Genomic DNA, 429371 nt, shown 5'->3' with positions numbered 1-429371 from the left:
TTGGAACATGGCGAATGATCTTTCAGTGTGCTGTTGAATTCTGTTTGCTGGTATTTTGTTGAGGATTTTTGCTTCTATGTTCAGCAGCCTTTAGTTTTCTTTTTTGTTGTTGTTGCATACTTGTCTGGTTTGGATGTTAGGGCAATGCTGGCCTTGTAGAATGAGTTTAGAAGTATTCCTTCCTGTTTAATAGTTATACCTAATTGCCTAATTCTACTCAGTTCTTTGGGGTTTTTTTTTGTTTGTTTGTTTGGTTTTTCGCAGCAACCGTCCACTTTAAACCCTCAGGTGCCTGAATTCACTATTCATAATCTTCAAAGAGGCACACCTGGAAGTGCAGGTTTAGATCTAGCAAGTGAAAGGGATGTCTTATTATCCAAATGGGACGGTGTTACTTTAATCCCCACTGCAGTGAAAGGGCAACTTTTGCCTGGAACGGTTGGAATTATAATTGGTAGAAGTTCAAATTATACTAAAAACTTTGAAGTTATTCCAGGAGTAGTTGACTCAGACACTCAAAATACTATCAAAATAATGGTTCGGGCATTAGTAGAAACTACACAAATTCACAAAGGGCAAAGAATTGCTCAATTGTTGTTATTACCATATGTCCCTTTACCCAATATATTATGGCAGATGGATGTCACTCATGTACCAACTTTTGGGAAGTTGGCGTATGTACATGTAACTGTGGATACCTTTTCACATTATATTTGCGCCTCTGCAAGATCTGGCGAGGCTTACAAAGATGTCATTCAACATCTGTTTACATGTTTTCAACAATTAGGAGTCCCTCTTCAACTAAAAACAGATAATGCTCCTGCTTACCCTTCTCGAGCATTTACTAATTTTTGTGCTCAATGGAGAATAGCTCATTCTACAGGAATTCCTTATAATCCGCAAGGACAGGCCATTGTAGAACGAGCCAACCAAATATTGAAACTTCAAATTGAACGATTACAAAAAGCTCACACATACTTCTCCCCCCACCATATTTTGTCACACGCATTATTTGTATTGAATTATTTAAATGTTAATTCTGAAAATCATACTCCGGCATTTATACACTGGCAGCCGGAAACAAAAACTGTTTTACCGAGAGTTCTTTGGAAAGACTTATTATCAGGGTCATGGAAAGGACCAGATGTTCTCATAACTTCGGGACGAGGGTATGCTTGTGTTTTTCCACAGGATGCGGAATCGCCCATCTGGATTCCAGACCGACAGGTCAAGCCAGCTCATTCGGAAAAGACAACGCAGAAGGAGACGCCAGCGGCCGCTGCAGGACCTCACCCGCCGCTTGGAGAAAATGAAAGTACACTCACCGATAGCGAACAAAATCACCTGGACGCAAATTAAGACTCTTACCCAACAAGCCAAACAACTACTACTTTCTCAGGGAAAATCCCTGACTCCTTGCATGTATTTTATAGCTTTCTTAGCTCTCATTTCAAGTCCCAAAGTGGAAAGCACCGCCTATTGGGCATATGTCCCCAATCCACCTTTGCTTCATCCTGTAGGCTGGTTTGATCAGGAATCGGTTAAAATATTAACCAATGACGCCCCCTGCCTGTAAGAAAAAGTGTATAAGTACTTGCATAAGTTTCACAGTAAAGTTACAGCTGCATACTCCGACCCGTGGTGTGTCAGACTGTCATTCCTGCGCCGACCTCTCAACCTTCCTCGTTCCTTCTCCCTGCTCTCCCTCGGACTGAAGCCCACCGACTGGGTGGTCCGCGGCAGTTTTTGTTTGTTTGTTTGTTTGTTTTTTGCAGTTTTTGACCAGGGCCAGGTTTGAACCCACCACCTCCAGTATATGGGGCCTGGCACCCTACTCCTTTGAGCTACAAGCGTCGCCTCTATTCAGTTCTTTGAATAGAATTGGTATTTGTTCCTTTTAAATGTTTGGTAGAATTCAGCAGCAAAGGCCGTCAGGTTCTGGGCTTTTCTTGGATGGGAGAACTTTTATTACTGATTCAATGTTGTACTCATTATTGGTTTGTTCTGATTTTCTGCTTCTGCCTGGTTCATTCTGAGGGGGTTATATGCCTCCAGGAGGTTTTCCATTTCTTCTAGGTTATCCAATTTGTCGGTACATCATTATACATATTAGTCACTTCTGATCCTTGGAATTTCCATGTTATAAGTTGAAATTTATCTTTTTTCACCTCTGATCTTATTCATTTGGGTCTTCTTTTTTTTCTTAGTCTGGCTAAAAGTTAGTTGATTTTGTTTATTATCTGTAAAAATTCTTCATTTCATTGATCTTTTTGTGATTTTTTTTGTGTCAATTTCATTTGTTTCTCCTCTTATCTTTATTATTCCCTTTTTTCTATTAATTTCAGGGGGTTCTTTTGTAGTACCTTGAGGTGCATCATTAGGTTGTTTATTTCAGGTCTTCTTTTTTGATGTAAGTGATTACTGCTATAAACCTGTCTCCTAGAACCACTTGTACTGCTTTAGAAGAAAGTTCTGGTTTCGAAAAAATGAAAAGATCAAATTTTTGAGACTAATGATATGAATTTAAATGGTGGTAAGCCAATCTATGGTAGTTCAGAAGCCAAAGGTTCAATTACTTTTTTTAATCACATGGAAAAACCATAGGCGTAGGGGTCATTATTTGCCAAGTGGGAGCAAAATGGTTCTCAGATCATGACAGACAAGATGGAGCTGTGGAGATGATCTGGCTGAGCTCTTCATTGGAAACCACTTCAGGTTTCTTTTTCTTCCTAAAGGGATAAAATTATTTAGAAGTATTCCTAGATAAACATGATCTCACACAGCATCTTCTTCATTCTTTTATGAAAATATTTAGAAAATACAAAATTGGAGAAAATGCTTTCATTAAAGCCTCAGTATTCATAACCCAGCTTCAACACAAGGCAAATCTTGTTTCCTCTATACCTCATCTTCTTTTTTATGAGACCAAGTCTCACTATGTCACACACGGTAGAGTGCTGTGAAGTCACAGCTCACAGCAACCTCAAATTCTTGGGCCCAACTGATTTTCTTGCCTCAGCCTCACAAGTAGCTGGGACTATAGGCACCCACTACAATGCCCAGCTACTTTTTGCTGCACTTGTCATTGTTGTTTAGCAGGCCCGGGCCAGGTTTGAACCTGCCTGCCTCGGTGTATGTGGCTGGAGCACTAACCACTGAGCTATGGGTGCCAAGCCTATACCTCATCTTCTTAATACCCTTCCACACAATTTTGAAGCAAATTTAAGATAGCATATTATTTAATCTGTAAATACAAAATTTCTTCTTAAATTTAGAGTCATCATCTACAACATGTAATAAAACAATTTTTAAAAAGTGCTGGAAGTCTCTTCTGTGTTTAAATGTGTTGCTGCTTCCCTTGACTCACCATAACTTCAAATTTTAGACCAAGAAAGACAACTGTTTCCACCATGCTCAGCTATCAATTTACTAGAGAAAGTCTCGAGATTGAAGGACCAGTATCCCGTGTAGTGGACACACATAATTATTTTTGCCTCCCTGAAACCTGAATCCATATTTCTCTGTTTGGACACTTCTTCTTCTTCTTGAGATTTCATGGAACACAGAATCTATTTCCCACTGTAAAAGCTGAAAGTTTAGGAGTAAAAGGAGCTTTCCCAGCTCCCTAGTATCTAAGGCCATGGCCGTAATTGAGGTCTAGCCACCGAGACACACCTGCCCCAGATTTTAAAAGAGAACGGGGTGACCCCCAAGAAGTGGGATCAGAAAAGACCTGCTGTGGAGGCCGTGGCTCTGGCAGCCTTGCCAACTTCTCAGGTGTAGGGTGGGAGAGACAGAAAGGATGTCTGGGGAGTGGGGGCGGGCAGAAAGGGACAGTGGTGCTTCAGTGTCAGTGTGTGGGCTGCCATGAGCGCCCAGCAGTGAAATCAGTGTGGGGCCAGGGTGCTGACACATGATGACTGGGCGCTGCCTGAGCAGTTTTTAGGCAGGCTTGTCAGCTCTGCTGGCCTGTATCCTGTGATCACATTCTTTTCCATATAATCTGTAAGTTTGTGGCTTTTCTATCAAAAAACCTGACTGATACACCTGGACTTTATGTGAAATTTTAAAAAATCATCTCAAAAGCACCCTAAAACATAACATGTATTAAAGAATATAAAAGGGGTGGCCAAAAATTACTCAGAGATCACCAGCAAAAAGCTGGAGCAAATATGGGTACATCACAGAAGCAATTTAAATAGTTTGAGTCCTTTTAAAGATGCAGTGAAGTTTTTCCCACTGCATCATTCCATGTGAATTTCTTGGTCCAGAGAACTGCTGCTGTATCAGGGTATTTATCAAATATTGCCTATAGCAGTGTAAAGAAATGGGGACCACATCATAAAATCTCAAAACTGCAGATGCTGGCGTGGATGTGGAGAGAAGGGAACACTTTTACTCTGCTGGTGGGACTGCAAACTAGTACAACCTTTCTGGAAGGAAGTATGGAGAAACCTCAAAGCACTCAAGCTAGACCTCCCATTTGATCCTGCAATCCCATTACTGGGCATCTACCCAGAAGGAAAAAAATCCTTTTATCATAAGGACACTTGTACTAGACTGTTTATTGCAGCTCAATTTACAATCGCCAAAATGTGGAAACAGCCTAAATGCCCACCAACCCAGGAATAGATTAACAAGCTGTGGTATATGTACACCATGGAATACTATTCAGCTATTAAAAAAAATGGAGACTTCACATCCTTCGTATTAACCTGGATGGATGTGGAAGACATTATTCTTAGTAAAGCATCACAAGAATGGAGAAGCATGAATCCTATGTACTCAATTTTGATATGAGGACAATTAATGACAATTAAGGTTATGGGGGGAGGAAAAGCAGAAAGAGGGACGGAGGGAGGGGGGTGGGGTCTTGGTGTGTGTCACACTTTATGGGGGCAAGACATGATTGCAAGAGGGACTTTACCTAACAATTGCAATCAGTGTAACCTGGCTTATTGTACCCTCAATGAATCCCCAACATTAAAAAAAAAAAAAAAGAAATGGGGAAAAAACTCACCTTGAATTGCCACTGATTAGATAGGCCACATGAAGACCAAACCTATGCTACAGCATCTGTCCTCCCCACACCCCACCAAGGCTGAAGGTGAAAATTCATACACAGTCTTTAGAAAAATGTCCATCACACAATGTGAAGTTAAAAAAAAAAAATCATCAGCTGGTTGTGGTAGTTCAAGACTGTACTCCCAGGAGGGATGTTGGAAGCCAGGAGGTTGAGATCAACCTGGGCAACACAGGGAGACCCTGTCTCTATAAAAAATAAAAATAAAAATTAGGCAGCCATGGTGGTGTATGCCTGCAGTCCTAGCTGCTCGGGAGGGTTAGGCAGGAGGGTTGCCTGAGCACAGGAGTTTGAAGTTGCAGTGAACTATGATCATGCCACTGCACTCCAGCCTGTATGACAGTGAGACTCTGTCTCTAAAGAATAAAAATAAATTTAGAAATTTTAAAAATCAAACTAGAAAAAATGGTGGCCGGAAGGGTGGTAGCCCATTTCCGCAAGCTGTGTGTTCGTGAATTTATGTGTAAATGTGAGCACAGCAGAACTCACTGGGACTCTCAATGGGTGGTAGGAATAGGAGGTAAATTTTTACTTGTTTTTCAAAAGCTGTATGTTTTAATTTCCTGGTGCTGTTGTAAAAATTGTCACAAATTTTGTGGCTTAAAACCTCTCAAATTCTCTTATGATTCTGACAGTGGAAGTCTCATATTATTCTTACTGGGCTAAAATAAAGGTGTCACCAGAGATGTTTCTCCTAGAAGTTGCAGGGAGACTCTGCTTCTTTGCCTTTTCCAGCCTCTGGAGGTCACCTGTAACCCTGGGGTCACGACCCTCTATTTCACCCTTGAAGTGCATCACTATGACCTCTGCCTCCAACACCATTTCTCCTTTTCTGACTTTGATGTTCTCACCTCTCTATGTTAAGAACCCTATGATCACACTGGGAACAACTGAATAATCTAGGATAATCTCTCCATCTCATGACCCTTAATTTAATCATATCTGCAAAGATCCTTCTGCCGTGAAAGGTAACACACCTACAAGTTCCAGGCATTAGGACATGGCCATCTTTGGGAGCTCGTTATTCTGTTGACCACACTATCTAAAACCAATTTAATATTATTAATAATTAATTTTTTTCTACTAGAAGCCCTTGCTCTCAATAGTTTACTTGCTGTGTAATTTTAAGATTTCCACAGAGATTTCAACTAGAGTGCAACCTTTAAGCCAAGTACATTAAACGATTAGTTTTTCTTGCTTTATTTTTAAGCAAAACAATGTTTATTTCAAACCGAAGATAATTTTGGGAGTAAGTGAATTTGTAGTTTTCCATTCCTTCTTTCTGTTCACTGCCATGGCTTTTTTCTACTATAGTTAGATTTTTTTAAGTTGACAAAACATCTTGAAAATTTTGTTCAATACAATTTTGGTTACTGTTGAACCCCTTTTTTCACTTGCTAAAGCTAGACTCTTTGCTAAGTATAACTGAATATATGCCATCAAAGACCATTAAAAATAAATAACACTGTAGTTCCCAGCCCCCTGGGAGGCTAAGGCAGGAGGATCACCTGAGCCCAGGAGTTTGAGGTTGCTGTGAGCTATGATGGCGCCACTGCACTCCATACAAAGGTAATAGTTTTCAATGGCAATTCATCAAATTTTAATATTTGCATTAAATATACATGTCTCTCAATGGCTTTAAAACTTGACACAAATAATAGATAAAAGAATGATTTCTAGTTCAAATGCATCCTATGTTTGAAAACAAAGTCCTGATCAATGTGTTTTTGTTTAACTATGAATATTAATTGCTAGAAGGAAATTTCTCCTCCATTGTAGAAAGCAACTCAGATTTTTTTGTTGCCGTATGAAATAACATCAAATCTATGTCTCCTGATTTACAAAATACTTGACAGAAAATACTCACTGATGATAACCTATAAAGACAGAGATGTTTCCTCGGAAGATGCATGAGAGTAACAGACGTGGGAAATTACCCAGGCAAAAAGAAAAGACAACATAGCATTTGTTGGTCAACCTCCTTAAAAACAAGCGACAGCAGCAATTTCTCTTATCCCAACGTGATTCGTGCTCATTAGAGGTTTGCGTGTGCAATGCCTTGCAGGTGCTCTTTTGTAATATGGGGATATTAATTAAGTCTTTGTACGATCTCCAGCACTAATTGCTATCCAGCTCCACTGCTTCATATCTCAGAGTCTGTGTATGACTGTTCTCCCTGCTTAGCCAGCCCCCTTTGCTTGGCAGTTTTGCATCTGCTTTCACCTTGTGTGTGTTTCTAGACATTTCCCTGGTGCTGATTATTCTGCAGCCTTTACAGAACCTCAGCTGCATTGTGGGTATTATTTTGACTCTATTGAAATTCTGTTGCAAAATTCCCACCCCACCTCCTCCCACCGCCTACTATTTTCATGTTGTTCCCAATGACATCTTGCCAGCATTCCAGTTTCCTAGGAAACTTTACGAAGACACTTTTCTGAACTATATAATCTTGGCAGAAATAATCAGAATGTTAGCAGATGACTCTGCTTATCTTAGGAAGAAATATGGGGAATAGTTAAATCCACAGGAAAGAATGTAATTGTGCAAAAGTTTTCCAATTAGAACATTTTTCTTTCTTGGTAGAGCAGTTAGAGAGGTTAGATATATATAGAGATAAAATTCCTCGAAGATTATTGCTCCATACTTCAGACTATCCCTGTGCACTCTGAGCAACAGCCAAGTGAAATTATTTTAGGGCTCCGAAGAGCTACTTGGCCCCAAATATTTCTGACTCAAGTTTAGAAGAAATGTTCCATAAGGTCTTTCTGGTAAAAATGCTGTTTAAGGATTAGTAGTACATCTAATGGGACTACCCTGTTTCCCTGAAAATAAGACAGCATCTTATTTTAAGGTATGCTCCCAAAGATGTGCTAGGTCTTATTTTCAGGGGATGCCTTATCTTTCCTGTAAATAGATCTTATTTTCGGATGATGTCTTATTTTCGGGGAAACGGGGTAGCTAAACCTATTACCATTGACAGTTACCTCACAGAGTGTGGATTCTAAAGAAAGGGGAATTCATGACAGGCTACTTTTTAACAGAAAGGACCTATTAGGAGAAGTGGTAGAGAAAAGTCCAGAAAATGCCTGAGGTGCAGCACAGTGCAAATAGATATTTGGTGGTTCAAAGATTATCAAAGCAAAAGGCAGGTAAGAAAGTGTTGATGAATGTTGCACAGTTTTTCATATAAATATATTTATTTATCATTATCTTTTTTTTCAGACAGAGTCTCACTATGTTGCCCTTGGTAGAGTGCTGTGACGTCACAGCTCACAGCAACCTCAGACTCTTGGGCTTAAGATCTTGCTTCAGTCTCCCGAGTAGCTGGGACTACAGGTGCCCACCACACTCGGCTGTTTCTCTCTCTCTCTTTTTTTTTAGTTGCAGTTGTTATTGTTGTTTAGCAGGCCTGGGCCAGACTCAAACCCACCAGCTTCAGTGTATGTGGCTGGTGCCCTACTCACTAAGCTATGGATGCTGAGCCTATTCATTATTATCTTATAAAGGTTTTATTAAATATCTGCTTATAGTTTAATTAAATTATTTGGTTTCAGCTATGTAAAGCAGTAGTTTTCCACATTGTTCTTTAAAAGTTGCACAGTTTGGCAGTGTGCAAAACACATGAAAACAGTTCTTCTGATGGAAGAGGGTCAGAATAGAGGAAGATTGTTCCCCACAGCACCTGGCTTCTCTTTGTGCCCCGACAATCCCCAAGGCAGCTTTCTGATTAAGGGCTATTAAAGTAACAAACATCCTTTGAAATGATTCAATTTATTCAATAGATTCATTATCGGAACCGCCATTTGGGGAAGAAAAATCAGTCTTTGTTAAAGGTTGCAAATGAGAAATTGTTGAACCCCACTTCGTTAATTTATTCACTCATTTTTCCTTTAACAAATATTTATAACCTACTATGTGACAGACACTTGACAGGCTTTGGAGATACAAATGTGACCAACTAGACGTGGTCCCTGCTGTGTGGGATTTACATTCTAATGAAAAGTCAGCTGTGTGACCATGTGCACTTTTTGGTCATATGCCCAAGGTGTTCTCCCTGTGTCCAACTACAGTTTGCTCAAAGCATATTTTTCCATAGATGATATTCTTAGATGTGTCTTCTGACAACTTGCTTATGCTGTAAAAAGTTCGAACCATTATCTGTCTAGGTAGGGGCTCATACAGTAATTGACAACCTCAAGTGCAATATGTTGAAAGATTACCAAAGCATGACCCGGTTTCAAAAGATATTCTTCTTCTGGATCAAAATGTTCATAATTAAAAGGAGTTTTCCATTCATCCTGCTTAATGTTTCTCAATCCCTTCTATCTATGAAGTTCTTGGGAACATTTAAAATTCATTCTCTGAACAAACTAAATAATCTCAATAGATCATTTCTCTTAAGCCTTTCTCTTCTGTGGCCAATAGAACATAGAAAAAGAGGAAGCAGGTTCCCCTGTGCTGCGCGCCCGGGGAGCTGTGGCAGGGAGGCACGCTGTCTGCCATGGTAGCTACTGTGGGTCCCACCCAGCGTCTTCCTAGAGTTGCCAGAGACAGGATTTTATATCACACCAGTCCTTCTCTCCATGTACAGCTTTTCTTTTATAAATGTTCTTAAAGTTTACTTTGATAAATATAAAATAAAGTATAAAAGCTTGTCTCGTGGTGAGACAGAGCCAGAAAATCAATGGCATAATAACCACATGTAAATAACACTAGTTTACAACTAGTTATTTATAACTGATTTGATGTTCATGACATTGTGAGGAAGGCATTGTAATAAATCCCACCTCACAGATGAAGAAAGGGAGCTTCAGGGATATGAAGCAAGTAGATAGTGTCACACAGTCAGAAAAGTTTGGGCCTAAACTCAAAAGCTGACACTGTAAACTGAATCAAATTGGTGCCCCCTGACTGTGTTTCTGGACATTTGGGACCTTGCCAGGTTTCGGGCCTCCATTTTCCCCACTTTTACATGCTCGAGAAAGCTCATCAGAAAGAAATCTTAATCTGGGTTCTCTGAAGAGGGAGACAGGGTGCGGAGAGTAATCAGAATCCCTCCATAGGAAAGAGTGAAGACAGCGAGGGCGGTTCGCACTGTCGCCTGCCGACCTGCACTGCAGAGGGCCCTGCCACTCAGGTCCCTGTGGGAGAACGGGCCTCGCTCCCTCTCCCCTCTGTCATGGGGGCTGCACAGCCCTTCCTTTGGTCCCCCCAGTACACCGAGCTCTTTCCCATCTGGGGGTCTTCACGTTCTGCGTCCTCCACCTAATGGACGGCACCTTCTCCTGGCTGTTCATTTCCAGCACCCCTATCGCATTCAGATGCCAGCTCTTCAGGGAGGCCCTTCTGCCCGCCTGGAGGGCCCACTCTGCCGCGCTCTGCCCTGGCTACTCTGCCCTGATACTCTAGTCTGCACATTCACATTATTGTGCAAACTGATACCAACATCTGTCCAGAACCCTCTTCATCTTATGAACCTGGAACTCTGTGCCCAGTGGACAGTGACTCCCCACTTTCCCTCCTCCCAGTCCTCCTGCACCCACCGTTCTTCTCTGTCTTTATCAATTCGACTACTCTAGCTACCGTAGAGAAGTGGAATCATGTAATATTTGTCTATTTGTCTTTTTGTGACTGGCTTATTTCACTTAGGGTAAGTGAGCATAATGTCCTCAGCTTCCTCATGTTGTAGCCCGAGTCAGAATTCCCTTCCTTTCTAGGGCTGAATGGTATTTTATTGATGTACCTTTTGTTTGTCCATTCATCCTTCAATGGAAACACGGCTGCTGCCATCTTTGACTGTTATGAATAATAGTGAGAGGGTGCTGAAATGTGTGGGCATCACGAGCCTTCTAAAATAAAATGTGTCCAGCCAGAAGAGCAATCATCCAAGCACTGGGCTCCGCCAATGCCCGCAGGCATCAGGAAGGGAAAGAGGATTTGCTGAAGAAAGAGAGACAATCTTTACCATCACTAACAAAGGAAATTTTGGCATAAGCACGATCGTGATATTTCTTCATTTAAGAACCTATAACTTCATTCTGAATCACATGAGACTTCATTTTCAGTATGTCCAGTAATTTATTTCCTCTGAAACCAAATGCTCTTCTAGAAAATTACTGTAAAAATTTGTCACTCTAAAAGACAATTTCTCCCACTGTTTGCCAGTGAGGAACAAGCAAGGAGCAGGTGTTCCCTCCCCTAACAGCATCCTAACATGATCTCTGACCAGGTGCTGGCCGTGTTTCCTTTATTCCCTTCAGTCCTCCTTTTCTTCTTCAATATATCTTGAAATAAGTATGACCTTTCTATTCTGACTTAACTACTCTTTCCTTTTTTTTTTTTTAAACTCACAGAGGAACACCGATATTAACTACTCTTTTCTAAACCAAAACCAATAGTTGCCTTACCTTCTACATTTTTCTTACTGAATCTTCAATTAAGTTTTTGTTGGTTTGCCTATAAAAGCTAGTTGTCGGTTTCTCTCAGGGATGCTGTCCAGTGACTTGTTTATATCTTAGAATAAAATTCTGAGTTTTCAAACGTCTCTTTCTCCTCTGCTCTCCTAATATGCAATATGGCCTTTGGAAAAACAGGTGAGTCTCTCCTGAGACAGCTTCAAATCAAGAAAGAAGTGATCTTTTGCCCCGAAAGAATAATGAAAATCGTGGTTCTTTTGCTTTTTTAAATGAAACTTCACCCTTGACTTTCAATTTGGGGCTCACCAAGTCTCAATGCTATATTGTTCTTTGAGGGAGAGCAAGAAAGTGACTTTAAATCCTGGTAAGCTCCTAGACACCTATTAGGCTGCAAACTCAAGTTTCAGAATCTAAAACCCAAAAATGTAAGTTCATGACATGCTGAGAAAAGAACAATAGGGAGGAAAGAGTTCAGTTATTCTCAAGAAAATATAGCAAGGGGAGGAAGTTTTAAAATGAGTTAAATGTGTCTATACCTGCTGATTTCTCTTCATCCTGCATTTACTGACTATCCTGTGCTGGGTGCTCTGCTTGCTTCTGGGAATGTAGAGATAAATAAGTTTTTACAGAATATAGATATTAGAGAAAGTGAACCTGATCTTTTCACACAGAAAAGTAAATATGACACCATTGGTGTTAGAAAGTCTCAAAGGGATAGAACAGTCCACAGGGATGGGGATTAGAAGGGAAATGTAGGCCAGAAAATCGATCTAATGGAAGAGGTATGTTAGGAAGGTACAAAGCCCTGTGTGAAATTAAGGACGCAGGCGAGGTTGCAGTTTGGAACGCAGTGCTGGAACGTCACACTTCTGAAGAAGTGCATTCTACCCAATTCTGTCCATGAAATTCTTGGCTTAGCTGATTGACAATTTCTCCTTTGTTAGGGGAGGGAAAACTGCGAGGAAAATAGCTATGCTAGACGTGCTTCTGGCCAACGTGAAAGGCTGGCCAAGGGTATGGAAGAGACAGGGGTCATGAGAGAAAATGATAAGGAAGGGGGAGGAATTTTGAGTGGCTGGATATTTCTTTGGACATCGAGGAAGTGACTTGTAGGATATCCCAAAGAAACATAGGTGTGATCTATTGTCTGAGACTAAGAAGGAATGTGGCTGAAGAGGTAGTGGAGGTTCTACAAAGCAAAATGTTGAACAAGGTCGTCAGAAACCATCTCAAGTACAAAGAAAATGAGGTGGTAACACAGAGATCAAGGCAGGCAGGTGCTCTGAGCTCTGATTTTGAAAGGCTAACTTGAAAAAGGTGTTAGCCAGACCTCTAGTGAAGGGCATCTAAAAAAGTGACAAAACTATGGAAAAACTAGCAAGAATCAGCCTACGTTCTGATGGAGTAAGATACCAGTTTGATAGTTACTGTAGTGTTCCTCCTGCCCCAGTTGTCTCATTGTAGCCCTCCCTCAACAGCAAGCTGGACACTAGGCACCTATTATCTCAGCGCAGATTTTACAACACTCAACCAGGAGAAAAGTTAGTCCAATTCTGGAGCCTACTTTGTTTTTAAGCTATGTCAAGATGAGAGATACCTCCGGACACCACATAATGGTTGCCATATTTCTCTGAGAAATTACTGTGTGTGGTGGGGGCAAATTGGGATGGATGGGGAGTGGTCTTCTGGACTGCACGCCCATTCCCACCTCTCCCCATGACATACATACTCCAACACATAAGAACTCCACCAGCGTTTTCAAGTGACTGCCACAAGGAATGAAAGGGTTTGGCACCATTTATTAAGAGCCCTAGAGAGACACAGTTGGCTGTGGTGACATCACCATCTATTACGACTCATTTTAGATAGTTTCAAAGAGCAGGTCCCTTGCTATGCTTTATTAAACCATAAATCAGCATCAATTTTAGGCAAAAGAGTTTCTTGTGGAAATGTGGTAATCATATGGTCTCTTCTATTTTTGCAATATATAGATTTTTACCTTCTGGAAAAAGGCTTCCACAGATCTTACTATGATCTCCTATAAAATCACAGTCAACATCACAAATTGTTATTTCTATTTACTTCTCTTAAGAAACAAAATCCTCGGGTGGCACCTGTGGCTCAGTGAGTAGGGCGCTGGCCCCATATACGGAGGGTAGCAGGTTCAAACCCAGCCCTGGCTGAACTGCAACCAAAAAATAGCCGGGTGTTGTGGTGGGTGTCTGTAGTCCCAGCTGCTTGGGAGGCTGAGGCAGGAGAATCGTGAAAGCCCAAGAGCTGGAGGTTGCTGTGAGTCCTGTGACATCATGGCACTCTACCGAGGGTGGTAAAGTGAGACTCTGTCTCTACAAAAAAAAAAAAAAGAAAGAAACAAAATCCTCATCATATTAATTGCACGATAGTTTTTCTAGACTATTTTTCAAAGAATGAAGTATAATTGGCTTAAAGCATTGATCCCTCCTTTATACAAAAGACATAAGTTACAACAATGGTACATGGGTTGGACTTGTACTGATTTGCACAGTCACCATGAAAGAGAAGTACTTAATAGATGAATGACAAAGTGAAAGAACTATAATACACAAGCAAAATAAGGCTGATGGGAATAGAAAATATTGCAGACAATAGAATCAAACTATTAGAATGTCTCAGTTGATTGGTAAAGTCAAATAAAAACTGAGAAAAAAACATAAATTGACACACTAAGGCTAAAAGAAAAATGAGTTTTTTCAAATGTCATTGGAAAAATACCTTAAGAACAAATCTCATGAAAAATGTGGGGTGTTTATGTTGGCTAGAATGTCAACGGATTAAAGGTATGAATAAATTTCATGCGGGGTAGGAGGTGGTCAATGTATTTTAAAGCTGCATTAATAGCATTCTGATGTTCATATCCAGGGCAATACTTGTCTGGAACTACTGGCCTTAAGCAATCCTCCCTCCTTAGCCTCCCAAAGTGCTGAGTTTATAGGCCTGAGCCATTGCACCCAGCCAGGCAGCACTTATCTTTATTAGTTTTTGTCCTGATTACAACTCATCTGGGTGTTGAATTAATTCTTGGTACCTCAATTCAATATTGACAAGCATTTAACAAAGGGCAAGAAAGATTGCAAGGAACTAATTTAGTCAATTTTTATATACCCAGAACCACTTTTTTACTAGGAAACAATAGCTCTTCTCCATTCCATATGGTCCCAGTGAGTTATTTGTCCCAACCTAGCCTCCTGTGCAGAGTGATCCCCAGTGACAGGATTTGACTTACTGATATTAGAGGCTCAAGAGTTTTTCATCTTCGTTATCATAGCCTGTTGATATAGGCATAGGGCAGCCACTCACCAACTTTCTGGCCATAAGGAGCCTGTTTCCAGCAGAGGAAAGTCAGGTCAGCATGCCAAGAGTAGCAGAGACAGTGGTGTGGTGGGGCCTGCTCATACTGGATTTTGAGAGCCAACTATTAAGTTTTCAAAAAATTGAGTGAGCCAATCATTAAAAACAGCCAATCATGAAAAGATTGTGTTTTCTGCTCTCTTAAGTGCCTCATTCCTTGATAGAAAGTTAAAACCAGGTAAGAGGATTACTCATCTGAAGGTGGTTGATTTTGTGGAGAGTTAATGAATTTGGTGTTCATGTGCAGGGATGATCACTGGAGGTTTCTATTTGGTCATCTTGCTCCACCTACCCCACTCTGATCCAATGTGATTTATTATTTTATTGATTTTCTAGACCAGGGGTCAGTAAATTTTTTCTGCAAAGGACCAGATAATAAAAATTTACAGGCTAGGTAGTCTCTGTCAGAACTACTTACCTGTACCATTACAGGACAAAAGCAGTTATAGAACAGTACTTACACAAATGAGTGTGGCTGTGTTCCAATAAAACTTTATTTACAAAAAACAGGCTGTAAACCAGATTAGAACCACAGGGCATTTTGCTAATCCCTTAGCTAAACTGAAAGAAGTAATGGAAAAAATATTAATAATGCAAATTAAACTTAAAAGTGTATCATGTCTAAAGATGCTACATAAACAGCACCAAAAAAGAGAGAAAGTATTTTCTAGTATTTAGTAAATATGTATTATCTGATTTAGCAAAGAATTTAGTCTTTGCAGACCAGGCACCGACAGGCATGGCTCATGCCTGTAATCCTAACACGCTGGAAGACTGAGGTAGGTGGATGGCTGGACCTCAATTCAAGACCAGTCTGAGCAAGAGTGAGACCCCATCTTTACTAAAAATAGATAAACTAGCTGGATGTGATGTCGCCACCTGTAGTCCCAGCTACTGGGGAGGCTAAGGCAGAAGAATTGTTCAAACCCAAGACTTTGAGGTTGCTGTGAGCTGTGATGCTGTGGCACTCTACCTAAGGTGATAGAGTGAGACTCTGTCTCATTAAAAAAAAAAAAGTTAGTCTTTGCAAAAAAATTTAAAGATAAGTTCCCACATACATCTTTATTGTTTCACTCTCATCTTTTTTGTTTGTATTAGTCTGCTTGGGCTCCCTTAAGAAAATACCATAGACTGGGTAGCCTAACCACAAAAATTTATTTCTCACAATTTCAGACAGTAAAAGTTCAAGATGGAGGTGTTGAAAGGTAAGTTTTATTCTCAGGTGTCTTTTCTTGGCTTGTAGGCAGGCTCCATCATGCTTAAATGAGTTCTTCTTTGTGTTCAAGAATTCTTTCTCCCTGTTTTCCTTCTTATAAGGCCTCTAGTCCTATCAGATTAGGGCCCCACCATTTTTTTTTTTACCTCATTTAACTTTAGCTATCTCCTTATTACCGTATGTCCAAATACAGTCACTTTAAAGGTTAAGGCTTCAGCATATAAATTTTGAGAGGACACAATTCAATCTATAGAATTGTGTTTCTTTCTTTTTTTTTATTTGTGATTAATATAAAGGCACAAAAGATTAAGTACATTGTTTATGTTTGTTAGGTCCAAGTTGTAGTTGAGTCCTTCACCCAGAAGGTGTGCCATATACCCCTACCTACATTACGCCTGAAAGGTGAGAGCTTAACTAAACCTTCTCCCTCCTACACCCCTCCCTCTCTCCTTGAATTTACTTGTGTTTTTCTCTCATGTGAGCATGTAGTTGTTCATCTACTGGTTTAATATTAGTATTGAGTACATTGGATACTTGCTTTTTCATTCTTGTGATACTTAACTTAGGAGCTTATCTGTGTGTGTGTGTTTTGAATAAAGACTGTTGCCCAGGTGGGAGTGCAGTGGTATGATCATAGCTTACTGTAGCCTCTGATTCCTTGGATCAAGCAATCTTTCCACTTCAGCCTTCTGAGTAGCTGGGACTACAAGCAGAGGATTTCACTATGTTATCTAGGCTGGTCTCAAACTCCTGGCCTCAAGCAATCCTCCCACCTTAGCCTCCCAAAGTTCTGGGATTACAGGTGTGGGCCACCATGCCTGACCAATATTGTCTTTCTTGTAAATGAAAATATCAACTAACATTCAAGTCAGAACTACACTGGTTTCTCAATAGCAACATATATGGTTACAGATATAAGAATTTGGCAAAAATCAGCAAAACTGTAATGCAGTTTCATTTATTCTATGAAAATAAATCAGCCATATTGAATTTATATAAAGAGTATTACATATTATTATTAGCAAATTGTGCTATACATCCTTTGTATTAGTAAAATGTACAATAAGCTTATCTATGTAAGTACATATGTACATTTTCCCCTGGAGATCTAGTTATTAAACACTGACAAACCCAATACCAGGTTGAGACAGTGAGAGATGGTGGAAGATGAATATGGGGGCCCTTGGAAGTGTCTGTAACTGCCAGAGCCTCTCCCTCCCCCCTGTGCTTTCCAGTTTCATGAGCCAGAACGCTCCTTTCCTTGTAGTTGCTTAAGGCTGATTTTTATTGGATTTCTGTCACTTGTCTCCAAGGATCTTGACTTAATACTATGCATCGTAGACAAGTTCAGGGAGCCAATTTTTTTCTTAAGTACTGAGAAAGAAGTTTTTGAAGTCTGAACATCCAGTCCCCACCTTAAAAATCAGATCAAATTTCAAGTAGAAGGCATTAATAAGCTCTATTCTGAAACTCTGGTTTTGCATGGCCTGCTCTCTGCTCCTCTTACTGGCCTGACGTCTCACTTTTGGGACATTGTTCACCCAGTTCTGCAAATGAGTCTCTTCTGATTCCTGCACCTGATTCGCCTGGCGCCAGCGCCTTTAGGACTGGCCCTGATGTTTACTCACTGGATGCTCCAGGGTGTGGCATTTGCACCCTGAGGGCAGCTGCTAGAGGCAGCTGCTAGAGGACTGCCATTTAGCCCCCTGAAGCCTGTCTGTTCTGACTTCCCATCCCAGTGTTCCAGTGGGGCTCCACTCTGCTGGCCCTGGATGGTGTGAATTGCTGTTCTCAGCAAGTTGGCCAATTTGTAATGCAGTTCACTGGATGCAGGGTTCCTCCTCCCCAGAGTCAGCTGCTCAGTGGAGCCCATCCAGCTGCTCCTGACCCCCAGAGGGGTCTTCCTTGAAGAGCAGTCTCCTCCCAGGTCCCTCCTTCAGCCAGTCAAGCCAGGCCCTGACAAATCCTGTCTCAAAACTGTAACACCTGGGCACCATCTTGTGCAGAAAATAAAATCAAATGCTGCATGTTAGAAACTGTTTCTGTGACTGCTTTTCAACTTAGAAGTTCTACATGAATACTGAGAAGCATAATTTTCCTGTGAAAATGAACTTTTAATTTTCTCTAAATTTGTCATTAAAAACAAATTAATTTTAGGAAAGGTTGATTTGTTCTTAGGAAATTCTGCAAATTAAAGCTAAAGATGGTCTCCAATTGCCTATTGGAACTTCTCTTTCTTTGCCTCTACCCATCGCCTCACCCTCACCTGTTCTATTGAAATGTGAAAACCAGTAAAAGCCAGGGGGTAGAGAGAAGCATTGATCTAAAAACTCAAACGAACAGCAACAAGCTCAGTTCCCAAGTCCACAAGAGGAGAGCCTTGTCTATCTCTTGTCTTTTTTAGCAAGTTCCTTTGTACTGTGAGTGAAGAAACTACCCACATCCCATTAAATTATAGTGCACACTATCGGAGTGAAGGGCATACTTATAACTTTGACTCAGTCTATAAAAAGATAAGGAATGTAAACAAAACATGGGTGCCCCCTAATATTCTGAAATAAAAAAAGATAAATTGCATCTTGCTTTTTACTTTAATAAAATTTATGTTAACATACATATTATTACATTTAAGCCATTATAATTTTTCAACTTCAGAAAGCTTGAACTGATGAGTCCAGAAGATTCCCTACATTTTACTTAAGAGAAAGCAAGAGAGGAAACAAAAGGGGACTTTTGTTAACAACCTTAGCCTGTGTGGAAGTATTTTCCGATGCTACAGGAAAAAAGAAATGAATTTAAAGAGAGATACTGAAGGGAGAAAGAATCATCAACAGATAAGACCCATGTAAGATACAGGAATATAATAATAGAATTATGACAGGAGTTTCTCTTCAAATCATATTCAGGCTTCCAATGGGTATTTCCCTACAGTAATGGGATTTCTTATAACTCTTCTCTGAAGCTGCTGTGCTCAACCATCTTTGTACTGCTATGTACTCCATAGAAGATATTTAAATATGTGACATTCTACAGCTGTGCCCACATTTTAATCAATCAGAAACAATTTTTGTGTGTACGGCACTACAATTATTTATAATGGTCAGAGCTATTAAATGTGGGTCAGTGGTGGATAGACAGCCAGTTATGTATAATTCCTGATACATTAGTGATAATGGCACAATTTTTTCTCCCACTCAAGAAAGCATTATGGATTTTAGATGATTGTAGTTACATTATTGGGGGGGTAAATTTGAATTCACTCAAATGTATTTTTTTAAGTAAAATATGTGCGAGCATGAGAACTTTAGCTCCTGTTAGTTATACGTTACTGGGACACACCTGGTAAGTGGTTGAGAGTCACCGCCTTGGGACATGGGTCATCAAATAACAAGATGGAAAGAAAAGAGAAAAGCAAGAAAAGTCATTTCATAGGAAATGGAAATCGGTGGGGGAACAATTGGGGGTGAAAAAGAAGGGGAAAAGAAGAATTTGGAAGACAACGTGAAGGGTTGGAGTACCAGAGCCTTTCCTTCCCTCTTTCAGCAGCTAAGGTTTGAAACAAAAGAAGCAAAGTGACTTTGTCCTTTACCCAGAGAGTCCTACGCCTGGATACAGGATGAGAGGATGGTCTGGGTGGGGCCAGCATGTCTCAGAACTTCTTGTGAGTATGAAAAGTGACAAGAAGGGGCGGAGATAAGATGGCTGACTGAAGCCAGCTTTCCACAGAGGCTCTTGTCCAGAAGGAGAGTTAAAGGATAGAAATTTAGCAAGTAACCTGGTGGATTTGAGCTGCACCGAGAGAAGGTTGAAGAACGCACATCAACCCCCCTGAGGTGAGCTGCGACCCCAAGGATACAAACAAAAGGTATAAAATCCATACCCAAGCAGACGGGAGTCTCCTCCCCCATGAGAACGGCTTGGAGTGTCCCACAAACAAACGAGCAGAGTTCAAAATTCCTCCCACTACACTCCATGGGAGAGATCCTCCAAAAACTGGACCTACCTCCCCTACTAGGGTGCCACGACATTCTCCTGCCAGGCATAAAACTGTATAAAACTGTATATATTCTCTACCTGCAATTCTGAGTTCCCAGCACTCCCCACCACTCTCATTCTGAGGTCTAGAGGCCTGTCCCCCAGGAGTCCAGATTCTTGGGTGATTTTTTGAGGGGTGTGGACAGGGCCTAGACTGCAGCTGGTCAGTGCTGACTCTGTGGCACGCGAGTGAGGAGAGGACAGTAGGCTGAGAGGGGACCACACCGGAGTGGCGGTGCCCTGAGGCACAGAGCAGCAGCCGTTTTTGGCAACAATAGGGCTCACTCTTGGATATTCCGAAGCCACACCCCCTGTCTCCTGGGCAATCAGAGGAGGCCAGGCAACTTCTCAGATGGAAACCACCGCGGAACAGATCTAGGACAGAAACGCAGGCCCCATGAATAAAGGATTTGCCTGAGGTGGTACCAGCCTGGGTGAAGCATGGGGACTAGAAAATGAACGCACAGAGCCGGGAAATTCCCAGGGTGGGGCTGACCCAGAGGACCGCTTTCCTGAGCCTAAGACACACCCGACCCTCAGGGGATCATCAGCCTATAGACAAAGGAAGGTAGGAGGCTAGAACTGACACCTAACTGAATACAAACCTGCAGGAGCAAAGACAGGGACTGAGGCACAGGCTCTGGGAACTCAAAACAACTTCTCTTCAGCAGGGGAATTTAGCAGGGACAGAAAAAAAGTCCCAGTAAGTTGTTCTGTTCTGTCAGTAACATCCATCAGAGGCAGGGTTGGAACTGAGTGAACACCCTCCAGGCTCCATCAAGTGCCCAAGGTTGTCAGGACTCACCTCCCCCTGCTGGATAGAGACAGAGCGCAGCAGCCTGGCTGAGCAGATATAGATTTCCTTGTGATTCAGGCAAGTACAAACCCCTACAGTATCTGTTCACTAGAGGCAACTGGGTCACAGCCCTGCAGGGCTATCAGTGACTGGGTGTGACAGAGAACAAGGTGGGGAAGGAGGCATCAACCTTTCCAGACTAATCTATTTGCTGGGTGGGCCCTCTTGACTTCATGGAGCACGAAAGCAAGATGTATCTGAGTTGTCACCAGACCCCTGCGATCCAGTTGCCAGAGACCTTTTCAACTCTCCCACCTGAGACAGGTGCTGACTGAGACAATTGATTTGGACCTTTTAAACTGAGCCAATTGCCTGAGGACTATTCAAGTGGTGCCCTGGGTGTGTGGTTGTAGGAAGGTTTGATTTTCCTTTTCCAGTTGTTTCTTGTGGGAGGGCAGGGTGACTTAATTGCTGGTATTTCTACATAGCTGAGACTTCAACCCAGAGTAACTGTTTCACTAGGGATGGACAGAGACCAGCTGAAAACAAGACAGAACCACTTAGCCCCACCACACCAAACAGGTCTCCAGTTTCACAGGCCATAGCACTGTATAGGTCCTCAACAGAGCTCCAGGGGAAAAAATCAAATGGTGTAAAATAATCATGGGACGGAATCAGTGGAAAAACTCAGGTAACATGAATAACCAGAATAGATCACCTCCCCCAAGGAAAGATATGGCAGATGTCACTGAAGATCCCATTCATAAACAGCTGGCTGAGATGTCAGAAATCAAATTCAGAATTTGGATTGCAAACAAGATTAATAGAATAGAGGAAAATTTAGAATTAGAAATTCGAGGAACAATTCAAAAGTCGGAATTAGAAATTAGAGGAAAAATTCAAAAGTTGTCTCAAGAATTTAACGAATTTAAAGACAAAACCACCAAAGATTTTGATGCACTGAAGCAAGAATTTGCAGCCCTCAAAGCTCTGAAAAATATAGTAGAATCCCTCAGTAACAGAGTGGAGCAAGCAGAAGAAAGGATTTCTGACATTGAAGACAAAGCTTATGAATGCTCCCAAACTTTCAAAGAGGAAGAGAAATGGAGAGCACAAACGGATCATTCTCTCAGAGAGCTCTGGGATAATTCGAAGAAGGCTAATACGCACCTCATTGGAATCCCTGAAAGTGATGAAGTGGCCTCACAAGGCACAGAGGCCCTTCTCCATGAAATTGTGAAAGAGAATTTTCCAGATATGCCAAGAGATTCTGAAATTCAGATAGCAGACAGTTTCAGAACCTCAGCACAACTCAATCTGAATAAGACATCCCCCAGGCATATCATAATTAAGTTCACTAAAGTTAATATGAAGGAGAAAATTCTCAAAGCAGCCAGACGTAAGAAATCCATTACCCACAAAGGGAAGAATATTAGAATGACTGCAGATCTCTCTGCCAAAACTTTTTAAGTCAGAAGAGGGTGGTCATCAACTTTTAATCTCCTAAAGCAAAATAACTTTCAACCCCAGATCCTGTATCCAGCTAACCTGAGTTTCATTTATGATGGAGAAATTAAATACTTTAATGACATTCATATGTTGAAGAAATTTGCCATAACCAAACCAGCTCTTCAGGATATTCTCAGACCTATCCTCCATAATGACCAGCCCAATCCTCTACCACAAAAGTAAACTCACTCAGAAACTTTTGATTAAACTCCAACTTCCACAGGGCGAAAGGATTAAAAATGTCCATTGGACTTTCAAAAAGCTCAATACCAAAATTTTACCAGACTTATCAATATTCTCCATTAATGTTCCTAAAAGAGGAACAGGTTAGCTGACTGGATACAAAAACTCAGGCTGCATACAAGAGTCACATCTTACCTTAATAGATAAATATAGACTCAGGGTGAAAGGATGGTCGTCCGTATTTCAGGCAAATGGTAATCAGAAAAAAGCAGCTGTTTCAATTCTATTTGCAGACACAATAGGCTTTAAACCAACAAAAGTAAGGAAGGATAAGAATGGTCACTTCATATTTGTTAAGGGTAATACTCAATGTGATGAGATTTCAATTATTAATATTTATGCACCCAACCAGAATGCACCTCAATTTATAACAGAAAAACTCTAACAGACATGAACAATTTGATTCTCTCCAGCTCCATAATAGTTGGAGATTTCAACACTCCTTTGGCAGTGTTGGATGGATCCTCCACTAAGAAGCTGAGCAAAGAGAATGGAAAGAGAGGAAGTTAACAACTTAATGGGACATCTCAAGCAATTGGAAAAGGAAGAACATTCCAACCCCAAACCCAGTAGAAGAAAAGAAATAACCAAAATTAGAGCAGAATTAAATGAAATTGAAAACAAAAGAATTATACAACAGATCAATAAATCAAAAAGTTGGTTTTTTGAAAAGATCAATAAACTAGATAAACCTTTCACTAACTTAACCAGGAAAAAAAAGAGTAAAATCTCTAATCTCATCAATCAGAAACAACAAAGACGAAATAACAACAGACTCCTCAATAATTCAAAAAATCCTTAATGAATATTACAAGAAACTTTATTCTCAGAAATATGAAAATCTGAAGGAAATTGACCAATACTTGGAAGCACGTCACCTTCCAAGACTTAGCCAGAATCAAGTGTAAATGTTGAACACGCCAATATCAAGTTCTGAAATAGCATCAACCATACAACATCTCCCTAAAAAAGAAAAGCCCGAGACCAGATGGCTTCACATCAGAATTCTACCAAACCTTTAAAGAGGAACTAGTAACTATATTACTAAAGCTGTTCCAAAATGTAGAAAAAGAAGGAAAACTACTCAAGATATTCTATGAAGCAAACATCACCCTGATCCCCAAACCAGGAAAAGACCCACAAGAAAAGAAAATTATAGACCAATATCACTAATAAATATAGATGCAAAAATATTCAACAAGATCCTAACAAACAGAATCCAACAACACATCAAACAAATTATACATCATAACCAAGTCGGTTTTATCCTAGGGTCTCAAGGCTGGTTCAATATCCGTAAATCTATAAGTATAATTTAGCACATAAACAAATTAAAAAACAAGGCCATATGATGGTCTCAATTGATGCAGAAAAAGCTTTTGATAACATCCAGCATCCCTTTATGATCAGAACACTTCAGAACATTGGTATAGAAGGGACATTTCTTAAACTGATAGTGGCCATCTACAGCAAACCCACAGTCAATGTTGTATTGAATGGAGTTAAATTGAAATCATTTCTACTAAGATCAGGAACCAGACAAGGCTGCCCATTGTCTCCACTGCTCTTTAACATTGTAATGGAAGTTTTAGCCATCGCAATTAGGGAAGAAAAGGTGATCAAGGCTATCCATATAGGGTCAGAAGAGATCAAACTTTCACTCTTTGCAGATGATATGATTGTATATCTGGAAAACACCAGGGATTCTACTACAAAACTCTTAGAAGTGATCAAGGAATATAGCAGCATCTCAGGTTACAAAATCAAAATTCATCAATCGGTAGCCTTTATATATACCAACAATAGTCAAGCTGAAAAAACAGTTAAGGACTCTATTCCATTTACAGTAGTGCCAAAGAAGATGAAATATTTAGGAGTTTATCTAACAAAGGACATGAAAGATCTCTATAAAGAGAACTATGAAACTCTGAGAAAAGAAATAGCTGAAGATGTTAACAAATGGAAAAACATACCATGCTCATGGCTGGGAAGACTCAACATTGTTAAAATGTCCATATTACCCAAAGCAATATACAATTTTATTACAATCCCTATTCAAGCTCCACTGTCATACTTTAAAGATCTTGAAAAAATAATACTTCATTTTATATGGAATCAGAAAAAATGTCCAATAGTCAAGATATTACTCAGAAATAAAAACAAAGCAGGAGGAATCACACTACCAGACCTCAGACTATACTATAAATCGATAGTGATCAAAACAGCATGGTACTGGCACAAAAACAGAGAAGTAGATGTCTGGAACAGAATAGAGAACCAAGAGATGAACCCAGCTACTTACCATTATTTGATATTTGACAAGCCAATTAAAAACATTCAGTAGGGAAAAGATTCCCTATTTAACAAATGGTGCTGGGTGAACTGGCTGGCAACCCGCAGAAGACTGAAGCTGGACCCACACCTTTCACCATTAACTAAGATAGACTCTCACTAGATTAAAGATTTAAACTTAAGACATAAAACTATAAAAATAGTAGAAGAGAGTGCAGGGAAAACCCTTGAAGAAATCGGTCTGGGGGAGTATTTTATGAGGAGGACCCCTAGGGCAATTGAAGCAGCTTCAAAAATACACTACTGGGACTTGATCAAACTAAAAAGCTTCTGCACAGCCAAGAACACAGTAAGTAAAGCAAGTGGACAGCCCTCAGAGTGGGAGAAGATATTTGCAGGTTATGTCTCCAACAAAGGTTTAATAACCAGAATCCACAGACAACTCAAACATATAAGCAAGAAAAGAACAAGTGATCCCATCTCAGGCTGGGCAAGGACTTGACGAGAAACTTCTCTGAAGAAGACAGGCGCATGGCCTACAGACATATGAAAAAATGCTCATCATCCTTAATCATCAGAGAAATGCAAATCAAAACTACTTTGAGATATCATCGAACTCCAGTAAGATTTGCCCATATCAAAAAAATCCCAAGACCAGAGATATTGATGTGGATGTGGAGAAAAGGGAACACTTCTATACTGCTGGTGGGAATGCAAATTAATACATTCCTTTTGGAAATATGTTTGGAGAACATTTAGAGATCTAAAGATAGATCTGCCATTCAATCCTATAATTCCTCTACTAGGTATATACCCAGAAGACCAAAAATCACATTATAACAAAGATATTTGTACCAGAATGTTTATCGCAGCCCAATTCATAATTGTTAAGTCATGGAAAAAGCCCAAGTGCCCATCAATCCATGAATGGATTAATAAATTTTGGTATATGTACACCATGGAATATTATGCAGCCTTAAAGAAAGATGGAGACTTTACCTCTTTCATGTTTACGTGGATGGAGCTGGAACATATTCTTCTTAGTAAATTATCTCAAGAATGGAAGAAAAAGTATCCAATGTACTCAGCCCTACTATGAAATTAATTTATGGCTTTCACATGAAAGCTATAACCCAGTTCTAACCTAAGAATAGGGGGAAGTGGGAGGGGGTGGGGGGGGAGGGAGGATGACAGAGGGAGGGTGATTGGTGGGATTATACCTGTGGTGCATCTTACAAGGGTATATGTGAAACTTAGTAAATGTCTTAACACAATAACTAAGAAAATGCCAGGAAGGCTATGTTAACCTGTGTGATGAAAACGTGTCAAATAGTCTATAAAACCAGTGTATGGTGCCCCATGATCGCATTAATGTACACAGCTATGATTTGATAATAAAATAAATAAATTCATAAATTCATAAATAAAAGAAAGTGACAAGAAAAGATACACATCTGGAAGCCAGTCCGAGTTCTTTCCTCAACCTACTGAAAAAAAGGCAGGCTTCACACTTTAGTATCAAATACACTCACTCACATTAAACATCTACATTTTCTAAAAATTCCACTTTCAAAGCACGACATCTAATTTGAAAGATTTTCACATCAAAAATTTTAACATAATATAATATTAAGTGATTTGGTAGAAATTATAACATTAGAACAGGGGTAAATGTCAGAATACTGGCGGGAAACAGCTTGCATACTCAAAGGGGTAATTAGAGTTTAATAAAGGGACTATTTAAGAGGTGGGAGCAGAGTCAAGAGAAAAAACAAAGGAGGCTGCCCTGGGATCAGGGCCACTTGGCAGCCATCACCATCCTGAGGCCAGAGGGGACCAAGGGAGAAGACTTGAGCCAGACCCTGAGCAGAGCTGCGGAGCTCTGGGAGGGAGGGTGGTGCCTGGCGGGAGCTGTGGCTGAGGGCAGGGGAAGGCAATCCCAGCCAATCCCTCCCAGGCAGGGAGGATGCAGCAGGTGGTGGAAAGAGGCAGCATGGGGGTGTTTCCTACAGGGAATGCCAGTCAGAAGCTGGAGCAAAGGGACCCTGACTGAAGAAGGCCTTGGAGGTCAGCCTTCCTAGGCCCAGAGCAGGACAGAAAACAGAGCGTGGATCTAAAGGGGCAGATGGAAAATAACTTGCCCAGAATTTCTTTTTTTTTTAATTTCAGATTAATATGAGAGTACAAACGATGAGGTTCCAAAGTCTGTGTTTGTCAGGTAAGGTTCCTGCTATAATGGCGCCCCTCACTCAGAAGGTGTGCCACACATCCTTACGCTGTGTCTATTAGGTGAGTTCACACCAATCCCCTTCCTTTGTCCCCTCTCTATCTCCCCCACATGAATTAAATTAAGTTTTTCTTTTATGTGGGCATGTATTCGTCCGTCTACTGGCTTCATATTAGTATTGAGTACACTAGATACTTGCTTTTCCATTCTTGTGATACTTACTAAAAATAATGTTCTCTGACTATCCAGGTTAATACAAAAGATGTAGAGTCTCCGTCTTTTAACTTGTGCAGAATTCCTACACAGCTTTCCCATCCTCTGCCCACCTCTTCATCACTCCGTACAGTCAATGACAGTGTAAGTGGACAAGAAGAATTGGCCAGCTTATTCTTTCTGGATTTTGCAAAGCACTCCAATTGGATTTGGGAAACATTCCTCTATTGAGGGGGAAGAGTCATACTCAAAGCAAAGATATTGGTAGGTTCAAGAGGCAACCAGGGTATTCTAAATCAAAATTTAGTTCCTTGTTACTGGAGCATAAAAGGGGTCTATACATGGTTGTGAATAGAATTTGGCTCCTGCCAACACAGCCATAGAAATCAACAAGTGCTTGGAGCTAGTTCACTTCACTTAATTGCACGAGGCTCCATGATCTGCAGGGCTCAAGAGAAGAGATGTACTTACAATTTGGACAGGGCTTTCTTTGTTCATCAAGTTTTAAAAGGCTTAGAATAAAGATTTTTATTCTTCTGATGAAGTTCAAAATGTCAAAGAATAATGCAGCTGGATGTTAACAAACCCCAATAGGGTTTGATTTGATATAAGAATATAATAATTTTATTCTGATACCTAAGCAATCCAAATAGAAGCCTCAATCAGGTGCCTGGGTGCAGCAATTTTACTTCTTCATCAAATATGAATAGGAAACACTACTTCATTAAACAATATAAACGAGTTGTATTACTAAAGAATTTCTCATATCCTTCATATTTTAACATGATAAATTTACACAAAGGGGCTAATGAGTGCAGCCTTCCCAAACTTACTTGACCGTGGAACCCATGTGTCACATATCATCTCATAAGACTAATGTTTCAGGGAATAAATGTTTGAAACACTGTCTTCAGCTCCTTTTTTAAAATAAAGGAGTATAATACATTTTACCAAGTCTGGCAAGATTAGTGGAGAGATTAGGTTTTTAAAAATGCCTATGGGTGGCATCTGTGGCTCAGTGGAGTAGGGTGCTGGCCCCATATGTAGGAGGTGGTGGGTTCAAACCCAGCCCCGGCCAAAAACTGCAAAAAAAAAATGCCTATGGGCTATTGGAAGCTTCTCTCAGTATAGAGTTGGAAGGATTAAATTTATTTTTGGTTTTACCACTTACTGGCTGAATGACATTGAGCAAATCATCATAACATTTACTGAGACTCAAGTATCCTCATATCTAAGAGAGGAATAATAAGCCTTATCTCTATAGGTCATTGAGAAGGCTTGAAAAATAGCTTATCAATTTCACAAAACATTAAATATACATCTACCATATGATGTAAGCGTTCCACTCCTAGGTATGTATTCAAAGAAAGAAAGGCATATGTCATACAAGAATGTTCATAGCAGCTATATTTGTAATAGGCAAAAAGTGGACATTAACTCAGATGTCCATCAATAGGTGAATGGATAAACAAAGATTAGTTTATCCATAAAGTGGAATATTACTCAGCAATGAAAAGGAAGGAACTATTTTTACACATAACAACGTGAATGAATCTCAAAAAAGTTGTGCCCCGTGAAATAAGTCAGACAAAAAAAATAATACATACTATATGATTTCATTTACTAAAAAGTCTAACAAATGCAATGTAATCTAGAGCAACAGAGAAAGGATCCATGGTTGTGTGGGGAGTAAGAGAAAGGGGCCCAAGGGAGTGATGGGAGGGAGACATTACAAACAGGCAGAAGAGAGCTTCTGGGAGTTTTCTTGATAGATACGTGTTTCCTATCCTGATTGCTGTGATGATTTCATGGACATATGCATATGCCAAAATTTTTCAAATTTTTGCACTTTAAGTACATGCAGTATGTGAGAGTTTTGGTTCTTCCATACCCTCCTCAACTCTTGATATGGTTGATATTTTTCCCTGTGGCCACTTTAATAGATGTGGAGTGATATCTCATTGTGGTTTGGATTTACATTTTCATAATGATTAAGGACGGTAAGCATCTGTTCACGTGCTTATTTGCCATGCGTAGAAGTGTCTGTTTTGTTTAAATCATTTACTCCTTTTGAAGGTGGTTTTTCTTTCTCTTATTGTTGAATTTTCAGAGTTTTTATACAGATCTTCCATAGTTGACCACCTCCCTACCTTGACCATCTCCTTAAATTCACCTAATTTTCAAAGACTGAACATGCATCACATGTACGTATCAGTCCAGGCCTAGTTCTATATGTTGACCAGTTTGTGACAGTACCTTGGGTGGCCAACTTACAGAGGTTCTACTGTATAATCTTTTTTTTCTTTTTTCCTGAGTCAGGGTCCTACTCTGTCATCCAGGTTAGAGTTCAGTGATATGATCATAGCTCACTGTAATCACCCACTCCTGGGCTCAAGTGGTCCTCCCACAGCACTCTTCAGCATAGCAAGGACTAGAACTACAGGTGAACACCACCATGCCTGGCTAATTTTTTTTTTTTTGTATTATTTTTTGTAAAGATAGGAGTCTTGCTATATTGCCTAGACTGGTCTCAAACTCCTGACCTCAAGCAACCCTTCCCCCTTGGCCTCCCAAAGTGCTGGGATTATAAGCATGAGCCACAGCATCTAGCCTAGATATTTCTGCTAAAAGTTATTTAACAGATACATGATTCGCAAATATTTTCTCCCAATAGATGCTTTTGGTATTATGTCCAAGAAATCTTTACCTAACCTAAGGCCATAAAAATTGCATTCTATAGTTTCTTCTAGAAGTTTTACAATTTTAGATTTTACATGTAGTTTGAGTTAATTTTTGCATTTAGTACAAGGTGCTGATCAGCGTCCATTTTGCACATGTATGTTTGGTTTTTCCATCGAAGGAAAATCCTCCTGTGTTTTCACGAAGGAATGGGCTTTAAGTTTTATCAGCAATCAATTTCTCATTTATGTTTGCTACTGTTTCAGGTCTCTCATTTCTATTCAATTGGTCTATTTGTCTACCTTGATTCCAAAGCCACCCTGTCTTATTGTGGCTTTATAAATTTTGAAATGAGGTCATGTTTTTGTGTCCTTAATTTTGTTCTTCATTTCAAAATTGTTTTAACTAGCAGTGGCTTTTGTTTCATTATTTTAGTGGTTGCTTTAGGATGTGTAATGAACATCTTTAAATTACACAGTCTACAATCAGGTGTTTTTATACCCCTTCACATATAGTATAAGCACCTTTCAATAGTACACTTCCACCTCTCTCCTCCAGGCTTTTAAGTTGTTGTTTTTGATGTCTTTTATTTTTATGTATATTGTAAACCCAACCCTATGTTGCTGTCAGTTTTATTTAACCACTCAATTATCTTTAAGTAGATTTGAATAATAGGATGAAAGAAACTCATGTAGTTACCATTCCTGGTATTTTTAATTCCTTTCTGTAGATCCATATTTTCATCTGGAATTATCTCCTTCTGCTTACAGAACTGTAATATTTTTTGCAGAGTGGCCTGCTGGTAATGAATTCTCTTTAGTGTTTGTGTCTAAGTCTCTTCATTTTTTAAGAAATATTTTTGCTGGGTACCAGAATTCTAGGTTGATTTTTTTTTTTCTTTCAGTATTTTAAAAATGTTACCCCATTGGCTTCTTGCTTGCCATGTTTCCAAAGGGAAAACTATTTTCTTCATTCCTTTCATACATAACATGCCTCTCCATCTCCCTTGATTTCAAACTTTTCTGTTTATCAGTGGTTCTGGGCAATTTGACTATAATGCACCTTGGTATAGATTTCTCTTCTGTTTGGGGTTTATTGAGTTTTTTGGAACTGTGGTTTATAGTTTTCATCAAATTTGGAAAAATTTTGGCCATAATTTCTTCAACTATTTTTTCTCTCTTACCCCTGTTTCTCCTCTCCTTCAAAACTCCAGTTACACCTATATTAGACCACTTGAAGTCCCACAACTCACTGGTGCTCTGTTCATTTTTTAATTTTATTTAATTAAAATTATTTATTTATTGTTGAGACAGAGTCTCACTTTGTCACCCTCGGTAGAGTGCTATGACATCATAGCTCACAGCAACCTCAAACTCTTGGGTTCAATCAATCCTATTGCCTCAGCCTCCTGAGTAGCTGGGACTATAGGTGTCTACCACAACACCTGGCTATTTTTTTTTTTTGTAGAGACAGAGTCTCACTGTACCGCCCTCCGTAGAGTGCCATGGCGTCACATGGCTCACAGCAACCTCTAACTCTTGGGCTTACATGATTCTCTTGCCTCAGCCTCCCAAGAAGCTGGGACTACAGGCGCCCGCCACAATGCCCGGCTATTTTTTTTTGTTGTTGTTGCAGTTTGGCCGGGGCTGGGTTTGAACCCGCCACCCTTGGCATATGGGGCAGGCGCCCTACTCACTGAGCCAGAGGCGCCACCAACACCTGGCTATTTTTAAAGATGGGTCTCAGTCTTTCTCAGGCTGGTCTCAAACTCCTGACCTCAAGCAATCCACCCACCTCAATCTCCCAGCTGTTCTTTTTTTTTTTTTTTTAGACAGAGTCTCTCTATTTCACCCTAGGTAGAGTGCTGTGGTGTCACAGCTCACAGCAACCTGAAACTCTTGGGCTTAAGCAATTCTCTTGCCTCAACCTCCCAAGTAGCTGGGACTACAGGCACCTGCCACAATGCCTGGCAATTTTTGTTTTTGTTGTTGTTTAGCAGGCCCGGGTTGGGTTTGAACCCACCAGCCCCAGTATATGTGGCTGGGGCCCTAGCTGCTGTGCTGCAGGCGCCAAGCCATCTAGCTGTTGATTTTTTAACCTGAGACATTATAGTGTTCAGGCATAGAGGTCTGGTTTTCATCTCTGTTAGTATTACCTCTGTCTCTACTTGAATTTTTGAACATATAGAATACAAATATAAAACCTTTTTTAATGTTCTTGTCTGCTAATCTAACTCCTGTGTCAGTTGAGTTCATTTTGGTTGATTTTTCTCCTCTTCATGTTTCCTTGCCTGCCTGATGCAATTATAGGGCTCATCTCATTTGTTTGCCACCTTTTAGGGAACACCATCTCCTGTTCTGTGATTTCAGTGTCTTCATCCATCAGCTTTCACTTAATAGCTGTCATTGATGTTCATGTCCTACAGCCATATGAATATAATAATAATATAAATTCATTTAAGTCATATTCAAGTTTCTCATTATTTCTGTACTTTTTGTTGAAATTATGTTATAAAGAACTATGCTGGGTAGCAAATATATAAAGATCTTATAATTTGCCACAAAGTAGTATAGTTCAAAGAAAAAGGGCAAAATAAATGCTCTCTTCCTAAATGTTTTTCAGTTTTTAGAATAATTAACTGTTTTACTAGAAGCCTCTGAAGTAACCAGTGCATTTCTTTTAAAAATTGTATTTGTTATTATTGTGAGCTCATGGATTTTAAGATATTTGATGAGTTTTGATTTTTTTTTCCTACATTCAAGCCAAAGAGAGCCCCTTGAAACTGGTTTCTATGCCCTTTAACGTGACCTCAATGGTTCCCTTTGACAGCTTCTTTCTTTTCTGAAAAAAAAAAAACACACACACACAAAATTCCATGTTCATCCTGACCTGACTCAGATATGCAATGAACTATTTATCTAGGTAGCCTTACTCTTTTTTAGTAGAGAATGGTATTTGGAGACCATAATCTGGTTGCTAGGGCTGCTTTTGCCTCCTGGGTTGTCATTGCTTCCAAGCTCATTCAGTCAAGAGCTTAGAAATAAGTATTTATAGAAAGAAAAAATATATCATGAATTTATGATTTAAATGTAAGATTATTAAGTTTTACTTAACATTTTCTTCTTTTATATTTTATGACTTTTACACTGGGAAAAATGTTCGTTTCTACTAAGAAAATTAATTATTTGCACATATACATGAAGGTATGTATATGTGTATAATAGTTTTGAAGTAATAATAAACTTTTTTCTATTAGGAATAAGACTGCTTAATGAAGATTAAGAATTCTTTTCATTTTCTTCATCTTTATGATATGTTCCAGTAGGAATTTATAGTCAAAATATGTTTTAAAGTCATTTGAAATAAGTTCGCTTTATACTGGTATGGCAGCTATATGATACACATCCGATAAGTTTATTTTTGTGGTTGCTATTTTTAAATTTAACTTTTAAATTGAATGAAATATTAACTTTTAAATTTATGTGAACTATTTACACAGTTCCAAAGTGGCATTGTGCTGGTAAATATTTATAAATAAAAGACATAACTTTGCCAGTTTCCTTAGTGTAAATATTTCTATCATGACCGATTTCATCTATCAATGTTACGTCTCTACATGCACAATTTGGAAGATGCACTGTAGTATGCCATATAGTATTTCCAATGTACAGATGTAATATGTAGTACATGTACAATAAATCATCTCAGGAGATAGATAATAGCAAAATATAATAAAAATAATCAAACTGTGATGAATTTAAAATATTTATTGTCCTTGTTTTAAATATAACTCCTGTAATATTAAATGTACATAATTTAATTTTTAATAATAACTTTTTCATAATTGGCTCACAAAATTCTTGAGAATTTTACAATTGGCTCTTGCTAGCTGGTATAACTTGGGTTTAGCACACTTCTGTATTCCGAAGTCAAAGCCACAGAGCAAAGTATATTCAGAAAAGGACTGCTTTCATATCTGTGTTTCTACTCTGGTCCCTCCCTTCTTACATTGGGATATGAGATCATTGTTTTTGTTAGATTTTTATCTCCTCCCTCCATTGTTTATTTTTAAAAGTATAAGCAGATACAATTATGTATTTCCTTACCCAAAAAGTATCACACAATAAATGCTGTTCTGCTCTGTGTTTAGCTTAGAATTTTGATTCCAGTTTAATGGAAAATTTTCTAGGAGAAGTAAAGACATGTATGTTCAACTATTACCATCTTCACACTTTAGCAACAATTACTTTCCTTGCCTTTTTTGAGAGCTAGGAAGTGTCTGAGTGGGAATGGAAAGGTTCTATGGAGGAGAGAGATGAATCCAGGAATCTGGAAGCTTTGAAGACAAACTTCACACTTTTATTAGGGCCAGAGAAGTGAGAAGATGGGCTCTGGCAACCTGTTGAAGAGGCAAAGGTGCATGGATTAACACCAAAGTGCTATCTGAGCATACCCCTATAAATCCAGCTACTTTCCTTGCTATAAAATATCTGACCATCAGAGTGGGTAATACAAGTTTTAATGTTTTAGTTGGACTTTTCAGCTGAATTAAATGTGACAGGGCTATACTTATCACTCTTGTAAAAGTCATTTCTACAATATTTGCACATTATATTCTATGAAGTAGAAATCACTTATCAATTTGCTATTTGTCTCTGATAACTTTACACAGAGAGGAAAAGACTGAGAGCTTGGAATTCACATTGAAAGTCATGAGGTTTTTAATACATCTCTTTATTCCTACCATAAGCATATTCCATCTGGCATTCATTTTAATAGATAATGAGAGCTTTTCAATGTTATTAGTGATTTTTAGCACTGAAAACATATTTGCATGACACTCAGAGAGATGAAAAAGGCTATTGATTTCTTTGCTTTAGTTGATGAAACTACTGCTTTTTTGGTTTTGTAGAGACAGAGTCTCATTGTACCGCCCTCGGGTAGAGTGCCATGACACATGACATCACACAGCTCACAGCAACCTCTAACTCTTGGGCTTCTGTGATTCTCTTGCCTCAGCCTCCCGAGCAGCTGGGACTACAGGCACCTGCCACAGCGCCCGGCTATTTTTTTGTTGTTGTTGTTCCAGTTTGGCCAGGGCTGGGTTTGAACCCACCACCCTCAGCATATGGGGCCGGTGCCCTACTCACTGAGCCACAGGCGCCGCCCGAAACTGCTGCTTTTATTCTATTCTCCATATAATTATTTCTGGTTATTTTTATGGTTTTCTATGGAGTCTAAGGGAAAGTATGTAAAAAATAAATATGATCAACAGATAAAAACAAGACTTATGTAGTGTCTTCAATGAATGTTTCCATTAGCCCAGCTGAGCTTAAGTTAGTGATCTGAAGGCGTGTGGAGTCTTTATGTGAGGTCAGCAGGGGAAGAAGTGAATTCAAAACATTGTATTGCAGTGAGAGGTCAGCATTTTCTATTTTGTAGAGCGAAGTATCTTCAGAAACAGACTATGGCAGATGACCAGGACAACCCCTTATGTCCTCACACAGCCCTCCATCTTCTATAATAAATGAACAGTTATCTGGGGATTTGGGTGTAAAAGAGAAGTGGAAAGGAATTTATACACTGCACTAAAGGTTGCTTTACAAACCTGCATTTAAAAGACTTTAAGAATTGTGACCTGCTGTGATGATTGCGACTCTAGTCTAATTGGTTGACCATTAACATTCTACTATACTTAAATTGATAACAAGATATGAAAGAATGGACCCAAGCCCCAATTAGTCTCTGGTTGCTACTATGTTCAATAATATGAATGTTCTGAGTTAGTCCAGTGATTTAAGTTAACCACTGATTGTGGTTATAATCTAGCACATAGTGCCAAAGGCACAGGATTTGAGTAACCAAGAGGAATGAAGAGTCACCAGACTCTTTTCACTAACGTTCTTCTTTTCTAAGATGCATTTAGAACAAGACAAACCAAGTAAGAACAGAGACTCTCTAGTAGAGACCAACAATATCTAAAAGGAATAACCAAGCAAGTTAGTTTACTGACATGTCAGAGACTTTAGAATGAGTAAAATTTACACAAAAGAATTGGCATGAGGGGTAGATCAAGATGGCAGACCAGAAGGATCATTCAGCTGAGCTCTCCTAGAACAACTGAGGAAAAGAGAGAACTCAGCCAGACCTGGCCTGGGGACCTTACTCAGAATCATAGCTCAGGGAGCACAGCAAGGAGACAGTGAGCTGGATGCAGAATATGATGCAGAATATTATGGTGAAAATATGATGAATTAGGCAAGTGATTGAGACCAGCTGGTATCGGCTGGCTCCCCACAGAGGTTTGGGATGGGAGGAAGCCTTCCTGGAGTTTTCCGTTGTTGGGGGAAGCCTCACTTTGAGTGGATAGCTTAGAAGAGTAGGTGAACTTGAACAGTGTACAGAAACCAGACTTGAATGCCAGTTGGAGTGGACTTGCCATAGATTTGGTGGCTGGTGAGGCAGCCATACTGAGAAGGTCTCAGTGGCCAGGGTGCTGCCATTGTGGGAAGGTCATGAGAAGGTCTTAGAAGGAGCCTAAATCATGGCCATCTTAATTTTACCTGCCAGAATCAGAACCCCACTCTTGGAACAGGCTGAGGCATGCCCATATCCCACAGAAACTGGAGCAAGAGGGTACTGTGACACCTGCCACTGAAGGACTCTGAGCTTTAAAATACCAACCCAGCAGGGTCTGAATGCTGAGGAAACAATCAGGTGATCACTAAAGGCAACTAAATTTGGAATAAGGACCATAGATTGCTGGTCTGTCTCCTAAAAAACCCACAGCGCCCCCTGGTGTCCTGATGGCATATTACAACATACTGTCATCAAGAGCAAGGACTTCTGTTTGAAACAAAGGAGGTAGTGAGAAGTAAAAAAAAAAAAAAAAAGGACAAGGAGGTGAACAAAAAGAAAGAAAATATGAGGAGGAACTAACAGAAAAATTGGGGTAACATGAAAAACCACAGCAACTCCCCCAAGAGACAACAAGGCAGCTACTGCAGAAAAATCCACCTATAAAGAATTAATGCATTTGACAGAAAGGGAATTTATTTTTACCTTTTTTTATTGTTGGGGATTTGGGGTGCAGAGACAGAAAGGGAATTTAAAATATGAATGACAAAGACAATAAAAGGAATGGATGAGAAAATGGAAAGATAGAACCAAAAGTCAGACAAGAGATATGTAGACTATAGAAAGGATATGGCAGAGCTTAAGGAAATAAAGGAGACGATCAGGGAATATAAAGATGCAGTAGAGAGTATAAAAAATAGATTAGACCATGGAGAAGAAAGAACCTCAGAGCTAAAGAATAAAGTTTTCCATTTAACCCAGGTAAAGAGGCAAAAAAGAAGACAGAGAAAGAACAACAGGTGCTTAGAGAACTATGAGACTCCATGAAGCATTCAAACATATGAATAATAGGAATTCCTAAAGGATAAGAAGACTGTCCCAAAGGAATGGATACCCTACTGGAGACTAAAATAAATGAAAACTTCTCAAGTTTCACTAAAGACCCCAACACACTTCTTTCAGATGGATATCAAACTACTGGTCATCTCAACTCAAACAGAGCCTCCCCATGACACATTGTAATGAACCTTTCCAAAGTCAAGATGAAAGAAAAAATTCTGCAAACAGCCAGGAGTAAGTGCCAACCGACCGACATAGGCAGAGCCATTAGGATGACAGCAGACTTTTCAACAGAAACTTTCCAAGCCAGAAAAGCACGGTCATCCACCTTCAACATTCTTAAACAAAACAATTTTCATCCCAGAATTCTATATCCTGCCAAACTAAGCTTCAAAATTGATGGAGAAATCAAAGCTTTTGCAGATATACAAACACTGAGGATATTCACCACAAGAAGACCAGCGCTACATTAAATACTTAGACCTATTCTCAACACTGACCATTACAATGGACCACTGGCAAAGTAAATACCCAGAAGCTAAAAGTCAAAACTTAGCTTCCACGATGTGCAAAAGATAAAACTACACAACAGACTTTCACAAAATAAGATGATTAGAACTCCACCACACCTATCAATTCTCTCAATAAATGTCAATAGACTGAATTCACCACTGAAGAGGCACAGGCTGGCTGATTGGATAAAAAAGCATAATCCATCCTTATGATATCTCCAGGAGACACACTGAGCCTTGGAGGAAAAATCAAGACTCACAGTTAAGGGATAGAAAACAGTTTTTCAAGCAAATGGAAATCAGAATAAAAAAACGGGCTGCAGTCTTCTTTTCAGATACAAGTGGATTTAAAGCAACTAAACTTAAGAAAAACAAAGATGGACACTTTATACTGGTCAAAGGAACAATTCAACAAGAAGACATTTCAATTTTAAATATTTACGCATCCAACTTAAATGCTCCCAGATTTATGAAAGAGACCTTGATAGGTTTGAGCAATATGATATCCTGTAACACTACAACAGCTGGGGACTTTAACACACCTCTGACAGAATTGGACAGATCCTCTAAACCAGTGGTTCTCAAGCTTCCTAACGCCATGAACCTTTAATACAGTTCCTCACATTGTGGTGACTCCCAACCATAAAATTATTTTCGTTGCTACTTCATAACTGTAATTTTGCTACTGTTATGAATCGTAATGTAAATATCTGATATGCAGGATGTATTTAGGTGACCCCCATGAAAGGGTCATTCAACCCCCAAAGGGATCATGGCCCACAGGTTGAGAACTGCTGATCTAAACAGAAACTAAATAAAGATACAAAGGACTTAAATGCGTTCCTACCACAAATGGGATTAATACACATACACAGAACACACCATCCCAAAGCTAAAGAATATACATTTTTCTAGTCAGCCCATGGTACTTAATCCAAAATAGACCACATCCTAGGATACAAATCAAGCCTCAGCAAAATTAAAAGTATAGAAATTATACTTTGCATCTTCTCAGACCACAAGGCAATAAAGGTGGAACTCAATTCCAACAAAAAAGTTCATCCCCACACGAAGACTTGTAAATTAAACAAACTTATGCTGAATGATAGTTGGGTTCAGGAAGAGCTAAAAGAGGAAATTGTTAAATTCCTTAAACATAACAATGAAGACACAAGTTACCAAAACATATGGGATATAGCAAAAGCAGTCTTAAGAGGAAAATTTATTGCATTAGACAACTATATTAAAAAAAACAGAGAGTATATCAACTTATTTATGAACCATCTTATAGAATTGAAAAAGGAAGAAAAATCTAATCCCAAACCCAGCAGAAGAAAAGAAATAACAAAAATTAAATCAGAGATTAATGAAATTGATAACAGGAGAATCATTCAGATAATTAATGAAACAAAAAGTTGGCTTTTTGAAAAAATAAATAAAATCAACAAACTTTTCACCAGATTAACTAGAAACAGAAAAGTAAAATCTCTAATAACCTTAATCAAACATGATAAAAGAGAAATAACAACAGATGCCACAGAGATACAAGAGATCATCTATGAATACTACAAGGAACTCTATACCCAGAAATTTGACAGTGGAAAGGATTGGACAATGGATCAATACCTGGAATCATACCCTCTCTCCAGACTTAACCAAGAAGAAATATATCTTTTCAACAGATCAAGTTCAAGAACTGAGATTGAAGAAACAGTAGAAAAATCCAACAACAACAACAACAAAAAAAATGCCATGGTCCAGATGGCTTTACACAAGAATTCTATCAATCCTTCAAGAGCCTATACCCATGCTGCAGAAATTATTCCAAAAATTGATAAAGAAGGAATCTTCCCTAACAACCTTCTATGAAGCAAACATCACTCTGATATCAAAACCAGGAAAAGACTCAACTAAAAAGGAGAACTTGAGACCAATTTTACTAATGAATATAGATGTAAAAATTCTTTTTTTTTTTTTTTTTGTAGAGACAGAGTGTCACTTGATGCCCTTCGGGTAGAGTGCCATGGCATCACACAGCTCACAGCAACTTCCAACTCCTGGGCTTAAGCAATTCTCTTGCCTCAGCCTCCTGAGTAGCTGGGACGACAGGAGCCCGCCACCATGCCCAGCTATTTTTTGGTTGCAGTTCAGCCGGGGCCGGGTTTGAACCCGCCACCCTCGGTATGTGGGGCCGGCGCCTTACTGACTGAGCCACAGGCGCCGCCCGATGTAAAAATTCTTAACAAAATTCTAGCCAATAGATTACAGTTACATATTTTAAAAAAAAATCATTTATTACAATCATGTAGGTTTCATTCCAGAAATGCAAGTCTGGTTTAACATATGCAAGTCCATAAACCTAATTCACCATATTAACAGAAGTAAAAACAAAGACCATATCCTCTCAATAGATGCAGAAAAAGCATCCAATAAAATTCAGTATCCTTTTATTATTAGAATACTTAAGAATATAGGCATAGGTGGCACATTTCTGAATCTGATTGAAGCCATCCATGACAAATTGACAGCTAATATTATACTGAATAGAGTAAAACTGAAAGCTTTCCCACTTAGAACTGGAACCAGACGTGGCTGTCCTCTATCACCACTACTATTCAACATAGTGCTGGAAATTGTAGCCAATACAATCAGGCAAGAAAAGGAAATAAAGGGCTCCAAAGGGGGGTAGGGGAGGTCAAACTCTCACACTTTACTGATGTTATGATATTATACTTAGAGAACCCCAAAGACTCAACCACAAGACTCCTAGAAGTGATCGAAAAATACACCAATGTCTTAGGATATAAAATCAAGGTCCACAAAAAATAGCCTTCGTATATGCCAATAACAGCCACGATGAGAAGCTAATCAAGGACACAATTCCCTTCACAGTAGCTTAAAAAAAAAAATACCTAGGAATATATATAACAAAAGAGGTGAAAAAGCTCTACAAAGAAAATTATGAAACTCTAAGAAAAGAAATAGCAGAAGTTATTAACAAATGGGAGAATGTATGCTCATGGCTACGGAGAATCAACATTGTCAAATGTCAATACTACCCAAAGCAATTTACAAATTCAATGCAATCACCATTAAAATACCATCATAATACTTTTAAGATTTGGAAAAAATAATTCTTTGTTTTGTATGGAATCAGAAGAAACCCTGTATAGCCATGGCAATGTTTAGTAATAAAAACAAATTCGGGAGGGCTTACCCAACTTTTGGCTATACTACAAAGCCATAGTGATCAGAACAGCATGTTACTGGCACAAAAATAGAAACACTGACATTTGTAACCAAATAGAAAACCATGAGATGAAACTAACCTCCTACAGCCACCTGATCTTTGATAAGCCAAACAGGAACATACACTGGGGGAAAGAATTCCTATTCAATGAATAGTGCTGAGAGAACTGGATAACCACATGTAAATACTAAAATTGGACCCGTGCCTCTCACCACTTACAAAAATTGATTCCAGATGGATGGATATTTACATCTAAGGCATGAAACAATAAATATTCCCAAAGAAAGTGTGGGGGAAACACTTGAATATATTGGCCTGGAGGAAGATTTTATGAAGACTTCCATGGCAATTGCAACAACAACAAAAATAAACAAATGGGACTTAATTAAACTGAAAAGCTGCTGTACAGCTAAGGAGACAACAGACAAAGCAAATAGACAACCTTCAGAATGGGAAAATATATTTGCATTTTATGAATCAGACAAAAACTTAATAACTAGGATCTATAGAGAACTCGAATCAACCAATAAAAAAAGACCCAATAATCCCACATATCACTGGGCAAGAGAAATGAATAGAACCTTCTCTAAAGAATACAGACAAATGGCTAACGTATGAAAAAATGCTCATCATACCTAATCATCAGAGAAATACAAATCTAAACTATCCTGAGAGATCACCTATCCCCAGTGAGAATGGCCTACATTACAAAGTCTCAAAACTGTAGATGCTGGCATGGATGTGGAGAGAAGGGAACACTTTTACATTGCTGGTGGGACTAATATGAACTTTTTGGAAGGAAATATGGAGAATCCTCAAAGAACTCAAATTAGACCTCTCATTTGATCCTGCAATCCCATTACTGGGGCATCTACCCAGAAGGTAAAAAAAAGTCATTTTATCATAAGGACATTTACACTAGAGCATTTATTGCAGCTCAATTTATAATCACTAAAATGTGGAAATGGCCTAAATGCCCACCAATCCAGGAATGAATTAACAATCTGTGGTATATGTATACCATGGAACACTATTCAGCCATTTAAAAATATGGAGACTTTACATCTTTTGTATTAACCTGGATGGAGGTAGAACACATTCTTCTTAGTAAAGCATCACAAGACTGGAGAAGCAAGAATTCAATGTACTCAATTCTAATATGAAGTCAGTAGATGAGCTAATATAAGGGGGAGGGGATTGAGCAAGTGGGGAGAGGAGGGAGGGGGAGGGGGATCACTGTGTATGGCACACCTCTGGAGGTGGGACACAATTATAAGAGGGACTTTATCTAACAAATGGTATCAGTGTAACCTAATTCTTTGTACCCTCAGTGAATACCAAGCAATAAAAATAAATAAATACATAAAATAATACAAAAATATACAATTTAAAAAACAAACAAACAAAAATAACTGGCATCTTATAATCTGGCCTAAAGGTGGGAAGTCAAGTCGTATCTTGTCTGCTTACTCTGTGTGTCCTTGGACAAACTGCTATGGGGACATCGATCTCTTTCTATTTCGCAGGACTCTTACAACAAAGAAAATGTGTATGGAAGAGAAACTCTTTAAACTGTAAAGTATCTTAAAGCCAGAAAAACCCTCATTAACATCATTACCAGAATTTAAAAGAAGGGGAAGCAGCATTTTGACTATGACTCTTTTCCAGCCAACGTGTTCTGTGGAGCCCAACAACTCTGGTGCTCTTGGCTCAGTCTTGCCTCACAAATCGAAAGAATGAGATTTAAGCCTGTGAAATAGTTCACTGGTTCCGGCCTTCCTTACAGGAGGTCATTAATCCCATATGTGGGGAGAATTTTCAGAAAAAGTCCCTTTTGAACATTTGCTGACTTTCCGCATGGCCTCACTATTAAGTCTTCAATACAAACGCTGTAGAGCAGGTCACACATTCCTTTCAATCCTTTCAGCTTCAGAATACATCTAATGTGAGATTTTCTCTGATGGCATCACAGAGTCACCAGCGTGTGCACTCCTATATTTCATCACCTCCTAGCACATCTACTTCCTCTTTTCCACAGCTGTCCTCAGTAATTTCCTTTCATAGAGAGCTTAAATCTGTCTTTCCAGAAGTCCCAAGTTCCCTCTAAATGTGATGATTAATTTTTATTTAATTAATTTAAAAATAATTTCTGCCTTTGGGTGTATGGTAAGCTAGAGAAGCCCAAATTATGTAGCTCCAAAATAGTCAGAAATTCTGGATCCAATAAAGCAAATCTCTTTCAAGACAGGTATAAATGCTAGAAGAAAGTAAAGCAAGTCCCAAGGGTCAAAAATGAACAGGGAACTGAAAAATTGGAGCAGTGATGCATGTGTGGATGCTACAGTCACACAGGGTGGGAGGTGCCAGGCTTAGCCACCCAGATGCTTGGGTTAGAATGGTCAGGCCACCACAGGATGTGAGGCTTGGTGCTGCAGAAGGTTGAGTCTTAACTACAACCCCGAAAGCCTAGTCCTTGGAAGGGCTACACTAAGGTTGTAAGAGTGAATCCAGAAATGGCTCCCATTGGTTCAGAGAGACAATAAGGATGCTTTTGTGTTTTGGTGTGGGGTCCAGTGAGAAAACGTTTCCCTTGAGAATTTGCAACCATAAGCCTGTCATAACATTGGTTCCAAGAACCCTCAAACCAAGGAAGAAACTAGCCTGAGATGGTTGCATGAATTTCCCTCGGGCAGCTAACAGAAACAAATGCACAAGCCCCTTGTTCCAGGAATCTCAGGATTCCCTTCAGCCACTCATGCATTTGAGGATACGTGCTCTCATACACCCTGTAAATCTTGTACTTTTCAGTTTCAGTAGTCCCAATCCTCTGAACTAATTTTTATAAGATTGTTTCCAGAACCTCTACTGCCCTAGTCATTTCCTTCTGTGTTCTCTTTAATATGTCCATTGTTGGTGTCAGTACCAATGCTGCAGAAGGACAGCCTTGCAGCCCTCAGGGGTAAGCTCACTCCTGCAATGTTAAGAAATGAGGGCAAGAAACAGACTACATAGCATGGGATGGCGTGTAGCAAAATTCTTTATTTGGGGATCTGATTTTATACACTTCTAGTCACGTATATACTTAATCTATCATCTGTTTCACCATTACCTCATTTTACCTATCTGAAATTAACTTGCAAGGAAATATCCTGTTACCACATCAACACAATCACTTCTGCAGTAAACATCCTTTTCTAGACACTGACTAATCTCTTGGGCAGGTATCTAAATAAAGATCACAAAGAAGAAAGCAGCCATAGGGGAACAGAGTTAATAGAAGAGTACCTTCAAGTGTTCACTCAGTTTACGCAGCATGAAGTAACAACTGTGTCTCTCCTCAGGGCAGAGCACCTGTAGACCTCTGACAATATGTTTTTAACATACATCAACCCTCTGGCCCATATCTCTGAGGAAGGGCAGCATGCCCTTTGGCCTCATGCTTAACGGGGCGCACTACTTCAGAGAATTGGCTTATGGAATTTTAACTCCAGGCAAGTTAACTCTGCGCGTGCCTCAGGGGGGCCCAGGTCCCTTAAGCCTCTGTAAGAATAGCAAGCCATTTTAAACTCACACTGAGTTCACTTTGTGTGCTTGATGTAGGATATGTTTATTTCTAAATATTATCCTACATCCATGATCCATTTAAAATGTGTTCTGTCTCCACAGTTCAGACAGAAAGATAGCACTCCAGAAATTGTCTAATGTGTAGGATAAAATGGGACCATGGGAATAAAAAATAAGTAATACAGAATCATATCACTATAATAATTCATTAGTGTCATACCACTGTGATAAAACTTTTAGTAAACTACTATTAAACTATATAAAAACTATTAAACTACTATAAAACTTTTAGCAACTACTATTGAAAGCGTTTCATGCGCCCAACACTATGTACTATACCTGAATTATCTGTTTTACTCTTCAGGAGGTAGCATTGATTATTTATCCCTCTTTTAAAAATGAATAGAAAATAGGCTTAGTAACATACCCCAGGTTACAGAGCTAGGAACTGGCCACCGAGCTAACAATGTGTGTGAGCTAGGATTTAAACCAGGCCTGCCACCTTCCAAGGCCTTGCTTTAAGGCACTTGAGTCCTGGGAAGGCATCTGGAAGTGCAAGTTCCATTTCTGGCAACCTTCATACTCTTGATAGTGTTTACAGTGAACTAAAATCTCTAGGATTTTTATTTCTTTAAAATTTAAGTCACAGTTATTTTTCACGATGGTAGAATTTCATATAGGAGGGGGAAAAGAAATAGGAAGACAGGGAGAACGAGGGCACTGAAAACAAAGGCAAAGAGAAGAGCGGTTGGGGATAGAGGAAATTTCTTTTGCTTATTTCACAGGCTTGTAGCAGACCTCGCCTGGCAGGTGGGATGGAGCCATTGTGGTCACATAGCTGGGAATTCTTCTAAGCCTTAAAAATATTTTTTTTTTGCTTTTTATTTCTTATGTTTTCTTGAGGGAAATACTGGGTTTCTGACAGCCAAAACTCTCTAGACCACTGTCGTCTCTGTCACTGCGCTGACCTTTGTTCACCCCGGAAAGGCTGCCTTACGTTTGGGAAGCCTGCCCCCTAGTGGATTAGTGAAATATAACATGCCAGGCTGCAAAGCTCTCCAAAATTGGATCTAAGGTGGGTAAATGTTCAAAACGTTGTTCAAAAATTTGAAGAAAAAAGAATAAATAAAACTTCTAGAGATGATTTCCCTGAGATTTCTGGATTCCTCTCAAATTTATCTTTGGGTAGATTTTATGGATTTTCAAATCATTCCTGCCCAAAAAAATCTCAAAAAACAAAAAAACAAAAAACCCCACATGTATAAGGATCCAGATAGGTAATAACAACAGCAATCATGGTAACTATTGTTTTCAGTGCTTTCTATACTCCATAACTGTGCAAAGTACTCTGCAACATTGTCTCTCTCAACACTCACCACCACCCACCACCCTGCCACAGGCTTAACCAAGTGGAGATTTTAATTCCCGGTATATGGCAACTCTTCTAGGAGAAGTAAAGACATTTATAACACTGTTACTAGTCATCCCACGTTTTAGTAGAGATACCACGACTGCCACCCTCCTCACCAAGCACCCACAGGTTGGAAGTCCCTGACTTCCTGCCCTTCTTCTCCTTGTTCCCCGACACTTGACTGAACCAGAAATAATCAACTCAGCTGGATTAGCTGGGTTCTTTGTCTTGGGAATTTAGAATCAGACCTGAAAGAGACATCGATCTGGGCTGGTTAGTGGAATGGAGTCCCTGTGGAAGAGCATCTGCTGCCGTGTGTGTGTGTGTGTGTGTGTGTGTGTGTGTGTGTGTGTGTGTGTGTGTGTGTGTGTGTGTGTGTGTGTGTGTGTGTGTGTGTGTGTGTGTAGAAGGAGAAGATGACCAGGAGAAAGAGAGAAGAACAAAGGGGTTGCACAGAGAAAAGCAGAAAGGACAACTCCTCTATTCCCAAGGCCCCCCTGCTAGTTACACTGATTTGGCTAATTAAAATAAGTCTTTTCTCCTATTTGTTAAAAAGTGTACATAACCAAGTCACGTGAACAATAATATGTACACATGAACCAAATGTAGTAGGATAACGGAGTAAGAGCTGAAGTTATTATGGCACATTGAATGATGTGCATAATTTTATTGTACTCCATAGCAATTAGGCCCAAATAGGGAGCAATTAATGAAAATGACTATAATTATTATCATGTCAACAAAGCAAGCCAAGCAATTCCAGAGTCAGCTGTAGAGAGGAAAATTTGAGACAGTAGAAAGTCGTTCTGGAGCTCCTCTAAAGGACCTTGGATTTAAAAAGCAGGACATCAAGTCCTTCCTTTGCCCCGCTTCTGTCGCAAGCAGAGTCCAGGTGGCCGGGAGGATCCCAGCTAATGAGTGTGAGTCTCGACTCGCTCCTCACGCCCTCCGGGCCATGCCTGGTGCCTGGCTGTGACTCCGAAGAGCAGGAATCCCTAGACAAGGGGCTGTGGGGCAGCGCGGCTGCCTGGGAGGCCTTCCTTCCCTCTGCACTGGACCAGCGAGATCCAGAGGGCAGAGAATTCGAGATGTTGTAGGAAATAAACTACCAGCTACTTTCCGTGGAAAGGTCTGTGTCTACCACTGGTGCAGAACATTTTCGGTGGGGTCCTAAAATAGCTCACCTGGGATCTGTGCGAGGGACCAAGATCCTCCTGGCAATAAAACGTGTGAAATCACCTGGCTGAGGGCTCCGTGCAGACACCTGCGCAGCTGGGACCGGCAGCAGGACGTGGTGGGGGCAGGGCTGGATTTTGGTGGTTGAGACTGCTGGTTCCCAACCAAATACCATCATCGCCTGCTCTTTTCCCCTGAGGTAAGACTAACAAAGAACACTCAGAGCAGTTACCAAAAGTCAGACTTCTAGAGTCCTGGAACTAGTTTGGCTTAAAATAGCCAGTACTTGGGAAAAATTCAGAGACTGGGAGAATTCCACTTTCCTCCTTTCACATGTCACTAAATCAATGCCGCGGTCCGAACTTTGATCAATTAGAGGTGCGTTTGTGTCAATAAGCAAATGTACCTCGGATGTTTTACATGTATTACTTCCTTGAAAACTTTTCTTTCCAATTAGCTGAGATCCTAGCCTTTGAGCCATAGGACTATTCACGGAGAACCCAGAGAAGTTGCTCTGGAGTCACTCAGTAATTCCACATGTGTGATTAACTACCCTGTGTCAGCTGTTATGTTCCACACTGGACAAAAAAATTACAAAGTACAGCCTTCACTCTTTTTTTTTTTTAAGAGACAGGGTCCCCCTCTGTTGCGCAGGTTACAGTTCAGGGGTGCAGTCACAGCTCACTACAGCCCTGAAGTCATGGCCTTGCCTCTGCCTCCCAACCACAGTGGGCTGTGAGAGTTTCTACTCTTCAGGAGCTTAATGGCTCAGGCCCTCACCATATTGTGTTGACTTAGGGAGGAAGAAAGAAAAAAAAGGCTATTCCTATCTTAGAACATTTTAATAACCTCTGAACAGTTTACACAGATAAAGCTGGGTTAGAATAAATAATAAGAGATGTCTAGGGGTGAGAGGGTGGGGGTGGGAGCAGGAAGAAAATTGTAGAAAAGGGGAGAGTTGTTATCTCAGAGCTGAGATGGCTCCTTACTTGTGCATGGGAGGGCTGTTTTTAAACACTGTCTGAATCATCCTTCCCCCTCCCTCTCCCTCTCCTCCTCTCCCTGAGTCACCCAGACTGCCATTTCTCACCCTGAAAGGACAAAGAGGAAAGGATGTAAGTGTATAGATTCTCTGTGAGCTGCTGGGTACATCTGCACGTTTCATCTGCACTTGGCGGTGTGCAATGGCTGGGAGCCGCTTTGCATAAAGATGGGAAACGGAGGTACGAAGCAGCAGCCTGACTTTCCCTACCTAGCACAGCTGGTCAGGGGCACTGCAGCATTCCTCAGAACATTTAGACACACACTAGTATTTTCTTTAGCCTGTAGAAACTTCTAGAAAGTTTCTAGTACAAAACATTCTCCTCCATCTGGGAGGTGAGAACCTTAGAGTTTTAGTCTTGCTCAGCCCAGCATTGTATTTCACTCAAGAGAGAACTGCTATGAATCACTAGGAATTTGAGAAATCACTGAGTTCATTCAACCCTCCTCTCCAGAGAGGATAAAAATGAAACTGCTTTATTCAGATGAACATTGATCCTATTTCTTAAACCCACTAGAGAGGAAAAGTGTGACAGATTAGACTGCTTGAACCTATAACCACCTTCTGCTGTGACTGGATTGACTGACTGACCCGTGATTATTTCAAACCCAGAATCCTAATCACAAGAATACACCTGCTTCTCTTATTTTGGGGTGCTTTGATCTTAGTCACCCCTTCTCCAAGCTCTCCCCGGGAGCTCAGCTCCCTTACTTAACATTCCCAGCTCATCTACCTAGGAAGCTGAGGCAGGAGAATCCCTTGAGCTCAGGAGTTTGAGGTTGCTGTGAGCTAGGATGAAGCCACAGGCACTCTAGCCTGGAGATGTAACAGAGTCAAACTCTGTCTCAAAAAAAATAAATTTTTTTTTCCCAGCTCATGTCTTTCTGCAGTACTTTCTAGACTTCTTGCCTGGATTTATTTTTCCTGCCCTGGTCCTTTACCTTTTGTTCCCTCCTAGAAAACAATGCTAAACTTGACCTGTCTTACAGAGCAAGATGTACAGGGAGGAACAGAAACCAAGGAAGAGAAGAATTCTGTTCAAGGTCTGGCTTAGAAACCTTGTTCACCATATTCTTCATCTGTAAAATGAGATGAGTATAAATAAGAAAACCCGCCCCATCGGGCTTGTGCTTTAGGCGCCTAGGAGTACCCCCGCCCCACCCCCTTACAGGGCTGTTGGAAGAACTGTTCCTTCCAGGATTAGTGGTGAAGTCTGGGCTTTTTCCATGCCTATCACCCAAATGGGGTACATTGTACCTAACAGGGAATTATCATCCCTCATCCATCTTCACCCTCCCCCTCTTGAGTCTCTGATGTCCGTTGTTCACTGTGTGACCATGCAGAGCTGTGCGTTAGCTCCCAATTTTAAGTGAGAATATGTAGTATTTGTTTTTCCATTCCGGAGTGACTTCACTTAGAATAAGGGCTTCCAGTTCCACGCAAATTCCTGCAAAAGAAATTATTTCATTCCTTTTTATGAACAGCAGCCCTTATTATCATGGAGTGGGCTTTGTCACAAGGGAGATACGTGTAGCAAAGGCTCTTAATACTGTGCAGGGCTGGGCAAACTGAGCTTGTGTGGTGGCTCCTTTTATGGATCAATTTGACTGGGCTTCAGGGTCCCCAGATACGTGGCCAAACATAATTCTAGGTATTTCTGTGAAGGTGTTTGTGGATGAGTTTGACATTTAAATTGGTAGAGTGCAGTAAAACAGAGGGCCTTCCTTAACGTGGATGGGCTTCAAACAATCAGTTGAAAGCTTAAATCATACAAGAACAGCTGACTCTGCCCTGAATAAGAGGCATTCCTGCCTGAATGCCTTTGAACTGGGACATGAGCTTTTTTCCTGCCTTTGGACTTGAACTGAAGCATCAGCTCTCGCTGAGTGTAAACCCTGCTGGCCTTTAGACTAATGACACCTGCTTCTCCAGACGTCAGACTTGGACAGGAACTAGACCATCACTCTCCTGGGTCTAACTTGCTGACTTACCCTGCAGATGCTAAGACTTGACTGCCTCCATGATGACCCATTTCTTTATAATAATAGTTATTACACATATATATCATTTGGCCAGCCAGAGCACAGAGCCCAAAAGTGTGCAGCAAGTGCACGAAACAGGTTTGGGCAGTCATCAGCATTGGCGTATGGCCTGGTGGGTGCAGCGCAAACGCAAATAGAGTCAGGTGCAGCTATATCAAGTGACTTCTAATAGTTCAGTAAACCACAGCAGGACTCTAACTAAAGATGGAAGCCACAGGGACTTTGGGGGAAGGGGCTAATAGCAGATTACACATGGCTTTAAACTCCGACAACCCTCCCACTGAAAGATAGAGTCTGTCCCTTCCCCTTGAAAATGGCCCAGAATCTGTGACTGATGTGACCAGTAGAATTTGCCAGGAGTGATGTTGTGCCAGTTTCTGAGCTCAGGCCTTATGAGATCAGCAACTTCCAGATTGTAAGTTGTAATATTTTCTCTGAAGAAGCCAAAGGCCGTGCAAGAAATCCACCAGCCCTAAGAGCTGCATGCACGAGAAGGCCCCCGTGCACAGTGCTGTGGCTAGGTCCTGAAGGATACGCCTAGGTTGAGAGAGTGAAAGAGATCATAGGGAGAGAGGGGGGCCAAGGTGCACCAAGGTAACAGACACGTGAGTGAAGTAATTATAGTCATCTGAGCCCACTGTGTTTGGGGGGTAGTTGGCTGTGCAGCAATAGAAAACGGAAACAGGTTGAGAAGGAGTCATAGAAATTCAAGCCCTAGCGAGGCCCATGAGGTTCAGGGAAGTGCTGTCGGCCTAAAGAAAGACCACTCTCTTGGGTAAGTTACTGGACTAGGAACTAAGGAGGAGAAGGCTAAGAAGATAACTCAGCATGTCCTGAGACACTGGGCCCACAGCCAGCACAAGCCCACCGGAAGGTAGGACTGAGCCAGTTGCCATTCTTCCTGGCATGCAGGTGACGGCCTGAGGAGCCATCAGAAACTGAGCTCCCCCCAAGGTAGGAAGAGTCAGGATGCCAGTCAGCTTGGAGGAGGGAGGGGGAGAGGGAGAAAGACAGAGAAGGCACACAGGCCGGGGGGTGTACAGAGGGAAGACAAACAAGACGGAAGTTGTGAGTTCCAGGAAGTTTATTAAAATAAATGACTCCTCTTTATAAGACTTGAAATGTTTATACGTTACTACTGATTCTTTTAAATTTCTAGTTTATTGGAAGCCACAATAGTGCTTGCTATCTCTTTGTTTTTCCTTCAAGGTAGGGTACCTATAGTGCAGGGTTTAATGTGATTCTATTTCCCAAAATCCAACTTTGTTTTGCCCCTTTCTGTGTGCCCCTCTGCTTCTGAAACTCACGGAAGTGTGTGAGACATGAAATGGACTTACAGACTACTGAGATCTCCAGTATTTAGATGAGGAGCAGGCAGGGAGAAAGGCTAATTTAGTTCATAGTATTAAACAGAACTAAGAAAAAAGCAAAATGAGTTGTGCGTATCCTGAATTATTTACCAGTCTACTGTTGCTTTCATAAATTTTTTAATTACAGCAAGACACAAATTTAATAACACTTAAAATTAACACAAAATTAGCCAATCTAAGATTCCAGATCCAGCACATGCTGGTTCTGTGAGGAGTAGGGTTTTTTTGGTTTGTTTTTCTTTTCTTTGTTTTGTTACCAAGTTGGAAACACAGAAAGGAGCTTGCCAAATTTAAACTACTACAACTTCTTAGATAAAGAAATGAAATCATATGTATCACATCACTTAGGGAACTGTTTTCTTTATGCTCAACATACAAGCCCTGCAGATTCAGAAGTGATTCTCTTTATTCTTGTATGAATGTCTCTTTCCCACTAAGCACCAGAACCTAGTTATTTCAAGTGAGTGAATCATATTACCTTCACTTAATTCAAAGATTCACAAGGTCATGTTCCATACACATATATGCATCAAAAATTTTAAACGATTTCTTTTTCCAGGATGACAAAGAGAGGTTTTATTTAGGAAGAACAAAGAGAAGTTTTGAGCACTCCCCAAGAGAGCTGGGAGTGGATCCCTTTCGTGAAGAAGAGAAGGTGAGAGAGACCTAAACCACGTTATTCATTCAGCCTCCTGGGTTCTGCAGATCGGCAGGGATGACTTCACCTTCTTCACTATGTCTGGGGCCTTACTGGGAGGATGCCACAGACTGGGAGCTGGAATCACTCTCGGGCCTGGCATCTGGGCCAGGATGACATGAAGGCTGGGGTCAGCTGAGGCTGTCATCCGAGACCCCACAGGAGGCCTCTCAGCGTGGCTAGAACTTCTTCATAGCATAGCAGTCTCTGAGAGTTCAGGATTCTTACACGGCCCCTACAGCTTCAAGAGTGGTTTAGTGAACAAGACAAAAGCAGAGTGACTTTTAAGATACAGCTCCAGCGGTCACATTGTGCCACTTCTGCCATACTTTTTGGTTAAAGCCATCATGAGCTCACTGAGAGTCAAGGCTGGTGACATATGCCTCACCTCTTGAGGAGGAGAACGTCAAAGGATTGGACATGTTTAAAAACCACCATAATCATACATTTCACCTCTTCTAACTACGAGAAACATTTACAGATCTCCTCATCTACTGCCCATCTGTATTAGTCTGGATTCTCCAGCAAAACTGAGCCAATGGCATGTGTACATTTGTAGAAAGAGATTTATTGTAAGGAGTTGGCTGATGCGATTATGGAGGCTGGCCAGTCCAAAACCTGGGAAGTGGGCGGACAGGCTGGAGACTCTGGAGGGCCCATGTTTCCCAGAAATAGGAAGCGCTGATGTTGCAGGTGACATCCAAATACAATCTGCTGGGGAATCCCGTCTTGCTCGGGGAGGCTGTTCTTTTTGTTCTATTCAGACCTTCAGCTTATTGGATGAAGCCCACTCACATCAGGGGTTGAGGGGGCAATCTACTTTAATCAAAGCTCACCTATTTAAATGTTGGTCTCATCCAAAAACCCTTACAGAAACAACCAGAAGAATGTTTGACCAAATATCTGGGTATCTCATGGCCCAACCAAATTAACATGTAAAATTATTATTGTACCATTCCTATACCACATACCCAGTTTAAAAAAAAATCTTAAAACTTATTTTAGTTTGTTGGCACATAATTTGCATATTACTATCTATCTTCTTTTTTGATTTCTGCCTTTCTGGTTTCATAAGAGCTTAGAGGTATTCTCCCTAAATTTCTGTTTGGGGTCACATGTAATTGATCCTGTAACTCTCAGTTCCTAACCAGGGTCACGGAAGTAAATCTTCTTGCTACTATAACTAAGTAATACATGAGTTTAGGCTGGGGAGGAGTAACCCTGTGGTCTCCAGGGTTAAATCATCAGATGGCAGCTGACACAGCATCTCCATTTTGGTCCTAATGCAGGTCCTTGTTCACATTAGTTATCCTGCTTCCGCATCCTCAGCCCCCATTATCCTCATCTATATTCCATTCTGCTTTCTGCTGGACTGTTTCCTGCCTCACATTAATTAATACTCATTGTAGAGAGCTCTCAGCCAGTCAATAATTGTGCAAAGTTCAAGCCATAAAATCCAAGCATTCTGCTTCAGCTGCACAAAGTTCATTATCCATGTTTAAGTTGTTTCTATTTCTAGCAGTTATCACAGAAAATGTGCAATGCAAGAAGTGCAGGCAAGAAGACGTTTCCATGAAGCTGTGTTCAGATGGTGAACAGAGCCCCAGATGAAGGCTTCTGTTAGGATTTCTTGTAGTCACAGTTAAATTATAAACATCTAGGGCCTTAGGCAAGAGACTCTACTGGTCTCTGTGGTACCTGGTAAACTCTCCTACTAAATGAAACCCTATTCCCCTCTCACAAAAGAGTTACTTTCCCCTAGAGGAGATGGAGGTATTTGTCCTTTGGTACCTGCTCTGAAATCCCCTGGGCTAGAACATAAAGTCTCCATCTTTTTATGGCTGAATAGTATTCCATGGTATACATAGATCACAGTTTATTAATCCAGTCATGTGTTGATGGGCACTTGGGTTGCTTCCACATCTTGGCAATTATGAACTGAGCTGCAATAAACATTCTAGTGCAAACTGTGAGGGCGATGGAAGGTCAATTGTTGTTCTTCTTGATGGGTCGGTCTAGTTTTATGCAGACAGAGGGAAACCCCCTTCCAAAGCCTGTTGATCTGTAAGGGCCTTTAATTCAAAATACTCTTTAAACCAAGGAGTCATATTTGGGGGAGAAATTTTCTTAGCTCCTTCACCGCTATGAAAAAGAGTGTACAAATATCTGTTAGAACTGTCAATTTTCAGGCAGCTGCCTACATCCTTGGTTCTTGGGCTGCTCTTGGGCCAAGAATGACTAGACACCCCAAAGTAAGGCAAGTGCGAAACAAAGTTTATCAGGGAAAAGAAAGAGAGGTTTACAGAGTAAGAAGGTTGACAAAGCAAGATATGTTTGCCATAGACAGTGATGGGGTCCCATTGTTGAGACAATAAAAGGCAAAGAGGCCCAGGTCATAACCAGGTTCTGTTTTACACTGCTGGGGTTCGAAGGTCACCTTGGCACCAGAATCTTACTGCACATGTGTATCTCTCATGAGCCTCTCTGAAGGCCTGCTGGGGGCGGGGTTGTGGATGGCAATATAGATTTAAGCTAATGACATGATAATTAACCTTAAGGGTGTTCTAAGTCACCTTCAAGATTGTACCATACGTGTATGGCTTGTTCGATGGGCCTGAGAGTCCTTGGCATTCTTTTGCAGCTGGCACCCTAAGCCCTGATTGGTAGATTGGTAGGGTGGTCCCTCCACCCCACTTGTAAGTGATCTCTGGGGTTTAAGGTGAGCAGCACTGATATGGGGGCCTAGGGACCCCATACCTTTGTCCTTTTCCCCTAGGAGAGCCAGATTCTTAACTATCTTATCTAACAGAACCCCTTTCATTTCTCTAGGATATATACCTAGAAGGCATTTGCATTTTAAACAAGCTTCTCTAGTGAGCTTCTTGCCCTAAATTTTGACAGCCTTTGACTAGTTTCGAGGATTTGACTAGTTCAGAGGCTTTGCTAGTAAGTCATTTTGTCAAATCTTGTGAAATACATCCCTAACTTTGCTTTAGTTTAAGAGAATGAAATAAGTGAGATTTTTGTATCATCTCTTTTCTTTTGCTAGTCTGTCTTCCACATCCATGTTAAGGACCTAAAACCTTGGGCCTCACCTGCTATGAAAATTCCCTTTGATGAGTCCTTTCCTTTTCCAAGTCATTCTTAGCACAGTGATCTGGGTACCTTCCTCAAACACCTCTTTCATTTCTCAACTCCATCTCACGTTTTAAAAAAGCCATTCAGCAGTTTTCACAGACTAAACATTAAAACCCAATTCCTTAGCCCAAGCTTCAAAGTTCCGTTCATAATCAGGCTCCATTCATCTTTTTGTCTCATCTTAGAAATGCTACTTTCTTGCCTAGAGGTTCTCAAAATAGGGTCCCTGGACCACCAGCATGAGCCATTACCTAGGACCTTGGTAGAAATCCAAACTCTCAGTTGGCTTCAAGCCTATTCAATCAGAAACCTTGTTGGGGGGGCAGGTGAGAAGATCTAGCAGGTGATTCTGAGTTTGAGAACCACTGCTCTACTTGTAATAGTCTTTTCAAAATGCTACTATTATGCTCAACCAAATTTGTCCTCACCACCACACCTGCCAGAGATTACCCTTTCTTTCTGCCTGTTCAAATCCTCTGTAGCCTATGCACCCCAAACTGATTGCTTCTTTCTTCACACAGCCTCCACTGAATCCTGTTAGCAATTCCTCTCCCAGCTTGGGACTTAGATAGGACCTTTTCTATGAGCCATTTAGCAACTTAGCCTGTATTGGCTCCTACGTGTCTTGCACACAGCAACTTATCAACTAAATTTCATTGATTTGAGTAGATCTGATTTACCTCTACGGAATGTAAAAGGCAGCTAGGGAACTTTAACTGTAGCCCTGGTCCCTTTAGACCTGCTAAAATTCCATGTTATTTGTCCACTTTCAAACTATCGAGGAGGATAACGAGACAATTCAGATAGAAATCTAACCGTGATCTACAGCCCAGAACCAAAAGGAGGTAGTGTGAACTGGTGGGAAAGTCAACCAGGTAGCACCTGGACGATCCTTTATTTATTTCAGGAGAAGAGCCAGGCTAAGCTGTAGCACAGACGAAGCACAGGCGTGGAGAAGACAGACCCCACCTGCATCCACAGAGGGAAAGGGCAGGAAACACAGGTGTGAGTCTTTTGTTCCTCGGCACATTCCCTGTGGGTTTATGGAGGCGTCTGAAAGCACTTCCCTTTTCTTTCGAGCTTTATGATACTTATAATCTAAAAGGATGTGCTAGCTTTCTTGCAATTATTCAAGGAATAAATAGTAAATTTTGCATAGAAAAGGTAGGAGGGTATGCCAGGTTCAGTTAAACCTGCTAGAAAGCCTTCCAGAGGAGGAACAGTGGGAAGGCAAGATGTAATACCTCTGCACCCCCAGCCCCCCAGCCCCCACCGCCCCAGATCCTGGAGTCTCCATATCCCACAGAGAATGCTGTAATGTGTTCATAATAAGACTATCTATCATTTTGTTCAAGTGCTGCCTAATTCACTAGAAAATAGGGAGGAAAATGCTTTTCTACATATAATTTGATAAGAGGATTCATAAGAAATGCTGTTTTAGATTTAATAAAATGCTGAATGATTTTTCATCTTTTTTCTTCGTAATGGTTGGTTAATGAAGATGAAAAGCAATTATTTTTATAATACATTTTCAGGTAATTGGTGGCTAAGTGTACTTAATAGAGACTAATGAGTATACTGGTTTATAATAAATTTGTTTGAAAGGAAAGAATAAAACTGGGAAGACTCTGGAAAATTTTACCTTTTAGTTTACAAGTGCAAATTTTCCTTCATCAAGCATTACATGTAATTTACAATATGTTCAACATTGAAGGTGGTGTTATTATTTCTTTTTTTTTCCATTCTTTTATTTGTTGTTGTTTTTTAAAGACAGGGTCTCACTCTGTCATCTGGGCTAGAGTGCAGTGGTGTCAGCCTAGCTCACAGCAACCTCAAACTCCTGGGCTCAAGGATCCTCCTATCTCAGCCTCCCTAGTAGCTGGGACTATAGGTGTGCACCACCATGCCAAGGTAATATTTTCCATTTTGATAGAGTCTCACGGTGGTCTCAAGCTCCTGGCCGCAAGCAATCCTCCCACCTTAGTCTCCCAGAGCATTAGGATTACAGGCATGAGGCCTATGTTATTATTTCTTTAAAAAAGGGATAATTCTTTGAGATTTCTGCATTTGGAATGAGTTTATAGTGTTGCTACAAATTTGAAGGCTACAAACAGCAACAGGAAAAACATGTTTGTTTTTTTAAAGCTGGCTATGTATAGCAATATAGGCTAAATGAAAAAGCCATCATATATAAAATTATGCACCAATTTTTTTTTGTAGGAAACAGTTTTCATTAAATGAAATTCAAAACTACTTAGTGCATGGGGATGGGGAGTTACTTAGTCTAAGAAAGTGTTTTAAATCCTCTGCCGAAGAAGCTCATGACAGATTGTGATCACAGCAGCCAATAACCACTTAGAATCTTCTAAGGGACTGCTCTGGTTTATGTCCCTGAAGACTCAATAATCTCTAGCTTCTAGAACAAGGTCTCAAATATACATCAGATTATTCAGAGCACTTTCTATTTTCTATTTATATTTTCAGTATAACTATTGTCACTATTCGTTTAGGTTTGAGACTCTCCCTTTACCCTACTCCCCATGTTTCCTTAACGTTTTTTCTGCTATTGATAGAGGGTTTTCTGCTTAGGGGGCTGTCTGATTCAAAGTGGGGTTTGGAGTCCTACAAAGCAGTGTTCATTATAAGTGTAAGGAGCAAAGGAGAGTTTCTCTGTCTTCTGAAGGTTTGCTAAAAATGCACTGACAATAGACAAATTAATAGGAGAAAAAAAGTCATACACATTTATTATTGAGTACATGGGCACAGAAGTCCTATAAATAGGAGACCCTCAAGGAAGGGCCAAATATCTTTTCAATAGGAGAAAGATAAACAGAAAAAAGGTAGCAATTTTGAGGAGTAGTAAATTTTCTTTTTAGTATTTTTTTCATTTTTTCAAATTAATATGAGGGTACAATTTTTAGGTTACATTGTTCTTACTTACGGTAGTAAATGATTTTTATGGGGAATAAAGAGACCCAAGAAGCAGACATTATCTTATAAATGATTATCTTAGTAATCATTTATAAGAATGGAACTGACAAGTTATGGGAAGGAAAAGGACAGAACTCTACTGTGAACAAAGCTTGTCTTTGTATGTAGATAAAGTCTCCAGGTAATCTTCAGAGCCCTCAGAAAAGAAAATGACAAGTCTGTCTGGATATGGTGATAACTTTTAGTGGTTAATCTTTCCTGGTTAATTGATGAGATCCCTAGAGAGGAGATTTTAAGACAATTATATTTCTTTTAGAAAGAATCTTCCTTAGTTATTATAGATAAGGAAATTTCAGAGAGAGTCTCTCTCTGCACTCCAAAATGTTATAAAGTTTTTTTGGTTCAGAGGCAGCTTCTTTTCATTCAAAATGTTCGGCACGCCAAAGCACCACACCGTAAGATATAATTTGTTACACCCCTGTTACTGGACACAGAGGGTCCAGCTGCCTGTCATTGTCCAGCCAATGTGTAAAGACGAGTTTGGATCCAAACAAGCTTTATTTTCAGAAGGCCAGTAATTCCGGAGAACAAGGAGAGTAGACTTCCAATTCTGTTCTCCCTGAGTTACAATTCTAACAGTTTTTATAATGGGAATACAAGGAAACAGACCTAGAAAATTCTAACTTTATCTGATAGGAAGTAACAAAGGAGTCTCCATTCTGACAATGCAAAATGTTTAAACAACAGAAAGGTACTTTTTTTTTTTTTTGCAGTTTTTTGGCTGGGGTCAGTCTTGAACCCACCACCCCCCATATATGGGGCTGGCGCCCTACTCCTTGAGCCACAGGCACCACCCCAGAAAGGTACTTTTCACTTTAACCAAATATCTAAAAGAATCATTAAAGAAAACATCATTTCATCAAAATGAAGTCAGAAAAGGGACGTGCAAGGTGGAGTCTGAGAAGCTAAGCTGAAGCCATGAGGCTGGCCAAGTTGGCTCAGCTCACATGCTCCTCTCCCCTGATTACTTAGGTAAGGTCTCTCCATGATTGTGAGGATGCGTATCTCAGGAGACTCTCAAGAGCTGTCATATATAGACACTAGGTGTTGTGATATTGGTATAGTGAAGGCTATTTTAATGATATGATGTTTTCTCTGATGATTCTCTTAGATACTGTGAAAACAAAAATCACCTTTCTGTTGTTTAAACATTTTGCATTATTAGAATGGAGACTACTTTGGTGTTACATCCTATCAGATAAAGTTAAAATTTTCTAGGTTAGTTTCCTTGTACTTGATTATAAAAGTTATTAGAATTGTAACTGAGGCATAACAGAATTGAGAGAGTACTCTTGCTGTTCTCTGGAATCTCTGGCCTTCTGACAAATAGTTCGTTTGGACCTAAATCCTATCTCTGCATCTTGGCTGACAGTGACAGGTGGCTAGACCTCTTCATCCAGTATCAACAGTAACCTTTATTATAACAATAAAGACACCTCATGTCTCTGTGTGATTACCTCCTCCAGTCTCTTGAGGTAAACATCCTCACAATCAGGGAGAACCCTTAATCACAGCAGGTGTGTGGGGAAGGCTGCGCAGACTCCGTCAGCCTCACTGCTTCAGCTTAGCTTCTCAGACCCCATCTTGCAGGCCGTTCTTCTGCCTTCACCCCATCAGATGTGATAATGGGACAGCTTTGGCACTTGGTTTCTGTTCCTTCTAAAGGAGAAAACTGCTGATAAGCACAGGAAAGGTTGGGTGCTAGATTGTTCTTTAGAGATAATCAGACTTTGTGAGGTCTCAATTCTTATTTATTGTTTTTATGTACTTTTGCAAAACAAAACTTAAGTTTGTTAGCTTTGTGTACTAATTTCAAGAATGTTAATTTCAGTTGTTTTCTCTTTTATATTTAAGAAATGCATTCAAATTTCTTTTCTCCCCAAACCTTTCTTAATATATTGTTCTTGTCTGCTCTTCTTTTAAGACATGGCCATCTACAATGACAAATAGTCTTTAATAAATCTTGGGTTGATCATCAGATAGGAAATCTCAGCATCTCACTGGGACAGGGGTCAACTTGCCGCATTAGGCAGCCTGAGAATCAGAATTCCAGTTTCTGAAGTAAAACTTGATGGTAACTTTGGGAAATCTTGTTTTACTAATAACTATGTGTGAATCATTTGGTTCTACCAAACCTTGCCTTTATATGCCATGCTTTGTAAGTACAAATGTACTTTCCATAACAATATGCTTACTTTTTTCCTTAATAAAAAGGCACAATGCTCCTTCCTGTCTCTGCCTTTCAATGATCCTAATTTGGACCCCATTTGTTTTTCTTTATGTACAGAGTCTTCACACTATTCCATCCTACATCCTGTCATCAAATCAATCTTCCTAAATTGAAGCTCTGTCATATTGAGAGAATGTGTGGTAAAAATAAGATGAAGTAAGTCAGGCTAGGGCCTACATGACACAGCTGGTCTGGTCAGTTTAGATCCTACATGACGGTTGTCTCTCCTCTGATATTTCACAGACCTTCCAAAATAAAAACTCTGAGTGTGGTCTTTTTGAAATGTTAAGACCACTGAAAGTCTGAGACAGACATATTAGGCTTATTCAATGAGTTCAAAATGTGTGGGAAATGTTGTCAAATAGGAAATGGTGGTTAATTTTCTATGGATTATGTTTGTGTATATGCATTTAAGTTCTAATATAAAATATTGATATGTCTTAGTGTATGTTATCAGTAATAATTTTTGATTCTTCTCAGAAAGTGTTTTTATTTCTTAAACTGGCTACCTCCAAAGTTTGTCCTTCATGGAAAGTAATAGAAAGGCTGACAGGTTCTCTTGAATACAAATTTCTGATATCTTTGGAGATTACATACAATTGAACTGAAAGCAAACTTCCAGGACTTTAATTAGAAAGCTAACATGGCCACAAGTATTGCTAACCTAACCTCAAGCAGAACAAAAATTAACTACAGGGGACTGAGCTGATTTTTATGATTTTTTTATTTGAAACATTGCTGATTCTTTCTGATTGTTTCTTGTTTTCCAGAAGTCAGGGACACATGTATTTGTAAACAAAATCTGAAACATTTAATTTTCTCTCTCCCTGATTTCTGTGGTATTTGAAAACCATTTTTAAGTATCCTTAATTTCTGACAATTAGTAGTTATTTACATAAGTTCCATAAGAATCTGTTTTCTTCTATAGAACACAATAAAAGATACTGGTTATTTTACCAAGTCTTTGACTGGAATGACATTTTCAGACTGTGTTAAGGAATTAAGGTTGATTTTATAAGGACAATTAAAAAAAAAAAAAAAAGCCTGTTGGAAAAACTGGCCAGATACTGCATTAATAATGTTTCTTGATCTGTGGTGAGTAAGGAATATAACTTTCTGACAGGTCCAGGAACTCCATGCTGCTTTGGGACCTTGAGAAAAGAGGAATTTACCCAGCACATACAGGTATTGATGGCACAGATAAAACCTTGGCTTGCAGGAGGCTTTCAAGTCTAACCTGAGATTCCTTATAAAAGGTTATAAAAGCAAAGCCAACTTTAAAAAGAACAAATACCTAGATGGCTAAAAATTCTTCTTATTGTATTTTATGCAAATATCAGACTTAGTATACTGACAGTACAGTTTATTTTAGCAAATAAATTGATCTTGCTGTGATTTGTCTTTAATAAAGTGGGAAATTAGAGAAAAATATGGTTCAAAAATAAGAAAGTATGGCCCACCTGTTTTGGATGCCAGCCTTGTCTGCAATGCCAGCTCATAGAGTAACACATAGCTATTTAACTAAACTAATCTGTTCATAAGTCTAAGGAACTGGTCAAGGAATATAGAATTATATACAGTAGTCAGATTTGCTCCAATTTGTTTTTTCTTTCTCCTTTTTAATATGTAAAATCTTTTAATTTCAAAGTGGGCATTGAAAATACAAGTTAAAAATATTTACCCCAAAGTACATATCTCTGACATATTTTGGGATGACTGCCTCAGAAGTAATATTACAAAAGCTTGCTGAGAACACTTGTCCTAAACTACAGACTATATGCCAGAAGATGTTGCATGACCGGAGACATGAAAGAACAGCAGCTTTGCCATGGGTATAAACTTGCTCCTGCAATTATTAAGTCAAGAAACAGACTACATAGTATGGGATGGCGTGTAGCAAAGTTCTTTATTCAGGGTTTTGATTTTATACCTTTTTAGTCACATACACACTTAATCTATCATCTCTTAGTTTCATCATTACCTCATTTTATCTATCTGAATTTAACTTGTAAGGAAATATCCTATTACCATAGCAACACAATCACTTCTGCAGTAAACATCGTCTTCTAGACACTGACTAATCTCTGGGCAGGTATCTAAATAAAGATCACAAAGAAGAAAGTAGCCACAGGGGAACAGTGTTAATGGAAGAGTATCTTCAAGCGTTCACTCAGTTTACTCAGTATGAAGTAATGACTCTGTCTTTCCTCAGGGCAGAGCACCTGTAGACCTCTGACAATATGTTTTTAATATATGTCAACCCTCTGACCTGTATCTCTGAGGAAGGGTGGCATGCCTTTTGATCTCAGGCTTCACGGGGTGCACAACTTCAGAGAATTGGCTTATGGAATTTAAACTCTAGGCAAGCTAACTCTGTGTGTGTCCCAGGGGGGCCCAGTTCCTTAAGCCTCTGGAAGAATAGCAAGTCATTTTAAACTCACACTGAGTTCACTTGATGTAGGATATGTTTATTTCTAAATATTATCCTACAGAAGAAGTGTGAATAGAGATTTGTCTCTGAGTGTTAGACTGATGGGAAAGAAACGGCAAAAGCCACAAGGCTCAGCAAAGATCACTCAACTCACTAGCCCCGGTCCTCCTGGATAATCAGGCTGTGCTGGATTTCCTGTTGGCTGCACTGGAGGAATCTGTGCAGTATTAAACACTATCTGCTGTGTCTATGTAGATACCTCAGGAGAAACTGAAACCTGAATAAAAAAATTCCCCGTAAGTGGTGTGGATGCAACACAGCCTCACAAGGGGCCCCACACCCAATTGATTTCCAGGAATATTTGCTTGGATTGCCCAGAACTTCACATAAGTTCTATAGGGACTCTTAAAGCTAAGTATTTTCTTAAGACCTGTGCTAAGGCTGTAAATAAGAAAATGAATGTTCTCATTGTACAAACCTTAGCCTCAAAACCCAGAACTTGTGGATATTTATAGGTGACTCTTACCCAGGACACAACCCTGACTTTGTGTCAGTGTAAAGAAGCCATATGTTACTGTTTACTTCTTTCCCCTGAAGTAGTTTTTGAGATATCTTCCAGATCTGCATTCCAGTAAGGGACCCACCCTAGACCAAGGAACTTACTCAGCTGGCCTTGGACCCTCTACTCAAGATGCCTTCCCACTTTTTCAAGGCCTCCAGCAGATGACCTTTGATCTCTGTCATTGCACACCTGGCCATCTTCTGAGCTACACTATGTCACACTCAGAATTGCTTAAGAAGAGGGCCTTTGCCGTGCTTCCTGAAACCTACATACATTGCAGCCAGTGACCAGGTTATCCTCAAGACTTGGAGGGAAAGACCTGAGAAACAACTCAAAGGAAAATGGACTGGCCTCTGGGATGCCCTGCTTGTGACCCCTACAGTGGTCAAGTTGTCTGGATGACATCACTCCCTCATCAGTCCTTATCCCCCTGAGAAAAACCAGTGAACTCAAGCCGGACCAGTGGACTGCAGAACTGTGCAGAGATGAGAATTAAAAGCTTCATTTGTTGGGATGGGAAGTTTATTCTCAGACATCTTTGTTTGTTATTGTATTTGGCAATCTTTGTTGTCTTTTGTTAACTGTGCTTCATGTTGTTCCCAGTGTAACTTTAAACCTATCCCTGGCTTGAGTAAGTTCAATCCCTGGACAAATGCAGTAAATGATAGTAATTATTTTAATTTAAAACCTACTTCATAGATATGAAGTATAGTAATAGGAGTGGGGAGTGAGAGCACACGTGGTGAAAGTAAGATGAAGTTAAACTAGGGCCAACACAACACAGCTGGTCTGCCTTGGTGAAGGTCCTAAGTGACCTTTACCTCTGTCTCCCGTTCTTCTTGTTTTGTAAATTTAGCTCCCACTCTATAGATGCCTATCTTGAGTTGTTTAGGTGGATTGATTTAGGAGATTAACTTTTGAATTGGAATATTGTAATAGGTCACTGAGTTATGCTGATTATTATTTAAAATAAGGGTTAATGTGGTTTTTGCTGTGAACTTTTATGCATAAAACCATGATTTTGGAAATGGAAGAAGAGAATGGTCTTGGAGAGGCTACTCTCACTGTTCTCCAGAATTGTTAGACTTCTGACAAAGTTTGATGAACCCATCCCTGTATCCACATGTAAGCTGACAGTGACAGGAGGCCAGACCCACTTTGGTAACAATATTTTCCTTGCTTGGAAACCTTGAGCTTGTCTTTCTTGCTTGATGAACTTACATAGGCATCCAAGGCTCTGAATAATTGAGCTTTGACCAGTTTTTCCAAACTTATTTCCCACTCTCACCCCTAAAAATTCCATTACCTTTAGCCAAAGGAAACAACTGCAGCTTCCCACCCTTCCCTCTCCTAATGCTGCAGTCAAAACCACATTTATCATTGTAGGCCTGTGTTAAATGCCTGCTCACACCACCCACTTTCTACTCAATTGCCCAAATGTCTCTTTCTTCAAACTCCCTCAGGGTTTCTCTCTTTTTTGGGGGAAGGGGGGCTCTGAGACCTCTTACTTTTCTCTGTCGTACCATAATTATATCTGTACGTTTTTATTAAGCTGAAATCTATTTGAGGATAAAGACTGTTTCTTACATTTTTCAGTCATCCAGTTTTCTAGAATCTGGTATAATGGGTTACAGAGCACATAACTTAGTAAATATTTTCAATTGGATTCAATTAGGGTCAAGTACAAGCCCTTCCCTCTCCTACTGCCACAGTCAAAACCACATTTATCATTGTAGGCCTATGTTAAATGCCTGCTCACACCACCTGGGTTCCTAAAAATGGATCAGAGTTTTCTCTTTTCCTGGGCTTCAGCTCATGCTGATCTAAAGAGCACCATTCACTGGGGAAACAGGGTACCATATAAGGGTTAGCCTGGAACTGAGTGAAACCACAGGCACCATTCACTGGGGACATAGGATACAATATAAGGATAATATAAAAGTCCTTGTCCTGTGAAACCACAGGCACCATTCACTGGGGACACAGGGTACAATATAAGAATGAGCCTAGAATTGAAGCAAGCCACAGGCACTGCTTGTAATTCTGTCTGACCAAGTGAAGAGCAAATGAAAGTTGTCAACGTGGGTTATACCAGCTTCTAAAGATGTCACTGCTCACTTCAAAATGCTCTCATCTCTTACTTCTTTTATTTCATGAAAGGGATCCACTTCCAACTTTCTTTGGAAGTTCTCTAAACTTTCTCTTTGTTCTTAAATAAAATTTCTCTTTGTTATACTGAAAAACAAAACCCACAAAACCCAAAATGCTCTATGTTTTCTAAGTTTACTACTGGGGATACAGAATAGTGTGATACTTTGCTCATCCATCAATAAGGGTAATGGCCAACATTCCTATAAATAAAGATATGATAACAAGAGAAAAATATAACAAATTTATTTGTTTTCACATGGTACAAGAGATTTCAGAAATGAAGTTCAAAGACCCCAGGAAAATTGTCTATTTTATTCTTGGATCCAATGAAGAATAGACAGCCACACAGATATATGAGTGCACAAAAGGGTGGGATCTAATGGTGATAGACTGAGTGTGTGTTGGTGGGAACCCAGGAAGGCCTGTCTGTGGGCTCCTGATGAAAAGAAGAAAATTCATCCTCCGTTTATTCTCTCTGTCTCTCACATTCTCATTTGCCCTCCCACTATGTGCCTAGGCAGCAAGAAGGCCCTCAACAGATGCAGACTCTCGATCCTGGACTTCCCATCTTCCAGAATCATGAGCCTAATAAACTCCCTTTTTCTACAAATTACCCTAGTTGTGTTATTCTGTTGTAGAAGTAGAAAATGAACCAAGACAATTACGAAATAGGGATCCTCTAGTGAGACTGCATCCAGTTACTGGACTCAGACTCTAGAATTTTAAGCATCAAGGACATTTTCCAAGATAACCACAATGCCATTGTCACACATTAAAAAATTACAGTTATTACTTAATATTATCTAATACCCAGTCCATAGTCTAACTTTCTTAGTTGTTTTTAAAATAATAAAAGGTAAATTCTTTACATATTTTTTATGGAGTCATATTTTTAACCAAGACCAACAAAGCCAAATGTTTATTGATTTTGTGCTCCATCTGTGGGAGTTGCAAATAAATATTTTCAGAATCCCATGGTGACAGAAGCAGTAGCATGAGGTCATATCTGAGATTCTGGCAAGGTTTGAAGCTGACTGAGGAAATGTTTCATGGAAATGCAAGGTTGATACAGGGCCAGAACACCAGGGTGAGTAGGCAACTGTCCACAGAGGACTGACTTCATGGTGAAAACTTCCACACTTCTTCATGCAACTCCATCTTTGCTTATCCCAGCTGTTCAATACTCCCCATCACCTGTGTGATCAAGGGCAGGCACTTTGAGCAGCAGAGGGCCCAAATCAGGATGCTCAGTTTGGTCCTTGTCAACCTAGTTTCTTTCTTTTCCCTGGGATCTGCTCTTTCGCCTTTTTTGTTCTAAGCCACAGATTATCCATTTGATTCTTTGCTCATCCCTTACTCTTCTTCATTCTTTTTTGATATTCAGACTTCACTGTGTTTTTCCTTACATAGTTCCACTTCCTCTGGCCTAATTACAAGTCCATATAAATTTGAGATCTCCACCCATTTCCTCATTGTGCTTGCCTCCTGCTCCTTAATGATTGTTCTGGTGGCTCCCAGACTCCTGCAGCAGACAACTTTAGTCTCTGCCTCTACCTGTCTCAATGGCCCTCCAAGCCCCTGCCATAGCCAGCCACACTGGGTCTTGACCCACTGACATTCTTTAAGGATTTGCACGCTCCCCAAACAAATCACTGGGTAGAACCACCACTTCTCAACTACTTCCCTTATCATTTCATGTGTGTTTTAACACTGAAAGGACTGCTCAGCCTAAGGACTTACAGAGGATTATAAATAAGGTTCTATCCATGAGGATAAAATAGGAATAAAACCACCAGAAAGGTATACAGAGGATATAAATGGATTTGGCTTCTGAGTAATTATTTTTGTCTCTACCATAAAAGTACATCCAAGGTGAAAAAATCTAAAATTCAGAGAGACACAGAATTTGCAGTCTCATCATTTTCCTACCATTTCATCCCTGTCATCTCCCTGGGCCAACTTTGTCACCACAGGAAGAAACTCTTATTATGCCACAGTTACACCCTCCTGCATTCTGTTTTTTTGTTATTCCACTGGGCTTACTTGAGATTTCAGTGAAGTAGGTTTGCTCAGGATGGACCACATAGCTTCTATGATTACCTCTGTTATACAAACAAGGCCAAAAGAGTTCAAGAAATTTTCACAGGAAAGTGGATGGAGTTGAGGGTCCTTGGCATCTCTCCTGACTCTCTTTTCACAGACAGCAACCTAGGAGAGAGGTTCTAACTGGTTGACACTACGCTCTTCTGCTACTTAAGTGGGACCACTGACAGGAAGATTTGAACATCATAGGGCTTCAAGCTCTGAGATGAGGTAATTTGAAGCAAAGGATGAAGCAAGAAGAGAAAAGCAGGACAAGAAGAATACATGAGAAGGAACCAACAGAAAAATTCGAGCAGCATGAAAAACCAATATAGAGCAACTCCCCCATGGGACCATGAGACTGCTACTGCAGAAGACTCCACCTATAAATATTTCATGGATTTGACAGGGAATTTAAAATATGGATGATAAAGGCAATAACAGGAATATATGAAAAATGGAAAGACAGAACCAAAAGTTAACCAGAGATATGTAGACTATAAAAAGGATATGGCAGAGCTTACGGAAATGAAGGAGACAATCAAGAAATGTAAAGATGCACACAAGAATGGATAAGCATGAATCCTATGTACTCAATGTTGATGTAAGGACATGGTGGGATTTGGGGAAGGGGAGATCAGAAAGAGAAAGAAGAGGGAGGTGTGGGGAAAGGAAGAGCAGAGAGAGGGAAGGTGGGGAGGCTTAGTGTTTGCCACACCTTTGGGGGGTAAGACACGATTGCAAGAGGGACTTTGCCTAACAAATGCAATCAGTGTAACCTGGTCTACTATACCCTCAATGAATCCCCAACAATAAAAAAAGTCAAAAAAGAAAGAAAAGAGATGTAAAGATGCAGTAGAGATTGTCAAAAATAGGTTAGACCATGGAGAAGAAAGAACCTCAGAGCTAGAGGATAAAGTTTTCTATTTAACCCTAGTAGTCGAAGAGGAAGAAAAGAAGAGAGAGAAAGCAAAACAGGCACTTAGAGAACTATAAGACTCCGTGAAGCATTAAAACATACAAATAATAGGGATCCCTGAAGGTGAAAAAGATTATCACAAATGAATGGAAGCCCTACTGGAAACTGTCATAAATGAAAACTTCCCAAGTTTTACTAAAGACCCCAGCACAATTCTTCCAGATGGATATCAAACTACTGGCCATCTCAACTCAGAGTCTTTTTAAGACGCATTGTAATGAACCTGTCCAAAGTGAAGATGAAAGAAAAATTCTGCAAGCATTCAGGAGTAAGGGCCAACTGACCTACAGAGGCAGAGCCATTAGGATGACAGCAGACTTTACAATGGAAACTTTCCAAGCCAGAAAAGCTTGGTCATCCACCTTCAACATTCTTTTTTTTTTTTTTTCACCTTCAACATTCTTAAACAAAACAATTTTTAGCCCATAATTCTGTATCCTATCAAACTAAGCTTCAAAATTGATGGAGAAATTAAAAGCTTTTGCAGATATACAAACACTGAGGATACTCATCACAAAAAGACCAGCTCCACAGGAAAAACTTAGACCTATTCTCAACACTGACCATCACAGTGGACCACCAGCAAAGTAAACACTTAGCTTCCACAATGGTGTAAAGTATAAAATTACACAACTTTCACAAAAGGTCTCTCACAAAATAAGATGAAGAGAACTCCAACACACTTATCAATTCTCAAAATAAATGTCAGTGGACTGAATTCACCACTGAAAAGGTACAGGCTGGCTGATTAGATTAAAAAGCACAGGCCATCCTCCAGGAGATACACCTAGCTTGGAAGGACAAATCAAGACTCAGGGTTGAGAAATGGAAAACAATATTTCAAGCAAATGGAAAGCAGAAAAAAGGAGGGGTTCAATCTTATTTTTAGATACAAGTGGATTTAAAGCAACTAAACTTAAGAAAGACAAAGATGGACACTTTATACTGGTCAAAGGAACAATACACAAAGAAGACATTTCAATTTTAAATAGTTATGCACCCAACTTAAATGCTTCCAGATTTGTGAAAGAGACCTTGATGGGTCTGAACAATAAGATATCCCATAACAACCAGGGACTTTAACACTCCTTTGACAGAATTGGACAGATCCTCTAAACAGAAACTAAACAAAGATACAAGGGACTTAAATGTGACACTAGAACAAATAGGATTAATACACATAAACAGAACATACCATCCAAAAGCTAAAGAATATGCATTTTTTAAATCAGCCCATGGTACATTCTTCAAAACTGACCACATCCTAGGATCAAACCTCACCAAAATTAAAATAATAGAAATTATACCTTCTATCTTCTCAGACCACAAGGCAATAAAGGCGAAACACAATTCCAACAAAAATGTTCATCCCCACACAAAGACATGGAAATTAAGCAGCTTTATGTTGAATGACAGTTGGGTTTAGGAAGAGATAAAAAAGGAAATTGTTGAATTCTTCAAACATAACAACAATGAAGACACAAGTTACCAAAACCTGTGGGATATAGCAAAAGCAGTTGTAAGAAGGAAATTTATCACATTAGATGCCTACATTTGAAAAACAGAAAGAAAATGCATCAACAAACTCATTAACCATCTTAAGGAATTGGAAAAGGAAGAACAATCTAATCTCAAACCCAACAGAAGAAAAGAAATAACAAACATTAAACCAGAAATTAACAAAATTGAAAATAGAAGAATCATTTAGAAAATTAATGAAATAAAAAGTTGGTTTTTTGAAAAAAAAAAAAATAAGTACAATCCATAAACCTTTGGCCAGATTAACTAGAAACAGAAAAGTAAAATCTCTAAGAACCTCAATCAGAAACAATAAAGTGGAAATAACAACAGATGCCACAGAGATACAAGAGATCATCTCTGAGTATTATAAGAAACTCTATGCTCAGAAATTAGACAATGTGGAGGAAATAGATTAATACCTGGAATCATACCCTCTCCTTAGACTTAACCGAGAATAAATAGATCTATTGAACAGACCGATTTCAAGAACTGAGATCAAAGAAACAATTAAAAAAAAAAAATCTCCCAACAAAAAAATGCCCTGGTCCAGATGGCTTTACACCAGAATTCTATCAATCCTTCAAAGAAGAGCTAATACCCATACTGCAGAAATTATTCCAAAAAATTGAGAAAGAAGAAATCTTCCCTAACACATTGTATGAAGCAAACATCACCCTGATACCAAAACCAGGAAAAGGCCCAACTAAAAAGGAGAACTTCAGACCAATTTAAGTAATGAATATAGATACAAAAATTCTCAATAAAATCTTAGCCAATAGATTACAGCTGCACACTAAAAAAAAATGATTTATCACAGCTCAGTGCTCGTAGCTCAGTGAGTAGGGCACCAGCCACATACACCAAGGCTGGTAGGTACAAGCCCTGCCTGGGCCTGCTATACAACGACAACTGCAACCAAAAAATAGCTGGGTGCTGTGGCAGGTGCCTGTAGTCCCAGCTACTTGGGAGACTGAGGCAAGTGAATCACTTAAGCCCAAGAGTTTGAGGTTGCTGTGAGCTGTGACGCCACAGCACTCTACCAAGGGCAGTATACTGAGACTCTGTCTCAAAAAAAAAAAGGTTCATCACAATCAAGTAGATTTCATCTCAGGGATACAAGACTGGTTTAACATACACAAGTCCATAAATGTAGTTCACCATATTAACAGAAACAAAAATGAAGACCATATGATCCTCTCAATAGATACAGAAAAGCATTCAATAAAATTCAGCATCTTTTTCTAATTAGAACACTTAAGAATATAGGCATAGGTGGCACATTTCTGAATTTGATCAAAGCCATTTACGACAAACCCACAGCCAATATACTGAATGGAGTAAAACTGGAAGCTTTTCCACTTAGAACTGAACCAGACAAGGCTGTCCTCTATTGCCACTACTGTTCAACATAGCGCTGGAAGTTCTAGCCAGTGCAATCAGGCAAAAGAAGAAAATAAAGGTCTCCAAATGGGGGCAGAGGAGGCCAAACTCTCACTCTTTGCCAACAATATGACCTTAAAGAACCCCAAAGATTCAACCACAATACTCCTAGAAGAGATTAAAAAAAAAAAAAAAACAGCAATATCTCAGGCTATAATTCAATGTCCACAAATCAGTAGCCTTTGTATATGCCAATAACAGCCAAGACGAGAAGCTAATCATGGACAAAATTCCCTTTATAGTAGCTTTAAAAAAAAAAAAAAGAAATACCTAGGAATATACATAACAAAAGAGGTGAAGGAGCTCTACAAAGAAAATGATGAACACCTAAGAGAAGAAATAGCAGAAGATATTAACAAATAGAAGAACATACCATGCTCATGGCTGGGAAGAATCAACATTGTGAAAATGTCTATACTACCCAAAGCAATTTACAGATTCAATGCACTCCACATTAAAGTATCATCCTCATACCTTCACTATTTGGGAAAAATAATTCTTCACTTTGTATGGAACCAGAAGAAGCCCCATATAGTCAAGGCAATTCTTAGTAATAAAAATAAAGCCAGGGGTATCACCCTACCAGACTTGTGGCTATACTACAAGGCCATGGTGATCAAAACACCATGGTATTGGCATAAAAATAGAGACACTGACATTAGAACCGAATAGAAAGCCATGAGATGAAACTAACTTCTTACAGCCACCTGATCTTTGTTAAACGAAACAAGAACATACACTGGGGAAAAGAATTCCTATTCAATAAATAGTATTGAGAGAACTGGATAACCACATGTAAAAGACTAAAACTGGACCTGCACCTCTCACCACTTATAAAAATTGATTCCAGATGGATAAAAGATTTAAACCTAAGGCACAAAACAATAAAAATCCTCCAAGAAAGTGTGGGGAAAACACTTGAAGATATCAGCTTGGGGAAAGATTTTATGAAGACTTCTGTGGCAATTGCAACAACAACAAAAATAAACAAATGGGACTAAATTAAACTGAAAAGCTTCTTCAGTCAAGGAAACAACAACCAAAGCAAACAGACAACTTTCAGAATGGGAAAAGAAATTGGCATATTATGAATCAGACAAAAACTTGATAACTAGTATCTTCTGAGAACTCAAATTAATCAATAAAAAAAGACCCAACAATCCCATATATCATTGCACAAGAGACATGAACATAACCTTCTCTAAAGAAGACAGATGAATGCCTAACAAACACATGAAAAAATGCTCATCATCCCCAATCATCAGAAAAACACAAATCAAAACCACCCTGAGATATCACCTAATCCCAGTGGTAATGACCCACATCACAAAGTCTCAAAGCTGCAGATGGTGGTGTGGGTGTGGAGAGAAGGAACACTTTTCAACTGCTGGTGGGACTGCAAACTAATACAACCTTTTTGGGAAGAAAGTTTAGAGAACACTCAAAGAACTCAAATTAGACCTCTCATCTACCCAGAAGAAAAAAATAAATCCTTTATCATAAGGACACTTACAGCTTAATTTATAATTGCCAAAATGTGGATAAAATCTAAATGCCCACCAATGCAGGAATGGATTAACAAGCTGTGGTACGTGTATACCATGGAATACTATTCAGCCATTAAAAAGATGGAGACTTTACAACTGTTGTATTCACCTTGTTGGAGGTAGAACACATTCTTCTTAGTAAAGCAATGGAGAAGCAAGAATTCAATGTATTCAATTCTAATATGAAGACAGTAGATGAGCTAATACAAAGGGTGGGGTAGAAGAATGAGGTAGTGGGGAGAGGGAGGAAGGAGGGGGATAGGGGTCACAGTGTATGGTACAACTCTTGGGGGCAGGACACGTGTATCAGAGGGACTTTATCAGTCCGGGCAGGGTGGCTCATGCCTGTAATCCTAACACTCTGGGAGGCCGAGGCAGGTGAATTGCCTGAGCTCACAGGTTCAAGACCAGCCTGAGCAAGAGTGAGGCCCCATCTCTAAAAATAATCAGGTGTTGTGGTGAGTGCCTATAGTTCCAGCTACTCAGGAGGCTGAGGCAAGAGAATTGCTTGAGCCCAACAGTTTGAGGTTGCTGCGAGCTCGGATGCCATGGCACTCTATCCAGGGCAACAAAGTGAGACTCTGCCTCAAAAAAAAAAGAGGGATTTTAATAAATCCAATAATTATAACCTAATTCTTTATACCCTCAATGAATCACAAACAGAGAAGAAGAGGAAGAGGAGACAAAGAGGAGGAGGAGGAAGAAGAGGAAGAGGAAGAAAAAGGCAGAAGGAGGAGGAGGAGAAGAAGGAGAAGAGGAAGAAGAAGAGGAAGAAGAGGAAGAAGAAAACTTTCACAAGAAATGTTACAAGTCTGCATCCAGAGAGGACATGTGAACACAGGTAGCCTAATTCCACAGTCTATTCTTGTGACATTCCTAGAAACATCCCCTCCATAACTGACATTAACATGTTAGCTCGTGAGCACATACTAATCAGAAACAGGGATTCGATTTAGCAACATTGAAGAAAGTGCATTTTGGTGGAAAGCATCTGTAAGAGTTGTGTAGCCACAGTACCAAGAGGAATGGCAGACAAAGGGATCTGTGCGCCAAATAATATGTGAAGGAAGATGGTTTACCATTTCACCTAGCCACCTCCAGGATGGGAAGGAAAGGATGTCCAGGCTACTGGATGGGAATGAGGGAATCCTCTTCCAGATGAGAATGCTGCATTGTATAACTCACTCTCAAGCCAAGGTTCACTACAGCCCATATATAATTTTATTGGCAGTTCTAATAATCCCTCTGTTGTAGTCACCTTCTAAGAAAGCCAAAGATCACTCCTCCAGGTATTCATGCCCCTTGTGTAGTTAATCCCCTCCCAGGTTAAATAGGGCTGATTTGTGTAACAAATAGACTCTTGTAAAAAAAAAAACCCAACTTCTGAGATTAGGTTATAAAAGACATGATAGCTTCTAACTGTTCTTGTGGTTCATTTGCTTTTCAGGAAGCTTGTTACCACGTGGCCAGGATACTCATGAACTGAGACTTCTTGACAATAGCAGGGAGGGACTAAGGCCTCCTGCCTACAGCCACATGAATATGCTGCCTTGGAAGGCCTTCAGCAGACCATACCCAGCACCCTGATGGCAACCTCATCAGAGACCCTGACCTCCCATCTAAGCCACTCCCAAATTCCTGACCCAAACTGTGAGGTAACAAATGTTTGTGTTTTAAGCTGCTTGATATGGGACGCTATTGTTACATACATAGCAATAGAAACTAACTTCATTTATTTCTACATTCATTCATTTGGTCTAACGAATAATTATCGATCCCTTTTGGCTACGTTGCAAAGCAAGTTGTTTGGCAAGGCACATGATACAAATATCCATGGCTAGAAAGAAGCAGCTGCGTCCTAGACTTAGGGCCACACACAGGCAGCTCCCAGCCTTGGCTCTAGTATATAGTATAGCTCCTAGTTCCAACAAAGCTACATTTAATACAACAGCACCAGACAGATGGGGAGTACCTTATTTTTGAAATATTTCAAGCCAGAGATCTTACCAATTCTCAGGGAGTGGTTTTCAATCTGATTATTTCATTAAGGAAGTTTATTTCACCCCCGTAGGCAACATTCTTCTGATGATTTAGTCCCCTTATTCCTATGGCTCTTTGATGAAGACAGAGAACACATCCAGTGTATCAAATCCATCACTGACTTCAAATTACCCAGCTCAGTGTCTGAGTAGTTAATTTTTAAAGGGCACAGATCCCACTGTGCTAAGTACAACAGAAATAAATAATGTATAGCTATATGTTTCTCATGTACTTGTTCCTAGCATATTGTGTGGATGAGAGATTTAATTAATCACATTTTGGACTCAGAGACCCAGCCAGTGATGCCCCTATTATTGTACTTTTGGTGGAAGTATACTTCCTCTGGTTGGCGATTCTTTTTAACGTTCAGACCAGGCAAAAACTCCTAAGGCATCAGCCTGAATTTCCTAACAATTACTTATTCACATGTTCCCTTAGTGCATTTCTGATGTATGACTTTCCTTCTTTGGTAAAGGTATTTTAAATTAAGTACAATTTTCATGATACTTGTATAGGCTAATATAGACTTACACAGGCTTTGAATTCTTGAATAAATTATTAGTCATGACACATCCCTAGAGCACTAAATTAAAGTCAGGGAGAAAATATTTCTTAAAGTTAGCATAATTTTTTCATCTGAGTAGAAAATATTTTGTTGTGCAAATCACCAACTAAATTTGAATTGTAATTCTTTTCAACAGGGTCTTTGAGAGGCAATTTTTTTTTTTTTTTTTTTGAGACAGAGTCTCGCTTTGTTGCCCCTGGTATAGTGCCATAGCGCCATAGCTCACAGCAACCTCAAACTCTTGGGCTCACACGATCCTCTTGACTCAGTTTTTCACTTTTAGTACAGACGGGGTCTTGTGCTTGCTCATGCTGGTCTCGAACTCATGAGCTCAGGAAATCCACCCATCTTGGCCTCACAGAGTGTGAGAGGCTGTGTTTAAACCATGTTTTGCTAAAGACTCAGGTATGTGAATTGCTTGTTAAAAGACCTATTGACCACAAGTTGTACAAATTAGACTTTCTAAATAAGGATATAGTATTTTCCCAATGACATCTTTTAGCTTCTTTGGTCACAGAATCAAAAATTAATCATTTTTCTTTACAGATTCACTTTTCAGAACCTCAAAGTATATAATATTTGAACATTATGTCTAAGTTGTCAGACATTTTAAAACTAATTTTAGAGAATGGGCGCCCAGTAGGTGTCAGAGAAAATAAATGAATCTTTGCCATCTAAATTTAGCCCTTGTGGCAGAGGATACAACTGTCCAATATGAATGTTGTTCATTTTTCTTTTTTTTTTTTTTTAAGAGACAGGGTCTTGTTCTATCACCCAGGCTGGCTGGAGTAGAATGATCATAGCTCACCGTAATCTTGAACTCCTGGGCTCAGGTGATCATCCCACCTCAGTCTCCTGAGTAGCTGGGACTATAGGCAGCGCCACCACACATGCCTAATTTTTCTATTTTTGTAGAGATGAGGTCTCAAATGTTGCCCAGGGTATTCTTGAACTGCTGGCCTCATGCCATCCTCCAGCCTCAACTTACCAAAGTGATGGGATTATATGTATGAGCCACTGTGCACAGCCTTCAAGGTGCTTCTAAAAATAAGAGTGGATAAAACTGTGGCCCTGTGGTAGATTAAAGTACCTCCTACTAAAGACAATTGAGCTTCATGTATATATTTAGCTTTTGGGGTGGGATATAAACCAGAGCCTGTTGAGTGAGACTATTAACCAAACTCAGGCTTATTTTAGTTGAAGGCAAGTTATCAAAAAAATAACCCGAGTCTAAAGAAATAACATGAGTTCACATTTATTTTTAATTTTAATTTCTCTCCACAGTAGGGTCTTATTTTTAAATAGCAAAAAAGTACATTTCATAAATGAATCAATTCATAGAACAGCTGTGTGAGACAGGTCATGTTGACAGAAAGATGGGTTGAAGACGGGAGGGTTGGTTGAGATTGCCTCTCTGCAGTCAGAATTCAGTGTGTGTTCGTTCTGGAGAGAGATTATTTATGTTAGCACTGCAAATGTTTAACTTACAAAAGCCATGCTGTGGAAGAGGGAATAGCCAATGCTTTAGACTCATCCAGACAAAATATCTGCTTCTCAAGTTTATAACAAGGTTTTGTTTTGATAAAAGAACAAAAACACATCTTTTCTGGGTTTTTAAAAAATATTAGATGGAGTGTTTTGTTTTGGTTTTCTAAAGAGGAGTCTATTAAATTCACATTTAAACTCAGAGTTTAGGAAAAAAGACGCACTCTGGAAATGAATTTTGATTAATTTCTTTCATAAGGAATAATTGAGGCAAATACTCTGTTCAACACAATAGCTATTAGCTACGTGCACTGGTTAAATTTACATTATTTAAAATTAAATAAAATTTAAACTTCAGGTTTTCAGTTGTACATGCTACATCTCAAGTTCTAAATGGCCACATCACAGAATGTTCCCAGCATCACAGAAAGGTCTACTGGACAGCACTGTTCTATATCTTTCTTGAACAATTGACAACAATATAGGTCCCACCTAAAGTCCCAGATAATTCACTATAAATAGTAGATGTCTTAAAAAACAGAAAAGCACCTAAAGAATTTTATGATATAGAGGTGCTAGGTGACCTGCTGAAGATGGAACTTCTGTTTTGCATTCTGTTGTTGGTAGTGGTGGCGGTGACTTATTTGTTGCATTAGCAAGATAGATGCCAGAGATTCCCCTGGATTATCCTGGGCAGAATGACTGATCAGGGAAGCAGAGGAAGTATGTCCCAGTAAACATAATCTGAGTCCTTCTCAAAGGCAAGCAAGCACTGTTTTTGGATGAAGGATATAGAATAAACATTCTGGGTTTTGAGAGTTGGGAAAGAAAGGTCAACCCTTCCCCCAGAATTTCTGAGACTAGAAAGAAGAAGAGCAGTTGCATATTCTGCGAAGGGCTGACCCTCCTATCAGTTCAAGCATCACACCTCTTGGCAGAAGAATTTAGCTGCTTGGGCACTTAGGTGATGTCTAGGGAACCCAGAGAGGGACCCTTGGGTCAGATGGAGTCACCCACAGACATGGCCTCCTTTAAAGGCATAGAATGACCCTCTAGCAAATGTTTTTTGAGGTGACTTCCCCGTGACTCTGGAAGTTCAGTGGACAGTCAAGAGGGGCAGTAGGTGGCAAGAAGGAACAATGGCCACAGGCAGTGGCAGACCTTGAAACACAAAGCTCTTCCCCACATAGAAATGGAAATGGAAATGGATGGACCTCTTTGTTGGAATGAAAAGCCACCACAATTTTCAGATGAGCACAGGTAGGGGTTGGGGAACCCCTGGAAGAGCATAGGATTTTTTTCCCCCAATCTGGCAGGTTGAGACTTAAACCAGTTCAATTTCATTTGAGAAAAAGGAAATAGATTGGCTGTTACTTGCACCCTGAGTGTGGCAGAGCACTTGGTATTTATGAAGACATAGGCAGCTAATAGTCTAAGAGCTCACCCTAAGCTTTTGTCTAAATAGCCCTCATTTAAATATTCTCCAATTGGTTGGTTCAGCACCTGTAGCTCAGTGGCTAGGCTGCTGGCCACATACACCTGGGCAATTGGGTTCGAACCCAGCCCAGGCCTGCCAAACAACAACAACAACAACAAATAGCTCGGTGTTGTGGTAGGAGCCTGTACTCCCAGCTACTTGGGAGGCTGAGGCAAGAGAATCGCTTAAGCCCAAGAATTTGAGGTTGCTATGAGTTGTGATGCCACAACACTCTACTGAGAGCAACATAGTGAGACTCTGTCTCAAAGAAAAAAACAAAATATTCTCCAATTGGCAAGAGACCCAAATAACTAGTAAATTAGCAGATGTGACCTGTCCACCTGCCAAGAAAACTTAATTCAGGCGTTAAAACAGTAAATTTGGCTGGGTGAGGTGGCTCATGCCTATAATCCTAGCACTCTGGGAGGCTGAGGTGGGTGGATTGTTTGAGCTTAGAAGTTTGAAACCAGGCTGAGTAAGAGACCCCATCTCTATTAAATATAGAAAAACTAGACAGGTATTGTGGCGGGGGGGGTGTAGTCCCAGCTACTTGGGAGGCTGAGGCAAGTGGATCTCTTGAGCCCTATTGGGGGTTGAGCAACCACCTATGTGTTTGAGGTAACTGTGACCTGTGATACCATTGCATTCTACCCAGGGTGACAGAGTAAGACTCTGTGTCCACAAAAACACCAAAAACGAAAAGAAAAAACAGTAAAATTGACTTTAGAACACTTTTGAGTAAGCAATAAAATTTTTAAAGATATATTTAAATTTCAGTAAGTCATAATTTTATTACTAATTTTCACACCTATAATATCTCAACATAAATGGCATATTTGTAAATATTAACTTTTTTTCTTTACCAACTTCTAAGTGAAGTTGTTCAGTTCATTTATGCAGGTTTGATCTGCCCTACACATGGTTTTACACATGATAAACTTGGTATATGTGTTAAAATTTATGGCAAAAAAAATCACCCCACTTTCAAATCAGTTAACCCACCTTCACAATCTCAGTGACAATGATTTTTCTTATAATTTGGAAAATGCTGTTAATTTAAAATATGTTCATTATTGTCATAAAATGGTTATGAAATTATGGTGGCCCGAAATATTTGACACATTTTAATACACATGCTTTCATTTTATAATTATAAAATTATGTTATGATAAATTATAAAATTTCTGCATATAAACTGATGACACAGATTTACGAATGTATCCTATTTGCATTAATATGCATAATGGTTCAATGCTTTCTGGCTCTTTTGCTGTAATGTTTTCCAATTCTCTGTAACCTATCTATCACTGGTAGCTGTTAGATAGTTTTCTACCCAGTGCCATATCAAAGTTTTTCATTGTTAAATTCTCTTGTTTCCCAAAAGAAGTGTTTATCAAAATATGTTTTCAGGTCAACACACTAAGTCTTATTCAAATCCACCTGCATCCAAAATCTATTGCTTTGACTTCTAAATCCTGGTTTCAGTTACAGGATATTTATAAAGATGAAAGACAACAAAGCTATAGAAATTCTTTTAAATACTAAGCCTCGACCTAAAACTTACAAAACTAGGAATTATCATATTAGCTCTATCTACATATTCATACAACAATTCAATTTTATCTACAGCTGACAATCTCTGGCAAGTAGGTTCAAAACTAAAATAAAGGTGGAATACAAAGAAAACTTACACACTTGCTTAGCCTGGTGGGCTATGCTGGATTATTGAATGGACTGACTAAACAAATGTTTGGGACATCAAAAATGAGAGATAAGAGAGAAAGAGAATGAGGCTCAATTTCAATGAATTTATTAGCATATGTCCATCTGAAAATTCAGAAAGTATTTTGGCTGCTGGTGGTTGCTCATAACTATAATCCTAGCTCTCTGTGAGGCTGAAGCAGGAGGATCTCTTGAGCTCAGGAGTTTGAGATCAGCCTGACCTAGAGGAAGACCCTGTCTCTAAAAATAGCCAGTCATTGCAGCAGGCGCCTATAGTCCCAGATACTCAGGCGGCTGAGGCCAGAGAATCACTTGAGCCCAAGAGTCTGAGGTTGCTGTGCGCTGTGATGCCACAGCACTCTACCAAGGGCAACAAAGTGAGACTCTGTCTCACACAAACAAACAAAAAACGTATTTTTTTAATATAAAATTTGCATATATGGCTTAAAACTGTTTTTCCTTTTAATCATATATGCTAGGAAAGGGGTATCTTTTTTTGCTTCAATGCTCGGAGGCTCTAAAGGGGACAAGGCCAGTGGGTATTATCCTCTCCAAAGGAGATGTGTTTGTACCGCCATGTCAGGCATGTTGATCAAGCAATAGTACACTTCACTTCAGAGGTAATCAATATATGTCCTGAGCCATTTCAGCCAGGGACTCAGAGGAAAGGGAGCCAGGGAGAAAGTAGTGCTAACTTCCCCACTCCTGCCACTGGTTTCAGGCCCTAGAGATGTGCTGTGTATTCCTGACAAATCAGTTCTGTAGTGTCTCTTCACTGTAGCTGGAAGAATTCATAGATCTTTCCAACCTATCATAACTTGGCCTTGGGAGATTTCACTCACTCGGGTGGGGCACTTCCTTCTGATTTGGTTGTGAATGAAACCAGCATGTGCTAGGTGGGCTAGTGTCCCAGAGAATATTTCCTCCTTTTCCAAAAATGTGAATACCCCGGGTCACCCTTTTCTCCAACTAGCATCCTGCCTTTGCCCAGGACACCTTTTTCCCCTCTCTTAGCTGCTACTTTCTGCCTCCATCAGTAGATTCCCTCCCAACAATACAAGCAGTTCTCTCTGGGGCTTTTAACACACATAAAATTCAATCATCAAGATTTTATGTGCTGAAAGTCAGTTTTGTCTACTGCCCAGAGTTCAAAACATATAGATATTTTCCAAGTCTTTCAACCTTCAACCCTGTAAGAAAATATAGTTTCTTAGAGAACAAACCATGAATATTGGTTTCATTTAAAAATACAAGAACAATGTCTTAAATAAAACTATTATAATGCTAGCAAAAAAGAAACAGTTTTCTCAATCTAAGTAACACTGTTGATGTGAATGACCACTTTCCTCCTAAATTCTGGTCTCAGTTAGAGATGTATAATGATACAAGTCCTGTACCATAAATGCAGGCAATGTTTCAGTTGATTTAATGTGGCAAGGTTTTCCTTACATATGAGTATGAGTTTGGGACTTGAGCCAGTAATAAAAAGGGATTATAAATTTAAATGATTACCTAATAAAGTCTTCTTTTTGGCTAGGACAGAAGCACCGTCTCCAAAATTTACATTTGTTCAGAATACATTTGAATCATTCTAGTTGTGTGACCTTGAGAAAATTACTTTATTTCTCTTAGTTCTGTATCTTCAAAATTATAACAACTACCTCATAAACTTAACATGTTAACATATGCAAAGCATTTAGATTACCTGGCACACAGTATAGTCTATATAAGTTTTTATTATTATTGCCAGTATTATTAGATTGTCAAAAGGAAGTCAGACAGATTTTCCATTTATTCTGGACCCATGTAATAGTCTAGCTAATACAACTTCTATTTAGGGTATATTTTAAGGCATATTATGTATACTTAAGCATTTTGCAAATAGCCATTTTATTTTATTTATTTTTTTAAATGTCTTCTTTTTTATTTTTTATTAAATCATAGCTGTGTACATTAATGTAGTTATGGGGTACAATGTGTGGGTTTTATATACAATTTGAAATACTTTCATCAAACTGGTTAACAGCCTTCACCGCACTTTCTTAGTTATTGTGTTAAGACATTTATATTCTACACTTAGTAGATTTAACATGTACCCTTGTAAAAGGCACCCTAAGTGTGGTCCCACCAATTACCCTCCCTCCACCCGTCCTCCTCCCTCATCTCCCCTCCCCCTCCTCTTTCCCCTTCATTTGGGCTGTAGTTGGGTTACAGCTTTCATATGGTGTAACGTCAATGTAACTTCAAGTGACATTGACTTATGTTTGAAGAAGCTTTCTCAGAGTCCACATGAAGGGATGTTCCTTTAAAATACTCTGAACTGATTAGAAAGCTAATCATGTTGAGGCAGGCCCTGAAAGCAGAGTCTCACTGTCTCTGGAATTTCCTGGAAGGGATCTTGGAAGTGGAAAACAAGATAAGTTAATGTGCATCTCAGTAAAAGGTTGCACCTGTTTTTTACAGAAGAATGGCTAAATAAGTTTTTGTGGTTACTCTGTATGGTTTCTTTGTACTCTTATCCTATAAACTATTTGCTACCAACTAGCTTATTATTATCAAGTGTACGTGCAGAACTTAAGGGTTGTTAAGAGTATATAAGGTTGCAAGAAATAAAGTAGAGTTGTTGTTTGCCTGAGAGAGCTACACCCCTCCGCTTCTCTGTACATTCTGACTGCTGGTCTTATCTCTGCGACTCCAGCCCAAGCACTTCCAGCAACAATATGGAAGTGTGGATGTTTATAAATTGGTTTCATAGCAGGGCTGAATACATTGGATACATTTTCTTCCATTCTTGAGATACTTTGCTAAGAAGAATATGTTCCAGCTCCATCTATGTAAACATAAAAGAGGTAAAGTCTCCATCTTTCTTTAAGGCTGCATGATATTCCATGGTGTACATATACCACAATTTACTAATCCATTCATGGGTCAATGGGCACTTGGGCTTCTTCCATGACTTAGCAACTATGAATTAGGCTGCAATAAACATTCTGGTGCAAATATCTTTGTTATAAAGTGATTTTTGGTCTTCTGGATATATACCTAGTAGAGGAATTGCAGGATCGAATGGCAGGTCTATTTTTAGACCCCTAAGTGATCTCCAAACTTCTTTCCAAAAGGAACGTATTAGTTTGCATTCCCACCAGCAGTGCAGGAGTATCCCCTTTTCTCCACATTCGCACCAACATTTACGCTTATGCGATTTCATGATGTGGGCTAATATTACTGGACTGCCATGATACCTCAAAGTGGTTTTGATTTGCATATCTCTGATGATTCAGGATGATGAGCATTTTTTCATGTGTCTGTAGACCGTGCTCCTGTCTTCTTCAGAGAAGTTTCTATTCAAATCCCTTGCCCACAGTGAGATGGGATTACTTGTTCTTTTCTTGCTAATAAGTTTGAGTTCTCTGTAGATTCTGGTTATTAAACTTTTATCAGAGACATAACCTGCAAATATCTTCTCCCATTCTGAGGGCTGTCTGTTTGCTTTACATACTGTGTTTTGGCTGTGCAGAAGCTTTTTAGTTTGATCAGATCTCAGTAATGTATTTTTGGTGTTGCTTCTATTGCCCAGGGGTCTTCCTCATAAAATATTCTCCGAGGCCAATTTCTTCAAGTGTTTTCTCTGCACTTCCTTCTAGTATTTTTATAGTTTCATGTCTTAAGTTTAAATCTTTTATCCAGTGAGAGTCTATCTTTGTTAATGGTGAAAGGTGTGGGTCCAGTTTCCATCTTCTATAGGTCACCAGCCATTTCACCCAGCACCATTTATTAACTAGGGAATCTTTTCCCCACTGAATGTTTTTGATTGGCTTATTGAAAATCAAATGATGGTAAGTAGCTGGGTTCATCTCTTTGTTCTCTATTCTGTTCTATACATCTACCTCTCTGTTTTTGTCCCTGTACCATGCCGTTTTGAGCACTATTGATTTATAGTATAGTCTGAGGTCCGGTAGCCTGATTCCTCCTGCTTTGTTTTTATTTCTGAGTAATGTCTTGGCTATTTGAGATTTTTTATGATTCCACACTAAATTAAGTATTATTTTTTTGAGGTCTTTAAAGTATGATAGTGGTGCTTTAATAGGGATTGTATTAAAATTGTATATTGCTTTGGGTAGTATGGACATTTTAACAATGTTGATTCTTTCTAGCCATGAGCATGGTATGTTTTTCCATTTGTTTTTTTTTTTTTTTTTTTTTTGTGGTTTTTGGCCGGGGCTGGGTTTGAACCCGCCACCTCCAGTATATGGGACCGGCACCCTACTCCTTGAGCCATAGGCACCACCCCATGTTTTTCCATTTGTTAACATCTTCAGCTATTTCTTTTCTCAGAGTTTCATAGTTCAATTTAAAGAGATCTTTCACATCCTTTGTTAGGTAAACTCCCAAATATTTCATCTTCGGCACTACTATAAAAGGTATAGAGTCCTTGATCATTTTTTCAGCTTGACTATTGTTGGTATATATAAAGGCTATAGATTTGTGAGTATTGATTTTGTAACCTGAGATGCTGCTGTATTCCTTGATAACTTCTGAGAGTTTTGTAGTAGAGTCCCTGGTGTTTCTGAGATATACAATCATATCATCTGCGAAGAGTGAATGTTTGATCTCCTCTGACCCTATATGGATACCCTCGATCGCCTTTTCTTGCCTGATTGCAATGGCTAAGACTTCCATTACAATGTTAAAAAGCATTGGAGACAGTAGGCAGCCTTGCCTGGTTCCTGATCTGAGTGGAAATGATTTCAATTTAACTCCCTGTTGTAGTTGTGCCCCACCCCCAGGAGGATGCCATATTACCCCAAATTGTGCCCATTAAGTGGGAACACAACAATTCCTCCCCTCACCTCCCTTGCCCCCCCAACTGCATTTATTTTATCTTTTTTTATTTTTTTTGCAGTTTTTGGCCAGGGCTGGGCTTGAACCCGTCACCTCCGGCATATGGGGCTGGTGCTCCACTCCTTTGAGCCACAGGCGCCACCCCCCTACACATTTATTTTTTATCTAATGTCCTTTTGTTAATGTTAAAATCATTTAAAAATACTTTTTAAAATTATATCTTTTGGAAAAATTACTTTTGGTTTAAAAACTTATAGTGTTGGAACTTATGGCTTTTGCCATTTGGAGTTTTAGTGCTGAACTAGCTCTCCTGTGGTAAAACACTAGAAAAGTGGATAAAGATATTTGAACCACCTGTCTTCAGATGTTGGACTACAGGCAGCCCAGGGCGGTTATCCCTGAGAAAAGGAAAATGAGCAAGGTATGAGGTCTGCCAATGAAGTTCACGACTGTGAGACACTGGTATGCCAAGGTTATGAAACCTGAGTTGTCTGTACAGCACTCCCAATGTAAGTGCACAGTGGAAAGTTCATGAGGTTAATCATCAGACCTTATAAACCCTACAAATTACGTAGATTTATTGCAGAGAGGCACCTTCCAGGCCCCATTAGAAAGGGAAAGAGCCAAGCAAAGCACTGTGGTCTCACTGAGCTAAGAAGACAGCTTACGGAGGCTGAGGTGGCTGGGATTTGTGGCACAGAAAACTAGGGGGAAAGGAACTAGAAGGAATCACCAAAATAATTTTCAAAAAGAACTGATAGAGGACTTACATTACCTGATTTCAAGACTTACTTTAGAGCTACTGTAATCAAGATAGTGTAGTATCAATAAAAGGATGACTATATAAATCGTTAGGACAGAATGAAGAGTCCAGAATTAGACCTAACACACATGTGGTCAACTGATTTTTGATAAAATTGTACTATACACACTCCCTGTCAATGACCTCTCATCGATTCCAGCAATCACTGATCTGATTCCTATTTCTATGATGAACTGTACCTGTTTTAGAACTACTTGTAAACGGAATCAAAGAGTATAGGCAAAGACTTCATATGAAAAGTCAAGGGCGTAGTTCTGAATTCAAGCAGTGCTCAAATAATTCAATGAGCAATTTGCCTCTTTTTTGGCTCTGCCTTCCTCTAATGGACTTCACTCATGGCAGGTTTCTTTAAGTGATGGTAAGTATGGCCACCAGAAGCTTACAGATTATGTTTTAACAATTCAGTAGAAAGATAATACTTCTGGCCTGGTGCTCATGCCTATAATCCTAGCACTTTAGGAGGCCAGGACGGGTGGATTGCCCGAGCTCACAAGTTTGATACCAGCCTGAGCTGGAGCGAGACCCCATCTCTAAAAATAGCCAGTAATTGTAGCTGGCACCTGTAGTACCAGCTACTTGGGAGGCTGAGGCAAGAGAATCACTTGAGCCCAAGAGTTTGAGGTTTCTGTGAGCTGTGACACCACGGCACTCTACCAAAGGCAACAAAGTGAGAGTCTGTCTCAAAAAGAAAAAAAAAAAAAAAAGGAAAGAAAGAGAATACTTCTTTCTACTTAAGTGTTAAGTGTAGCAAAAGTCCAAAGTCTAATTCTTATTATATTTACCTGTAGAATATGCTGACCTTTGCACTGTGCCATGGGCCTGAGATAAGGGGCTTAGCAAAGCTAGGGCCAAGTGCCCAGCTCTGGATCTAGGAGATGACTTCAGTCCCACATAAGCCACATGGATGGAGACACAGGAGTAAGGCTATCCTCAGGCATTTTCTCACTACGCTTTGATGAACCAAGTGTCCTGGCTTCAAGTCCAGGAATCATTCTACCACAATGCTCTGTTATAATCCAGCGTTTGGGATATAACACATAGTATCCCAGAGAGCCATCTGGTTCTCTGTTGCCAGAATGTGATGGAAATGTTATATAGCCCTTCTTCTAAACAGAGGAAGGGTGGTGGGCTTAGACCCTGTGCAATGTGGTTGCTAGCGCCAGAGCTGATTAAACAGGATGGTGTCATTGTTGAGGGGACTAGCCAGCAGAGTAGTGGCATCTTTTATAACCATTTCTAAAAATTAAATTTACAAAATTAAGCAAAGAATAAATGGGCCCAATAAAGGGAAGACACATAATTTCAAGTTGTTTTGAATTGTTTCATCTCAATAAGAACAGTGGATATGAAAAGGAAAAGAAAATAAGAAAAATGAGAGGTAGGAAAACTATATAGAAGAGCATAATTTCTTACTCAACATATCTTTGACGATGTTGGCAAGCAGTCATTTTCAACTGTCAAAAACATAAGTAGAACATCTCACTCAGGGAAAGGAAGGCAATATTAGTAAGTCTAATCCGTCAATCAATACTTGCTTGGTTATTTGTAGAGAAATGCCGAGAGGAAAGGTTTCCAAGTACAACATACTTACATTTCAAATAAAATTTAAAAAACAGGACTTTGAGAATATTCTACTTCTGTGTTTTTTCTTAGGCTATTACATTTAGTAAAGTAGAATTATATTTTTATATTTTCAACTTTTAAAGAAAATCTATATTTTATCATGGAAGTAGAGCATAAAGTCCACCATTAAATGAGTTCTTTCCCACTGCAGAGACCTCTTAGTATTTCCAGCTTTATATATCGTGAACAGAGATACTAACACCCTTATTTCAGTCAAGAAATACTAGGGGGAAATATATATGTGTGTGTGTGTCATGAAACTGTAAAGGCCACCCTAAGTGAATTTAACATCAAATGATCATTTTTATGAGTCTATGAAGAAAGAGCAAAGGTATTTTAGACATTCGAAGGAGGAATGGGTAAAAGCATTTTGTAGAAGGATCTGGTCATTTTAAAACATGACTGCAAATTCTTGGACACCCCTTCCATGGAGTGATGGGCTCTATGTTTCCTCCATTTGAATCTAAGCAGGCTTGTGATTGCTTCAATCAGTGGTTCTCAACCTTCCTAATGCCACAGCCCTTTAATACAGTTCCTATGGGTCACGACCCACAGGTTGAGAACCGCTGGCTTCAACCAACAGTAGATGTCACATGTGAGGCTGTTTGACTGCTGAGGCTAGATCATGAAAGGGTGGAGTTTCTGACCTGATCGCAGAACACCAACCACACTAAGACCACCACCTTGGGAAGGCTACCCAAAGGTACTCCAGGCTGCAGTCCCAGGTGAGCCCAGCATTGCAGGTCAGCCAAGATGCTGCTTATATAACCAAAGCTATCTTAGACCCCCAGTCGTCAGCTGAATACTACTGAGTAACTGCCTGGACTCTGTGTGAAACAGAAAATCACCCAGCCAAACTCTGCTCAAATTTGTGGCCCCCAAATCATGACATATGATAAAACAGTTTTTGTTGCAAGCCACAAAATTATGGGCTATTTTTTAGACAAACAAAGGCAATGCCATTTTAGAATGAATGCTATAATTGCTTTAAAAAACAAGAACGTAACTGATATTTCTTAATAATGATTAAGGACAAATTAGCAAAACAGAACAGCAATAAACTGAGACTGAATTTTTAAAATATTTATATTCGTTTTCAAGATGTTTGAGATCTTATCTAATAGATACCTTGTATCTATAAACAGAGTAAATAGAGTAGAATTTCTTAACAGAACACACAATTAAGTGAAACCTCTGCCTACCCAAAATTCTAGCAACCAAAAGGCTAAAAGGAAGAAGGTAAGTTGTCTGTATCTTGTTTCTTCTAATTTCATGAAAAAGAAACAAGTAATAAGAACAAAAAAACTGATATCATTTTATTTCAAAAAGAACAAACCATGTCAGATCTTATCATTGTGACACAGATTTTTCATTTTAGGTGAAAGATTCCAGAAAGTTATTTATGATTAACTGGAAAACAACGAAAACCTAAAAATGCAGCTATACCTTCCACATCTATAATACTGGACTGTGGCAAGAAATGTTTTTTCCCTGAAGAGCTGTCATATTCTGAGGAGTCAAAAGGAACCAATAGAGAGAATTAAAATAATCTCCAGAAATGTTTTAACATAGAACATATTTTTTCTAATCTTCTGAGCTGTAGTTGCTGTTCTGTCTGACTGTCCATTTGTTTATTTTTCAATTCAGATCTGACATTGAAACCACCGAAACTTAATTTTTATTTGTTGAATTTGGCTTCTTAATGTGAAATGTAATACTTACATCAATGCACACATGAAACCCACTAATGTCCTGCTATTAAAGCATAACAAATGTACTAAACACATGATTGCACTGAACTAAAAGCCAAAAGATAATACTTGTATAGTATTGTCTGTTAACCGGAAAATTGAAAGCAACAGCGTAACCAGAATTCACTTCTGTTTTGGTTAAGGATAATACTGTGGACAAAAACAATTCCACTATAAAACAAACTGCCTTACACATAGAAAGGACGCTATAAATAACATTATCATTACTTATGTGCACCAAAATCCTAATTAAAATCTACTGATACGCCAATACTATAATTCTCACCACCAAAACATTCGTACATTTTATTGATGGAAGTTTAGTTCAGAAAGCAAATATTGATCACATTTTATATTCAGGTTAATTTACAATAAATATGACTGAGATTCTGAGATTTCCTTTTTCTTTTCTTTCTTTTTTTTTGAGACAGTCTCCCTCTGTCACACTGGGTAGAATACTATGGCATCATAGCTCTTGGCAATCTCTGACTCTTGGGCTCAAGAGATCATCTTGCCTCCGCCTCCCAAGTAGCTGGGACTACAGGTGCCCACCATAGCACTCAACTAGTTTTTTTATTTTTATTAGAGATGGTATCTCACTCTTGCTTAGGCTGGTCTCAAACTCAAGCAATCCACCAGACTCAGCCTCCCAGAGTACTCGGATTACAGGCATGAGCCACCATGCCTGGACTAGGTTTAAGTCTTTTATTCATTGTGAAATAATTTTTGTTAGTGGTGATAGGCACAGGTCCTGCTTATACCTCAACTATGGAGTTTCTACTGTATTTCAACAGAGATGTCCTTAGAATTAATTATCCATGAAAAATATGTTTAGGGTTTTTCAACTGCCAGACATTCTAACATGAAAATCTAGCTTTAAGTGTTGGCAACAGGCTAGGTGTGGTGGCTCAGGCCTCTAATCCTAGTGTTTGGGAGGCTGAGGTGGGAGGATCCCTGCAGGCCAGGAGTTTGAGACAAACTTGAGCAACAGTAAGACTCTTGTCTCTACAAAAAAAGACAAATTTTGACAATATTGTTTTATAAACCACTGTAGTCATTTTTATATGGTTGGATGTGTGATGACATATGTTCCCTGAGTCATTTTTGAATTTTTTAAGAGACAAGGTTTCATTCTGCAGCCCAGGTTGGAAAGCTATGGCATGAGCATAGCTGAGTGTAAGCTGGACCTCCCAGGCTCAGTGGCTTCTCCTGCTTCAGCCTCCTGAGTAGCTGGAATTACAGGAGTGAGCCACCTTACCAGGTTCTGGTTCTCTTGATAGAGAATAGGAATGCCACAAGCCATTTTGCTATTTGATTTTTAAATTTCCAATAAATTTTTAAATGAATTTTTTCTACAAGCATTGCAGCCATTGAACAGAAAGACCATTGTAAATTTAAAGATGTGGCTTTTAGAAACATTAATGTCTTAAAGAAGAGCTGAGATACCTAAATTGCGTAATAATAAAACTCCAAATACACCCCCCCTTTAACAAGGCAATCCCTAACTAAGCTGTGAAAGAGGCCCTTTGCCTTTGAAGTTCTTTGCAAACAAAACTAAGTTAAGCTCAAAGGGGAAATTATTAGCTCATGAAACCTAACAGAAGTTTGAACCAACACTAACGTGCTATTCGTTGATGTCGCTGGACCTCAGGAACAAGTGAACAAGGGAGTCCCACACCAAGACACTTGTCATCCACCTCTACCTCCCTGAGTGTTGGCTTTACTCCCTGACACCAAAGACCAACCTTTTCTACCTGGGAAGGAGAGTGTGCCTGAGGGTTCCCAAATGTTATATCTTGTATCTTCTACCATGGAGTCATCACCTTAATGCTCTTTGCATTTTAAGTAGAAATTCTTAGGGATTTTTGAGGTCTGATCTAATTACCTATGTCCAGAGGGACACAGTAGAGTAACTGAGGCAGCCTGGACCAGTGCCTACCCCAGACCAAACTTGACAAGAATAGTAGCATCATATAAGAATATCCATCACCTTGTTTTAAAAATGATTAAATGTCAAAACATTAGAAAACTCCTAGCAGTCTGGGAGGCTGAGGCAAGTAGATTGTCTGCACTCAGGAATTCGAGATCAGCCTGAGCAAGAGCGAGACCCCATCTCTAAAAATAGCTGGGTGGGCTCAGTGTCCATAGCACAGTGGTTACAGCACCGGCCACATGCAGCGAGGCTGGCGGGTTTGAACCCAGCCTGGCCAGCTAAACAACAATAACAACTGCAACAAAAACATAGCCAGGCATTGTGGCTGGCGCCTGTAGTCCCACCTACTTGGGAGGCTGAGGCAAGAGAATCACTTAAGCCCAAGAGTTTGAGGTTGCTGTGAGCTGGGATGCCACAGCACTCTATGAAGCACAACATAGACTCTATCTCCAAAAAATAATAATAAAAAAAATAAAAATAGCCAGGTGTTGTGGCAGACGCCTGTAGTCCCAGCTACTTGGGAGGCTGAGGCAAGACGATCGGTTGAGCCCAAGAGTTGAAGGTTGCTGTGAGTTCTCATGCCAGGGCACTCTACTAAGGGTGACAAAGTAAGACTCTGTCTCAAAACAACAACAACAACAACAACAAAACAGTTTAGAAAACTCATATGACTGGAGGCTTACAAGTGTTCAGGAGAACAGTTGTTAACCAAAGATAGTCAGGCAGCCTGTCCCTGTCAGCTAATATGCAGAGACAGGGATTTGGCCCACCAAACTTGGTCAGAAGGCCAGCAATTCTAGGGAACAATGAGGGTAGCCTCTCCAAGACTGTTCTTCCATTTCCAAAACTACAGTTTTATATATAAAAGTTCAAAGCAGGACTGAGAGCAAGATGGTGGCCGAGTAACAGCTTCCCTGCAACTGGGCACTGTGAGTCTGGGGAGATAAGAATCCAGGCATCTCTGGCTGGTGGGATCTGCCTATAATCATCCCTTTGAGGATACAGGGAGTCAACGAGAGACTTCTGGACCCCAAGAGGAGGACAAAAACAGTGGAAAATGGGCAAGTGGTTGTGTGTGTTCAATTGGTCTAATCCTGCCGGCAGCTGTAAGTACAGCAGCAGTGAGACTGCAAACTGGAAAGGCCTTACCAGTGAACTGGTGTTTTTGGACTTGGCACTCAGTTGAACTGCCTTGGGGAGAGCTTGAGCAGGAGTGCAGAGAACTTTGGGCATTGTCTAGGGTCCCAGACTGAACCGCTGAGCTGGATGGAGCTAATAGTGTTCTGCTGTGGGCTGCAGGGAGCCATTGTGAAAGAACTGCCATGGCAAGCTCCACCCTCAGGGTTACATAGCAAGGATCCTGCGGGAGCTAGTAACCTAGTGACTGAGCAGCCTAAAGGCAGGGACTGAGCTGCCTTACAGCTAAAATATTTAATATTTATGCATCCAATTTAAATGCTCCCAGATTCTGAAAAGCTTCTGTACAGCTATGGAGACAACAACCAAAGCAAATAGACAACCTACACAATGGGAAAGGATATTTGCAAATTTTGAATCAGACAAAAGCTTGATAACTGGGATCTATAGAGAACTCAAATTACTCCACATGAAAAAAGCCAACAATCCCATATATCAATGGGCAAGAGACATGAATAGAACCTTCTAAAGAAGACAGATGAATGGCTAACAAACATATGAAAAAATGTTCATCATCCCTATCTATTAGAGAAATGCAAATCAAAACAACCCTGAGATATCATCTAACCCCAGCAAGAATGGCCCACATCACAAAATCCCAAAACTGCAAATGGTGGCGTGGATGTGGAGAGAAGGGAACACTTTTACACTGCTGGTGGGACTGCAAACTAGTACAACTCTTTTGGAAGGAAGTATGAAGAAACTTCAAAGCACTCCAGCTACACCTCCCATTTGATCCTGCAATCCCTTTACTGGGCATCTACCAGAAGGAAAAAAATCCTTTTATCATAAGGACACTTGTACTAGACTGTTTATTGCAGCTCAATTTACAATCGCCAAAATGTGGAAACAGCCTAAATGCCCACCGACCCAGGAATGGATTAACAAGCTGTGGTATATGTATACCATGGAATACTATTCAACCATTTAAAAAAATGGAGACTTTACATCCTTCGTATTAATCTGGATGGAAGTGGAAGACATTATTCTTAGTAAAGCATCACAAGAATGGAGAAGCATGAATCCTATGTACTCAATTTTGATATGAGGACAATTAATGACAAGGTCACAGTGGGGGTGGGGGAAGGGGAGAGCAGAGAGATGGAAGGAGGAAGGGGGTGGGGCCTTGGTGTGTGCCACACCTTCTGGGGGCAAGACAGGATTGCAAGAGGGACTTCACCTAACAAATGCAATCAGTGTAACCTGGCTTATTGTACCCTCAATGAATCCCCAACAATAAAAAAAAAAGTTCAAAGCAAAAACCATGCTAACTCATATCTTAAACAATAATAATTAGCTTCACCCATGACCCATAACAAACTATAGTCATTGGTATAATTGAAACAACATTTCTAATTCAAAAGTTCATCTCCTAAATCAATAGCCCTAAAGTAGTCAAGATATGCACTTTTGGATTACAGCTGAATTTACAAAACAATAAAATGGGAAACATGAGATAAAGGTCACGTATGTAGGACCTAAACCAGCCAGACCAGCCGTGTCATCTTAGCCCTAGCCTGACGGAGTCCTTCTTACTCTCCCAGCACACACGCTCCCCGGGAATCCTAGAGCAATGCAGGGTCTCATGGGTCTCACACCACCCCAGCAATATCCATCTTCATTGTTTTTCACTATGCATCTATTTTCCCTCATTTTTCTTCAGTGTTCTTTCAAGGTCCTTGTACACATATTCATGGTAAGTATGCTGAAGAATTAAAAAGCTCAGTTTTGTGATTTAGTGGTTTAAAAAATGTACTTTTTTTTTTTTTTTTTTCACTACCGAGAAGAGACCTTGGGGTGAGCTCCAGTTTCAAGTTATTGTTCTCAGGCCCCCATAGTCTCAGCTAAACCAAGTGGCCCAGTTTGTGATTAACTGCTTCGATTATTTCCTTCCCAGGGTCAGACTCCAAATTCAAAAAGCAAAACAAATAAAACAAACCTACATTTTTTTAGAATGTCTTTTTCACCTAAAACTATCTGAGAGTTCCCAGAGGGATCTTGGAAAACCACAAAGATTTGCTTTTTCATCCTATAAAAAGAAGAATATTCTCAATAGTTAAACTTGTTTTGTGCTACATATTTCTCAAGCAGCTCAGAATTACTCGAAGAACTGCATGGAAACAGTTGTTGAAGCAAAGGCTACTTAGCAGTGGTAAAATGTGTTTAAGATAAATGTTTCAGAGATTGTACACTGGCCAGAATAGAAAAGAAAGCTCTGGAAGAGTATCAGTGCCTTTACTGTCCACAGCGTGTTTTTATCATCAGGAGAATTACTGATCATTGTCTTATGCAATAGTAACAGTAACATATGAGTGTTATATCCCAGTAAGGGATGATATTCTTCTCCATTCTACTTTTATTGGCTATCATAATAAATTAACCACAGCCAATTAGTTGTGTCACCATAAGGTAGTTCTGTATTCCTTTAATGCCTTTCTGTAGGTCTGCTTTAAGCTAAAGATGAAAATGAATTTCCAACAAAGCAGTCTCAGAGCCTAACAGGAAGGACAATACCATTCGAAGTAAATCACTGGGTATGGCTTCTGTGCTGACAACACAGAGACAATTTTTGGACTATACCAAGGGCCTGAGCTGAGATTTCCAGGATTCTAGGAGCAGATGACTTCATAAAAACAGACGAGTGATTCAAAATCCAGGGCTAGAAGATTAATTACATAGCATTGAGTGAACTGATGAAGGATGCTCAATTGTACTGGCTTTTTGGGAAAATATTATTGATATTAATTTTTGTAACTATATTCTGTTCATATATATATATATGGAAGCCCCTTTCCTTTTTTCTCCCCACCCCATCCTGTCTTATTTTATCTCTAACTTTCACTTGGCTGAATTATAAAGCATATTCAAAAGAAGAAAATACTTGCTACCAAGTATTCTTATTTTTCATGGTAATATAGTTATTTGCATAAGTTTAGTAAGAATCCCTCTTGCTTTTACGAGAGAAAATTGGATAAGTTTTTTGTGCAACTAAGGCTATCCCTGATGTGTCATACTTTGGACTACACCTGTGCACTCAGCCATAACTAGTCCACCATCAAAGAGCAAGGGCTATATGTACTTCCTATGTGGAATCAATGCTGACAAACCCCCTCCAGGAAAACTGATTTGGTTTATTCTATGGCTTTCAGGATCCCAGATTCATAGGTGATAAATGAGTTTACTTTTCAGCAGGCCAGGAGTTGTGGCAAATTTGGGAAATCTTTGAGCAAAGGGAATTCATCCAAACTTTAGGTAGTACAGTTGGAGACAGTTTCATGAACTTGGTTTTCTGGCCTTGGAATAGAAAAGCAAATAATAGAGGCCTTTAAATATCTACAATTCTGGCATGGTGCAGTGACTCATGCCTGTAATACTAGTATTTTGGAAAGCTGAGGCAGGTGGATTGCTTGAGGCCAGGAGTTTGAGACCAGCCCGAGCAATATCCAAAGACCTCATCGAAGAAGAAGAAAAGAAAAAGAAGAGGAGGAGAATGAAAAATTAGGCAGGTGTGTGGTGAGTGCCTGTAGTCCCAGTTACTTGGGAGGCTGAGGCGAGAGTTTGAGGTTGCTGTGAGGTATGATGATGACACTGCATTCTAGCATTCTAGCCTAGACAACAGAATAAGACTCTGTCTCAAATAAATAAATAAATAAATAATCTACAATTCCTTATCCAAATTTCTGGCAGAAATCCTCTGACTTCAAGTAGTTGCAGTTGCTTCATACTGTGTGGCTCTAGATTTGCTGAGCAAACTTAAGGGAGAAGGCTCTTTTTATTAATACTCCTCACTGCCTTCTAGGTAAATAATAGCCAAAACATACCTGGATGAGACTTTATTTAATGAGAATTACTTTTGGAGATAATTTGTGGGGGAAAGAGAGGAGCAACACTAAGTAAAATTATTCAAAACATGCATATTCATTAAAAAAATTCATTGTCGTTGAAAGCTTTCATTGTAAAATAAAAAGGGTTATGAGACAAAGTTACTAGAGAAAGAATGTTTAGATTACCTACGGGCTTCTCAGTAAAAATGCTCAGCCTCGATTTCATATACACTTAAACTATAATCTCCCGTATTTCCTACAGTTCCCACCGACTGATCGCCTGGTAGTTTTATACATCTGGCAAGTTTGTAGACAGCACAGCCAGCCAGAGCAGCAGGTGACTGGTTGCAGCTGCAGATAGTTCCCTCAGCCCCACTAGAGACAGGAGCAATTAGCTTGTCCTAATTTAAGTCAGGTTAGGCTTCATTGTATCAGCAAGTGCCCTGCATGTTGTTGTTTAGAGAAAATGGTTGTTACCATTGCCTTAGGAAGGGTCTGGAAGATTATCATTAGTCATCTGGGCTGACAATCATTAGGCATAAGCACATGGTGACGTGAGGACTCTGCTTACGGTATGTACCTCAAACAGTAGAAGCTGGGGCCTCCCAAACCTATCCTGGCTTAGTGTCATGTATCTTTAAGAATGTTTCAACGAAAACAATAAAGTCAGAGATAAATGTTAAACTGGGCAGGCTGTGGCTCTGCAAGGCGGGGTGGGGGTGGGGGCGGAACTCTCTAACTATTCTGCCCTTATGACAGCTTTCCAATATCATTTTCAAAACTTGAACCCAAGGCCTTGGATGTGCAAAGGTAGTTCTGGGGTTCAGTTGGGAGGAGAGTTCGCTGAGGGGTGAAACACACACAAACACACAAAGGGGAAGGGGGGTCAGGAAGGCAGATTATTATTTTGTATTTATTTTTTGACCCTGTGAGGATTATGGCAAAGTGAAAATGTATAAAAAGAGAACAGAGAGATGAAGATGGAATGAGATAGGAGATAGAAATCCAATCTGCTGAAATGACAGTGGGACCTTTTCTTTAAAGCACTGGACTTTGTGAAATTTGAAAGTTGTTTGTGTTATTCTTACAAAAACCTCTTTATTCCTATAAACCTTCATAGAGTCAGTTATGTTCATAAATGCTTCATAAGTTGTCTTCTTTGTTTTGCTTAATGAAAATTAAGAAAAGTTTTTCTCTGGGTCAATAAGAATAGCACCTTTAGGATGCTGGGATAATCCCTCAACCTAAAAAATCCAATGGAAGAGGAGTTTGGAGCCAACCAGGTCTCCTGGGGATTCTCAGAGGGCTTGGTTAGAGCCCTGGGGTTTTTAAGTGCAGGGAGGGGGCGCTGGAGGTGAGAGGGGAGGAGCCAGTTTATAGGCAGATCCTTCCCCTAACCTCTCCTCAGCCCTATTTGGGTGCAGAGGGAGGCTGGCTATAAACTCCGTTTCCCAGGCTGGGCTTTGTGTCCCTGTTAACAGCTGCATCAAGCCAAAAGGAGGTGCTAGAGCAGCCTGGAGACTGAAGTGAGAGGCCAGGATCCCTCTGCAGATAGTTCCTCAGCCCCACTAGAGACAGAAACAATTAGCTTGTCTATTCGAAGAGATGTGCTGAGGTCTCTTCTAATGGCTGCAGGAGGAGGTGGATGGAGGAGGAGGCAGACGGAGATTCAGATAGTCAGGCCCAGCATGACCTCATACCCCTGTCCCTGTAGCCTGGGCATAGTGGAGGCTTCCTGCTACTAATCTTGACATGGCTGTAATGGTCCCCTTTCTGTGGTTGGTCAATTCCCTGTGTTAAAGATTCTCTGGCCTAAATATCCAGGTGGTTTCTGTTTCCAAGTTAGACCTTGGCTGAAACACCAGTTACCATGTGGATTACATAGCAAATGACAAAAAAAATTGTATCCGTTTTGTAGACTTTGAGGAATTGCCACACAGTAGAGTGCAGGTGGCACAAGAGTGCAGGGAAGGCTGACCCAGCTCAATGCATGCCCCACCTCGTGCTGGGGGGCTGGAAGCTCTGGGCTCTAGGGAAATCAGTGCAGGCCCCACTCAGTCCAGCAGCTCCTACAGGGAGGCTTCCTTTGGCTAGTGGTGGAACAAAATATGCCCTTGGCTGTCCGGAAGTGTTTGGTCCTCTTTTAGCATTTGTTTATAGCTGAGATTAAATAACTCACAAATAAAAGAGAATGGTAATAGCCTTAAGTCTCTTCTTGCACCTCCCAAGCTTTTGGATCTGGTGGAAACTCACACATCCCATTCTCTACAACAAAATACCTGTGGTTAACTCAACATCTCTCCTTGGAAAGCAGTTTTGTAATCAGCTAGTTTAAGCATGTACTTACAAATCCTTTGGGCATTTTGACTTAAACCTCAAGTTTCTTAACCGGTGGTTCTCAACCTTCCTAATGCCATGACCCTTCAATACAGTTCCTCACTTTGTGGTGACCCCCAACCATAAAATTATTTTCGTTGCTACTTCATAACTATAATTTTGCTACTGTTATGAATTGTAAATATCTGATATGCAGGATGTATTTAGGCGATCCCTGTGAAAGGGTCATTTGACCCCGAAAGGGGTTGAGAACCACTGTTCTTAACAAAGAACTCTTGATAAATGCATTTCCTGAGCTAGATTGCATTACTGATCTCAATTCTTTACCTCTTCCTCAACTACAGGCCCCCCCCCAGCAGCAACTCTCTTTTCTGCCTTTGATTTTGAACTCACCTTATGACTTTGTATGGCCAGCGATATATGGGCAGAGTGGCAGTGTTCTGAACATAGGCCACAGGAGATCATGAATCTTGCTGTGTTTCCCGTGCATCTCTGCTTCCACCCCACTAGCCTGCTGTATCAGGGAACCAGAAACAAGCAGAGCAGAGTTGCCCCATCAGCTGATGCAGTCAGCTGGTGCAGACGTAAGACCAAACCCAGCCAAGACGGATAGAGCCACCCAGTTAACCCAGCACAGATAAGCCAATCCCACCAACCAGAAGACACATAAATGACAGTAAATAAATATAGTTTTTAGCCACTAAGTTTTGGCGTGGTTTGTTATGCAGCAATAGTAGATTAATATAACTGTCTTCTACACTATTAACAACAGATGCTAGTGTAGATGCCCAGCTGGTTTGCCCATTAATCTGGCTCACACTGAGGCATACACATGGTGAGCATGACAGAGTTAGGAAAAGAACAGGGGCCTAACCATGGCTTGCTGGTAAAGAGGGCAATTGTGCAAGGCAAATAAATGGGATAGTAGCTGAGGTGTCATTATGCTGCTATACAGGTGACATGGTATGCAAACATCTGCTCCTCTGTAGCACTCTGTATTCACAGAGAATGCTGGACCTCTAAGCTGACTGGGAACAAAATTATAGTAACATTACTTATTTCTATGTCTAAAACTTTGCAATAAGAACCCACATGGAAAAATAAGGCATAATCGATTCTAATGCCTCAGGGATACGAATTGTTTATGGAGATTATATTAGGGTTTATTTTTAATAATTAAAACAAATTTATTTTACTTTTTCCATTTTTTTAAATTTCAGAAGTATTACAGGGCTACAGCTGTTTTGGTTACATGGATTTCTTTTATGGAGTTTGAGTCAAAGTTTTAAGTGTGCCCATCATCAAGATAGTGTGCATTGTGCCTGTTAGGTGTGAATTTACCCGTCCCTCCACCTCCCTCCCACTTGGCTTGGTTTCTGCTGAGTTTTAATACCAATAGAAGCTTTTCAAAAGCAGATAGACTAATGGGCCAAAAACATGAAAAATGTTCAACATCTCTAATGATCAGGGAAATGCAAATCAAAACCATAATGACATATCGCCTAATTCCAATGAGTATGGTGTTTATCAAAAAGTTCCAAAACAACAGATGCTGGTGTAGATGTGGAGAGACAGATTATATTAGTTTAGTAAAGATATGGTATTACCCTTTTAATTAAGTCTGTGAAGAACCTGTACCCGAGTTTACTTGCTGTGGCTGGGATGAGCTGGAAGACCAAAGTAGAACCACCCAGCTAATTATCTCCAAAACTAAAGCTAACTAGAATCCATCTGTGGATAACAGGAAATTTTGGGCTTGGAGGCAGGAACTGATACTATCTCTGATATGTAGGTGAGGGAAATGCACACTCCCTTTGGTTGAGTGATTCATCTCTTGCAGGTGTGTGGGTTGGGATGTGGGGTGGACACTATAGCAGCCTCATTCTTGTGGAGGGGTAGAGAAGTTGCAGTGGCCATGGGTCATGTGGACAATAATATTTAGCTCTAGTTTTTGTGAAGATAACATATCATAAAAGGGTATGTGGTAATCATTTAACATAAACCCTGCCGCAAAGTAAGTACTCAAGAAACATCAGCCATGACTGGTGCCTCTGCTCAGTGGTTGGCACACTGGCCTTGTAAACCAGGGGTGGTGGGTTTGAACATGGTCCAGGCCTGCTTAACAGCAACAACAAAAAGGAAAACATTAGCCATTATTATTAGGAGTATGATTAGAATCTCTTCTGTAGAATGAGCAGAGAAAACAATCAGATATAGAAAAAAAATACAACATTTTGAACAGCTGGAGCCAGTCTGAATCATGACATTAAGTTGCTCCTGAAGAAATAAGAAGAAAAATTTGGAAAATCCTAATGTATGCTTTTGAGTTTCATAAAGACAATATATTAACACAACTATAATAGGAAACCATGGAAAAGAAAATATTTGAGAGCAGGACTGAGCTATTGGAAATGCAAATTACAACTGCTAAATTATAAACAATAAGAAGAAATAAAAACAATCGAAATATGGCAGAATATTGATTCAGGGAGTAAAAAACATGTTCAATAAAATTTCCCAGAAATTAAAAGGAAAAAGACAAAAAAATCTAAAATGATGAAAGAAAAAGGAGCCAAGCAGAGTGGTGCAGGCATATAGCCCCAGCTACCCAGGAGGATGAGGCAGAAAGATCTGGAGTACAAACACTGCAGACACCCTCATCTATTAAAAAAAAAAAAAAAGAAGAAGAAGAGGAAAAGGTAAAGGACATGGATAGAATCCAAAAATTCAACATTATTTACCAGGAATTCCAGAAACAGAGAAGAGAGTAAATAGAAGATAAACAACAAAGAAATACTAGAGGAAAATGTTATTAGTCTTCAAATAGAAACAATTCAGCAAATGCAATTCAAAAATTAGTTAAAGGCCACAAATGCTTAGATATACAGTATTATGAAAAAAATTTAAATGTAAATTTTGAAGAGAAAAAACTCTAACAGCACACTGATTCATGTTGGAGGAAGATATTTCAAAAATCAAAACTAAGGCTTGGCGCCTGTAGTTCAGTGACTGGGGCGCCAGCCATATACACTGGAGCTGGCGGGTTCGAATCCAGCCTGGGCCTGCCAAACAACAATGACAACTACAACTAAAACATAGCCAGGCCTTTTGGTGGACCCCTGTAGTCCCAGCTACTTGGGAGGCTGAGACAAGAGAATCACTTTAGCACAGGAGTTTGAGGTTGCTGTGAGCTGTGATGCCACAGCACTCTACCTAAGGCGACGTAGCAAGACTCTGTCTCAAAAAAAAAAAAAAAATCAAAACTAAGACTTGTATTAGATATTTCTACAATATTACATCAAGAAGACAATCTTGATGTTTTGAAAGAAGTTAATTTTCAACCAAGAGCTCTAAACAATTTTGCAAGTCTGACAAGTAATAAACTGCATCTGGATAAAATTTTGATTTACATTTCCTTTATTATAAGAGAAGTAACACAGTTCAGGTGTGGTGGTGTGCCTCTGTAATCACAGCCTTTTGGAAAGTTGCAGGAGGACTGCTTAAGGCTGGGAGTTAGAAACCAGCCTGGACAACATAGCAGGGTCTCCCCAAAAATAAAAATAAAAATTAGTCAGGCACGGTAGCATGTGTCTGTAGTCCCAGTTACCTAGGAAGCTGAACTGAGAGAATCTTTTGAGTCCAGGAGTTCCAGGCTGCAGTGAACTAGGATTATGACCCTGCACTTCATCCTGGACAACAGAGCTAGTGGCATGGTCCTGTAGTCCCAGCTACTGGGGAGGCTGAGGTGGGAAGATCAGTTGGGGCCAGAAGTTTGAGGCTGTAGTGCTCTCGGATTGTGCCTATGAAACTGTGCCCATTGTATTTCAGTTTGGACAAAGTAGTGAACGGAAAAAAGGTAAAACATCCTTCATGTTTAAAGATCATTTGCATTTCTTTTTCTGTGAATTGTCTATTCATATCCTATGGCTATGTATTAATTAGGCTGTGTATTCCTTTTTAATGGCTAGTGACCCTTTATATATATATACGTGTATATATATATATATATATAAAACCTGAACTTGATGACTTCAAAGAACTATGGATTTATTTTCGTAGTTCTGAAGGCCAATATCACTGGGCTAAAATCAAGGTGTTGGCAGGGCTATGCACCCTCGGAAGGCTCTGAGAAAATCCATTCCCTGCCTCTTCCAGCTTCTGGTGGCTGCTGGCGTTCCTTAGGTTGTGGCCACAACACTCCAATTTCTACCTCCATGCCCACATTATCTCCTCTCTCTGTGTCTTCTCCCACCTCGGGGTGTGTGTGTATGTCAGAGAGAGAAAGAAATCTTCCTCTGTCTTTCTCTCATAAGAACTTTGGTAATTGTATTTAGGGCTGACTTAGATAATCCAGATTAATCTATCTAGAAATTCTTCACTTAATCATGTCTGTAAAAACCCCTTTTACCTACAGGGTAGCATTTATAGGTTCTAGGGATTAGGGCCTAATATTTTCTTTGGGGTTGGGGAGGGAAATATTCTGTCTACCACCATATCATTAAGAAAATTAAAATGTCAAATCACAAAAGGGGGAAAGGGCAAGGATACTAACCCAACATAGAGCAATTTTTTTTTTTAATTGTTGGGGACTCATTGAGGGTACAAGAAACCAGGTTACACTGATTCATATGTTAGGCAAAGTCCCTCCTAAAACAAAAATTTTTTAATAGCAAGAAAACATAAAGTAAATAGAAACTTGAGGAAAACCAAGTATATCCATTTTACAATAAATAGCCTAAATTCTGCTACAAAATAAAAAAAGATATTTATATTGGATCAAAAAACTCATTCACAAGTATAACTTGCTAATAAAAGTCTCAATAAAAATGAAAAAACAAAAAAGTTAAAATAAAATTATATACGAGGGGTAAAACAAAGAAAAGAAAAGGGGTGTAATAAGTATCAAAGTAGAAATGAAGGCAAAGTTATTAAATGGAGCAAAGAATCATTTTACATTGATTAAAGGTAGAATCCACAATAGAAACATAATCTACTATAAGGCTATAAACCAAATAACAGAACCTCAGAAAGATACAAACAATTGTCAGATACAAAATGAAACTGTAAAAATGATTAGTGGGAATATTTATTTTATTTAATTTTTTATTTCAGTTTAATGTGACAATACAAGCAATTAGGTTATAACGTTTGCATTTGTTAGGTAGAATCCCTGTTGTAGTTGTGTCTAGTGGGAATATTTAGATATACCTCCATCTATTTTTATAGATCAAGTAAAATTACATAAGGAAATGGACAAATTGAAAAAGCAAATATAATTATAAAGAAAAATCTTTTGAATCAACTCTACCGGAGATCATTTCAATTTTTCTACATGTATTAAGTGAATAAAAATGTTCCATGCCTAATAGAAACTACATAATAGAAAAAAATAGCAGATATAATTAGGACAAATCTGGTAAGTTAATTTATGGCTTAAGTGAGGAAATTAAATTTCTTGAAACACATATCTTTAGCAGTGTGCAGGTAAATGTTTTACCATCAGCTCTACCATGGTTAGAAAAGAGGTTTGATTTGTGGTATTTGCCCATTTCTGTGGTGTAAATACTCCCACTCTGGCCAATTTCAAGCTAATAATGTGAAGTCACCAAAGTTGGGAAGACCAAATCCGCTTTCATATGCTAGTGTGAGTAGCCTTAACATATGACTGACATATTCAATAACCTAGGTGATCAGACATATTTTCTTACAATGGGTGAGACTAATACGACATCTGGTCACTCAAGCTTCGTATATAAACAGTTTAGCTTTAGGAGTCACAGCAAAACTTTATACATAAACTCTTGAGTGTCATAAATATCCACTTCTGCTTACCATTAAACATGAAAACAGGCAGGAAAAATAAATAGTAGCCTGTAATGCTACAAGAAATAGACCATATAGATGCGTTTAAACCTAAATAAGATCACTCCTACCCTTAGCTAATTTCCAATGGAGTTCTTTGGCATAGTAGCTTTGTCACTACTAATGAAAAGAGAAAGTAAGAACAATTTCAACATAGCATTTAAGTATGTATAACTACAGATTTTTCTCTTTTCAAAGTTTCTCATCAGGTAAAATTGTAACCTAAAGTCTATAATTTCTGACAACACAGACACAAATATTTATACCCCATGAGAACTCATTTCCTTTGGAATTTAATTCTTGGTCAGTATGTAACCTAACAATCACAAATAGTAAAAAAATTTAGAGAGGATAAGATGAGATTGAACTTAAAATATATGGAGATATATCTACAAGTGGTATATTTACACCTATAAATGTAAGACAACTGCTTATCAGTTTTTTGTTGTGGGAGGGTTGGTCCAGAGGAAGAAATAGGGGATAGAGGCATTTTTTTTTTTAATGGTAAGGGAAGAAATTTAAAATGAATTATGTACCAGAGTGGAAATGATGACTAATACCTATAAGAAGAGAAATGTTTTAGGTTAATGATAAGTACAAATGTATTTTCTTAGAGGGCTTATAAGCATATAATTATATAATTATGTACTCAGGCATATTATCTATTACATGGCAATAGAAACAGAAGGTACTGAAATAGTATATTTATGAGAGCAGGTCTTGGTGAATTAGCGGTATGAAGTCGCTGGTGGGATCAGGAGAGGCAACCAAGTGTTTACAATCCTGCAACCACAAACTTGAGATAGTTGGAGTTCATTAAACTGGAGCAAAGTATTCCTTTGCTAAACCTATTTAGAACACGACTTCTAATTGCCACAATGATTTAGTTAAGGCTAGGTTCATCTGCCAATGCCAGACCAACCAAACTAACAATCACTTCAACAGTACAGAAATTAGTCCTTAATTTCTTGTAGCACTCTGGGCAGCTGGTCTAGGGCAAGGCGTTCCACTGTGAGAGAGACCTGTGCTTCCTTTATGTGGCCTTGACTTTATGATTATATGGTAGCCCCATTCCAGGCTACCAAATGGAAGAAAGGGTGAAGGGAAGAAAGAGGGTGTTTGGGAGCTGTCTGTTAGGGAAGGTTCCTGGAAAGTGACATGCCACACGTCCTCCTAAATCACATTGAATACAGACTTAATCTTAGTTTAAAGGGGGGGCTCAGAAATGTTCTGTTTGTGTCTGACTTCCGTGGACTCAGCCAAATATTTTATTATTGGGAAAGAAGAGAAGGCATATGGAAAGAGATTCACGAGGTATTGATGCTTCCTGCTTAAATATTATCAGCCTTTGGAACTGCTGAGAAGATTCTACTATTGTTGATCAAGAGGCTTTTACCCACGTAACAAATTAAAATGAAAAAGGCACGTGTCTATACTATAAATGCTAATTAATGGTAGAACAATGTGTGATATTGCTAGATCTACTGGGACAGAGGATTTCCGTAAACTGTAGGAGGCTTTTGAATAGAGAAACAGATGAGATAAACTGAGGAAAGCACAGATGACAAGTCAGAGAGACAGGCTGGGTCTGCTTGCTCAAGAGCACCTGAACCAGTCACCTGTTAATTCACACAGCGCTCTTTAAAGTGTGTTCTATAGACCAGTAGTAGCAGGCACATCTTGGGCCCCACTCCAGATCTAATGAATCAGAATTTTGGTGGGGGGCATTTGCACAAGAATATGTGTTTCATTAAGTGCTCTAGGTAATTTTTAAGTGCTAAAAGAAGCACTGTATTTGCAAATGGGCTTAAACAATGTATATAAACTTTAAAAAAATCTGCCTTGCTTCTATGATCCTCTGTCTTTGTGTGTAAGAAACATTAGATGGAGCTGGATACATAAGTCAGCATCAGTACAATAAAAATGGAAAGAAAAAATTCTTTCGAGACTTTACCTCATTCATGTTTACATGGATGGAGCTGGAACATAATATTCTTAGTAAAGTATCTCAAGAATGGAAGAAAAAGTATCCAGTGTACTCAGCCCTACTATGAAACTAATTTTTGGCTTTCATATGAAAGCTATAACCCAGTTATAACCTAAGAATGTGGGAAATGGTGGGGGGGGAGGATGGGCAGAGGAGGGTGATTGGTGGGATTACACCTATGGTGCATCTTACAAGGGTACATGTGAAACTTAGTAAATGTAGAATATAAATGTCTTAACACAATAACTAAGAAAATGCCAGGAAGGCTATGTTAACCAGTGTGATGAAAATGTGTCAAACTGTTTATAAAACCAATGTATGGTGCCCCATGATCGCATTAATGTACACAGCTATGATTTAATATTAATAAAAAAAAATTCTTTCCCCATCTCCGAACATACCTACATTTATGCATGACTGTCAACTAGCATTATGCTTGTTGTATAAAAATTAGACACATTCCTATTAAATCATAAACAAGGTGCCAATGCAATCAATTGTTACTATTATTTACCATCATCTTTTCAGAGTTAGTTCATGCAATTAATCCCCAAATCAAAATAAATATGATATTGGGAGGCTGAAGCAAGAGAATTGCTTAAGCCCAAGAGTTGGAGATTGCTGTGAGCTATGACGCCATAGCACTCTACCAAGGGTGACAAAGTGGGACTCTGTCTCAAATAAATAAATAAGTAAATAAACAAATATGATAAATACTTAAAATGAAATGATATGATTGTCTTTTTAGAGAAATAAACTTGCTCAAAAAAATGGTGAAAACTGGGTTAAAACCTAGCTCTATAAATATGCCAATTTTTCATAGTTTAATTAATTAGTGACATTCAACCGAAACCTAAATTTTTAGAAGAAATAAAACTATCCTATCATTCATTTATAAGCAAAAATAGGAAAATTTTGAAGAAAAAATTGAGATCATCTATGGCCATACCACCTTGAACGCGCCCGATCTTGTCTGATCTCGGAAGCTAAGCAGGGTCGGGCCTGGTTAGTACTTGGATGGGAGAAAAAATTGGGATCTTGGTTTACCATTTATTGTATGTACAGAAAAGAAAAGACAATTAAAACACTGCAGTAACCAAATAGGAATAAGGAGGGCAAAAGCACAGAACACAATGGAAAATAGAGAATCAGATATATATGATAATTTAATACATGATAAAAAGAGCATTTCAAACTAGTGGGGAATAAACAATCTGAATAAACAATATGCTCAATAAATGAGATTTATGCCATGAAGGTATTCATGTGCTTTGACTCTGAAATATGTGTATGAAGAAGAATCCTAAATATTTATACCTACATTTTTGGTACATGACAATGGTGGCATTTTATAGAGACAAAAGATATGATTTGCTAAATTTATGGGCTTTGATACAGATTATATTGTCTACTACAGGAAAAATAAAATTACATTCCTATTTCCTATTAAATGAAATAGTATATCTAGAAGACTAAAACATTAAACTATTTAAAATTTGCCAGGCATAGAGGCTCATGCCTGTAATCCCAGTGACTCAGGAAGCCGAGGTGGGAGAATTGCTTGAGGCCAGGGGTTCAAGACCAGCCAGGGCAAAATAGCAAGACCCCCCCCTCCCCAATCTCTAATAAAAAAAAATAAAAAATAGCCAGGCATGGTGGTGTATTCCTGTAGTCCAGCTACTTGGGAGGCTGAGGAAGGAGGATCATTTAAACCCAAGAGTTTGAGGCTGTAGTGAGTTATGATGGTGCCATTGTAGCCTTAAACTCCTGGGTGACAGAGCAAGATGCTGTTAATAAAGAAAATAAAATTAAAATAAGTTACTGCCAAACTTGTCAGAAAGGAGAAAGTTTGATATCACACTATGTTGGTGAAAGCATAAGGAAAGAGACACTTTTAAATATTATTTGTGGCATATAAATTGTCCTCTAGAGACTATTCAGCAATATCCATAAATATCTAAAATACTCATTTCTCTTCAACTCACTGTTTTCAGTCAGTGTTCTACAGAGAAACAGACCCAATAGAATGATGTATAAAGAATTTTATTTTGAGGAATTGGTGCATATGATTGTGGGGGCTGGCAAATCTAAAATATGTAGGGCAAGCCAGCAGGCTGAAAACTCAGGCAGGAGTTAATGCTGCAATCGTAGGGAAGAATTTCTCTCTTTTCTGAAAGCTTTAGTGTTTGCTCTTAAAACCTTTAACTAATTGGATGAGACTTATCCACATCTTTAGAAAGGTTTACATTATACTCATATGTACTTTAATATGCATAGACTGTCTCTGGAAGGATACACAAGAAGCTGGGTGGTAAGGTAAGGGCTAGGACAGAGACTTGCTTTTACTTGTAGTCTTTCCCACCTTTGAAAGTTTGAGCTATATATGAATGACTGTATTAACTATTCTGGAAATTAATTATTTAAAAAGTAGACTGGCTCCACACGGCTAATATTAAAAAGACTGACAGTGCCAAGTGTCAGTAACTGTAATTCTTTTTTTTTTTTTATTAAATCATAACTGTATACATTGATATGATCATGGGGCATCATACACTCGCTTCATAAACCATTTGACACATTTTTATCACAGTGATTAACATAGCCTTTCTGGCATTATTTCAGTTACTGTGCCAAAACATTTACATTCTACATTTACCAAGTTTCGCAAATACCCCTGTAATATGCACCACAGGTGTGATCCCACCGATTCCCCTCCCTCTACCCACCCTCCCCCTTTCCCACTTCCCCCTATTGTTAAGTTGTAGCTGGGTTATAGCTTTCATGTGAGAGTCCCAAATTAGTTTCATAGTAGGGCTGTGTACATTGGGTACTTTTTCTTCCATTCTTGGGATACTTTACTAAGAAGAATATGTTCCAGCTCCATCCATGTAAACATGAAAGAGGTAAAGTCTCCATCTTTCTTTAAGGCTGCATAGTATTCCATGGTATACATATACCACAATTTATTAATCCATTCGTGGATCGATGGACACTTGGGCTTTTTCCATGACTTAGCTATTATGAATTGGGCTGCAATAAACATTCTGGTACAAATATCTTTGTTATGTTGTGATTTTTGGTCTTCTGGGTATATGCCCAGCAGAGGAATTACAGGATTGAATGGCAGATCTATTTTTAGATCTCTGAGTGTTCTCCATATATCTTTCCAAAAGGAATGTATTAATTTGCATTCCCACCAGCAGTGCAGAAGTGTTCCCTTTTCTCCGCATCCACGCCAACATCTCTTGTCTTGAGATTTTGTGATATAGGCTAGTCTCATTGGAGTTAGATGATATCTCAAAGTAGTTTTGATTTGCATTTCTCTGATGATTAAAGATGATGAGCATTTTTTCATATGTCTGAAGGCCTTGTGCCTGTCTTCTTCAGAGAAGTTTCTCTTCAAATCCCTTGCCCAGCCTGCGATGGGATCCCTTGTTTTTTTCTTGCTGATGCGTTTGAGTTCTCTGTGGATTCTGGTTATTAAACCTTTGTCAGAGATATACCCTGCAAATATCTTCTCCCATTCTGAGGGCTGTCTGCTTGCTCTGCTTACTGTGTTCTTAGCTGTGCAGAAGCTTTTTAGTTTGATCAAGTCCCGGTAGTGTATTTTTGAAGCTGCTTCAATTGCCCGGGGGGTTCTCCTCATGAAATACTCACCCAGACCAATTTCTTCAAGGGTTTTCCCTGCATTCTCCTCTAGTATTTTTATAGTTTCATGTTTTAAGTTTAAATCTTTAATCCAATGAGAGTCTATCGTAGTTAATGGTGAAAGGTGTGGGTCCAATTTCAGTCTTCTGCAGGTTGCCAGCCAGTTCACACAGCACCATTTGTTAAATAGGGAATCTTTTCCCCACTGAATGTTTTTAATTGGCTTGTCAAAAATCAAATAGCGGTAAGTAGCTGGATTCATCTCTTGGTTCTCTATTCTGTTCCAGATATCTACTTCTCTGTTTTTGTGCCAATACCATGCTGTTTTGATCACTATCGATTTGTAGTAAAGTCTGAGGTCTGGTAGTGTGATTCCTCCTGTTTTGTTTTTATTTCTGAGTAATGTCTTGGCTATTCGAGGTTTTTTCTGATTCCATATAAAACGAAGTAATGTTTTTTCAAGATCTTTAAAATATGACAGTGGAGCTTTAATAGGGAGTGCGTTGAAATTATATATTGCTTTGGGTAGTATGGACATTTTGATAATGTTGATTCTTCCCAGCCATGAGCATGGTATGTTTTTCCATTTGTTAACATTTTCAGCTATTTCTTTTCTTAGAGTTTCATAGTTCTCTTTATAGAGATCTTTCACGTCTTTTGTTAGGTAAATTCCCAAATATTTCATCTTCTTTGGCACTACTGTGAATGGGATAGAGTCCTTAACTGCTTTTTCAATTTGACTGTTGTTGGTGTATATAAAGGCTACGGATTTATGAATGTTGATTTTGTAACCTGAGACGCTGCTGTATTCCTTGATCACTTCTAGGAGTTTTGTAGTAGAGTCCTTAGTGTTTTCCAGATACACAATCATATCATCTGCGAAGAGCGAGAGTTTGATCTCTTCTGACCCTATATGGATACCCTTGATTGCCTTTTCTTCCCTAATTGTGGTGGCTAAAACTTCCATTACAATGTTGAAAAGCAATGGAGACAATGGGCAGCCTTGTCTGGTTCCTGATCTGAGTGGAAATGATTCCAATTTAACTCCATTCAGTATGATATTGGCTGTGGGTTTGCTGTAGATAGCCTCTATCAGTTTAAGAAAAGTCCCTTCTAGACCAATTTTCTTGAGTGTTCTGATCATGAAGGGATGCTGGATATTATCAAAAGCTTTTTCTGCATCAATTGAGAGAATCATATGGTCTTTGTTTTTTAATTTGTTTATGTGCTGAATTACATTTATAGATTTACGTATATTGAACCAGCCTTGAGACCCTGGGATAAAACCAACTTGGTCATTATGTATAATTTGTTTGATGTGTTGCTGGATTCTGTTTGTTAGGATCTTGTTGAATATTTTTGCATCTATATTCATTAGTGATATTGGTCTATAATTTTCTTTTCTTGTTGGGTCTTTTCCTGGTTTGGGGATCAGGGTGATGTTTGCTTCATAGAACGTGTTGGGTAGTCTTCCTTCTTTTTCTACATTTTGGAACCAGTAACTGTAATTCTTATGCACTCTGGATGGGACTATGATATCGTGCCTTTTGGAAAAAGTCTTTGCAATTTTTTATAAACTAAACATACATCTATGCCATAGCCTAATAATTTCATTCCTAGGTGGTACCTAAGAGAAATAAAAGCATATGTCCACAAAAAGACAATTGTATAAGAATGTTCATAATGGTTTTATTTGCAATGGCCCCGAACTGGAAACAGCCCAAGTGTTGATCAACGTAAGAATGGTGAGACTTGCTGTGATACATTCACTCAATGGAATATGATTCAAGAAGAAAATGGAAGAGGGCGGTGCCTGTGGCTCAAGGAGTAGGGTGCTGGCCCCATATACCGGGGGTGGTGGGTTCAAGCCTGGCCCTGGCCAAAACTGCAAAAAAAAAAAAAAAGCAGAAGAAACTACTCATAGGTGCAAACTATATGGATAAATTTCTAAAATTTTATGCTAAGTGAAAGAAGTTTTAAACCAAAGACTGCATATGATATAATGTTTCATAAAGTTCTAGAACAGACAGAACCAATTTATGGTGGAAAAATTTAGAAAAGTGGTTGCTTTTGAAGAGTGAGAGAGACTAATGAATGAGAAGAAAATTAAGGGTAGTTCTGGGTTTGGTGCAGGTTTGAATTACATGTTCAAAACTTACAGGATGGTACACTTAAGATTTGGGTGTTTCCATGAAAGCTATAACCCAGTTATAACCCAAGAATAGGGGGAAGGGGGAAAGGGAGGGGAGGGAGGGGGGAGGTGGGCAGAGGAAGGGTGATTGGTGGGATTACACTTGCAGTGCATCTTACAAGGGTACATGTGAAACTTAGTAAATGTAGAATGTAAATGTCTTAACACAATAACTAAGAAAATGCCAGGAAGGCTATGGTAACCAGTGTGATGAAAACGTGTCAAACAGTCTATAAAACCAGTGTATGGTGCTCCATGATCGCATTAATGTACACAGCTATGATTTAATTTTAAAAAAAAACAGATTTGGGTGTTTCTCTGTAGATTTTCTTTTAAAATATTAAGTATTGGATTCTAATTCATGATATACATGTATAACTAATATTTTTCACTTATCAGGACAACAAAGTGAGTGTCTCTTCAATATAAATATATAGGATTGGCTAGGTTTCAGTGAAATGTCATACTGTTATGGGAATGTTAATGTGTAAATATGTTTATTATGTCATTATTCATAATAGCAATTGGAATTGATTTTTTAAATTGACAGTACGTTAAAGTTATCATATACGTACAACAGAATACCAAGAAAATTGTAGGATATAAGTTATATGGAAAAGTGTTGAAGGATGTCTTAAAATAAATTTATTCAGAGAGAGGATTTATCAAATTATCTAAAACTGTGTCTGTATTTAGAAAATGGACTAGAAAGATTATACTAAAATTTAATTGGGAATTATCTTACAGTAGTATGTCATATACTATTTTTTTATTCCTCTTTCTGAATTTTGGTATTATTCAAATATTCTGTAACTAACATAGATTAATTTTGTTTGATTGCTTGTTTTTTTAAGATAGATTCTTACTTTGTCACCCTCGGTAGAGTGCCATGGCGTTACAGGTCACAGCAACCTCAAACTCTTGGGCTTAAGCAATTCTCTTGCCTCAGACTCCTGAATAGCTGGGACTACAAGTGCCTGCCACAAAGCCCGGTTATTTTTGGTTGCAGTTGTCATTGTTGTTTAGCAGGCCCTGACCGGGCTCAAACCTACCAGCTTCGGTATATGTGGCCAGTGCCCTAGTCACTGAGCTACGGGCGCCGAGCCACATAGATTAATTTTGAACAGAAAAATAAAAAGTAAGAGTTATTCTTAAAAAGAAGTAATTCACAATTTTGAAGCAGTTAGGAAATTTAAATAAAGTTAACCGATAATGGTAGTTAACTATATAACAAACCACCCCAAGCTCAGTCTTTAAAATAATAACCATTTATTTAATTCATCATTCTGGGGGTCAGTAATGTGGGCTGGTCTGAGCTGGTGGTTCTGGTCTCAGTTGGGCTAATTCATATAACTGATCAGCTGACGGGTTGACCAAGATGGTTGGTTGTTGGCTAAGTTGTCTTGGCTCTCATCATATTTCTGATCCCTAGCAGGCTAGGTGAGACTTGTGTACATAGTCACTCAGTCACTCAGCAAATTTACAACAGAGCTGGTGGAGTATGCAAGGATTCTGGACTTTCAAACTTCAAACTTCTACACATTGCTTTTACAACATTCTATTAACCAAAATAAGTCACAAGGCCAAAATAGATTGTGGTAGCAGGAAGAGAGACTCTACCTGTTAATGGGAGAAGCTAAAAAGTCACATCATGAAGAAACTTGGATGTGAGCAGTAGAATAATTTGTGGCCATTTTTACAAATTTATTAAGCCAAACACTAGTCCATATAAACAGGTAACATTCTAAATGTTAAAGAAGTGAATTATATGCAAAGGTCCCTGCCTAATATAAAAAATAAAATTAGTGATAAAATGATAATTAACCAATTTATATATAATTAATTATAAAGCTACTAATAATAGCTTCTATTCTTATAATAGTTATTTAACATGGCAAGGCATATCCACAACCTGCTATTTACTTTTTAGGTATGAAAATCTTAGTCTTGCAGAGTTTAATATCCCTGATTCATTTTAGAAAAAAAGAAATGTAGGAAGCAGATATAAGAATTCAACACTGCAGAAAACATGAAGTAAGAGTCCAATTCATTGCAAGTCTCTACTGTTTGTATTGAATTTATGCCAGTTTGCTTTTACCTAGTCATGAGGAATTTTAGTTATGAGAAAATTTAGCTGACTGAATGAGTTTACACGCACAAAACATTTACACACCTGGGTGCACACACACATACTACATCCCTATATAAATTCTCTTCTTCTAAAGAGTGAGTATACTCTCTGCACCTTTTTAGACTTCAGATAATTGAAAATGTAGAATAGCATCGACTACGTTAATGCCAGTGTTAGCATCGAAATGCTATAGAATTGCTATCCAATATCTTTTCTCAGGAAAGTCTAGAAAGCTGTGGAGATGTATACATGTAGAAAAATATATCTATGTATAAACTTAAACATGGTTAAAAATGCTTAAAAATTCGGAATTTTAAATCGGAAGTGTATCTTGGAGATCACATGAAACCATAGTTTTATATGGATAAGATAACAGGTCCAGGAAATTAAGTGATTTAATAAATTTAATGTTAATTTCCTCAACCCAAGGAAGAATTTTATGAACAATCTCTGGTAGATATGGTGGATTGGTGCTTAACATCTGCTCCATCTTCCTATACTGTAGAGGCTGGAAAACTAGTAAGTATGCTTCCAGACTCCCTTGCAGCTAGGGATTGTGATTTAAGATTAACTACTTTGTTTATTCAGAGTAAATGGTATTGTCCATGCTGACAAGGTCAAACAGTCAGGCTTATTTGGGGTGGCACCTGTGGCTCAGTGAGTAGGGTGCCGGCCCCATATACCGAGGGTGGCGGGTTCGAACCTGGCCCTGGCCAAACTGCAACAAAAAATAGCCGGGCATTTTGGCGGAAGCCTGTAGTCCCAGCTACTCGGGAGGCTGAGGAAGGAGAATCACCTAGGCCCTGGAGTTGGAGGTTGCTGTGAGCTGTGACACCACAGAACTCTACCCAGGGCAACAAAGTGAGACCCTGTCTCTAAAAAAAAAAATAAAAATAAAAAAAAAGAAATTCTAAAACATTTGTGGGATTGTGTGCAGCACAAACGATAGCTTGATTATCCATTTTATCCACTACACTTTGCTTTACAACTTTGGATTGGTCCTTAAAATTTGAGCCACTCCAATTTTCTAAAAGGTAAATATCAACCTGAAAACAAAACAAAACAAGTCACCATTGAGGATATTTAAGAGTGTGCTTCCAGTTCAAATGGCAATTCTGAAAGAAAAGATTTAAAATATTTGAAGTAATACTTAAAATAACTACACAGCACCTAATATGATTTATTTGAAGGGAGCAATACTGTCCTAGATTTTGAAGTTTTTATTTAGAATTGGTTCCATTGCTGGATAATTACATCATTATGCTATCTTAATCTGTCAGTCGGAGATGTTAAACATTTCAATCCCTTTCCCAATAAAGTACTTCTTTGAACAATAGGATAATAGAAAGAACATTATTGTTTAATTGATTATACACCCACTTATTCACTGGGAAATATTGTTAAAGTCGTTTCTCTTTCCTTAATAGTTTTCTCACCTATTAAGTTCAGATAACAAATTGTACTTGTCTAATTTACCAATAAAGTGGTGGTTTTCCAACAAAAGTTGGCTCTCTTCTCCTATTTATATCTAATTAGGGTTTTACTGATAGACCCAGAAGTAGCAATTAAAAAACAAAACTCTTGAGGTTGCAGAAGTATGGTTATGAAAGATTTGTGTTTCAAATTGGGAAGCATTTTCTGTTAAGAACACCCATGATAAAAAGTGAAACCTTAAGTTTAACACTTAAGGATAAAAATGTGTAGGTATATATTATCAGGGTTCATTTACAAAGAATAATCCCTTCTAGATAGCTAAAAAGTAAGGTATTTTACTACAGGATATTAAAGGACTTTCAGACTGTGGGGGAGGCCTAAGGGGCTGAGTCTGTAGTGAATAAAATGGATAATCAAGCAATCAGTTGTGCTGCACAGAATCCCACAAGTGTTTTAGAATTCCTGCCTAATAATCTGACTGTTTGACCTCATGGATTAATTCAGCATGGACAATACCATTTATGTTGAAGAAACAAATTAACTTTGCCTTCACTGGTGATTTGGACAGGCATACTTCCTTAGATCTTTGAGTTCTTGGAGTTTTTTCCATTCAAGATTTTGAAATCTTATTTTCAGCTCATACTAGAAATACCAAGTTTCCTTAAGTGTCTATTGTCTATTGTTTCTGTTTCTAAAAACACTACTTTATCTGGTTTCTCTTGAAAGTTTAGAATAAAGGTCAAGTTGTCTCAATTTCTGCTTATCACTCCCAAGGCATGGCACAGTCTTCACAGAGAACCTTTGCTTTTGCTCAAATTTTCTTTCAAAATGAAACTGTTTCATGGTTCTTTTTTATTTATTTATTTTTATTAAATCATAGCCATGTACATTAATGCGATCATGGGGCACCATACACTGGTTTTATAGACCATTTGACACATTTTCATCACACTGGTTAACATGGCCTTCCTGGCATTTTCTTAGTTATTGCATTAAGACATTTATATTCTACATTTACTAAATTTCACATGTACCCTTGTAAGATGCACCGTAGTTGTAATCCCACCAATCATCCTCCCTCCGCCCATCTTCCCCCACTCTCTCCTCCCTCTCTCCCTTCCCCGTATTCTTAGGTTATAACTGGGTTATAGCTTTCATATGAAAGCCATAAATTAGTTTCATAGTAGGGCTGACACCATGGAATATTATGCAGCCTCAAAGAAAGATGGAGACTTTACCTCTTCATATTCTTCTTAGTAAAGTATCTCAAGAATGTTTCATGGTTCTTAAACCCAGGGAAAGAAGCTCAATATCTCTCCATTCAAAAGAAAGAAAATTAAAGGTACAATCATATTTTTTTTTCACTTACCAAGTGGGCAAAAGTCAAGAAGTTTAATAATCATGGCATATTGTAAAAGAAATCTTCATAAATTGTTTGCAAGAGCATAAATTAGAATAATTGTTATAGTAAAAAAAATGTCAATGTCCTTCTATTTAGTAAATTAAAAATACCCCTGATCTAGTAATCCTGCTGCTAGGAATTTTCCCAGACATATACTTAGATGCAGACACTATCATCTGTGTATACATTCACTGCAACCTTGTAAATACAAATAGCAAGAGTGCATCAACAGATGTCTGGCTAAATAAATGGAGTATTAATTAGCTCTCAGAAAGAATTATTATGAAATTGTCTATATTGTGTTTTGGGTGATGTCACACCTGTGTGTTCAATGGTTAAATTGTATCATATTAAATCTGTGATGTTAATGAATAGAAATTATACGTCAGTAAAAAAAAAAAAAGAAACATGGACCGTATAGAGTTAAGTTAAAAGCATAGGACTCTATGAAACCTGTTTCAAGACAGTTATGTAAAAAAATTGGGCTTTGGGTCACTATGTATAATATATCACCGTAAGTATTACAATATGAACACAGTTGCATAATCTCTGTATCTCTTGAAGAATACAAGAACGGGGTAGGGAATAGTCCTTACTTCCAGGAAAGAGAATCAGGTGGCTGGAAGATAAGGGTCGGAAAGAGATGGAATTTTCACCCTATACACTTTCTACCTATAATTTTTTGCAACTTGCACACATAATGTCAATTTAAAAGGAAAATTCATTATTTTTTTAATTAATTAATTTTTTTTTTTTTTTAAGATAGAGTCTCACTATGTCGCCCTGGGTAGAGTGCCATGGCATCACAGCTCACAGCGACCTCAAACTCTTGGGCTTAAGTGATTCTTTTGCCTCAGCCTCCCAAGTAGCTAGGACTACAGGCGCCCCCACCCAATACCTGGGTATTTTTTTGTTGCAGTTGTTTAGCTGGCCTGGGCTGGGTTCAAACCCGCCACTCTGAAGGTGTGTGGCTGGTGCCCAAACCTCTGTGCTACTGGTGCTGAACCCATTTTTATAAGTTAAACACTTTCTTACTCTAAATGTCATCAGCCAGAATTCCATTGGTTAAGAGCTAATTTGAAAGAACAAAGCTGTAATTCTTTCAATAGATGGACCAACCCTTTGGGTTCCTGAGCTGCTGCTTTTTACCTCATAGTCAACATTCTTTCTACTGTTTTCAAATTAGTTTGTGTCAACTAAAAAAAAAAAATCTTTTTATTGACAGTGTTCAGTGTCTACAAGTCTTTCTTTTATCAAGTATGTCAAGTATTTCATGTGCAGAATTAAATTCATGCCATATCTAAGGGAAATAGAAGATGGACCACACATTTCCACGAGATGAAAAATAATGCTCTTTCTTTATGAAGACAGCTGGTTAAGACAGCGGCTAATCTACTGTAACAGGAACACTAAACAGCAAGCCTGCTAACACTGTCAACATGCAAATAATTGGTGACTTGAAAACATTACAGCAAATAATATATTTTTTAAAATTGACTTTCATGTAATTTTTAAAAATTTAATGTAACAAATAGGAAAAAGTATTGGTTTATCTATTGGAATATATTTCAAAGATCAACAATATTACCTGGACTTATATATTTTCTTGAATTGCTTATATATGCCACTATCCTTTGTATCTGAGGAAGAATTGATTTAAAAATTATTTACTAAATAACTGAATTAACTGCTCCATTTGCTTAATGTACCCTGAACTGTCATGTAGCTTTTACTTGATTTGGGAACTAAAAGAGTACATTATTTATATTGGTTATTCAAATTAATAGTAACATTATCACTTTTTAAAAGCACAAATTAATAATGACTGTGGTTCCCCAAGTATTGTTAAAGGTGCATAGATGTAGTTTTGGAACTAACTTTTATAATATTTGTATGGGGGAATAGAGGAACATATGAAACAATTTGTCTCTAAACTCAAAATAGCTCCCTGAAAATTTTGTTGTTTTCAGAAGGAATATTCCACTGGGTGTGGTGGTTCACACCTATAATCCTAGCATTTTGGGAGGCTGAGGCAAGAGGATTGCTTGAGACTGGGAGTTCAAGATAAGCTTGGGCAGCATAGCGAGACTCCTCTCTGCAAAAAATAGAAAATATTAGCCAGGTGTGTTGGTGTGTGCTATAGTCCCAGCTACTCAAGAGGCTGATGTAGGAGAATCCCTTGAGCCCAGGAGTTTGCGATTGCCCGGGAGTTTGAGATTGCACAGGGTCCTGGCTATTTATAGCCTTATCTCCTGGTTTAATATGGCATTGAACTGCACAGCAAATCAATAGTCATTTTAATAATTTAATTAAATTAATGAAATTTGATTTAAAATATTTAATGTAAAATAGCAAATGCCTTTGCAAAGAGATAGAGAAGTTTAGTACAGTGTAATTTTAAGGCTTTAGAGCTAGAGCAGATTTGAATCCTGGCTATGTTACAGATAAACCAAGATTAGGATTCTGTTAAATTACTTAACCATTGTGAAATTCAGTCTCTTCATCTATTAAAAATGCACATATTGTGATCTACATTGTTAGATGTAGGCAAGGATCAACAGAGGTAATTTATCTAATATAGTTAGCACAAAGTCTCTAGTCCAGAGTTTGTAGCTATTGTTACTATATTGTAAGAGGAAATTCTTTAATTTATAGAGGTTTGTGAAAATCATTCTAAAGCAATATGTTAGGATCCAATGTTATCTTTGCTATGAAGATTAAAATTTCATTCAAAATGAAATTATGTGTTTTATAGCAACATGGGTGGAATTGGAGAACATTATCTTAAGTGAAACAAGTTAGACACAGAAAGAGAAATACTTCAAGTTCTACCTTTAAATGGGAGCTAAATAATGTGAACACTTGGACGGACAGTATGGAAGGATATACAATGCAAATTGGAAGGGCAAGGGAATGTGGGGGTGAGAAATTGCATAATGGGTACAGCATATGTTATTGGGTGATGAATATCTTAAAAGCTCTGACTATAGTTATGCATATAACAAAATTACACTTGAATGTCCTACCTTTATACGAATAAAATTTTATTAATTCACTCAGTAATTCATTCCCACTTGGAGTTCTCAAACTGAAAGTCACAATGATGTCTCTTTTACAATATCAAAGAAAAAAATACCTCTCTGTGAAAGGAAAAGCTTATTTTTTGTGGATAAAGGGGATTGATTGAAGGTAAGAATATTCTCTCAAAACGTATCATTTTTAGAATTCTTTATAAATTTATCCTGTATGAAATCTAAGTAATTCGCACTGGTTCTTCCAACCCACTCTGCTTTTTTCGCCCAGCTTCCTGGGTCTCTTCACCAAGCCAATCAGAGACAATCAGAGAATGGTTAAAATAAGACCCTGTGGCCCAATAAATTGAATGTTCTAGTTTTGGAGTTTTGAAGGCAATGTGGTAAACTTGTACATATCACAAATTTCCTTATCTTTGGGGAACAAATTATTTGTTTACACGTTTGCCCCGTTAGATATTAAGCTCATTTGAGAGTCAGAATATTGTCATATTTTCCTCTTTTTATAGTCCCATGAAAAAAAAGCTTACGCATAGTAGATAGTAGGTGAACAATTTGTTTCTTGTAATACACTAAATATTATTTCACTCTAGCCATTTTGATGAAAATACAATATTTAAGAAATTATTTCAGTTTAGTGCTCACTCTTGGTGGTGTACATTCCATGACTTTGGACAGGTGTAGTCACTGTTTTACAGTATCCTACACAGGGTGATCACTTCGGAGCATGATGACGTGATGTAGGTTTACCTATTGTACAAATGTACCACTTTTGTTATGTCTGGCAGGGGTAAACAGGAGGCAAGGAAGTGGCTAATGGCAGTAGGGGGAAATGAATTACAGTTAGGAACCAAATTGGCACTAGGAACTGTTCCCTAGTGGGAACATACATAATATGGAGTTCCTAGGGCTCATTACCATCTAATTAGCATGAATGGGTGGAGCTTACATGAAGAATTCTGGTGAAAATGCCTGTGTAGAAATGGAAACTGTTATGTAACCAACCTGTTATATAACCTGTGATGTAATCTATTATTTAACTCCAACCTGTCAATAACCCCAAAAGGTGAGAAAAGACAACCAATCCTACCAGGAGGAAGGCGGGACAAACTAGTGAGCTTATAAAAGGCAACATGTGCGCAGACCCTAGGGTCTTTCTCCACTCATGGAGATTTACCTGTTCCTCTTTCTCCGGAATGTATTTTCACTTTATGTCACTTTGTGCAGCTTCCTTTTTCACTTTCATTTTGTATAGCTTCTTTCTTTTTCCTATAATAAACTGTGTGGGGTTTCTTTCTGTTTGTGATCACTCTATCATTGGCTCAAGTCTATACCAGTACTCATTCTTGACCCTGGGAATCCAGGAACCAAGGAATATCCAGACAGACCTAACACTCGTGGTGGGGGATATTGATAATGGGAGAGGCTATGTACATGTGGGGACAAGGAGTATAAGGGAATATCTCTACCTTCCTCTCAATTTTTCCGATGAGAATTATTAATAATCAACACAGGATGCCCATCTATGTTGAAGACCACTTGGATCACCTGTGCCTTACTCTGGAGACAACAAAAGGGCTAACTGTTCTGACTGGCCTGATGTAAGCATGGGTGTCACACCCATTAAAGCATGCTACACAAAGGCTTGCACCTGTGCTCAGCAGTTAGAGCACCCACCACATACACTGGGGCCTGCCAAACAATGACAACAACAACAAAAAGCTGGGCGTTGTGCCTGGGACCTGTAGTCCCAGCTACTTGGGAGGCTGAATCAAGAGAATTGCTTAAGACCAAGAGCTTGAGGTTGCTGTGAGCTGTGATGCCATCGCACTCTACTGAGAGCAACATAGCGAGACTCTGTCTCAAAAAAAAAAAAAAAAGCAAGCACAAAGCCTGACCTGTTGTGCGCTACAAATGTTTTGTTGGTCCCGTGAAGTATTGTTTTTTAATTGTGAAATATTTCAAACATACACATCAATAGGGAAATAAAATATTGTGACCAAAACTCATGTATCTGCCTGCTATCTAGTCTAAGAAATCTTATCATTTCACTGTATTTATTACAGATTTTTACTGAAGTAATAAAACTCTACAGATGCAAGAGAAGCCCTCTGTGTGCCTTTCCCATTTCTTCTCTCCAGGGGTAGCAACTGGATTTGAAGATGTAGCATTCCAATTCATATTTCACTAAATATGTATTTACTCAAAGACTATATTCAGTGCTGTTTTCTTGTTTTTAAACATTAAGTGTATGTTATTAATTCTATAGTATTTTATAAAGTTGGGCCAATATTTAGAAACTGAGAAATATTACATAAAATCAGATTTGTTGGCTTCTCTTGAAATAACGGGAAGATCTGGCAACTTGGGCTGGCTTTCTGGCATGACAACGTGCCATGCTGGGACGGAGCTCTTTGGTCTGACTTGGTCCCACTACTCACACGGCGTAGACATATGTGCAGGCACCTGGACTGTGTCTCCTCTGATGAGGATCTGGCCCCTGATACCAAACTTCCTTCTCTCTCAAGGCCGTTTCTGCTGTCCTCTCCAAAGTGCTTAACGTCAAAGCTGTCTGCTTCTGCGCAGGGTACATCTCTTGCTGCCTCTCCTTCTGCTCTCTCCTCTCTTTCCTGATTTTCATTTTTATTTTCTTGCCATACCCTGCCATTTCTCTTGGGATTCCTGACTTTGATACTGGAAGGACTTTTTTTTTAAAGACTTTGCCGGACAACAGTAAAGTTTATTTTGACCACCAAACTTGACCAATCTTATTACATCTCTGTGACCTTTGGTTTTGACTACTTTCTCTAATTTAAGTGTTCACATTTTTGGTAAATTTGCAGGGCAGCTGTGGCTCTAGAAGTCTGAATACAGGGAGGTTTTACTAGGTTATACAATTATATACGAGTAAAATAGTTTCTTCTTTTATTTTCTTAAAGCAGTTGACAAAGTGCCATCCACTACATAGACCTTAAGAATGTATTTATAGAATGAAAGAATATTAATAAATGAAACGGTATTTTATTTTATACCTCCTTTTGTACAAGCCAGATCAGTTCCTGGCTCTCCTTTGTTTTGCAGAATGCATGTAACCCAAGATGCCTCCCCTGATAAACATCTGAGCCTGGCTGGGGAGGCGAGAGAGGTGAGATGGAGGAGTATTTGGAGTTTATGTGTGGTTTTGTTGGAAGAATTTTTGAATAGAGAAGAAATGAAAGGCTTTGACACATCCTAAATATTTGGAAGAATCTGAAGGTGAGAGGGAGGAACAAAATATTTTCAGAAAGTGCTGTTTCATGTGTAACAGATGGATTCCTGTTTGTGGTTCTTCAATAGGGATAGCACTAAAGAATCAACCTGCTATAAATTATAATTTTGTGTCATTCCACCTGGGGTAAGACTATCAAATTTTAGACAAAGAACAGCATAAAGGAAACATGTCTGCCACACAAATGACTATAATTCTTTCTGGTGTTTTAGCCATGGGCAACCCTGGCTAAATACAGAAGTCTTTCTCCAGTGGATGGAGAGGGTAGGGACATAGTATTCTATCAGGACCCAAATCACATTCAACAACTTTTGAGATTAATGTAAAGGCATTAACTGTCACTACGGAAACTCTGTGTGTATTATAAAATTCAATAGAAAGTCAATTTTCAGAGTTGGATGGGAAATAAAATGAAAACACATGTCTGAAAGTTATAATTCATATAAATTTAATCCCTTAAATCACATGTGATAAATTTCAAAAGCAGTCTTTGCAATAACTTGGTTGAAAATAAAGTCTCTATTTACTGTTGGAAAATAGGTAGTAATGATAACTTACCATGAACCTGTGTTAAGCCTAGTGAAATTAAATCACACCAGCTGTGGACCTTGGCTAAACATCAGAGAGCACACACCATCTCTATTAAGTGTAACAAAGTTGGAAAGTTTGGTCTTCAAAGTTGGAAAGTTTCATGTATTCTTTTTCTTCTTTTTTTTTTTTTTTGAGACAGTCTTCTCTTTGTCACACTTGGTACAGTGCAGTGGCCTCACAGCTCACAGCAACCTCAAACTCTTGGGCTTAAGCAATTCTCTTGCCTCAGTAGCTGGGACTACAGGTGCCTACCCCAATACCCAGCTATTCTTTTTGTTGCAGTTGTCATTGTTTTAGCTGGCCCAGGCTGGCTTCGAACCTGCCATTCTCAGTGTATGTGGCTAATGCCCGAACCACTGAGCTATGGGCGCCGAGCCGACCACTGACTTTTAAAGAGATGTCATCTGTCATCAAGTTCCATTGCCCTCTCCTTAATTTTTAGATCTACCTTCTTCATCGTTATCCTCAATATCATGGCTTACACATTTCTCTAACTTGATTATTATTGCAACATGTTTCAAATAAATCTCTCTGCCTTGGTGTCCTCCCATATAATCTAGCTTTGACATCACTGGCTCATTCTGATGCTCAATGTTTTGCATACATTTAAAAAGTGTTGTACTATTATTTAACAAATATTCACTCAGTATATTCTGTGCTAGATATTATTCTTTGTACTGAGTATAGATAGAATGAACTAAAGGAATAAAAATTCCTGCTGTTAGGGAGCTTCTATTTACAAAGTGCATTATAGTGATTACTATGTTTCACTGTCCTACCTATTCTGTTATAAATCTTAGCCTATACAAATAATGATGGGCTGGGCATGGTGGCTCATACCTGTAATCCTAGATTCTGGGAGGCTGAGGTGGGTGGGTTGCCTGAGCTCAGGAATTTGAGACCGGCCTGAGAAAAGTGAGACCCTGTCTCTATAAATAGAAAAACTAGCTGGGCGTTATGGCAGGTACCTGTAGTCCCAGCTATTTGGGAGGCTGAGATAAGGGGATCGCTTGAGCCTGAGAGTTTGAGGTTGCTGTGAGCTATGATGCCATAGCACTTAACCCTAGAGGGAATAAGAGTGTCTAAAAATATATATATAATAACTATGATGATAATGATGGGGGTGTGGTGTCAACTATTATCCGAAGCCCCTTATATACAAATTATGTCATAATAACCCTATGTGGTAGCTATCATTTTGGTAATTTTTGTACATAAGAAAAGCAAAAGTTTTTGTTGTTGTTGAGTACAGGGAACTTTACTGATGTTACATGACAAGGTGGGGTTCCCTAGGTCCCTCCTATTCTTCAGGGGCTCTGGTGTGAAAACTGTTGCCAGGAGATTCTCGGTGAGGTGTGGAACGGAGCAGGCAGGGGCACCCCAGCAGCTGAGGGCCTTTCTGTTCTTCTCATGCTTTGGCTGGGGCTGTTGGTTTGGGGGCTCTTATTCCTTGGAGGCCATGTGGGCCATAAGGTCCACCACCCTGTTACTGTAGTCAAATTCATTGTCATGCCAGGCAATGAGTTTGACAAAGTGGTTGTTGAGGGCAATTCCAGCCCCAGCATCAAAGGTGGAAGAATGGGTGTCACTGTTGAAGTTGGAGGAGACGACCTGGTGCTTGGTGTAGCCCAGGATGCCCTTGAGGGCGCCCTCTGATGCCTGCTTCACCACCTTCCTGATGTCATTGTATTTGGCAGCCTTTTCGGCAGGTGAGGTCCACGACTGACACATAGGCAGTGGGGACATGGAAGGCCATGCCAGTGAGCTTCCCATTCAGCTCAGGGATGACTTGTCCACAGCCTTGGCTGCACCAGTTGAGGCAGGGATGATGTTCTGGAGACCCGTGGCCATCACACCACATCTTTCCAGAGGAGCCATCCACAGCCTTCTGGGTGGCAGTAATGGCATGGACTGTGGTCATGAGTCCCTCCACGATGCTGAAGTTGTCATGGATGACCTTGACCAACGGGGCAAGCAGTTGGTGGTGCAGGAAGCATTGCTGACAGTGGTGAGGCTGTTTTCATACTTCTTGTGGTTTACACCCATCACAAACATGGGGGCATCAGCAGACGGGGCAGAGATGATGACCCTTTTGGCACCCCCTGTAGGTGAGCCCCTGCCTTCTCCATGCCAGTGGACTCCACAGTGTAGTCAGCAACTGCCTGACCCCATTTGATTTTGGTGGGATCTCGCTTCTGGAAGATGGTTATGGGATTTCCAGTGATGACAAGCTTCCCGCTCTCAGCCTTGACTGTGTTATGTAATTGGCCATGGGTGGAATCATACTGGAACATGTAGACCGTGTATTTGAGGTCAATGAAGGGGTCATTGATGATGACAACATCCACTTTGCTAGAGTTAAAAGCAGCCCTGCTGACCAGGTGCCCAATGGGACCAAAGCTGTTTATTCCAACCTTCACTTTCACCACGGTGCCTCCAGGATGTGGCTGGTGCTGACCTAGAAGAAGCGGCTGCCCAATGAATGGGAGGATCAGAGAGTAAGAAAATCAAATCTTTAAGTAAGTCCGAAGGCAGAGATTTGAAAAACGGTGTTGGAAAATAAATAAAGTGTTGGAGGCAAGATTTGAATCTAGCATTTTCTTTCTTCAAAGCTTTGGCCACTACATTACACATCCTTTGTTAGATGTTGAAAGGGTTTATGAGTACACAATTGAAACCTACAAAAGCTCTTTGTAAAGCAAATAACCACTAATATGTAATAATAACATAAACCAGTAATATGTTTATAAACTGAGCATTTTATATACTTAAGTTTACCTGAAACAGTGGTTTTTCTCTTCAGAGGATATCTGGCAACATCTGGATTCAATTTTTTTTTTTTTTTTTTTTGAGACAGGATCTCATTCTGTTGCTTCTGTAAAGTGCAGTGGTTTCCTCATAGCTCACTACAACCTCAAACTCCTGGGCTCAGGTGATCCTCTTGTTTCAGCATCCCACGTAGCTGGGAATACAGGCTTATGCCACCAAGCCTGGCTAGTTTTTTCTATTTTTTTGTACAGTTGAGGTCTTGCTATGTTGCCCAGTCTTGTTTTGAAGTACTGACCTCAATTGATCCTCCTGCCCTGGCCTTCCAAAGTGCTACAATTATAGCATGAACCCCTGTACCCTGACTTTGGACATATTTTGATAGTCACAACTGCAGGAGTAGCGATGTTGCTGGCAGCCAATGAGCAGAAGCCAGGGTGTCTTAGCCTGTTCTGGCCGCTACAACAACACATTTAGACTGGGAAGCTTATAAGCAAAAGAAACTTGTCCCTCACAGTTCTGGAGGCTGAAAAGTCCTAGAAGAGGGTGCTAACAAATTGGGTGTCTGATGAAGATAGTGCTTTCTAGCTGTGTCCTCACTTGGTGGACAGGGTTATCAAGCTCCTTCTGGCCTCTTTTGTAAGGGCACTAATCCCACTTATGAGGACTCTGTCCTTGAGACCTAATTTAGACCTAAAGGCTAAAGGCTCTTAATGCTGTTGCTGTTGCAAGGTGTCAACATGTAAATTTTCTGGGGGGGATGCAAACATTCAGACCATACATAGCATAGGAGAACAGAGCTCTACAATAAACAGAGCTATGTGACACATAATAGTGCTAAGGTTGAGAAAATAATACACGAGAAAGTTGTATACACTTTAAAACAATTTAGACCCTTATTTTCCCTTTTTATCTTTTAAAGAATAAATGTATTCTTTACGCATGGAAATAAACCTTGTTTATATTTTGAAGACATCCCCTTCCTCACCATCTTTCAATTTAAATTTGATGGATTTTCAGGAAAAATTGAGTATCAGTTGAACAAAATACCTATATATTTAAGTTTTAAGCACCCCTTTACCTAATTGTTTATAGAAACATAAACATCAAATGTAATGCTGTTATATTGAGACAGGGTCTTGCTTTGTCACCTGTGTTACAGTACAATGGTGTGTGTAATCATTGCTAAATGCAACCTCAAAATCTTGGGCTCAAGAGATACTCCCGCCTCAGCTTCCCAAGCAGCTGGGACTACAGATGCATACCCAGCTAATTTTTTATTTTATTTTATTGTTGTAGCTACTGTGTCTGTGTTGTCCAGGCTGGTCTTGAATTCCTAGACTCAAGGGATCCTCTTGCCTTGGCCTCCCAAAGTGCTAGGATTACAGGTGCGAGCCACTGCATCCAGCCACTTTATATAATTTGAAACTATTACTCATGTTCTGTTCTTCATATATAATAACGATTCCAGAGGGCACCATTGAGGAAATTCTTCTTTAAACTGATTTACTGGTAGAAGCAATGGGTCTACCCTGAATCACCCACTCTTGCAATTTGTCATCTTGGTAGCCACTGGGAAAGAGGTTGGCTGGGGACAAGTATCTGATCTGTGACTATGTAGCAGTTGCTCATTGTGGGAGACTACTAAACAATCTGTGTTTGATTGAAATCTGGGATATTAGTCTTGACAGTATCATGTTTTCCTACTAAGTCCCAAGACTTTCCTGGCCTTCATAATCCCACTTCACAGTTTAAAAGTTAAAATATAAATTCACATGACAAAATTGAAGTCATATTCACTTAATCATTTTTTCCTTTCTCTTAAAAACAGCCCTTAAAAGTTCTTTGGAAATGGGTTGGGAGCAGCACTTGAAGAGGTAAACAGGTGTGGCTTGGCACAAAAAGAGCTCCCCTGTTCCCGAGACCCAGAATTTGTTTACTAAGGATTCTGTTTCTTGACAGACATCAAAATCAATACACAGTTTTTGGACATCTCTGCATACAAGAATGTACATTTAGTTCAGTACAAGCTTTTGCTCAAAGACCAGAGCTGGGTAGTTGCTATACCCCAACTGTTCCATCATACTCTTAAGAGAGAATGTGTCCTCATCTTTAGTTGACACTGATGTTTTGATTAGACAACTAACTTTTCTCCTAATGCATTTCTGGGTTTCTTCTGAATTACCTCTCAAAAGCTTTAAGGAGATCTTTGTACATAAACTGAGGAGACAGAGGAAACGACACAATCTTTTCCTGGAGTTTTGTTCCATACTTATTAGTATTACCCATTTTTTTCGTAGTAGTCTACACCAGACAAGGTAATCTCTGCCAAAGTGACCACTGGTTCTGTGCACCGTTTCAGCTCCAGACAAGAATAGTGTAATCTTGGGAACACAGACATTCAGTGTTGAATATGACACCTGTAATTAGGAAGACATATGGTTTTCCCACAGTAATTATGAGGATGAGGTTATTTTAGGGGTGTTGAAAAAACAGCAATTAATTAAAACTTTTCAACGCATCTTATTTATGCCTCAGTAAATTCTTTGTACACCAAGTACACTGTCAGAGGGACGCCTGACGTCTAGTTTCAGCGTCCTAATGGGTTAATGCGGCATGTTATTAAGGGTGTAGAATCTGAAGTAAACGATCTAAATCTCTCCTACATTTATTATTCTAACTCCATAGCCCCTTACATCATCTTCTTGGGATCCAAGCGGCTCCGAACAAATGATAAATCTCGGAACAGCCAGGGACCTAAGGAATCAGGTTTCATTTACTAAGAAAAAGTAGAAGTACTGCGGTTAAATTAGGCGAGGTGGGGCAGGGACACTGGCAGGTAAACTCTGGAAAGTTACAACTTGGGTTATTCTCTGAGTGGCGCCCTACAAACGGACGCCGAGTAGGTGTCTCACTCAGAGACTTGAAATTGAACTTCAGGTTCTCTTGAGTTGTAGGAGACTTCTGAGTCCGCGAACCTGGCGGCCGTTCAACGACTCCGCCCTCGGGGTCCCAGGGGGGCGCCTTCTAGAGAGCCCAATTGTCTGGGGCGAAGGCGCAGGGAAGGCGGCCGGGCAGCAAGGAAGGCTAGGGCCGCGGGCCCCGAAAGCACACACAAAGCGACCTTGCTGCCCTCGGGTGGGCGCCTCCCGGCTGCGAGCCGAGCCGGAGTGGGCGGCGGGGCGGCGGTTCCCCTCGCTGAGGCCGAGGAAAGCGCGCGCAAGGCTCGGGGCGCGCGGCGAGCGCGGCGGCCGCCGCCTCCTCCCCTCCCCGCCTCCGCCGGCGCTGCCTCCTCCCTCCGCCCGGCTCGGCCTCCCTCACTCCCTCCCCTCGTGGCTGGCTTCGGCGGCGGCGGCGGCGGCGGGCGGGGAGGGCGTGCGCCGGCCGAGAGGTGTCGGCGGCCAGGCAAGGGAAGTTTCAAGTGGAAGGTCGTCCGCCGCCGGCGCGTCCTCTTGCTCTCCTCCCGCAGCATCATGGCGGAGCCGAGCGGCTCGCCCGTGCACGTCCAGCTTCCCCAGCAGGCTGCCCCGGTGACAGCGGCGGCGTCGGCCCCAGCGGCCGCGACAGCAGCGCCGGCCCCGGCTCCGGCTCCGGCTCCGGCCCCGACCCCGGCCCCGGCCCCGGCCCCGGCGGCGCAGGCCGTCGGCTGGCCCATCTGCAGGGACGCATACGAGCTGCAGGAGGTTATCGGTCAGTGCGGCGGGCGCGGCGGGGCCAGCCCAAGCCGGGCGCAGAGGCCGGGCGGGAGGCGCGGCCGGGGGCGGGAGGGACGCGGGATGCTGTGTTCGCTTGCATGCAAGCCCAGGAGGCAGAGCGCCCGGCTTCGGGGCCTACCGGCTTAACAGTTTTTTTTTTTTTTTTTTAAATGTATTTGTTCGTTTTCTGAGCGCTGGTGCAGCAGGAGGCGGCGCGGCGGATGTGACTCGCACTGCAGACGAGCTGCATGCTGCAAACTTTTATCTCCCGGATCGCCGGGGCCGCGGAGCTGGGGACCCGGCAACGCAGCCGCAGATCCCTTCCCCCGCGTGCCGGGGGCACAGCCCGTCGCCGGTGGCCACGCGGGCGGGCGCCCGCGGGTGGGGTGGGGTTGCGGGGGCGCCGCCCAGGGCTTCCAGCGTCCCCATGCCGCGCCCCGGGGGCCGCGTCTTGGGGGACTCTGCGGGCGCAGCCGCGCCTCTGTCTCTTGTGGTGACCCTCCCGCTGTGGGTATCGGGGCCACGTAGAACCTGCGGAGGCCCAAGTTCTTTCCCGAGGATGGAGAGGAGGCTGGCCTCCCTCCATAACAGCCGCCACTTCACTCCGGTTTTGCAGTCCGGCTTTCCGCTCCACCCTGAGCGCCGGGTACCCGCCTCCCTTGGTACCAGGGCGCGCCGCCTGTCGCCCAACCCTGCCACCCGCCAGCCCGGCCACCAGCCGAAAGCGGGCGCCCTGGCCTTCTGCCCTGCATCGGGCCCGTGCTTTCCTCTGGTCCGGGGCCGAGCTGCAGGAGTGAAACCCAAGGCTGTCGATGATCTGCTCCTTGCCTTTCCATGCCTTCTAGTCAGCTCACAAATATCCCTTTATCTTACATTTTTAAAAACCTGCCCAATTCGCACGGTAAGAAGCCGGTGTTACTTTTCCGTGGGCCAAAAGCACGTGAAGGGCCTGGCTGCCAGGAGATTTGTGTTGTTCCTTTGCGTAGAACCTTCCCTATTGGATCATTCAGTTTGAGTTTTGTCATCTAGGGAAGCCTCCAGGTAAAGTGGGCCCTCAGCTTTTTAACCTTATTGTCTCTGAAATGGGATATTGCCTTTTCATAATCTTGATATTTAAGTATGGCAATGAGAGGAATTCAGAATGATCTTATGTATTTTTTCTTTTAAGAAATCCTTCACTATCTCCTTTACAACATTCAAACAGTTACAGGAATTTCATTATCTGTTTAAATGAGTTTTATCATTTGCTACTGGGTGAATGAAAAATAGCATAACCCCCCCCAAAAAAAAAAAAAAAGAGAAAGAAAACATAAATATGAGAGAAAATGACAGGCAGGTCAAGTAACCTAGGATATAAAAGCTCCACATAACCTATAATAGGCGTCTGCAGGCAAAACCTGCATCTTTCATAAGTTTTGTCAAAGACACTCAAAGGTTGGGTCTTATGTCATACTGCCTGGATTAAATAGCTTTTGGGGCTTCTGAAAACACAGCACTCACTGAAAAGCCTTCACCCTGGCATATGTGCTCCCTTACAGTCCGTCTGCATGCTTTCTCCTATATTCTGCTAGCCTTGGCTGTACCCTGAGTCCCCTGCTAGCTTACGATGCATCTGGTCTTCCATTCCTGGCTGCCTTTGCACACACACAGGCTCTTCTCAATTCTTAGTGCCTATCTTTGTGTAGTAAATCTCACTCATCTTCTAAGGCCAGAGTGAATATTCCTTGAGATGCCTCTGCTTCTTACAGGGCAAAATACAGTGGCTTCTTCTCTTTTTTTACATACCTCTTAGTGTGTTAACCCAGTAGTTATTTGCTCAAGAAACTCTGAAGATCTCCTGTGCCCCAAGCCTTGTGCTAGGTGCTCCCAGTATAGAAATTATAATAAAAATGATCTCTGCCCTGAATGACTTATTGAGTTACTATGTATTAGACAGAGGGAATGGATTCTATAGAATGCCATGAGTGAGTGCTGGGAGATATCAGAGGAGAAAGTGACTCCTGGGAGGGAGAAGGAAGCAGGGTGTTGCTTAGAAGAGGTCATATTTGAGCTGGATTTTGGATTTTGAAGTCTGAGTAAGAGTTTGTGAGGTGCTTAATTATTACCTAACCAGCTGTGAACTTCTCCAGGGTCTGTCTTATCCCTCTGTCCCCCATAGAAGTAGATGGGCCATAAAACTTGAATGATGATATATGCCAAATAGTTTTCCATAGGGTCCATGAAGTTTGAAGAATTTTGTTATAATCAAGTTATATGCTTATTTGGTTACGTATTAGGGTTAAAATGCAAGCTTTGCCTTCTGAAAAAATAAGATCACTTTTGTGAACTAATAAATAAGATCTTAGTTTAAGTTAAATGGGGATTAACTGCAGGGCTCCTTTCTGTTTGCAGTAACAGCAGTGTGAATTAGGGTCGGTCATTTTAGTGGAAATAAATTAACCTGAGGAATCTGAGAACAAAACACCTGCTTATTCTATTCTGATTTTTGCACGTCCACACTATGGCAAGGGCTTTTCTGCGTTTTAAATTTATCTCATGTGTACACCTAGAAGAGATAGTGTGTGTGGAATAGGTTTTGAGAAGGGCTAAATGTTTATAGAGAATCACCTATTTCCATTTTGGTGTTTAATGCTAGTTGAGTAAGAGTGGACTTGTGGTTAAGCACTTTTGCTTACATTATACTCAGAAGTTAGTGTTCAAACAGTGAACCAGTTTCAAGGTAAATGCCAGTTGACAGCCTTTGCTTCTACCTGCCATACGGCAGGTGTCATATGATATGACTCCAGCAGTGTGAACCGTGACCAGCAGGAGGCTCAGATGTGCCTGAGCAGAAAGCCAGAGGAGGCACCGGGTTTTAACTTTCCAGGGTGGCACAGAGCACTTTTTCTTCATTTCCTTTTGGGCAGAGAGTGGGGCCTGTAGGATTAGGAGAGACTGGGTTTACTAAAATCCAAACAAAGGAGCTTTAGTTGCTTGACTTTTGTTTTAGAAAAATAAACACAGGCTTTTGCAAGTCTAAAAATAAAGTTTTCTCTTTGAGGTAGTATTGTTCTTGTGTTATAAAAGGTCTGTGGAGAAATTGTAATGCTCTTAGGAGTAATCTGGTTCAGAAGTTTATGCATGACCTGGAAATGATGCAAAATCTGTTGGAGGGGGCTTTATATTTACCGAGGGGTTAAAAATGTTGTGAAATTATTAATATTAAATTCCTTCTTTCAGTCATCAGTATCTGTGTGTTAGTAGATTTCAAATATTTCTATTTGAAAGAGTGCTATATGAGTAAATGCTCTTTGGAGGCTTTTCAACCTGTTTACACTCTGTTCAGTTTTATTAATTTTCGTTCCTTACCTTGCCTCTCAACTCAGCCCCAAATTCCTTCTTTAGAAGTATAAGGGGCATTTAAATATATGCCAATTGAAAAAATTATTTATTTATTGGTGGTTAATAGTACTACTTACATATAAACAGCTTGAAAGGTGAATCATGAAAATGTTGACTTGGATGTCCATGATAGAATGGAACAATCTTTTTTTTTTTTTTTGTAGAGACAGAGTCTCACTGTACCACCCTCGGGTAGAGTGCCGTGGCGTCACACGGCTCACAGCAACCTCTAACTCTTGGGTTTACGCAATTCTTTTGCCTCAGCCTCCCAAGCAGCTGGGACTACAGGTGCCCGCCACAACGCCCAGCTATTTTTTTTTTGTTGTTGTTGCAGTTTGGCCGGGGCTGGGTTTGAACCCGCCACCCTCGGCATATGGGGCCGGCGCCCTACTCACTGAGCCACAGGCGCCGCCTGATAGAATGGAACAATCTTAATTAACTTCTTCAAAGAGTTGGTGCCACCACAGTATCAGTTTCTGTACTTGAATCAGATAATTCCAGCAGTGCTGTTATCTTTCCTCTGAGAAACATAAATAGACTCTTGCCCAATGTTTGATTTTCTTAGGTTTTTAATTTTTTTTATAGGATAAGCCTTTGCGTAGTTTCATTGATCGATTTGATTGATTGACTTCATGAGGTTGCTTCACTTTTGTCCTGGGTGGTCATTTGTTTAATAGAATGATCTGAAAGTAACACTTAATTTGCCATCTTAACAAAAGATGGCCAAAATTTTGATTTCTAGAATCCTAGCCATCATTTGACAGAGGTTCCTCTGTTACTTCTTTCTTGGGAGGTTTTGTTTATCTGATCTGGTACATTTTCCCCAGACCCAGGTAATAGGGCAAATGGCCAGGTCTTCAAGGAGTAACAGCCTCTCTTAAAATGTGATCTGCAAATAGTCCAGGGCATTCCCACTTTGTACTCTCAGAGTTTCTCCAGATTTCTATGGTTTAGGGGTTATAACTGTTTTTATAGATGTGCTAGAGGCTCTTTGAGGACAGTGGTATCTCCGCAGGGTAAGGGAGCTAGAGCATTGACTGTATCGTCTTATCCCTAGACGAGTGTTTTTCAACCTTTTTTATCTCACAGCACACTTGAACCTATAGTTAAAACTTCCGGGACACACTTAAATTATGTTGATAAAAGAAAGAGTAAAACAAAAGTCTACTTACTGTGCTTTGAACTTTGTTCTAAAATAATTTATTACTGATCTTTAAAAAGTTTGGCAGCATAGCAGTACACCGGTTGAAAATCATTGCTGTAGACCAGGCGTCCTCAAACTTTTTAAACAGGGGGCCGATTCACTGTCCCTCAGGCTGTTGGAGGGCTGGACTATAGTTTAAAAAAAAAAACTATGACCAAATTCTGATGCACACTGCACATATCTTGTTTTGAAGTAAAAAACAAAACGGGAGGGCGGCGCCTGTGGCTCAGTGAGTGGGGCGCCGGCCCCATATGCCGAGGGTGGCGGGTTCAGGCCCAGCCCAGGCCAAACTGCAACAAAAAAAAAAATGGCCGGGCGTTGTGGCGGGCGCCTGTAGTCCCAGCTGCTCGGGAGGCTGAGGCAGGAGAATCGCTCTGAGCCCAAGAGTTGGAGGTTGCTGTGAGCCGTGTGACGCCACGGCACTCTACCGAGGGTGGTACAGTGAGACTCTGTCTCTACAAAAGAAAAACAAAACAAAACAAAACGGGAACAAATACAATTCACACCGCTTCATGTGGCCCGCGGGCCGCAGTTTGAGGACATCTGCTCTAGACCTTTACCCCAAGCTGCCTTGCTGCTTTTGCCGCCAGTTCTCTGATTAGTTAGCTTAAAAAAAAAAAAAAGAAAATACTAAATGAGGCCTGAGATGCTTTTTTTTTTTGCTGTTTTTGGCCGGGGCTGGGTTTGAACCCACCACCTCCGGCATTTGGGGCCAGCGCCCTAATCCTTTGAGCCACAGGCGCCACCCAACTGAGATGCTTTGTTTTGATTTCAATTTCATTTCATTTTTTTCAATAAAGGGAAAAATGTACATAGAAATTTCCTTTTGTCTTTTTTATTGTTGTAAAATGCACATACTTTTTTTTAACCATTTTAATAGTTTTTAAGTGTGTAATTCAGTGGCATTAATTATATTCCCAATAGAAATGCTTTTCTAAGCGTGCTGTTCAAACTACCACAAGAGGAAAAATTTCACGGTAAAAAGAAACTGATAGAAAGGGTCTACAGTCTTTACTTTATTCATGCATTTGATTTGTGACCGATAACGCTGTGAATTTCCCGCTGACACTTGGCGGTTTGTCTTACATGACATTTTTTTGATGGTGTTTGAAAATAAGTTGCAGCAGTGCCAGCTCTGGAGTCAGATGGCCTGGTCTGTTTCACGTCCTGCAATGGCGGTCACTGGCGTGCGACCTTGAGCAAATTAGTTAGATGGGTCTGTACTCAGTTTCCTTGTTGGTAACACAGAGATGATAAAAATAAGGTTGTGAGGCTTGAGAGAACGTAAAGCACCGGAATGCAGAATCGTGCCTGGCACACAGCTTGCTCTCAGTCTTAGCCATGACTGCTATAGACTTCATTTGCTAATCAGATTCAACTTAGCAGGAGAGAACACAGTCCTGTGTTCTTGTCTCTGGCAAGATTTTGGAGTGGCTTGAAGAGTTTCTGTGCTGGGTTTCTAGCAGGGAGGAAGTGGGAAGAGAGGTTGCCCCAGTCTCCTTCCTGCAGTGGGTGGCTGGAAGGGGCGTGCAGGGGGAGCGCGTCGCCTGTGTGGGCCTGGCTTCCCCTTGCACCTCGCACCTCCCCTGCGCTGGGGGAAAGATGAAGAGACCTGTAGAGCTCCTGGTGATTTGGCCAGCTCAGGGGTGTAGGTGCCAAATGGCTATTTGACAAGTGGTGAGAGCATCCTGTGGGACGGTTGTGGGGAGGAACGGCCCATTATGAAAGGGCTCTGAGAACAACCTGCTCAGACTGCACTTTTCTTCCACCTCTGAGTTTGCCCGGAGGCTGCCATGCTGGCAGGAAATGCTGCTGACTAAAAGGAATACTCACCGTGTCCGGCCAGGGAGAGGACAGAGGCCCTGGTTTTCAGATAAAGTCATCACCATGGCTTCCCCATCTCCTCCCTTCCCACTGTGCTTTCTCCTCCACTTATAAATATTCTCAAGTCTCTCTCTTATCTTTAAATGACAACAGAGAACAAAACAAAATACTCTTACCCTCTTTTCTCCTCTGGCTACTCCCTTATCTCATTTCTTCCTTTTGCTGCCAATCTGTTTGAAGAAACCTCCCATTTACTCTCAGCCCGCTGCAGCCGGCCTCCTGGCCTCTCCGCAACAATCCCAAGTTGTTCTTTCTCGGGTCACCGCAAGCCTCCTGTGGCCAGAGCCAGTGGACTCTGCAGGCCTGCCCTGGCTTCCCGTCTCTGCAGGAGTAGGCACTGTCTTTCATTTCCCCTTCCCGAGAGGCCGCGGCTCATGCTTCCCACCCTCCCTTCCTTTGGACGTCCTCTGCTCTCCTGCCTGCCCTGGCTGTAGATTCACAGCTCTCTGAGCCTTCACAGCCACCTAAAAGGCCAAGGGTCCCCCTGACTTTAGACTGGTATTTGGACTACCTTACTTACATTTTTGTTCAGATGTTTCGCAGGAACTTCATACTTAGGATTAAAGTCATTGTCCACCCTCAGCTCAGTTTTAATCCTGTTCCTCCTATGTGTATATTCTTCACACCCCTCAGGCTAGTGGTCGTGCACTTTCCCATCTTCATCAGTCTCCCACATGTAGTCGGTCACCTAAATACAGAAGAACCTCCATAACTGACCTCCCTGAGTTGACCTGATTTTCAGAGACCGGACAAGCATCACCATGTACGTGTCAGTTCAGTAGGCCTGGTTCCCTATGGGGACCGCCTGTGTGTGTTGACCAGTTTGTTACAGTCCTTCGGGTGGTCAACTTACAGAGGTTCCACTGTATTCTGCGTCTTTGGTGTCTTTGACCCGTCTCTGACTCTAGCTTGGCTGCCTCTGGTTTAGTTCGGGCTCTTATCAATTCTTACTTGATTATTACCTCCTAACCAGGTTCCTTGTTTCTGGCTCTGTATACATTGCTACTAAATTGATAACTACCATACAGAAATTTTTATCATGTTGCCTTCCTATTTAAACACCTTTAGTAAGCTTCCCTTCATCTTCAAGATTAATTCAATGCAAGGTGTTTAAGACCTTTCGGGAATGGTCTCTTCCCTCCCTTTCCAGCCCACCTCGTTTCAGTCTCAGGATGGACTCTCCAGCCAGTGGGAACCTTCTGTAGTTGCTGAAAAGCTTCTTGGTTCTGTCTCTTTTAGGCAAGTTTTCCCTCTCTCTGCTCTGTAGGCCCTTCCCTTCCATTTTGGTCTGTGTAACAGAGAGCTCTGGTTCTCCTTTTAAGTTTTACCTTAATTGACGTATAATACGCGCGTGTGGGAAAGTGTCCATATCCAAACTTACATCTAAGTGCGTGCTCATGTACATGAATTGAACACACCCATGTAATCAGCACCCAGAGCAGGGCTCCCTTCTAAGACCCTGAATAGTGATTTCTTTCCATAGATATACTCTCTGCTGCTAGAGCTCGTTGCTCCTTGGGCTCTGTTGGGTCTTTAGTCCTGGCAGTCCTCCCTCTGTATGCTGTTATTTCTTGCCCAACCTGGCCCTGGACTGTTAACTCCTGCTTGAGAACAGGGTCTCTCCTCTCCATGTCCCACACCTCATATTAAATATTATGTAAATGTTTTCTGGGTGAAGGTCTGAGTTCTGGGAACAAATAGTCTCTCCCCACCTTGTGGATGGGGAATATTGCCTGATGTCTAAAAGTCTGCCTGGCTGGATCCCGAGGATTTGATCTCGTCTGTGGTTAATGATGGTGCTTATTTAGTTGTGTTTGGGCCAATCAGCTTAAAGCACTCTGTAGAAATTAGCTCATTAATCCTCGCAGATCAAGAGTAAGCACTTTGAGTGTTCCACCACCCGTGCTGGGGAGGTAGGCAGGCAGAGGCCTGGCTCTCCCGAGGGCACAGGACTGAGAGATGGCCTCTCAGTATTAAAGGACCCAGAGCTCCCTGCCACAGTTCCTGTCTCCCTTTACTTCGACATTGTAGGGTGGGTAGGGATGTCTGGCACTGCCCTTTCCTTGAGAAGCTCTAGTGCTTTCCTTTCTTAAATGTAACAGTGATCTGGCTCTTGCTATTCCTATATTTATATATACCCCTCACCTTGAAGCTTTGGGGCCTCTTACTGTGTAGAAATGAGGACCGCTGGGGAAGATCAGGGATACAGGTGAAATGCAAGAGTAGAATTGCAGAGGAAGTGGCTTTCACAGGTTGTTACGAATTTATAAGGGACTGAGGGTGATAGGGTGGGTGTGATACATGCTAAGTCACAACTTACCTAATAGGTGATGTAGCTCCTCCACAGTGTATTTTTTGGGAAAGGTTTTTTTTTCTTACTTAAATATAATTCCCCATGTAATTATGTGAGGCTTTACATTTTCTTCCAGGATATCTTGTTTAAATTATATCAAAACAACTCCAAGATGCTTGAAGTGATTTAAGTATTTCAAGTGCTTTTTTTGAAATCTGCCATTTACTGGTCACGTTTTTGATAACAGACAAAATTTCAATAGATTAATTAAAAAGGCATTTTAGACTTGGATTAACTAGAAAGCAGAAGAGAAATATCAGTTCTTCAGGATGGATTGGTAGTACCTTATTTCTAGATTTGATTTAGATAAATACTCTGGAATCCAATGTAAGTAAATGGTGATGTATTTCAAATTTCGTCTCACTTACCTAATAGTCATTTGAAAATAAACTTTGGGAAAAAAAAAAAAAAAAGAAAATAAACTTTGGTTTGGCCTTAAGAGTCTTCTTGGACTTTGAGGAATTAAACGAATTTATCTTTAGATTGATTGTATGTTTTGTATATGTTTTGATAAAAGTATTTAAGATAAAAGTGGTAGAGACCTTGACATTCGTTTTATCTCATTTTACTTTTGAACTTCTTCCAGGTAAGTGGCATTTAGCATAACTCTCAGAAGCCTAGTATTGTGGGTGCCCCTGTGGTTCTTCTCTTATGTAAAAATATACATTTTTTTTTTTTTTTTTGACACAGAGTCTCACTCTGTAGCCCTTGGTAGAGTGCTGTGGTATCTTAGCTCACTCACAGCAACCTCAAACTCTTGGGCTTGAGCAATCCTCCTGCCTCAGCCTCACAAGTAGCTGGGACTACAAGTGCCCACCACAACACCTGGCAAGTTTTTCTATTTTTAGTGGAGATGGGGTCTGGAATTCCTGAGCTCAAATGATTCACCCACGTTGGCCTCCCAGAGTGCTAGGATTACAGGCATGAGTCACCATGCCCAGCCCCCCAAATATACATTTTTGTGACCTTTATGGAACTTAGAATTCTAACTTTTAGTCACTTTTGGAGCTTTTTGCCAGAAAACCTAGATGGAAGGTGCAGATAGCTGGCTTTCTGACCTAGCAATAATAGATCTTCATTTGCAGAGTATTTTAGAAGCCTGTGACTTATGACAGTTCTGAGACTTTGAGGTTTTAGAAGAATTTGTGATCTCGTTTTGAACTGGTGGCATCACTTTGTACCAGGGTTTGTAATCGGGGACATTCTAAGTGCTTCTGCCCTGTTTAGTTTGGGGATTGAAAAAGGATTATATTTTCTGGGTTGGTGCCTGCTGACCTGTCTTGTGTTGCTTACTTAGACTTTAAATTAAATCATCTGGTTCTCTCTCTCTCTCTCTCTTTTCCCCAACCCCTTTCTCTCTTTCTTCTACTGGCAATGTCAGTATCGCACTTTGCTTAATTATGGGGTGACTCAAGAAATCACAAGAGCAGTAGCAGAAGGGGGCTTCTAGGGTAAGGAATGGCAGGTCAGTGCTGGCTTTTAGAAGACAGCTCCCAAGTGAGAAATGACATAAGGATATAGGGAAAATAAAGAAATTCAATTTTAGAAGAGACCAAAGAAAACCATCCATTCTAGGTCTTTTGTTTTATAATTGAATACTTTAATGGCCTAAGTTGAAGTAACTTGCCCGTGGTCCAAAAGTCCGTAGAATCCCAGGCTTATCATTCTTCCCTAATTCAGTATTTTTTCCACTTATGTCACATTGTTTCCTTGTTGGTGGGAAGGAAGAATTAGAAATATTATTGATTCAGTGAATTTTATAACTATCATTTTAAAACAGTAAGTACATATCTGAGAACATATTTACCATGTAGGAATCAGCGTAATAATCTCATTTCTTTTTGCTTATTAAAATGATTTCTATATATAAATATATATGAATAAGTATATATTTGAATATATATGAACATATATAAGCATAAATACATATGAATAAATATATATATATTTCTTATATATTTGATATATGTTTATTTGATATGTAAGCCAGGTTACATATGATATTTGATACGTACTTACATATTTGATATGTAAACTAGGTTTGATATGTAAACATACAATATTTTCACTTCAGCCCTTACCTTTTGCCTGGTCTATTTCAATATATTTTTAATTTTTGTTAGTGAGCTGGAGATGGGTGTGTGTGCGCGTGTGTGTCATAAAGTAAGGTTGAGGAGCAGCAATTTGATGGGTGAAGAAAAGTGTATGAAAAAAATATACTTCATGGCTGATTGCTAGTGGGGCAAAATTTCTGCCCCAGCGGCAGATCCCTTCTCCCAGGCTGCTAACAATCCAAGCAGCAACAACAGCATTGCTACAAGAGTGGCTGGCACAGCGGTGGGAAGGGATGGCATACATCTTTGCATGTTGGAAAGTCACGTTAATTTAACTGTAATCCAAGAAGGCTGCGTTCAAGAAACTTCAATCAGATATAGTTAGAAATGTACATTATTTTGTAAAAATTCTAACTATGTACTTAATTTCGAAAACTGATTTGTTAATTTTAAAGTTGACCTTTTAATGACTTTGTCGTGTCTGGTTTGTGTTGGGAAACATTTGAATATTTGGTGGCAGCATGATCCTCTAAATGGGTATCAGTCATTTGTGACCTTAAGCATGTCTTGCTGTGGGTTAGGTAGGAAAAACAGATTCACAGGAATAAGTAGTTGTAAAGCAAGAAAGCATTTTTCGGTATTTTGCTGAAGGCACGGGTATTCTGCGTTTTTCCATATTTCAACTAGATCTTTCTTAGCATCAGACAATGACTTTAAGCTGTCATCTACTGAGAGCTGAATCAATTCCATGTTTTGTCCTTTAGGTGTCTTGATGATATCAACTAGGTGAGGTTGAAATGCCAATGTGAGTATGGTGTGATGATTCTCAAGGCATTGACCCTTTCATCGTATTCCCCAATTAGTGGGTCTGTAACAGCTGCACATTTTTCATCATTTGCATATATCATCCAGCTCATCAGTGATCTTTGCTTAGTGGGAAAAATGTTCGTTTGAAATTTCCTTTTAAAGAAGAATTGTTTTGGAAAAAAGATAGCTTTTTTCAGAATGTTTATATTTGTTGCCATATACCATATGTAGACTTAGTTTTAGTTTTACCTTGCAAAAAAGTATTCAGGTCATTTTGATTTGACAAGATATCACACAAATGCTGCATTAGAAATCTTTTAATAATCCATATTGCTGATTCTATTCTCCATAAAATTTAACTTACCTGTTTTTACAAATAGAAAATTTTGGCTAACATTTGTCCCCATGATAGCCAATGCACTTTAGAATGATGTAGCAAACCCACAGGGAATACCTCACCACTCAACTTTAGCATGTTACAAAACTGACCATGCTGGCCGGGCGCGGTGGCTCACGCCTGTAATCCTAGCACTCTGAGAGGCTGAGGTGGGTGGATTGCTTGAGCTCACAAGTTCAAGACCAGCCTGAGCAAAAGCAAGACCCTGTCTCTACTGAAAAATAGAAAAACAGAGGCAAGAGGATTGAGCTCGAGTTGGAGGTGGCTGTGAGTTATGACGCCACGGCCCTCTACCCAGGGCGACAGGTTGAGACTCTGTCTCAAAAGAAAAAACAACAACAACAAAAAAAAAAAACAAAAAAAACTGACCATGCCGTGTTGCCTGTGCACGAATATAGTTAACAATACTTAGAACTTGTGCAAACTGTCACTTAAATTAGTAGCTTTAATATAGAGATTTCGCTAATGCAAAATACAATGGAAAGAAATGAGGGAATCGGGATCTGTTAATACCTTTTTTGTCTATGCAGTAGACCTGTAGCCCCCAACTCCCCGGCCATGGATGAGCACCAGTCTGTGGCCTCTTAGGAACTGGGCCCCACAGCAAGAGATGAGTGGTAGCGAGCGAAGCTTTACGGCTGCTCCCCATTGCTCACATCACCATCTGAGCTTTGCCTTCTGTCATATCAGCAGCAACATTATATTCCAGTAAGAGCCTGAACCTTACTGTAAATGGTGCTTTAAAGGGATTTAGGCTGCACAGTCCTTAAGACAATCTTAATGCCTGGTGATCTGCGGTGGTGATATAATGTGCTTGAGTCATACTGAAACCATCCCACCCCCATGGGCCCTGGAAAATTGTCTTCCACGAAACCAATCCCTGGTACCAAAAAGATTGGGGACCACTGCAAAAAACCTTCATGTTTTCCTGTCATAGAAGGTATGCTGTCTGTACATACCTTTACTAAATTTACCAAATTCAGTCCAATTTCATGGCATGTGTTTCTTCCAGGGCATTTATTTTGAAAATTGTTGAAAATATGTATTCCCCATGTTCATGAGAGTACCCAGCGTGTGTATCTTTTCATAGCAAAGAAAATCTTTTATTATGAGCCAAATAAAGCAAAACCTGTACCGAGTCAGTAATATTGGTTGATTGATCCAAAGCTATTAAATAACATATATTTTCCTTTTGAGGTATTGCATGACGTTGTTCTGTTAAGTTAAAAGCTAATTCATGCTGCAATCAGTTACAGCTCTCTGGAAAGAGGCAGTTGTCTGTACTTCGAAACATTATTGGGGTCTAAGCATCTTCCAACTATAACAATGCATTCTTTGACAACTTGTACATCACTGAATGTCTCCCCTTTTCCCCCCAACTATATTAGCTACTTTTAAAGTTGCTTCAGTGGCATTATTTCCAGGTCTTACTGCTGCTTGAAAGAATCATCTTTGCTTTTGCTTTTCACCTTTTAATGTCTGCTGTACAACCTTTTGCACATCTTCCTCGAATTTAAAATATCTGTGGTCCTTTTGAGTGTTACGATGCTGGTGAACTTCTTTGATGTTAAGTTGATTTTCACAAAGCAAGTAAATCAACTCATCTTTAGCAGAAACAGAGTAATATTGCAACTCCCAATCCTCTTTACAAAAAAAAATCTGTTTTCTTCAGTGTTCTCTTGGTCATCTTTGACTTGGTGGGCTGTTAAGCAAGATGAAAGTAAAGGGTACTGTGGAGCTGTGCAGTTGCTCACAGATTCCACCTCAAACACAAACACGGTGGGTGCAGTGCTGTCAGGAGCTGATAACCGTTGAGCCCCTAAACTCTCACCAGCCAGTCTGGTGCAGGAGTAGCATGGTCAGGCAGGGGAAGTTAGAACTGGATCATGAGTGTTGAAGGCATCAGTTTAGCCTGAAGGCTTACTAAGGTTCTCACTGGGCTGGTCAATCTGGGAGGATTATTTCATTGGAATTTATTTTGTTCTTTGGTATTTTGAATATGTTCATTTTAAAAATAAAAACATAAAAGGTGAACAAAAATGTATTAATAAAGATAAAAGGGGCTTGGTGCCCGTAGCACAGTGGTTACGGCTCCCGCCACAAACACCCAGGCTGGTGGGTTTGAACCCGGCCCGGGTGTGCTAAGCAACAATGACAACTGCAACAAAAAGTAGCCGGGCGTTGTGGCGGGCGCCTGTAGTCCCAGTACTTGGGAGGCTGAGGCAAGAGAATCGCTTAAGCCCAAGAGTTGGAGGTTGCTGTGAGCTATGACGACACGGCACTCTACCAAGAGCAACATAGTGAGACTCTGTCTCAAAAGAAAAAACAAACAAACAAACTAAAAAACAAAAACCCGTGGATTTGTTCTGTAAAATATGGTTTCAGCTCAAAGGCTGTACTTAAGGACCTAGCAGACCACATGTGGTCTGAAGGCTGCAGGTTCCCCACTCCTGGGCTAGCACCACACTGTCTAACATGGTAGCCCCTAACCACATGTGGCTATTTTAATTAAAATTCAGTAAAATTAAAGAAATAGGGTATAGCAGCCCCCTTTCTTTGCAGTAGCCCCATTTTAAATGCTCAGTAGTGAATTGTGGCTGGTGACTTGCCTTGCTGGGTAGTGCAGGTAGAGACTATTTGCATCACCACAGAAGGTTGCACGGGCCAGCAGTGGATGATAATTTCTCAGAAATGTTTAAAGCCTGGCTAAATATTATCACAGTAGCGATACATGGTATGAGGTCACCTTTTTATAACATGCCAGTGTTGCCACTGACTTAGAAGTACAAAAATGAGACAGGCACCACTAACCTGATTTTTAAAATCTTTTCTTTTTACTCTGTGCCCTATTTGAAAGCCAATTCATATTTTATTTTATTTTATATTTTATTTATATATTTTTTTGAGATAGAGTCTCAAGCTGTTGCCCTGGGTTGAGTGCCATGGTGTCACAGTGGACCGCCACCTCAAACTCTTGGGCTTAAGTGATTCTCTCGCCTCAGCCTCCCAAGTAGCTGGGACTACAGGCACCTGCCACGGTGCCCGGCTATTTTTTTTTTTTGTTGTTGTTGTTGTTGTTGCCGTTGTCCTTGTTTTAGCTGGCCTGGACTTGGTTTGAACCGCCAGCCTTGGTGTATGTGGTCGGTCCTGGTGCCCTACCCACTGAGCTACGGGTGCCGCCTCCAATTCATATTTTAAAGAGAAGAATTATTCTTGTGTGTGATAAAACAGATATCTCTGCTGACCTAGGGAGATAATTTTGAAGTGTGAGTTTCTTTCTTTCTTTCTTTTTCTTATTGGATCATAACTATGTACATGACTGCATTTTTATGGGGTACAATGTGCTGATTTTATATACAATTTGGAATGTGTACCTCAAACTGGTTAATGTAGCATGATTTAAAACTCCCAATTCATGTCTGCTATGAAGTGTGAGTTTTAAATCTTACCTCTTAACTCGTTCTGGGAATGTGCTTGCAATTACTATAAACAGAGATTCCACCCAAATGAAATCCAGTATTTTCAGAAGTTTCAAAATGTTAGATCTCCTTAAAAAAATAACTTCAGAGTCTTGAGGTTGGATATGCCAGCATCACTTCAGTTTATCTTTTTGTATTTATGAAGAACTGATTAAGTAGGTTTAAAAAAATGAAATTACAAAGCAAGTTCTGAAATTAACCCTGTTTGGGAAAAATAATACCTATCTTAATTTTAATCGCTTAAACAGTGAATTTAATCATAGTCCCCTTTTTTCCTTTGAGTTACAAACATTTTGGTATTTGAGTGATTAAAGGATTAATGGTTTAAGTTATAGATCTAAAAGCAAATAAAACATCATTTAAGTTGGTAGCTTGATAGAAATTCAAAATTAATAGCCACACTGTGGGTAGGATACCTGCTTCCTTAGCAGAAGGAATTGATGAGTGAGGGATGGAAAACAAAAAATATCTCCGTGGGGAGATTAGTAGGTTTCATTGTGGGCAATTCAGGAACAGTCTGTACTTTTCTCACATCTAGTGTTCCTTGAGTGACTGGGACTGTAACAGAGAATGTTTTACTATGTAATCCTTTTTAAAGTTTTCCTTGTACTTGCCCTTTCAAGTTTTTGGAGTCTTCTGCTCAGTGCCTGACCTTAAACAGGAGTAGTTGTGGAAACATTTTTAATAGGGCACCCTTCCTGGGTAGTTGGGCAGCTGAAATAGGAGCAGGTGGGGGAAAATGTTCCTGTGTAGTTTCAAATTGTGAGCATTAGGATGAATTTAAGAATAGGAGTATTTTTGCGGTAAGTCAAGATCAGGGCTAGATTGTTTATCTTTACTAATATAAATACTTATCAGTGTTTAAAAAGGGACCATCTGTAGGGCTAAGAGACGATGAACTTCTCAGTTCATCTACAGCCATCTTTTAAATTGTTTTCACATGAGCAGCAAGAGCTTCCGAAGACTGTAATTTCACGTCCTATTCTTTAAAGCCTGTCATATAGGCAGCTGTCCCCCTTACAGGAAAAGGGGGATAACTGAAGTCTCAGTCACTAGGGTAGGTAGAAGTTACTGTCAGACACTGGTCTTGCTAGTCTGTATAGGCTGTTGTCCACGTAGTCTATCATATTAAAAAATGAAGTTATTTTCAGGGGAGCATAGTTACTGAAAATTAAATAGTCTAGCTGGGTGGTACTTGGGAAGCCGAGACAGGAGGATTGCTTGAGTCTAGGAATTTTAAATCTCTAAAAAACAAAAAGGTTAACTATTCCTTTGCCTTTCGGTGCTACTTGCAAGAAAGGGAGTGACAAAAATACGAAGGATAATCTTTAAAATTAATCATCAGAATTTATATATGTACAAAAAGTGTTGTTGCCTTCAAGGGAACATGGTGGGAGACTGCCCACTTTGTTTTTATTAGCTACAGTTTATTTATTTTTATTTATTTATGTTAATTACTTCCACCAGCCTCATGTGAAGAAATGATACCAAGTTTCTAAAGTGACATTGATCTCCTCTTCAGATACTTCCAAAAATGTGGTAAGCAGTGGTAATTTTACAGGAATAAGCATTTAACCTTACAAAACAACTCTTTAGCCTGACAGTGCTGTTACTTGTTTAAAGTTACTTTTGTTTACTGTTCTTTTTAGTAGATTATGGATCACTGTTTCACAGAAGTAGATTATCCAGGACTGAGGTTTGAGATTACCGTAAGCTGTCGGTGTACAGGTAGGGCTAGCAAAAGCAGAAACTGATGGTGGGCTGGGGGATGGGAGAGAACAAGAACGTGGGGCCATATCCAAGTTTGCAGGGTTTGACAAGGAGTCAAGGCAAGGGAACCAGTGAGGACATGTGATTTTTCTGAGACTGTTTCAGCAGCAGCTTCTCTTTGAGTTTGGTGCTTCTTTCGAAGCTTTGCCTTGTAGGGTGCCTCTGACAAACTGAAGGGCTCAGTTCTCTGATCATGGATTCAGACATTCCCTGTATCAGCTTAATGGTCCCCAAAGGACAAAAGGCAAAGAATAAGAGATACTTGTAAGAAATTGTAACATAGACCTTAAGCTTAGATTGTATTAGATGTATTCTGTGATTCAAAACCATTTAAGTGGGAGAAAAAAATATTTTTTATATACTCTTTCCAGTAATCATAAAGTAGGTTTGACTATCAGTGTATACATCAAATTCCCAAGAAATAGGCTGGGCATAGTGGCTCACTGTAATTCAGCTACACTAAAATTCAGACAGTAGCTAGACTTATTCCCAAGAAATAGGCTGGGCATAGTGGCTCACCGTAATTTGGCTACACTAAAATTCAGACAGTAGCTAGATTAGATGATGAGGTTACTGGTGACAGTCTCTCCTTTTACTCAGTTGTATTATACAAGTTTTCCACAGTGGACATCTATGATTGCTTATATAATATCTGGGAAATTTAAATGAGCTTCGAATTTTTGATACCCTAGGAGGGCTAGGTAACGTCTTTTTCTCAGTGCTTTTTCTTTATGTGAGGCAAGGACTCTGGCCAACCACAGAAATGACACCACACGAGTCTGATTCCACGTTCAGATCTGTTTCCCCCTTGCAATAAAAAACAAGTCATTGAACACTTAAATCTCTAACTTAATAGAGATAACAGCCCTCTTTCCACATCAAAAAGCATGTAGTATTTTTATGACAGAGACTTTTCCAGAAGACTTTACAATTTAATAAAAGGTATAATGGCACATCTCCCTTTTTTTCTATTAATTCTGCCAGTGGCATACAATAAACTAAAGAAAATGGGTGAATTCTGTCAAAACTATTATTAGGCTTCTAACCTTTTTATCCTCACAGGTTAACAATTGTTTTTAAAAAATTGACTATAAGACAGGCAGTAAAATGTTTCTGGGTTAATTTCAAAGTAAAGAAACTTTCTCAATTATTGAAGCAACAATCTACCTTTAAATTGGGCATTGCATGGACAACACGGTAATTTTAGGGCTGTGATACATCTAGTTCAGGTGGCAGGAGAAATACTTAACATATGCGTGCAATCTATATTTTTAATGTGATGTTGAGTTTTAACAAGGTCAGCCTGGAAGAAAACACCTAAAGGCTAAAAAAAGGATCAGCATTACACATGCACACCCCTCCCCTCTGCCTTTCAAATGTCACATTAGAATCGACATCTTTAGATCTTTTAGCAAGCTGTACATTCCAGAAGCCCCCTTTATAGCAAAAAACATCCTGATGGTTATAGCAAATTAGTCTACGAAACCTGTAATCAACAACAGTGCCACCATCAGGGTGAAGGAGTTTGGGTAATTGGTTCCCCCTACCACAAGTTAAAAACAAAAGTTAAATGAATGACAAACATTGTACATTCATCATCCTTGCGCTAAATAAAGAGGCTGTGGCAAAGAGTTTGCAAAGAAGGCAGTAAGAATTCCTCCCTCCCTTGTACAAGTGTGGCTTTGCCATGTAATTCTACCACTCCTCCCAGCAAGAAAAGAAATCTCTGTCCCTTCCCCTGAAATGTGAGCTGGCCTTGTGATGGGCTTTAACCAATGGAATGTGGCAGCGTGATACTGTGCCTCAGAAACCTAGGCCTCAAGAGTTCTTGCAGCCTCACTTTCACAATCTTGCAATGTTGCTGTAGCCAAGGAACAAAGCATAGGCAAACCCCCTTAAGGATGAGAAGTCACTGGAAAGTGAGGCTGGCCTATAGTCGCCATCAACTACCAAACACACAAGCGAGAGCATCCACAACAGGCAGCCTCAGCAGAGCTGACCATGGAACTGACCCTGCACTGCAGAAGTGCCCAGCCCAGCCAATCCTAATTTGCTGACCCCAGTATTTTGCTGGTATGTACATACTGGCGTATGTACCACCATAGATACGTACCAAGCCTGGCTAATTAAAAAAATTTTTTTTTGTAGAAATGGGGTCTCCTTATGTTGTTTAGGCTGGTCTCAAACTCCTGGACTCAAGTGACTTTCCAGCATCTTTTTGAAGTACTAAGTTTATAGGTGTGAGCCATCACTCCAGGCCCAGATCTTTTACCAAGTATATGTGCATGTATGTATATATTTTTCAAAAAGGTAATAATTATGCATGTGATATGGTAACTATACAGATTCTTGTGCAAATTGTAAATTTTTACTTCTACAAATTAATACACTATATTGCTTGAATATTTTACCTCTGTATATTTTTTGTGTATATTTTTAGTAATAAAATAAAAATAAAACCCAGCCCGGGCCTGCTAAACAACAATGACAGCTACAACAAAAAAATAGCTGGGCATTCTGGCAGGCGCCTGTAGTCTCAGCTACTTGGGAGGCTGAGGCAAGAGAATCGCTTAAGCCCAAGAGTTTGAGGTTGCTGTGAGCTGTGACACCATGGTACTCTACTAAGGGTGACATAATGAGACTCTATCTCCAAAAAAACAAAAAGAGAAAAAAAACCCCACATTATAAATATGTGAGGTAGACACAGAAGTCTCCCTCACTTAAAACATGCCTATTCCGAGGCTGGGTACGGTGGCTCATGCCTGTAATCCTAGCACTTTAGGAAGCTGAGGCAGAAGGATTCCTTGAGGTCAGGAGTTGGAAACCATCAAGACAAGACCCCCGTCTCTACAAAAATGGAAAAATTAGGTGCATGAAATACTGAGGCCCATAGACCCGGTTACTCAGTAGGCTGAATATTCTCAAGAGAATTTCTTGAGCCAAGGAGTTGAAGGTTGGAGTGAGATATGAAGACACCACTGCACTCCAGCCTGGGTGACAGAGTGAAACTTTGTCTCAAAAATAAAGAAGTGCCTATTCTGAATCCATTTCTTTTCTATGGATGCACCTTAATTTACTTAACCAATTCTTTTGTTGATGAACTTCTTAGTTTCTAGGTTTTCAATATTTCTGTGGGATCAATACCTAGAATTGGGGTGGCCAGGGCAATGGTATTAGATTGACACTTTTGGTAGATGCTGTGAAAATTTCATCCAGTTGTACTATTGAAACACCAGCTTAGTTTATTCCTATTAGTGGTCTTAAAGCTGAAAGGGAATTAGATTGAGAAAGCATCTTGCCTTATCCCCTATTTCAGCGGTTTTTAACCTGTGGGTCGCGACCCCTTTTTAACAATGAAAATACATTGTGGTATTAGGAAGGTTGAGAACCACTGCTCTACTGGAACCAGAACTAAATATCTAAGACTGGGAGGAAATAGTGAATGGGACAGGGTACGGTAGGAGTGGATTGAAAAAGAAAAAAACGATCATCTGAATTTAGGGAGCAAAGGTTTCGTCATTTTATGAACTAAATAAAATGAAATGGCATGAAGTTCATTACTATGAACACATTTATGAAAAGGTTTTCTAAATTGATGAGAAGTCTGGATTATAGACTGTAACAAAATTGGTTAATATACTCTTCAGTGTACATTTCCGATTAAGGGGACAGGGACCCACGACAATTATCCGAGGAACGGGGAATCTTCAAAAGACAGACGGGAAAAGAAGGAGGCGGGAATCTTACCTATAATCCCGCGTTTTGCAGCAGTCCAGGAAAAACTGAGCATCTAGGTCTTTGTAAATTATAGCAAAATGTGTCCTCATGGACCCTGGAAGTGGATTCAGAATTCACAAGCGGGAATTTTGGGATTTTCTCTATTGTGAATCCTTTAACCTCAGCATCCTAGCCAGCGAGTGTGCGTCTGCTCCATGCGTGTCCACCTGCTTTGCCCCGTTACTGTCTGTGCACTAGCCAGTGAGTGTGTGTCTGCTGTGTGTATCCACCCGCTTCCCTCCCCGTTACTGTCTGTGCACTAACCAGCGAGTGTGTGTCTGCTCTGTGTGTGTCTACCTGCTGTTACTGTCTGTGCACTAGCCAGCGAGTGTGCGTCTGCTCCGTGCGTGTCCACCCGCTTCCCTGCCTGTTACCGTCTGTGCGCTAGCCAGTGAGTGTGCATCTGCTCCATGCGTGTCCACCCGCTTCCCTCCCTATTACCTTCTGTGCACTAGCCAGTGAGTGTGCGCCTGCTCCGTGCGTGTCCACCCGCTTCCCTCCCTGTTACCGTCTGTGCGCTAGCCAGTGAGTGTGCGTCTGCTCTGTGCGTGTCCACCCGCTTCCCTCCCTATTACCGTCTGTGCGCTAGCCGGCGAGTGTGCGCCTGCTCCGTGCGTGTCCACCCACTTCCCTCCCTGTTACCGTCTGTGCACTAGCCGGCGAGTGTGCGTCTGCTCTGTGTGTGTCCACCCGCTTCCCCCCCTGTTACCGTCTGTGCACTAGCCGGCGAGTGTGCGCCTGCTCTGTGCGTGTCCACCCGCTTCCCTCCCTGTTACCGTCTGTGCACTAGCCGGTGAGTGTGCGCCTGCTCTGTGCGTGTGCACAGACGGTCACTAGCCAGTGAGTGTGCGCCTGCTCTGTGCGTGTCCACCCGCTTCCCTCCCTGTTACCGTCTGTGCGCTAGCCAGTGAGTGTGCGTCTGCTCCGTGCGTGTCCACCCGCTTCCCTCCCTGTTACCGTCTGTGCGCTAGCCGGCGAGTGTGCGCCTGCTCTGTGCGTGTCCACCCGCTTCCCTCCCTGTTACCGTCTGTGCACTAGCCGGCGAGTGTGCCTCTGCTCTGTGTGTGTCCACCCGCTTCCCCCCCTGTTACCGTCTGTGCACTAGCCGGCGAGTGTGCACCTGCTCTGTGCGTGTCCACCCGCTTCCCTCCCTGTTACCGTCTGTGCACTAGCCGGTGAGTGTGCGCCTGCTCTGTGCGTGTGCACAGACGGTCACTAGCCAGTGAGTGTGCGCCTGCTCTGTGCGTGTCCACCCGCTTCCCTCCCTGTTACCGTCTGTGCGCTAGCCGGCGAGTGTGCGTCTGCTCTGTGCGTGTCCACCCGCTTCCCTCCCTGTTACCGTCTGTGCACTAGCCGGTGAGTGTGCGCCTGCTCTGTGCGTGTCCACCCGCTTCCCTCCCTGTTACCGTCTGTGTGCTAGCCGGCGAGTGTGCGCCTGCTCTGTGCGTGTCCACCCGCTTCCCTCCTTGTTACCGTCTGTGCACTAGCCAGTGAGTGTGCGCCTGCTCTGTGCGTGTCCACCCGCTTCCCTCCCTGTTACCGTCTGTGCGCTAGCCTGTGAGTGTGCGCCTGCTCTGTGCGTGTCCACCCGCTTCCCTCCCTGTTACCTTCTGTGCGCTAGCCGGCGAGTGTGCGTCTGCTCCGTGCATGTCCACCCGCTTCCCTGCCTGTTACCGTCTGTGCGCTAGCCAGCGAGTGTGCGTCTGCTCCGTGCATGTCCACCCGCTTCCCTCCCTGTTACCTTCTGTGCACTAGCCAGCGAGTGTGCGTCTGCTCCGTGCATGTCCACCCGCTTCCCTGCCTGTTACCGTCTGTGCGCTAGCCAGTGAGTGTGCGTCTGCTCCGTGCGTGTCCACCCGCTTCCCTCCCCTGTTACCGTCTGTGTGCTAGCCGGTGAGTGTGTGTCTGCCCCGTGCGTGTCCACCCGCTTCCCTCCCTGTTACCATCTGTGCATCTTTTCTCTGTTATGTAGTTTCAGCTTAGTCAGAATTATGGCTCATTCATACCACCTATGGCCCATCTAGCTCTCTCTTCCTCGTCTTTTTTAGCTACAGATACGGCTGCTGTATTAATTGTTGGATTCTTTCTTTCCAAATCTTTTTTTTTTTGACAGAGTCTCAAGCTGTCACCCTGGGTAGAGAAACATGGTGTCACAGCTCACAGCAACCTCAGACTTTTGGGCTCAAGAGATTCTCTTGCCTCAGCCTCCCAAGTAGCTGGGACTACAGTGCCCAGCGCAACCCCTGGCTATTCTTTGGTTGATGTTTTCGTCGTCGTTTGGCAGGCCTGGGCTGGATTTGAACCAGCCAGCTCTGGTGTATATGGCTGGTGCCCTAGCCCCCGAGCTATAGGCGGCAAGCCAATTTATTTCCTAACCCGAATGCCAAAAATTGAGAATCTGTTTTTAACAATGGTATCTTCATAGGACATTCACTTCCGTAAACTCAGACACCCTCTTTGAATAAAGGAAGACATAACATCTGAAGCTCCTTATGGGAAGGGAACGCAGTGGGTGGCAATTAGCGTTTTATGTAACTCTGCTTTTAGGTAAGTAATCAGCCACCTATCTTAGATGGCACTGTCTTTAAAGAGAGACAGAAAATAATCACTCTAATCAGCAAAAAAGTACTTTTTTGTTAAAAAAAATACGATGTGCATAAAAAGCAGTTTCTTCTTTTTTTATTAATATTAAATCATAGCTGTGTACATTGATGCGATCATGGGGCACCATACACTGGTTTTGTAAACAGTTTGACACATTTTCATCACACTGGTTAACACAGCCTTCCTGGCATTTTCTTAGTTAGACTGAGTAAATGCTTCCTTAAGAAGCAACCTTCCCTTTTCCATATGGAATGTATATAGAGAAAATTTATGCCCAGTCTCCGTTGTAAATTGTCTTAAATTCTGAAATACTGATACCTGAATCCTGAGATACGGTCTTACCTTTTCCACTGGATTTAAAGTATCCTGTTTATGGTGAAGTTCTGAAAAATATACCTGGAACCTGATACTTCTGAAGAACTCATTTTCCTGTGTCAGTGGTTTTATCTCAGCAGTATCTTCTTTTTGATGTTGGGAAGAGAATCTGATCCACCCTCAATTTATGCTGCATTTGGCGTCCAGTATTTCAGAGATGAAAGATTGTTGATATCCCTCTCCAAGAGTTCTCTAGGCTGCTTTGTTTTCCTCTTGAGGGTCACTATCAGCTATCCGTTTTCTTTCTGTTCTTCCCTCTGAACCTCATTCTCCTTCACTTTCAAAGCAGTGACTAGTAAGGTTGAATGTTTTAGTGACTCCTGAGCTGCTGAGTCCTTAACTTTTGTGCCTTTATCTCTCCGGGTAGTTTCCCTGTCAACTTATAAAAAAACGAGAACCACATTTATAAAGTAATGTCTTAGTTCGTTTCAGGTCACTTTGAAATGTTATGTGATTTTAGAGGCAATGTGTAAGCTCTTGTTTACCAAAAGGTTGTTTTGATTATGATTTTGTAGGAATTTGCTGGGTAAAAGAAAGATGAACAGCAACATACAATAGAACCTCTGTAAGTTGACCACCCAAGGGACTGTAATAAATTGGTCACCATGCAGAGGTGGTCAACATAAGGAACTAGGCCTGCTATACTGATAATAGAACACATGGTACATGTCCAGTCTGTGAAAATTACGTCAACTTCAGGAGGTGGTCAGTGTAGGAGGGTGGTCCATGTAGGGAGGATCTCCTGTATTTGGAAGAGACAACTACATGGTCTGATTTCATTTGGGGAAGTTTCTTTTGGTGGTCTTGAAACCTGTGTTTTAATCTGCTTAAAAATGCCTTTTTAGCACACATGCAAAATTAAACATGACTATTTTATTAAAAACTGCACAATACTCTTTATTATTTAGGAAAAAACCCTTCTAAATCCTTTTTGCTAAGGACATGTGTAATTTAAAGCTTTCATTTTGACGCCTGGTTTTAGCTGATAGGCATGCTAATCTCTATTTGATTGCTTTGGTGAGGAGTTGAAAATCACCTAGTGCCTGGCTTAGAGTGTATTTGTAAACGTGCTTTCTTTAGGTTTTCATTTTGTGAAATAATAAAGTGAATTTTCCTACTGTTGTTTTCAGATTTGTTTATCTGATGGCCAGCTTTAAGTAAAAAGTTTAAGCGTTTCCCCACATGCCTGTGTATCCTTTTCTCAATGCTGGTGGTCTGATCAACACAACACATGTAGGGGCCTCTTGATTAGTTACTTTGCAGCATAACAATGCTTGAAGAAAGTGAATTTTTTTTTTTAAAGAATTTCCTATTTTGTATTTTGATTTAATTTTCATTACATTCTTTTATTTTTGCCCTTGTAAGTGCCAGCGTGTGTATGAATATGGTTATATATAGAATATAAGACTGTCAACATTTTTCTTTATATGTAGGGAGACAAAAGATATATTTGTGTGTGTGTGTATACAGTTACGACGGGAAAAATTATGTGTAAGAACTATTTGACTCTTGGGGAGAATTTTATTTTATCTCTTGAGATAAAGTAATCTGTGATGAAAATCAAATTCTGAAAACATTTTTTTCCATGTCATGAGGATTTTAAAAACAATTGAAGCTGACAAGATGATTCTGATAACAAATACTTATGGAACGCCCACGGTGTGCTAAGGACTGGACCAATTACTTAACATATTTCATCTCTGATCTTTTCATCGTTCCTGTGAGGGTTCGTGTATTATCCCAGTTTTACAAATGAGGAGATGGAGCCTGGGACAGTCACACAGTCTGTTGAAGGTCACACAGCTGGACCTGAACCCAGTTCTGTCTGGTTGCAAAGCCCTTGTTCTTTCCAGGGCTCCCTTTGGCTGCTCTGCTTTTGCTGTCTGATCTGCCTTTCTAATTCTCAAACTTCAGAATGAGTGAATTTCTAGAAGACAGGTCCCTGTTTTCAAAGAGGCATCACATGACAGTTGGGGCTAAAACTGCAGGCGGAACCCGGTTCTCGTCCCGGTGGCGTCGTTTACTAGCTTTGTGACCGTGAGCCAGTTACTTGGCCTCATTGTGCTTTATGTAGTTTCATCATCAAAATCAGGACTATCAGAAGACCAAAAATCACGTCATAACAAAGATATTTGTACCAGAAAGTTTATTGCAGCCCAATTCATAATTGCTAAGTCATGGAAGAAGCCCAGGTGCCCATCTATCCACGAATGGATTAATAAATTGTGGTATATGTACACCATGGAATATTATGCAGCCTTAAAGAAAGATGGAGACTTTACCTCTTTCATGTTTACATGGATGGAGCTGGAACATATTCTTCTTAGTAAAGTATCTCAAGAATGGAAGAGAAAGTACCCAATGTACTCAGCCCTACTATGAGACTAATTTAGGGTTTTCACATGAAAGCTATAACCCAGTTACAACCTAAGAATAGGGGGAAGGGGGAAAGGGAGGGGAGGAGGGGGGTGGTGGGTAGAGGGAAGGGGATTGGTGGGATTACACCAGCGGTGCATCTTACAAGGGTATATGTGAAAGTTGGTAAATGGTCTGTGAAGCTAGTGATGCCCCATGATCATATCAATGTACACAGCTATGATTTAATAAAAAAACAAACAAACAAAAAAAAAAACAGGACTCTCAGGCTGGGCTTGGTGGCTCAAACCTAGCACTCTGGGAGGCCAAGAACATCCCTTGAGCTCAGGAGTTTGAGACCAGCCTGCATAAGAATGAGACCTCCTCTCTACTAAAAATAGAAATGTTAGCCATGCATTGTGGTGGGCTCCGGTAGTCCCCGCTACTGGGGAGGCTGAGGCAGGAGTAGCTCTCAAACCCAGGAGTTCAAGGTTGCTGTGAGCTAGGCTGATGGCATTCTAGCTTGGGCAACAGAATGAGACTTTTGTCTCAATTAAAAAAAAAAATCAGGACCATGGTAGTGGCCTTATGGGGCTGAATTAAGGATTAAAGAGCAAGAATGTGTAATGCATGGTGATAATGATGATTATAAAAGAGCGTTTGGCCCTGAGGAGTTATCTTGTCTTTGAGCTAAAACTTTTCATTGTCAGCTCATTTAGCTTTTACAACAACCCAGTGAGGCAGGTACTTTTGTCCCTGTTTTACACTGGAAGTCCTCAGTGTGCGAAGACTCTCACTGTTCATATTTTTCACGTCAGTGTACTCTTCCATGGGTATGGCTAATTGAGAATTTGCTGGGGAGAGAATTCATTGTCACTCAGTAAACATGAATAAAGCATCTACTATATGGTAATTCAGATAGACAAACGTTCTCTCTCTAACCCTCATATTTTAGTGCTAATTTTTACATATATGTCTAATATTTTAATGGGTTTCTTTTGTGAGGTCAAAAAATTACTCTTAGAATAATTCTAGCACTTAATTTAAACATTTAGGAATTTTTAACATTAAACAAACAGGAGAATGATGGCCAAAGGCCATGCATTGCAGACTACTTTTTATGTGTCCTAAACATAATTAATGCTACCGGGTGGGTGGAAAGGGCTTTGAAGATGACACGAGATGAGGACTTTTAAAAATGCCCACCACTGTCCCTCCTTTCATTCATTGTTTTATACAAAATACGAAAAAAACTGCAACTGATAAATAAATCCCATAAAGCAGAAATCCTCAAAGCCTGTCATCTGCCCACATCAATGATGGGGACTGTGGGAAGCTTAGAAAAGTTATTAACATTAATGCTGAAGTGTTGACAACTGTAAAGAGTGCTGAGGAGTTCTGGCAGTGGACTTACATTTCATTATAGCAGAGAGAGATTCCCACACCAAGTGAAAACACTGTGGGTTTTGCTTATGTATGTCCAAGCATTGAAACCAGACTAGTAAACTCAACCTAAATGGCAGACTGTTAAACAGTTTTTAACATCTTTTAAATGTTTATTAAAAGAAAAAGGATGCTACTACACCGCTCTCTAAATATGGCTGTCATCTCCTGGCAGGTAGTGAAATGCAGTGTATGGGTTAGGAGAGTTCTTCCTTGCATTTTTAGAGAAAGTGGAACCATGCTCAAATCATTAAACAGCTTAGGAAGAGTGCTGAGTCTATTCTTTGGAGTCTACTCTTTGGACCTGAGCAACTGTGAGCTGGCTGAATGTCAGAGTTTCAGTCTCCCTGCTTTTACTTGACCAGGGGATAGGTCGATTATCCTCCCTCTACTTATTTGGTCTCTGTTGAGCGCCTGCATGTGCCAGACATAGCTACATCCTGGTGATATAAAGAGGAAGCTCCCCTTGGGGTCTGACCTTGAATTTGGAAGGTCTGCAGAAGAGAGACAGGGAAATGATTACACCCAGTGATATAATTCTGCAGTGGAGATGTGTAACCTATCACCCCATCTCCAAAGTCCTGTCTTTCATCAGTGGCATGTCATGTAGTTACTGTCGATCCCAAAGGTAGGGATTTTAAATCCAATTCGCGAAATTTCTAGCCATCCACTTGCACAGTTTGTTTCAAGACAAAATTGTAGCCAGAGACAGGGCTAATATTTTGATCAAACTTGGCAATTCTGTTCTTAAAAACAATTTCTGAAGTTAAATGCTCCCTATATTAACATGTATTAAATGCTAACACCAGCTGAATATAAGTGTGTGTATCTATTTCTTTGATATGCATGTATTAATATCATGCTTTTATCTTGTGTGTACACTCTGGACTCTGAGACAGTCTGTGTTTAAACTCTCAACAAGGAAGAGAAATGGAGAAAAGAAACAATGGTTTTTTTGTTATTCCCAGTGAGTGTATTTACCATTGTTCTGAGAACTTAACAAATGACTAGAGGATGTGAATTTAACCGAGTTGTGCCTTTGAACAAAGGTCTCCTGGTCGCAGTGGAATTTTTTACTTCCCATATCCCGCTCAAGTGTTCACTTCTGTGCCCATGCTGATATCAGCAGCAATTCACTATGATTTAACCAAGTAAACAAACAATTCCAGTGCAAACGAAATAGACCCGGGAAGCAAACGGAATTACCATTATTTCTGACTCTGTCTTCCGGGTCAGCATTTGAAGCTGAAGATTTCCACTCTGTACTAAAAAAATATGTGAACTGTTTCACTTAAAAACAAATGCAGCGTATTGCTTCAATGATGTATGCACTGAAGGCCTTGAATTCACCATAGTGCAATATCCATGTAACAAAATTGCACTCTCATCACACGGATATACGCAAATAAAAAATAAGCAGGAAAAAAATAAAATAATAATAAAAATTCACCCCTGCAGTGCCTCTCTGCTGTGGAGGCACTGTTCAACTGGCAGCGAGGCAGTGTGTATAATCTTAATCTCAGTTGGGCACATGTACTATTATATTATCTTTGACAATTTCAATAAAAAGCTTTTTTTACCATTAGGAACCAGAATTTTCCTTAGATACATTGGCTTTGATTTTTATGGATTATTTTTCTTGATCCAATTGAAATGACTTGTCCTTAATTTTTTTTTTTTTTGTTTGTTTGTTTTTTGAGACAGGGTCTTGCTTTGTTGCCTGGCTAGAGTGTAGTGGCATCATGATAGCTTGCTGTGACCTCACACTCCTGGGCTCAGGTGATGCTCCTGCCTCAGCCTCTTGAGTAGCTGGGACTACAGGCTCCCACCATAAGGCCTGGCTAGTAATATTTCTATTTTCAATAGAGATGAGAGTCTTGCTTTTTGCTTAGGCTGGTCTCAAACTCCTGACCTCAGGTGATCCTCCTGCCTCGTCCTCCTACAGTGCTAGGCTTATAGGCTTGAGCCACTGTACCCAGCCTTGCCTTTGATTTTGACATATCTTTTGGCATTGACTGTACATGTCTTCTCTTTGAAGAAGCACCATGGCCTTGTTAATCATCTCTTCCACTTCATTGTTGATGTGTTAATCTCTGCTCTGCCAAATGCTTTATGTGCCTATCTCATTTAATACTCATAGCGGGCAAGTGAGGAAACCAGCCTGAATATTTAAAACATTTGCTTGAATCAAATTGAGTTTCTCTCTGAAGTCCCTAAATCCATTCCTAACCTTGATCGCTATACTGCTTAGAGCAGTTTTCTCTTTCTCCCCGGAGAACGCTCACTAGGTAAACCAATAGCCTGTTTACTACAGCTGCCTATGCTGCTCAGTAGAGAAGTTCTCGGCTTTGTTTGGCATTTGTTGCTGTTGCTAATTGAGTCATTTAATTTTGTTTCCTTATTTCCTCACAATTAAAATTTGTTACAAAGCCCAAACCTTGATTATTACCCTTATTCAAGCATACAAGTTGAGGAAGTCTCTTCATCTGTTTGAGAATACCCCATAGCATGGCTTTACCTTTTGGGGCAAATTCTAGAGTAAGGTAGTCAGATAACAGCATGATATCTGTTGATATCTTTGAATGATAAACTTTAAAGCAAACTTGTGAGTCAAAATTAGCAATTAAAGAATGAATGAAAACAAGAAAAGCAGGTTCAAGGGAAGTAACTTCTTTTTCCTGACATCAGAGTAACTCGGAGAGGGCCTGGAAGGCATCAACCTTTTAAAGGTTGATTCTAATAAATGGCTTCTTCAGTTCTTCAACCAGGACAGTTAGACAGCATTGAAATGATTGGGAAAGCGATGGTGAGACCAGAGATTTTTGCATTGAGAGAGAAGTGCTTGCTTCTCCAGATCCCTTGGAAAGATCAGCAATAGGTTTGGATGTATTCTCTTTTTCTTTGGCTAAGGGCATCTGTCTGACTAGCATTGGGTTTGAACAATAGAGGGACAAAAGAGACCTACAAACAGTCCTCTGGGATTTAGCAGGAGGGAAATGAAAGAAGTCACAAGAAAAGTCTTCCTCTCTTTGAAGAAGGGGACAGAATTGGAGGCTGTTTGGGAAGAAGTTCCCTTAGGACCTGGCACAGCTGCACTCTACAGGGCTGTTGACCAGTAAGTTGAAAGTTACTTGTAGATGGAAAGTGTGTGAACACACCCCAACTATCTGAAGTATTAGTATTAATGTTTTTTTTTTTTTTTTTTTAATTTGACACAAAAGGACATGTTTGGGCCTCTAAGGTGCCTTTGGTACCACACAGGGCTGCTGAGAGAATTGAGATTTTGCTTGGATGTTTTACTCACTGCCCAGTCAAGCTAACCGTGTCCCATAAGGATTAGTGTTGGTTTCCTGAGCACATGCGGGGGTCTCTGCTCATCTGTGAGATTAATTGGGTACCTCTTCTCACCTAAATAAACAGTGCTCCGTGGGGGAAAGAACAGAAAAGCACAAAAGATCCCAAATGTCCTCCTGTTCTGTTTGATTTCATTTCCAAGATAGAGCAGTCGGTCAGAGAAGCTGGTACTTGTTGCCCTGCTATCTGCTGTTGGAGGATTAATTTTTTTTTTCCCTTGTATCTTATTTAAGCCCCTCCATGTCTTCCCCTAGTCTATTTTTTTTTCCAGTAATCTTTCTTTACGCCTCAGAAATACTGTTTCCTGCTTCCTGAAAATAAAATGGTCCCATCTTTTTGCCTGTTGCTCCCCTGCCTACCTTCTGGAGTGCAGTCAATTCATGGTTCTGCCCCTAGTGTACAGATTATATGACGCTTTCATGGTTCAACCTAAATGCTCACCCCAAATTCTTGCTTCGTGTGATTCTTAGGGAAAATCACCTATAGTTGTGTATTGCAGCAAATTAGGCATAAAGCTTATTTCCTTGGGTAGCTTTTATGTTCCTGGAGAATAAGAAGCACGTCTGTTTCCAGCTTTACATCCTGAGTTACGTTAACACGGTTCCTGCTGCGTGGTGGGAGCTGGTTGTTATTTGTTGAATGGCTGCAGGAACACCCATCAGTCTTTTAATTTTCCTAATAGTCTCCTCTCTGTCCAATCTGGGGCTTCTCTTCCTCTTTTAGATACCAGACCTTTTGGAGTTAACCTTTGGAGAAATGAGGCACCATTTGATTTAGTCTCTGGGGCCTTGTCCTCTAAAGTTCAGGACAGTCATGTTCTGTAGGGACTTGCTTCTTGCCGTAGTGAACCCACCTTGGTTGAGCATTGGCCTCGGAGTGGGAGAGTGGAGGATAAGAGTATCTCTGTCCTCCGTCCTTACCCTGGTACGAGTGGGGCTTCTGTATCCCAAAGTCATGATTTCTGATGATGGGATTTTGTCCAGTCAGCTTTCCCGAAAGGATGATATATGTGAATACTGTGAAAGTAAACTTGTCCAAGATGTGCCCTTGGAGTTTTCTCAGCTTTTGTGGTTCTTTACAAGTTGCTTATCTAATTTGGACATTGATTAACCTCTGCTGTCCCACGGGCCTTTAGCAAGTGACAGCAGCAGTCTGGTGATTCAGAAGAGAGAGGCTTTCTTACAGAGCGCAGGGTTGGTGTCACTTTCTTCCAGTTTATGTGGTCTGGGGCTGTTTAAATCTTTCTCCATCCTGATTGCCATGAGTAAAAGTCATACCAGTAATTTCTGTTTATTTTCTCCTTAATGGTGACCTCATATTAAAAGATATTTATGCAATTTCTACACAACCTAATATTTTCAAAGTAGAGAAACTTGAAGTGATTTTTCTGCTAGTAAGCTGTTTCTGTCTAAATTATGCTGAAAACATGGGCATGACTTTGGAATTAGTGGTTATACTTTTTTCCTGCCTCCCCTTCATAGAAACACATGCTTCCAGGGCTGGCTTTGACTGTTAAATATATACACTGTCAGGCTTTCATATCCATGGGTTGCACATTTGCAAATTCTACAAACTGTAGATGCAAAAAAAAAAAAGTGAATGGTTGTATCTGTACTGAACATGAACAGACTTTTTGCTTATCACTATTCCCTAAGCAACATAGTTTAACAAGTATTTACATAGCATCTACATGTCTTTGATATTATGAGTAATCTAAAGATGATTTACATATATGGAGGATGTGCATAGATTATATACAAATGCTATATAATTTTACATAAGGGACTTGAGTAACTGTGGATTTTGGTGTCTGGGACCAATCCCCCATGAATACCACACTTGATCTTAGCCAAAAGGCTGAGAAGCGATCCCCCATGAATACCAAGGGACAACTGTATATATATTTTTCTTTTGTGAGGAGTAGGTCAAGGGATAGGATAATCTGTGCTTTTCACATAATCAGACGTTTCTGAAATGTGATTCTTTGATTTTTCCAGGTCTGTATTTTTGCTGTAGTGGAGAGGTTACTATAAATAAAAAGTTGGAACAATTAGTTTGTCCCCTTCCTGCATCCCAAGAGGATTCCTTTCTTTGTGCAGGTTTCTGACTCGTGCTGAATCCTCTTAGGTAATGAAGGTCCATAGGAAATTGAATGAGGTGGATCTGTAACGGAATGCACTCCGTACGTGACTTAAGAAATTCCAACTCATTGTTTCCTGGGCGCCCTTTGTGGAATGTTCTTGTATAACTTGGGAAGGTGAGATTCTTTTTAAGACCTGGTAGAGCTGCAGTGAAGCACATAATCAACAATTTTGGTTTTGTGACTAAATTCGGGTACATAAGGCGCACCTTGTGGAAACACAGTTCCAGCAGGCCTGAGAGAAGTCTTCTTTACCTGATAGTACGCCTGCTGCTGCTAATACCTTGGGCTGGAGCTGAGCTTACCTCCTCCAGCTGAGTGTCCTTCTGGCCTCCTAGGCTGGCTTTTTGAAAAGCTTCATTCCCAGGTTGGTGGGTCAGGGCTCACAGTACAGGAAAGGGGTAGGTTTGCAAACAGTCACCAAGCTGGGGATGCCTGGCGCAGAGCAGGTGACTGAGACCTCCTGAGGAGGTCAAAGTCCTCTCCTGTCCATGGATCACCTGTGCCTAAGAGGTGTGGTAGAGAAATTAGCCTTGCCTTTGGGAGTTTGAAAGCATAAGAATAACGTCTTTTGGAATCCATCTTCTAAGAATGTCTCTGCCTAAAGACTGGTATTTCTGTAAGGCTTGCTGTAGCTGAGAATGGTGATTCTCCACTTCAGTAGATGACTCACATCACTGAAAAAAGACACTTAGCCCCTCTGGCCTGCCCAAACCCAGGAATTTCTTGGAGGAATTTCCAGGAGATCTTTCCACAGCCAAACACAACTTCTAAGTTCATGTGCATGCATGCTTCTGTTTCTTTCAAAACAAATTAGGCCGGTAGGTCATAAATTAGAAAAAATATTTTGCTTCTTGTATTTGTTATTGATCAAGGAGAATAAATAGCTGGCCATAAGCAAAACAAAAACAAAAACCCAAACCAACCCCAAGTTCGTTGACAGATGATCATTCTGCCTTTGCCAAGAGTAAAGATACACCTTCTCTGGGAGACGATAAGCCTTTCCTGTGTCCCTCAGATTTGATTCACTCTTCACCTTCCTTGTGCCTTTGGTCACCTTGCCCTTTTCTATCTCCCCCCTCCTACTGGGTGGGAAGATGAAGGCTTTGGAGGGAAGTGCCTGGGAGCCTTGTTCCTATCTGAACTATTAATATATTTCCTGTCTTTCCTCTCAGTTACAATGTTCTCCTCTCTTCAGCTTTTATCCAGGGTGTGAATGATTCCCTTTGTCCAGCTTATTGGAGTGCCCTGTGGGAGGGATGCTGTGCAGAAGCGTAACTGTATTGCCTAACTGCCCCCGCCCTTAGAGATGCCAGATTGCCCTTGGAACCTGAACAGACCCTCCTCTCTGGCGGTAGGTGAGGGCAGGGTGAAGTGCAGTTGAGAGGTCACTCTGTCCTCCACCGGGTACCACAGTGATGACCTCTACGCCAGCTATGTTAAAAGACTTATTTTAGGTTTCTAAAATGCAAGTCTTAGCCTAGCAGGGAGTTTTTCCCTGTCCCCCCCTTCCTTCTTGTGTAATTCCTTTCAGCTGCTGTTTCTTAACAAATGTCAGGTTTGTTTCTACTGTGTCACCTCAAGGCAACTGACATTCGTGACTAATTATTTAAAAGGGCAGCTTTTTAGTTTATTGTGATGAAAACAAAATCCTCTGTTACACCATGTTGGTGTTTTTGGTTTGGAAAACAGATCCAGGGAAAGTAGAGTTTTCAGCAAGGTAGTTGGAGAAGTCAGCAGGTCCAAAGCAAGCCTCACAGACTTATTCCTGATGCTGCGTACACTCTCTGAACTAATTCCAGGCCTTTAAACTTGATACCAGACAGCCAGGCCAGGTCATCACGAGGCTTGGGGAAGGGCTGTCTTGGAGCAAAGAACTCTTATTCAGATAACACTTTTTCCCTGTAAAATCAACCTTCATTTGGAGGATATGGGCATGGTGTGGGGGAGGTTGGTGATGGGCGTGATTGGACTCTTGGCTGTTTGGTTAGTGGCCATGATTTGGGGGAATGGTTTGGCTATGGAGGATGCATGAAAACTGACCACAATTTAGACTCATTTCAGAATTGGGTTTTATTTTGGCATAAGCAATTGCATACCATTTTTGAGCCCTCATCAAGAAACCTTCACTAATTGGGATGTTACGTATGGTCAAGTACAAAATACGGAGTAGAGCAGGTTGAAAACACGTGGATCTTGGTACATCCTTAGACTCTCAAACCAGACAGGTAAGGGATGGTGCGTGCTAACGTGAAAGGCAGCTCTGAGACACACAGCAGTGGGGATAAATAACAAGTGGCAAAAGGAAGACTAGAGTTGAATACCATGTCTTAAAAAAAAAAAAAAGGGAGCAAACCAATGCAGTTTTTGGACTTTTAGAGTAGAGGGTTTGCAGTCTCCCCTCAGGTCATGGCTCTCTGTTCTCGGTGGCCTGGACGAGGCCTTTCTCAGGTATCCTGTGTCATATTATTGCTCGACTTTCATTATCCTTCCCCCTCACTCTTTCCTTCCCCTCCATACTCAACCTCTCCAATGTTCATGGATATTTTGTAATTTGTGTATGTTCTTAAAAAAGTGTTGTTTTGTCCCCCCCCCCCAACTTGGGTGAAATTCATAACATAAAACGATCCCTTTTAAAGTGAACAACTTAATGGTTTTTAGTACATTGAAAGCATTTCCATCACTCCCTATTAAACAGTCACTTTTCCTTTGCCTCTCCCTCAGCCACTGGCAGCTGCCAGTCTTCTTTCTCTTTCTAAGGATTTACCTGGAGTTAGGCAAGATGTGACCTTTTGTGGGCATGCCTGTACTTTAAAATCAACTTTTTTTGAGGTTATAATTTACATGATAAAATGCACTTGCTTGTTAGTGGACCTTACGCATAGTTTTATCGTTTTTCGGTTGTTTTTTGCATCTTTCCCATTTATTTACAGCAGCCCTCTGAAACAGGTGCTGTCATCACCCCTGTTTTACATATAGGAACTGAGGCTCAGGCAGGGCAAGTGACTTGCCCGAGCCTGAGTGCAGGGTAGGATGGGAAGGTGGCTGGGCTGGCTCCAGCTCAGGCTGCCTCACCACAGCCGCCTGATGGCCTCTCCCGTCTTCACGGGTGCCATTTCACAGCCTGCTCTTTTCCACACACTGTGCTGTTTCCTCACATTGACAAAAAAAGTGGCTGTAGAATATTCTGCTATCACATATACCACAATTGAACTATTTCCGCCCTTGAGAGATTTACAGGATGTTTCTAATTTCATTTATAGTCATGAACCACATCAAAAGGAACATTAAGGATCAAGGAAAACTATATATATGGATGTATATATAAAAAATTATATATATGTATATACACATATATATACACAAATATACATACATACACATGCACACACAGAAGATGCCAAAAAATGTATACAAATTTTAAGGAAGGAAAAATAAAATTGTAATACTCAATATACGCTGGTAACAAAAGAGGAATACTAGTCACGTGTAATTGCAGAAGTCAAACTTGACTTCAGTATTAACAAATGTTATACAATTTTTTCCTTTCTCAGGGAAGGGTATACATTTTTTGGCACCCTTCTTATATACATTCATTGCAGAAATATGGCCAAGCAAAGAGAATGAGCTAAAAACATATGAACATTCCACTTGGCAGTAACCACTCTAATCAATTTTTAATGTGCCCTTTCACTGTCTTATATATTTTTTAATGAGAAAATAGCCATTTAGGAGAAAAGATAAATACTATAAATGAAGTTTTATAATAGAAAGTTTTTAATATACTGTGAAGATCTTTTCTCTAAGACTAGTGAGTATCAAGTGCTTAAAATGCATTAGAGACTGTTAGAGTGTTTTACACATTTCATAGGAATCATGTGTGCATGGTTATCATAGCAAAAGAGATTTTTGTATTTTTTAAATCTACACAGATAGTTTTGTGCTCTAGCTCTTAACTGTTTCTCACTGTTTTCTTCCGCACTATCTTCTTATGATTAATCTATCCATCCATCTTGCTTATGTGTCTAGACACATGTTGTCACCCTGGGTTTCCTTGTCTTTTCCTCCAACTCCTGGTCCCCACAACTCTTGGCCCCACTGCAGGGAACAGAGGGCATCTCTGTTCATTCCTGCCCTCGTGGTCCTGTGGGAGAAGTCGCTGGGAGATACATCCAGCATCAGAACAAATGGATAATGGGGTTATTAATGTACTTAATATGTCTTCTCCAGGATGGCTGTCCTGGAGTCTATAGTTTTATAGTCTGTAGTTTATAGTATTATCATTTCTGTGATTTCTGTGGCATTTGTACAAAGATAATTTGTATAAATATAATTTGTATAAATATAAAAAAAATTTGTATAAAATTTTATAAATTTGTAAAATTTGTATAAATATACTTTGCATTTATATAAAGATAATTTGTATAAATATAAATTATCTTTGTATAAATGCCTAAAACAACGGACCAGAAAGGTATACATCAAGTGGATAATGCTGGGAACATGATCAAGGGAACCAAGACAGAGTTGATGGTCAGAAGAATGTCTTCATATATAACTTGCCATTACAATTTACTGTTTGGAAAAAAGGTGTGGAAACATGATCTTTACCTAAAGGTTATGGTTTTATGCTATGAGCACATTTGGAACTGTGAATATGTATGGGTTAAGATTAGTCGTGGTCCATGAGATGACTTCTTCTTTTGCAGGCCAGTGCTCTTTGAGGATGTCTTGAATAGTTGTCAAGTAATACCAGTAAGCCATCTTTAGACATTCAATCCCGGTCCCTCCCATCTCACCCGGCTCAGAGAGGTTAAGTAATTTTCCCAAGGGCATGGGATCAGGAGAGCTGGCCAACACCAAGGTGGAGAGGTGAGCCAGGGCAGACAACTTCTTTCTGGAGGCCTTATTGATTGAAACATTAAGGTTGGAGAGGAAGTTGGTGCTGTTTTTCTGTAGGTGAGGTGGGGAGGAAACATTCTGGAGAACAGTTAAGTTTCAGTAACTTCCTTATGTAAACACTTCACGGAATGAATGTATTCATTTGGTTTGGTCTATTTACTAAGCACAGGGTATTAAGATAGTCTTGCTTTACAAGCTGCCACTTTTTCTATAAAGGGAAGGTATGTGGTCTTCAAGTTACAACTCAAGCTTTCTTTCCCCTCTTAAGATTCTGGATGGCTGAAGATATGTTTTCTAAAGGTACTATTCAAGTTCCTTTTATTAGTTTCAGTTGAGATGTTTCATTCTTTATCTGGAGCCCAAATGAATAAAGATGAAATCAATCAGTTTTGAAAGTAACTGTAACAGAGTGGGGCAGTTTACTACAACCTCACCTGTCTCGGTCCCTGGCGCCATCACCTTACCCACACCATGATGAGGATGACAAACAATTTGGTTGGTAAGGGAACCAGCGAATGTCTGTGTCTGAATTTTACTTTGAGAGCCAGGCATAGGAGTATAAACATGAATGCACTGTGCAAAAAGAGGAGGTGTTGGCACACAGCTACACCAATAAGTTATTTTCCACTTCAGCACAGTGACTAGTATAGATTTCCTCTGATGAGCTACTCAGAGACAGAAGACAGGATGTTGATGATGCTTCATGAAGCAGACATATGTTTGCTACTCACAACCAAGTAAAATTAAAATATAAGAATAAATTGGAAGGCAGATGTAGATATAAAGCCCTTCTTTAAGGCAGGAATATACTTCCTATCACAAAGTATTACCCAGAGCTCTGTGGTTTAGAGGTTAAAGGCACAAAGCATGGGTGAAAAGGCAGAAACTCTGGGTTGTCTTTTGTTCTCAGGGTTGGTGAACTCTCTGTGAACTCTAGCGGAGAAATGACCCTTATAAATAGGTGCATGTATGTGGGAAGTACTTGATGCATGTGTGCTGACCAATAAATAATTAATACTACTTCCTCTTGACTCATGTGGTTGAAATGAAGACCGGTCACTCCAATTGCGGTATCTGCTTGTGTTGAGCAGGGAAGTTGAGCAATGTTGCCATAATTAGTAACACTCTTGAGATGAGGTAGGGTGAGGTAGGAGAGGTAACAGTCATGCCCGGCCTTTTGGGTGTATCTAAGTTAAAAGAGTTTTATTGTCAAGATTTACATATACTTGATAATTCTTTGCCCTTGACCATTAAAGGTGTAACATTTTTTAGTTGGGTTGAGAGGAACTGAAGTTTCAGTTTGTTCATTAGGATTAGATGACTAGAGAAAATAGGCTAACAGATGACATTTCTTTCTTCTTTCTTTTTAAAGTGTATAATGCCTGTTCATGATTGGAACTTTGACAAGAACATGTTTGCTTTATCAGAGAATGACAAGTGGCCTAGTAATTAAATTATATATCATTTTGTGTAGATTTTCTTTCAGATAAAAAGAAAACTGTCCCCGGTATTCACAGAAAACAAGAAGGAAATTAAAAAATTTTCAGTTAGATTTTAGACCCATTATTCCAAGTTTGACATTTGCTTAACTAGCACATGAACTAATGGTAGTGGTTGCCTTGATGTGTGTAGCTTGTGTGATCTAAGAATTGGTAATGTCTTTTGCCACACTTCTGTTTAATTTCTATAAGGTAGCAACTTTTATGAAACTACAACGTATGTTTTCCATCACACCTATTCTTTGAGTCCAAAGGGGTGGGGAAGAATGTTGACAAATGACCTTTGAAGAGAACTTTTGATATTTTCACTGTAATTCTGTGGATTTAAGTTTTTATTTTCAAAACTGAGGGTGATGTTTGTGAAAAGTATCAGTAGGTTCTGAGTAGTGGCAATATGACCCTTTAAAAAAGTAAGCACATAGCCGGGTGTTGTGGTGGGCGCCTATAGTCCCTGCTACTCTGGAGGCTGAGGCAAGAGAATCATGTAAGCCCAAGAGTTTGAGGTTGCTGTGAGCTGTGATGCCACGGCACTCTACCCAGGGCGACATAGTGAGACTCTGTCTCAAAAAAAAAAAAGTAAGCACACATATGCCTGTGATGCCTTCAGAGTGGGCATGTCCTTTTGTAGTGTGGGTGAGAATTGAGATTTTTCCCAAGCTTCACAACTGAGCCTTATTTTTTTTTTTTTCAAAATAAATATTTTTCTGGTGACCTCTCGTTATTACTTTAAAAAGTCTCACTTATTAAAACTCATTTGACTTTTGCTTAAAAATTATCACCAATAGGGCAGCAGTCTCATATGTTGGAGATGGCGGGTTCAAACCTAGCCCCGGCCAAAAACAAAAAAAAAAATTATCACCAATAAAAATGTATCAAACTGCTTCTGTGCGTTTGCTTCATATGAGTCTGTGGAGTTAAAGCAAAGAAGTGGAACCTGAGATTCTGGGGTTAACCAAAATAAAAGGCAGGTGGGCTTCTCCAGATTTCGGGGTAGAAGGTGGAGAATGTGATTTTAGATCCTTGTAATATCCACTGATCTTGTGGTCCCAGTCAGGCTCAGCTGGCCTGTGGTGTGTTTGCAAACACTCCCGTACAGCAAGAGCTTGACACAAGTGTCTTTCTTGTTCTCTGAGACCCCCAGGGGATGCGAGAGATGCTCAAAGTTGGCTTTGCTTCCTGCAGCAGCTCAGGCTGCCAGAGGGGAAGGAGTTCTCATAGCTTAGGGGCCCCCAACCCCAGGCGAGCTGCCCGGCTGCTCTCGTTTTATTGGCCAGCAGCAGTCATGTGGTCCTGTGGTTGCAGGGTGATGCAGTGCCCCTGTGTTCCGCTGGGAGACACCAGTGAGCTCTGTCATACGTGTCTAAATGAGCATTGAGATCTCGGAGAAGGCACTGCAACTAGAGATGAGGATTTGAGAGATGCCATTTACAGAAGGGAAACAGTGGAATAGATTTATAAGGAGAGCATATACATACTTACAGAGGGTACCGTTTTCCATGACGGTGGCTCTGCATGTACCTTTTTTCACAACCCAAGCAGTGCTGCCCTAAGAGTAGCAATAGCAGGTGTCAGGAAAGTCAGAAAGGTTCTGTTGGTTCTGTAGTTGACTGAGGCTGTCTGCCTCTAAAGGTGTGCTTGGAGAGCCGGGCACAGTGGCACACAACTCTATGGCCAGCTACTCCGAGGCTGAAGTGGGAGAATGCTTGAGCCTACTAGTTAGAACCCTGAGCAATCACCATACTGAGATCTCATCTTCACTTATTTATTTAAGGGTGATGCAGTCCTATAGGCTAGTAGATTCTTAAATTTTGATTATGACAGGTTGTATTGGTCATAGTTTAGATGGTGAGCTAGTAAAAATGCCTTTTTTTTTTTTTTTTGAGACAGAGTGTTATGTTGCCCTCGGTAGAGTGCTGTGTCATCACAGCTCACAGTGATTCTCTTGCCTCACCCTCCCAAGTAGCTGGGACTACAGGCACCTGCCACAATGCCCAGCTATATTTGGTTGTAGTTGTCATCGTTGTGTAGCTGGCCCAGGGCTGGGCTCGAACCTGCCAGCTTTGGTGTATGTGGCCAGCACCCTACTCACTGAGCTACGGTCGCCAAGCCAAAAAATGCCTATTCTTAAATTCTCATTGGGATTAGGAGAGAATTTGTATGTACTCTTATGCATGTTAAGCATTATGAGGACATTGACTTTCTATTATCTTTTTTTCTCAAGAGTTTTATTACTTGTCCTTGACATTGGAATGTATGATCACATCTTCTGCTACTATACCAAGAGCACCTCCAGAAAAGGAGCCTGTAGGTCAGATAATGATCCAGTTTCTTTGGGTATTTACTGTGTTTATTCTCCTTCTCTGATTTGCCTTTGCCACCGTTATTTTTACTCTTCTTCCATTTCTACTCATTAGAGCACAGGTTTTGGGAGCAGGCAGACCTATGATTGGAGCTCCCTCCTGTTGCCAGCTATTTAACACGAGTAAATCACTTTCTATGCCTCAATGTCCATATCTGTAATGTGGGGCTAAATATTTGTATTTTATGCAAAAACAGCAAACACAATACCTGGTACATTTTTTTATTGCTCGATAAATGTTAGCTATGATTAATGTCATTGTCATTTACATTTCAAAGCTCATCTCAAATAATTCTTTCATGACAACTTTTTTACAATTTTCTATCCAGCAGTGGGTAAGATTTACTCTGTTGAGCTGTCGGAGCATTTTTCATCTTCTCTGACATTATGTATTTTTTTTTGTGTGTGTGTGTATGTATACCTGTGCCCTGAGACTTAGCATCCCATAGGGGGATCCTTTACCTATCGCTGTGTCTTCTACATTGCCTTCATCTCATGGTTCATGTGATAGGTGGTTAATTCAAGGTTGAAAGAGCCAAAATGAGATAGAAGGAAACGTGGCTATTAAGTATTTATAACCTGTTCCACCTGGTTTGGTGAAGTCTCGTAAGCTGGATATATAAACATTCTTGGAATAGGATTCGAATTAGAGTGTGTAAGTGTGTGTATATTCATATATACACACATACATATACAGGGTAGACTTAAATTTCATGTGCAGTTTACTATGTTAAATTATTTTAAATTGCACATGAACTTTATGCCCACCCTGCATATGTATATATATACATATATGTGTGTATGTGTGTGTATATAAGTATGCATGTTTCTCAACGTTTAGGTAGTTGAAAGTAACACAACAACAAAAATAGAATGCAAATGGCTTAAAAGATGATCACCAATGTGGGGGAGCGGTTTACCGATACTCAGAGGAGAACTTAATGTGACCTTGGTCTTTTGTATATCTGAGAAGGTAGCTTTCATATATCCATGCTCAATTGCTTCCAAGTTCACAACTTTTAAACTGAGTTTGCATGTGGGAAGCTATGCCTGGTAAGGCAGAAGAGGGGTATTAAGTGAACTCTAAGTTAGCCAGTGAACCAAGAGTCTAGATCTCCTCATTTCTGGTGTAACACTGACTCATCAGATGTATCTCTGTGCTTGCCCCAGGAAGTAGGAATGTGCTGTGTGCACTGGACAGAGAGACATGCCAGCGGGGGGCCTTTGTGGGGGGGGTGGGCCCCGTGAGGACCTTGCTGTCAGAGATTGTGGTGTCTGTAGAGCGTGTGCTATTCCTTGGTGGTAAACCAATTGGATATTACAGGACTGGTGCAGTTACATAAATTGAGGGCTTTGCTTTGAAATTTTTATTAAAAGAAACTGCTAAAACACATTTTTTTGTTTTTCTTGTCTTCATTACCAGGATTAACACTGTATTCTGAGATGGTCTTTTAAAAATTTGCCATGAAGGAAGTTGTATCCATATACTCCTTCCCCAACTCCTCCCAAAAGCAAATGAAAAAAACCCAGATCCCCTCATTATAATAAGTTATTAGAGACCTTACAATTCTCAAAAGTGAGTAGTTCAGATTTGGCTTCAGAGTATTTTTTAAATTTAATATTATAAAATAATCTTCTTGATTGCAAATATATGCTCATGGAAGAAAAAATTGAAAATATAGAAAGGCACAAAGAAGAAAATAAGTCACCCATAATCCCATCTGCAGAAGATAACCCCAGTTAATATTTTGGTATTTACTACATATTCCCAAATTTGAGATACATATTTTTACAACCTGCTATTTTTATTTAATATTCTATTGATTTTTCCCTTTGTACCATATAAGATAAATGCAACATTATTTACAAATTTGTTGCAACATGTTAATGAAAAATGTTCAAATGTGCTGCAAAATTGAAATTTTTAGGGAATTCCCGTATGTCCTTCACCTCTACTTATATTTTACCATTAATAGTTTACCGTACTTGCTTTATCACTGGTCTGTCACCTACTCCTTCTGTTCATTTATTGATGCTTCCTATTTCTTCATCCATATGTCTCAAAGTAAATTTTAATGCAAAGCATTACTTTTAACCAAGCTGGTTTACCTTCAGTATTCAGTATTCAAAGGAATTTGTATTTTCTGAACATACCACAAAGGAACATACCTAGAGAGAGAATTTTGAGAGAGAATTGCTGAGAGAATTTGGTTAGATATAGTAAGAAAGGATATCCAGGGATTTGAAATTTGCCTCGGAACAGAGTTCATTATATGCATTATTAGCTTCTGAGGTGGCACAAAAATACTATCAGAAATTATGTCCTTACCCACTCTTAATGCCTAATTAGACTCTAGCATTGGGACACAGAAAATCTTCAGAGGGGCTAATACTTTTCTTTCTGTAGTTCTCCTGGCTATTAGAGAGCTCAGTTCTTGGTAAATAGTGAATACGGATTGACCTGGTAGGTAAAGCCCTTTAGAGTGGTTTCTACCAGCCACCCTGCGGACCCAGGTCGTACCTTCCCTGGGGAGGGATCAAGGGACTGTTGCTGTCGTCTGTAACTTCACTCTTGTTTGTGGTGTGGATAGTTTGCCGCCAGTTTACCTGGTCTTTCAATCTGAATGCTGAGTTCTTTCTTTTGCATTGATGAAGGGGGAGGCCACAGTGGTGGGGCAGCCTTGCTGAACACAGGAAACACCTTTCGCATGCATCTTTATGATGCTTCCTTTTAAAGTTGCCTTACAGTGTCTGTTCCAAGGGGTGAGGCCAGGTGTGGCGACCTTGCTGTGTTTACAGTTCCCAGCACAGCACCTTGTGTATTTAGGCGCTTAATAAATACCCGCTGACAAGTAGACTGTCCCTTTTAAGCTCTCAGAATTCCTGCAGTTGTTGTTCTACTCTGCAAACACCTGGTGCCTTTCACAAGCATTTCATGAACACGTATCCATTCTTCAAACTTCATAATCTATTATTGTATTTTCAAGTGGCTGGAGGCCCTTAAGATAGAGCAGCCTCTATGTTTTTCTCTCCTTTCCCTGTGTTTCACATGCCAGGGTGTTCAATCTCAATGTCATGTCACCACCGTTTAAAAGAAGACTCCACTCTGACTTGGGTGACAGCTGTTGTTTCTCCTAAATTCAGCCTTGGGCAAAGCACCTTGTTAGGAGCTGAGGTCTGTGGAGCCCTGACTTTTATAAGTGGATTTCATAAGGCAAAATGATTTCTTTTATCTTCCTTTGGCATTCTGTCTTTTTATTTTTTTTTCTTATTCTTTCCTTTTCCTCCTCCTCTTTTTCTTCTTCTTTTTCTTTTTTTTCCTGAGGACAGTTGATTCTTGGCCATCTCAGGCAGATATCCAATTTTTGGATTATCCATGTCCCTTGATTTTTACCTCAGTGACTAGGACCTTGATGCCTTCAAAGGTAGGCCCCTACCTGGCCCCTCTCCTCCCTCACCCTCTTTATCAACCCTCTCCTCTCTTTCAGGAGTTAGAGGGGCTAGAGCTGTGGTCCTCAACTGAAGAAGATTTTGCCCTCCCTGTTCCCACCCCTCTGAGACATTTGCCAATTTGGGGGACATTTTTGGTTGCACTGGAGAGGGGTGGGGGAATGCTGCTGGTCTCTAGTTGGGTAGAGGTCGGGGGTGCTGCTTAACATTCTATAATACACAGGATAGCAGCCCACAACAAGGAATTCTCCAGTCCAGAATGTCAGTAGTGCCGGGGTTGAGAAACCCTGCCTACATGCAGAGGTCCTTTTTTGAAAATCTTTACTCTGAGGCTGGGTGCGGTGGCTCATGACTGTGATCCCAGCACTTATAGTTGGGAGGCCGAGGCAGGTGAATTGCCTGAGTTCATGGATTTGAGACCAGCCTGAGTCAGAGTGAGACCTCCTTTCTAAAAATAGCTGGACGTTGTGGTGGGCGCCTGTAGTCCCAGCTACTTGGGGGCTGAGGCAACAGGATTGCTTGAGCCCAAGAATTTGAGGTTGCTGTGAGCTATGATGCTATGGCACTCTACCAAGGGCAACATGATGAGACTCTGTCTCAAAAAAAAAAAAAAAGAAAAGAAAAGAAAACTTTACTCTGCCACTTACGGAAATTGTGACCTTGGACCTCAGTTTTCTCAGGCATAAAGTGAGGTTAAAATACTTGGTAGGGTTGTGGGAAATATACATAAAGTGAATGGAACTGTGTCTGTTTTAATGTGTCCGTGATTTCTGTTGGAGCAAGTAGTTACAACTTTGGGAAATGCAGTGTAGGTTGAATTTGATGATGGTTTTGAAGCTTTTTGGTGCAAGGGAGTCCTTGCATGGAGCTTGCTAACATATGCACGCCTTCAGGATAAATCCCCAGAGATTATGTTTGAAGTTTGTACTTTTTCATAGTACCCCAGGTGGTTCTAATGCAGGTGGTCCACAAATAACACATGGAGACAGACACCCTGGCTGTATGGCTACCAGGTGAGCATGTGGGAGGGGCCTCAACCTTCTGAGAAAGGCCTCATCTCTGGCTAGTTGTTTTCTGTTTCTCTGGGCCCATTGGCAGAGAATAATTTTTCAGAGCCGTTTCAAGCAGGACAAAGCTGTTCTTTGTTCTGGCTTTTAATGACAGCTAGAGATATCTTTATATTGGATGTTCTCCTTGAACATTATTTTGACTCAGTGTCCTAAGAAGTCTTTTGGGAACCAGCTCGGGAGCCCTAGCTAGAAAAATTTCCTTATTCATTGGCTGATGGAATTGTGACTTGGGGTGAGGAAGGGCAGATTGGAAGGAGGTGATTTTTTATTCTTAGTGGGTCTTGGAAGGCTAGAGGACCAAGAAGTGAAAACAGACAGGATTTCTCCCAGCTCCAGACTGTATTTCTTTAGGAATAGGATGAAAATGCCTATAATTCTGTCCACTTGTAAATGATTTGCATCTAGTTTCTGTTTTCTTTCATAGAATGATGCCTGGTGGGCTATGATATTAACTATGTATTTTAAGGAGTTTTTGCAGTCATGGTGCATGGGGTGTGATGCTGGCTCGCTGAGTGGACCCATGGTGACTTGCTCACTCCTGAAATGAATGTTTGTACTTTCCTGACATAAGGAGCCAAGTGAACGGCCCAGGCTTGCCTATAAATATACATCAGTGCCTCTCTGGGCTGGAATTCTGGGTCTGTGTGTGTTCTGAGATCTCTCTGTGGGATTTGTTCTACCCACACCTTTCTATCAGACACAGTATCTTGCCAAGGTTTGGCCTCTGCAACGTAGGCTGCAAATCCAAAATATTTAAAAAGAAAATCTCAGAAGGAATTTACATCATTTATTTAATAAATGAAAGTGTGAAGTAGAAATTTAAGTCAGCCAGGGAGTGTAGTTGGAAAATGTAAACCACATGAGGCATGCCTTTAAAATTTTAACTCCTCATTGGCAATTACCCCCCAGAAGAACTCCATTTAAAGTCCTGATAGTTGAATTTAGTGAGTTCTAAGCTGTGAATGTAAATCTTAGATAAGAAGTGTAAACCGAAGAGCCAGGTTGGTCTGAGTTGCTGTTTTTCTTCTTTGTTTTGAGACAGAGTCTCACTCTCTCTCCAGGGCTTGAGTGCCCTGGAGTTAGCCCAGTTCATAGCAACCTCAAACTCCTGGGCTTAAGTGATCCTCCTGCCTCTCAGCCTCCCAAGTAGCTGAGACTACAGGCATCTGCCACAACGCCCAGCTAATTTTTCTATTCTTAGCAGAGACAGGGATGGGGGTGGGGTTTGCTTTTTTGTTCAGGCTGGTCTGGAACTCCTGACCTCAAGTGATCCTCCTGCCTCTGTCTCCCACAGGGCTAGGATTATAGGCGTGAGCCACCGCCTCTGGCCTGGGTTGCTAGTTTTCCACCCTTGCCTTTAAGATGTCTGTCAACTAAGTCTTGGTCTGCCTGAGTTAACAGATTGTTCTCTGTTAGTGTTGGATCCCTGAGCCCATGGCAGGTAGACTTTCCGTGGATTTCACACTAATAAAAGTAAGTAAAGGTCATATAATTATTTATAAACTGAAAAATAGAAGGTGACTGTCTAATGGTTAAATGGTAGTGAAAAATAAGAAAGAAAAAATTTATTGTTTAACTGAATATTTTTTTTTTCTTTTTAAATTCCAGTTTTAACTTGTCTCCTTTGAATATGTTTCTTTTAGAGTTGAAAGTGAAGTAAGGTGATAGTTTGGTCTTGTAATTTAAATTCTCCAATCTCTAAAGCTAATGGCATGACATTAGTATTTCTATGGTTTTCCTGTATAATCACTCATACCTCTTTCCAATTCCTAAGTGTTTTAACATATGGTTTTTGATGTGTAGATTTTAAAAATCCATGAAAACTGTTACTTAAAAGTTGAAGAGAAAAATGAAGGTGAATGGAAAGTGGAAGGTGAGTGAAACAAAATTATTTTGTTGGCTCTATTTGGTTGTTTTTTGGTTCTTGCTAGAGAATGTGACGGATTGTAATGCAGCTCAGATCCTATCTTGAAATTTAATAAGAGATCCAGTTACTCTTATAGCCCAAATATTTCCGAGGCCCTGCTGACAGCTTAATCATTTCAAGCAATATTTGATATGGCTGAATACCTGTTGTCCAAAGAATTTTGATGTCTTTTTGCCTTCTTTGTTCAGCCCTGCCAGAAGATGTGAAAATTTGCATTGACATAAATGTTAAAATACAGGCGTACCATTTCCTTTTACAATGAGAATCATCATGTAATTCCTTAAAGTGGTGCTTCTTAACCAGTGGCTTTGAAATTTGATACAATTTAGCAAAACTGCATAATTTCCTCAGGTTGCTAGGATGGAGTCAATTTCTCCTGTGCTGGTGTTTGCTCTGTAGATAGCACTTCTTTTTCTCCTTTGGACATTCTTCTGAAAGGTTTGGATGTACAAGGTTAGCAAACAAAAGCATGAAGAGGATTGGTCTCCCAGGCTGGCAAGAGTCTTCATAGATAGGCCGCAGCTTCCCTCCTTTTCAAGCTGAGAACAAACTGGTGTGTCACCTCCATGTCTGCTGAACTGTATAACCAACCCCTTAAGTATCAGAGCATCAAGGATTACAGGATTTTTCTTTTTAACATTGCCTAAGGCCCCTGCAGTTCCCCCACCCTCTACTACTTTTAGAGTTGCCTAAAATACGATGGCATAGTGAAGGACAGCTGGGAAGATGGCAATTGCATAAGCTTAGGAAACTTTTTTAGATGTGCATTGAGAAGTTAAGAAGCTTTAAAGAAAGACACCTTTAGAGTACAGTAATCTCTCTCTTTATAACATTTATCTGTATGTTACATTTACAGTTCTAAATTTGCCCACACGTTTAAATATAGTGAACTATTTTAATGTAGAACTCTCCTTAAAACATTCAGAGTTGCCTCTCGCAGCGTTTCATCTGTGGGCTGTTGCCAATAGCACTTAGCCACCTAGTGCATGCTAAGACTTTGGTGAAGTTACAGTGCCAGAGAGTGTGATGTCCTAGGTCCGTGTTTGATTCACTCACTAAAAAAGAAGTGTGCATTCTCTAGTGTAGTTTCAGCCAATTTCCTGCCGTGCTTTGTGAGTTATTCTAGTGTCCTAGGTAAATAATCCCTAATGAAATGTATATATATATCTATTTATTTATTTATTATTTTTTTATTTTTTTACTCACTTGGCTTGGAAAATCATTGACAGGTCAATGATTTTATAAGCAGTTTAACTACAGCAAACTTTAGAGAGCCGTGGCGCTCTTTTACCAAACACAGCAACTTCATCAAAAGCCTTGAAGCTTGCACATTTGACATTGTCTTTGCTTTTATATTCAGCAATAATTTCACCCTTGAAATTATTATATTAATACAACATTGAGGTGAAAGAAGATTCAAGGGCTCAATCTTTGAGCTAAAGGCAATAAGTAGTTCATGGCTCACTAACATGTTGGGATGTTGTGGTGCAATTAATATAAACATGTTTTAGACACACGAAACGTGTGCAATCTAATTCCCAATGAAAATAGCAGAATTCAAAGTCATAATTATCGTGGCTAAACATGTGAGTGTGTACACGTATAAGGATGTATAAACGAAGACAGGAATGTAATATGCAACCATGAAAACAATTGTTTTGGGGCAATGAGACTTTTAAATTTACTCTTTTTGATATTGTTTAGAATGGTTTAATTTTAAGGAAGGAGTTAATTATTTCTTTTAAGCCTCTAAAAGAAGATGATTAAAAAATCCTACAAATAGGGTGGCGCCTGTGGCTCAAGGAGTAGGGCGCCGGTCCCATATGCCGGAGGTGGCAGGTTCAAACCTAGCCCCGGCCAAAAACCACAAAAAAAAAAAAATCCTACAAATAATATATTTCTCCTTTTGTTCATAATGATTTTCTTATAAAAGTCATACCAAGTAATGTTATGACTGTATATGTTAAATTTAGACACAGTATTGCCGTTCAAAGACTTATTTAATTTGAATGTGCCTAGAGGCTCAAGAATTGTGGAATAAAAGCATATGCGGTGATCTGGCTGGTCAACTTTTGTTTACTGTGTACCATTAGTTATTCAAAATGTTTGAGATATCGTATTTTCCAGATTAATAAAATAAATTTCCAGATAACTGAAGCTCAACTTAATTTCAACCATAGTTTCTGGGTATAACCTGAAGTTTAATTATGCTTTGTCTAGTAAGGCAGGGCGTAGAATTTCCTTCATCTTTTATATGTATTGAATTTTTGAGATTGTATCTCCAAATGGTAAACTTATGTCTTATGGGGTTGGGAGAATGTTGAATGTTCATTTTAGATGAGCTCAATATGCATAAAATCCCTCATTATGGTTCATTAGAGAGGAATCTGCTCTTCATGGAGTCTTACAGGCAGGAGAGCCCCTTCCCCAGGCTGGTCCCTCTTACCCTGATGCCTAAGGAATCTGCTTTCCATATGGCTCAAATTTCCTTTCCTGTTTCTCCCTCATAGGGGAGCAGGAGGTTGGTCAGGAAGTTTCTAAACTCTCTGCTCCCTTATTAAGGGATGAGTACCTGGAACCTTTGGGGATAATTTAGGGAAGCCATGTTCCCTGTGTTCTAGCAACTCAAAATGTGGTCCATAGACTAGGAGGAGCATATCACCTGGAAGCTTGTAGAAATGCAGAATGCAGACCCCACCCCAAACTAAATAAGCATCTGTACTTTCACAGGGTACCCAGGTGGTCCCTTATGCTTTTTCCACATCTTCCAATTCCTACGTGGCACTAACACTTTGGCCTCCAGTCCCATGACTCCAGGAGAGAGCAGTCCCCTGGTCTTCTGCCAGGCTCCCACTCAGGGCATCGCAGAATCGTCAGGTGGCTTCTGTTAGGAGGAACCCCGGGGTGGGGCTGGTTGAGGCAGGGGGCCCAGCAGACTGTCTGGGCCCCTCATCAGCGTGCTTCAGTTTCCCTTCTCACTCAGAGCTGTTCTCCTGGTTTATCTGGGTGGCCTAGAGTTTGCTTTCCGTGACACCATTCACACCCTCTTCCCTGTGGCTCTTATTTTCTGCCGTAAGTTCACACTACAGCATGGTGCCCCTGCTTCTGGGTGAAGGCAGGAAAGTGGTGACGGAGTGGGACGGAAGACTTCTGCCCTGCAGGGGTTGACCTTACTTCCTGTGCTGTGGTTGTAACTTGGAGGAGAACTTCAGGTTGCTAGGGGAGACCAGATAAGCAGAGGTTTGATGATGAGTATACTCTAAACAGATGGAGAGGTAGGAAGGGATAAGAGGCATTAAAGAGAACGGACTTTCTTTTCCTCTGTGCTGGAGCTAGGAGGAATATCTTAGTTACTTGCTGCTTCTAGGATGTGGTAACCCCACCTGAGAAGTGGGACTAATTGTATCTTGACCAATGAATCACTTCTGTGGATAATTTCCTGTACACTCAATCATTGTGTAAAACTTGACAGTGCTGGCTAGCAGGAGTAGGATTTGAAGAGGGGGAGTTAATAGGAAGCTGTCAGGTCTTTGGGGCTGAGTGGGAACAGAGGTGATTGTGGGAGTGAGGATAGAAAGGTGTTTTCTCAAAAGATTTTAGTGGACCTAGTTATAATTTCTATCCAGGTGTCTGGGAGAATTACATTGGTAATAATGTGAACACTAACAGTGAAAACATTGTCAAACGTTTATGTATCCAAATACATTTGTATGTGGGTCATTACGAAAGTTTTGAGATACACAAAAATCAAGAAACATAAAATCTGTGTGGATGGAAACAAATAAAACCCTCCCAGCAACACCAAAAAGCTGTGTAAGTTGAAACTTGGACCTGTGAATCAGGACACTGTCAACGATGTTTCTTGGAAGTGAAATAATGGATCATAACACAGTCTGTCTTGGCCCACGTACTATTATGATCGTATGCATTGTCTCATTTAATATTTACAGCCATCCTGTGAGGTGGAGACTGCTATCTTTCTCTTGTTGTGCCTGGGGATTTGGAGGCACAGACACTTGAGCAACTTGCCCAAGGTCACATCAAGGTTTTCTGAGTCTAGACCCTCAATCAGGATGACTGCATGATCCCTGCATGGGGCAGGGCTGCGTTTGGAAGTACAGAGTGAACATTTGGGCAATCTTAGACATTTAAAAGTGTCATTTTAGGTTCCTAACATGTGTTTGAAATAGCATGAAATTGAGTTAAAAAAAAAAAAAGTCTGGCCATTGTTAGTGAGGCTTGTTGGAGCTGGTGGATATCACAGCCCATGGGCTCCCTATTAAATGATTGCCTCTAGGCTGCAGGTAGGTGTTTTAGAATCTGCCTTGTATGTTGGGCAGGTAGTTGGCAGAGATCATTCCTCCTTTGCCTGCTGTTTCCCTATTAAGTTCTGCTAATATTGGGGTATGAGGGGAATTCGGGAAGACTGGAGGAGGGAGGGAAGATATGCTTTATCCTTTTTTGCTTATTGTTTCAGCCAATCTTTTTTGTTCTCTGTACCTGTTTAACCAAATCTTTATATTAAATAATATCTGTTGCAATACCTAGTATTGTTTCTGTTTTCCTAACTGGACCCTGACTGATAGATTTCCCTAAGCTTTGGAATCCTGCTGGGGTTGGGAGGGATGGGGAGAGAGACTGATACCCAGGAGCTGGGATTTTCTGTTTTTTTTTTTTTTTTGAGACAGAGTCTCACTGTGTTGCCTTCGGTAGAGTGTTGTGGCATCACAGCTCACAGCAACCTCAAACTCTTGGGTTTAAGCGATTCTCTTGCCTCAGCCTCCCAAGTAGCTGGGACTACAGGCGCTGGCCACAACACCTGACTGTTTTTCTGTTGCAGTTGTCCATTGTTGCTTAGCTGGCCCAGGCTGGGTTCTAATCCACCAGCATCTGTGTATGTGGCTGTACTACAGGCGCCAAGCCAAGAGCTGGGATTTTCAAATTTAAGTGAATCGCTGGAGTAGCTTTATTAAAAATGCAGATTCCAGGCCTCCTGTTGCATTAATTCTTATTCAGTAGGTTGGATGTGAGTCCCCAAATGCCTTTTATTTTATTATATATTTTTTTATTGCTAGGTTTTTGTTTGTTTTGTTTTTTGAGTCTGAGTCTCACTCTGTTGTGCTAGGCTAGAGTGCTGTGATGTCATAGCTCACAGCAACTTCATACTCCTGGGCTCAAGCAATCCTCTTGCCCCAGCCTCCCGAGTACCTGAGACTATGAACCACCACACCTGACTAATTTTTCAGTTTTTAGTAGAGACAGGGTCTTGCTCTTGTTCAGGCTGGTCTCAGACACCTTTCTCAGCCCCCCAGAGTGCTAGGATTATAGGTGTGAGCCACTGCACCTGGCCAAAATCTGCCTTTTGAATAGACATTTTATATAATTATCTTTGTCTCAGAAGCTTTGACAAATCTGCCCAAATGGGGCCATTTCTTGAATCCGGAGTTGTTATCCTGCAGGTTAGACAACAACTGTAATTTTTAAATATGATGGGGTTATGAGTATGCTTAGCTGATTTCTTTCTTTTTTGTAGAGACAGAGTCTCACTTTATGGCCCTCAGTAGAGTGCCATGGCATCACACAGCTCACAGCAACCTCCAACTCCTGGGCTTAAGTGATTCTCTTGCCTCAGCCTCCCAAGCAGCTGGGACTACAGGCGCCTGCCACAATGCCCAGCTATTTTTTGGTTGCAGTTCAGCCGGGGCCGGGTTTGAACCCGCCACCCTCGGTACTTATCAACTGAGCCACAGGCACCGCCCTGGGTTATGGGTATGCTGATGGCCTTTGACCAGAGGTGGTCAGGGTTGTAGATTACCCCTGGAGGGGGCACAAGCTCTGAGGCTTTTCCCCCTAAATGTGTGTTGTCCTCCTCTAAGGCCCTGCACCTCCAGGGTTGTGTCTAGTCACAGATTTCTACAAAGCCAATCTGCATGGCTCTTAGAAGGAATGGAATGGGTCTGATTTTGAAGTATGTACTGGCTCATCTTTTTGCATTTGAAGCTCTTCCCATTTCCAAGTGGCTTAAGGTTGGAGCAGTAAGGAATCAGCGGGCACCACCATACCACACATATTCCAACCAAGACACTTGTGCCTTTTGGCCCTGGCCAGTGGGTGTATCTGTTTATCTGTGTGAATAGCAATGGACATTCCTTTGTGGGATGTTGGCTTTCATCTGGTTGATTTAATCAGTACCACCAGTGGGTTTTGCGGGGCGGAGTTGGACACCCCCTCAGAGCAGAACAGGAAGTTTTTCAATCCTGCCAGATCATGGGACTTGGAGTTTACAGGGGGCAAGGACTTCAAAGTGACCTTTTACTGAATCAGACATTCAGATTTTCTCTGTAGGAATGTGTCCATCTCGCAGTCCAGGCCCTGATGCAGTATTTCCTGAGGTGGATTTGGGGGGGCCCTCGTGGGCTTCTGCTTGTCACCTCTTCATGTTGTTGGTGCTTAATGTCGCTTCTCTGTGCGCAAGTAGAATTATCAAAGGCTCTAGTTTGTGTTAGTTGGCCACGTTTTGTGTGGCTCCTACATGCTGAGCAGGAGGATTTTTTTTTCATTAAAAAAAATTCGAGGTTCCCAGCCTATTCTGGTGGAACATTGCTCTTCAGAATGAGCTTTCCTATGATACTTGCCTTTAGAATTGAACGAGATGTTCTGCAAATCTGAACTGCCTCAAGGCAGATGGTCCCTCTAGGAGGGAACAATCCTTGAAGTTAACTGCCTCCCCACAGCTACCTACTTAAAAAAAAAAAAAACACAGGATGAGCAATTCAGAGATCAGATATTGAGTAAAAGCCTCTTCCTTCTTCCTGTGTAGATTATAGAGCCGTCACTGGCACCAAGTCGCCTTTGTGTAGCTGTGCTTGGAACACAGCTTCGCCTCCCTTGGCTGTTGGTGGCCTCCCCAGAGATGGGTTGATGTGTGATTCATTCACTTAGCCAACACCTACTGAGGGCCTTCTGTGCGGAGGCAGTGGCCTAGGAAGGAAGGCTGATCCTAGGAATAAAAAGGCCGGAGGAGATTGCTCCAGTAGGGTGGAAGTGCAGGGATGAGGTCTGTCCCTGGGAGCAGCGAGGAAGTGGGGCTGTTCCAGAAGGAGACATCTGAAGTCCTTGGTAGCCAGGTGAGGCTGGGTCAACCTCCCTCTTCATTCGCCGCCAAAACAAGGTGGTCTTTGTCTTAAAAAGTGAACACACTCTCACTGGCAGAGCAGTTTCACGGGGTATGTGTTCTGCTTCAACATTCTGAGTAAGATTCTAGGATAAGATTTCAGCTTTGAGGCATCATGCTCTAAGTGCTCTGGAGACTTACGGTTAAATGTGTTATTTTTCTCTCAAACTGGTGAATAATCCTATTCACAGAGTGTTATGTTAAGTGTACACGTGTCATTGAGAAAATAAAAATGCCTATAATCAAACCCAGTATTAATCACAGTGAATTATAGGCGGTTCCTGTGTGTGTAACAAATGAGATAGGTTCTGTAGGTTGGTTCTAAAGTTGAATGTGTATGTAAGTCGGAATGGGTACATTTACCTGTTGTACCTGTAAGAGCCCCTGTTTGTAAGTGCGAGTTGTCTGTAAGTCGGGTGTTTGTAACTCAGGGACTACTTGCAGATGGAAATCAGAGTTCTATATTTTAAAACTCCCTATTCCATACATACTGCTCCTTTTTAAGCTGGTGCCCCAAATTCACCTGTACCCCCGCAAAAGAATTTTCATTTCTATTAAAAATTGTGCTGGTTATTGTGAATTTTTTGTATGTTAGATGATCTTAGCTCACGTCTCTTTTGAGTGTTAGTAAGTGCAGCATAAGGTTTTGCATTGTTTTGTTTTTAGTTATTGCTTGAGATGTAGCTTCAAGTACCCGGTGAGTTTATTTACATTCATTCCAGTTTGATTCCACACACCAGTTTCCCTCTATCTTGCTTAAAATCAGAACCCAAGGCTATTTTTGTTTTTCTGTGGATTATCAGATGGTTCTTGATGAGTTACATACAAGGGCTGCTTTTCTTTAGTGAGGTCTGTGACCTCTAAATGTTTTAACAAGCCAGGCTTTCCCGGGTAAGGTAGTTTATCCAGGTCAATGGTGAAACGTAAGTACATTTTGCCGAGTGGCCATTTCTCCACCTCAACCTGGTCTTTGTCTTTTAATTTTTTTAGTAAGCTCTAAATCTGTTCCAAGAACCCCAGAATGAGGCTCTACTCACTGGATCTTTTGACGGAGGCAGAAGGACATAACTCAGTCAGGTTGGCAGTGACACAAGCTAGGTCACTGGGGAGGGTCTCTAGGGTTGGAGCTTCCTTGAGAACCGCAGTCTTGTTGTTCCAGGCCCGGGGGAGCCGTAAGGTTTGGTTTTGTGTAGTGTATCATGTCTTCAGGCAGGCCGACAGGACCGTCTGGTTTGTAAATTAATGCCTATAGCAAATTGCACGTAACTTCTAATGGTTACTGTTCTTTGTGTTTGAGGGAGATCATGTAGAATACGCCCCATGACAGAAGAGCAGCTGTGATGAAGGTTTCTGTCTGTGTCAAACAGTAAGATGAGGTGAATGGTGACATGTAGAAAATCGGTTTGGGGGCAGTGCCAAGTTCATGCCCATACTCTGTTGAAACATAGGACCTGGGACTATTTTTGATTTAGAAATATGGTAGCCTCACATGTGTAATATGATAAATAATTTGAAATTTGGGTCATCAGGTGAGGAAGGATATGCCTTAGAAGCCGAATAGCAGCAATACACATAGACAAAACACAGCATATGGGGAGTTTTCACTAGACTCGTAATGCTTTCTAAAACTTTTAAATAAATCACCAAACTTCATACATTAGGTGCTCTCACACAAAATTCTGTACTTTCAACCTTTCTGTAAAATCCAGACTATGTTGCCATGCCAGGTCACTCAGTGATCTCACCTGGGGACAGTTGTCTGAGAGGGGGTGGCAGTTGGGGGTCTCTTCAATTCATGCATGGCCTCCCCTGGCCAGCGTCTGGCCCTCTTGTGACTGACTGGCCTCACAGGCTTTGAGGTTGGACACATGCTATAAACAGAGCACAGAGAGAAAGCTGGGGAAAGACAGGATTGGAAGAAATCAGCTGAGCAAAAGCTAATTGTTTTGTTTGCTACAAACCATTAAAAGGTAAGCCTGGTCCCAGACTGGACTCTAGTCACTGGGCAAGGACAGGCAAACATCATTAAGGAGCTCTTTCATGTGCTACGAGATGGTTAGACTGTTATTAAAGATAGGGTTTGGATGCGATAGAACCTCCTTTTGGTGGCCATAATTAACGTTAGAGGCTAAAGTAACATCTTTAAAAAAATATCCTGCCATTTATAAGGAGATAGTGGGCAGTTGATCACATCTTAACTTACCATTAAAAAAAGTTTTGTGGACTAATTTTTTAAAAGTTATGAGATGTTTATTGCTACATGGTTCATATTGGGATTAAAACTGGAAATAAAGATAATACCAACAGCAGAAGGGTTGAATAAGTTATGGTACATCAGTACCATGGAGTATGATGTGGCATTAAAATGACAAGCTGACAGGATACCAGTTGGCCTAGAGGGATTACCCTAAGGAGCAATATGAGCTAAGATTTAATGAGTGCTTACTATGTGATAGACACAGTTTCAGAGGGTTTCCATGTATTCACTCATTTAATCTTCGCAAGCACCCTATGTGCTGGGAACTAATATTGTCATTTTACAAATGGTGCGGCTGAGGCATGGAGAAGTTAAGAAGCAGTTAGTATATGGCAGGGCTGAGGATATGAACACCTGCAATTTGATGGACAAAGATGTTTTAAAATAATTTTTAAAGATTATATAACAAAGTACATATTAGCAAGAAGTTCTGCTATAGAATATGAATTCATAGCTATTCCTGAATTCTCCAGCTTATCTCTTAAACTCTTATACTCATCGTATTGTATCTGACTTTAGAAATCACTTAGTTCTTTGGTTTCCAAATTTAGCTCTTCTTTCCTCCTTTTAAACCAGTGGAATCTTCTAATGAAACTGAGTACTGACCTGGAGCTGCTTTGCCCTCTTTTCTCTTGGGTGCCATATAAACTGTAGGTGTAATTTGCCTCCTTCCTTACAGATGGAGACATGAACCCCAGAGAGAGCCTAACATATTGAATTGGTGTTTTCCAGGGATGTGAAACACGTTATGTTTTGAAGCCTTACAAGTAGATATTTTTTTTTATGCCCACTAAGGAAGCTGAAGTTTAGATAGAAATTAGCTCCACAGTCAGAGTAGGATGAATACCATGGTTGAGTAGAATCCCCCTCGAACCTTTTTAAGACTCTTACTAACTTAAGACTTGGGGGAAATATAATGGCTTTCCACAGCCCTTTTAGTTGCATCATCCTCTTGCTGTTGACTTAATTAGGAAGTTTCTGAGAATTTCTAATTATTATAGCATTGTTTACCTTAAGTGTTAGTAGAATAGTGACCTAGAACAGACATTGAGAAGCTTTTGTATTTGTTTGCTTGGGTTGCTATAAGAAAATACCAGACTGGGTGACTTCAACAACAGAAACTTGTTCCTCACAGTTCTGAGGCTAGAAGTTGAGATCACTGTGCTGTCCGATTCAGTTTCTGGTGAGGGCTCTCTTCCTGGTCTGCAAACTGGCACCTTCTTGCTGTGTTCTCACGTAGCAGAGAGAGAAAGTAAGTTCTCTCTTGTCTCTTCTTGTAAGGATACTAATCCTACTGGACTAGGGCTCTACCCTGAAGACCTCATTTAACTTTAATTACCTTCATGAGAAGGAAGTAATTATCAGTAACTGTATCTCCAAATAATAGTCACTTTGGGGCCTGGGGCTTCAGCATATTAATATGAATTTTAGGCTCGGCACCTGTAGCTCAGTGAGAAGGGTGCCAGCCACCTACACCAAGGCTGGCTGCTTCATGCTTTACCTGGGCCAGCTAAGCAACAATGACAACTGTAACTGAAAAATAACCGGGCATTATGGTGGGCGCCAGTAGTCCCAGCTACTTGGGAGGCTGAGGCAAGAGGATTACCTGAGCCCAAGAGTTTGAGGTTGCTGTGAGTTATGACGCCACAGCACTGTACCAAGGGCAGCATAGTAAGACTCTGACTCAAAAAAAAAAAAAAAAAGAAATATATATACATATATATACATAAAAATATATTTTTTATATTTGAAAATAAATTAAAAAAGTATAAAAATAAATTTTAGGGGACACATTCAGTCCCCAACAGTGTTCCAACCATTCCTCTTAACCTCTACCTAGGGAATGCTCCTGTAGAAGGATTTATTTTATTTGAAACAAGAATGGTCACCTTTGGACCTTTATTATCTAGCAAACTGCCTGCCATGTGGGGTAGGGGTAATTTAATTACTATTTGTTGATGAATTAATATAAGGGTCTTTTTTGCTGCCTTTTTTTTTTTTTTCTTTTAGGCGAGTCAAGTGAAGCAATGGGAGTGGAGAAGGAACAAAGGAATCTGTAACTGGTTGTGATCAATTAGTTGTAAACACCACTGCACCTGGACTAGCCCTTCTTCGCTACTTTTTTTTGGTGCCCAAAGTTTTCTTGTGGCTGTTAAGCACCTTCCTTCACACTTAGTGGTCAGGTTGTGATGCTTCAAGAAGGTTTTACTTTGGTAGGCTCTAGGAACATTCCTTCATGTCATGGAAGCATTGCTAAATTAAGCATAAAAGAATAAGGGCCACATAATGAAGAGGGCAAGGAGAAGAAATCACAGGAAACCTGGGCCAAGGATAGTTGCTGTTTCTAAAAAGAAAATTTAGGTCTGAGTCTTATGACGGTCAGGACAATAAAGGGCAATATGATGCTATGTATTTTTCATTCTGTATTAAGTTATCTGAGAGGAAGAGGTTTTTACCCTCAACACTAAATGCAAAGAGGAATTTATTGTGTGGCGCATGAGAGTAGGGACTTTGAACATACTGTTCAGACAGTAATTGACAACGGTAATGATTTTTACCACGGAAACACTAAAGTTCTTCATGTTAATTTCTTACAGACTTCATGAATTCGAAGTGGTAATATTGAATTGTATTTCCATGAAATATTTCTTCGGTTAACTGAGAGTATAAAATGCAGCTGTGTGATTTTCTGGTGATTTACCTTCCTACCAGTGGCAGTTATGGGGAAGAATGAGAAGAGGTGTCAACTCAAGGAAAAGTCTGTACCTTGAGAATGAACTTGAGGAATCTCCTGCCTTTGGTTGTTGGCATTGACATAGCTGTTCTTAGTCTGGAATTAATTAGCAAAAGTGAATTGAGGCAGAGTGAATTGAAACAGTAGATTGAAAGGATTTAAAGCCATACTCTCTTAGTTTGTACTTATTAGGTCATAATCCACATGATTTATTCCACTTGAAACAGGAGTCAGGAATAAAATGAGAAAATCCCTAAAATGTTAAGGGCCTTTTATTCCCAAAGCAGTGCATGATACTTCCTTGAACATATATTAGCAATGTTAATGAGTTCTATATAAATATATTATATTCAAAATAAATACCCAGGTGCTATTCAGTATATTAATTGCTACTATTTTATTTCATGTTGCTAACACTTGTCCAATTCCTGGATTTACAAGCCCCACATTTTTAGTTTCCTCTTCAATCATCAAAGTACATAAAAATCCTTAAAGCAAGATGGTCTCATATCATTTCTAAATGTCCTTTAAAATTATGCAGTTAGGTCACCTCCTTTGCTTTCAAAGCATGGATTTACTCTAATCCTGAGAATCCTAATCTAGTACAGCAGGCTTCAAACTTTCGATCATTGCTCACAGTAAAACATGATATACTTGAGCTTGGGTATAACTGAAACAAGTTTCATAAAGCAGTTTGTACCTTTAATATGCTCTTGTGCTTTCCTTCAAAAAATGATGGCTTCTTGGCTCAGTGCCTGTAGCTCAGTGAGAAGGGCGCTAGCCACAGACACCAAGGCTGGCGAGTTTGTGCTCTGTCTGGGCTTGCTAAACAACAATGACAACTGCAGCCAAAAAACAGCCAGGTGTTGTGGCGGGTGCCTGTAGTCCCAGCTACTAGGGAGGCTGAGGCAAGAGAATCGCTTGAGCCCAAGAGTTTGAGGTTGCTGTGAGCTGTGATGTTACAGCACTCTAGTGAGAGCGACATAGCGAGACTCTCAAAAAAGGAAAAACAAAAAATGGTGGCTTCTACCTAGTAAATTGATTTTATGGCCAGTGGATCCTCACTGGCAATTTGGTAAAACACCAACCTGGTGCAAACCAAAAAAAAAAAAAAAAAAAAAAATAGCCGGGCGTTGTGGCGGGTGCCTGTAGTCCCAGCTGCTCGGGAGGCTGAGGCAGGAGAATCGCGGAAGCCCAAGAGCTAGAGGTTGCCGTGAGTCCTGTGACATCATGGCACTCTACCGAGGGCGGTAAAGTGAGACTCTGTCTCTACAAACAAACAAACAAAAAAAAAAAGAATAGTGGACAAAGAGTAAAGGATACCTAGGATGCTAATCCTGTGTTTATCAATTACTGCAGGGAAAAAATCCCTTATATGAGACCCTGCTTTCTCATTCGTACAGTGAGGTGTAGGACTTGATCTTTAAGGCGCCTTCTACCTTCAGCTTTCTTTTTGATCTCTCTGCAGTTGAAGAACATTTAGGATTCAGAGTAGGATCTCCCAAATTGCTTAACAAATGGTTCAGTCCATTCATGCTGTGACAATTGTGACCATGATCTCAGGGCTTGAAGCTTCATACTTATTCTTTCCAGAGATGAGAAGTAGCCAGTTGTTCCTTAGCTGTGGTTGTAAAGCAGTAACAGTTCTCTAGTTGTAAAGCTCTAATAAAAACATTGCTCACTACCCCTCCTACATCCTGACCTTCTCATTTGTGCCCACATTCTTGCCTGTGCCCATGGAAGTCAAGGGACTCTTACCGTCAGGGACTTCACTGACTATGGCAGGCAGCCCCATATTATGTACCCTTATTTTGTCCTTTCTGGGAATTTATTCTCTTCTTTCTTGTTTATCTTTCTTTCTTTTTTTTTTTTTTGTAGAGACAGAGTCTCACTTTATGGCCCTCGGTAGAGTGCCGTGGCCTCACACAGCTCACAGCAACCTCCAACTCCTGGGTTTAAGCAATTCTCTTGCCTCAGCCTCCCAAGTAGCTGGGACTACAGGCGCCCGCCACAACGCCCGGCTATTTTTTTGTTGCAGTTTGGCCGGGGCTGGGTTTGAACCCGCCACCCTCGGCATATGGGGTCGGCGCCCTACTCACTGAGCCAGAGGCGCCGCCCCCCTTTTTTTTTTTTTTTTTACTTAATTTTTATTAAAACATAATTGTATAGATTTATGGGATGCAATACGATGATTTGATACGCAACATGGAATGCTTAAATCAAACTAATTAACATAACAATCACCAAACAAATACAGCCTTTTTGGGAAAGAAGTATGGAGAATTCTCAAGGAACTAAAAGTTGACTTACCATTTGATCCTGCAATATCATTACTAGGTATCTGCCTAGAATTCAGGTGTCCTCAAACTTTTTAAACAGGGGGCCAGTTCACTGTCCCCCAGACTGTTGGAGGGCTGGACTATAGTTTAAAAAACAAACAAACTATGAACAAATTCCTATGCACACTGCACATATCTTATTTTGAAGTAAAAAAACAAAACAGGAATAAATACAATCACACTGCCTCATGTGGCCTGCGGGCCGTAGTTTGAGGACCCCTGGCCTAGATGAACAAAAATCATCTTTCTTATTTTTCCATCCCTCTGATTTGAGAATGTTTTGGACAGTGGATTAAGAATGGAGGAGTAGAGTTGCGGGAAGATTACAGCCCATGATGGCTTCCCATCAGCAGCTAAAGATGTTTGTTGATTTCTCTGCTGGGTCCCAGGCCCAGTACTAACCAGCTACTTAGCACTTTCTCTGTAGCTCCCTTCAGTGATGGTCTCTTGTTCTGGAGCCTGGAAAATACACTTTGGTATCAGCAGGGCTCTTTGTAGTGTTTGGCTCTGGTATTTGGGGCATTCTGGATTGATCCCAACTGAGTTGTGATCTGCAGGGCGGGTGAAGTCAATCTGGGGTGACCTGGAGCAGTGGTTGATGGGGTGAGCAGTGAGATAAGGGAGAGGAGGGCACTTTTAAACGACCTGCCGGTAGTATTCTACCCCAGCTGAGCTTTGGGGAGTGTAGCTCACTAGGGCCTTTCCTCTAGGTCAGTGGTTGTCATCCTTCCTAATGCCAGGGTCACCACCCACAGGTTGAGTCCCCCTGCTCTAGGTGGGTATCTCTTCTGTTGAACTGTATAGGCCGGAAGAAAATCCTTTTTTTTTTTTTTTTGTAGAGACAGAGTGTCACTTTATGGCCCTCAGTAGAGTGCTGTGGCCTCACACAGCTCACAGCAACCTCCACCTCCCGGGCCTAGGCGATTCTACTGCCTCAGCCTCCCGAGTAGCTGGGACTACAGGCGCCCACCACAACGCCCGGCTATTTTCTTTTTTTTTGTTGTTGCAGTTTGGCCGGGGCTGGGTTTGAACCCGCCACCCTCGGCATATGGGGCTGGCGCCCTGCTCACTGAGCCACAGGCGCCGCGCAGAAAATCCTTTGTTAAGAAGACCAAAACAAGTGAGGAAGGGAAGGATGTGTTTTTGGCTTCTGGGAAGTAGAACGAAAACACCGATCTTGAAGATTGGCAGACCTGACTCAGATCCCAGCTCAGGTACTTATTAGCTTACTACCTGACTCAGATCCCAGCTCAGGTACTTATTACTTGCCAAACCTTTGGCAAGTTTTTCCAAGTCCTACTTTTCTTGTGTGTAAAATGAGGCTAATAAAAAAGGGCAGGTTTGTAAGGAGACTTACGTGAGTAAAGTGCGTACTCTGCAGTGGGTGTTCAGAACGTGTGGATTTTCTTCCCTAGCGAACACAGATTGGGCTTCCCTGGACTTGGGAGTTCTGAAGTGGGAGCCCTGGATTTGGAACATTAGGGTGATCTGCTGGAGTCACCAGGTCAGGGGGCCGGCGGTGATGACGAAGCCACAGGGCAGAAGAAAGGGCCGCACTCCAGCCTTATAGACACCCATTTGAGATTCCTTGGGATGGGAAAACCTTAATTTGAGCTCTTTCTGTCATGCCTTTCTGTCACATATATTAGAAACGCTAATACTGATCTCCCTTCTTGCCAAAAGTGCCACCCCCCCATACCTTCTTATGATGATTTTCAAGGATTATTTGAGAAGTATTACCGGAAGAAAACTTTGGTGAGAAAGTCAGCTCCTCACCTCTGGCCCCCTGTGGACAGTTCTGAGCACACGCTGTCTCTCTTGTTGACTGTCTTTGCAGTGGTAGAGGGTTTATATTATGCGAATGCCATTTTTGGTATTATTTGCAGAATTGAGATGCCTTAACCTAGGGACCTTTTAGCCCCGGTGGAATATAAAGCCGATTAGTGCTCTTTGTGCGCTGCCACAAATCATTACACGTCTACATTTTGCTCTTATTCTTATAAAATATGGCTGACAACATGACTGTGTCTCTCAGGAGTTTGAGTGCATTAGCTAATGATCATGAAACATTGGAAATAGAAAAATTATGCGAATGCCAAGAGCTTTTGTAATTACACGTTTGCATCATTTTGTTTGGCATCCTTGAAAGTTGTGTTTTCAACATGAGCGTGTGAGGGTTGATTCCTGTTTTTCTAAATGCAGAGCAAGCCCTGAGGAAATAAGCTTGGAGCTCGCTCAGAGCCCAGCATCTCAGGGAAGCCCTGATGCAGCTCAGGCTGCGGGTGGTGGGTTTGGGCTGAGGTGGAAGAAGAGCCTGAGATATTTTAAAGGCACTGAAGTTAGAAAACGCCATGACCTGTGGATGGAAATGGTTTCCACGCACAGTTATATGAAGATGCTTTTGTCTCTGTGTCCTCAAACATAAATCATTTGGAAAAATCCAGTTTTTCCTTTTTTTCCTTCCAGATAATTTTTTTTTTAGGCCTTAAGGGAAACTCTTTCAGAAGATGTCACATGGAAGTGTTTTGAGTAGTCTGAGTAGAAGACCTTATTTATTTAGGAGAGGGTCACGCGGGGTACCCCGACTGTGTGCCGTTTGACAGCTGACCTTGTTTTCCTGTCCTTTCAGGCAGTGGAGCTACTGCTGTGGTTCAGGCTGCCCTGTGCAAACCCAGGCAAGAACGGGTAGCGATAAAGCGGATCAACTTGGAAAAATGCCAGACCAGTATGGATGAACTATTAGTAAGTAGAGGTGGCGGGGACACCTGCTGGTTGCATTTGTTAACCTTTGGGGATGTGGAGATGGGCGGGAGAAGAGCAAAGTGTTCTCTCTCCTATTCTGACACATGTACCTGTTGTTCATTTCTTGGGGAATAACCCTGCCATTTCCTGTTCCCTAGGAATGAGACGGTGGTTTATTACTGTGTTGTATAATGCGCACTTTCCTTTGCTTTGACAAAGAGTCCTTGGCTTGGTCTGAATAATCCCCCGGGAGGCATGGGCTCAGCCTTTGTATCTATTTTCTATACAAGGGTGTACACCTAAAATCACCGGATCACTGATTACAGTTTTGGGTGGTGCGTTTCTGGCGACACAAATGGAACTACTCATCACACCATTGGTCATTTTGGCTTCCATGAATTACAAAAACCACCTAAATTTGAGTTATTTTTGAAGAGGCAGTAGAGCTTGCCTCTGGCTAAAGAGAGAGTTTGTTTTTCTTATGTGGCCATTTGTACTTCTATATTCTAAATGAAGTGCGTTACATAAATAATTGGAGCTTGTCAGTGTGGATAGGACTGGAGTAGCATTGGTTGGTTAAAGGAACGTTTGCTTTTGGCTTAGCCGACTCATTATTAAATGAACAGCTTGGCAAATGGTTATTATTTGCCCGGCAAACTGTGAAGGGTTTGAGAGTTTTAATCTCATAAATATAGTTGTCGTTCTACCTGCCAATTTTCTTTTCTTCCTTTTGGCCACTTATTTGAGGATAATAGAAAATTGCAGTGGAGGAGTTAACTGATTGGTTATCCCAACACTAATCCCAGTGCAAATATTAGTCCAATAGCCCCATACAAGCTACAAAGTATAATGACAGTTGGCTCCAAATGAAGAAGCCTTTTGTTACATTCTACATTGCGAGTGGAATGTCATTAACAAGAGCTTTTTGTCTTTGCTCAGAATATAGCTTTTATTTCAGGCTTAATTACAGTACACTATAGTATAAATCAAACACAAGGATACAGCTGTACTTTTCCAGATCTGTTTGGCCTTACATTTTAAATTAGGTTACACAATGCATAGATTTCACTGGATGGAGGCGATAGATTACCACTAACACTCAGGTTAAAGCAGCGGCTTCCACGGTGTAATGTTAACTTTTAAAACTTGCGTACTATGAAGGCTCTTACCCTCGTCACAATTTCACCTGTGCTTTTGCTCTTACTGACATTACTACTGTGTGCTTGCTGTCTTGGTGACCAAGAACACTATGCCTTTGTCATCCACCTAGTTTTCAAGGTCACTTTGCTTGAGTTGGAAAAAGCTTTGAATAAACTGTTGGGAGAGTTGGGTCCTGCTTCTTCTACTAACTTTTTTTTTTTAAACTTTAGTTGAGTTACTTAATAGCTCTGTGCTATTTAAAGAGAGAGTTGAATTGGAAGATTTCCAGAATCCTGAAATTCTGTGGCTATGGATGCATAAGTGTAATGTTAACGTTTTATTTTTGATTTGGAGTATGAATTTAAAGCTTATGCACTGTTTAGAAATATCACTCAAGAATTTGCCTGTGATACTTGGGTTTGATTGTGGTGTTCTGTTAGAGGTCTCACAGCCACTTTTCTGCCACCAGCAGAATTTCGATACCCAGTGTGTAAGGCTTGTGGGCACTTGTGCCTGACGTTCTAGATCCAGCCCTCTGGGCTGATGCTGTGGTCTCTGGGCTCTACCCAGAGCCTTCATGTTTCCCCTTGGTGGCTTTTCATCATCTGACAGTGATGGTTGCTGTGTAAGGGTCTGGATGGGTGAGCAGGAAGGCTGTCATTCCAGCCTCGTCCTTTGTTTCCCTGAGACTGGAAGGCATAGCAGTGTCACTTGGAGGCACTCGTACTGAGAGCTGTCGGAGGACTGGTGCTTTTGTGGCTTTGTCCTTCCTCAATTAGTCTGAGGTCTTGGGATTTATGAGTTTGCATATTAACATTAATTTACTTCTCTTTTTCCCCTCCTTATTGCCCATATTGTAACATAGAGTACAGTATATACGCATAATTATTTATTTCTCATTTACAAAGATACCTGGATTTATTGCTTTGATGTTTCCTTAACCTTGAACCTTTGACCTCCCTAACCTTGAACCTTTGACCTTGGGGTGTCTTGATATATTTAGAGACGGGAGGATGTACTACTCTCAGGTTCTTTTTAAACACATAGAAATAGAATTTACAGTGTAGGCTGTCTAATGTTGCCAGGCCTTGTAGCCAGTTATTGGCACATGAAATTGTGTGGGGCAAAGTTGCTGTGATCCTTTCAACTTCTGATACTGCTGTTGCTTGCACTTTGATTGTGTTGGTTGGTCCACATTTTGGCAGTGTTTGGACGTCTGTATCCTAATAATCCTTTAATTCCATGAGTGTGTATTACATACAGGTCAGTGTGCTGCATCATCTCACAGTCTGTGCTGTGTGTTAACGGGAGACCATTGCTCTTAGCAGAAACTGTGGCCCTTGGGATCTCTGTCTTGTGGGCTTGTTATGTCACAAAAGTTGTACTTATCAACTATTTACTGGCCATTTGACTCTCTGTCTCCCCAGTGAAACTGTATCACCTCCTGACCCTCCGCCCCATGCCCAGCCCTCTTGTCCCATAGCAGGGTAGGATTTACACATAGAGGTCAAAGAGGAGACACACAACAGTTCTGGACAGCTGGCCCCAGACTCTGCTTGTTCAGGTGGTAGAGGCTGTCGGTAGATTTACCTTTTGTCATGGAGTTGGTTCCAGGTTTTGCTAAAGTAGAATTCAAAGGGTTTATGGTTTCTGAAGCAAAGTACTAATTACAGTGCCAATTGTGTTGAGAAGGAAGGGAAGAAGAGAAATGTTAGATGAGATCATTGGTGTTAAATAATTGATAATTTAAATTTATATTATTGGAAAGAGTGCTGTAATACTCTGCAAAGGTAAGTTAGTTACAGATCTAGTAGGCATTTATTTTTTGGTAAGTACTTATTGAATTTCTGTATTGGGCTTAGGCTCATAAAAAGGATGAGTTTTGGATGTGTATATGGGAGTAAAAGACTATATGCTAACTAAAAATTTATTTTAGCACCGGGTGCAGTGCCTCACCCCTGTAATTCTAGTACTTTGGGAGGCCAAGGTAGGTGGATTGCCTAAGTTCAGGAGTTTGTGACCATCCTGAGCAAGAGTGAGGGTGGGCATTGTGGTGGGTACCTGTAGTCCCAGCTACTTGGGAGGCTGAGGCAAAGGGATCACTTGAGCCCAAGAATTTGAGGTTGATGTGAGCTCTGATGCCACAGGTCTCCTGAGGACAACAAAGTAAAACTCTGTCTCAAAAAAAAAAAAAAATTAAAAACATTTATTTTAGTTTAACAGCAATTAGATTAGAACACTTGAGAATATATGCTTTTCCTGGTATGATGTTATAGCATTTAATTAATCTAAACTAATGCTTTTCTAGGCATTATTTTGAATTTCATATATGTTTTGGAGTTTGCCCTTTAGCTTTATTCTAATCTCTGGAAATAATGATCTTAGTAGTTAATTTTCCAGAGCCCAAGGAAATGTTGGTGGTTTCTTTCATATTCCCACCCATTCCAACATAGATGCTTTGATAATTTCTGAGATTTGTTCATCCCACATTTGTTTTTAACTCCACATTTGTCAAACCCACAGTGGTGTAAATGACTAATTATAAATAGTTTAACACTCTCTGGGAGGTATTTATAGTTTTAGAGCAGAACTTGTTAACATCATAATTATTAAACCCTGCTAGATGCTAGACACAGAGGTAAATGAGGGGACAACAAGGAGGGCTCCTATTCCTTGGAGACCCCATGAACTAGTAAATGAGTCTTTTCATTTTTGTTTTTGGGTTGGTAAGATTTTTGATCTGGGTATCTTTCTGTATCTTTTCTGTTTGCTTAGAAATGGTTAAGTAGACTGGCGGACAGATTATTATTTTTTACTACATATTCTATAGAGTGAGTTCTTGCTTTGGAGTCGGAATTAAAACTTGCTAAATGTGTCTGACCCCTTGTCTTGTAGGCTAGTGTATTCTATGTGAAGATGGTCTTGAGGTTTCTTGCAAGAGTTTGGTTGTCTGGTCTGTGGTCAACCTCAAAGGTTAGGGATGCTGCCCTATGGCGCACTTGGCCTCCCTTAAAATCCATTATATTGGTGAAGAATTAATCTGCCTTGTTTGAAGTTTTCCATCTTTTCGGCCTCCGTCATCATGTGACAGGATAAATTCCAAAAATATAACATCGTCTTTCCTTTTATTTACACTAAACTCACTTGCTGATCTTCAGGGTGCCCTCCTTTTTTTATCCGGAGATTAATGGTCATTTGGGTTTATCGCCTTCTTGACTTTATGACTTTTAGACTTTAACTGTATCTCTCTCAATTTTTCTCTTCAGATTCAGGTTCTTATATTTTTAGTCTGTCTTTGGTATTAACTCAAAAAACTCAATCTTACTTTCTTATTACTGCACATACATCAGTGCCATCAAAACTGCGAGTTTAAATCTTAGGGGCAGGAGAGCTATACTGCTGGGAGAAACCATGGCACCGGGACCAGGCAAAGTACCGGTTTCTTTCTTTCTTTTCTTTCTTTCTTTCCTTTCTCTCTCTCTCTTTCTTTCTCTCTCTTTCTTTCTTTTCTTTCTCTTTCTCTCTCTCTTTCTTTATCTGATTTATCATCCTGGGTAGAGTGCCATAGTGTCATAGCGCACAGCAACCTCAAACTCCTGAGCTTAAGCGGTTCTCTTGCCTCAGCCTCTGAGTATCCGGGACTACAGGCACCCGCCACAACGCCAGGCTATTTTTAGAGACGAGGTCTTGCTCTGGCTCAGGCTGGTCTCCAACTCGTGAGCTCAGGCCATCCACCCACCTTGGCCTCCTGAGTGCAGGGATTACAGGCGTGAGCCACCGCGCCTGGCCAAAGTACTAGTTTCTTTAAAAAAAAACAAAGAGTGTAGAAAGAAAAGAAATAGGTGATTACATTATGAAATTAGGTAATACTCGTTAAAATATTTTAGTTTATGATGGATGACATATGTGAACAAAATCGTTTCGCAAACATAGTGACTATACAAAGGTGGTGAATGTTGAACATTATGGTAGAGGGAGAAGAGCTGCTTGGGGCTGGTAACCTGTTTTCTTTGTTTGACTTCTCTGCAAAATGGCTTATGAAGACTCTGGAAAATCAATTTCACCTCTGGTCCTCACTATTCTTATTTGAGTACTTAATGGCAAAAATTTATTTTCATCACCTAAATTCTATGATTCTATGTATTTAAAAATCCATTCTTTTAACAAATCCCTTTTAAAAATCACTTGAACAAAAATACTTATTACTATCAAATCATGCATTATAATTTAGAGCAGAGTCAAGTCACTCTAGTATTATGATGTGACAGTTAAATCCCACTGTCAATTCTTGGATTTGGGTACCCAGTTTGCCATCATTTCTCCTGTGTACATAATGAAAGAATTTGTCAGTCATTAAATAGTCTTGTACTGGACAAATACTAGGATCTGCCCTTTTTTCCTGAATCATCTTTATAAAGGTATTTTGCTGTATCTTATTGACAGTGTTTGTAGATAAATCAAGAACATTTTCATCAGAACAAAGCTACTGCCCTCATTTTTTTTTTTGCTGGTGCTATTTTATTATTTCTCTTTTTCTGCTATTCCCTCTTTCCCTCCCTCCACCCCTCTTTTCCTTCCATCTTTCCTTCCACTCCTGGGAGGAATGGCTAGCTATGATTTATAGGTTATTTTGGAGAATAAAGCTCTAGATATTTACTTGGCTTAATGATCATTGGAGAGAGATAATCCCTAACCACTATCTGATACAGTCTGCAGTCATCCTTTTAAAATTAAATTATAATGTTTGGGAACCTCTGAACAGTTCTTCTAATCAGAAGTTTTTTTCTTTTTCCCTCTCTCTTTCTTCCTTTTAATTGAAGTTTGGGGGTGGGAGGAAACAACAAAAAACACAACGATAACAACAAACAAAAAATCCCCAAGCATAGTTTGCACTGTTTCAACAATTTTCTGGAATTGTGTCAATACTTTTACAAATCGTGTTTATTGTAGATTGATTATACTGGTTAAAAAGCTTAAAAAGCTCTTTAAGTTGACCTCAAAACAGTGTAATTTTGTATGTGTGTGTGTTTTCTTGAATGTATCTATGAAAGTGTTTTTCCATTCGTTTTGAACTTAGGAATTTTCTAATTAGTAAGTTAATTATTCATATGTTGTAGAGTCATTGATCTAAGAATATGGCATTATGGCAGTTCCCTGAATGTGGTGCTGTTTTGAGCATTGCAGGTCTTAGCCATTAAGTTTTGTACTGTCATCTGTTTCTTGCCACTTAGTTTTATAATTATTTCCATATGATTTGATGTTTATATTTATCCACGTATAGCATCCCCCGCACCTCCAAACCCAGGGCAGGATTAGAAATGAAAAGCTTTGGATATTTTAAAGACATGAAAATATTCTTAATGCAAAACTGATTTATTTTTACAGCCCTAAAGTCATATCAGCTTCAGAATATGTATGATTTGGTTGGAGAAAATAACTTACATTTTTAGAATATCAGATTTCAAAGTCATGCCTAGTTTATTCAGATATTAATTAAATATACTAATTGAATTTTACTTTTACGTATTTTTCTGCATTTGTTAGAAATGCGTTTAACATCTCATGCTATTTTTTTCAAAAAGTGAGCGGAAAGTAGCATTGTAAGGACATTTATGCTTCTGGGCTTCTCTGTTCTCCGTAACAGAAACCCAGCATGTAATCATTTTTAGAGTAGGAGAAAATGGGGGAAGCATTTCCAGATTGAACAGAACTTTATAAGGTCTTACTTTCCTTTTTATCTTTTGTCATCTTCACAGCTTCTGGAAAATTTTGTTGCTTGGGGTGAGACAAACGATTTAGTCCTTGCCTGTGCTATCTTCTTTCTTATTTTGATTTGCTTATTTCCATAATTAATTAAGCGGCTGCTGAGAAAGAGGACGGGGAGATACTCAAGAAGAAGGTTGAAGGGTGTTAGGAGTCATCTTTGCCACTCGCGTGGAGGGTGCTCCCCTGGCAGAACCCCAGATGACACACGGTACCCAGGCGTGGGACAGGAGACACCACAGAAAGAGAAAGATACGCCTCACCTTACGTTCTCATCTTTTGGTGATGAAGCCAAATACAGCAGTGGTGCTAAAAGTTGGCCTTGAGGTTTCTGGCATTATGTATTGGCTGACAAGAAAAGTTCTTTATGTTTCTGTCTTTTTTCATTTTTTTTTTTTTTAAGAGACAGGTCTCACTGTGTTGCCCAGGCTGGCCTCAAACTCCTGGACTCAAAGGATCCTCCTAGCTCAGCCTTCTGAGTAGCCACCAGGCCTGGCTATCACTTTTTTTCCTTTTTCTAGAAATGGGTCTTCCTCTGTTGCCCAGGCTGGAGGAGTGCAACGGTGTGATCAGGGCTCATGGCAGCCTCCAACTTCTGAGCTCAAATGCTCTTCCTGCCTCAGTCTCCCTAGTAGCTGGGACTGCAGTGGGAGCAACTATTTCTGTTTTTAATAAATGCCTTCAGCTTGACTTTTTCTAGTATTCCCAGTCACAGACAATTAAATGATCAAAAAACAGTTATTGATAATAGAGTCTGATTGCAGTTCCACAATGGCAACCTCAGAGCTTTCAGAACCCATATGATACCATTATTATGTTGAAGAACTTTTTTAGCTAACTCTGAAGGAGAATGGCTCCTTCTTCTTGAGATTTCTTTTTAGTATTTCAGTATCATTATTTATCCCTCACTTTTTCTCTTTGACGAAAATAACTGTACCAGTGCCTTCTACATTTCCAAGCAAAGTTCTTTAGTTTTTTAAGACAGTTTTTTGCATAGTGCCCAATTTTGTGACATCATAAACCGACCAAGCAAGTAGGCCCTGGAATGTTCCTTTTCTTCTGTTAGCAAGTAGATGTTTGCTCATGGTGCTTTCCCTGCTGCTTTTGAGGAATTTTCCAGACCTCCATTTGCCATGACACTTTACATGTCTACAACTGCTCTCTCTAGTTTTAAAAACTTATCTATAGGTGGCTGTGGTGGCTCGTTCCTATAATCCTAGCACTCTGGGAGGCAGAGGCGGGAGGATCCCCTAAGCTTGGGAGTTGGAGACCAGCCTGAGTAAGAGTGAGAATCTGTCTCTACTCAATATAGAAAAAATTAGCCAGGCATTGTAGTGAGCACCTGTAGTCTCAGCTACTCTGGAGGCTAACAAAGGAGGAGTGCTTGAACGTAGGAGGTTGCTGTGAGCTAGGCTGATGTCATGTCACACTCTAGCCCAAGCAGATGACAGAGCAACACTCTCTTCCAAAACAACAACAACAGCAACAATAACAACAACAACAAAAAATGAGCCAAACAAACCTTATCTACAAACACTGCTTGAAACTATCATTGCATTTATGCTTCCCTTCCCTAATTTCTTAAAATTATAAAAATTTTAATGTTTCCCTGTCTTCAAAATATCCTATTTCTAATCCTGCCTTCATTTGGACTATAATTGGATAAATTCAGGTACCAAATCACATAAAAATAATCACAGAGCTAAGTGGCAAGGGATATTTATTGATTCATTTCTAAGTGGTACAGGACAACATTTGTCTCATTCTTTGAATAGGTTTTTTTCTCTGCTCTGCTGGTACGTTTCCTTTAAAAGAGGCAAGAGTGTGCTGCATAAATGGTGTTTGATTTTTAATAGTTAAAAAGCTCAGAGTAACATTTTTCATGATTGAAAATGACAGTACAGAAAAATACATTGCTCTTGTAAGAGCTCTGCTAGCATTTTTCTTACATTTCTTCACTAACATTTGAAATTGCTGAAGTTTATTTTTTAATTATTATTATTTTTTTTTTGCAGTTTTTGGCTGAGGCTGGGTTTGAACCCACCACCTCCAGCATATGGGACTGGCGCCCTATTCCGTTGAGCCACAGGCGCCACTCTATTTTTTAATTTTTTAATCCTGCTACTTACAGTATTTGGTTGTTATGAATATTAGGCTGTCTTTTGTAACAAAGCTCGTGTTATAGAAGTGAACGCTGGAAAATAATATTCTAGAAAGGTTTTATTTAGCCTGGTTACCCTCATACCGTTTATGGAATTCTTTAAATGCTACCAGGGTATTGCATACATTTTAAAGATGTTTTGGTCATCTCTTGCATTTGGAAACACATGTTTCATTTGACAGTATTTGTAAATCACATATATCGATTTCCTTTTGAGATTAAATTGCAGTGTGGAAATGTGCCTGGGAGCTAGGCTGCATGTTTCTGTCTCACCATTTCATTGAAAGGAAAATGCTTCAGTGGTTAACTTGAAAGCAGGAATTCTCAGACTTGGCTGCACATTAGAATCACCTGGGAGCCTCTGGAAAATTTCATTCCCAGGCTGTATCCTAAACCAATTTACATCAGCCTCCCTGGGGCTGGGACCCAGATGTTGGTTTTTCAGCACTGCCTTGGTGATTTCAGTGTGCAGCCGTGGTTCAGATCTACTGCTGTAGAATAAAGTCAGACCTAGTAATGCCTCGGATGGAGCTGCGCACACGCACCTGTCGCTGGAGCTTGAGGAGGTCTGAGTTCTTCACTGAGTAGACGTGAATGGGATATTCACGTGGTGGGATATTTTTGCCACCATTGTCAGATAAAGAATTTATTTGGCATTTACATCAGTTGTGCAGACGTGCTAATTTGATTAAACATGGTTTAATGTTTTGAATTCAGAATCCATTTAAACTCTTCTCTTTCCGTAACAAAGAATTGTTCCTCTAGTGCTTCGTCAATCTCATGGTCTCAGGGAGAAAATAAAAAACCGGCTCTAACTTTTTCCTAGTTCTTATATTATTTCTCTTTGTTCTTAGTACAAAGATAACCCTTTGTAATAAGTGCATCTTTAGACTCTTTATCCCAAAAGAGTTTGAGGCAGCCTACCAGGATACGTGAAATATGACAAGGTGGTATAAACTGAACACAGGGTGAGGTAATTAGGAAAACACAGCCCGGGACAGTGTAGAATCAGGAGCAAAGTTAAAAATTCCCGACCGAATGACCTGCCTGTACATGACAGGGAGCTCTCCCGGCGGTGAGCCAGCAGGGCAAATGAGTGTGTCGCGTGATTTTTCTGTAGGAAAAGTTGAATGCTGCTGGCAGGGTCTGTCTCTCTGTGCCCTTGAGGCGTAGTCAGGACTTGGGACACTTGAGACACCTGTGAGATGAGTGGTCAAGAAGGAATGAAGACCTTGGAGATGCTAACTTAGCCTTTTCACATGTGTGTTATGTGCCCAGCACCCTGCAAGGAGTTGTATGTAAACTCATTTTGCTTATTCCACAATGATTTGATGTAGTTGGTAGTATAAATCTCATTTTACAGAAAGGGAAACTGAGGCTCAAAGGCATAGGATAACCTGCCCGAGTAATCCATCCAGCTGTGACCGAGAGTGCAGCCCTTCTTAAGTGCTTTCTGAAAGATCCATTGCTTTGTTGAACACAATTCCTGCTTATCCCCAGTACTGTTTATAGGAGAAATAATATTTGTGGGGAGATAACAAAGGACATATAGCAATATGATAAAATTTCTGGTAGATGCTTAAACATGAGTTTTTTTTTTTCATTTTTATAGTTTTATTTTGGGGGAGGGGGGTTTCCGTCCCATCTCTTCATATTTGTGGGGCAGGAAACTTCTTAGGAAATGTCCTGGGTGGATGGTTAAAAATATTTGTTGAGTATGCGGGTCTAATACAGTTTGCCTCTATAGCTCAAGAATTATTTCCAAATTAAACAAAATAAACAAACTTCATTGTAATTTTAACCACATTACTTTAATGATTATACTGAAAATAAACGTTAGGCCCTAGGGCCATGCCTAGGGACATTTCTTCTTCATATCACCAAGTTGTTCTGTTTTTATAGAATTTCAACTTTTTAAATGTTCCCCCTAAAAAAGTAAAATGTAAAAGAAAGAGTAAAAGTATCATTTGGAAGAATTCCTTTCAGCTGGTGTATACCAATGGGGTTAGAGACCATTACTGCAATCGCCTGACTGCAATCACCTGACTGCAATCACCTGTTTGATCTTTAGGTGTTCACGAATCTCTCGAAGTCTCAGTTTTTTCATCTGTAAAGTGGGAGAAAAATACCTACTATTTTGCTAAAATGGCATATCACACCTGAAGCAATTTATATGTCTGATCTACCAATAGTGATTATTAAGTATGCACTCCATATTTTCAATATTTTAATCATGGTAAAGAAAAACATCATGGTCAACATAAAAAAAATTTCATTTTTAGATAGTTGAGTATAAAGGTAGTAAACATTGATTTCCTAAACCAAAGGGTAGTGTCCTAGTAAATGTCCTGGGTGGATGGTTGGAAATATTTGGAAAATATGTAGGTCTAATATAGTTTTGCTTTTTCTATAGAAAGAAATTCAAGCCATGAGTCAGTGCAGCCATCCAAATGTTGTGACCTATTACACCTCTTTTGTGGTCAAAGATGAACTTTGGCTGGTCATGAAGTTGCTAAGTGGAGGTAAGTGGGTTTTTATTGTTATTTATTTATTTTTTCCCCTGCCTTTTGTTGGAGCCAATACATTGAATAACACTTTGGATTTGATCCCTTCATTCCTGTGTTTGACAGTTTGCTTTTTTACTGAAGTTCAGATGTCTTAGGGCTGGTCTTCAGAGCCTTTCCTAATTCAGCTTAACTTCGTAGAGTATGTGTGTCCCCTTCCCCATGTGCTAAATGTACTCTGGTCCCTGTGGCCCTGGCCTGTGTTCTTCTTGCCTTTCCCTGGGCTCAAGCCGTAGGATGTCATATCCTTTCTGTAGCCACTGTTTACTCCTCAAAAAAGTTAACCGTTCTTTTTCTTTAAACTGTTCAGATCCTTAATACATTGTAATATACTGAATTATTTCAGTGCTGTTAGAACTTTCTGTGATGATGGAAATGTTCTACACATGTGCCACCAGCTTTCTACCAATCACATATGACTCTTGAGCACTTGATATGTGGCTACTGTGACTGAGAGACTGAGTTTCCGTAACATTTTAATTAATTTATATTTAAATGGCCTCTTGCGCGACTAATGGCCACAGTGTTGAGTAGTGCACATTTTGATTGTGGACTTTGTGAAGAAAGAACTATCTAAATACACTTTGAATTCATTGAACCTGGTGTCCACTGGGTGCTCAATAAATGTTGTTTCATCTGACATGGAGAGAAATGTGTGCTACATTCTTCATGGTGTTGACCAGATGTGACACTATTTTTATCCTGTTGTTGGTTTTGGAAAGGAAAATAACTCCTCTCTATAGCCTCAGATCCCTGAAGTGATGCAAGCCATTACAGTTTAATTGACAAAGCAGTTTCACATGCCTATTTGATTTCTTTTAGTCTTTTAACATCACTCTCAGAAAAGGAGTGACAATGATAACTGTTACCTATGTTGAACATTCCCATGGCTAGATCCTGTCTAAGGCTGAATCTAGGTATACATCTTGAATTTTATTTTTTTTAATGGATCATTAAGTTTTGTTCCTTTAATAGAAAGGGCTACTAAAAGATACATCTTTTCCTGTGGAGATTCACTGGAATGATGGTCTATACTTGTCCAAACATTATTATTATTATTAAATCCTAGCTGTGTACATTAATGCAATCATGGGGCACCATACACTGGTTTTATATACAATTTGACATATTTTTATCACATTGGTTAACATAGCCTTCCTAGCATTTTCTTAGTTATTGTGTTAAGACATTTATATTCTACATTTAGTAAGTTTCACATGTACCCTAGGTGTGATCCCACCAATCACCCTCCCTCCGCTCATCCCCCCTCCCTCCCTTCCCTCTCCCCATTCCCCATATTCTTAGGTTATAACTGGGTTATAGCTTTCGTATGAAAGCCATAAATTAGTTTCATAGTAGGGCTGAGTACATTGGATACTTTTTCTTCCATTCTTGAGATACTTTACTAAGAAGAATATGTTCCAGCTCCATCCATGTAAACATGAAAGAGGTAAAGTCTCCATCTTTCTTTAAGGCTGCATAATATTTCATGGTGTACATATACCACAATTTACTAATCCATTCGTGGATCGATGGGCACTTGGGCTTTTTCCATGACTTAACAATTATGAATTGGGTTGCAATAAACATTCTGGTACAAATATCTTTGTTATAATGTGATTTTTGGTCTTCTGGATATATACCTAGTAGAGGAATTATAGGATTGAATATTTTTAGATGTCTAAGTGTTCTCCAAACATCTTTCCAAAAGGAATGTATTAATTTGCATTCCCACCAGCAGTGTAGAAGTGTTCCCTTTTCTCCACATCCAACACCTTTCACCATTAACTAAGTGGATCAAAGATTTAAACTTAAGACATGAAACTATAAAAATACTAGAAGAAAATGCAGGGAAAACTCTTGAAGAAATCAGTCTGGGCAAGTATTTTATGAGGAGGACCCCCCCAGGCAATTGAAGCAGCTTCAAAAATACACTACTGAGACTTGATCAAATAAAAAGCTTCTGCACAGCCAGGAACACAGTAAGTAAAGCAAGGAAACAGCCCTCAGAATGGGAGAAGATATTTGCAGGTTATGTCTCTGACAAAGGTTTAATAACCATAATCCACAGAGAACTCGAACGTATAAGCAAGAAAAGAACAAGTGATCCCATTGCATGTCGGGCAAGGGACTTGAAGAAAAGCTTCTCTGAAGAAGACAGGCGCACGGCCTACAGACATATGAAAAAATGCACATCATCCTTAATCATCAGAGAAATGCAAATCAAAACTACTTTGAGATATCTAACTCCAGTAAGATTAGCCCATGTCACAAAATCCCAAGACCAGAGAATTTTTTTTTTTTTTTTTTTAAGAGACTCTCTTGGATCAAGTAAAGGCCCAAGAATGAGGTGATGAAGACCTTGTCATTGGCTTGGGTGTGCTTGTGTAGGTCTCAGGAGGGAAGCCTGGGACAACTTAGTTCTGCTCTGTTCCTCATCTTACTCAATTCTATTAGTCATCATCTCCTTGAGTGACTACTTTGGTTTTTAATTAAAAGAGAGAAGAAGAATAAGAAAGAATAGAAGGAAAAAGGAAGCCGCCTCAGTGCAGTGCCGACTGTTGGGCCTGCCCTCGGTTCTGCAGAGGGTTATGCTTTGCCAACAAGATGGTCTTAGCTGATGTTCCTCTTGCGGGGTTCCGCCAATTATGAGGAAATGAGAAATTTTGGTGACCTGAGACCTCAAATAGTCTCACATACCACCCTGGTCAAGCTGAAGATTTTACCTTAATTAACCTCTTACTTTTATAAACTTGAGAATATCCTCTTGTCCTATTTTATGAGGAGGATCTGATAGAAAATTTTACTGACTTTTTAAAAGAGGTCAGCATAGTCTCTCTGGGCTTTCGGTAAGAGGAACAGGTTTTAAACAGGTTTCCACAGGTAAGGAGAATGTAGGCAGATGTGGACTCCTGTTCATTTCCCTTTAGCTGGCCAGAAATGCATACTTGCCTGGTAGGGTACATCCTTATAAAATGGTTTTGGAATTATCACTTTCTAAACGACACAAAAATCCAACAGTCAATGAATGATCAGATTTTTTTCTCTCTGAGGGGGGAAGTACAATATGGATTTGTTTTCTTCTATTATATTTCATTACATTGGCTCTCTTAATGAGGGGCAGGCAGCTCGTCTGGTGGAGGAATAATCTGACAGGGAAACTCAATCCTCTTAGTTAATTATAAAGAGCCTAGAGCCAAATTCAGGTCCTGAGGTAAGCTGTTTGTTAACTCTTCAGAAATGTTGAACCCCCAGGTAGTTATGGCTTTTAAAATGACCTAGAGGTTTGGAATATTAATTAATATGTGTTGAAACATGAATTCACATTGCCAAGGATACTGCTCTGTATACAGTAACCAAGGACTGGGTCTTTAGGTATTTATTTCTTTATTGTAGGTGTCAGTACATCAGGCATCAGGTAGATGAAAATAGACTGTACGGTCATGCGAAGGAATCTTCTGGTATAAAGAGAGGTTTAGCAGTTTCATAGTTTCCCCCTCCCACCTGGGATTTAAGTCTTGGGGAAGACGTGGGTTCTTTCTTTCTGCGGTTTACTCCTGCCTTTCTCCTGGCTTCCTACTCCTCCTTTGTCAGTTCAGATCTCTTGAACCCTTTTCAAAGTCTGGGACTGGTTGTATGTCTAGGGCAAAGGGACTAACCATGCAGTGGTCTGGTTCCTGATCCAGAACCTCCTCGCTAAGTGCACCCTGAAAATGCCTTGCAAACCTGAATTTAGTGTTTCTGGTCCTGGGGCTGCCCTTCAGTTGTTGTACATTGTGGGAATGTTTGTATCAACTAAACAACAAAAACTAGTACTTCAGTATTCCCATTTAGTTTTCCCTAAATGGTGGCGTTTTACCCTGAAAAGGTAATGAAGGTGTTTATAAAATTACTTTTTCCTGGAGCGGCGCCTGTGGCTCAAAGGGGTAGGGCGCCAGGCCCATATGCTGGAGGTGGCAGGTTCAAACCCAGCCCTGGCCAAAAACTATACAAAAAAAAATAAAAAAGTAAGTTACTTTTTTCAATTCTTTTGTTTGTCCACTTAGGTTCAATGTTGGATATCATAAAATACATTGTCAACCGAGGAGAACATAAGAACGGAGTTCTGGAAGAGGCAATAATAGCAACAATTCTTAAAGAGGTTTTGGAAGGCTTAGACTATCTACACAGAAATGGTCAGATTCACAGGTATGGCAGCTACAGAGATGTTTAAATTCACCCGTTCATCTCTCTAGCCCTGGTTTGTAAAGAATGTCAAGGAAATGCATACAGAAGGGAGGTATTGACTTCACTCTAACTTAGGTAGGCTGACTAGTTGGGGAGAAAAAGAGCTTAAGAAAGAAACAGAAGAATATGTTGTTTAGGATATTGTATCCTCCTTATAGTGACATATATTTGTAATTTCTCCTTTATAATAATTTATTTTCTCCAATTTTAATATCAGGTGTACCCAGATCAAGTAGAATGATTTTGATGTGTTTCTTCTTTTTCTACTGTCTATAAGATTTAGCATGATCTGTTTTTTTGAAATTATCTTTTACTTTTATTTATAAATATTAGTTGTCTATTTTTTGATACTTAAAAAAAAATAAGAAGTTAACTGATGACTCCATACTGAATCTCAGAGTCAAAGAATTCTATAATAGACATACTCTTAATTTGACAATGTGAATGTTACTTTCTTTGCATTATTATTATATTATTATTGCTTAATATTTCGATGAAGCAATTGTCTGATTCCTTTTCTGAATGTATTTATGTTCATTCGTTCTTTACAAGGTTTTTGTTTCTAATCCTTATCTTAAACATTGTTATTGTTATTAAATTTTAAGTCTTTAATTTTGTGAAGGCGAAAAAATGGAAACCTAATTAACACATGTATTTGTAAAAATTAAAATTAAAATTAAAAAAAAAGAACTAGTTTTGATGAATTATATTGGTATCCTTGGGATTGCTTTATTTGCTTTCACTGAAATAAGAGCAGAATGTAAAAGATACTACGTGAACTCATTTAAGAAATTAATTAACATAACTCCTCTTAAAGTATGTTCAGTTGAACTGGATAGCATCTCTAGCTTTCTGATACAGGCACTTCTGTTCTAGACATTGTGATATGTTAATTATTTTCAACACAGTAGTGAGAGCAAAGGAAGTGGCACTAATTTTATCTTCTTTTGTGACATAAAATGCCAATTTTTTAAATAGACAAACAGCATAGAAAGTGAGTGCCTGATGTTTCAGGTGAGTTAGTGCTACTTGGGCTCTTAGGGATTTTTGTTACAAATTTTGCAAGTAAATAACCATTTCCCAATAATACTAATAGTGTAATCGTCCTACGCTGAACTATAAGTGAGCTATATATTTAATGATATCTACTATATTTTTCAATAATTAGAAAAGAGAATACTTTAGAATTCAAATCTATAAATTACAAATTCTCATTTTTCTTTAAGTGTTAAGATTACTTGTATACAGCTTCTATATAGTAAAGAAATATAATATTATAATGAGTATTTGTAATTGGTATATCCCCAGAGGAGATGATAGAATTCATTTCTCCAAGGGAGATGGAATTAATATGGAATTGCACCACAGATAAACTTAAGTGGAAGTAGAGTAGCTCTACGTAGACAGTGCTTTAATACTCTATGAAATGACTGGATTGTGAGTTCATGGACAGTGTCTAACTCTGAAACATAAAATAGTCTACTCACCAGTAATTTAATTAAATATGGATGATATCATGGAAATTATTTGTCACTAAAATCCTAAGTGTCCCCCAGGATTAAATGATAGGTATATCCTTGTAACTTTTAAAATCTTTAATTTAATTTTAATATTATATTTATGTCAAAGAGCCACATCATATGATATATTTTAAAATCTTCCTAAGTGAATCAATGTAATAATCTGTACTCCACAATTTATTCTCTGTTTGTTTTTTCTAATAGGGATTTGAAAGCTGGTAATATTCTTCTGGGTGAGGATGGTTCGGTACAAATAGCAGGTAAAGCCCATAAAGATAAAACACATTTTACATGTTTATGGGGTGTTACAGTTTTAAGGAATATAGAATGAATGAATGTGTGTAAATGTAATCTCTTTTAAGAATGTATCTGGACTGCCCTGTTTTACATGACATAGCGACATAACAGTATTTATAGAATGTTTGGGTCTGGAGGATAACGTATTTTCCTATTGTTGCGATGAATCTTCATCAGATCATCCTATAAAAGATGCTATTCCAGTAGGGTACTGTCTTTTGATAAAGAACAGTTTTACTTTCAATTTTATTATATTTTCTTCCTCTCAGATTGAATAATAAAAATGTTTATGTAACTGTAAGAAAAGCACTTTTGAAAAAGCTGTTTTTTTTTTTTTTTTTTTTTAATTAATTGAGACAGTCTCACTTTCTTGCCCCAGGCTAGAGTGCCCCGGGCTCAGCCGAGCTTACAGCAACCTCAAAGTCCTGGGTTCAAGTGATCCTTCTGCTGCAGTCTCCTAAGTAGCTGGGACTACAGGCACCTGACAGGATGCCAGGATGATTTTTCTAGGCTGGTCTTGAACTTCTGAGTTCAAGTGATCCTCCCACCTTGACTTCCCACAGTGCTAAGATTACCAGGCCTAGCCCTAAAAAGGCTTTTTGATGAGTTTGAAAGTTTAAAACTTGTACATACTAATTAAAAATTAATGAAGAAGTGGCTGAAAGCATTGGGAGCTCCTGAAATCTACATCTTCTTATGTTCTTCAATCTGACCTAATATTACATATTCTTGGAGGTTGCTGGACAGGGGATGCAGTGAATGTCTATTGCATGAACACCCTAGGTGAGCACCTTCCATGCACAGAGCAACCTGAAAGGCCTGGGATAAAATCTAGCTATGTTTGTATTCATTTTTGTTTTACTCATTTCCATGGAAGTCTGTCTCAGCAATCCTTTTAGACATCACCATTTCTCTCAGTGCGATGCTTTTGGCATTTTGGCTGGATAGTTCTTCCCTGTACTGGGCTGTCCCTGTCATTGCAGGGAAGAGTAGGATGTGCCCTCTTGTACCCATCACCTGGTTTCGATTCTTCTTCTTCTCCTTATTATTATTATTTTGAGACAGAGTCTCACTATGTTGCCCCTTGGTAGAGTGCGGTGGCGTCACAGCTCATAGCAACCTCTAACTCTTAGGCTTGAGGGATTCTCTTGCCTCAGCCTCCCAAGTAGCTGGGACTACAGGTGCCTGCCACAGTGCCCAGCTATTTTCTTTTGTTGTACTTGTTTAGTTGACCTGGGCTGGGTTCAAACCCTCCACCCTCGGTGTATGTGGCTGGTTGCCATAACCAGTGTACTACAGGTGCCGAGCCATGGTTTTGATAATTAATCATCTTTGGCTATTCTTGATTTATCTGTCTCCTCCCTCCCTTCTTTGGTAGCTCTCATCATTTTTTTTTTTTTTTAATTGTTGGGGATTCATTGAGGGTACAATAAGCCAGGTTACACTGATTGCAATTGTTAGGTAAAGTCCCTCTTGCAATCATGTCTTGCCCCCATAAAGTGTGACACACACCAAGACCCCACCCCCCTCCCTCCATCCCTCTTTCTGCTTTTCCTCCCCCCCATAACCTTAATTGTCATTAATTGTCCTCATATCAAAATTGAGTACATAGGATTCATGCTTCTCCATTCTTGTGATGCTTTACTAAGAATAATGTCTTCCACTTCCATCCAGGTTAATACGAAGGATGTAAAGTCTCCATTTTTTTTAATAGCTGAATAGTATTCCATGGTATACATATACCACAGCTTGTTAATCCATTCCTGGGTTGGTGGGCATTTAGGCTGTTTCCACATTTTGGCGATTGTAAATTGAGCTGCAATAAACAGTCTAGTACAAGTGTCCTTATGATAAAAGGATTTCTTTCCTTCTGGGTAGATGCCCAGTAATGGGATTGCAGGATCAAATGGGAGGTCTAGCTTGAGTGCTTTGAGGTTTCTCCATACTTCCTTCCAGAAAGGTTGTACTGTTTGCAGTCCCACCAGCAGTGTAAAAGTATTCCCTTCTCTCTACATCCACGCCAGCATCTGCAGTTTTGAGATTTTGTGATGTGGGCCATTCTCACCGGGGTTAGATGATATCTCAGGGTTGTTTTGATTTGCATTTCTCTAATATATAGAGATGATGAACATTTTTTCATATGTTTGTTAGCCATTCGTCTGTCATCTTTAGAGAAGGTTCTATTCATGTCTCTTGCCCATTGATATGTGGGATTGTTGGCTTTTTTCATGTGGATTAATTTGAGTTCTCTATAGATCCTAGTTATCAAGCTTTTGTCTGATTGAAAATATGCAAATATTCTTTCCCATTGTGTAGGTTGTCTCTTTGCTTTGGTTGTTGTCTCCTTGGCTGTACAGAAGCTTTTCAGTTTAATGAAGTCCCATTTGTTTATTTTTGTTGTTGTTGCAATTGCCATGGCAGTCTTCTTCATGAAGTCTTTCCCCAGGCCAATATCTTCCAGTGTTTTTCCTATGCTTTCTTGGAGGATTTTTATTGTTTCATGCCTTAAATTTAAGTCCTTTATCCATCTTGAATCAATTTTTGTGAGTGGGGAAAGGTGTGGGTGCAGTTTCAGTCTTTTACATGTAGACATCCAGTCTCCCAACACCATTTATTGAATAGGGAGTCTTTCCCCCAAGGTATGTTCTTGTTTGGTTTATCGAAGATTAGGTGGTTGTAAGATGTTAGTTTCATTTCTTGGTTTTCTATTTGATTCCAAGTGTCTATGTCTCTATTTTTGTGCCAGTACAATGCTGTCTTGACCACTGTGTCTTTGTAGTACAGACTAAAATCTGGTATGCTGATGCCCCCAGCTTTATTTTTGTTACAGAGAACTGCCTTAGCTATACGGGGTTTTTTCTGGTTCCATACAAAACGCAGAATCATTTTTTCCAAATCTTGAAAGTACGATGTTGGTATTTTGATAGGAATGGCATTGAATAGGTAGATTGCTTTGGGAAGTATAGACATTTTAACAAGGTTGATTCTTCCCATCCATGAGCATGGTGTGTTCTTCCATCTGTTAATATCCTCTGCTATTTCCTTTCTGAGGATTTCATAGTTTTCTTTATAGAGGTCCTTCACCTCCTTCCTTAGGTATATTCCTAGGTATTTCATTTTCTTTGAAACTATGGTGAAGGGAGTTGTGTCTTTAATTAGCTTCTCATCTTGACTGTTATTGGCATATACAAAGGCTACTGACTTGTGGACATTGATTTTATATCCTGAAACATTGCTGTATTTTTTGATGACTTCTAGGAGTCTTGTGGTTGAGTCTTTGGGATTCTCTAAGTATAAGATCATGTCGTCAGCAAAGAGGGAGAGTTTGACCTCCTCTGCTCCCATTTGGATTCCCTTTATTTCCTTATCTTGCCTAATTGTATTGGCTAGAACTTCCAGCACTACGTTGAATAGTAAAGTGACAGAGAATTTTGTTCTTGAGCTGTCTAGGTTACTGCCTCATGTATCCGTATCTAGTTCTCATGAGTGGACCTTTTCTCACAGGCTCGGGACAGTTTGAAAGGTGCTTCAGCTATACAAGTGACAGCTGAAAACATCTGTGGGCAAAAATCTCGGGACTGTAGAGCCCTAAGTAGTCAGTTAAGAAGGCAGGCTCTTGGCTCGGTGCCTGTAGCTCAGTGAGTAGGGTGCTGGCCACATATATCAAGGCTGGTGGGTTTGAGCCTGGCCGGGACCTGCTAAACAACAATGACAACTGCAACCAAAAGTATCTGGGTGTTGTGGCAGGCGCATGTAGTCCCAGCAACTTTGGAGGCTGAGGCATGAGAATCTCTTAAGCCCAAGAGTTTGAGGTTGCTGTGAGCTGTGGTGCCACGGCACTCTACCAAGGGCGACATAGTGACACTCTGTCTCAAGAAGAAGAAAAAAAAAAGCCCAGCTCTTGTGTTATAACAGGCTTGACTGAAATTCTTAGGCCACCACTTAGGAGCTTTCTGACCTTAGGAAAGTTACCAAACCTCCTTTAGACTCAGTTGCATTAAAGGAAGATAAAAATATAACCCACATCATCTTACTTTGTGAAGTCAAGGTTTGATAATCTTAATTGTGGCGGGCACATAGTAGGCAGGCAGTAAATATCACCTTTGCTGTGGTTACTGTTACTGCTGTTAGTATCATTACTGTGGTTATGACAGGATCACTCTATACTCCTCTGTGCTGACTGGATCATGTTTACCTCAAATTTTTCTTGCAAGAGGTTCAGCTCTGAGGAGTTTGTAAGTTACGAAAAAGGTAATATTTACCAATTATGAAATTTGGAAGCTAACTTGCCGTTAATCTTACTCTAAGCTGACAAGGTGTAACTTTTATGATGAAATGATAATTTCTCTTTAAGAGGGTCAAAATAGCTGGGAACTGCCTGGGAAATGTGAAGGCAGTTCTCCCCCGTCTTACTCTGTTACTTGAAACTCTGCCAGTCACCTCATCCCAATATCCTTGTCAGATTAATGATCCGAGCCTTTCTCTGGGCCTTCTGGAACACATTGTCCTTTCCTTTTTCCCTGTAGGAATTCCCTGAGGTAGGATACCCTGACCTTTTCTTTCCATCTGAAGCCTTTGGGTTTTCGTCACTGTGGGTGGTGTTGAGTGTGACCTAGAATGTGGCTGCACTGCAGGTGCTGCTGGGTTCAGAGGGCGTCTGCAGAAAGCACCCACATGCAGGGCGGTGCTGGGGGTTAAATGAACCTCTGTGCCTGGCCGTGTGGGCCATCCTCGGTGCCCTTTCTGTGTATGTGACTTTATGCTTGTGTAATAACAAACTGGAATTGCCATTTCCCAGATGTGTGATGGCTCATTTGAATGTGCTGTTTCAACATCTCTGAAGCTGTAGCTTTCTAGAATTCATGTTAAATTTTTCTCATACTCATTGACCTGAGTACGACATTAAACTTATACACTATTTAAGATTTCAACTTTTAAAGTTTTAACTGTAAAGTAAGGTTATTGCCATAAAGCATTATTAATGTCTCCTTGGAACAGGGAGAGGTTATTGCCATCCTCATTTTACACGAGATTGACTTTCGTGGTCAGGCTGTTGGTCATTCTTTGGACAAACACTAGGACCAGGAATCTTTGGGTCTTTTGCTGGCATTGTTGTCTGGTGAGTGAAGTAGGGGAGGTGGGTGGAAGAGTTGAAAGTAGAGACTCACAGAAATGGTGGGAGTGAGTTTGTCCCTTTTTGTTACTACCTATTTTCTTTAGACAAATAATACATTGTTTTACCTGGACTGTTTTTGCCCTTTTCCTTTGTATTTTTATGCCTCTTAGGCCCTGTAGTTTGAAAATTAGGCAGGGGAGAAGTTTATTTTTCATTCATTTCTTTAAAGAAAGGTAATATATATTGCTATCTTGAGAATATTATGATGTACATTGCAGTTTTTTGTTTTTTTTTTTTTTAAGCATGGCATTTATTTAGTCTGTTAGTTAAATTTTTTTTCTTTCTTTCTTTCTTTTTTTTTTTTTTTGACAGAGTCTCAGCGGCCTCATAGCTCACAGCAACCTCAAACTCTTTGGCTGAAGTGATTTTGTTGCCTCAGCCTCCCGAGTAGCTGGGATTACAGGCGCCCACTACAACGCCTAGCTATTTTTTAGAGACTGGGTTTTACTCTGGCTCAGGCTGGTTTTGAACCTGTGAGCTCAGGGCAATCCACCTGCCTTGGCCTCCCAGCGTGCTAGGATTACAAACATTTACTGCTGCTAGTATCATTACTGTGGTTACTACAGTTGACAGGATCACTCTATACTCCTCTGCGCTGACTGGATTATGTTTACCCCAAATTTTTCTTGCAAGAGGTTCAGCTCTAAGGAGTTTGTAAGTTACGAAAAGGTAATACTTACTAATTATGAAATTTGGAAGCTAAGTTGCTGTTAATCTTACTCTAAGCTGTGCCCAGCATTGCATTGTTTTTAAGAAAGGGCATTTTTGTTATCCTAAAAGAAAACATAATTAAAAAAAAATCACTCATTGTATAAAGTATGTAAATTTTCTTTCTCAGAACATTTTATTGGAAAAGAGGAGATGAAAGGGCCTGGTTTAGACCATGAGAAACCCTTGCTTTGTTATGCAGCTAACAAGTGTGGTGAATAGGCTAATATGCTTGGTTCTGTTTACTGTAGTACAAATTCTGTGGGAAGGATGCACATTTCTATAGACCGTGGATATAGAATCAGTAACTAATGTGGATTGAGTACTTCCTATGTGCCAGGCCAGCCTGCAGGTCCTAAGGACTCAGTCCTCCTGGTAACCTTACGGGGAAGGTACTATTACACCCATTTTACAGCTGAGAAAGTAGGGTACAGTGTGGGGAACTAAACTGGCCTACTCACATGTAGTAAAGTGGTGGAGCCAGGCTTCAGGTTCAGGCAGCCTGACTGCAGGGCCTGTCAGCCCGCACCTCTGGGATTTCTAGAGGAGAACCCTAGATCGGCTTTAAGTGACCTGCGTTTGGAGAGGAATACCAATAGCAGCCAGGAGTTTGTCTACGTCCTGCCATAAACCGACTCCACTGTAAGCTAGGGGACAGATTTAGCACCCTCTTCTTCTTTGCTCCTTCAAGTTGAAACACACAGTGTCACCGGTAAGGTTCCAGGGGATAGGAGAGGCAGTCATCTTAGTCATCTTGTGGTGCAGAAATAAGCTCAGTTGTGATACAATTGCTACTCTGTTCCAACCGGAGAATTTGAGGTTTGTTGATGCAGTGAAGCTACGCAGGGCTTAAAAGATAATGGTTTTCTTCATGTCATGTCCTCTGTGCTTAGAGAGACTATGTGTCTGAGTCTGACAGTAACCCTAGAAAGGATACCCTGGTAAATGTGATAGGTTTTGCCGCACTGTGTGATGGAAGGGGTGTGGTTACGTGGAGGTCAAGCTTTTCCTACAACAAAGCATTTTACTTGCCTATTTGATGTTGTTGTGTTGTCTGGAAGAGCTTGGTGCTTTGTCTGGCAAGTGACTAAGCCTGTTTGTCTGGAATTAATGAGAGATACTATTTTAAGTAAATAGAAATTCATATCAAACGGGTCACTTTGGGGTGGCTCCTGTAAATCCATTTATTTCAGGAATTAAAAAAAATACTGGCTACTCTTAATGTAGTATTAAAAATGCTGATTTTCAAAACCTTTGCTTTCTGAGGAGCTTTCTAGAAGCAACTACTGCACTACACAAGGTAGATCTCATGGTCATTTTTACTTACCTTGAGATGCTCTGAGTGTTTTTGCAGGCCTCCTTGCCCCCTCATTCATGTGTTTAAACCTAATCATCAATGTCATGGTATTCAGAGGTAGGGGGGTGTAGGGAAGGTGATAAGGTCACGAGGGCTAAACCCGTATGCATGGGATCGGTGCCTTTATAAAAGAGGCCCCAGAAAGCTGCCTTGCCCCATGTACAGTGTGAGGACACAGCCAGGAAGCACCATTTATGGACCAGATAGTGACTCTCTTGATATCTTGATCTTGGACTTTCCAGTCTTTGGAACTGTGATAAATAAAGGTTTGTTGTTAATAAATGAGCTTATGTGTATGAATGTGAATTTCCCATCCCCAGGTTTTCATAACAGAGAAATCAAATCTAGTACTAGGCTACCTAGAACTTTGGGAAGTTATGTTCACACCCATCTTTTTTTTTTTTTTTTTTGGCCAGGGCCAGGTTTGAACCTGCCACTTCCGGTATATGGGGCTGGTGCCCTACTCCTTTGAGCCACAGGCGCCACCCCAAATGTTCACACCATCTTAATGTATCTGAGCTCATTTGAATCAAACTTACACCCTAGGTTTTTCACGTCTAAGGTGCATTGCTATGACTTTGTCATTTACGTTTTCTTGGAGGAAGGTCATATCCTTATCAGCCTTGAATTGCATTTTTAGCTTCAATCTGTATATTGAACACCAAAAACCCCATGACTAAAACTGCCAGGAAAATATGCAGGGTGACTTAACTTGTATCTAACCCTTAGACATTATTCTTCAAGGGACCAGAGGAAGGTGGTTTTTACATCCATAGCTGCTAAGTCCTTTTGTGTTGTCTGTGCTCTTTGGCCCTGAAAAAGTGCACTTTGATGGGGAGGGTTGAAGAGTTATTTCTTGTGTTGTAGGGAAGCTGCTTTTAGCCAGGTGATGCAGGCACCCAGGCGGCACTGGAGTCAGCCTTTGGTGAGTATGGGAAAGCTGTGAAAGCGCCCAAGGCAAAATCTGAGTCAGGGAATGGTGAAACCGTCATATTTCCGAGCACCTTGCCAGGGCATGGGTTCTGACCCCACCAGACAGCCAGGTTCAAATCCTGGCATTGTTCCTTCTAAACACGTAACCAAGTTACTTCACTTTGCATGTCTGTGTAATGAGACATTAAAAAAGCTAAGGTAAAACACATTCCATTTTAGGATTACTTAGCTCTTACTGCTTTTGTGTTGAAGTGGAGGTGGTGCCTTTTAGTAATAATGAAAGGGTGTCGCGCGGTCCCATGGAAGTGAGGCTCTAGATGCTCCATCTGCCCAGTGTTCCTCTCTTTTCTTCCTTTAAGGGCCTGCTTTGGTCTTCCTTTTTTCTTTTCCCCAAAACACCAAAGTGAGCAATCTACAATACACACCTGACCATCATTTCTCATTCTCATTCACAATTTCCCTTATTTTTACCTGGATAACTTCTCTCTTAAGACTCCATACAGGGCGTTCTTTCCCTGAGAAACCTTTTCTGATCCTTTCCTCCAGTCCCTCTCCTTGGTGGCTTGCGAGTTCCCTGTCCATCCCCTAGTTAGCCTAGTCGAAATTGGGTCTGTGCCTTCCCCTCTTACCTCCAGGCTGAATCCTTCCCAGAGGTAGAATCTTTGTCTTGTTCACCTCAGCATCCATGGACTGGGCCTGACCCGGGGCAGGTGTGTCCGTGCAGTCCCACTGCAGGCATGTTAGACACCGTCTCGTCTGCAGGCTGTGAATACACGTGGCCTGTCAGTCGCAGAGGGTGCAGATGTCAGGTGTAGTTGAATGTTCAAGCAAGAATACATCAGCTTAGCAGAGGGAAGTGAAAATATTTTAAATATTAAATATGTGTACTACTGGATATTTCAAAGGCTGAAAATAGAGTTTTTAAATGAGCATTTTTCACCTCTGATTTTGGACAAACTCAGCCAGCAATTAAATGGTTGATACAGCTAAGGAAGAGTGAAGCAGAGGATATGAATTAAGGCATTGGGTACACCCAGGACACAGAGTACACATGCAAATTGAAATCTTTGGGGGGTACAAAGTGCTTTAGAGTGAACCCAATGTTTTGGTTTTTTTTTTTCCTTTTTGAGTTTCAGGAACAATTTATGATTATGTGAATTGTGGTTTAATAAATTATGACAAAATTCTTTTTGGCTTGGGTAAATAAGGAAATTAATATGGCTCCCTGAGTTTGGTATCTGGACAAATGGTAACATTTGGTGAAACCTCTAGTATGAACCAAGAATGCAATCAATTTTAGAAACTTAGTGTTCCATTCCATCTGTACAGCATCAGTGAGAAATACTTAGGGGAGATTTTAAGCAGCTTCCCATCCTTTAACAGCTGCTAGCAGTTGTTACAGAAACTTAAGGAGGTCTTGCTGGGCGAACCCAGTGGAGGAGAATCGCTCTGCTCCGATTCCCTGCTGGAATTTTTCCTCAGCTGTGCACATTTAGCTGCATGGAGACCGGGCTGAGCTGCGAAGAAGCGTGTCTATGGGGGAACGGGCCAAATGGGACTCAGTCTCCCTCCTTCCCTCTCTTTTCATTGTTAAATTAAATTTCATATGTTACCTAAAAACTACTGAGGTAAAACAAGAGTTTTTATGTTTAAAGCGGAGCAGTTTAACTTGTTCATTGTTTTTTCATTTACTTTTCTGTTTCCCAGAGCCTTCATTTGTCATGGACTGCTCCTTTCCTGGGGAAGAGGTGATATTAGGTGTTTGGGTTCAGTGCATCTGAAGTGGTTAGTTGACTACTATTTATTGAGCATTTACTATGTTCTAAGCACAATCCTTTGCGCTGACACAGTTGTAAGCAACAGAGATGTCATGTCCACTGTCGTGGAATTTACAATTCAAGAGAAACAGACATTACACAGTTAACTATAAAACTTTAGTCAAAAATTTGTAAGTATAGAGGGAAAGGAGTGTACCTGGAGTATTTAAGTTAGCACTAATAGGATTAGTTTAATAGGTTATCCTAGGGCTAAATCTTACCTATGTATAAACCACCAATAGGAGTGGTTTTTAGTCAATAACATATCATAAGTTACTGCACATATCATAATTGATTATAGATTTTTTTTTTAGGTAATTTAAATAATGTCAATCTGTATTTATATTCCTTGGACTATAATGTAACACTTGATTATATAGAGTACAGTTGGGGACACAGTAGCCAAAGATTAACTCATCATCTCCAGGCCCAAAGCCAAGTCTTTGCTGGCCATAGTTTGTATCACCTGTAAAATGATGTTCTTAGGTGCTCAAATTTCCTTTCAACTCTAAAAATTGTCTAACTTCAATAGAGAAAAACTCTGTGACTCCCCCACCCCCCGACTCCCTAGTATACTGTTCTTCTCGCAGTCTTTCCCACCTTTTTCAATGACAGAACCATCTTTCCATTGAACAGGCTAGAAATTTTGGTGTTCCTTGGCCCTTGTCTCTATGTCACACCCTGCACCTTGTCCAACATGTCAGGAATCCTATTGTCAGCCGTGTCTCAGCCGCTCCCTGTAGTCAGTCATCCTGGCCCAAGGCACCATCTGTTCTTGTCTAGATTATTATGGTCGCATCCTAAGAGGTTCTCTTTTTGTGCTTGCCTCTCTGAGGTGTGTTCTGTGCACAGCATTGAGAGGAATGCTGTTAAAAAGCAATGACACGATTTGTATTATGCCTTTCTTCAGAGCCCTCCAGTCCCTTCCCATCTCAGAGTGAAAGTCAAAATCCTTACTCATGGTGGCCCACAAGGCCTTATGAGATCTGGCCCCTCCTAATCTCAGCGACTTCATCTCCTACTTGTTCCTTTGCCTGACTCTACTCCAAACTGGCCTCTCTGCCTGACATGCTCCTGTCTTAGGAACTTGGCTTTGGCTGTTGCCCCTGTCTGGAATGCTCTTTTCCTTACCTCTTCCACATTGTGGCTCAAATGTCACATCAGTGAGACTTTCGTGGCCTCCAGTTGCTTTACTTTTCTTTTTTGTCCGTGTGGGTTTACTCTACATGAGTGGCTCTCCAGGTGTGCTTCTAGACCAGCAGCATGGGCATAGTTGTGGCAAAAATGTAAATTCTTGGGCTTTCTCATGGCGGACGTGCTGGGTCACAAACTCCGGAGACAGGGCCCAGCAATCTGTGTGTTAAGAAGCCCAGTGGTGACCCTAATACATGCTAATGTCTGAGAGCTGCTGCTATATAATGTGTTTTATCTTTTTGTTTATTATCCGTATTTACTTCCTTTCCTGACTTCTGCCTCATCTTAAAATGTAGCTCTTCAGGGCCAGGGGTTTCTGCTCTGTAGTCCCAGGGCTTAGAGCTCGAAATGGGACTTAGAAAGGTCTTTCGAAGTTGGATGAAGTACCAAACGTTTGACTTACGTATTGGTAAGCTTAGCTTAAAAGAATGCTGAGCAGCAGAGTTTCATGTATGACTCTCATAGTTTACCGATTCTTCAATGTTAAGAGTTTAAATATGAAATGTTTTCTTTATTATAGAGTTTAAAATCTATAGATTCTTTGAAGATTTGACTAATCCTTCTGAAAACTTTGTGGAAATGATGTGAATTGTTTCTTTAAATACATGTAGCAACTGGCAGTTGTATTATTTTAATCATAGTCCATAGGGGCCATCTTTTTAAAGTGTACAGATGGGCTATTGTGGTTTAATGGATGCTTCTGATAATAGAGCTAGTTGAGTGGAGATTTGAATGAAAAAGATCACCTGCAGGAATATGAATATTGCATTGGAAATTTAAACTTATTAATATTTGATCTAAGTCGCTTGTGCCTGCGTCTGCAGATGTGGCTAGGCAGGAGCCTGCACTGACTTCAGAAGCATGCCTTTGGCCAGGGGAACGATAATACCTGTGTGACTTACTTACCGAGGGCTCTCCTTACTATGGCCTTGTTGATTTAGCAGAGAAGGTCTTTCAGATGAAGGGTCTGAAGACTGCTGAGCAATTGAGTACTTGTTTAAGGTCATTCTGAAGGTCACAAAAGCAAATCCCTCTCATATCTCCCCAGACATCACTTCCAGTCCTTGCCATTAGGCTGCCCCCAACCCCTAATGTGCGTCTTAAATCTATGCCTTTTGACAGTCGCCTCTGGGTTCAGCTCCATCAGTGGTACAATAAAGAAAATTGACAAGATATTTTCCAAGGACCTGTCTTGCATCAGAATGTTTAAATGGCCCTCAATAGCTGCAGTCACTAAAGACCTTCTCAGGCCTGTTTTAAAGTATTCAAATTAGAGGGTGATCTTGAGCTTGGAGGGGAGAATAAGCCAAGTACCTGTCTCGTGGCTACTTTCACCAGGGCATCTTTAAAATTAACCCTTCCACCCCACATTGAAGGGCCAGGAAGTATGGGTTTGCGACTTGGGAATTACCTGTGGTTCTCCTTTGTCCAGTGTGATATCCTATTTAGTAGAAAATTTCCGTGGGTGAGCTTGTGGTCATGTGCACCACTGGCCTTGAGAAAGCTGGCTCTTGCTGGGAACATGTGGCCCAGCTGGCAGGGACTCCTGCTCCAGCCTCTTAGCACCTGTTCCTGCTGCTGCTGCTTCCTAAAGCGTGACCCAGGGCCCTACTGCTTGCAGTAAATTCGCCTGCTTTGGGGCAGGGCTCCGTGGCTGTGACAGATGGGCAGAGCATCTGTTCTTTGGTTTTAACTGCTGCTGTCCACTGCTGTGGCTGATTGTCAGTCACCTTAACTGTGAGCCAGATGTGAGTGGACATTGATCACCATTTACCCTTTTTGTCTCTAGTAAGCCTGTGTTGTCTTGATTGTGAGAATGGCTGAGGAATTAGGGAGGGGATCATAGCTCGGGCGGCCTTTATATTTTTTACCAAGAATCCTCTTATTGAATTTTTCTTACAATTTGTCTGTGTCGTTATGAACTGATTCAATTCCTTACATAAAGTACAAACAAGTGTTAAGATAATTCTCCTTAAAAGTATAATCTAGCATATTGGAAGGAAACTTGTTGATGGCAGTGCCGAGAGTCCACCCGTATAAGACCCCAGCCAAGGGAAGGCTGGCTTCTTTGTGTTTTCTTTTTAAAAGTATAGCTTTGCCTTCGGTGACTTAAAAGATGATGTCTTCTGATTTCTTTTCTTCTGCTGCTGTCAGAAAGGGCTATGAAATTGTCATTCACCGATATTTCAAAGAAGGTCAGGACTGCCTTTCCCTCCTTAATAGATGGAGAATAGGGATTCGTTCAGGGCAACTGATAAATGATTCTGTAAAGACGAGACTTGGGACATACAGCAGGATCATGCCTTCTGATCATGACTGCTTTGGACACCAGGCTTTAGATGGATACCATAGCCTGTAGAGCCAAACTGGGCATCAAATACCATTTGCCTGTAAAGAGGAATAAGTAGCATTACCAACAGGAGCCTGACTGGGGGAAAGGAGATGAGGAGAAGTCTGTGGGTAAAAGACAACTCTCTCTGGTTCTGTCTGATTCCTCTTAGGGTACCAGGCTGTATCCTGAGCAGAAGAGGTGGTGTATCCTAATCTGCAGTGATGTGTGAATAACTGATTACCAGTGGTCAATAAGTACCAACATTTTTATTGACTTGCTTAAAAGATGGGCATATCCAGGGTTATTGCTCCAATATTACGGTGATGTCATCCTTACACAATTCATGAGAGATTTTCATGAGTGGGAGAGAAGGGAGTAGTGCTATAAAAATCGGTGCTGAGAACGATCTTTACCCTTGGCCTCCTTCCCTGTACCACGGCATCTCCAGTGAGCAGCTGTTACCGATAAACTGGTAAAAAGTATTGTGACTATAAATTATTTTCATGTACTTAAAAACACATCTTAGAAAAATCTGAGTGTTCCCATAGAAGTGTGCCTTGGGTATGAATTTGTTTGTCTTGCTAGAGACACATAAGGCCCAGTTGAGAATCGCTGGATCAGATAGATGTGTGTGGAATGTGATGTACCTATCTAGTCTCACCCTTGGACAGTGTCATAAAACACATGAATATGCACACATCAATATTTACTTCCTGCCACTCTTTGTCCACTGCTGTGGTTCTCTTCATCAGAGAGGTAAAAGGGAAGCTGTGTAGTGGGTTGTCCTGCTGAACCATGCTGTGCACCTGCTGGGAGGATGGAATCTAGAGCAGTGGTGATCTGGCTATAGTGCAGATGCTGATTCAGGAGGTCTGGAGTGGGACTGGGGATTCTGCATTTAGATGCTCTTGGGGTGCTGACGCTTCTGGTCGTGGACCTCACATTGAGTAGTAAGGATGTAGACTAGAGTGTCGAAGTTACTTCTCTTTCCTGTTTTCCTAGAAGTTTGATGGAGGCTCATGTAAGTGTGGCCCCAAGCAGGCACTACTGGGAAAAAGTGAATTAGAGTCTTCTTACAGTGTGTTGTTTTTTCCCCTCTTGAGATGCCTGTGCCTTTATTTGTTTTGATTTGTGCCCCTAGCACTAATTACCGGAGCGGTTTTAAAATCCAAAACTGCACTATGTGCTAAACTGTTTTTTTTTTTTTTTTTTTTTTTGCTGATTTTTAGCAAATCCTTTTGGGGATTGCAGTGACTTTGGCCTCTGATGCAATGGTTAACCCTTTACAGTAAGCAGAATGAATAAATAAACATGGCTGGCCTGGGGGATGACAGGGGTTTTGCAAGAGTTAAGAAGCCTTTGGGTATAAATAACAGAGTGCTTGTCTGACAGGAGATTAAGCAACAGAGACATTTAATTATCTCACAGAACAAGAAGTCTGGGGCTTTTGGTTTCAGGGTTGGTACAGAGGCCCAGGGGCATCGCGAGGGTCATGGACTCTTTTCCTACTTTCCTTTCTCACTCTCAGTGTGTCCAGCAGCAGCTGTCCTCATGGGCTGCCTTCCCTCTCACCATCGGATCTTCACCTGACATTTCCCAGACGGGAAGCGGGGTGGGAAGCAGAGGGGTCTTGTAGGGTGGATCGTTTACTCAGGAAAAATATTTCTCCAAAGGAGCCTGCAGTTGTATTCATTCCTCTTGGATCTCCTAGGCAGGCCCTCAGACCACTCCAGGTGAAGAGGACCCGTGTACCATGATGGGCTTAGATCAATAAGATTACCCCCCAAGGCCTGGCAAACACAATCAAGATTCTGGTAGAGAAGAACGGAGCATGGATGTTGTGTGGTCAGCTAACAGTGGTGAAGGAGTGATAGTACTGAGAACCCACTAGACTCTAAGCTGCCTATTTTAAAGCTTGGGCAGCTACTGCTCAAACAAGTTATGGACGTGAACAGGGAGTGTAACTGGGACTTAACATGCAGGCCTGTGCAATGAGCAGAGGTGGGGCTCTTTTGTACACACTGTGGACTAGAAATAGTCAGGACCCCAGAACATGTCTCTGGAGAGGGGCCACATATACAACACCACACTCTTGACAAGTTCCCATTTGTGAGTGCTCTGGAGTACCACCATAATGATAGAAAACTATTCCTGGGTGCCAAGTGGCATTGTTCTAAGAAGCAAGTTAGCCAGTGAGTGTTGGCGGCTTGTCCCAGGTCTTGCCCCATCCTGACTTGGCTTGCGGGCTCCCAGGCTCCGCTTCTTGCTCTGGGTTATGCTGAGCACGGAGCAGTGTCATACCAGAGGTGTGACGTCCACCTGGGGGACTTGAGGCATCCCCCTGCCACTTCCAAGTCAGTGCAGCACCAAGCTTTCTCCTGCCTGGGGCTGCTGGGTTTGCAGCAGGTGGGAGGGAGGGAGGCCACCCTTCCCCTGTTTGGCTTAGAGTTGGCTGTCAGTGCCTGGAGGTCTGATGACATTCTGAAGGTGACAAGGCTCTTGGAAAGTGAAAAGTTGCCTCTATTTAATTTAAAAACAAAAAATAAACAGAAAAACTGGTAGGCAAAGCCTGGGTTTAATTATATATTAAAGAAATAAAACTGAGAAATGGTCAGTAAAAAAAGCTAAGCCCACTTTGCTGCAGTATGTGATCATGATGGAAGCCTGGCAACCAGGAGAAACCCTTCTGGAAGCCTGTTCCTTCCTTTGGATGGGCTTCCCTGTTATTCTCACATACCCTGAGGGAGAAAGATCTTGAGGCGAGAACTGCACTTTAGGAAGATTAATCTGGGTGGAATAGGAAGGCTGGATTGCAGCTGGAAGAGGCACGCCTCTGAGTCCGTAGCTGCTAACGCTGTGATTTCGCCTGGGCTGTGTTTTCTTTCTTTATGACCAAGTAAATTGGAAGAAAGGGCATCTGGAATTACCAGCAAAAGATGGCCCCTTTATTTAGTTCTGGGGGTGGTACACTGGGCTTATTATCATGTTTCTTCTATTCACTTTGCCCAGGTCGTGTCATTCTAAATAATGGACACATTTTCCTGATTGTGTCTAAATCAAAAGTCTGTAAGCCCGTGGTGTCCAACCCACGCTGTGCACACTGTTGTGTACGCTGAACATTAGTGGGTGCCCTACCACTGACACACATTCTCTCATAAAAATAATATGAAAAGAATGAAATACGTGGTTTAAAAAACTTGCTATAGTCTGTTTATGACGGAATTAAGAAAATATTTACTTTCATTTCGTACTCATTATTATACAGCTGGCATAGCTTAAGTCTCAGTGAACTTTTATTCATTTAACGTTGGCGGTGTCACATTTTAAGGAAACCTGTGGGACTCGGGAAAGGCGGCTACTGGCAGCTCTGAATGTGCTTCTGGTGTTCAGAAGTATATTTCAGTTTTGCCAGTTAAGTCTTGAGAGTGTCTCATGAGGAAAAAGGAAATTGCCAACTGGGAATCAAACCAAATTATAAAAGGATTGTTTCTAATGATATAAATATGACATTTAGGATTAACCAGAGAACCTTAAACCAGTTTTTCTGTGTTGGGTAATCATAACTTGATCTTTACTCAGGGAAGAGCTTAGGAGTTGTGGAATATTAACCCCATTATTCCATTTTGCACTTCCTTTTTTATAAAGAAAACACACTGCACCTTCCAGAAAAGGAGCTGAGGGCTAAGTGGCTTTTTCATAGTTCATGAAAGACTATGGATTTTATTCAGAACCTCAATAACTTGCTGTGTGTTCCTTGGCACATGTTTTAATCTTGTTTGTTCCTTCTTCTATTTTAATTCCAGTATCCACTAAATCATCATATTTTCTTAAGAATTTGTCTGATCCTCTCTATTTCCAGAATGTCTATTCACATATAGGCTCCATTGATTTTAATCCTGGGCTGTAGCTGTGGGTTTCCTTGCTTCCAGCCTTTCTCCTTTTCCTGAACACCCCTGCTTGTTTACTTTTCCCTAGTTTTCTTCTTCTCTAGAGAGAAGAAGGGCCAATTTTGTCCCTGTTCAACTCAGGTTCCTTGTCAAAGGTTAAAGTAGCCGTGGTGGGAGTTTGAGGCAGGTGAAGATTGGCTTCTCGCCCACTATCTCCCTCCCGGTTTTAAGGAAGGCAAGCTTCAGACCACAGTTTGGCACTCATTAGCAAGCAGACCCCTAAACAGAACCCTCTCCCAGTTTGTTCTGTGAGCTCGGGGCAATCCCTGCTCTCCTTCCTTCAGGAGAGTGCAACATTCGTCAGAGTCAGACATGCACTTTGCTTTTACTCCTTTACTTGCCCTTAGGAATCTGACTAGACATCGAACTGGTCAGGGAGTAGGCTACCTGTGGGTCTGATTGAATTCTTTTATTCTATTTATGCAAGGGTTGGGGAGTGTATGTAGAATATTTTAGCTCCCCTCTGTGTGCTGAAAACATCTATTTTCACTAGTGAAGGCCCACTTCTAACATGCACCCTGCCCCTCAACAGGCCACTGTTTTCTTTAACAATAACTCCTTCAGGGCATCCACCTGGCTTATACTTATCTATGTTTGGGTCCTGGTGATGGAAATGCCTGGAGCAGCTGCTGCGGTGTCCTGAGTACAGAGCTGTCAGAACTCCCTGGTGCTGGCCATTCCTGGTTAGAGTGCCGGCTGACCATTTGGGTTGTGGTATCACAGGCATAATACCACATGGCATATGGTGAAGTATTTTAGGTAAATTTAAGCTATCGGAACCACACAGTTGGCAGACTAGTTTTGTAGATTAAATTAGGCAAGAGGAACTGCTTTTCCTGGGTTTTAGTTAGTTTGTTTCTTTCTTTTTTTCTTTTGGGAATTTGTTGCCAACAACAATAAGAAGGGGAGCTTTTGCACAAAGATCCTGATGTTTGGCTTCTCTGGGAAAATTGGGAGATCAGTAACCCCCGGTGCACATTCCTTTACCTGTCTTCTCTGACTGAGCAGCAGAAGTGTATTTCTGACGTTGGTGGGAGACTGCTGAGAATGAGCTCCAGGCCCCAGACGGGACCCAGCGCAAACACTCCGTGTCAGGTGTCCTTAGTTACTGGGATTGCACGCGGCTGGCCTTCGGCCTTCGGGACCCTCTTCCCCGCTTCAGATTCCTGTCTGGCCCCTGTAGTTCTGTGGGTTTTTGACCCTCACAGCTGTCAGACTGTTTTCCTACTTGGATCAGCGCTGTGCTTTCTTTGCTCAGGCCGATTCTTTGTCTGGAATTTGTTTCCTGGGAGGTTTTGCTGTCCAACTCTTCACCTCATCTTCAAGGGTGAGCCCAAGGCCCACTTTGGATACAGCCTTTCATTGCCATTATGGTTGTAGCTACTCTGCTTCCGTGCAGGCAGCACAGCATTGGATTTTATACATTATTCTGTTGTCCATTGTTTCATGGCTTATCCTACCTAGATGGAAATACTCTGAAGGTCCAGAAACAAAACTTTCTCATATTTTATATCTTCCATTGTGAAATGTTAATGCTTATCCCTTCAGCCCACTTGCCTTGTTTATTAAATAGTAGAGTACAGTACCTTGTTGATTTGTCTAATAGTTGTTGTAAGGAATATTTATACAAATTGAAAAGAAATAGGAGAGACTTATTAATATAAAAGTAAGATAAAAATAGGCTTAAATAAGGGCGGCGCCTGTGGCTCACAGGGGTAGAGCTCCAGCCCCATATGCCAGAGGTGGCGGGTTCAAACCCAGCCCCGGCCAAACACTGCAAAAAAAAAAAAAAAAAAAAATAGGCTTAAATAAGAAGCCTGCTGAGGAAACAGAAGCCCAGAATGTTTAAATCCCTTGCTGGAGTCAGACACTGGGGAATCATCTAGTCTTGGACCTACCCACTCTGAGACTCAGCTCTTGCCTGTTAGCACTGTGATGTTTCACGGTAGATCTGCCACTCTCCACATCAGATAACTGTACCTCAAAATTCTGCAAAGCCTCCTCAAGGTTTAGTAGCATTCACATATCAAAGTCAGACAGTGACCAAATTGACATAAATCGTACATGACAAATTAGGCAGAGGTGATGGATGCACATAAGACCACTCACCAAGAGCCAGGCAACCAGACATGCTTCTGGCATTAATATGGCGCATGCAGAACGCCCTGTGTTGATGGTCCTCGTCATAGAGGAGGGGCAGTGTACCTGGACAACAAAGCATCAGGTGCAGAGGCATCACTGGCGAGGCTAAGGAGGTGATGGAATTGGGGAATAAAAAGTGAGTAGGTTAGCAGGGCTGGGGCCCCCCTTCTGAATCTGGGGGTTGTGATAGTTTTGGGGGGAGACAAAGGGGTAGAGTTCACAGGGGACCTTGAAAGACTTTCAGGGAGGACTTGGGTCTGTGGCATAGAAAGGTTGCTGATTGCTGGAGTCTGGGTCTAGGGAAAGGAGGGTGGTAGGGACATAGGAGGCTGCTGCTGGAATCCTGGAAAGACGTTAACAGAGGCTAAAACTAGGGCAGTGACTGTGGGGAAGGAAAGAAGCAGAGGGGTTCCAGAGGTGGTAGAGCCTTTTAGTTACTAGGATGACAGTATTCTTCCTGGTTGTTTTCCTTAAAGGAGCTTTTACCCAGATCCCCCAGTCATTCCTAGAGGCAGGCCGATAGACTGGCCTCTTGGTGCGCGCGTAGCCTTTGATTCCATGTTGCCAGAGAAACGTTTGTGGTACGTTCGTGGTTTCGTGCCCAGAGAGTCTGGCTTCCTTTCCTTTGGCTGCATAGATGAACCCTTAGAAAACAAGGACAGCTTTTCACACTTAATGTTCTGGTTTTATTTTATTTTTTTAACTGTCACATGTAAGCTGATTGAGAGAATATACCAATTTTCCTGTTTACATACGCACACTGTGTACTTTGGCCAAAATACTCTGTTTCTCAGTACACGTGAATCTTTCTGCATTTACATTAGCCATACGCAGGAGCAAACTGTGTATTCATTGTATAGTCAGAAGAGTCTGTAGATGTTAGGATTGGTGGTTTTTGCTCCTGAAATTCTTGTTCTGAGATTTAAAGACATTTAACCATCTGGTTATGACTTTAAAGGGAGTGTTCAAAGTGGAGGCTATGAATAAATATGTGAATCGTGAAAGATATATTGGAGAGGTATTGTCAGTAATGAGTCGCTGCTGTATATCTTTCTGAGCTGTTTTTCTAGCTTTTTAAAAATGTCTAATGTAAGCAGATAGTATTTTTAAGGAATTTAAAAAATATTCAACGTTAAGTATGGATTTTTATCTAGATGATGTCTTTTAGGAAGAGACTTTAGGGTGCAGGGTTGCTTCAAGTGCCTATAAAGCCATCTGTTTTTCCTTCAAACAGCTTTTACCTGTATTTTCATTTACAGATGATATATTTTTAATATTATCATGTGACAAAAGCATTTTAATAAAAATAGGAATGTTGAACTTCTTTTCAGAAATATACATTAAGTTGAAGTTAATAATTTTGAAAACCATATATTATTTCCCTGTAGTAAAGTAAATCCTTACAAATGATTCAATTCACCTAAGTCTTTTGTAAGAGAATGAATCGAATCTTCTCCCAACCACGGGCAACTGATTGATTACGAAGGTTTCTTTTTGCAAGACTTCAGTTTTATGTTTTAGAGTTGGATACATGTAAGCACATTACATTAAATAGCAATTTTTCAAAATACACATTTGTACGATATTAACTTGAGAGTAGCAGTTAGATCAGACTCCATTTATCAGTTTTCATTCCTTTTACTTGTTTTTGAAATCCTGTTGGGAATATGAGTAAATTTAAATGTGAGTAAAATGAAAGAATGACTGTATTTCCATTCAGGGAACTAGTTACAATGTTATTAAGTCACACTATTGTATAGCTTAATATTACAGGCCTAATGCAAACAGTAATGCATTTTGACCTTGGTTTGTACTTGAGGTTGTTCTTTGGTAATTCATGTCCTGTCATCTTGTCATCCTGTCATCCTGTCAGTGGAGACCAGCAAGGGAGAATTATATGAGAGCAATTTGCAGGGGCTCAGATTGCATTGTGTGCTGTGGCATTTGGAGGTGTTGATTACCCTTTTCTATTGCTGTTACATCTATCAGCTTACTATCCAGCAGTTCTCAACTTGGCTATTACCACTAGATACAGTAGTCCTGAATAATTGGTACTTGAACTTTTATGCAGGAGTATTTGTGTTAATAATCACTAGGTGTTCCTTTCTCTATTGTTCATATACTTTTTGCACATGTGACTGTATGCATATATAGGCTGAGTATCCCTAATCTGAAAATTTGAAATATTTAATGCTCCAAAATCTGAATCTTTTTGAGTGCTAAATACGATATTTAAAGGAAATGCTCATTGGAAAATTATGGATTTCTAATTTTCAAATTAGGGATGTTTAACTAGTTAAGTATATAATACAAATATTCCCAAATCAGAAAAAATCCGAAATCTGGAATAGTTTTGGTATAATAATTAATTCATCATCTCATAAAAGGAGCTTCTAGTATATAATGGGTGTTAAGAAAAATATTATGTAATTCTATAAATGGCGACATCTGTATTTATGAAAATTACCCAGAAAGCAAATATTGGGCACCCCCCCAAACAAACAAACAAACAAACAAACCAGTCTTTGCTAGCTGCATTTTCCCTTGGTATTGATGGCTGTAGATGGACAAATATAGGCATATGGGCTTTATATACCTGGCTTGTGGATTTGCTGTTGTAATTTTGTTTAAGGTATTAGCACTATTTAAGCAAGGACATGAGAGTGTAGAAAATGGATGTTATTTGTCCTTTATTAAGAAAAAAAAAAAAAGAAACCTCCCCAAACATTGATGACTTAGAATAAAAGAAGCTAGAAAATAATTGTAATAAAAGAAAAGCATAAAAAGGAACCACAGGACACAGAGTTTTACTGCCTCCAGTGGTATTTTTATTAATGACTTTCCAAAATGAATCTTAGCTAAAAGCCCAGAATTTTTATATTTGGGGCTTTGGGAATATGTTTATATTTTGATTGATGTTATAATTCTTTATGATTTCTTGACTTTTGGTACCTTTTTAGTAGAAAATATAATTTGGTATCCTGAGCTTTAGGCTGGCAGACATGCTGGCCTGTTCCTGTGATGGTATGCTCTAAGCTGTAGGGGATGGCAGGCTGGCAGATCTGTCCTGACACACCTGAGAGAGCACCAAGAGCTAAAGCTCGCCAGGAAGAAATACATTCAGAAAGTCGGAACTGATAAACAATAATGTCTTATGTAAAATAAGGGTGACTTTTTTTTCCCTTTCAGATTTTGGGGTAAGTGCATTCTTAGCAACGGGGGGTGATGTTACCCGAAACAAAGTGAGAAAAACATTCGTTGGTACCCCATGTTGGATGGCCCCTGAAGTCATGGAACAGGTAAAAAAAAAAAAAAAGTGATATTTTGATGGCTATAGCACAGTGCTACATATCATTAATGCACTAACATTTCATTCAGACTAATCATTTTATTTTATTTTACTTTATTTTTGAGACAGAGTTTCACTTTGTTGCCCTTGGTAAAGTGCTGTGGTGTCACAGCTCACAGCAACCTCAAACTCTTGGGCTTAAGCGATTCTCTTCCTCAGCCTCCCAAGTAGTTGGGACTATAGGCACCCACCACAACACCCGGCTGTTTTTTTAGAGATGAGGTCTTGCTCTGTCTGTCTCTGGCTCAGACTGGTCTTGAACTCATGAGCTCAGGCAGTCCATCGGCTTAGGATTACAGGTGTGAGCCACGGTGTTTGGGCCAGACCAATCACTTTTTTTCTTTCTTTTTTTTTTTAAGACAGAATCTCATTTTGTCATCCTTGGTAGAGTGCTGTGCCATCACAGCTCACAGCAACCTCCAGCTCTTGGGCTTAGGTCATTCTCTTCCCTCAGCCTCCCGAGTAGCTGGGACTATAGGCGCCCACCACAACGCCCTGCTATTTTTTTGTTGCAGTTTGGGTGGGGCTGGGTTTGAACCCACCACCCTTTGTATATGGGGCCGGTGCCCTACTCACTGAGCCACAGGCACCGCCCCAGACCAATCATTTCAATAGAATGCATCATGTAACTGAGATTTAACACCTGATTGCTGTCTCTCAGCAAACTCAGAGTTGTGCATGAAAAGCTATGGGTTTTTGACATAATATGGACTTAGTGATGTAAAACATGCCTACTGTGTAATTGTATTTTTTTCCTCATTTCTTTCTTAGGTGAGAGGCTATGACTTCAAGGCTGACATGTGGAGTTTTGGAATAACTGCCATTGAATTAGCAACAGGAGCAGCGCCTTATCACAAATATCCTCCTATGAAAGTAATTACAATTGGAAATAATATGTTGGGTTTGAAATGCGATTGGACAGAATCTGTTCTCTCATACTCTTGAGTATCATCATTTTTCTCTCAGACCCGAGGAACATTCATGGAGGGAATGCAGCCCAGTTTGATCATTGTGGTGGGCACAACAGGGCCATCATAGTTCAGTTCCCAGCTGTGACACCGGCTTTATGTTCTTAGCTCCGTGTTGAAGAAAGAATGTGATCAGGAGGCTTGATGCAGGTTGATTGCTATGGCAAATGCTGTTCATTACTCTTTTGCTAGATAACCCCAGGTTCCCAAAGAAAATCTAAAAATTGATTATAGAGATGTCAGCTTTGCAAATGGATTTCCAAGACTTTTGGGATTTTAAAAACCATGGTCTACATTTTCACCCCTGCTCTCACAGTGTAGTTGAGACAGCCACTGTGGTTTTAGGAAATAGCATATGCGGTAGGTACTATTTTCAGGGTTTTGTTTATTTTTTTAACCTACCTTAAGATTTCTTAAGCCTACATTAAGATTTCTCTTAGTTCTAAGGTAGTGGTATCAGCGCTAATGTACTCAACTGGATTTTGTTTTGAGGCTGGAATAGTTCAGTGGAAATTATGAGGCTATTTTACAGAGAATGTGGCCTCTGTTGTTTTATGGTAGAAAATCCAGGAGTATTAAAAAAACCTGAGAATAAAAACGTGATTATAGTTTCACTGGTTAAAAACAGTAATACATTCTTGTACAAAATTTGGAAGTACAAGTAAGACTAAAGAAGAAAAATAATCATCCATAATCTCACCACCCACAGATAATCTCTATTAAGGTTTTAGTGTGTTTTATTTCATTGTTCCTTCTATATATTTAAATACATATTTTTAACCTAGTCGGCATTTTAGTATATGTGTGTGTGTTTGTGCCATCAACATGTACGTGTATGTGTGTGTGTGCCTGTGTGTTTGGGTGTCTGGGTATACATACTTGATTTTGCTAGCAGAACATTTTACAGTTGAAGTGTAAACAACTGAAGTCACCTTTTGGAGAAAAAGCATAGAAGTAACTCAGAACTTTTTCTTCCATGCAGTTTTTCTTATTTCTTGTCTTCTTTCTTTCCCCGACTTCTTAGTATTTCCCACCTGAATCTAGAGTTGTGCTTGTTAACCCCAGACTCAAGTTCTAGTTGTTTGGATTCACAGTCCCCCATTTCCCCTGTCAGCTATTATCCTCCGCAGATAATAAACTGTCACTTTCATCTGTTATCTAGTCATACCTCTGAAAGCATTTGAAAAGAATCATGTATATCACTTGTGTAAATTAAAGCTGATTAATGAAGTCTGTTCATTTTATAGGTCATTAATTTCCTGCACTATATATATAATTTTTTTTTTTTTTTTTTTTGCGGTTTTTGGCCGGGGCTGGGTTTGAACCCGCCATCTCTGGCATGGCCGGCGCCTTACTCCTTTGAGCCACAGGCGCCGCCCCACATTCTATATTTTTTAAAAGAAATAATTTTGACTTTAAAAAATTAAATTTCCAGGGCAGCGCCTGTGGCTCAAAGGAGTAGGGCGCCCATCCCATATGCCGGAGGTGGTGGGTTCAAACCCAGCCCTGGCCAAAAACTGCAAAAAAAAAAAAAAATTAAATTTCCAAAGTGGAATTTTTTACTTTTTGACTTAAAGTTGTATTTTATTTTATTTTGTTCCCTTCCAAAAGCAGCATGGCCTTTTGATCTCAGTTATACTCATTATAGTCTGGCTGTCTTTCAGCGTCTTACTGAATTAATTTCTTAATTTTGTCTTTTTTTTTTACAATTTTCGGTATGCTTTCTCATTTTTTTAAAAGGAAATCATGTTACCTCCTGGGATGCTGTGGTTTTATTTTTAGGTCTAGTAATGTGTTACACAAGCCTTGAGTACAGGCAGTTCCTTACTTATGAATGGTGTGTACACATGAACATTCACTACTTTTCTGGCCCTCTCCTTCTCTCCCTCTGCTTTCCCAACCAGCCAGTGCCGGAGCTACGTGCTCCTCTAGGCGGTCTAAGAACCAGTTCCCAGAAAGTTCTGTCCGGGTCACTTTAGGATCATTCTTAACACAGAGAGCAAATTTTTAAGTTCTATCAGTGGAATAACAAAAAGCTTAAAGGGCACAGGAACAGATTTGCGAAGGGAAATGGATACTTTTAGCACAATTTCTGGAAAGTTAAAATCGTGGGAAAACACATTTGTATCTTATCAAAATAGTCTTTGATGCTTTTGTGAGAAATTAAGAACTTGATGGTGGCAGTCACTGTACTGACCTTCTGTCTTCACGTGTGTTTCTGCTGCAGGTGTTAATGTTGACTTTGCAAAATGATCCACCCACTTTAGAAACTGGAGTAGAGGATAAAGAAATGATGAAAAAGTACGGCAAGTCCTTTAGAAAATTACTTTCACTGTGTCTTCAGAAAGATCCCTCCAAAAGGTATGTTAAACTTAGTGGATGACTTGATGACCTGGCTTGAGTCATGACAAAAAAAAGCTCTGTTTGTGGATGGGGACAGGCTGTGTGAGGACACTGGAAAGGTACTTCTAGTTTCAGGAGAAACCCCTGCTCTGCCTTCCACATTTCCAACCTGTTCATGGAAGACAGTGAGGGCCTAGTCTGGCGGAAGTGAGTACAGGATGAGGGAGGCAGAGGAAAATTTTTGGTGTTAGTAAGATTCACCATGCTTGTTAGGTGTGGGCTCTGTCATCAAGAAAATGAAGTAAAGCAGAAATGGAGAGAGATTGGCAGGGCTGCATTCAGAAGCTGAGCTAATATTCTGCTCTGTGTAGGTTGAGCTGACCTCTCAGGATTTGAATATCCTGCTAGCTCCAGTCGAAACCAGGCAGAGCTATTGAATTTTGCATGAGCTTCCTTTTAGTTGCAGAACAAGTTGTTTGTGCTGTTTAAAAGATTATCAGTAAAGAAGATTAAGGAGATTTTTACCTTAGAAAGATTAATCATGTAAACAGAAGCAAACAGCTTGAAATTAACTTTAGTAGTTCCTGTTTATTCTTGGGTTAGCACTCTGCACCGTGGTGTGTCTGTTTTCTGAGTCCCTTTTCTTCCTTCTTAGTTTCTGTAACTTTGAAGTATCCTGGGTGATGATAACGGAGCCCACTGTTCCTCATCCCTTAAAGGAGAAATGTTACTGATGTGACCCCCACACAGGTTTTGCCTGGGTAAGATCCCTCTGCAGGGACGTGGTTGTGTGCGGTCTTATCCTAGCATTGACCTGGAGAGGCCTCTGAAAGGGGACTGTCTAGCCCAGTCCACCCAGGCGTCCAATTTGATACCTGTATTTTAAAACATGATAACTGAACTCTTTTTCTTTCTTTCTCAGGGAAGGACTCTGAAATAAGTGATTCCTTTGTTTTTAATCTTCAATTCTTTATGAAACTTTTGCTAAGCCTTTAACCTTTACACAGTAATTTACTGTTTGAATAGGCTTCCCTTCTCTAGATTAAACACAACTTCCATAATTTGACCCATTCTTTATAGCTGCTCTCTTCGTTCCTTTCTGTTTACTGAATTAAGGAATCTTTTCCACATCTGTCGCCTTTCTTAAGGAGCCAGGTCTAAAGACCGCTGTTAAGCATGGTGAATTATTTATTGTAAAGGGGATGATGATTTTGTTACACACATACCTGCAGACTTCTTCTCTTGAGCATTCTCAGTGGTCCTTTACATTTGATTTGCAGGCCTTGGTTTCCCTCCGTAGTTTCTTCATCTTTATTGAGATCATCTCTTCCCTCTCCTTTCAGGTGAAATTGCTCTTAGATTCTAATTTTGTTCTTCAGTCTTTGCTTGTCTTTCCCTTGTGTTTGGTGCCATCTCTAAAAGTAAATTTTTGACATCACCAAGGAAACAGTTTGATCCTCTGTCGCCTGGTGAGACAGGTACTTCTCTTTCCAGTCTGTACTGGGTTATTACTGATGGTCTCTGAGATCCTTGAACTATAGTACTCTAGATCCCACCTAGTGGTTGTGAGCTGCGATGTCATACAATCCCAGTTTTTAAACAAAATGTGTAGTTTTATGGGGCAGAATTGTTATGTACTTATGTTCTAAAAAATAAGTTTTTTAAAAAGTTTAATTCACATGAAATTCAATCAGTTCAGTTAGTCAAAGTATCAAAAATTTTGAGTTAGTGTATAGCAGTGGAATTTTACATTCTAGTGCAAAGGATATAGTATTTGGTGTTTCCGTGATTGATAAGCTATGCTGCAGAAAGCATTGGTGTTAAATCTTTTTTTTTTTTTTTTTTGAGACAGAGTCTCAAGCTGTCACCCTGGGTGGAGTGCTGTGGTGTCACTGCTCACAGTAACCTCAAACTCTTGGGCTCAAGCAATCCTCTTGCCTCAGGCATTAAATCTTAATTCATCACTAGTTTTCTCATGGTTAATTAGAAATAGTTTCCACCCATCTAATTCATTGAGATGCCCATCTACTAAGGCAGTAAAATGAGGATCTTCTTTTTCATCTGTACTTAGTGCCTCAGCCTGGCCTTCATGGGCAACTTGAGTAGCTCAGAGTTCTCCAGGTATCTGGCTTATTCTTCAGGGCTCATTGATGCAGACTCTTGCAGGAATTTTTTCAAGGTTGGTTCAGATTCAGAGTGCATCTTGTCTTTATTGTTCACAGTAGCTTGGATCAGTCCAGTTGTTCCACAGGCGTTGTTGACTGTTTGCTTCATGAAATGCACTAATGATGTAACATCCTGTCCCTGAGATTTTACTTTTTCCTCCTCTTCTGTTCTGAATACTTCATACTTTTCCGTAATAGGGAAGAGAAGCAGCACAGCACAGAGGAGGTCAGGACCATTCCACATACATCAGCAAAGTTAGCATGTAAACAAATTGTTTGAAAAACTGGTTGGTGACCTCAGATTGGCCTCTGGAGGAGCCAGTGTTGACCCTGCATGGCCACTCTGCCCCAACCCTCTCCAGTGCTGACTCTTAACACTGTATTTCTTTAGGAGGTTTGTAATTTTTTCAGAATAAATTAGATTGACATACATTATATTTAGTGAACCATTTTTATTTCTTGATAATCTTGAAAGATTCACGTCAGGTTCCCTCTCCTCTTACCAAAAAGAAAAGAATCTTTTAGAAAAGAGCCATACAACATATATTCAAATTCTTAGGAAGCCTTTCTCTTACCCTTTTAATAACATTATTGATGTACAAAGTGTTAACACTTTAAGGATGTCTTTATGACCGGATCATCTCACTGCTGTGCGGTTGTTCTTTACAGCAAGCAGACTGTTAGCGGTGCACCGACTTCCCAGGCAGCTCTTTCATTTAATGAAAAGACACAGATGTTGAGGATGTATGTGAGGAGTTCAGGGGAAATAAATGATTCCGGAAATCTTAGAGTACAAAAAAGCAATATTGTTGAATTTTTTATATAGGATGCAATTTTAAAATATGTATTTGCTACTAAATTGATAAGTACACATTTAACTGCTGTACAATTCAGAAAGAAACTACATTTTCATTCTGTTCTCCCTTTGTTTATGCTCCTCAAGAGAGTTCCTGCTCTTCTTCTGCCCTCTTTCCACCTGTCTTTTTTTTTTTTTTTTGAGAGAGAGTCTCCCTCTGTCGCCCTGGGCAGACTGCCATGGTGTCGTCGTCATAGTTCAAAGCAACCTTGAACTCTTGGGCTCAAGCTTTCCTCTTGCCTCAGCCTTCTGAGTAGCTGGGACTACAGGTGGCTGCTACTATGCCACAGCTAGTTGTTTTATTTTTAGTAGAAATGGGGTCTTGCTCTTACTCACACTGGTCTCGAACTGGTAACCTCAAGCAATCCACCCACCTAGCCCTCCCAGAGTGCTAGGATTACAGGTGTGAGCCACCATGCCCAGGCTCTTCCACCTGTTTTTTGTTGCTTATTTCAGATGCTGCATCTTCTTAGAGTTAGGTAGGTCTGAGTGTGGTCCCAACCTCTGTTTCATCATTATTGTACAGCTTAGTTTCCTTGTCTTTACATTGGGCTTAATAATGCCTACTTAATTGGATTGCTGTGAGGATGGAAGGGGATAATGTATGATAGCTCCGTGCCTGGGAGTTTCTCAATGCTCAGGAAATTGAGATTGACAGTCATTATTTGCCCTTTTTTTCCTTGACCAAATACAGTTATTGCATCTTTTATGCAATAATTGCAGTACATTGAATATATAGGATGTCCATAAAGTTTGTGTGCAGTTTACTATGTTAAACTATTCTAAATTGAGCGTGAACTTTATGTTCACCCTATGTGTCTTTTGTAGCACTTACTGTGCTGTGTATGTTTATTGATGTACACACCCAAATTCCTCATAAGTTTGTACGTTTTTAGAAAGCCGAACCTATTCCACTTACTGTTTATGTTCAGCGTCTGTTCTGTATTATATACTCAGTACTATTTCTTGAACAAATGGACACAGTTGGGAGCTTGCAATTTGGGCATGATTTGGACCCATTACAAAGAGTTTCAGAAGCGAAAACCAGATTTGAGCACGTTGAGAAGTGCATGAAAAATTTCTGTCACTTTTTATCATTTCTGTTGTCTGAGTATAGCTCATCTACCTAGCTGAGTGGTATCAAAGCCCAGGTATTGTGGAATACCTTCTGAACAACGAATGAAAAAATATTGTAAGAGAATACTGACCAGAGCAGATTGCCTCTTATAGATGTGCTCTCAGGTTGGTTGGGAGTACGCTGTGGTTTTTGTTATTCTTGAGAACTCAGGGGCCTTTCCTTATTAAAGAAAGTCCTCACCCAAGTTTGTATTCTGCATTGGCATAGACAAAGAATTGCTTATATTTGCATAGTAGAACATCTTACAATTTCTTTAAAAAAGAAAGAGCCTTAATCTTGTAGGTTACATGCTTTGTACGGATGGCAAGTGTAATAGGAACAAGCATCTTCTTGAATCCACAAGGAGGAGGGTTTTGCATAGATAAGCCCATGAGAAATGAATAAGACTGGAATATTTCCTTGAGGAGTTGGGTAGGGGGAGAAAAACAGCTTTGCCAGAGGTCAGCAGGCTGTTAGAACTTATTAATGCAAATTGTTAGAACTATTTAAAGTATATCATATTCATCTTGGGTCCTTTGAAAATTATTTTCTCAGTGGACTTTGGTTCATCCATATGTATTAACTGAATGCTCTAAGAGATTTTCTTCTGAAAAGGTTGGTACTTGCAGACTCCTGTATTGTTTTGAAGGATTTGAAATTGAATCATCACTCAAATCCTAGACCATTATTTTGGTTGCTTGGTAGCATTTTTGCATTTCTCGGTGACAGTGTTTGTACTCAGACTGCACTGGGTTGCTGGGTGATTGTGAGCAGTCACGGGGGACGTGACTGTGCTTGCAGAATCCCTTCTGTAGTGTGCTCAGCTAAAAGGTAGTGGCCTCATGGTCCTACTATGGCATAAAATGAAGACAAGTAAATAAACACATAAACAAAACTCACAGCAGAAACGCCTGAAATCATATGGGCAGTAGAGATACCAGCTTTTCTTACACTTTCTGTCTCTTCCTTTCCTCCATGATTTTCCTCATTTTTTCCCCAGTTTCATTCTCTCATACTCTCTCATGGAGACGGATTGGCACATGTAGGATTTAACCCCCAAACTATTACATATCAGCTGATTTAAGCACAAAAAGGAACCAATGACCTGCTATTTATTATTCTCTGTGTAGAGCTGGAATGACTTCACATTGAAGCCTATATATGTACAAAAAGAAACAAGGATGTGGGTTCTTCAATCAAACCAGTTCTAATTTCTTACATATTGTGTTTTGGGGTTTACTGGCGAAGGCTCAGTATAGGTGGAGTGTAGAGAAAGGAGTTTTCTCTCCTCTGCCGTGTGCTTTTTCCCCTTTCCGGTTTCGGTGACCACGGAGATAACCTTGGTGGGGAAGGGAAGATATTTTCCCAGCCTAGTATCTCACGGTACGCCTGGCATTTCTCAGCCTATTCTCCACATTGGTCCTACACTTGACTCTTCAGGTGCAGGAGGAAAGGGGCTGTGCAGAGGAGACAGGTAGCACTTGGGCACCCCACCTTAGCACCTCCACTGCCCCCTTTCCTTTTTTTTTTTTTGAGTCTTATTTTTATTTCATTCTCCTATTCCCCAGTGTTTTGAACAGATGCTTAGAGTTTGGTGCTAACTAAATCTGGCTCCAGGAGTTGTGGTACTGTGTCTGAATGAATAGCAGCGTCGCTGTTACCCCCTATCTGATTACAGCCTGGGATGAGCTACAGCACTTACTGTTGTGTGCTAGGCGTTGAGGGAGTCAAGAGGAATCCCATGTGGTCCCTGCACTGGAAAGGCTCATAACGCAGTGGGGTGGAGGCAGGGAGAGGGAGGAACAGATAGCTGTGGGATGGTGGTGTGGTGGCCTGGGGCATGAGCACTAAGCAGGGAGCCGTGTGTGCCACTTGTGGGAGCTGGAAGAAGTATCTTTGAGGATGGTGACATTTAAATTGGCTCTTGACTGACGAGCTAGGGGGTGCCAGTTGGTTATGAAAAATTTTGAAGCAAGAAAAAAAAAGCTGTGTGCGCTTTGTCACGAGCTAGTAAGAGAAGAGTGAGAATATCATCTAGTTGAAGAGTAGAGTCACCATAGGGCTGGGGTGGCGGGGCTAGAGCAGTCAGGATCTAGAAACCCTGCTTCCCTCACTGGTCACTGAAGTGCAGGAGGACTGGTAAGAGGTGATCTGCTTTGGTTTTTTTTTTTTTTCTTTTTCTTTTTCTTTTTAAATGCTAACTTGGGAAGGAGGGTGGAGGGTGGCTGATGAGTGGGAATGAGGGAGGCTGTTTTAGCTCTCTATTGGCCAGAGCTAAAATTAGATGAGAGTTTCAAACAAAGCAGTGGCCTTGAGTTCTTTCTTCAGCTTAGGGTTCTTTTCACTTTTAAAAATAAAATCTAAGTTGTTCTGTATGCTTCCTGGTTTTTAAAATTTTGTTTCTTGCTGTGAGTTGCCAAAAACAATGTGGTGGTGTGTTTTCCAGTCCCTTGTGTAACAGTCCTACCGACCCCGTGCTCTCTCAGCAGCCCCCTCTTCCCCAGCCACAATCCAAGGGCCTTATTTTGCTGCTTTTCTGACTCTTCCCTGCTAGGTTGCAAGTTGTTGAAGGTACCGTTTACGTTTGTCTGTTCACTGTGATGTGCCTGGGACCTAGCATGATATCTGACAGATAGTAGATGCTCCATCAACATTTGCTGAGAAAGTGAAAAGGTGAATTTGGAGTACCCAGAGGCCAAAAACATTGCTGAGGACCTGAACGAGCACACTTTAAATAATAACCAAAGTTAGATCCTGTACAAGACTACACTAATGTTTAGCTAGTTTTATAAGGTGCTAATTCACACCTGTTGTTTAAGATTTATTTATGCAAAGCAAGTAGCAGGTAGCAGCTGCCACTTACAATGAATGTGGAGATTGAGGGTTCTTGTGTAACCCGTGTTCCACTTGAAATCCAAGAAAAAAAGCAATTAACAATTTAAATAGAAAATTTCTTTGCACAGAAATACAGCTTATGGCTCCCCATAGACTTACAGGATTTGTACAGATGTACTTAGTGACATTTCCTAATTGTTTTTTACACTTAGGTTTGGTCTCTGGGAACATTTTAGTGGAACTTCCTGATTCTAAAGCAGTGGTTTCCAGTGGTTTCAAGTATGAGGATTCCTTTTAAATTTGCACTCCCCACCCCCAATGTATTTAAGCCCTATTTAAGCCCTTTATTGCCTGAGAGAACAGCTCAGGATAATTCAGTAATGATTCAGTAATGCTTCCCTGACCCCCACTTTTTTATTAGGAAAAATTTAAAATATACACAAAAGGTTACCCCCCCCCAAAAAAAAGGATAATACTTAACTCTATACCATCACCTACATTCAACAATTATTAATATGTTCTGTAGTTGGTATATCTGTTTTATGTTTTATTTGCAGAACTGTTTGAAAGTAATAGAGTTAATACTTCAGTTTGTATTTTCTTCACATAAGGACATGTTCTCATGTAACCATGATTCTGCTCCATATCTGAGACAGTGAACAATATTTTCCTAAAATTGTCTATTATCCAGCATATTCACATCCCGTATCTCTAATTATTTCCAAGTGCCTTTGGTAGCTTCTGTCCCACGCTCCCCGAGCCTAGGGTTCAGTCAAGGGCTGTGTGTTACATTTGGTTTTATGTTTCGTGAAGTCTGCTTTCCTCTGGAGTTGGTCCTTCACATCTCACCACATCCCCTGTGACCTTGACATTTTGCAGATATCAGGCCAGTTGTCTTGCAGACCATCCCACGCTCTAGATTTATTTGGTTCTTTCTGCTCTGTTGCTTTCTTGGAAGGAACTGTTGATGAAGGAAGCTACTCTGTTTGGAAGAATGTCAGTTAATAAACGTAGAAGGAGTGACGGGTGTAGTAAATCAGAATTCTGCCACCTCCTATGGAGTGATTATTTAAGGCAAAGATGCTAACACCGAAAGGTTTCCAGGAACAGGATATTCATACAATGTCAGGGTATTACCCAACTGAATACTTGCTAATTGAAGTGGGGAAAACATGCCCTTTACCCTGGAGAGATTTGGGGCCTGGGGACCAAGTGGTTAACCATCACGGACAGTGCAGTGACCCAGTAGTACCTGCCTGGGAGTGCTGCAGTTCTGAGCTGCACGCCACCGTCTATGAAGTATTCTTGTCCCAAATGCTTAATTAAACCTATTCCAGCATTCAAATCTAACTTTCAGTTTTCAGGAAATGTAGGATAGAGAAACAAATGACACCTTGAGGAAATAAACCCCTCTAGGAATGTTTTCCAGTGAATTTGCATTTTATTAATTGTGATCACATTCACCTTCATTTGAAAGCAGTAGTCCATATATACTTGAGACAGGTTTTTTTTTCAGTGGGCAGACAGAGCTTGGGCCACGAGGTGCGTGGGCTCGTGGTAGTAACTCCTGCTCTTGGGGAATGACAGAGCACAGTAGATTGTAGTTTCTTTGACAAGGTCATATTGCAGCTTGTACGGTTTCTTAATAAATATAGAAATTTAGCTCACAGATGTGTCAGTCTGCCACCTTTTCGAAACACTGAATTCAGTTAGTGAAGTGTAAAGATGAAGGATGGAAAATTGATCACGCCCCAAGCACTTAACTTATAGGAGTTTATGTGTTTTGCAGTAGAGGTGTTTGGAAAGAACTGGAAAGTTGGCACTATTTTATTTGGAGCCAGTTTACGATTAATTTAGTTTCTGTTTTTTTGCTATTCCTAAAATTGGTCTTCCAAGAAATACTCTAAGGTTAAGTTGTTTCATCAAGGCAGTGTATTTATTAAGTGGTCATTGTTTCAACTCTAATTTATTATTGATCTTTCAGGCCCACAGCAGCAGAACTTTTAAAATGCAAATTCTTCCAGAAAGCCAAGGTAACATGCTTAAAAACCCAAGTAAATCTGCTATTTTGAAATCACAATGAATTTACATGTATCGTATTTGATGTTAAACTGTTGGGATTATTTGTTTTGCAGAACAGAGAGTACCTGATTGAGAAGCTGCTGACAAGAACACCAGACATAGCCCAAAGAGCCAAAAAGGTAAGCGCCATTAGCTCTCATGACCCTGCAGGAGTCAGTTCCTCCTCAGGGAAGTGAAACCCACAGAAAAACAGGAAAAAGATTTCCAGATAGTCAGGACGTGCTATTTAGAGGTTATCCAGCTAGTGAGTACTCAGATAACTGCATTTGCCCTTTGGTTATCTCAGCTTGTTGTTACATATTTAGGTGTGGAAACTGTGTGAAATGCAAGCGATTTCTTTTTTTTCCATTTATCAGCTTTGTTTAAAGAAGTTCAGAAATGAGGGGATGCAATGAGGTTTAAGTAGTGGAAAGGTAAAACATCCTTTTCTTTGGGTTTTATAAGAGAGAAATGGACAATTTTTAAACAGCTTGAAGTGCTGAAAACAAAATTTGTTTTTAATGGTTGTTTGGATGTCTATAAGATATAACTATGTCCTTATAAAATACCCATGGTCATTTTTTGGTAGTCTGCCTTATGTTAACTAAGTTACGGTAATGATTCGCTGAAAAATTTTCCATTCTTGGTTTTAGATTTTTAAAAATGGCGTATATGAACGAATGTCTTTATTTATATATGTATTTATCTAGAGTTTTACTTATTTGCAATTACGGATTTCTTTATGGTAGGAAATTTAACCTACAAAATTTAACCTCTGGTTTGGTTTTAAAATTCTATTGGATTTTTTTTTTTTTTTTTTTGAGACAGTCACTATTTCACCCTGGATAGAGTGCTGTGGTGTCACAGTTCACAGCAACCTCAAATTCTTGGGCTTAAGTGATACTTTTGGCTCAGCCTCCCAAGTAGCTGGGACTACAGGCTCAGCTATATGGATATTTATAATTAAAAATAATATAGTCACAGATTTAGAAAAGGAGGTTCTACCCCCCACCCCCTTATAGTTATAGAGAAAGTTGAGTTGTCTGTGCTGTAAATAAAATGGCAAAGAAGTGTGCTTTAGAGATTGCATCTTGTCTTACCTAGGTATATGTAACTGAATGTTAACTTCCAGACATTGCCTTTTCTAAATTTTCTGAAATGCAGTTAGCTGATGCTTTAGAATTGTTTTAAACAGATTTTGAAGTAGTCTGCAAGAAATGACCCACTCTGGGAAGGTGTCTGAGCACCGCTCTTGGAGCAACAGACTTCTGTGGGCTGAACTGGGTTCTGGGCTGGGTGTGGGGACGGTGGTGTGGGAACAAAGAAGATGGGGCACACTGAGAAGCTGAAGCTTCAGTTTAAGGCAACAGATTAGAAACTGGAGTGCCACCAGAGTTTGAAGACTCCTGTCAGCCGACTGAAGGGAGGATCCTGGAGGGATGTGTGGAGGTGCTGGAGTTCAGCAGGGATTTTTTTTGATTAAGTATCTGAATTGGGAGCCATAGTTGAAAAAAGCTGTTGGCTTGTACAGTACGTGCCCTGCCCACAAAGGAATTTTTCCCCCCTTTGGCTTATACTCTCTTTTGCTGAAATGTCATCTGATCTCATCCTGTCACCTGTTGCTGGAGAGGGGGTTTCCAGGCTGCTCTCTCTCTTGAGCTTTGCCCTCACACTCCAGCTCCTTTTTGAGTGGCCGACCAACCTCTCCATTGTGGCAACTCCAAGGAACTTGCCTCTCCTCCAAGCCTAACTGCCCTGTGCTCTGTATTCCTTCCTGAGCCGCCAGCCCCCAAAGCGCCAAGCCCTGAGACCTCCTCCCCCACGTGGCTTCCCTGTATGGCCCCTGGTCACGTCCTCACCTCGTTTCACTCTGCAACTTCCCCTGTTTTTAACTGTTGTCCTTCCTTCCCTCCTTTACGTTCTTTCTTAGATACTACTGCAAGGTTAACTTCCCGACGTGCGGCCTAATTGCTCAAAAGTGTTCCTGAAATTAAACAAAAACAATCACAAGAGCAAACAAATGAAAGAATGGCTCCTGTCTAATATAAAGACCAAGCTCCTTAGCCTTGAATTCCTAGCACCCCTTCCACATCCAGCCAGACTGCACCACCTGTATTTTCCCCTGGTTCAACCCAGACTTCCCTTTGGGGCTTCCATCAATTTGGGGAAAGTGAAGAATCTCTTTAGACTTTCTTTCCTTTTTTTTTTCCCCTTTGTAAATATTTAATTTATTTATAACATATCAGTGTGCTGTACATTCTAACCCCAATTTTATGTGTGAACAATGAGAAGCTAGAGTTTTGAAAGATGTGATTTTTCAACCACGTCTCTGTCATTTACTTGCTCCTAGATTTTATACATACGTCTCCAGGCCTGTTTCATCATCGTCCCTTCATATGGAAGGTGACTGCACAGCTCAGAGTCACTTAGAGGAGTAAAGGGAGGGTATAAATTAGTTCTTTAGTATATTATAGAAAAAAGCATGGTCCGTTATAATGTTATCCTGGCTCTCGAGCTTCGTAAAGCTGTTTTCCTGTCATGAGCCTCAGTGTAAAGTCCACTTGGGCTGTTAGCTGTGGTCCAGCCCTTACCTGTAGGTTCTTTGGCAGGTGCACCGGACAGGACAGCTTCAATCATGGTGCATTTCTTGTTCATAGTAAGTGCCCACAGATAATTTGCTGACTGAATGATCACATGTGCTTGATTAAAACATTGAACATTTGAAACTGTTTTTAACTTACTTAAATCTCCCCCTCCCCTCCCCACAAGGCTTGGCACACTCTTGCTCCTAGGACTTCTGTTAACACTGGGCAGCCTCCCTTCCTCTGGCGTGTGGGACTGGTGAAGTAACCATGACCTTCATGATTGAAAGTTTCTCATACAGACGTGGGTACCAGGAAGTAAATGTTATTTTCATCACCATGTGCAATAAAACGCCTTATTGTAGGACATCTTTGCTTGTCTTAGGTTCTTATAGTGTTTAACTTTTGTTTAAAAGTTGGTTTAGGGGAGTCTTCAGTGTTATTTGTCCTCGGACGTCTCTTTATTGAGATCTCCTCAGCTCCTTACCTTCCTGTTCCCCGTGGGCCTCCTGACTGACCTTGCCCTGGTTTCTGTGATACCGATTTATTTGTTCCTCAGAGGCTACTTGTTGATGTTGGTTCTGTGGCTTTTGTCTTCTCAGTTTGTTGTTTTCTGCCTAGAAACAGGCAGTCCACCGATATGCTGGTGTTTAGATGTTCTCAGAGGACATTTAGGCAGCCATGCTGATTTTCAATTTACAGTCATAAACAATATTCTTTTCTCCCTCATGGCAATCAAAATTCAGAGACATTTTCAATATACATTTTTATAATAACATTTAACATGACTGGTTTTTATATTTAAAATAGAGAGGGTCTCATATTGTGTCTGTTCCTAGAAAGTCCCATGGAGCCCACCAGTGCTGTCCTTTGGCAAGAGAGAGCCAGACGCCCGTCACACTCACGTTTGGCCAGAGTGTGATGTGTGGGTTGGGCGCCACGTAATGGGCGTCTGTAAGGTGATCTCGTCTTCATCCAGATTCTCTAAATCACACACACACAATATGTAACATGGGAACATATCATTGTGGCTTCTACAGTCATTTACTCTGTAGAATGATTGTGTGTGTGTGTGTTTGATATTGTAGAAATTAAGGATATTCGTTTTCTTCCTAGAGGCAGAGCCTTTGATCCATTCTGGGTTCTTTTCTTGGCAAGTAATGTTATTTAGGGAATCATCTTGATTTTCTTTGGCTCTCCTTTTTTTTTTTCTTTCTGTCTGTGAAATGGAAATTCTGTCTGACCTCAGGCATGTGATGAAGGGTAATGAGAGATAGGATGTTCCTGGATATTCTACGTGTATTCTAAATGAGGCGAGGCTAGTAATGATCAATGAGAACAGAGTTAAGTACGTTTAATAAAACTTCTTTTCAACTTTACACTATTTCTGTGCATGAAAAGGCTTCAGAGCCATCGCTGCCTCTCCTGTGACTCTTTGGGGCCTCTCTCCAGCAGGCTTTTGGGCTGAAAGCTCCCACATGGTGTTCCATTCTTTACTCTGCTGGATTTACTAGGTGTGAGAGGTGTTAAAATTGAGTGCAGATGCTCAGGGCTGCGTGCATCTTCTGTAAGAACTTTTAATCCTCTGAGTTGGCTGATGTCTAAGTTTTATGTTAGTGATACGAACCTTGGGTTTCCAGGTTCACACATTCATATGCTTTCTGTGCCTTTCTAAGACCTGCATATGGCAGCACAGAGCTCAAGGGGCTAGAAGCTACACAGATGTTTGAATGCCAGTTGATGAACCAGACACCTTACTGTCCCAAGAAGGGATGAGGTGGAAAAATACAGCACGTAGTTTTTATTATTGTGGTTGCCTTTGTTTTAATTGGAAGAGTAGAACATATACTGATTTTTACTAGAATTTTCTTAATCATGAAATTGAGGAATTAGAAATGGTCAGTCCTTGTCAGAAGGAGGGAAAGGGTGTTGTATAACTGCTATCTTTGGCGGGACCACTGTGACTTGGAAACACTGAGACATCATTTGTGTGTCCCAACATTTCTTGCATTAGACCGTAAGATTGATTTCATGTTAAGAACTCAAGCCTCTTGGTCCCATGTGATCCTCCTGTGTGCTTTAATCAGTAGGTAAGAAGATTATAATTCACATTTATTTAATACTTAACTCTGTGTTGATAACTTGTCCTATTTGCTTTTACTTTTTATTTTGAAATAATTTCAGACTTATAAAAAGTTAGCAAAATAGTATAAAGGATTTCCACATATATATTTTTCTTACTCTTTATTTTAAAATGTTTAAGGTAAATTTTAGGCACAGTATCCTTTACCTCTAAACACACGTCATTGTATATTTTCTGAAAACAAGGATGCTCTCATACACAGCAGCAGCACAATTTTGAAAACCAGGAAATTAACACTGATAAAATGCTAATGTATAAATTTTAGATCTTCTTCAAATTTTGCTCATTTTGTCATTTTTTCTCATTAAAGTCATTCATCTGGTCCAGTATCCAATCCAGAAATCATTTAGTTATTATATTTCTTCCCCCCTCCCCCACCCCCTTTAATCTAGAGCAGTCTTTCTTTTTGTTACATAGCTGTGGTACTTTGAGAGAGCACAGGCCAGTTAATTTTGTAGAATGTCCCTCTGTGGAGGTTTGGTGAGTCTTCATGCTTGGATTCAGTTATGCACCTTTCAACAAGCACGCTTAGAACTGATGCTGTGTTTTTCTCGGTGTATCATAGTTAGAGGCCCATGATACTGATTTCCTTTACTGCTGACATTAACTTTGATCACATGCTTTTGGTGACGTTAACTTGGATCACATGCTTAAGCTAGTACCTGCCAATTTCTTTGTTGTAAACACAAGTATTTATTTTTAATAGGAGGGATTCGTTAACATTTACATTCAACATTAAAAGGTAAAGTGAATGTGTTTACCGTATTGGATCATTAATTTTTTCTTGAGAAAACATTTATACTTCATAATATTATGGCTTCGCATTCATAGGTCATTAAGGATTGCATTTTCCTACGACTTAGAACTAATCATGTGTACAAAGAATACTTTGCTAGCAGATTCAGGCTGTAAGTGGAGGTGGTGCTGCTCCTGTGCCTGTGTCTGTTGCTGTGTATGAGAGCATTCTTGTTTTCAGAAAATATACAATAAAGTACATTTAGAGATAAAGGATACTGTGCCTGAAATTTACCTGAAATATTTAAAAAATAAAGAGTAAGAGATAAAATAGTTACAGAAATCCTTTATACTATTTTGCTAATTTTTTTTGTAAGTCTGGAATCAGCACAGCCAGATCTGTGTCCTTTACTGGGTGAGCTGCCTGATCTCTCTGAGCCTAGCCTGTGACAATAAATATTGTCTAGCTGGCAATATTTATATTGTGTTGCCCTGAGGAGGAGCGATGACCCAGGCAGGGTGTCTGGCTCTGCGTCGAACACCTAGTAGGTACACAGTCAGCAGTGGTATTGCGATTTCATATGAACAAGGAGAATGGTTATTGTGGCTATAAAAGACTAGACATTTTAGAAATTCCTGGTGAAATTGGGAGAGAGCAGAGTCTGTGAGTGGGGTGAGGATGGTTGGTGAAGATTATTTATTGTCGTTGCTTTGGATGGAATGAAGAAGAGGCCCATAGAAACCTACAGAAAGAAGAAAGAGAATTGCAGTAGTTATTTCACTGTTGTGGCCTAGTCACCTATCTTTACGTTCTCTTTTCTGATCCATTAGAGTACTACAGCAGGCCAGAACCAGGGCTCTCACTGCAACTAACCCTGTCTGCCAAAAGAAGGGTGTGGTGTGTGTGGGGAGGGGTTTGTGAGAAGCTGACAAGAAGTAAGAATTAAATGCACACACAGCTGACATTCTTTTACACCTTTCAGATCACTTTCATATATGGTCTGTTATTTTTTTCCAAACAAACAATGGTGCTTGAAGACAGTTAGAGGAGGTGTTATTATCACACTTTATAGATGACTGTGTTAAGAGGTGAAAAAGACCTGCCCAAAGTCCCACAGCTAATAAGAGGCAGGAATGAATTCCAGTTCTTATTTCTGGTTCTGTGCTCTCTCCATGAAATTGCACCTCAGAAGAGAAAAGGAAAGGGAGAGGACAGGAAGGAAATCTAGAGAGGGCAGGCAGAATTAAATGGCATATGTCGGAAAAGGGCGGCACATTGGTCACGCTCAGAGCCGGTGGTCCACCATTTAACATGCACAGGGCGGGTGTCCATGCAGTTCATGGGTGTTAGGACACACTGTAAGCCTCACTGTAGGGACCTTGGAAGCTTGCCAGAGTTCTGGTAGGGATGGAGGGAATGAGGTGATAAAAGGGCTTTGGATTTCCTGATGGAGAGAGTCAGCTAGTACGTTTGGTAGCATTGGTGCTTGTTATGGATCTCAGAAGCCCAGCTTCTCATTCATGAAATGGCTAAGGTAATAATACAGACCTGTGTTTGGGAGGACTCAATTAGGTAATGTGTGGGAAATATATAACACAGCGGTTGGGACAAAAGAATCAAAAAAGGGAGCAGGTTATTACCATCATTATAGCAAAATCACATATATTGCTTTCATATGCGGTTTTGTTGTCATAGTGTCATGACTGCCTTTGTAACTTAGGGGTTTGCTTCTGCTGTAACAGCCGCTCCCATTGTAATCACTGCGACCAGTAGTTGGCACTGAGGTGCAGATGACACATGGACACAGTCTAGGCAGTGAAACTCGCCTCTCAGTGGGGAGCACATGAGCATCACAAGACATTCAAAAATCAAAGCATAGTAGAGAATAAATGCCTTAGGAGAGGGGCCTGGTCTGGAAAGGGTCACGGAGTGGTTGACTGGAGACATGGGGAGGGACAAGAGAGAAACATATTATTATTATTATTATTTTGAGACAGAATCTTCCTTTGTCTCCCTTGGTAGAGTGCCGTGGCGTCACACCTCACAGCAACCTCAAACACCTGGGCTCAAGCAATTCTCTTGCCTCAGCCTCCTGAGTAGCTGGGACTAGAGGCACCTGCCACAGTGCCCAGCTATTTTTAGAGACAGAGTCTTGCTCTGGCTCAGGCTGGTCTAGAACTCCTGAGTTCAGGGTAGTCCACCCACCTCGGCCTTCCAGAGTATTAGGATTATAGGCGTGAGCCCCTGTGCCCAGCCTTGAGAAACATATTTGTTGTACACCTTCATGCATTCCTGCTAGATTCGTGGTTCCCATTTATCTCCATTACTGCAGCTTCACAACAGTAAGATAGGCTGGGTAATAGTCCTGGATAATAAGACACGTTGGACTACATGTGTTAAGAATGGTTTTTTAGAAAGATGTACATGTTTGGAAATAAGAGCAGAAAAGAAAAATCAGATACTAAAATGGGGTTAAGCCATTCCAAAAGGGTTACAGGATTTGAGAAGACCATAAAGGTCTGGGTTCATTCTGCTTCCCTTGATCTGAACAGGGAGGCCTAAAAGGGTTGGGCCTGGGCCACAGCCAGCCACGTGGTCACAGAGCAGCAGTCTGAAGCACCCCAGTGTGCTGCCATTTATCTCTTCTTTTAGTCAATAAGGAGGGAAAATTACTTTGAGTTTCTGCAGAATTGCTTTTATACCCGTCCTGGAGGGTTATAATTAATTGATAAGATATTGGAGGTTATACAGGTACACAAATACGGTGATTTCAGACGCTTGCCGGCTGGATTTTAGCTGTGTCCCAAGTTTCCCCAGTAGATGGCAGCAGTGGGTTTCAGGTCTGCGCGGACGTGCAGGGTGAGGCAGCCGGGTGGCTTTGGGCGAGGTCTGACCCCGAGTGGAGCCCTCTCAGGTATGTTAAGATGCTACGGGGCACTTTAGTCATTTGGGGTGTTGTTTCACTGGGCAGAGGATTGACGTGTGATGGCTTAAATGCTTTCAATAATGATCACTCTTACTTTATTTTACTTTTCTTTATTTTGAGACAGTGTCACTTTGTCGCCCTCGGTAGAGTGCTGTAGCGTCACCGCTCACACGTCCACCTTCTCTCGTCTCAGCCTCCCAGTAGCTGGGACCACAGGCCCCCGCAACGCCCCACTGTTATTTACAGAGGAGGGTCTCGCTCTAGCTCAGGCTGGGCTTGAACCCTGGAGCTCAAGCGATCCACCCTTTCTGTCAGCAAATCAAAATAATCTAACATTTGTGTTATGCATAATTCATAACAAAAACATACTTATGCATAATTCATGTCAAAAACAAAAGTCTTAATTTTGAAGACAGGACTGGAGCATATCCTGTATTTTGTGGTCAGTTCTGGGTGGTGGCAGGCTATTTTCAGAAAACCCTCTGTTTCTGAAGTTCTCCCATAGAGCCAGATAAATCGAGGTGACAGGGAGTCACAGTGTGTGATGATAATTATGAAGAAGTGAATTGGCCTCTAGGATTGCCTCACATGTTAGGGATTTATTTATTTATTTATTTATTATTAAATCATAAACACATAGGTCATGTATACATTAATGCATTTAGGGGGTACCATGTGCTGATTTCATATAGAATTAGGAATGCTTATATATATAAGTACTGGTTAATATATACCTCATCTCGTGTACTTAATTATAGTGTTAAGACATTTATACTCTCTGCTAATAGATCCGACATGTACCCTTGCATTATGAACCATAGGTGTGATCCCACCATTCACCCTCCCTTCATCTGACCTCCCCTCTTCCTCCCAACCCCCCTCCTCCCTTCTTCATCCTGGGCCGGTAGTTGTGATCTATTGTTCACAATGAAAGTGTGAGTGATTGTAAATTGGTTTCATAATAGTACTGAGTACTTGGATATTTTTTCCTCCGTTCTTGAGATACATGTTAGGGATTTAATATAAAATACTCCGTGCTCCGGGTAGGCTGGAGCACGTGAGTCCTCTTCCTGCTTCGCGTTTCTCTGCCCACTTCCTGTTTAGCAACCAGCACGTGGGTTGGTAATAAATCTCATCCCAGGCTCCGGTGCTGCAAGGGCGGAGGACAGTGTGATCCAGGACGTCTTTTGTCCTGTTTTAGAGCTCAGAGGACAGTAGCCCCCTGGGGTTAAAGTTACTGATTTTTACAAGGACCATCCTTGGGACAGGTGTCTCCAAAGTGTAAGCTCACTGATGTTTTCATTAATTTTTGAGTTTAAACGTTTTGTTCTGTAGTCAGTTTAGATTCGAGGTAGGATTCGTTTGGCTAGAAAATTGCTTTCGCCACTAGGGGGTGCTGTCAGAATAGTTCATGTCCCCTAGAGTCTGTGGACAGGGAATGGCAAAAAGTCTTTGCAATTGTCTTTTTGCACCGCGTCTGCTGTGGGGAGCTTGACTGGTTGTGTTGGGTGTGAATTAGGCAGAGGTAAGGGTAAGGGAAAGAGCTAGGAGGGAAAGCAGCGTAGAGGATTACTTTCAATTGCTGAATTGAAGTAAAAATAAAATTAAAAAAAAAAGCATGTATCTGGGAATAGTAGTACATTCTAGTTGCATCTGGGAGCTGAAACGATTCACTCTGGAAATTGTGGTTTGATGATCCCCATTTAGGGGGAATGCCTATGTTTTTAGACTGAAATATCTTTTTTTTCTTTTTTTTTGGTAGAGACAGAGTCTCACTTCACTGCCCTCGGTAGAGTGCCGTGGCGTCACACGGCTCACAGCAACCTCCAGCTCTTGGGCTTACGTGATTCTCTTGCCTCAGCCTCCCTAGCATCTGGGACTACAGGCGCCCGCCATAACATCTGGCTATTTTTTTGTTGCAGTTTGGCCGGGGCTGGGTTTGAACCCGCCACCCTCGGTATATGGGGCTGGCGCCCTACTCACTGAGCCACAGGCGCCGCCCTAGACTGAAATATCTTTTAAAGACAAGCTTTGTAAACATTTATGGATATTGGAGGTTTGCTTTTGGAGGTTTAGAAATAAGGACCTACATTCTGAAAATAACGTGAGAAACACTGTTTTGCAACTTTAGTTTTCTGAAAACTGATTGCTTCTTACTACTGGGAACGAATAGGCAGAGTCAGTGGCCTCATTCCACATTCAGTTCAGTTTTTGAGGTCTGCATATTCAAATGCTTCATTTTTGCCTTTGGGAAGTTTGCTAACTTTTCCTGCAGGCTTGTGTGGGTGAGCTAACTTTTCTGGAACTTCATCGGCATGTGTGTGCTCAGAGGAGTCCCCGACTGTCCACCCTTCTGTGCCCCTGTTCACCCGGCAAGCATCCTGCTAACCTTTGAGGTGCTGCCCTTATGGCAGCCACCCTTCCTTCAGCCTTTCCGCTCTGTTTAACCCTAACAAACGGTTTCTTCTGGAACTGGATAGGCCATGGAGAATGGAAAGGAATTTGACTAGAAAAGCTAGTATAAAATGCAGAAAACCTGCATTTCATAAACATAAATGCATTTTATAAATGTTATCAGCAGATATGTTTTTGATCTTGTCAAAACTAATATGATTGTACCTTCTCCCTGATTTCAAAGTCTTTCATGGCTTCTTGTAAATTATAGGATAAGAGGCAAGGTGCACATATCCTGGAGGGTAGGGACCACACAAGGCTTTCCATAGTGTGTGTGTGTGTAGCCTTTCCTTTGGCCACTTGCTACCTCAGCCTCTGATACACCTTTCTCCCAGTACTGGCTCTACTTTTCTACCACGGCACTCCTGAAACGGCCACATGTGTTTTCCATGAAGGTGCATGTATTGCTCCCTCTCTCTAGAAGGCCTCTTCCTGACCTTGTGTCTTTCCAAGCCTCGCACCCTTCTGTGAATCTCCCTCCTACTATCCACCCCACACCCAGACAGTTCCTCGGCCTGTTTCCTGTGTGACTTTGGTACCTTGAGCGAGATTCTGCTGTTGCACTTACTGTCGCTTGTGGTTTACTTCTCTGTACTTTTATTGTCTGTGCCAGACCGTGAACTCTCCAGGAGCAGGAATGGTGTCATATTATTCCCTATGTCCCCAGTACCTAGCACAGTATCTTGGTCCATTAGCAACTATTTTTTGAGTTGAAGCTCAGCAAGCAAGATTGTGAAGTCATGATGATAGCTGTTAGGGGAGCTGATATGAGGGCATGAGAAGAGGGAAAGCACGTCTACTCTTAGCTTTAAAAGAGAATAGTTGAGGGCGGCGCCTGTGGCTCAAAGGAGTAGGGCGCCGGCCCCTTATGCCAGAGGTGGTAGGTTCAAACCTGGCCCCAGCCAAAAACTGCAAAAAAAAAAAAAAAAGAGAGAGCGAGACTAGTGAAGATGGCTTTTAGCTGATGCTGTATTCTTACATTTCAAGTGTAGGACTCAGGGTTTTGCTGATCCAAGGTTTAAACTTCTTGTTAGCATCAACTTGCTGAGAGTCTTGGGTGAGGCAATTAGTTTGCTTCATCTTTGCTACCTTATCATAAAATAAAGTGGTAGATTTTATTGTCTAATAATTGTGAATTACACACCATGGATTACTTGACAGGAGAAGTTTAGTCTCTACCACTCAGCACATCCTCTCCATTGTCCATTTTGACTCCCAGGCGGGACGCAGGTGTGTTTTACTAGTACCTGAAGCCACATTCAACTAGGAAGGTATTGCAAAACTAGTTTCAGATTAGTTGTTAGTACTCTCTAGTTTTGGTTACCTGTTACTTATCCCTTAATGTAGGGAAAATAATTTTAACTTTTTGCATCATGAGCGTACAAATCTTTAAAATGAGTGTGATATTTTGGAGCAGGGAAGGGGAAAGTGACAGACAGTAATGGAACTTTTGCGCATTACGTGGAAAGGAAGAAGCCATGGTCAGTGGGAGGAAGCTGGACGTCTTGCTCCCTTTCCTCTCTGGCCTCTTATGTTGTGGTTATTTAGTCACAGGGAATGGGGTGCGGTCAGCAGGGGCGGTGCCCCCCTCCTTGTAGAATGATCAAATTTGATTGGCTTAGCAAAGATTTGGGATTCTAATGTTTATTTTAAAAGACCAGAAATACCATTTTTCTCTCCACAATTTTTTTTTTTTTTTTAAAGTTCGAAATTCAGTAGTTTTAAAACAAATGAAAATTCAAGGGGCCCAGTTAAGGCTGCACTTTGATTTAGGATTTTCTACGCTTCCCACTGGCCAATTCAAATACCAATTTAGAATTTGTCTGATTTAGAAATCAGAAATACTGATTTTCATTTTCTTTTTTCTCACATATAGACATACACAAAGTAAAGGAGCCCTCGTACAACTCACAGTAACAAAAGAACTAAGAAATGCAAACAGTTGCCTGAAATTGATGCCAAATTTCAAAGGCCAGTTGAAGTTGTTTGGCTGAGGGGTGGGTTTTCTTTTTGACTTTATGGAGAGCTGTAGGAGGCAGAGGAAGGAGAGAAAGGCCCAGGAGCAGCTCTTGGTCAGGAAGGTGAGACCACAAAAGTCTGTGCTTAAATGCGAAGACCAAGCTTCCGCTCCTGAGGCAGATTCCAGTGAGCCCTAGCTCTACCGCCCCACGATGGGGTCACTCTGAGTGGCAGCTGACCCCCCTGTGTCTTGCCTGTGACATGCGTACTGTTCAGTGGCTTCTCATTCTTCTAGGGTGAGACCTGGAATCCTCCAGTGGCCTCCAGTGCTCAGCATGGTGGAGCCTTCTTTGCTTTTAAGCTTCTCTTGCTGGCTCTGCCCTTAGTCCTCCGTGTGTCCGTCTTCGCACCGCACTTTGTACAGGCTGCTGTTCCCTCTGGAAATGTCCGCACTTTTCATCATCAGCAAACCTCATTTTCAGCTGGAGGAGTCATTTCTGCAGAAGACAATATTGGTACATGCTGTATTTATTGCTTTGCGACTCCCTTGCATTTTCACGTAAGATATCTCTGTCAACAAAAATTGGTCTGCATAGTCCTTTTTAAATGGCTGCATAATACTATTTTGCCAGGATCATTATAATTGATAATTTTTTCTTGATGCACATTTCAGTTGTTACTTATTTTTTTAATTGTTATCCACACTGGGATGAACATTGTTTATATGTATGTGTCTTGCACAAATATTACCTATTTTGTTATGCTCTATTCCTAGGAACAGAATTATTTGCTCAAAGAGTATGTGGCTTATAATTATTGATGCATGTTGCCTTACTGTTCAATACTGATCAAATGGGAGGCCTTGTATTTCAAAACCCATCCTGAGTCTCAGACCCTTCATCTATAGAATAATAAATACAGTGTGTCGATTTAAAACTGCACACAAATTTTGTGGACGCTTTGTGTATTACTTAGACGCGCGCGCGCACACACACACACACACATTTCTTCAGTGCCTAGCATATGGTATTTAATACTCTTATTTATTTTTGGCATTGACATGTTATTCATGTATATTTATTTTATTTCATTTTTTCCTAGATCTGTTTGCTGGTTTTTCTTTTGTTGTTGTTGTTTATTTATTTTTGTTGAGACAGAGTCTCACTATGTTGCCCTGGGTAGAGTGCTGTGGTATCACAGCTCACAGCACCCCCAAACTCTTGGGCTTAAGTGATTCTCTTGCCTCAGCCTCCCAAGTAGCTGGGACTACAGGCGCCTGCTACAGTGCCAGACTATTTTTTCGCTGTCGTTGTCATTGTTGTCTTAGTTGGCCCGGGAGGGATTCAACCTGCCAGCCTCGCGATACGTCGTTGGCGGGCACCCTATCCACTGAGCTACAGGCACCGCCCCTGTTTGCTGTTTAGAGAGAATTCCAGATTTTCTGGCAGTTCGGTAGCCTTGAGACTTTCAGTAAACTTAGGAGAGATTAGAGTGTCCTAGATACTGCAAACTGATCAATATAGAGCCTATTGTGTAGGTCCCGGCTTGGGTCCTGAACTCTCGGGGCCATTAAAGGTATTTAGGCGAGAACCATTGGCAGGGGAAAGTATGGGGAGCCGTGTTGTTCAGCCTTTTCTTAGAGATGGAATTATTTTCAGTGTGGAGACTGGGCTGAGTGTGCAGTGGTAGGAGGTGTTTTTGCCCATTACTCTGTTACTGTAATCTCTTCTGTCCAGAACAAACAAATGATAAACCAGCTGCCCGCCTGAAAGTAACAACCAGGCCATTTTCATCATCTCTTGGCTTATGGTTGTAGAGTGCTCATTACAGAGAGCTGATGCCAGCCATTTTGCTGTGCCAGGTGTTGGTCATAACCAGCTTCTACAGTCAAGGATAGCACCAAGGATACAGCTTTGACACTGAGCTTTTCCTCTTAAATTTGCTTTTGTTCTGTGCTAGCATCCTGGTTCAGATCCCTTATGATTGTAACTACTCTGAACTTTTAGAGTTGGAAATGAAGCATTGTATAGGATGTTTTTTTAAAAGTCTGTATAATCTTGAGATTATACTGCCAGCCCCTTGGCTGGTTGGTTCATCGTTTTTGTTGTTATTGATTGTTGTTTAGAGACAGGGTCTCACTCTGCCACCTAGGTTATAGTGCAGTGGCATGATCATACTGATCATAGCTCACTGTAACCTTGAACTCCCAGCTCAAGTCATCCTCCCACATCAGCCTCCTGGGTAGCTGGGATTATAGGTATGAGCTACCACGCTGGGCCATCTTTGCTTGTTTTGAACCTTGGGCAAGTCACACATCTTATAAGAGCCTTGATTTCCTCAGATTCCCAATCTCCAAGGGCCTTCGTGAAGTTGAAATGTGGCAGTTTGTACCAAATCCTTATGCAGTATCTGGATCATAACCGGGACTCCATAAATGCTTCTTTTTTTTTTTTTTTTTCCTTCTCCTGTGTATTGGGGAACTTTTTATAAGAAAGGAATTATGTATTGCATGACATAGGGAAGTATTTAAATGTCATGTGAGGATTATCTTTTATTTTCTTAAGGAAATTATTGGCTAAGGTTAATGAATTTCATCCTGCTCTTTCCTTCTTTCTTCCTGTCTCTGTAAAGTACAGTAACCCAGCAGCTACACCCTTGTTCTTTAGACAGAACTGTTCGTGCTCTTCTGCCCACATGTGTAATCTTAGTAGTTTCCTTAAGGACTCTGAGTTACATTTACTTAGACTCTTACTTATTTTTGTTTTAATAAGATTTCTGACTTCTTCATCTACTGGTGTATTTTTAAGTTGTCATTGGAAAGGTTCCCTGTTGAGTGTATGTATATACATATATATATTTTTTGAGATAGAGTCTTACTTTGTCACCCTTGGTAGAGCGCTGTAGTGTCATAGCTCAAACTCTTGGGCTCAAGTGATCCTCTTGCCTCAGCCTCCTGAGTAGCTGGGATTACAGGCATCTGCCACAATGCTCGACTATTTCTTTTAGAAATGGGGTTCTTGCTCTTGCTCAGGCTGGTCTTGAACTTCTGAGCTCAGGCAATCCACCCGCCTCAGCCTCCCAGAGTGCTAGGATTATAGGTGTGAGCCACCGCACCTGGCCTAAGAGTGCATTATTCCTAGGTATAATGAGTTCGTCTGTTAGAACAAAGTAGAAGTTTTCAGTAATAAATGTCATGTAAATTAGCCCCTTTCCCATTGAAGTTTCCTGTGATGTGTTATTTCTATGGGGTCTTTCCTGCTTTTCTCTTGTCTGTCTCTTTAAGAAGTGTTCACTTATTCTTTCCTTGCTGAAACTTAATGACTACTTCAATGGTTTGGAAGCTGAACTGTGCAAATACCTAGGGACGTGACTTAGCACTCTGCAGTTTTAATAAGCTGGTCAGGTGATGGTGGTGCAGGTGATTGAGACAGACCCTCTGTTCTATCTCCTGGTTTGGGAAGAAGACTTGTTGCTAAACTCAGTTTACAAAAAACTATTTCATAGTCCTGGTTTAGGATTATATAGCTGTAACCCAAATGCCCATATTTCACCTGCCACTTCCCTCCCTCTGCCTACTGGCTTTTGGGCAATGCTGTTTCACCTCTCTGTTGTTTACGGGCTTCCCTTTCACTCTGAACACTACTGCAGCGACCCCTCCTGGTCATTGTCTGTAACGTTGGTCTTATTTGGTAGCACCGCACCAGTTGCTAGTTGAGTTACACCACGTGAAACAGAGCCACAATATCTCCTTAAACCATGGCTCCTTTTGATATTGTTTGATAGATCTTATATTCATAATTAAAGTGGGCATACCTGTCTCGAGTGCACTGACTGGTGTTAACGTAGGCACTCGTTTTACCATGGGCATAATGCTCCTTCCTTTGACGTGGGAGGGTGTGTGCGGTCTGACACGCTGAGGAGGCAAGTTAGATGAATGAGCCTTTAGCAGACCCTAGAACGGAGTGGGAGATAAACTGATATGGAGAGAGGATTGGGAAACAGTTTGGGATTCATTTTATAGGAAAGTTTCTAATAGTAGAAACTGGCCAAACATTAAGTAGACTGAAATTGAAGTCACAGGACTTCTATTGGAAGATACCCCATCTTTCATCCAGCCGGGGCTTCCCACCTTGTGGCCAGAGCACACTGCTAGATGGGGAGTGGGGATGGGTGAGCCTGGACATGAATCCCCTCATTCTTCAGGGCAGCTATGCAGAACTTGAGGTGGCTGAGGTTTGGGGGCCAGTTGCTATGAATCTCTTCATCACTTGATTTCAGTATGCCGTATAAATATTATAATGTTTTATATGCTCCATGAGATAGACATGGCTGTGAAACAGTGATCCAAATCCATCAAAAAGCTTTTACCTGGAAATTCAATATTTTGAATATAGAGGTTTTGGGGGAAGCTTAGGAGTTCAAAGAGTCCAGTTGGATGACCATTGGTCTGAACCTGTCTTTTTTTTTTTTTTTTTGTCTGAACCTGTCTTAATGGAGAGAGGAAATACTGAGTTCTATGGAGATTGAATGGGTTTTTAATCTGTAACTAAGGCCTCCATTTCTACTTTTGGTTTTTAGTTCAGTGATGTTTTTAAAAAATATTGCTTAAACTGAAACTAGATAACAACAGTAAGAATGAATGGATTTTAAGTTCATTAAAGAGCAGGGGCAATGCTGCTGGGTTTTTTATGTTTGGTGCTCAGCATGGTGTGTGGCAAAGTTAGTGCTTACCAGATATTGGACAGATGAATGATTGTGACGGGACTTACTTTGTCCTTACTGGGAGGCTGGGCCAGATATCTTTTCAAGCCTCCTCCAACAAAGGTTCAATGAGGTTCTTACTGCTCAGCAATAGTATTTGGAGGGAGGGCGGGCAAGTCTTTTCTGTTGGATTGAGGATAAGGGAAGGTCTTAGATTTTACTTCACATTTAAAATTCCAGTAACCTTAGGAAATGCGGAAAAATTGGAAGGTGGAATTCAAATTGATATTGAAAACTTCTTAAATTTATAAGGAGAAAATTACTCCATTTTCGGAATGCATTTTGCTTGTTTTAGAGTACTTTTTCCTTCACAGCGTCCATGTAAGAAATAAAATAAATTGGGTTATTTTATCAACAGCAGTATAACTATTCCGCTGGCATTGGGGGTCCTACTGCAGATTCAAGGACACTTGTTCCTTGAGTTATGACAGATTGGGCAATCTGAGGACCTTTCTGTTTGGTAATGACTAGATTTTCCCCTAAACACTGATAATATTACATTTCCGAGCTCACAGAAAGTGGAGTTCAAAAAGAAGGGGAAAAAGGAACGAAGACAAGACAGAAAAAGCTTGGAGGCTGAACAAGCGCTGTGCTGTGTCTGGGCTGGGATCTCCTGAGGGGAGAAGCTCATGTCAGCTCTGCAGCCGCAGGGGATGACAGCTGTGTCTCACTTGTTTGTTTCTACATTGATGTTTTCTATATGTTTAAGTCTGACAATTAAAAGTTGAGCCTGAGACTCTGGAATTAAGCTTATAATCCTGAGACTCGAAACATACCTAAAGTATCCCTAAGTGGTGATAATCTCCTGCCTTCTGGCAGAAGCAACACAAATGTTCTTTGAAGGAACATTTTCTTTCAAAGCATTAGAAGTAAGCAACCAATTTAAGGTCTCCCAAGAAATTCAGATACTAGAATTATCTGTATTCTCCATTCTATGTAAACAATCATATATAAATGTCAAAAGAAATGCAAGAATCACTAAAATGAACGAGCAACATAGTACCAAAGATGACCAAGCAAGGCCAGGCATGCTGGGTCATGGCTGTAATCCCAGCAGTTTGGGAGGCTGAGGTAGAGGATTGCTTGAGGCCAGAAGTTTGAGATCAGCCTGGGCAATATAGCAAGTCTGTCTCTGCAAAAAATAGAAAAATCAGCTGGGCGTGGTGGTGCACATCTGTATTACCAGTTAGTCAGGAGGCTGAGGCAGGGGGACTGCTTGGGCCTAGGAGTTGTGGGTTGCAGTGAGCTATGATGACTACTACTAATATTCCAGCCTGAGCAGCAGAATGAGACCTTGTCCCTGGGGAGAGGGGAGAAGATCAGGAGGATTTGAAAAAAGAACAGCTTTCACAAATGAAACTTGTAACTCTTAAAATAATAAAAAGCAAAAAAGAAAATCCAAAGGAAAGGCTTAGACAGATGAAAAAGATTGAGAATTAGATTAGATATAGGTGAAATGAAGAATTTACAGACGTCAGCATAGAGAGACAGAAAGATGGAAATTAGGTTAAAAGATGTAGAATACAGAAGGCTAAATTTTGACAGAAATCTAATGGTAGTCTTGGAGAAACAGAGAAAATGCAGGGAGGTAGTATTTGGTTAATTCTGCAGATGATATGAAAACTGTCAGTCCATAGAAATGGGAAAAATACTCTGAGCTAAAGTAGAAATATGCATGTTGATACTTTGAAGTAAAACTGCAGAACCTCAGAGGTAAAGAGAAGAACTCAAAATCCCTTAGGAGAAGTAAAACAGACGACCTATACGGAAATAGTAACTAGACCAACATCAGATTCTCTATCTCTGATGAAAGCCTGAAGACAGAGGCTTCATGTCTTAAAAGTATTGAGAGAAAATTAAAATTTTTAAGAATGAAGGTAAAATTAAAACATTTTCAGATTAAAAAAAAAAACATTTATACTTAAAGGACCCACATTAAAGGAATCTTCAGGAAGAAGGAAACTGAAAATTAATAAGGCAAGCAACCAACCTGCATTAGAAAATGAACAATGTTAATCTGAAGAAAAAGGCAAGGCAGGAGTTGATCAATATATAAACAAAAATTAGTAAAATTAGATATCACAAATTAATTATAGTTTCAGTATATCTTAAAAAACATGATAAAGTATGAGATACTATATGCCAAGTATGTAGACAAGATGCATACGTTCTAAAGAAAAATGTAACTTACCAAAACTGAGTCAAGAAAAACAAATGAGCAGGTAAGATAGGTAACAGAACAGGTTATTATTTATTATTTATTAAAGTCTAGCAAAGCATGTGTAAGAATCTTAAGGAGAAAAAGTATAAAATATATTGGGAGACAGTGAAGAAGACCCACTAAATGGACAGAAAAACCATACTCATGGATAGGAAGATTCAATACGGATAGTAAGGAAGTCAATTATCTTCAGATTGACTGATAGAGTCAACGCTGTTCCAAATGAAATTTTCTGCAAAGGTTTTTGAGAATACTGAAAGGATGATTCTCTAATTTATTTGAAGAGTAGAGGCTCAAGAATATACAGTGTAGCTCAATGAGACATTGTGATATTAGGGATGGATAAACGATCAGTGATCTAAAATAAAGAACACAGAAATAGATTGTCATATATACAGAAAACTGTCGTGTGACAGAGATGTATTATAGATATATGTAGAAAGGAAAGACCATTCTATTAAGTAGTTATGGAACAAGATATATAGCAGTATGAAAAAATACCTTGTCCCATACCATGTGTATAACTTCTTTGCTGACTGATTGAAAACTTAATGTAGGCCAGGTGCAGTGGCTCACGCCTGTAATCCTAGCACTCTGGGAGGCCGAGGCAGGTGGATCGCTTGAGCTCAGGAGTTAGAAACCAGCCTGAGCAAGAGTGAGACCAGGTCTCTACTTAAAAATAGAAAAACTATCTGGGCATCAATGGTAGGCTCCTGTAGTCCGAACTACTTGGGAGGCTGAGGCAAGAGGATTGCTTGAGCCCAGGAGTTTGAGATTGCTGTGAGTTGTGCCACCACGGGACTAACAGTAACTAAGAAAATGCCATGAAGGCTACGTTGAACAGTTTGACGAGAATATTTCAGATTGTATCTGAAACCAGCACATTGTACCCCTTGATTGCACTAATGTACACAGCTATGATTTAACAATAAAAATAAATTAATTAAAAAACTAAAACAAAAAACCAAAAGACCCCAAATGTAATATAATAGGCAAAACTTGAAAACTTTTAGAAACTGAATACTTATTACTATGGAGCACAGAAGATTTTCTTAAATAAGATTCAAAAGGTCTATTCATAAACAAAAAGACTGTTAAAGTCAACTCCAGTGAAGTTAATGACAACTTGTTCACCAGAGAATGCTGTTAGTGCAATACACAAACCTCAAACTGGGAAAGAGTATTTTTAAGATTTACGACAGACAGAGTATTAGTATCCAAAATGTATAAAGTAATTCGTCAAATCAATGCAAAAATGAAGATAAACATGCAAAACCATGCATTTCCCAGATAAAGAATACAAATGGCTCAGAGTCACATCCCAGGATATGCAACAGCATTAGTATTCAACATAATGGAAATCAGAAAAACAGTGAGGTACCGTTTCACCCCTCCTAGATCACCAGAAATCAAGAAACTTGGTAATACCTTGTTTTGCTCAGGATATAGAACTGCTGGATCTCTTATAAACAGCTGGTAGGAGTGAAAATTGGCACAACTGATTTGGAAGAGAACGTAGCCCCTTCCTGTAAAAAGTGTGGCTATGCAGTAGAAGTGAACAGTGGAGATGAATTTCAGAAATGTAATGCTAAGTGAAAAGGGGCAAACTGTAGAAGACTGTTGTCAGAATGACACTATTTTAATAAAGCTCAAAAATAAATAAAACTAAATGATATACTCTTTAGGGATATACATTTGAGATGATACTATTTTTAAAAAAGCAGGCAAATGTACTCAGCCCTACTATGAAACCAATTTACAAACACCCACATTTCCATATGAAACCTATAACCCAACTACAGCCCAAGATGAAGGGGAAAGAGGAGAGGGAGGGGAGGGGAGGGGGGAGAATGGGTGGAGGGAGGCTAAGTGGTGGGACCACACCTATGGTGCATTTTACAAGGGTACATGTTAAATCTACTAAGTGTAGAATATAAATGTCTTAACACAATAACTAAGAAAATGCGATGAAGGCTGTGTTTCCAGTTTGATGAAAGTATTTCAAATTGTATATAAAACCAGCACATTGTATTAAATGCATTAATGTACATAGCTAGGATTTAATAAAAAAATTGTATTGCTTATTTCAACAAGAAAAAATAAAGTTAAATAACTGCTTTAATAAATTAGGAGAAAAAAAAAAGCAGGCAAGGAACAGTGTCTCACAACTATGGGATTCTGAGGTGAGAGAACTGTTTGAGGCCAAGAGTTTGAGACCAGTCCAGCATAGCAAGATCCCATCTCTAAAACAAAAAAATTTAGCTGGGTATAGTAGCATGCGCCCAAGGTCCCAACTATCTGGGATGCTGAGGCAGGAAGATTGTTTGTGCCCAGGAGTTCCAGGTTGTAGTGAGCTATGATTGCACCACTACACTCTAGCCTGTGTGACGGAGTGAGCTCCTATACTTAAAAAATAAAATGAAAAGCAGGTAAATGACAAATGTAAAATTCATGGTAATGACTGGGGCTGGGACAGAGGAAGGGCCATCCCAAGGGTGTCATTGGAGCAATATTCTAAGTTGGATATTATATCACAATTCATAACTTACATATATGAAGGTATGTTGTTTGTTTGTATCAAATATCATGTAACAGCATAAAGAGTCAGACTTGCTAGATTCCAGACATGATACTCTATTCTGTAAAGCTTCAACAGTGGTGTTCATTCAGTAGCAAATGTCGCCTAACCTCTTCAAAGCTCAGCTTCCTTAACTGAAAAGTGGGGTAGTAGTGATAGCACCTACATCATTGAATTGTTGTGATTATAAAATGGGATACCCACAAGACTTAGATTAGTGTCCAATACAGAATAAGTATGCAGTAAATGTAGCTTTTGTTAATCCATTATCCTTTTCTTAAAACATGATGTGCGATGCTATAACACTTCACCTAGAATTAAAGTAGATAGAGCTCCTACACAGAATGTGCTTCAAAACTCATACTATGACAGAAGTGTGAACAGAAATATGCATAAATACTTGCTTGTTATGAATCAGACAAAGGGCTAATGGCCAGAATCTACAGAGAACTCAAGAAAATCAACGAGAAAAGAGCAAACAACCCAGTTAATCACTGGGCAAGAGAGATGAACAGAACTTTCTCCCAAGAAGACAGAAGAATGACCATTAACACATGAAAAAATGCTCCTCATCCCTAAGCATCAGAGAAATGCAAATCACAACCACCTTGAGATATCATCTAACCCTTGTGAGAATAAAAGTCCAAAAGCTACAGATGCGGGTGAGAATGTGGAGAAAAGGGAAACTTCTACACTGTTGGTGGGATTATAAATTAATACAGCCTTTTTAGAAGTATGGGGAATCCTCAAAAAGCTAAAAGTAGCCTTCCCTTTGTTCCACAATTCCTTTAATAGGAATCTACCCAGAAGAAAAAAAGTCATTTTACCATAGGACATTTGCAGTCATATGTTTATAGCAGCTGAATTCACAAATTCTAAGATGTGGAAACAGCCCGGGTTCCCATCAACACACAAATGGATTTAATAAACTGTGGTGCATGTATAGCATGGAATCCCATTCAGCCATAACAAGATGGAAACTTTACATCTTTTGTATTTACCTGGATGGAGTTGAAGAACATTCTCCTTCATAAAGTATTTCAAGAATGGAAAAGCAAGCATTCCATATACTCAGTACTAATTTGAAACTAGCAAATAAACAACTACAGGCCCAGATGAGAGAAAACATAATGAAATTCAAGAAGGTGGGCAGGGAGACCGGGGGAAAGGGGCTCAGCTCCCACCTAACAGGTGCAATGCAGGCGTATCTGGCATAGCACCTGCGTGAAGGACTCAAATACAACTAGGGACTTTTCCTAACAAACGCAAATAATACAACCTAATTGTATGTACCTTTATATTAATCCAAAATAAAGAAATATAAATAAATAATACATATTTATTGAGAGGCTTTAATGAGTTTAGTGGACATTCCTTGCCTCTGACAGACCAAAGAGGAGACCCTCTGCAGGAGGAGGCAACCTTTATGACTCCCAGGTTTGAAATTCTGCAACGTTAGCAGTGTTGGTCCATCATTTTTTGACTACCCCAAGAGGACACTGGAGAAAGGCAGTTTTCCAAAAATGGGTCACTCCATGGGTTGAAGACATCTCCCAAACTGTGCTTTTGACTTGGAGGTCATGCCTGTTATTGTTGAGGATCAGTAGTGCCAGACAACATTCTAGAGTGTTTGTTTTTCCAATGTGTAATTTAAAGTGGCGTGTATATTCTGCAGTAAGTAGGATTTTGCTAGGGTTGTTGAAATGGTTGTGTTGGAATTAGGAAGAGGACATTTAAAATTGCTTGGTGTGGCAATGTGTTTTTTTTTTTTTTTTTTTTGTAGAGACAGAGTCTCACTTTATGGCCCTCGGTAGAGTGCTGTGGCCTCACACAGCTCACAGCAACCTCCAACTCCTGGGCTTAAGCAATTCTCTTGCCTCAGCCTCCCGAGTAGCTGGGACTACAGGCACCCGCCACAACGCCCGGCTATTTTTTGGTTGCAGTTTAGCTGGGGCCGGGTTTGAACCTGCCACCCTTGGTATATGGGGCCGGCGCCTTACCGACTGAGCCACAGGCGCCGCCCGGCGTGGCAATGTTTTGAGTGCACACTTTGATAATCACCAAACCAGACTAGCAGATAAAGGCATTATTGGTCAGGAGCAGTAGTTGCTACAAAGGGAGTGATTCCTATGTTCCTTACCCAAGGCTTAGGAAAGTATAAACATTTTTCATTATGTATAGTCACAAGACACAGTCTCTAGAAATAGCGTCACAGTAGCTACTCACACTTGGAGGATTAACAAGGAATGTGAAAATGAATAAAGTTCCCAGTAATGTTCCAGAATTTGGGTTATAATCCAATGCATTTTCATTTTACTATTCAGTGTACTTATGTGGCAAAGAAAAGATTGCCTATTTCTTGGGGGAGAGGGTGGTCCGTGCCTTATAAAGTTACCTAGATGTGAAATTATATATATATATATATATATACACACATATATATGTATATGTATATATATATATATATATATATATATATATATACACATTTTAATTGTTGGGGATTCGTTGAGGGTACAATAAGCCAGGTTACACTGATTGCATTTGTTAGGTAAAGTCCCTCTTGCAATCATGTCTTGCCCCCAGAAGGTGTGCCACACACCAAGGCCCCATCCCTCTCCCTCCTTCCCTCTCTCTGCTTTTCCTCCCCCCCATGATCTTAATTGTCATTAATTGTCCTCATATCAAAATTGAGTACATAGGATTCATGCTTCTCCATTCTTGTGATGCTTTACTAAGAATAATGTCTTCCAGAAGCTGTGGTATATGTATACCATGGAATACTATTCAGCTATTAAAAAAAATGGAGACTTTATATCCTTTGTATTAACCTGGATGGAAGTGGAAGACATTATTCTTAGTGAAATGATATTTTTAAGGTCCAGCAGTGAGTCAGTGAGTTCAGACTGTATTTGATGGCAATTCCCTGATAAGAAATGTTTGAGCTAATTTCACACTTAAGTGGTTTACAGAGGCTTACAAATAGAAATGGTGCTTTTCTATGCACTAGATATAATTATCCTAATGTCTTTTAGGACAGATGTTTTCTTTTTTCAAGGAGGCATGTGAAGAGTGAGATTAGACGTCTTTCTGGGAAGCTCTGGATTCCCAAAACTTTTCTCAACACATTCCTACAGAAAGCTCTGTCCCAGAAGAGCCCCGAAGTTCAAGACCAAAGGGTTTTTTTTTTAGAAGATTCATTCATCACGTTGTGAAGTTATTCATTTGGCAATTAGAATCAGAAAATAACTAAATTTAGTATATTTGAGAATAATACCTGAGTTTAAGATCCCAGTACCCTTCTGACTTTAAGTTTAATAGCTATGAAGTTACCTATGATGATTTTAAAAGTTGGAAAGAATTTCATAAGCAGTGCTGTTAAGGCTAAGTAGGTGTTTATGGTAAAATAACCAACTTAGATGATTAAAAAAATGTAAAGCTGTGTGATAACTAATCGTTATAAAAATAGCAATCTTCAGAATGATTTTTTGAGTTTTGTTTGAATGACTTTTATGTAGTCCATGTGATTGTGGGTTATGGTTTAAGCTTTATCTCACATGTACCTAATCTGGGATATAATCTGTTCTTTCACATATTACTTTTAATACATGTATAGTCAATAGGAGACTGTTGGTACCTATAGGTATTAATAATAAGGATAACAGTAACATGAGTAATAATAATAGATGGTCTTTGTTGAACTTAAACTAGGTCAAATATTGTGCTAAGTGCTTGCTTGATGTTTTCTCGTTGAATCACCACACATCCTTGTAATTATACCTCGGGTTTACAGATGAGGAAATTGAGGTGCATAAAGTCAAATTTATCCAGAGTGTCATATCTGGTAAATGTTAGAGTAGGGATTTGCACAGAGGCTGTCTTATTCCAACGCTAGTGTTTGTAAATAATACGCAGTCCTGCCTCCAGACTGGTTACTTTAAAAATATATTGGAGTCTTGAAGTATTACTGTTCTCTGGGCTTGTACACCAGGACTGCAAAGTAAAACTGCCTTAATGAACACTCATTGTTCTTTAAGTAAGACAGAATTCTTATCTTGAATTTCAGTGCTAGAATAAGGTGCTGGAATAAATATAGCCCTTGAGTAGGACACAGCTGGTTTCCTTTCTCCCAGAATTGGAGTCATTTTTCACATAAGGTCTTGCCCTTTTGGCTATTAATCCTGAAATCCTGGCTTTAAAAATCTCAATCAATTGTGCATGCAATCCTTCTAAAAGACACAACTGGTATTTCCTGCGGACATAAGCTTCTCTAAGAATTGGTGTTTGCTTATTTAAAATTTTCTCTTTAATTTTCTGGGGTTTACAGCTGCACCTTGTTGGCCTGAGCTTGCATTTGAAATTAACTTACAAGCCCAGGCTCCCTTTCTCAAGACCCCCTTTTCCTATGCCAATTAGTTAATACCTTGTGGGAATTATCTGAAGTGGGCCCACTGAAATGAGAGTCTGCCTTTTGGACTGTGTCTGATCTGCCAAAATAGTTGTTTTATAAAATGATTTCAAGGTCCCTGCAGGGTCTGGAGCTGATTCTTAGTTTGTCGAATTGTTATTTTGTCTCTGAGAGAGCACAGGCCTTATTTTTTTCCCAGTAGATATTAGGTTGGAGGAGAGTGGGAGCGGAGGGGAGCTGTGAAGTTCATCAGAACGAGTAGGGTGGATTGTGTTCTTTCATTCTCATACTAACAAATTTTCAGGCAAAAGCTAGAGGTTATAATAAAGACGTGCTTTGAAAATTCAACCTGCCTAACCACTGCCAGAATCACCTTTTTGAAATTGTTCATCACCTGTTGTTTCTCTGCTCAGATGTGAATAGGCAGTTCTAGTAGCCTTTCATTTTAACTCAGAAGGTAACATGCATGGGTATTATGCAGGGCTTCGCCTGGCTTTTGTTCACTGACTGTACTTCCCCATCTGTGGGCAATTTTCTCCTTCCCTTTTATTACTACGTACTTTTCTATTAGTAGGACATATTATAATTTATTTAATTGGTTCTCGATTGTTGGGCATCTAGGTGTTTCCAGATGTTTGCCCTTATAAACATTGCTTCATTAATTATTCTCAGATGAGTATCATTTTGCATGTGATTTCAAGTTTTCTTGCAGGATAAATACTCACTCTGGAAATGCAGAGTCAAAGGGCATATGTGTTTGAGGTTTGGGTGGATATTGCCAAATGGTCTCCCACAGTGTCATGGTTTTTAAAACCCTCATCTCTCACTTACTAATCAGAAAGCTAGGCTTCAGCTAAGACGAGCCCTCATTAGTTGCCCTGGAAAATAGGATAGAGGTTTTTGCTGCCGCTTTTTCTGAAAATATTACTTCCTTTGGTTCCATTCACAGATCCCACCCATCCTTATGTTTGCCCTTGAATCCACACTCATACACACACCCTCGCACACCACATACCTCCTATTAGGGGCTTCGTAGCTCCATTGCTTTCCTTTTCTTTTCTTTTCTGAATTTTTGTAGTGTGTGCACAGTGTACTGACTTTGACACTCAGTCTCACACTACTCACAATAATTGCTCCTTTCGTGATGGCTTGCTTTTCCTCACTTTGAATTCCTCCTTGATGACTAGGAGAATGTTTTACACATTGTGGGATTTTACAAAAATCATTCGAGGAAAAAAGATACATGGTTTTTGTAAAAAATAATGATGCTTACTATGAGAAAAATTAACTGATAAAGGAAAGTATTCAGATATGTAAAAATTCCCCCCAGTACTGTTGCGTCCGGGGATAACTACTCTTAGCATTTTGTTGCACATCATTTCAGGGATCTCTTTGTGAACATACAGACAGACATATCCACCTCATGCTGTTCTCACTCCCAGGAACCTTGCTTTTCTTCATAAAATCTTAGACCTTTTCCCTGTTGACTGGCATGGTTCTGTGTCATTCTCATGACCATCTAGTAGTTGTTTCTGTGCATATACCATAGGTTTTTTTAACCAGCGCTGAACTGATTGACATTTGTGGTTCATAATTTTCTATCTTGGTGAACCCATTTTTAGGTACTAATGCCTTGCTCCTTAGTAAGGTAAGGTCAGGTCTTAGAAAAAAAGGAACTGAGTTAAAACATGGATACATATGTTGTGCGGTCTACCTAAGTACTTCTAGTAATAAAAGAGAAGGAAGTCTATAGTAATGTTGAGTTGTTTCTCCTGGGAAGCTGTCAAATTCAAATAATTATTTATGGCCTTCAGTATCACCACTCAGCCATCAAAAAGTGTTAAGGAATTTTACACATTATAAAAAGGAAAATAATCATAAAGAGATAGTGTAAGAGAAATAACCTTTGCGTGCATTCATGAATGTGCAAAGAAGCATTGTTTTCTTTCTTTATCCTCCTGGGGACTAACTCTGTATCTTTCTCTTTCTCCAAATTATTTTGGAATGCTTGTCTCATTTAGAATATTACAAAAGCATTTCCCCTGCTGCCAAGGTACAAAGAAGAGCAATGTTTTCTGTTTCTTGGAGAATAGTTTGCTTAGGAAAGTACACAGTCTAATGAAAGGGCCCGCAGCTGTGGGTTATTTTGAAGCCTACTTGAAAACATTTTGATGTGTTTATTTCTTTTACTGCTCTATTTTGGAAAAGATTTGAGATGGCTTGTAAAGATGCAAACAGTGTAAAAACTGGATAAAATTTGATAGATAAGAAAAAGATAAGAAGGTAAGTAGAAAGCCAGGAGCGAGGTTAGTGCGCAGAATACACATGAAACATGAAATTGCCATCACCAGCGGTCCAAAATGGTTGAATATGGGGGATTTTGTCTAGTTCCCCCACAATGTTAAGTTCAATGTATTTGCCTGAGGTGGACCTCAGATTTGGCCCTGAGCCAGCATGATGGAGATGTAGCCTCATCATCAATGTGATTAGAACAAAAATCTCCGACACAGAAGGACAAATACTTCTGATATCAAGGCCTTAGAGAAAATTCATGTAGAGAAGATTTTTTTTTTTTGCAGTTTTTGGCTGGGGCGGGTTTGAACCCGCCACCTCCTGTATATGGGGCCGCCCAACAGAAGGTATTTTTAAACAGTATATTTATAAATTCATGGTCCCAGAACGTGATAGCCAGAAGGATCTCCGAGGGCTGGCCTATACAGCCTTCCCAGGATTGTGTGATGCCATGTAGTTGTGCTTTAGAGGGGCCAGCGAGGGTGCAGAGTCCGCATATGACTTTGACCTTGAATTAGTCTCTGAACCTCACTAATCCACAGTTTCTTTGTATGCCAAATAGGAATAGGATTGGTTTTTACCTCATAATATTGTCTTTAGGATTAAATAAGATAATGCAAGGTAAATGCAAATCATAATCACAGTGAGATACACTTCATACCCACCAGGACGGCCATAACCAAAAAGACAGATAGTAACTAGTGTTGGTGAGGATGTGGAGAAACTGGAGCCTCATACACTGCTACTGGGGATGTAAAGTGGGGCAGCCTGTCTTTAGAACAGTCTGCTGTCTCCTCAGAAGCTTCACATGGGACCCAGAAATTCCACTTCTAGGTATATACTGAAAGGAAATGAGACGGTACATCTGCACAAAAACTTGTACATGAATGTTTACATCAGTATTACTGATAAAAGCCCAAAATAGAAGCAGCTCCACTGCCCCCATGTGATGAATGGAAAGAGGGATCATAGAGTGTGCCATCCCATTTATATGACATATCCAGAATGGGTAAATCCACAGACACGGAAAGTAGATTCCTGGTTGCCTAGGGCTGGTAGCTAGAAGGCAGTGGAACTGCTGTTGGGCCCAGGTATTTTTTATTTTTTTTCCTTTTTGGGAGGATGACAAAAATTTTCTAAAATCAGTTATGATAGTCACACAATTCTGTGAATAAATTAATACTAAAAATTGTTGACTTGTACACATTAAATAGTCAGATTGTATAGTAGGTGGATTATACCTCTTATCTCAATAAACCTGTATGTATACATGGGTCACTGCCAAGTTCTGAGACAGCCTGTGTTATGGTCCATTATTTCACTTCCAGGAAGCACGGTTGACAGTGTCATTTCTGATTCACCTGTGTACGTGTCAGCTTGCTTGGGTGATCAGTGTTGCTGGGAGGGCTTCATTTGTTTTCATCTACACAGATTGTACGTTTTGTGATTTTTGTGTACCTCAAAACTTTCTTAATGACCCATATATTAAAAAGATGATAGTGCAGGACAAAGTTCTTGGGATAGTGCAGTAAGCTGTATACGAACTAAATAATAAATGTAGGCTTTTTGTTTTTTAGACAAATGAAGAAGGGGAGGCTCAGGTCCCATGGCTGCCTTTGGCTGAGCTGGAACCAGCTCTCCTGCAGTCCCAGCTATTCTCCCGAAGGCTGGTGTGGCCTTTGCTTTCCCTTCTAAAGTCGCCCTCTATAGTTTAGACTTCAGCCTGCCTTCATTGGGTCTTGAGCCTTTCCTCTGTAACAGTTTTCAAGTTTCCTAATTTGGATGCAATATAAACCTTGAACTAGTCAGCAAAATTTTTAATTAGCCATGAAAAACTGAAAAATTGATTTGTGGCCATGCCTGCTATTGACTTTTCAGAGACTGATTTTCCATCTAAGAATTACTCAGGCATTTTGATTTTTCCCTTTTTCCTCTTTCACGTGGCCTATCTTTGGGGCTTTTGCTTTCAAACTTCTCCACTTGAAACAGGCTGGACAAGTGTTGGAGCTTCTATCTCTTGCATTTTCCCAGTAGTAAATCTGACATAACTTTTGAAATTATACTGTTGCTGTAAAGTGAAATTTGGGTTTCCTATTACGGGGTTTTTAGGCATGTTCTTGTTATAGTGTTGAAAAACGCCTTCTTAGGCTGCAGTGTTTGGGCACTGCCAAGCCATTGTGATATGAAGAAATCCTGAAGGTTAGTATCAACCTGGTATTCTCAATCTATTGAAATTTATAGGGTTGAAGATAATTTGAATTATATTAGTTTTCTATAGACTGGTGTTAAGAAACATATGAATTATCAACAACCTGACAAATGTGTATGTTTAACTTGTATAAAGCTTAGTACCTTACAGGGTCTAGCTGAAGTTTTACAAATACTGTGGAAAAATTGAAGCTTTCTGAAAATTAGATTTTAGGAATATCTAGGTTTCCAGAATGGCTTTTTCTCCTTAGAAGTAGTTATGGAATAAAGCCATAGCATTCCTCTTGGTACCATAAAAGTAGCCACCTGGAAATAACCATGAATAAAAAGTTAACTCTTCAGGTTAACAGTCCTACTTGTGCTTAGATTGGTGACTTCACTCTGTAGATGTTAGGAAACATTCTGATTTGTTAGGTCACTATTGATTATCTATCATCTGTTGCTAGGTAACAGATCACCCCATAACTTAGTGGCTTAACTCAGCCACAGTCGTCTATCTTATTATTGTCTCTCTTGGTTCTGGGGATGACTGGGCTCAGCGAGGCAGCTCCTGCTTGGATGGTTTCCTGAAGTTGCTCCCATGAGTGACCGTGGCTCCTGGAGGCTGGCCCACTCACATCGCTGGGGAAAATTGAAGATGGCTGTTCGCCAGGACCTCAACTGAGATGTCAGCTGGATGTCTACACTTGACCTTTTCATATGACCTCTCTTCCTCATAGCATAGTGACTGAGTTCTAACAATGAGCTTCCCAAGGGGACCAGGCAGACTCTCTGTGGCCAGACTGTGGAAGCCACATAGTTTCACTTCTGCTGCAAGGCTTACCCAGACGCTGCCCATCAGTGAGAAGAGTGTCAGTAACACACCATGAGAAGAACACGTGGGACAGGAGATCTTCTTGTGATCATGTTGGAAGGCACAATCGCTGCAGTCACTTTTTGAGTAAAAGGCAATAAGTAAATAAAAAAGGAGGAAAAGAGCCCCAGGTAGCAGAGTGGCAACAGCGAAAATGAGAGCGGAAGGAAAAAACAGAGCAGGTCGAGGTGTAGGGGAGGCAGGACAGTGAGCTCCTGCAAATAGAGTGTCCCCTGATGCTTACGGACCCATTTTCACTGCCCTGCACCTCACTTTGTGCCCTCGAAAATGTCCCTGGCAGGAGTACTCGGCACAGTAACCAAGCACCTTCAGCATCTAGGAGGCAGCAGGGCCGCTATCTAGCTGCTGTAATAAGCTGGCCAGGTCAGCATATAGTGGTAAAGTGCAATAGGTATAGTGTCAGAGCTGTCTTGTCATACAGATTTCTAGTTTTTCTTTAAAAGAGGAAGTAAGGTGCTAATATAAAACTATTGTGCCAACCTTGACTGAGAAAACAGGAACCTGGAGTTGTCCCTTCTCACCCCTTCTTCCTGTGCAACAAATATTTATTTTGATTATTAAAAGAATGTGTACACTTGATAAAAAAACTCAAATATTTATTTTAAATATTTATTGAGTGCCTACAACATGGGAGGCACTATTCTAGGTTGAGATATTTGACTAAAGAATAAAGAAGGGTAAGTCTGGTGATTACTTAGTATTGTTTTACACAGTCGTTTCATTCAGCCTGTATGAATTCTGAGGAAGGATCAGTGTTAGCTTGCTGGGAGGCCTCTAAGAAAGTCATTTAGCTTCTAGGGGACTGCATTTTACAAACTGTCTGTAATACTCACTTGCATGGCCCTTGTAGGTATTAGAGATGTATATGTAAAATTAAAAGTATATATGAAGTACTTGATAAGGGCTAGATATGATTTTTACTTTCAGTTTCTTTATACACTGTGATTAAGGCAAAATGTTCTGAAGCAACTAACATAGAATCATATGACATACCTGAATAAATTCATGCATTTAAGGATTGCATTAATTCATTCCACTAATCTTAATTGAACACCTGGAATGTGCCAGTTGGTATAGCAGGTAATGGGGATTCAGGGATGAACAAGTCGGACAAAGCCCTGCCCTGTAGAAACTTCATGACTTGGGTTCCTGTGTGAAAAAGATATAAGAATGTATAAGAGGATATAAGGTAGGAAGAGGTGAAGTGGATACTGTGCATTTTGAGGAGGGGCGCTACAGACAGATGCTTTATGTAAAGGGTTTGAGTGACTAGAACGCAGTCAGCCATGAAGCAGAACACCTCTGGCTTTTGCAGGGAAGTCGTCTCCAGTGTTGTCCCTTACCTAAATAGCCTTAGAGTGTTGGTGAAAGTGGTCTACTTGGAGGTACTTGTCAACCTTAGCCCTAGCTCTGTTAGGAAATTAAGTTTAGTAGGACAAGGACCCATGGTAGTATGTGTTAAGAAAGGTCATGGAATAATAGGTTAATTGCTTGTTCTTCTATCTCCTCTGTGTATTTTTGGGATAATTATAACTATTGCAAGGGTTTTAAAAAATAATATCCAAATGTAAGAGTTGCTTAAAAATGGACATAAAAATACCTATCTATGAGAGTTTAGTTCAGAATACAAATATGGAAAAAGTCCCTTGAGGAAGTTTATCTTTAATTCAGACATTGTGTCATTAATACTTTAAATCTCATTGTAACGTTGTAACCTGAGTGCTGCCCACATCTTTCTTCTTGTATGGAGAGCTCGGAGAACAATCGTGATGTCGTCTTCATCCACTCACTTATTATCGATGTTCATAACGATCGTCTCAAACCTCCAAAAATAGTTACATTCAGCTGCATATTTCTAAGAAAATAGATAAGTCTAAATAGCATGTTTTAAAACTGATGCATTTGGCTGTAGTGCACAGTGCTTCATTCCCAGAGAGTTCTTGAAGCTGAGGACCCAGTTTTAATTTTTTTCCAGGGTAGAATTCAGTACAAACCAGCAGTTTTTGAGCACATCACATTTCCACCCATCATCTCATTGACTGGCACAACGACCCGCTGAGGTAGCACAGTGCTTTGTCTCACAGGGGAAGACACTGTGGCTCCGTGTTTACGTCCCAGTGTTTATGAGAAACCCTTCTTTTGGTAACCACTACGCTACACTGTCACTCAGTGTAAGGATTCTAATTTTGTACTTGTTCTTTTGTTTCCTGAATTTTTAATAATAAATGTGAATAAATGTTTTATTCCAAAAATCTCAATGCATTTAAAACACGTAAAGCAGTTACATTAAAAACATGTATTTGCGGGCGGCGCCTGTGGCTCAGTCGGTAGGGCGCCGGCCCCATATACTGAGGGTGGCGGGTTCAAACCCAGCCCCGGCCAAACTGCAACCAAAAAATAGCCGGGCGTTGTGGTGGGCGCCTGTAGTCCCAGCTACTCGGGAGGCTGAGGCAAGAGAATCGCTTAAGCCCAGGAGTTGGAGGTTGCTGTGAGCTGGGTGAGGCCACAGCACTCTACCGAGGCCACGGCACTCTACTCATAAAGTGAGACTCTGTCTCTACAAAAAACAAAAAACAAAGAAAAAACCAACAACAACATGTATTTGCATGTGTAGGGTGTGAGACTGCATGAAGCCAAATACTGTGGGCTGTCTTTAGCAATTGAATAGATACTGTAATTAATGATGAAAAACGTAATAGACATGCAAGTATTAAGGTTTCTGCTGTAGTTATTTTTCTTGGGAAAATAACACCTATTGATTTAAGATCGTTAGTCCCAGATTGGGAATGCATTTTCTTATTTCAGTGTCAACACAATGAGGGGACGTGAGTGCCTACCAGACTCAGCGCCAGTTTCGATGATAGTGGGGATCTCCGCATTGTTTTCCTCCTCTTATTTTTTTGTCCCCTAATGCCAAGATTTGATTCAAAGAGCAGCTATCAGTACTGTGGGAGACGAATTAGTTGTAGATAATTGAATTAGCTAATTGAAGATTGTTTCTTTAGTTGTCCTTACCTCCTTTCTCTCAAAGCTCCTTCCTTTTTGGTACGGAGCTTGTCCCAGAGAGCTCCTCTTAGAGGTTTTGCCATAGTGAGTCTTGGTTGTAACTCAGAAATCTGCACGTTTAACAAACGACCTTGGTGAATTTTACGATCAGGCTGCCTGCATGAAGAGAAGCATTAGGAAGGGAGGCTGTAAACATGGTCCAGAGGTGAACAGCCCAACGTCTAAGCCATGGGTGTGGGACCTGGGTGAGAGCCCGTGAGCCTGGAGCAGCCATGGAAAGTGCATTAGGAGGAGTGGGCAGTGGGGGCCGTCTAGAGGAGGTATGGGTGTTAACAGAGGTGTTAAAGACATGGGGGCATGAGGCTGTGGTGGTCTGAGCTGGGGCTGTGGCAGAGGGGTGGGGCCAGGGAGAAAGAGTCATCGGAGCACTAGAATTGAAAGAGCCTAGTAAGTGACTGGATGTGGGAGACAAATGCACAGAGGCTAAAGATGACAGAAAGGCCTTGAGGCTCTGCACCCAGGAGGGCTGTAGTATTTTCCTTAAACTGGTGAGAACTGGAGGGGGCTGTTCAGGAGAGAAGGTCAGGAGTTCTTTGGGATACATTTGAGCTTGAAGTTCCCCTGGGACTTCCATTTGAAGGTGTCCAGTAGGCAGGCAGAAATGTGTAGGTGCAGAGGCGGCTATTGGAGAGCTGTATTCAGAATTCTCCTCTGTGGAGGCGATTGTGGAAGCCATGTTTGAAGAGGAGATTGTCATGGTGGATATGACAGAGGGAACAGAGGGGTCTTGGAGAACGGTGACAGGACAGGTGGAGAGAGCTGTGGGAGGAGGAAGAGGAGGTGTCGTCCCAGGTGCTATGAGGGTGGAGGTGGTTCTGAGTGCTGCAGAGAGGTTAAGGAAAATGAGGACTTCTAAAAGGACATCAGATGTAGCTCAGTTTTCATAGTAAGGGGAGAAGCTGGATGGCCAGAGCGCACCGGTGAAGAGTTGATGAGGAAGTGTCAGTGGGTAAGTTTTCAAAGTTTGATGGTAAAGAGCAGGAAGAGGCATGCATTGGTTAGAACGCAAGGAGGGTTTTGAGGTCGGTCGAGACCTCAGATTGTGTATATTCAGACGTTTAGTGTGGAGGAGGAGAAAGGTATTGAAGATGAGTGCAGTAGGGTGAGTCATGGAGGATTCTGTAGGGCACTGGTTCATAGTTATTCATTTAGTGCACATTCATCTTTCGTATATCAAGTTCTAGGACTGTGCTGGGGCTGTAGAGATAAGACTCAGTCCTCACTCTGTAAGTGAACCCAGAGAAGACTGAAAGTTCCTGGGAGGATGCCTGGGAGGGTGGGGGCCCCACAGATTGGGCACTTGGTTAGGAAATAGCAGTGGAGCATCACAATAAACGCTGTGATGGAACAGTGCACAGTGTGCTGGGGGGCTAGGGGAGGACCCCACTGGGGACTTGGTGCTGTACATGTCCTGGGCAGGTTATGTGCCAGTCTTCCTTCTCCAGAAGGTAAGGAAGCTCATCTCCACTGGCGGGACAGGCACGGGTGAATAATTGGAAACGTATTGGAAGAGTAATTGTTTTGTTTTGTTTTATTTTTGTTTTTTCCTGAAATGGGGAACTGTGATAAGAACTTAAGCAGAGACATGCAGTGATCCAGTTTTCCTTTAGAAAGAGTTCCCTGACAGCAAAGTGTTTGTGGTGCAGAGGGGCTGGGCTGGCAGACTGGTATGCAGGTGACTGGGAGATGATAGACTGATGGCTGTGCCGGTGAAAATAGGCGAGGATGTAGGTGGAGGATAGGTAGAAGAGATATTTAGGAGGTGGAGTTGATGTGACAGGTTTCAAAAGGTTTTCATGGGGATAGGAGGTTGAGAAGATGGTGAGGGATAGGGAGAGATTTCTGGAAAAGCTGAAATTGATTTCCTGCTTTCTGACTATAGAGACTGTTAAGAAGGTGGGGAGGACACCTTCCCTGGGGAAGAATGTGTTGAGCTTGGTGCTTGTGGGGCATCCAAAGGGAAATGCATAGACAGATGGACGTGTCTGCAAATCCTCCGAGGCCTGGAGAGAGAAACATGGTGTCCATGTGCAGGGGTGGCAGCTGAGCCACACGGCAGCGGGCAGCCTCTCGGCTCGAGAGCTGATGGTACATTTTCTGCATTTTCTGGGTGCCTTCTTGCCTTTCCTATCGTAGCTATCTACAGTGTGATGATTGGGCTCTTACTTGGATTAGGCACAAAAGGAAAAAAAAAATGGTTTCCAAATATACTTAGTTTTACTACTGATTAGCAGATGTAATGAGGGGATTAGATCCTTAGAAGATTAGATCCTACAGTGAGACTTAGATTACTTGTGAAACTCATTTGTGAGTCAATACTTGCTCTCTCTTATCCTTTACCAGTGGGTTCTGAGCTCTGAATTTTTGTTTTTTACTAAGTTTTATTTTTTTATTAACCTCATGGGAATACACAACTCTGTTACTTATTTGTTTTTAAAAATCAATGGCTCATCAGATACTGCCTTTGTTAGGAAAACATATGAATTGGAATATGTACTTTTTCAAAACCGCTATCCAGGTAAATCTATGTTATTTATTTTCCTTCTCTGGCAGGCTCCTTTTAGGATGAAATGAATGTACAAATATAGAATTTATGGCCCTTTTCAGTATAAAATTGAAGCTCAGTTGAGACGTTACCCCAGAAATAAAACTCCTGTCTGGAGCAGTTTTACACTGGAGCCTCCAACATAGCATCCATTTATTATTGAGAATTTTCTAGGGGAGGTAAAGGACAAGCATCTTGTCCCTGTGGAGGTGGTGTTTTCTGTTAGCAGTAGGAGAACAGGGAAGTTTTTCTCTGCCCTTTTGGCTGAAAAAGCAGCATGTAAATGCGAGCGTCCTTAAGTGGATACGATGGTTAGCTTCTGAACAGAGCTCGGATAAGAACTGGTGTTGATTTATGTGCAGACCACATGTGGACTTTGAGTCCTATTTTGAAAGAATAAACTGAAAAAGACAGTTTTGAGACTATGGGACAAAATCAAGCATAGACTGATGCTAAATTCTACTAAGGAATTATTGGTGACTTTGTGAAAATGATGCTGTGATCACATTTTAAAATTTCCTTGTCTATTAGAGACACATACCGAAGTATTTACAGGTAAAATGATTGATATTTGGGATCTGCTTTACAAAACACCAAAGCAAAATTAGTTGGGGTGCACAGATGAAATCTGATTGGCAGAATGTTGATCATTGTTGAGGGTGGGTAAATGAGGTTCATTATACTGTTCTCACCTTACATGTGTTTATTGACACTAAACAAAAAGGTCTAATCAAAGTTAATGTAGTAGAATGTAGAAGCTGGTAGAGGAAGTTTTCTCTCCCATTGATGACACTTCTTTGGCACCCCTGTCACTCCTTCTGCACGTAGAGTGATATAAATTTTCTGTCTTTTTGACCCCCAAACCGAGCAATGTGGCACCCCAGCTAACCTGTGTTTGTGTGTTATAACACTGTACCTAGGGCTGGGGCAGTTTTCGGGGTACGTTCTCATCCTCTTCAGAGTTTTTAGCTCCCAACAGAAATGGGAGTACAGGGGATTCCCTGTGTCTTGCATTTTTGTGACTTTGCGATGAGAGAGCTGTGGGAAGGTACCTTAGGTGGAGTGTTCTGTAAAGAGAGTGGAATTGGAGAGGAGAAACTTAAATATGAGGCTTGTGGCAACATACAGACCTTGCGATGCAGTCACTGGCTTTTCTTTCCCAGGAGTTCACACTTGTGCCGGAATCAGACACTTCAGTCTTTCAAACCAAAGTGTGAGTGCTGTGTGTATGTGTGCACACATGTGCACGTGTATCTTTGTGTTTCTAACTAACTTCACATCTGAAGTCTCTGCCCTTTGCAGACAGCGGGATAGTGAGATGAGTTGAGTAAAAAGGGAAAAAGGGAAAATGATTTCAGTGAACCAACACGGACTTGTTTGCTCCTTTGAATTATTCCCAGCACGACAGGATGTTAATATATCATCTCAGAGGCAGATGGGCCCATCCGTTTTGATCATCAGCTCTGTGGTTATTTGGCGTTGAGAACTTTGCCTTTCCTCTCAGGGTCTTCAGAAGCTTAGAGGAAGGCCCAGAGTTTTCTTGACACCAGCTGCTGCTTTGCTTAAGCAAATAGAATAAATTAAGCCCTTTCGGCCTCCTTAAACTCATCTCTGCTAACTATGTCACCACAGTGGCAGGGGCCATTATGGCAAAAGATGGTCATTTTCTGAGGACATGATCAAATGCCTTTGAGTCTCAGGGTGAGCCTCTTGGCCCAGAACTGCCTGTGTCTTGTGTTTTAGCCTGGCATTATTTATTCGTTGATTTGTCCAACTAATATTTCTACAGAAGCTATTATGCGCCAGTAGTGTCTGTATTGGTTGCTGGTTCACAGGGGTGAACAGTTTCTCACAGAGCAGGGTTTTCTGTTCATTGCAGCAGATTTCATTTACATTGATTCTGGGGATTATGGACATGAGAAGTTCAAGAGGTTTCAGGAACTAATGAGGTCTTCTTTTTCTTCACGTCCCTTCAGCAGTTCTATGTTACCGTGTTGCTAGCCCCTGAGATCCCTGTCTGAGTGGAAAGGCATGGGGAAGGATGGAGAGAAGTTCCCTTGTGGTGCAAAGTTTTCTCTGGCAAGGCCTTTTTTAGGAAGCAGAAATTGTTATTCAGTCATTCAACAAATAGATATATTTGGTTCCTCTTCAATGCAAAAATAATTCATTGTGAGGACTCAGGATAGATTTAGCTGCATCTTACCTTTAGGGCACTTGCTTTCCCAGCTCCAAATTTTCTTATATGCTAATTCAAAATATTAACGGGGGGTAGAAATGTTCTTGTTACATTGCCACCTTTTCTAATGCTTCAGTCGGGGCTGTTAGCATGCCCACCACCAGAATAGTGTCCATCGTACTTTGTACTTGATGGGTGTTTGCTCCTCTCTCTTGCTTCTAATGACCTTCCATTTCTTTCTGCCCATGTGCCCACCTAGAGGCTCCCAATTATTGGAGAGTACGTGTGTTTGTTTTTCATTCCTGAGATACTTAGGATAATGGACTCCGGTTTCATCTAATTGCTGCAAAAGACATTATTTCATTTCTTTCTAAGGCTGAGTAGTACTCCATGGTGTGCATATTTACACACACCACATTTTCTTAATTCCCTCATGAATTGATGGGCGCTTAGGTTTATTCCACATCTTTGTGACTGTGAATTGTGCAGCAGTAAATATTCAAGTGCAGGTGTCTTTCTGATAAAGCGACTTCTTTTCCTATGAGTAGATACCCAGTAGTGGGATTGCTGGCTGGAATGGTAGGTCTGCATTTATTTCTTTGAGGAATCTCCATACCGTTTTCCAAAGAAGTTGTACTAATTTGCAGTTCCACCAACAGTGTATACGCATTCTTGACCCTCTGCATCCATGCTAGCATTATTGTTTTTAGACTTTAATAATGGCCATTCTTTTTTAAAAAATTTATTTATTATTAAATCATAGCTGTGTACATTAACAGAATCCTGGGGCACCATGCACTGGTTTTATATACCATTTGACATATTTTCATTACACTGATTAACATAGCCCATAGCCTTCCTGGCATTTTCTTAGTTATTGTGTTAAGACATTTGTATTCTACATTTACTAAGTTTCACATGTACCCTTGTAAGATGCACCGTAGGTGTGGTCCCACCAATCAACCTCCCTCCACCCATTCTCCCTCCTCCCTCCACTCCCTCCTCCCTTTCCTCTTTCCCCATTTTCTTAGGTTATAATTGGGTTATAGCTTTCATATGAAAGCTATAAATTAGTTTCATAGTAGGGCTGAGTACATTGGATACTTTTCCTTCCATTGTTGAGATACTTTACTAAGAAGAATATGTTACAGCTCCATTCTGATAGAGGCAAGATGACATCTCATTTTAATTTGCATTTCTCCAACGATTAGTGATGTTGAGCATTTCTTTATGTTTATTGTCCATTTGTCTACCATCTTTTGAAAAACTGCTCATGTATTTTGCCTACTTTTTAATGGTATTTTTTTTCTGATTTGAATTCTTTATAGAGTTTAGAGTTTATTATATATTAGCCTATTTATCATATAGTTTGCAAATATTTTCTCCCATTCTGTAGGTTGTCTGTTTCCTCTGTTGATTATTTCCATTGCTGTGCAGAAGCTTTTTAATTTAATCAAGTCCCATTTTTAAATTTTTGTTGTTGCTGCGTTTGTCTTTGAGGTCTTAGTCATAAATTTTTTGCCTAAGCCAATGTCTAGAAAAGTTTCTCCTACATCTTCTTCTAGAATTTTTATAGTTTCATTCCTTACAGTTAAGTTTTTTTCTTTTTAAATCTATCTCAGATTAATTTTTGTGGTGGTGAGAAGACACCACAAAGGTTCTTCTGTCCTGTTAGGTTTTACCTAACAGGAATATGAACTCTTATCATTTAAGTTATGCATTCAAAAATTTGAAAATAGTTTCATTGACCAGACCAAATAGTTTATTATAATGGTGAGTCTTCATTCTGCAATTGCATAAAAGTGAAATATTTACAGTGTGGGAAATCCTGAGTTGTCATATTTATTGTAATAAATGCAAGTAAAAATAAATTAACGCTCTTGTTTTGACCCCATGGTCACGTCAAGGTTTTAGAAGATTTTTTCATTTTTAGTCCTTGATAAGTTGTTAAGCAATCTGTCTTTCCATCAAGTCAGAATCTTTGTACCTTATTTAGAAATAGGAAGTAGTTACTTTTACTTTCTGCTTTATATACTACCATGTTGAGTTTAAGTGTGAATATCTTTAATTTTTAAATACTTGTATTTTGACTGACAGTGTCATCATAATAATGATAAAAGTTCAAATGCTCCAAAAGGTAATGCTGAGTGAAGAAAGAAGGTAGTGTACTTCTTCCTCACCCCTGATGGTCTCCTGTGACTTACCTGGTGAATTTAGAGGGAGAAATTGGGTACAAGAGTGTGGCCCAGCCCCCCACTCCCCTTCCTAGCAGAGCCTGCTGTTTAAGAGAGGTGCTCTGGGCCACTGTCGTCCTGCTTGTGGGAGGAAGGAATGTGGTGATTCACATTGCTGGGGATAGGGGGGTAAGTCTTGTCTCAATCCAGGGATCAGTACCTCAAAGAAAGAACTTTTAACATTCAAGCCACCATCTCAAATATCACCTTTATGAGTAATAAGGGTGATGTTGCAGTCTTTCATGCTTGTTGCTCTTATTTCTCAGTCTCAGTTCAGAGATAGGGAAGGGGAGAGAGTGCTATTTATTTGGGCTCCTTGAAGTGTATAACATAGTGAAAAAGAAGTTCCGCTTTTAACCCAGCAGCCGTGACCACAGCCTGTAAATGCTTCTGCAAGTGGTCTGTGTATATCCAAACATATTTAGCAATGTGTATGTCTGTGTCCCCTCATTTTATTTTATACAATGATGAACACTGTTCTCTGTTAGCTTTTTCTACTTGCTGTATTTCCATGGCCTCTTTGATAGTTGATATTGGCTGCATACCATTTCGTCATATGGATTTGTATTAATTTTACAACCAGAAAAATAAAAACATGCTATTTGAACTTCACACCGTAATCAACGTAACACTGTTGCTGGGGGACAGGACAGCAATTCCTCTCTGTGCTTTGTAGCGTGTCTCTGTATATACAGGTGATAAAACTTGACTGGGTTCTTGGTCATGGAAAGAACATTGGGAATTTACTACATCTCGTTTTGTTTTCTTCAGAAAACCTATTGCTGCCATTTATCCAGCAACTGTAGACTGAGTAATACATAAAACGCATCTAGTTATAATTTTTATGAAGGAATTCTTTGATACTGACACCTAAAAGTTATTCTGAGATGTTTATATAAATGTGCATACTTTAAAAATCATATATCTTAGTGAAATTACAATGTTATGAAAGTTTACAGTGTTACTCTTCGTGTATTAGTTTCCATTCCTCAAAAATGGATGCGTTTGAGTTGTCTTTCCGAGATTTTTTTTCCTGGGTCATTAATCCCTTGACAGATTTTCCAAAGGTGCTGGTGTTGATTATATTACTCAGACCTAAACATAAGTAATGTTTAACCAGTAACTAACCCCCGATTTTTATGTTAGGAATTTCTGCATGGTAATTCAGTCTCTGTTATGGAAATTCACAGCATCTTAGTTTTCATTTTATGGTCCTTTCTAAATAATTCCTCTTAATATTCCACTTGGAGGCATTAAATACATTCCATTAACAAAAATGTGTGGATGCTGTTATTGGTATTGTTCTTCTGTTAGCTAACTAGGCTTTTGCTTATAAATACCCATCGGGAGACTGCTAGATTTTAGTGTGTGAGGCTTCAGCAGAAGAAACAACAGTAGGAGACATATAAGGTAGGGGACACTTGGAGAGAGACATTGCCAGGAGCTGGCCTACGTGTTTATGGGGGCAGACCAGGCAAGCCTGAGACTCCCAGGGCCGCCGTCTGTAAGGGTGCAGCTGAAGCTGTTGTCCTCAGGTGGAGCTGTCCAACTGATTGAGTCAGGCCCACCCAGATTATCAAGGATCATTTCCCTTGCTTAAAGTCAATTATGGGCTTTAATCACATCTACTAAAATGCCTCCGCAGCCATGCCTAGCTCGGTGTTTGCGTGAGTAGCTGTGCTGTTGACAGCTAAGCCGGACCAGGTGGACAGTGAAGACGCACCGTGTTGCCCGTTAGCCTGAGTCTGGTCCCAGCAGTGACGCTGCCTGCCGGAGCTGCACTTGGCTGGTTTCTTGCTTTTCTATGTCGTCCCCCATCCCTCCCTCTGCAATTAAGTTAGCTCATAGCTTCCCGCTATATCCAGAGCAGCTTCTACTCTGCTCGGGTGCCAAACATCTACTATCTCCTTTTTCCTTTGATTTTTACATAAAGCGTGTTTTCTCATCTGTTATTTGTCTTACCAGGACAGAATGTTCGTATTGTTTTCTTTATTAGCTAAAGTCAGCTTGGCACCCTTTCCAGCAGGAGCTTTAGTTCTCAAAGACAATAGTTACGAAATTGGATGCTGCTTTTGTGTCTCTTAGCTGTTATTGTTCTTTGTCGCCTTAACTTGGGGAAATGCCATATTGGAGCTTTGACAGGACTACAACAGAATAATAAATCTAATTGCTTCTCTGCGTTTCATGCTGCTTCCCCAGAATGGTTCTCTTCCAACTTCTAGAATATTCTCTTTCAAGACATTGCCTTTTCATGTTGGATTTCCGAAGTTATAAAAAAATCCCATTATAATTATCTGAAGAGGAACATGTATCAAATTTGATTTATTTCACATTAGGAAGTGTTAAAACGTTATAAGGAAGTCGCTCCAAGTATGTCCTTCACTGAGCTAGCCCAGTGTTTTGAATTATTATTAATTTATAAAAGTCTTTGTTTCTCTAGAATTTTTTCTGATTGAACATGTTCATATCCTTATTCCTTTATTTTGTCTTCTTACATTCTAGTAAAAAGGAATGCTAAATTTTAGCAGAACAGGATAGCTTTGAATTCCACGAAGTCAGAAAAAACTGTTAATGGGAATCACTATCTAAAAGGTGCATGGTTTCGCTGTAGCCAGTTATCTATGATTAGTAGAAATGGGTTTTCTTTCTTTCTTTCTTTCTTTTTTTTGGCATTTTAATGTATGATACCACAGTCAGATGGGAATAATTTGTAAATGAAAACTAAAATATGAGCATTCAGAGACTGCCAGGCAGCAGAAAACTCTGACCAAGGAGCAAAGTGTGGTAGAGTCTGTTCTCTGCTATGGCAAGAGTCATCAAATACGACCTAATTTTCAAAGAATCACTAAGTCTCCAAAAACGAAAGTTAAAGTCACTCAATCATCTTATCACAATCCTTATCCTGATTATCTGTTTCTATGTAACAAATCACCCTAAATTTAGGGGCTTAAGACAGCAACAGCCCTTTCATTCTCCTAGTTCCTGTGGGTCGGGGATTTGGGCAAACCGCGGCAAGTTGGTTTCTGGTCTCATGCACCTGCAGAGGATCAGACCTGTGCTTTGTGGGGGCGACTCTGGGCTGTGGAGGGCAGGGAGGCCCTGGGGCAGTTGGGATGCTTATGTGATGCTTGAAGACTTCAACTGCAGGGATTACAGTAAGCAGGGTAGAAGTCACCTCATCTTTTTAGACCTTGCCTGGGAAGCCATGTTGCCTCACTTCTGCCTTATTTTTCTGTTGGTTGTAGGTAAGGCACAGAGCCACCTAGATTCAAGGAGAAGGCACTGGACTACATCCCTTCATAGTGGAGTGGCAAGATTTTTGAAGAACATGTGGGACAGTAGATATTGTTATGGGCATCTTTGACGAAAAGAATCTGGCCTCTGTCTGCCCTCTGGCCATATCATGTTGCCCCCATGTGCAAAATACACGCTGGAGCTTCCGTGACTCTCCAAAAAGTTTCATCCTGTTACAGCATCAAGCTTAGACTCAGATTCAAGGACCTCTGATCTGAGGTCTGGGTATAGATCACACTCCACAGGACCAGTGTCATGAGTGAGGCTCCTTGAGTTATCAATCATAAGACCTGTGAACTACAGAGACAGATACCTGCTGGACACCCACCCAAGATAGGAGGGCATGCATCTTAAAGGCCTGCCCCAAAGGGGGAAACGTGACACATGTAGGTCCATGGCAGTTCCGGGATCCAGCCAGGTACATGTTGCCAGCTCCTACTCAGGGCTCTGTCCTCTTCTACTGCTTTCTGTGGCTCCTGGTCCCACTGTCAGGTTCCCTGTCTGCCATCCTTCCTTTTCCGTAAGAGCGAGCCAATGTTTGTAGCTGAACAGCCATCTCGGGCTGCTTCCTGCTCACAAAAGTTTGGGAACCGAAGGGCGGTCTTCCTTGTGTACTCTCTGTTTCTTTTAGTTTAACCTGGCAATATTTTGTGGTACAAATATCTAAAACGTTGTGGGTTTTCTGTGAATCTTTCTGGGTTCACTTCATTAGACAAGATCTATGAGCCCAAGGTGCTTTGTCTACTACCGGCTACCTGAGAGACACAAGGGGCTTTGTTTATGCACCTGGGAGACTCCTGCGGGACAGACATGCCTGTGATTCTTAGCATCTCCGTTATTTAACGCAGAGGTTCTGCAGGCATGCTCGTAAGATCCTCAGATGGCATTAGGCATACTTGAAAGGCTCCTCCTTAGGTCTTCCTGAAGCCTTAACAAAGGGCTGGGCAGTCTCACCCTGGATTTGATTTTTGCTCTGAAATCATTTCTTCTTTTGAGAACTGTTTGATTCGAGAGATTGGGCCTGAAAAATGGTTTTATATTTAATAGTTTGTCCTTTAGCTCGTCTCTCTGTACTCACGTTTTATCACCGGCGGTGAGCACAAGCCAGGTGTCACTTTAAGTGTTCTGCCTGGAAATCCCTTCAGCTCTGTCACTGAGCTCATTAGGTACATTTCTGTTTCCCACTTTACTGTAGATGTCAGTGTTGCCAAACTCTGTCACTGCATAACAGAGTCCTCCTTTTCTCTCGCTTCTGGTAATACTTTCCTTGGCTTTCCTTGAGGCCCTCACTGACAACCTTCTTAAAACAACAACAGTCATTTCATTACTTTGTGCAATTTTTGTGTGTCAGGAATTTGGAAAGGGCTTGTCCCAACTTGGGGTCCCTGGTGCTTGCTGCCAGCCTCCATGGAAGCCAGTCTGCCTGCCCAAGGCTCCTGCAGGTGGTGTTGCGTTAAGTCGCTGCTTTTTGGGGTGTTTGCTGAGTACTGATATCTTTCTGGCCTTTGTCACCCCTCAACTGCGCTGCTTGCAGAAATGCAGAAATCCAGATTATTCTCCCTTCCGCCATGCCCACCTGCAAGCTTTCCCTGTTTCCATGTTGCCTGAATTCTAAACCCTCTGACTGGTTTTACAACAGAAGGTGTGAACTCACAGGCCAGATTTGTAAAATTTGTCCCACAGGCACGTTATTTTTTTAGGCTGCGCAGAGGAATTTTTAAAGACTTGACATACTCTTGATGGTTCTGCTGTGTCTATAAGATAGTGTTATGGCCACAGAGAAGCGCTTGGCATCACTCTATTAGGAAGTCATTACATCTTGAAGGGAGAGAGAGTGGCTGGTGGCCTGGTGGGAGAGACATCGTTTTGTACGGTATGAGTGAGGCTGGGATGGGAGGTGAGAGCAACAATCAGGCTACCTCTAGGAAAATGTTGACAGAGAAAAGGAAGAGTGATGGAGGGATTCTCAGGGGAGAAGTAAAATCAACCCCTCGCCCCCTTTTTGGTGGACATACAGAAGAGACCTGAATATGTTCTTTGCCCAGGCCTGAGTATCTTGAAGGAATGAATTAGTGAATAGCCAGAGGGGGAGCACGGCCGGAGGCCTTGGTCTGGAAAGGAGAAGGAATCCATTTTCCTTGCATAGGAAAGGGAAAGAGGCTAGAAAGCCTGGGAGTGTGAAGTTGATGAGGATGAGAGGGCTGTGGGTGTCATTTGCATGGACTTGTAGCAGATGGAGTGATTGTAAGTGGTTGGGGCCAGGTGAGATTAGGGCACTGCTGGGAGCAGCAGCAGCAGAGGCTGGGACAGACAGCTGTGGGCATGGTTCTAGCATGGTCACCTCCTAGTGGTAGGAGCTTGGGCCAGTCATTGGTCTTACTTTCCCTACATAAAACTGAAAAATGGGGCAGTAAAATGAATCTCCGCTCACAGGGCTACTGTGAAGATTGAATGAGTTAATGAAGGCCTGGAGCGTAGGACCTAGCATTAGGTGAGTCCCAGCGGGAGGAGGAGTAAGCTGATGAGGACCGGAGGTGTGGTGCAGCCTGGTGCCTCTGCAGCCGGACCGAGAAGAGTCTGACTGTGCATTTCTAACGAACTCCCAGACAGTGCTGCTGCTGCTAGCCTGTGACTATGCTTGAGTGGCAGGTCGTAGCAGCACCAGTGCCCCAGTTAGGAGTGTCCAGAGGCCACCTGTAATGGCCTCAGGCTGTGTGGCTATGCAGCTTGGGGTCTTGTTGCCAGCGGCCCAGCTTTGGAGAATGGGTGTGGACTGGTTAGGAGGACGCATCTGGCTATCTACGGGGCTAGCTATGCACATAGTGGCATGGAGAGTATCAGCTGTGGGTACCAGGCCTGGTATGATGGGACGGGAATCTCCTGCCCTCGACCACCAGCAAGGCCAGGCAGTAAGTGTAGGACAGAGGTGCTGGGAGAGGCGCAGTCGGAAGGGGGCTGTGTGAGAGCGTAAGCTATGGAGGCAGTAGATTATTTACTGCTAAAACCTTCCTGAATCTAATTTTGTTAATTTTTGATATTTAGATGGCTTTTGGTTTGCTTGGCGATGCCTCAAATAAGTTATAAATAGCAATTAGTTAGAAATATGTTTTATACTTCTCCTCACTAGAGTGCCTGATCACAGAAGTGTTACTGTTGTATGCAGTGCGTCCTCCACAGGCAGGCATGAGGTCGGTGGGCTCCCTGGGTCGCGTGGGTGTCGGCTGTCGTCAGGGGAGGCTGAGTGCAGGGTTCCCAAGGAGGGGCAGAAGCATTCTGAGGAGCTTGCAGAATCCCACATCCAGGGAGAAGGTGGTGTGGGCCGAGGAAGAAGAGTGATTTTGGCCGCTGGGCATGCCAGATGGGGACAGTCTGTGGCCAGCATTTCTTTGGGTCACATTTCTCTTCTGTTTAGAGAGACACACGCTGTATTTCTGACATGTTTAGCGCCCTGTTGCAGGAAGGGCCGCCTTTGGCTGTCTGATGCTCTTCTTCATGTCCTTCATCCCGGTTCTCGTGTCAGGGACCAGGGACATGTACAGACGTGGTGACACCTAGTGTCTGTAGATGACTCCTGTTTAGAGGGATGCCACTAGAGCCATTAGTCAGGCTCCTCCAGTGACTGTCCCCATGTCCTTCCGTCCCTTCTCTCTGGCAGCTGTGTCCAGGCCCTGCCTCTGACATCTTGCCCGGTGGCCGCCAGACCTGGCCAGTAAGCCACACTTCTCCTCTGTCTACCTGGCCGAGCCTTTCTTCTCTTCTTGTGGGAATCAGAGCTTTGGCTTCATTTCTTTAATGGATTTTCATAAAGATTACTTTCTTTTTCAGGTGTGCTATGATGCAATTACATTACATTTTGTTCCCAGTCTTGGGATTAAATGTTACTGCATGCAAGGCTTTTTCTAACTTCACTATAACCAGCTATGACCTGAAGAATTTGGGGGATTGTGAATTTCTCTAGATGTTACTTAAACTGAGCCTATTTCTCTGAGAAGCAATAGATGTTACTTTTTTAATCCCCTGACAGATAAAGTAGAGAATAAATTCATTCTGTCACATCTTGATTTTACTATATGAGCAAATCATTTAACAGAACAAGAAGAATGTAATAGTTAATACAGTTAGAAATCCAAGGGTAAATAATCTTTATTCCTGTCATAGTAGGTGGGTAGGGGATGATAGAAGCTTCTGCACATCTTTTTTAATTTTTTTTGAAGTTTTTACTTTGCAAAGTTTCTTTAGTTCCTCAATTGAAAAGATCATTTGCTAAATTATGTGAAACTTAGTTGACTCTAAAAGGTAAAAGTCATTTCTCATCATCCCTACAAATCCCTGCAAGGATGTAATTTTTAAAAATTGATTTCTGGTCTCTTCGATAGAAGTCAGTGTCACATAAATATACCCTGAAACCTGGGTTCCAATTTTATTCCTAGAAGTAAGCTGAAGGGGCATTCTCCAAGACAAACTTGTATTCTCATTCTTTATGATTATTGTACTACTATTTTTCCCCATGTAGATGTTTGAGTATTCTTTGTGTTAATTTGGTGAACACTTATGCTTATCTAACCAACATTATTGCTTTAAGGTCCATCACACCATTTCTTTCAATGTCTGGGGCTATAATCCTAGGCAGTTTGTTTTATCTTTTTCCTCTCTTCCAGCAAATAAAACTAGGAAGGAGACAGGCAGGTTCTAAATAAAATAAAAATGGCAGAGAATGGCCATTTTATTTGTGGTTGGATCCTGCTTGTGGAACTGAAGCTTGACATCTTGTAAACACAGGGCTGGAGGGGGAAAGGGGCATAAATTAAATTTAGGGTATGAAACCGGATTCTCTCTGGAAAGAGATTTCCTTAGTGTGATCTCTTGGGTGGGTAGTTGAAGAATGCTAATTCATCAGCTATTTTTGGTTTCTACAGTTTTGTAGAGTAGAGTTCCTTTCTATGTAGTCATTAAGCTATGTCCTTTTATGTTGCTGCCACTCTAATTAGTGTTGCTAGGAAAATAATTAATTTTATTGTGTATGTCAACAGAAAATTTTCTCTTTCCTTAGCCCTTTCTGTGTAGCTTTAAAATGAGCAATCTGTTCTGAAAATCCTGAAGTGCATTTCAGCATTTTTTCTGTAGTACTTAGGCAGCATCTATAAGCACCATTAAAATCACAATCATTCCAATAGGGTTTTACAACAACTCAGAATGCAAGTAGGAAAAATATCTTATGCCGAGCACAGAGGGTTTTTACTAAGTACTAAGTGTTTCAAAGATGAATTGGTTAAAAAATATTTTTTGGAGTGGAGAAAAGATGAATTGGTTAAAAATATTTTTTTGGAATGGCTTTTAAAAAAATTGAGCACAACTATTTGCAGTTATGAATAAGAATTGTTTACTTGCTTTTAAACTTTCTGTGTTAGTGTTCAAATCTAGGCCAAGCAACCAGGAAGACTTTTATAGTTCTACACAGTGGTGCCCTCAAATCAAATCTATCCCCCAGTAAGCATGAGCTTGCTAAGATCATGTCTTACGAGATCGTGTCTAAATACCTAACTTTAAGTTCTGTGGTCTTTCCCTTGGGTTTAATGATGCTCCTATGATATAACTAAATAGTGTCTATTATAGAAGATAGTCTTTCTTTACGTCATAGTCTTTCAGAGTGTTCACAGGACATTTTTAGACTACTTTCTGACAGTTATGCAGCGTAAGGAGACGTGCATTGGAATGGGTGTCTGAAGGCTTTGCTCCTGGCCTTGACTTTGCTCTCACAACTGTGTGATCGATCGTGGGTCACTTTCTGGGCCTTCATCTCCTCATCTGTAAGATGAACGGTTGGACTTGATTGTCTGGAAGCTCCCTTTCCACTCAGTTTCTCTGAATCCCTGGACCCCTGGCTGTGATGTTCTCATCATGTTCATCTGCCATAGTGCTTTGTTTAATTGCATCTCTGTACATTTTTTTTTTTTTTAAGGCAAATTATTTTGGTCAGAGGCTCGTTCTCAGTCATCCTGTCCTTTTAAAATTTTGCTGTTCTAACCACAAAGACATTTGGAAAGCATGCTCTATGGACTACATCTCTACCCTAGCTCAAAACAATTTGAAATAATTGAGGAAGACTGATTACAATCTAAACACTCTAATGGCTGCTGATGATCAAGCGTGTTCCTAGCAATCTCACACGTCTCATAAATGCTACAAAGTGTTTAAAGAATAGTCTGATTTTGTTTTGCTTAAGTGGGTTGAGCAGAATCCTGGGAAAACAAGCATGATGTCAGGTTCTGAAAAAGAACAAGGAGGCATCAGAGGACATTTGCTTTGTTGACTGGGGTTTTAGATCGCTGGTACCCCTAGTCTGCTGTGCTTCACTGGGCTTCCTGACCTCCCTGCCTTTGCTCAGTCAGCACGCACTTGTCCAGGCCGTCTGAAGCCTGCCCCATGGTCTTTTATGTGCAGGAAGGTCTTGACTGAAGTAAAAGTGAAGAATGAGCTTGATCCTTTATGGTGTGTGTGGGGGTTGCTTTTCCAAAACATTTTGTTCTGCATATACACATTTCAAGAACACAGTACTTTTGGGCAGAGAGTGAGTGTGAGAGTCGGGAGGCTGCATAGTCTGTAGGGGTGTTAACCTCTAATTACCCCTGGATTCAGAGCCACTCAGGTTCCTTGTAGGGGAGCGTGTATGCTCTGTACCCCGAGTAGCAGCACCAGTGAACACTGTTCACATGCCACTAGGGAAGAATCACGTGAGCTTGTTTTACTTCAGGTAAGAAGAGTTCCTGGGTCAAGCGGTCACCTTCATAAAACCGAAGACGGTGACTGGGAGTGGAGTGACGACGAGATGGACGAAAAAAGTGAAGAAGGGAAAGCCGCTTTTTCTCAAGAAAAGGTAAATGACGTTTCTGATAATTAGCTCATCAGTGTAAATTCTACTTTTGTGAGGTTTGTGTGTGTGTGTGTGTGTATACTAATGGATTGATTCATGATTGTTTCACAGTCACGAAGAGTAAAAGAAGAAAATCCAGAGGTGAGTCGTGCTCGTTTATTATTGATTTGCCACTTTATTCCCTCCCCTGGGTATTAGAGTCTGATCTATCTGGGGGAGACACTTCAGAATCTCATGGAGTAGAAAAGGAAAAAGGAAAGGCGCATAAATTCTCTAGTTCCCGGTTCTGAGTTACTTTTGGCTGCACAAACTGGGGCAAATCCCTTTACTTTCTGAGTTTCAGGTTCCTCCTCTGTCTGATGGAGGATGATCACAGTACTTACGGAGTTGTCATGAGGATTGATAAAATCATGTACATAAAACAGTCCTTAGCGCAGACTAGGTAGGTGATTTTAACGCTCAGTACTCCTGTCACTTAGAAACACCGTAAGCATACAGGCAGAATTTCCATTGGGTTTTTAGTCTATAATAAAACAGATATTAAAATGGTCAGAAACTCTAAGGTGGTCCTGATGGTCTGGGGTTTTAAATGTTCTGAGTAACTCAGGAGACCAAGAGCACTCCTCTGATAGCTTTCCTTTGAGAACTGGCCATTTTTTGATTAAGAGATCATTTTCGATTTACTTCCTTCATCTGATTAATTATCCTAATGCCTAATGACTAATGATGACGGGAGTTCACAAGACTCGCTAATTCTCCTAGAGGAAATTTGAGCATATTTAAGTAGCCCCAAATATTTTACAGACGTAGTAATTAGTATGTACCTTGATAAATTCTCATTAAGAAAACAGAAAACTTTGGGCTACAAATGATATCTGTCCCAACTTTTTTTAATTGGCAGCCATTTCCTTTAGATGGAGTGAATCTTACCGTTGTGTTGTAAGTGGCAGCAGCCAGCAGGGCCTGGTGAGGGGCAGGGCAGCAGAGCTGAGCCACTCTTCCTCCTGCCCTTCCGGCCTCCCGCCTCTCCTCACCTCTCATACAGCCTGGCTAGGCCTTTCCCAGGGAGTTTTCAGTCTGCTTGCCTCCCCACCTAGCTCTCCTTCACAGTCTGCTTTCTCCTGTGTTTATCATATGAATTAATCTCTCCATCTCATACATAAAACATGAGCTTTGATCAAGGACGTCATTCCCCTGTGTTAGAAGCAATGTGATGAGGCCCACAGAGGGCTGCATCTGGCCACACAGATGTCATGCTGGGCTTTTAGGATGATCGTAACCAGCTTTTGTGAACTCTGCTCTCTCCTTGCCCACTTTCCCATTTTATCTAGGGTCCAGAGTCCAGGTTGTTCCTCTATTTCTAAGAGCTATGCCTAACTAAAAATGTGAGTTCTGCTTAGAGATAGAACAAAATAACAAGGTTCAAATCGCACCATCAACACATGATCACTTGTTCCTGGTTCATTCCAAGGCATTGTCATTGGGTAGTGTTCATGGGATCCTGCCTTGCTGGTGCAGACAGCTGGCTGTGGGTCTTTCTGTCTGAGGATTTGTTAAGATACTGTCTTACTATGGGCTTGTTGAAATTGCTCTGGTAACTGATTTGTTATTTGGATGATAGCAGTATCTTTTTGGCAATAGTCTTTTCTTCCTAGGCAGGAAAGGGAATCATGTGTAGCATGCTGTGAATTGACTCTCAAGACTCTTGACTTTCTCAAGTGGGATTTGAAAGTTGCAGCAACTTTGCAGCAACTAGACCCAGTTGATTTCCCAGTGGCATGTGTCTGTTTCCGTATTGGTTTATAATTAAGGAAGCAAATAAATAGGTGTCTTATTTCTGTGAAAAGATACATGTTTGTGAGAAAACATTCCACCAAATTTTAGAGGGAACCAGCCCCCCCACCCCCTCCCGCCATTGCACAGCTTCTCTGGACAGTTTTTGATACTCTTTTCTTCAGACAGCATTGACGTTCCTGAGCCGTGTTAAGAGATGCTACAACAATGGTTCTTTGACCTTTTAATTAAAGTGCTCCTCTGATTGGTCAGCTACCCCAAACTGCTTTCTGTGAACCAAGTATTTATCTATTATAAAGGAAATAAAAAAGTGTCAAATACATAAATATTCAGCAAATATATATTATGTGCCTACTGTGTACATGGTTGCAGCAGGTTTTGGAGATAGAAAAAGCAAAAATCCCAGTCTTTGTGGAGCTTGCGTTTTAATAGGAGTATGTAAACAATATGTAATAGCCTCAATAAGTAAATAAATCATGTGATTTTAGCAATGGAATATTAGGAGAAATAGGGAAAAAAGTAGAATGGGGTAGGGGTGCAGGGAATATGATAGGAAGTTTTAATTTTAGAATAAAGACTTGAAAACATACAGGAGAATTAAATAGAATAAAAACCAAAAGATCATTTTTATCCTGCTTCCCCCCAAGCTCTGTGAACAGAGATTACCAGTTGGCAATGTTTTCTTCCAAGCCTCTTTCTGTGTGTTTCCATATAAATACTATGTGTACATAAAGAAATCTAGCATATCATTTAAAAAGCATGAATGGAATTATGATAGCTATAAATATTTTTGCAACTTGCCTTCTAGTTTTGAAAATCTTTCCACGGTAGATGTTGTAGATTTGCCTCTTTATTTTTAACTCCTATATGTGTTGTATCAGGTGGATGGAAATGGTTTATTTAATAACCATTTCCTTCTTGTTGAGCATTTAGCTTGCTATTACAAACATCATTCCATTAACTTTTTTTGGAAGGGACATAGTCCAGTAAAGTATAGACACTTAGAATTGTGATTGCTTTGTTGAAGCACCTGTGCTTTTGAATTTTGGTACTTGCCATCAGTAACTATACCGATTTATACAGACTCTGACAGTGTACCATATACCTTTAAACATCTTTGAGGGTGAAAATGCTTATCCATGCCAAACGATACATTTAAATGCCAGAGTATTTACATTTTAATAAACTTTTCAATAATGCTTGTCATTCAAATTGCAGTTGCTTTTTTGAGTATAAGCCACTAGAAGACTGGGATAATATTTTACTCTTGTTTTGTGTTCCCTTCTCATTCAATGGGTGTTTTATACATGTTTCTTGGCAACGTGAATACTTCTGAAATGCAAACACCAAACAAGTGTGTGAATGGGCATATAGTATTTATGGAAGCTCACAGGTTGGGTTAAGGAGCAGAAGCCATTATATTTATAAGTGAAGTGAAGTTCAGAAAAAGTAGCCTTAGTACTACCACATTTAGACTGAGTAAGGTGTTGCAATAAATGGAGAGGTGTTTAAGGAATCATCAATTCGTGAGGGGCTATCTGGCCTCCTAGGAAATTATGAAGTAAAATGCCCAAGTATTACAGTATTAGTTGGGGAAGACCGAGAAGACCAGGGTGGGGTGTCTGTCACTGGGATACTGGGAAGATGGACTTTACTTTGGACCGTATTTGACTGAGAAGACCAGGATGGGGTGTTTGTCAGAGGGATACTGGGAAGATGTACTTTACCTTAGACCGTATTTGAAGATCCTCTTAAGTTCAAGAGAATTTCCAGTGTAAAATTTTGAGGTTTCAGAGTTATGCCACTTAATGTTGAGATTCATAGGCCAGCTTGAGATTCACAGCCATCAACACTGAAAAATTGATGTTCCTAAGCTGATGTTTTAGAAATAGCCTTGCGAAGTATTAGTCACCCACTAGTAATTAATATTTTATAATAAGTAGATAATTCATCCTGATTTCATTTATTATCCTTTTCAGGTGGTTGGTAGAAGCCAGTAGGGACTAACGGTTAATACTAATAATAACACTAATTAATAAGTTAATAAATTGAACAAATACTTAATCTGTGCTGATTTCTGCATGGAACTATGGCAGGCACTGTGGGAATTTTATAAAAGCAGAGAGTTCGATAGCTGGACCATTTTCGTCTCTTTGGGGAGATATAGGAAAAGGGTGGTATTAGCAAGGACCAGCTTCTTTAAGTAGTATTTCTTAGACTATATAGCTTCTTACCTTATATAAAACTTCCCAACTGTTATTCAAGTAGTGTTTTTTTTGACTGTTGGTTTTGGAAACTCTTTTTGTCAGACTCTGAAATATAAGTACATGTTCTATGACTTTGTCAATTTTGCATTATATCCTAATTTTCGATATAAAAAGAAAATTGACTTTATATTAAATGTACAGTTTTCTTTGGTTTCATTTAATTGAGGAGGACATGTGTTAAGCCTTCTATTAAAGCGACTTTTTTTTTTTTTTTAACAACAGCATTTCATTGAGGTGGCATGAAAATGAACAATTCTCAGCCCTGGCTCCATGTCCCAAGAACTACAGTCTTTAAAATTGTGGATGCCTAATAAATTCTGATTTAGGGAGGAGTGTCCATACAGCTCTGATTTTTAAAAAGCTGACTTTTTAATCATGACTCTGATTCATGGCTAGAATTGAGGACTGATTAGGAAAACTGCACAAATTGCTCTGAATCCAGAAATCCAGACAGGAATCAGGAAATTGTGGACTGTGGGTTCAAAATTTCTGAAGATTTTTTAAAAATATCTATCAGAACCTCCCTCCCCCATTAAAAAAAAAAAAAACAGGAATAAAAAAAGAAAATATTTCAGAAGTCTCTTAGGAAAGTTGTTCTTGTTTAATTGAATATAATGGAGCAGATGGGAAAGTTTTTTGTCAAAAGCCCAGTGGGGCTTACAAGAGGTGCATCACAGAGTTTTGTTGTCAAGATTCTAGACTAAGTTAATTAGGAAAATGTTTCTGTTTTCCAGCTCTGAGGTTTTGTCCTAAGGAGAAAATACATCTGATATAGATTTGAACTGAATTAATTTCATTAGAGATTAGAAACAATTGTGAAATTAAATGTTTTGCTTTTCTCACTCCCTACTATGGCCTGATGATTCCTTTTTTGCGACACAGTCTCATTATGTTGCCCTCAGTAGAGTGCTGTGTTGTCACAGCTCATAGCAACCTCCAACTCTTGGGCGTAAGTGATTCTCTTGCCTCAGCCTCCCAAGTACCTAGGACTACAGGCACCCGCCACAAAGCCTGGCTTTTTTTTTTGTTATTGTAGTTGTCATTGTTGCTTAGCTGGCCCAGGCTGGGTTCAAACCTGCCAGCCTCTGTGCATGTGGCTGCGCCATAAGCACTGTGCTATGGGCGCTGAGCCTGGCCTGATGATTCTTAAGATTGCTGTTAACTTTAAATGTATTTCTATGAAAGCATGTTTTCTAGATGCCCGTCACCTGTTATAGATGTTTGTTTTGTATCCGCATGTAGATGGGGAGAAAGATTTGATTTCTCCCTCTAAATTTATTACAGTGAGCTTTAGTCATCACAGACTAAAGATTTACAATTTGATACTTTTATGATACCACTTTCTAAAAGGTGTTATTTATTGCAGATAACTGGCCTTCTGAGTAGCTGTGATGAAAGTTTGATGTGTGATCAGAAATCTGTATTTCTGAGAATGAACTTTTACTTTTTATTTTAGAATAATTTTTAGATTTACAGAAGTGTTGCAAAGACAGTACAGAGTTCCCACACACTCCTTACCTGGTTTCCCCCACTGCTGATTTTTACGTAACCCTGGCACATTTGTTACAGTGCGGAAGCCAGCTCTACTACATTGCTATTAACTAAACCCCAGAATTTATTTGATGTCACTTGTTTGTCCGCTGATGGCCTTTTTCTTTGCCAGGATCCAATCCAGGATAACACACTGCATTTAGCTATGGTATTTTTACAAATAGAAAATGAGATGGTTAGGCAGAGCCCTGTGAAAATGGAAAAGCAGACATCCTTTCTTCTCTTCATTTCTAGATCTTTGCTTTTCTTTCACCCTGTCCCGACGACCTCCATCGGGGTCTATTTCTGTGGCAATGGTCAACATTAAGCTATTATTTTCCTCTTACCTTCTTATCTGAACACTTGTTCTCTCAAATGCCTGTCTTACAGCAAATTGTTTAAGAAGGTGAAAAATCAGTTAAATTGAGAGCCACTTGATGTGTTAGTTTTTGTCTAAGTTATTACATTTAAAAGAGCATACCAAAGGCCATGCCCTAAACCCTCAGAATGGATCCATAATGGTGATATTTGGAGGACTACGGTGGATTATCAGGAAGATGTTTTGCACTAGGGCCTCCCTCTCCAGCACTCTTGTGCGTCTCTATGTTTTCTCAAGAATCACCTTACTGCTGTGCACCAGTGGGAGCGGAGCTGGTCCCTTTCTTGGGTTCAGGTTACACAAACAGAGTGAGGTTGCAGGGTGTGTGGGGTCCACCCCCAGTCCCGTTGACCAGCTCTGCAGATGGGGTGTTCCCAGAGGAAGGGGACGTTTGTCACCTGTAAGTAAATGCCTGTACAGATTTTCAGATGGCAGTGGTTCTCTAACTAAAGGTAGAGAATGCCGTAAAGTGCTGGGTGTGGCCTTTGGTTGTATTTCAAATTTAAGATTGTGGAATCACCCTGAAAGATTCTTTATAAGAGATCATTTGGTGTAGGCCAGGTTCTCTGGTTGGTTAATGAATACAAGTTGTTTGTTCTTCTGATGTGGTTATTTTCCCCTATTTCATGAAATGAAAATTTTATTAGGAAAATTTTCCAACATAAAACAACATTAAAACGTTTAATAATGAACACAACATGCCTAGGTCCTGCTGTTGCTGTACTTTCTCGGTCACGTATGTATCCATCTATTAATCCGTCAGCTCTCGTTCACTTTCTGATGCATTTTAACATATATACAGACACCAGTATACTTCTTCCTGTTTACTTTGTTATTAACATAGTTATTTTTGAGAAAGCACAGAAAATAAGAATTTCATGCTCTTAAAACTTCAGAAAACTCTTGACACAAAGAATTTCTAATGATTTCTTATTATTTTAGAATTGATAGTAAGTTTAGAGACAGGAGGTCCTTTTTTTCATTTTCATTGCTGTTTCTCTTTGAGTTTTGATCTTTTTTTTTTTTTTTCAAGTTTTGCTCCAGGGCAGAGTTCACAAATGTAAGGCTTGAGGCAAAGATAATTTAAGTGTCACCTTAGAGCTGACTTTCCAACTTTGGGAGAAAAATGCAAACTATTGCTTGAATTTCTGTTGGGGAAAATGTCTTTTAAAAAATCTGTCATTACATATTTTTGAAATACAGTGAGTAGTTGCTCAAAGTAATGATTTGCTAACCCTAATCTTTCTTTAAGGTTCTGTTAACTGTAGATGCAATTGTACCACAAGACAATATTGTCGTAGGACATCTCTCTGTTATCAAGTTTAAGATATCAAATAGTCCATGTCTTTTCACTTTAGCTCAGTGCTTCTCTAAAAGCATAAAGGCCGCCTGGAGACTTTGTTAAAGATACAGATTCTCTTCTATCTCCATGAAGTTCTGAATCATAGGCTGGGGGTGGAGCCCATGGGGCTTTTATACTTGTCCTAAATGATTTTAATGTAGATGGTTCACCACCCACCTGAAAATACTGCTTTAAGATCTTTTGAAAATTACTGATGTGGGTGCAGAGAGAAGGGAACACTTACACACTGTTGGTGGGATTGCAAATTAATACAACTGTTTTGGAAAGAAGTATGGAGAATCCTCAACGAACTAAAAGTAGACCTCCCAGTTGATCCTGCAATCCCATTACTGGGTATCTACCCAGAAGAAAAAAAAATATTTTATTACGAGGACATTTGCACTCAAATGTATATAGTAGCTCGGTTTCCAATTGCAAAGCTATAGAATCAACCCAAGTGCCCATCAACCCTTGAATGGATTAATAAACTATGGTATCTGTATACCAATGAATACCATTCAGCCATAAGAAAGATGGAGACTTTACGTCTTTTGTATTTACCTGGATGGAGCTGAAGAACATTCTCCTTCGTAAAGAGGAGGGTATCTCAAGGGTGGAAAAAAAACCATCCCATGTACTCAATACTAATTTGAAACTAGCAGATGAACAACTATAGTCCCCCACAAGAGAAAACACAATTAAATTTGGGAAGGGTGGAGTGGGAGAGCAGTGGGTTCCCAGCTATCGGGTATAATGTAGGAGTATGGGGCTCTACTGCTGTGTGAAAGACTCACCTACAGTGGGGACTATACCTTACAAACACAGACAATACCCCAATCGTATTTACCCTTATGTTAATACAAAAAAGAAAATTACTGTCTCTAGCTGTTGGAACACAGTGTGACTACCCTGGCCATCTCTCCTTTTAGCTTTCTTGAGTTCTGTAACGGTGGTTCTCCTTGACAGATCGCCGTGAACGCCAGCGGTATCCCTGAGCAAATACAGTCCCTCTCCGTGCATGACTCTCAGGTATGTTTCTCTGCCGGTCTTTCCATCTGAGCTTTTCTAAAGACAGAGCTAAGGAAAACCAACATTTTAGAAAGAACAACTTTAGAGTAGTGCTACCAAATCAGGTCTTTACAAGCTCTCTTTTTAAATAGGTTACTGTTGACCAGGCTTTCCAGGACCTCTGCCCTTTGAATGATAGATTCAACAGTGAGAATTGATCACTCAACTGCTTCTAAAATTGCTGGTGCTATGGAAAAGAAGAAAGGAGAGAAAATGACTCTACTCTTTTGTTACATTCCAGCCACAAAACATTATGGTTAATTGATACTTTGCCTTTTCGCTCCTCGTTGGATTTCTGTAACCTGTTTTATTTTATAATTCTTTTGTCATTGAACTTTATGGGCCAATTCGTCTCTACAACTTGCCTTATAAAAATGATAGTCCAGGGTGGCGCCTGTGACTCAAAGGAGTAGGGCGCCAGCCCCATATACCTGAGGTGGTGGGTTCAAACCCGACCCCGGCCAAAAACTGCAAAAAACAGACATACAGAAAAAAACAATAGTCCAGTGACTATGAAAGGCATTTATAATGCATATTTATAAAAGTTATATGAAGGAAGATGTGTGTTGTGAGTCACGCTGGGCGGTGATAAAGGGTGTGAACCATCCAGGGGAAAGACTGTGGACCCTGAAGCAGAGTAGGGGCTCGTGTTCTGGTTTTGCTTTATAATTGATGTGCAGGCCATTTTATTCTCTAAGTAGTTGTGCTATAGAACATCACCAGCCTTAGGTTCATAATGTTTTTCAAAATCTGCACATTGCAATTAAATTCATTTCCGTTTCACCTGCTGTGTGTTTTTGTGAAACAGCTGTGTGTTAGAGAGATGGTTAGAGTGACGGGATTTTGTGGTTGTGCGAAGCCTGTGGATAGACCAGTGGGTAGGTTTGATAGTTAAGGAAGCAAAGAGATTTCTTTCATAGTTAAGGAAGCAAAGACTTGCAGAGATTAAGTGGCTTGCCCCTCTCACACCCCGATTAGAGGCCAGGCCAGGAGTCAGTGTAGGTTTCTATCTTGAGGCAACTCAGTAACAGACCATGAGGTAAGAATACAAGGATTGGTTGAATGGTAAAGACAAGTTAAGGATAATAATGGTGAGAAGGCAAAGACAGTAAAGGAAACAAGGAAAGAGATTAGGATAACTAGTACTGCGTAATACTTTATAGTTACTGTATATGTAACTGTATATGTATTGGCATATTTTTCCAGCAACCTTTTGAGGCAGGTGCTATCCACGTTTTGTAAATGGGGAAATAGACGCAGACAATGACCTGCTTGTGGTTCAGTCTGGTCAGTGGTGGAGCCAGATCTTGACCTGAAGTGCCTTGTATTTCTTGCTCTAACAAGAAGCTCTGTTTGTGTCCAGAGATTCATAGGATTAGGGGAGGACTGTGTGGGAGAGGTACTTGTCATTAATGATCTATATTTAAGGAAATAGTTCTAGGTGAGAAAGGCAGGAAAGATAACCTCGGCATAATCTTCTGGATTCCACCTTCCCCTGCATTATAAGAGTTAAGGTGCCCAACCTTTGGGTTTTGCCAAGGCCACCAGGTGGCAGGTGTCCGACCCTCTTTGGACTTACCACCAGCCGTTGCCAGTTATTTATAGTGCTCATCCCACAACGGAGGCTTCTATGTGGAACAGTCACATCCACAATTGTGTGGGGATTAGGCCTCATTCCAACCTTCACACAGAGATGTCAGGAGGTCAAATCAGGCCTGTATGTGTAAAGATCTGGTTCTGAGATTTCTGGGAAGAAAGGCCTGTATGAAGCAAGGGACATTGCAACTTTATTTGTTTCTTTCCTGAGAAAGTTTTTATCACCATTGGCTATTTTGTTTTTAAAGGGCCAACCCAACGCTAGTGAAGATTACAGAGAAGCTTCTTGTGCCGTGAACCTCGTTTTAAGATTAAGGTAAATAATACTGTTTCTTCTGCATTGTTTATCCTATGGTATCATAGTCTGATCACCTTTGTTAACTTTTCATAATATTAGCATAAGATAAAATTATTAACTTACTTGATTTCCCTAACAACCAGTGTCTGCTGTATTCCCAGGACTAATTGTATTCTTCTAATTGCTTTCTAAAGAAGAATAAGAAAGAAAAGCTCTGTAAGAATGTGTCTGCAGGCCCAGTGTACCTTTCATTAAATTTTTTTTCCTTGACTTTTCTTTTCTTTCTTTTTTTTTTTCCTTTTTTACAATTTAAGATCACAGTAAGAGATTTTTAATGAGTTTCTTTTCGCACTTTAGCAGTCAGTCTCTGACAGAAGCAAACCACACTTGTACTACAAGCTGCCTGTTTAGAACATTTTTTCAGTGGCAGGTTTGATCAGCCACTGTGAAGAAATGGCAGATAATATTTTGAAAGAAATCTCAGTCTTCTAGGAAACGGATACAAATATGGTGCCTGACAATGTCATCTTTGTCTGTAGTCTTGTGAATGAAAGCTGTTTCTTTTCTGAGGATTTTTAAATGTAAAGGTCCATCTTTGTAATACGATTTGTTACGAATTTGGTGTCTCAAGACAAAAGAAAATCATTTAAACTTAACTTTAAACTTAACTTTAATTCATGAGTTGAATCAAAGCCCCCTTACACTTTTGAAGGTGTTTTAAAGGAAGTTACATGTATGTTCTTCTGATAGTTAAATAAAGCATGTGGTTACTAGACATGGTCAGAGCTGTAGCTATAAAAAGCAGGTTCATCCTCAAGGTTAGTTTCCAGCCCTCTGAGTTGTATTATCCTTGCCATAATTGTGTCTTGTGATGGTCATTTACAGTTTGCATTTTCACATCCTTACCGGGGAACCTCACAGTAACCGTTGGTGTGATTTAATTCAAAGTTGATTTCCCAGTCAAGAAGTGAAATTATTACAAGACTATTTTTCTTATACTTGAAAGAAGCCTCGATTATTATTAATAATTAGCAAATTTGGTAATCGCCAAAGAATGAAATAGTCCATTCCCTCTTTGTTTGATTTGGAACCCGGTACCTTTTTCATTTGCTTTTTACTTGTTCAGTTATTTACTTGTCAACCAGTATTTACAGGGAACTCACTCCAGTGCCAGGCTCAGGGTTGGTTTGTCACTGAGGTGAGGTGGTGAGCGAGCCCTCAGAAGTTACCATCCAGCTCACTGAGTATGTGGTGTTGGCAGTGACCTTCAGAATCCGATGATCTTATGTGTGCAGGAATTTTTTATTTTATATGCACAGGAATCTTTCCTTCAGTTTTCCTTCTGGATGTTTAGCTAGCCTCTGTGCATACCAAAACTCATTCTTTCTCCATGATTGCCCTCTAGATACTGAAAAGCTGTCGTTCTTAGATGTTTCTTCCTTCTGAAGATTCAGCTGACCTAGTTCTGGGGCTCCTGTGGACTGTAATTCTACCCCTTAGAGACAATACCAGGTTCTCAGCAGAATATGCCAAAATACCTATTCCCGAGCCTTACTTCTGGATATTGTTTTGCTCTAGATGAGTGGTTCTCAACCTTCCTAATGCCATGACCCTTTAATACAGTTCCTCATGTTGTGGTGACCCCCAGCCATGAAATTATTTTTGTTGCTACTGTTAAGAATCATAATGTAAATATCTGATATGCAGGAGACCCCCAAAGGGGTCGTGACCCACAGGTGGAGAACCGCTGATCTAGATCCTAGTGCAATATAAAACAGATGCATCCCTTATTTTTGTGAGACCTATTTGTATATTTGCAAGGCTAGTTCTTATATTTTCCTAGACAGAATAATGAAAGTATCTTTAGCCTTGATTTTCATAACACGGTATCTATATTGCCTTCACAATCCTGGTCCCTTGCTATTAGTAGCATTCAGTCCACGTCTGCTTTTGTTGCCCTTATCACAGGTCTGGGCTGTTGTTTTCATAAGTCCGTGGCTCAGATCACTGGTCCTATAAGATGCTCCATGAAGAAAGGGTCCCGTATTCAAATAAGTTAAGAAGCAATGCATACTATCCATGTCTCTGGATACCAAGCGGGCAGCCTTGTGACTTACATACTGTCACAGACGGTGTAATGCAATTTCTGGTTTGAGTAAAGCATTGAACAAATACATTGCCATTAGTATATTTTTCATACAATAGTCAACGTATTTGACGTAAAACATGTGTCTCTTAGAACCAGGTTCAGTGGTTTAGAAAAACGATGAACTTAGTGCTTAAATTGTTAATTCCTTTGTGTTAGATGCTTTGATGCCATAGCCCCGTAGATGGCATTTACAGTTTTGCCGTAAATGAAGGAGGCCCTGACAATTGTCATACATAGATGTGCTGGTGTGATATGTTCCATCAACTTGTTCCTATGGATTTCCCTTTTTGTAAATTCACGAATTTATGACATGAACTTGGAGAGTGCCTGATGATACTGCACAGCAGTAGACCCCAGATCAGTACAGTGGCTCCTGCTTGTGGGGAAAATGGTCTCTAGGGGGATAGTTATTCCTTCAGCATGACACATGTTATGTAATTCAGCTTAATTATTTTAGTTTCTCTATTAAAAGGTGCACTTCACTACTTGTAAAGAATAGACTTTGTAATTAATGATTTCACAAAGAAAACCACATCTGTTAGAAGCAGCACTGTTAGCATGCCTGTGTCTAACTCTATCATATCATTATTCAGAAGGAATGAGAATTCTTACAGTGTTCTCTAGCCTATAAAATAGGGTTAATTGCATCATTCTTACCAGTCAAGTGGCTGGGAGGCTTGATTAATTTTTCCCAGAAAGGTTAAATGGTGTAGGCACAGCGTTGAGTTGGGCAATGTTTTTTTTGTGCATGTTATTCCTCCCCACCCCAAACAAACTACTTACTTACTGCTTTCTTTGTGCAAGGCTTTGTTGAAAATCCAAAGAGGAATAAGGCAGGGTTTCTGTGCTCCAAAGAGCTTTACCGGGTAGGTGGAGAGATCAGATCCTGCACAGGTGGCCGTAATGCAAGGTAGAAAGTGATAAATGCAATAAGAAGAGAGATAAAAGGAAGAGCTATGGGTAGTTGGAGGAAGGTGAGAGCTCTTTTGTCTGGATGTTGTCTTTGGTTTGCTTGTTCCCATGGAAACCAGTGTTTATTTCTTTTTCAACAACCAAATTTTGAAAAGAGGAATGGATAGAATGAATCCGGGACAGGGTCAGGCCATGGTCTCAGGTACAGGGCTTACCAGCCTTCCATAGTTTCTAGCAAAACTGTGTTTGTTCTTCACGGTAGTATGGTGTATGTTATTACATAGACACCAGATTTTTAGAAAAACAGGTCTTTAATCTGAAAAAACATTCAGCAGTTTTTCTTAATTTTTAGATGTTCTCTTTTGGTTGTTTTCTTTTCTTTGGGAATTGGAGTCATTGTTGCACATCTGGGGTTTATCATTAGTGGTGTCCTTTGAAAAGATGAAGTCCCTACTGTGTGACAGGAGCTATGGTAAGCATGTCTTTTGCTTTGTCTTGTTTAATCATTATAAAACCATCATAACATCAGTCCTGTTGTTGCTGCCATTTCATAGGCGAGGCTCAGAGCCATGAAACAATTTGCCTAATCCCGTAAAGCCTGTGAGAAGCAGAAATGGGTCATGCACTAGGTCTCATGTTGTTCCTGGTCCCTTCTCCACTCGACCGTGTGGTCCTGCTCTGAAGGAAGAAAGTCCAGCACTCGGGGTTGCTACATTTACCTGTTTCCTCATTTAACATATCACATAAATATTCTTTTAACAGTGTTCCTGATAAATTCATCATTAAATACTGTGACAAGAATATCTGAAAATATTATTCTCAGAGGAGATACTAAAAACGATGATGCAAATAGCACCCGGCATGGACAGTGTTTTACAGTTTTGAAAGCACTGTCACATCACTTGCCTGTTTTAATTTTTCCTTCATCTAACATTTGCTGCCAGCAGATGAAAAAGAAAGGTAGGCGATGTTAAGTGGCTTTCCTACGGTCACAGAGCTAATTCCCCACTGGCTAACATCTGGGTCTTCTGATACTGATTCAGTGTTATTGATGGCATGTCATAGGGAGGTATTAGTAATATGGTATAGGTAATGTAGGGAAGTATGAAGTGTTGCCTTCTGCGTATTAAAATCCTTCTACAGGAAAGGAAGTTTATATTCAGAAAAATTGGGTAACATAAGGGAAGCAAAATAGAAGAATTAAAAATCATTTATTGTGAGCTGACATCATTCTTTTATTTTCTGACAGTGAGAAGATGGTGTTTATAAGGACAGATACCTTCAATAACAGGGAATGTATAGAGTTTTTTAATGATATTTATTACTTGTTTATTTTTAAGCTATAAATGTTCATCTTAGAAATTTAAAAAATCAAAATAAATGAAAAGAAAACAAGATCTAGACACAAAATCATCCATAGTATTACCAAAGTTAAATCATCATTAGCTTCTTGATAACTATTCTTCTAGGCTTTTGTGGGGGGAGGAGGGAGTACATGTTAATGTATGCTTTAAATTTTTTAAATGTCATCTAGGGGTCCTCAAACTACAGCCCGTGGGCCACATGAGGCAGTGTGATTGTATTTGTTCCCATTTTGTTTTTTTACTTCAAAATAAGATATGTGCAGTGTGCATAGGAATTTGTTCATAGTTTTTTTTAAACTATAGTCCAGCCCTCTAACGGTCTGAGGGACAGTGAACTGGCCCCCTGTTTAAAAAGTTTGAGGACCCCTGTAACACATTGTTTTATAATGTTTATTTTAGTAATTTTTTAGATATCATTTCATATCAATGAATGTAAATGTATACAGTTCTTTTTAGTCCTTTGTAATGGCTGCCTTATATTTTGATTGAATGTGCCAAAACTTACATTATTAAATAGTAGCTTTCTCAGTTTTTCAGTATTGCAGCATATAAAAGCTTATATGGGCAAAAATTATGCTTGAAAACTGCCTGGTAGGAAAAGCCCTTTTAGCCTTGAATTTTGACTTAAGCGAAATGCTCTTAGACTTTGAGAAACCTGAAGCTACATAACTGAGTAAGTCCAGTATCAAAGCAGATGGGGATTACTCGGGAGCTGGCCTGGCTCTGGCCCAGCGGAGATTGTCATAGTCCATGTCGCTGCTCATCCTGTGTCAGGGCCGAGTTCTTAGCCCTACACTGAGGCTGCAGAACGGAATAATTTCTGAATTATAACTTGCTCATCGATGTTTGAACGCAGAGATAGGATTCCTTTTTAAAGTTTTTCTTTGGGGTTCTTATACTTTAAAGAATCCTCCCTTGGCCATTGGTGTGAGGACCCCTGGTGGGGTTAGAGAAAGTAATGTGTTGGCTGTAACGGCCGGAGGAGATGAATGATCACTCTTAAGATCTTAGAGAGATTTTCAACCTATTTTACCTCATGGCACACTTAATGTTGATAAAAGAATTTTAAAAAAGATTATGCCTACTGTGCTTTGAACTTCTTTAGAAAATAATTTCATTAACGATCTTTGGAAATTTTTGTGGCACAACTAAGAACCTCTTGCGGCACAGCTGTTGAAAATCACTGTCTTAGAGCCTTATAAACATCTAGCGCATAATAGACTTTTGCATATTTACTGTGTAAGTGCCAACTGACTGATTGATTATTTATTTATTTATTTTTATTTCAAATCATTACGAGGGTACGAATTTTTAGATTACATTGTTCTCACTTCCAGGGTAAAGTTCCAGTTGTAAAAGAGCCCCTCCCCCAGGGCACGCTGTACACCCTCACAGTGTGCACCTTAGGTGAGATCCCATCTCCTGCCCTCCTTCCTTCTGCCAGACGTCCTCCCCCTTATCCCTCTCCCACTCCCTCTATCCCTGTACTAGACTGTATTTGTGTTTTATTGTTCATATGAGCATGCAGTTGTTTATCTATTGGTTTCATATTAGTATGGAGTACATTCGCTATTTTTCCATTCTTGCGATACTTGACTAAGAAGGATGTATTTCAGTTCCATTCATGTAAATGTAAAAACTATAAAGTCTCCATCTTTTTTAATGGCTGAATGCCATGTTTCAAAAACGTTTTCATATCAGATGCCTCATGAGATTGTTCTGGCAGTTTTTTATAGTGCAGAGGTAAACAAAATACAGAAACAAATGTCTTTGCTAGATTTCATCTATAAAAATTCCCAAGTAAGTTAATCCTTTCAACATAATCTAGTTTGTCCTTTTTTTATATAAAAGTCCTGAAAGATACTTTTTTAAATCCCCAAATATTATGAGGGTACAAATTTTTTGTTTACATGGATTGCTTTGGTAGTGACTGAGTCAGGGTTATATACGTGCTAGGATCCAGATAGTGTTCACAGTAGGTTTCGCCAGTCTTCCCCACCCCTTGCTTGATTTCCGTTGAGTTTTACTTAAATACTCTGCCTTTAAAACAAAAATGGACTCCATGCAAGTTCAAGGACAATGTCTATGGCAGAGATATAAAAGAGGGCCGTGCATAAGCATTCTCTGCCTTTCATTTATACCCAGCTTAGATCACCTCCCCCAGGGCTGTCACCACTATCCACTGTTTGTATCCACTTCTAGGCGTCAGGGCCAAGTCTCATAGTTTCAGTTTTAAAGTGTGAAATGCTTCTTCCCCTGGAACCATCTTTGGTAGTAAATTTCCTAGTAAAACATTTTCATCACCCCTTCCTTTCCTCACGAAAATTAGAATGGTAAAGCCAGACACATGCAGGCAGCTAGAAGGTGCAAGCTGGCACACCTCTTTGGGGCTCACCCATGACCCATTCTGATGCAGAGGATTTTCAGGGGAGTCCCATGTGACCTCAGAGAAGTGGAGAGACTTATGCAGTGCCACATGACCAGTCAGTGTCAAAGCCAGGAATTGAACCCCAGTATCAACTTTTTTTGTTTGTAAGAGGTAAGGTCTCATTCTGTCACCCAGGCTGCAGTGTAGTGGCACGGTCATAACTCACTGCAGCCTGGAACGTCCAGGCTGAAGCCATCCTCCTGCCTCAGCCTCCTGCATAGCTGGCAGAATAGGCACAAGCCACTGTGGCCAGCTTCCAGTATCAACCTTGGAGTGGGATTGAGGGGCCGCCTCCCTGCTCCCCTCTCTGGTTTTACACACTGCACCAATCGTTTTGTCCTATTTTTGGGACTCTCACACCTTCTGTGAAATCTTAACTTCTTTCTGATGAGCCTTTTAATGTCATTGCACAGATAGGCATGAAGAGAAAATGTCTTAAAAATAGTGGGTACCTTAAAAAGCTTTGGTGGCTTTTAAGTCAATGTTAATTACCTGATTCCTTGGCTGGTAATAGCCTGAAATTTTCACAAATGCCGTAGTATTTTGAATGACTCTCCTTGTCGCTGTGCAGAGCCTGTCTCCCTTATCCTTATTTGTATTCCACCTCTCCTGGCTGCTGATGAGGTAACCTGCTGCTCTTAGCATTCTAAAAATTCTCCTCTCCAGTTTTATCGGGGAAGGTTGTCTCTCAGGACTTGTCCTCTTGATCAGAGATGAATAATTCTGGAGACTGTTTTGCAAAGTTATTTCAGTTCTCAGTTACCAGGTCCCTGGAGATAATGAGTGGTAAGATTTCTTCCTCGAAATGTTGAGTCTTGGAAAGGTAACAAGCATATTGTAGTTTGGGGGCTTTCTTCGCATTAACTTTTCTTTTCCCCTTGAAACCAGACTTCTTGGAATATAACTTCAACTTTATTTTGCAGTCCCCAAAGTTCTAGGAAACTTCTGTGGTAAAATTCATACAAGTTGTCAATTGGTGGTATTGTGGGACATCCGACATCTCTGCTTCCCAAGGAATTCCATTGGTCGGTCTTTTTGTTAGTTTTTATTGCTGTCCTGACAAAAAAATTTTTTTTTTTTTTTTTTTTGCAGTTTCTGGCTGGGGCTGGGTTTGAACCCACCACCTCCAGCATATGGGTCTGGCGCCCTACTCCTTTGAGCCACAGGTGCTGCCCTGCCCTGACAAATTATCCCAAACCTAATGGCTTAAAGTAGCACAGGTTATTGTCTTCTAATTCTGTATAGCAGAAGTTCAACAAGCATCTCAATGGGCTAAAACCAAGGTGTCTTTAGGGCTGTATTCCTTTCTCGAGGCCCATGGGGGCATTCTGTTTCTTTACTTTTTTTTAGCTTCTGGGGACTACTGGCATCCCTTGGCTCTTGGCCCCCTTTCTCCATCTGTAAAGCCAGCAACTTAACATCTCTCCTACCTCGCTTCCATCATCACATCTCTTTATACGAACACTGAGAGGAAAGATTGTGTTTAAGGACCCATGTGATTAGAATGGGCCTACCAGGATAACCTCCCATCACAAGGTCCTTAAGTAATCTTGTCTGTAAAGTCTCTTTTTCCCAGGGAAAGACAACATATTCACAGATTCCTGAGATTTGCCCGTGGACATATTTGGCTGGCCATTATTCTAATAGTAGAGAAAGGTTTTATTTATTTATTCATTTATTTTTTGCATTTTAGTAGAGAAAGATTTTAAGTGTCTCTGTTGAGTTCTTGGTATATAATTTCTTTTCTAATTTTTGTTATGTTTTCTTTCGGGTCCCGTATTTCATGGTATTACAAGGACTGATGCAATGCCTGCCACATCGCTAACATTGAAGGTCCTCTGAAGTTAGCAGTTAACTTCCATGATCTTGGATCATTATTATGGAACACATAGCATGGGTGCCCAGTATATGCCAAAGGCTACAACGAAGATAATACATGTGTGTAAATATTACTTTTTTCTTTCTTTATAATTACCAAAGAAATATGGAAATATGCAGTTGCCTGTGTCAATCCTTTTAGCTGGTAAAGGGGATTGCTTACAAGGTAATTTATAAAGATACATCTAGGAAATCTCTGAGATAAAGATCTGGATCTTTGGTTCGCAGGTAGTTCCCTCATTTAGAATCTAACACCCAGCTCTCTACGTGTAGAATGGCACCCTACACATGTTTATTTCCCAAGGAAGAATGAACACAGATTAGGAAAGTATAGTACATAGCCAACGAATTGCAAATCCTTAGCTGCTGGCTGGATTATATTACTATTATAGATGGTATTTACTGCCCATTAGCCATAGGCAAAGCATTATGTTAAACGCCTTTAGCCTTGTTGCCCTTACTTATAACAACCCTGTGAAATGTATACTAGTATTATTTGCATTTACAGATGAAAAAACGTAAAGCTCAGAAGTTAATTTACTTGCCTAGAGAGTTATCCTACGGTTTTGTACCTAAGCAAGAATTCTAACTTGTGTTATCTGATCCTGGTGGGCGCTCATGTAATCATTCCCGTGGATAACTTGCAATTAAAGAAAAGTTCAGAAGTAAAGATTGGTAGACACTAAGTTATGGATTTTATGATAAGAAATTCTAGTTTCATTTTTGTAGGTAATAGAAAGTAATAAAAATATTTTTGAGGTGACAATAGGCAACATGGTAAGAGAATTACCAGGACTTGCTCACTTATAAATCAGAGTGTTTGCCCACACCTCTATTCATGTCATTATCCAAAATTCGCTGTACAGTCTGTTATGTGACAAATGGGAGGGTTCCTGTGGTTAACTCAGAGGAATCTTCGTCTTCTTTAGCTCACTCTCAGAGATCCTGAGTCTTTTATGTGCTTTTTTCTACCTCTCACCTGACAATTCAATGAGTGGCTGGGCAAGAGCTTAATGCTTTTACAAGCTGTTCAGTGACCACTGCTTATCAGGGCTTTCACTAGTTGTTCCTTTTGCTAATGGTGATAGTCAGTAGTGTCATGCTTCTGTCTGTTGCTGGCACTGACCACATTTAGGCTGTGTGATGCTGCTAAGGGCATCACACGGGTAAAAGAAGCAATCACCTGTGGAATTGCAGAGTTGGGGAAAAAAAGGTACAGTACCTGGATATGGTGCCAAGTTTGGATGCCAGTAGCTGGTGGTGAGGACGTATCAAGGCAGGAGATAAGCAGAGATACAACTGGAGGACAACAAAGGTCTACAACAAAGGAGGTGGAAAGAACAAGGCTAGAGCCATGTTTGGGGGCAGAGCGGTTCAAGTAGTGTTTGTAGCAGGTTTCATTTACGCAGGCCCTGATCTGTGTCTGGGTGTAGGAGATAACCTCTTAAACAAATGGTCTAGTTTCATAAGGACATTTGCACTTGAATGTTTATAGCAGCACAATTCACAATTGCAAAGATGTGGCAGCAACCCAGATGCCCTTCAACACATGAATGGATCTATAAATTGTGCTAACATATACACCACAGAAATACTATTCAGCATTGAGAAGATGGAATTTCATATCTTTTATAACAACTTGGATGGATTTGGAGAATATTCTTCTAAGCGAAGTATTACAAGGATGGGAAACAAGCAATCACATGCACTCAGTTCTAAATTAAAACTAGTATAATAACTACTACCTGCCCACATGAGAGAAAAACTCAAATTCAAGTAGGGGAAGGGGGAAGGAATTGGATAAATGCTCACCCAACAGGGTACACTGCACACTTCCTGGATGAAGGACACTACCACCCTCAGACTTTAGCCTTACATAAGCAAACTATATAACTTAATCATATGTACCCCATATTAAACTGCAATTTAAAAACAAGAGATCGAAAGACCAAAAGAAAGTAGTCTGGTTTAGCCCACTGTTTTTGAAAGATGATAACTTTGAAACGTAGACTAAGAAGGTGGTTGAAAAAAACCTATCCCTTGATAAAGATCTCAACTGAGTCAGAATTTGGCTGCATAGAGTAACTAGAGATTATCCTCGGAGTTTTCAGGCTCTAGGCCACATAGAAATCAGACTCTGCTGAAACATGAGAAATACTCTTTTTCAAAAATTTTCAGGAAATAAAACTCTACATTCTCCTCTGGTAATCTACTCAGTTAAGCAAATTCCCAAGTAAGGTAAGTAGTTAGGTAACTTTAATCTCCAAAGGAAAGTATGAGTTTTGGTGGAGTTTTTAATGAATTTGGAAATCAAAGATGCTGTCAGGCATACCTGGCCACAAAATATTTTAAGTCATAAGTCTTCTAGAAAACCTCTTTGGTTGATGTTTATTGGCAGAGATTTATCTCTTTTCAAAAAAAAGCACCAAAGAGCTTTTGCCCTGCTTAAGAAAGCAAGCCACTCTTTCTGACACAGACAGCCCTGGGGAGGAGAGGTTGGTCTCCCACACCCATAAGAGTTGGGCCCTAGGTTTGTCCTGTAAGTCAGCATGCTGCAGTGGAGACTTAAAAATGATTTCTCAAGTCCCTGCGTGGGAACTTTGCCAGGTGACAGCCTTTGTTGTCCTCATGGAGAAGCTCTGGGGAGTCAGTAAAGTCAGTCTGCTGACCTTTGTCTGGAGTCAGTTCTAGGGTTTCCTGCAGTGGAACAGATACAAGGTCAGCGCCATCAGCAAGTTGATGAGGTTTTTGTCCTTTGATTCATTCTCTTTTTATGGTTTGATTGAACCATTTTGCTCCCTCCCCTGAAAGAGAAAGCTTTCTCTGAGAACGTTCAGATGAATTATTAGTCCTCTAAAGCGCTTAAAATGAATGTTTATTACCACAGCATGGGCTATACCATTTTAAACTCAAATGTCGTAAATCACACCGAGGATCCTAGTCAGCCTGGCCTTTTGACTGCATTAGCCTAACTGCTAGGTTGCAGGGAAGTGTAGTGTTTGCTTGGAGTATTTTTAGCAATGTCCAAGTACCTAAGAAAAATCTTGTATGTTTCTCAAAATGTTCTATCTTCTTTTACCTCTTTCTTCTTCCAGAAAATCTAAAAGAAAATAGGGAACTTAAAAATAAAATCAGATCTAAAAGATGTTTAGTAATCCTTTATCCATTTCTTTTTAATAAGTTTGTGGAACAATCTAGACTTTCTGGGGTAAAAAAAAAAAAAAGTCTTCTTTTTCTTCAGTCACTGCCCTTCAGCGAGCTCTGATGAATCTTCCTTTCCCGTTTTTTAATGTCAGCATGGTCATTAGGCCATAATTTTCCAGTCCTTTAGTATATAAAAGGTCAAATCTAGTTTAAACTTCCAGTTTATATTCCATTTAGGCTCACCTCTCCCCTCACACATCTGTGCCTTCTTCCTGATGAGGGGACACAATGCTTTCTCCCCATTTGGGCTACTTTCTCTTGGCTGTCACCCCTTCTCTAAGACTAAGTGGCTGCCAGTGTCCTCTGAGGCAGATATTGTCCAAAGGCTGGTCTTGAGAGGTGACCCTGGTAGACGCTCTGAAGAGCTCTAGGCCGGCTTCACTTATTCCCTTCACGTGGGGAGGTGAGCGTGTGGCCTTCATGGGGGGTAGAGGTGAGATGGCTTGATTTGGGCTGCATTCCAGCTGATTGTTCTGCATACCACGCCGTGGATGTGGTGTCCACGCTCACTCTGAAGGGTGCTGCTGCTTTGCACTCCTCTCTGTCTCCCTATTTTTTCTTTTCCTTGATCAGGTCATTAGGGATAGAACTGACTGATAAGTCTGCATCCTGGGCAAGTATCTATCCGGGGAGTGAGCGGTCAGCCTTCCTTCCTTGCAGCCTCTCTGATTTGTAGCAGACTCTCAGGGGTTAGTAGTGGGGAGCCCCAGCTCACTCCTCAGAATGATAATTTATGATGATTCTCCATCATTCTGTACCCTCCCCCACTTTTAAAAATAAAGGTAGGAGTTGGGGTAGTCAGAGGTCATGATTAGAGCTACCATAACATTTTGGCCGATTAATAAGCCTTGAAGGAGTGGCTGGCCTCTCAGATTTGCAGTCCTCTTCAGAATATGTGGTACCCGATACCCGTTTATCTTTAGCTTAGCATTCTAGGAACCAGTTCTGGGGTGACAAGAAATGATGCCCTTAATAATCACTGACATAATCATTCATCTTTCTGTACATTGAACTCCCTCTGTGCACGTTACCATGAGAATACTGTAAAACATAAACCTTGACTTCCAAGGATCTGCTTATATTTTAGTTTAAGAAAATAAAGATATAAACATAGGAAATGTTAAATAGCATATAAGGAAGTGATGAATTGCTCAAATAAACATAATTGAGAATAAAGGTGTAGTTCTGGGATACCACTGTGCACAGGAGGGGCCAGCTCAGGCTGGCTCTGGCCTGCTGTGGAGGTGGGTGAGCCGGGAAGCCTGAGTGTTCCTGCTCTAGGGGAGCTTGCCGGTCTGTGGTGCAGCTTCTAGCTGTGCTCTGCAGATTAAAAGGAGAGGGAACACCAGGGTGTGGGAGGAATGGAAGAAGAAATGTGAAAAGGCACCAGCGTACAGTTTTCAGACTAACTTGATTTTTTTTTTTTAACCTGACTGAGTTTTGAAATAACATCATTGTATTCTTGTTTATAACTCCTTTGGTCGCTCATAGTTCCTGAGATGCAAATGAGGAATGCATTTCCCCCCCCTGACTTTTGCCTTTACTTTTCTAGTATTTAAATGAAGTTGGAAGGAGCTTGCTGTTTCCTGAATGCTTTTCTCTTCTCTGTTGATTCTCTTCAGTATACTTTTTCATTTTTTCCTATCTTAAAGGAGAATGTAAGACCTCTTTGGCAGTGGGTCTGTTAGAATGGTTACCTCTTTGGGCCCGTACACGTGGCTTGTGGGTTTGCAGGCCCAGTCTGCCCTCCCATCTTCTCCCACACCCAGCCGGCCGATTGCCTCTCCAAGTCTTCCTTCCCCTTCTCACAAAGCCATGATTGGCCTGCCTGGGTCCGCGCCATTACAGTACAATGAAGTTTGTGAATTTGGTTGTTTGCAGATTTGGTGGGGTGTATGTTCTAATTTGCTGCTTTCTTCTCTTTTTTTCTGAAGTCCTGGTCACTTTACACTTTCCTTCCTGTTGCTCAGAGAATTATTAGAGGCTGCTCTTTTCAATGTTACCGTCTTTTTTATAAAGAGCTTTTGGGTCAGATCTCAGTATTTTATCAAGATCACTTTAAGGACAAATCAAGCTGATGCCCAGTAACCTCTCTTAGGCTAGAATTGACTTTATGATGTTCAGTAAATCTCCATGTTTAAGGATTCAAGACTTATCACATTGGCCTTGGACTTCATGTTACATATCGAGAGATGAGGAAAGGGCATGTATATTTTTTCCCATCCTGTTTGCTACTGTGTAGTTGGTGTTGAAACAGTAGAAAGGTCCATTAGTCTAAGGTTACCTTAAAGGGAGGTTATCTCTGCCATTAAACTGACAGTACCCTTGATGTAGGCCACGGTGTTACCGGGACCTCTCCCCTCTCCCTCAAAGCCAGCTATTGTTGATTTACTTATGCTCCTGCATACCTGAGAAAAAAGGAGCCATCTAGAAATGATACACTTTACCATGCTGCAGAGATGAGCAAGAGCTTTCAGCAGCCACCCCCAGAGAAGGGAGTAATAATTATTTTTATAGAGTGCTGCTCTGTTCCTGATTTGAAAGGTTGCTTTCCACTAGCTAAATCCTCACTAATAATGCCCTCTATTATTGTTCTGACATAAAGAATTGTGAGTGTGGGGAATTATCTTTTATAAAGAGATCCTCATTCTAGGGGATTTCTATACTGGATAATCTGCAGCTTCCTGAGTACAAATAAAAAATGGAAATCAAAATCCTCTAGCTTTTTATAAAGCATATGCAATAATGCGGCTGAAAGTTTGAGGACAGAAACTGTGAGAAGATGAAACTCTTCACAGAGTAATACATGCTAATGACGAGGTTTAGGTCAGAAGTCAGGAGGAAGGTGGGAAGAGGACTGTGGTTGTGTCCACAGCAGCCTGCAGCTTTGTTGGTGGCCAGAAGTTGCGCCTGTGTTGGGCTTTTGACTTAACAGAATTCCCTTCCTGCTGCGTCACTCCTGCAAGGAGACTTTGCGGAGGAAATTCACATTTACATTGCTCCTGCTTTTTAAAATTTCAAATCAGCTGCAACATGGTTTAATCAAGAAGGGCAACATTGTCAGGCTACATTTTGAGGGATGTTTGCCTTCTGCATACACACACACACGTAATTGCTCCTATTAGTGTGGTTTGTATTTATTTTCAGTTAGAAAAGCAGGAATCTGGGCAGCGCCTGTGGCTCAGTCGGTAGGGCGCCGGCCCCATATACCGAGGGTGGTGGGTTCGAGCCCGGCCCCGGCTGAACTGCAACCAAAAAATAGCTGGGTGTTGTGGCGGGCTCCTGTAGTCCCAGCAACTGGGGAGGCTGAGGCAAGAGAATCGCTTAAGCCCAGGAGTTGGAGGTTGCTGTGAGCTGTGTGATGCCACGGCACCCTACCGAGGGCCATAAAGTGAGACTCTGTCTCTACAAAAAAAAAAAAAAAGAAAAGAAAAGCAGGAATCATCAGCCTCCGGATTAGATTTGTCTCTATTAATTATTGGTGAGTGATTTTTGCGCTCAGTGGCTCAATGACTAACAAGTAGAATGCCTCAGATTAATTAATTCCATTTGTTCAACCAATTTCTTTTTAGTAGTGTAACAATGAATAAAACAAGTTAAGTGATAAAGGGAAACGCACTCTGGTTTCAGAGTAAAAGGAGGGGCGTATGAACTATATTTTGTATTCATAGCCAAGGGCCAGATTCGTTGAAGATTGGGTAGGGTCGGGCCATGGGGAAGAGAGGTAGAGCAGGTAATAGTTCTTAACCTTGGGAGGATGAGTATAGATTTAAAAACTCAGATTAAAACCATAGCTTGCCCACTGCCTCCCCTCACCCAAGTGCATTTTTAACACTTACATCATTTTGCAGGTAGTTTAAGTAGGTTTACTGACCCTCAAAAATCATATGTGGACCCCACAGAGCTCCTAAATTAGAAGGAAGGGAGCTAGAATTTAAATCCTTGAAACCTGTTGTTGTTATTGCTGTGATTGTTTTTCCAGGAATGCTCAGACTCCATCATAACCCCAGCCTTTGAATTGTGCTAACTTGACTCTGAATACAAATTGTGCCAGAATGTGGTCTGTTCATTGTGTTAAATTTACAAAGGGAGGATTGCTTCTTTCTATGGTAAGAGTATAGGTTGCATGGGAAGACGATTTCTAAGGGGAGAATTCTTCCATGGATAGATGGACAGATGGGAGTAGGGGGAACACCAACCCAGTGGCCGTGGAGAGGAAGGGAAAGGCGCCATCAAAGTTCAGAAAATAGTTGCTTTGCAGTTTTAATTTCTACTGATTGCTCTTTGAAATATTAGATATGTGTGAGACATGGTGAAGGGAAAGAGGTAAGCAGCAATTCAAGCGAAGAGACGTGACGGGAGGTAACAAAACTTCAATGAAGACCACTGAGTTCAGCCACTCGCCAAAGCCCACCAAGCTTCAATCACTAGTCTCCGTCCTAGGCTTCTGCCTAGGATCAACCCACGGGCTTTTCACTCCCTGCTTTCTCCCCTGGCTCTCACTCACAGGTCCTCAGTCATGCCCTGGTTTCTGTACCTATTTTTTTGCTGGTCTGGCATGGTCACCCCCCCCGGATTTCCTTCCTGAGTTTGTTCTGGTTTCCACATGGCCCTCAGCTCTGCTTTCTTCTCTGGTTCGGTAATTTTTTTCCTCCCTTGTCAGAGGCCGGAAACAACCTACCTAGGTCCATGCCTAAGCTGTCTATAAAGGGGCGCTGGTGACCTTAGACGTGCAATTAGTATAAAATCATGGCACAGCCCTTATGCTCCACATAACATGTACTTGAGAGTATGCCACCAATTAGAAACAGTGTGAGAAAAATATGTGTATTTCTTTATTGTCTTGTTTTGAACTAAGAATTAGTTCAGTAGTTAAATTAGAGGAACTGTGAGATATGTGCAGAAAATAGCATGTTGAGTAGATGACTTAGGAAAAGGGGATCAGTGTGACGTATTCTAGAAATACTTAGCCCCAAATTGAGTAAACATTGATGTGACCATGTGAAGTAAATGAACGATTTATTCTTTCTATGCCTTTTTTCCAGAGAAGATTTGAAGCCATTTATAGTATACAAAAAGAAGGAGAAATAAAATGAAACTAAAAATGAGATTTTGAGTGTGAAAATAAGAATTGGACCAGGAACCCAAAGTGCTGTAGTTATTTATAATCATTGGGCAGTAAATTTAACTTTCAGCTTGTCAGTAACCAGGAAATTATAGTTGTCTATATAATTTATTTTCAAATTATATAGACAACTATATATATGTCTCCAAATAAAAATAAACCTGTAAGATTAAAAGATTATATAGAGGCACGTTTGTACTTGAGATTATTTGTTTATTCATTATTTTATTAAATCATAACTGTACATTGATGCATTTATGGGGTTCAGTGTACTGATTTGATGTACAATGTGAAGTGCTTACATTGAACTAAGTAACGCATCCATCACAATTATACTCATTTCTTAATAGTTTTGAAATGCACCATTGCATCATACACATTAGGTGAGGTCCTCCTGAGTACTCTCCCTGTTCCCACCTCCTCCCTCTCTTCTCTCTCCTTTTCCCTTCTACTTTCTGGACTATAGTTATGTTTTACCATTCATATGAATGCGTAGGTGATTATATATCGATTTTATAATAGTATTGAGTACATTGGATACTTTTTTCCCCATTCTTGAGATATTTTACCAAGAAGAATATGTTCCAGCTCCATCCAGGTAAACATAAAAGATGTGAAATCCCCATCTTTTTATGGCTGTATAGTATTCCATGGTGTACATAATACCATAATTTCTTAATCCATTCATGGGTCGATGGGCACTTGGGCTGTTTCCATGTCTTGGCAATTATGAATTGGGGTGCAATAAACATTCTGGCACAAATGTATTTGTTGTAAAATAATTTTTGATCATCTAGGTATGTACCTAGTACAGGGATTGCAGGATCGAATGGTAGGTCTACTTTTTAGCTCCTTGAGTATTCTCCAAACTTCTTTCCAAAAGGTCATATTAGCTTGCATTCCCACCAGCAGTATAGAAGTGTTCCCTTCCCTCTGTATCCACGCCAACATCTGTAGTTTTGGGATTTTGTGATGTGGGCTAATATAACTGGAGTTAGATGATATCTCAAAGTGGTTTTGATTTGCATTTCTCTGATGCTCTGATGAACATTTTTTCACGTTTGTAGGCCATGCACCTGCCTTCATCAGAGAAGTTTCTGTTCAAGTCTCTTGCTCGCATAGAAATGGGGTTATTTGTTCTTTTCTTATTATTAGTTTGAGTTCTCTGTGGATTCTAGTTATCAGACCTTTGTCAGAGACAAAAGCTGCAAAAATCTTCTCCCATTTTGAAGGTTGTCTGTTTGCTTTACTTACTGTGCTCTTGGCTGTGCAAAAGCTTTTTAGTTTGATCAGATCCCAGTAATTTATTTTTGATGTTTCTTCAATTGCCTGGGGGAGTCCCCCTCATAAAATATTATTATTATTATTATTATTATTTTTTTTTTTGCAGTTTTTGCCTGGGGCTGGGTTTGAACCCGCCACCTCTGGCATATGGGCCCGGTGCCCTACTCCTTGAGCCACAGGCGCCCCCCTCGTCTAGTATTTTTATAGTTTCATGTCTTAAGTTTAAATCTTTTATCCAGTGAGAATCAATTTTTGTTAATGGTAAAAGGTGTAGGTCCAGTTTCAGTCTTCTGGAGGTTGCCAGCCAATTCACCCAGCACCATTTGTTAAATAGGGAGTCTTTCCCCCACTGAATGTTTTTGATAGGCTTATCAAAGAGCAAATGATGATAAGTAGCTGGGTTCATCTCTTCGTTCTCTGTTCTGTTCCATAAATCTACGTCTCTGTTTTTATGCCAGTATCAGGCTATTTTGATCACTACAGATTTATAGTATAGCCTGAAGTCTGATACGTAATATCTCCTGATTTGTTTTTATTTCTGAGTAATGTATTTGCTATTCGAGTTTTTTTCTGATTCCATATAAAACAAAGCACTATTTTTTCAAGCTCTTTATGACAATGGTGCTTTAATAGGGATTGCATTAAATCTGTAGATTGCTTTGGGTAGTATGGACATTTTAACAATGTCGATTCTTCCCACCCATGAGCATGGTATGTTTTTCCATTTGTTAACATCTTTAGCTATTTCTTTTCACAGAGTTTCATATTTCTCTTTATAGAAATCTTTCACGTCCTTTGTTAGGTAAATTCTCAAATATTTCATCTTCTTTGGCACTACTGTAAAAGGAATAGAGTCCCTGACTCTATTTTCAGCTTGACTATTGTTGAGATATATAAAGGCTACTGATTTGTAAGTATTGATTTTATATCCTGAGATGCTTCTTTATTCCTTGATCACTTCTAAGAGTTTTGTAGTTGAGTCCCTGGGATTTTCCAGGTATAGGATCATACCATCTGTGAAGAATGAGAGTTTGATCTCCTCTGATCCTATTTGGATACCCTTGATCGCTTTCTCTTGCCTGATTGCGATGGCTAAGACTTCTATTACTGTTGAATAGCAGTTGAGACAGTGGGCATCCTTGCCTCGTTCCTGATCTGAGTGGAAATGTTTTAAATTTTATTCCATTCAATATGATATTGGCTGTGGGTTTGCTGTAGGTGGCCACTATCAGTTTAAGAAATGTCCCTTCTATGCCTATTTTCTTAAGTGTTCTGATCATGAAAGGATGCTGGGTATTATCAAAAGCTTTTTCTGCATCAATTGAGAGAACCGCTTGGTTTTTGTTTTTTATTTTATTGATGTGATGTATTATATTTATAGATGTGTGTATGTTGAACCAACCCTGTAACCCTAGAATAAAACCAACATTTTGATGTGTTGTTGAATTCTGTTTGCTAAGATCTTAATGAATATTTTTGCATTGATATTCATTAATGATATTGGTCTATAATTTTCTTTCTTTGTTGGATCCTTTCCTGGTTTGGGGATTAGGGTGATATTTGCTTCATAGAATGTGTTGGGAATTATTCCTTCTTTTTGTTTGGAAGAATATATCTTATGCTTTGGAAAAGTTTGTATAATATAGGTACTTATTCCCCTTGAAAGGTTTGATAGAATTCGGATGTGAAGCCATCTGGTCCTGGACTTTTCTTTCTAGGGAGATTTCGTATTGTTGGTGTTATTTCAGTGATTGATGCAGGTCTATTCAAGATTTCTAATTTTTTCTGGTTGAGTCTAGGAAGGTGGTGTGCTTCCAGGTATTGGTCCATTTCCTTCATATTTTCATATTTCTGGGAATAGAGTTTTTTGTAGTAATCATTGAGGATTTTTCTTAATTTCTGGGTTATCTGTTGTTATTTCTCCTTTATTGTTTCTGATAAATGATATTAGAGATTTTACTTTTCTATTTCTGGTCAGGTTGGCCAAAGGTTTATCAATTTTATTAATCTTTTCAAAAACCAACTTTTTGTTTCATTGATCTTCTGAATGATTCTTTTATTTTCGATTTCATTTAATTCTGCCCTAATTTTGGTTATTTTTTTCCTTCTTCTGCGTTTGGGGTTGGAATGTTCTTCCTTTTCCAGTTGCTGGAGATGATCCATTAAGTTGTTGGCTTCCTCTCTTTCTGTTTTCTTGATGAAGGCTTCCAATGCTATAAATTTCCCTCTTAGGACTGCCTTTGCAGTATTCCACAGGTTTTGATAATTTGTTTCTTCTTTATTATTATGTTCCTTGCTCATGGTTCTTCCAAATGACAAATAGGGAACTTGACCTACTATATCAGGGGTCCTCAAACTGAGGCCCACAGGCCACATGAGGCGGTGTGATTGTATTTGTTCCCGTTTTGTTTTTTTACTTCAAAATAAGGTATGTGCAGTGTGCATAGGAATTTGTTCATAGTTTTTTTTTTAACTATTTAAAACATTTAAATGTTTAAACTCCAGTGGTCTGAGGGACAGTGAACTGGCCCCCTATTTAAAAAGTCTGAGGACCCCTGCACTATATTTTTGCAAAACATGCAAAGATGTTCTTGATTTTTTTTTTCTTAAATTGGCCCTCCTTGAATTGTAGCATAAAGTTATTTTTTCAGGTTCAGACCCTGTTTTCTTTCCACTGATCAATTCTGGAAGAACTCTGAACTTAAAGAAATGCGTTTGTCAAGGAAAGGATAGCAGTGTATTCAAGTTAAAAGGTCTGACACCATCCACAATGCCCATTTGTTGTGTGTTGATTTAAGGGAGTTGTTATGTTTAGATATCACATGAGCAATTCATAGAAAAATTTAATAATCTGATTTTTATGTCACACAGACAGACGGGCCCTCATTTGCAAATGTGCTAAAGAGAAGGAAACTGTGGAGGTATATTATGCAATTGGAAAAAAAAAAAAAAAAAGCCTAAAATACTTTTCCTCAAATATTCAACAAATCCTGCACCGTATAGTAGAGGAGAAGTGATTTTAGGCAAGGCAAATCACTTTTCATGTATGTGTGATAAAAATGTTTTCTTCTTCCATAAATCTAGGTGTATCTATGGGAACTTATATTATTTTTTACATGCTGCATTATAAATATATCTCTTAAGAGTTTTACTTTAAGGGTTGAAAGGATTGTATATTTTTTGTGTTAACTGCAGCAAATATTTATCAGAAACAATATTTATTTTAGCACATTAACATTAAACTTGTTAAAAACAAAGTCAAAAGAAATGCAGCTCCTGGACACACCTAGTGAGGTCACATCCTATGACCTTCCTACTGAACAGCTCCACATGGTCAAGGAACACATCCATTTTGTTCACCACTGTTTGAAGCTTATTAAACACTTATTGAAGTGATAAATGGAGCAGATTCTTACCTTCTTATATGCCATGTTAAATGGGCATAACAACCAGTAATTTAAAAACCAAGCTGAGTGTGGTGGCTAAGGCCTATAATCATAGCACTCTGGGAGGCTGAGATGGGAGGATCACTTGATGTTAGGCGTTTGAGGTTGCAGTAAGCCAGATGATGCCACTGCACTCTAGACTGGGTGACAGAGTGAACCTCTGTTTCAAAGAACAAAATAAAACCAAGGGGTTATTTAGAGATATTTAATGAAAGGGAAATTAGAAGCAGCCTTTTTGAAAGTGGAGTTTGTTATGGGAGTCATTAGGAGATACATTTTCTTGATTCCCAGAATACATAAAATTAAAGAAGGTGTGAGTTTGGGACCTGTGCGGTTTTATGGCTTAATAGTTTCATGTACTGAACAGAGCTGCCATCACTTTTATTCAGTTTAGTAAATTTTTTGTTAATTCTACCTCTCTAGGAGGGCAGTGCTGTGTTACGTGTCAAGGGAAAAGAACCCTTATCTTTGCATAGAAGATAGACATGTACAGAGACAGTTTCAATATGATGAGTTAAGTCCTGGATAATCCTAGGTTGTTTTTTGTTTGTTTTTTTTAAATAAATGTTCGCTCAATTAACGATGTGAAGATGCCATTATGCTTGAATTATTTTCTTAGGAAAACACATGTAAAACAGAGAAATGATTGATCATATCATTACTTAAAAATCTGACTTTCAGTTAAAATTTTAGTTGAAGAGATATAAACACAAAGTTTGTTATATAAGTTATTATAATTTGAAATATTGTCCAGTGAGGTTATATGACAGTAATTTTCTCAAATAGAGAGTTCCTAATATCGCATTTGAAGGAGGCATATATTATATTTTTCAACTACATAAAAAAGATTACACTTGAAAACTTAGTGAAAAGTGCTAGTTGGAGCCCATTATTCAGGACAAGATCTACCTAATTTTCGTGAAGTGTCTATGACCTTTTTCTCCTTAAGGCCACCCCCCTTTTTTGTGTTAGTTTTTCTTTCCTTTATTTCTTCTACCTCTTATCCATCCATCTTAACATTTATCCAATAAAAGTAAATGGAACACCAGTTCTAATCTCAATGTTAGGGATATAGAGATAAAAATCATAGCACACAGGTGGCTTACAGTGAGGAGGTCATTACATAACGTACAGGTCACAGTGCAGTGTGACAGGTGCTGTAATGTACAGGATGATCTGGGAGCAGAGCACAAGGATGGGTATTAAGTTTTGCCTCAAGCTGGATGGGGGTCTCGGGAAAGGACAGAGAGGAAGAGGGAGATGTCTCAAGAGAAGGGATTCCTGGGCGGGATATTTTTATTTGGTTGTAGAATGTATTAGCATTCTTTTTGTCTAAAAATGAGTTACTGAGTGGTGAATTACAAAATTCTTAACTTAGTTTTCTCAGTTTTAAAATAAGCTTACTTGAGGAATAACTTACATACAAGAAATTAGCTCCACTTAGAAGCAGTACATTTAATGAATCTTGACAGAGGTACATACCTTGAAACTACTGTAGTCATCAAGATGCGGGCTGTCCCCTCCTCCCAGGGACGTTTTCTCATGTCCTTTTTGTGGACCATTTCACCCTCCAGTTCAGCAAAGGCAACTACTATTGTGCTTTTTTCAAACTACAGATCAGTTTGAATTTCATAAACTTTTATATGTACTCATTTGTAACGGAGCACTTAATTATTTTAAGATTTATCCATGCCGTTGCATGTATAAACCATTTCTTTTTATTAATGAGTAATATTTCATTATAGTGATACACCGTGTTTTGTTTGTTCATTTACTTATTGGTAGATATTTGTGGTTTCTTCTTTTTTTACTATTGTGAATAATGTTATGGTAGTCTTTATGTGGAGTATATTTTGATGTCTTTTGGGAAAACTTCTAGTTGTGGAATAGCTGAGTCAAATACTAGGTGTGTGTTTAACTTTTTAAGAAACTGCCAAACGGTTTTGCAAAATGGATTTTCTGTTTTACACTCCCATCAACAATGTTTAAGGATTCTAGTTCCTTGTCAGCACGTGGTATGGTCAGTCTTGTTAATTTCAGCCATCCTCACAGGTTTTTGGTAGTATCTCATAATGGCTTTAATTTTTATTTCTCTGATCAGTGACATTGGCATTTTCTCACATGTTTATTAGTTATTTTTTTATCTTCTGATTAAATCTTCTGCCACTATCTTATTGGATTGTCTTCTTATTACCAACTTATAGGAATTCTCTATATGTTCTGGATGTAAATCAGATATATGGAATATGAATATTTTCTTTCATTCTGTGGCTGGTATTTTAGTTTTTTACTATTATCCTTTGATGAACAAAGTTTTAAATGTTGATAAAATTTAATTATGTTTTATGACTTATACTTTTTTATGTACTCATTTGAGAAATTTTTACCTATTTTATTTATTATTTATTTATTTATAGATAGATAGTCTCACTATGTCACTGTCTGTAGAGTGCAGCAACCTCAAATTCCTGGGCTTAAGTGATTCTCTTGCCTCAGTCTCCCGAGTAGCTGACATTACAGGTGCCCGCCACAATACCTGGCTATTTTTTAGTTGCAGTGGTCAGGGCCAGGCTCAAACCCTCCAGCCTTGTATGTGACCGGCACCCTGTCCACTGAGCTATGGGCACCGAGCCTTTTTACCTACTTTAAGGTTGCAAAGATTTTTTTTCCTTTTTTTTTCTATTTTCTTTTAGATTTTTTTTTTTTTTACACCTTTACATTTAGATCTCGAGGTATTTTGAGTTAATTTTTGTGTATGGTATAAGGCAAAGATCAATATTTATTCTTTTTCTTACTGATATTCACTGGGCTAGACCCCATTCATTTGATGAGCTAAACATTCATAATTGATTATCATGATGAAAGTAATGATTTGGGGGGTAGGGACAGGAAAGATACAAAGAAAAAACTAAGGGATAGTCTCTCATCTAAGCAATACCTCTGCTATCATTTTGGCCTCTTGCAAATACTCCCTGCTTGTGTGTGTGTGTTTGCAGCACCATAAACGTGGCTTCATATCCAAGTCTGTCTGACTGTAGATAACTTTCCTCTGAATGTTTCAGATTCTCAACTTATCCTCATCAGAGGATTCCTTATTTCACTGTTTGTTTGTAACAACTGACCAAACACACTTAACATAGCCTTGCTTTTGTTTTTAAATTTAGCTCAATTCTTGGCCTTTTCTTTTAAGTCTTTTTACTCAAATGATGATGAGTCATTGTAGCACATCTTCTCTTTCAAATCTTAGTGGATCTTATTAAAAGAACTTTTCCTCCTCATTATAAAAGTAATACGTGTTCATCAGAGGAAATTTAGGAAATACAGAAAGTTAAAAAGAAGAAAATGACTACTCACAGAATCGTCACTAAGGAATAAGCACGATGAACACTTTGATGTATTTCCTTCTATTTCTGTTACTCCGCATATGTTTATTGTTCCTATTATATTGCATATGCAGTTCTGTGCCCTGCTTTTTATGCTTAGGATTACACTGTAACCATTTTCTTATGTCATTGAAAATCCTTTGTAAACAGTGTTTTAATAGCTATATAATATTGCACTCTTGTGGCTATTTCACTGCCACTGATTTAACTATGGTCCTATCACTGGACATTTAATTTGGTGCCCTATTTTTGCTATCATAAGCAATGCTATAGCATAAACTGTTCAATTTCTAATTTATTTCATATGATAGATTCATTGATGTAGAATTGGGGTATAACCCTTTTAAAGGTTTGGAAACATTGCTGAACAACTCTCTGAAAAGGCAGAGTAAGTTTGTATTCTCCATAACAGTGAAGGAAGGTCAAACGGACTATATCCCTGGCCAGCATTTTGTGTTTCCTATTATTATTTTGTAATCTTTGCTAACTTAATTTAGTAGATCAGAGAGTAGTGATTGAATTAGGTAGTTTGCATTTTTGCTGAGTCAACTCTTGAAATAGTCAGGTGGGCAAAGTAGGAGAGGGCATGGAGAGACCTTTAGACAGTTACAGAGTTTCCAAGCCCAGTAAAATTACTCCCCCCCCCATATACAAAGCAATTGATATTTTTGTTATTGCCCTGTAAGAATTCACACCATGTTCCTAAGTGTGTGTTAGTCTTAACAAAGCAAGCCTGAGGCTTTCCTTCAAAATGAAAATGTGTGTTTTAATAGCAGAGAAACAGATTATAGTGAACTCATTTGTTCTAGTGATTACCTGTTTAGGTCCAGAGATCATTATTTCCTCTTTTGAGTCCTCTCAGATGATCCCTTTAATAATGAGATGCAGAGGAACAATATCTTTAATGCAATCTCTTTGCCTCTTCTTTCTTAACCTCTTTCTGAAAACCCTTTGAGCATATTCTTCTCGTCACCCTTGCTCTATCATGAGCAATAGGAATCCTGTTTCCGGTTTCCTCGCTGACTTGTAGAAGGCGGAAGCAGGGTGTCTGCGTCCAGTCCTCACTGTTTTGAGTATGTAGTGTGCTGCTGCTCTGAAGCTCAACCATCCAGAGATAACCCAGATAAGGCTAAAGTGTCTCTTTCTCTAATCATGAGGGTAAACATTTTTGTTTCTACACAAGAACAGTGAACACATTTCTAGAGAGAGCTTAGAGTAGCTATTGGAGTCCACTGTTTTCCCATCCCTAGGGTCAGAACAAAGATAAATTGGGGTTGCTTAATGCCAGGAACAAACCAGTAACGTGGCACCTGTTTCCTCCAAAGCCACATGGGGTTGTGTTTCTGACTCTGATGCAGTCTTGTTGTAATACCTCCTAACCTAAAGATTAAAAATTACTAGAATGAGTGAGGATGGGAGACCCAGCCCATGAGCCTTCCTTTCCACTTAATCATCTTTCAGCCAAGGCAGCAAGTCCTTTTCCTGGGTGGCCTCGCAGTACTGAAGTTTTAGTATTAGACAAAAGTAGTCACATAGACATTTTGCTAATTGGACAGAAAAATATTTTGTTAGAAATTGAATTGTTGCTTGATAAACCTGACTTTGTCTGCCTTAATGTAAGAAATCTGCAAAGCAACGATGAAATTCCTTGGTCATTTTTTCCCTAATTCCATAGACGTGGATTTTCTCTGCACTAGGCATCAGTTTGTCAGGTAACTTCAGGAAGCGTGAAGGCTGGGAGTGATCTTGGGTCTGTGACTGCTTGCTGCACAGTATAAGTAGCCCCTTTACTTGTAAAAAATTTTACAGAATGTATTAAAAGAATCAACTTATTCTTAACAATCAAGAGCAATAATTTGGAGTTAATAAATGTCAGTTTTAGCAAGGACACAATCTAAAATTAAGAACTTAGTTTACAAATATAAAGTTTTTATTTTTTAAACACTTTGCATTATCTCACTTTTTATTTTATTTTACTTGACAAATAGTAATTGTAGATTATGGGCATAATGTGATGTTCTGATGTAAGTAAATATTGTGGAATAATTAAATCAAAAGTTATTTTCTAGATTAGGAAATGATATCCTAATCCAGGGTAATATGAGATATAGCCAGCATGGGACACAGTTGATACTGTACTCTTTTTTTTTCCTTTCTTTCTTTTCTTTTTTTTGACCTTTGTTGCCCTTGGCAGAGTGCCCTGGAGTCATAGCTCGCAGCAACCTCAAACTCTTGGGCTCAAGCGATTCTCTTGCCTCAGCCTCCCAAGTAGCTGGGACTATAGGCACCTGCCTGGCTGTTTTAAAGATGGGGTCTTGCTCTGGCTCAGGCTGGTCTTGAACCTGGGAGCTCAGGCAGTCCACCTGCCTCGGCCTCCCAGAGCGCTGGGATTACAGGCGTGAGCCACCTTGCCTGGCCTGATACCTTACTCTTTAAAATGTGTGTTTGAGGAGAAGGTGGTGGGGAAGGAAGGGGAGGAATGGCAATGTAGGACAGGGTGAAAATTTAGGAATTTTGTAGGTAAAGAAAGAGGTATTCATTCATGGTCTCAACATCTGAGATGAGAACTCTGTTAGGACAGCATTTCAGACGCCTTTGATGTACCTGACTTTGCTCACCTAGAAAATTTCTTCCCAGCTCTGAATTCCATGTTTTTTGTGAACCTGGGAGCACAGTCTGCACGTGACTTCAGTCCTGTGTGTTCTCTCTTCTGGAGTCTGGCACACCGCCTCATGCTCAGTGTTTGTCCTGTGTGTATCTGGGCGGAATGGATTCCCTCCATATTTCCTTTTAAACTCACCCATCGGTATAACATCCATCTCACTTCCTAGATAGACATGACTGTGTCCACTTAAATATCCTGTTACATACTTTGTTGACATTTAAAGAATTATATTTGGTACACATTTTTTAAACTTATTTCTGTTTAAAGGGGAGGGAAGGAAAAGGTAAGAAAGGGAAGAAAATGGTAAGCAAGGCTTAACCTCTTCTCTTTGATTTGCTTTGAAGAATGGTTCTTGAGGATATTTTAGAATTGAAATGGAAGGAATATTTTTATTTTTAATTATTATTCTAAGATTGAAAGGAGCTTGTAAGAAAGCATGCGGGTGACCCCATGTCAAGTACTGAAGTGAAGTTGAATCGTCTTTTGTGTGCCGAGCAAAGCAAGACCATCATTACAGGCATCCTTATTTCTATTTTTTGAAACTACTCATGAACAGAGATCTTTTTTCATTTGTAACGAGTCAAAAGCATGAACAACCATTCTGAATACAGGAGGTTCCCAGGCCAAACCTGAATCATCAATGGCCAACTTTGATACCAGCTCCAGGTCTCTTAAATACACAGCTGTTCAGCAGCCAGGTCCAGGCTCTGCTTTGTAAAAAGCCTTTTCAGGTCATTTAAAAATGTTTTATTAATGGCCACATCAACACACAGAAGGAGGTCAGTATGCTGAGATGCAGATAAAAATGAGTATTGTATTTTTTTCCTCCCAGTTGGCTCAGTGGGAGATCCTATTAGTGCTCTAGGAGGTTATATAATTAGTACGACTCCCGCTGCTCATTTGGTGAGCCAAACTGATTTTTAATGTTCAGAATACAAAACACAGAAATGTCATCTTCTTAACGCTCCACTGTCACTGTCACTGGTAGCTGAGGGCGTTTCAGAGTGACAGATTCATAATAAGAGTGATGATGAGAGTTACAATTAACTAGCACTCTGAGTGCAGAGCATTGTTCCTGCACAATATTCCTGAGGCCAGAGGGCCCCTGGGTGATGGAGGATATATATAGCATTAATGCCACGCGTGCAGTGTCTTGTGGTATAAGGGAAGAAAGTCACCAAAAATGCTGGCCAGACCACTGACGAAGCCAGGTGCAACAGCTCACGCCTGTAATCCTAGCACTGTAGGAGACCGGTGGATTGCTTGAGTTCAGGAGTTCAAGACCAGCCTGAGCCAGAGCGAGACCCCATCTCTAAAAAAATAGCCAGGCATCATGGTGGCGCCTGTAGTCCCAGCTACTTGGGAGGCTGAGGCAAGAGGATCACTTGAACCCAAAAGTTTGAGCTTGCTGTGAGCTGTGACGTCATGACACTCTACCAAGGGCGACAAAGTGAGACTCTGTCTCAAAACAAACAAACAACAAAAAAAAAAACACACACACACCTTCAGCAGATCTTCTACTGTACCTTCTAACTTTGCATAAACTAGATCTTTGATTTGACTGAACAAAGCCAAGTATTTATATTTATTTATACAGGAAAGAAATGTGTGATGGATTACCAGAAGTCTCAAGAGTCTCATAAGCTTGTTTCACATGCTGACAATTATCAGTTTCAGAGGTTGGTTTCTTTTTTTTTTTTTCAAACTGTCAGCTGGAGAATGTCATTCTCTACCTCCAAATGGTCAAAGGCTGTTCGCTCAAGTAATACTGGGATGCTTGAGGATATGTACACACCTGTGCCTTCCTGAAATCTTCTTATATGTGTTAAGTTTATGATTAGAGGATTTGACACCTATGCTCTAGCTTAGGTGCCTTGGTGCCTTGCAGGGATGAGAAAGAAAAGATCTCAGAGCAGGGGCTAAGATCTGACATGTAGAACCCGTGTCGAAAAGGACCTTTAGCTGTTAAAGATTGAAGCTAAAGATTGTAGTTACTTACCTAGTACTGGCTGGATTCTTGCTATTTGCACAGATAGTGCCTTTTCTCATCTCATCCTCTGTTATGCTGTGAATAGTTACTGTCCCTACCATTTTATAGATGAAGACACTAAGACTTGGAAAGTGATGTAAATTGTCCTAAGGTACATAGTTTATCAATGTTACAGTTCATATTTAAAATCAAGTATGTTGTCTTCTGAAACCACGCTAGGACAGGCTGTGTGGACCTAAGCAACAAAGTGCTTTTTGCTCCCTTTGGCTCACCTTAGAACCGACTCAAAGATTTTGAGGATAGGACAGGAGAGGAGGTAGAAAAGAAGTTGTTAACAAGGAGTTATGATCCCTTGTCTTCTGTACTCAAATAAAACTAGTGTATTGTGCATGTTAGAACAGCCTGAAGCTGCATGAACAGGTGAATCAGCAGCAGTGGCATTTTGGAACCATAGACGTGAAGCTTTTCAGTGACTCAGAGCCCTGGTACACACACCAAGGTTACTCTAGTCCCCGACTCTGTGTGCTGTGAGTCTTGTCTAGTTTGAGCTCGTCTTTCTAAGTGTTGACCGTCAGCTCACTACTCATGACGAAATCTCTTCACTGTAACAGACCCCGTCTACCCCTCCCAGACTCATTCCTGATGTGTGACATCTGCTCTTTTGATCATAGCTCTGACCTGCTAAGCAATGTAAATGCCCTTAAACTCAGAAATTCATTTTATTTTTTTCTCATTCGTGTATTTATATAGGGTTGATCATTTCCATACCTAGGAACTTTGTCAAGTATGCTTACATTTAATATGTCATACAGCCGGTAAGGAGGACCATTATATCCCTCGATTCACTTTGACTTCATGAATATTTATTGAGAAGCGAGGTAGGTGCCTGACTCTGTGCAAGGCACTTTGGGGATGGACCCTTACATAATAACATCTTCATTCCTCTGACCTGGCTTTTCAATTCTTTGTTTTTACTTAGAAGTCTCCACCTTCACCATCCCTTTATTCTTTTAGTGGACATTCAGCATCTTGCTTTTTTCCTAAAATTAAATAATTCTTTTAAAGTTGACAAAGAATAAATTGTTCTCCTCTCGGGGGCACTTTTTCTTGGTAGCTTCTGAAAAATATATCAATTCACTGTAAAGAGGCAATAGCTTGTCGTTTGCAGGATGCACTGTATGTATATTTCTCTAGAGTGAGAACCTTTCTTTATCCAGCCTGACTTCCTTTATTAAATTTTTATTTAAGTCAAGAGGTCAAGACAAGCCAAGTTAGTTTTAAAAGTTGTTAGAGAGGAACAGTCTAATCAATAAAAGTCAGTCATTAAAAAAAACATCCTGCAGGAAATTGGGGGGCATATGTTTTTTAATATTCTTAGTTAAGAAAGATGTATCGTCTCCACAGTCTTAAATCCATCATTTTGTGGTGCATTTATATATCCATAGAGTTGCTTATTAAATATTCTTGAACATGTTTTTCAAAATCATCAAAGTATGAGTTATGGCTCTAAAATACGGATTCCTGACTCACATGAAAATAAATTACAATTTATAAATTACATACAATTACATAGTATGTTTTTAAACACAGGCAACCAATTGTTTTGAGCAATTGGAATAAGATTACATGTGATACTTGTCCACTTTAAGTCTTATCCTCAAGTCTTCCTCCATGGTGGGGGTGACATTGCACTGCTAAGGACTACGCTTCCTGAATAAGGCCAAGGGTTTGTCTCCTTTTGGCAAACTTCAGGTACTTGGCAATTCAGATAGTTAATATCTATGCTTTCCAATTGGCAATTCGGATAGTTAATATCAGGTACTTTCCAATTCGGATAGTTAATATCTGTGCCAAATGTTTGACATTATTTTATTCACTTTATCTGGGATTGTTGATGATTTTCTCCCAAATCATTGTAATAACAAGTGTTATAAATTAGTGCTCCAGAGGCCAAGAATAAATTTAGTTTTAGTTTTTTTTTTTTCCAAAGGGACAAATGTAAACTTTTGGAGATTTGTCAAAATCAGACGGTATCTTAGCTTGCTAGGTCTGCTGTAACAAAACCACAGACTCGGTGGCTCCAATAACAGGAATTTATCTTCTCGCAGTTGTGTAGCCCAGAAGTCCAAGGTCAGGGCGTCAGCAGGGTTGGCTCTGCTGAGGTCTCTCTCTGGATCTTGGAGAATGCCCCCTCCTCGCTGTGTCCTCACAGCTCCTTCCTCTGTGGTGACATGTCTGTGCCCCAACCTCTTCTTTAAGGACACCCGCCATATTGGATTAGGGCTCACCCCAGTGACCTCATGTAACCTTAATTCCTCTTTAAAGACCCTATCCCTAAATACTGTTAAATTCTTGAGGTAGCGGCTGTTAGGACTGCAACACAGGCTTTTGGTCAGGGGGCTGGGGGGCACATATCAACCTATAACAAATGAGGAGGGAAGATGCACCACACAGAGCCATCTTCCAGGACCACTTTGCAGTAATAGGAGAGTTGTGCAGCCCTGTCAGCAGAGGGGCATCCGCCGGGAGCACCCAGACCGCCTTCAGATTCCTCTTCTCACTTGCGAGTGTCTGCAGATTAACACCTGGAAACAGCATCGGGTATTTTTTTCTCTCTTTAAGTCCTGTCATGCAAAACCCACTCCTTCTCATACCCTTGCCCTTCTGGGATTTGTTATCCTAAATGAAGCTTTGCAAGCTCCATTATCAGGCAGCCACCTGCTCTTCTTAACACAGGCCAGAGAAGTCCTGCCTTTTTAGCCCTTGAATGTCAGTCACTGGAGAATTACATAACTCAAGCCTTAAAAGCAAGCGGATGTTTGGTTTTGTTTTTTTGCCTTGAGAGAATTTTTGGACTGTTTTGATTTTGTTTTGACATATTCTGAACAATAAAAGTTGTCCTAATCTAATCCAGCCTCCCGATGAATGTGGCCCGATGTGCTCTCCTATATGGAGATTTCCTTCTGATGTACATCAGCAACCTACCAAGTGCTGAATAACAATGTTATTTTCTGTGCAAGTGTATATGTGCTGTAGTAATTTCACAAAGGTCCGACTTGAGAATTTATAGTGGTTTTGCCCAAGGGTCATCCCGAGTGGACTGTAAATACATTTACTGATGGGCCATTTGTCTGAAATGGATCAAAAGGGGAAATACTAGCTCCATCTCATTCATCACTATAATTGTCTTACAGTACCACCTGTGGAAAGACCAGGGGTAGTGGGATTCTGCTTACAATTCTAACACCTCTTATAATTAGTCCTTTATAGTTTTCTCCTTTGTAGGGTGGATATTTTAAACCTAGTAATCATTTTTCCTTTTAATTTGCTAATACTTAATATAACTTTCCCTGGATTTAATTATACATGTAAATTAGTTGTAAAATTACAGGAATCACAAAATTAAAATAAGGGATGCTTTTCTCTACTTTTAAACTTGCCTTACTCAAGTTTAAAGAATTTATCGTTGTCTGTTCACTTTATAATATTCCATCTATACTGAAGTTCTCTTATGGCTAATTCACTTGGCCAGTGGCACAAATGATGGAAAACTTTTAAGCAAAACATGATTCCTTCTCTGTTCTGAAGCAGCCAAGTGGCTGAGCATGCCTTCAGGTCTTGGCCAGACTTGGAGCTTCCTTTGGAAGTTTCTGAGCCCTGCAACCCATCGCTCAGTTTCCTTCATGTTCATGGCAGAGTGTTACTTCTGCTTCCCACAGATGGTTTAGCTAAAATGAAAGATCTGTGTTTAATCAATACATCGATTTTCAGACTCCTTCAAATACTCCTTGGAGAATGCAGTCATGAAATCGCCCTTTGTAGCACTTGACAAGATACTTCGGGGGCCTCAGGAAGAAGTGTGTATAGGCCATCCATTTCTCCAGGTTCTTTGAGCTCCCTGCATTCATGTAAATCATCAGGAAACAATGCACCTTGGCTGTGGTATTTCAGCTCCCAGCAGAAATGCCGTCACTCGGGTTAAGATTTAATATCGTGCCTTCAGCACCTGGGAGGAAATATTTCCGTCTTTTGTACCATATTGTTGAAGACATTTATATGAAAAAGTTTCTGTCTTCTACGACATAGAATTGAAGGCATTACTCAATGTCCCTTATGAAGGGGTCTCCATAAAAAAATTCTTCTTGAAATTAATGCCAAGCAAAACAAAATCTTCCTTGCATGTTTCTTTTTTAATAAAGTCAGAACTGAACTGTGCAATAGTTTCCCTTTTCTGCCTTAGCTGCTAGCAAATGAAGCTAAATCCATGTTCACCGGGAGTAACAGACATCACAAGTGTGTGGTTACAGCTCTTTCTGTGTCCACTAATTTCTATTAGTTTTATTAACCAAATGTTCAGTTATATGTTTGGTTTAACCTTGAAAGGATTTAACATCTTTTTTGCAAAAAGTAAATAAACCAATAAATAGTTGGCAAACAAAATGACAATTGTCCCTAATAATTAGAGTTCCTAATGGTTTGTGCCTTAAAGCAAAAGCTTCTATTACCTTAAAGATTTCCTCATCCCGGAATGTCGCAGGTGCGTGCAACTTCACCCACCTCCCCGTACACGTCAGCCTGTATAGACACATCTAGCACGATGTGACATGACGTCCAGATCCCAAATGCTCATAAACTAAATCCACGTCCCAGAAGGGCCTTTATGTTTTTGTTCTATAGAACTTAGTACATGTGTGTTGGCTCGGGAACCTTATGCACTAAAGAAAGATTTTGTCATGGAAACATTAAGTCTGAGTTTTCTGCAGTAAAATGCCACAAAGTCTAAACTTTCAGGTGCAAATAATGTTAATGAAAGTTAATCTTATACTGATTTCAAAAAGAGACTTAGACAAAGACTTCAACCTAATAAGCATGCTTAGTATTTTTTCCTGCTACAAAAAAGTGTGCACTTTAACCAGACCATCATGTTTCTTTTCCTATCCATCATATACGTGAATCTGATTTTTATATGATCGCTTTCTCGTTTACCCCAAAGGTAAAAATAAGTTTAGTAAATACAGGGTGGCCGTAAGGTTTGTGTGCAATTTTATAAATTTAAATTGTATCACATTTAAAAAGTAAACATGATAAAGCAGTACGTTTTGAAAATTCTGTATAGTAGGTACATGTTTATTCCTTTAATTACTCTTTACACTTTCCTATATGTTGAAAAGTTCTTCATAATTTTTGAAAAGTATTATATACTGGAGAAAAATAGAATTGACCAGGTTTAGCTTGGAGGGTGGGTAAGGTGGAGGAGAGGAAATGGCCGAGCCCTTCACCTGGCAGGCATAGAGATATTTTAGTGGTTTTTGTCAAAGAAAACACAGTATCTTGGTTTGGATTGCTTCCAGATGAAACCATTTTTTGTAGTCAAGAAAGGCTGTTATGTCTTATATTTTTGTGTGTGATTTACGGGGAGGTGTCAGCGCGGCACTGAGCATCCGAAGTGTCTATATGCAAAGCCACCTGCATGTCAGGTGGGTGTCAACTGTGTCAATCATCTGCAGCCAGACTGCTGCCCTCTGCTGGCTGTGAATTCAGAAGGGCTTCGGGCTGCTACATAGACAGCTAGTGGGAATCACCAGAGTCCCAAGCATCAGGTTCTACTTGTAGACAACTAGTGTGTGAGGCCAAATTCTTTAAGATACATCAAGATACTTTCTTTGAGGAGAACCGTGTGTGTGCGCATGCATGAGTACACACGTGTGTGTGTGTGTGCGCGTATACCACATACATCTGTGACAGTCACTTTCCTTTTTTTTTTTTTTTTTTTGTTAAAGGGAAGAGTGTGACTTTCTGATCTTCCAGATGGTGATCTTGGACTATGTGATGCTGCATGGCTTGATATAGTCTAGAAATCTGGGTGGGTGCCAACTTACATTTTCTAGGCCAAGTGCCCATAGCTAGGTGTGTGGCTGTATAGTGCTGCAAAGAATTTTCACCTATTAGAAGAGTCATTGATCCAAGAGACTTCTGCAGCAAGTCAAATGCATGGGCAAGGGTTGAGGAGGGAAGGGTGGACTTGGGGTTCAGTTATTATTCTCAGCCTCCGAGAGCATATGGCACCTGGTGGATGGAGCTAGATAGATCTAGGAGAGCTCTGATCTCAGGCGGGGCTTGGGGCACAATGCTGATGGGTACAGTAGTGGCTGTCAACCTTCAGAGCCACAGTAAGAGCACTGCTGTTCCTGCTTTCCCACCTTCCTCCCCTTCCTCCTAAAACAGTGGTTCTCAACCTTCCTACTGCCGCGACCCTTTAATACAGCTCCTGTGGGTCATGACCCACAGATTGAGAACCGCTGTCTTTTCTTCTCTAACATGTTCATATAATATTTTTAAAGCATTATAAAATTATAAAAAAATATTTCAATGCACAGGAAAGTGTGAAGAGTAATAAAGTGAATACACGTGTACCTACAATTTTTAAAAATAGTAACCTTATGTCATACTTCAGTGCCGAATACATAAAATTTTAATTTCTGCCATCACATCAGTCATGTAGAACAGCTTCCCATCTGTAATCTGTCTCACTGCATGTGCTAATTCCTTACCAGGTATAGGGGTACATTGGGGAAAAAGCCTTCCTTTTAGGGATTGAACTCCGTCTCAGCCTGCCTGCAGCTTGAGAACTACCAATCTAGAATAAAGTGAATTCCCACGTCCCAGGTTTGGATGTCATTTCTGCCGTTAGTGGCTCCTAGCTTGGGCCTGACACCTGGTAGGTGATCAATAACGATTTATGGAGTATTGAGTGATTAACTAGCTGTGTAATCTTAGGCAAGCCTCTTAATCTCTCTGGCCTCAGCATTTCCACCTGAGGAATGCGAGAAATGGATTAGGTGACCTCTAAGGCCCCTTTTGGTTGTAAAATTATATGATTCTGTGATTGGGCCTTTACTTCAGAGGAAGATTAATTTGACAGGAGCATGAAGGATGACTCACAGTGAAGAGCCCCACACCTTTCTCTGAATTCGTCTGATACTCCCTTCACTACTACTATTTTTTAAGCACTTTAACATTGGGTTTCTCCTGAAGTTTACGTATAGCAGCTGTCATTCTCCGGGAAGATTCTGACCTCTTTAAGGATTGGAACTCTGACTTTTTTCTGTTTCTGTGTATCTCAAAATGTAAGACTATTAACGGCTTCTGTCAGAGCCAGGGAGTTCATACAGTTTCTCACACAGCTCATTTAATCTGTGAGGAAAGCATTATTTCCCCTTTTTTCCTGAACATCACTGCCAGTAAGTGTCTGAACTGCAAATTGATCTCCACTGGCAGGTCTGAGGTGGCATCTCCTCTCCAGTTCTGGAGGCATCCTAGTCAGCTGACTTCAGTAAGGACTCTGCTTGAGGAGGGCCCAGAGCTGAGCATGGACACCTAGGTGGAGGGGTACAGCTGGGGAGAGCCTTCAAAGCAGCCATTCCCTTGGCCAAGGAAGCTGCTCTTTCTCTTCCTGATTCTTTTGGTGCTTTCAACTTATCCATCTATTGCCTCATTTTTTCATGTCTCGTTAAGTCCAACATTTTCTTCCAGGGCTTCGCAGTCATCTGGCAAGGATTATTGTATCCTGAACACCAGCTCCGTCCATCCTTGATGGTCCCTTTTCCTTAACAACAGCATATACGTTTGTGTGTGTGGTGTGTGACACATTCTTTGTTCATTAAATCATTTATTCTCTCCTGTGGCGGATGATGGTGACCTTACCTTGGTCAGCAGCAGTGAAGTTGTAGAGAAATGGATGGTGAGAACTCTTACGGAGGTGCAACCCACAGGTCTTAGGAACTGGCATGTAAAACACCATGTACTGTCTTACAGGGCGAAGGAGGTGAAATGAAAGTGATGGAAAGTGAGGAAAAGTGATGCATCTGTTTCGGACATGCTGAGTTTTTTGTGGCTTTTGGACATTGCATGGATATCACATAGGTAGTTGATCATGAATGTATAGCTCCTGGGTAGTACCTGAGACTGAATTATGGATTTGGAATCCGTCATCCAGGGAAGGAATGAGAAGAGACAGTGGTGGGGGATGGAACATTGGCTTTGGTGAGACAGGCGTGTAGAGGGAAAGGAGTGTTTGGGGGAGCAGAGAAAGGGCTGCAAGAGAACTCAAGAAGGCCAGAAGAAGGTGTGGCACAGAAGGCAAGGGAGAGGCACTTGATAAAGGCAAACTTGTGAATTCCACATTCATTCAGCAAGTAGTGTCTGCAGCCCCGAGGTAGTGTGCTGGATGCACTTACTATCTAGTGCAGGGCTTCTCAACCTTCCTAATGCCACAGCCCTTTAATATAACTCCTGTGAGTCACGACCCACAGGTTGGTTGAGAACCGCTGATCTAGGGAGTAAGGCAGACTAAAGTAGTAACCGTGTGGTTCCATGTGTTACAGAGAGTGGAACTGGAGCCTGGGAGAGCAAATAGGAAGGGGGCTCACCCTTCTGTCCTGGCTTCCCCAGAGACAGTGTGATTAGAGTCAGTCATTGAATGTGACAGGGAACTTCCAAGTAGAGGGGGAGAAGCTGGCTGCCTCAAGATGTTGCAGAGGCAGCCGCCAGGCGCTCTGTTGCATTTGAGGGACCCAGGGGTGGTGGGAGCCAGCAACGCATGCATGGGGGAGTTGGGGGGGATGAGAGTAGGAGACAGGCAGGAGCCAGAGTCAGGTCATGCTAAGGATTTTGAATTTTAAGAATAAGAGGAAGAAAATGGAATGACATGATGAGATTTTCACGTAAGATGATGACCAGCTGCTAGGCAGATTGTGAGCATGAATGTGGAGATTTCCCTCTAACAGCCTCGAAGGACATTCACAGGAGGGCTGAGAGTGCCCTGGGGAGGGATGTGCCCTGGATGGGTAGCATTGATAAAGTTCCAGATTTAGGGATTTGGGGATATGTTCTATACCCTTTCCAAGCCTCAGTTTCTCTGGCTTATAAAATAGTAGTGGATAAAAGCATTCCTTCAAAGGTTGTTTTGAACACAGAACGAGATGACTTAGTTCAACACAAAGCAGTGCCCTGGCAGGTGTGAGTGCTGTTGCCTTAGTCTGTTTTGTGCTGCTATGACAAAATGCCATTGGCTGGGTAGTTTGTAGCGGACAGAATTTTATCAGCTTGTGGTTCTGGAGGCTGGGAGGTCGAAGGTCCAGTCCCCCCACCTGACTAGGCCCTTCCTGCTGTGTCATTGTGTGGTGGAAGGGCAAAGAGAAGGTGAGAGCAAGCGAGAGACTGAAGTCTTAGCCTCAAGCTCTCTTATAGTCGTCATTAATTCATCCCTGAGGGTGGGGTCCTCACGACCTAAACAGCTCCCATTAGGGCCTCCCAGCCTGGTTGTCTTGGGGATTCAGTTTCCAACACATTCTTTTTTGGGGAAATATTCAAACCACAGAAGCTGTGTATTGTTATTTCCTCCCTCTCACAGTTGAAAAAAACAGGTTACAGGAGACCAAACAAGTCTATAGGTATGTGGGCATCCCTGGGAGTTCCCTGGATGCTAACGGCTTCACCTGGATGTGGAATTTCAGGTCAGAATAAGGCAGAGCAGAGCTGTTGTCCGAGTAATCCTCGGCTGTGTAGAGGGAGGGGCTGCTCCTGGGTCCCCAGGAAACACTATCTCTGCCATCTGCACAGATACCCTAGGTGGTACCAACCTCAAAGCTTGGGAAAATAGCTGGCTTTCATCTTCATTTGAGAGCATCCCTGTAGGGGAGGGTACGCAATGCCAGTGACAGTTACTGTTTCTGATGTTCTCTGACAATGAGTGGTCTTTGGACTTCTGTAGCCTTTTAATCACATCTGGTTCTTAGAGTGTGAGCACCCCAATACATTTGTTGGCATGGGCTAAGAGGCATGCCTGTGAAGCTAAAGAATGCAGATAGTTCTGAGCTGGCATTTTGGCTTTGGAGCTCTCCACCAGCAATAACCGTCAGATTGTCCTGACACGCTACATTAAAAGGTGCAGATTAAAAGCTACGTTCTATAAAATACATACTGCAATTGCACCAGCTTTCTATTCCTCTACCATTTGAAAAGGTTACGTGTTGACTTGTGTGTTCCTCGTAACCACCCTCATAGCCAGCTGCCCCTTTTGAGTGTTCCCTGTGTCACCTGAAGATGAATTGAAAGAATAAGAAAAACTTCGTGCATTCTGATCTCTGTCTCTGAACTTCTCACTTTGGATGGACATAGCAAAAAAGATATTTATTGATACTGAACATCAGTTTCATTGTTACTGAGCAGAATTTACCAAAAATAAAAAAAGAAAAATCTGTCTCGAGTTTACAAGTTTATGGGTTGTATTTTCTTTTTTGTTAGGTTCTTGTGGCCTTACTTTTCTTTCCCATGATTAATTTCTCCCCTGCCCTTGGTCTGTGGGTTAATGTATTATTTATATGACACTTCTTAGGAGATCCTTAAAAAGAATATTCAAGTCTTACCATTTCAGAAAACTTTGCCCACAGAAATAGGTTCATGTGTTACTCTTGGCAGAAATTATGTTTTATATTCACTCTCACTAGTGACTGAATCTAGCCTACACATTCATGTCAAAATTTTTAAGTTATCAACAATTAAAACTATGGAATTTTATATGAAATTTTAGATTTCTTCATTGTCTGAACGTCTGAATATTTAGCCACATTGAGCCCACACTCCTGCCTGGCCATTAACTAGCTGGTGTGCAGGAGCATCTTCCTCTTTAGGTGGGGAAGAAGCTTTCCATCTGGCCCCGTCCCGGCCGCTCCCTGATGTTTGACACACTCCCTGCTTTACTCAGAGCGCCTGCAGTGGTCTTACAGACTGCTGGTGAGAGTGCACATTGTTTCAGCTTAAACAAAGGGCAATTTGATGATATCTGTCAAACTGCAAATGCATATATCCTTGGACCAAGCAATTCATTTTTAGAAATTTATTTTTACCCTCACATGAACAAAATGACACAAGAACAAGATTATTTATTATTCTTCTGTTTACACTGGTGAAAGACTGGAAACAATCTTCATAGAATGGGAACTGGTTTGAAAAGGTTATAGTATGCACCAGAAAACGACGTGGCTATCGGAAAAAGAAGGCCAAAAGTCTCCATGAGCGAATATGGAGAAATTCTAAGATATTAAGTTGAGAGAAAGGCAAGGAAAAGAACAGGGGTTATATTAAATATAGTACAGAAGAACCTCTGTAAATTGACCGCCCAAGGGACTCTAACAAAGTGGTCAGCATATAGAGGTGGACAGCCTAAGGAACTAGGTCTAGTGTACTGATAGGTACATGTGGTACATGTCTGGTCTATGAAAATTAGGTCAACTGAAGGCAGTGGTCAGTGTAGGGAGGTGGTCAGCTAGGGAGGTTCTGCTGAATATGCATAAAACATCTCAGGAAGTATGCACAAAAATCCTAAAACATTGATTGATTGCCTCTAGAAGGGGAACCAAATACCCTGTTTCCCCGAAAATAAGACATCCTCCGAAAATAAGACCTACTTACAGGAAAGATAAGACGTCCCCTGAAAATAAGACCTAGTGCATCTTTGGGAGTACACCTTAAAATAAGACACTGTCTTATTGATTGATTGCTGGAATCAAACTGTCTTATTTTTGGGGAAACAGGGTAGTTGGGTGACAAGAGTGGGAGGCCTAATGGTCATGGAATATCTTACTGTACCTTTTGATTTTTAAACTGTATGATTATATAACCTATTTTAAAAAATAAATTTCCTACCTGAGCCCTGTAGGCATTTGCATTTTCAATGAGCAATAGGGGTTGCACCGTAGCCAATTTGAGAGTTTTCATTTGAGGGTTAAAGGTGTTTTTAATAAGAGTTATCAAAGGCAGCCTGGGTGTTGAAATCATTACTCTCAAGTTTTTATCGTTTCCCCTGTGAAGTTGCATAGTCTTAAGTCTCTGGCCTTAAATCATACCTATTTTCGGCTTCCCTGAAATCAGAATGTCCTGTGCCATATCAATTAAAGTAAATGTACTTTCAATTAAAGATGTTAAGTATGAGTCTGAAAAGATTAATTCTTTATAAAAGGATGACCTTCACTAGTTATATCCAATTAGGCATTTTTCCAGCTATATTTCATCTCGATGGGACAAGTCTACTACTCACAATCAATCACTGTGATCTTTCCAAAGGTGAGTATTTTAGGTTCAGAGTCATTAAAGAATGACTTGACTATGCACCTTCCATAACTCGAACCACAGTTGATGCAGGTAGAGATTATGGGTGTTGGATATTACTTTTTTATTACTAATATTTAAAGCACCAGGATATACATGATGATAGTCTGGGCACAGAACTTCCACCTCTCTTTTCACGTTCATTCTTTTGGTCAGTCTTGTAGTCTTGTTTAAATCAAAGAGAGAGAAGGAACAATGACACAACTTCATGTTCAATCAATTTTCTGTTTTCTCCTTCCTGTCATTCTATTATTAAATACATGATAAATATTTGCTTTCCTCATGACTTGTTTTTATTGGGACTACTTTGCATCTAATTTAATCTTTGCCCCTATATGGTATGGAAAACCAAGACTAGTAAAGAAGTAAATGCTTGGTGGTCATTTGATGGTAACATGCAGAATCTCGGGAAATAGTGTTGTTTTTTCTTAAAAGTTAAAGGAATCAAGCATTTCTATTTCTGTTAGGCATTTCCAATATTGAATTTTTGGTCCTTACTCTGCCACTCATTAAATTTGTAAACTTGGAAAAGCCATTGAACAGAGGCATCAAAAAATGGAAAGCAAGTATTACCTCTTTGTCTATCTCAAAGATTGATTGCTGGAATCAAACGAGATTGTGTGTGTGCGCGCACGTGTGCATGCACATGCCAAAGAATGTATACACATTTTAAGAAAGGAATTATTAAAATTGTGATACTCAGTGTATATCATTTGTTATCTTGCATCTCTTATAATTGCAGAAGTCAAATGTGAGTTGAGTATTACAATGTTAATGCAGTTTTTTCCTGTCTTAAAATGGGTGCACATTTTTTGGCATTTGTGTTACTTAAAGTATGATCTAGTAACTTCAAGGGTCTTTATGACCTTTTCAGATACAAGTGAAAACTGTACTTATAATATGAAGAAATTATTTGCCCTTTTCTTTTTTTTTCCTTTTTCTTTTTTTATTAAGTCTTATGTACATAGATCATAAATACATTTATGCTATTTTCAATGTGTTGATTATTTGTAAAAATTGGAGTGCTTATGTCATACTAATCAACATAGCTTTCACCTCATTTGCCCAGTTATAGCACTAGGACATTTGTGTTCCACACATGATAGAACCAACTTGTACTTGCAATGTGCTCCATAGCTGTGATCCCCCTATGGTCCCCTACTATCCATCCCACCTCCTCCCCAGCCCTCTCCCTCTCCTTCATCCTAAGCTGAAATTGTGTTTCATTTTTCATATGCAAGTGTGGTATTTGCCCTTTTCACTTTCATTCTTACATACATGCTCAGAGGAGTTTGTCAGTGGCTGGGCACATGACATTTGATGTTGCAAAAGATTGCAGAAGCAAGTATGAGAATCCAGATATTTTAAACCAGATCCTATACAGGCTTACAAACATGTAAAACAGTGCACTCTTTTCATTGATTAATTTTTATTTGGGAGAGGAAAGTAATTTTTCATAAGAAAATTTTTACATTAACATTTGGGCTAATTATTGTCATCTTCAAATGAATAAATATTTTTTAAATTACCAAATTTTTCTTTCTTTCTTTTTTTTTTTGTGAGACAGAGTCTCACTATGTCACCCTCGGTAGAGTGCTGTGATGTCACAGCTCACAGCAACCTCAAACTCTTGGATTTAAGTGTTTCTCTTGCCTCAGCCTCCCAAGTAGCTGGGACTACAGGTGCCCGCCACAACGCCTGGCTATTTTTTTGGTTGTAGTTGTCATTGTTTGGCAGGCCTGGGCAAGGTTTGAACCCACCAGCCTTGGTATATGTGGCTGGCGCCCTACCTGCTGAGCTATGGTGCCGAGACCAGTTTTAATTTATAATACAGTAAATTTTAATAGATATAGTCAGGTGAAGAAAAGCTCTTTGTGGATCCTCAATACTTTTTAATAATAAAAATGGGCCTTAGACCAAAATGTTCAGGAACTATTGATATGTATGAAGGCACTGTAAATGGGTGGTGACATTTATAGTTCAGTAAGAAACTATTGGCTATTTAAACAATGCAGCACACAGAAGGTCCTTCTACTGCAGGCTCTGTTTGTCAGTGGCACACTCCACCCCCAGGATGTGTGGTTCTTTAGTCTGGGTCCAAGATCATCTCTGAACACTCAGATAATTATCTACAATTTCATGTGTAAGTTGTATTCAGAAGCTCCTCCTTATCCATGGGGAATACATTCCCAAACCCTCGAGATAGTACCACGCCCTGTGTACTCTTATGTTTTTTCCTACATACCATTGATAGAGTTTAATTTAAAAACTAGGTACAGTAAAATATTAAAAATACCACCTAACTAAATTAGAATGATTATTGCAGTACACTATAATAAAAGATATATGAATGTGGTCTCTATCTCTTTGTCAAAGCAACTCATCATACTATATACTGTGAGTAATTAAAATCTTGGAAAGTGAAATGGTGGTTCAAGGAGGACCGTTGTATCTCCACGCTCAGGGTTAGGGTCCACAGTTTTCAGATAGAAGGTTCTGAAGGAAGCACAGCTGTAGGGGTTGCTGAAGGCCCCTGGTCCCTTTCTAGCCCCAGGAGGAGCAGTGGTCAATGTCAAAGTGGGAAAACTTGAAGGGAGATGGACAGTTGAAGGTTCCAGGTTCTCATGTCTGGGCACGGGCTTGGGCATCTCTCAAATTCTTGGCCGTTGTCCCAGTTTTGCTTGTGGAAAGGTGTTGGACTTGGGCTGCTTTTGTAGACACTGAGGAGAAAGGTGGGTCCCACATCTCCCGCATCCTTTAGGGCCTCCTGCACTTAGCGTGGCAGTGTGCAGGAGGACATAAAGAACCAGGACTAGGCTATGGACCATGAAGGGCCCAGAGATCAGCTTCGTCATGGTTTGGGAATTGTTCACAGAGACCGGGTGATGTTGTACACAGCTTTAGAGTACCAACACGGGGGTGCTCACGGGATCTGCCCCAACTTTCCCGCCACCTCAGGCTGATCAGACCATTTCTGTCTCTGTCTCAGACACTCTCCATGGCGGAACTAATAGTTGGGTTCTTACAGAAATTACTGGTTCATGTTTCCTGCTGCCCTCGTCCCTTCCCTCCTTCCCTCCCCCCCTCCCTCTTTTTTTGAAACAGAGTCTTACTCTTTTACTCTGGGTGGAGTTCCATTGTATCATCATAGGTCATGGCAACCTCAAAATCTTGGGCTTGAGCCATCTTCTTGCTTCAGCCTCCTAAGTAGCTGGGACTACAGGTGTGCACCACAGTGCTCAGCTAGATTTTCCATTTTTAGCAGGGATGGGGTCTTGTTCTTGGTCAGGCCGGCCTCAAATGCCTGAGCTTAGGTGATCCTCCTGCCTCAGCCTCCCAAAGTGCTAGGATTACAGGCACAAGCCACCATGCCTGGCCCCCTCCTATGGTTTCTTAAGGTGTTTTTTTTTAATTAACTGTGAATCTAGCATCTGTTCACTGTTACCTTTAATATTTTTTGTGTTCTTATAAGAATTTAAACTATTTGAATTATAGCTCACTGGCCTACATCACCATTTTGAAATTAATTTGAATGGAAAGCTTGTGTCCTAGACATTTGTTTCATACGTCCCCAGTGCCATTTAATTTTTTAAATTGCATACATGTATATATTTTACAGTTTAAAGTAAGCATTTTATATTTACTTAAAGTTTAATATATTCAGGGGGCAATTTTGCAGTACTCAGAGGTCCTCTATATTTGCATAACATTTTTTTACTAGTAAAACAAAATGTATAGCTTATTTAAGACATCTTGGTGCATGATTTAATGTAATATAATGCTCTCTCAAACTCTGTTGTTGACATTGTCTTCCCTATTTAGCTTTTAAAAATAATTTAATAGAATACTATTTTCTCTGAAAAATATAGATAATACATTGGATATCATTTAGACTAAATGCTTTTAAAATTTTTAATTATGAAATTATATTTAGGATTATTTAGTACAGATTTTATAAAATGAACATTTTATGTTTGGAATTTTGTGATATAAGCATGTTTACATGGTAAATTCAATAAATTAAATACTCTTTTCATTATTGTCATAACTTTTAATATTAATTTTGCCTCTACTTAATATTAGTATTGCCTGAATTTAATATTAATATTGCCTCAGCTTCCAGTTGAGGAAATATTTGGAGGTAACTCAAAATGAACCTTTTGTTTGGGAATTTTGTGATATAAGCATTTTTATATAAGGCAAATTCAATAAATTAAACAAATTACTTTATACTTGTTTTAACTGTCTTTTTCAGTTGAAGAGATAGTTGTAGGTAACCCTGAACTGTAGAATGCTGTCTGCCTGTTAGTAGCATCTTGTAAAACTGGAACACATTTTAGCTTGATTAAACTCTGCTTCCCTAGAATTTAATGTTGCATATGTTATGTATTTCAGAAACTCCAGAAAGGAACTTAATGACATACGATTTGAGTTTACTCCAGGAAGAGGTAAGTTTTAATTGAAATTATTAATTTTATGACCACAAGAGCATTTCAGAAATTGATTACAAGCATGTGGTTATAATTTGCTATTCAAAACTGCTTTGTCTAAAAGCAAAGGAAGGAAGGAGAGCTGGAAGGAAGAAAGGGCTTTTGATAATTGCAAGGATCCATAATCAAACCACTGCTGACGGTAACACGTGCATCCCAGGGACCCGTGCCAGCATGGTGTATTTGCACACATGAATTAGATATGTTAGCTCAACCATGGAAATAAGTACTGGTGTGCAGGGCTTCAAGGAAATATATTATGGGCATAATGGGAAACTTACAGCAGTCCTGAGGTGGGTTGAGCAGCAGACAAGGGTATTACATAGAAAGTTACTTGTTTCCTTCTCTGCTCAAGTTACTTAAGCCTGTCTTAGGGAGCATTTACACCCTCTATTTGCTTGCTACAGGCGCTAAGAGTAAGCTTGATAGGAACAATGCCAGTGGTGCAGCTGAATGCAATTTGAGTACTTAGTTATTTCAGCTCCTGAAAAGTTATGCTGATTGGTCTTTGGCTTCTGGATGCCTGGAAGTCATAGACCACACATGATTTTTTTGGTTATCTTTGTGCCTATCAGAAAGCCTGGCATGAGAACTTCAAGAAATCTTGGTTAGTTAATGGAAAAATGATTTATGTGAACAGCCTCCAGAGATCACGTGGCTGGTTGCTTAAAAAAATTACTATTTTGATTATTTATAGTTTGAAACCAAAATAACCCAGAGAAGTAGAAGTGAGATGCTAATGCTAAGATTATATTAACTGTTTCCCCTGACCTCTGCTTTCAGATTTTTATGTGCTTAATGTTTTCCTCAGTTTCTATATCGAAGACCTTTCTGAAGCACATTAGCCTTATACATTAGAATTCATTCATACACATAAACGAATACTACTCTGTATTTTATGCATTAGAACTCACATAAGTTTTCACAGGATTAAATAAATTGTATTTGCTAAAATTTTCTAAACCGTGAAGTGCAAGGACATTTTAGCTTGATAGGTGATCAGTTTATAGACGGCCTTGATCCTCTTGCTGTTCTCACCTGCACGAAGAAAACAAACTGAAATGCCCACGGGAGCCAAAGCGAACAGCAGGCACTTCAGGAACCCACAGAATCCTGTCCGAAGACATTTATGTTCCATTTTGTTTTTAAATGCTTCCAGCCAAACAAAATACGTTCCTGGGCTATGTGTGGCCATGGACTTGCTGGTTCCTAATCATTAGTCCTCTGTAAATGCAAGGGTTTAATAATTCCCAGTATATCTGAATTATACTGAAATACCAAGTGTCTTTTACAAAATAAATATACGTAAGGTCCTCATTTGCTAGCTGATCTTTCTGTCGGGGATATCCATCTTTAATAATTTGGCATTGTTCTATGAGATTGTACGGCACCAGTTAGTGTTATCAAAAACCTGTCTATTTGGCCACAATATAAAAATAATTGATCAGGCCATGCTGAGATAAAAATCTGGTGACTGTGTCATAAATGTTTCAAGTATAGTCAGTAAAAGGAACAGATTCTTATTGTAAGGTTGTTTCTTTTCATCTGATTATTTAAAGTTGACTGTGGCTATGGAAATCAATTTTGAAGTAACAAAGAAATGAGTTTCTAAATTAAGGACTTTTGTGGTTAAGATGGCCCTATCAGCATTAGTAACTGGGCCATTTGCACTGGCTTTGGCTGCCTCATTTGCTGTAGGTAGATTAAGAGCTTCTGCTTTTGTTGCCCAGACAGAACCCATAGCATTGTCTTCCAGATGACAGCCTGCCTTCACCTGGCAGCTGAGCACCGGCCTGTTATTAACAGAAGGACCCAGTGTAGATCATATAGTATCTCTGTGAATACTGATGCTGTGTCTGTATTTTAGGTATCTTTTGCAGTGAATCTGTGCATGCACATCACATGTTTGTGCTGCATATACATGTGAATAAGAACATACGGTATAAAATATACAGTATAAACACATGAAATATTCTCTGTCCTCAGGTAACGACAGGCCCATTTTATTTAATGTGTTACTGTATGTTCTGGAAACTATGCAGTAATATGTGATCATTTAACCTTTTTAGACATCAGAAATATTTTTAAAAAGCTTAAAGAAAAATAGATGATTAATGAAACAAGTTATTTTACATTTCGCTGTTACTGGTATCTTACTTGTGTGCATTCAAAATGACCACCTAAGGGGTACACACAGAGACGGGAAATTTTGACCATTTTGGCCATTCAGCAATTACCTATTTGCCATTTTGATATGATTTATCTGATGTCCAGAAGTTCTGAAAGTAGTGGTTATGCCGTGTACATTAATCCTTTGGGAATGTCAGTTACTTGGCGACTGTTTTGGTGCTGACCCTCCATGTGGCTTTGTCTCACTATTCCATCTTCAGCTACATTCTGTGCTTGTAGCTCTATACACAAGTCTAAGATCTTACGAATACTCTAGAATTGGTGGTAACACATTCACATACTTTAACAGATAATCAATCAGTAGAAATATAGTGACTGCCCACCATATGCCCGGTGCCTCCTAGGCGCTAGGTGCTCTTAATTTAATGCGTCCATTCCTGAACATTCAGTGGTCTTCAGGAAGACGGAGGCTCTGAGGCTGCGTGTTCACTAGCAGCTTTAGCAAACAACATCATGTTCATTACGCTACCCTACATCCCACAGTTGTAGGCTCATTTTATCATGAAGAGACTTTATAAGGTGTTTTTTGTATTTCTATTAAAAAAGAGAAAGCCCCAAACAAGCTTACCTTATGTGGAATTCCATAGCTTAGTAAGATTCCTGTGTAGTTCTTTGCCATTGACTTTATTTTAATCCATTTCATGATTTCATTATTCAATGGAGTCTGTACAATGCTAGAATACAACAGTTTCTCTCAAAGCGTCAAGAATATAAACTGTGTTCCACATTTGTACTGGAGATTTGGGAAGTCGGGCCCTGTATGAAGAGGAGGGAGAGAAAATGCACAAGAGCACCAGGTGTGTTTCCAGTGAGCTCTGCCTGTGGCGTCATCGTCACAGCCACCATTTATTTACTGAGTACTTACTGTGTGTCAGACACTGGGGTAAGCACTTTAGTGCCCAAGAATCATTGAAAGACACCCCCCCACACACACAAGCTCACTTACACAGTCACCACATCTGAAGCACAGATGAAGTAAGGAACCCCAGTTTAAGTTTAGGGAAGCTTTTGGCATAACAAAAGGTAATGCGGTTTAGATGCCTGCTGATTGAGCAGCTGTCCTGTCCGTTGCTCCCTGATTTTGGAAGACATTTATGTTAAACCTCCAGCTAGATTGTTGCAGGCTGCTGAGCTGGTTTCTTCTTATCAATCTATAATTTTGGATGTTTCTGAGACTTATCAGAAGATTGTGGGGACCAAGTCTCCCTTGTAAAAATATGGGGGTTTATAAACAGTTGTTTCCGGTACATTGCAATTTATCAATTTCTCTTTACAAAGTCTTCAAATAGAAGATAACAGTGTTATCATGTTCATTTGTAACCTTTCAATTAAGTAATCTCAGCTGTATTCACTTGCCACAGCCTGTTCGACCCCATCTTTATGAGATTGCTTACTCCTATCACTTATCATTGAGAAACTACATTATTTTATTCAACCACATTGTCTGAGAGAATGAATCTGTTGCTATCAAATGATCAATGTCACGTGAAAGGAGTTTCTTAATAGCATAAATTTTAATAGTTCATCTTAATAGTCCAACAAGCTCATAGGCTGTTTATACCAAATATAAGGTTGTGTCAGACGCTACTCATTCAACCTTTGCCATAAATCTGACTCAGTAACTACTAGTGATAGAAAAGGATTGATGATAGCAGGAATTAACCTTGGCAGAAAAGAAAAGCCTTGTCCTAAGGTGCGGTTCTAACTTCTGGAGGTACATTTGAGGATTAATTCAGATCATAGCCAGAGGGCAAAAGTGTTTTAATTTGAAACATGAAAAAAAAAATTATATAACTTCTGTTGAATAAATAGCAACATACAGATTGCACATAGCAAAAGGTATTTCAAGTTGTTTTCCTCCTGATACAATCTGAATTGTTGAATTTAGACTCGTGAATGATTTTAGTAAATGAAAAATATATATTTTACCTTGTACTGGATTGTTGATCTTTATTTTATGGTTACTAATCTATATTCATTTCACATTTGGACAGATACAGCAGATGGTGTATCTCAGGAGCTCTTCTCTGCTGGCTTGGTGGATGGACATGACGTAGTTATAGGTAAATTGTTTGTTAGTATGCAGTGTCATTTTGTTGGTATATAAATGGAAATGTGTTTTGAAGCAAAAGTTTTCATGAAGGAATAATGCACTCCATGAATTTTTGAAAATTCCTCTTGGATTTTATCTTTTATGTGTAAGTACATTTAGAGTCCTATTTAATTTTCCTTTTTCAAACACTCTTAATGTAATTCTGTCCCATTTCTCTAGATATGATTTATCAAATGAGGAGCCTTACTTATTGGCAATATGACAAGGAACCCAGAAGTAAGACCCAGGAGTCCATGATGTAGCAAAAAATAAGACGGTATAAATCCTGTGCACCAAAGTATGGGAATCTCTGTGGCCTCTTCTAAGAGTTTCTCTATTCTTTCCTTGGGTGCCATTTTAATAAACTTAGATGTTAGTTTTCCCAGTCTTGGCCATATTCATTTAAAAATTTTTAAGGTCAGAAAGGACCTTAAAGCTCATTCTGGCCAGTTCTTTCATTGCACAGATAAGGAAACATCCCTAAAGTGGTTCAGTGGTTTGTCTAGAGCCATGCAGCTGGGTCATGGCAGAGCCACTTCACTTTGAACGCGTGATCTTTTTGCCCTTTTAGAATCAAAAGATAGCTGCACGGAGATGGAGGATCCCACTGGACATAGTCATGCAGATAGGACCAAGCAGTGGAGGCAGAAGAGCTCTGAGAGGCAGACGTGGTCGTCTAAGGAAGTGGGTAGCCTGGTTCTGCCTATGGTGGGGATGAAGAGCTCCATGCTCCTCAGCAAGTTCTCAATTTATAAAAATATAACTCAGGCTCTACTATGGTTTATTCATAATGATTACCCTAAGTTAACAAGATTAATTAACATATGCATCATGACATATGAATTAAATTGTCAACTATAGCATATTAGGAGAATGTATGTTATGGGAACACGTTTTTCAAAAATATTTAAGTAAAAACTGATGTTTAAAATGACACAGTTCTCTTCAGTGATATGTTTTAATTTTAAAAATCCCTTTTTCAAAGTAAGTTCTTCCCCAGTAATGCTATAGTATGTGACTAAAAGAGTTTAAGATAAATACTCAATACCTATCAGAATAATTTATTCCTAGAAACCCTAATTGTAGGTCATTATAAAGTGAATTATTTTATTTAAATAAGATTAACTGGGTTCTAGTGGGAGATCAGAATTTTGAATAAAGAAACAGTATCTGTTATTTATATACAAATGTCATAAATTAAATTATTAAATTAGAAAAAATTTAAAGTTTTTTTCCTTATTAATTTCCATATCAAGCTGAAGCATACAGCTTGATATGTGAGGATTTATAGACGTCTTTAAAGGAAAGCGACGTACATCCTGCATACATTTAGTTGTGTGTGTGAGATCTTGTCTTTCACGCTTTGCTTTACAATCTTGTAAGATCTCATGGCCAGCTGAGTTTTCGCCTAAGTTTTCTGATCAAATGGGAGGGGAAGGCTGTGAAAAAGGGTCAATTCAAGTTTGTTGTCAACTTTAAGTTCCATCTCAGAGTTCTTTATGTTGACCTACCAGTGCCTTGGTAAAGGTCTCTCTCCATTAGAAGAAGTAAACACATCTTTGTGTCCAAATAAATAAGGAGAACGGTTAATGGCTAGATCAGGATATACCGCAGGATATAATTTCCTTGAAGAGAGCTGTGGTCCATATAATAAGCATCTTCTAATGTCTTCTGTTGGGCAAGAAGCCAAGGTTCACATCCATTTTTCGATTTGAGTTGATCCTGGCAGGTGGTTAGGAACCTGGGGAATTTTAGAGATTCTTGGAAAGGCAGTAGGTAACAATTTTTTAAAATCATGGCCGTGCTGGAGGCCTATAGTCAAATTTAGTGTATTACTTTTTTTGGTCCCAGCCCTCAACTGAATCTAAACTGAAGGTATTTTTTGTTGAATTTTTGAAAAGAAGGAAATGAAGAAATTAAGGCAGAGTTCATGTACAACTTGTTGAGTGTGTTTTAAATACAGTATATAACCATGAAGCTTTTAGTTTTTCATATCTTAATTGCTTATTCTTTTAAAAGGTCTTCAGCTTTCCCTTTTCCCTTTGTGGAGCTAATGTGCTCCTATGTGTGGAGTGTTGGAGAAAAAACAGGCATGTGTAACTCATTTATATGAGAGCACTAAAAATTCCTTGCATGGACACCCCACCTAAGAGTTTACAGGCAACATTTGCATGTTTCATCGGATCATCCCATTAATTCTGTAAGGGAAGGAAGAAAAGTTGTTTTTGGTCACCATGTTATGGCCTGAAATCAGGTTATGAGGAAGTGTCTGGAATATTTTAACTTGTAGTGGGTCCTTGAACTTGGGTTTTATTGACTCCAAGTCCAGAGCTTAACCCTGACACTCTACATACAATTTATCCTGTATCTTCAGCCTTGAAGAAGATGTAGGCAATTTTAAATGATGGTAGTTCTTGTGTCTTTTGGAAGAAAATAGCTTTTTTAAAAATTTGATTTTCCTTAGATCAGCAGGTATTTTATATTTTAATTGTTGATTATTTGACAAACAGGTTAAGATGTGTTTGTTCCCTCTAAATAATCCCAAGAAACTTTTATTCCCTCCCTTATTATCTATTTTCCTGTACCGGATGTGTCCTACCATCATATGAATATGATTTTATTTCTTTTGTCTTTAAAAAGCTCTCTCCCTACTTCTTGTTATAGCTACTTCTGCCCATCCCCTTACGGCTAAACAAAAACACAGCCCCTGGCCATTCCTTTTTTACCACTGCCTCTTGAACCCACCCGTCAGACTTTTGACCTCCCCACTCCGCTGTTCTTTGCAAAGCCCAACCTGGGGAGAACACACACCTGCAGATGGGATGGCCGGTGCACAAGGGGGCGTGGCTGGACTGGGGAGCCTAGGAGGAGTGTGGAGGACTGCCACGTTCCAAAATCCAGGGTTAATTCTTGCCCTTGTCTGATGTGTCCTTAGCATCGTAGTTGACGGTGCCCTTCTCCAGGATCAGTTTTTAGGATTCTACCCTCTTTTGGTCCTCTCACCTTACTGGTGTTTCCTTCTTGCCTTTTTGTTGGTTGCTCCTCATCTCGCATACATCTTGATGTATCCAAGGAGTCTTTTTCTTGGCTCTCTTCTTTTTATTCTGTACTTATGTACTCCTTGGATGATTTCATCTGGCTTCATGGTATTAACTGCCTTCCATATTCTAACTCCCAGATTTATACCTGTGATGCAGACCTTTGCTTTGAATTCCATGTTCAGGTCCAATTCCTTTTTTAGCATCTTCCCTAGGAAGGGTAATAGACACCCCAAGTTTAATTCGCACCTCCAAAATCCAGTCCCAACTTGCTCCTCCAGGAGTCTTGCCTTCTCAGTGTCATCTCTACCTTTCCAGGTGCTTGGACCAAAAACCTAGAAGTTTCCTTAACCTTCCTTTCTCTCATAGCCCGCATCCAACTCATCCTAACGTGCCCAGGACCGAGCTGTCACTGTCTCACATCCCATCCTGTTTCAAGCCTTCCTCCTCTCTCAGTGAATTCTTGTGTCCATCTCTCCGCTGGTGCTTCAGCTTCTGTCCTTGCCTCCCTTCAGCCTGTTCTCCTCTCAGCAACCAGAAAGATGTAGGGAAAACAAATCAGACCCATAAAGCGGCATGTTGGTTGTGTGGTTCTGGATATATGAAATGCCCAGAGTAGGCAAAACTGTGGAGTCAGACAGTAAGACAGTGGTTGCCAGGGGCTAGAACGAGGGGTAAGGGGAATGACTGCTAACAGGTCTGGGATTTCTCTTTGGGGTGATGAAAATGTTCTGAAATAAAAGTGATAATGGCTGTATACCCTTGTGAATTTACTAAAAACCATTGATGGTACACTTTCAGAGAGTAAGTTTTATACTATGTGAATTACTTCTCAATTTTAGAAAGGAAGCTGGATTATATTAGTGCTTCAATCAAGACTCCCTAGGGGCTCTCCACCCACATCTCCTGTGCCTTCCAGTTCCTTGCCCTGTGTCCCCTGAGACATCTCAGACCTCCTCTTCCCAACTCCCTGCCTTGCACACTACTCCCCAGCCACCCTGGCTGTTGTACTTGATCTTTACGGGATCTTCCTTCTTCTGGGCCACATACACCCAGCCCATATACTTCCTGGTACTGAAATATGACCTTACAAAGGCCCTCCCTGACCATCCTACTAAAAATCTCATGCCACCCCCAACCCTACTTTCTTATTTCAGTATGCTCACTGGGGAAAGCTGTGCATAAAATAGTCCAGTTCATATAGAGGTCTGAATGATTCCTTATGTATGTGTTTTTTTAGCTTCCGTAGCTAACGTTTAAATAGATTAAAAAGTTTTTTTTCTTGTGAACATTTCTCTTTTGCATTGGAGTGAATGTTTATGGCAGCGTGAAAAAACTGAAAAAAGCAATAACAAGTTATGGAGCAATGAATGTTATGACTTTTACAATAACACAGCAAACACAGGTTCAAAAAATCTTCAGTACGTAGCTTCGGGTAGTGTGCAGACCTTTACAAAGCAGAGTTTGGATTGAAGACGGGCCAGTTCAGTGTCATGAAAGGATTGCTTTCCTGAAGAAGCAAAGCAGTGCAGAAAACAAGTGTGCTGTTTGTAGGCTCACCTCATAAACCCACTTCAGTTGTGCTTTTCCTCATCACTGCCTTAGTAAAGAAATAGGATGCAATTTTAGGCTTTGTGTAAATAAATGTTGATAAGATTGACAAAGCCTCTTGGGTGGGTGGTGGTTTAAAAAAAAAAAAAGAGTTTTCTTTAGCAAAGACTTTCTAATTTACTGTTTGTCAATTAAGTATATGGGAAATTAATTACATAAAATCTTGCAGTGTTCCTTGGGAAATCAGTTGCTATTCTCAGAAGATCCACTGAGTGACTTTTGAGATTTTTCTGTGTCTGTAGCAGGTGACTGGTACCTGCTTTGATTTATTTTTTTTCTTTTTGATACAGAGTCTCACTTGGTCACCCATGGTAAAGTGCCATGGCATCTTAGCTCACAGCAACCTCAAATTCTTAGGTTCGAGTGATCCTCTTGCTTCAGCCTCCCAAATACCTGGGACTACAGGCGCCCACCACAACGCTCAGCTATTTTTATTTTATTTTAGTTTAGTTTAGCAGGTCCAGGCTGGGTTTGAACCCCCCATCCCACATGGGGGTGGCGGCTCTAACCACTGAGCAATGGGTGCCCCCCAATTTTTTTTTTTTTTATTAAATCATAGCTGTGTACATCAATATGATCATGGGGCACCATACACTTGTTTCATAGAATATTTGACACATTTTCATCTCATTAGTTGACATAGCCCTCCTGGCATTTTCCTAGTTACTTTGCCAAGACATTTACATTCCACATTTGTCAAGGCTCACGTGTACCCTTGTAAGATGCACCACAGGTGTGATCCTTTCAATCCCCCTTCCTCTACCCCCCTCCCCCCTCCCTCCCCACGCTTTCCCCCTTCCCCCTGTTCTTAGGTTGCAACTTGGTTATAGCTTTCATGTGAAGGTCCTAAGTTAGTTTCACAGTAGGGGTGAATACATTGGATATTTTTTCTTCCATTCTTGAGACACTTTACTGAGAAGAATATGTTCCAGCTCCATCCATGTAAACATGAAAGAGGTAAAGTCTCCATCTTTCTTCAAGGCTGCATAGTATTCCATGGTGTACATATACCACAATTTGTTAATCCATTCGTGGATCGATGGGCACTTGGGTTTCTTCCATGACTTAGCAATTATGAATAGGGCTGCAATAAAGATTCTGGTACAAATATCTTTGTTATGATGTGGTTTTTGGTCTTCTGGGTATATGCCCAGCAGAGGAATTACAGGATTGTATCGCAGATCTATTTTTAGATGTCTAAGTGTTCTCCAAACATCTTTCCAAAAGGAATGTATTAGTTTGCATTCCCACCAGCAGTGCAAAAGTGTTCCTTTTCTCCACATCCACGCCAACATCTCTGGTCTTGAGATTTTGTGATATAGGCTAGTCTCACTGTAGTTAGATGATATCTCAAAGTAGTTTTGATTTGCATTTCTCTGATGATTAAAGATGATGAGCATTTTTTCATATGTCTGAAGGCCGCTCACCTGTCTTCTTCGGAGAAGTTTCTTTTCAATTCTCTTGCCCACCCTGAGATGGGATCCCTTGTTCTTCTCTTGCTAATGTGTTTGAGTTCTCTGTGGATTCTGGTTATTAAACCTTTGTCGGAGACATAACCAGCAAATATCTTCTCCCATTCTGTGGGCTGTTTGCTTGCTTTACTTACTGTGTTCTTGGCTGTGCAGAAGCTTTTTAGTTTGATCAAGTCCCAAAAGTGTATTTTTGAAGCTGCTTCAATCACCCGGGGGGTCCTTCTCATAAAAAACTCACCCAACCCAATTTCTTCAAGGGTTTTCCCTGCACTCTCTTCTAGTATTTTTATAGTTTCATGTCTTAAGTTTAGGTCTTTAATCCAGTAAGAGTCTATCTTGGTTAGTGGTGAAAAGATAACTATTCCCATTCTACTTTCTATAGTAATTAATACGGCGACTTCTGTTTTTTTTTGTGTGTGTGTGTGTATGTGACTTCTTATCTTATTTAGCTATCAGGACCATTCATCTTTTAATTATCCTTTCCAGGGTGTCTGTAGCTCAGTGGTTAGGGCACTGGCCACATGCTCTGGGGCTGGTTTGAACTCAGCCCTGGCCTGTTAAACAAACAAAATAGCTGGGCGTTGTGGTAGGTGCCTGTAGTCCCCGCTACTAGGGAGGCTGAGGCAAGAGAATCGCTTGAGCCCAAGAGTTTGAGTTTGCTGTGGGCTAAGAGGCCACGGCACTCTACCGAGGGTGACAAAGTAAGACTCTGTCTCAATGAAAATAAATAAATAAATAAATAATATCCTTTCCAGTTAAAGTTAGTAAAATCATATCACCAGCCCACTTACGCTCTACAGCAGTGCCATGGACCCGTGTATTTGAAAACATGTTTGGATTGCTCAGATAATGGTTTAAAAAAGCAATTTGAGAGTTTTTAAAAAGGAAATAGTTCAGTTCTTATGAGGGTGTGGTGAAATAAGCACTCACATACACTGGTCCCTCAGTACCCAGGTGGAATTTGTTCCAGGACTCTGTGAACACCAAGATCCTGGGGATGCTCAAGTCCTTAACCAGTGTGATGTAAGTGTCCCTAATTCTATATGAAATCAGCACATTGTACCCCATAAATGCATTAATGTATACATGATCTTTGTGTTTATGATTTAATAAAAAAAGTGTAGTATTTGCATACAAAAAAAAAAAAGAGTTTGTAAAATGGAAACCTAGATAACACGTACGTATAAATTTGCTCATGTTGCCTAGCTGGGTTGGCTCATGGGTGGAAACAGACAAGATTTGAGTCTCTGTTCCAGTTGCCTCAAAGAGAATTCCCCTGATGATTGACAGACAGCAGAGAAGCTCCTTGTTTTCTTTGTCTTGTGGTTAAAGAACAGCCAGGTAGAAATTTTCTCTGCAATGGAAGCACTAGGGAAAAATAAGGAAACAAAGTTCATGAAAGCTATAACCCAGTTATAACCTAAGAATAGGGGGAAGGGGGAGAGGAAGGGGAGAGAAAGGGGAGGATGGGCGGAGGGAGGGTGATTGGTGGGATTACACCTGCCGTGCATCTTACAAGGGTACATGTGAAACTTAGTAAATGTAGAATATAAATGTCTTAACACAATAACTAAGAAAATGCCAGGAAGGCTATGTTAACCAGTGTGATGGAAATGTGTCAAACGGTCTATAAAACCAGTGTATGGTGCCCCATGATTGCATTAATGTACACAGCTATGATTTAAGAATAATAATAATAAAAAAAAATAAAACAAAAAAAAAGTTCATGTGTATAAGAGAGAACAAAATTTCTAAATTCTGTCCAGGCCTTGTGATCGTGATGTTTTTGATCAATGACTTTAACAAGTGTTAGAACCTTAGCAGTGGCAGAGGGAGCACGGGTGGGTGGGTCCAGCGAGGCGGTCATGTGGCCTGCTCGTGGGCTCCTCCAAAGCTGCTGAATTCCAGTCCGCAGAGCCCAATACAGAGGCCAGGATTCCATAGGCAGCGTGACAGACGGATGCCTTCCAGAAATGTGCCCGCTGACTGCTCTTGCTGGCTTTTCATACTGCTATTTGCTGGCTTGGTAGCAACATATGTCTATTTCCTTTAAGTGGAGTTTAGAACCAGACGTTGGATTTTCTGTTTCCTGAAAAAGGAACTGTGTTTTTGCATTGGTTTGTCCAGTTTTCCTCTGATGGATTTGGAGTCCAGCTGACTAGTCACTGAAATGAAAACTTTCTAAAGTTATATGTGTTGCCATGAGCTCTCTCAGTAGTTCATGCCCCTGGGATGTTCTTTTCCTGTGCATGAAGAATCATGTGTAAAACCTATCTGCAAGATTCACCCGCCGTGGCACCCCACGGAGTCTCTTCTGCTACCTGCCTTTTCCTTTCCACAGCTAGACCAATTAGACCAATGAACCGTAATTTGAGCCCCAGTGACACATGGCTCTCATACTGCTGTAGGTCTTGGTAGTTTATCTGGAGATTGAACGTACCTGTCCGGCCAGGCTTGTCTTGTATGTTACTAATCTCTGTCATCCCTGCCATACAGAGGTACTTCATGAATATGTTGGATAAATGAATACATTGTGTTTGCTTTGCAAATTTAATACTGGATTAGGCATGAATTGAAGATTTGGACAATGCAAATATTATTACATCTTCTAAAAACTAAAGAATAATTCATCATGATTGATCCCTTTTCTCATGACATTTGAGTCCAGTCTCTTGGAAAGGATGTATGGTTAGTCTAGAGGGCCCTCTGTTCTCCAAGGGCTTGCCAAGGTCACGGCATTTCTCAAAGTACGGACTGTGACATGCCTGTGTAGACTCTTCTGGGAGCTTGTTGAAAATGCCCATTTCTGGTTTCCAGCCTAGAGTCACAGCATCAGGAATCTTTGGGGGAAAGAAAGTGGAAACTGCATTTTCAACAAGCATCCGGATGATTCTTATACATGCACTAGAATTTCATGTTCACTTTTTTAGTTTGCTGGTAGTAATCTTTGGAGACTGTTGTAGCTCAGATAGTCACTGAACCTTTCCCCAGTCTAACTGATCTCCTTTACTTTTCTGCCCCATCTGATTCTCTTCTCTGTTTTAAAATTGTGCCAGTTAACTTTCTAAATTGTCTGTGTGTGTTAATGGTAGATGCTACATCTGCAGAAGAGCCTCATTGGTGTAAATTTTTACCATAATGAGTAGTTACCATTTTTATTAAAACTAATACTGCTGCTTGGGGTTCAGGAGATCTTCCAGATGGCCTTCAGCTTTTGTTTTTCTTTATAATGACAAATTATCTTTAGGCTCCTAAGTACGGGAGCAACAGAATTTTTGTTCAATCATGAGCATATGGATAGATGTGTGAAGTGCTCTGTTCACCCAGCCATAGGCAGGGATGTTTAAGTCTGTTAGGAGTGATCCAGGATTTATTGAGCAGCAGTTCACTTTTACAATGGAAGCCTTGGAAAACAGTGAACATATTCTCTTATATTAAGTATGCTGCAGTGTTCACTAGTATTGAAAATCAGTGAAAAAAACTTTCATTAACAAAATATTGTCTTTAGTACACCCCTGTACTATGATTTTAAAATGGTATCAGGTAATAAAGGGAGAAAGCTCCTTAAATCCTTTCCCTAGACAGGCTTGGAGTTAGTTGAATGATGTCTATAAATGCAGTTGAGTGATTCCTGATTAAAATTCATCTGCATGTTAAGTTTAATACCCTGGGGAATTAGGGACTATAAGTGCTTTGTGAGTGCTATGCTAATAATTTCCCTTGTATATTTTTTACCAGAAATAAATGTCAAACAGTTAAATTATGACATAGAGTTTCCATTTCCAAAAAGACACCACTGCCAATTTGATTATAGCTCATTGCTCCTGGTTTCCCAAATATCTTTTTCTCTTTTGCAGATTTTTTTATTGAAATATTTATTCCTTAAATAGAAAAACATAACATTAATATTAAAAATTGGTATACAGGGCGGCACCTATGGCTCAAAGGAGTAGGGCACCAGCAGCATATACCGGAGGTGGCGGGTTCAAACCCAGTCCTGGCCCAAAACTGCAAAAAAAAAAAAATTGGTATACAAAAATATAAAGTAATAGGCTAAACTATCTATATAAAAGTACTATGTATATTGAATAATGATTCTAATTCCATTCAGATAAATGACTACAATTTCAAGATGAGTTAAAATATTCAGCATTTGAACTCTTTGGAGGGATGGTAGAATTACATTTCTGTTTTTTTTTCTTTATTTTTTATTGAGACAAAGTCTCACTCACTCGCTCTGTGTAGCAAGAGTACCCTGGCATTACAGCTCCCAGCAACCTCAAACTTCTGGGCTCAAGGGTTCTTCTTGCCTCAGCCCCCCAAGTAGGTAGGACTACAAGCACCTGCCACTGTGCCCTGCTAGTTTTTCTATTTTAGTCGGGGGTCTTGCTTTGCTCAGGCTGGTTTTGAACTCTTGAGCTGAGGCAGTCCACTTGCCTTGGCCTCTTAGAGTGCTAGGATTTCAGGTGTAAGCCACTGAGTCTGGCTACAGTGTTGCTGTTTAAATATCCCAAGAGCTGTTTACTCTGTGGAATGCTGAGAACCAGGCCTGATTAAATGTGCCGAGAGAGTACACGAGTGTGTAAGCACACACATGCAGAGTACAAAAATTCAGCATTAATTTGGTCACTGACTTTGGGTTGTAGTTAAGTTTAATTACAAAAGAAAAATACACTGAAATAGAATGCATAGAATTCTTGCTTTGACAGAGTATCATTTTTATAATCTGACAAAATTATAGCAGAGCAACCACATTCCTCTGCTCAAAATTTAAGGGACTTAAACAGAAGAAAGTGTTCTAGCAAACTAGTTCAGAAGCTAAGCTGCAATGCCCACTCGTATGATTGAATCCTCTGTCAACCCAGCCACTGCCTGTGCTTACCTGGCAATGTATTAACAGGATAATCCTAATGTATTAACAGGATGATCAGCTATCCAGACGACAGACAGACCTGTTGTTTATAAGAACGTCTGATTTTGGAGGGGAAGCGAGTAATTCAAATCTACCTTTCAAAACATGGGCAAATACTGGGTCTAAGAAGTTCTAGCTAAAATAACATCTGTAATTCCTCCAATTTTGATTGTGAATTAACTTTGTTATTTTGTATTTAGTTAGGAGTTGTGCATCCTATTTAAAACCACTGGTAGAAAGAGTCCAGTTAAATTTGTACTTCACTTAAATGACAAGAGCTTGCTAATAGATTAATCTTAAGTATCTATTAAGTTAATAGAGTTGTGCTTTTTTCAATTAATTTAAATTGTCCTGTCTTAATTTGTGTTAATCTGTCTTTTCACTCTAGAATGTGATGTGCCTGAAGATTACACTCAATCTAGCCGAACTTTCTGACCAGTCCCTACTTAGGACAAGAATGTCTTTCTAGTGGAAGTAAAGTAGGTTTATTTTGGTTCAGAAAACCTACTCTTTGTGGTGATACATATTTTTCCAACACTACGAAGATTGTGAGATTTAAATTACTTGGTTCTTTCGTTGAACAGTCTACTTCACTAGTAGGCTGATCTGTCTTTGGCTGTAGTCCTTGTGTGTGCGTGTTTGTGTGTTTACCCATTTCCCAAATCTCTAGGCCTCCACGAATTTTAACTCAGTAGTGCAATATTTTAGATATAAGTAGATACCCAATTGTGCTTGTTAGTAGCCTGACAGGCAGGTCTTCCAAGTCCACACTTTTTTTTTTTTAACTTAATTGGTTGAGATAGGAGAAAAGGCACTACCTCATAATAATTTCTTATATAACAGGAAATACAACTCTTTGTTTACTCAATCAAAAACATTTAAAGACTAAGAAAGAAAATGAGGCCGACATTTTTTACTCACCGTGGGCTTATTACCACCATTTTGGCTTTGTGTCTCATAATAATCTTAAATTTGATCCTGCATCTTAAATTTGGGTATCATATTTTCAAAAACAAAGAGGACCATCTTGTTAATTTTAGTAAAACCTAGTTCTTAATCTTGCACCACTTAAGGTTAGCATCCAAAAGTTGTGTGAGAATGCTTTTACTCCAGATTCCCTTTAAAACAAGGGGAGACCTTGACTGGTCACCTTCTAATAGATTGAGAAACTTGACCTTGTCATCAGGTTTATACTTTTTCCATTTTATCATCAATATCTGTGTCCATTTTTTCTCTTTTTTGTGTCTTTTAAAATAAACATATCATCATTGTACATAACTTAGGGGAAATGTGTTTTACACTTTGGTTCTTGGGCTAATGTTTTTAAAAGCACCCACTATACTGCATAACCCATGATACCATTCCGTAAATGAAGGTTTTCTTACAGGAGTCCATGTCTGATGAGCCATAGGACCATCTAGCGGGGATTCATAGGAAGACATTCAGTTAGTCATGGGTGCAAACTCATGGGTCTGGGCTGGGCACATGTCCTTCTGACCAAAGCACACTATGGCAGAAAGTGAAGAAGGAACTCTCCATTAAACTTGAGAAACAGATTTTTGGTGTGTGTGTGTGTGTGTGGTTGTGGTGGGCCTAATATTTTAATAGTAAAATGCCTTAATTTCCACCCTTACAGAACTTGGTCAGCCATGAGAGGTTTGTAACTTGAACTGAGGAGATCAGAGTCAAAGTATCAGAGGTTAAGTTAAGACAGACTCTGTGATGTCTTACCAGTTTATGATTAGTCACTGGGCCTTTAGAAACTCAATATGCTCATGACTCATTTCTTCACTGGATGGGTGGATCTAGGTTCAGAATTCTGCTCAAATCTCTGCACTTCCTTGTCTGTCCGTGATATGCAGAGTCAGAGGCCAGGAAAGGACGTCAGAATTGCTTAGAACCAGCCTGGTTTTCCTTCCCTGTGGGACTGACGGTTAATTCCTCACACATCCTTCTCACTATTTGGCTTCTAATTCTTATATTTGTCAGTGGTACTGAGTGATAAGTAAGAATGACATACAATGGGAGCTTAACGTCTGCTAGAAAGGTAGCATAAGGTTAGAAGACATGGTTTGGACAGCATTGCTCTTGGGAAATATAAAAGGGCAGTAGATTATTCCGACTAATGACTTCTCAGCCCCTGGCACTATAGGCTTACTGGTGCTCTCCACATTTCTTTAAAAAAGAGAAAGGAAAGTTGGCTTTTTTTTTTTTTTAACATGCATGAAATTTTTTATTAGGTGAGAAATGAGTGTGAGCAATTAATTTTTGATATTTTTTTCAGGAGAGATTTTTTTTTTATGTCAAAAATGGAGTGCTGAACTTAAAATAACTGAACAGTGGCTTTATATGTCTCATTATCAACAATTACATGTAACAGCTTAATCTTCTAAGCATAATCTGAAATACTCATGTAGTTGAAATAGTTGCACACTAAATAGTTCTTAACCAATAATAACACATACTCCACCGGGATATTACTGGGAGTCTCCCAGGCGATGTGTCCCAGGAGTGTACAAATCACTTTCTCAGTGCTGATTAGCATTTGCTGGTTTCATTGGCTTCCACTTGTCCCTACACAAGAGACTGCTTGAGAAGCCTCACCAGTATCACCAGCCAGAATGAAAGCCCCAGTGCCCACAACAGCCGTGCCACCTCCAGAACGTCCCAGGGTACTTCCTCTTACTAAGCCAAAGGGTGCTTGCTTCCATGCAGAGTAAGAAGAAGGACCTTCTACCACACTTGTCATCCAGGCCCTGAAGCTGGCGTACTTCTCATTCATTCAATAAAGCATGTAATCTGTTGTGTGCTGGATATACCTGGTGAACAAACCAGGTTTCTTACCCTCATGAAACTTGCAGTATAACCTGAGAAGCAGACAGCTAAGTTATTACACAGGTGTTAGTGAAATTAACAACTGTGAGAAGTTCTCTGAAGGATAGGCAATGTGCTGTAAAGAAAGGCAGTATGAACTTGAAGTCCTCATTTATTATAGATGTAAGAGTAGGGATAGCCCCTCTGAGGAATGGACACTGAGTGAAGTTTTAAATTAAGCCTGTCCATGCTGGGCATGTGCAGAGATAGTGGGCTTTGTAAAAGATGACCAATGTGGCTAGAACAGGTCAATGAGGAGAGGCTGATTTAAATAATGCTGGGGAGGAGGCAGGGACCAGGTCATGAAGGACCTTCCAAATAGCCATTTGCCCAAAGGACTTGTGAAAACGAAATTCTAATCTTTGAAGTTTGATTGAGTCCCTGTGTAAGTAAAGTATAAATCTTGTGTTCCTATCCAAGAGGGTAAATAAATGCTTTCCTTTAAACGTATTTCATTCTGCAGAGTGTCTAAGTACTACTTTTCTTTACCAGGCGTCCTCAAACTTTTTAAATGGGGCCAATTAACTGTCCCTCAGACCGTTGGAGGGCCGGACTATAGTTAAAAAAAAAAACAAAACTATGAACAAATTCCTATGCACACTGCACATATCATATTTTGAAGTAAAAAACAAAACGGGAACAAATACAATTCACACTGCCTCATGTGGCCCGCAGGCCGTAGTTTGAGGACCCCTGTTCTTTACTCTAGTTTAAATCCTTTTGCTGCTAAACTTGATTCCTACTGACTTGATTCCTAATGCCCAAGGCAGCAGCACAGGAGGACAGGAAAGTCATCCTGGAGGACTTGAGAACTGAAACATTCTAGGTTCATTTATGTGTGAGGGCATCAAAGAGTGACTTGTAATTCAATGTTGAGGACTAGGAGAACTTCAGAGATACTTTCCAGTAATTCTGAGTTTTGTTATTTCATCAAAAGGAAATTAGGATTCTTAAAGGCAAAATGTAAGCATGAATTGCAGGCATTTACATTATATTAATTGGTAACCAAGAGGCCTTCATGTATATTCCCAAAGAAGAAGAAATGTATTTTTCATTTCATAATATTACCTTATTCCTGTACAAATTATGGTGTGGACTAAGGTAGAACTACATGTGCACAGAACCATCATCATCCTAACAGAGTTCAGAATACATGAGATATTCATGTTCATTAGGTTAAGGCGGACCTGCCATTTCAAGTCTGTTTATTGCAGTTGAATCCAATTTTCTTTCAGGGACTAATACTCCGTAAGGGCCTAAATTAAAGTGAACATTCAAGTAGCCTCATGTTCAGAATGCAAGCACAGTCAAATAAGTTCTTGTTTAGCTAACCTTTGTCCTGGTGAACTGGATATAGGGCCAGGACAATGTTTTCCCATAGGAGTGATTTCTGGAGTCCCAAGTTGGTAAAACTGGGCCAAACACAGTGGCTCACATCTATATTCCGAGTATTCTGGGAGGCCAAGGCTGGGGGATTGGTATTGCTCAGGAGTTCAAAGACCAGCCTAAGTAAGAGTAAGACCCCTGCTCTACTAAAAATAAAAAGAATAAAAATAAGTTGGTAAAGCTGTCTGGTAGTTCTGGCCATCCTTTTTATTTACCCTCCATTTCATTGTCTTTATTTTCTATACAATACTTGGTTTAAAGGAAAGAGCTTTCCAAACTCCTGAGGAGTAGAGGTAACAAAAACATCTAATTGTGTAGGAATTGCTATACAGAACTGTAGTCTCCGTTAACTGACACCCCCCCCCCCATATTTATTTAAATAACTGATTTCATATTAGCTGGCTGTTGGTACATTTTAGTAAAATCAATTTTTATATGTCTGGAGTAGTCACATGACTCTTCATGTTGTACACTGCTTTTTGTGATTAACTTTCAAAATATCCCTGTTTTAATTCTCAGTCTTCCAGAATCTGAAACAACTGTAGAGCCCATGTGGTGTAGGGAAGGAGCACAGACTTTAAAATCAGACAGATGGGGGTTCACATCCCAGCTCTGTCTGTTAATCCATGTAACTCTGAGAAGTTTGTTTATCTTTCTAGTCTCCCATTTCTTCTGTACCCCTAGAGTGACCCATTTAACTCATAGAGGATTATTTGATTACAAGAAAAGGTTTGTGTGATGGCTTGCCTCTAAAAGGCACGCCGTAAGTGGTGTTTTTTTCCTTTTTCTATTTTGAAGTCAATTCATCTGCCCTCCTATCCAATATCATATTTCTTTTATGAAATACCATACCAGTCAGAGAATATAAAGCAACCCTGCAGTTTCCCTGAGTTCAATGAGACTCAGATCCCTGGGAGGGAGTGGAGGTAGAAACTCCATGCAGGGAAGAGTGACTGAACCACTACAGACCCTGAGATTCACTGCATCTGTCCCTGCTAGCAGTGGGAAAATTTTCTCCCATTGCTGCTCTGGCCCAAAGAGTGCTGGAAAGTGGTGTAAAAACAAAATGAACACTCAAAAGGGAATAGGCAACCTGATAAATTGGCATAAACACATAGTTTACTTGTGCTGAGCCTGAATGTGTAGATTTCTGCCTGCTTCCCTGGACTGGAGTCACCCTTTCCTCCTGCCTGTGAGGACCATCAGGTCTCAAAGTACAGACTTAATAGGACCCCAGAGAGAGAAATGGGCATTCTCTTGTCTTCCTTATGCTCAGTTTTTGAACTCTAGTTCCTTAGCTGACAATCTATCCCTTCTGTCTCACTTTTAGAATTCTGTTTTCGTCTCCAAACAGTTACCTTTTTCTCTGATATTTGACAACAAGAATATCTACCAGCTTTGGGGAGCGGGGGGGTGGTCCATACTGTCTCAAGCAAGTGGGAGTACAGCTATGCTTACAGGCCACAACAGGACAACTCAGATGACAATGCAGTAAGCCTACTATCCAGCCACCGTGAATTTGACCCACTGAATTCAGTGTTGCTCTAATTTTCCTCTGTAAAATACACCAGCGATGCCAGGGCCTACTGGATGCTAACTGTGGGGGATGACCCTTTAGTGCGTTTCCTGCACCCCCGTGCCGGCTCCCACCAATGGTGTGCTCTTTGTTTCACCGTTTCTCCCCTAGCGTTTGTGTGGGCTTGCTTCTTATTAGAATGATATAATTTAATTAATTGGCAGAATATGAGCTCAAAAGTGAGTTATTTCTGTAAAAGTAAGATGCTTCAGAAAATCTGGATAAAAGCAGATTTTTAAAAACTTATTTAGTATGGAAAAGTTAACTGTAAAAAAATAGAGAAATGTTTAAAATCTAGGATTTTCTTAATGGCTTTGTCCCTGCGTCTCAAAAGTGAACAGTGAATGTTAAAACATTAAATTTAAGGTTTATTTGCTCACAGTCTTGTTTTTCTGTGCTTAAACGGCCTTTTTACATTACCCAACCAAATAACCAACTGCATCAGATAAGAATATTTCTTCTATTCCTACAGGCTGGACTGGCTTCATCATTTCCAGGGCCCAGTGCAAGATGAAAATGCAGGTTGCCTTGCTCAAAAATTGAGAATTTCAAAATGGTGACAGAAGAGCATTAAAGCAAGCACAGCACCCGTCTAAGCCTGGGCCCCTGTGTCCACACAGGCTGCCGTCCACAAAGCCAGCCCTGCCAGCAGACAAAGGGGCTAGGACAGAAAGGGACTTTGAGATTGTCACTCAGGTCTGACAATTTCCAGTGCCAAGGAGCTTCCCTTTGTAGGAGACACCTACTCATTGTTGAATTACTGCTTGGGAGGTCTTTAAACAAAGCTTAAATCCATTGTTTAATTTCTGCCCTCTGAAATAGCACAGAACATACCTAATCCCAAAGCCTCCCCTTATCTCCTTTTCTTAATACTCTTTTTTGGAGTGGTGGTGTATTTCATAAAATTTTCCTCATCTCTTCTCTCTTAAGATTCTCTGGCTTTTCTATGTCCTTCTAATGAGCAGAACTCACCATTATATGCAAACTCCCAAGTACAGCAGTTTTAGGGCTTGGGGTTTCATAAAACATTATATTAGGATTTTAGATAAAATACGTGCCATTGTTTTACTCTGAATTTGACAAGAAAAACTGTTTAATCTGTTTAATTTGCAAATGTTTGTGTGATTAAGTAAGTCAAGTAAGTAGAAAAATATATAAACTACTGTAGACTTACATCCTCATCATTAAGATTTAATTACTGTTTCATCCCTCTCTCTGTCCCCTCAACCCCTTAAAAATCTTCTTTATCTTTTGTCAGCTGGCTGCTCCTTACCTGATGGCTCTTACTCTGTATTTGTATAGTTGATTTTTGTGACCCAAAGGCTTTAACGTCAGGTCCTTACAGAGGCTCTGTGGTTGTACTGTAGACTTCTCTCTAAGGAGTCTAAAACCATCTCTCTTTCTGGCATAATTTTCAGGTTTATTAAAATTCTATGAAATGAACCTCAAAAGCGTTATGCTGAGCAAAAGAAGCCAGATAACAAAAGGTCACGTATTATATGAAATATCCACTCTGGTTAAAGCATAGAGATAGAAAGCAGATTTGTGGTTGCTGGGAGTTCGAGGGAGGCAGGATTGGAGAGTGACTACTTAGTGGGTACAGGGTTTTCTTTTGGGATAATGAAATGTTTGGGGACTAGATAAAGGGCATGGTTGCACAACATTTTGAATACACTAAATGGCACTGATTTTTTTTTTACTTCAAAAGAGTTAATTTTGTGTTATGTGAATTTCATTTTCATAAACAACAAATTTTATGAAACAAATATTTGAATATTTACAATCTAGGTTTGTATATGCGTATTGAAATCATCAGTAGTATTGAAATTTCTTCTCTAGTAATGGCATTGTGAGTATTGTTTCTGTATTCCTAGTCTGACATACTCCTACTTGGAAAGCAGGAAGATGGTTATTGATGGCGTAGCAATCCTTCCAGATAAATTGCCTGTTAAGATCAAATTAACTTCCATTTGCTTATAAAAATGGAAAGTGCTGTAACTTTTCTTAGGGCCTTAGATCCTGATACCTACTTCCTTGCCACTCTCTTGAACTGCTCACTGGTTGGTACAAGACTATCTTCCAGAATAGCAGATGAAAGTGGCTGGGCCCAGCCCACAGAGTTTTCCTTCAGGGAGACTCCAAAGGAATATCTCCTGGACAGAATTGGTAAAAGTTGCTCCATTTGCATTTCACCCGGTAGCGTTCATTTCAAAACAGACTATATCATTCTTAGTATGTGATGGTATTTTATGAAACTGTTAATAGGAGAAGACAAAGAGAAATTCTTCCTCTAATCCTGTATGATGTAGGCCCAGCGCAATCAGTGCTTCACAGAAGACCACACTGCGTATGACTTGACCCTTACGTGTTGAAGAATTTCAGTGCATTTTCACTTACAGTGATTCAAGCTGCAAGTAACAGAAAATTCTTGCAAATGGCTTACATAAGGGCTTTAGCTTACGTGAGTGGAAATCCGGAAGGAAGGAAGGTTTCAGGGTTGTGTAGCATCTCAGTGGCTTCAGTCAGGACCTGGGGATCCTTCCTTCTCTTAGCCCAGGCGTCCAGTGTCGGTTTCATCTCAAGACTCTTTTTCTCCTTTGTCCTCAGAGGCTGCCAGTGGCCTCCAGGGCTGTGTTTCCTCATTCACTTTTACCTTTTAGTGGCCCTTAGGAGGTAGCAAGAAAGTTTCTTTCTCAGAAGCCTCCACGAGCCTCTCTTCCTCTGCCATTGGCCCCTATGGGCTTAACGACTGTCCCTAAACCGGCTGAGTGGGGCTGAGTTGAGATCCCCTTGAACTGATTTTGGGCATCAGTCACAATATCTGCTGCAGCCCCATAATACTCTGATTAAATAGTCTTTGAGGCTTTTAAAATGTTTTACATAAATCGCTCAGTCTAGGGGCAGATGAATCGTCAGAAAATTTATTACATTGCTCTTAGGATACGCCACAGTAATATAATGTGTCTTTCAAATGTGCTATTGAGATGTGCTATTTGCAGCCCATTTTCAAAAGCAAGGAATATTAAAGAGGAGGAGAAACCGAAATGTGCCTTCCCCGTGCTTGTATTTATTGGCGATTGTCTCGTACTTGACAGGAAAGCAAAATCTCGTTAGTGTGTACATTTTTCTTTGGATTTTGCATGCCGTATGTGTTACTTTTCATAGACGGAGCCCTCTTTTATGGTTGGTGTACACAAGGTGCTTCACTGCTGATTGTGTTGCTTTGTTCCGTTTTCTTAACTCTATTTGGTGTATAGAAATTCAACCTTAATTGCATATTATAGGCTTTTTCTTGACTTTAAACCATGACTCCTTTTGTTTGAATATGTTAAAAGATAAATCTCAACCTGTGAAAAACTGATTTTTTAAATTACTTCAGTCTGCATTTTCTATCTTAAGTCCTAATTTAATCACAGCTCTGAGGAAATGAATCTAGGCAGTCTTAATTGAGTTCCTGTATGGCTGTGGAATCCTTTTCCTGTGTTGGCATACCAAAATTGAAATTTGTTGAGCTTCACATTTTTACCACAAAGCCTCTGAACCACATTTTAGTCAATAATCCGTCCCACATCCTCTTTCTGCTCTGACTACTGTCCCCGACTGTAGGTTTTCCCTGTGGTGCAGAGGTTATATATGAGCACCCTAAGGCTCAGCTTTTCTCTGCAAATATATATATTTTTTTGGTGGGGTCGGGGGGCCTGGAAAAACAGAATTTTGGAATTAGTTGCCAGTATTGGAGAAGTAGGAGAGTTGATGTAAGAATCCAGTTCTGGCTTATCTTAGAAAGACCAAAAGATTGGAAAATAATTGGGCATAAAATCCTAAATAGCAAAAATGCTGCCTTCTCATCTCCACCTAACTTACATTATTTCCTGGGCCCCTGAGGACGTTTGAGGTTCTGGCCACTGCAGAGTGCATTAGTGCTAACTGGTGCCATCCTGTTCCCTGCCTACACACATGGCACATCATTTCTTTAGCAGCCCTAGATAAAGGCAATTTAAACACATTTTTATAAGCTATAAAACAACTGTCATTGTTCCAGCTGATCAGGCAGAAGTGTTCAACTTTTTTTGTACTCTGCCATCCATTGTAAGAAGAGTTGTCTTGAGCCACTCAGTAAATACATAAACCCCAAGGAAATCTGATCAGCAAATAAAAAGGTTTGTGCATACTTTTTTTGTGATACCCGACACAACAGATAAGCATGGAAAGTCCTCACAAAATGAGCACGCAGCCCACCTGCTGCAGGTTGGACAGATTGGCAGCTTTTTGAAAGCTTCCCCATCTCCCTTATAACTCATTGGAATCACCATCATCCTTAGGCAAGATCTTAAACTAGGAGAATTCAGTTGTCCAGCTTTAGCAAAGGCTTACTACGTGATCATTAGAACATAAAGTTGTAACCTCATTTCTGTAAGGGAAGAGAACTCTGATCTCACACCCATGGTGAGGGTCATTCCTGCTGATGTTTGGCCTCTGATACAGATAACCCTAGTCATTTATGAAGACTTTACTGATAAGTGCTCAGTCAGTTTGTGTTCCTCACCTAAAACATAAAAGTGCAGCAGTAGTTTACATATAGTATTCACGCGACTGGATAATAAAACAGCAGCAACACAGTGTTCTTGCTCACAGATGATTGCAGTGTTACCCTAAAGCCCCCCTTCTGCACTTGAGTATTACTATGTTGACCTAACCTTAAGACCTCTTCCTTGCTCATGAGACAGACTTATTTTACCACTCTAACTCACGTCCCCTTGTACTTCTCTGCAGATTCCTCAGCTCACCATCTACCCACATACCAGACACCAGGGTGCCACCTTGGGGCTGAATGCTAAAATCTTAATGGCAGTCACAAATCAGGCACATAACTTTGGTTATGTTCTCTTCTAGGCTCGGTTTTCCTAGTCTGACTCAGGTGCTTATTATGACAAGTAGCATCACTGAGGAAGTGTGTAAGTTGAAAGCAGGCAGGTGTGTTCTTGCAGAAGTCAGTTCGTTTGATTTTGCAGACTAGCAAGCTTTGAAAAGCATTTATGATATCTGCCAAGAATTTCCATCTAAGTGTTTGTTACTTTGTCCAACTAAGTAATCTGGATTATTCTTAAAATCAAGGCTAGTATCTCATCCTAGTTTAGGTCGCTCATGTGTCTTGGCACTTTGGATTCTGTTTGAGCACCATGGCTGGTAATGCCTGGTAAAATGTAATTTTTAGAAAACACTGTTTGTTGGGCCAGAGTTTATTTGTCACAGTGCTAATCTCCACGTACAGAAGGATTTTTCTCTGCTTTGTTAGCTCGTGTATCCTAGAGCACTAGAATGTACTAGAATAATGACTAATACTGAGTAAGTGTTCAGTCAATATTTAGTGAATGAATGAATTGACTTTAACACACCATTGTACATATTATAAAGATGTATGGGGTTCTTATTGCTACTGAACTTTAATCACTGGCATATATTTAGCAGCAAAAATTGGGGGTCCACATTTGCCCTGTTCAGATTTATAGACTAAGCAGGATGGGCATCCCAGAGGTTTCTATCTTCCAAAATTATGTCTCAGAAAGCAGAAGCTGGACATGCGATCGTTTTTTACTACATTACTCAGGCAAGAATGAATTCATCATTTTTATCTTACCATTTCTTATTAAAAGCCTCATGCCAATATCTTGTGCAGAACAATGCCAAATTTGGGCTACTGCTAAACGAAGAATTGGATGTGTGTTTGAACTGCACACTGTGGACCTATGGCAGATTAACTCTTTGGAAATGGAAAATATATTTATTTGATTGACCTCCAGTCAGCCAGAAATAAATCCTCTGAATAATCTTGCCAAAATGTCAAGTGTTAGTGAACAGGGGCCCTCATTTGTCTTGGGAGCACCTGCATGTCAGGGACCAGGCCACTGCAGGCTTTTCAACTGCTTTTTTGTTCTCTCAGGCATCTGCATCTTGGATAAGGTAGACTCATGAAGAAATATCATTGTCATCCTTCCCTTTATCATCAACTACATTCACACCTTACTGAAATATGTATGTTGGGTTAGGAATTTCTTTTTTTAGTGTATTTTGTAGCAGGCATTTAATTGGTGTTTAACCATGTTTCTAATTCTTTCTTGAGATTTCAACCTATTATTTTCATTTAGCCCTGATATTATTAATGTATCTCACATTTAGTTTCTCTTCTGCTGCTAACTAGAAGCTTCAATCTATCATCACTAAGTATAAAAATAAGTTGTCTTTAGCAGCTGAGCACTCAGCTTTGATCACATTTTTCTGCTGTTTATCATTCTGTTTAGTTTTGCTTCTAATGGGTGATTGATGTGTTTTCTTTTTTAATTCAGAATTTCCTGCAATTTAAAACAATTTCCTGTCTATAATGTGCACAAGGTAAATAGCACTTAATTGGACTAAATTACATTTCATTTTTACTTTTCTAGTAAAAAATCCCTGTTTCTGGATGTGTAAATAGGGATGAAAACTTAAAAATCTAATGTTGTTTTTTAAGTTTCTCAGATAATTATTCTGCACTTAGCATCCAAGTCTTTAACTTCACCCCACTAACTCTATTACCCACTTCTGTTTGGCCATCCTCAGGTATCAAATTTACCACCTCTTTTCCAGCACAGGTTGAATATTTAAAATTTTGATTTTGTTTGTCTTGTTCTTGAAGACACATGAAATGAAATCCCTGAAGTAGGTATACCTGATACCTGTTTTGGGGGGGACAATAGTAGCAGTGGGAACACCATCTGAAAACACCTATTTAGTGAAGAAAATTCATGTAACAATTCATCTTGGATTAACTTTGTGATATTATTACCAAACACTTGGCTTTCAGAAGCTGCATTTATGGTTTCTCATTTACCACATTTTTTCTTCATTTTCCGGAATGACTAGCTTTACTGCTTAGAGGAGTGTTTTTTAACTTTTTTAAAATCTCATGCATACTTGAACCTATAGTTAAACTTCCACAGCACAGTTAAATTATGTTGATGAAAGAAAGAATATAGAGGAGGGTAGAGCAAGATAGTGGAATAGAGCTATCTCCATGCCAGCTACCTATGGTGAGACAGGGGAAAGTGGTTTTCAGCCACCTCTGGTTGAGGGAATCTGCGCAGAAACATCACTCTGGGGGGCACAGTGAAGCAGCAGGAGACTTCACGAGCCATGGAGGAGGTCTAGAGCTGAGTAAAACCAACGCCAAAGGCAGGTGCTTGGTATATGCAGAGGCCAACTGATTGTCTGGATTTCCCATAGAGGTCTGGGGGACTGGAAAGGGTTGTCCTGCAGTATTTCTATTTTGGACTGGGCTGCTCACTAGAACAGTAAATAGACTCAAAAAGTGTCTGGCAGCCAGAGTCGAATGCTAGTTGAGGTAGTTCTCCCATTAATTTAGCTGCTGACAGGGCACCGCCATTGTGGGAAGACTGCTTGTGTGGGAGGATCAATCAGTCCACGGGGTCCTAGTGCATGGCCAGCTCTGGCACGCCCTCTGGGCTTGACTGGCCATCCTTTGGTGAGCTGAGCAGCTCCTGCACTTTCCACACTGGGAGGGCCGCTTTATTGTCAGGTGACACAGTCTGCTGGGCCTCCTGGGAAGTCTGGCAAGAGCTGTGGGACACCAGTCCCTCTGGGACTGAATACTGATGAAGCAAACAGGCCCGATTGAGGGCAAAGAAATCAAGAAGACAAGATCCCATCTTCTTTGCAAATAGAGTGTGGCTTCCAACCCCCATCATATACCGTAAATCCAACATGTATTCTCTGTATCCTTAACACCACAGCACCATCTGGTGTGCAGGCAATATAATGGAATACATACAGAGATGGTTTTACATTTTTTGCTTCTTTCAATTTTTTTCCTTAGTTTTTTTCTATTGTTTTTTGTTTAGTGTGTGTATGTGTTTGGTTATATTTTTATTTTTTCATATTTACTTTTTTCAATAGCAAGGGCTCTTCCATTTTTGTTAGTTTTCAGCCCCTTTTATTCTTTCATCCTTTTTTATTTCTTTTTCTCTCTTTTGGTAGAGATTTTTCTACTTTTCTCATCTTTCTCACTTAAATTTCTCATACAACAACTAAGCTATGCCTTTGTGTTTTTGCAGTTTTTGGCCAGGGCTGAGTTCAAACCCACCACCTCCGGCATATGGGGCCGGTGCCCTACTCCTTTGAGCCACAGGTGCCACCCCAGTTATGCCGTTTTTTTCTCTTCTTTATCTTATACAATCATTTAAAAATTTTTAATCTATTTTCATTAATATGTCCTATTTTATTTCCCTCTTCTCTGAAGGCTTGGCGGGGGGCGGGGACGTGGAGGTCACAGTGTTGGTCTGGCTCAAGGAGTCCACAAGCTTACAGTCCTGGGTGTCCTTCTAGCTTTTGCCTTTGGAAAGAAGGTATTGATAGGTCTCCATGGTGACATACCGCTGATTTCTTTCAGTATTTGGCAGAGGTGAGGTCTTGCTTTTGTCCAGGCTGGTAAGGAGCTCCTGACTTTAAGGGACCTGGCCAAACTCAGCCCCCCAAAGTCCTAGAGCTTCAGGTGTGGTTAAAACACCCCACCAAACACCACCATTTCTCCTGTTGCTCTCTCTTACTGTCCTTTTTCTTTCTCTTTCTTCAATTATTTCCTTCAGCCCTCTCTATTTTTTTTCTCCTCTTTATATTCTTCTTTTCTTTCTCCCTTCCTACCCTTTACCTTTATCTTCCTTTTGGCCTTATTCCAAAGGCCATTTCAACACCTAAGCTCTGAGACAAGGTAATTTAGTTTAAAGTGAACTAGGTAGTGAGAAGGAAAATGTAGGAGAAGGAAGTGAGAAAGAGGAAAACACACATGAGGAGGAACCAACAGAAAAATTCTGGCAACATGAGAAACAAACCCTTACCAAGGGATCATGAAGTAGCTATCACAGAGGATTCTACCTATGTTTGGCATACGTTTTGTGGGGGGGGTGGGGGGCGGGAGAACATAACCACAAGAGGGACTCTACCTAACAAAATCAAACATTGACTTGGTTATTTGTACCCTCACATTAACCTACAATAAATTTACTTTTCAAAAAAATGAAAGAATTAATGGAAATGACAGAAAGGGAACTTAAAATATGGATGGCAAAAACAATAAAGGGAATTCACGAGAAAGTGGAAAACAAAAGTAAAAACTGGATAAAAGATATGAAAAATATAGAAAGGATATGGTGGAGCTTAAGGACTTAAAGGAGTCAATCAGAGAACTTAAAGATACAATAACAAGTTAGATCATGGGGAAGAAAGAATCTCAAGGGAGATTCTCAAAGGATAAAGCTCTTGAGCTAACCAAGACAGTTAAAGAAAAAGAAGAGAGAGAAAGCAGAGTATTTGCCCAGAGAATTATGGGACTTCCTGAAGCATTCAAACATGAAATATAGGTATTCCTAAAGGGAAAGAAGAATTCTCCCAAGTGAATGGAAGCCCTAATGGAGCACATCATAAATGAAAACTTTCCATGTATCACTAAATATTATTGAAACATTCTTTTTGGAGGGATATCAAACTCAAATTGTGTCAACACAAATAGAGCATGTCTAAGACACATTGAAATGAACCTGTCCAAAATCAAAAGAGAAAGAGAAAATTCTGCAAGCAACTATGAGTAAGTGGGAATTGACCTACAAAGGCAAATCTGTCAGGGTAACAGCAGACTTCTCAGTCGAAACTTTCCAAGCAAGAAGAGAATGGTCAGCCACCTTCATCTTCTTAAACAAAACAATTTTCAGCCCAGAATTCTGTTTCCTGCTAAACTGAGCTTCAGAATCAATTGAGAAATCAACTCTTTTACTGTTATGCAAATATTGAGGAAATTTGCCACAAGATTAGCTGTATAGGAAATACTTTGATCTATTCTCTACACTGACCATCACAATGACCATCAGCAACATAAACATCTAGAAACTAAAGGACAAAACCTATCTTCCACAATGGTGCAAAAAATAAAACTAAGCAATGGACTTTCACAAAATAAGATGAATAGAACTCAACCACACTCATCAGTTTTCTCAATAAATGTAAATGGCGTGAACTCTCTACTGAAGAGGTATAGGCTGCCAATTGGATAAAAAAGCACAAGCCATCTATATGCTAACTCCAAGAAACACACCTAACATTGAAGGACAAAACAAGACTCAGCGTGAAGGGTTGGGAAATAATATTTCAGGCAAATAGAAATCAAAAGAAAGGAGGGGTTGCAATCTTATTTTCAGATGCAAATGGATTTAAGACAACTAAAGTTAATAAAGACAAAGATGGTCACTTCATACTGGTCAAGGGAACAATACATCAAGAGAAATTTTTGATTGTAAATATTTGTGCACCCAACTTAAATGCTCCCAGATTTATGAAACAGACTTTAATTGGTCTGAGGAATATGATAACCTGTAACATCATAATAAGCTGGAGACTTTAACACCTCTCTGGTTGAAGAGAACTTAAAATATGGATGACCAAAACAATAAAGGGAATTCACAAGAAAGTAGAAAACAAATCCTCTAAGCAGAAATTAAACAAAGATACAAGGGACTTAACTGCAACCCTAGAACAAATGGGCTTAACAGACATACACAGAACACACTGTACCAAAGCTAAGGAATATACATTCTTCTCATAATGCCATGGAACATATTCCATAATAGATTATATGCTGGGTCACAAGTCAAACCTCAATAAAATTAAAAGAACTGAAATTATGTTTTGTATCTACTCAGACCATAAGGCAATAAAAGTGGAGCTCAACGCCAACAAAAACTGTCATCCCCAAGCAAAGGCATGGAAATTAAAAACCATATGCTAAATGACAGCTGGGTTAAGGAAGAGATAAAGGAGGAAATTATTAAATTACTTAAACATAACAACAATGAAGCTACAAATTACCAAAACTTGTGGTATACTGCAAAAGTAGTCCTAATAGGGAAATTTATTGCATTAGATGTCTACATCCAAAACACAGAGTGCACATCAACAATCTAAATTATTTTAAGGAAATGAAAAAGGAAGAGCAGTCCAATTCCAAACCCAGCAGAAGAAAAGAAATAATCAAAATTAAACCAGAAATAAATGAAATTGAAAACAAGAATTATTCAGAAAATCAATGAAACAAAAAGTTGGTTTGTCAAAAAGATAAATAAAATCAATAAACCTTTAGCCAGATTACTAGAAATAGAAACGTAAAATCTCTAATAACCTCAATCAGAAAGGAAAAGGGGGAAATAATATCAGATACCACTGAGATACAAGAGATTATCTCTGACTCCTATAAGAAATTCTATGCCCATAAATTTGACAATAAGGAGATACCACTGAGATACAAGAGATTATCTCTGACTCCTATAAGAAATTCTATGCCCATAAATTTGACAATAAGGAGGAAATGGACCAATACCTAGAATCATACCATCTTCTTAGCCTTAACCAGTAAGAAATAGATCTCTTGAACAGACCAATATCAAGCATTGAGATTGTAGAAATGATAAAGAAGCTTCCAACAACAATAAAGAAGCTTCCAGCACAAAAAAAAAGTCCTAGACCAGATAGTTTCATGTCAGAATTATATCAAACCTTCAAAGATGAGCTTATACTATGCTGAGGAACCTATTCCAAAACATTGAGAAGGAAGAATACTTCATATTCTGTGAAGTAAACATCACTCTGATTGCAAAATCAGGAAAGGACCCAACTAAAGAGAACTGCAGACCAATTTTACTAATGAATATTGATACAAAAATACTTAATGAAATCTTAGCCAACAGATTACAGCTACACGTTAGAAAAATTATACATCAATCCCAACAGAGATGTTGGCATGGATGTGGAGAAAAGGGAACACTTCAGCACTGCTGGTGGGAATGCAAATTAATACATTCCTTTTGGAAAGATGTTTGGAGAACACTTAGAGATCTAAAAATAGATCTGCCATTCAATCCTGTAATTCCTCTACTAGTCATATACCCAGAAAACCAAAAAATCACATCATAACAAAGATATTTGTACCAGAACGTTTATTGCAGCCCTATTCATAATTGCTAAGTCATGGAAAAAGCCCAAATGCCCATCGATCCACGAATGAATTAATAAATTGTGGTATATGTACACCATGAAATATTATGCAGCCTTAAAGAAAGATGGAGACTTCACCTCCTTCACGTTTACATGGATGGAGCTGGAACATATTTTTCTTAGTAAAGTATCTCAAGAATGGAAGAAAAAGTATCCAATGTACTCAGCCCTACTATGAAAGTAATTTATGGATTTCACATGAAAGCTATAACCCAGTTACAACCTAAGAATAGGGGGAAGGGGGAAAGGGAGGAGAGGGAGGGGGGAGGTGGGCAGAGGGAGGGAGATTGGTGGGATTACACCTGTGGTGCATCTTACAAGGGTATATGTGAAACTTTGTAGAATGTAAATGTCTTAGCACAATAACTAAGAAAATGCCAGGAAGGCTATGTTAACCAGTGTGATGAAAATGTGTCAAACGGTCTATGAAACCAGGGTATGGTGCCCCATGATCACATTAATGTACACAGCTATGATTTAATTAGAAAAATAAAAAAAATAAAAGAAAGAAAAGAAAAACTGTACATCACGATCAAGTAGGTTTCATCCCAGGGATACAAGGGTGCTTTGCCATATGCAAATCCATAAATGTGATTTACCATATTAATGGAAGCAACAACAAAAACCTTATGATCCTTGGTGCCCCATGATCACATTAATGTACACAGCTATGATTTAATACTAATAAAAAAACCATATGATCCTCTTATTAGGTGCAGAAAAAGCATTTGCTAAATTCATCCTTTTCTAACAAGAGCACTTAAGAATATAGGTATAGGTGGCTTCAAAGTGATTGAAGCCATCTACAACAAACCTACAGGTAATCATGCTGAATGGAGTAAAACTGAAAGCTTTTGCACGTAGAACAGGAACCAAACAAGGTTGTCCTCTATCACCACTACTATTCAACATAGTGCTGAAAATGCAATCAGGCAACAGAAGGATATAAAGGGCATCTAAAAGGGGTCAGAGGAGGTCAAACTCTCACTCTTTGACAATGATATGATCTTATACTTAGAGAACCCCAGAGACTCAACCATGAGACTCCTGGAAATGATCAAGAAATACAGTAATGTCTTAGGGTATAAAATCAATGTCCACAAATCAGTATCCTTTGTATACACCAATAACAGCCAAGTTGAGAAACTAATCAAAGATAGAAGTCCCTTCATAGTAGCTTCAAAGGAAAAGAAATACCTAGGAATATACCCAACAAAAGAAATGAAGGACCTCTACAAAGAGAATTATGAAACTCTAAGGAAAGAAATAGCATAAGACATCAACAAATGGAAGAACATACCATGCTCTTGTCTGGGAGGAATCAACATTGTTAAAAATACCTGTGCTACCCAAAACAATCTACAGATTCAGTGCAATCCCCATTAAAATAACAACATCATACTTTGAAGAACTAGAAAAAATAGTTCTTTTTTTTTTTTTTTTTTTTTTTGTAGAGACAGAGTCTCACTTTATGGCCCTCGGTAGAGTGCCGTGGCCTCACACAGCTCACAGCAACCTCCAACTCCTGGGCTTAAGCGATTCTCTTGCCTCAGCCTCCCGAGTAGCTGGGACTACAGGCGCCCGCCACAACGCCCGGCTATTTTTTGGTTGCAGTTTGGCCAGGGCCGGGTTTGAACCCGCCACCCTCGGCATATGGGGCCGGCGCCCTACCGACTGAGCCACAGGAAAAATAGTTCTTAATTTCATATGGAACCAGAAAAAACCTCTTATAGCCAAAGCAATTTTTAGTACTAAAAAAGCACTAGAGCCATCACTCTACCAGACTTTAGGTTATATTACAAGTCCACAGTGATCAAAACAGCATAGTATTGGCACAAAAATAGAGACATAGCTATATGGAACTGAATAGAAAACCAAGAGACGAAACCAGTCTCTTATAGCCATCTGATCTTGAATAATCCAAACAAAAGTATATACTGGGAAGAAGAACCCTCTTCAATAAATGGTGCTGGGAGAACTGGATAACCACATGTAAAAGACTGAAATTGGATCCTCACCTTTCACCACTTATAAAAATTGACTCAAGGTGGATAAAAGATTTAAATGTAAGACATGAAATGGCAAAATCCTAGAAGAAAGTGTTGGAAAAACTCTTGAGGATGTTAGCCTAGGGAAAGATTTTATAAAGACTTCCGTGGCAATTGCAACAACAACAAAAATAAACAGATGGGACTTAATTAAACTGAAAAGGTTTTGCACAGCCAAGGAGACAATTAAAGCAAATAGACAGGGTGGCACCCGTGGCTCAGTGGGTAGGACACCAGCCACATACACCCTGGCTGGCGGATTCTAACCCAGCCCAGACCAGCTAAACAACAGTGACAACTGCAACAAAAAAAATGGCTGGGTGTTGTGGAGGGCGCCTATAGTCCCACCCGCTTGGGAGGCTGAGGTAAGAGAATCACATAAGCCCAAGAGTCTGAAGTTGCAATGGCACTCTACGAAGGGTGACATAGTGAGACACCGTCTCAAAAAAAAAAAAAAAAAAGGCAAATAGACAACCTTCAGAATGGGAAAAGATACATTTGCATATTACAAATAATGACAAAAGCTTGAAAACTAGGATCTATAAAGAACTCAAAGTAATCAACAAAAAAAGAGCAAACAATTCCATCTATTACTGCGCAAGAGACATGAACAGAACCTTCTTTGAGGAAGACAGATGAATGTCTAAGAAACGTCAAAAAATGCTCATCATTCCTGATCATCAGAGAAATGCAAACCAATACCACCCTGAGATATCACTTAACCCCAGTGAGAATAGCCCCCACATCACAGAGTCCCAGAGTTGCAGATTCTGGTGCAGATGTGGAGAGACAGGGGTACTAATGCACTGTTGGTGGAACTGCAAACTAATACAGCCTCTTTGGAAAGAAGTATGGAGAGTCCTCAAAGAACTCAAATTAGACCTCCCATTTGATCTCACCATCCCACTACTAGCCATCTACCCAGAAGAAAAAAAATCATTTTATCCTAAAGACGTTTGCACTAGACTATTTATCTCAGCTCAGTTTACAGTTACCAAATTGTGGAAACAACCTAAATCCCCATCAGCTCAGGAATGGATTAGTAAACTGTGGTGTATGTATGCCATGGAATACTGTTCAGCCATAATAAGATGGAGACTTTGCATGTTTTGTATTAACCTGGATGGAGATGAAACACTTTCTTCTTAGTAAAGTACCACAAGAATGGAAAAGCAAACATTCAATGTACTCTATTTTATTATGAAGCCAGTAAATGATCTAACACATGCTCACATAGGAGAAAAACTTAATTCAAGTTGGGCGGATGGGGAAAGGAGGTGGAGATTCATGTGCTCCCACTTAAAGGGGAGGGTGTTCTCAAGGTAGGGGTGTATGGTACACTTTTTGGGTGCAGGACTCTACCTAAAACAGTCAAAAATTGTGACCTGGTTGTTTGTACCCTCACAATAACTTGAAATAAAAAACATAGACTTCCTGTGCTTTTAACCTCTTCTGAAAATAATTTAATTAATGATTTTAAAAATTTTGGTGGCACACCTAACATCCTTTCAGAGCACACTGGTGTGCCATGGCATGCCAGTTGAAAATCACTGGCTTAGAGGATGGCCCAGGCGATGGCCCTTCTGATCACTAGGAAGGGGTTGAAAGCCCTGAAGCAGCTGCTGGATGACGGAACGCGGATCTCCCTCCCCACCCTTTTGCTGGCCAGTCTCTCAGGTGTACCAACTAACAGCTTCCAGACTGAGGAAGGAACGTCAGAGCTAGAACTGCAAGCCGGGCGTGCCTTCAGCTCCTGTTGAGGGGGCTGCGCGCCCTGGTCTGAAGATCAAGGATGTCCTCAATGCTGTTCTGGTGGCCCCAGGTCACGACTTGCTCACTGTCTCTGTCATTGTGGCTGCCCTTCACATAAACAGGACCAGAAGCAATGGAGGAGCCGCCCATCGTCTCACTGCCTATCTGCTCATACGCCTTCTTAAGGCATTTTCCTGAATACACAGTCATTTCTTAGGTGGTTTGAAACATGCCAATGACCTCTCAGGAAGGCTGATGTGTAAATTTCTAAAAATGGTCATTGAACGTAAACTAAATCAGCTTCATCACCATCTTCCACTCCAGCAACACTTTTTACCCTCACATGTGTATTAACAAGATGAAGCCTTCAAACTAAGGAAAAAAGAGCTTTTTTTCTCAAAGCAGGGAAAAAGACACAGAAGCATCCACAACAAAATAATTCTCAAAGCAGCTTTACTTTTCTGCAGCCTTACCTGGGTGCAGCTGTCAAATTCTGGAGTATCAAGGTGTTTGAAAAAACTTGGCTGAAAGGCACAAAGATCAAAAATATGATGGTATTTTATGTTGGAAAGTGTTAACCCCAATTCTTTCTAACATGGTCATGCTGGAGAACATAGAGGGCCTTTTGATAAGTGTTTCACTCTCTATCAGTTCACTATTTGAGTCCCCAAAGGAATCTTCTATCTATGCCTCGTGACTGCCTTGCAGGACTGAAATCAGCTTTTAGATGAGATAAAACCACACTGCTGCCTGCTGTCAGTAACAGGGGAGAGGCCCTTATACACAAGAAGCATCAGCAGTGTGTCTGAAGTCCTGATTCTTATTTTAAGTGCCTGCCTGAAAGCAGTAACAATCCGTTACAAGAAGGTAGATGCCTATTTGAGAGGCAGCATGCACTATTGTTGTGTATAAGCTCTGGGCAGCCACACTTCCTGCGTTCACATCCTGTTAACACACAGACTGTGTGACCTGGGGCTAGTTGCTTCATCTCTCTGTGCCTCAATTTTGTCTAAATGGGCCAAATTTTAGTTATAACCTTCTAGGGTGGCTGTAAGGATTAAAATTTTATATAGAGATTATATAATGTCATTAACCATTGTTAATGTCGTTAACCATTAACGATAGTTTTATTTACTCTGAACTATTCTAATGTGTAGAATTTCTCAATTAGTAATTAGCAATCAACGAAGTTAAAATTGCATTAAAAGGAACCCAGAAAGGTGTGGTTATTTGGTGGCTGCTGGGAGGCTTCGGTGTGCCGTGGGTGGTTTAACGTGGGGCTGGCCTTTGGGTTTAGTGCAGAATGGTCTGGGTGATAACATCCTGATCTCAGCCAGCTGCTGTTACCTCTGCCACATCCTTCTTAGGATCTGATTAGAACTTCAGGGCTCATCTCCTTAATAATCAGTTTCATGCAATGATTGGACAGCCATAAACAGAATCTATCAATGAAAAAGAGAAATATTATTGATTTTTATCTCAGGGTTGGCATATATTTGTTTTTCTCAGGAATACTATAGCCTTCCATAGTTATGTTTTCTAAATATACACTGCACCATGCAGGTTTCTATGAAAGGAGTGATGTTATCATGGAGTTTAAAAAAGCTTCGGTGTATATACATCCCAATTCTTCTCACAGTTGGCTGATCTAAGTCTGTAAATCCTCTACTCAACCACTCTAAAAATGTAAGATTTGATAAGCCAGAGAAAAGGGAAGGGCAGGGGAGTGTGTCAGTTTTGTAGTGGAACTACCAATGGTGCCAGAACCTCATTGCCAGATCTGCCCGGAGTTAATGAGATCTTGCTGCCTTAAATAGCTCTGGAGTAAGCAGTGCTGAGTTGTTCTCATGGAGGCTACACACCCAGCCGCAGTCTTGTTTGCCCTTTTTGCTGCTGTCAGACATTCATTATTGATGATCATCCCTAAGTCAGCATCCCTTTTCTGGCTCCTCTTGTCTTTCAATTGGTTGTAACACCTCTTAGTACTCAGGATCATTACTGCACTCTGCATGAAGCCCCTCTCTACATCCTCTAGCAAATGGCTCCCTTCTCCAAGATAATCAGCTTTATATGCATGGATGGCAAGCTACCTCCATTCCTTGTTGAACTCACGATGTTCCTTTCTTATCACCAGAATTGTTTGGTTTGTGTCCTCCTGTTTTTTATTCCCCATATCAATGTGACATCCAAGTCCCCTCTCTCTCTCTCTCTCTCTCTCTCTCTTTAACCTGTTCCTTGTCATAAACGTCTAAATCCACCTGCTGTGCTCAGGTATCTAAGGCTGAAAGATAGCAAACTGGTATGCTCTGTCTTTATCTATTAGAGAAGGAAAGGAAATAGGAAAGTCAGATAGTTTTATTACGTTTCATATACATGCAAGGAACTTGTGGTATCTGACCCATTTATTGATACCAAACATTTCTGAAAGTTTGGGTTAAAAGTTTCAATATCATTGCAAGAACCAAAGCAACAATTACAGTAGCTGTTAACCTAGATTGCTTTGGGTTCCACTTTTTGAGGCCAAGAATAATTAAATCCCCCTCCAGCCCTTGGAGACACAGCACGTCCTTACTGCAGGCTGTCTTATTTCTCCTGTCATTCTTTCAGATAATTTCTGATAACAGAAACAACAATAATAACAAAAAAACGTTTGGTAATTATCAAAACTATGTTTGGCATTAAGGGCAGTCAGAGTTTCTAAAGTGTATATTTAAGATTGTCACTGCTTCTCCCACCCAAAACAAGATTGGAATTTCTAATTTATCAGTTTGTTGTACAGCCTGTGTGGTGCTAGCGATGGACATATATAACAGGTGAGTTCCAATCTAGAGAAATATCAGTGGGATGAAAACCTAGAAAAGTCGTGAGTATGGATGCTATGATAAAAGTATGTGGCATACTCATGATTTCCTTTCCCCCCCAAAATATTGTATTTCATTTAATGAATAAGATAGATTTACAACAGCCAATCTTGAGCTGCTAAGAGTTTTAAGTATAAGGTTGTTTTGAAGCTATTGGACTTTTTTAGGATATTTATTTCCTAAAAATACTTTCTTATGGCTTATGGTAGGAGCTAAATGAATATTTTTATTTCCTAAGGCATGCAAATTAATGTTTTTATTAATATTAATAATAATGCTTATGTGAAATCTTTGATACTGTGTTTTACAATTTGGATAATGACTTTTCTCCCTAAACTAATGTTGTGTATCCACCAAGAATTCAGTAAGCCTAGTTGTTTCATTGAGATGCGTTGCCTGGTAATGAAATTATAACCAATGTACTGTGGAAATTAGTAACGAAGGAAGACTGGAACTTCCTTCTGTGGACGATCTCAAATGTAGGATTAATACCTTCCACTCAATCTTGAATGATGTGTAGCGGTCCCTCCTGGGGAAGAAAGGCTGGAGTCAGGATCCCCAGGATGTCCCTTCCAACATCAGGACTTATTATAAGCTGCCTTTATACTGCTGACTTTATCCATCCACGATTGTCTGTGACAAACAAATGCAATTCAGAAGCACTTCCACCAAAAAAAAGTTTTTTCCAGCGTTGTTTTTTTAATCTTCTTTGCATTAATAGCTCTTCCTTTTCTGTTACCCTGGTGGGAAGAAAACAGTATCAGGGAAGAAAAATGAATTTCCTGATAGAATATTTCTTATCTGTTCAGTTAGGGCAATTAATACAATGAGATACAGTGATTTCTTAATTGATGAATCATCTGGAGAAAAAAGCTTTAGATACAAGATTAGACAATTAAGTTTGTGAAACCATCCTTTAAAAAGTGCTACATACCTCATTGCTGAATATCATTATGGTTCCTAGATGGCTGAGCGGAGGACTTGGAGGGTGATCATAGTGATATTCAGCAATGAGGTATGTAGCACTTTTTCCTAGGATAAATTTGCAAACTTAATGGCCCAACCTTGGTTTGTTTACTTGCATTAAAACCCACAACCTATGTAGGCCAGGATCTCAGAATATATGAAGTTAAGCTGACTATGTGGTTGCCTTTCTGGGAAAATAAATTTATCCCTTAGTTTTTTATCAGAATGTACTTTTTTTAAGGCTCGTTGGGATCAGAGTTTAATGCAAAATAAAAAGGATTACTTATCAAGAAAATAAATAGTTGTAGACCTGTGCCAAACAATAGATATCAGGGTATCTATAACATGACTGTCTAAATTACCTCTCTGTAAACTATTACAGCAAGACTAGTCAGGCTTTAATTTTATGGTGTGTGTGTGTGTGTGTGTGTGTGCACACGCGTGTGTGCCTTAGACATGGTCAGGCACATGTTCTACGTTTACTAACCTCTGATTTCACAATGACTTTACCAACCAGTGTCTTAATAGCTTCATGCATCCTGTAGCTGGCTTAGTGGGTCCCAGTACAACCAGCCAGCACCTCATGTTTCTGGCAGAGATTTTTCAGCATTGATTCAGAAATTCAGAAATTTTCAGCATTGATTATTTCTCCCACCAGCACTCTAACCAGAAGCGGTCAACTGCCTCAGGCTTTCCCCACCTCCTTGTGTTATCAGTAAAGCCCCTGTGTGCTCTCTCCAAGGAGAGGTGCAAGTTACCTTGTATCAGGAAAAGGGAGTGATGGCTGTAGCTTCTGCTTCCAGGGTGGGTGGGGGGCGGCAAATGGGGAGAAGGTTATCAGGACGATCCTTTAGATTTAATCACGTGTTAAAATAAGACCTGTGGCCAATGTAGTTATGTCACATGCTCTACTAGGTAAGACTGAAGCTGGAGGTAGAAAGTAAAAGCTTGCCAAACCTGTCCCAGCTTACTTTCTTACAGCAATTAACAATGATTTGTTAAAAACCTGAATCAAACACGACCCTGGGACAAGAACCTTTTTAACAAAGTAGTTGATTTTTGTACTCCATAAATTCTTTTCACATTCCTTTAATTCCTCCTCTTCATCTCTTATTCTACCATTGATTGTGAAGTTTCTGCAAAAAGTTCCCCATTTAAATATTTTTCCTTGTTAGAGAAACTATATAACACACTCAGCCAGTTTCCTTACACATGATTCAAACCAGTTCATCAAGGAGAGGTAGGATGATACTATTTGGGGAAAGGTACAGAGCAGTGCTGCTACTCAAAGTGTGAGCCTTGCCCTGGCTGTGCCACGGTGTCAACCAACTACACTGTTACGCACAGCAGGTATCACTCAGCTGACTTGTGTTTCTTTTTTTTTGCCCCCCTTGGTAGCATGACTTTTCTCAATGAAGGAAGCAAGGTTTGATTTACATTCTGGGAGCCATTCCATATCTCAATTGGACCTGTAATAAATATTTTGGCTACCTTGGGTTTCACTAATACAAAGTTTAAGGAAGGTGATTTTACAAAGTCTCATATTAAATATTATAAGAATATCAGTAAGTATTATAAACAAGATTAAAATTTCAAATCCTTTATTTTTTTAGGCTATGGAGTAAATTAGAGTGAGGTCTTAGTTAACCCATGAATTGATTTGTTTTCCTATTAAAGAAGTGAATTTTCAGTCTTATTCTTTATCTTACACAGGTTACTATACCTTGCTCTAAAGCCTTTGGAATATACCACAAATAAAAAAAAAAAAAAAAAAAGAACCCAAGAAATGAAGATAAAATAGATGTTGTTCCCTGGGTCAGTGCCAAATAACATAAACAAAGGCCTAGCCCTCCTCGTCCACGTGACCAGCCGTACGTGTGCGAAGGGCTTCGGTTTGGAAGACTGACGCCACATGCTAGGGCCGTAGTCCTTCAGGTTTTTCTGGGCTTTGTGCTCAGGCCAGATGGCTCTGCCTCAGTTCACTGCATTGGCCCATAATTTAGGTAGCATTCCCTGTGTCAGTATATTTACTGTCTCATTAATTTTAACTTTTCCAAAGCCATTTCCAGCCCAGAGCTGCTAGGTTGAATCTCAAGTTACATGTGTCCTATTAATATGTGGCTCTTAAAAAACGTCTTTATAAAACAGAGCCAAGTAAAGGGAAAATGATGATTAGAAAAAGTTGATCCTACAAACTTCAGTGTTGCTTTTTCATTTTCCTTTGGCATATCTTTTTCTGAACGATTAGAACTTTACCGGAATTCATATGATTCGACAAGGTTATAAAGATAACTTAAAGCTTAATTTCTGTGTTTTTGTTTTTAATCAAACATGGCATTGAAGGAGACACATTATTTCTAGTCTTAGACCTGGAACATTCGGCCTGTTGTTTTAATTGGTAGTTTTTGCTGCATGTGCCTCTTCCTCACAGTGGTGGTTGTGAGATTGTCCTTACAATCTCAGAGTGCATTTTGCCTTCCTGCCTCACGTACTTGTAGTCTCGTTCATATCTCCAGAATGTGCTCCTGGAATCTAGACATCTTAGCACAGTTAACGCCTTCTTGCTGTAACAACAACAAAGAGCTGGGAAAACTTCTTGTGATTCTAGAAATTGAAGTTGGATGGATTTCCTTTGTCCTGTCTCATCTGCCTTCCATGATGTAATCATTCCCTTCTCTCTTTAATTCTATTCAAAGGTGCGACCTACACATTTAAAATCCCTAGTGCAAGAGAGTTGATATTTCTGAACTCTGCAGGAAGCTCTGGAAGATTTTCCAGAATGTGGACCAATGCTACTTAAGCTATGGCTGATACTTCCATATATATAGTTTTATTCATTTACTAGGTGAGTTAGAAAAAAAGTCTGCTCATCGCTCTCTTAACATCTTATTTCTCAGGTTAAGGAATGCCTATGTTTCCTTAACAAAGGTTTTTGTCCTTCCATGTAAAGAACCTTCTACCTATCCTAGTAAAACAATACTTGGCATCTATACAAATTCTTAAGACCTTTATTGTCAGAAAGTAGTCCTAAAAACACTTCACCAAATATGTACATGAAAAGATGCTCTATTAGGGAAATGCAAATTAAAACTACAACAGAATATTACTATGGATTCATTGGAATGACTTAAACTGAAGACTGACCATACTAAATGTTGATTGGTATATAAGTTTCAATATTTGGTACTTTCTTTTTTTTTTCAATTTTTTTCTATTGTTAAATCATAGCTGTGTACATTAGTGCAATCAAGAGGTACAATGTGCTGGTTTCATATACAATCTGAAATATTCTCATTAAACTATTCAATGTAGCCTTCATGGCATTTTCTTAGTTATTGTATGTAGACATTTGTATTCTGCCTTTAGTAAGTTTCACCTGTACCCATTCTAGGATGCACCGTAGGTGTGGCCCCACCCATTATCCTCCCTCCACCCCAACCTCCCCCCTCCCTTCCCCCTCTTTGGCCCTTTCCTCATAGTCTTGTGCTACAGTTGGGTTCATACATGTAGCCTTCATGTGAAAGCTATAATTTAGCTTCATAGTAGGGCTGAGTACACTGGATACTTTTTATTCCATTCTTGAGATACTTTGCTAAGAAAAATATGTTCCAGCTCCATCCATGTAAACATGAAAGAGGTAAAGTCTCCATCTTTCTTTAAGGCTCCATAATATTCCATGATATATGTGTACCACAATTTGCTAGTCCATTCGTGGGTTGAGGGGCACTTGGGCTTCTTCCATGACTTAGCAATTATCAATTGGACTGCAGTAAACATTCTGGTACAGATATCTTTATATATTGTGATTTTTGGTGTTCTGGGTATAAACCTAGTAAAGGGATTATAGGATCGAATGGCAGGTCTATTTTTAGGTCTTTAAGTATTCTCCAACATCCTTCTAGAAGGAATGTATTAGTGTGCATTCCCACCAGCAGTGTAGAAGTGTGCCTTTTTCTCCACATCCACGCCAACATCTCTGGTTTGGGGATTTTGTTATGTGGGCTACTCTTACTGGGGTTAGGTGATATCTCAAAGTAGTTTTGATTTGCATTTCTCTGATGATTAAGGATGATGAGCTTTTTTTCATGTGTTTGTAGATCGTGCATCTGTCTTCTTTAGAGAAGTTTCTCTTCAAGTCCCTTGCCCACCCTGAGATGGGATCATGTGTTCTTTTTTTGCTAATACATTTGAGTTCTCTGTGGATTCTGGTTATTAGACCTTTATCAGAGGTATAACCTGCAAATATTTTCTCCCATTCTGAGGGCTTTCTGCCTGCTTTACTTACTATGTTCTTGACTGTGCAGAAGCTTTTTAGTTTGATCAGGTCCCAATAGTGTATTTTTGATACTGCTTCAATTGCCTGGGAAGTCCTCCTCATAAAATATTCACCCTGGCTGATTCCTTCAAGAGTTTTCCCTACACTTTCTTCAAGTATTTTTATAGTTTCATTTCTTAAGTTTAAATCTTTTATCCAGTGAGAGTCTATCTTCGTTAATGGTGAAAGGTGTGGGTCCAGTTTCAATCTTCTACAGGTTGCCAGCCAGTTGACCCAGGACCATTTGTTGAATAGGGAATCTTTTCCCCACTGAATGTTTTTAATTGGCTTATCAAAGATCAAATAACGGTAAGTAGCTGGATTCATCTCTTGGTTCTCTATTCTGTTCCAGACATCTACTTCTCTGTTTTTGTGCCAGTACCATGCTGTTTTGATCACTATGGATTTATAGTACAGTCTCAGGTCTGGTAGCGTGATTCCTCCTGCTGTGTTTTTATTGCTGAGTAATGTTTTGGCTATTCGAGGTTTTTTTCTGGTTCCATATAAAATGAAGTATTATTTTTTCAAGATCTTTAAAATATGACAATGGAGCTTTAATAGGAATTGCATTAAAATTATATATTGATTTGGGTAGTATAGACATTTTAACAATGTTGATTCTTCCCAGCCATGAGCATGGTATGTTTTTCCATCTGTTAACATCTTCAGCTATTTCTTTTCTTAAAGTTTCATAGTTCTCTTTGTAGAGATCTTTCATGTCCTTTGTTAGGTGTACTCCTAAATATTTCACCTTCTTTGGCGCTACTGTGAAAGGAATAGAGTCCTTGACTGTTTTTTCAGCTCGGTTATTGTTGGTATATATAAAGGCTACAGATTTATGGGTGTTGATTTTGTAGCCTGAGACATTACTGTACTCCTTGATTACTTCTAAAAGTTTTGTAGTAGAATCCCTAGTGTTTTCCAGATATACGATCATATCATCTGCGAAGAGTGAAAGTTTGATCTCTTCTGACCCTATGTGAATACCCTTGATCGCCTTTTCTTCCCTAATTGCAATGGCTGAAACTTCCATTACAATGTTAAAGAGCAATGGAGACAATGGGCAACCTTACCTGATTCCTGATCTAAGTGGAAATGATTTCAATTTAACTCCATTCAATATGATATTGGCTGTGGTTTTGCTGTACATGGCCTCTATTAGTTTAAGAAATGTCCCTTCTATACTAATTTTCTTAGGTCTTTTGATCATGAAGGGATGCTGGATATTATCAAAAGCTTTTCCTGCATCAATTGAAAGAATCATATGGTCCTTATTTTTTAGTTTATGTGCTGAATTACATTTATACATTTACGTATATTGAACCAGCCTTGAGAACCTGGGATAAATCCCACTTGGTTGTGGTGTATAATTTTTTTGATGTGTTGTTGGATTCTGTTTGTTAGGATCTTATTGAGTATTTTAGCATCAATATTCATTAGTGATATTGGTCTATAATTTTCTTTTCTTGTTGGATCTTTCCCTGGTTTGGGGATTAAGGTGATGTTTGCTTTGTAAAATGTGTTGGGTAATATTCCTTCTTTTTCTATATTTTGGAAGAGGTTTAGTAATAAAGGTACTAGTTCTTCTTTAAAGGTTTGGTAGAATTCTGACGTAAAGCCATCTGGTCCTGGGCTTTTCTTTTTAGGGAGATTGTGTATAGTTGATGGTATTTTAGAACTTGATATAGGCATGTTCAACATTTCCACTTTCTTCTGGCTAAGTCTTGGTAGGTGGTGTACTTCCAGGTATTGGTCGATTTCTTTCAGATTTTTGTATTTCTGAGAGTAGAGTTTCTTGTAGTATTCATTAAGGATTTTTTGAATTTCTGAGGGGTCTGTTGTTATTTCATTGTTACCATTTCTGATTGATGAAATTAGAGATTTTACTCTTTTTTTTCCTGGTTAGGTTGGCCAAAGGTTTATCTATTTTACTGATCTTTTCAAAAAACCAACTTTTGGATTTATTGATCTGTTGTATAATTCTTTTGTTTTCAATTTCATTTAGTTCCGCTCTGATTTTCGTTATTTCTTTTCTTCTGCTGGGTTTGAGGTTGGAGTGTTCTTACTTCTCCAGTTGCTTGAGATGTCCCATTAAGTTATTAACTTCCTCTCTTTCCGTTTTCTTGAGGAAGGCTGCAGTGCTATAAATTTCCCTCTTAGGACTGCCTTTGCAGTATCCCAGAGGTTCTGGTAATTCATGTCTTGATTGTTCTTTTGTTCCAAAAATTTGGTGATTTCCTTCTTAATCTCCTCTATAACCTATCTATCCTTCAGCATAAGGTTGTTTAGCTTCCATGTTTTTGTATGTGTATGCAGGTTCCTGTTGTTATTGAGTTCAACTTTTATTCCATGATGGTCTGAGAAGATGCAAGGAATAATTTCTATTTTTTTAAATTTGCTGAGGTTAGGTTTGTGGCCTAGGATATGGTCAATATTGGAGTATGTTCTGTGGGCTGATGAGAAGAACGTGTATTCAGTTTTGTTGGATGAAATGTTCTGTAGATATCTGTTAAGTCCAGATATTGAATGGTTAAGTTTAAATCTAAAATGTCTTTGCTTAGCTTCTTTTTGTAGGATCTATTCAGCACTGCTAAAGGGGTGTTAAAATCTCAAACTACTATGGAACTGGGGGAAATTGCTCTAACAGACAAGTTGCTCATGTCTGTTAGAGTTTCTCTTATAAATTGAGGTGCGTTGTGGTTGTGTGCATAAATATTAATAATTGAAATCTCATCATATTGAGTGTTACCTTTAACAAATATGAAGTGTGCATCTTTATCCTTCTTTATTTTGGTTCGTTTGAAGCCTTTTGCGTCTGCAAATAGGATTGCAACGCTGCTTTTTTCTACTTTTCATTTGCCTGGAGTATAGATGACCATCCCTTCACCTTGAGTCTGTATCTGTCCTTTAATGTAAGATGCTATTCTTGTATGCAGCAGAGATCTGGCTTGAGTTTTTGTATCCAGTCAGCCAACCTATGTCTCTTTAGAGGACAATTTAAACCATTCACATTAATTGAGAATATTGATAAGCCTTTCGATAGTCCGGTGCACATTTTTAATCCTTTTGCGAGTGTGGCAGTTGGAATTTGATCAAAATTTTCTGGGTGGGTTTACTTTTGTGGTGGAGGATTGCGCTGGTCTTTATGGAGGATAGGTCTGAGAATATCCTGGAGAGCTGGTTTAGTTATGGCAAATTTCTTCAACCTGTGAATGTCATTGAAGTATTTAATTTCTCCGTCATAAATGAAATTCAGTTTAGCTGGGTACAGGATCCTGGGTTGAAAGTTATTTTGTTTTAGGAGATTAAAAGTCGATGACCATCCTCTTCTAGCTTGAAAGGTTTCAGCAGAGAGATCTGTAGTTATTATAATATTCTTCCCTTTGTAGGTGATGGTTTTCTTTCGTCTGGCTGCTTTCAGAATATTCTCCTTCATATTAACTTTAGTGAAGTTGATGATGATGTGTCTGGGGGATGTCTTATTTGGGTTGAGTCCTTCTGGAGTTCTGAAACTGTCTGCTATCTTAATTTTAGAATCTCTTGGCATGTCTGGAAAGTTCTTTTTCATAATCCCATGGAGAAGAGACTCTGTGCCTTGTGAAGCCACTTCATCACTTTCAGGGATCCCTATAAGACGAATATTGGTTTTCTTCAAATTATCCGAGAGCTCTCTGAGAGAGTGGTCTGTTTTTGCTCTCCATTTCTCTTCTTCTTTGAGGGTTTGAGAGCATTCGAAAGCTTTGTCTTCAATGTCAGAAATCCTTTCTTCTGCTTGCTCAATTCTGTTACTGAGGGATTCTACTGTGTTTCTCAGATCTTTGAGGGATGCAACTTCTTGTCTCAATATGTCAAAATCTTTGGTCATTTGGTCTTTGAATTTGTTGAATTCTTGAGATACCTTTTGGGATAATAGTTGGAATTCTAATTCGATCTTATGTGCTATCCAGATTCTGAATTTGATTTCTGACATCTCAGCTATTTGTTTGTGCATGGGATCTTGTGCTTTGTCTGCCCCATTGATCCTTGGGGGAGCTGATCTACTCTGATTATTTATATTGCCAGAGTTTCTCTGTTGATTTCACCTCATGATTGTTTTTCACCATTGCCTCTGGCCGTCCTCAGAATTGGGAAGGTGTCTCTCCAAGATTATACCCCAGCGGGATCACTCTATTGTTGCTGGATCTTTGTAGGGAGTGACCGTGTGTAGTTCCTCTGGGACTGCTCCAGCCAAGGAGTTCTGGTTGTGGAAGCAGCTCCAGAGTGTGACACACCTGGATCCAGTAACAGAGCAGGAGGTGGTACACACAGTTCTGGGAGTGCCCAGCACCCAGTGACTTTGGCACAGAGAGCCCAAGGCTCCAGCAGTCTCTGGCCAGGGGAAGGGCTCTGCCCAGAGGCAGGGAGGGCTCCAGAGAGCACGTGGCTACCAGAGTCTCTGGCCAGACGAGCAGGCTGGTGTGGAGGCAGGGAGGGTACAGAAGGGTGGATGTAGGGTTGCGCAGCTCCTGCAGTTCCTGGTCAGGGCATGCAGAGGTCCGGTGGGCATGGGTCACGGATCAGGGGTCACGGAGCAGTTCTTATGGAGGTCCAGGCAGCGCCAAACCCAGGAGTTTGAGGTTGCTATGAGCTGTGATGCCATGGCACTCTACCCAGGGCAACCGCCCGAGGCTCCAGTGTGCCAGAACCTGTCTCACTCTACCCCTGAGGGTTAAGGCTGTTAAGGCAGCTCAGTCCCCGCCTTTAGGCTGCTCAGTGAATAGGTTACTAGCTCCCGCCCAATCCTTGCTCTGCGACCCTGAGGGTAGAGCTTGCTGGGGCAGTTCTCTCACAATGGCTCCCTGTGGCCCACAGCCGGACATTATTAGCTCCGTCCGGCTCAGCGGCTTAGTCCGGGGCCTTAGACAATGCCCAAAGTTCTCCACACTCCTGCTAAAGCTTTACCCAAGGCAGTTCAACTCAGCGCCAAGTCCAAAAACACTGAAACAGTTCATAGGTAAGGCATTTCCAGTTTGCAGTCTCACTGCTGCTTATACTTACGGCTGCTGGCGGGATTAGTTCGATCAAACACATGCAACCACTTGCCAGTTTTCCACTGTTTTTGTCCTCCTCTTGGGGTACAGAAGTCCCTTGCTGACTCCCTGTATCCTCAAAGGGATGATTCTAGGCAGATCCCACCAGCCAGAGATGCCTGGAGTCTTATCTCCCCAGACTTACGGTGCCCAGTTGCAGGGAAGCTATTATTCGCAATATTTGGTACTTTCATACACTGCTGGTGGCAGTAGAAAAATGGTACAATCATACTGGAAACATTTTGGCAGTTACTTAAAGAATTAAGAAATTTTTTCTATCATGGGATCTAGCCATTTCACTTCTGAGCAAAAAGAAAATGTGTATCAAAGACTGATACATGAATGTTGATAACAGCTTAATTTGTAAGAGCAAAACTCAGAAAGAACCCAAGTATCCGTCAAGGTATGAAGTATAAACACACTGTGCTGCATCAGGCAGTGGAATACTACTTAGTAATACCGGGGGTGAGTTGTCAATCGTGCTACAACATGGATACGCTGCGTCCAGCCAGGTTCATCTGCCCACTGCCCAAGAGGAAATGTTAATGGACAAAAAGGGTCTGGCCACCTGTCACTGTCCACTAATATGCAGAGATGGGGATAGGTCCACCAAACTTTATTGGTTACAAGGCCAGCAGTTCTGAAGAACAGTGAGAGTAGCCTCTCTAAGACTATTCTGCTTTTCCATTTCCAAAATTATAGTTTTTGTTTTTTGGTTGTTTTTTTCTTTTTTTGAGACAGAGACTCATTATGTCGCCCTCTGTAGAGTGCAGTGATGTCACAGCTCACAGCAACCTCAAACTCTTGGGCTTAAGTAATTCTTTTGCCTCAGCCTCTCAAGTTGCTGGGGCTACAGGCACCTACCACAACAATGTTGCAGTTGTCATTGTTGTTTAGTAGGGCTGGGCTGGATTGGAACCTGCCAACGTCAGTATATGTGGCTGGCATAGTAACCACTGTGCTATGGGCACCAAGCCCCCAAATTACCGTTTTATACATAAAAGCAAGAACTGTACTACCCCTTATCTTAAACAATAGCACGTACCATAACCCACAACCCATAATAAACAATAATTGACATAACCCATGACCCAAAACACCATTTTGAATTCAAAAGTTAATCTGCTAGATCAATTACCCTAAACTACTCAAGACATACACTTTTAGGTTAGAGCTGAGTTAACCAAACCACAAGAATGGGAGCCATTAGGTGAAGGTCACGTAGGACAAAAAACTAACCAGACCAGCTGTGTCGGGTCAGCCCTAGTCTGAACGACTCCATCTTGTTTTCACTACAGGTGCTCTCAGAAGCAGGGTTTACAGCAATAGTTTATTCAGCGCTAAGCAGGGAGATGGGAGGAATTTCTTAAATTCACCTACCCATGAATTGGGGAGACAGAGTTTTTAAGGATAGTTTGACAGGCAAGGGATTAAGTAATTAGCTTTGCTAACTGGCTAACTTTGGGGCAAAATTATGGGGGTGTGAAAATCATCTTCCTGTTTTGCTTCAGATGCTGAGGTCACGAGTCCAGTTGAGTTGGTTTCTTGGTATGGGCCTCTGGTCTGGGTGGGTTAGCCATCTCATGGAATATGGAGCCTAGAAGATATCTTAGAAACTACCGTTAGGGTTCCAAATACAGGGAAAAGAATCTTTACAACTACCAGCTATGTGGAAAAAGTTACAAATCTTTATAACCACCAGCTAGAAGCAAACAGGGGCCAGTGACTATCTATCTTCAAGCAAACCAAGAGGACAGTGGCTGATTATGATCATTATTTTTAGCTAAGCCTGCTCCTTCTGGGGTCCTTACTCTAGTTTTCACCTTGCACCCCAATTTATTAAGGGCATTTTCAGATGGATTTCAAAATAATCACATGTGAGAGAAGCTAGACAAAATGAGTACATACTATATGATTCTACTTTTAGAAAATGCAAATAATTATAGTTGCAGAAAACAGATCAGTGATTTCCTCGAGAAAGCAGAGAGGATCAGGGAGAGGTCAGACTTTTGAAGGTGATGGATATATTTATTATCTTGATTGTGGTGATGGTTTCACAAGTGTCTACATATGTCCAAATTTATATTGTACACTTGAAATATGTGCAGTTCATAGTATGTCAGTTACGCTTCACAAAGGCCTCACTTCTAAGCTGTTTACATTGGTGTGAGAAAAGCTGTAGGTATTGAGAGTGATTGTTAAGATTTTAAAGGACTTAGACCCATTGAGAATCTGGTAAAAGCAGTACACCCTCTCCCTAGAAATGTGCGCACAGTTTTGCCTAGTTCCAAGACTGAAAACCCCAACTTGAGCCACCTTTGGAATTCTTCGTATTTCTCAAAGAAACAAAGCACTGTCCACAGCTGGCCTTCCAAGCAGCAGTCCCCTTTGTTTTTCTAAAGCAAGTCAATCAATTTTTACTGGCATCTGAGGTGCATTTGGGGTATTCCTGGACAGCTTTATGTAACGTTTAGCCATTTTTTTCACACTGTATTTTTATTTTTATTTTTCTACTTCCTTCATCCTCATTCTGAAGAAGAATTAAACTGTAGACTTAACTGGGATATCACCTCTGCCAGCTAAATGTGGCTACAGTTTTATTAATTTCACCATTTCATTGCTTTCAAAATGAGCACTAGTAACATAATGATTATTAGACCACACTGTCAGCCAGTTCGTAAAACTCTACTTTAAATACATGAAAGGAAATTCAGGATCAAAATATGCATTTTATGGTTATATTTTAAAGGACAGATTCAGTATCAGCCAGTTTTGCTATGATAAACTCTCTCATATGTTTGCACTAATGCTCAAGATAATACTGATAAATTGGAGTGTAACCCAACTGCAAGGAGAATGTTTCTTTCATTTCCCACAAATCTCTTCCTTCTATATGTTAATAGTGCTAATACTCAAGTCTGTTTGATGTTTTGGTCCCAAAGGCTGCTTGTTCACAGTACCTGCAACATTCTTAGAGTCTCTTGTAACTATTGCTTTTCCTCACTATTCAGAATTCTAATTCTGAGTGAAATGCAAAGAAAAATTACATGTAATATACATTTATTGCATTTATTTTAATTGTCATTTACAGTATCTTATAAATTTGATAATGGGAAGAGCCTTCTCTTAGAGTCTTAGAGTTTTTTCTGGGGAAAAGACTAAGAGGCCCAGATGTGTATACAGGTAGTTTCTGGAAGAGTGCTTCCAAGGTTAGTACTTGAGAGGGAATAAAGCACATACAATTCAGCAGATGGAGGAATTGTGTTTCAACTGCAGCAAAGGCCTCCCTCAGCAAAGGGAAGATTGGAGCTGCCCGTAAGTGTTCTCCTATCTCGAGATGACTCTCAAGACCAGTCACTGAATGCAGTCTGCTTTGGGGGAGAGGGCCTGACCGGAGCTGAAACAGCTTTCTGTGGCCAAGGGGAATTCCCAGAGAGGGACTCGGCAGCTGTCAGCCACCAGTAATGCCAGCAGATGGAAGAACAGTTGCCTGGTTCCTGCACAGAAGGCCTGGCAGCACATCCCATGTCCACTACAATCCACCTTTGTGCTGCTCGAATCTGCCTGTGATCTAAGATTGGCTGGTCTCTTCTCCTGGGGGGAAGTTGTCAGAGGAAGGCCAGTGGTGAGAATTATGGACCCCGCTGCTGCGGACTAGTCCTCATCCTCTCTGGCCTCCACTCCTTTTTGTAGATATCCTCGCTGGTCTCGGTGACTTAACCTGGTAGCAGGGCTGAGGGTGGCCTGGGCTGTATCACCTCGGAAAAAAACAATGAAAAATGGCCAGTGTTTATCTAAGATGTGATACCCAGTATTCATGTGAGATGAGCCAAGAGCTAATATATTTGCTTTGGGAAGACTAATGAGATTATTGCTTAGGAGACATATTTGCAGAAATCTTTAAAAACATGACTAATTCTTCTTTACCTGGGGCTTTACCTGGGGTTTCAGGAGTCTTAGAACCCTCCAAATTACATGAGAACTTCCTTAGGCATGTTTCTGGAGAGAGGGCCTAGAGGATATTCACCTATCACGGTGCACTAGACGTGGTGGGCGCTGGTCACACAGATGCATCTGTCCTTTTATTTTTGTATTCAGCACAGACTGACACTCACTCTATGTCAAACACGGGGAACATAGCCATGGACAGGACAGATAGTGTTCCTGCGCCCACTGGAGCTTCCATTCTAGGTACGTGGGGGTAAGTGAAAGGCCACATCCAGAATAAATGAGAAATATGTATCATGTCAGGTGATGATAAGTGCAATGAGAAAGAAAACTTCTGGGTCAAGAGATAAGAGTGAGGAGGAGGTGGGAGTGGTTAGTGGGGTAGGTAACCAGGAGCATGTGAGCAGAAAGTGGGAGAAAGTGAGGAGGCGTCCTGGAAGAGGCACGTTCTCCCAGAGGGTCTCAGTGGAAGCCTGCTCCAGAAACTCCCAAGGTCCGCACAGCTGGGGTCGTGACTGGAGCAGGAGCAGTGGGGAGGGACGACTGGTGAGGGGTGAGGTCAGAGACGGAGTGGGGACTGATCAGGAGGGATTTGTAGACCACTGTGGACATCATGGCATTTTCTCTGAGGTAGAAGGGCAGCATAGGGTCTCGAATAGACAAGACACATGGTCTGACTGCCTGCTGGAAGGTCACCTGATGCTGGGAGGAGGCCAGGCTGATGAGGGGAAGTGGGGCTACCACAAGCTATAAAATGAGTCCAAGGGGAGATGGCAGTGGCTGCGCACCCCCAGGGAGAAGCCGTGGAGGTGGAGAGTTGTCATTGGTTTCTGGGTATGTGGACATATTTCAAAGATCAGTAAGATTTTGTCTGGAAGTAAGTAGTACATCCGACTCAATGGATCTGGTGGAGAGATCAGATCTGTAGTGGATTATCTTGGCATATGGTGATAAGAGATCTGGGGGAGCATGGGGTAATGGCAGAAGATAACCTGGAGAGGCAGGTCCAGGCCATGGAAGGTCTTGCTGACCATGTTTAAAATGTGGACTTGGACCTGAACTTGATGGGAACGGTTAAATGGTATTACCTAAGGTGGCACATTCAGATTCTCTACCTGGGATCTCCAGGTAGCTCTTGAGAGCATGAGGAAGAGGACTGTGAGGAGTTCAGACTGTAGGCAAGGAAACCAGATGAGATATTACACTTATCCAGGGAAGAGATTAATAATTTATTAGTCACTTTCTATACATCAAGTGCTATTCTAAGCACTTTATCAACACAATCCTTAAACCCTACCAAGTAGGCACTGTTAATATCTCCATTTCTCCAGTAAATAGCCTTGAGTACAAAGAGGCTAAATACATTTGCCCGGCTCAGGGAGGTCACCCTGCTCTGAACCATAGTGGGACTCCGGCTTGAGAGTTCAGGTTCTTTTATACTGCGTGACAGTGCATCTCATGAAGATAAGAGCCTGGGTATTTAGGGAAAATAAATGGAGAGAATCTCTCATTCTGTCCCAAACAGAATCATTAATTAGATATAATTGTGCATTATTGTTAATAGCAGTATCCATAAGAAATCTACACTCATACTGTCTCCTTTTCTTCTTACTGAGAGCTTTGCTTATCTCTTTCTTTGTAATCTCATGATGCCTTTATGTATCAGTCTATCAGGGTATCTCTTTGGGTAATACAGTATTTTGGCGTCATCACTTCATCAGGTAACCTAAGGCCATGCTCTCATCTCATCTTGGAATCCCTTACTATTGGAAGTAGTACATCAGACTCAGTGTTCGTTGGTTCTTTTTTCCCCCCAGGGTTTGTGTTTGGGAATAGCTCAAATTGAATGGATTAGCTCACTGCCACCCGAACATCAGTGCTATTTGAGTTTGTTGTGAAATAAACTGGTATCTGGGGAGAAAAGTGTATTTTTGAGTAATTACTCAGAATTACAAACACAGACTGTAAATAGTTATTATATAACTGTTAGTTTTCTTATTGTCAAAATGTGGAGAAATGAGTAGTACACAGAATTTAGAGAGAAAACAATGTCTGCAGAACGCCTGATTTAGGTTGCCAAAAACCCATCGGCTCTGCTGCCTTGCGACTGATAGATTAGCCCCAGGACAATCTTATTTCCTTCTTCGTTTAGCTTCGCAGAAGTATTGAACATCAGCGTCTTTTCCATGTGCCTGTTAATGATATTGTTATAGTTTCATAAAGTGCAGTACTTACCATACCGCAGGCCAAATGTTAGCCAAAAAGAACAAAGAGAAACGTCTAGTCCTGACAGGTATTCAAGCCTTAAGTGTGGTATAGGGAAGCAGAAAATAGCAAAACCAGACTGCTCACCCCAAGATATCTGAAAGCGCCAGTGATCGGGCTAGAGGGCCCACAGTCTGTGGAGCCTCAGTGAATCTTACTGGGGTCCCTGTTTGCCCAAATGACAGAGAATGTTTTGTTGCTTTGATACAAATGGGTTTTAGAGAATCAAGTGAATTTATAGGATAGGAGTTCTTTTACTCCACGGAGTTTTTTGACTTACCTCTACTCTTTGTTTTGTACTGGGGAGGAGAGGAACAAACTCAAGATAATAGAATCTGCAGCAGAAATGAGGTGAATGAGTTTTACTTGGGGAAACCAGGAAGGATTTAAAATGAGTTGATGGCCACTTGAGTGTGCAAGATTCAAAAGCCCTATATTTTTTGGAAACTAGAATACCCTGAAACACGAAGTTCAGTGTTCTCAGCACGTGCCTAGGCAGCTCTAAAGTAACAGCCAGCCCTCCCCAGCCCTTCCTTCTCAGCTCACATTCCAGGTAAGGAGCATTTTTATTTTTGAAATCCAGGTGCACAGTCAGGAGAAGGGAGAAAACAGTGACACCCATCTTTTTAATGAGCATTGCTACTGGAAGAGAAATTAGCATCACCCTGAATTTTATGTGATGTCAGTTAAATGAAGGTGTTTTATAGCACTTTACAACAAATTAGAATCAACTAAATTGAAAATAAGCCTAGCAGCTGGGATAAGTAATCAGGTAAGTGGCCAGTTTTGCTATTTTTGCTTTGAGCTGAAACACAATTTGAATTTTTAATGTCCCAGAGGCGTGCAGTTCACAATTGGAGAGCATGGTTTCCAGGATGATTGTTTAAGATGCAAACAGCTCGATCTTGCTCTCCGCTCCCCAACTTGCTTAGCCCCATTCCCTGGAAATCGGCCCTAGTACGTGTGCCTGCACACCACAGAGAGGGTTGTGAATCTGTGTAGGATGGAGCTCTGCTTTTGGCTGCACGTTAGAGAGTAGACTGGAAATAGATGACCAAGAACAAGGCAGTGAATCATCTACATTAACCAAGAAATTCTAAGGAAAGGCCCGGAATTCATAGGAAGAATTTATAGGCATGAAATCAGCCTAAATCAGAGGAACTATTAGAACACTTTTATGTTTGAAGAAAATGGGTACTGTGTTGAGCTGCTGTAATTTGCATGTGGTCAGAGTGCTCTGACCTGGTAAACACCAGGAGTCAGGTTTTCTTTTGCGATGATTTTAGTGTCTTACATATGTTCAGGAAACGGTTGAAAGTCCAAAATAAGCTTGGCGATGATAACTATTCTGGAATTGGTGGCCTGGGATATACCTGATGAGTGTGTGTTTACTTATGTGGGGAAAAAAGGAGAAAAAGATGAGCAGGGAGGGGGCCTTGGTAAAAATGAAACTGAAGATCACTCAGAATTAAAGTATTAAAAGGGCAAGAAATGGAGATAAAATGATGCTTGTAATTATGGTTTATAAAGAGAAATAGGCCATATTGAGTATATAATTTTCATTTCTCTCCTCTGCAGCTGATGGATTAAATGAAATAGATTAATGTACAGAAAAGCCACGGATCTAGGTTATTTTCAGTCAACCTTAGAGAAAAATTAAAACTGCCCAGATTTCATTCTACCCTCTGCTTAGAAACTTTCTACTTGAAACATTTTCCTGAAAATATTTATGTTTACTATTTTCTCTTGAAATGTTTTATCTTAAAAAAAAAAAAAAAGATACCTTTTCAATACCTAATTACTGAAGCAGCAGATAATTTTCTTCCTGAAAAACAAAAATGTCAGATAGGACATTCTCCCCTAATTTCTTCAGTAGTAACTTCTCCTTTGGTAACCAGTAGCCCTTCCTTGACTTTCATGCTTTAAAGTTTGAATATGGCAAAATTAAAGTTTTAAATTTCTATCATCATTACCTTGTGCTAATTCTGTTCATAAATAATAGCCTAAGTCAGAGGAATAAGCAGGAAAAGCTGACTTCTCTGCCAGGGCACTGCACACATCTAGATGCCGTGGAGACAGATTGCTGGTGAATCCAGCTAATACTGAAAACGTATCTTCAGTCCTGAGCTCCAAACTGACAGCCCCTGGTACTTGACCGTGTTCAGCCAGCTCAGGTATTATTCAAGGTGGCACTTCACCGGCTCGATAGATGACTGTGCTCTGAAGGCATTAAAACGTGCACCTGAGTCGGGGAGGTCATGCACTATATTTTGTTGCTTGGATAAAAATGGGTTCAGAGAATGGAGTGAATTTATAGGACAGGAGTACAGATGTGCTGACCTTTTACTTCCAGAGTTTTTTGACTTACCTCTCCTCTTTGTTTTGTACTGCCCTCTCCTGGCTAATAAATTTCTTAGTAATGCTTAAGGGGAAAAAAAAAAAAACACCAAGTGGTAAGAACACTGGGGACTGTATCATTTCCACTTTCCATTAAAAAGTAATTTCACATTTTCTTTTATGAAATGTGGGGTTGATATATAGTGATTAATTCAGATGTGCGTAGGTACAAGATTGCTGAAACGATATCAGTTGTTGTAGAAAATACCTGTATGAGAGTAATTTGGTCATTTATATGGACTTTGCAGCGTCTGTGAAGGAAATGATTTTGCACTGCATTACATCATTAGTCAAATTTTCTGAATCATTGATGTGAAAATCCAGTGTTAGTGGAAATAACTCAGACACTTTTTCTCCATGTCTGTATTTTACAGTGGCTGCTAATTTACAGAAGATTGTAGATGATCCCAAAGCTTTAAAAACATTGACATTTAAGTTGGTAAGTAGAAAGTTATGGAAAGATGGTAATGTTTTGCCATGCTGTGCCAGCGAGAATAATAATACAGTTTAATAACCTGCTCTGTAATTTGATTGTTGTTATTTTCTTTGGGGATCAATTCTTGCATTCAACATTTGCCGCTGCAACAGTTGGGAATGTTTTTCTGATCACGACTGGAAATTTCCTGTCTCATGAGCATAGCTTGTTCTTTTCCTGCCACGTCTTTGGCTAAGAGTGGCCATTCGAGAGTCTTGCAGTTTATATGACAGCTTGACCATATAGATGCAGTTAAACTGAATTCAAAGTAACATTCTTTTTTATTTTTAATTGTAAGATACTAAGAAGATACAAGTGTTTTTGTTACATGGATACCTTTTATAATGCTTAAGTCAGAGCTTCAAAGGGTATTGAAGGTATTCAAGAAGAATTCAAAGAAACATTCTTAATAAAGCTTTCCCGAGGCAAAAGCCAAGGGGTTCTAGTTTTAAAAATAGAGACTGATTATTGTAGAAATGGTTTAGGTAATTGGAAGTATTGTGGAACAGCTCACCTAAAGCTGGTGAACAAAGACATAACAACGTTTTACCTCCACATTCAAATCACAGTAACAGATTTGTGTAGAAAGGAGATATTCCAGCAGTTTTTCTGCTCTAATTAATTTTGAACTTAAGCTTTCTGGGGGTGGGGGGTGGGGAAAGACACAGAATATCAGACGTTCTGTGAGAACAAGAGGTGATGGTGGTGTTTTCTCATCTAATTTCACATACCTAGTCTTAGGATAAAAGAAAAACACACACACAAAAGAAAGAAACAAAGAAAGAAAAACACAAAGGTTTTCATAGAATATATCTGAAGAAATTCTTTTTGTTTTGATAAGAAAAGAGCATTTTATTCAGACATTGAGTGCCAGATTAACAAGGCGGAAGATTCCCCTCTGGTCTGGGACTACACTGTCACTCTGTTAAATTTCTGATTCACTTCCAGTTCACCTCCAGTTTTGTAAACACGTTTCCTTTATATGAGCATAGATTGGTGAGAAAATGGTGTCCTGTGTCAGCATTTCAAGCCAATATCAATGTCCTTTCATTCAATTTTTATGCCATTCGCAAAAATGTTCCTAATATTAAATATATGACAGAGATAAGAGTTTAAAACTTCCATGCTGGATTATTCTTACCTCTAAATTCACTTTCTTAGAAAAGAAGTACAGTAACCCTGGTCTTTTCCTACTATTGAAGATTTCATAGAACCAGCTAGTATGCTATCTCCAGGTAAACAGTAAGAATAACAGAAAACTCTCTCATCTCCTACTCCAGTTAACGTACATGTTTCCTAGACTGTCTCTTGATTCAGTCCTCCATCCTGCAACTCTGCTTCCAGCATCCCAGCAGGAGCCTGTCGTCCTGCTGGGGGTTTGCCAGCTTCTGGCTCTGTGTCCTACTCTGCAGCTATACCCAGAGTAATCCTTCCACAACTCCAAAGTGTTCTGGAGACTTAGGTGGCTCTCCACTGTCTTCTAAACCTGTGGCTCTCAACCTTCCTAACACCGCAGCCCTTTAACCACAGGTTGAGAACCGCTGTTATAGACCCTGCTCCTAGACATAGCTAATGCAGCCCTCCCTGGCCCAGACTCTCTGGGGTTAACCTGCCCGGGATCACACAGTAGAAGCTGTAAATTCAAGTCTGATTCAGCCTCAAAGCCCATACCCTCCACAACTCTTCATTCTTAGAAGCAGGCCCTTTCACCTTTATAGTTTTACAGTTCTGTGTCTTTGCAGATTCATCCGTTTGGATGGTTAGGTACATTTACATTGGCTGAGACTGCACCTCCTTTGTACCGTGACCATCCTGAGCAGTGGTGGCCTGCCCGGCACAGGAGTCTTGGAAGCAAGTCTGTTTGTGTTTTCCTCCCACTAACACTTGAGCATATAGTAGTCTAGTGTTCTCAGTAAATGGAAATTAATGGTTGTTTTTCTCCAAAGATAGTTAAATAAAACCAGACTCAGGAGTGACCTTATTTTTGTCACTTAACTCTCTGTCCAGCCCTCAGTAAACCTCAGGAAGGTTTCTTTGTTGCTCTCAGCTGCCAGCCAGTGTGCGATTCACTTGACAGAGCTAATTTGAACTGATTTTTAGCCTAATCTTCTGTAGGACACTAACACCCTAATAAAACCACAGAGAGTCAAGTGCATTTTCCTTCATTCATCAATTTGGTTATTTTATTGAGGAATAAAAGATGAAAGTATTTCAGCAGCATTTTTCCTCATAAGCCGCTGCTGCTCATGGCCCTTTTTAACTCTCAGCTATTTATCATTAGTTTAATCTCAGCGCTTTCAGTCTTTTCTAAAGTTGAATTTCAGGGGCCTAAAAATTGTCTAAAAACTGCAGGGTCGTGACACTGTGGTTCTTTACCTGCTGCACAGTGGTTTCACTCAGGAGACTGGGGGCTGCTCTAAAAAATTACTAATGATGGGCGGCGCCTGTGGCTCAGTGAGTAGGGCACACCAGCCCCATATACCGAGGGTGGCGGGTTCGAACCCGGCCCCCAGCCAGACTGCAACAAAAAAAAAAATAGCCAGGTGTTGTGGCGGGCGCCTGTAGTCCCAGCTACTCAGGAGGCTGAGGCAAGAGAATTGCCTAAGACCAAGAGCTGGAGGTTGCTGTGAGCTGTGATGTTACGGCACTCTACCAAGGGTAACAAAGTGAGACTCTGTCTCTTACAAAAAAAAATATATTAATGACTGGATCCTACACCAGCTATCCTGACTTTTAATTGCTCTTGGTACAGCCTAACTTTAGCCTAACTAAATTCCAAAAGCACCTCTTGGTAGTTTCCATGTTCAGCCATGGCTGAGAAGCCTTCCATTTGTAGGTGGCTCTGTCTCCAGTCTCCTCTCAGCACTATTAGGAATACTCAGTTCAAGTTTGAAAAGGTGCCCGTCCTTATTGTGTGTATCTGCTTAAATAGGAAAACAGTATCCCACAGGGCGTGGGTATTGGTTGTATAAAATATGCATTTACTTTCTTCACTGCCCAATGAGATCTTTAGCTTTATTTGACAGATAAGTATGATTTCCATTGTTGGCATGGCCAGGGGCTTGGAAATCAGATTCTTTTCTTCACTTTTAATAAAGTGGTTCAGGCAGAGAGAGCATTTCAGCTCAACTATTACATGCTTTGGGGTTGATGTAACAGGACCATTTTATTAGTGTTGTTGGTGAGCCTTGAGACCAGCCTTTATAAATACTTTTAAGTCACCTTTTCATTTGCTACCGTGCAGTTTCATAATGGAAGTAAATCTTACTGCTTTCAGTGTGGAATTTTTGAAATTGAATTAGTAAAAACATGAAATATAATATATTTAATTTGCCCTTGAAGATAGAATACCAATTGTAAGTACATGGAATTAACATCAAATTGGTACACATTTACATGAGCATTATAGATTTTAGTTAACTGCACTTTAATAATATTATATGCATTGCAGATAGAAATTTCACAAGCATCTTGACAATTAATGACTAAAGGAACTTATTTTTAGAGGCGCTCAATTTAGGCATCATTGGAGGCTGCGTGACTAAGTCAACATTAACCGAGGTGCAAGTAACAATCAAGACTGAAATGGGATAAAAACTACCTAAGAATTTTAACTTCCCCCCACCAATGAAGAGAGAGAAAAGTGAGACAAAGTTCTTAAGGAAACCACCTAAGTTCAAGTAGGTCGCTGTGGCAGCTCTGCCTGCTGTTTTTCGCCTCCATCACTGCTCTCCAAGTGTAGCCCCCAGACCAACAGTAGGAGCTTCGCCTGGAAACCAGAAACTTGATAAAAATGAAAACTCTAGGGCCAGATCTGGAGTGTGGGGCAAAGGGGTCTGTGTTTTAAAAAGCTCTCCAGGCTGCAGTGTGAGAGCCCATGCTTTCAAGGGAACATGGAGAGCTTCACACTCTGGGAAGGACTGGGGCAGGGCTTACCTGGGGAACTGGAAGAAATGCCTGCTCTCAGGCCACACCCCCCACCAATTCAGTCACAATCTCTGAAGTAAACATAGGCATGCCTGTGTTTTCACACACGCCTAGTGGTTGCAAAGTACACCGCGTTTGAGGTGGAGGGAATCCTTGTGATCCACACTGAGCAGCCACGTCTGCAGCTTTTCCACAGGGCACAGGCCTCACAGGAGCGGTGAGGAGTTGGGGCTTTTCAGGAATCTGGGGCACACTTGTGTGAGAATGTGCAGAGAGTTATATGCTGTATACATTTTCCTTTTGTAAAGGAGGTTAAGCTTTTGCCTCTACCTTTTTTGAGTAGATCTGAAAATTAAACTGATGTAAGACAGATTAACAGGAGAAAAGTATACACATTTACTTAGTACGTGGGTCATTATGGAAGTTTGAGATGCACAAAAATCAAGAAATGTAAAATCCACGTCTCCCAGCAACACCGATCAGCCGAGCAAGTTGAAACTTGCATGGGTGAATCAGAAAGGATGCTGTCAACTGTGTTTCTTGGAAGTAAACCAATGGACCGTAACACGGTCTGTCTCAAAACCTTCATAGTGAGCTAAGTATAAGTTTTTACATGCCATGGAAGTCCTTGCAAAGACGACCCAAAGAAGCCGTTAGAGTACAACACTAGCTGGACAAAGGGCAGTAAGTTGTGAGAAGGTGGCAAGGCGAGGGGGCTGGACTGGGGTGAAGGGACCAGGAACACGGGCTTAGTTTAACAAACTTTGTCCACATGTCTCTTAGCTTCGATTCCCCACCTCTGGCAATAAGAGTATCTATCTTTCTTCTTCCAGGTGCAGGGAGGACACCTTCCACAGGGGAGTTTCATCTCCTGCTTTTAGGAAGTTAAGAGAGCCCTTTCTGAGTCTGATGATGATGTTTTTAAAAGTGTCTTTAACTCAAAACAGTCAACATGCCAGAGTAGCATAACTGGGGGTGGCATGTTCCGAACTCCTTCGCTTTGAAGCCCAGGTTCACGAAGTCTTTTGTAAAGACTTGTGATTTCCCTTGAGACCCTTTTAGAGAATGTCAGAGTTCTTGTCATGGTGATGCCTAACTAAGGTGTTAAACTTGCCTTTTCCACTGTGTTTATACTGGTCTGAAAGCTCTGGTGGGGAGCACTGGTAAGTTCAGCACAAACCAAGGCAGTGGGCGCCTGACTGCCCGAGTAGTTACTGTATTCTTCAGTCAGTACATTTACATACTGTAAGCAACCAAATCCAGCTTCACCTAAGAATTTTCCTAATGAGGCAGGGAACACGACTATTAAATCTCTACTTAAGGGCACATCTTTTTAATATTCTGTGTGATGAAATAGGACTGTTTAGTATACCAAAGTACAGTGGCAGCCTCCCCAACAAGCACTGGTTTGGTTGTGTGCTCAACTAGCCATTTTTTATTTTTTCAAGGAATACCATTTTACTGCAAGAGTAACTGACAAACTATGGTCATTCGGTCACGAGTATTTGGCAGACATTTTTTCCAAATTGAATGAAGGAAGATTGACACTTAAAAATCTGGCAGTGTTTTTTTGTCAATAATGAATTTGAGCTTTAAGCAAACATAGAATTTTACAAAACCTGCCTCTGCCACTGTAAGTTTGACAGCCCCCCATAACTTAAGGACTTCGCTGATGAGATTGGTGATGGGGTGATATTGATGAATATGATTGGTGACATTGTGCAATGAAACTTTCATATTGTAGAATGAAATATGTCAACATTTGGAAAATCTGCATAGCTCAGTGATGCTTAAAATCATGCACTGGTAAAAGATCTATTCAAAGGGCCTGGTGGACCACTGGGTTGGAATGTAACAGAACGAAAAGTTCAGTGCTGTGGTTTCCAGTTCCACCTTGCAGCTAACCTTTAAGAAACTATCACTTGCCAGGGTTTTGAGTAATAACACAGGATATCCACAACTATTTGGAAAAGTTGCTAAAATACTCTTTCCCCTTTCAACTGCATATTTGTGTGCGCGGGATTTTCTTTATGTACTTCAAGGAAAGCAACATAAAGCAATAAATTCAGTACAGAAGTAGGTATGAGGATTCAGCTGTCTTTTATTAAGCAAGACATTAAAGAGGTTTGCAAAAGTATCAAGAAATGTCTCTCTTCTTAGTGTTTTGGGGTGATGGAGTACTGTGGTCATTTTTCATGAAGATTTTATTAATATTAGCATGTAATGACTTTATTATTGTTACACTTAGTGAACTACTAAATGCTTTTTTAATTTCTAAGGTAGTACAGTAAACATGACTTACATAAATTTTTGTTAAGTCTTTAAATATCATATTTATTATAGTATTTGACCTCTTGACATTATTAAAAATATGTTTAAACTATTTAAACATTTTTAGCTTTAATTTCCAAAATAGTTGGTACAATAAATGTAACCCTCATAAACGAAAGCTTTTTGGTGGCATCCTCACAATTTTTGTGAAGGGACCCCCTGACCCAGAAGTTTGAACAAGTAACCGGAAAGGTTGTTTGGCAGGGTCTCTGGTCCTTTTCCTCTGAATCTCAGGGCCCTTTCCTTTTGCCCCCCCCTTTGTGCTTCCTGTGCTAGTGAGAGGACAGAGTCAGCAGTGGTGAAGAGAGAACTGAGGTCGAGGTAGCAAGCCTTGGGGCCAACGCAGCCCGAGGGCCTGGCCAGGGGACAGATGCTGCTGGAGGCACTAGGGTGGACAGAGGTTCCCCGCAGACCCCATCTCTGATGTGCCCACAGTCACTACGGCCTCAATCACTGCCTCAGTGTGAGTTCTTATTTCCATTACTCTCCACAAGGAAAGATTTAATATTTTTCTTTTATTTTTAGTCGGTTTAACCCCTACCAGATATGTACTTTTTAATGCTAGTGATTGTAACCTCTGACCCTCGCATGGCTGAGTTTCTGACGGAGCTTTGGGGTCTGCTGATGCACTTCACGCTTGCCTACCCGGCCTCCTGGTCATCCAGCAGCCTTCGTCTGTCCTCAGATGTTTGTCATTCGCCTCTTAGTTACACAGATCATCTTTGTCACCATTCAGTGAGTTGTTAGCAAGAGCTACACTGGAGAGAAAAAGGGAAGGTTTGGAGAGGCAAGGAACAGTAACTGTGTAGAGGAAATCAGTTGGGGAGGTGAACATGACAGCTTCCGTGTGACACCGCTAGTAACTGTCTCAGCTGAAAGGCCTTCTGTAACTATGCTGCTGTGTTAAAGTGACAAGGGAAGGAGCATTTCCGAGCTCATTGCCCTGAGACAAGCACTTCTGACACCACTGCCCCTGTCAACACAAACAATGAAAACTGTACTTCTCTGAATATCTTATCTGTCAAGTAAAACTAGAGATACCAGTGGACAGGACTAGACTAAAGTCTTTATTCCTGCCCTTTAGGCTAGCGACTTTCTTTTCTGAATGCAACTACTGATACTGAGTGTTATTTTAAAGACAGCTATTTGAGAATATTCCCAGGTACATGTTCTAGTTAGCTGCTTATTTAATGGAAAATGCTAGAATTGACAAAGGCTGGTATAATGGACTGCTTTTTGAACAGAGATTCTAAACGTACATAAGCAGTACTGGGCAGGTCGCGGTGACTGGAAAAGCCCGTTTTCCGTGGGAAACTAGTTGCGACAATTCGGCAGGACTTAGGGCCCCAAAAGTTTCATATGGTCCTTTGATAATTGCACCGTCACAGTAATTCATCAATTTTTTTCTTCCCATTAGTGGAAGTCATATAATGTCCAATTCTTATTTATGTGCTATAGGGGGGAAAGGCAGCTTAGAATGCTGACCTGTTTAGAGAGAGAGTGTGTGTGTGTAAAAGAGAGGGAAAGGGGAGAGAGGTGACAGAAAATAAAAATGATCATTAATTAGGACCAGTGAGAGATTTGAAGGGCAATGGCTTATTTGCACTTCTTTCTGATTTTGAAGTAAGAAAAATAGCGAAGTATTTGATGTGCAGCATAATTTTGGCCAATTTTAGGCACTCAATATGTTCCAAAACATTAAAAACAAAAGTCTGTTATGGGAAAGAATTCTGTTATGACACCATTCCTTATGAAACTTGCTGGCGTTTGGCCAACAGCCATCTACAATGAGCCATCCCAGTATTTGGCGATGTTGTTTTCTGCAAAGTTTTATAGTAGAGATGATTTTGGTGAAAACCGAGTTACCCTGAGAGACCTGTTACAGCTCCTCTGTTTTCCCAACATTCTTTTTAGACTTACTACTAAGAGGATCTAATTAGAAAGTATATTTAAAACAACTTTATTTAGTTATTGGGAAATGTGCATATAATTTTTGGCAGTCACATGTTTCACTGGAAGTGCCCAAGCTGCCAGCCTGGGCATGCTGATGTTTTCATGGGTGTGAAGTCCCTTCCCACGCCTGTTCTGTCCTTGACGGTGTGATGCAGATCCATTCAGGAGGGCGGCTCTTGGGATCTCTTCTGGAAGAAAGGGACACATGGTGCCGTATGGACTGTGTCTTTGCTTGGATCTGCCATCACACCGACAAGTCCTTAAAAACCGTGGGCAGTGACAAACCAGCACTGAAGTTTCTTTTTCCCTTTGCAGGCTTCTGGCTGTGATGGGTCGGAGATTCCTGACGAAGTGAAGCTGATTGGGTTTGCTCAACTGAGCGTCAGCTGATGTAGGTTCCCTGCTGTCACCCCATCTGTCGTGCCCCAACCCCTGTCCCCTCAACTCTCCCTCTCCCTGCCCACTTCCCCCCACCCCCTCACTCCCAGTTCCCAGCAAAATCAGAAGATTGTGAAGAGGCCGGCTTCGACAAAATGGGATAAAAAATAATTTTCTAAAACTTACAACACTCCGAGTTCTGCTTTATTCCCTAGCAATCCACAGTGTGAGAACAAGCGAATGCCACAGCTGCACGAGTGTTGCTCATTCTTCCGAAAGCTGTTTAATATTCTTAGCAATCAATTCGGATATCCCTTAAGTGAAAAGGATCTGAAGTACACTCAGGTGGTCCTATTTATTGGCAACAAAAGGCATTTTCTACCAGAAGCCTATTTCTTTTTCCCTTGTTGTTTCTGTTATAATTCTTTACTTGTACATCTGACAGTACCGCCTCTTTTATGTTGTATTTAGAAATTAATATACTTACAAAATTAAGATTTATTAGCCAAACTTGAATTCTAGTTTTAAAACTGACTGTGAATTTTATTTTTCATATATTTATGCATTACACACGTTAGCTATAAGAAAAGTTTTTGATTATATGCTTCTTGCAGTTAATCTCCTGTTATTGAAACAAAAAGTTTCGAGTCTATCTTTGGAGTATTTGTAACTTCTAATTTTTGAAATGACTGAATTAGGAGCTTGGATGCTTCTCCTTTTGGTTTGTTTGCCTGAAAACCAATTCACAATCTGATTATCTCTTGGGAGAGGGAGGTGCCTTGCAAACTTTCATATTAAGAATGTGCCTGAGGCTGCTTTACTCTGGAATAGTCTCAGATCTAAAATTTCTTCTACGCAAAGTGGCATATGCTAAGTTTTGCCTCATCGGAACATTTAGAATGCTATAGAAAACATTGCCATTCTGTTAGATTGCTAACTATATACCCATCTCTGATTTGGTTCTTCTTAAGTGATAGGATTTGTTATTCTAAAGGTGATAAACTTGAAAATACCAGAATCTGAGTTTTACTTGAAATTCTGCAGCATACCCAGGTGGAGTGAAAATCATAGAAAGGGTTTTGTGCAATGACTAGAAGGTAAAGCGCTATGAAGTTTCAAGAATAAATATTTTCAACCCAAGTAGCCCTCTGCTTGACTATACATTATGGGACTAGTAAATCTTAGGATTTTCAAAATTGGAGTCTAAACTTACAGGGAGGTGGGCTCCTGGGATGGTACCATTGCTCTTTCCTCGCTAATCCTAGATACGGCAGCTCTTTAATGTACTTTAAAAAGCAAATATATATTACTAAGGAAAAAAAGTTATTTATAATTGCCTTGTCATAATTGTTAAGGTGTTCTAGAGCCATTTGCATACAATTTAATGTAATTTCATTCCATTCTATTGTTTACACAACGATTACTCAAAGATGACTGCAGAGGTAAAAGGAAAATAAAAGCGTATTGCACAACGAGATGGCCTCACGTTGTCTCTTCCCTCCATTAGGTATTATCCACATCGCTGCAGTGACATTTAGCACTTGCATAAAATGCCTGGTAAGAATGAACCAGTGAACAGTGCCCTAGAGAAAGAGTATAGCTTCCATCCTGTCTGAGAGAATTGGGTTAGACAATTCACTTGAATTAGCTCGAGGAGAGAATGAAAGGCAGACATTCACACTCCATGTAGACAGATTGTCTTTGGATTAAAACCACAGGGCCGGAAGGGACCAGAGAGAATAATGTCTTCCAACCATGTCATTCATGTTAGTGCTGTGGTCGCTGAGGCTCTGAGTGGTCACACGACTTGTCCAAGGCCCTTCACACAAGTACTTGCAGAGCTAAACTCTCAGGGTCCTAGTTTCCTGGCATCCAGAGCATATTCTTAACACTCTTCTGTGCTACTTGTGGGTAAATACAGTATAAGACAAGACTCTTCTACTCAGAGAGTAAAAGATACATAAATAACTAGAGAGCTTTGCAACATGGTAATATCAATATCTATTTCATTTCTACCAATATATTTAATTTCCTTCCTAATAGCTTTTAAGATAGCTTACATATGTTCATATACTAGAGCTTTTAAAATATGTGAAGAAATTAGGATGAAGGGACAATAAAAGTTGGTTAACAAGATGAACGCAAGGGTATAATTAGTACATAAAACTTCACCATGTTGTCCTGTATAATTGCTGGAAGGATGCACCAGTTTGCATTAGAACATCTTATTTGCTGTGCCACCTTACTACTCAGCTTCACAAAGCAGTCTGCAAATTCAACA

General features: G+C 40.2%; 1 protein-coding gene across 3 annotated transcripts; it reads left to right on the top strand.

Annotated features, from left to right (window-relative positions):
• The first annotated feature begins 130385 nt into the window (after positions 1-130385).
• On the top strand, positions 130386-428562 carry STK39 (serine/threonine kinase 39). Of its 3 annotated transcripts, XM_053597698.1 has the most exons (18): positions 130386-131269; positions 196992-197104; positions 208582-208690; positions 212779-212920; positions 214684-214739; positions 237572-237681; positions 238503-238604; positions 240927-241060; positions 250000-250048; positions 250151-250216; positions 302285-302407; positions 302516-302545; positions 310683-310745; positions 312629-312696; positions 359070-359122; positions 363349-363417; positions 418401-418465; positions 427028-428562. In XM_053597698.1, the coding sequence occupies exons 1-18, from the start codon at positions 131053-131055 to the stop codon at positions 427100-427102; spliced, it is 1644 nt and encodes a 547-aa protein (XP_053453673.1). In that variant the 5' UTR covers positions 130386-131052; the 3' UTR covers positions 427103-428562. The 3 variants fall into 3 exon arrangements, with proteins under 3 accessions (XP_053453673.1, XP_053453674.1, XP_053453675.1); XM_053597699.1 differs by lacking the exon at positions 302516-302545 and having other exon boundaries at positions 130387-131269; XM_053597700.1 differs by lacking the exons at positions 302285-302407; positions 302516-302545 and having other exon boundaries at positions 130387-131269.
• The last annotated feature ends 809 nt before the right edge of the window (positions 428563-429371 follow it).

Source organism: Nycticebus coucang, chromosome 7 (assembly GCF_027406575.1).
Source record: "Nycticebus coucang isolate mNycCou1 chromosome 7, mNycCou1.pri, whole genome shotgun sequence".
In the NCBI taxonomy this organism is placed as follows: domain Eukaryota; kingdom Metazoa; phylum Chordata; class Mammalia; order Primates; family Lorisidae; genus Nycticebus; species Nycticebus coucang.
Note: the sequence above shows the minus strand (reverse complement) of the source record. Positions and strands in the feature narration are given on the sequence as shown.

Bases quoted from the DNA above. Each gene is read 5' to 3' on its own strand.
- STK39 (XM_053597698.1), top strand. From the start codon at position 131,053: ATGGCGGAGCCGAGCGGCTCGCCCGTGCACGTCCAGCTTCCCCAGCAG. The intron at 131,270-196,991 runs GTCAGTGCGGCG...CTGTCCTTTCAG, and splicing joins CGAGCTGCAGGAGGTTATCG to GCAGTGGAGCTACTGCTGTG. The intron at 359,123-363,348 runs GTAAGTTTTAAT...ACATTTGGACAG, and splicing joins TGAGTTTACTCCAGGAAGAG to ATACAGCAGATGGTGTATCT.